The 529,469-nt window shown below is 42.2% G+C and overlaps 4 protein-coding genes, 3 non-coding genes and 7 pseudogenes across 50 annotated transcripts; 8 read left to right on the plus strand and 6 right to left on the minus strand.

Annotated features, from left to right (window-relative positions):
• The first annotated feature begins 4,365 nt into the window (after positions 1-4,365).
• LOC118154729 (E3 SUMO-protein ligase ZBED1-like) lies at positions 4,366-6,352 on the plus strand (annotated as a pseudogene).
• A 3,151-nt stretch (positions 6,353-9,503) lies between these two features.
• On the plus strand, positions 9,504-9,692 carry LOC108593632 (small ribosomal subunit protein eS28 pseudogene; annotated as a pseudogene).
• A 20,064-nt stretch (positions 9,693-29,756) lies between these two features.
• On the plus strand, positions 29,757-30,117 carry LOC108593631 (small nuclear ribonucleoprotein G pseudogene; annotated as a pseudogene).
• Positions 30,118-31,323: 1,206 nt separating this feature from the next.
• On the plus strand, positions 31,324-409,338 carry AKAP13 (A-kinase anchoring protein 13). 44 transcript variants are annotated; one of them, XM_078326957.1, is made up of 41 exons: positions 31,324-31,521; positions 136,676-136,719; positions 144,272-144,374; positions 145,333-145,416; positions 178,719-178,866; positions 190,471-190,847; positions 191,473-191,769; positions 202,459-202,642; positions 240,893-241,091; positions 244,418-247,583; positions 251,452-251,585; positions 304,905-304,980; positions 310,586-310,722; positions 321,098-321,468; positions 324,174-324,227; positions 328,635-328,700; positions 330,783-330,975; positions 334,624-334,732; positions 345,348-345,402; positions 347,959-348,091; positions 355,685-355,853; positions 370,926-370,993; positions 372,336-372,402; positions 377,161-377,296; positions 379,253-379,365; positions 380,288-380,440; positions 381,336-381,586; positions 384,219-384,344; positions 384,460-384,577; positions 385,311-385,559; positions 388,602-388,678; positions 389,578-389,759; positions 389,893-389,975; positions 392,280-392,474; positions 395,014-395,175; positions 395,588-395,658; positions 396,118-396,162; positions 399,971-400,021; positions 400,844-401,293; positions 403,262-403,595; positions 404,684-409,338. In XM_078326957.1, the coding sequence occupies exons 6-41, from the start codon at positions 190,772-190,774 to the stop codon at positions 404,731-404,733; spliced, it is 8,400 nt and encodes a 2,799-aa protein (XP_078183083.1). In that variant the 5' UTR covers positions 31,324-31,521; positions 136,676-136,719; positions 144,272-144,374; positions 145,333-145,416; positions 178,719-178,866; positions 190,471-190,771; the 3' UTR covers positions 404,734-409,338. The 44 variants fall into 44 exon arrangements, with proteins under 44 accessions (XP_078183083.1, XP_078183084.1, XP_078183092.1 ...); XM_078326958.1 differs by having other exon boundaries at positions 31,324-31,471; XM_078326966.1 differs by lacking the exon at positions 190,471-190,847.
• On the minus strand, positions 41,814-41,875 carry LOC118154975 (U7 small nuclear RNA). The gene has a single exon (XR_004745217.1). It is a non-coding gene; the product is annotated as a U7 small nuclear RNA (small nuclear RNA).
• LOC100410966 (large ribosomal subunit protein uL13 pseudogene) lies at positions 134,256-134,866 on the minus strand (annotated as a pseudogene).
• Positions 223,750-225,025, minus strand: LOC108592140 (NK1 transcription factor-related protein 2 pseudogene; annotated as a pseudogene).
• On the minus strand, positions 231,437-231,543 carry LOC118154864 (U6 spliceosomal RNA). Its single transcript, XR_004745116.1, has one exon. It is a non-coding gene; the product is annotated as a U6 spliceosomal RNA (small nuclear RNA).
• LOC100409808 (polypeptide N-acetylgalactosaminyltransferase 1 pseudogene) lies at positions 298,651-300,539 on the plus strand (annotated as a pseudogene).
• On the minus strand, positions 316,852-316,957 carry LOC118154951 (U6 spliceosomal RNA). The gene has a single exon (XR_004745200.1). It is a non-coding gene; the product is annotated as a U6 spliceosomal RNA (small nuclear RNA).
• Positions 378,625-379,190, plus strand: LOC100389289 (adenosine 5'-monophosphoramidase HINT1). The gene has a single exon (XM_035304061.3). It carries the CDS (start codon positions 378,638-378,640, stop codon positions 379,016-379,018), a length of 381 nt encoding a protein of 126 aa, XP_035159952.3. The 5' UTR covers positions 378,625-378,637; the 3' UTR covers positions 379,019-379,190.
• An 11,569-nt stretch (positions 409,339-420,907) lies between the features above and the next one.
• KLHL25 (kelch like family member 25) lies at positions 420,908-459,113 on the minus strand. Its single transcript, XM_035304059.2, has 3 exons — positions 458,961-459,113; positions 430,137-431,941; positions 420,908-422,553 (listed from the first exon to the last, which is right to left on the minus strand). The coding sequence occupies exon 2, from the start codon at positions 431,928-431,930 to the stop codon at positions 430,161-430,163; it is 1,770 nt and encodes a 589-aa protein (XP_035159950.1). The 5' UTR covers positions 431,931-431,941; positions 458,961-459,113; the 3' UTR covers positions 420,908-422,553; positions 430,137-430,160.
• A 16,267-nt stretch (positions 459,114-475,380) lies between these two features.
• On the plus strand, positions 475,381-514,664 carry LOC100405007 (low-density lipoprotein receptor-related protein 4-like). Its single transcript, XM_078375620.1, has 22 exons — positions 475,381-475,546; positions 475,702-475,897; positions 476,282-476,403; positions 479,395-479,673; positions 481,450-481,555; positions 483,323-483,524; positions 495,724-495,913; positions 496,001-496,128; positions 498,278-498,422; positions 498,786-498,872; positions 498,979-499,150; positions 499,640-499,802; positions 499,934-500,150; positions 500,511-500,814; positions 502,019-502,216; positions 502,357-502,491; positions 504,263-504,390; positions 506,678-506,791; positions 507,277-507,412; positions 511,125-511,192; positions 512,237-512,324; positions 513,988-514,664. The coding sequence occupies exons 1-22, from the start codon at positions 475,381-475,383 to the stop codon at positions 514,103-514,105; spliced, it is 3,462 nt and encodes a 1,153-aa protein (XP_078231746.1). The 3' UTR covers positions 514,106-514,664.
• A 9,263-nt stretch (positions 514,665-523,927) lies between these two features.
• On the plus strand, positions 523,928-524,010 carry LOC118155143 (small nucleolar RNA SNORA40; annotated as a pseudogene).
• The last annotated feature ends 5,459 nt before the right edge of the window (positions 524,011-529,469 follow it).

Consider the following 529,469-nt stretch of genomic DNA (forward strand, 5'->3'; position numbering starts at 1 on the left):
GTATGTACGTATGCAACAATCCTGCAGGATGCAGGTTGTGCACATGTACCCCAGAGACCAAAGTACAATAGAAAAAAAGAAAAGAAAATGTGTTGATGGACTGGATGCGGTGGCTCATGCCTGTAATCCCAGCACTTTGGGAGGCCAAGCCGGGCCAATCCCTTGAGCCCAGGAATTCGAGACTGAACTGGGCAACATGGCAAAACCTCGTCTCAACTAAAAATGTAAAATTAGCCGGGCATGGTGGTGCATGCCTGTAATCCCAGCTACAGGAGGATCACCTGACCCCGGGAGATCAAGGTTGCAGAGAGCCATGTTTGTGCCACTGCACCGTAGCCTGTGCTACAAAGTGAGATTCTGTCTCAAAAAAAATGAAAAGAAAAAGAAAAGGTGTTAGTGCATCTAGGACTAGCCTTACCAATAAGATTGTGCATGGACAGGCCAGCCACTTTGAAGGAATGAAGTCAGGGTGGACACTGCTTGATTTCATTTGGGTTGCCTTGAACCACCCTTCAGATTAAATACCTACTGTGACCTTGACTCACACCTAGAGTCTTTGTACTCTAACTAGTTATATTGCCTCTAGTCCTTCCTTGTAATTACTGGACCCTAAAACCCACCATTTTTCCACACTCTATCCCAAGAACAGTGTTCTCACTCAGCTTGCCTCCCAAGTGGGACCATGACACCAATCACAAAACACACACACACATCCGACCACAAACACACACACACACACACACTTCCCTCTTTCTCCTCTGAGTCCCTTGTACCAGCATCGATAGCTGTTTCATTCACTTTGTACTTAAATACTGCCTTGTGACAGTCTTCCATTGTTAAATCAAACTTATTTATGGGCTGTTGTGCTCCTTACCTTGTGACAAGACTATCATGATAACCTTCCCGTCCTCCACAGTGCCAACACAGCATTCTTTGCACATGGCAGGTAATTGATGGACATTTGTGGCTAGTCACCTATTCATCTGATGAATGACTCTCTGGCTCCACTGGATTTGGCCTCTCATCTTTCAGAGAGGGTCTGGCAGTCTCTAAAGAGGTAGCTGACACTCAAAAAAAAAAAAAAAAAAAAAGATGCAACTAATGCTTTAGGGCTCCTGTCATCTGGGGGAGGCGAGAGCCTGATGGCAGAGCCTTCACAAGAGTAACTTCCTGTTTCAGAAGGTAGGCACGGTGTACCAGGAGGCTGAAAGAAGCAAGGCTACAGAAACAAGAGAAGAAAACAGGAAAGGGAAGATAAAGTTTTCTTTTTTGAAAGAAAACTCCAAAATATTTACTCAGACAGGCCTCCTCTCTTATCCTAGAGACCAGAAGGGAAGTTACTCCTCCCTTTGGAAAACAGGATTCCAGAGTGGGGAGAAACCCATGGCCTCGGCACAAAGTTCGGCAAGGCCTAAATGTGCTCTGTGTAGAAGCCCTAACACGCTGAAGGTTGCCTACAAAGGGCGAATGAATGAGAGAGACAGAGAGAGAGAGAGAGAGAGAGAGAGAGTGTGTGTGTGTGTGACAGAGTAAGAGATTAGCAAGTATTCTCTAAATAGGTCATAGGTCATAAACTTCCAGCTTTTAGACAAGTTTGATTTCCCTGGAAAATTATAATAATAATGTTAGAAATTGGCTGGGCACAGTGGTTCATGCCTGTAATCCCAGCACTTTGGGAGGCCAAGGCGGTTGGGTCACGAGGTCAGGAGATCGAGGCCAACCTGGCCAACACAGTGAAATCCTGTCTCCACTAAAAATACAAAAAATTAGCTGGGCATGGTGTCAGGTGCCTGTAATCCCAGCTACTTGGGAGGCTGAGGCAGGAGAATTGCTTGAACCTGGGAGGCGGAGATTGCAGTGAGCTGAGATCATGCCACTGCACTCCAGCCTGGGGACAGAGGGAAACTCCATCTCAAAAATAAAAAATAATGTTAGAAACTGCAAACATTTGTTCTTTTTATGTGCAAGATACAGTTATAAATGCTTTACATGTATTAATTCATTTTATCTGTACAATTCTTTGATGTTGATTTTTTTATTACCTTCATTTTGCAAATGAGAAACTTTAAACACAGAGAGTTTAAGTGACTTCCTCAAGGTCATACAGCTGAGTGGTGAACCTGGGAATATGTTGGGAAAGATATGGAAATTAAAGTCAGAGAAATTTGGATTGGAACCTTGGCCCTATCATCTATTAACTGTGCGACCTTTTGCAAGTTATTGAAACTCCCTGAATCACATTTGCCTCATTAGAAAAATCAAGTTAAGTGTATCTACATCATAGGGTTGTTGTGAAAGTTGGATGAGTCTTGGGACTTTGCGTTTCTTGTAGTTGGAAGAACTTGTCATTTAGCCCAATTCTCCTGCTGAAAATCACTAAGCATGCTGGAGAATTCCCTTTTAATATTCATAAAAGCATCAAATTGCTGACAAGATAATAAGAAATTCCAGCCTCAAGTCTAAGAGAAAGCAAGAACCCATAGAAGTAAGTGGAACATCAAAGCCACCTTTCCTGTGAAGGCATTTGTCCGTCTGAATTCTCCAACCTGCAAAACTGAGGGGTGGTTTTGATGGATTCTGGAAGCAAGAACACAGAAGTCAGGGCTAGGGATTACCAGGGGTTCCACAGTCACCTCAAGTCTGTGTGAACCAGAAGTAAACTGCCCCCTCCGACAATACCCCATGGGATGATAGAAAGTGAGGTCTTGGCCACAATCAGAGCCAGGGAGAAAGAAAAGAAAAAATACCTATCTCTAAGAGGTTATAACCACGGGCTAGCATTTTTTCTGATTTGGAGCCCAAGTCTGCATCTCTGGTGTGGTTCAAAAACTCAAGCTATATATTTAAAATAGTACTGCGTAGAGAGAACGATGAGAACACAGAAGAGGTTGGGAGAGCCACTGAGGTAGACACAATTTGTATACCATGTTCCAGCCACACTGAAATGCCCTCAATCCTTCGCATAAACGCCCACGCATACCTTCTCTTCTTTGTACCATTGTTCCTTCCATTGTCAGCCATATGATCTCTGGAGTCATATGGCACAGGTTCATATTCTGACTCTGGGTGACTTTGGGCAAGTCACTTAAATCTCATTATTTTCCTCATCTGAAAAGTTGGGGACAATTACAGTACCTCCTTATGGTTTATTGAGAGGATCAAATGAGTGAATGCATACAGAAGGCTTAGTAGAATGTCTGGCACATAGGAGGTAATTATATAGTGATAGTGGTGGTACTGATGATGGTGGTGGTGATGATGATTTTCTCAAATGATCATGTATCCCTTATTTGGCAAGTTTTATTAATTGTTCATAATTCAGGTGAAATATGACCTCTTCAGACTGGGTGTGGTGGCTCACACTTGTAATCCCAGCACTTTGGGAGGCTGAGGTGGGAGGATAACTTGAGGTCAGGAGTTTGAGACCAGCCTGGCCAACATAGTGAAAACCCATCTTTACCAAAAATACAGAAATTAGCTAGGTGTGGTGGCATACACCTGTATTCCCAGCTACTCAGGAGGCTGAGGTGGGAGAATCGCTTGAACCTGTGAGGTGGAAGTTGCAGTGAGCTGTGATTGTGCCACTGTACTCCAGATTGGGCAACACAGTGAGACCCTGTCTCAAAAGAAAAAAAAAATACCAGCCAGGTGAGTAGCTCATGCTGGTATTCCCAGCACTTTGGGAGGCTGTGGTGGGCAGATCACTTGAGGTCGGGAGTTTGAGACCAGCCTGACCCACATGGATAAACCCCATCTCTACTAAAAATACAAAAATTAGCTAGGCGTAGTGGTGCATTTCAGGAGGTTGAGACAGGAGAATTGCTTGAACCCAGGAGGCGGAGGTTGCAGTGAGCCAACATTGTGCTATCACACTCCAGCCTGGGCAACAAAAGCAAAACTCCATCTCAAAAAAGAAAAAAAAATTACTTCTTCTGTTAAGCTTTCTCTGCCGCTGTGTGCCACAAAACTTTGTGTCTCTCCTGGGTCCCTTACCATACTCCATTGCAATGACTTATTGACATCTCTACCTACCCCTGGGAACTGTAGGTTACCTGATGGGGACTAAGACTTATTATTGGTCCTTAGCTGCTAGTACAGAACTTGACATATAACAGATGCTTAGTAAATATGGGTGAATTAAAGAATGTATTGATGATTTTCTAACTTGTCCTAGTGAAGTAATTTTTCCATAAGAAGTTTTTTTTTTTTTTTTTTTTTTTTTGAGAGTCCCGCGGGCGGCGGCGGCGGCTGCGGCGGCAGGGCAGGGCAGCAGTGTCACCATTGTCTGCGGGGCGGGCGGCCCTGCGGGTCTAAGCGGCAGGCTCCGCCGAGATCCTGGAGCAGCTGCTCTGGCGCTGCCGCGGAGGCTTCCCGGAGCCAGGTCCCCACGAATGAGTGGCAGTCCGGGCGGCAGGCTCCGGCGGGCGGAGAAGCGATGGAGAATAACAAAGGGCTGGAGAGCTCGCAGGCAGACCTGAAGGTGGTGGCGCACCCGCACGCCAAGAGCAAGGTGTGGAAGTACTTCGGCTTCGGCACCAACTCGGAGGGATGCATCCTGCCGTGGAAGAAGATCTACTGCCGTATCTGCATGGCCCAGATCGCCTACTCCAGGAACACCTCCAACCTGACCTACCACCTGGAGAAGAACCAGCCGAGGAATTCTGCGAGTTCCTCAAGAGCAACACGGAGCAGATGCGCTAGGCCTTCGCCACCGCCTTCTCCAAGCTCAAGCCCGAGGCGTCCCAGCCGCCCGGGCCTGACGCGCTGGCCGCCAAGGCCGCCCATGGCCACTACAGCAAGAAGCAGCAGGAGCTGACGGCTGCCGTGCTGGGCCTCATCTGCGAGGGGCTGTACCCGGCCTCCATCGTGGACGAGCCCACCTTCAAGGTGCTGCTCAAGATGGCCGACGCCCGCTAGGAGCTCCTCAGCCGCAAGTACATCTCCACCAAGGCCATCCCTGAGAAGTACTGCACCGTCCGCAAGGCGGTCCTCCAGGAGCTGGCTGAGGCCACCTGTTGCAGCATCTCCACGGACATGTGGAGGAGCGAGAACGAGAACCGCACCTACGTGACGCTGGGCGCCCACTTCCTGGACGCGGGTGCCCCCGGGCTGCCTCTCCATGGGCTCGCGCTGCCTCAAGACCTTCGAGGTGCCGGAGGAGAACACGGCGGAGAGCATCACGTGCGTGCTCTACGAGGTCTTCATCGAGTGGGGTATCAGCGCCAAGGTGTTCGGCGCCACCACCAACTACTGCAAAGACATCGTGAAGGCCTGCTCGCTGCTGGACGTCGCGGTGCACATGCCCTGCCTGGGCCAGGCCTTCCACGCCGCCATCCAGCAGGCCTTCCGGCTCCCGAAGCTGGGCGTGCTGCTGGCGCGCTGCCGCAGGCTAGTGGAGTACTTCCAGCAGTCGGCCGTGGCCATGTACATGCTGTACGAGAAGCAGAAGCAGCAGAACGAGCCGCACTGCATGCTGGTCAGCAACCGGGTGTCCTAGAGGGGCAGCACGCTGGCCATGCTGCAGCGCCTCAAGGAGCAGCAGTTCGCCATCGCGGGCGTGCTCGTGGAGAGCAACAGCCACCACCTCATGCTGGAGGCAGGCGAATGGGCCACCATGGACACGCTGATGCAGCTGCTGCAGCCCTTCAAGCAGGTGGCGGAGATGCTGTCGGCCTCCCGGTACCTGACCATCAGCATTGTCAAGCCGCTGCTGCACATGCTCCTGAACACCACGCTCAGCGTCAAGGATACGGATGCCAAGGAGCTCAGCATGGCCAAGGAGGTCATCGCCAAGGAGCTCTCCGAGACCTACCAGGAGGCCCCCGAGATCGACATGTTCCTCATCGTGGCCACCTTCCTGGACCCGCGCTACCAGCTGCTGCCCCTCCTCTCCGCCTTCGAGCAGCAGCAGCTGGAGAACCACGTGCTGGAGGAGGCCAAGGGCCTGCTGGACAAGCTAAAGGACGGCGGCGGGGGCGGCTACCGCCCAGCGGAGAACAAGATACTCCCAGCCGCGGCCCTCGAGGAGCCACCAGTGAAGAAGCTCATGCGCGCGTCCACGCCGCTGCCCACCAGCGTCATCAACAGCATGCTGACGGAGATCTTCTGCCAGACAGGCGGCGTGGAGGACCAGGAGGAGTGGCACGCGCAGGTGCTGGAGGAGCTCAGCAACTTCAAGTCGCAGAAGGTGCTGGGCCTCAACGAGGACCCTCTCAAGTGGTGGTCCGATCGCCTGGCCCTGTTCCCCCTGCTCCCCAAGGTGCTGCAGAAGTACTGGTGCATGGCGGCCACGCGCGAGGCACCTGAACGTCTCTTTGACTCCGCCGCCAACGTGGTCAGCGCCCGAAGCTGAACACAGCGGGCAGCCGCCGCCCCCGTGGTGGTGGGAGGGCTCTATTCTGTAGCATCACCAACCTTCCCTTCACGTTTTTCAAATCATTTGCTTCTCATCACTCACGGGAAGATGCTGGCTGCTCCGGCTCTGTCTTTATTTTCATTTTTAAGCCACTGTTCCCTCCTGAACAGTCGCCTCTTATTCAATGCTCTAAACTTGGACTCTTGTTCACTACACCAGAGAAATAAATTGGTTCCTAATCTAACCGTCAAAAAAAAAAAAAAAGAAGTTTTTGTTTGAGTCTCCTAACTCATTATGCTCTCACTTTAAACCAAAATCATAAAACGTTGTTCTCCCATTTGAATTGTTTTTCTGGAATGTAAACTTCTCAAGATCAGCTCCAATATCTTATCTGGTTAATTTTGTGGCCCATGAGCCATACTGTGTCAGCAAAATGACTAAACGGCCATAAAAATGATATTGGCAAGAAAATTGGGCTGATGAATCATGAGATCGTTGACCAAGAAGTAGTCACAGAGTTCTTCCTTCTTATATGGGGATGTGGATTTCAATCGACTTCCTGGTTCTGTTGTATTATGGTAAAAACACCGAACTCAGGGTCAGAAGACTTGAGTTAAGGTCCCAGACCCACTCTTTACCTGTTATGTGACTTTGGGCAAAACTTAGTCTTCCTAAACTTCACTTTCCTCATCTGTAAAATGGGTTTAACAATACCTGTCATTACAATCATCCATGATTGCACTGTTGGACTCCAGCCTGGCCAACAGAGTGAGACCCTGTCTCTCAAAAAAAAAAAAAAAAAAAAAAAATTAGGCCAAGTGCAGTAGCTCATGCCTCTAATCCCAGCAGTTTGGGAGGCCGGGGCAGGCTGATTACCTGAAGTCAGGAGTTCAAGACCAGCCTGGGCAACATGGTGAAACCCTGTCTCTACTAAAACATACAAAAATGAGCTGGGCATGGTGGCTGGCATCTGTAATCCCAGCTACTTGGGAGGCTGAAACAGGAGAACAGCTCGAACCCAGTAGGCAGAGGTTGCCGTGAGCTGAGATAGCACCACTGCACTCCAGCCTGGGGTGATAGAGCAAGACTCCATCTCAAAAATAATAATAATTAGTTAATTTAAAAACAATGATACCAACCAGGTGCGGTGGCTCACGCCTGTAATCCCAGCACTTTGGGAGGCTGAGGCGGAGGATCATAAGGTCAGGAGTTTGAGATCAGTCTGGCCAACATAGTGAAACCTGTCTCTATTAATAATACAAAAAAAAAAAATAGCTGGGTGTGGTGGCACACGCCTGTAATCCCAGCTACTTGGGAGGCTGAGGCAGGAGAATTGCTTGAACCCAGGAGGCAGAGCTGCAGTGAGCTGAGATCATGCCATTGCACTCCAGCCCAGGCAACAGTGCAAGACTTCTTCCCAAAAAGAAAAAAAAGATACCTGTTAGATAGAGTTGTGGTGAGGCCAGTAAGTTGGTGCAATGCATGTGAAAGGGCTTCATCAATGGCCAAGGGCTTTAAAAATGTAACAGTGGTTATTATACTTGCGCTAGTAAGTCCCCATTATATTCTGGGTGGCTGGTTCTCATCACTCAATGGGTGGCTTTTCTCAGAAGAGATCTTCTATGAATTTAATGTTAACCACCAAACAAGGTACTTGCTTGGGAACAAACAGTCCTCCTGGAATTTTACAGACATCTTTGTTTTGAGAGTTTGGCAAGTGACTAAGCTTGGTTCCAGAGAAAATAGCCCTGGGTGGACCTGCCTGGGGAGCATGTAGGAGAGCTCATGCCTTTCTCATGAGTCAAGTTGCTCTGAACATCCATCCAGAATAACATGTGGAGAGAGGGTGTGAGCTGCCTTTGCTGGGAGCCTGAGAACCGAGGGGAGCCTCTCTGGAATGACAGAAACTTGAAAACCAGCTCTGAAATCCAATAGAATAACCTTGCCAGAGAGTAAGAGCAATTCCTCCCTACGAGGAGCCCTGTGTCAGACCGCCGGGGTGGAGTGTTAGAGAGAGCAGAGGGCATTGCCTCCAAGTTATTAAAGACCAGACTCTACATCCTGGATTTAGAGACATGTTTGCTCATCATTATTCATCTGGCTGAATCCTGCCCCCCTCCTTTTAGAAAGCCAAAGAAATTTCATAACGGAATGAGGCGATTTCATTTTGGCATTGCCGTAGTCTAGTTTGATCATGTTCTTCAGCTGGAAAGTAAGTTACACATTCGTAGAATTATGAGATACTAGAACTTGGAAAGAATTTAGAGAACATCAGTTTGAACCCATGGAAGCTGAGACTCAGAGGTGAAGTGATGTGCCTGTGAGCAAGCAGTGAGCAGAACCAGAATCGAGGAGTCTTCACTCTCAGCGCAGATCACCACTCTGTCCTCCTCCCAGACCAGTGAACCTGGATAATCCAGATGTTTCCATTTATCAGCTGTGGTTCGGAGAGAAAGGGTGGATCTAGGTCAGAAGTACAATCTCCTAAGCAAACAACCTAGCACTGCTGCAGAGGAAATTTATTTTGAAACCTCCTACCATGACAAGCTGCATGACTACCATCATCTGTGTAAAGAAGGTTTAGGTTGTTGTTACACATACTGGAGTTGAATCAAGGACCAAACATGTCCACCCAACCAGTTCTCCTCCTTGTCAAGTCTTCCCCAGATAGGCACTCTCTTATGTGTAATTTCTTCCAAACTATGCCAGAGAGTAAATGAGCTGGGTTAGCAACCAAGACAATGCTCCATATCTCATTAAACTTTCAACATCTGCGGGCCAGGCACACTCCATTTGGTATCTCATTTAATCCTCAGGACAAGCATCTGAGTTCATAACAATTGTAAATTGAACTCAGAGGCTTGTCTGAATTGAGATGCACCTTTGAATGAAGCATTTGCACTTCAAGTTTTGTCAGAGGTTTGTTATAATAATAATAATAATTTACAATTGTTATTATTATTGAACTGAGGAAACTGAGCTGGGGGTTGAATAACTGTCTTCAGATCACACGTCTAGTCAGTGGCAAAGCCATGCTGGGTCCTTCTGTCTTCAGTGGCATCAGGTCCATCACATTGAAAATTAATAAACTTATTTATATGTATAAAAGTATATATACTCTTTGCTAAATCACCACCGTGACTCCATCATGGACACCAGCCAGGTGCAACCTATCAAGCTGGCCAGGGTCATTGAGGTCCTGGGCAGGACTGGCTCTCAGGGACAGTGCACACAGGTGCACCTGGAATTTATGGACGACAAGAGCCGCTCCGTCACCCGCGATGTAAAAGGCCCCATGCGCAAGGGCGACACACTCACCCTGTTGGAGTCACAGTGAGGGGCCCGAAGATTACACTGAGCTTGGCTGCTCGCTGGGTCTTGGATATTGGGTTCCACCACCTGACCGATGGGAATGATGTGTCACGATGTGCTCATTTATTTTATTGTTTGTCTGCCACACAGGAATTGAGATGCACCTTTAAATAAAGCATTTGGGTTTCAAGTTTTAAAAAGACTATATTTGGCCGGGCGTGGTGGCTCACGTCTGTAATCCCAGCACTTTGGGAGGCCGAGCCGGGTGGATCACGAGGTCAAGAGATCGAGACCATCCTGGTCAACATGGTGAAATCCCGTCTCTACTAAAAACACAAAAAATTAGCTGGCCCTGGTGGTGCGTGCCTGTAATCCCAGCTACTCAGGAGGCTGAGGCAGGAGAATTGCCTGAACCCAGGAGGCAGAGGGTGCGGTGAGCCGAGATAGCGCCATTGCACTCCAGCCTGGGTAAACAAGAGCAAAACTCTGTCTCAGAGAGAAAAAAAAGCCTATATTTATTTATTCATTCATTTATGCATAACACACACACACACACACACACACACACACACGTCCATTTCTAAGCAATGCCCTGAAAAAGTTACTGTACTTTGAATACTCAAAAAAAAAAAAAAAAAAAAAAAAGGCCAGGTGTGGTGGCTCACTCCTATAATCCCAGCACTTCAGGAGGCCGAGGTGAGTGGATCACCTGAGGTCAGGAGTTTGAGACCAGCCTGGCTGACATGGTGAAACCCCATCTCTAAAAACAAACAAACAAAAGCATACACACACTCCACTGAGCCTTTCCATTAACCTTCCTACCAACGAGTGCTTCAAACATTGAAATACAATGGAAGAGAAAAGGTAGCAGATTCTCCACTCTGCCGTGCTAGAGTCGCCTCTGGGTTTAAATCCATTTCTAAATCCATTCTGGGTCACACAAATCTGCCCTTTGTGCTCTAGAAAAAAATAGTGTCCAGACTTCAAGCTAGTTTAAGATAATAGTAAGTACTATTTAGTAAGTGATTACTGTGTGTCAGACACTATGCTAAGCCTTTTAAATTAATTACCTCCCAATTAATTACAATTACAGGAAAGAATTACCATTAGTGGTAGCATCCTTTTATTTAGCTGGCTAAATTTCACACAGCCCATGAGAAACAGAGCCAGCTCATTGCCATATGCTGCAATGACACCCAGCTGCAGAGAGGAGCACGGGTGTCAGACACTAAGGTGGGCTTGGGAGCGTGACACTGCAGCCCAGCATCCAGAGGCAGGAGCGCCACCTTCGGCATCCTCTGTCCTTAGTTGTGGAGGTGGGAAGATCCGGTGATTTAAGCTCCAGTAAGAGGTGGCACCATTACTATGCTGACATGTGGCACCTGGTGGAGTTTCAGGTCTTATTCGATGCAACCCTACACAGAGACATGTAGTTTTACTGGTTTACCCCTTGGTAAGAATGGTCAGAAAGTTCAGATTTACATTAAAAAAAAAGTGTTAAGAGGAATGGTCCCATCTTATGGTGGATGAAAGTTTCAGCTCTTTTTCCAACCAGTCTGGGAGACTGGATTTGTTTGTATTACCAGCACGAGTCACAGGTGTAACATAGACTTGTATTGACCTCATTCGATTGCTCAACAGCCTCTTGACTTGTTATCTCATTACCTCTGCACAATGCCTTCCTGGTGCGCAGATAAGTCACTGAGGTCACCATCCCACATGCAGGAGAGTTTTCATTCCACCTCTAGGCTTCCGCTGGGGGTTCTTCTCCCTGCTAATCTCTGTCCTTAGAAGCCTTCCCAACTTTGCTCACTCCTTCCTGGTCTACCTTGGCATTTGGTCAGCAGGCTGTTATTTAGCTCATAAGCATTAAAAATAACCTCTTTTGCATGTTTTATTTCCCCTAATTGAGTCAAGCCTTCCCCAAGACATGTCTGATTTATTTGGTTTCCCACCCATAATACATAGCGTTCTCTTCAGGCATGTCAGGTTGTCAGTATGGCTTTGTTGACTGACTTTTATTTCCTCTGTTGCTATTGTGCTGTATGTGTGTCTATGTTGAGTCTGGGTCTCACTCAGCCACCCAGCTGGCGTGCAGTGGTGTAATAATAACTCACTATAACCTTGAACTCCTGGCCTCAAGTGATTCTTCTCCTCCGGCATAAGGGGAATTTATTTCCTCTGCCCAGCCTTCAACACAAGGGGAATAAATTGCATAAGTGAAAAGGGAGGAGAACAAGCAAAAATCTGGATGTTTCAGCCATCAGGAAAATAAATTTATCTGGGCTTTTTTGTGTGTCTTGATTGTCAATTGTTTTCACCCAGGTATTAAATTACTTTTGCAAACAAAGAGAACTAGGACTCAAGGAAGGCTTCCTGTGTGCTAGGTTACATTATTTTAACTAATCCTCCCAACCACCTTAAATAGCGGTAATTGTTTTCCTCATTGAGAATATTGGGACTCTGGAATATTAAGTAATTTTCCCAAGGCCTTCTATCCAACAAGGGATGGGGCGTGTATTTAAAATTCAGTTTTATTCCAAAGCCTATGATTTTCCACTCAACTACACATCCCCCAGCTTTGCTCCAGGGTTCATTTACCCATCCCTTTCATTCCTTTCCTTTTTATTTGACAGGTTTATCTACAAGTTGCATAACATGGACTCCAGGGAAGCCTGATAATGGCTTCACGGAAAAAGGGAGCAGGGAAGTGGAAAAAAAGAAACAAATGTTCTGAGCTTTGCTGTACGCCAGGCTGTTGTTACTAGATTCTTTATACACGGTCATTTATTTACTCATTTTAATGACCTCATTTTGCAAATATGAAACCTGAGGCTCAGGAAGTCAGTCATATGACTTGCTTAGGGTCCCGCAGCAGCAGGTAAGTGATAGAGTCAAAATCTGGCCCAGGGCTGTCTAACATCAAAGCATAAAAATGGAGTTTCTTAGAAAAACGCCAAGATTCTACTCAACTAGTGGGTAGGTTTTCAGAATCTAGGACTAGAGACCACAATATTGTCAGGCCCCATAGATAACAAGTAAGTCTGAGTGGAGCTTCTGACACTGGGGATATGAGGCATTTGTGATGTGGCTGATGAAAGCCCACAGGGGAAGCACAAGAGGTCACAGGCTAAAACCACACATCCAGCCACCTGTGAAGGTCTGAGAGCTTGTGAATGTGCTGTTCACATATCCTGTGTAGTGACAGGAGACCCCAGAAACCCAGGAGTTTCATCGAAGGAGCATACACTGTGTGTAGACTGTCTCTTAGGGAGAAATTTGTAATCTGTTATTAACCACGCTTTGGGCATAGAGCAATCTGCGTCAACAACACACACAATGTCACAAAAGAAATTATTTTTAGATCAGTGATATTGTGGATAGGGTTGCTTTCTCTGCCCTGCAGTTAACACCGCATATTTCCTCAGGGCCCCGCCTTCCCCTACTGTCAGTAAGTTGACTCTCCCCGTGACTCCAGGGTTAGGCAGGTAGGTGACTGGGCGCAGCCAATCAGAGCCATATGTTCCCAATCATAGTAAAGGGTCCAGATGAGCCTGTGACCCAGTAAGATGCACTGAGACCTTTGCTTGACCTGCTGGTATAGAGGCACTCTCTCTTCTCTTCTGGGTTTGAACTCCACAGGATGTTGGCCTGGAGTTGCTGGTAGCCATTCTACCTCCATGTGGAACTGGAGAATAAACCACCACAGAGAAAAGCAGAAATACACAATGAAGTGGGTCGTGTCCCAGTGACGTTGTTTGACCCCCTGAATCCAGCCTGACCGGGACTTTTCAATTCCCTGAGCTAATACATTCCCCCTTCTTGCTGAAGTCGAGGTGAGTCTATTTTCCTATCATTTACAAGAAAAAGAGTCCTGACACAATGGCTTCTCAAAAATTGTCACTCACCCATGCACCCTGGGAACCTCGGAGTTAATGAGATTCTGATACGACTTACTGTTTCCATGTCTTTGCTTAACTGTCTCTTTCTTAGGAAGGTCTTTCCTGGCGACTGCATTTTAAATTGTGATTCCTTCCAACCCAGTCATCCTAGTCCCCCTCCCCCATTTGTTGTTGTTGCGGTTGTGTTGTGTATGTGTCTATGTTGCGTCTGGGTCTCACTTGGTCACCCAGCTGGCGTGCAGTGGTGCAATCATAGCTCACTGTAACCTTGAACTCCTGGCCTCAAGGGATCTTCTTGCTTCAACTTTCAGAGTAGTTGGTAATCCACCATACACAGCTGATTTTTGAATGTTTTTGTAGAGATGGGGTCTCACTATGTTGCCCTGGCTGGTCTCAAACTCCTGGGTTCGAACAATTCTCCTGCCTCAGCCTCCCAAATTGCTGAGATTACAGGCACAAGCCATTGCACCCCACCCCACTGCCCTTCTTTTTTTCACTTGTCACTATATGATATGCTACTTATTTTACTTGTTTGTTTTATTTTCTATATCCTGTAAGTAAGTCATAAGGGCAGGATTTTTTTTTTTTTTTTTGAGACAGAAACTCGTGTCATGCAGGCTGGAGTGCAGTGCCATGATCTTGGCTCACTGCAACCTCTACCTCCCAGGTTCAAGCAATTCTCATGCCTCAGCCTCCTGAGTAGTTGGGGTTATAGGCTCCTGCCACCATACCTGGCTAATTTTTGTATTTTTGGTAAAGACAGTCTTTTACCATATTGGCCATGGTGGTCTCAAACTCCTGACCTCAGGTAATCCACCTGCCTCGGCCTCCCAAAATGCTGGGATTACAGGCATGAGCCACCGTGCCCAACCTGGAGTTTTTGTTGTTGTTGTTGTTCTATTTTATTCATTGCTATTGACTACATAGAGCCTGGCACATGACAGGAAATTCAATGAGTGAATGAACATTTGGCAAGTAATACATCTAAGGCCTCTCAGAGCCTTTCTGTTCAGACTGACTCGGGTTCAGATCTGAGATCCTCAATTATGGATTGCTTAATGCTGTGCACATCACTTAATCTTATTGAGATTCAATTTCTCACCCCAAAACACAGTGCAATAAGTTCCACTGTCAGGATTGTGAGACTAGATGAGGTCCTACCAGCCTACACTTGCCTGTCATGTTGTAGGCTCTCGTTTTACTTGAGGTGCCCAACTAGAGTAAGGAAGAGAACCCACTAAATTGATATGTCACGAGATCTTGCTCATCTTTTGTGAATCAGTGATGGCTGATGAACAATTTGGGATGTAAACTTGGCTCCGTCTGAACAAATATTTGTGGCCCATTGTCAGCATGCTTGCCTAGTTTTACAATGACTGATCCAAGAAAGAAGACGTTTCTTTGGATGGTCTGGAAATTCTGGTGCGACACAGATGATAAATTGCTGGCTCTTGGCAAACAATGACATGACTTTTATTATCTGCTTATTTACTGAGTGTCATGGGCTGAATGTTGTAGCCTTCCAAAATTCATATGTTGACCCTCCAACCCCCAGCATAATGGTATTTGGAAATGGGGCCTTTGGGAGGTGATTAGGGTAAGATGAGGTCATGACAGTGGGAGGATCGTGATGGGATTAGTGCCTTTATAACAGACACTAGAGAGCTTGCACTTGACATGCTCGCTCCTCCAACCCCCAAGCGTGAAGACAAAGCAAGAAGACAGCCATGTGAAAGCTGGGAAAAGAGCCCTCACCAGAATCTGACCATATGGACATGCTGATCTTAGGCTTCCAGCCTCCAGAACTGTGAGAAAATTAATTTGCATTTTTTTCTTTGAGATGGAGTCTCCCTCTGTAGCCCAGGCTGGAGTGCAGTGGCGTGATCTCAGCTCACTGCAACCTCCACCTCCCGGGTCCGGTTCAAGCAATTCTCCTACCTCAGCCTCCCAAGTAGCTTGGATTACAGACATGAGCCACCATGCCCAGCTAATTTTTTGTATTTTTTAGTAGAGACGGGGTTTCACCATGTTGGCCAGTCTGGTCTTGAACTGCTGACCTTGTGATCCGCCCACCTCAGCCTCTCAAAGTTCTGGGATTACAGGCGTGAGCCACCGGGCCTGGCCAATTTGCATTGTTAAGCAATTTGGTTATGGCAGCCTGAGCTGACTAAGATACTGTGTACTCTCCCTTTCACATTGGACATATACAAAATGGGAATCTGGACCAGGAAGGGTGGTTCATGCCTGTAATCCCAGCACTTTGGGAGGCCAAGGAGAGAGGATTGCTTGAGCCCAGGAGTTCAAGACCAGCCTGGGCAACATAGTGAGACTGGTCTATTTAAAAAAAATTTTTTTTTAAGAATGGGAATTTGTATAAAACAATCGTAGAATGAGAATTAAAAAATACCAGTACCAAGGAAAGTGCGCTTTAGCATAGGAGTGTAGGTGAATGGGAAGAGCAAGTGGTTCATAAGGTGACACCGATTTCTAGAATTGATCTGTGAGTTTAGTTATAAGATTTGAATTGACCAAGGAAAAGAGAGAGAGTGACTATCAGGGTCAGTAAGAGACAGACTCTCATGGCTTAATGTTTATGAGAGTTCAAGGGTAGCACCAGTTATTTAGCCTCATATAAGGAGTAACTACCTGACTCTTTCATTTTGAGACTGGTCGCTTAACAAATATGCCCAGGTGAATAAGTTCAAAGGAATACTTTGAGCCCTCAGAGCAACCATCCAGCTGCCACCTTTTACTCATCACACTTAATGAAATGTCCCTGGTTTTCCCTTCAAACTGTGGCAACTTTCAAAAAGTAGATTCAATAGCTTTGTCCCATGAGAGTGGTTCTGATTATTTCAGAATTCGCACTATGGACCCCTTTAGGTACTGTGCTGAGTACCCATGAAACTTATCTCTGATCACCACTGCAACTTACTCTTACCACATGGATCAGCAAGTAGGGCTTAGAGAAGGTAAGTCACTTGCCCACAGACTCCCGGATAATCAGCAAAATAACTGGAGCCCCAGAGCCTCTGCTCTTTTCATTCCATGGGTGTTTCTTGCACCTTAGTCATTGATATAACCCCTTCACAATCTTAGTCTCATCCTCATAACTGGGTTACTGCTTACTATCTCTCAGCAATTTAACTCACTGTATTTTTACTTAAATTAATTTTTTCCTTAAGCAATATAGCTTTTCCTTAAGTAATATCCATTAAATTATGGATTCAACATTCTTGTCACATATGTACAGTTAATACAGTTAAAAAAATTATGTAACTATTATTTTAATTAAAAAGTGTGTGCTTGCTGGGTGCGGTGGCTCACGCCTGAAATCCTAGCACTTTGGGATACTGAGGTGGGTGGATCATCTGAGGTCAGGAGTTCAAGACCAGCCTGGCCATTATGGTGAAACCCATCTTTTTTTTAAAAAAAAGTATGCTCCCTAACATATCTGATTTCCAACTAATGCTGTGCATGTTCAACTCTGTTTCCAGAAGTTAAATAAAGTGGATATTGTATTGGACAATAGTATTTGTTGCTATAGTTTTGGATTTTAAAGTAACAAAACCACTCTTCAAGTAAGGATCACCACCTCTCTATGAAGGCAAAACTAAAAAGTAGAGACCCAAAAATATTTCAAACAGCTACAATATTATCGCAGGAGAAATGGCTAGGCTGGGCGCCATGGCTCACGCCTGTAATCCCAGCCCTTTTGGAGGCCAAGGCGGGTGGATCACCTAAGGTCAGGAGTTCGAGACCAGCCTGGCCAACATAGTGAAATCCTGTCTCTACTAAAAATACAAAAATTAGCCAGGCATAGTGGCAGGTGGCTGTAATCCCAAATACTCAGGAGACTGAGGCAGGAGAATCGCTTGAACCCAGGAGGCGGAGGTTGTAGTAAGCTGAGATTGCACCACAGCACTCCTGCCTGGGCACCAGAGCTAGACTTTGTCTCAGAAAAATAAACAACAACAACAACAAAAAAAAAAACAAAGCAAAGAGAGGTGGCTAGATTTGCAAGGGTGAGGGGACCAGTCATTTAGATAAACAAGTTTTTGTACTTTAACTTAAAATAGACGTTTCCAGCCAGGCATAGTGGCTCATACCTGTAATCACAGCACTTTGGGATGCCAAGGCGGGCAGACCATTGGCGGTCAGGAGTTCAAGACCAGTCTGGCCAACATGTAGAAACTCCATTTCTACTAAAACGAAAATTAGCAGGGCATGGTGGTATGCACCTGTAATCACAACTACTCGGAAGGCTGAGGCAGGAGAGTCACTTAAACCCGGGAGGCAGAGGTTGCGGTGAGCTGAGATCTTGCCATTGCAGCCAAGCCTGGGCAACAAGAGTGAAACTCCATCTCAGAAAAAAAAAAAGACATTTATTGGTCAAGTGTGGTGGCTCATGCTTGTAATCCCAACACTTTGGGAGGCAGAGGCAGGTGGATCACTTGAGATCAGGAGTTCCAGACCAGCCTGGCCAACAAGGCGAAACCCCATCTCTATTAAAACTACAAAGATTATCTGGGTGTGGTGGTGTGCACCTGTAATCTCAGCTACTTGGGAGGCTGAGGCAGGAGAATCTCTTGAACCCGGGAGGCAGAGGTTGCAGTTAGCAGAGATTGTGCCGCTGCACTCCAGCCTGGGCAGCAGAGTTAGTGAGACTCTGTCTCAAAAAAAAAAAAAAAAAAAATAGACATTTCTTAACAATTACACTTCAAATAATGCTATGGGTATAAACAGAATAAAAACCTTTGGACTTGGTTAATAACTATGAAGAAACTAGCATGAAATCCTATTTAAATAAGGCCTCAGTAGAGCACCCTGACAAAACAGAAGCAGCAAGGTTAATTAAATCTTTATGCCTTATTATATACCTAGGGAACCCAACCTTGTAAGATTAAACAGCATTAAAAATAGAAGGGCATGTGGTGAGTTGAGTTTGTATTCAGTATACTCATGAAATTTTCTTTGTAGGTTTTTACTGGTTGCTTTTTTTTTTTTTTTGAGACGAAGTTTCGCTGTTGTTACCCAGACTGGAGTGCAATGGCATGATCTCGGCTCGCCACAACCTCCGCCTTCTGGGTTCAAGCAATTCTCCTGCCTCAGCCTCCCGAGTAGCTGGGACTACAGGTGTGCACCACTATGCCCAGCTAATTTTTGTATTTTTAGTAGAGACTGGGTTTCACCTTGTTGACCAGGATGGTCTCAATCTCTTGATATTGTGATCCACCCGCCTTGGCCTCCCAAAGTGCTGGGATTATAGGCGTGAGCCACTGCACCCGGCCCACTTACTTAAGAGTAAGTTTGAGTAGTAATCTCTGAGGAGGATCTAACCAAGTGAAAGAACAATTTCCTTAGTGCTACAGCAGGGAAGATGTCATTTATTCATGATCTAACAGCCATTGGATGAATGACCAGTGATGCCAGATACTGTGCTGGGTTCTGAGAAAATCTAATAAGACATGACCCCTGGGCTGGGCACATGAGCCTGTAATCCCAGCACTTTGGGAGGCTGAGGCAGGCAGATCACGAGGTCAGGAGTTTGAGACCAGCCTGCCCAACATGGTGAAACCCCGTCTCTACTAAAAATATAAAAATTAGCCAGATGAGGTGATGTGTGCTTTTAATCCCAGCTACTCAGGAAGCTGACTCAGGAGAATAGTTTGAACCCAAGAGGCAGAGGTTGCAGTGAGCTGATATTGCCATCGCACTCCAGCCTAGGTGACAGGGCGAGACTTCATCTCAAAAAAAAGAAAAATTTCAGCCTTAACATTACTTTTAAGGCTGAGCACAGTGGCTCATGCCTGTAATCCCAGCACTTTGGGAGGCTGAGGCAGGTGGATCATCTGAGATCGGAAGTTCAAGACCAGCCTGACCAACATGGAGAAACCCTGCCTCTACTAAAAATACAAAAAAATTAGCAGAGCATGGTGGTGCATGCCTGTAATCCCAGCTCCTTGGTAGGCTGAGGCAGGAGAATCTCTTGAACTCAGGAGATGGAGGTTGTGGTGAGCCGAGGTCACGACATTGCACTGCAGCCTGGGCAATAAGAGCGAAACTCTGTATATAAAAAAAAAAAAATATATATATATATATATATATATCCCCTGCCCTCAGGGGAGCTTGCAGTCTACCAGAGGAGACAAATCAAAGAATGACAGTGCTATGCTGTGTGACCACAGGCACAATGGGAGCCCAAGAGAAAAGAAATCAAATCCAGCCTCAGGATGTCCAGAGGAGGTGTGAGCTAAGTTTTTAAGGATGAGTAGGAGTTAGTGATGAGGTCATACCTGGCCCAAGGACTAAATCACACATAAGGAAGCACCTTAATAAGGGGCAATAGGATGGAATCAGGGATCAGGTCGTTCATTATAAACAAGCAATTCAGTCTGGCTTACGGGAAGATTGTTGGGGAAAAGAGGTTCAAGATGGTGATGTCCCAAATGATGACAAGCCTAATCAAAGAGTTAATCCTGAGCCATAGTAGCTGTCTTCAGGTTTTAAGCGAGATTTGGTATTCTTGTCAGAGGCTGTCAGGAATACCCTGTGAGGGCTGTTCATCTGCACTCCTGGGACTTTCCCTGGATGCATTTGGCACCAGGGCAGCAGCTGCTATTGCTGACTGCTGGAAAACAGGGTCTTGCTGGCATGGAATTCGGGCGACTGTAATTACAGATAATGGCCTCAATTTGCCTGTCAGGAATTTGCACAGTTGGCTCTATCCCTGGAATTTGAATATTTTACATCCCGCTTTGTACCAGTCAGACAGCAGAAGCAGCAGAAGTCACTGGGGTTTCTCATCCACTCAGTCAGTTGGCTTTGGATATGGTCATGGGGCTCTTGAAAGCAGTGGTCATTCCCATGGAGTGAGCTTTTCCTAACCAAGCCCACCCCCACAGAAAAGATTTAGAGTCACTCACAGGCACCAGGTCTGGGAAGCTAAGGAAGCAGAACTTGCTGTTAAAGTGAGGCCATGGCATTTTCCTGGGATCCACTGCAGCTTGGAAGGACTGAGTCCACTCACATCCTGCTCTTTAACTCAGGCTGACACATCCTCACCCCTTACTGCCTGCAGCCTATGTTTTTTTTTTTTTTTTTTTTTTTTAAAAAAAAGAGAATAAAAGAAGAGGAAGCACTTGCTTTAATACTATTTTGCCTTTTCCTTCCTTCCTTCCTTCCTTCCTTCCTTCCTTCCTTCCTTCCTTCCTTCCTTCCTTCCTTCCTTTCTCCCTCCCTCACTCCTTTCTTCCTTCTGTCTCTCTCTCTCTCTCTTTCTTTCTTCCTTCCTTCCTTCTTTCTTTCTGACAGGGTATGGCTCTGTTGCCTAGGCTGGAGTACAGCAGCATGATCTCACCTCATTGCAGCCTTGACCTCACTGGCTCAAGTGACCCCACACCTCAGCCTCCCAAGTAGCTAGGACTACAGGTGTGCACCACCATGCCCAGCTAATTTTTGTATTTTTAGTAGAGACAGGGTTTCATCATGTTGCCCAGGTTGGTCTCAAACTCCTGAGCTCAAGAGGTCTGCCTATCTCAGCCTCCCAAGATGCTGGGATTACAGCGTGAGCCATTGTGCCTGGCCACTATAGCTTCTGTGTTTTATGGCCCACTCTGGTCAAGAGTGAACAATTTTATCTATTTATATAGAGATGTTTCACTGTGTTGCCCAGGCTGGGTGTCACACTTCTGGGCTCAACTGATCCTCTGGCCTCAGCCTCCCAAGTAACTGGGATTACAGGTACACTTCACTGTGTCCAGCTCAATTTTGTTTTTTATCCTTCTGGTTTTGCCATCTGTTCTTATCCTAGCACTGACTTCTCTATGTATTTATTTAATATTTATTTATATAGTACTTGACCATATTATAAATGCTTTACATATATTGACTCAAAATTATTCCTCCTAACACATGTATGTGGTAACAGACAAGGAAGCTATTATATCCATTTCACAGATGAGAAAGTGAGACAGAGAGTACTGGAGCTCAGCTTGGAACCAGGTAGTATTGCTCCTAAGTCTATGCTACCCTTGAGCTTGGTATGTTTCAATCTGTCTCTCCTTCACACGTGAGATAATTCTTTACTAAACATTTTAATTTGTGCTAGACACTTTCCATGTGCGATCTCCTCTAATCCTCATGGCAACCCAAAGAGAAAGACATAGATAAGAGAACTAAGTCCTAGTGATTTATGCAACTTGTACAAGATTATTCTTTTAGTAAATGGGGAGCTGCCAGCACTAAGGGAGCTCTTTATCTTCAGTTCCTACTGCTTCCCCAAACACTTGACTTCTGTTTATTGGCTGATCCTCTCCTATACTGACTGTTTCGAATATTCCCACAGCCTGAGTCAGTCCCTGAGACGCAACCAACATTGTACTTACACATTCCCAAGTCTTCCCTCAAAGGGAGTGTAGAACATTCTGCCACAATTTCAGAGGAATGAAATTTAAACTTTCAGTCTGTTCTGTGAGGCTACATTCTCACTGTTTCAAAGGGTCCCTTAATAAAAATAGCTGTAACAATAATATTTGCAAGGTATTAATGCTTTTTAATGTGCCAGGCACTTTGTATAGAAGATTTCTAACCATTGTGACAATACTATATATCATTATTTAGTAAATATTATTGCTGTTTTACAGATTGGGAAACAGAGGTTCAAAGAGGTTTACATAACTTGCCCATTATCACGTAATTATTCAGATACGCTAACCTAAAATCTATACTCTTTCTTCTCTTTTTTTGAGATGAAATCTCGCTCTGTTGCCCAGGCTGGAGTGTGCAATCTTGGTTCATTGGAACCTCTGAGTCCTGGGTTCAAGTGATTCTCTTGCCTCAGCCTCCTGAGTAGCTGGGATTACAGGCAGGTACCACCATGCCTGGCTAATTTTTGTATTTTTAGCAGAGACAGGGTTTCATCATGTTGGCCAGGCTGATCTCAAACTCCTGACCTCAGGTGATCTACCCACCTTGGCCTACCAAAGTGCTGGGATTACAGGCATGAGCCACTGCACCCAGCCATATTTGTCTACTGTACCTGGCTTCCTGTTATGTGAACAAGATTCAGGACAAGTCTTTCCAAGGGCTTTGAGAAAAATATAGAGGGTGGAAGAGAATAGGTTCTAGCTTGGGTCGGTGGGATATTTCCTGTTTTTGTTTTTTTTACTTCTTTTCTCTCTACTTCCTATCATCCCTTCTTTCCTTCCTTTTTTCAATTAATAAAAAATGACACAATTAATAACAAAGCTAGCAGACGCCCTAGACTTGGCTCCTTGTCATATTTAAAATCCATGTTCCACCCATATGCAATTACGATTGCTGACAATAAAGTCCCAACCCAGAATGAATCAGCATGGAGAAAAATCAAAAGAGGGCAGGGCTGGGGCTTGGTGCTCAGAGTTGGCCCCAAAGTTATGAGTCAGAGACGTCTCTGAATAACCTCCCTGCCAAATTAATCCCAGGCCAGGGCTTGCCAAGGTGCAGCTGGTTTCACAAACTCCAGTGGACTGAAGTGGACTGCCCTGGGGGAAGAGGGCAGTGCTAATGTGCAATTCCACTCGCAGACTGGGTGGGTGAGTGGAATTATGGTCATTGACCAAACTACCAAACTTCATTCTACTCTAGCAGAAACAGTCCTAATGCCAATAGATGGAAATGCACCTGTTCAGTTCTGCTCATCACTGTATTCAAGAACTCGGGAAAGATGTATATAATGCTTCCAAAATGAAGGGATGTATTCATTCATATTATTAAATAATATCTGTGGCCAGGCATGGTGGCTCACGCCTGTAATCCCAGCACTTTGGGAGGTTGAGGAGGGTGGATCATGAGATCAAGAGATCGAGACCATCCTGGCCAACATGGTGAAACCCCATCTCTACTAAAAATACAAAAATTAGCTGGGCCTGGTGGTGGGTGCCTTGGAGGGCTGAGGCAGGAGAATCACTTGAACCCAGGAGGCAGAGGTTGCAGTGAGCCGAAATTGCACCACTGCACTCTGACCTGGTGACAAAGCGAGACTCCGTTTCAAAATAATAATATCTGCAACATGAACTAACCAAAAATAAAATATCAAAACAATTAGAGCATGCCATGCTAAAAACGATGACATCGGTTTGTAGAGACTTAAGCCAAAAAGAAAAGTCTTGTCAAAAGTGTCTCCTTCATCTGGGTTTTCCCCGTCTTCTCTAGGTCAATCTCTTTCTCTAAATCTGAACTTCATGAGTAAACGCAGTTGTCAGGAAGGGTCAGAATGACCTTGTGCTCCAACCTGAGACAGACCTAGGGTCCTGTGGGCTCAATAATTCTGCATTTATTTCTTTCAAAAGACAACCCAGAAATGTTCTTCTCACCCAGATTCTCCTAAAGAAAGAAAAAGGAGTTGTGTGATCATGCTATATGAAAAGAGAACAGGAATTTAGAATCATAAAGACCTGAGACAAGGCCAGGGGTGGTGGCTGATGCCGGTAATCCAGCAGTTTAGGAGGCCAAGGTGGGTGGATCACTCGAGGTCAGAAGTTCAAGACCAGCCAGGCCAACATGGTGAAATCCTGTCTCTACTAAAAATACAAAAAAAAAATTAGCTGGGCCTGGTGGCAGGCACTTGTAATTCCAGCTACTTGGGAGGCTGAGGCAGGAAAATCGCTTGAACCTGGGAGGCAGAGGTTGTCCTGAGCTGAGATCCTGCCACTGCACTCCAGCCTGGGCAACAGAGCAAGATTTCATCTCAAAAAAATTAAATAAGTAAATAAAGACCTGGAAATGGACTGAGCATGATGGCTCATACTTGTAATCCTAGAACTTTGGGAAGCCAAGGCTGAAGGATCACTTGAGGCCAGGAGCTCCAAATTAGCCTAGAAATCATAGTTGAGAGCCCAGTGCTACAAATAAATAAATAAATAAAATTAGCTAAGCATGATTGCATGCCTGTGGTCCCAACTATGCAGGAGGCTGAGTTGGGAGGATTGCTTGAGCCAGGAGATTGAGGCTGCAGTGAGCCATGATCTCCCTACTGTACTCTAGCCTGTGGGACAGAGTGAGACCCTGTTTCAAAAAAAAAAAAAAACAAAAAAAAAACCTGGAAATGAGTCCCTTGCTGCTTGGGCTTTGGACAGTTTATTCATCTATAAGACAGAGAAAACAAGACTTACACTTTATTGTTGTTAAGAAGATTAAATGAGAAAATACATGCTAACGTGCATAGGACAGTGTTTGACTCATGGTTAATTGTAATCTTGGTTGCCCAATCTTCTGGGCTGACCTGAACTCCTTTCTATATTTGAAAGTCCTTCTGGTCGGGCACAGTGGCTCATGCCTGTAATCTCAGCACTTTGGGAGACTGAGGTGGGCTAATCACCTGAGGTTGGGAGTTCAAGACCAGCCTGACCAACATGGAGAAATCCTGTCTCTACTAAAAATACAAAATCAGCCGGGCATGGTGATGCATGCCGATAATCCCAGCTACTCGGGAGGCTGAGGCAGGAGAATCGCTTGAACTTGGGAGGCAGAGGTTGCGATGAGCTGAGATCACACCACTGCACTCCATCCTAGACAACAAAGGCAAAACTCCATCTCAAAAAAAGAGAAAGTCCTTTTTAGAGCTGTAAAGTCATCTACTCTTTCTAACATAGGATTTATTGATCAGAAATGTACAGAAGGGCGTTCTGAGACACTGTGTATTCTAGAAACAGAAATGGGCAATTCAATTATTCCTTTATTCAATAAAAATGATTAAGCACTTATTCTGTGTTAGGGACTGAACCAGGATCTAGAGATAGATAAATGAGGTGTGGATCACCAATACATTGGAACACAGACAAATAAGACGATTGTTGTGAGATATATGAAGGCAAAAATAGGGTGCTGAGCACATCTCAGGAAGAGTGTCCAGATAGGATTCTCAGAAACCATGTGAGGGGTGTGTGTGTTGCTGTTTGGAAGTAAGGCCTGGTGGGAAGTGGGGCAGATGAGACCCAGAAAGGGCAAGCAGGAGTAGACCTGGTAAAGAAAGAGTGAGGATCACTTCACCAGCAGAGGCAACAGCATATGCATCGGCACAAGATAGGAAATCACCTTTGATTCTGACAGGAGGGCCATACGGATTGTATTGAGGAAGAGGGGGCTAAAACAGAGGCTGTAGAGTTGGACAAAGAGGTCAGATCACAAAGGGTCTAGGTGGCTAAGCTATGTGATTTTGGTTTAAACATGACATGTATGGAGAATCTTTAAAGGATTCCAAGCAGCCAGATAACATGATCAGATTAGCTTTTTTTTTGAGATGGAGTTTCACTGTGTTGCCCAGGTGGGAGTGGCACAATCTCGGCTTACTGACACCTCTGCCTCTCAGGTTCAAGTGATTCTCCTGCCTCAGCCTCCCCAGTAGTTGGCACTACAGCTGACACCCAGGCTGGAGTACAATGGCATGATCTCAGCTCCCTGCAACCTCTGCTTCCCAGGTCCAACTGATTCTCCTGTCTTAGCCTCCTGAGTAGCTAGGACTACGGTGCACACCACCATATCCAGCTAATTTTTGTATTTTTAGTAGAGATGGGTTTTCACCATGTTGGCCAGGTCGGTCTCGATCTCTTGACCTCTTGATCTGCCCGCCTCGGCCTCCCAAAGTGGGGGGATTACAGGTGTGAACCACTGCACCCGGCCAGATTTGACTTATTTTTATGAACTCATGATAATACGCAACTTCCTTTCCTCCATGGAAAGAGAAAGTAACATCTTCAAAAATTAAAATTGTCCAAGAACCTCGGGTTAGGTGGAATTTAGTAGAGAGGGGGGAAGGTTGGACTTGAATAGAAATATTGACACTAAGAGTTACTGATTGGCTCTTCTTTTACCTGCAGAACAAAATCAGTGGTACTCATGGTATGAACAGGGGCTTTCGGCTTTTTACCAAATCCGGAGACAGTTATCTTCACTTTGAGAAACAGGTTCCAAGAGGCCCCTCCGAAGTGAGAAAGGCTGTAACCTAACCCTGAAATTTATTAGCAGAAGTAGTTAATGACCGCAAAGTCTTGCCATTAAGGCACACCAGTGCTTGCCTTCTATTTCTGGCTCCAACCCAAGATGTCAGCTTCTCACCTTCAAAATAATTTAGTTCACTTAATGAAAAAAATATGATTTTTTTCTTTTTTATGTGAGAAGTCTACAGAAAGTGCCCTGAAAATCCAGTGACCTCATTTTTGGTAGCTGTATCGTATTTGTGAACATTTGTTTTTCATCACTGTTACTACTTTTGATCCAATTTACTGTCAGGGTTTTTGAATTTCAAGGGCAGTTTGTCTTACCAATCAGGACCCATTTATTGGAGGATCTGTCTCCAAATACAACACGCTCACGCATAGTAAAGAATCCAACCAGCCCCAGCCACAGGCAAGATTTGGAAAGCAGAACTAGAAAGTGGATGAAAAGAAAAAGCCCAAACTTTTTGTGTTTTGTCTTTTATTGCCCTCATTCGCTGGACGGCTTTCCTAATGTGACATTTGTCTTGGCTGATGAAGTGTCATATACTAAGCAGGTGATAAGTGGCATAACTGGATGGAAGTATTTAGGAAAGTAAGTCAGAGGCAAGTGACAAGCTGGAATGTGTGGAACTGTCAGCATAGACCAGCCAAGGGCCCAACCTGAAAGTTATTTTTCCTCTCTGACTTGGCAGCCCTGCTGAAGTTAGGTTTGGGCTAACTTTTTAAATCAGTCTGTGTGTGTGTGTGTGTGTGTGTGTGTGTGTGTGTGTGTGTATGTTATGACTGCCATCTTTCTATTGCTGAATACCTGCAGAAGAAAATCAGAAGACAGCGTTGTACTTAAAATGCAAAAAAGGGGCCAGGCATGGTGGCTCATGCCTGTAATCACAGCACTTTGGGAGGCTGAGGCAGGTGGATCACCTGAGGTCAGGAGTTCAAGACCAGCCTGGCCAACATGGTGAAACCCCGTCTCTACTAAAAATACAAAATTAGTTGGGCATGGTGGCACATGTCTGTGATCCTGGCTAATCGGGGTGCTGAGGCAGGAGAATCGCTTGAACCTGGGAAGTGGAGGTTGTGGTGAACCGAAATTGCGCCATTCCACCACAGCTTGGGCAACAAGACCAAAACTTCGTCTCAAAAAATGATAATAATAAAATAAAATAAATAAAATGCAAAAGGGGGCCAGGTATAGTGGCACTCACCTGTAATCCCAGCACTTTGGGAGGCCGAAGTAAGCAGATCACTAGATGTCAGGAGTTTGAGACCAGCCCAGCCAACACGATGAAACCCTATCTCTACTAAAAATACAAAAATTAGCCAGGCTTAGTGGTGTGCACCTGTAGTCCTAGCTATTCAGGAGGCTGAGGCAGGAGAATCGCTTAAACCTGGGAAGCGGAGGTTGCAGGGAGCCAAGATCGAGCCATTGCACTCCAACCTGGGTGTCACAGAGAGACTCCGTCTCAAAAAATAAAAATGAAGGGAAAGATAGAGATCTTTAGAAGAAAAAACAAAGAGAAGTAAAGTAGATTTCCAAACAGACCTGATATGCCCTTCTAGAGACCAGCTAAAATTACCCCAGCTAAAGAGTATCTTGTGTCATAAGCTTTGTCCCTAAGGTATGCTGAGGCCGAGTCCTCCCCACATGGAGCTCCAGCCATAGCTTAGCTGGGAATTATCCACCCACTGGGGTCTGTAGGTCAAGACTAAGTGCATTAGCAGAAAGCGTTTTCAAGCTGATGTGACAGAGACCCATCAAATCTGAATCAAAACCAGAAAGGGGAAAGAAAACAAAATTAAGCAGCTCTTTCATAAATCTCAATGAGGTTTTACAAATTGAGACACAGATGTGAAATGTTAAAAATGTTCTCCCAGTGCCTTTTTCAGACTGAATGAGTTTCTGCATTTAGGCAGTTTGGCATTTGCAAAGTGCTTGCTTTGTGTGAAAGGCAGTGAATGTGAGGATAAAGAGGTAGAAGAGAGCGGTGAAGGACAGCTTCCCTGTCTGTTTCCAGACATCTTAGGCTAGAGCTCTACTTAACTGTGAAAGCAGCTCCCGAATAAAAGTGGGACTCAGCACTATATTCCTGTAAGTTGGTGACTGATTGGCCTCTTCCCAATAAAGGAATAGTGGGCTTCATGGAGGTGGTATTCCTGAGTCAGCCTTTAAGGTTTGTGGAATTTGCCAGGCAAAGATGCTGTGGATGGATCTTCTAGGTAGAGGGAACCATCTAGGGCAGTTTGTCTTACTACAAACACTAGCCAGGTATGGTGGCAGGCACATATAATCTCAGCTACTCAGGAGGCTGAAGCAAGAGAGGATGGTTTGAACACAGGAGGTGGAGGTTGCAGTGAGCCGAAATCACCCCGCTACACTTTAGCCTGGGTGATAAAGTGAGACTCAGTCAAAAAAAAAAAAAATTCCTAGACTCTCTAAATGGCAAATGATATTAAAATTTTTTGGGCAGGCACAGTGGCTCACACCTATAATCCCAGGGAGGTCAAAGTGAGCAGACTGCTTGAGCTCAGGAGTTCAAGACCAGTCTGTTCAACATGGTAAAATTCTGTCTCTACAAAAAAAAAAAAAAAAAAAAAAAATTATCCAGGTGTGGTGGCACGCACCTGTACTCCTAGCTACTTGGAAGGCTGAGGTGGGAGGATTGCTTGAATGCAGGAGGTGGAGGTTGCAGTGAGCCAATATTGTGCCACTGCACTCCAGCCTAGATGACAGAACATGTCTTGAAAAGAAAAAGAATTTTTTTTTTTTTTTTGAAATGGTGTTTCGCGGTTGTTACCCAGACTGGAGTGCAATGGCACAATCTCGGCTCACCGCAACCTCCGCCTTCTGGGTTCAAGCAATTCTCCTGCCTCAGCCTCCCGAGTAGCTGGGACTACAGGCTCACACCACCATGCCCAGCTAATTTTTTGTATTTTTAGTAGAGACGGGGGTTTCACCTTGTTGACCAGGATGGTCTCTATCTCTTGACCTCTCGATCCACCCACCTCGGCCTCCCAAAGTGCTGGGATTATAGGTGTGAGCCACCGCACCCACCCGGCCAACAATGGAAGTTTTTGTTACACACATCAGGTATTCATAATACCCTTTCTCAGGTATTTGGTCACTGCTGTGAGCCTGCCTGCGTCAGTGTTTCCCAAATGGCAGTCCTTGGCATTCTTTTTTTGGGTGGGGGGTGTATCCCGTGCCAGATTTTTAAGAGCTGACATTAAAATACATGTTTAACCGTTCCAAGTCCTCTGTGTGCCCGCGGAGTAGCCATCATGAGCAAAGCTCACCCTCCCGAGTTGAAAAAATTTATGGACAAGAAGTTATCATTGAAATTAAGTGGTGGCAGACATGTCCAAGGAATATTGCGGGGATTTGATCCATTTATGAATTTTGTGATAGATGAATGTGTGGAGATGGCAACTAGCGGACAACAGAACAATATTGGAGTGGTGGTAATACTAGGAAGTAGCATCATCATGTTAGAAGCCTTGGAACGAGTATAAATAATGGCTGTTCAGCAGAGAAACCCATATCCTCTCTCTATAGGGCCTGTTTTACTATGATGTAAAAATTTGGTCATGTACATTTTCATATTAGACTTTTTGTTAAATAAACTTTTGTAATAGTCAAAAATGTTTTCTCCGATGTTCTGAATATAGAATATTAGCTCTCATTCCAATTTTTTCTGACATGAATTTTCCTGGATGACACTGATTTTATGCATTAAAGTGGACAAATCTTGTTAAATGTGAAATAAAAATAAAAATACATGTTTAAAACGTGTAAAGTTACTGGCTGTGGAAAAGAAAAATAAAAAAAGAAAAACAATAAAACGTGTAAAGTGCACTAGATGTATTTTTCATTCATGTATATGCTTTTGTTATCCACCTCCCAGGTCAAAATACAGAACCAGCACCCCAGAGGGTTCTCTCCTCCTCCTCCTTGAAGTGTACTTCAAGAAGAGTTTTTACTTAACACTTTTTTTGAAGTACACTTTTTTTTTTGCCACTTTTTATTTGACATTAATGAAACAATGGTTTGACGTGATAGGCATTCCCCTCCTAATGAGCACTACAACACTTAACTATTTGAAAAAAGAAGTTTCTTCGTGTACCAGCTAATATATTCTCCTCGGCCACAGTTGGTACATAGATTACATTTTGTTTCTCAAAGCAACCAGATGATTTCTGAGGTCCTTTGCAGCTCGAACACGGAATGACTTTGTGGTGATCTAGTAGCCACGGAATGCACTGTCACAATCGTGATTCCGCCATAGCACCGTGCATCCATGCAACACTTGTTTAATACCTAGCAGTGACTCTGCTAGGCTGTGGACACAGAACACTAAACCCCACTTCCTGATTTGAAGTGGGGGAAATAGAGGAGTAAATCATTTCAGGATGTGTGGTTAAGTGCTACAGTTCAGGTAACCACTGGCACACAGAGGAAGGGCGGTTTCTGAAGACAGGGCGGAGAGGAGACCGTGGGTGGGCATTTCCCAGAGCAGCCTCAGCCGGCCACCCCACTTTGATCACTTTGCCGCCAGCAGCAGCGGCGGTCAACCTCAGCCTCCCTTAGCAACCTGCGTGCCCCGCCCAGGAGCCTTACTATTGGTGTCGTGGAGCGGAATGGGCAGCTCTGCCGTGCAATCCCAGCTCGTAGCCCTTGGCTCCGCGTGTATTCACTGGAGGATTCTCGGGCTTTATAACCCTCCCGCGTGCCCCGCCCACCCCGGGCAGGCTGCTGCGCATGCGCGGGCAGGCTGGGTCTGTGTTCTGGGGAGCGCGGAGCCGGAGCAGCCGCGGAGGAGCGCTTGGGCTCCGCCGATACCGTAGTGTCCACTGCTCGCCTCAGTCGCCACTGCTTTAGCCGCCGCCACCGGTGGAGCGGCCGCCTATTGTCTTTCTCCGTGGCGAAGGTGAGGAGCTCTCCCAGCTCGGCCCGCGGGGGAGCCCCGGGAGCCGCACGGTGAGAGCGCAACTTAGTTGCCGGAGTTGGGGGAAGTTTTGATTTGAGGAGGGGGGCGGGGTCTGCAGCGGGCTTTAGGGGCGGGCGGGACGGACGGGTTGCCTGGCGTCGCCGGGACCTCTACTCTGCGGACCCCTCCTCCCTTCGCATCACCCTTCTCCCGCATTGTCTGTTCCGGGCTCGGCGCGCTTCCCACCCCGCGGCGCCGCTTGGGTCAGTCACCGCTTTCCGGGTCGGAGACGCGCTCGGCCGCGGAGGCCTCCTCAGTCGCCCCAGTGAGGCCCCCGAACCCCTGGCCCGGGTCCCCGGGTCGGCGCCGCGGGGGCGGGCCCGCTCCTGCCGTGGGGCTGGCGGCCGCGGTGTGGAGTGCGCGCCTCGAACAAGTGCTGCGCGCGCGAGGGAGCGGTTCTCCGGGGCCGACCCGGGCGGTAAACACGTCGGGCCGCGCCCGCCTGCCGGGGCCGTTCTGCGCCTCCTCGGGGGCGCCGCCGGGCTGAAACCGCGCGGGTCTGAGGCGAGCGGCCCAGGAGACCTGTGCGGTCCTCACGCACTTTGCGACCATTGCAGCTGGCTCAACTTGCAGCTATATCTTGAGAGCAAACAAAACAAAACACTTTTTTTTTTTTTTTGTAAGTATGGCTCACTGCCTTTTTTTTTTTTTGCAAAGCCAACCAGTTTGTGAAGTTGAAAAAGGAAAAACCCTCAACGTCCCCCCCCCCCCTTTTATTTTAAATCAAGAAAGGGGATAGATAGGTTTGTTTTGTTTTGGAAGTTCTTACAGTCGAGTGATACCGTCGGGTTTAATTTTCTAGGTCCTACTGTGAACTCAGGAATTCGCAGTGAAAGTTGGATTGAACTTTATTTTGGTGTTCATTCTTTGCTGTGACACTCCTTATTGAAGTTATTTGGAGAGTTTTACTGCTTCAGTACAGTAAAAACTGTACTGTGCCTTTTGTTGTTGTTGTTGTTGCTACTCGCCCTCACCCGCCCCCCCCACAACTGTTTTATTTTTCGAAGAAGCAGTTTATTCAGTTTTTCTAAACCGTTGGATTGCCCAGATGAGGACAAAAGTTGCAGTTCTTAAAAGGTCATTATTAGCAAGTTTGTGAAGGAGCTGACATCAGTTGAGATAAATCAGTGTTCCCGTTCTTGTATTCCATCGTGTACTCTTGGGGATTTGCAGGCTGCATTAAGTACAAGTCTTGTCAAGTTTTGGGTGCTCGTATCCCAGTGAATTTGGTTCTCGTGGCTTATGAGATGAACGTAATTCTGTTTGAGTTTCCCAGATGGAACTAGCTTAAATGTCTGTCATTCATAGTGGAAGAAAATGTCCAGAGTGTCATTTATCGTTAACTTGTTCCTTTACCACTTGCAAATGAAAAAAGAAAAATTAGAGAAATACTGTGTGTGTCAGTTTGCTTTGAGTGATTTCCCATGCTAAGTGAGTCATGTGGAGAAGCGTTCCTGGGCTTCTCTGGTGGGCCTTGTGTTATAAAACTAACTTTCTTCGCCTGATGAAACTAAAGACAAATTTTCTTCAGCTACAGACATTGCACTTTTAAAACTAACGTCACTTTTAGAATTCAGAATATTCGCTCGATGGCCTTCCTTCCTGGTTTTGTGGTTGTGTGTGTGTGTGATTGTGGAGGAGGAGGTTGACAGAGGTTAGAAGGGATTGTCAGGGAGGGAGACATAATGTAAACAAGTACTACTTACAGCATAACGTCACAAGTACACCAGTTGCTTTCCTTCCCTGGGCTGTGATGGCGTGTTACACTGTAGATACAATTGTTTTAGGATTTCTCACACTTCATCTGCCTTGACTAAATGGTAACTGCACACATACTGAAATGGACTCCTCTAGTCCTTTAACTCCTTGAGGTCTGTGATAGACCTTATTTAGCTTTGTACCCTCTTTGTCAGTAAAGAGTTTTAACATAGTGCAGGCAGAGTATGTATTTGAATTGGGTAAATTATTTTTACTGCCTAGTGGTAGCTAGCGTACACAGGAGGGAGCCACTAACTCTGGGGACTTGTTCAGAATGACAGTTAACTTGGGGCTCTGTAATGAAATGTATTTTAAAAGGATTTTTAGCCTTTTAAAAAATCTGTTATTTTTTGAAAAGAAGTGGGGCTTAACTAGTGCTCTAAGGATTTCAACAAGAGATTCCGATTTAGAAATCCCACCCCACCCCTTGGGTGAAATTATTTTTTTTTTTTAGAGCCAGAGTATCACTGTTTCCCAGCTTTCTCTAACTCCTGGACCCAAGCCATCCTCCCACCTCAGCCTCCCACAGTGTTGGAATTACAGGCGTGATCCACCCCACCCAGCTGGTGAAATTATTAAAATTGTTGGACAAATCTAGTCACAACTCTCCCTCCATTGGGAAATTGGAAAAAAAAAATGAGAAGTTTTAGAAAAAAGTACATGCTTTGGAGCTAGGTAAAGTTCAGATCCGCACATTTCCATTGACCAGTTGCATAGCCTGTCAGAGCGTCAGTTTCCTACCCCCTAAGGGTTAGTGACATGCTTTGCAGTGTTCTCAGGAATAAATGAAGCTGTGTGAGGTATTTACTACAGTACCTAACACGAAGTAGGTAGCTATTTCCTCGTAGCTGTAATGATAATAATTGTGATACGTTTTTACATGACTTAAGCATTCTTAAGTCTGATGCTTCTAAGTATAGAGGTTTAGCGATTTCGTCCATAAATAAGGGGCCCTGAGACTGGTGAGTCTTATCCAAATGCATTTCTCAAAGGTGCCAGATGAACTGAAGGATAATGGAAACAGTAGTGAGTTTATCTTCTCAGTCACCTGTTAGTCTTCCTTTGAGAGTGGGACTTGCAGAGTGGCTTGGTAGGGTAGAGCTCTTTGTGGCTGTGGTATTTAGAAAACGGTGAGAGATGGATTGTTTTCAGTATATCAGTCATAAGAGGATATGAGTTAGTTCCAACTTTTTTTCCTTTTTTTTAACCTTAGTCTTGAAAAGTAATAAGTATGGATTATGTCTATTTCTCAGACTTGTTTAAGGTAGAACTGGACTGGATGTTAACAGTGTTAGTTCAGTACATAGACATGAGCGAGTCACTTCTTTCCCTTTCAAGATAACACTTTAAAGGTGCCACCGTTTACAGAAAAAAGCAGCGATTTAAATCAGTTATACTAGTACAGTTTAGAATACTTACAGTACGAGATGGAGTAGATACATTCTAGAAATACTTATCTGTTAAGGACATTTCTATATATTTTATTTCATCTGTTCATTAGTTTTTGTATGAAGAGATTATAGTGAACCTTTAAAAATTATATTTGATCACACAGATTGAGGGTAAAAACATTAAAAATTTGAACAAACTTACAGATTGAGGGTAAACCTTTAAATATTATATTTGATCACACTTTGAGATTAAGGGTAAAGACATTCCTGACAAAGCTAGGCGAAGAAACTTGGACTTTTGATGTTCCACACTTTTGAGATTGAGGGTAAAGACATTCCTGACAAAGCTAGGCGAAGAAACTTGGACTTTTGATGTTCCCTTCATTTAACGTTAACATCTAGCACTTGAATAGACTTGGTTATTACTGAGGGGGACAGGCGTCCATTTGGAAGTAGCTTCCCTCTCTCACTCTCTCTCCCAGGTTAGGCTGTCTTACTGCTGTAAATGGGGAGAGAGGAGAAAGCTGTTGGTGGAAGAAAGTTTGTTTCATGGCCTGGCTCAGTGGCTCACGCCTGTAATTGCAGCATTTTGGGAGGCCGAGGTCAGCGGATCACTTGAGGTCAGGAATTCAAGACCCGCCTGGGCAACATGGCGAAACCCTGTCTCTACTGAAAATACAAAAATTAGCCAGGCGTTGTGGCAGACGGTGTAATCCTGGCTACTGGGGAGGCTGAGGCAGGAAAATCGCTTCCAACTTGGGAGGTGAAGGTTGCAGTGAGCCGAGATCACGCCACTGCACTCCAGCCTATGTGACAGAGTGTGACTCTATTTCAAAAAAGGAAGTTTTTCATGCGTCTGCCCTCATATTTATAGTTTTCTAGGCCACCTGTGAGTTGACTGTGATGTTATAAATAGAAGATGAATGGTTTTTGTCAAACTTTGCTGAGAGGATGGACCTGGTACTGAAATACTGTGATTGTATGACCATTTCTGTCAAACAGTGCTGTGTTCAGTGCCTGGGGAAGGTGGGTATCAGTGTGTTTGTATGATATGGATGCTAGGGTGGGAGAGAAGGAAAAGTGTGAGATTTTTACCATTGATGTCACTCTTCTGTGGCTACTTTGGTGCTGTAGTGGCAGAGTTGATTAGTTACAACAGAGACTGTGTGATCCACAAAGCAGAACATATTTACTAGCTGGCCTTTTACAGGAGTTTGCTGACCCTTTTTCTACATAACCAACTGCAGCTATTCACATCAAGAAAGATTATCATTCATTCTATAATATTACTATACCTATTCAACTTTCTCTATTTGTTCCCCAAATATTTTTTATAGTTGATTAAAAAAAATTTTGGGCTGGACACCATGCTCACCTGTAATCCCAGCACTTTGGGAGTCTGAGGCAGGCGGATCATGAGGTCAGGAGATTGAGACCATCCTGGCCAACATGGTGAAACCCTGTCTCTACTAAAAATACAGAATTAGCCGGGCGTGGTGGCACTTGCCTGTAGTCCCAGCTACTCGGGAGGCTGAGGTGGAAGAATCACTTGAACCCAGGAGGCGAGGTTGCAGTGAGCCAAGATTGCACCACTGCACTCCAGCCTGGCGACAGAGCAAGACTCCGTCTCAAAGGACTGGGTGAAATTCAGGTTCACTCAGCACATCATTATGTCTCTTTAGTCTCTATTTTATCATTCTTTATTCAGATGTATAGTTTACATTCACTAAAATTCAGCCATTTTAGTGTAACATTCTGTGAGTTTTGACACATGTATACATTCATATAACCACTGCTTCAAATAGGACTTCATCCTCCAAAATTCTTCGGAGCCCTTTTGTAGTCTACCCATTCTCTACTCCCAGACTCTGGAAATTGCTGATCCTTTTTCTGTTTCTATGGTTTTGCCTTTTCAAGAATATTGTAAAAATGAAATCATACAGAATGTAGCCTTTTTATTCATTTGCCCAATGACTAATGATATTAAGCATCTTTTCATCTGATTAGTTGTCATTCTTTGATGTCTATTCAAAATCTTTGTATATACTCTGGGATCAAATATATAATTGGCAAATATTTTCTTCTAGTCTGTTTTTACTTGCCTTAGTAATGTCTTTTTGTTTGTTTTGAGATGGAGTTTTGCTCTGTCACCCAGGCTGGAGTACAGTGACACAATCCTGGCTCACAGCAACCTCTGCCTCCTGGGTTCAAGTGATTCTCCTGCCTTAGCCTCCTGAATAGCTGGGATTACAGGTGTGCATCATCACGTACAGCTAATTTTTATATTTTAGTAGAGATGGGGCTTCTCCGTGTTGGCCAGGCTGGTCTTCAGCTCCTGTTCTCAAGTGGATCCGCCTGCCTCGGCCTAACCAAAGTGCTGGGATTACAGGCATGAGTCATTGTGCCTGGCCTACTTGTCTTAATAATGTCTTTTGAAGAGCTGAAGTTCTTAATTTTTATGATGTCCAGTTTTTTTTTTAATAGATCATGCTTTTGGTATAATAATTTAGAAAGCTTTGCCTAATTTAAGAGCTCAAAGAATTTCCCTGGTATATTCTCCTAGAAATTTTGTTTTTATTTTTTATTCATTTTTTTGAAGTTTTATTTTATTTATTTATATATGTAGAGACAGTTTCGCTCTTGTTGCCTAGGCTGGAGGCACTGGTGCCATCTTGACTCACCACAACCTCTGCCTCCTGGGCTCAAGTGATTCTCCTACCTCAGCCTCATGAATAGCTGAGATTATAGGCATGCACCACCATGTCCAGCTAATTTTGTATTTTTATTAGAGATGGAGTTTCTCCATATTTGGTCAGGCTGGCCTTGACCTCCTGACCTCAGGTGATCCTCCCACCTTGGCCTCCCAAGGCGTTGGGATTACAGGCATGAGCCACTGTGCCTAGCCAAAGTTTTATTTTTTTTTAGGGGTGGAGTCTCCCTCTGTCACCCAGTCTGGAGTGCAATAGCGTGATCTTGGCTCGCTGCAGCCTCTGCCTCCCTGGTTCAAGTGATTCTCCTGCCTTAGCCTCTGGAGTAGCTGGGATTACAGGCACCTACCACCATCATGCCTGGCTAATTTTTGTATTTTTTTTTTTTTTTTGAGACGGAGTTTCACTCTTGTTACCCAGGCTGGAGTGCAATGGCGCGATCTCGGCTCACTGCAACCTCCCTCTCTTAGGTTCAGGCAATTCTCCTGCCTCAGCCTCCTGAGAAGCTGGGATTACAGGCACGTGTCACTATGCCCAGCTAATTTTTTGTATTTTTAGTAGAGATGGGGTTTCACCATGTTGACCAGGATAGTCTCAATCTGTTGACCTTGTGATCCACCCGCCTCGGCCTCTTAAAGTGCTGGGATAACAGGCTTGAGCTACTGCGCCTGGCCTAATTTTTGTATTTTTATTAGAGATGAGATTTCACCATGTTGTCCAGGCTGTTTTCAAACTCCTGACCTCAAGTGATCTGCCCGCCTCGGCCTCCCAAAATGCTGGGATTACAGGCGTGAACCACCATTCTCGGCTCTCCTAGAAGTTTTATTTAAAATTTTGTTTAGGTTTATTACCCGCTTTGAGTTAATTTTCCTAAATGGTACAAGGTATGCATTGAGTTTTTTTTTTTGTATGTGGTTTTACAATTTTTCAAGCAACAGTTTTTAAAAAGACTGTACTTTCTCTGTTGATTACCTTTGTACCTTTTTTTGCAAATTGATTGATCATAAATGTGTGGATCTGTGTCTGGAGTCTCTCTTCTGTTCCATTTCTCTATGACCTCACTGTTGATTACTGTCACCTTAGAGTAAATTTTACAGTCAGGTAGTGTAAGTTCTCTTATGTTATTTTTCAGAATTGTTTTTGGGTATTTTAGTTGCTTTGCCTTTTTGTGTACATTTTAGATTCATCTTGCTGATGTCTACAAATCCTGCTGGGTTTTTCTTTTTCTTTTTCTAAGATAAAGTCTCGGCCAGGTATGGTGGCTCATGCCTGTAATCCCAGCACTTTGGGAGGCCGAGGTGGGTGGATCACCTGAGATGAGGAGTTGGAGACCAGCCTGGCCAACATAGTGAAACCTCATCTCTACTAAAAATACAGAAAATTAGCTGAGTGTGGTGGTGGGCACCTGCAATCCTAGCAACTCAGGAGACCGAGGCAGGAAAATTGCTTGAACCCGGGAGGCAGAGGTTGCAGTGAGCCAAGATTGTGCCACTTCACTCCACTGGGTGCCAGAGTGAGACTCCATCTTAAAAAACAGATAGGATCTTACTCGGTTGCCCAGGCTGGAATGCAGTGGCAGGATCACCACTCACCGCAGCATTGATCTCCTGTACTCAAGCTATCCTCCCACTTTGGTCTCTGTGCACCACCATGCCTGGCTAATTTTTTTATTTTTGTAGAGACAGGGTCTCTCTGTGTTGCCCAGGCTGGTCTCAAACTACTGGGATCAAGTGATCTTCCCACTGTGACCTCCCAAAGTGTAGGGATTACAGACGTGAGCCACCATGCCCAGCCTGCTGAGGTTTTTGATTGGTGTTGCATTGAAGCTGGAAATCAGTTATTGGCAATTGATATTTTAATAATGAGCCATGAACATGGTATATCTATTTAGACCTTTTTAGATTTTTCTTTAGTGTTTGTAGTTTTTGGCAATTGGACCTTGCATGTACTTTTAAATCTTATACATGTGTTTCATGTGTTCTGGTGCTGTTGTGAATGATGCTTTTCAATAATGTCATTGGCAAATAAGGGCAGTTTTATATCTTTTTTTTTTTTTTCGAGACGGAGTTTCACTCTTGTTACCCAGGCTAGAGTGTGATGGTGCGATCTCGGCTCACCGCAACCTCCACCTCCTGGGTTCAGGCAATTCTCCTGCCTCAGCATCCTGAGTAGCTGGGACTACAGGCACGCGCCACCATGCCCAGCTAATTTTTTGTATTTTTAGTAGAAATGGGGTTTTACCATGTTGACCAGGATGGTCTTGATCTCTTGACCTCGTGATTCACCCGCCTCGGCCTCCCAAAGTGCTGGGATTACAAGTTTTATTTCTTTGTCTTCACTTTGTATGTTTTCATTTCCTTTTTTTTTTTCCTTTTTTTTGAGGTAAGAGTCTTGCTCTGTTGCCCAGGCTGCAGTGCAGTCGTATAATCTTGGCTCACTGCAACCTCTGCCCACCCAGGTTCAAGTGATTCTCATGCCTCAGCCTCCTAAGTATCTGGGATTACAGGTGCATGTCATCACACCCGGCTACTTTTTGTATATATATATTTTTAAGTAGATACGGGATTTCACCATGTTGGCCAGGCTGGTCTCGAACTCCTGACCTTAAGTGATCCACCCACCTTGGCCTCCCACAGTGTTAGGATTACAGATGTGAGCTACTGTGCCTGGCTTGATTTCTTTTTCTTACTTTGCTAAACCATCTAGGACCCTCAGTATAATGTGTAATCGGAGTTTTACAAGTGGGCATCCTTTCCTTGTTTCTGATGTTAGAGGGGAAAAACTGAGTGACCACTAATATAATGCTAGCCATAGGTGTTTGTTTTTTAGATGTCTTTTATAAAGTTGAGGAAGTTGTCTTCTATGTTTAGTTTGCTGAGAGTTTTTATCATGGATAGATATTGAATGTTGTCCAAGGTTTTTCTATATTTATTGAGATAATTGTATGTTTTTTCTTCTTTAGTCTGGTGTATGTAATATATTGAAATTCTGGTGATAATATTCATATGGTCATGATGTATTATTTTTTACATGTGTTTGGGTTCCGTTTGCTACTGAATCTTCTTTTTACATCTTCCATTTGTTTCCAGTTATGTTCATTCTTAAAATAGAGTCTTGATCATATATGTAATATTCATGATAGCTGTTGATTCCTTATCTGTTAAATGTCAAACGTCTCCTTGCGGGTACAGTTATTTCAAGCACAAGAACCATTGCTTTAAAGAGTATTGGGCCGGGGGCGGTGGCTCAAGCCTGTAATCCCAGCACTTTGGGAGGCCGAGGCGGGTGGATCACGAGGTCAACAGATCGAGACCATCCTGGTCAACATGGTGAAACCCCGTCTCTACTAAAAATACAAAAAATTAGCTGGGCATGGTGGCGCGTGCCTTTAGTCCCAGCTACTCGGGAGGCTGAGGCAGGAGAATTGCTTGAACCCAGAAGGCAGAGGTTGCGGTGAGCCGAGATCGTGCCATTGCACTCCAGTCTGGGTAACAACCGCGAAACTCCATCTCAAAAAAAAAAAAAGAGTATTGGACTTTGTTTTGACAAGTTAAGTTACTTGCTTGTTACACCTCATTACTAAGGCATGAAGCCCCTGTAGTTTCCATTGAAGAATTGGACTCCCTGTGAGGACTCTACTCTGGCGGTTGAGAACACAAATGTCTCCCAGCCCTGTGTGAACTTTTGGGGATCATTTAGCTTACAGTTCCTGGATGATTCTTTGGTTGCCCTCATGTATTTTTACAATATGCATGCTTGGCTTACTACTCAGTGTGGGACTCATGGGGCCTCTATGCTGATTTCTGGAGCTCCTTTTTCATGCAGTTCCATCCTCTTCTGTGGTACTCTGCAATTTTCAGATTCCTTAGCTTTCCCAAACTCTTATCTTTGTCTTCTAAACTTGACAGGGCTGCCATGTTGTGCCTGGGATCCTCCTCATTTGAACCATGGTCCAGAAGGTACCTCAAGCCAGAAAGCTGGAGTGATTTTAGGACTTAATCTCATTTTGTTCCCTTCTCTTTGGGATTGCAGTTCTGTGTGGTTCAGGCTCTAAAAGATGCTGCTTCATACATTTTGGCCACTTTTCTGGTAGTTAGGGAGGATGCCAGGATAAGTCTGGATCCAATTACTCCATCATGGTTAGCAGCTGAAGTCCCTTGGGTGAGTATGCTTTGTTGGTGGTGCTGAGAGTTTCATTACAGGATTCTCAAAACCTTTGGGGGTATAAATAACAAAGAAGTATTTGTTCAATATCTTCTGACAGTAGCTCAGCCATTGTTTTTTGGGAAATACAAAAAAATACAGATATCTTTTAGTTGAAGAGGCACATGGTACATACCTCAGTTTAATCAAAGAAATGAATTGCTGTGATGATGAACAGAAAGAGAAGTATCACTATCATCTATTATTTTCTGCTCCCTATTGGGGAGTCTTCCAGTGAAAACCAGAAAACCTACTAGACACATTCTAAAAGAGCTGTAACACTTGTGATCTGGTGTTTTTGTATAGAAATGCTTTCTTTTGTGTTTTTGTTTCTTAGCATATATGCTTTATGTTACAAATTGTAGTGACTGAGTGGATAGAGTGCTGGCTCTTTAAGGTGCATTTGCTGTTTCTTTACCATGCAGCTTTATGTAAGTTATTTGTCTCTAAATCCAACCTTCTCTTTTGTCTTTTTACAAATGGTTATATGACATACCTTGTAAGGTTGTTTGTTAATTTTTTTTGTTTGTTAATTTTTTTCAGATATTGAGTACCTTTTGTTTGTCAGGCCTAGGCAGTGGGGATTCAGTGACATCTGTAGTTGCTGCCCTCATGTATTTTTACAGTGTGCCTGCTTGGCTTACTACTCAATGTGAGACTACATCCTATTGAGGGAAGTAGAAAATAAAAGAGTGAACAAACAATTGCAGTGATATCTGGTGGTGATAATTCTAGGAAGGATATAAAGAGTATTAGCAGAGACTGGGGAGGTCAAACAAGGCCTTCCTGAGGAGATGAGATTTGAACAGAGAACTGAAGAAAGTCAAGGGAGCAAGCCACATGAAGATTCAGGGAAAGTGGGTTTGGAAGGAACATCAAGTGCAAAGGACCTGAGGTGGGAGAATGAACAGGGAGCCTAGTGTGGCTGGAATGTGAGAAAGAATGGTAGGAGATGCAGTTTGTATGTTTAGCCATAGACCAGATTAAATAGGCTCGTAAGTATGGTGGGAAGCAACTGAAGGATTTCAGCAAGGCATGACGAGTTGATTTAGGCTTCTTTAAAATTTTTACTCTGGGCATAGGGAGCAGTAGTGGAAACGGAGCGACTAAGAGATGTGCAGTAGTTCAGGCTAGAGAAGACAGTGGCTTGGATTAGGGTGGTAGCAGCGAAAGTGGTGAGAAGTGGTTTAAATCCATGTACACTTTGAAAATAGAACTGATAGGATTACTTACAGATTGGAAAAAGGTTCTAAAAAGAAAGAAATTAAGGATGATTCCTAGGTGTTTTACCTTCACAACCGGGTAAATGGGGAAGTTGTGGAATCAGTTTGCTGGGAGGTTGAAATTGTGATTTCCCTGTTGACATGCTGAGTTTGAGATCTGTGAAATTTTTAAGTGAAGGTATCAGTAAGCATTTGGATATACAGTTCTGGAGTTCAGTGATGGTCGGAACTGGGTGTATGAATTAGAGAACTGTAGATAGAGAAGGGAGAGTGGGAGATTTTAGTGGGAATTAGGGATATATAAAGCCCCTGGCACATAATAGGGCTCATGGCATAGTAGCTAATAATCATGACAATCATAAAACAGCCACCACTATGTGTAATAACTATATGTCATATCTGGAAGGCCAGATATGAGTGAAAGAAGTTGGTATGACCTAAAACAATTATATTGCATATTATATCAGAATTAGTTAGGACTCCAAAGATACTGAAAACTTTTCTTTTCTGAGCATGATAAAAATATTAGTGAACTCTATTTTCCATTTGTAGTCTCTAAGGATATTGGTGATAGTGGAGAGATAACGTTTTAATGTGATGCAAAGGTATCATTTGAACGTACTTCACATACACATACATGAGGAGGCTACTGCAAAGTAGGTAAGAGTAACTTTTAATCTGATTTTCTGCAGTGCATATTTTTGTCTTAATTTTTGTTTCCTTTAAGACAGGGTCTTACTCCATTGCCCAGCCTGGAGCGTACTGGCACAGTCTTGGCTCACTGTAGCCTCTGCCTTCTGGGCTCAAGCGATTCTCCCACCTTAGCCTCTGGAGCGGCTGGGACCCCCGGTGTGTGCCACCACACACAGCTCATTTTTGTACTTTTTGTAGAGATGGGTTTTGCCATGTTGCCCAGCCTGTTCCTGAACTTGTAAACTCAGGCTGTTTACCTCAGCCTCCCACAGCGCTGGGATCATAGGTGTGAGCCACTGCACCTGGCCTCTATATTCTTTTTTTTTTTTTTTAAGATGGAGTTTTGCTCTGTTGCCCAGTCTGGAGTGCAGTGGTATGATCTTGGCTCACTGTTACCTCCACCTCCTGGGTTCAAGTGATTTTCCTGCTTCAGCCTCCTGTAAGATGCCCATCTCTATGCCCAGCTAATTTTTTTGTATTTTTAGTAGAGACAGGGTTTCACCTTGTTGGCCAGGCTGGTCTTGAACTCCTAACCTCAGGTGATAGGCCTGCCTTGGCCTCCCAAAGTGCTGGGATTATAGGCATGAGCCACGGTACCTGGCCTATTTATTTATTTTGAGACATAGTCCCTCTGTTGCCCAGGCAGGAATGCAGTGGTGCGATCTCGGCTCACTGCTACCTCTGCTTTCCAGGTTCAAGCATTTCTCCTGCTTCAGCCTCCGAGTAGCTGGGTCTACTGGCGCATGCCACCAGGCCCGATTAATATTTGTATTTTTAATAGAGATGGGTTTCACCATGTTTCACAGGTTGGTCTTAAACTCCTGACCTTGTGATCCACCCGCTTTGGCTTCCCAAAGTGCTGGGATTACAGGTATGAGCCACCGCACCTGGCCTATTCTTATTTTTAATAAAATGAGTTAATAATATTTTTTGAGGTTGTGCTCAGTTGGTGAGTTTCTAGGGTAATCGATTTCGTTTGTTTGTGGTTGCTATTACTTATTCAATTCTTTTACTATGTATATAGTCTGTTGTCTTAAAATTTTGAGCCCTTAATAATCTTAACCATAGATGGGAATCAGTTAAGAGTAATTTTTTTTTTTTTTTTTAAAGAGATGAGTTTTTGCTGTGTTGCTTAGGCTGGACTTGAACTCTTGGGTTTAAGTGATTCTCCCATCCCCAGCCTTCCTACTTGCTGTGACTACAGGCATCCCCCACTGCACCTAGCTCTGGGTGGTTTTGATAGGAGTCCATAGCAGTGCCTGGAAAAATGGTTAGCACATGCTCTTCCCACCAGGGTAATTGTGGCGCCATTTTGTTGAAAGGGTACTTTATGTTGCATTGTGGCGGGCAGATCTCTTCAGAAAAATTGAACTGAGCATGAAGTTGTTTTGTTTTAAAATCTGAATTATACCATCAACATTAACTTAGATTTTTAGAAGTATTCTTTTTCCCAGGTGATAACTGTAAAGGTGGTGGATGTGACAGGGGCTTTTGACAAATTTGACATTTTCTGTAATTTATGAAACACTTCTAAAAACATACCCTATGACTTGGGTGGTATCTGTAAATCTGTAACCCTTGTATTGGCATTTGAGTTCTGTGTTGTCTAAGTGGGTACGTTTCTGGAGTGGGAGAAGGGAAGTCGGTTGTGACTTTGCATGACAATAATTTCTTTTACCTTTAACAAGGTGGAAGAAAAGGGTTTTTAGTTGCTTTGTACAGAGTGTACATCCTCTTGGATGCTTTTCACACAGAGTGGCTGGGCTCAGAATACAAAGGAACTATAGATCAGGCTTCCCAGTTTGGGAGTTAATTTGTGGAAAAAAAATACGGTAACGAGTTGGGAAATAGAGTTCTAAGTGTTCATTTGATCACATGAAGCCTTGAGGGCTGGCTGAGGTGCTTCCTCTCTTCAAGGATTAAAGGCATGCATGGGTCAGTGGGCAGTAATAGCCAAAGCTTTTGCTTGAGCACTCCTGCCAAAATAGTGCTGTGTATCCTTAGAGCATAGAGTAGTGTGTATGTCCAGTCTGGAGAGGTCTTTTGAGGTAATTAAATTGATTAAATTTAAAAGTGTTTTAAATTAACACTAAAGCGTTTTCGAAAAAGTAATGTTACTTAAGGGAAGAAAAAACTTTCGTGTATTTGCCTACATTCATTTACATTCTCTTTTTTGGGGTGGGGGGAATGGAGTTTACACTGTCGTTGCTCTGTCGTTGCTCAGGCTGGAGTACAGTGGCACAGTCTTGGCTACAGCACCCTCAGCCTCCCAGGTTCAAGTGATTCTCCTGCCTCAGCGTTCCGAGTAGCTGGGATTATAGGCATGTGCCACCACACCCAGCTAATTTTGTATTTTTAGTAGAGACAGGGTTTCTCCGTGTTGGTCAGGCTGGTCTCGATCTCCTGACCTCAGGTGATTCACCTGCCTAGGCCTCTCAAAGTGCTGGTATTATTTGCCTGAGCCCCTGCCCCCGGCCCATTTACATTCTCTTAATTCCTTACAACAACCCTATAACATAGATATTTTTCTCTCTCCCTTTTTTGATGAAAAAACTAGGGTTTAGAGATTTAAGTTTGCTTCTTTCAAGTCAGTGAACTAACACTTTCATCTGGGACATTGTGACTATAAACATACCCTAGTTTTATTACATATGCCATAAGTCACATTTTTTTCACTTTGATATAATTATATCCAAAGTAGCCAGCTTAAAATTCCAGCTTGTTCTTGTTGTAAACAGAATATCATTGTGGTCTGCTCTTACAGTTTTCCTAGAATTCGTAGAAATGTGGTAGGCTTCCACATTTGTGCCTTGAAAGTAGCAGAAACTTGCCAGTAGAATTGTATTTCCCTTCATGTATAGAGGCTTTGTGGATGGACATTAATAATTAACATTTACACATTTGTTCACATCTTCAAAGTGTTTTACAAACATTTAATTAGTGTAGCCTATATTGGAAGTTGAAAAACCAGTTTTTTTAGGTTCATTTTAGTAGTACTGCAGTGTTGGGGGAAAAGGAGTAAGCAAGCCATCAGTAAGAAAAATACAGGTATGCACCGTGCAGTTCAGATCATCTTTTCTTATACCCCCTAGCTTTTGCCAGTTTGGCTCATATCAAACATGTTTTTTGAGTGCATATATCCTGTGTATTGCCAGGGAGCGGATTATGTGGACCCAGCAAAAGACCCAGGGTGGTATGGTTGGGGAAAGACCTGAGTAATCGTAATGTAGCTTTCTCTTCGATAGTCCCTTAAATGTGAATTGTCCTTACCTTAATTCATCCCTTTGAGCATTTTCAAAGCCAGGATGTCACTGGAGCAGAGACTCTGGCAAATGAATTGCACATACATGTTAATTTCTGGGGAGAAAATCTTTTATTTTTCACTCCTGATTTAGGAAATAATAACTCAGTAACTAGATACTTTGCTAATTTTCTTACTACTGCTTGTCACCTGATTGCATCTCCTCTCCTTCCATCCCTTGGTAAAATGGCTTTAACTTGGCAAGGTTTGTAGTTGGAAGGAGACACGAGTCCCGGTTTAGCTAGGTTCTGTCACATAATTGACTGTGTGACCTTGAGCAGGTTACTGCTCTTCTTTTGCCCTTGAGTTCTTTTGTTCTGTGAAATGGTATTTGCTGACTCACCTTTCACTGAGTCCTAGAAGAATGGCCAGAGAAAGATCTAAAACTTAGGCTCTTGAACATGAAATGGGACAGAGGATATTTTCACATTGGTGAGGTTTCTTCAGCATTGCACTGATTCCTTTTCCACTTTGCTTGGAGTACCTAATTTTCTTACTATTGTTGCCAACCTTATTACTATAAACATTTTTTTGTTTTTCTAATACAGTGCAGTAAATAGAACTACTTGATAAATAGTGTGTCTGGGTAATTTCCTAAGACAGGACATGCAACTTCCTTTTCATCATTGCTTATAGCCCATTGTTCAGAGGAACTGTTCATTGTTCAGTGGAATCTTTGTCTAGATGACCTTGCCAGAGAAACTTAGTATGTGATGGCAGAAAGGAGAAGAATTGTGAGAGCTTGGCATGTATGCTTAATTAAATATTTATCATGAATGAGAATCTGTTCTTTTAATGAGGCAGTATAGGAATGGCCCCAAACTTGCCTCTATCCAATAGTGTTGTTTTTCAAGACTTTCTTTTTTTCTCCCTCCCTTTCCTTTTCTTCTTGAAATCTGAAAATTTAAAGGTGGGATGAGTTGGCTGTGGCTGTTGAACCTCTTTGTAACATTAAATACACCCAGGTTTAAACTTAACTTTCTGTTCTGCCAAGATTTATGGTAATTTGGAAGGAATTTTTACAGCTGGACCTTGAGTAACACTATATGTGAACTGTGAATAATTGAGATTGGCTTAGTTCAGTAGTTAAATCTATTCTTTTATTTGAAAGAATGTCTGAAGGTAATGCTTATTTATCTTTCTGAAAAATACTTTTTTGTTAGGACAAATTATGTGTGTAAGACAAGATAGAATTTTCTTTTTGGAAACCTAGCTGGTTTCCAAACAATCTAATAAATGATTGTTTTTCCTATTTAGATTAGGGATTTGAGTTATACTGTTTTTGGTTAACTCTTGGATTTTTCCATTTAAAAAATTTATTTTATTTATTTGAGACAGAGTTTTGCTCTGTCACCCAGGCTGGAGGGCAATGGCACTATCTCAGCTCACTGCAACCTCCCCCTCCTGGGTTCAAGCGATTCTCCTGCCTCAGCCTCCTGAGTAGCTGAGATTACAGGCACCTGCCACCACCATGCCTGGCGAATTTTTTATGTTTATTAGAGACAGGTTTTCACCTGGTCTTCAACTCTTCATCTCAGGTGATCCACCTGCCTTGGCCTCCCAAAGTGCTGGGATTACAGGCGTGAACCACTGCACCTGGCCTTATTTTTCCATATTGTCTTTGCCCAGTGTTTATTTCCTTTCCCTGGTTAATTTAGCAGGATGTACTGTCATATTGCCCACTGAATAGATAGGGTAGGGTAATATCACATGTTTATCTTTCCTCCTAGATTGTAAACTTCTTGAGGGCAGATTTTATCTCCTTGTTTATTGCTTATCCCCATCAACAATGTCATATAATAGTTGTTTCTAAGGAAATATTTAGGTTGCTGGAAGGATAAATGAATTTTTGATGGTGTATATATACATACATATACACATACATATGTATATGTTAAATCCATCCTGTTGCAAATAAACAGAATTTTTCTTTTCTAGCATCAGTTTTAGTTTGGTTTTGGTCAGTTTAAAGCATTCATTTTGGGAAAAGAGAAGACACCATGTTAAATGGAAGGTTGGTGTTGACTGAGTTTGGTGGTAAAATTTATACAGCTCTTGTCTGTTTTTTGTGCTTGGTCCACATAGGGCTCTGTCACTTTACAGTTTAACCTTTTCAGCAACTTCATCATTGGCATATGGATGGTTGACCGAAGAATGTGGGTATATGAGGGCTGGCCTAATTAAAAAAACAAAATTATAATTGTAAAACGTGTTCAAAATAGAAGAGTAGAATTGACTCTTATATACCCATTACCCAGATTCTAGCAAGATTTTGCTGTGCCCTGAATGCTTTAAAAAATAACAAGCTTTGTTTTGATATAATTCATATACCATAAAATTCACATATGCTTTGCTTTAATATGTTCATCGTAGTTGTCCTGAAAGTTACTACCAATTTTTTTTTTAGTGATTTTTAAATGATATTTTTTTCTCCAATGTATAATACTGTAAACCATGAAATGTCTGTAAAACAAGGCATGATATATTTCCAGGATATGAAACAGACATCTTTAACTCAAAGCAAATGAGTGCTGAGTAGCCTATTTTCCTCTCAGCAGAGTAATTGCAGAAATAGGACTATAAACCTTCTATTAAGCACTTTTGTATGAAATTTGAGGTTTCTGTCAAATTAGACATGGAAAATTAAACAAAGCTGCACAAATTACTGATCTGTGCAGTTTTCGAGTCCTCTCGTATGTTAGACTTTATTTTTAAGATGACTGTTTCTCTTAAGTACCAGGATAGGAATGTTGTGATTTATATGAAATTATTTTGGTTTTCATGTCAGTAGTTTTTTGTTTTAAACCCCCATTGAATGTGGTAATTTCCCCGCCCCCTCCCCCGATTATTTTTTAACTAATGCATTTCTGAATATTTTGATTTTTGCAAAAGAAAATACTTCTTAAGGTAATTGAATACATCCATGAATCTTGTACTTCCTTAATAATTCATTTGGCAATGTATCAATTGTATAAAAATAGTGTTGATATGTTAAAAGCTTTCATTTGAAGGCCCAAGAACAATTGATACATTGTTTTTCAGAGCGCTTTTTGTAAATATTATGTCCTAAGGGCATAGATTATTTGAAAAACTCCTCTTTTACCCTCTCAGTGGTAAAGAATTATTTTGGCTGTTTTGCCAAAAGTGCTTGTGGCAGTCTAAAGAAGACCACTTTAATCGTTAGCTCTCTAGGATATGTGCCGGAAAATGGAGAGTTTTCTTTCCTGAGCTCAAATAAAGATAATGGTTCATCTGTGAGATATATTGAGACTCAAATACTAATTCAGAAGGAAAATTGTATTTATTCTCTCCCCTTAGCCTTGATGCATGTTGAAATCTGCAGGAACAAGTTCGCTAATACAGGAACAAGTCCGCCATCTATTGGGAACCATTATTGATCTATTGGTTGCTATTATTGATCTAAGTGTTTTATGTATATCAGGTCTCTTGTCTGCAAGGAAGGTATTTTTATGATTTTACCAGAAAAGGAAATTGAGGTCCAGAGAGATTAATTAGCTAATTTTATATGTACTTCATTAAGCATTTTATTTAAGGCCTGTTGTATGTCAGGCACACTACTGGGTGCCAGGGATTGAGGAATAAACAAAATACAATGTAGTCACTGCCCTTAAAGCACTCATGATTTTGTCTCTTGATTGATAATATAATAACAATAATAATGATAATTGCCATCATTGTTACTTTTCATGTGCCAAGTTTAGTAATCATTACTCTACAAACCCATATCTCATTTTAATCCTGGTAACTCTAATCCTCACAAAATGTGTCAGTCTCCACATTTTATGGATGAGGAGGCAGAGGCTCAGAGAGGCTTAACTTGCTTAGGGTCACACAGATAGTATGTGGCTGAGTTCGTACTTAAACATGGATCTTAATTCAGAGCTCATATTCTTCTCAATTTTCCTTATTCTAGTAGTAGTTGAAATGAGTAGTTATGTGAAAGGGATATCATTGTGAGCTATGATTTTGGCAGAACTTTATGTAACTTAGACTTTGCCAGTAGATTTTTTTTTTTTAATTTTTAAAAATTTTTTATTGGATTTTAGGTTTTGGGGTACATGAGCAGAGCATGCAAGACAGTTGCGTAGGTACACACATGGCAGTGTGCTTTGCTTTCCTTTTCCCCTTCACCCACGTTTGGCATTTCTCCCCAGGCTATCCCTCCCCACCTCCCCCTCCCACTGGCCCTCCTCTTTTCCCCCCTATAGACCCCAGTGTTTAGTACTCCCCTTTCTGTGTCCATGTGTTCTCATTTTTCATCACCCGCCTATGAGTGAGAATATGCGGTGTTTCAATTTCTGTTCTTGTGTCAGTTTGCTGAGGATGACGTTCTCCAGATTCATCCATGTCCCTACAAACGACACAAACTCATCATTTCTGATTGCTGCATAATATTCCATGGTGTATATGTGCCACATTTTTCCAATCCAGTCTATTATCAGTGGGCATTTGGGTTGATTCCAGGTCTTTGCTATTGTAAACAGTGCTGCAATGAACATTTGTGTACATGTGTCCTTATAGTAGAACGATTTATAGTCTTTTGGATATATACCCAGTAATGGGATTGCTGGGTCAAATGGAATTTCTATTTCTAAGGCCTTGAGGAATCGCCACACTGTCTTCCACAATGGTTGAACTAATTTACACTCCCATCAACAGTGTAAAAGTGTTCCATTTTCTCCACATCCTCTGCAGCATCTGTTGTCTCCAGATTTTTTAATGATCGCCATTCTAACTGGCGTGAGATGGTATCTCAATGTGGTTTTGATTTGCATCTCTCTGATGACCAGTGACGATGAGCATTTTTCCATATGATCGTTGGCCTCATATATGTCTTCTTTCGTAAAGTGTCTGTTCATATCCTTTGCCCACTTTTGAATGGGCTTGTTTGTTTTTGTCCTGTAAATCTGTTTGAGTTCTTTGTAAATTCTGGATATCAGCCCTTTGTCAGATGGGTAAACTGCCAAAATTTTTTCCCATTCTGTTGGTTGCCGATCCACTCTAGTGACTGTTTCTTTTGCCGTGCAGAAGCTGTGGAGTTTCATTAGGTCCCATTTGTCTATTTTGGCTTTTGTTGCCAATGCTTTTGGTGTTTTGTTCATGAAGTCGTTGCCTACTCCTATGTCCTGGATAGTTTTGCCTAGATTTCCTTCTAGGGTTTTTATGGTGCCAGGTCTTATGTTTAAGTCTTTAATCCATCTGGATTTAATTTTAGTGTAAGGTGTCAGGAAGCGGTCCAGTTTCTGCTTTCTGCACATGGCTAGCCAGTTTTCCCAACACCATTTGTTAAACAGGGAATCCTTTCCCCATAGCTTGTTTTTGTCAGGTTTATCAAAGATTGGATAGTTGTAGATATGTTGTGTTGCCTCCGGTGCCTCTGTTTTGTTCCATTGGTCTATATCTCTGTTTTGGTACCAGTACCATGCTGTTTTGATTACTGTAGCCTTGTAGTATAGTTTGAAATCCGGTAGTGTGATGCCCCCCGCTGTGTTCTTTTTGCTTAGAATTGACTTGGCTATGCGGGCTCTCTTTTGGTTCCATATGAAGTTCATGGTGGTTTTTTCCAGTTCTGTGAAGAAAGGCAATGGTAGCTTGATGGGGATAGCGCTGCTTCTGTAAATTACTTTGGGCAGTATAGCGATTTTCATGATATTAATTCTTCCTAACCATGAACATGGAATGTTTCTCCATCTGTTTGTGTCCTCTCTGATTTCGTTGAGCAGCGGTTTGTAGTTCTCCTTGAAGAGGTCCCTTACGTTCCTTGTGAGTTGTATTCCAAGGTATTTTATTCTTTTTGTAGCAATTGTGAATGGCAGTTTGTTCTTGATTTGGCTTTCTTTAAGTCTGTTATTGGTGTAGATGAATGCTTGTGATTTTTGCACACTGATTTTATATCCTGAGACTTTGCTGAAGTTGCTTATCAGTTTCAGGAGTTTTTGGGCTGAGGCGATGGGGTCTTCTAGGTATACTATCATGTCGTCTGCAAATAGAGACAATTTGGCTTCCACCTTTCCAATTTGAATATCCTTTATTTCTTTTTCTTGCCTGATTGCTCTGGCTAGGACTTCCAGAACTATATTGAATAGGAGTGGTGAAAGAGGGCATCCTTGTCTAGTGCCAGATTTCAAAGGGAATGCTTCCAGTTTTTGCCCATTCAGTATGATATTGGCTGTTGGTTTGTCATAAATAGCTTTCTACTTTGAGATATGTTCCATCGATACCGAGTTTATTGAGGGTTTTTAGCATAAAGGGCTGTTGAATTTTGTCAGATGCCTTCTCTGTGTCAATTGAGATAATCATGTGGTTTTTGTTTTTGGTTCTGTTTATGTGGTGAATTACGTTGATAGACTTGCGTATGTTGAACCAGCCTTGCATCCCCGGGATGAATCCTACTTGATCATGATGAGTAAGTTTTTTGATTTGCTGTTGCAATCGGCTTGCCAATATTTTATTGAAGATTTTTGCATCTATGTTCATCATGGATATTGGCCTGAAGTTTTCTTTTCTTGTTGGGTCCCTGCCGGGTTTTGGTATCAGAATGATGTTGCTCTCGTAAAATGATTTGGGAAGGCTTCCCTCGTTTTGGATTGTTTGAAATAGTTTTAGAAGGAATGGTACCAGCTCCTCTTTGTGTGTCTGGTAGAATTCGGCTGTGAATCCGTCTGGACCTGGGCTTTTTTGAGTGTTAGGCTCTTAATTGCTTCCTCGACTTCTGACCTTGTTATTGGTCTATTCATAGTTTCAGCTTCCTCCTGCTTTAGGCTTGGGAGGACACAGGAGTCCAGGAATTTATCCATTTCTTCCAGGTTTACTAGTTTATGTGCATAGAGTTGTTTGTAATATTCTCTGATGATGGTTTGAATTTCTGTGGAGTCTGTGGTGATTTCCCCTTTATCATTTTTTATTGCATCTATTTGGTTGTTCTCTCTTTTCTTTTTAATCAATCTGGCCAGTGGTCTGTCTATTTTGTTGATCTTTCAAAAAACCAGCTTTTGGATTTATTGATTTTTTTTGAAGGGTTTTTCATGTCTCAATCTCCTTCAGTTCAGCTCTGATCTTAGTTATTTCTTGTCTTCTGCTGGGTTTTGAGCTTTTTTGATCTTGCTCCTCTGGCTCTTTCAATTTTGACGATAGGGTGTCAATTTTGGATCTCTCCATTCTCCTCATATGGGCACTTATTGCTATATACTTTCCTCTAGAGACTGCTTTAAATGTGTCCCAGAGGTTCTGGCATGTTGTGTCTTCGTTCTCATTGGTTTCGAAGAACTTCTTTATTTCTGTCTTCATTTCATTGTTTACCCAGTCAACATTCAAGAGCCAGTTGTTCAGTTTCCATGAAGCTGTGCGGTTCTGGGTTGGTTTCTGTATTCTAAGTTCTAACTTGATTGCACTATGGTCTGAGAGGCTGTTTGTTATGATTTCAGTTGTTTTGCATTTGTTGAGCAGTGCTTTACTTCCAATTATGTGGTCAATTTTAGAGTAGGTGTGATGTGGTGCTGAGAAGAATGTGTATTCTGTGGATTTGGGGTGGAGAGTTCTGTAAATGTCTATCAGGTTTGCATGCTCCAGGTCTGAGTTCAAGCCCTGGATATCCTTGTTGATTTTCTGTCTGGTTGATCTGTCTAATATTGACAGTGGAGTGTTCAAGTCTCCCACTATTATTGTGTGGGAGTCTAAGTCTCTTTGTAAGTCATTAAGAACTTGCCTTATGTATCTGGGTGCTCCTGCATTGGGTCCATATATGTTCAGGATCGTTAGCTCTTCTTGTTGTATCGATCCTTTTACCATTATGTAATGGCCTTCTTTGTCTCTTTTGATCTTCGTTGCTTTAAAGTCTGTTTTATCAGAGATGAGAATTGCAACTCCTGCTTTCTTTTGCTCTCCATTTGCTTGGTAAATCTTCCTCCATCCCTTTATTTTGAGCCTTTGTGTATCCTTGCATGTGAGATGGGTTTCCTGGATACAGCACACTGAAGGGTTTTGGATTTTTATCCAATTTGCCAGTCTGTGTCTTTTGATTGGTGCATTTAGTCCATTTACATTTAGGGTTAATATTGTTATGTGTGAATTTGATACTGCCATTTTGATGCTAAGTGGCTGTTTTGCCTGTTAGTTGTTGTAGATTCTTCATTATGTTGATGTTCTTTACCATTTAGTGTGATTTTGGAATGGCTGGTACTGGTTGTTCCTTTCTATGTGTAGTGCCTCTTTTAGGAGCTCTTGTAAAGCAGGCCTGGTGGTGACAAAATCTCTGAGTACTTGCTTGTTTGCAAAGGATTTTATTTTTCCTTCACTTCTGAAGCTCAGTTTGGCTGGATATGAAATTCTGGGTTGAAAGTTCTTTTCTTTAAGAATGTTGAATATTGGCCCCCACTCTCTTCTGGCTTGTAGTGTTTCTGCCGAGAGATCTGCTGTGAGTCTGATGGGCTTCCCTTTGTGGGTGACCCGACGTTTCTCTCTGGCTGCCCTTAGTATTTTCTCCTTTATTTCAACCTTGTTGAATCTGACGATTATGTGCCTTGGGGTTGCTCTTCTTGCGGAATATCTTTGTGGTGTTCTCTGTATTTCCTGCATTTGAGTGTTGGCCTGTCTTGCTAGGTGGGGGAAATTTTCCTGGATGATGTCCTGAAGAGTATTTTCCAGCTGGGATTCATTCTCTTAGTCCCCTTCTGGTACACCTATCAAACGTAGGTTAGGTCTTTTCACATAGTCCCACATTTCTTGGAGACTTTGTTCATTCCTTTTTGCGCTTTTTTTTCTAATCATGGTTTCTCATTTTATTTCATTGAGTTGGTCTTCGACTTCAGATATTCTTTCTTCTGCTTGGTCAATTCGGCTATTGAAACTTGTGCATGCTTTGCGAAGTTCTCATATTGTGTTTTTCAGCTCCTTTAATTCATTCATATTCCTCTCTAAGTTATCCATTCTTGTTATCATTTCCTCATATCTTTTTTCAAGTTCCTTAGTTTCTTTGCATTGATTTAATACATGTTCTTTTAGCTCACAAAAGTTTCTCATTATCCATCTTCTGAAGTCGAATTCCGTCATTTCGTCACAGTCATTCTCCGTCCAGCTTTGTTCCCTTGCTGGTGAGGAGTTTTGGTCCTTTCTAGGAGGCGAGGTGTTCTGGTTTCGGGTGTTTTCCTCCTTTTTGCGCTGGTTTCTTCCCATCTTTGTGGATTTATCCGCTTGTCGTCTGCGTAGTTGCTGCCTTTTCGATTGGGTCTCTGAGTGGACACCCAGATTGTTGATGATGAAGTATTTCTGTTACTTGGTTTTCCTTCTACCAGTCTAGCTCCTTTGCTGTACGACTGCTGAGGTCCACTCCAGGCCCTGCTTGTCTGGGGTGCACCTCTAGCAGCTGTGGCACAGTGAAGGATGCTACCAGTTTCTTTTTCTGCTATCTTTGTCCCAGGATGATGCCTGCCAAATGTCAGTCTTTTGGATATAGAGGGGTCAGGGAGCTGCTTGAGGAGACAGTCTGTACTTTATAGGAGCTCAATTGCTGAGCTGTGCGCTCTGTTGTTCATTCAGGGCTGTTAGGCTGCTATGTTTGATTCTGCAGCAACAGAACTCATTAAAAAAACCCTTTTTTTCTCAAATGCTCTGTGTTGGGTCGGGCTTTATATTTGGATGTCCGTTGAGGTGTCCTGCCCATCTAGGAGGCAGACTAACCACTGTTTGCCTGCCGAGGCTCTGCCCTGCTGTTACGAGGTTTGCCCTATTGCTGCAGGCTCTTCTGTTCTGCTGTGGTCTCCCCCACGCTCCGCGGAGTCTCTCTGTTGTAGCGGGTTGCCTCGGCAACGGCTGGCTGCGTCAGCAGTGGGCGTGTATCTCAGTAGGGACGGGTTGCCTCGGCAACGGCTGGCTGCGTCAGCAGTGGGCGTGTATCTCAGTTGGGGCGGGTTGCCTCGGTAATGGTGGACGCCCCTCCCCCACAGAGCGTCTCGGACCGTCTGCTCGGGATCGTTTGAAATCGCGGTTTTGTTTGTCCCACTGGGCTATCCCAAATGCTCTGTCACTGCAATCCCCTGGGCTGGCCCACTGTTCAAGTCTCGTTCAGTCTCAAGTCCAGCCCTCTCGAGTCTCAGGTTGCCGGTTCAACAGGGCACCCGGACAAGCACGCCCTGTGGGGAGTGCTGGGTAGGGCTGGCCGCCGCCACCCCGGCTGCCGGCTTCGCCAGGCAGAGGTACTGCGTGGCATCCCGCGTCCCCTTTATACTTGGGAATTTCCCCGTTCTGTGGGCAACAAAGATCAGTCTGGCAATGCAGCTCCGACTCACCTCTCCGCGGATTCAACGAGAGCTCCAATCCTGGGTTGTTCTCACAGCGCCATCTTGAGTCCTCTCCCCTAGATTTATTTTTATGGTTAACTTTCTAGTTTATAATCTCTTATTCTAGGAGTCATCAGATCGTTTTCATGATTTATGAAAGATATTTTTAAGAAGTCTAATTTTTGCTGGGCACAGTGGCTCATGCCTGTAAATCCCAGCACTTTGGGAGGCTGATGTGGGTGGATCATAAGATCAAGAGATAGAGTCTAGCCTGACCAACGTGGAGAAACCCTGTCTCTACTAAAAATAAAAAAATAGCTGGGCAGGGTGGTTTGCGCCGGTAGTACCAACTACTTGGGAGGTGGAGGTTGCAGTGAGCTGAGATGGTACCACTATACTCCATCCTGGCAGCAAAGCAAGACTCTGTCTCAATAAAAAGGAAAAAGATCTTATTTTTATTACAACAGTAATGTGCAGTCTCTCGAAATTCAGGAACTATTGTCCCAAAAAAGGACAGATAAATAACACTACCTAGAGAAAATTGTTTGGTATAATTTTTCTTTCTGAACTTGAAAACTTATAGAGAGAGTGTGTATGTCTATATGTGCATGTATGCATATATACAAGCCATATGTGGCATATTTTATGTACCATTGAGCATAAACAGATTATAAAACATTTCATCAGTATACCTTTATATGATTTTTTTTTTTTTAAGAGAGAGAGTCTTGCTCTGTCACCCAGGTCAGAGTGCACTGATGCAGTCTCTGCTCACTGCAACCTCTGCCTCCCAGTTTTGAGTGACTCTTCTCTCTCAGCCTCCTGAGTAGTGGGGATTACAGGCACGTGCCGCCATGCCCAACTGATTTTTGTATTTTTAGTTGAGATGGGGTTTCACTATGTTGGTCAGGCTGGTCTTGAACTCCTGACCTCAAGTGATCCGCCTGTTTTGGCCTCCCAAAGTGTTGGGGTTACAGGCATGAACCACTGCACCCAGCCATCTTTATATGATTTTTAAGTAACTGACGTAATTATTTAACGGCTATATAATATTTGTTTGTATGGATTTAAATTTAACTTCAGTTCACTCCCTATTATTTGAATATTTAGGTTGCATATCTTTTTTTCCCCTTCACCCTTCCTCCTGCCTCTTTCCTGTATGCCATTATAAACATTGCTTTGAAGAACAACCTTGTGTATACATCTATGTGTCCTTGTTTACATTGTTCTCACAGAGAAATGGAATTGTTAGGACAAATAGTATACATTTCAACAGCTGTTCATAGATACTGTCAAATTGTCTACAGAAAGCTTATGTCATTTATACTTCTGGCAGAATATGACAGTGTCTATGTAGTATTTCTTTATAACCTTCAGAAAACACATTTTTAAAGTTTTAAATGTCATAAGAAAATTACTAATAGAATTACTGGATTACTGGCAACCAAAGAAAAGAATGAAAGAACTCTGTATTTCTAAAAGGATATGAAGAAATTCATGAAGCATAGTTATTGCTCTTTTAAGCGCTGAAAGTTAATCTAAGATGACTTCTCAATACTAAATGACACATGGAGGAAACTTTCAAATAAAGAGTCACTGATGTGTTCCTTCCTCTCATTCTTAGTTGTCAGTTCAAATTAACTCCAGCAATAAAACAGGGAAGTATTTGAGATAAGATTTAGAGATGCTAGGGAGTAAGGTCTACTTCTACGCAAAGAGCTCTGTGAAAGATGATCTGTGGCCATTCTGTTGCATATCTAAATGCATATTAGAATTAATGCTAGAGCGTATGTATTTATTTATTATTATTTTTTTCTAGAGAAGGAGTCTCACTATGTTGACCAGGCTGGTTTCAAACTCTTGGCCTCAAGTGATCCTCCCACCTGGGCTTCCCAAAGTGCTGGGATTACGGGCATGACCCACTGGGCCTGACTGTCACAGCTTTTAGTTCTTGGTCAGGCATGGTGGTTCACACTTCTCATCTCAGCACTTTGAGAGGTTGAGGTGGGAAAATAGCTTGAGGCCAGGAGTTTGGGATCAGCCTGGGCAACATAGTGAGACCCTGTCTCTACAAAATAAAAATTAAAAAATTAGCTGGCTGGTGATGCATGCCTGTAGTTGTAGCTACCTGAGAGGCTGAGGCAGAAGGATCACTTGAACTCAGGAGTTAGAGGTTACAGTGAGCTATGATCACACTGCCTTTACTCCAGCCTGGGTGACAGAGCAAGACCCTGTCTCTGAAAAAAAAAAAATTAAAAAGTTTAGTCCTAAAAGTACAAGTACACGTATAATCTACATATGTTCCCCAAGTCACAGTGACATGTTGACATCAAGGTTTAGATAACCAAGAAAACAAGCGAAGTTAAACATTGGAACCATGTTCTTGACTTTAGTATAGGCAGCCCTTTTCTCTGAGCCAAAGATGAGTTAATTGATCTCAGCTATAATAATAAATTTCAACCAGTAAATTTCAAGAATAATATTTGTGAAGGTTTTCTGTACTATAAGTAGGAAGAGCCAGTTGTATAGGAAGTTGTAAGTCAAGTAGGTGTGTAAGGTAGTCTCCCAGCACTGTGGCTACACCAGTGTGTCTTTGTTTCCTTGGACATTCTTAGGATTATCTTGTTGATTTTCAGACTGTTTTCTGGTTACAGATATATATATATATTGAAACAGTCTTATTCTGTTGTCCAGGCCAGGGTGCGGTGGCATGATCTCAGTTCACTGCAGCCTCTGCCTCCTAGGTTCAAGCAATTCTGCCTCAGCTTCCCAAGTAGCTGAGACCACAGTTGTGTGCCATCATGCCCGGCTTATTTTTATATTTTTAATGGAGATGGGTTTACCATGTTGGTCAAGCTGGTCTCAAACTCCTGCCCTCAAGTGATCCACCCGCCTTGGCCTCCCAAAGTGCTGGGATTATAGACGTAAGCCACCATGCCTGGCATATTATATCACTAGAAGTAGAAATTTGATTTAATTTATGATGGTTCTATAATAAAGTCTTAGAACATGTAGATAGTTAATTCAGATGTAGGAAGGGCGACTCTGGTCTTGAAACCACCCAGTTTTTAATGTAGTATACCTGACTTTTGAATTGTTTAGTTTTGTTATGAATTCCAGATGTTACTTTGTTTTGGTAACGGACCCTGTGTGGAATTTTGAGGACATCCTCTCTGCCAACCTGAATTGATCAGAATTTTAATAGGCCTCCCAACGGACTTCTGTTTCGGAAATCTTTTGGGGCAAGGCCAGCTCTGATTTGCTTTCTCTGTTACAACCGCATTATTTGGGCTTAAATCTCAGAAGTGTGCCATTCTGCTTTTTTCCTGTTTCCTTCCCCTAGTAACTTGAGTTCTAATAAACTGTTTACCAAAGAAGCTAGTCATTTTTGCCTAAGTATTCTCTTGACAAACCGCCCCTTTGAGGTCACAGAAAAGGGAGAAATAACACTTAGTAGGTCAACCAACAAATAAGACCATGGCATCTCACGTTTCAGAGGATTCTTCCTTAGCTGTCACTACTTTCTTTCCTGTCTTAGGGATCTGGGATAAACAATTAGCTCGGCAAATCAGTGGTAGGTATTAATGTTTCTGTGCATTTTTTTCTGGGACATATGGCAATAATAATGGGGAACAAAATAATAAAAGAATGAGTAACAAGACAGTAATAAGGATGCCAGATTAAAAATAGGAAGGTGGAAACTCACTGACTGGCAGAAATGTAAAGGATACGTTCTGATGTAGAGCATTCTGTAGCTGAGAAAAACTTGTTAGTGAACAAACACTGGACTAGGATTCATTAAATTTGGGTTCTAGGCTTAGTTTGCGGCCAATAACCTTTTGAGTTGGGGTGGGCGAGTTGCTTAGCCTACCCCACCTCAATTCTGCCCTCAAAAGTGAAATGGCTAGACTTACAAGGTTTTTGTTTGGTTCTTTGTTGTGTTTTCTCCAAAAGGTGTCCTTAAGTCCTGGAAATCCTTGGAATTACATGAAGGGCCCAAATGGGATTGGGGAGGGGATGGAAAAGAGAGCAAGTGGTGCTACACAGAGTTGTTCCACTTCTGTGAGTTTCCTGTAATGTTTCCTTTGAAGACATTTCCATGGTCAAAAAATCAGTTTGGAAACATCTGGATGGGAAAATATCTTGAAAGTGCCTTCTGGTGCCTAGGATTTGATGTTGATGAATCTCCATCTATTGGTTGGATGTCTTTGTTCTTGGTCTCTTTGAGGGTTAGGGAAATACTGGCTCACCGTGAAGGAACTGTATTAATACAGAGGATGATTGTGGTATCTGACTACATGGCTGTGTCCTGATGTTAACTGCCCCTGAGATATTTCTCAATTAAGCAATTAGAAATTACTTTTTGTCTGTCTTCTAACTTGGGAAATCCTGAATAAAAAAATACACATAATCATATTCCTTGCTTATCAAAATCTATTTATACTAGCTGCCCCCCCCCCCCCCCGCTTTTTTTTCTGAGCACTTACTTTGTAGCATTTTATCTGCATTGTCTCACTTAACCCTGGGATGATCTTGTGAAGTAGCTGGAGTTAGCTCTACTGTAAATGGTAGTTGAGGGTTACTAAAATTCAAGCTTGGTTAAACTCCCACAGCCAGGAAGTGCAAGAGCTGGGATTTGAAACTAGGATTGTGTTCTAAAATGTATGCATTTTAAAATTATGTTCACCTGCCTTTAAACATTTTTTTTTTTTTTTTAAAGACGGGGGTTTCACCATGTGGTCAGGCTCGTCTTGAACTCCCAACCTCAGGTGATCCACCTGCCTTGGCCTCCAAAGTGCTTGGATTACAGGCATGAGCCACCACGCCTGGCCTCACCTGCCTTTCTTTAAGTTACAGGAGTTTTGTAGCTGTGAGACATTTTTAATAGCACTACTATTACTCATGTTTTTCATTAATGAAATCTGGTAATTTAAGTGTTAGCAGCTTTCATTGTTCTTAACTGCTTGTTATACCAAGGACTCTTAATAGGGCAGAAATGATTTGATCATATGTATACATTATTCCTTATCTGTTATGTCCTCATAAGTAAGGAAAAAATGAGAAATTTATCAGATTAGAGCAGAATGAAATAAGCTATGTTTTCTTTAACGGTTGGAAATTATTCCTAAAAGAATAATAGATATAAAAAATCTAAAATAGGTGATGCTAAATTCCTTAGAGTCAGTGACCATATAGAGATTAGATTTTTTTTTTTTTTTTTGGAAGAAAGCTAAGCCTTGAAGCAGAGATTAGATTGTTTTATGATCATTGTGGTCCTAACTTTGATGCCCTAAGAACAGATTTACCATGGTGGTACCTATTGCAAAAAGATTGGGCATTTTTTTCTTCAAAACATAATTTATTGCTGGATGCTGTAAAAATACCAAAATGTGATGGGCATTAGTGCTACTCACTAGAATTTCCAGTTCTCCTTCTTTTTGCATGTGGAATATCACTTTTCCCAGCCTCTTTCAAGATGGCATGGTCTTGTCCCAGCACTTTGGGAGGCCAAGGCAGGTGGATCACCTGAGGTCAGGAGTTTGAGACCAGCCTGATCAACATGGTAAAACCTTGTCTCTAATAAAAATACAAAAATTAGCCAGGTGTGGTGGTGCATGCCTGTCATCCCAGCTACTGGGAAGGTTGAGACAGGAGAATCACTTGAACTCGGGAGGCGGGGGTTGCAGTGAGCTGAGATTGTGCCACTGCACCCAACCTGGGCAACAAGAGTGAACCTCGGTCTCAAAAAGAAACAAACAAAAGATGTGAAATCCTCTCTCTGTTTCCTTGCTTTTGGGACTTGGAAGCACTAGTAGGTATGACAGTACCACTTGATCAAATCAGGTTGGAATACTGCTCCCGGACTTGACGGATAGCTGCCCCAGAGAGTTCCCTGGAGCCATAGTGATCTTTGAGTGAGTGAAGAGTAAACTTCATTGTGTTAACTTCTGATGCCTTCTGGTTGTTGTTACCATAGTACAGCCCAGTTTATCCTGACTTACACACATCATCAGAAATCATTAGTGTAAAAGGTTTTTAAGGAGAGGGACTGACCAAGATTGAAGCATAATTACCTTGGATGCAGATGAGGTCAATAGCATAGTTAAGGGCAGATTTTCTCTTTTAGCTGTCTATCACCTGCTTTATGTTCTGTCAGTTTATTCTTATTTTAGTTTAGCGTTGGTCATGTCACTGCCCCATTTAAAAATAGTAGTTCCTCATTGCTCACAGAATAAAATCTGAGTAAGGCCTGCCTTGGTTTGGTTCTGCAACAACATGCTTTAAAAACTGTTATCTCACCATGGTGATTTTGTTTACAACATGTGCCTTTGTCAATTCACGAATTTGAGAAACTTGTTGATTACTTTGTATACCAGTGTGGAGTAGACCCTAGGGACACACAGAATGTTCCTTTTCATTTGTTTATTTCCAATTCTGCCTTAGCTTTTCAAGCTGAGTCTTGAAGGATCATTCCTACATTAAAGCTTGCTTCATTCTCATAGTTGGTTATAAACTGTCTGTCTGACGTCTCAAGCTTTTCTGGGACATTGTTTCCTGTCCTGGTTGTAAAGTTATATGTGTGTATCTCATTCCCTTTCCTGGGCTAGTGTCACACCTTTGTATCTTTAGTACCTAGCTCGCAGCATAATACCTAGTTCCTGGTAATCTTTACTGAATGAATGGCTATTAGATGTGGCTGTGTTGAAAAGCTGATAATTAATTTGCCTTTGTTTGACAAATTGTTAGTATCTTTAAAGTTATTTTGCTTTCCTTGCTTGCACTTACCTCCTTCTCTAGCTATTAGCATTGTGTGTGTTCATTCTTAGTATTCAGTAGGGCCTTATGTGGCAGTGGTTGTGTTTTTTTTTTTCCTTTTTTTTCCATAAACTGTATCTGGAATGCTGTATCCTAGCACACTCTGATGAGCTTTCTTTACTATTGTTTAAAGCCTGTTTTGTGTTTTAAAGATCCATTGTGAAGTTTCTTAATGTGACTTATAAATCTAGAGCTTATGAATAGATGAGTCATGTGTTTTAAACGATTCAAACTTAGTTTTATCTTGGTATTTTGCTTTTTTCTACTGATGGTTTCCTGAAAGATTTGTGCCTTTGAGAGTTCCGAGCTGATACTCTGGTTTCTCTTCAGATTGTATAAGTCTTTCCCCTTTTACTAAAGAGTTTTGAACTACCCAGTTTAAAAGACCCAGATTCTAGTTTGGTTTGGCCTCTAGCTCACTATTGGGACAAGTCCTAATGTATATGATAAATTATATTGTTTGAGGAGAACGATGGCATGGAAAACCCGGCTACTCCACCCCCTCAAGAGGAAAACTGCTTGGGGCATTCTAAAGTAGCAAAAAGGTATATGTCTATCACACACCGGTTAAAACAGTTATTTAGCATGGGATATGTGACTCTGCCCCCGTGGCTCCCTCATGGAGAATACTTTCTACTTTGTCTTTCATCAGTAGTAAGCAGGCATCAGCTGCCTACGTAGTTTAATCTTGGTTCTATGAGAAAACACATAACACTTGTTTGTTAATAATAATAACCTGTTCAGAGAGAATAAATACATGGGTCAGCATCAGCTTGAAGTCCTCAGCTTGGAATGCAGTCAGTTCTCTGAAGCTCTCAGTGGGGAAGGCTGTTGGCCCCCAATAGTACCACTTTGCTCTTCTATCTGTGTGTCTGCTTCTTAATTCCTTCAGCACTGCCTGGGTGGGGGTCTCTACAGTGGAGCTGGTCTCGGTAGCTCACTTTGTTAACTTTGGTTGTGAAATTTATACTCTCAAAACAAATTAGTTTGACAAAAATCTGTGATTCACATACCGATTTTACTTTGGACTCGGTAAGTTATTTCTAATTCTAATCTAGTGTGGATAGAAAAATCAGATAGAGAATTCTGGTAGAGTTGGTGTAGGATAAAGGAAACTGTTTATTGCGTGCTTACTATGTGCTAGATGCTATTTATTTGCTTTATTCACTAACCTGTGAAGGAGATTTTATCTCTATGTTTTAGTTAGAGAAATATGAGATCCAAAAAAGCTGGATCCAGAAATTTGGCCAAAGTCAGTTTCATTCCAAAGCCAAGGTTCTTTTTGTTGCAATTTGGAAGCAGTTCCAGACTTTTCTAATAGAGTAGCCATTGGGACAAATGAAAGGTATTATATGTGTCTCTTGAAGAAAGTACTCTCTAGCTGTCATAGTACAGTGATCATAGCTCACCTGGAACTCCTGGGCTCAAGCAGACCTCTTGCTTCAGCTTCTTGAGTAGCACATCTACAGGCATGTGCCACCATGCCCAAGAAATTTTCATTTTGTAGAGACAGGGTCTCACTACGTTGCCTAGGCTGGTTTCAAACTCCTGGCCTCAGGCAATCCTCCTGCCTTGGCCACCCAAAGTGCTGGATTACAGATGTGAGCCACTGAGCCAGACCAGAATACTCTGAAGGTACACAAGAGAGTGACTGGATAAATAAACTGTTTTCTTGGATCATCCATTAAGACTGTGCACCCATGGCAGTGCAGTAATTCCCATTGTGCCTTTAAGTGTGCTTTACCATCCTGAGTAAAGGGACCATGATTAAAATTCCATGGCATTCTATGGTTTTATGATTGTGAGTTCAAGTCTTGCTCTCTCTCAACGAATTTTTGTGGCCTTGGACTAGAAATAGACTTTTTGCTTTCTGAGCTGCAGTTCCCTTGTGTGTAAGATGGGGGAAATAGTACTTACTTAATATACCATGTTGCTCGTCATTGGACACATAGTATGTGTTCAGCAAGCATTTTTTTTTGTCTGTGGTTGTACCTATAATTGGGGAGAATTTTTTTCTTTAAGTGTAGATCATTCATTAAGTGTATAGGACATTGGAAGGTAGAAAAAGAGGTACTATATACAGCACTTACTGACCTTTCCAGTCTGCATTCCTATTTAGAAATAGTTATGATATTTGTGTTACTGTTTTAGGAGACATGAATTTGCTAATAACTTGTTTGCAATGTTTCTTTGCTGATTTTTAAAAATGTAATTAGATTTCATAACATTTTGTGTAAGCAGGGCATAGACATTTTGAGAGAGAAATGCATCATAGAGCTAATTTGATGGTTTCTAGGGGCAGATTTATTTTGAGATTCCTTTCAGCAGACATTTGAAACAGCATATCATAGACTAGGCCCTGAATGAACCAAGGAAGAATAAAGTACAGTCCTGGGTCACAAAGAGTGTGCCTCTGAAGAATAAGATCTCAGGATTTTTTTTGTCCTGCTCACAAATCAGAAAGAATACATTTTATGCCAGTAACAAGTAGATAAGCTCATTGAAGAAATGTTAAAGCAGAAGGAATGTGCACCAGCCACGAGGAATGCAAAGATAATTGGAGGGTAGTGAGAGAGATGGAAATCTGTGGTGTCACAGTGTTACAGTACCGACTTTGTGGAACAGAGTTCTAAGGAACACAGATGAGGGATGAGGGTGGGACGTTTGCGCTGGGTCTTTTTTTTGTTTTTTCTGAGTTGGGAGTCTTGCTCTGTCGCCCAGGCTGGAGTACAGTGGTGTGATCTGGGCTCACTGCAACCTCCGCCTCCTGGGTTCAAAAGATTGTCTTGTTTCAGCCTCCCGAGTAGCTGCTGCTACAGGAATGCACCACCATGCCTGGCTAACTTTTTTTATGTGTGTGTATTTTAGTAGACAGGGTTTCACATGTTGGCCAGGCTGGCCTCTAACTCGTGACCTCAGGTGATCCACCTGCTTTGCCCTCCCAAAGTGCTGGGATCACAGGCATGAGCCACCGCACAGGCTGCTAGGTGAATGAGAATGCACTGAGGGGCATGATTCATTCTGGCCTGGGAGAGGAGTTGGCTTCCTGGAAGTGGTAATGTTTGAGTTTGGTGTAGATTACCTTGTTCAAAGTGGTTCTTGATCTTGCCCAGAATCAGTCCATTTATTCTTCTAGAAAGTACCAACTGCTTACTGCATGCCAATAATCGATATTTTAAGAATATTAAACAATGTTAATTGTGGCAAAATTCACATACCATAAAATTTACCATCTTAACCATTTACTATCTTAACCATTTTTAAGTGTAGAGGCAGTGTCATTAAGGTACATTCACACTGTCATGCAACTATCACCACTATCCATTTCCTTTACTTTTTTTTTTTTGTTTTTTTTTTTACTCTTTTCATGTTGCAGAACTGAAATTTTGTACCCACGAAACAGTAACACTATTTCTTTCTCCTTCTTGTCCTGGCAAATACTTTGTTTCTATGAATTTGACTATTCTAGGTACTTTATATAAATGATACCACACTAAAGTGTTTTGTGTTCTTGTGACTGGCTTACTTCACTGAGCACAGTGTCATTAGAATTCATCCATGTAGCATGTGTCAGAATGTATTCCTTTTAAAGGCAGAATAATCCATTGTATGTAAATACCACATTTTGTTCATCCATCCACCAATGGACACTAGAGTTGTTTCCACATATGGGTTGTTATGAATACTGTTGCTTTGACTGTGGGTGTGCAGATGTCTTTTCAAGTCCCTGCTTTTAGTTCTTTGGCATGTGTACCCACAGGTGGAATTGCTGGATCATATGGTAATTCTATATTTAATTTTTTGAGGAGCTGCCATACTGTTTTCCATGGTGGCTGCATCGTTTTACATTTCTAACAGCAGTGCTCAAGTGTTCCAGTTTGTCTGCAACCTCACCAGCACTTGCTATTTTCTGTTTTTGTGATAAGTCATCTTACAGCATGTGAAGTGGTATCTCACTGTAGTTTTGATTTGCATCTTTCTAGTAATTAGTGATGTAAGCATCTTTTCATGTGGTTATTGGCCATTTGTATATCTTCTTTGGAGAAATACCTGTTCAAATCCTTTGCCCATTTTAAATTTTTTATTTATTTATTTTTTTTGAGATGGAGTTTGACCCTTCGCCTAGGCTGGAGTATAGTGATGCGATCTCTGCCCATTGTAACCTCCGCCTCCCAGGTTCAGGTGATTCTCCGGCCTCTGCCTCCCGAGTAGCTGGAATGACAGGTGCCCACCACCACACCTAGCTAATTTTTTAAATTGGTTGTAGGAATTCTTTATGTATTCTAAATAATCCCTCATCAGATAAGAGTTGCTGACATTTTTGCCATTCTGTGGATTGCCTTTTCACTCTGTTGGTTCTGTTCTTTGATGCAGCCAGTAGTTTTTTAATGAACCTTAAATTATAAGGGACATCGATGCTTTTATAGTAATTTTATTGAGTTCAAATGAAGGATTTGTTTCCCCCATTTTCCTTTAGAGGAGTATGATATAATTTTAGAATTTGAAAGAGGGTTGGTATTCACTTTTTTTTGGAATTTTACTTTCTCAGTAGGATTTACCGACCTAGTATCTCCTGAGTAATGTCTCCTTCCTTTCTTTTCCTTTTTTATGGCCCTCAGGTGTGGTTATTAGAATAAGCACCATGACCATGATTTCGCCGGGCTGGTCATTCATCACCAGCTGTTCAGTTAGAAGCAAGTCTGGTCATATCTGCTTTTGTGTATCATGTCTTAACAGTTGTAGTTATCTTGGGGTTGTCTCCCTACTCAGGCCCTTCTTTTCAACTTTCACCTGGGTCATGAGTAGGTCTTCTGCTTCAGGTTTCTCTTATTTTTCCTGCATGCTTTTTAGATTGGCCTTTGCAAAACACCTCAGAAATTTGAACTTATTTCAGCGGTTTTGTGATGCTTTTAGGATCAGATTCACACTACTAAGCTTGGCAGTCCAACTCCTTCTACCTAGACCTTAACCCCCTTTTCCAATTTTTTTCTTTCCTAATCATTGTTATATTGGTGGTGTTAGTCAAGGCATTTTATGTTCCTTGGGCTGGGGTAGGAAGCACCTTCCAGTGCTTGATAGCTGGGACATTTCTCCTCTGTGACTCTTCCGATTTACCCTCTGTCACCTGGAAGTGCCTGTGCTGTGCCCTCTGCTTGGAATGCTATCATCTGTTTAACTTGCCTGGTTTTTCAGAGCCTAATTCACATCCCTTTCCTCCTTGCATCCTTCTGTAGCTGATCCAGCCCATAGAGATCATTTGCCTTTCACAAAATGATGGCATTTATTTTCTGTGCTATTTCATTGGGCAGTTGATTGTAAATGGCTGTGTGTTGTTGTATTAGCTTTTTGTGTGTTTAAAAAAAATGTTCCGTCCAGGCGTGGTGGCTCATGCCTGTAATCCAGGCACTTTGGAGGCCAAGGCGGGCGGATCACCTGAGGTTGGGAGTTCAAGACCAGCCTGGCCAACATGGTGAAACCCCGTCTTTAAAAAAAATATGTTCTGTCCCCCTTAGTTTTTGTAGTAGTGATCATGAGTTGTACTCTATACAGGTTCTGTACATGTGGGTAATTGACGGATCTTCACTGATCCTGTAACATTGGTTCTCCAAGTGTAGGCAGTAGACCGTTGGACATTCCTGAGACCCTTTCAGTGAGTCTGTAAGGTCAACACATGAAAACATTATTTACCTTTTTATAGTGTTCAGACATTTGACCTGATAGTGCATAGGGCAAAAGCAACAATGGGTGAAACTGCTGATGCCTTAGAATCAGTCAAGACAGTGGACTACACTGAACTCCAGTAGTCATGGTATTCATTACAGTTATGAACTGTGAGTGAAAAATAATGCCAGTTCCACTTAATGTCCTTGATGAAGTCGTGAACATCATTACTTTTATGAAATCTCAACGTTTGAGTTCGCATTTAAGTGTGTGAAGGAGAGGGAAGGATGCACAGAGGAGCTCTGCACATGGAAGTGCTGTGGTTGTCTGGAGGAAGAGCCCTCCTGCGATTGACTTCAGGGTGAACAAATTGCTTTTTTAAACGATACTCCATTTTTATATGAAGGGAGGACTGTGATAAGCTGTGGCTATCCAGAAATTGGCTGTTTGGCAGATAGTTATTGAAAATAAAGTAAGACTTACTTCAGGGAAGTAATGGACAGTATTTTTTGCTAGTGATAAAATTCGAGTTTGCAAGTGAAAATCAAGAGTTTTGGAAAACATGAATTCGCCATCATGAGCTTGATAGCTTTTCAGTATTTAAAAGCTTTATGAGTATAGTAATATTAACAAATGCGATTTTTTGATATTGTATAATGAAATTATCTACATTTGGAAGATTGCATAACTCAGGGAACCAGTATTTTCACAAATGATCAGTGTATGATGTTACAGCAAAATCGTGCTTCAGTAAAAGATTCATTCAAAGTGAAAGATCAATGACTTTTAATGTAACAGTACAAAACGGTCATTGATAGAGTCTCAGGTTTCACATTGCGACTAACCCTTTAAGAAACTACCACTTGTCAAATTTTCGTGTAACATGGAAAAAGAATATTAACAACCATCCAAAAAGACTATTAAAATACTACTCATTTTTCAAATTGTGTATCTATGTGAGGCAAAATTTTAAAAATGTACTTCCCCAAACAGTGTAACAGTTCGAATGCAGAAGCGGACATGAGAATCCAGCTGTCTTCTATTAAGCCAGACATTTAAATTTGCCAAAATGTAAAACAGTGCCATGTTTTTATTTCTGTTTTGTTTTGGAAGACAGTTATTTTTCATAAAAAATGTTTATTTCATGTGTAATGAGTTCATTGAATTTTAAAATGAATTAATATTTTATAAATTTATCCATTTTAATTTTTGATACAATAAAGTACCAGTAAATATAACCCACATAACAAAAGTTCTTTGGGATCCTCAAGTTTTAGGAGTAAAAAGAAGGGATCCCAGGCAACCAATAACTTCCAGACAGCTGATTATAGTTTATAGTGGATTGAAAAAGCTGATTCTCATGAAATACTTTAATTTCTTGCTTATTTGAAAATCTTTATAAGAAGCAGCACAGAGGAAAATAATTTGTTTCCACTTTTACTATGTTGAGTTATAGTTATTGAGCACTATATATATGCCTGACACTGCACTGAACACCGTACCCATATTATTTCCTGTAACCTTTAACTTATCCTTCAACATATTTATTATCTTAGTTTTACAAATCAGGGGGTTAAGGCACTGTCAGGTTAAGTAATTGGCCCAAGCTTCTTCAAGAGGTAGTAGAGCCAAGTTTTAGACTTAGTTGTTTTTTTTTTTGAGACGGAGTTTCGCTCTTGTTACCCAGGCTGGAGTGCAATGGCGCGCTCTCGGCTCACCACAACCTCTGCCTCCTGGGTTCAAGCAATTCTCCTGCCTCAGCCTCCCGAGTAGCTGGGACTACAGGCGCACACCACCATGCCCAGCTAATTTTTGTATGTTTAGTAGAGACGGTGTTTTACCTTGTTGACCAGGATGGTCTCGATGTCTTGACCTCATGATCCACCCGCCTCAGCCTCCCAAAGCGTTGGGATTATAGGTGTGAGCCACCGCGCCCGGCCCTTAGACTTAGTTTTAAGTTGAAATTGAAAGCCGAGCTTTTTGTCATGATGTTCTGCTGCCTCACAGAAAAGTTTGTAAGTCAGCACTGTTTACGCACTACAAATGGATCGTTAGGGAGAAGTACAGAATACTGTTGTCTGAAGATTGCTGATGCGAGGTTGAGCTGTGGCTGAAGATCCTGCTCATGCTTTCTTTTTATCCCAGACCACATAGTTTTGTACTGTTTGGTGAAACTGGATCTTTAGAAGGTGGTTCTTTGAGAACTTTAGAACAGATGATAATTGGAAGACCATGGGCTTAATTACTAGTAGTTAGTATGCAAATCTAACTCAAGGTTGAAGAAATTTTCAGGATCGCTTTAGTTCAGTTGTCACTGCTTATGTTAGTTCTTTCATTTCATCTAGGGGTATAGAAACCTTAGATTGTCTGAAAGTGTTATTTTGAATCAGAAAGGAGTTTTCCCATTGGGAGAAAAGGAAATGGGGATGGAGTTGAAGTCAGGTGAAAGTGAGAATAGCACCATTTCTCTGATCCCAGGCTTTTGGATTATTGTGCTGCAAGCATCAGGTGACTGAAAAAGCAAACGTTGAAAGTACAGATTCAGAGAGGGGAAGTGACTCGACCCAGGCACCCTGCACAGGAGTGTATGTTACCACGGTTTCAGCTCTGGATGGTGAGACTGCAGTGTGTTCTTGGGCCCTTGTTGGTATTCTTAGCACAACACTTGTTTCTGCTTGATAGGGTTGTTAATTGAGAGCACCTCAGAAGCACTTAAATTCACAGTATCCCACGTGCCTGAGTAACTCAACTTTATATTAGACAGCTACTTTAAAATTGTCTTGGTACATTTATTTTGAAATTTATATGAACAGCTTTATTTACATTATCCATTATACTCCTCTATTAAGGAATATACATATATGTTCATTGTACTTTATGATACTCATTCAACTTTCATTGTTTTCTCCAACTTTTTTTACCACCTCAGTGGAAATGGAAATGAGGGTACATGTTTTAGCCTGAAAAGCAGAGAAAAAAGGTATAATTCTTTTTAAGTTTTTAATCTTGTTTAACTCACATGTTATTCCCAGGTTCTTCTCCTCGGTTCATGCTGTGTCTTGAAACCAGTCTTCCTTTTGCTTCCTATTGTGGCCTGTGTATAATTGGTACTTGTCTTTCAGATTTGCATTCTATCAACAGGCTTTGACAGAGGGGCAAATTTAAACTGTTGCCTATTCATTTCTAATAAGTGTTTTGTGGTAGAATTGAATTGCTAATTGTGTGAAGGGGTTTTGAAAATGAGAGAAAACAAAATGAGAACTTATGAATAGTAGCACAGTAAAGAAATGAAGGGGAATATGACCATCATGCTTTCTTTTTTTCCCTTCGTAACTAGTCAGTAGCTTTTTATTCCAGTGATATTTAACAAGATTTATACCCCTCATAAAAATCAGGGGTACTGAAATGTACATGATACAGAGAATGAAGATGGGAAAAAATCCTCTTAGTATTAATACATATGGTATATGTACAGTGTTCCTTTATGCATACAATTTGAAAAGGGTGAGGGTGCTCCAAAATAAGCTAAGCAAGTTGGTAAACTACATGTTTTGTTAATTCTTATGTCAGAGTGCCTTGTGGTGTGGATGCATTTCTAAGATGAATGGTTAATTTGTTCTTGTTTCTTTTTCAAAGTTTATTTGAGAAATGACAAACTGAGAAGATGTCAATGGTCTATCCTTAGAGTTAGGACATTTGCCTGAGGCCTTTTCTTGTCTGGCCCTCACATTGTATTTGAGAAGTGTATGACTGGATGTGACTAACATGCTCTGGGGAGGAGGGTTAGTATTCTGTTTTCTGAAATGGATTCTGGGATTGTTATGTGCAATTGGTGCTTTAGGATGGGAGAAAAATCACCTAAGTGTAACTTGAGAGTGAGGAAGTGTGACCTGTCAGCTGTTTTGGTTGGGCCTTCTGGTGTTGGAGTAGTTTGTTTCTTAAAGTTTGCTTTCAGGTTTGGGGTGGTGGTGAAGTTACTCTGGAAATTAATAATTTTTCTTTAATTAGTAATAGTATCCCAGGAATTTCAAATGGAATTGCTTTAAAAGAAAAATGAGGCGTGTATGTTGATGATTAGCTTCTAAAAAGTAACGGGAGGTTTATGAGAGACCTGGTGCCCTCAAAACCCAGTGGTTCAGTGTGCATAATTCTTTTCTTGAGCTCGGATTTCGTGGATCAAGGCAGATTTGTAAATAGAAAAATAATGAGTCAGTATGGTAAATGTCAATGAGAAGATTTGAACGAAGTGAGATGCGAGCACGATAGGGCAGAGCAACTGTATTTGCTTTGAGGAATTGAGGAGGGAAGGACATTTCAAAAATTGTGAGAGCATTAAAGAACAGGTTATTTTATAATTTGAGTTTATCATACTGTGTATTTGCATAAATGGACACATAATCTTTAGTCTAAACACCTCTATTCATTGTGCAGTTTATGTTTAGTACTGTGCTAGGTTCTTGGGGAAGAAGTTAAAAAATAAAAGTGTTCTATTTCAGTACTTTCTTGCAAGTGGGACTACTTTGTAAACAGTTTGAGAAACATTTTATTCAAGACTCAGTTGTGGGTAGCCAGGTACTATGGTGGAGTGGTGCTTTTATTAATTCTGTTTTTATTCCTTCCTGCTGGTAAGCCACTTTAGAAAATTATTCATTTCGTTAACGTAAAGTCACATTTTATACCTCTATGCGGTAATTCCTGTAACTACAGTAGACATGACTGGTAACCTCGGTAATTTTTGGGACTTCAGTGGTCAATGAGTATGTCTAAGGTACTTAATTTCTTCCATGGCTAACTAGTTTTTAGTGGGGAAACGGAAATTTGGGAGAAGCTGGATAATTTTCTCTAGCTTGCAAGTTGTGTTAAGTATTGAATCACATCTCTTATAATTATGGGAATTTTGGTGTATAAAAGTCAGATAGTGTTAAGATCATTCTGCTGAAAACTGACCCATCTGAAACCCGGTTCACTTCATTCCACCCCCAGCAAGGCCTTAGTTTCCCTATCATGGTTCATTTCTCTTTTTCCCTGCCCATTAAAAGGTAGCAAATTTTGGGGGTTCTTATATACATGTGCTCCTTTAAAATTGTTCTGTAACATGTAGGCTGGCCTGTTGATAAATGTTTATAGGATTGACATTTGTTATTTGGTGGAGTTTGAGATACTAGAGTAATATAAATGTGCTGTGCTTCAAAATGAAATACGGGATTTTATTCACTAGTTTGTCTTTGTTTCATTCCTTTCTGAAAGAAAATTAATGCTTACCCTGAAAGGCTGGTTTTTTTTTGCAATAAGTTTCCCTTAAAAGCTTGCTAGCATAGGAACAAAAGGTCACTTTTTTCTTTGCCTTTTATTGTTTTCTGATTGATATTAAATTTTGGATTGTTAGTACAAATACTAATAAGCTTATCCTAGGCAGGAGCCAGGCTTCCTTTAATATATACCAGATGAGCTTCCAGTAGTTTTTGGACTTTCAGATTTTAGAAACCTCACTTTTGGGGGTGGGTGGGATTTTGACTTCACTGCTTTTTCTTTGTCTTACTGTAATATTGATATGTATGACCAAAGGAATCCCTCTGTTATTCACTGGTCCTTTTTGGTAGAATTGAAATAGCATATGAACAATAGGCATTTAAGTTAGAAAATAATGGTTTATGTAAAAATTAACCAGAAATTACTGAAATGTAGTATCGGTCAAGGTTGTAGAGTCAGGTTAATCAGTATGATTAATGGGTGTTAGTCAGGAATGGAAGTGTTGCAATATAGTGACAAGTCATTAATTGTTAAAAGAACAATCTGTTGTTAGCTCATTGATAAACTTTCTGAGATACTTTCTTGAGAGCAAAGTTTGTGATCTTTCTTTTGCTGATTAAACATGACTGCCATTTTGCCATTTTCTGCTTTGTTGCAACCATTATGTTCTAAGTGCTTGTTAATCCTCACCAGCAGCCAGTGAAAGTGACATTATTCTAGTTTTAAAGCTGTAGAAATGAAGGTTATATGTTAAGCAGCTGATCAGGCAGCACAACACCAAGAAGTTATTAGTACTGGCAATTGAACCTAAATTTGTCTGGCTCCAGTCTGGTACTGTCCAGTAGAAGTATAATGTCAGCCACTAGGTAACTTAAAATTTCCTCGTTGCTACATTAAAGGAAAAGGTAATTTCAATATTTTCTTTTAATTCCATATATAAAAGTTAATTTTAACATGTAATTAATTATAAAATTGAGATCTTTTACATTCTCTTTTTATAGCATCTTTCTTTATTATTATTATTCTGAGAGAGTATCTGTCTCTGTTGCCCAGGCTGGAGTGCAGTGGTGGGGTCATAGCTCACTGCAGCCTCAATTACCTGGGCTCAAGGGACCCTCCTGCCTCAGCCTCCAGAGTAGCTGGGACTACAGGTGTGGGCCACTGGGCCTGTCTAATTACTATTATTTGTTTTGTAGAGACAGGGTCTCACTTTGTTGCCCAGGCATGTCTTTACCTCCTAGGCTGCAGACAATCTTCCCAAAGTGCTGGGATTACAGGTGCGAGCCACCACGCCTGGCCTTTTGTGCCATCTTTGAAGTCAGTATGTGTATTTTAGATTTATAGCACATCTCAGTTCAGGCTGACCACATTTCTTCAAGTTGAAATGTGGCTAGCCCGAATTAAGACTGTGGCTAGTGGCGCTGTTGTGGGATCGTGTAGCCCCGATGCCTGTGCAGTGGCCAGTATTCCATTTTGCTTCTCTTAATTTTATAAGCAGTAAGGAACCAAGACTTCAACATCAACCTAGGTTTTGCATGTTGTTGAATTATTTAAGCTTGTAACATATAATTAGAGTCACTAGTTTAATAAAATCAGTCATTACAAAATGTGATAAAGTAGCTGTGTCATAATGCAGATATTTGATTGTCTTTCCCATATTTAGAAATTTTACTTCTCTGAACAGGAGATGATGTAGGTTAAAATAAACTAGTTAAGTAGTATTTAAAAGATAAATAATTGCACTTAGCCTAGAGATTATAAGGAATACAATCACATAGTTATCATTAATAATAAAGACCACAAGTGGCCAAGACCACCTTAACCACAAAAAGGAGACAGTTGAAATATTGTACATGGATTTAAGTGTAGATAATTCAGCAGTCTGTTTATAGTACCTGCTGTGTGCTGGGCATTGTTTAGATGTTCAGATACTAAATAAGAAATGGATCCTATGCTAAAGGATACCACCCTTAAGGGTTTAATTAGGACCATTATTTCCAGAATAGGATTTTCTTCCCATCTGATTGGAGTTTCAAAGAAAAATTTGGTGGTGATGGGAAAAGTCTACATATATTTTTGGACATTTCACAGTGGACACTATTTGCTTTAAGTATAATGTTTGTCTCATCATAGGATTCTAAAGTTTTCAAACAACCTTGCAGTTATTTTGCAGACTTCTTTGTATGCATTAAAAAGTATGGTTTTGAGATTTGATTATGGCAGCCTCAGGGCCACTTTGTAAAATGCTCTCCTTTTGACATTCTGTGAATTGCCATTATGTTGTCCCATTTCCATTCCTGGTATTGACTCATTGATCACGTTGATGAACTTGATCTGCATTTTCAACTGAGCTTAGTCATACAAGTAACGTGGCCCCCGATATATTTGTGTATCAGTCTGGAAAGCTATTGTATGTCACTATTGAACTTGCTATTATTATGTATAGGATTGCTTACTTGCAAGGTAGATGCAAATATAGTTGCTAATCATTTAAGAATAAAAGGTTCTTGGTATTTTAGTTTTTGGGTTGAGGAGGGAGCGTAAAAAATTTTCCAAGTTAAGTGAGTTTTTTTATTGGGGGTGGAGAGGGAATGGAGAGAAATAATTAAGCAGCATTTTTTTGTTATAAAATAATGACACCTTTGAGTGGGTGTTGAAATAAAAAAATGACAGCTTTTTGAAAAAGCTTGAAAGATAGTATATGCCTTTTGTCAGTAGTAATCAACATGTGTATGTCATTTATTCTGTTGATAATTGTCAATGCCTAAGGGTAAAGTAGGGCAAAGAGAAGGAAAATTGTGTACCTAATTTTCTCTATGAGGCTGTAAAGAATGAAGAGGGTGAGAGAAAGAAGGCTCAGCTTTCTCATTTCTAGATGGCTTAAGTGTCTGAAACTGACTTTCTTTCGTTTTTTTTTTTTGTTTGTTTTTTGTTTTTGAATCTGACTCTCGAAACAGTGTTCAAACAGCAGGGATGGCTTCAAGATGTAGACTGTTGTCATTTCATTTATATGGTGATCTGCAAAATAGCTTCTTGGGAAATCTGGCTCATAACTTTGGACAGGATTGATGGCTTCCTTAGCCCAGTCTGTTAATTCATCTTTGGAGTTGATTTCTTACCTTTCCTGCTTGAAAAGAATGGATGCAGGGTATGGTATTATTCTGAAAGCTTGTTATTCAATATGAAGCAATCAGTGGACAGTATCTTGAGATAGAAAAGACAAATACACATTGAAAGTTGATACTTAAAACTCTTACCCTAATTGGGATTTGGAGGAGGAGTACTACCATATTGCACCAGAGAATAATGCTAGAAAATTTTGCTAAGGATAAAAATGTAAGGTCCGTTTTTGAAGGAGGTCAAGAGCTAGCTATTTTATGTGAGGAAAATTATCTGAATGGATGGAATTATAGGGAAAGGAAGCTGAAATATTAAAAGAGAACTTCCCCCAATGTTTTCTTAAATGTTGGATAGTTTTTATTGGAAAAAAATTTAAAAGGACTACATTAAAAATAAGAATACTTAACTGGCTGAAGTAGGAGAACTGCTTGAGTCTAGGAGTTTCAGGCCAGCCTGGGTAACATAACAAGACCATATCTGTCTTTCAAAAAAAAAAAAAAAAAATTCATAATTCTTTATTTTAAGGAGTTGTGGTTCATTCCTACTTATAGATGAGGACATTTAAATTATGTGAAGGTCTGAACTATTTCCAATACATAGACTCTTATTAAACAAAGATGTAGATGGATAATGACTTAGAAATGCAGGTGGTGATTGTTTCATGCCTAGTTTCTTAAGTTTTAGGAAATGGTGACAATCTGAGAGAAAATAAGCAATTATTTTATGAAATCTCCAGGTGTCAGAACAGTCCAAGGCACAAAGAATTAAATTAAGGGAGAATGTTGCTTTAGATTGCATTTGAGTTCCTGTGGTGTACTAGGGATTCTTAAAGGGTCAGCAAAGCAAAAACTAAAAATAGATGGAAGCTTATCTGCACATTTGAACTTGTGGAACAGCTGGAGTGGGTCTCTCACTCCCTTACACCTCCCAACTGAATAATTCTCCCTCTCTGGTTATTTGCTTTATTGAGGAAAGTCTTCACTGGCTCTCATGATGTTTTTGAGAAAGATATTAAAGGGGCTTGAATTAGAGCACAGGAAGTGAAATAAATTATAGGACACATTTGATCATTTCTGCTACTGTCAGAATGAAAGCACAGTATTTAATTTGAGAGGTTTCAGGACAGTAGCAAATGTTTTGGGGTGTGTGTGTGTGTGTGTGTGTGTTTATCTGTCTCTGCACATGCTCATCTTCGTATTTTTTTTTCTTTGCCTTTCTAATATTCACTGTCTAGATTTTCATAATGTAATTTGAAGAAGCAAAGACATTTCATCCTCTGTTAATGAGTTACAACCTTTCACAGGTCCAAGAAGGGTCACGGAAGAGATTTTTTTTCTCATGCAAAATTTATTTTCCCACTTGCTGTTTTTCAGTTTGTATGCATTATTAAACAACTGCACTTTCCCCGTGTTGCATTAGGAACATTTGCAGTTTGGTTTCTAGTGTCACCATTCTTGCTCCATAGGGGAGGTCTCTGCTCTACCTCCTGTATATCCAGTACCCAAAACTCACCGCCTGGCACTGAAGTAGGTGCTCCAGTGCATGTCAGCATGGCATATGTTCTATGACTGGAACCCCTCCAAGTCATCCATCAGGATTGGAGTCAACTTCTTCCAAGACTCCTGTTAATGTTAATATTTTGTTGTTCTCCCATGAATTGTGAATGTTCTAATGACATCTAGAATGGTGAATCCTTTACAGTTGGTTTTCAATTAACTTTGACCAGATTCAACAGAGATGGCAGGTTTACGCTTATGAAATTAGTTTCTTAAGTAATAAGACTTGAAAGTCAGACTTACTTCTGGATCAGTGGGCTGAAGAAAGCAAGTATGTTAGCAGTTATGAAAACAACATTAATCATGTTCATCATTAGAGCTCTTGGGTGACCCAGGTGCACTGTCAGTGAGCAGGAATCTTTTCTTTTCTGGGTAGTAGGTCTCAACAGTGACCTTAAAATAGTCATTAAACCATACTATAAACAGATGTTCTGTCCAGGCTTTGTTCTAGTTACAGAAACGAAGAGTAGACTTAGCATAATTCTTAAAGGCTCTAGAATTTTTAGAGTGGTAAATGAGCATTAGCTTCAACTTAAAGTCGTCAGCTGTACTAGCCCCTAACAAGAGAGTCATCTTGTCTTTTGATGTTTTGAAGCCAGGCATTGACTTTTCCTTTCTAGCTATGGAAGTCCTAGATGGCGTCTTCTTCCAGTATAAGGCTGTTTTGTCTACATTGAAAATCTGTTGTTCAGTGTAGCTACTTTCATCAGTTGTCTAGATTATCTGGATAACTTGCTGCAGCTTCTGTGTCAGCACTTGCTGCTTCATAGTGCACTTTTATGTTAAGGAGATAGCTTTTTGTCTTTAAACCTCACAAATCAGCCTCTGCCAGCTGCTAGCTTCTCTTCTGCAGCTTCTTCACCTGTCTCAGCCTTCATAGAACTGGAGATTATTTAGGGCCTTGTTCTGGATTAGGCTTTTGTTCAAGGGAGTGTTGTGGCTGCCTTGATCTTCTATCCAGACCACTCAAACTTTAATATTATTAATAGCAATAAAGCTATTGTGCTTTTTTACCATTTATGTGCTCACTGGAATAGCACTTTTAATTTCCTTCAAGAACTTTTCTTTTGCATTCACAACTTGGCTGTTTGTTGCAAGAGGCCCAACTTTGTGCCTTTGTTAGCTTTTGACATGCCTGCCTTGCTAAGCTTAATCATTTCTAGCTTTTGAGTTAAAGCGAGAGATGTGTAATTCTTCCTTTCACTTGAACCCTTAGAAGCCATCATGGGGCTATTCATTGGTCTCAATTTCAGTATTCCTGTGTCTTAGGGAATAGGGCAACCAAGAAGAGGGAGAGACAGGGTAGCAGCAAATTGGTGGAGCAGTCAGAACATATACAACATTTGTTTAGTTTGCTGTCTTTGGTGGCCACAGTTAGTAGTGGTGCCCCAAAACAATAGTAACATAAAAAGATCAATCATCACAGATTACTGTAACAGATATAATAATGAAGATGTTTGAAATATTGTGAGCATTACCAAAATGTGACGCAGAGGCATGAAGAGAGCCACATGTGTTTTGGAAAAATGGTGCTGATAAACTTGCTTGATGCAGGGTTGCCACAAACCTTCAGTCTGTTAAAAATAGCTATCTTTGAAGTATAATAAAGTGAAATGCATTAAAATGATATATGCCTGTATTCAGGTCCATTATTTATTTTTATTGGGATTACCTTTTTTGTTGTGTATAAAAGGCCTGGTTATAAATGGTAATTTTCTAGTTGTGTTTAAATTATATAAGATAATATATTTTGGTTCTTGAAAACAGTTTTGGGAATGTCAGACTAATTTTTCATTTTAAGGAAGTCCTCTAAGAACTTACAATAGAGGCCAGTCCTGGTGACTCATGCCTGTAATCCCAGCCCATTGGGAGGCTGAGGTAGGCAGATCACTTGAGATCAGGAGTTCAAGGCCAGCCTGGCCAACATGTTGAAACCTTGTCTCTACCAAAAATATAAAAAATAAGCCAGCGTGGTGGCATGTCCCTGTAATCCTAGCTACTCAGGAGGCTGAGGCAGGAGATCACTTGAATTCGGGAGGTGGAAGTCGCAGTGAGCTGAGATTTTCCACTGCACTCCAGCCTGGGCAACACAGTGAGACTCCATCTCAAAGAGAAACAAAACAAAACAAAACAAAATCTTAGAACAGATTGGACAGTCAGAACATACACAACATTTGTTTAGTTTGCTGTCTTTTGTGGTCATAGTAGTGGTGCTCCAAAACAATTATGATAGAAACATAGAAGATAATTTTGTTCATTTGATTGATGAGGAGTTTGAGGGCCAAAGAAGCAGATCTGATAATTATCCTCATTCCATTCCAGTAGGAACTGGGGCAAGGCTTTTGAAAGTGTACTGATATGAATTGGTGGGATAGATAAGTTTTCTTGAGCAGATGAGGTTTTTGGTTTTTAAAAACAGCCCCAAAGAGATTCAGAAAAAGATTGGTTTAAAAAAAAAAAAAAGATCTGATCATCAGATTGCGAAGTATTTGTTCTGTGTGAAGAAAGAAAATAAGAGACTTTTATAAAGTAATGTATTTCTAAGGCTATTTTTTGAAGACTCTTGTAAAATACTTGAGAACTAATTCATCCAAAAGAACTTTGCACCGGATAATCCTTGGTTCATTATAAAACATCCAGTTTTGGCTCTTAATCAGGATTTACATGTTATTGAAATACTCTGAAATATTTTGTATTGGTTTAGTCTATTAATACTAATGGGTCCCTCACTTACTCTAAATGTAGGGTGTCACTGTATTACCAGACCTTGAGTTATTAAGCCAAGTGCTAATTAGGAAAGTTGACAAAGAAGCAGTGTTCAGCCGCTGGAGCAAGAACTCGGCCATCTCCCATCGTGTATGAGTGAGCCTTTACTGTTCAGTGGGCTCTGATTACTGTCAAGGATCATCTAAAAACAAAAATAGGTAGAAATTTAAGAGAATGAATGAATGTGTATATGAAAATTCACCTAAATAGTGAGGTAGCACAATCTGTGAAATCTTTGCTTTTTGATTTTTTTTTTGGTTGTAACTGACACTATTGCGCATATTTAAAGTGTATTTTCACATCTGGTCTTAGGATGAAGGAAACAAAATATCATAAAAATGTAAAGGAGAGAAAATATTTTTAGTTCTCAGTGTCATTCAGGAAAACCATGGTGGAAGATGCTATGTGATAGTTGTTGAGATTTATTTGTCCAGCACAGTTTCTTTTCTTTCTTTTTTTTTTGCCAATCAGTTTGAGCTTATAAGGTTGCTCAGGTTAGCCTTGAACTCATGACCTCGCCTTCGCAAGCGCCACGACCTCCGGCGGGAGCCACTTTGGACCCCATGTCCAGCACAGTTTCTACTCAGCTACTTTGTCATTTAAGATCCTAAGTAGAGCGAGATTCTAACCACTACCCTATCTCTATCTGCAGTGTTTTTTAAAAGACAGTTCATTGCGACTTATTTTCTGATGATATCCTTTCCTTCATAAACATCTCTGAAGAATTATTTCCATGTAATTCTTGTGCCATCATTTATATATAGTCCTGGTGGCTAGAGGTTTTAAGTTGTACATGTCTGAAGTACTGTTTCCACACAACTCCTTAGTATTGTTTTCTGGTTTATAGGAATTGAAGCCTTGTTCTAATTTGTCCAGGCCATCTGTGTGTATTCTGCATTCATAGGAATAAACAACAGTAGTTATTAGAAATTTTGAGGTTTGTTCTCCTTCTCTTAGTGATGATGTTTTGAGGGGTCTGTGTTATCTTACATGCTTGATAGAGCACTTTTACTATGGCAGTATGAGTGGTATGCAAGTCTATTGACACCCAGGCAAGTTTGTAGCTGTGTGTGTATGTGTGTGTGTGTGTGCACACGCACACATACACATTTTAAAATAAAATGTTAACAATGTATGTTTGGTAAATGCTAGACTGTAGATTTAAAATAGGAAGAAACCATTGGAATCAGCTTGTCTATTTTGTTCATTTGATTGATGAGGAATTTGAGGGCCAAAGAGGCAAATCTGATATGGCCAATTATAGAATTCTAAGGGCCTGCATTTGGGTCTGGAAAACCAGTTACGCAAATATAGATGAAGGAAGTCTTGGTTTAAGTGGAGTATTAGTTGAACATAATAAGCTTATGTTAATCATAAGTCACCTGGCTGTCAGAGTTGCTAAATTGATCTTGAATTACAGTAGTAAAAGTATGTCAAGTCAAGGAGAAATGGGTGGCCTGTTAAGAGAAGGCAACAACAGCAGAATATTTGAAGTATCATGTGTGTTTAGTTCTGGATCACCAATTTTCAGAGGAACATTGGCAAACTGGAGCTTACTATCCAACTTACACTCCTGAGAACTATTTGAAACCAGAAGCCCCCACCAGGTTCTCCAGGTGCTCACTATATCTGACTTCAGGTGTTGTTCCTGGTCACATGAACAAGTCTGGCATTTTGCCTGTTTTTCTTAATGTAATTCTCTTGCTCTTCCTCCTGTATAAAGATCACAGTAAAACCTTTACTTTTCTAGAAGCCTGATCAGGCCATGGTACATCGATTGATTGATTGATTGATTGAGATGGTGACTGTGCAATGGCACGATCTCGGCTCACTGCAACCTCTGCCTTCGGGTTCAACCTCTGCCTCAGCCTCCTGAGTAGCTGGGATTACAGGCATGCACCACCATGCCTGGCTAATTTTGTATTTTCATTAGAGATGGGTTTCTTCGCGTTGGTCAGGCTGTTCTTGAACTCCTGACCTTAGGTGATCCGCCTGCCTTGGCTTCTCAAAGTGATGGGATTATAGGCGTGGGCCACCTTGGCTCGCTATCCCCTTATTTAAAGCTGTGAAGGCTGGAAGCTGTTTCTCAGACTTTTTGCAAAATTTGGCCTGGAGCCTCAGTAAGAATGCATTTTCTCCTTGTTTTTCAAAGTGGCTGGGGGGTTTAAATGACCAGTTGTGGGTTTGTACCTATGCTATTAATGCCTTGTTTCTAAAAAGGACATAGAAATTCATGGCCTTACGATCACTTTTGGCTTCCCTGTTATCTTGGGTATCAGAGAAGGTAGCGGTGGGTAGTACTACTATGGGTTGTCTACAGGAAAACAAAAACAACCCCGCAAAGCACACGGTGAAAAATGGTATTAGAATGACCATCCACTCCTTTTCTACTAGGTAATAATTATTTTCATTGTCTTACCCTCTGAGTTTCCACCTCAAGTGGAAGGGAACTAATCTTCATTGAATACTAGGATATGCCAGACAATGAATAAGTGTTTTACAATGTAGATTTTGTTTTCCCTTACCTTAACAGTGTGTTCTTATCCTACTTACAGATGAAACTGTGGTATATGAATAATGTTATATAGCTAGTGGAACTGGAATTAGAATTCGAAATCTTAACCGAAAAGATTTTGTATGACTTTTATGGCCGCAAAAGATAATTTATATTACTCTTATTTAGAATGGCCTAATTACTATGGTTTTTCTTCCTAATTATTTACTTGTATACCTCTTAGGCCCCTTATCTGTTTTCCCTAGCATGTTTTCAGGCCTTTTATCTGTTTTCCCTAGCATGTTTTCATGAGTTCTTAATTATCTTGAGTTTTTAGTTTGTAATCATGTGCTACTTCTCTCAGTTTTCTCATATAATCTGTTTTCCTTCCTCCCTTATGAGACTAATGGTCCATCTGGGAGGCGTTTTTAGGCTAGTGAAGAGTCAGAGGGAGGCCCGACTACCTCTGTGCAGCAAGGGAAGTAATTCCCTTAACTGTTGCTTAAAATTCTATTTTGATTGGATCAATTTTCTGTTTTGGTTGAATATCTACTATAGTACTCTTTGTTGACGTGATATGGTCCTAAGTACCTAAGAAAATAGTAACCTCCCTCTGGACCCAAGGAAATTTAGCTTTGAGAGTTAAAGTGTGCACATAATTGGTGGGTATGATAAGTGCCACAAGGGCATAGATAATCCAACCAACCAACCAAAAACCAAACCATTGGCTGTTCAGAATGGGGAAGCGAGCACAGATCTGCATAGTTATTACAGGGGGACTATTCTGAATCCTGGCTCTGGATGACAATATCCTGGAGCGATTTTAAATCAGTAGGTCTGGAGTGGGGCAGAAATCTATTATGCTGATATGCACTGGGATTTATACTATCAAGGAGAATCTTATTTCTTTAGTTCTCCAAAACATGTTTGTTTTTATCTTTTGAATATTCCCTTGCATTTTCTCCTGTACTTTACTCTGAAATGGGAATAATGGAACCTAGGTGCCCATTGGCTCTATTACCATGTCTAGATAGTAGATCTGTGAATATAATCTTGAATAGATTTAGGCAGAATGTCCAATATGGAAGTAATTCAGTCTGTCTTGGAATTAATTGTAGAATCTAGGAAAATAATCTTTATTTATTTGCCTATCTTTTGGACCAAATTTTTGTATTTAGTAGAGTGCCGCCTCATATTCTATAAATTTTCATTAATGTGGACCCTGTAATTTCATATTTTGGAGGCACACTGGGGTGAAGTTTATCCTTAATAAGGGCACTATTGTTTACTGTGATGGTCTAATTACATGTTTTAATCATTGTTTAATCCACCCTCTTCTTGGAATTGTTTTATTGGCTCTTACTTTGAAGTTGTTATCTGCCTTATAGCAGTAAAAATTTAAGTTAGTTAACTTGTCATTAAATTATCTCTCCTAAGCAGTTAGAAATTAGTTGAAGGTACAAACACTGTTAGCTGTATAGAAATAGGCTGACAGTTTCTCTTCAATTGTAGAGAGAGATTATGTGACTCAGAATCTTTCCCATCAGGGGGATGTGAGTGATTTGAATGCTAGTGGCTTCGGGTGGATTTGATTCTTAAAGACTATGTGTTGGACTTCACTGAACCACCTGTACAGCTAAGCTGTCTTCAAGTTTTAGTTCTTCCTACTCTTGTGCTTGCAGTGATACTGCGGTGTGTTTCTGCCTTTCATTCCGTTTTAACATGTCAGTTACTCTTTTATCTAGGCTTCTTCATTCTTACCCTAATCATTATGCGTAACAACTAGCATTTGAATCCATACCATATACCAGGCATCATGTTTGATGGCCTTCTGTACATTAGCCTAGTATTTATAATACCTGTGTGAGTAGTGCTCTTGTTACCCACATTTTGCAGGTGAAAATGCAAAGCTTTGAGGGTTTAAATACTTGAACTAGGTCAAAGAGCTAACAAATGAAAGATCTCAGATTCAGATCCATACATGCTTTCAGAACCTGTGTTTTTAAATTTCTTCTGTTGCCTCAGGACCAGGCCAGATCATCATCCTTAGTTTTCTTTTCCTTATCAAGTTGGTAAGCAGCTATTGGTTCTTGTGGTAATACTAAGAGGTAAAGGTCATCGTGAACGACCAGTTAGCATTTTAAAAAATAATCACTGCGGCGGGTGTGGTGGCTCACGCCTGTAATCCAGCACTTTGGGAGGCCAAGGTGGGTGGATCATGAGTTCAGGAGTTCAAGACCAGCCTGGCCAAGATGGTGAGACCACATGTCTACTAAAAATACAAAAATTAGCCGGGCACGGTGGCAATCGCCTATAATCTTAACTACTTGGGAGGCTGCGGCAGGAGTATCACTTGAACCTGGGTAGCGGTGGTTGCAGTGAGCTGAGATTGTGCTATTGCACTCCAGCCTGTATGACAGAGTGAGAGTCTGTCTCCAAAAAAAAAAAAAAAAAAAAAATCACTGCTGCATTGTGATTCCAGAGAATGGAATAACCATAAATGTACTACTTCTCAGATGTTCACAGTGATGGTATACAGGCTCATGTTTGCTTTGGGACAAGCAACATTATACCATTGTTTAGAAGCCTGATTTGTTTTAGATCGAGGAACAAGTTGTATCAGGAAAATCTGAAATACCCATTGTTTATGCCAATACAGCCATTATGAACTTATGCTGGAAGTTGAACTCTTTACATTCATACCTTAGCTCTTCCAGCTCTGTGACTCTAGGCAAATTACTTAAACTCCCCACACCTCAGTTTTCTCATGGGTAAAACAAGGGTAGTGCCTACTATCTTCTTCATAGAGATTTTATAAGGATGAAATAAGACAATATGAAGTACTTAGCAGGGTGTCATATATATACTAAGCTTCAAATGTTGCTTTACTGTCTTGAGCTAATAGGAAAATCATGGAGATATTAAATTGAGAGTTAATACAAAAGCTTTGAGGTGGAAGAATAGTCAGGTGATGAGGTGCTGGTTACCTTGCCCCTTAGTGTTTAGCCAACTTGTGTTTGTGGTCCTTAAGTCAACTCTTTCCAGCTTTTAGGTAACTTCAGGATGTAGGTAAAAATCCTAGATTCTGAAATATTTTAAAACATTTTAAAGTGGTTTACGTTTTACAATATTCTTGCTTGTAGGCAGTATGAAACTCAATTAGCAGATTGACTATATGATATAATCGGAAATATACAGTTGTGTGTGCTTACGTCTTTTTATTTATTTGGAGAAGTGCAGGCAAAAGAAATGTCAAATGGTACAGTTATGGATCCAAATGAGTTGCTGTAGTTGTGCAGATCAGAGATTTGGTGTATGAAAAAGAAGTCTAAATTTCATTGGGAAGCTCTTTAGATGAGAGGCTCTTTTCAACACTGGGATTTTATTTTTTTGAGTATTGAATGTTACATACCAGATTTGTTCTCATTTTTTTTCTTTTCAGGAGAATATGTACTTTAGTCTAAGAACAATGGAAAATAGCTTTCTCTTTTAGTTATTTCAACTCAATTCTGGCCACATTCTTAACTTAGCCTAACTCTTTAGTTTATTTTGGCTGTAAAATCCTGCCCACTTTATCTTCTATAAAAATGTGTTTTTCCTTCAATGGGAGGGGGGGAATTCAAGCTAACACATTTATTTTGGATTATCTTTTTACCCCATTATTTTCCTAACCCCTTGAGCTCTGTTCATGCCTCTGCCAGTCTTAACAAAAAAGTTGATTCAGTTTGAGGATAGCTGAAACATTTTTTTATGGAGATAGTGGTTTGTAAGATATGGGAGAATTCTGAATTTCCTCTCAGGACATCATTCCGTAGTAGCCTGCTGGTGATAAAGATTACTGTTGAGATGTCTTTACTATTCTGGGAAAGTTTTAAAGTTTACAAAGAGAATGTTAGAATTTACTTCAGTATATAAACCTGGAAAAACTTTACTTTGCTATTTGAAAAAGATCTAAGTAGATAAATACAGGCCTCATTATACCACTCAGTTTTCATTCACTTTGCAAAATTGACTTTATTAAGCTAATATAATACAAGGTGGAAAAATGGTCCATGATTTCAGCAGTGTTGCTGTGGCCTAAGTTGCATCATTCTGAGTCATATTTACTACAAAAGGGCAGAACACATTAAGGGAGGTTTTTGGCAGATTTCTAACTGCTTTGTTTACTTTGGTTGATAGAGTTTGCTGTCATATTTTTTGAAAGGTGGTGGTGATGGTGGTGGTGGTGGTGGTGGTATTGTCTGCTATCTCCTCTCTGCCACCTCCCAAGTATATAGGTGATCATTAAAATTTGGAAAATACAGAAAGAAAAAAATACACAACCCCATTACCTTGAGATACTTAACATTTTAGTTTTCTTCTTTTTCTTCTCTTACATGATTTTAAAAATAGTTTTTAAAACATTAGATTATATACCATTGTTTTCTCCTCCTTTTTCCCTGTAACACTGTGTTCCCCTTCTGTACAGTTTTTTTTTTTTTTTTTTAGTACTGTTAAGGGATGACATAATTGTGTTCTTTGGAGCTATCCCATTTAATCAGTTCTCTGTTGTTAAACAGCAAGGTACCCCCTCCAGAACAACTTTTCTTTTCAATTCCAACATTATTTTATTATGATAAAGTAAAATTATTGGATTAAAGTTTGAACACTTTCAAGTATCTTCATATATAATGTTAAATGTGTTAAATTTTATCCAAAATGCTTGTGACCACTTCTTATTTCATTCCCATCATCTAACTAAGGGAGCACTTGTTCCTCTACATCTTTGTTGGTAGTGGGCATTTTCACTTTCCTACACTTTCTTGATTCATAGGTGGAAGATGATATCACCTCACATTCATATATTCCTCTTAAAAATGCTGTGAATGCCTAGTCAGTCCACAAACTCCTTAGCCTTCATTTTTGGTCTGAACTCAATTCTGGGGACTTCAGATCATCCTTTCTTGGTATTAGTTAAGCTTCCTAAACGCATGGATGTTTGTTTTAAGACTAGTATGGTTTCATTAAAACCAGCTTGTTGGCTGGGTATAGTGGCTCACTCCTGTGATCCCAGTTCTTTGGGAGGCTGAGGCAGGCGGTCAGGAGTTCAAGACCAGCCTGGTCAACATAGTGACACCCCATCTCTACTAAAAATAACAGAAATTAGCCAGGCATAGTGGCACTTGCCTGTAATCCCAGCTATTTGGGAGGCTGAGACAGGAGAATCACTTGAACCTGGGAGGCAGAGGTTGCAGTGAGCTGAAATCGCGCCACTGCACTCCAGCCTGGGTGACACAGCTAGATTAAGTCTCAAAAAAAAAAAAAAAAAAGTAGGCCAAACATGGTGGCTTATGCCTGTAATCCCAGCACTTTGGGAGGCTGAGGCAAGTGGATCATGAGGTCAAGAGTTCAAGACCAGCCTGGCTAAGATGGGGAAGCCCTATCTCTACTAAGGTGGCATGCACCTGTAGTCCCAGCTACTTGGAAGGCTGAGGCAGAAGAATTGCCTGAACCCAGGAGGCGGAGGTTGCAGTGAGCCAAGGTCGTGCCACTGCAGTCTAGCCTGGGAGACAGAGTAAGACTGTGTCTCAAAAATAAATAAATAAATAATAAATAAAAAATCAGGTTGTCACTGAAAAGTTAAGCAAGCATTTGGAAATTACTGTAAAGGAAAAGAACACCTAACAAAGCGCTTGGTGTTTGCGGTGTTCTGTGCTTACCCTTTATATGTTTAGCAATTACTTCAGCTGAACCAGTTTGTTCATCCAGAAGAACCAGTCAGGATGTCTCTCTGCCCTTCCCTTCATCTAAGCAAACACCATTGTCATCTCCCTTTCGCTTTTCTTTTGACTATGACTAGCAGGTTCTTGGCTAGCTTACTTGTTGTAGACTTGTTCATACAACTTCATAGCTCTGTGTCTATCAGCCATATGTCTGTTTTATAGATGAAAATTTTTCTTAATTTAAATTTACCTTTTCCTGGAATTTATTCATGTGTTCTGAAATGCTGCTGTTACTGTAACTGACTGCGTTGAAAATTCATGGATTTTTCTGTGAGGATCTTGACTTTGATACTGAAGAGCTGATGCAAAATCTTAGGCAGTAAAAGAAAAAAGAGCTTGTCAAATATATGAAAGAACTTTCTTCTTTCTATATTCATCAGTAAAAACATTCTGTCTAGGATTTGCATAGGTGACTCTTTCAAAATCAGTTTTCACCTGAGGTCATTCATATATCTAAAAGGGAGGGGAGTATCTAAACAGTGACAAAGCTCTCAACAGAGCATTGCATCAAGTTCTCTCACACTTTTCTTTTTGCTATGAAAGCTGCTTTCTCAGAGCCATTCATTACTCTTGTCATATATGCAGTTTGAAGAAGTTTACTTCTGTCTCTTTTTCCTCGTCTCTACCAAGGTAATCATGACCATTTAGAAGCTGAGAATTAATTTTGGGAATGGCTTGGTGTGGTAGAAATTTTTTAAAAATTCTGCAGTGGCTTAAATAATGCAAGTAGATTTCATTATAGGAACTGAGATAGCAGTTATAAGAGCCAACAGTTTGATAGCAAGAGAAACTTCAAAACACAAACAAAACAAACACTTAAGATCTCTAAGCTCAGCAGTCTGGTCATTTGAAGGTTTACACATTTTTGTTTAGTTGAGGTCTTTCTCGTGTGATTGTGTTTTCACATATGTAGATACTTAGGAGTGGAATTGCTGGATTACACTGTTGTCCAAAGTGGCTATACTTTTTACAGTTCCTCCAGCAATAGGTTAGGATTTCAGTTTTCCCCACATTTTGCCAATACTTGGTATTTAAAGTCTTTTTTGTTATCACAGTTGTGGTGGATGTGTATTGGTGGTGACCTATAATGTTAAACATTTTTTTACTGTTCATATTTTCCATTTGTTTATTTTCTTCTGTCAAGTGTCTGTTCAAACCTTTTGCCTGTTAAAAAATTTTGTTGTTTTTGTATTGAATTATAGGAGTTCTTTATATATTCTGGATATAGGTCTTTTATTAGCTTATGTGATTTGCAAATGTTTTTTCTTAGTCTGTGATGTGTCTTGTCTTAATTTTCTTGATGGTGGCTTTTGAAGAGGAAAAGTTTTCAATTTTGATGAAATTAATGTACTGTTTTCTTTTATGGATCATACATTTGGTGTCATATCTAAGAGATCTTTGCCTTAGCCAGGATCACAAAGATTTTTTTCTCTTAAGTTTTCTTCTAGATGTTTTATAGTTTATTTCAGATGTTTATATCTGTGATCCATATTTGGGTTTATTTTTGTGTATGGTGTGAGCTGAGGGTGTAAGTTCATTTTTTGCATGTAGATATTTGCTTGTTCTGGTGCCATTTATTAAAAGGTCTCTTCAAAGTTTTTTTTCTATTCAACCGTATTACTGCTTCTCAGTCTTACATATGCTGAGATGATTTTTTTTTTCAGACGAACTGACGCTCTCTTATTAATAAGAAATTACTGGCTGGAAGTTGGATCTTTTTCTGTTCATAATATTCGGAAATATTTCTTCAGTAAAGGCATAAGTATGAGCCAACTGCTGTTTTGTTTCGCATCTCTAGTCACCTGCCGCCTCTGCAAGTGAAGCGTTGCAAGTGAAGGATCCACGCACCAGGCAGACAGACAAACTCAACGCCCCTGCCCTTTTTGTGGAGGCTTGAAAACTAGGCCGGATTCCGTGTCTTATGGACATTTTCCGTGGAAAATGAACACAAGCCTTCATTTTCTGACTGAACTTGTAGAAGAGGGAGGAAAGGGGTTTGTCTTGGGTCTTGGCCTTATTGTAGGGAGCTTTTGTAACATAGTTCACTTTGCTTGATTTGGCCTTTTAAGAAGACATTCAGGCTCTGAATAATAGAGTCTTGGTCAGTTTGGCTTTAGTTAAGAACATGCTCTGTTATCCTCTCCCTAAGGATGATTATGAAATCTTACTTTACATAGGTAGGGTTGGGTAAGCCTAAGATATAATGAGCTACCACACAGAACATTGGTTAAAAATATTTCTAGGCCGGGTGTGATGGCTCATGCCTGTAATTCTAGCACTTTGGGAGGCTGAGGTGGGTGGATCACGAGGTCAGGAGTTTGAGACAAGCCTGGCCAACATGGTGAAACCCCAGCTCTACTAAAAATACAAAAATTAGCCAGGCATGGTGGCTCACACCTATAATCCCAGCTACTTAAGGGGCTGAGGCAGAATTGCTTGAACCCGGGAGACAGTGGCTGCAGTGAGATGAGATTTCGCCACTGCACTCAAGCCTGGGTGACAGAGCAAGACTTCGTCTCAAAGGAAAAAAAATTCTAACATGAGCATGATGAAACTCTTCTTAAAACATTTTATTTTCTTTTTCCAAATAGTTGTTTCTAACTATAAAAGTAAAACATGCTTATTATAGAAATGTTTTTAATTACCACAAGTATGAAGAGAAAACTTTCTTCCCCTATCACTGCCATCCTGATTTGGCTCAGCAATACTTTTAATTTTGTGCGATTGAAATAGGGGCTACTGGACCGCATAGTTTCTTGGAATAATATTTGGATCTACTGATGGATTCAAGCTTTTTAAAAAATATTTCTCTTGGGAAGGGAAAAGGATGGAAGTGACATTTGATGAGTATCTATTGTGAGCCAGGCATTGTCCTCCAGAGAAAACTCTATGAAGTATTAAAATCGCATGACAAACTTATTTCCTCTCTTCATCCTCCCTAACTCCCTGTTCTTTTAGTCTAGGGTTAAATAATTCGCTCAATGTCATTAAGCTAGTATTTGGTAGATTTAAAAAGTTGGGGAAAACTTAAGCATCTTTCAGTTAAAATTGTTAACCTGTGATCTTATTTCCTGGTTTGAAAGGCTATAAAAGAAGAAAGTTCTCTCAGCCCCCACCCCCACACTTTTCTGGCTCCTGCGGTCTCCCTTTTATCTTTATAAGTCCCAAGATCCCCTATGTCCTACTCAAATTAAGACTTGTTTCTCTTCTGTCTGCATTGTACTTTCAACACGGAGACCCGGTTTTAGCTTTGGTATTTATTAGCTGAATAAAAAGATACAGTAAGAAAGCTTGGATTTTTAATAAGGAACATTTCTTGAATTGGAGTGATTTCATCAATTTTAATTTCTTAAGTATTAACTAATAACTAGCTGTGGTTTCCCAGGTAAGTCCACTCACTTTCTTCATCTGTAGAATGAACTACCTACTCAATAAGTATCCTTCTGTGGTATGTCAGCATTCCTTATTTTTTGTGTTAGTAGAATCATGACATAAATTTCTGGTGATATGGTGTCAGAGTATTTGCAGTTGTATCACAGTGGTAAGTATCTCTAAACGTAGAAAAGGTACAGTATAAATCCAGCATTGTAATCCTGTGCGACCTACTGCTGTCTTATATGCGATTGGTTGTTAACTGAAAAATGATTATGCAGTACATGACCGTATGTGCATTTGTGTCAGTGGATAAACAGCATCAATTTCATGTAAAGAAAGTGTGTGTTTGTCTGTGCGCGCGTGTGTGCACATGGGATATTTGTGCTTCTGGAGCCTGATTTTTCCTTCTTCATGTAGGAGGTATTTATGACTGTCAGGGCTACTTCACTGCCAGAACTTCCCATTGATGTGCTCACTTTATCAAATAGCATAGCTTATTCTAATCTGTTGTTTATTTTGTTGCCATAGTAACCTTTCTGGAAACAGAAAGGTGGTTGATATGTTTGTACAGGAATTCAGGGCTATCCCCTGGGTTGACATTTGCTGGCAGGAATTTTTATCCTACTGATTCAGGCTAAGGCCTGAGGCTATAATGAGGTGGGATATTTGGACAGTTACGAAGCAGACTTCTTTATAGTAACTTTATTAATTGCTAAATTATTTTATTTAGTGATTCAGGGCTTTACACTCCAACCAGCTACTTGTTATATGAATTATGTTCATTCTTGACAGGTGTTATACTTGGGCTCACGTTTAGAACTCAGGCTAGAGTGGAGCACCTTGCTGTCCCCTCAGGCTTATTCAGACAGACAAAACAGAAAACAAGAGGTGACCACTTCCAGACATCACCTTTGTACATTTGGATTAGTGAACCAGGATGAGCAATAAAAGGTAGTTGAAGAGGTGTGGAAATGAAATCCTAAAGGAAATAAAAAGCGAAATGTTTTCATGTCTCTTCCTCTAATGTCAGTGAACCTTTGACTTGGTTGCTGAATGAATCTGCATGGGAGCAAGCAGTTGTTTAGAGTAAAATCTTTGCATAGATTCTTTTCTCTTTTCACATGTTTATAAAATTGGGAAGAAAATCTGTAAGTAAAATTAAAAAAAAAAAAACCTCAATGTAATCATTTTAGATTATCTAAGAGGGGGACTACAGAATCAGTCTTAATCTTTTTCAGAAGACATGGCTACAGAGGCCTTGTGGGAAGGGGATTATAATTTATTTAAAATTTAGTGAAGTCAACACCAAGACTGTAGCAACACTTTCCGGTGAATTAATTTTGTTCTTTTTGTCCTTCAGCTTTCCTTTTTGGACCTCTTACTTCCTGGAGGCTTTCTCTGCTAGTTCCTTTGCCTTTGGGTATTGTGTTGCCACAAAGGGGGTTAATTCTTGATATGGTACAATGAAGGAGTTAACTCTTCATATGGTACCAATGAACTCTTCATATGGTACAGCTCTTCATATGGTACATATGGTACGTGGCTGTTTTTTTTTTTTTTCCTGAGACCTAATCTCACTGTCATCCAAGCTGGAGTGCAGTGGCACGATCTCGGCTCACTGCAACCTCTGCCTCCTGGGTTCAAGCAATTCTTCTGCCTCAGCCTTCTGAGTAGCTGGGATCAGAGATGTGTGCCAACATGATGGCTAATTTTTGTATTTTTAGCAGAGGCGGGGTTTCACCATCTTTGCTAGGTGGTCTCGAACTCCTGACCTCGTAATCAGCCTGCCTCAGCCTCCCAACGTGCTGGGATTACAGGTGTGAGTCACTAAGTCTGGCCTGCTGTTTTGAAATCTGCTTTTTAGCTGAGGAAATTAAGGTAGAAAGAAGTTGTTAAGGGGTCATTCACATTGTGTTTCCATTTAATGTATTCTCTTAAAGTATATAATACCTTAAATGAACAGTTCCTTTTTTCCCCCCTCACCTTCTGTATGCTTAGTCAAAAAGCACTTATCCTCTGATCTCTGAGTACTGCAAAACTATCTGATCAAAACAGTTCTTTGGAATGAATGTCCTTAAGGTTATCTGTGTTTATAAGATGCTGGATAACTAATGAACATTCAGTTAGTATAGTTTGTGGGAATTGTTTTGAGGCCCCTACAATACCAAAGAAAATGGTAACAACTTGTTACTTTACCACTGAAAGGGGCTTCATCTAAATTTACATTTTTAGAGCTCACAGTGGGAGTTACAGGCTCTGATGGTATCACTGGTAGCCCAGAGGAAACTGATATGTTCTAATTCTTGAGACAGGAAAGAAAACTGATACAGCTTAGGATTTTTAGTAATCATTGCTGCATAAATAATTTAGGAAGGAAATTTAGTTATTTAGGATATTCTGTTTCCTGGAATGTTACTTAGTTTTATTTTTCTACCCACTTGTCATATTATGGAGGTAGTTTATATGACAGTGTGCTCTTATGAGCAGTCATTTAATTATATCTTCCTTTGGACTTTTATAGCATGGTGACCTACCTTTATTATAGTACTTACTTACAGACTTGGAGAGAAAGATACCAACTATCTGTGGAAAAAAATCAGTCTAAAATTAATAAAGGTACAAATGCAGAGAGCTGAAAATTATTCATATTTGTCTTTTTGTAATGGTGCTGTACCTGATGTTTCTATTTTTAATAAAATAATTTTTTAAATTTCTATGGATACATAATTATATATATATATATATATATATATATATATATATATATATATTTAAATTTTTGTTTTTGAGACGGAGTTTCGCTCTTGTTACCCAGGCTGGAGTGCAATGGCACGATCTCGGCTCACTGCAACCTCCGCCTCCTGGGTTCAGGCAATTCTCCTGCCTCAGCCTCCTGAGTAGCTGGGATTACAGGCACGCACCACCATGCCCAGCTAATTTTTTGTATTTTTAGTAGAGACGGGGTTTCACCATGTTGACCAGGATGGTCTCGATCTCTTGACCTCATGATCCACCCGTCTCGGCTTCCCAAAGTGCTGGGATTACAGGCGTGAGCCGCTTCTGCTTTTTAAAATAATCAATCTCTTACTATTTTAAAATATGAGTTTTTCAGCAAAATACATAGGATATGGACCTAGATTTGATTTTTAATTTCTTTTTAAAAAAATTTATATTTTAGGTTTGGGGATACCTGTGAAGCTTTGCTACATAGGTAAACACATGTCAGGGGTGTTTGTTGTACATATTATTACATCACCCGGGTATTAAGGTCAGTATCTAGTAACAGTTATCTTTTCTTCTCCTCTGTCTCCTTCCTCACTTCCAAATAGACCCCAGCGTCTGTTGTTTCCTTCTTTGTGTTACTGAGTTCTTGACATTTAGCTTCTACTTAGGAGTGAGACATGTAGTCTTTAGTTTTCTGTTGTTGTGGTAGTGTGCTAATGATGATAGCCTCCAGCTCCATCCATGTTCCTACAAAAGACCTGATCTTGTTTTTAATGGCTGTATAATATTCCGTGGTGTATATATGCCACATTTTCTTTATCCAGTCTGTCATTGATGGGCATTTAGGTTGATTCCATGTCTTTGCTGTTGTGAACAGTGCTGCAGTGAAGATTGATGTGCATGTGTCTTCATGGTAGAAGGATTTATAATCTGCTGGGTGTATATCCAATAATGGGATAGCTAGGTTGAACAGTAGTTCTGCTTTTAGCTCTTTGGGAAATTGCTATACTGCTTTTCACAGTGGTTGAACTAATTTACCCTCTCACCAGCAGTGTATAAGGGTTCCTTTTCTCTGTGACCTTGCCAGTATCTGTTATTTTTTGACTTTTTAGTAGTAGCCATTCTGAGTTCTGTGAGATGGTGTCTTACTGTGGTTTTGATTTCCATTTCTCTAATGATCAGTAATACTGAACTTTTTTTTCATATGCTTATTGGCCACATGTGTGTCTTCTTTTGAGAAGCGTCTGTTAATGTCCTTTGTCCACTTTTTAATGGGGTTGTTTTTCTTTTGTAAATTTAATTTCCTTATTGATGCTGGATATTAGACCTTTGTCACATGCATAGTTTTCAGTTATTTTCTCCCATTCTCTAGGTTGTCTACTCTGTTGACAGTTTCTTTTGCTGTGCAGAAGCTCTTAAGTGTAATTAGATCCCATTTGTCAGTTTTTGCTTTTTTGTGTGATAGCTTTTGGTGTCTTTGTCATGAAATCTTTGCCTGTTCCTATATTCAGGATGGTATTGCTTAGGGTGTCTTCCAGGGTTTTTATAGTTTTGGGTTTTACGTGTAAGTCTTTAATCCTCTTGAGTTAATTTTTATACATGGTGTATGGAGGGGGTCCAACTTCAAACTTATGCATATGATTGGTCAGTTATCCCAGCACCATTTATTGAATAGGGAGTCTTTTTCCTATTGCTTGTTTTTGTCAGCTTTGTCAAAGATCAGATGGTTGTCGATGTGTGATCTTATTTCTGGGCTCTCTATTTTGTTTTATTGGTCTTTGTGCCTGTTTTGTACCGGTGCCATGCTGTTTTGGTCACTGTAGATTTATAATATAGTTTGAAGTTGAGCAACGTGATTCTTCCAGCTCTGCTCTTTTTGCTTAGGATTGCCTTGGCTATTCAGGCTCTTTTTTTTTTTTTCCTGAAAAGAAAAAAGAAAACGTTTTTCTCAGGTTCCATATAAATTTTAACATAATTTTTTTAGTTCTCTGAAGAATGTTGTTGGTAATTTAACAGAAATTACATTGAATCTCTAAATTGCTTTGGGCAGTATACCCATTTTAGTGTTACTGATGCTTTCTATTCACGAGCAGCGATGTTTTTCCAGGTGTGTCTTCTCTGATTTCTTTGAGCAGTATTTTATAATTCTCCTTGTGTAGATCTTTCACCTCCCTGGTTAGCAGTATTCCTAGGCTTTTTATTATTTGATTAGATTTGATTTTTTTGTGGTGTTTGTGATTTGGCTCTCAGTTTAGTTGTTGGTGGTGTATAGGAAGGCTACTGATTTTTGTACATTGATTTTTGTGTCCTGTAACTTTGCTGAAGATTATCAGCTGAAGGAGCTTTTGGGCCAAGACTGGGGGGTTTTCTAGATACAGAATTGTGTTGTCTGCAAACAGAGATAGTTCGACTTCCTTTCTTCCTGTTTGGATGCCCTTTATGTCTTTCTTTTGCCTGATTGCCCTAGCTAGGACTTTGAATACTATGTTGAATAAAAGTGGTCAGAGGCATCTTTGTCTTGTGCTGGTTTTTTTTTTCTGGGGGGAGGAAGGCAGGAAGGGAGGGAAGGAGGACGGTAGGGAGGAAGGAAGGGATGAAGGAAGGAAGGAAGGAAGGGAGGAAGGGGGGAGGGAGGGAGGGAAGGGAAGGAAGGAAATCAAACAATGAGGGAGACATTGCCGACCTGGATCTAGAGGTTTACAAGTTGATTTCTTTTTTTTTGAGAGAAGGAAAGAAAAAAAAAAATAAGTAAAGCAGAGGAAGAAAGAGGAAGAGAAAGAGGGAGAGTAAATGGAAATACTGCTTTATTTTGAAAAATATTGGGTATTAATAATGGCCAATCAATGTTTCATTTGAACTTACGGGTAGGTGTGATGTGGTATTGACAAGAATGTATATTTTGTGTATTTGAAGTGGAGAGCTCTATAAATATTTATTAAGTTTACTTGTTCCGGATCTGAGTTTGAGTTCTTGATATCCTTATTAATTTTCTGTCTCATTGAATCTAAGTCTCTATGTATCTGGGTGTTAGGATCGTTAGCTCTTGTTGTTGCATTGATCCTTTTACCACTATATCTTTGTTGCTTTAAGATCTATTTTATCCGATACGAGAATTGCAACTCCTGCTTTTTATTTATTATTTATTTTTGCTCTCCATTTGGTTGGTAAATCTTTCTCCATCCCTTTGTTTTGCGTCTGTGTATCCTTGCATGTGAAACAGGTCTGGATGTAACATGCCGTTGGGTTTTGGCTGTGTCTTTTGATTGGGGGATTTAGTCGATTTAAATTTAGGGTTACTGCCATTTGATGTTGACTGGCTGTTTTATCCATTCGTTGGTGTAAATTCTTCTTTATGTTGGTGCTCTTTACTTTTTGGTGTATTTTTAGAAAGGCTAATACTTGTTGTTTCTTTCTGTGTGTAATGCTTCTTTCAGAAGCTCTTGTAAAGCAGGCCTGGTGGTAATAAAATCTCTGAGTACTTGCTTGTTCATAAAAGATTTTATTTTTCCTTCAGTTGTGAAGCTTAGTTTGGCTGGATATGAAATTCTGGGCTGAAGGTTCTGTTCTTTGAGGATGTTGAATATTGGGCCCCACTCTCTTCTGGCTTGTAGAGTTTCTGCTGAGAGATCTGCTGTAAGTCTGATAGGCTTGCCTTTATGGGTAACCTGACCTTTCTCTCTGGCTGCCCTTAGTATTTTCTCCTTCGTTTCAACCCTGGTGAATCTAACGATTATGTGCCTTGGGGTTGCTCTTCTTGAGGAATATCTTTGTGGTGTTCTCTGTATTACCTGGGGTTGAATATTGACCTGCTGTGCTGGTTTTTAAGAGGGAATGCATTTGCCCATTCAGTATGATGTTGACTGTGGGTTTGTCATAGATGGCTCTTATTATTTTGAGGTATGTTCCTTCAGCACCTAGAGTTTTTCAAGAGTTTTTAATGCAATTGGATGTTGAATTTTATCAAAAGCCTTTCCTGCATCTATTGAGATAATCATGTGGTTTTTATTGTTAGTCTGTTTATACGATGAATCACAATGATTGATTTTTGTATGTCGAACCAGCTTGCATCTGGGGATGAAGTGTACCTGATTGATCATGGTGGATTAGCTTTCTGATGTGCTGCTGGATTTTGGTTTGCAAGCATTTTATTGAGGATTTTTGCATTGATGTTCATCAAGGATATTGGCCTGAAGTTTTCTTTTTTGTTGTATCTCTGCTAGGTTTTGGTATCAAGATGATGCTTGCCTCATAGAATGACTTGGGAGAATTCCCTCCTCTTTGATTTTTTGGAATAGTTTCTGTAGGAATGGTAACAGCTCTTCTTTCTATGTCTAGTAGAATTAGGCTGTGAATCCATCAGGTCCTGGGCCTTTTTTTGGTTGTCAGGTTTTATTACTGATTCAGTTTTGGAGCTCATTATTGGTCTGTTTAGGGAATCAATGTCTTTCTGGCTTAGTCTTGGGGGGAGGGTGTATGTGTCCATGAATTTAACCATTTAGTTTTTCTAGTTTGTGTGGGTAGAGGTGTTTGTTATAGTTTCTGATGGTGGTTTTTATTTCTGTGGAGTCAGTAGTAACATTCCCATTGTCACTTCTAATTGTGTTTATTTGGATAGTCTCTTTTCTTTGTGATTACTTTAGCGATCTTTTGAATAGTTTTTCCATGTCTCGGTTTCCTTCAGTTCAGCTCTGATTTTTGATATTTCTTGTCTTCCACTAGCTTTAGGGTTGATTTGTTCTTCTCTAATTCTTTCAGTTGTGAGGTTAGGTTATTAATTTGAGATCTTTTTTTTTGTGGTGTGGGCATTTAGTGATAGGAATTTTCCTCTTAACACTGCCTTAGCTGTGTCTCAGAGATTCTGGTATTTGTATATTTGTTCTCATTATGCTCAAAGAATTTCTTGATTTTTGCATTAATTTCATTATTTACCTAAAAGTCATTCAGGAGCATGTTCTTATTTTTCATGTAGTTGTATGGTTTTGAGTGATTTTCATTGTGTTGACTTCTGGTTTTTATTGCTCTGTGGTCTGAGAGTGTATTTGATATGATTTGGTTTCTTTCATATTTGTTGAGGATTGTTTTATGTCCAGTTATGTGGTTGATGTTAGAGTTATGTGTGATGAGAATAATGTATATTCTGTTGCTTTTGGGTAGAGATTTCTGTAAAAGATCTATCAGATTCCTTTGGTTCAATGCTAAGTTTAGGTCCTAAATATCTTTGTTAATTTTATGCATTCAGCTGTCTAATACTTTCAGTGGAGTGTTGAAGTCCCCCACTGTTATTGTGTGGGGAGCCCATGTCTTTGTAGGTTTCTGAGAACTTGCTTTATGAATCTGGGTGCTTCTGTGTTGGGTGCATATATATTTAAGATAGTTAGGTTGTCTTGTTGAATTGAACCCTTAACCATTATGCCATGCCCTTCCTTGTCCTTTTTGATTCTTGTTGGTTTGGAGTCTGTTTTGTCTGAAATTAAGATCGCAACTCCTGCTTTTTTGTGTGTTCCATTTGCTTGGTAGATTTTTCTCCATTTCTTTGTTTTGAGTCTATGAGTGTCACTGTGTGTGAGATGGGTCTCTTGAAGACAGCATACCATTGAGCTTGCCACTTGGTGCCTTTTAAGTGGGGGCATTCAGCCCATTTACATTCAAGGTTAGTATTGATATGTGTGGATTTGATCCTGTCATTGTGGTTTTAGCTGGTAATTATGTTGGCTTGTTTATATGGTTGCTTTAGAGTGATACTGGTCTGTGTGCTTTAGTGTATTTTTAAAAATATTGAATATAGGTCCCTGATCTCTTCTGGCTTGTAGGGTTTCAGCTGAGAGATCCACTGTTAGTCTGGTGGGGATCCCTTTGTAGGTGACCTGCTCTTTTTCCCTGACTGCCTTTAACATTTTTTCTTTGATTTTGATCTTGGAAAATCTGACAATTTTGTGTCCTGAGGATGATCTTCTTTTGTAGAATCTTACAGGAGTTCTCTGTGTTTCCTGAATTTGACTGTTGGCCTCTCTAGCAAGGTTGGGGAAGTTTTCATGGATGACATCCTGAAGTCTATTTTCTAAGTTGTTGGCTTTCTCTTTCTCCCTTTGAGGGATGCCGGTGATTCATAGATTGGCCTCTTTACATAATTTCTTAGAGGTTTTCTGCATTCCTTTTTATTTTTTTGGTCTTTATTTTTGTCTATGTTATTTTGGAAAAGCAGTCTCAAATTCTGAGAGTCTTTCCTTGGCTGAATTTATTCTACTGTTAATACTTGTAATTGCATTGTGAAATTCTTACAGTGTAATATTCAGCTCTATCAGACCCTTTAGGTTTTTTTTTTTTTTTTTTTTAACATTGGCTATTTCATCCTTCAGCTCTTGTATCACTTTTATACTTCTTATTTTCCTTGGATTGGGTTTTGTCGTGATCCCAAATCTCGTGATCTTTGTTCCTATCCATATTCAGAATTATATTTCTGTCATTCCAGCCCATTAGGCCTTGTTAAGAATTGTTGTTGGAGAGCTGGTATGGTCATTTGAAGGACATATGACACTCTGGCCATTTGAGTTACTAGAGTTCTGGCATTGGTTATTTGTCATTGGTATGTGTGGGTATAGATTTCTTTTCTGGATGTTTTCACTGGGCCAGGGTTTTGTGTAGGGTCTTTATTTGAAGTTGACTTCTTGTCTCTGGTTTCAGAAGGGAGGGTATGTCAGGTATTTTTGGTGTTGAAACTTTGGGGTATGATCCAGCAGGCGGAACTTAAGCTTATTGGACAGTTGGTAGATTCAACAGTTGTTCAGTTGTGTGGCTCCCCTGTGTTTTCTCACAGTTGCAGCCATGTTACCTCACAGTGTCTGAAAGTATGGATTCCTCTCGCCCTTGAGTGCTGGCTGTAGTTCGTGACTTGGCACTCTTGGGCTGCCCACTGCAGCTCTGGGGAGATCTCGGTGTTTTTGTTTATCCCCCTGCTTACAGGCAGCAGAGGAAGAGATCTGAGTAGTGGTTTTGGCCAAGGGTTGTTTGCTAAACTCCTTGGGGCTCCACCTCAGAGAGATGCAGGTCAGCAGTCGCTCAGTGCAGTCAGCCCAGGATGGAGGATCTGTGCTGTGGGTCCAAGCCAGGGGTTCCCTGTCTGGTGATGAGTCGTCGGGGGTGTGTGGGACCTATGAGAGACAGACTGGCTTCCTCTCCTTGAGAAGCTTGTTGGAGGTGTGGATAAGGCACTTAATGTCTTTGCTCCTTCGTCAGATCAAGGGTGGCAAGGGCAGTTCCACAGTTGAGTCAGTGGCCGAGAGGCTTTCAGTTGCCCCTAGAAGCTCTGTCCAGGGAGTTGCTGAGTTGGTGCTAGCTCAGTGGCTCTGGTTGGGAATGGCTAGAGCCCCAGGCCTGGAGGACCTGCCCTGTGAGAAGATACGGGAATGAGCACCCATGTAACAGTCTGGCCACTTTTCCCTAGGGCTCCTGTGGTATACTTGGGGTCTGTTCCAGTTCCTGGTCTCCTTGAATTTTCCAGAATCTAGAGGTGTTACTAGTGAAGACTGTGAAACAGCAAAGATGGCAGTCTGTCTCTCCCCCTGGGAGCTTTGTCCCAGGGAGGAACGGACCTGTTGCTGGTCCAAAGGCACTTGTAGGAAGTGGCTGGAGACTCCAGTTGGGAGGTCCGCTAATGAAGAGGAACAGGATCAGGACCACTTTAAAAAGCACTCTGGCCATGTTTTGGTAGAGCATGTGTGCAGTGCTGGGGGTCCACTTCAGCCTTAGTTACCTCAGACACTCTGAAGTCTTAAGGCAGGAACAGCTAAGTCACCCCAACAGCAAAGATGGTGGCCACCTCTCCCTCTGGAAGCTTCATTCCAAGGGGCCTTGAGACCTCTGTTGACTGGAGAGCTTGGACAGGGGTGGCTGGAGGCCCAGGTTAGGAGGGTCCTACCCAGTGAGGAGGAATAGGATTGGGCACCTGCTTGATGAAGCAGCAGCCTGGCCATGTTTGGGTAGAGCAGCTGTGCTGTGCTGGGGGATCCCTTCTGCTCTGAGTCAGCGCAGGTTCTCCTAAGTCCAAAGACTGGAACTGCAAAGATGGTGGCTGACCCCTTCCCCTGGCAGCTCCTTCTTAGGGAGGTACAGTGCCAGTACTGGTAGCTGGCTAGAATTCCATGCTAGTGGGACTTACCTTGTGAGCTGCTGTGAAAGTGGGTCCTGTGGGCTGTTGCTGCTCAGTCCCCTGGATTCAGCCTCTTTCCTACAGGTATGTACAGGAGTCTAACCTCCCACTTTGCCGGAGCTGCAGCTACTTTTGCCAGAAAGCCCAATATCTAAGGTTCCAAGGTCTTCACTTGTGCCTGAGCACTCCATGTGGCTCTGTCGGTCAGACTTAAGACTGAAGGCCCTGTTGGAGTGGGTTCACAAGAAGATCTCCTAACCCAAAGTTTGCAAATATCTGTGGGAGAAGTGTGGTTTCCTTGGGTCGTTTATTCACTAACTGCTCCCTAAGTCGAGGAGGAACCCCTGACTCCATGTTGCTCCCAGGTGTGCTGTTGTCCTGCCTTGCTTTTCTCTGTTCTCTGTGGGTCAAGTTGTTTACTTGATTAATCCCAGTGCAAGTACCTGGATGTTTCAGTTGAAGGTGTTGTATTTACTTGCCCCTTCTGTTCCTCTGCATGACAGACAGACAGACACACACACACACACACACACACACACACACACACACACACGCTCCCTCTAGTCAGCTCTGTTTGCCACTCCCTAACCTTTTAAACTCTTAAAAAAAAAAAAAAACTTACTGTGATATAATTCACATGCTATATAACTTACCCATTTAAAGCGTACAATTATTTTAATATATCTGGAGAGTTGTTCAGCTGTGATCAGTTTTAGAACCTTTTCATCACCCCAGAATGAGACACTGCACACCTTAGTTGTTATCTTGACCTAATATTTCATGACTGTTTTGAGTTGCTCACTGAAGCTCATTTGGTCTCTTAACTGGCAGCAAGAAATTGATCCAGATTATCTCTTTTCTTGGTCTGTCATCTTATTGACAGAAGAGATTTTTAGGCACCAAAAACCACATGTATTATGCTACTTTAAGATAGATTTATTGTTTTCTGGGAGTTCATTTGGGAGTTTTCTTTTTTCTTTTCTTTTTCTCTTCTCCCCCCCTCCCCTCCCCTCCCCTCCCCTCCCCTCCCCTCCCCTCCCCTCCCCCCCCCCCTCCCTCTTCCTTTTTTGAAATGGAGTCTCACTCTGTTGCCAGGCTAGAGTGCAGTGGTGTGATCTCGGCTCACTGCAACCTCTGCCACCCGGGTTCAAGTAATTCTTCTGCCTCAGCCTCCCGAGTAGCTGGGACTACAGGTGTGTGCCACCGCGCCAGCTAATTTTTGTAGTTTTAGTAGAGATGGGGTTTCACCATGTTGGCGGACATGGACTCAATCTCTTGACCTTATGATTTGCCTGCCTCAGCCTCTCAAAGTGCTGGGATTACAGGCATGAGCCACTGTGTCCCATTTGGGAGTTTCAATGAAGGAGCCTGTTGTTTTGACAAAGGTACATGGTTTATGTGTAGCCATATTAAATTTCATTTTGGTATACTGGGCCTCTCATGTCTATCCTTGGTACATCCTTTTAGCCTTTTAGGCTTTTTGGATCTTCATTCTACCTTCTAAAGTATTAGTGTTCTTAATGAACCTAATATAGTCTGTATGTTTGGTCATTTGGTCATTAGAGTTTTAAAAATCATTAGTACATGTGTTCATTAGAATTAGGCAGAGTGGGAGTGGGGAAAAGAGTTGGTGTTGTCTATACAAAAACCTTGTTTCTTGAAGATATCTGTGAATTATTCATTTTGCTTTGTTTACAGAACCATTATAGGGTGAGGATGGCGACTGTGGGACAAGAGGCATATTCTCTCCTTCCCACAGTGCTTTTCTAAATTCCTAGATTTTACTTAGAAGCACAGACAAAAGAACGAGCTGAGGAAGGAGAGTTTTAGTCATACTGTTGATACCTGTAGCTACCATGTCATCTAAACTCAGATTTCTTTAATTTGTTCACAGTAGTATCATGGGGTATTTGGGCATATGTTTTACTCAAATTCAGACACAGTGTTTTTAGTTTTCCTTAATTAACCTCTGTTACTAATCCCTTAGATGATAAAATTTATTTAAAAAAAAACTGTGGTGTGTCTTATTGTAGGTATATGCTGGGCTTTCAGATTATGGCTTCCCTTTCAAAGGCTCACAGTGCATCCCTTTAACAATTTGTGTCTGACACTGAGATAAAACTCAATAGATTAGATTGTTGAATCTAGCTTCTTACTGCAAACTACTGTAATCCCTTCGTAATCTTCCATCTGTTTTATTCTTATATAATCTTCTTTTGGGACTTAGGAAGTATCTCTTTCTTTCTAGCCTGGGATAAGTCAGATACTCTGAATTATTTATTCTATATTATGTATCCTGAAGTTCATTCTTATGAATAGAAAAGGAGGACATACAATAGAAAAAGAACTCTTTGATGGACTTTGTTTTGTACATCACCACTCTGAGCCTTAAATCTTAGATCTTCCTTATTTGTCTTGCCCTAAACATAATTAGAAAATCAGTAAAGCTCTTTTTTATAGTTTGTGGCATTTTTCCAAGGTACAGTTGAGTTTTGAGTAAAGAATCATACCCTTTCTAGCTTTCCTCTCTAAACTTCTGCAAGTTTATTATTCTTCTTGTAAGCAAACTCAGAGATGTTTAATTGTTTAATCACTTGGATATATACACTGAACCTTTTTAGTTAAACAGACTTTTTGCTTTGAATTGAGGATGAGTATTAATAAGGTGTTAGAGATGAAAATCAATCCTTTTTATTCAGAATCCAAATAATAAGGATTGCACTGCCTCAGTCTCTGTAGGGATACCAACTTTCACGTTTTTTTTCATTTTATTTTTAAAATTATTATTATTTTTTTACTGTTCTTTGCAGAGCAGGGCTACCCCATAGGCAGTGTGCCCAGTATAGCTCACTCTTTCTTATAGCTCATGTTCACAGCTTTTCTCTCCAAAATGGGTCTATTCATCTCGTGAAATTATTGCTGTGTGTTCTTGTTGAGGTCATGAACCTTTTTTAAAAGTTTCATGATGTTATGGATTTGGGGAAGTATTCCTCAGTTTATTCAATACAATAACAGTAATGACTGTAGTTTTTTATCCTACTGTGAGGCAGACACCAACTGCAGCAAGACATTCTAATTAGATTTTGTTTACCTCCCCACAGTGTTATAAGAAGGGCATGATCCCCTTTTTTCTGACCAGGAACCTGAACCTGTAAAGTGAAGGTTGAATGAATTGCCCCAGACCTCATAGAAATAACATATTCTGCATTTGTATTTTTAAATCAGTTTTTAAAAAGTAACACATCTAAAATAGTAAGAGGGATGTCTAGAAATCTAATTTAGGTCTACTTGACACCACAGTGAGTGCTTCTTTTTACCGTGATTGAGGGCCTACTGGGATATGCCATTGTGGTGGCTTCTTTGGAAGATTTCAAGAAATTAGCCACCAAAATTAAAGAGAGCACTTTCTCTTTTAAGGAAAATAACATCTTGGCTTTTAAACACTTTTTTTTTTGTTAAAGGGTGAAGGAAGCCATGGAGATTATTAAAAAGAGGACACTTCCTACCTTTCTTTTGGGAAGCACTGGACTGATTGTATTCAGCAGTGTACAGAATTGGAGCCATAGTTGAAGGGGGTGGAGATTGGAGAGCACCGGTCTCCAGTACCCTTGGCCTCTGAGTCAGTAGCCCTGAGTCCTTGGACTGATCTGTATGTCACTCTGTATTTGGACACAGCTGTTTTCCTCACGTTGCATGGTAACAAACCAAATAATTTGCCTTTAGCCTCTTTCGCTTACTACATCTGTCGTCTTTTACAGAACTCAAGCCTTTGGTGGAGAATGACTTTGAGTTGTGACTACATTACTTAATTGTAATGGTTATTCTGTTTGACCTTTGTAAGCCATAGCTTCATGAAGGAAGATTTGAATGTTTGCTACATAGAAATAGGTCTCTTTGAGGGCTAATGTACCGCTTTAAAGAGTTATAAAGAAAACACTAACTTTTAAGTATCCCTTAAAAATAGGTATTCCAGTTTTCCTGATTTTTAGTAATACATGTTTGTTACGGAAATTCTGAAATATGTAGAATTGAACTTATGGAAACTTTAGAATATGAAGTAGAAAAATGAAAAAAAAAAAAAAAAAACAAAAAAAAAACTGTAATTGTAACTTCCAGGAATAATCACTATGAATGTTTGAACCTATCCTTTCTTTTTCTTTTCTGTTTTTCTTTTATGTCTTTTTGTTTGTTTGTTTGTTTTTTCTGTTTGAGATGGAGTCTTGCTCTGTTGCCTGGGCTGGAGTGCAGTAGCGCGGGGTGCAATCTCGGCTCACTGCAACTTCCATCTCCCAGGTCCAAGCGATTCTCTACCTTGGCCTCCTGAGTGGGTAAGATTACAGGGCCCACTACCATGCCCAGCTAATTTTTTGTATTTTTAGTAGAGACAGGGTTTCACCATGTTAACCAGGATGGTCTTGATCTCCGGACCTCATGATCCGCCCGCCTTGGCCTCCCAAAGTGCTGGAATTATAGGCATGAACCACTGTGACTGGCTTTTTTTTTTTTAAAAACAAAGTTTCACCATGTTGGCCAGGCTGGTCTTGAACTCCTGACCTCAAGGATCCGTCCGCCTCGGCCTCCCAAAGTGCTGAGATAACAGGCGTGAGCCACCACGCCTGGCCGCTTTTTTTTTTTTAAACTATGTGTATGGAGTGCTACACATCTGTATTTTAGTTATCACTTTACCTTGATTAAGGATTTGTACACACTATTAAGTTCCTCTTATAGCTCTAATTTATATATTAAAATAATCATTGTCCCGATGTTATATAATTTCCAGATTTTAATAGTGTAAATCCTTATAGTCACAATTATTTTTAAATATTGATTTTTAATACCTAATATGGATTAGCCAGATTTCTACTAAGTTCAAAACTTAGGGGAATCATTTTGAATAGTTGGCAGTTTTTAACAACTGAAGATTTCCCTCCTAAAAATGGAAAATTTTGAGCGTCTTGGATAAATTTTTCTTAAACATTATATACTTTAATTAATTACTTACAGCTTAAAATATCCATGATGATTTGGTGCCATCATTATAAGCCTCAGTCTTGCTGTCTTCTCCTTAATGGCTTCTGTCACACCAGTCTTTCTTGTTCCTCTCTGGCTTCTTTCTAAATATTTGTTTTTCTTAGAGTGTTGCATTGAGTTGTACTTTTCTGCATATACTTTTCCAGGCAATTTCATCTATGCTTATAAACTATCAGTTTTGTTAAAATGATTCCCAAATCTGCAGCTCTAACCAAGACTTTTCATGAACTTTAGATCCATATATCCATCTTTTTGGTGCTCATTGTCACAAGCTGTTATCCTGTGACTATATCAGAGACACATCAAAAGTAACACACCTAGAATTTAACTTGTCTACCCCTAAAACTACTATTTGTACATGTACTTTTTCTTTTTTGAGATAGTGTGTCACTCGTCATTGCAATCTCTGCTTTCGGGGTTCAAGTGACTCTCCTGCCTCAGTCTCCAAAGTAGCTGGGATTACAGGTGCCCACCACCATGCCTGGCTAGTTTTTTTTTTGTATTTTTAGTAGACACAGGGTTTCACCATGTAGGCCAGGCTGGTTTTGAATTCCTCACCTCAAGTAATCCACCAGCCTCGGCCTCCCAAAATGCTGGGATTACGGGTGCGAGCCACCACACCTGGCCTACTTTTTCTTAATAGTACTGTAATCTATCTAGTTAAGGTGAAAATTTTTCTAGACTCCTACTTAGTCTTCACTCTCAGGTATATCAGATCACTAAGTTTTAGCCATGCTACCTTTCAACTGCTTCTCAAATTTGTTTTCTCCTCTTCATCCCTCTTATATTGCCCATATTTAGGTTCACTAGTCTTTATCAGGACAGCTGCAATAGCCTCCAGGTTCCTACAGACTTACTTTTCAAATATATTTTCATATCAAGGGGAAACATTGCTTTCTTGGGCATACATGTCATGCTGTTTTAATACTTACAGGTTTTTAATGACTTTCCATTGCACCTGGAGTCAAGTTTAAATTCCATGTCAGTCTATAATTGTTTGTTTTTACCTTTCTGGCCTTTTCTCCTGCTCCTATCACACACATACTCACCAAGCTTTTGCTACCAAACTTCTAGCAGTTTTCTGATTATTCTGTGAAATTTTATGTGCATGTGCATTTATACAGACTGCTTATTCTCCCTGGAAAGTACACAGCCCCCCCACCCTGCCCCAGCTTGCCCTGCATTCTACCCATCATTGTAATGCGTTCTTAGAAGATACAGCAGAAGTTCACTCGTGTGATATTATTCATGAATCTTGTCACTCCCTTGCTGGACAGAAATCCCTTCCTTGCTCCATCTTTGAACCATTTGTGATACTTTCTGTGGCAGACAGAATAATGCCCCTCGCCCCAAAGTTATCCATGTACTTTATATGGCACAAGGTTCTCTGAAGATATAATTAAGATGAAAGACGTTGAGATGTGGAGATGATTTCAGATTACCCAGATGGGCCAGTCTAATCACAGGAATCTTTAAAAACAGAGAACCTTTCTTGCTTGTGGGCAGACAGAGAGATGACGATGGAAGAAGGGTCAGAGAAATTTGACTTGGTTGGCTTTGAAAATGGAGAAAGGGGCCACAGCCAAGAGATGAAGGTGCCCACTAGAAGCTACCATAAAAGGCAGGGAGAAAGATTTTCTTGGAGAGCCTCTGGAAAGGAATGTAGCTCAGCTGACACCTTGATTTTTATAGCCCTGTGAGATCTCAAATTTCTAAGCTACAGAATGGGGGAACAGGTTTTTTTTTTGTTTGTTTGAAGTTACTGAGTTTGTGGTAGTTTGTTATGATACCAATAGAAAATGAATACACTTTCATTGCATCTTATCTGTCTTATCAAGTTATATAGCTCATTTCTTACCTTATTTTTCACTAGATTTTAAGCTCTTTAAGGGCAGGGACTGTGTGTGTGTGTGTGTGTGTGTGTGTATATATTTTTTTTTTTTAAGAAGGAGTCTCCCTTCAGGCTAGAGTGTTGTGGCATAATCTTGGCTCACTCCATATCCAGGGTTCAAGCAATTCTTCTGCCTCAGCCTCTCAAGTAGCTGGGATTACAGGTGCCTGCTACTATGCCTGGCTAATTTTTGTATTTTTAGTAGAGGTGGAGTTTTGCCATGTTGGCCAGGCTGGTCTGGAACTCCTGACCTCAGATGATCCATTTTCCTTGGCCCCCCAAGGTGCTGGGATTATAGGCATAGAGCCACCACACCTGGCCAGTAGATAATATCATCTGTATTTCCAGCACTTTGCACAGTGCTAATACAGTGTTAACACTAAAAAGTTTGAGTGTACGAATTAACCAATATACTGATATTTGTATCCTGATGATGTGTTCAACAATCTTTGCTACATACTGAATCCCCCTATTTATTTTTTGAGTTAACTGTTATTACTTTTTAAGTAGTGATTTTTTTTTGAGGGGGGTGGGGGTGGGGAAGTCTCTTTCCTTAACTATTTTTCTTTCTGCTCCTGTTTTCTTTAGCTATGGTGGTTCTTTTCCTGTTGATGGTTTGTTGCTTCCAATATGTCATTTACACATGGCAGTTAAAAGTAGAGTGACATTGTATCTGAGTCCCTTTTGGACTCAGTGTCAGATGTTGGGAGTCTATATTTTCTCAGTGTGTCTTTACAGGCATGTACTTTTCCTTTCCCATAGAGAAATCTGAAGAAGAATTTTAACTTTGGTAATTTCATTAAATGAAATAAAATTACCGATGTCCTCTATTTGTTAAACTTGTGTTCCAGTATAAATCTTATGTCAATACTAAATTCACTTATCCTGCTTTAATTTACCAACTATAAATCTGGATAAAGTACAAAAAAAAAAAATCTATATGAAGGCACTAGAGCGCCAACAACAGTGGTTTCTGGAGGGCCGTTGGTGTATGGAAGACCCACAGTCACTGGATGAGTTTCTTGTTTTTTCATGGCTTTTCACCTGATGGCAGGCCTCATGTGGGACAGCTGGAAGTCCATAGGAAGCCTGCAGTGCTTATGACTTGTCCCATCAATCCCAGCCATTGGAACATGAAGAAAAAGAGAAGGTGCCCCAATGGGACATTCCTAATTCTGCGTAGAATTTCTGTCCAAATCACTGAACCACACCCCATACGATCTGAATGGGGCATCCACACTGATGCTTAAACTGAATAGAGATTGGAGCTTTCATCAAGAGACAGAATTTTGCCATCTGAGTTTACTAACTACCTGCTAAAACAAAATAAAAAGTCAAGATTCTTTGAAGGAGTAGAAAAATCCATAGTTGCCGCAATGTCCAGGATGCATCTAAATTTACTCAAAATATGAAGAAACCGGAAAGTGTGACCCATTCTCAAGAGACAAACTAATTAATGGAGATTGGATCCCAAGAGACTTGATGTTAAACTTAGCTGATAAGGATTTTAAAGGAGCTGTTATTACTACACTCAGTTACACATAGGAAAATCTACTTAGAATCAAAGCTATGAAATCTAGCAGAGAAATAGAAACTATAAAAATATTTGAAATAAAAATTTTGCAGGACAAGTTTAACAGCAAAACAGATGACAGAAAAAATTACTGTACTTATAGTTCAATAAGAACTAATTTGAACAGAGAAAAGGAGATTGAAACAATGAGCAGAACCTCGAAAACTTGGGACAATCTCATGTGTAATTGGAGTTGTAAAAAGAGAAGGGAGCATGGGACAGAAAATCTTTGAACAAACAAGGGATGAACATTTTCTAAATTTAATGTAGGAATCACGTAGAGATCATTGCTGTTGGACATTGTTTATAAGAAGAAAAAATAAAAGAATTTTGCTTTGCATATTGAACCTAGGAATAATTGAGGCTTGACTTTCTTCTCCCCGGTTATCTGATTTTATCAAATCTGACTGATTTCAGTTGCCATAGTGTTTCTTTCTGGGTCTTACACTGTTAGGAGTTCACTAGAGTAAGTTGCAGCCAAGACTAAATTGCACAAAATGGTAGAATATGGACAGTGGTTTTTTGGAACATGCCAGAGCTGGTTTCTTTTGGAGATCTCTAGTGAACACTGGATCTTTTTGTGTGTGCTGCTTTTCCCTCTGCCCTTTTTCTTTGCGTTCTTTTCCTGCCACCCTCTTCTTGTTTCTGAGAAAGGGCAAAAAGGAGACTAAAGCATTTGAGCTAGAACTCACTGGCTACATCAAAGGCAGTGAGTTCTATTGATATCTGAGTCAGTTTCAACATAAAGCGACCTCTAGGGAGGCTTTTGTTGGGTCTCTGCTTTTTTTTTCCCCCTTGGGTGATGTTGCTGGTGGCAGTGCTGGGAGTCAGTTGGTAATGAGTCCTTGCCAATGTGCCTTGACTGAAATTTGGAAGCCAGATTCCTGTGATTTTAACCGTAACCTTTTTAGATAAACATATTTGTATGCTCACACCCAGCTACTAGTATGTACTGGGGAAGCCATGATTGTTACAGTTTTGAAATACTCCTCCTGAGTCCCTGTTTCTACTTTTGGTCCTAGTTACCCTTGAACCTCCTGATGATCACTCTTCCCCTTCCCACACCGTGTCTGTGATCCAGCAACCAATGGGTTAAAGTCTGGAATGCCTTTCTCTATTCAGTTTTATCTGACTGGTGACTTTCCTCTTCACAAATAATGAAATATCTCCCTTCTCCGTCCCTGTTGTGCTTGTGCCCATCCATGTGTGTGCTCCACTGTGTGTTAAAAATAGTTATTAGAAATCCAGTTACAGATTTTGAAAGGTAATACAGTCTAGAATTAAAAAAGAGCTTTGGATTTAGATTGACTCCAGAGTTGACCACTTTTGAGCAGAGTGTCCCTTAAATAAGCTCTTTGAGCCCTATTGTCTGTTTTCTTGTAGAACATGGATAATAACTACTACTCCTGAGTTTTGAAACTTAGTCTGTATGATAAACCTTCCACCTTCATATTTATTCCTTTGATTCCCTTTTGGTTTTATCATAGCCAGTTATCCTAGGTCATTTCTAACTCTGCGTAGTTTTTGTATAATTCTTCTGTTTTAAGGAATTAATTTCAAAGGGGGAAGTTAGAACTGGTAGGTTCTTACTCAGCTGTCTTTACCAAAGAGAAGTCTGAGGCTCAGTTATAATTGAGTTGTTCAAGATTATATAGCTTGGAAGCAGTGTAGCTGGAATTTAACCTTAGGTGATCTGATACCAGAGTCACAGCTGTTGACAAATTTTTATCAGCATCTCTCTTAACAGTAAGGTTATGTCAGTTTAGAGTTGTTAATTGCTTTATGCTATCGCTGCTGCTGCTGCTTTGACTAGTTTATACGTAGGTTAATGATGAAACCAGAGACTAAACTGTAGTTTTCTCTTTATTTTACTTGTAATTGTCTTCGTTGATCTTTAGGCATTTATTACTTTGTATCTGTTTATGGATTTGACTTTTTAGTAGGCTAAAGATCTTTAAAGGCATATATTTGGATTTTAGTCATTTTTGAATCCTTGGGAGGATTCAGTGTTGTATTCGTCTTCCCATTTGTACTGTCTAACACTGCATCTTATGCATCATAATGGGTACACAGGACTTTTTTTTTTTTTTTTTTTTGAGATGATGTCTAGCTCTGTCGCCTAGGCTGGAGTGCAGTGGTGCAATCTTGGCTCACTGCAACCTCTGCCTCCCGGGTTTGAATGATTCTTGCCTCAGCCTCCTGAGTAGCTGGAATTACTGGCACCCACCACCACACACACCCAGCTAATTTTTGTTATTTTTAGTAGAGACGGAGTTTCACTATGTTGGACAAGCTGGTCTTGAACTCCTGACCTCGTGATCCACCTGCCTCATCTTCCCAAAGTGCTGGGATTACAAGCATGCGCCATTATGCCTGGCCCCTTTTTATTGGTGACAGTGATGACTTGAATAAAATCTTTGAAACACCAGAAATAAGCTTTTAAATTTTTGCTCAGTTGTTAAGCTATGGAATCATGGAATTAAAAGAAACTTAAAGATCCTTTAATCTAAAGGTCCTTGGATCTTTTTTCCTGGTTAATCTTTAATTTTTGTCCACTGCTGTTTTTACAACATGATTTTTATTTTGTTTACCATTCCTTCACTTTGTTCCCACCCTTTAAAAACTTGCATCTGTCTGTCTTGGTGGGGTTCCCAGAATGGACCATTATATGCTAGGTCTGTTGAGTAAATAGTAGTTTGGTAAATAGTAAATAGTAGGTCTGTTGAGTAAATAGTAATTCATTACCTTCTCTGCATTGGACACTACATCTGTTAACTGCATTAACTACACACACGTATGTAACGGTTAATCATTCATGTATTAGTGCACACTAACAGTTTTGGCACCCGTTTTGTGCTGTCGGTTATTCATTTGTGTGCACTATAGTATATTTTACAAGTGCCTCTATACTTTTCTACCTTTATTTGATGCAGTTGATTCTAAATATAGACCTTGCACTTGTATATTCAGTACTTGGTACACAGTAGGTACTCAATAAATGTTTTAGTGATTGTGATTTTGAGCTTGCCTACTCCACAAGCCTTCCCTCCCACCTTACCCCTTCACAGCATCCCCATGTTACTCTGTGATCTGTTACCTACTGAACTACCATTAATTGCTCCCCTAAAGATCTGTGAGTTATTATGTCTCTATGAATATGCACACAGTTTTATCCATCTAGAATGACTTCTCTGTCATCTCTAATGTATTGTCAGGCTTTTTTTCCCTTTCAACTTAGATTACCTCTCTGAAACCTTTCTGACTGTCCTTTCTTTCCCAGGTGGTAATTGACCACTCCCTTGTGTCTTCCTTGTTTTCATGTGTTTGTCTTGGAACACAGGTACTTTGAGAGAAAAGATTGTATTTTTATTGTTTTATCTGCAGCACCTAACACAGTATGCCTAGTAATAGCTGCTTACTAAACTTTGGTGCATGAGTGAACGACTAAAATAATAATGGGCCATTTCAGGGGTTATTTTGGCCTGCAGTCCTTTCGGCTCTGTTACCAACCTGTTACCCATTAGATCCAGCAAGTTTGGTCAGTGTGTGTTCTCTGTCTTCATCCAGCTTACTGACTTAAGTGTTAACTGATGCAGAATTGGGGAGGACATTTTTGATGCCTGATTTCTAATATGTTCAAGTACTCAAATTTGCACATTTTAGTTTCTTTTTATTTTTGTCTCAATAATGTGAAAGAACAAAACTTCAAAATATTGTGCAGGTAGGTGGTTCTTAAACTCCTTCTTGGGTGAATATTATAAGACTATGTTGGAAAAGCTTTCTTATATTTCTCAGGGTAAAGGAACTTTTGAGGTATTCCATGAAGATCTACTAAGGTTACCAGAAACTGAAATTGGGAAGCCTGTCAATTTTTGCCATTTGATTTTCTAGTCTGGCCCTCCCTTTGCATTACATGTTTGAAATAGTCTGAATATACTTTCTTATGGCTGATGCCCCTTTTAGACTGTCAGAGTCTTAGCCTTTCTAGAGGCATATCGAGATTGGAAAATCATACTGTGTTATGAAGATTATTGTGGATTTAGTAGTTGTCCTCTAACTATTTTGAATCTCTAGTAGTAGATGAGAGGTAACAAGTTTTTGGAAACAGACTGAGATAAAATTAAGTTTTTTTAGAATCAGTTGTGATTTGTAGCTTGGAAGAGTAGGCATATATTAGCATTTTAACAATATAGCTTTGATACTTGAAAGAACACTAGGCTACTAAAAAGAGGTCTTGGTACTCAGGTGAGTTTCATTGTATCATGTGCAGAAATTTTGTTCTTTAAGGTATGAAAATATCTAAACAAAGCAGAACAAGTAAAGGGTTTCTAATATGAACTCGATTTGTAGAATTTTCTATAAAGTCTGACTTAAAATGTAATTAATATTTGGGAAATGAGTTTAATCTTTGCTAATTTTTTTATGTTAAAGAGCATAACTTCTGTGAAACTGCTCTCATTTCACCTTTTATGCTTCACAAATACTTTTAGAATATTTTCACTGCCTTGCAATCAGGTATTTGCATATCAGTCTCTCCTAACAGATTGAGAGCTTCTTGAGGGCTATGACTACCATTTGATCTGGCCCTTACTGTGTGTGTGTGTGTGTGTGTGTGTGTGTGTGTGTGTGTGTATGTGTATTTTTTTTTTTTTGAGTCGGAGTTTGCTCTCGACACCTAGGCTGGAGTGCAATGGCGCCATCTCAGCTCACTGCAACCTCTACCTCCCAGGTTTAAGTGATTCTCCTGCTTCAGCCTCCCGAGTAGTTTGGATTACAGGCATGCATCACCATGCCTAGCTAAATTTTGTATTATTAGTAGAGACAGCGTTTCACCATGTCAACCAGGCTGGTCTTGAACTCCTGACTTCAGGTGATCCACCTGCCTTGGCCTCCCAAAGTGCTGGGATTACAGGCATGAGCCACTGCACTTGGCCAGGAGGATAAATGAGAGATCTCATATGTGGATATATGTCCTAGTGCAACCAGAAAGTGCCTCTTTTAATAAGGAATTGCATATAATAGTGCCTTCTAGAATAGGTAGACCTTAGGTTAGGGCTGTAGTTGCTGTGTACAGTGGATATTACTATTGGGTGTTCCTGTTAGTGGGGTTACTTCTTTCTAGATAGTTCCAGATTATGACAAATGGATTAATCCAGTAAAGACAGGTGCTGTTTTAGGTAAAAAGTTTAACATTGATTCTTAAGTGTACTTCTGGAATACTTTGGAGTCAACACTTGCCGTTTCTGGTGGACCTGCCACCTGTAAGATAGAGATTGATTCTTTGACTTGTTTTCCTCCAGCCCAAGGATACTGTGATTGTTAAGCAGCATGCATTAAATAACTAACTCATCTGTTAATAAGTATGCACATAGACTTTGGCCAGAACACATTAGACCCCTGAATCTTAAAATACTTACGCATTTAATTTAGGTGGCAGAGAACTAAATTAGTCAACTAAAAACACATGAAAATTATCAACTCCAGTTTAACAGTCTACTTGCCATGTCAGTATAGAACTTGTGATAACGTGAATGGTATTTTTAGTAGAGAATTTGACTATTTTAAAGACAAATGTTCATGAGTGTTCTGAAATAATGGTATTGTTTCTCAACCTCTCCATTGGAAAGGCAACCTTTAACAATCTCTCCTTCCAGTTACATAGGGCAGTACTAAAGAAAACAGAATCTGCATTCCTAGAAGTCCATAATAGGGGAAGAACTGCGGTGCCTTTTTAAATGGCAGGTAATAAGAGTTGTGCCTGATTCTGTGTGGATACTAATAAAGATAATTCACTTTCAACGCATACTGTTTTATAAAACCTTAAGTGTTTAAAATGGTAGCATTTAAACATTATAGTTTGTTTTATAAAGGAATAATCTGACATCTAGAGAGATTACATGGTTTGTACAAGGGTCTTCTAAATTATTAACTAGTTTAGAGGCTCATGGCTAGTCTTTTTAAAATAGCTTTTCCCTTTCCAAAATAGGTTTTTCATCCCTCTTTGCCTTTCATTTTGTAACTTTAATAAAGTCACTATGCCCTAATCATTATGTTTTGTTGGAACTAGCCAGTATGCATCTGACAGACCTGCAGTTAGACAGAGGCTCGTAGTTTTAAGCATTGACAGTGAAGAGAGTTCAGTTATTTTATGTTACTGTGCAGATGTGGAGGTGAAACAGATGTAGCATTTCGGGAACATTCAATTTTATGCTTTCTGTGAGCTATAACATCGTGTGACTGCAGTTGGTTAAGTTGCACTGTAATTTTGCTCATTTTTATTGTTATTATCTATCTACTTTGTAGTACTTTTAAACAAACGTTTGGCACTATCTTAGTTACCCAGTTTTATGTACTTGCCACATCCCTTGTGACTTCATGTTGGCCTCTTGTTGCCAGGCTGTTACTGCCCCCATTGTGGAGGAAGCTGAGATTTTCTACCAGGCCCAGCCATGGAATAGTGATAATTGGTGTTCAACACAAATGACACAAAGCATTACAGCATTATAAAGAACTTTTGAATCATTTGAAACAGTTTTTAAAAATTTTAAAAATCTGGTTTATTTAGGGTATAATTTAAACACAGTAAAATTCACTCATTTTAAGTACTTTGGTTAGTTGGTTCTGACAGCTACATGCAGTCATGTAACCACCACCACAGTCAGGAAGTAGAACATTTCTTTCAGTCTCAGGTTTCTTGTTGCCCTTTTGTCATTGCCTCTCCCCATCCTTGGGCCCAGGCAAGCACTGGTTTACATTGTGTCACAACTTTTGCCTTTTCTAGAATTTCATTAGAATGGGATCACATAATAGTATAAGTCTTCCAACTTATACTACCACTGTTTATTTTTTCAAATTGATTTGAATATTTTAAGTCATTTGCATTTCCATATGTTTTTGAATTAGCTTGCCAGTTCTTTACAAAAGACTACTGGCATTGTTACTAGAAATCCATTACATTTGGCTGGGCGTGGTCATGCCTGTATTCTCAGCACTTTGGGAGGCTGAGGCAAGCGGATCATAAGGTAAAGAGATTGAGACCATCCTGGCCAACATCATGAAACCCCATCTCTACTAAAAATAAAAAAATTAGCTGGGCGTGGTGGCACTCACCTGTAGTCCCAGCTACAGAGGGAGACTATAGGCAGGAGAATCACTGAACGGGGGACGCAGAGGTTGCAGTGAGCCGATCATGCCACTGCACTCCAGTCTGGTGACAGATCAAGACTCCATCTCAAAAAACATTAAATTTGTAGATCAATTTGGGGGAAAGTTGACATTTAATGTTATTAAGATAATATATTTACCGTAGTATAATTCTATTTTAAAAGATCTTTAATTTTGTATTTTTTAAGCAAGTTTTTCAGTCTTCCAATATACAGACCTTACACACATTTCATTAAATTTGTCCTTAAGTATTTCATGTTTTTTATAAGCTATTAAAATTATTTGAATTTCAACTTCTTATTGTTTAAAAATGCTATGATGAAGAATTGGTTAAATTAGATTTAAGTTTAAAGTCATGTACTAGGTTAAAAAAAAGGTAGGAAGTTGGCGTGGTGGTGCCCACCTATAGTCCCAAGTACTTGGGAGGCTGAAGCAGGAGGATCCCTTGAGCCCAGGAGTTGGAGTCTAGCCTGGGCAAAATAGTAAGACCCATCTCTTAAAAACAACTCAAGTATGCTTTGCAAATTTTCATAACTGCAGTGATTCAGTGGAAAAAAAAATTTATTTTTTTGAGACAGTTTCACTCTTGGCTTGAGTTGCAGTGGCGCAATCTTGGCTCATCGCAACCTCTGCTTCCTGGGTTCAAGTGATTCTCCTGCCTTGTCTCCTGAGTTGCTGGGATTACAGGCATGTATCACCACACCTGGCTAATTTTGTATTTTTACTAGAGACAGGATTTCTCCATGTTGGTCAGGCTGGTCTTGAACTCCCAACATCAGGTGATCCACCTGCCTCAGCCTTTCAAAGTGCTGGCTGGGATTACAGGTGTGAGCAGCTGCACCCAGCCTTGAAAATGGTTTAGAAGAAAGATTAAATACATGGCTTTTTAATCAAATTATTAAAGTTATTGCCAGTCTATATTGGGATAATATAACACTTCTGGATTTAGAAATAACACATTTAAGAGAAGCTTTAGTGTTTATTCCCTGAATTTCAAATTTTCTGAACTCCTCTTTTTAATATTTTTGAAAATTTAGACAAAGGATCTTGCTATATTGCACAGGGTGGCCTCAAACTCCTCAAGGCGGGAGATTGCTCAAGCAGTCCTCTCCCCTGGCCTCCTAGGTAGTTGAGACTGTAGGTGTGCACCACCACACCCAGCTTTGAACTCTCCTTAGTAGGAAACTCTTAGAGGTTTTGCGTATGTTAAGAACTTTGATGTAGGGCGGGAATAGAAAATTAATTTCCCCACTTGAGCTAAGATAATAAAAAATGAAGTTGTCATGAAAAATACACACTTGGTGCTTTAAAACATTTTAGCATTTCTAGCTATGTATGAGAGAGAAATAGCACTTACATAGCAGAAATGCATAATGATAAATTGTTTCTAGTAAATGTGGAAACAGACCATATTACTATGTATGTGACACTTTAAATATTTAATGTGTCAAATGTGGCATATACAGCAGAATATAGAGAAACAGCTAGACATCTAAATAGTACCTTTCTTTTAAAATTACTACACTTCAAGAATTGAAAAAACGCACATAGGTGTTTTATAAAATCACTATGGTAACAGAATGACCCAAGTGCTAATAATTTGGTCATAATTAGCACATAAAGAGGACAACTGGGTAGTTTTTCTGAAAACTGTTACAGTCAAAACGTAAATTAATTTAGGGGGAAAAAAAGACTGAAGGTTTCAAGGTACGGGGTCCTAAAAGTAAAGCTGCTGCTTTGAAAGTTGTCTTAATGGGGTGTGGGTATGGGGGTGGGAGTGAAGTGTAGGAATGTAGGCTTATAGACGTAGGTGGTCAGGAGAACCATTTGATGTGGAAGGGACAAGGAAGAGAAGATGTGAAGCACACAAAGTATTTGAAAGGGAAATAATTTACTTGAGCAAATATTTGAATGCATACTCTAGACAGAGATTATAGATAGAATAAACTATACATAGTCCAAATAAACTGGAGAATGCTGAGACCTTGGCTTTCTGATTCTCCACCTAAGTTAAACAGGTCCCACGGCAGGCCCCCACTGCAGCAAACAGCTGGTTCAGTGCTAGATGAGCCATTGTTAGAAGACGGCCAGAATTGAGACTGATCTGAAAAACCAAAGAACTAAAGTTGCTCCAAAACCCCAGAGACAGCCAAAGGTCAGAATCAAGTAAACATCCCATGTGAACTAAAGAATGATGGTCTGCTTTGGTCATAGTAAGAGGGTCCTGAGAGAGGAGGGAGCTGACGTCCAACCCCTTGCTAGCTGGGAGCCTCTCTATATATAAAACAGTTAATCACTTGCCTCAGAGGGCTGCCGTAGGTCAAATGAGATGCCATCTGTGCAGCAATTTAGTGCACAGTAGATGTTGTGTAAACTTTATTTTTCACTGACACTAACACAGTAAACAGGCATACCTGTCTTGGGATAAACAACAAGAAATAAATGATAACTGGAAGCAATAAAGAAATAAAACCCTCACTTCTTACTTGAACAGCAGAATCCTTAAGAAATAGAGCCCACTCATCTCAGTGATACCAATTCTTAAAGGTGACTTAAATAGGATGAAAAAAGTGTTCTCAGCTGTAAACATGGGTTCACTATGAAACATGTGGCTGACTCTCCATCAGCAGGAGTAGCAATGGTTAAAAACCATAAGCCAACACATTCTTAGCTCCTCTAAGTAGTGAAAGCTCATAGGTCCATTATTTTAATAGTTTAAAAAGTATGTTTCTGATTCCCTTTCACTTTCTCTGCTGCACTACCCAAATGCTGTCTTTAAATAGACTCTCTGCTAAAAATGCTGTTCATGTTATCACAAGTTCTGTATCGACCTGGCCTCAGAGTGTTAAAGTGGAGTTGATAATTTTCATGTGCTTTTAGTTGACTACTCTAGTTCTTTGCTGCGTAAAAGAAATCATTAGTATTTTCAAAAGTATCCCTGCTTAGTGTATAAGAGCAAGAATGACTGTCTAAGGAATTACTCTTGCCAGGAATGTTTTATGAGTAGAAATTCTCCATCGGAAATAAAATTTTTCATTGAAGCCATTAATAACATTAGAGAAATCTTTAATGGGGGACTGCTGAAAATATTGGAGTCTTCCTCATATCTATGGGATTTTCACTTATGACATATACAAGTTTTTAATTTGAAGTCTTTATTGTTTAAAACGTCAGATTTTGATTGGTGGTTAAAAAACAACCTGCCACCTTGTGTTCACAGTGTCATTGTTCTCAAGATGTTAAAGACTTAGTATTGTGAAATTATAATATTGAAGACAATATTTTCAAGACATGACCAATTTCATAATTTACAAGGTAACATTGACATTTTTAGCGTCTCTGATACCGGTGCCTGACACTTGTAGGACTCGACTCGTCAATAGTCACATAATGGGCCTGAGAATGTGGGCTGTGTGTGCCTCAGAAATCATTCCTGACAGGTCTCGCATTTGTTCAGGTAAAGTCATCCAGCTCAGTAACTTCCGCATTTGTATGAGAGCCTACTTGCCTATATTTAGTCTTTCCAGGTGGTTTATAATTGGTTTAGCCCTTTGGGCGGCCTGCTTTTTGGTTGATGGAGGCTAGGGAGGATTGAAGGAAGTGTAAAGGCTTGAATTTGGCAGTCTCTTTGCCGGATATCTATTTTAACCCCTGCTGAAGTTAATTTACATAAAACCCAGCTGTGTATGAAGTTTTCTAAATTTAAAGTTTATTCTTATTACTGTAGGGATAGGAGTGTCAGTACTTAACTGAATTTATGGTCTTGCTCTCCTGTGTCTGGACCTTCTGGCAGCTTCTAGTTCCCGTTTCCTTTGGATAACAGGATACAGCTGGTGGCAGAATTCTCACCTGTGGAATGGCCATTGGGAGTTTTCTTCTCCATGTAGATCTTAGCAAAGCAGCAGAAACCATTTTTGCAGGAAACCACAAGCCTGTGTTAAACACCAAAAGAGAATTGAAATAACATGTCCACGAGTTCCTCTTACCAGAGGTACCAACCATCATGTGGGATCCTAAGTATAGTGTTAAGTAGCTCTTTGTCCTCCCCTTCACTTTGAGGTTGTCTAGTTATATGATGTTGAATTCCCAGCACTGGTCCCTATTACTCTCTGGCAGATTAAGCAAATTGCTTCAGACTGGATTGCTTAACACTTAGCAGGATTCGTGCTGCCTTTAATGAGCTACCAGTTTAACCTTCTGGGGCTAAACTGATTTTATACATTTTTGTTTTGATGGGTTAATTTTTGTACTTAGAGTTACAACTGTGGATCCCTTGCCATCAAACTGTTGTGCAGCAAAGCTGCTGATGAATTTGTCTCTGATGTTCATGTCAAACAGTTATTTCTCTAGTATTGGGGACTCAGTGCTGTGCCATGAGCAGTAGTGGTGTGTGTGGGATGCTACAGAAGTCATCACAATGCAGTAGACTAGAATAAAAACAAGTTGGGGAGAGAAGGCAAGCACAGAAATAAAATAAAAATGCAAGAGAGTCTGTGATTTACTGCTGATAGTGTGGGTTAGATTATCAGTGATAATCCTATTATAATCAGCAAGGGTGGACCAGGTGCGGTGGTTCACGCCTGTAATCCCAGCACTTTGGGAGGCTGAGGCGGGCGGATCAGGAGGTCAGGAGATCGAGACCATTCTGGCCAACATAGTGAAACCCCATCTCTACTAAAATCTAAAAATTAGCTGGGCGTGGTGGTGCATGTCTGTACTCGCATCTACTCAGGAGGCTGAGGCAGGAGAATTGCTTGAACCCAGGAGGTGGAGGTTGCAGTGAGCTGAGATCGCGCCACTCACTGCATTCCAGCCTGGCGCCTGGTGACAGAGAGAGACTGTCTCAAAAACACAAATCAGCAAGGGTGGAAGGTGTTAATATGAGCAAAGATGTAAGGATTGGACTGAGGCTGGTGCATGCACGTGAGGCATGTAGGGACTGGATAGAAGGTGTGGTATGGAGGAAACGAGTGCTCAATAAGGCTGTATAGATAATGATAAATCCTGAACACTATTTGGAGGCACCACAGGAGGGTAGTAAGGAGACAGTGGATGGCTTCTGAGAGCCCACCAATGATAAATAGTATGTTTAATAGAGTACCTTATCTGTTGGTATGTGTATTTCCCTCATCATTACCTTTTATTTAGAATTAGGGATCAACACAGTGATGAGGGCGTCCTGAGGGATGTGGGAGTTGAATATGATGTCAGGTTAGTACTGAAAGGCTATCGTGTAATTCATACCAGGCTAGAACAGGAACTTACTTTGAGTATTTTCTTATTGCCTGTCACCATGTTAAACCTTTACTACACGTCTTTAATTTTATTTATTCCCATTTTACAGATGAGGAAAATAAAGTTGGTAGTTGAGTAACTTGTCCAAGATAACACATCCAGTAAGTGTCACAGTTAGAACTCAGTTCTAGGTTCTTTTGTTTCCGTCTCTGAATTATGTTGGTTTTCTAATTTTTATGCTTACATTAGTCTGTTAGGGGTTGTCAAAGAATTATTAAATATTGGAAGGTTGTTCCTTGTCTTAATGAGGATTCTGCAATCATCCCTTCCTTTAATATCTATTCATCCAAGTGGCTTGTCCCTTGTTGTAAAATAAGTGCGTTTAACTTTTTTTACAGAAGAAATGTAAGCTTAATCATGTGCTGGCTCTGTGTGTCTGTGGACACGGCATTTAGGAATATGGGTCCCAGATTACAGGGCTCCATTTTTAAGCCCTGGAGGTTTGGAAGCTCTAGAAAACTAAGATGGGTTAAATGTGTTCCCAAAACTGTGGTCACATTTTGTGTTTATGCTTTTCTTTCCTTTTCTTGAATTATGGTAGGTTACTATTTTAGTGCCATGCCCTAAAACTCCCTAAAGTAAAGGCATTGGTATCCCAAAAGAACCATTGTAAAAGATTGGTTACTTCTGTGAAGGCAGAGATGGTGCTATAGAATTAAAATAGCGTTTTAGGAAGATTGAGTCAGAGGTGTGAGTGGAACATGGAGAGATTTTCTCAGGGTGATAAGGCCCTTGTGCTCAAGTCTACAAGCAGAGGCAGGCACATTGGCAGCGAGTCCTCCTTGGGGTAGAAGGATGATCTGGGCTGCTTCCAAGACCCCTTCTACCTATAAATTCTTGTGATTTGGGTTTGGGATTAAGACTCCCCAGGGGCCTGTGCAAATTGACTGGGCACCAGCTGTTGTTTGCTGCACCTCAAGGAAGCCATGGTGGGGTGAGTTAGGTTACAAAATTATGAACATTTTCAGTGCTACTTTTTGTGATTCTTTGAGCCTGCAGTTGTGAATGAACAGAAATTTGAAGTGAGCTTAAAAAAAGTGGGGCAAAGAAAAAGGTAGAGTTTTGGTGGTTGATACCATTGACATTGTGAGGCCGTGGTTTCTGTTTTCCCCACTTAGCTGCAATACATTTATTTTTCCTTTGTGTAATGGCTGAGATTTATTTAGTATAGAGCTGTGTAACAGTGGTTTATATATTTTCTCTCTCCCTGCCTCTGTTTCTAAGGCCAGGCAGCTTTGAGGTTGCGCCACAGTCCCCTTCCAACACTTCTCATTCCTCTGTGTAGTTCTCAGCTACTCACCGTGCTGTCACGTCTGGGACGTGGTATTCCTTCTGCCCTGTGCTTCTCCTGCTGTGTCTATTTGGTGGAACTTTCCCCATGGTTTGCTTTTTCCAGTAATCTCTGTCGGGGACCCCATCTTCTAGAGAGTGCATTGCTCCCTCCTGATCCTTGTAACATTTTAATTATCTTTATTATTGTGCTCTTCATACTGTAATAGCTATTTACATACATATGACCCTTCACTAAAGTGGTAGGAACCACATATTATTTGTTGCTAAAGCTCAATGACTCAGTACAGGTAATATTTTAGGACCTCAGAAATGTGAGAAGATTATCTCCCGTTACTGAGTTTTTATGTGCCAGGCACATATTATAAACATATATCAAGAAAAAAGATAGCCTAAACACAGAAAAGATTATAGTGTACTCTCCTAGTGACTTTCAAAATAAACTCTGTTAGTGATGATTTTTTAAACATAAATTTGTTGTTATTTTTATTTCATTATTGTAAGAGTTCTGATTTTTTTTCCGTGATAATTACATTGATTTTGTGTTTGTGCTTGTGTTTGCCCCAAACTTGGGATCACTATGCCTGCTGGGTAATCCAGCGTTGATAAAGAATAAAGTAAATGAGTGAATGTGGGCCTTACTGTTTTTTGTTTTGTTTTGCTATAATTTGCTATGTTCTTCTGTTTTACTGTTGAGTCTTAGACTGTGTTAGACTCTTCATTTCCTTCCAATCCTACTTACCCAGTTTCTCCTGCTCCCAACCGCCTGTCCTATCCATTTGGGCTCAGTGCTTTGCTTTTTGTGTTGGTGACTAGTAAGTACCATCATGTGATAGTGGGGCAGAGCAAGGCTAACTGTTTCATTCAAAAATCAGACGCCTATTACAAGTCTTAGCATCGTTTCCCCAATTGCGGGTCAGAATTCCAGAGCAAAAGCATCACCAGATCTGACCTCCTGATTTGTACTCTTTCTGGTCCTGGGAGCGAGAATCAGCATTCTTTAGGAAGGCCTTAAACTGAGGTTCATGTATGCCAAGGTTCAAGAATCGGTGCTTAAAACTAACTTTTCAATTATTAATTAATGTAGCTGCAGACAAAAGTAAAGCATTTAAAGCATTGACGAGGGTCTTGTAAGACTTCTTCAGTCCCATGTTCAGGAAATATATTTGGCCTATGTGGTATTTTACTTTTTTGGTAGAAGTTGGCATTTTCAACAGGAAAAACCTATTTACTCTTTGTATCTTGGTCTTTTTCCATTGTTCAGAATTTCTTGCTCTTAGTGCCAGCCTCCCCAGCCAGGGCATAACATTTTCATAGCCACCAGCCCAGGGTCCTTGGGATGAAGAAAAGATTCTTTGGATCCTGTTGTTTTCCTGGAGGAAGAGCTGAACATTGACTCTTTTACAAGAATCCAAAGTATGCGTCGTCATTTCCATGTTAACCCTCACCCGAAATTTTTGTGGGTTTTTAAGGATTGAGTGTAGCCCAGTCGTAGCAGGATCTCTGGCCATGGAAATTCATTTGAAGGACATTCTGCCATGGAAGCACCCTGCAGGTAAAACTGCTCTATTTATACTTGGCTGAGTCCTAAACAGCTGCCATGCCCCTGCTGGGACTGGGAGCAGATGTGGGGGTGGTTTGCCCCCTCCCATTTTTTTTTTTTGTGAATTTGGAAGCTTCCCTGTTGAGAGTGACAAAAACCCTGTCAATTGAAGTGATAGATATGTCAGACTTGGACAGCTGGTCCTTAAGGAATATGCTGAGATCACCAAGCTAACAGACACAGAAGAGTTTCCAGTTTGTTGTATGATACGATGTTGGGCCTGTGATTCCCCCATCCTCTTGAGGGACATGTCATTAATACTGGAGCACTTGTAATTTGGTAGCATGTAGGTATGGCTAAATAATAGTGAATTTGATTATGTTAACATACATATGGATGCATACATTCCTATTTTAATTTTTTTTTGTTTATTGGTTCTAGGGACTTTTGGTAAGGATTGCAGATTTTTTCAGTTTTGTACATGTAGGAACCAGTTTCTTTTTACTCACTTCCAGTACAGTTGTGACAGATGAAATGACAGGAACTTTAAAACAGACATGCTGTGTATAATATTTTCTTCCTGATTAAAAAGTACTGTCCATTATTTGAATCGTTACAATTTAGAAACAGATTATTGTGGCTCAAGCCTGTAATCCCAGCACTTAGGGAGGCCGAGGCGGGTGGATCACAAGGTTAGGAGATCGAAACCATCCTGGCTAATATGGTGAAATCCCGTTGCTACTAAAAATAGAAAAAATTAGCCGGGCATGGTGGCGGGCACCTGTAGTCCCACCTACTCGGGAGGCTGAGGTAGGAGAATTGCTTGAACCCACGAGGCAGACATTGCAGTGAGCCAAGATCGCACCACTGCACTTCCAGCCTGGGCAAGAGAGCAAGACTCTACCTCAAAGAAAAGAAACAGATTATTTAGGCATGAAAATTTCCTGTACTCTCCAAGATATGTACACTTAACGTCTCAGCGTTTGTTTTTCCAGATTCTTTTCTATGATTATTGTATTATGTTTTAGAATTGTAGTTTGCCTACCAACATATTTTGAGAAGTTGCCAGAAAGGCATCTTTGAGTATCTGTAAGCCTTTCATTTAGCCATTTGTAGATTTCCAAGTATCTTACATGAGGTTAGTCTCCATTGAGTCTCGGGAATTCTGCAAGAGAAGAAGCAGTGGCTTCTATGTGCCTGTGAATGTGCTTTTAATACTTTACCTGGATCATCCCTTCCACTAACCCCACAGTATAGGCAAGCATTATTATGCTCTTTCTGCAGAGAAGCAAGTTAAGTGACTTGCTCAAGGTAATACAGTAATTATAGAGGACTTGGGATTTAATTTGATTTATTATCTGGAGAGTATTGTTATGGTACTCTATTACTTTCCTGTATTGAGATGTTGGTGGGGGGTAGTTCAAGCTGAAAATAACTGAGATGCATAAAGCTGTTGGATAGAGACACTCTATTTCTTTCCTTTCTTTCCTTTGAGATGGAGTTTCTCTCTTGTTGCCCAGGTTGGAGTGCAGTGGTGCGATCTTGGCTCACTGCAACCTCTGCCTCCTGGGTTCAAGTGATTCTCATGCCTCAGCCACCCCAGTAGCTGAGATTACAGGCACCCAGTACCATACCTGGCTAATTTTTTTTTTTTTTCCTTTAAGTAGAGAGAGGGTTTTACCATGTTGGCCAGGATGGTCTCAAACCTGACTTCAGATGATCTGCCTGCCTTGGCCTTCCAAGCTGCGTTGGGCCTAAGGGGACACACTGTTTCTTTGACATTTTTTTTGGAGATGGAGTCTCACTTTGCCACCCAGACTGGAGTGCAGTGGCATGATCTTGGCTCACTGCAACCTCCGCCTCCTGGGTTCTTGGAATTCTCCTGCCTCAGCCTCCTGAGTAGCTGGGACTACAGGTGCATGCCGCCACGCCTGGCTAATTTTTTGTAGTTTTTAGTAGAGGCGGAGTTTCACTGTGTTGCCCAGGCTAGTCTCGAACTCCTGAGCTCAGGCAATCTACCCACCTTGGCCTCCTAAAGTGCTAGGATTACAGGTGTGAGCCACTGTGCCCAGCCTTCTTTGGCTTATTAAGAGGTATTTGGTTAGTGTTAGACCAGAGGTTGGTATGTTATACCTTGCTGACTGGATGTAACTTGCTGCCTTTTTATAAAGTTTTGTTGGAACACAGTCACACCTACTCATTTACATGTTGTTTAACAGAGACCATATGACCTTCAGAGCCTAAAATACTTACCAGTTTGCGCTTCTCAGGCACTTTGCTGACCACTGCTGTGGACACCAGTTTTAATTTAGGTATATTAACATTTCTGTAGCTTTTGAGGTTTTGTATTCATTTGCTCAGGCATATGGGTTGGTGGAGATGCTTTCTGTTATCTCCCAATCCACAGCGATGTAACTTCATGGCTGAGTTTCTGTGTGGTCCTCTCTAGTGATTGAGTTTTTACATAGTTCTTTGCAGGCAGCTTGAACTTAAGAAATCCCAAATCTTTTGCTATTGCTAATCTTTGTAAACTTGCACACCTAGGCTGGTGCATTCTGATGATGGTGTTCACACTACATTCTGTGAAGAAAAGACTGATGATTGTTTATATTAAAATGCAGGAAGAGAATTGTAGCCACAAGTTTTGCTTCTCTAATCGGGAACACCATAAGAGACTTAATATATGTGGGCAGTGTGGGAGAATGTTAATTTATAAATTGAGATAGTTGTATTAAAATTGAATGAGTCTGCAGTGAGCCAAGATCATGCCACTGCACTCCAGCCTGGGCGACAAAAGCGAAACTCCATCTAAAAAAAAAATCCAAAAATAAATAAAATAAAAACTAAAAAAATAAAGAAGCTATTATCACCAGGGATTAATAAACACATTTAAAAAAAAAATTGAATGAGTCTTATTTTGACATAAAGGGCTTATTTCATACCCCTCAAATTTCTGATTCCTTATAACTGTAGTTGACTTTACTACTGAGTGGTAAAATTGATGAACATAGTTAAAACCATATCATTTAAGACTTTGAATTTTGACATATTTCCTCCTCTTGACAGTCTTTCAAATAGTAGGCAACCTGTGCTGTGCCACTGTGTCTGTCATGTACTGTTTCTGTGTTACATGAAAGTAGCCCCAGTGACCTTGTGAATTTGCTCAGTCATTTCACTGGTTACAGGGTAAGGAAGAAGTAGGATTTTCTCCCTTAAAATTCCTTGGTGAAATCATTGGATGGGCATGGTATTTTAAAACACCATTTTAAAAAGGAAAATTAAAAATTTTCCTTTTGTAAAGGCTTGGTCAAAAATCTGACAAAGCAAAGACTTTCAGTTGGTCTTGGTCTTTCAATATGTTTAGTTATTAAGTATGTTTACTCTGACCAAAACCTGCCTTCTTTGTAATATGCTCCTTCCTTTAGAACACAGTTCTTAAGTAGAGTGAGTTTGTTTAAATGTGTAAAATAAGTGAATGCATTATATGCAGCAAAGTTTTGCATCGAACCCTGAGTTCTCAATGTTGTGGCAAGTTTTAAGTGTGCAGAACACTTTTTACCTGTTATTTCTGTTACCTATTTTTGAGGGGGGGCGGTAACTGTTCTCAGGGAGGCCTTCCCTCAGCACCATGTTTAAATTGCCATCCCCCTCATTTGCTATTTCTTCTTCTGTTTTATTTTTCTCTACAGAATTTGTTACTATCTGAAAACTATTCAATGTTTTATTTACTTGTGTTACCCCTAGAATAATATCTACGAAGGTAGGGATTTTTCTCGGATCCTTCTGTACCTGCAGAGCTTCGAGTGTGGTACACTGTAGATGCACAATAATGCTGAATTAACAATGTCATGGAGAGTTTGTAGAATGGAGCTAGAGGTGTAGGGCAAGTTTAGATTTGAGGTTGTTAGCAGGAGATTGTCTTATGATGTGAAGGGAAAAACACATGTTTTAGTGTCAGACTGGGTTTGAATCTGGTTCTTCAACTTACCCTTTGACGTTGGTGTTAAATAATTTAACCTTTGAAAGATCAGTTTTTTCACGAGTGAAATGGGGGAAATATCTTTTTAATGAGGATTAAATGTAATATCAAACATAATGCTCTGTACATGTTAGTTTTGTCTTTCCCCTTATGTGCCAGCATTGTAAAAGTCTAAAAGCAACCTGAACTTACCAGTTTCTTTCTGGAGCGCTCTGGGGTCATTACTTGATTACTTTTGACAGATACATTCTTTTCAGCAGCCTATGTTGCCAACGTAACAATGACCTGTACCTTTGACCAGTGTGGGAGGACAGACAGTTTGTCATCCCTCTTTTAATCCATGTATCAGAACAACTCTTAAGAGTTCTGGCTTTGAAATATGTTTAGAGGAGTTTATAATTCCAAACAGTTCAGATGACATCAGCTCTTCTTTAGAGTCCTCTGAGTTTGCTCAGTTTCCTCATTCCAATGCGGTGGGAACCATTTAGTTAAATTGAAGTCTGTGGTCTTTACGCATAGTCATCCTAAGTTTCTTGCAGATCATGAAACATCAGAGGTCTGCTAAGTCATTGGTTTGTCTCTGTAGATTTTTCTAATCCAAGCTTGTCCAGCCGCAGCCTGCAAAGGCTTTGAATGTGGCCCAACACAAGTTCATAAACTTTCTGAAAACATTGGCTGTGCCCGGTGGCTCATACCTGTAATCCCAGAACTTTGGGAAGCCAAGGCAGGTAGATCACCTGAGGTCAGGAGTTTGAGACCAGTCTGTCCAACATGGTGAAACCCTTTCTCTACTTAAAAAATTAACTGGGCATGGTGATGGGAGCCTGTAATCCCAGCTACTTGGGAGGCTGAGGCAGGAGAATTGCTTGAATCCAGGAGGCAGAGTAAGCCAAGATTATACTACTGCACTAAAGCCTGGGCAACAGGGTGAGACTCTGTCTTAAAAACAAAGAGGCTGGGCGCGGTGGCTCAAGCCTGTAATCCCAGGACTTTGGGAGGCTGAGGCGGGTGGATCACGAGGTCAAGAGATCAAGACCATCCTGGTCAACATGGTGAAACCCCGTCTCTACGAAAAATACAAAAAATTAGCTGGGCATGGTGGTGCGTGCCTGTAATCCCAGCTACTCAGGAGGCTGAGGCAGGAGAATTGCCTGAACCCAGGAGGCGGAGGTTGCTGTGAGCAGACATCGCGCCATTGCACTCCAGTCTGGGTAACAAGAGCGAAACTCCGTCTCAAAAAAAAAAAACAAAACAAAACAACAACAACAACAAAAAACAAAACAAACAAACAAAAAACCCTAAAATCTCAAATGGTTTCTTTTTTTTTTCCCCCCCCAAGATGGAGTTTCGCTCTTGTTACCCAGGCTGGAGTGCAATGGCGCGATGTCTGCTCACAGCAACCTCCGCCTCCTGGGTTCAGGCAGTTATCCTGCCTCAGCCTCCTGAGTAGCTGGGATTACAGGCACGCACCACCATGCCCAGCTAATTTTTTGTATTTTTCGTAGAGACGGGGTTTCACCATGTTGACCAGGATGGTCTCGATCTCTTGACCTCGTGATCCACCCACCTTGGCCTCCCAAAGTGCTGGGATTACAGGTTTGAGCCACCGCGCCCGGCCCGAGATTTTAGTTTTTTGTACTTCTTTTAAAAGCTTATCAGCTATTCGTATTAGAGTATTTTTTTTTTTTTTTGAGGAATTAACAGTCTTTATTGGACTCAGACCAGGAGTCCATGAATCTTGAGGACCTCTGTCTATTTGTCAGTTTTCTTCTCCACGTTCTTCTCGGCTTGTTTCCATAGCCTCATGAGCTGTTTCTTCTTCGGTAGTAGATCTTGGCTTTCTCCTTCCTCTTCTCCTCCAGGGTGGCTGTCACTGCCTGGTACTTCCAGCCAACCTCGTGAGCCAGGCACCCCAGATAGGCAAACTTCCTTTTAGGCTTCAGACCACGACCTTGAGGGCCGCAGGAACCAGCATCCGCTTTTTCTTGTCGTAGGGCGGTGGGATGCCGTCAAACACCTTGGGGCGGAGCAAGGCGGCCTGGCCTCGCTTGGTCTTGTGGAGCAGCATGTCTCGCACGGTCCGCCAGAAGATGCGGCTGGGGGCCCGGAAATGGTAGGGGCCTTGGAAAGGGTTGGTGTTCATCCGCTTGCGGAGGAAAGCCAGGTACTTCAACTTGTTTCTGTAGAAATTGCCAGAAATGTTGATGCCCTTGCAGCAAACGACCACCATCTTCCGGCCCAGCAGTACCTGTTTAGCCACGATGGCTGCCGGGCGGCCCAGGAGATGGCCTTTGACCGTCGAGCGCCAGGACCTGCACCTCTGCCATCTTCGGGAGCCGCCCGGGAAAGTAGTGTATTTTTTATGTGGCCAAAGACAATTCTTTTTCCAGTGTGGCCCAGGGAAGCCAGAAGATTGGACACTGCTCCTTTAATTTTTCTTCTGCTTGATGCAGGAACACTTGACAAGTTAGTTAAGGTAGATTAGTTCATAAATTCATAGGTTCTTTCATTCCTATGTCATAGGCAAGTCTGAGCAGGATCTGGAAAGCTCATTCAAAGGCCAGTGAGCTTAATTTTAAATTAAATGGATATTTAATACATTGAGAAAGGTACTCAAGCTTTTCGATCTTTCTTTTTCATTCATGCTTGCTGTTTGAATCTGATGGGCTTGAAATTGACTGTTCTTTTTCTAAAAATGTTTTTTGTTATTGCTACGTTTCTCAAGCTTGGGTTTCAGTGTGGATTCCTGCAGATAATTTTTGCACCTTAAAGTACAGAGTCATTAAGTGAAGGCAGTTAGAAAGGAAAGAGTACTCCTAGCCAGGAGGTCTGTTATGGGGTATCGAGTGAACCAGAAAACGAATGGGCATGGACACGAGGATGGAGTTGGTTCAGTCAGTGTAAGAAAGCCACCTGTGTGTCACCTTCCTACTGTGTTGTTCAGCAGAACACATTCTAGGTTGGGGCTTGCGACTGGTGTGGAGATTATTTGCATTTAGGAGGCTGATGTAGATTATTTTCCCTCTAAGTGTGTGTTAACTGCTCTTTGGCCAAGTCTTGATCTGAGACATACACAGCTTGATCTGTGGCAGACCTGTGAGGATTTTAATAATAAGAGAGTTCTGTTATTTGAGTTATGCATAGCTACCAAGGCATTGCTTTTCATTCCAAACATTTGGTCATTTCAATTTATTGTTAGTGAGGCTTTTGTGATTTGTTAGAACACACAGTTTGGGATTTTGTCTGTTTTTTTTTTTTTTTTTTTTTTTTCCATGTCTGAATGATACATGTTTGTATTGCTGGTCAGTATATGCTTTCATTTACCTATTGTGAATAAGAAACTTCTTCAGATCAAATTATAGTGAAGTCACTTTGGTCTGTTTCTCTGACTCTTAAGAGGACGAAATCACTTTATACTCAAATTCAGGGTAGTTGGTAAAGGACCTACCATTCAGAGCATTTATAGCCTAGTTGAAGTCCTGGTCAAATCACCAAGTTAAACTTTTAAGAACATGCTATTCTTAATATTCAGGAATTCAACCCTGGAAGCCTTCTCTGAATCTTAATGAGATTCTTATGAGATCTCATTTAGTGAAAATAACAATCAGGGAATCCAGCTATTAATTTTGAGGAGAGTCATGACTTTTAGTGGTTAGAGGGGCAAGCTGTAGCCTCCCTTCTCAGAGAAGGTGTATTAAGAAAGAGAGTTCGAGGGGTCCCTTGCAATCCTCGTTTCACTTTCCAGGCTTCTTGGTAAGACTGAAAGAAGTCCCTGAGCAAACAGCATTTTAAGAGTTTGAGGGACTACGTAAAAATGTAAGTGAACATGCAGTAGTTTCATTTTGATAACTGCTTTAAATATCCTGTTGGTTGTTGAAACTTCTGTGACAGTGAAGCACTTTATCTTTATTTTTCAGTCCAAAAATCTTACTTCCCCAGTTGAAAAGATTGAGCCTGGGATCAGTCCCTCATCCCATCTCCTTCCTAAATCTTAAGTGTATAGTATACAGCTAGGCATATAGTAATCTCTAGCATGGGATTGTACTCAGAACTATGCTTGACATTTAGGTGGCTTATATATTTTTGATGACAGCTTTTAATTTTATTCTCATTTATTTATTCCATTTCTGTTTCAGTGTCCTGGGTCATGAAACTTACTCCGCAACAAGCTCCCTTATATGTGAGTAAATTCTGAGATTTTTAAAAAATTTTGTATTTATGTGTTCTGTTTACTTGTTATAATAAGCTCACACTCTCTAATTGTCCTGCAAAACAGTACTGTAGCTGCTTTTTACCTGCACTGCATTCCTGTAAAAGTAGTGTGGAGATCCTCCTACTGTCACTGTGATTTACCTTATGTTGTCACTAGGTGGCACTATGTCATTGGCAAGAGTGCTGTTTTCTTTAGGGCTGTGGGTAAAAGCTGGTATCTCTCTCTAAAGTGAGGGACTTAGAAGATAAAACTGATGAATGGTTGAATCAAGGCTGGAAAAGGTAAGCTCTAGGCGATTATTCTTTATTGTTTTAAGAGTGAATTAGTTGAATTTGGGTGGTGAAGAGTGCCAGTTTGATGAGAAGCCAGCTTAGGGTTGTGGATGGTAGGGCTATGAGAGGCCGGTAGATGTTGGGTTGCTATGTTCTGGAAAGGGTGAGAAAATTTATTTGTAATAGGACTTGAATCAGGTCTTGAAGAATAAGGATCATTTACTTGCACAAAACGTCCCCAGAATTAGTTGAAGACAAAAGGCAAATGGTCAGGGAATGGGAGGCAATGACCATAGTGTTGGATGAATAGTGGGGGTTGGTCAGTGGAAACTCTGGCCCACCCAAATTTGTGTCAGAGAATAATGGGAGATAAGCCTTAAAAGGTGGATAAAGCTCAGTTGTGAAGTAAGACAAAGGTGTGAGGATTTTGTTTTGTGATCACCAAGGAGCCATTGATGGTGTTTATTTTAAAGATGCTTTTCCTTTTATGTATTTATATATAAATACATAAATATACTGGATCATGCTGTATTAATAATAGACATTTACCTTTCTAACATAAAATGTTCATGTAACTTCTGCATAGCTGATTTTTATATTAAATATAACATGTAGAGAAAAATACGTGTTCTTAGAAGAGGTTTTATTTCTTTCTAGACGACCTGGAGATCATTATGTTCATCATTGGGTTTGCATGTGAACTGAGTACCTTAGGTGTTTTTTTGTTGTTGTTGTTGTTTTTTAATGAAAACGGGTCTTGCATTGTCATCCTTGTTGGAGTGCTGTGGAGTGATCATAGCTCACTATAGCTTTGAAGTTCTGGGCTCAGGCAATCCTGCCTTAGCCTCTTGAGTAACTGGGAATACAGGCATATGCCACCACACCAAGTGAAATTCTCCCTTTTAAAGTGTGTGATTCTTTGGTTTTTAGTATGCGTACAGTTGTGCAATCATCACCAATATCTGACTTCAGAACATTTTCATTAACCCCCCCAAAAAAGCACCATACCCATTAGCAGTCACTTACTATTCCCTGCTCCTTTCAGCCGGTGGCAACCACTTACATACTTTGTCTTTATTGATATACCTATTCTGGAAAGTTCATATATATATATAGATAGATAGATACAAAGATATAGTATTGGAATACATGGCCTTTTATGACTGGCTTCTTTAATTTAGCTAATGTTTCCAAGATTCACGCGTGTTAGAGCATGTATCAGTACCTTGTTGTTTTTATTAATGAATAACAGTCCAATGCATGGATATATATCACTATTTACTTATCCATTCATCAGTTGATGGGCAGTTGAGTTGTTTCCACTTTTGGTCTATTATGAATAATGCTGCTGTGAACAGCAAAGTTCTGGTGAAGACATATGTTTTCATTTCTCTTGAGTATATACCTAAGAGTAGAATTGCTTGGGTATATGATAACTGTGTTTAAATTTTGAGAAATTGGAAAGCTGTTTTCTACAGTGGCTGCACCATTTTACATTGCTACCAGCAGTGTATAAGGACTTCAGTTTTTCAATATGCTTGCCAACACAAGTTATCTGACTTTGATTTATAGCCATCCTAATAGGTATGAAATGATAACCTCATTGTGGTTTTGATTTTTCATTTCCCAAATGGCAAATAATTTTGAGCTGCTTTTTATGTGCGTATTGGCCATTTTTCTTTGTCTTTGGAGGAAATACCTATTCAGATCCTTTGCCCATTTTTAAATTGGGTTTTTTGTCTGATTAAATTGGAAGAGTTCTTTGTATATTTTGATTACAGGTCCCTTATCAGATACATGATTTGCAAAAAATTTCTCTCATTCTGTGGGTTGTCATTTTTTTGATAATATTCTGTTGACATTTGGTTTTTTGTTTGTTTTTTTGGTAACATATCTAAGAATAAGTCTTTGCCTAACCCAAAGTCAGAGATTAACTCCCATGTTTTCATCTAGGAATTTTACAGGTTTTGCTCTTGAATTCAGGTATGTACTCTAAGAGTTAATGTTTGCATATTTTGTAAGGAAAGAGTCCAACTTTTTTCTTTTGCATGTGGATCCCTAGTTGTTCCAGCACCATTTGTTGAAAAGACTATTCTTTCCCCATTGCATTGTCTTGGACATCCTTGTTGAAATTGATCATCAATGTAAGGAATTTTTTTTGGACTCTGAATTTGGTTTCATTTAGGAATCAATTTCTTTCAACAGTGTTTTGTAGTTTTCATTGTATAAACTTGGTACTTTCTTGAAATATGTTGCTTATTATTTTACTCATTTTGATGCTTTTAATTTTGTTTCCTTAATTTTTCATTTTTTGATTGTTAATTGCTTATATGTAGAAATGCTGTTGATTTTTGCATACTGATCTCTGAAGCTATAATCTTGTTTTGGAGATCAATTGTAAACGATAGTGTGGCTTGTTTGGCGACAGTTTTTAAGTGGATGACTTAGGATTTTCTATGTACAGGATTAGGTAATCGGAGATTGTTCTCTTTTTTTCCAATCTGGATGCCCTTTATTTCTTTTTCTTGCCTAATTGCCCTGGGAAGCATCTCTTGTACGACATTGAATGAAAGTGGTAAGCACAAACATCCTTGTAATACTTAATGGAGCAATGTGTTATCCTCTTTTTAAAAGGAGAGTAACAGTGTGTTGGATTCTTAGTGAATGGAGTCAAGTCCCAGGGATATATGCTGTTGGTGAGGAAAGGTAGATATTTTATGATAGTCCATTGGGTAGGGTGGCGGGGGCAGTTCTCTGTACCTAGGGAAAGAAAGAATAAGCAAAAGAACAGAAAGATTGTGAAGTTTTCCTTTTAGATCATATTTGGGATCTGCCAGGGTGAATATCATCAGTAGAAGAGAGAATATTGCTACTAAGGAAGGAAAAATGCTGTACCCAGAGAAGAACTTTTATCTGTCAGTTAAGACAAATAGGCTGGACTTCAAATAAATACTTTAATCAGCCTTTGAATAAAGATGTATCGAGAACACGTTGCAAGAGTTTAAAATGTAAGAAAGGTTCCAGAGTGTATGGGTGGCAGTACTGTTGAGTGTTTAAATGATGTTCCTTTAATGAATTAAAATGTTGACTGTAGAATGTGCAGGACACTGGCCTGAAACTTAGGAGACCAGTAGCTCAGTATGGCTATGACTTGGTTTTCATGCCTGTGAGTTTGTATGAGTACAACCTTTATGTTACGCAAGCTAGTGACATCACTAAGTCAGGTTTTTCTTACAGCCTCCACACAAGTACTGATTATTGCCAGATGAATTTATAAGAATTGCAGTTTCCGTTCCATTTAGTGGTAGCGCTAAAACCTTTGAGTAGCTTAATAATAACCTTCTCGGTATGAGGGCCTGGATAGTTTAGAGAGAGTGAAGATGGAGAAGCAGTGACAGATACAAGAAATATTTCAAAGGAAACAGCAGGTCCAAATGCTTTATTAGACATAGGGAGTGGAAGAGAACCATGAATGACAGTTGATTGAGACCTTGAGTGTGAGTGACAGCTGATGCCATCATCAGATGTAGAAAAGGAGGTGATGAGCTTGCGGGTTTGTGTGTGTTTGTGTGTGTGTGTGTGTGTGTAGGAGTCTTGCTCTGTCTCCAGGCTAGAGTGCAGTAGCACAGTCTTGGCTCACTGCAAGCTCTGCCTCCCAGTTTCAAGTGATTCCCCTGCCTCAGTCTTCCGAATTGCTGGGACTACTGGTGCATACCACCACCATGCCTGGCTAGTTTTTTGTAGTTTGATAGAGACGGGGTTTCACCAAGTTGACCAGGATGGTCTTGGTCTCCTGACCTCTTGATCCACCCACATCTGCCTCCCAAATTACAGGCATGAGCCACTGTGTAGGCCGATGAGCTTGTTCTTTACACATGTTAAATAAAGGCACGTGAGTGTCCTGTTGATAGGTGGAGGTGTAGGCTTGAAGCTACAGAGCAAGGAAGTTGGTTTTGAAGTGAGATGGTTTGAGTTATCTCTAAGAAATTGATTCTTTTGACTTTGAGAAGAGATGAGCTCTTTGAGAAAGTAAAAGTGGATGGAATTAGTATAGTGGATTTTGGTGTAGAAGACAAAGTTGAGTCAAGAAAGGAGCACCAGAAACCTGGGTTGCATTAGAGCCTTAAACATTTTATTCCTGGAGTTACTTAATTTCACTTACACATCAAGATTGGAAATAAACTTTGGACTGTAGCTGTGCAATTTATGCCTTTATTCAGGTGCCTTTTTTGTGCCTAGACCTGTTCTGGATGCTGGAGATTTAGCCATGAACAAAACAAGGTCCCTGCTCTCCTGGTACTTGCATTGTAGTGAGAAGGAAGACAGCAAGATAACATATCAGGAAGAAAAGTTTTATGAAAATAAACAAAATGGCAGTGTGATGGTGCCTGACTAGGGGCTATTTTATGTTGGGTGGTCAGGGAAGGCTTTTGAGGGGCATGTTATTTAGGCTGAGACCTGAAGGAGCCAGAATGTGAAGATCCTGGAAGTGTTCTAGCCCAAGAGAACAAATGCAGAAACTCTAAAGCGAGAAGTAGCTTAATATGTTTGAGGAACAGAACAAGGGCTGGGGCTTAGTGAGTGCAAGGTCAGGGAGGTGGGGGCAATTTCTTCTCCTGGATGAGACTGGAATTTAGGGAGGAGATGAGGAAAAAGTTGGATCTAGTAGGATTTAATAGACCATTGGATAATCTTCCTGGGCCTACCTTCTCTCACATCTAAACCCTGCTGCAGCACCCATGCCTGTGTGTACTTGGAAAAATTTAGAGCTCCTGCTGGCTTGAGGTCAAATCACATCTCTTAGGGATACTGGGATTTATCCTAATGTGGATCTGCTGACCATGGGCAGACAGGATTCTTAGGTAGTTTAAACATACATATTTTGGACTACCCTTTTGAGGAAAAAATGGTTTTAGTCCTTTCTAGTTACTGTTAAATTCACATTTAGATATAAATGGATGTTCTTGAATTGAGAATTTTTTTTTAAGCAGATTTGGCTCTTATGAGAGGATAGTATCATGAAGTATATACTTCTTTGTTTTTATATCGTTTCATGGCTGACTTGCTTTTTGGGAGAAAACTATACATTTTCAACACTTGTTTCTGTTAGTCTATTCATGAACCTCAATAAGTGGTGTATAATATGATTTAAGAGGAGTCCTTTCATTCTCTCATTTTCTGTGGATACTTTACCTGCAGTTGTGTAACATTCATTGTATCACCTGTAACATTTCCAGATGACGACAAATTAAAAACGAGCTGATGTTTGGATAGTACCTCATAGTTAAGAAAGCAGATTTGTATACCTAATGTTATGCATGCAGTGCCCACAGCCTTGTTACCAGCGCGAGAGCAGAGGAAGCTGCATTGTTACCCTTGTTATATATAAGGCAACATAAGCTTAAGACAGTTCAGCTAGTGAGTGAAAAGCAGAAATGGGGCTTTACCAGAAATGGTTACTCTAAAGTTTATTTTCATTTTTCTATGTACCAAGCTGTCTTATTACAAATACCAAGTCCACAGCTATTCCATGAGACACAAAAATTTCACAGTACTTAATATTATAGGGATTTACACAAATAAAGTTTTTTTAAAAAATAGGTAACCCAAATTTACTCTTCCATTTCGTGTTTTAAAAGATTTAATGGGCTTTATTTGAAATAACTTCAAGGCCGAGCACAGTGGCTCATGCCTGTAGTACCTTGGGAGGAGGCCAAGACAGGAGGATGCTCGAGCCCAGGAGTTCAAGGCTGCAGTGAGCTATGGTCACATCACTGACTGCACTACAGCCTGGGCTACAGAGCGAGACCCGTCTCAAAAAACAAAACAAAACCAACTGTAAATTTACAGAAAAGTTACAAGAAGAATACAGAAACTTTACCATCTGTTACTAAGTCACATTTGCTTGTTCTCTGTATTATATATTTTTATTTGTTTTAGCCATTGGAAAATTGCAGACATTATACTCCATTCCCCTTAAATGTTTCAGCATATGTTTACTAAGAACTAGGCCATTCTGTTTCATAACCACAGTATAATTAACAAAAACAGGAATTGCAGCATTGATGTAATACTTTTATATGATGTAAGTGCATATTCACATTTCTGTAATGTTTTCAATAGTGTCCTTAATAGCATCCATTTCCCTTTTCAGCCAGGATTTAAACACATTATATTAATATCTCTTTAGTCTCTTAATCAGGAGCTATTCTCTGCTTTGTTTTTTTTTCATGAGATTGACATTTTTGAAGAGTATAGGTCAGTTATTTTGTAGCATATTTTCTCATCATCAGCAACAATACTGCAAAGGGATGTCCTTGGTGTGTCACATTAGGAGGATGCATGATGTTAGTTCCCTATTATTGGAAATGTTAACTTTGATATCTTAGTCAAGGTTTTGTTGAATTTTCATAATTTATCTGTTCCAGAGGCATTGGGCATGCAAGAGAAGATGTAAGTAGTTGTTCACTCTCCCCTTCTAAAGTTTTTTTTCTGGTTTGGAAATATCTCTTGTGTGTGTTGGATTTTCCTAAAATGGGGTACCCTTGTTCTGTGCGGGGTGTACCCTTGAATATAGGTGAAAGGGCTAATGTCCACAGAGCTCATAATTGAGTGATAAAGTGCCTGATGTTTAAGAGAGCATTGCCTCTGTCTTTGTGGTTATTTAACAAATGTAATTCTCAGCTGAGCTATGACAACCATTTTTAATATGGAATATAGTGGGCACTCAGTAAACATTAATTGAGTGAGTGAATGAAATACAGTTTAGATAAGACTACTAAAATTTTAGTGAAATTCACTTTTTGACAGAGCTCCTTTTTTTTTTTTTCTAAAGTTGCTCACTGATTTGTTTTCCAGGTTTCATTTATTAATCTACCTAGCATAGGCCCTTAATAGTTAGTGATGTCATCTTTATTATTGAAGATGTGGCCAACAGGGAAATGAAGGTGATAACCTTGTCTTTATGGTGCATGTGGGAACCTTCTTTAAAACTGTAAGGAAATCCTTACAGCATCCGTATGAAGTATAGCTAAGTGTGTTTGATAGCGTTTTATTGTAGAGATGTATTCTGTGAGATAACTAAGTTACTTAGTTAAAGAAGCATGGTAGAAATAGAGCCTGTATCTCTCGAGTCCTGAATTATCTTAGTTTCTATGGGATTTATAATCTGAGCCATTTGTTTACAGCAAGCCATGTGACTGCTTGTATTTTTTTATGAACATAGTACATATACCTTTTATCTCTAGAGCTCTTCTCACTGTCAAGATACAAAGCATAGTCTTGTCCCAGATGGGATAATGGATGCGGGATGCTGTCACATGATAAAAAAGCCAAGCACACAAAGGAAAGGTTGGTATTTATAAAACAAACAGAATGGGCTCTATCAGCACTCCCACACTCTAAAGCCCTACCGGATCTAGCAACCTAGCAACTAAGACACTAGCAACAGTAAATAAATCCTCCTCCAGACTAACAGCTGAAAAGGAAACAAGATTTTTAGACTTCCCATGAAGGAGGAGGAAAGGGTCTTTGGATGCCCCTTATCTCAGGCCCCAGGCTTAGTCTGGAAGACATGTGTCTGGCCAGGCCTGAAGCTCTGCGAGGTACAAGGAAATAATAGCTGTCAAGAATTAGGAGACTGGGATGAACCCATACTATGTATGCCAGAGAAAGTCACTTCCTCTGTCCTCTCATCACTTTACTACACCCAAGTGAATGTCCCACAGTCAACTCTGCATGTGGGAATGGACTTTATGGGAGAGGTCAGTACTGGTGACACATCTGATGAGTCATAGGGATCATTGTATTTTAGGAGTGGTTGAGCCCCAATCATCTGGAAGAGTGAGGAAACTGAACTACAGAGAGATTGGGGGAATTTGCCTACAGTTTCACAGTGGGTTACAGTAGGTCTGATCAGGTAGCAGAATCTGCAGATAATTAGCTTAGCTGGTGTATAGGAGGCAGGTCCCTAATTGATTTGAATTTAATTACTCAAAGTACATGCACAGAGAAGTTGTAGTATAAGATTCAGAACAAATGGGCTAAGAGATAAAATGTAGCAATTGGAAGATGAAGCAGAGAGGAATATTCAAAAAGATAGCATTGTGCTTTTTTTCTTGGAGTGAACAGATAGACTGTCTTCATGGACTATGATACGTTGGAAAATAGTTTACAGTCATTGTTTGAAATCCATCTATAGTGGAAGAAGTAGTGAAGATAAAATGTGTTTTGTGAGTTTTCATAGAGGAAGGTCAGGAATAGCCATCTCAATAAAGTATATGTTCAGCTATTTCATCTTTATACTTAGAGATTCCTCAAGAGGATGGTGACACATTAGCCATGGATCAAAGAGAGAAGGACCAAGGCCCTGGAACAATAAGGCATTTCTCTGGTAAAGCTCAGCTCCCCGGTTCTTTGATGCTTTTTCTGTGTTAGAATAATGTTCTTTACTGGTTTCCAGAATGTTTCGATGGGCATTGGACCCTCCTGGTTAATGATATGTGCAGCTGTGACTCCAGAGCGAATGGTTCTACCTAACACAGATCCAGTTGGTTTATGTTGGATGCTGATGATTCACTAACTTAAATGACCATAACACATTTAAAGAGGAGATATTTTGGGTGCATATCTCAGATTTTTCAGTTGTAAACTTGCTTTTTTATGTCTCTAAAGATTGGTGGTCTATTGAAGACGTCTCTGTGTCTCCCTTAGAAAGCCAAACAGCATATTTTTGCCCCTGCAAATTAAATACTTTTTAAAGTCAGTGAGATACTCAGATGGGAGATTCAAATTTCTCCAAGGTAATATGTGGGATAATAATCATTACCTGCCATATGTTTGGGATAAAATTCACATTTATTAGATTTTCAAGGGGAAGAGCCATTCCAATTACAAAACAAATTTCCAGAACCCCAACAGATCTGGCTGATTATGTCCTTCTTCCTCTCTTGTTTTCTCTGAGTACCAAATGTTTTTGCATGTAACTGTTTCTGGGAGGAGGCAAAACATCCTGATAATATAAGAACATCATAAGAAAGAATATCTGACACTGGATGTCTTTCTTTATTTAAAATGTGCAAAACAATCTCCAGTGATTTTAAACGATTTCTATTAGAATGGGGACCATTCCCTATGATGATGTTCTGTTTTCCCAAGGAAAAGTTAGAACCTGCTCTTGACAAGGTACCAGCCCAGCACTTAATACACACTGCCTGATTTAATCATGACCAAGAAAGGTTTGGTTATTATATATCCACTTTACAGACAGGGAAGTGAGGACTGAAAGGGGTAGCTAAGTTGTCTAAGGTTGCACAGCTGCAGTGGATGTGGGATTCACATCCTGTGAGTGGCTGCAAAGCCCTCCCCCCATTTTCTTTTTTCCCCTACAAGCCCATTTAAAGAATGGAAATCAGAAGAGCACATCCACTGGACTTGCATTTAGATCTTGAGAAAAACTTATCAGAGTGATTTTCTGCCACCACATTGGGTTTCTGTTTACTCCAGACACGTTTTCAGCCTCCATGAAGACTTGGACTTTGTGCAGTAGATTAAGGTACTGTTCTGTTTATGCTAATTAGAACAGACCTCACAACCCAAGCAATACCAGAAGACGAGCATGCATGCAGAGATACTGTGATTGGGAGGAGGAGGCTTTAAAATTTTATCAGTTAAAAAAATTTATTCCTGAACAGATTCAGTTTGCATAAATAATTAAATTTTTGAAGGGCCTCAGAAATTAGGTTACCTCAGCTTAATGTTCTCAGTTGCCTCCTTATAGGGAAGACTAATTTGGTAATGGCCCAATTTTAGAGTTCTTCCTAGGAAATGTATTTCCACAGTAGGCTCTGAAATAACCTGGCTGTGCTTCTCGCTTGGCTGTTAGGATACATTTTGCTTATACAAAGAGCCTTATCAGCCTCCTGATCTCTTGAATGGATTACCTGCCTTTGCCTTAACAATACATTTCTGATGGGTCTGCTCCAGCATCTTGTGGACTGGTGGCCCTGTCCAGTCAGATCTGAGACCTCCATTTAAATATGGATATTGTCACTAGTGCCAGAGAAATAAGGAAATCAAGGGTTCCTCAATCTAGCTTTTGATAGCTTTTACAGAGCAGGAATTTCAGTTTTCTTCTGTTGGATTTTTAGTCAGTTTCCAGAAACATGCTTTGAAGTTAACAGGTTTTACATTTTTAAGTAGCATTTTCTCATTTTTCCTTGGCATTTTTAGAACAGACAAAGGTACGTTGGTCAAAGACTTTTCAGGGCCTTTTTACAGGATGCTTTTTAAATAACTTGGTGTTTCCCAAGCTGTCAAATAAGAGTGAGGGGATTAAAATTTCTGTTTCATACTAGTGAAGAGAAGTCTCGCTGTCCAAGGAAGATTGAAACATATCACTCTGTACCTTTAATTGATTTAAAACAAGTATTTGTGAAGCACCTGTTAGATGAATGGAGATCTGATCTTAGAGGAATAGATTATTTCACGGGAGGCAGGGGCTCAGATGCATGAGTAGGTAAATTACAGTGAAAGCATTATCAGTTGGAGTGCTAGATGAGCTGGGCAGACAGTGATTGTTATAGCAGGGAGAGGAATTCAATATTGGCAGATTTGATTGGGAAGCCTTCAGAAAAGATGGGGACTCTACCAGCCTGGATAGATGGCTGTGGGGACAGGGAAGAGCAGAGTGAGAGGAGGAAGTACAGTCTTTGGAGTGAGGCATGGCTGATTGTTACCAGTTGTGGTGAGAGACTTTGCTTGACTAGGGTGGGCAGCTGACATTGAAGTATACTTGGAGATGAGATTATATAGCTTCTCTGTTTAGTTATGTAATCATTAGCCACATGTGGCTGTTTAACGTGAAATAAAGTTAAAAATTGACTTCATCTGAAATACTGCTCAGTTGCTACACATAGCTAGTGGCTACCATATTGAGTGCAGATAGAAAATATTTCCATCATTGCAGAAAATTCTGTTGATCAGCACTGATAATGGAAACAGGGGCTTTTACACAGGTTAACAGTGTGAAGAGCAACTGGAATCTTTTGACTTGGCAAATAGTAGCGTGATGGAAGTCATACCCAAAATAGAGAGTAGAAGGAGAGCAGTGAAAGGTTATCAAGTAAGTAGGCCTGTCACTTCACCGTTATAGCATACAGAATGAGATCTGGGGATGATTAAGCTGTTGTGAAGGAAGAACATTTGTATTTTGCCTGGTAGAATGACTGAAAGCATCAAAGAACTACAGACATATCCACTGAGGGTTTCAGTGTGAGAGACAGAGGGAGAATGGTGTAGTATCAATGAGCAAACAGTTTGGAGGAGGAGCTGCCTTGGAAGCCTGGTCATGGAGAACAGTCATGTTTTTATGATCCTAAGAGTGTGGTATAAGGATTAAATGAGGTGATACATATATATAAGGCACAGTGAGCCAGATCATAGATAAAACTTCAGATACAGTGAGTTTTAAAAAGAGACCTACCTCCTTTATTTTGGCATAGTTTGAAAGCATGTAAAAATTACATCATGTGGCTTTGTCTTTCATTTTCTGCATAAATACTTGCGCTGAGAGCTCTTCCCTTGTTAGCTTAGATAGCAACTACCTTTTACTGAACACCTTCTTTGTAAGGTGACTTAGTACTTTATCTCCTCACCCATGTGAGATCCATTTTATAGATGAAGGAACATCGCTAGGAAGAGGTGAAGCAGTAGTGCGAACTAAAAGCTTTGCTTTCCCATTTTATCTCTGCGTGTGAGGATGGTTTCACTATCTGCTCCTCAGATTGATACTGTGATTTCTTGATCTGGTTATCTGAAGCTTGATGCCGACATCACATCTACATTTAGAGGTTGGCTTCAGCACTGAACTCCATTTGCCATCTCTTTTTCAAACGTAAGACATACATCCTATAAGACTTGCTTACTCTCGGTGGTAATTGGTATGTGGGGCGACCTGGAATGACTGCCACCTGGACTCCTCCAGAGTACTGGCTCTTTTTTTTTTTTTTTTTAATGTCAGGTGTTCATTTATTAAATACAAGTTTTGAACAAACACTGCCAGGCAAGTTTGACAAGTTGTACCCTTCCTGGAATGTTTCAAAATACAGTTGTGTTGATCAAATTTTATTCCGATCAACCTTTTTGTTCTTCATTTTCTGTTTCTAGGTTCATTTCCTGTTGAGCAATTACAGCATGTGCATTATTTCCTCACATGACATCAACAATGCAGCATCAGCCTCTGGCCTGTAAAGGCACCCAGTAGGCTCTGTGCAGTGGCTGCTTAGCAACCAGCATCAAATAATGCTTAGCAACCAGCATCAAATAATGAAACTTTTGTAGAGTGTGATACCAAATAGCAACTGGCACCTTCACCTTCACCATTAAAAAACCTTTAAAGTTTCCTTCAGTTTTCGTATATCCATTAAAAACTATATTAAAAAACAAAACCCACACTGCTTGATAAAACATACTTAAACAATTTTCCAAGTTTAGTATTAGCCTTTTGGTAAGTTATGAGCAATACCAGTAGCAGCAGCATGAGCATCTAGAAGTGCAAGGGTTTAGGCCCCATCCCAAACCTGAATGCCTGAGGGTGGGGCCCAAAAAGCTACTTTAAGCCCTTCACATGATTCTGGTGCACTCCAAAGTTTAAGCATATAAATCAAATGAACAAGAAGGATAGTTTTAAAAACCGCCTGTGAATTAAGTTGGAACTGTTTGGGTGCATTTATATTTTTGAACACGCTGACTGTGTAACCCATCAGCATTGGTTGCCTGTGAAGATGCGTGGGAAGGTATACATATTAAGTGAGACGTTATTTCAAAAGGACAGATGTATGGTTTTTTTTTTTTAAAGGCTAGCTTTGTGAGTAAATTATCACTATGTTATAGATTCAGAATAATGTCAAGGTTTGTACTGTTGAATACAGGGTTGGGTATCTCTTTATAAGAGCTAGCAGTGATTTTCAGTGGACAATTAAGGGAGTTAACACAATATTTTTCATGGTATTTTTATGTTAGAATTTTTCATGGATTCTTTCTTGTATGATTATAGATAATTAAGGCCCCAGTAGTAGCAGCAGCTCAAATTATGTTGCAAATGGAACTGGTAAGAGCAGTAGGTTTTGGAGTGAGGTTGTAGACGGGCTGCTTAGACTGATTTTTGGACAGCTTGAATGAAAGCAGTGTTTGGATGTCAGCATTCAGAGTTTAAAAGTCCCTAGCTATGGATCCCACACTGAGTCAGTGGTCCTTCAGGTAAACTAATTCCAACTCTCTTTGTAAGCTTAGCCTTCAGCCATATGAAACTGTTACAGCGTTTCTTCTTCTCTCTGAATCACACCACCCAGCCCTACCAATCCCCAATGCATGCACAAAGAAAAGCATTCATCTTTCAGGATTCATTTCCTGCCACCTGACTCTGTGGAGCCCCTCCTGAGCTTCATCCTCCTGTGGATCCGTCACTCCTACTCACTTGCCCCACCCACTCTGTGCAGACTTCACTGTAACACCTTGAGCACTTTAGATGCACATTTGTATGGATGCCTTTTTTATTTACTATGTTTCTTGACAAGGGCAGGGGCTTTGTATTTGAATTATTATTTTATTGCTCTCATTTTTACTTCAGCTTCTATCACAGGACTTTGTATATGATAAGTGCTAGTGTTTTTTATTGTTTCCAAGTAGAATTAAAGTTGTTCTTTGGGAAATTGTGTTGCCTCATGCGTGGATAATTATGTGTGATTTGCCAAAGATGAGATTTTTCTTTTTGGTTAAGATTTATGACCCCAAAGGGAAGGTCACTGTAGTTCATCAGCCAATAAATGAAACCACACAGGGGGACTTTTTGACCTGGGACAATGTGTCACTTGGCTTTGATCTTTGGGATAGAGCCTCTAAGAGATATCCTCCTAGTGAAAACCTGGTGACTGACCCTAGGTGAAAAACTGAATTTCAGCCACAATATCCTAGTACTTCTGTGTGGTGTGTGAGTTATTTACTTGGAAGTCTATATTTGCTTGCTTCTTAATATACTAACCTCATTTTATTGGTCTGGAAAACCTATGAATTAGGAGGAGTTGTTTTCTTATTTTACAGATGGAGAAACTGAGACAGGAAGGTTTATATTTTAATGTTCTAGTATGTTGATTATAAGATTTTCATTGCTTTCTTTGAAAATTGTCTCCTGAGGTGAGACTATTAGCTAGATTCGTAAAGTCTATCCACCGAATCTATAAATCAGAAATCTATAATTAGCTCCCTTTAAGTAGAACGTTGAGAACATTTATTTGTATCATCAGGGAGGTAAAAATTACATTTTTCTGGAATATACATGAATTTATTGATTGATGGGTTGGTAATGCACATCTGTAGTACTTTTTCCTCATTCAGACACATTTTCCCTAGAGATTCTGCTTATTCCTTTTGGATCCTTTTATGTGGGGGGCTGTAACTTAGGTATTTATCTTCAAGTATAGAGAATGTCACCTGTACTCCCAGAAATTTGTTACTCTTTTTAAACCAGGAAGGAGCTCTTGGCTCTTGTGTCTTTGGAGCTTTTCACAAAGCTCTGTGTCTGGATTAACTACTGACCTTATGTGATACACAGAGCATCTGGCGGCTGGGGTGGAATTCTCAGCTGTCTGTCTTTGTTATGTCCACAGAAGGAAATGTGAGTTTTATCTTACTGCTCAGGCGGTGGTACATTCCTTTTTTAGTTCATGGGACCCACCAATCTGATTGTGGGAGCATTTCCTACCGTTCCTGTCATCTTCCGGAATTAAAGAAGGCCAGGGTTGATCTTAACCTACTCTTACTCATGAACAGTTTTCTTCTCAGTCACGTTTTGTGTTCCTAAATTCTACTTTGAGTAAAGTGTATTATTGTGTAGTTTGTCCTATCTTTGTGTGGTTTAGGGATCTCAGGCAGCATATTAAGAAGCTACAAATATGGGTATTTCTTGTAGCCAATGTTGTCCCACCACAAAGCCTGTTTCCAGATACCTCTGAAATTTATTGTATTCTTGCCACTGTATATTCATGACAGTGTATTGTCCATATCTTGCTAAATCTCAGAATACAAAGTCATTCTTCTCTTTGACCATGAGACACAGATATGGGTGTTTTAAAAAATGGTGTGCCAGGATTTCAGTTTTTTTGGTGAATATGGGATGTTGATTTTTCATTTGCCATAAGGTATATGGGTGCATTTGTATGCAGTAGAGGTTGGTTGAAAAGTGTATTGTGTTCAAATGCTGATCTTAAGCCTTCATTTATTCCATACCCGCTAGTAACTTACCACTATGCTGTGTGTCCTACATTTATTTTTGTTGCTTAATCATCTCAATGATCTCATGAGATAACTATGGTTTTCTATATTTTAAAGGAGAGGAAAGTGTCAGGTAACTTTTGTCACTTGCTGAGGTCATGCAGCTAGTAAGAATGAGGTTAGAAATCAAACCAGACCTTTATTCAGAAACCTGGGCTTTTAATGATGTCAGCATACTGCTCTTCTGTCTGCTTTTAACCCTGCATGGTGCAGGGAAGAAGCATGCTATTGCTGAGGACTTATAAAATAAGGATGTTGGTGAAATTTTTAAAGTGAGAAGGAGATACTGAAAAGTGGAATTTGTTGGGAAGAAGGGGAACCATTTAGGGACAGACAGTAGGTCTTTGTGGGAACTGGTACAGTAGAGCATGGTGCTGTGGGGTCATTGGTTCGGTCTCAAACTTAAGCATGCATTTGGGTCACCAGGAGGACTTATTAAAACTTAGATTGCTGGTCCACACCCCAGAGAGTCTGATTTACTTGGTTTGGGACAGGGATGAAAATTTGCATTTCTGTTAAGTTCCAAGGTGACGCAACACTTTGAGAACCCATGTAGAGAAAAGTATACGGGCTTAGGACTCCTAGTCAAGTAGATATGGCTTTAAATTCTTGCCCTCCTACTTACCAGCTGTGGGAGCCTTAGAGTCTTTATCTAAAAAATTCTGTAATACAGTGTAGTACGTATATTACGGGATTTTTCGTGAGCACTACGTGTGATTTAAAAAGTGACAGCTATATTTGGCAATTATTGAATGCTTAATAAACATCAGTTTGAGAAGCATTTAACATATGTAATTTAATCTTCAGCAGTTAAGTATGTCATTCCTACATGTAAAAATCTTAATACATACCAGTTGCTCAGTTAATATTCCTGTCCACCTTTATCACTAGGCCTTCTTAGGCCTGGAAATGTGTAATTCTGCTTAGAAAGGTTTTTATAAAGTTGACTTATTTCTTTAAAAAATTTCGACACTTTAAAAGGAAAACTGAAAGTTATTTTTGTGAAATGGTTTTACTGGTAATGCTAGATAAGTGATAATATCTGAAAGGATAGAATTTTCTTCTGGTTACTTTTATGGTTGAGTACTGTGCGTTGTTTGATACCCATGTAACTATTTGTTAGAAAGCTTAACCAGCTTTATGAAAAAGTTGGTTTACCTTTAAAACTAGTTTGATGAATTTTCTTCTCCTCAATTTCCGTATGACTACTTTTCAGAGTGTCTTTCATAAAGCCTATTTGCCATTCAGTTAAAATTCTTCACCCATAATTAAGTAAAACTTAAAAGGTAGTCAAATTTATTACCATACTTTATTTGGCTCCATTTGAGAAATAGTATGTTTTATTAGACGAGATTAAAAGAGAGGTAGAGACATGGAAATTCTGAAATGTGGGATGTTTCTGTTTACTGGGGAATGGATGGGGACATTTCCTTTGTGCCTAGGTTCCTTTGTGGGCTAGGTACTTGGCATACCTTGTTAAAATACTAAGAATACTTACTTTATATTGTGGTAAGGGGATTAAGTGGAAACCTTAATTTGTGTAAGGCATTTAAAACAGTCCTGGCACATAGTAAGCATTTGATGCAAGAGCCATTATTGTTTCACGCATTTTGAATATGGGATAATAATAATTTCCATCCTCTTAGAGTTTACATTCTAGCAGTTCTTACAGGAAGTTTAAGGTGGCTCCTAAAAGAATCAGCTATTTTAAACACACAGGTTGAGGTCTCACAGCTAGTAACAAGGGAAGCTGGTGTTCTGAGTCATGTGATTTCAAAGCCTGTGGTCATCCTCTGGTACTACAGCCCCCAAAGCCATGCCATTCTTCTGTATTTGTACCTTCCCTTCTTTTTTGGTTGTTTTTTTTGAGATGGTGTTTCGCTCTTGTTACCCAGGCTGGAGTGCAATGGCGCGATCTCGGCTCACTGCAACCTCTGCCTCCTGGGTTCGAGCAATTCTGCTGCCTCAGCCTCCCAAGTAGCTGGGACCGCACGTGTGTGCCACCACACCCAGCTATTTTTTTAGAGACAGGGTTTCACCATGTTGACCAGTATGGTCTCGATCTTTTGACCTTGTGATCCACCCGCCTCGGCCTCCCAAAGTGCTGGGATTATAGGCGTGAGCCACTGGTACCTTCCCTTCTTATTCTTGGAGTTGACAGTGTCCCACTTGCCAACTTTGAATGTCTCTTTTTCATGGTCTCAGTGTGCTATACCCTGGGTTAGGAGTGATATGTGACCAGAGGTGATTCAGCTTGACCTGCTGGGCTCCCTGACTTAGGCATTGCTGGTGTAGAAATGCCCATTGTGCAAACCTGATGGACTCATGGAATGAGAGGGGACTTCGATCTGCCTGCAGTGGGTGAGGCATACTATGTATTAGATCAGGTAAGGAGGCCCTGTGTCTGAGGAAGGGGCCCAGGTTTCTGCTTTGATAAGAAAGGCATTGTCTTGGTTCATGCTTTACTCTCACCCTAATCATCAGTGTGACAGATAAAGGGAGCAGCATGGCCAACTAGTGAGACAGGTGGTATGAGTGAACCTTGAACGTGTGTTCTTGAACTGGCAGTGGCTTGGTATGCTTGTAGCCAAGTGTTTGAGGAGAGGCTCTGTGAGGGAGAGGATTGTGGGGGTATCAGTGAGGGCTAGGTTGTGGGGGCTTTGTGTGCTGGGAGTTGAAGGGACATGCTCAGGCATAGGGTTTTATCAGGAGAGTAGCTTGATCCGATTGTATTTTGGAGACTGTGCTTCCTAGTGTGTGGAGGCCAGCTTAGAATGCTGAAGTCCTAACTTCATTGATGACTGGAGCAAAAACAAAATAACCGAGGGTAATAAATAATCAAGAAAGCTAGGTGTGTAACTATCTGTAAGATACAGGTGAGAACAAAAGTCAGATATTTAGATTTTAATGACAGAATGTCACCTTTTCAATCAGCAGCAAAGTAGCAGAGTATAATCTTCAACCATCTGCTCTCTGGGAGAAGAGAGAGGAGAGAAGAAGTAAGGAATGGGAAGCCAGAGATTGATTTTTATCTAATGACATCAAGTCTTTCATTAAATTTTTATAGATAATTAATAAAGGCTGGGGACAGTGGCTCATGCTTGTAATCCCAGCAGTTTGGGAGGCTGAAGTAGGAGGATAGTTTGAGCCCAGTGGGGTTTGAGATCTGCCCAGGCAATGTAGTGAGACATTGTCTCAACAAAAACAGAAAAAATAATAGCCAGACATGGTGGTGTGCACCCAGCTGTTTTGGAGGCTGAGACTGGAGGATTGCTTGAGCCTGGAAGGTGGAAGGTGCAGTGAGCCATGGTCCCACCATTGTACTTCAACCTGGGTGACAGGGCTCAAGACCCTGTTTCCCCCCGACCCCCACCGCCAAAAAAAAATCAGGCCGGGTGCAGTGGCTCAAGCCTGTAATCCCAGAACTTTGGGAGGCCGAGGCTGGTGGATCACGAGGTCAAGAGATCGAGACCATCCTGGTCAACATGGTGAAACCCCATCTCTACTAAAAATACAAAAAATTAGCTGGGCATGGTGGCGCGTGCCTGTAATCCCAGCTACTCAGGAGGCTGAGGCAGGAGAATTGCCTGAACCCAGGAGGCGGAGGTTGCAGTGAGCCGAGATCGCGCCATTGCACTCCAGCCTGGGTAACGAGCGAAACTCCGTCTCAAGGAAAAAAAAAAATCAATAAAAATCCTTATGTGTTGGCATTTTAACCAAATACCTGGTCTTGTTAGCAAAAGGGAGAATACTCTAAGTATTGACCTAATTGATAATTCTAACAGTTCCAGAGAGTTGTGAAACATTTTTCAGAGGTGGAGACACGCTCTTGCTTTCTCTCTCGCTCTCGCTCTTGTGTATGTGTGCGTGCGTGTGTGTGTTTTAAAGCCAGTAGGAAAGCCAACACCGTCCGAACAATTTAGCTTTGGTGAACAAAAATAGACTTGAAAGGCAGGATTGTACATTGAAACAAAACTTATATTCTTAAAAATTTTCAACGTTTTCTTCCTTTTAAGAAATATTTGTCATTAAAGGTATCATACATTAAATGATAATCAACCTTCAGTTTTTCATTCCTTTTCTATCTGAAATCCAAAGTGCTGTTTTAACAGTCTTTAAAACTACTGCATAGACTCAGAACTTTGGTAGATTTATTGAGCGCCATCTGCTGGCTTTGTTTTAATGGACCAAATAGGTGGTGCCTGGACATCTTTTAAAAATTATCCTGTATTCTAGTGTTGCAGAATTATGAAGCTGGAAGGCAGTATGAATTTGGGCTGTGACTGGTAGTAGTATTTGAAATAATAATTTTGTATTGGCATTGAGAAGGGGTATGCTAGGAAACCTTGAAGCAGTCCAGTAATAAGATTAAAAGAAAAAAGGGGGTATGCTTTTGGCAGGAATATACACATAACCTGATTAAAAACGAAGAAGACAGTTTATAGGGCTTTCATTGGCCAGTATCTTTATCTGGCAAAAGATTAGCCTAGTTTAAATAAAAAGTAACTTTAAATGCCAATTAAAATCCATTAATATTTTCTAACAGTCAGGTCAATCTAAGTATATCTGGAATGACTTTATGTAAAAGTCAATAAATTTCTTGATAGGTTTCTGTTCATGTTGCTTGAGATGCTTTGAGGTATCTTTTAAGGAAAGATTTATAAAAATGGCTTTGTCAGCTGGTTTTGAGAATGCATTTTATTTCGCAGGATGTGGAGAGTATCTTAGTATTTTCCAGCTGAGACAGATACAGGTAAAGCCCCTAGGTTATATAAATAGGGGTGAAGTTGTTAGGCACTGAGTCTTAGTCTTATTTTTTAAAGTGACTTGTTGAGGACAACTGAGCTGAACATTTGGCATACCCAGACCATTAGACTGTAGATCTTTTAATTAATTTCTCATCTAGTCATCTTAATTATTTAAGATTAATTGTAGAAAGACAGGTTGTCAGGCAAGGCGCTGTGACTCATGGCTACAATCCCAGCACATTGGGAGGCCAAGGCGAATGGATCACTTGAGGTCAGGAGTTCGAGACCAGCCTGGCCAACATGACAGTAGTGAAACTGTCTCTACAAAAGAAATTAGCCTGGTGTGGTGGCAGGTGCCTGTAATCCCAGCTACTGGGAAGGCTGAGGCAGGAGAATTGCTTGAACCCAGAGGCAGAGATTGCAGTGAGCTGAGAGTGCACCACTGCACTCCAGCCTGGGCAACAGAGCAAGACTCTGTCTCAGAAAAAAAAAAAAAAAAAAAAGATTGCTTATGGAAAGAGTCCAGAAAGGAATTTGTGCATTCAGTTGGCCAACATTTATTGAGTACCTAAAACAATGAGACACACCTGTAGGCAATGATACAGCGTTAAATAAATATGGTTCTACCTCTCAGGAAGCTTAGGTAGCAGTTGGGAGGAAAGGAGAACTCAGATAAATACATAAATATATACTATTAGAATTTTATGTATACATATAGGTATAACATATACTGTGTTGTATTAAGTAGACATACATGAATAAATATGTATCAGACGGTAAATGATGCTATGGAAAAAATAAAGCAGGGCAAGATAGATAAGGAGAGTTAGGGCAGGAGAATTTATATTTCATTTAGGATGGTTAGGGATGACCTCACTGCTAAGGGGAGATATGGTCATTAGTGTTAGAACAGTTTTTTATGATCATCTTATTTGACCTTCACCAACCATGTACAGAAAGCACATGGGACAGATAACGTTATTAATCCTTTCATGGGCCCCCTTGGTCTAGAGTAGAAAGGCTGAAATCCTTGGTACTCTATTTCCATGTTCCCTATGCTGAAGCCATGGCACGTTAGTCCTTGAATACACCATGTTTGTTCAGTTCTGTGCCTTGGCACATCCTTTCCCCTCCTTCTTGGAGTGACTTTATCTCGTCTTCCTAGACAACTCCTACATGGTTTTTGAAATTCATCATAAAATTTACTTTTTCTGGGTAGCCTTTCTAGTCTCCTCTGGCAAAAATTTTCTTCCTTCTCTTTCTTTCTCTTCTTTTAGGCCATGGCACTTTTGAAATGTTTCTATTTATAGCACTGGTTACATCACTGTATGTTGGCATGTGTCTTCTTTTAAATCAGTGGTTCTTAATCTGTTTTTTGTTGGTGTCTCGGGGTGTGTGAACCTCTGAGAAACTGCATTAAAAGGTTATAGACTAGTGGTTGGCAAGCTACAGTGTGTGAGCCAGATCTGGCCTGCTGCCTGTTTTTGTAAATCAAGTTTTGGTGGAACGTAGTCACTTGCATTTCTTTTTGTATTGTCTGTGGCTGCTTTTGTGCTACAAAAGAAGATAAATGAGTAGTTGCAATGGTAATCATACTTTCCACAAAGCCTAAAATATTTACCATCTGAGTCTTTATAGAAAAAGTTTACCAATCCTGAGATTGGATGAAATGGGGATTAAAAAGGAAACATTTGGTGCTGTATGGCATAAAGCTGACTACCTTTTCCTTATGTCTAGAAACCACGAGGAACACAGAACAAGTCACCCAACTTCTAAGTTTCTCTTTGCCCCAGGACAGAGGGCATGGCATTCTTCTGGTGAAACAAAAACACCTGATGACAGGTGGTGGTCATGTGGCCAAGAATGCGAGCTTTTGGGGACCAGTGTGTAATCAGCTTGCTACCTTTAGAACTGACAACCCCAAAGCAGCGGCAAATGGGAGTAATGTATGATGGCAGCAGCACCTAATCACCCCCTCCCTCCATCCCCACACATCAGACTGGTGGTGCTCCCTGGGCACAGGTGGGCATCTGCTGTCGGAGAAGCTTTCAGTGTGCTGCTTCTGAGACTTGCCCATGAGGGCGTGGCATACACTGGGGCCATGGATTCTGGCAAGAATGTATTCCTAAACTGTCCTTTAAGCTGTAGGCCCCTCCTCCATCTTTCTGTGGCACTTGGCTTTGCCTGTTTGGTGTCCTAGCTTTACAGATGGGTCTCAGCAAGATACTCTCAAAGCATTTCAAGCACGAATGAGCTATGAGTAGTACTGATTGAGCCTCTCTTTTCCTCAGACACTTTGCATAGATTTTTTTTTTTTTTTTTTTGAGATAGGGTCTCACTCTGTCACCCAGCTTGGAGAGCAGTGGCACAGTCTCAGCTCATTGCACAATTTCCTGGACTCCAGCATTTCTTCCACCTCAGCCTCCTGAGTAGCTGGGATATAGATGTGTACCACCATGCTTGGCTAATTTTTGTATTTTTGGTAGAGATAGGGTTTTGCCATGTTGCCCAGGCTGGTCTCAAACTCCTGGGTTCAAGCAATCCACCTGCCTTGGCCTCCCAAAATGCTGGGATGACAGACATGTGCTGTCGTGCCTGGCCTTGTGTAGATTTTTTTAAAGGTAGGGGGTTGAAGTTGGGAGTTCCAGCTCTCTGATGGGTGTGGTGGTACTGCTGGCTCTTTAGTTCAGTCGTCTGTCATGTTTAATCTAGACCACTCCTGATAGCTTCATAGGTGGTCTTTCTGCTTCTGTAGTTTCCTTGCTCTGATCTGTTCTCCACGAGATCAGAGGAACCACAGTAATCCTTCGAAACATGAATCATGTCACTCTTCTTTTCAAAACCCTCTATCGGTTTAGCGTCACACACACACGAAAAAAAATCAATATTCCAACCTCATCTTCATCCAACGTTTATTCATTTGCTCCTCCAGACTGACCTTGCTATTTTTTAAACCTGCTGAGTTAGCACATGCCTTGCACGTGGTACATTTTCTTTGCCTTGACTGCTTTGTAATATCTTCCCTTAACTTGCTTCATTCAGGTTTCAGCTCAAATTTGACTTCCTCAGAGGAGCTTTTTCTGTCAGAAAAAGTATCCTCTCATCCCTATTTCAGACAAACTTTAACCCCTTTATGCTCTCTCTTTCTAATAGAACTTTCCCTCTAATGTTACTTTTTATAATTTTTCATACCTGCTAAAATACAAGCTCCATGAGGTCAAGGGGCGTTGTCTTTTATGTTTGAGGCCTACTTCTTAACAGTGTCTGATACATATTACAGTAAGTTTTGTAATGAATGAATTCATTTTGCTGACAAAATGAGTTTCAGGTGGTTCTTATCAGTGGTCTGGAGCTATTAAGTGACTGATGTTAATTCTGTTTCCATTTTTATCCTTTCCTACCATGTGTGGTGGCTGATACCTTGTTACTGAGTAGCATATTACATTTAAGAAATACTGAGTACTAAATAATGTTAAAGATTTTTGTGCATATTCACATTTTGTAATAGAAATGAAGAAAGGAAGCTACTCTGAGATCCATTATGCTATTTGAGGTTAAAGGATTAACAGAATGGGATAGGTGTGTTCAATGATTTAAAGATTTTAGATGTTTTTCTTCTGGTAGGATTTCTGTTTTATAGCTTGACGGCAATAACATCATACATTAATGTTCTCATCTTAAAGAGCCTTATGGTACTAATTTGCTATTACTGTGCCTTATAAATGTCTTTGATTTTCTAGAGCATGCCACTAAATTAGTACAAATGTAACTCATTTATCCTATAATTACATTTTGTGACATTCTCCTTTTGAATGAATTCCTGGGTAAGCACGGTCAAGGAATAGAACTTCAGGGTACTCACCAAGTTAGAAATACAAGGTTTGTGTTTCTTTGGGGATTCCTAGTGTTATATGACATTTTGTAAGCACCATTATATCCGGTATTTAGAAGCTCTAGGTCTGACAGCTGAATGATTTTGGATTTAGTTTGTAGCCTCTGTCACCTCCTTCCCACCCATCCACTGGTTGCAGATACCATTTTTTTTCTAAATTGAATTTGAAATCAGGTGACCCAAGAGAATTGGTATTCCTCAGGCTCCTTCCAGGTGACCTGCGTTTGAGAAGACTGTGGGAGGCCTTTCTGCTCTGTGGTTTGCTCAGGCAGCCAAGGGCCTCCTCTACTCCCTGCAGTCCCTGGTCCTTGATTCTCCTGCTATGCTTTTTATACAACTGCAATTGTTGCCTTATGTGTCTTTCTCCCTGAGAGGCTGTGAGACCCAGCAGGATGAAGCGGGCTTGTCTCCAGAGCCTCAGTGTGTGCCATAGTTCCTCACCCAAGTCTCCACCCCAGTGTTCAAGTGAAGGAAGGAAGGCTTAGGCAAGACAAACTTAGTATTTTTATTTGTAGCATTTTATGTTTCATTTTTTTAAAAAGATGAAATATGTTTGGTTCAACCCAAAAAATCTTGATTGAGCACTTGGTGTATGTCAGGCCTTTTGAAGAGATGGTGGGTATACAAAGATGAATGAGGTGATGTCTCTTGCCCAGCTTCACTGTAATGGCATAAGCTTCCAGAGAGTATGTGCCTGCCTGAGGTGATCTGTCTTGAGCCTTGAGCCACACTGGGCATAGACATTTCTCCACAGAACTCTTTGTGGTCATATTCTTTAAGGTAGGGTTTGGGCATTCATCTCTCTCTACCTAGAGAAGTTAGTATATGTAATAATATAGCATTTATTGTATTAATAAATGTATAATTAGAAATAAATTTTATTGCTACTATACAATTACTGAAATAATAAAGTAAAATATATTAAAGGAATAAAATACTTTTAGATAAGACTGATTTCCCTAATCAACGTTGTTTCATATAATGTTTGTATTTTAAAAACTAATCCCAGTAATGGTTGGCAGTTCTGTTTCTATATTGCTAGCAGTAAGTCATTTGAAAATCCTTTAATTAATGCAGGCTAGCTTTCCACCTAATTATTACAGATTAGCAATTATATCTTGTCAAGATTGTATCATCCTGAAAGGCTTTTATAGTTACCAAGGGTATTATTAACAATAGATTGTTAAAGATAACTGAAATATTTTAAATGGTGTGGAATTGAGTGTATGATGAATCTGAGAAGTGATTATTTTCATTTAGCAAATGAACTTTCTGAAAGACTTGAAATGGGAAACAAGTATTTTAAGTTTTGGCTGCAGAGTGCTCACTTGTGGCTGCCATTAATAGAGAGAAATATGGGAAATTCCATATTTTTAGGTGGCACTAGAGTTTGGGTTCTTCTTGGGTCCATAGGGCCATTTCTGGGTTCAAGGCACTGGAATAGATAGATGAAAGGTATGTTATTAAAAAACCCAATTAAGGCGGGAGGGAAAAAAACCAATTTCTGAGTTTGTTGCTTTTCTTCAGATAGCTGTCTTCCATTGTTCTGAGGATTATTTTTTGTAAATCGTTCCTTTTAATACTGCAAATCCTTTATATACCCTTGCCTCTTTTGGCTTTGTTGATTCTCCATTCTCTGATTTCTCTTCTTTGAGTGGCCCCTTCCTTGTTTGGCCTGTTTCTCCAGATCTATTTCTTCTTCCTGCCCTCCCTTGCTGGAACACCAGGGTCTAGTCGTTGGCTCTGTATTCCCGTAAACTCATCTACAGTCCAGGTTTTAGTTCTTAACTTAGTGCAGGTTGACTCTCACACCTGACTGGCTGGAATAGCCCTTTTTTGATAGCTTGCCCTGTTACCTATCTGTTGGATATAGAATAAGTACAAATATCTATCCTGTCTACCCTGCTGATATATGAAACTTAAGATTCAAAGCCTTTCATTTTATCACAATGATTCCCATAAGCCACTAATTTTTCTTAGAGATACCCCTTTTTCTCTTAATATTGCTTCATGGTTACTGTCTTTCAGTCCCATCCAGTCAGTTGTTGTATTTCGTCAAGTTATTAATTTGGGAGACAGAGTCTTGCCCTGTCCCAGGCTGGAGTGCAGTGGTGTGATCATAGCTCACTCAGTCTGCATCTCCTGGACTTGAGATCTTCCTACCTTGGCCTCCCCAGGTGCTGGGATTACAGGTATCAGCCACTGTGCCTGGCCCAAATTATTTTTAACAGAATTTTTTTCACATTATTTTTTTTAGATTGTATTGCTACCATGGCGGTTAAGCTCTTTTCACTTTCTCACGTTGTGTTTTTGCATTATTTTCCACCCTCCATTTTTCTTTCAATATATACCGCATAAGACTCTGTCTTTTTTTTTTTCCCCTCACCTACACAGGTTCAAGTATGAATCTTTTGGCTTGCCATTAGTAATCGACATAAGCTGATCTCTGCCCTCTTTATTCACTCAGTTATGTATGCCATTCCTCTTTAGAATCTCCCTCTAAATTGAGCATTCATTGAAAACTTTTTGCCAGAGTGAATGTTTACCATATGGTTGAACAGTGATAATTTTACTACCGCAGCAATCTCCTCACTTTTAGCAGTCAGCCCTTGTTATTCTGCGATATGCATAGGAACTCGCTTCAATGCTGTATAATTTATCTGCTGTTTTTGTTAATATGGACTCATGACTTCCTATTTCTTAAATATGGTTTATAATTTATTACCGTTCTTGATTGTTTAGTCTTTAAATTGTCCCAGGTTTGTACAGAGGAAGCCACTTGAGTCTGGCTTCTGTGTCCTTAAGACATGGTTCCATTATTTTTTTTTGAGCACTTCCTTATTTGCTATCAAAACAAGATGTTACAGTCTCATCTTACAGATACTCTGACCCAGGCCTGGAATTGGCCAAGTGTCTGAGGAGACTTAGTTCTTTACAGCGGAGAACGGTATTCATGACCAATATCTATGCACTAGATAATGTTGATTGCTAATGAGTGTTCCTCTGTTGTGTGAGCCTTTAATGAAATTGAATCCTAGCTGCCATGAATTGCCAAGTTAAAATGTCACGACTTTGCATTTTAGCCTGTGTAAAAGTTGTAGCTACTGTCAGTCTTTGGTTGCTTTAGGAAAGTAACAGGGCAGAGTGCTACCGATTGCCTGTACTTGGTGTTTAAAGGAGAGAATGAATATAGTTACGTGAATATAAGCAGTATTGGTTAATGAGATTTTGAGGACTTTTTCTTTTTTTGGGTACTGTAATAATTGCTGTCTCATGGAAAGATAATATTCTGTAGTAATACACAGTTTTTACTTAGTATTACTTAACTCTCTTGTTTCACTTTTCCCAAATGTGCAGTGGGTATAAATCTTGTCATTTTGGCAGACAAATTGATTTGGGAAAGCCTGGGGAACTCCTTTAAGATTCTGGATTGACTCTGGATTGTCCCAGGTGCTGTGGCTCACACCTGTAATCCCAGCACTTTGGGAGGTCAAGGTGGGCAGATCACGAGGTCAAGAGATCGAGCCCATCCTGGCTAACATGGTGAAACCTTGTCTCTGCTAAAAATACAAAAATTAGCCAGGTGTGGTAGCATGCACCTGTGGTCCCAGCTACTCCAGAGGCTGAGGTGGAAGAACGCTTGAACCCAGGAGGCGGAGGTTGCAGTGAGCTGAGATTGAGCCGCTGCACTCCAGCCTGGAGACAGAGCAAGACCCCATCTCCAAAAAAAAAAAAAAAAAAATTCTGGATTGAAAGGTAGTTTTTGTTATAGTTTCACCTTCAGAGCCTGCAAGAATGTCTTTACATAAATATATATGACTGCAGAATATAAAAAATAAACTCAGGAATCTAACTTAATTTGATACCTTTTAACTTCAAATATTTGGTTATATTATAAATTATTTGAAGAGATATTTCTTGGAAACTTTACTCTGAAAAAGCTGTAAGAATAGTACAGATGTTACATCTTATAAACCTAAAGCCCATATTTTCCAGCTGTTAACATTTTGCCGTATTTGCTTAATCATTCTGTCTCTTATCATTTCTTTCCTCAACCATTTGAGAGTAAATTGTAGGTATCACTCCCCTTTACCCCAAACACTTTATTGTCTAGTTATTTATTTTTATTTTTTGGGACGGAGTTTGGCTCTGTCGCCCAGGCCGGAGAGCAATGGCGCGCTCTCGGCTCACGCAACGTTTGCCTCCTGGGTTCGAGCAGTTCTCCTGCCTCAGCCTCCGAAGTTGCTGGGATTCCAGGTGTGTACCACCATGCCAGGCTTATTTTTGTATTTTTAAGTGGAGACCGGGTTTTACCATGTTGGTCAGGATGGCCTTGAACCCCTGACCTTGTGATCCCCCTGCCTCAGCCTCCCAAAGTACTGGGATCACGGCATGAGCCACGGTGCCCCGCTTGTTGTGTAGTTTATAAGAACAAAGATGTTCTTTCATAACCACAGCACAATACCAAAATCAGGAATTTTAACACTGGTCCCATGTTAATCTGTAAACTTAATTCAAATTTTGCCAGTTGTCCCAGTAATATCCTTAGTAGCAACTTGTTTTTATTATTTAGGATTCACTCCAAAATCATGTGTTGTGTTTAGTTGGCAAATCCTTGTAGACCTCTTTAGTCTGAACAGTAGCTCAATCTTTGTCTTTCATTAGTGACATTTTCTGAAGAGTTACAGGCCATCATTAATATAGATGCCCCTTCAATTTAAGTTTGAGGTTTTCTCATGAATAGATTGAAGTTACGCATTTTAGTTAGGAACACTGGAAGTGAAGCTCTGTCCTTAATGTGTGCTATGTGAAATGTGATGTTAACTTATTTCTCTGTTGGTTATTTTTATTTTTTTAATCACTTGATTCTGGCGTTATCTGCCAAAGTTCTGCTTTTCCCTTTATTTATAAGTGATAAGTGGGCATTTCTCCAACATCTTTGTTGTGTTATTAACTTCTTTAACATTTTTTTGTTTGTTTGTTTGAGATAGAGTGCTGCTCTGTCTCCAGGTGCCAAGCTGGAGTGCAGTGGTGCGATTTCGGCTCACTGCAACTTCCGCCTCCCGGGTTCAAGCAATTCTCCTTTTAACTTCAAATATTTGGTTATATTATAAATTATTTGAACAGATATTTCTTGGGAATCACTCAGCCTCCTGCGTAGCTGAGGCTACAGACACATGCCACCACACCCAGCTAATTTTTGTAGTTTTTAGTAGAGATGGGGTTTCACCATGTTGGCCAGGATGGTTTCAATCTCTTGACCTCGTGATCCACCCATTTCGGCCTCCCAAAGTGCTGAGGTTACAGGCATGAGCCGCTGCGCCTGGCTAACTTCTTTAACATTTTTTTTTTTGTAAATTTTTATTGGATCTTAGGTTTTGGGGTACATGAGCAGAGCATGCAAGACAGTTGCGTAGGTACACACATGGCAGTGTGCTTTGCTTTTCTTCTCCCCTTCACCCACATTTGGCATTTCTCCCCAGGCTATCCCTCCCCACCTCCCCCTCCCACTGGCCCTCCCCTTTTCCCCCAATAGACCCCAGTGTTTAGTACTCCCCTTTCTGTGTCCATGTGTTCTCATTTTTCATCACCCACCTATGAGTGAGAATATGCGGTGTTTCATTTTCTGTTCTTGTGTCAGTTTGCTGAGGATGATGTTCTCCAGATTCATCCATGTCCCTACAAACGACATGAACTCATCATTTCTGATTGCTGCATAATATTCCATGGTGTATATGTGCCACATTTTTCCAATCCAGTCTATTATCAGTGGGCATTTGGGTTGATTCCAGGTCTTTGCTATTGTAAACAGTGCTGCAATGAACATTCGTGTACATGTGTCCTTATAGTAGAACGATTTATAGTCTTTTGGATATATACCCAGTAATGGGATTGCTGGGTCAAATGGAATTTCTATTTCTAAGGCCTTGAGGAATCGCCACACTGTCTTCCACAATGGTTGAACTAATTTACACTCCCACCAATAGTGTAGAAGTGTTCCTTTTTCTCCACATCCTCTCCAGCATCTGTTGTCTCCAGATTTTTTAATGATCGCCATTCTAACTGGCGTGAGATGGTATCTCAATGTGGTTTTGATTTGCATCTCTCTGATGACCAGTGACGATGAGCATTTTTTCATATGATCGTTGGCCTCATATATGTCTTCTTTCGTAAAGTGTCTGTTCATATCCTTTGCCCACTTTTGAATGGGCTTGTTTGTTTTTTTCCTGTAAATCTGTTTGAGTTCTTTGTAAATTCTGGATATCAGCCCTTTGTCAGATGGGTAGACTGCAAAAATTTTTTCCCATTCTGTTGGTTGCCGATCCACTCTAGTGACTGTTTCTTTTGCCGTGCAGAAGCTATGGAGTTTGATTAGGTCCCATTTGTCTATTTTGGCTTTTGTTGCCAATGCTTTTGGTGTTTTGTTCATGAAGTCGTTGCCTACTCCTATGTCCTGGATAGTTTTGCCTAGATTTCCTTCTAGGGTTTTTATCGTGCCAGGTCTTATGTTTAAGTCTTTAGTCCATCTGGAGTTAATTTTAGTGTAAGGTGTCAGGAAGGGGTCCAGTTTCTGCTTTCTGCACATGGCTAGCCAGTTTTCCCAACACCATTTGTTAAACATGGAATCCTTTCCCCATTGCTTGTTTTTGTCAGGTTTATCAAAGATTGTATAGTTGTATGTATGTTGTGTTGCCTCCGGTGCCTCTGTTTTGTTCCATTGGTCTATATCTCTGTTTTGGTACCAGTACCATGCTGTTTTGATTACTGTAGCCTTGTAGTATAGTTTGAAATCCGGTAGTGTGATGCCCCCCGCTGTGTTCTTTTTGCTTAGAATTGACTTGGCTATGTGGGCCCTCTTTTGGTTCCATATGAAGTTCATGGTGTTTTTTTCCAGTTCTGTGAAGAAAGTCAATGGTAGCTTGATGGGGATAGCGTTGATTCTGTAAATTACTTTGGGCAGTATAGCCATTTTCACGATATTAATTCTTCCTAACCATGAAGATGGAATGTTTCTCCATCTGTTTGTGTCCTCTCTGATTTCGTTGAGCAGCGGTTTGTAGTTCTCCTTGAAGAGGTCTCTTACGTTCCTTGTGAGTTGTATTCCAAGGTATTTTATTCTTTTTGTAGCAATTGCGAATGGCAGTTCATTCTTGATTTGGCTTTCTTTAAGTCTGTTATTGGTGTAGACGAATGCTTGTGATTTTTGCACATTGATTTTATATCCTGAGACTTTGCTGAAGTTGCTTATCAGTTTCAGGAGTTTTTGGGCTGAGGCAATGGGGTCTTCTAGGTATACTATCATGTCGTCTGCAAATAGAGACAATTTGGCTTCCACCTTTCCTATTTGAATACCCTTTATTTCTTTTTCTTGCCTGATTGCTCTGGCTAGAACTTCCAGTACTATATTGAATAGGAGTGGTCAGAGAGGGCATCCTTGTGTAGTGCCAGATTTCAAAGGGAATGCTTCCAGTTTTTGCCCATTCAGTATGATATTGGCTGTTGGTTTGTCGTAAATAGCTTTTATTGCTTTGAGATACGTTCCATCGATACCGAGTTTATTGAGGGTTTTTAGCATAAAGGGCTGTTGAGTTTTGTCAAATGCCTTCTCTGCGTCAATTGAGATAATCATGTGGTTTTTGTTTTTGGTTCTGTTTATGTGGTGAATTACGTTGATAGACTTGCGTATGTTGAACCAGCCTTGCATCCCCGGGATGAATCCTACTTGATCATGATGAGTAAGTTTTTTGATTTGCTGTTGCAGTCGGCTTGCCAATATTTTATTGAAGATTTCTGCATCTATGTTCATCATGGATATTGGCCTGAAGTTTTCTTTTCTCATTGGGTCTCTGCCGGGTTTTTGTATCAGGATGATGTTGGTCTCATAAAATGATTTGGGAAGGCTTCCCTCTTTTTGGATTGTTTGAAATAGTTTTAGAAGGAATGGTACCAGCTCCTCCTTGTGTGTCTGGTAGAATTCGGCTGTGAACCCGTCTGGACCTGGGCTTTTTTTGTGTGGTAGGCTCTTAATTGCTGCCTCAACTTCAGACCTTGTTATTGGTCTATTCATAGTTTCAGCTTCCTCCTGGTTTAGGCTTGGGAGGACACAGGAGTCCAGGAATTTATCCATTTCTTCCAGGTTTACTAGTTTATGCGCATATAGTTCTTTGTAATATTCTCTGATGATGGTTTGAATTTCTGTGGAATCTGTGGTGATTTCCCCTTTATCATTTTTTATTGCATCTATTTGGTTGTTCTCTCTTTTCTTTTTAATCAATCTGGCTAGTGGTCTGTCTATTTTGTTGATCTTTTCAAAAAACCAGCTCTTGGATTTATTGATTTTTTGAAGGGTTTTTCGTGTCTCAATCTCCTTCAGCTCAGCTCTGATCTTAGTTATTTCTTGCCTTCTGCTGGGTTTTGAGTTTTTTTGATCTTGCTCCTCTAGCTCTTTCAATTTTGACGATAGGGTGTCAATTTTGGATCTCTCCATTCTCCTCATATGGGCACTTATTGCTATATACTTTCCTCTAGAGACTGCTTTAAATGTGTCCCAGAGGTTCTGGCACGTTGTGTCTTCGTTCTCATTGGTTTAGAAGAACTTCTTTATTTCTGCCTTCATTTCGTTGTTTACCCAGTCAACATTCAAGAGCCAGTTGTTCAGTTTCCATGAAGCTGTGCGGTTCTGGGTCGGTTTCTGAATTCTGAGTTCTAACTTGATTGCACTATGGTCTGAGAGGCTGTTTGTTATGATTTCAGTTGTTTTGCATTTGTTGAGCAGTGCTTTACTTCCAATTATGTGGTCAATTTTAGAGTAGGTGTGATGTGGTGCTGAGAAGAATGTGTATTCTGTGGATTTGGGGTGGAGAGTTCTGTAAATGTCTATCAGGTTTGCATGCTCCAGGTCTGAGTTCAAGCCCTGGATATCCTTGTTGATTTTCTGTCTGGTTGATCTGTCTAGTATTGACAGTGGAGTGTTAAAGTCTCCCACTATTATTGTGTGGGAGTCTAAGTCCTTTTGTAAGTCATTAAGAACTTGCCTTATGTATCTGGGTGCTCCTGCATTGGGTCCATATATGTTCAGGATCGTTAGCTCTTCTTGTTGTATCGATCCTTTTACCATTATGTAATGGCCTTCTTTGTCTCTTTTGATCTTTGTTGCTTTAAAGTCTATTTTATCAGAGATGAGAATTGCAACTCCTGCTTTTTTTTGTTTTCCATTAGCTTGGTAAATCTTCCTCCATCCCTTTATTCTGAGCCTTTGTGTATCCTTGCATGTGAGATGGGTTTCCTGGATACAGCACACTGAAGGGTTTTGGATTTTTATCCAATTTGCCAGTCTGTGTCTTTTGATTGGTGCGTTTAGTCCATTTACGTTTAGGGTTAATATTGTTATGTGTGAATTTGATACTGCCATTTTGATGCTAAGTGGCTGTTTTGCCTGTTAGTTGTTGTAGATTCTTCATTATGTTGATGCTCTTTAGCATTCAGTGTGATTTTGGAATGGCTGGTACTGGTTGATCCTTTCTATGTGTAGTGCCTCTTTTAGGAGCTCTTGTAAAGCAGGCCTGGTGGTGATAAAATCTCTGAGTACTTGCTTGTTCGCAAAGGATTTTATTTTTCCTTCACTTCTGAAGCTCAGTTTGGCTGGATATGAAATTCTGGGTTGAAAGTTCTTTTCTTTAAGGATGTTGAATATTGGCCCCCACTCTCTTCTGGCTTGTAGTGTTTCTGCCGAGAGATCTGCTGTGAGTCTGATGGGCTTCCCTTTGTGGGTGACCCGACCTTTCTCTCTGGCTGCCCTTAGTATTTTCTCCTTTATTTCAACCCTGTTGAATCTGACGATTATGTGCCTTGGGGTTGCTCTTCTTGCGGAATATCTTTGTGGTGTTCTCTGTATTTCCTGCAATTGAGTGTTGGCCTGTCTTGCTAGGTGGGGGAAATTTTCCTGGATGATGTCCTGAAGAGTATTTTCCAGCTTGGATTCATTCTCTTCGTCCCTTTCTGGTACACCTATCAAACGTAGGTTAGGTCTTTTCACATAGTCCCACATTTCTTGGAGACTTTGTTCATTCCTTTTTGCGCTTTTTTCTCTAATCTTGGTTTCTCGTTTTATTTGATTGAGTTGGTCTTCGACTTCAGATATTCTTTCTTCTGCTTGGTCAATTCGGCTATTGAAACTTGTGTTTGCTTTGCGAAGTTCTCGTATTGTGTTTTTCAGCTCCTTTAATTCATTCATATTCCTCTTTAAGTTATCCATTCTTGTTATCATTTCCTCGAATCCTTTTTCAAATCTTTTTTCAAGGTTCTTAGTTTCTTTGCATTGATTTAATACATGATCTTTTAGCTCACAAAAGTTTCTCATTATCCATCTTCTGAAGTCTAATTCCGTCATTTCGTCACAGTCATTCTCCGTCCAGCTTTGTTCCCTTGCTGGTGAGGAGTTTTGGTCCTTTCTAGGAGGCGAGGTGTTCTGGTTTCGGGTGTTTTCCTCCTTTTTGCGCTGGTTTCTTCCCATCTTTGTGGATTTGTCCGCTGGTCGTCTGCGTAGTTGGTGACTTTTCGATTGGGTCTCTGAGTGGACACCCAGAATGTTGTTGATGAAGTATTTCTGTTACTTGGTTTTCCTTCTACCAGTCTAGCCCCTTCGCTGTACGACTGCTGAGGTCCCCTCCAGACCCTGCTTGTCTGGGGTGCACCACTAGCAGCTGTGGCACAGCCAGGGATGCTACCAGTTTCTTTTTCTGCTATCTTTGTCCCAGGATGATGCATGCCTAATGTCAGTCTTTTGGATATAGAGGGGTCAGGGAGCTGCTTGAGGAGACAGTTTGTACTTTATAGGGGCTTAATTGCTGAGCTGTGAGCTGTGTTGTTCATTCAGGGCTATTAGGCTGCTATGTTTGATTCTGCAGCAACAGAGCTCATTAAAAAACCCTTTTTTTTTCTCAAATGCTCTGTGTTGAGGGGTTTGGGCTTTATTTTTGGATGTCCGTTGAGGTCCTGCCCAGCTAGGAGGCAGACTAGCCACTGTTTGCCTGCCGAGGCTCTGCCCTGCTGTTGTGTGATTCGCTCTGTTCCTGCAGGCTCTGCTGTGGTCTCCGCCACGCCCTGCAGAGTCTCTCTGTTGTAGCGGGTTGCCTCGGCAATGGCAGGCTGCGTCAGCAGTGGGCGTGTATCTCAGTAGGGACGGGTTGCCTCGGCAACAGCAGGCTGCGTCAGCAATGAGCGTGTATCTCAGTTTGGGCGGGTTGCCTCGGTAATGGTGGACGCCCCTCCCCCTCAGAGTGTCTCGGGCGTCTGCCCGGGTCTTGTTTGAAATCGCGGTTTTGTTTGTCCCACTGGGCCAACCCTAACGCTCTGTCCCTGCGATCCCCTGGCTGGCCCACTGTCCAAGTCTAGGTCAGTCTCAAGTCCAGCCCTCTCACGTCTCCGGTTGCTGGTTCAACGGGGCACCCGGACAAGCACGCCCTATGGGGAGCGCTGGGTAGGGCCGGCCGCCGCCACCCCGGCTGCCGGCTTCGCCAGGCGGAGGTTCTGTCTGGCGTCCCGCATCTCCTCTTCACTTGGGAATTTCCCCGTTCCGTGGGCAACAAAGATCAGTCTGCAAATGCAGCTCAGACTCACCTTTCCGCAGACACGAGATCTCCAATCCTGGGTTGTTCTCACAGCGCCATCTTGAGTCCTCCCCTTCTTTAACATTTTTAATGTGTTTAATTGGAAAACACAGAAAAGCACACGGTGTATTAAAATTGCCCTCAGCTGCCATATAGGAATAACTGCCATTGAAGTTTCTGTGCCTCCTTTTCTGTCTTTTCAAATGCAGCTTATTAAGTCTAGAAAAGGCAGTTTCTCAGTGAATAAAAAATGCTCTAATGGGGTGTACATTCTGAGACTTAATATAGTAGTCATTTATTGAATATTATGTGCCAGACACTTGATATAGGTGCTTTCCTTTTATCAATCACTTAATTCTTCAAAATGACCTTATGAGATTAGGATGATGATTGTGTCCTCCCTTATGGCATAGGGAAGTTAAGTAACATAACCCAGGTTAAGCAGATATAAAGTGGCATACCATATGGTGATAAAGACACAGGCAGGTTGGTGTTGGAGATCATCTTCTTAATCGTGGTGATACACTAACAAGTTTATAAACTAACAATTTAAGGTGGTGATAATGCTGAACTGCTGATGACAGCACTGTTACCTGTAACCTGTGATACTTTATACTTGACTAGGGTTTTATCTTACAGCAAGACCTCCATTCTCTCCATAAGTGATGATGTCTCTTACATGGGCCTGCCATGGCCTTCCTTAGTCTTCCCTGTGGAAATACTCCCCTTTTCCCCTCTCCTTCTCTTCTGCTGACCTATTCTCAGTGGTGTGCCGGTTATAAAGAAGGAAAGAAAGCCCTGATTTGTAGCATTTGCCAATTTTCGTGGTGTAAATACTCCCATAATGGTTTTTAGGCCGTCGAGGCCACATTACTGAAAGAGGATTTGGCAAGAGATGTGAGTTGGGAAGACGTGCAGCAGCTCACCATTATGTGGAATTCCTGCGGTCTAGACACAATAGATATAAACCTCCAGAGCATAGAGGATAGTGTGTTGTGGTAAATAACTTAAAAAGTGATGAGTTTTGAGTATCATTATGTTTGTTTTTAATGCAGTTTATTTAGTTACAAGCTTATATCTTGTAATGTTTAATAATGGCTGTTTAACAGCTGTCTTGCAGAATTCCTGAAAAGTGAGTACTCATGAGCCTACACAAGCCAGCTCCAGCATACCACTTGATTTCTTTGCTGCTGACTGCCCATCTTTGAAAATCAAATGGCTGACACTTTCTTACTACCTAATATGACATTGGTGCTATCCTATCTTTCACCCTTTCTCCTACAGGGCTTCCTATCTCATTCTCCTAATCCATATCTACCACCCATCCTATCCAAAGCTTTTTGCTTACCATTCATCCCTGCACTGTAATTTGCCTCTTCCCATCCCCCAAATGCCTTTCCCAGTCGCATTTTTTTTTTTTTTTTAAATCAAGCTACGTTTCCCAGTTGAAGGAAAGCCTCAGACCACAACAGGTATCTTGGGACATGGAGAGTCTCTCAGCAAGCTATTGGGTCTCATGAAGAGAGGACATCTTTGGTCTAGAAAAGGAAAATATTCTTAGAATTCCGGGATAGAAATCTAAGTGTAAAAAAAATTTTTAACTTAATATATAAAGGAAGTCACAGTGCAGAAAGTTACAGTGCCATTATTATAGTATGTAGCTACACTGAGAATTACTTGAGGATGGGGGAAAAGTGAGACCATGGCTACCATTTAAAATCCCATTTTAAGGTAATCCTTTTATAAAAACCTGTTTTAGGCCGGGTGCGGTGGCTCAAGCCTGTAATCCCAGCACTTTGGGAGGCCGAGGCGGGTGGATCACGTGGTCAACAGAGCGAGACCATCCTGGTCAACATGGTGAAACCCCGTCTCTACTAAAAATACAAAAAATTAGCTGGGCATGGTGGCATGTGCCTGTAATCCCAGCTACTCAGGAGGCTGAGGCAGGAGAATTGCCTGAACCCAGGAGGCGGAGGTTGCGGTGAGCCAAGATCGTGCCATTGCACTCCAGCCTGGGTAACAAGAGCGAAACTCCGTCTCAAAAAAAACAACAAAACAAAACAAAACAAAAAAACCCCTGTTTTTATTTGCAAATAGTTGATTGATAGGTGATATTTTAGATCACAGTTTATTTATATGGGGGGGGTATGGCTAACCTATATTTAGAGTAAGGCTTAGTATACATATCTTTTCCATTGTTTTTGTGTCACCTGTCAACAAAACTAAGACCCTGAAAAAATTGTCAGTTTGAGGGATACAGTTCTCACTAATGAATACATATGGAAAACATCTGCATAAGGGGATCATGCTGTTTCTGAAGTTCAGATTATTGGAAGAGAGCGGTGGGTGATGCAGGTGTGTGTTCTTCCTAAGTTTGGGTCAAATTAAAATGATAATTGAGACTGTCTTGAAAACTGCCCTTGTTAAAAAGTTAATCTATTTTATTTTAGTTAGAAACATGGCAGACTTGTTCACTGTGTAGCCAGATGGATGGATCTATTTATTCTGTAGGCCGGTCTTTCCCAGGCACAGCAGAGTAATTTATTAATTATCAGGGTATTCTTCAAGGATGGTAGGATTAAAGCATCTCAACAAAAATTGTTACCTAGATCTATTTTTCCTTGTTTTTTAAATCACCCTTCTACCCATTTTATCTTTCAAAACCATCTCAAGTAATACTAGGTACCTGGTTCTGCAGGAGTAAATGGGAGTCGGGTGGCTGAAATGCGGTTTGTTATTTGCTCTCAGTGACTTTATCAGTGTTCAGAGAATACTCCTTCAAGGAAAATAGGTACTTTCAATTCCAGGTGCCTTTGGAATCTAATTTTCAAGAGGCTTAGAAATGGAGCTTCTGTGTTCTCTTCTATTGAATATTTTGGGCATAAGGTAGTGTGACATAATATTACAAAAGAACAACAACAACAAACACACTACAGGCTGGGTATAGTGGCTCATACCTGTAATCTCAACATTTTTCGGAGGCCGAGGCTGGAGGATTTGTTTGAGTTCAGGAGTTTGAGACCAGCCTGGGCAACATAGGGATACCTAATCTCTACAGAAAATTTAAAAAGTAGCCAGAAGTAGGGGCGCATGCCTGTGGTCCCAGATACTTGGGAGACAGAGTGGGAAGTATCACTTGAGTCTTGGAACTGGAGGCTGTGGTGAGTCCTGATTGTACCACTGCACTCCAGCCTGGGTGAGTAAGTGAGACCCTGTCTCAAACAACAGCAACAGAAAACCTCAACTATTAAAGGTATGAAAGCAATTTAAAACTGACTGACTTGTAAAAAGAGGTTCATACTGAAAGCATCGCCAGAAGGATTCGTCTGCCTATGTTAGCCATCTCTTCTGTCCCCAGTCAAAGGAAGGCCCCAGATACTACTTGTATCTTGGGTCACAGAGTGTCTCCTAGCAATATGTTGGGTCCTACGTGAGGATGAAATTCTTGATCTTGCAAAGAAAGATATATTCTTAGAATTCTAGGTTAGAAATCAAAGTGATTTTTTTTTAAAGTCCAGATAGTAATTAATTTAGGGTGTGGGCTAAGTTCTCATGTAATCATTACCTTCTATGGCCCATTATAGTGCCAAACTGTCCATGGACAGTGGTAGATGAATGGGCTTTATTTATTGACAGTGAAATTTGAATTTTATGTAATTTTCACATCAAAAGGATTAAAAGGCCTTCTTTTGCCCCTAGCACTAACCCCTACTCCCACCCCTGCAAAATGTAAAATAGGCAATGGTGGGAGATTGGAATTGACTTGTGGGTCATATTTTGCCAACCCGTGCTGCAAAGGATGGAACTTTTCATTTGTCCTTTTTTCAGGTTATGAGGGTATTTTAGTACCTTGAGAAATGAACTCTTCTCATACATGCTGTAAACATCTTTTTAACTGGTTGCATCATGCCGAAGGAGATTACACATTTTACCAGGCTAAGCTTTTTGAAAATGTTTCCAAGAAAAAAATCTTATTAACAAGACTAAAGTATAATTCTTAGTAGTAACTGAAATCAGTGATAATTCTGTTTTACCAACTGTGATGTTCCTTGGATTAGAATACTTTTGAATGCTCCACTGTGATGTCATATTAGTATTCATGGATCCACTGGAGCATTTTTTGTTAATAGACCTGGTTCCTAGGTTTTAATTGATAATTTTTGTTTTTTAGTGTTTAATAAAAAAGTACCTTCTGCTCAGTTATGCTGCTGGGCTTAGTAAATTGTGACCACAGGGTGGTATGGTTCTCTTGTTGGCTGTAATTGTTGCTAAAATTGAAAGGAAAAATATTCTATACATAATGAGAATTTACTTCACTAATTATGAGGCTAAAATGTTCTGGCCTTCTCTAAATTGATTTTTCTGTAGTGCATTATTAATATTTATATAATATTAAATCTCAGTGCTTTAAACCTTGATACTTTACAATCTTTTGTTATGGTTATAACAGGGATTACATAGTTTGTAATTGGGAGAATGCTAATAATTTGGACTGTATTTCATAGACTATGTTTAGCCACTGCCCTTGATTTAAGAAGAAAAAAAAGTATAAAAACTACTAAAGGATATTTGCGGCTGGGTGCAGTGGCTAACTCCTGTAATCCTAGCACTTTGGGAGACTGAAGTGGGCAGATCACCTGAGATCAGGAGTTCAAGACAAACCTGGCACATGATGAAACACTGTCTCTATTAAAAATACAGAAAAATTTGGCCCGGCCTGGTGGTGGATGCTTGTAATCCCAGCTACTTGGGAGGCTGAGGTGCCAGAATCTCTTGAACTCAGTAGTCGGAGGTTGCAGTGAGCCGAGATCAAACCCCTGCACTCCAGCCTGGGTGACAGGAAGGAAATTCTGTCTCAGAATGAATGAATGAATGAATGAATGAATGAATAAGTAAAAGACAAAGATGTCTTACCTTCTGATAGTGGGAAAGTCATAGACAGAGTTATTGGCCCAAGATTTTTGTCTGATTTTGTGGGATTATTGTAGGGGTGGATAAAGAAGAATAGTGATGCCAGATGGTCAGAAAATATAAATTATTAGAAAAGCAGCCTCCTGTTGTAATAGATTAAAAATATTATCATAGGCAGGCTGGATGCGGTGGCTCACGCCTGTAATCCCAGCATGTTCTGAGGCTGAGGTGGGCAGATCACGAGGTCAGATCAAGACCATCCTGGCCAACCTGGTGAAACCCTGTCTCTAATAAAAATACAAAAAAATTATCTGGGCATAGTGGCATGTGTCAGTAGTCCCAGCTACTCAGAAGGCTGAGGCAGGAGAATTACTTGAACCCAGGAGGCAGAGATTGCAGTGAGCTGAGATTGCGCCACTGCACTACAGCAGCCTGGGTGATAGTGCAAGACACCGTTTCAAAAAAAAAAAAAAAAATCACAGATTGAGAGTTGAACAACATATGTTCAGGAGTTTTCCTATATAGTCATGAGTTGTTTAAATTATGGGGCTTTGTTGTGAGAAATGTGGCATTAGGTGATTTTTTTGATTGTGCAAACATCATAGCATATACTTCCACAAACCTAGATGTTGTAGTCTGCTATGCATCTAGGTTGGAGCCCAAGCTCATCCTCTTTGCACTCTGCCATTTCCAGGCAAGCCTATTAGAGTCTCTCTACTTTTGCTGGAGAATGTATGGACTTGGTAATGATTTATGGGGTATAGAATGTGGAGAATTATTGTCAACTGGAACACAGCAGTTAAGGAACCTTCTGAGTACGAGGATATGTCCATTTCTTATATCCCCTCCATCCTCTCTGCCTTATTCTTGGATTTTCTTCTATATTTCCCCCTACCCTCTCCCCTTTTTAACCCACTTACCAAGTAAATTTTACCTTCATCTTGTTGGTTAACTTATTTGTCTGATCACCTCCAGTAAAATATAAGTTTAAAGAGGAGAGAAGGATCTTATTTTCAGGTTCTTTCTGTATTGTGAATGCCTAGAAGGTTGCGTGGCACATTAGTGCTCAATCTTTATACTTGTTTCAACCGACTAGAATGGGGGCATAGTTTAGATATATTTGACTTTCCCTTACATATGAGGTTTGATGAAGGCTGTGAAGAGGAACCTTACTAATGTAAACTTGCTATATTGTTTCCTTTCCTAGGGTGATTGTGTTGTTACAGTGTTGCTTGCTGAAGAGGACAAAGTTGCAGATGATGTAGTATTTTACTTGGTATTTTCTGGTTCCACCCTCCATCACTGTGCAAGTACTCGGAAGGTCAGTTCTGATACATTGGAGACAATTACTCCTGGTAAGTGTTTGAATGGGATCCTTACTAGCTTTTCCTAGTTTTTAAACACTTTTACTGTATGTTTATTAGTATAGAGTGACAGGAAGCGTGAACCAGGATAATATAACCGTTGTTGTCAGATCTTTTAAATACATAGGTACTCTGTTTTGTTTATATCTTGCATATTCCACAAAAATTTGAACCTAAGTAAACAAAATGAAATAAAACATTGTAAATTGAAAGATAAAAATCAAGACCAGCAAAAATATTAATGGCAGCGGTGAGATTTTGGGAAAATAAAATATAAGTGGAGGTTTCAAGTGCTCACATGGTTACTACGGTGGGACTGCAACTCTGATTCTGAAAATTCATAGTGGCAAAACCAAAAGGTAAAACATAATTAGTAACACGTTCCTCAGTATCTGTGATGGAAAAGCTTAACAAAATGTTTCATAAACTCAGCTCTTCCCCAAGTTAACAAATTATAGTTCATGATGGAATGAACTATAATTAATCGTTGTTACATTTACGACTTTAACAGAATTAAGAAGAAAATGTTTACTTTAAAAAAATTCTTACAAAGTCATTAAGCCATTGCTGCTTCACCAGAAAAGGCTAATAAAGTAATGGTCATCTCTTACCAATCTCATCACCAGAAGACATACTGATTTGTGTTTGGAGAAGAGCTTCTTTGCCTAACTGACCCTGCTTCAAAGTTCACCGTTGACCAATTTTCATCAGAATTCAAAAAAGGACACATTTAGAGGGAACTCCTAAACTGCCAACATTTTTAGCTGTTTTCCTTTAGAGAACAAGACAGATACAGTTTTTACTGAAATATTTTTTTAAAACCAGCTTTGTAATACAACATTGATTCTACTTTGTTGGTATAGGTAGTGTTAAAAAATTATTAGTTTATAAAGCAGTTTGAATGTCTGGTCCTGCTGGTAGTTGAGCAGATTGCCAGTTTTTTATTGCTGTGCCATTTTATGTATATTGCTTTTATGTCAGCCAGCTACCAAATTTTGTAAATTATGACTTAATTTAGGAACCGGGATTATGACCGTTGAAAGCTGTATTTATCCTCCTACTTGGCAAAAGAAATGCTGTTGCAAATTAGAGGATTTAAATATTCTAGAGAGTCCCTAGGTATATTATTTCCAAATTTTTATGGACAGAAAATAAAAGAAGGCTCTCAGGATAGATACTGTTTTCTCTTCTGAAAAGTATCAGGTATCTGTCCTTGCGACTCATAGTTCCAGTCATTTTGTTTCCTGTGATGTATATCATATCAGAAAGTCTTCTCTGGAACTTGAGGTGTACTCTCTAGCAGGTGCTATCCAGTATCACCATTGCTGAAAATTTATTATGTGTTGGTGATAGGGAGAAACCGCTTCTTAACCAAGGTATAATCAATCAGTCCATGACTCAGTTCTCATTAGGAAAGGAATTTAGGTAATTTTTATAAACTTAATACTTCCTATATTAGGAACTCTTTAGGGTCATATACCTGTGTTTGCATATATATCTGGAAAGAACATACAAGTTGATACAAGGAGATTGCAAGCATATATAAGGGAAGAGGCAGATATAACAAGGATGCCCTCTGTCCTAACTGTGATCCTCGGTTACAAATCCCAACAAAGTCTGTTCTCTTTGTGCAGAGGGATGTGCCTGGAAGCCTTTACTCCTTTACTGGTAAAGTCCTTAAATTAGGATGGGCAACAGGCCATTACTATCCTGGAGTTGCTGAACTTGTATGACAGCCTGGAGCTCTGAGTTTGTACTAGATCCTTGTATATTGTCCTCAGCTTACCTTTCTGAACTCTAGTTCACATTTCTTCCCTTGACTTTGATTCTTTTATATATGTCAGTGTAAGTACTCTTGGCCTGCCTACCCAAGCCAAGCAGAATGGGAATTACACTCTGCTCCTTTCCGCTAATTTGGTCCGAATCCTCAGTCCTGACCTCTTAGCTTTCACCCTGGAGTCCTAACTAGTACCTAGCTTTTCTTCCTTTTCGACTAATCATTTCTTTTCTTACCCACATCCCAGTATTTTCCATCATGGTTATGAGGTCAGATAACTCCCCCATCCCATTGGCCTGAACATTCTGCTCCCCACCTGAATTTAGTCAGGCAGCTGATATGAGCTGCCTCATCACAGCAGAGGTAACCAAAGGAGTAGAGTCCTTGAAAGACCTTCTTGTACCTCTGGAAGTCCAAATGCAGAGTAAGGCAGTGCTTTAACATGTGAGTCTTTGGTATGTGTGCAAGGGTACCAGTGAGATCTTTGGTTGGTGTAGTAGAAGATCTGGTAACTAAGCAAAGGAGATTCCTGACTGGACCCTATTGCCTTACTCATTACATAGGAGATTTTTCTGGTTACTTGTCTTTTTGAGCGACTGTCATTTGGTTTAGTTGGTAATTTATTGTGGAGGGGTAGAGATAGGGATATTTTGAAAGTTAATTTCTTTTGAATTTCTTGTTTATATCATGGGGTAAATTTTCTAGCCTGGAACTAAACTTTTTAAAATCTGCCTTTGTGGACTTGGACTTGTGCCTTCCCTTCCTTCAGGCCTGTACTCAGCTATCACCTTCTCAATGAGGCCTTTTGGTACAGCTTATAAATGTACCCAGCCGCCTCCTCTCCACATTTCCTATCCCCGTTTCCTGTGTTAGTTTTCTCCATTGTGCTTTTCAACTTCTCACATGTATTTTACTTACCTTACTTCTTTTCTGTCTGCCCCAACTAAAGTGTCAGCTTTATGAGGACAAGGATTTTTGTTTGTTTTGCTCACTGGTATATGCTAAGAAGGCTTGTTCTAGGAAGCTGTCACTTGCTCGAACAACATTTTTACTGTCACACATCCTGGTTCCCAGAAGCTGCTCTTCTAGAAAGATGTGTGTGTGTGAATACACCCACAGTCACGTATAATTAACCTTCTCAGGCCTTTTTTTTTTTTTTAAGTACATTCAAAAGGAGTCTCTGGCTTCTTGAATTGCATACTTAGCTTGGAGAAGAAGGCTGTTTTTGGTGTGTCCCCCCCACCCACCAGCTACGCCAGAGCTCCATTCATGGTTTCTGTGCATCAGTTAGCTGCACTGATAGCTTGAGAGTTCCTGTTTGCTGGGGGCAGTGCCAAATTAGTCAAGATTCTTCATGGAAAGTCCATGCAATGCACTGTGCCTCCCAGTTCCTGGATAAACGTGCATGGTCTGCTTTTTGCAGCAGCGACTGCCTACAGGGATGCCTCTGTACTCTTTCTGATGACATGTGGGACTAGCTCTGCAATTCCTAGTTATTTTGGCTAAGAGAAGATAAAGCCTTTTTTTTTTTTTTTTTTTTGACGACGTCTTGTTTGGACGCCGAGTGCAGTGAATGTCACAATCTCAGTTCACTGCAACATCTGCCTGTGGAGTTTAAGTGATTCTCCTGCATCAGCCTCCAGAGTAGCTGAGATTACAGGCCCTTGCCATCATGCCCGGCTAACTTTTGTGTTTTTAGTAGAGATGAGGTTTCACCATTTTGGCCAGGCTGGCCTTGAACTCCTTACCTCATGATCTGTCCTCCTTGTCCTCCCAAAGTGCTGGGATTACAGGTGTAAGCCACTGTGCCCAGCCTGTTCTTGCTTTTAATGTCATGTTTCATCCAGATTTCTGGATCTGATTTTTCTTTAAGTTCTCTGTATGTTTCACTGTCAGGGTTTTGTAGCATTTTAGTTTTTCGTAAAACCAAAATATCGATTGACTTTCAGAAGGCAGCTACCTTTTTTTTTTTTTTTTTTTTGAGACAGAGTTTCGCTCTTGTTACCCAGGCTGGAGCGCAATGGCGCGATCTCGGCTCACCTCAACCTCCGCCTCCTGGGTTCAGGCAATTCTCCTGCCTCAGCCTCCTGAGTAGCTGGGATCACAGGCACGTGCCACCATGCCCAGCTAATTTTTTGCATTTTTAGTAGAGACGGGGTTTCACCATGTTGACCTCAATCTCCTGACCTCGTGATCCACCCGTCTCGGCCTCCCAAAGTGCTGGTATTACAGGCTTGAGCCACCGTGCCCGGCCAAGGCAGCTACTTTTTGATGTTAGTCTGTAACCTTTTATCAAATCAATATTTTCCCCAAATAGGATTGACAAGTAGACATTCTAAATTATCTCCTAATAAATTTTTTTGACTTTGGATATTGAAATTGCAGGCCCGTCTCCCACCCATCTGTTTTCTCATTTTTTAAAATGTTTTCTTATGTCTTTACATTGAAGTGTTATGTGTGTCTGTCCCTGTCTTTGCCCCTCGCCACCCTCCCCTTCCACCCCCCTGTGTGTGTGTGTGTGTGTGTAAGTACAAAGAAATTGTAAAGGCCTTTTAAAGTCACTATGATATGATTTCCCCTTTCTTTTAAAAATAAAATAGATTAATCATAAGGGGTAACATATTAGAGAGCAAGTAAAGAGGTGAACTTTGACTTTCTACTTTTTCTGTTTGAATTGTTTAAATGTTTACACTAAGCATGTTATTTGTATGATGCATAGTAATTTTCGATGAAAACATTTTGAAGGCTGAAAACAATGTCCTCCCTTTTGAAAATAAATCCATCTTTGTGCTGATTAATACTGGAGGCTAACCAAGGCTTTATAATAAAATGTTGCTTTCAAAACACCTATGAAAGTGGCCAGTTTAAGAATATAATTTCTTGGCCGGGTGCGGTGGCTGAAGCCTGTAATCCCAGCACTTTGGGAGGCCGAGGTGGGTAGATCACGAGGTCAAGAGATCGAGACCATTCTGGTTAACATGGTGAAACCCCATCTCTACTAAAAATACAAAAAATTAGCTGGGCACTGTGGCGTGTGCCTGTAATCCCAGCTACTCAGGAGGCTGAGGCAGGAGAATTGCCTGAACCCAGGAGGCGGAGGTTGTGGTGAGCCGAGGTCATGCCATTGCTCTCCAGCGTGGGTGAAAAGAGCGAAACTCTGTCTCAAAAAAATATATATATAATTTCTTTGAAACATAGCTTGAAATAGAATTATACTTCTAATAATGAAGGTATTGCCTTAGTAATAAATGAAAATAAAATTTTCCATTATTGCTCCTTCATAGTAAACACAACTCCAGCTGGACGTGGTAGGTAGCTCATGCCTGTAATCCGAGCATTTTGGGAGGCTGAGGTGGGCAGATCATGAGGTCAGGAGTTTGAGACCAGCCTGGCCAATATGGTTGAAACCCCATCTCTACTAAAAATGCAAAAATTAGCTGAGTGTGGTGGTGGTTGCCTGTAGTCCCAGCTACTCAGGAGACTGAGGCATAAGAATCACTTGAACCCAGGAGGTGGAGGTTGCAGTGAGCCAAGATTGTGCTACTGTACGTCAGCCTGGGTGACAGAGCGAGACTTGGTCTCAATAAAAAACAACAACAATTAAAAAGAAAATACAACCCTAAATGACATTTTCATTAACCAGTGATTTTCCTCTAGAGGTAAAGCTGAGACCGAGGTATGATTGGCAAATAGCATACAGAAATCTGGACATCCTTTGAATATAATTGTTGGGGTGGGATGCAGGCATAGAGTACTGTTTTATTGTGTTCATTTTTATTAATGAAACTGAATTTAGACCAAGCAAGTAGTGATTTCAGAATGAAAGATGGAACAGGATGTTTAGTGATTTTTGAATATTATTTTTGTAAAAGTTGGTGCAGAATCTTTCATAAAATGAAATCTTTTTCAGCACATCTGTTATTTATTTTTACAATTGGTGAACGGGTTCTTGTTTGAAGAACTACAAAACTTTATTGACTCCAAATTTGACTCAGCTCTTTTATATTTTTCTTTTCTTTCTCACTGATAAGGTACTTTATAAAGTAATTTGTCATTAAAAGAGAATACATTTACCTGATTAGAAGTTCTTTTGGGTTTAAAGGAAAAATTTGCAGCCCAGGTTGCAACAAATGGTCTGACAGTTTTAATATGTTAACATCTTTGTTTTTCTCTTTCTGTCTCTCTCTTTTTTTTAAAGACAGAATCTTACTCTTTTGTCCTGGCTAAAGTTACAGTGGCACAATCATAGCTCACTGCAGCCTTGACCTCCCAGGCTCAAGTGATCCTACTACCTCACCCTCCCAAATACCACTCACCATCTTGAGTGGATTTTCTTTTTTCTTTCTTTCTTTCTTTTATTTTTTTGTAGAGATGGTGTCTCCCTGTGTTGCCCAGGCTGATCTCGAACTCCCGGGTTAAGTGATCCTTCTGCCTCCATTTTGCAAAGTGTTACCATTACAGGCGTGAGCCACCATGCCTGGTATCTTTAATTTTTTATGAACCAAGACTTACTTTCTATCAGCAGGCATCCATGATTACCAAATTGAATAGCATATTAGAAAAGGAGTTGTAGACTTTTAATTTAATGGGCTTAATTAGAGAATTCTGATACCCCCACCCCACCTTTCTGGCAATCCCTGCTGAGGTGTAATCAGTTATTTTTATTGGACGTTTTCTAACAGTCTCCCTATTCTGAAATACTCTTACTGTAAGGTTATCTCTAGACACATGAGAGTTTATATTCTATAAAACTTAACTGCTGTCCCTATGCTAGTGAGTACATAAAGTGGTTATGCTGGAAAAACAGACTGAGAACTAGTGGAAGAGGAAAAAATCTGTTATTTCCTATCTTTAGTTGTAATGTTATTAGGAAGTAATATGTTTTATAACTTTGGAACCATGAACACAGCACTGGAATCTTAGGGCATACAATATTAAGAGAGTGATTTTCTTCCAAGGAGGTGAAAATTGGCTTTTGAGGAACAAAAAAACAAACTGTGTATATAAAACACAGTTACACAAATTTGTGGTATGTCTGTGGTTAAAGTTTCATGAGGTGAGGGATCAATAGAGAATATGTCTGAAAAGGCTCTGTAGGGGGATGATAACAGAAGAAAAGGCTGAGAAACGCTGTCTTAGAAGTGTGGGCTGGAATATAGTGGAGCACATTTTTAGCATGAAATCTCTCCCCTTCTTCCTCTAAAATGTGCATGGTGAAATTCCTGTGTCTGCTGTTTGTTCTCTTCTGATTCAGTACTCCTGTACACACAGATGTTTTACACATAAAACAAATTTGCACATCTGCCATTAGATCACCAAAACCCAGTGGGTGTACATACTTCTGCACGTATGTACAGACTCTATTTCCATAGAGTCTGGATCTGAAGACTGAAAATTTGTTTCCTTTAACCCTGTCGTAGCCACTTAAGGAAGAAAAAGACACCAAATTTTTAGAGACTTTGATGCCAAACTGAAGTAATAAAGGTATTTTTATATTTTCCATCATTCTTTCTCTTAGGTGACATCTGTGTGGGACTGGGCTTGGCAAGCCCAGCAAACACTTGTAGTGTTTCTTTTTGGATAGCTGATGAAACAAAGTTGCTATTGTTTCATCCTCAAAAGAGAAGGCGCAACTGGGATGCATTCCACTTTTAGCTTAATAGGAAATGAAGTAATTCTTGGGCCATGCTTCAGCCGTTTTGTTTATCAGTAGCAACATTTTGTTTCGTGGGTGGTGCTCCATACACTGAAAAGCAGCCTGCAGGAGAGCTCTCCCAACCTTGCATAAACACACCTCCTGACCTGCCAGCATAGTAAAGGTGTAGATTAGGTGATTTTAAGAGGACTGTGGGTAGTTAAATTTTTGTTTCTCACCTAGGTGCTCTTTGTGTTTTGTTTATGGTTTCCCTCCTTTCTTTTTTTTAGTTCTGCAGTGCTGATGGAAAGCTTTGTTGGGCCATGCTTGAGGAGCTATTTTTGGAGTATTAGGAATGTGTTTTCCTTGAGTTACCTAACAGAAGCATTTTAATAGCTAATAATAAAAACTATCAGTTTTAGATGCCCATTTTATGCCAGATACTTTGTACACAGCTCTGATGTTTTTAACAATCCGTAAGATTGATGATGTTCTCATTTTGTGTACAAGGAAAACAGGCTTCAAGGTTGAGTGACCTTCTTAGGATAAGCAAATCTGTTGCAATGGAGCTGGAGTTCAAACCTAGTATTTTCTGCTTGATGGCTCATTTGCCAGTATACTCCAGGAGGGTCCCTACAGTTTATTCAGCTGGGAACAGACTTCTCCCACCCCATAATTTATTTTACATTTATCTTGTAATTGGACTTGATAGTGTGAGAAGTTGAGAAATTAATTCATAATTTAAAATATGGAATTAAAGTTTGGGCAATGTTTCTTCCAGTAGTTTCCCTCTCTCTTTCTCCTCTCTAAATTCTCTAGAGTAGCTGCCTTCATGAGTTCAGAATTTTCAGAATTTCCTTTCTTAAAAAAAGATTGGGTTTTTTATTTTCCTTTCTTGTTACCAGGAAATTGAATCAAAGGAAAAACACCATGGAACTAACTGAAAATCCTGCTATTCTTCTTCCTATTGCAGCTTATGTTTTCATGCAGAAAGTTAGTTTGTGGTTTCTATATCAAATTGGATATGGTTTCCCATCCCCCCATGTCCTTGCAGTGTAATTGTAGACGTTGTTAATAACCCTGAAGTCCGTATCTACAAAGACAATCATAGGACTAACGGCCCTCCTGCAAATAGTCATGTCTCTAGAGCTAATTTATGATAGTAAGAGGTTTGAGTCTGTATTATATAACATTTTAAAAAAATGCTGATTCTCCCCTCCCATACTTTATCAGAAAGGTTATAGGAATTAAGAAAAAATCCTGAGAGCCACTTGAGTGTAATAGGAAACATTACTTTGAGAGGGTAGGCCTGCCAGCCTTGTGCGGTTGATTTCCAGACAGTAGGGCGAGGTACTTTATTCTTGATCAGTACTAACGCTTCCAGTGTAATCTTTAAGGTAAGGTAATAAAGACTGATCCAGGAAACCCTGAGTTCCCCACTCATCTTTTAACCCTCAGGGTTTCTTTTGAAAAAGAAGCCTCTAATCATACCAAATAAACTCCAGATTTATAGCATAAATTACTTATTACATATTACTTATGATTAATTATTTCTCCTTCAGATTTTGAATTCATGTCTGAAGGGAAAACATTGGATTAACAATTGGACAGTTTCAGGTATCTATTTGACGGCTACTTCTGACATTCTGCCTTCTCTGTTATACAATTATACACAAATAGAGCTGACAGTAGCTCACACATAACCTGCTAACAGACTCTGTTAATGCAGCTGGAAGAGATAAGCATACTGGTGTTGCCGAGCACAACTCCCCCCCCCCCACACACACATACCCATCCCCCTTGTTCTGTTTCTCTCTTTGTGATTCGTCCTTATCCCATTCTGCCTAAGTAAACAGTCATTTTAGCAATTCCAGACAGATTTCTGTGCAGATACTTTACTTCTGCACTTCAGTTTTGAGTAAGGTAGCATTGCTTCATCATGGCTTTTTGCTGTGTGACTGATGTTTATTTTTAGTGGTATTGTGACTCCCTTTCTGACTCAAGGGTTCAGGTTTCTCATCTTTGCATTGACTTGAGGAAGGAGATTAATAAGAAAGGATAAGGACTGGTTATATTAATAGGGCTGTGGATACTCTACATAATGTAATCTCTCTTCTAAGGCATTGCAAATTAAAGATTTGAAGGCATAATTCAGTTTGGATCTCAAATTACTTGTCATCATTGAATTGTGAAATTTTGGTCTTTATTGACATTTATTCATATCTACCTTAAATAACTTTCAGAAGTTTACAGATTAGCTTAATTCTCAATAAATGGGATAGTGCTATACATTGATTGCATTGATGAAGCACACCATTTCTTCTTTAAAGCAGTTCTCCTGACTGACATACGTATCGCTTTATGCATCCATCATTTTACCCATCATTCACCATCCATCTGCCGTAAGTTTATTTGGAAATTAAGTGAGGCTATGTATGTTGTTTTGGCTGATAATATTAAAGAACTTAGGAGCCCCTTCTAGATTTTATTTATTTATTTATTTATTTAGAGACAGGGTCTCTATCTCCCAAGCTGGAGTGCAGTGGCGCGATCTTGACTCATGGTAACCTCTGTCTCCCAGATTCAAGCTGTTCTTCTTGCTCAGCCTTCCTACTAGCTAGGACTATGGATGCCTGGCTGATTTTTGTTATTTTTAGTACAGACAGAGTCTCGCCATGTTGGTCAGGCTGGTCTTAAACTCCTGGCCTCAAGTTATGCACCTGCTTTGGCCTGCCAAAATGCTGGGGTTACAGGGATGAGTCACTGTGCCTGGCCTAAGTCCTTAATTGCTATCTCCTTTGTGAAATCTTCCTGCTTTTGCCCACATATGGAATGCACTACTCCTCTTTGCAAGTTGCGTTGTATTTAGATATTAGGAAAGTTCTTGTAGAACTCCTCTCATTTTCACTTACATTATAGTTACCTGTAGCTTGTTTGATTCTCTGTTGTGGACCATAAATCTCTGCGGAGTTGAGACTCCTTATTTTACTCATCTTCACCTTCTGATCATAGTGCATGGACTTTATGGATGTCTAGCTTTTAGCTCTCGAACAAAACTGAGTCAGATGTTAGAGAATATTTTAAAAGAAATATTTTCTGCTAGAAAAATAGACAAATCATTTGGCTTGTTTTCTGCTAACATTGATGTCTGTGTAGTTAGGTTGGCTGCCCTTCAAAGAAATACTGTTTTTTTCCCCCATTCTCTTTCATATATTAAATGTATAAATTCCACATATACATTATTATAAAGTGTGCATGCATGTGCATATTCTCATGCTTATACACACACACACCAGGCAGAGGATGCTTCAGCTTCCTGTAGCCTTCTTAGAAATAATTTGACTTGGAAGGCAGTGGGAGTATTGTGTGGATTCATTGTTCACGTGAAGACTTATCTTCTTGTTTCCTGAACCAATTATTCTTTCTTAAAGGTCATACTGGCCCAACATTCCAAGTGTTAGGCTCCTCTTAGGCAGGGACTGAGTTCTTAGCCTTAGTCCTCTTCAAATACGTTGTCTATTTACAGGCAATGTGGTACAAAACCCTTGGATCATGATTTAATCGGTCATGTCCTTTGCTATCAGCCTTGACTCTGAATAATGAATTCTGCACTTAATATATGTGTAACATGGGACAGGTTAGTTCTTTAAGTACCACTTTCTCATCTATATATTGAGGACAACATATGCCTCATAAAATTGTTATGGAGAGAAATGACATGTTAGATGCCTGACGTGTAATAGGTACTTGGTTGGTAAATATTTCCTACCATCCTAGGATTATACAGCAGTGAGAGATTTCTTTTGCCACAGGATGAAGGGCTTAAGGAGGCCGGAGGCCCCTGGGAAAAAAGCATGTGAAAAATCAACTTACTTATTATTCTGATTACATGGAAAAAACATTGTCTCTTTCAAGGACAGCAGAAAGCTTCGTTGATTCCAAGTCTGAAACCTGTGTCGGCCTGTGCCCGTTGTATGGAAATTCAGTCTTAGGGGCTATGTAGAGGGTTTCCCTCCACGTCCTTAGCAGTCTGAACAGCAGTCTGGATGTGTTAGAGATTCAGAGAAGTGACGCATGCATGGGTGCCCATGATGAGTCAGGGTTAGGGTTAGGCAGAGCATAAAGTGGCATTCACCCAAACAACAAAAATATTAACTCAACTTTCTTTTCTTTTTGTCATCAGAAAGATACTTTGTGGAAGAAGGATGATGGATAGGAGCATAGTTCTGGGTATTTGAGATCAGCGTGTGAAAACAGGAAATACAGTGTTAATTGTGATGAGTGCATTCTGCATATTGGAAAGATTTAATTCTGTGAGGCTAACAATTCAAAAGAAAGCCTGATTCTTTAATAAGGCCTTACCTGTAGACATGTGATGTTAAATCTTGCTGACTTGGCTCCAGCCAAGCTCTTTGGAGTGGCCTGCAGCTTGCTGCCTCCAGCCACCACTTTTGAGGTGCCTGCCAGTCTGTACACTGGGCATCATGGAGTCCTCGGTGTGTTTGCATTTCCTGAATTGGGCTCCTAGCCCCAGCATTGCATTATCCTCATGCAAACCAGGTAATTTCATTTAAGTCCTCATTACATTAGTGATTGAGATGAGAAAGAAAGTGTATCTGAGAACAAAAATCATTATTTTTTTTTAGGCCTTGGATTGCTCATAATAGTAAAATAGAATCAAGTAATTATGTGCTTTTCCAAGTGCTTCGTCATGTGAGCTTTTGTATTGTGATAATAAAGCAAGTGCTAATGACTGTGTAAAATTCTTCCTATTTAACTTGTATGAGTAATTTTTTTTCCCTGTCATGTTTTCAGATCTAATTTAGTTCAGTAGCTACTTGCAGGTCCTTGAGCTTTCTTTCTTAAATTTGTTCAAATCATAGCCCCTAGTTGAAATTCAAGCCTGTTCAGTTCCAGATACTACGTTATAGCCATAGTGAAAGCTGGGGCACACAGTTAGTGCTCTTTGTTAAGGGAGTTGGCATTTGCAAATAATGTTAAAAGCTGAAAATGGAGTTTTAAGAAGTTTGGAAAAGTGCCGTCAGAGCTCAAGAGGAAGGAGAGGGGTATCTTTTAGGAGGAGAAATTTGTGTATCATGAAATAAGAGCTAGGAGGACCCACCAGCATCCTTTCAGCAGAGAGGCTCTAATACTGCTTTTTTTTTGCTGCCTATGTTTTCTTTAGGTCATGATTGCTGTGAGACAGTGAAGGTGCAGCTCTGTGCTTCCAAAGAGGGCCTTCCTGTGTTTGTGGTGGCTGAAGAAGACTTTCATTTCATCCAGGATGAAGCATATGATGCAGCTCAATTCCTAGCAACCAGTGCTGGAAATCAACAGGCTCTGAACTTTACCCGTTTTCTTGACCAGTCAGGACCCCCATCTGGGGATGTGAATTCCCTCGATAAGAAAGTGGTGCTGGCATTTAGGCACCTGAAGCTGCCTGCAGAGTGGAATGTGTTGGGGACAGATCAGAGTTTGCATGGTGAGAATTTATATGGTCTACAAACAAACTTTAAGTTTGTGATACTTTTTTTTTTTTTTTAAATGGGGCTGCTCTTCTAGGTCATATTCAGGTCTTCCACAGAGGCTGAATAGATCTTATAGTTACTATAGGAAAGTGGCCTGAGTGACATCTCTTCTAGGTTCTTCAGTTGAGCTGATAAGCCTGTTGTTGCAGTGAAATGACCCATGGGACTACCCAAGGAGAGTGGCACATCACCTTCCTGTGGGTCTGGATTTAGGCTTGATCTCTCAAGTGTAGAAAGTGACATGTCCTTCAGGAGGAGAATAGTTACTTTTTGGTGTTTAATGATCAAAGACATCGTTTTCATTATTGTTTTCTGAAGTTCTCTAAAGATAGCCTGGAGGTGAAGGAGAGGAAAGATTGTGCAGTGAGTGGGGAGGAACATGAGAACAGCGTGCCCTATGAGAAACCACACACTTCTTTAACCAGGCTAGTGTCAATCTTACTGACTTTATCTGTTGGCCCTCCCTATAAGACTTCACTGAAGAAAGGACTCCACTTTTTTTTTTTTTTTTTTTGGAGATGGAGTTTCACTCTTGTTGCCCAGGCTGTAGTACAATGGTATGATCTTGACTCACTGTAACTCTGCCTCCTGAATTCAAGCAGTTCTCCTGCCTCAGCCTCCCAAGTAGCTGGGATCACAAGTATGCGCCACCATGCTCAGCTATTTATTTTTTTCCAGTAGAGATGGGGTTTCACCATGTTAGTCAGGCTGGTCTCGAACTCCTGACCTCAGGTAATCCACCTGCCTTCGCCTCCCAAAGTGTTAGGATTACAGCTTTGAGTCACCGCACCCAGCCAGACTTCACTTTTTGAAAAACATTTACATAGTAAGTATATAAGTATGTCCTCTTACTCAAACAAGGGTTTTCCCACATAATTCTTGTAGCAAATGACATCTACTTGATGTCATAATTGTATAGATATTTTTTAATGAAACATAATGTGTACCCGGAGTTCAGTGAGTAACATCCAGTTTCCCTCCTGAGTTCAAGTCCAGTGGAACAATTTAGGAGTCCTGAAATAGAGATCAAAATGTTTACTTTATTCTGATTGGAAGCCTGATGTTACAGCTCCTGCCAGAAGGGTCTGCTTGTACTTTCTATGTCTTTAATGAAAAAGCTGATCATTGACACCACTGCTCTACAGAGTCCACCAGCCTTAAGTATTGAATTATGTTGGGTAAGCAGTTCCTGAGGAGCAATACCCAGAAGGGCCTGAGTCATGGCATACTTAGTTCCTACACTCAAAAGTTTTGTCTTCTTTCATGGAAGAATGGTAAAGAGGCCTTTGCCAGCTGTGATTCTCTTAAATCTAAATTTAACAGTTAAGCCTGCGATCAGCTATCAGAATGGTGTCCCATACTGTGAGGGGCATACTGTCAGTTACTACCTGGATAGTACTGCCCAGGTAAAAATCTGAAAGGAAGTATCAAATCAAGGAAGAAAGGCTTCATTCTTTCCTTCCTCTTTTTTAAACTATAGTATCCAAGAAATTTCCGTCTTGCTAATATTTAGAGATCAGAATATTTGACATTATATAGCGCTTGCGTGCCTTTTCAGAAGCCCAGTGGGGCTTGAATACCTCTAGCTTCTGCCGTTTCTTTTTTAAAAGGTGGAGTCTAACTCAGTTGTTTGGGCTGGAGTGCAGTGGTGCAATCTGAGCTCACTGCAACCTCTGCCTCCTGGGTTCAAGCAATTCTTCTGCCTCAGCTTCCTGAGTAGCTGGGATTACAGGCATGCACCACCACGCCCAGCTAATTTTTTGTATTTTTAGTAGAGATGGACTTTCGCCCTGTTAGCCAAGATGTTCCCGATCACCTGACTTCATGATCTGCCCGCCTCAGCCTCCCAAAGTGCTGGGATTACAGACATGAGCCACCACACCTGGCCACTCCTGCCATTACTATATTGATAGGAGAATGTTTATTCTGGCTGCCTTTCACAAATCAGTGTCAAGATAGTACTGCATTATTTGTGGGGCCTATGGTGTTTCATGGTTTTGTTTTGTCTTGTTTGAAGAGGGCCTAGGAGTTGGATAGTTTTATGTTACCATGATTAAAAAGAACGATTAGAAAAAAGAAACATCTGAAACTTTGAACATATCTCTTCCTATATATATATTTTTTTAATTTTTTATTGGATTTTAGATTTTGGGGTACATGAGCAGAGCATGCAAGACAGTTGCGTAGGTACACACATGGCAGTGTGCTTTGCTTTCCTTTTCCCTTCACCCACATTTGGCATTTCTCCCCAGGCTATCCCTCCCCTCCTCCCCCTCCCACTGGCCCTCCCCTTTCCCCCCGTATAGACCCCAGTGTTTACTACTCCCCTTTCTGTGTCCATGTGTTCTCATTTTTCATCACCCGCCTATGAGTGAGAATATGCGGTGTTTCAATTTCTGTTCTTGTGTCAGTTTGCTGAGGATGATGCTCTCCAGATTCATCCATGTCCCTACAAACGACACAAACTCATCATTTCTGATTGCTGCATAATATTCCATGGTGTATATGTGCCACATTTTTCCAATCCAGTCTATTATCAGTGGGCATTTGGGTTGATTCCAGGTCTTTGCTATTGTAAACAGTGCTGCAATGAACATTCGTGTACATGTGTCCTTATAGTAGAACGATTTATAGTCTTTTGGATATATACCCAGTAATGGGATTGCTGGGTCAAATGGAATTTCTATTTCTAAGGCCTTGAGGAATCGCCACACTGTCTTCCACAATGGTTGAACTAATTTACACTCCCACCAACAGTGTAAAAGTGTTCCATTTTCTCCACATCCTCTCCAGCATCTGTTGTCTCCAGATTTTTTAATGATCGCCATTCTAACTGGCGTGAGATGGTATCTCAATGTGGTTTTGATTTGCATCTCTCTGATGACCAGTGACGATGAGCATTTTTCCATATGATCGTTGGCCTCATATATGTCTTCTTTCGTAAAGTGTCTGTTCATATCCTTTGCCCACTTTTGAATGGGCTTGTTTGTTTTTTTCCTGTGAATCTGTTTGAGTTCTTTGTAAATTCTGGATATCAGCCCTTTGTCAGATGGGTAGACTGCAAAAATTTTTTCCCATTCTGTTGGTTGCCGATCCACTCTAGTGACTGTTTCTTTTGCCGTGCAGAAGCTGTGGAGTTTCATTAGGTCCCATTTGTCTATTTTGGCTTTTGTTGCCAATGCTTTTGGTGTTTTGTTCATGAAGTCGTTGCCTACTCCTATGTCCTGGATAGTTTTGCCTAGATTTCCTTCTAGGGTTTTTATGGTGCCAGGTCTTATGTTTAAGTCTTTAATCCATCTGGAGTTAATTAACTTCAGGCCAATATCCATGATGAACATAGATGCAAAAATCTTCCTATATTTTTTGTTTGCTTTTTTTTTTGTTTTGAGATGGACTCTAATTCTGTCACCCAGGCTGGAGTACCATGGCACGATCTTGGCTCACTGCAACCTCTGCCTCCTGGGTTCAAGCAATTCTCCTGCCTCAGCCTCCTAAGTAGCTGAGATTATAGGTGCAAACTGCCATTCCTGGCTACTTTTTTTTTTGTGTGTGTGTGTCTTAGTAGAGATTGGATTTCACCATGTTGCCGAGGCTGGTCTTGAACTCCCAAGCTCAGGCATTCCACCCGCCACAGCCTCCCAAAGTGCTAGGATTATAGGCATGAGCCACCGTGTCCTGCCACCTCCTCTATTTGGACATTTAACTTTCTTGTTTTTAATAGGAGGGAATTGGCCAGCTTTAATATTTTTTTTTGTACTGTTAGTGTACTGGTAAATTTTCTGTTGTACAAAATTCCTCGAGGAGTGTTAACAGAAGCCAAACCAAATGTGAATACTTAAGGAAATACATATTAAAACCATAATGAAATACCATTGCACATTTATCATAATGGCTACGATGAAGAATACCAAGTGCTGGCAAAGATGAAGAACATCTCATTTTGCTTGTAGGAATGCAAAATGTATAACCACTCTAGAAAAATTTGGCAGTTTCTTGTCAAGTTAAACATACACTTAGCATATGACCCTGTAATCCCACTTTTGTGTATTTATCCTAGAGAAATGAAAACTTACAGTCACCAAAAAATCTGTGCGCAGATGTGCTCATAGTAGCATTATTCATAATCACCGAAAACTGGAAATAACCCAGATCTCTCTCACTGAGTGAATACAGAAGCAAACTGTAAGACATCCATATAATGTGGTACTCCTCAGCAAAAGAAGCAAACTATTGACATGTGCAGCAACTCGGATGCGTTTTAAATGCATTATGCTAGGAAAACGAAGTCGGTTTTCAAAGGTTACTTGCTACATGATTCTATTTATATGATATTCTGAAAAATGCAAAATTATGGAAAAAGAATAGATGAGTAGCTGCCAGGGGCTGGGAGTGGGGGAAATGTCTGACTGCAAAGGACTATCGTGAGGGAATTCTTTGGGTTGTTGGAGTTGTTTTGTATCTTGTTTGTGGTGTTGGCTATAAGAATCTATGCCTTTGTTAGAATTCATAGGAATGTACACCCTGTAAAGGTGAATTTTATTGTACATATACTTAATAATTACAAAAGAAATTGTGTAAGTTAGATGTATACTTTGCATGGTGAAATGCATGGAAGTGACTTGATGGAACTGCCTTCAAGTCAACAACTGGGATCAGGAATCTGGCTTTGAGTGCTCAGTTCACACTCTGCAGTTTACGTTGTTCTATCCATTGTTGATTAGAATGTAGGAACACTGGGTACAGTAAGGGCAGAGTAGCATCAGTTAAGAGTCCATCATGCCTGCTGTTGAGGGACGAATGTAATGGAATAGTCTGTTCAAATCAATGAGTTGCACATCAGATACTTTTAAACAGATGCTTAAAGGAGAAAAGGACAGAGTAAGTGTGATGCTTGAGGTAATACAGGTAAATAGGACACCTTGTTATATAACAGGATTTCTTGCTGTTGAAAGCTAGGATGTTTACAGGTATTCTAGCTTAATACTTACACAAAGTAGTATGTCAGATTTATGGCTTATCCTCCTACTCTTTTAATTGTTTAGGTGCACTGCTTTTTAGCTTCCTTCAGGTCAGTGACTCCTTTGGAAATTGCTTAGATTTTTCCTCAGAGAAAAATGTTTATAGGTGCCTACCTGCAAACATTTACCATATGATAAATTTCTTCTTCTCCCTGAACTTCAGCCGTGAGCATGAAGTTAAGAAATCTGGGTTTAACTTTGCTGTTGCAAAGTGGGAATAGCGTAGGCATTGGAGTCAGTTTGTTTGCATCCTCGCTTCCTTGCAAGAGTTTGTGCAAAATTCACTTAATTTCTTCATCTGTGAAATGGAGAAATGTGTATTCTGATAATGTGTGCTTATTTGTAGGCTATTCATTTTGAATGTACCATTTAGAGATGCAAAACATTGATGTTTTACTTGTTAACAAAAATTAGTCTTTAAATATGAACAAGGAGTTTGTCATTTTAAATCTTGAACGTGTTCTCTGATCCCTAATTACATAAACAAGCTTCTACATTGTACTGTTTGCCACAGTTCTGCCTTAAATTCAGGTGATAAGGATTCATCTGGGTGGAGGGTGAATGATGGGGCAAGGACATTTTTTTTTTCCTCTCTGAGTTTTCCAAGTCTCACTTAGTTTCTCAGCTCGGCGTTTGGTGAAAATGGTAAACTTATAAGGGTTTCTCCCTGAGAAACCCTTGTGCAGTAGCAATCGGCATAACTCCCAGATAATCAGGGTGGGTCCACTGTGGACTTGCTCTAGAGGAAGCAGGGAGAAATGTCCTGCGGGAAATCTTCATTCTTTCTTACTCATGATACTGTGTAACCAAGTGAAAAGATCTGATCATCTTTGGGGGCAAGAATTCTCCCCCAGAGAGAAATTTGGGTGGAGAGGAAGAAGACAGATTTAGGAAAAACTACACCAAGAACAGCCTGTGTATTCCCAGTTCTGTATCTCTGATGTTGGTTAACAGGTCATCCACTGTAATCATTTGATGATTTAGTTCCCACCCTCCTTCAAAGTGTTTGATAGCTTTTCATAAAAGTTTTTTCTTAGATACATCGTTTGTGTACTTTTTCAGCTATCATCAATGCTATAAAGAAAATACCATATTTTAAAACTGCTAGTGTTTTTTTTTTTTTTCTTGGCAGAAGATTAGTATTTATTGATCCCAAGGCTAGTAGTGTCAGGACTTGAATTCCAAAAGGTTTTGTTGCCTCTCAAACCTTGTTTTTTGTCACAAGTTTACATGTCTTGTTTTTCCACAACTGCATTTTCTCACACTGGCCTGTTCTTCCTTTCACATGCAGCTGAGAATTCCTGCATCATGTGGGTCTTTAGGTTTTTTAATAGGTTGTCCAGAATAGTACAAAGAATGGTGACTTTGGAATCGTAGGAATCAATTCAAAGAGTACTGGGAGCAGGGCTTGCTAGGTGGATTGATGGGTTAGGAAAGTAGTCCTTGGTTATTGTACTGATCCTCAGAACTTAGAGCATTTTACTTAGTCAGAGAATCTGACCATTTGAAAAATATACACCCCTCTAGCAGGCTTATCATGCTTGAATGCCTACTAGGCACATCAGCTTTTTTGCAGATCTGAGGGAAGGTGTGTGAGAGGTGTGTCCAGCATATAGGTAAATAGAAAGCAGGACATGAGACACTTGGCACCTTCCTCCTCTCTGGGTAGAAGCTAAGCCTACAGAGATCTTTCTGATGGCTAAACAGGATATCCAGCCAACATGAGGTCTATGAAATAACATTACAGCATAAAGAAAAGGGAAAAGTATCATAAGTACTCAGATGGAAGGTGCTCTGAGTATGTGCTTTCTGTAAGAAACAACAGAAAAACACTTCAGATGATATTTCCCATTTGTTCTTTAAAGAACTCAATTAGAACAGATTTATTATGAAATTAGAGAAGGAGACAGCCAGGAGAAAAGTAGGTTTTATATCAGTCAGTGTTCAAGGTAGAGAAGCAGAACCACTAGGAGAAATATGTTAAGGTTTTTATAAGGAATGGTCCCTTTGATTGTGAGGGCTAATAAGTACAAAATTTATAGGGCAGGAGGGGGAGGGAAGGTCATGGGTAAAGTCAGCCCACCAACATGGGCCAAAATTTCATGTCAGGAAGGGGAGATGGTGGGTGGGATAGAGCTCCACAGCCACAGGCTGGTGCTGTCCTCCACAGGTGGAATGGAATCACCTCTCTTTAGGAGAATCCTCAGCCCTGCTTTTGAAGCCTTTCAGTTGATATAGTCAGGCGTACCCAGAGAATCCAGGATAAACTTCCTTATTAGATCAGCTGGTTAGGGGCTTTAATTACATCTGCAAAAAAGCTGTTATGATGATGACAAGGATGGAAGGAGAGTGAGCTGGCAAAAATAATGCAGACATCCAGAATCCTAAAGCACAATTAATTCACACTGGGGACAAAGGACCCAATTGACGTTGTAGGAAAGGCCATTAGTGATCTAAAAAACAAAGTTGAATAACTCAGAATACAGAGGAGTACTAATACAGAGAATAGAGAACAAATATGGATCTGAAATTACTGAGCTCTCTGCAGTTTAAATAGACAAAAGGAAGAAAAGCAGTGATGGAAGCTTTCATGTTCTTAAAATGGCACAAACTAAAGGAGATTACATTCATATATATTCATTTGTTTATCCCTTTGCACCGTGGCCTCTTCTACAAACCTAATTGACATGATCCCTGAATCCAGTAAATTCAGTCTCACAGATTTGTGTAAGAAATTAATGGGAGAATATCTAAAACTGGGGCTATATGCATGTGGCGGACTACTCAGCAATAAAAGGGAATGTACTGCTACGTGCAGCAATGTGGATGAATCTCAAATATGCTAATCAAAGAAGGCTTACACAAGAATATATAGTCTATAATTTCATTTATATGTGGAGTTGTAGAACAGGCAAAACTAAGACAGGTGAAAAATTCAGAACAGTACTTAACTCTAGGAATGAGGAGGAGAGGATTAGCTGGAAAGGGGCACAAACTTTTTTGAATGTTGGTAATGTTCTGTATGTTGATAGAGGTGTATGCGTTTGTCAAAATTAATCAAATGGGTATACTGTACCATATGCATTTTATTGTATCTCAATCACCTAAAATTGTGGCTGCTTATTGAATGCTAGTTAATTACATGCATGCTGAAGTATTTTGGGGTGAAGTGGACTGATATCTTCAACTTATTTTGAAATGCATAAAAATAAATTGGATGGATGGGGAAATAGAGGGAAGAATAACTGGATAGATATGTGATAAAGCAAAGATAGAAAAACATTAATTGTAGGATCTAGGTTGTTGAGTGTCTGGTTATTTTCTGTATAATTATTTCAATTATGTGTATGTTGAAAAAGTTTTAAAAAAAATGTTGGAGGAAAACATGAAAAGGTGCTTTTTAAACCACATTAACTTAGCTTGATTTTATGATTGCTTGTTTTTATTTTCCAACAAAAATGGGGGAGTAATGGAAAAGGTGTTTTTTTTTTAAGATGCAAGACAGAAGAACTTTCTATTTTAAATCCTAATTTGAATTCGCCTTCATTTGCACAATGAAGATAACCAGACTTCATAGGGTTACTCTGAAGATAGAATGGAAAAAGTTGACATAAACTGCCTAGCCCAGTGCAAGGTGCATAGCAGGTCCTCACTCCATTGTTTTCTTGTAATCTGTTATGCTCAGAAAGGGTCTACACAAAAGCAGATATAGGGTACCAGTTTTTAAGACTTTAAGAAATTGAGAGAGGATATAGTGCAGGAGTCTGGGCGTCAGCTTCTGAGCAGGTGCATGGCCGTATTATTGGGATTTCTACGCAAATGCCGAGCTGATTCAAAACAAATAACAGATCAGAAGAGTGATTTTGGGAGGGTGGTAAAGAGACAACTGCTTCCAAGTTGGAATTAACTGGCCTCTAAAAAATCACATTTCCTAGTTAGCGCCTTATTAGCTTTTTGTTTTTGATAAAGATGTTGGAACAATGGTAAGGCACAAGTTAAATGGTGCTATTTGATCTTTTGTGAGGATTCTATTTGTCCTTTTGTCTGGTCTTGCCACCTGTTCTGAGGTGTTGATTATTAAGATTTGTACCTGCACATGTAGTCGTTTCTTCTGGGGCATAACCTTTTCAGCCCTGTGCCTCTGCTGAAACACCCTATAGATCCTGAATTGGTCAGTGTGTATACAGTTCTGTAGGGAAAAGATAGAACGTGGAAAATTGTGTTTCCAAGGAAATTGCCCTTAGATATAGGGATACCAGACTAATAATAAACAGATGACATTTGGAAAGAGTGTAATTCAGTTTAAAATCACAGCTTCGAAAATCTGTTCATTCCTTTGTAATACTCACATACAGAAGTATTGGAGTACTTCGCAGTAAGGAGAAAACCACTGGGGATCTAAAAAGTCTGAGTGCTCGGTGAAGAAGTTGAAACTCGTGGGAAGCCATGAAGAATGAGAGATGATAGCTAAGCCGAGGCAGGCACAACTCCAGAGTGCCATTCACAACTCCCTGTAGTTGAGTGTAATACAGTCTTGTGGGGCCATATGTGACATCCCTGCAGAGACCTTAGTTCCTGTCATCATAGGTTGGGCACAAGAGGACTGCTGAGAAAGACAGTATGACTACTGAACCTTGAATGTAATTTGAAGTCCAGGAGGACAGTGAAGAGAGCAGGGAAACAGGGGAACTGGCATTTAATGATTATCTACTACAGCCAGTCATAGTAGGAGCATTTCACCCACATCTTATTTGTTACAACTCTGTGAGTGAGGTGTTGGTATTTCAATTCAGGGATGAAGAAAGTGAAGTTCAGAGATGTTACATGTATCACACTTTGTCATACAGATGGTAAATGTCAGATTCGAACACAGAGTTGTCTGACTCTTGAGCCCTTCCTCATTCCATCACTTTCAGAGTGACTCAGTTTACTAAGAGGAAGTCTTTATTTCAAGTGAAATAAATATTTTTCTTTATGCAGCTATTAGTGGACTGTCTTAGTCTTTCTTACTAAGTGCCAGAAGATGCATTTCTTCCTCTTATTAAACAAATAAATAAAGCTGGCAGTGCCAGAAATTTGATTTGCCTTTATTGTGGAGGAATAAAAAGCCCCATGTGTACTGAACAGGCAGAACCTGTTTTTAGTGTTTAGCCAACTCCTGTCTGGGTGTTCTTATAAAAAGTAATTATACCCTTTATTATACACCCATTTAAGTCCTAACAGCTATTTCCTGTTGGACCTCGTGTTATGTGGCTGTATTTGCTTCTATTATTTGAGTAAAAAATGTGTATGGGGGGGGCACGTCTATATGCCTGTCTGTGACATTGGTTGAACAAACACTGTTAAGTCAGACTGTAGAAATGGCTTGATTCTCTTTTGCAGGGCTGTGTTCTATTGAGGCTTGTGCTTCCTATACTTTCTAAGCTTTTATAGCTTTGTTTTGCCTTTACTCGAGGGCTGATTCTATCTGGCCACAGTAAAGCTGTTCACACTGTGTGTTGTAGCTTAACTTTACAGTCTTAGGCATTTGGAGGCAGCAGCGTTTACATAACTTGTTTTTATGTTTGTTTGCTTTTTGTTTTCCTATTCCCCTCACTTAACGTTCATTTTCTCCCCCTTTTACAGATGCTGGCCCACGAGAGACGTTGATGCATTTTGCTGTGCGGCTGGGACTGCTGAGGTTGACATGGTTTCTGTTGCAGAAGCCAGGTGGTCGGGGAGCTCTCAGCATTCACAACCAGGAAGGGGCGACGCCTGTGAGCTTGGCCTTAGAGCGAGGCTATCACAAGCTACACCAGCTTCTAACCGAGTAAGTGCTCCTTCTCCTTGTTTCTCTCCTCTCATCCTTATCCCCACCCCCATTCATAGTAGTACCGCCCACATGGCATCTCAGTGTGAGTCTGCAGTGAATTATAACCTCAACTCTGTACCTTCCTTGCCTTCTGCTGTGGGTTTGTAAGCTTGCTCCTGCAAACCACTTGATTGTTAGAGAGAAACGTAAGTCATATTACCATTTTCTCTCTCCTCTGCCTCTCTGCCTTCTCCGCGTCTTACCTCTTGTATTTTACTATTTTACTCAAAAGTCAGAACAAGCCTTGTCTGTGGAGGTAGCATAACATTACCAATGTATACAGCTTATCTTGGTTTAGTACAGGAGGGAACAGATTTCCTATGTCATACATTTTTTTCTGGTGTGTCTTTAAGACTTGAAAGAGTTAGTTAATTAGAAACCAGTACTTTCATATTATAATTGTATACAGAAACTATGGTAAACATTTAAGTTCTGGATTGAATGTAGTCTCTGTGGATAAAGTTTGAGAGTAGTGGTTTCTTCATATGAACAGCAATAAAAGCAACTGAATTGTCCTGGGAATATGCAATAGGAAATCCTATCTATCTTTAGGCTCAATTATTATGTTTTCTGACTCTTTAAAAATTCTCTGGAGGAAGGTTGTTAGTCAAAACATTTGAAGAGTGCTCTTTTTTTTTCTTGTATAAATAAATGCACTAGAGCAGCCAAGTTTTTATTGGATTGTTTATATAAAGAGGTTTCAAGAATAGTTTCTTTTGTTTAATATATTTTTCTAATAGTTTTGTGGTTATTATTATCTTGTCTACCACATTATCTGAACAAGTATAAACCCCATTGGATCTGTGTTCCTTAGCAATTGAGGGACCTTTGCAAATTGAGTATTAGCAAATTCTCATATATTTTGCTCATGTTAAATTTAATTTCGTTGTGCTTTATGTTTTACCGTTTTTAGCTGTGTGTATAGTCTGGAGGGACCAAGAAGAGATCCCAGAATGTAATACTACTTGTGGTTATATAAACAGTTTTTTCTTGCTTCAGTTCCCAAGCTAATAACTTTCCCTGTCATGCTAGGCAGACGGTTCTTTGCAGAAAGCTCTGATGGGTGCTACAGATATGGTGCTGGTAGGAGGGGCACTCACCTCAAATGAGCTTTGGATACCTGAGCCTCACCTAAGACAGTATTCCAGGGAGTGATACATTCTACTCCTTCACACTTTCCATCTGGCCAATGATTGGATTCATTCTACTGTTGGCTTCATGGCCTCAGGAAGAGAGGCCTTGTTCCAGAAGTTGAAACAGTTAACTCCACATAACTCCTGTGATGTTTAAATGAATTTCCTCTAAATTTGATTTTTTTGCTGGGAAGCAGAGTTGGTTAAGGACTGCCATCCAAATGGGGAAATAAAGTGATTACAACAGCTTCGTTATATCCTTGGAGGGGATGTCACAAGACTGTTATTGCAGCATAGCTTTAAGGAAACTAGAGTGCGTTTGTTCTGGACTTTTTTGTGCTTGCTTTAAAGTACTACCTTGGTTACATGTGCAAAGCCACTTATCTCCTTTTGAAGGTAGATTGGTGAGGGAAAACCTACCTGAGAAATCTCCAAGTAGAGGACCCAGATAGGAGAGGATGACCACCTTGCTGCAGATCTAAGGCTTCACTTGAATTCTGGGATTTTACTGTTCTGAAGTTTCGAAAAAGTGCTGAGTCATAACTAGCAATTAAAAACAGAAAGGGGGTGATTGTACCAAATCAGTTTGAGTGTGATTCGAGTAGAATTTGTTAGAATTTCAGTTGCTAAAGGAACAAAATTGTCATCATTTTGTTTTTGGTTTTCTTTTTTCCTTTCCTTCCCCTTTCCCTGTATATATAATGTAAAAATGGTTAAAACAGTAAATTTCAGGTTCAGCATTCGGTGGCATTTGGTACACTGACAGCACTTACAGTGTTACGTAACCATCACCACTATTGTTTCCAGAACTTTTTCATCACCCCAAACAGATCTTCCATTTCCCCAACCCCTGATAACCTCTGTTCTTCTTTCTGTCTCTAAGAATTTGGTTATTCTAGGTACCTTGTATAAGTGCATTCATGCATTGTTTATCCTTCTATGTCTGTCTTCTTGCACATAATGTCCTCAAGGTTCATCCTTCTAGCATAATGTCCTCAAGGTTCATCCATGTGATAACATGTGTCAGCATAATATATATTTCAAAATTGCTAGAAGAATATATTTTTCACCACACAAAAAACAAGTAGCTGAGATGATGGGTATGTTACTTAGCTTGATTTTATCTTTCAATAGTGTATACATCGATTAAAAATCACATTATGCCTCATAAATAGATGTTGTCAAAAATAAATAAATAGATATTGTTTATTACCTCCCCCACACAGCCAAAAGTGGAAACAACCTGGATGTCCGTGACAGATAAATGGATAAACAGTGTGGTATATTCACATAACGGAATACTATTCAGCCTGAAAAAGAAAAAAAAAATCTTTAACAGATGAAACTGAGATCCAGAGAGACAAAGTTGTTGAATTATTATAACAAGGTGGCAGGGCCAGAAATAGAAGCCAAAAGGGTGTCCAGAGCTCTTCCTTCCATTCCTGGGATTCTTAAAAAGTGGCCCAAGAACAGACTTCATAGTATCTGTATCCCTTGAAATTATAGATAAACATACACATGTTTTTCTGAGCAAAGCATTTGTTGGTGAGATTCACAAAGGGGTTTGTAGAAAGTTAAGAATTGTCACAGTGTATGTTTTTTGTTTTGTTTTGTTTTTTGAGATGGAGTCTCACTCTGTAGCCCAGGCTGGAGTGCAGTAGAGAGATCTCGAGTCACTGAAACCTTCACGTCCCAGGTCCCAGTTCAAGCAATTCTCCTACCTCAGCCTCCCAAGTAGCTTGGGTTACAGGCGTGAGCCACCATGCCCAGCTAACTTTTGTATTTTTTAGTAGAGACAGCGTTTCACCATAATGGCCAGTCTGGTCTTGAACTCCTGACCTTGTGTAATCCCAAGTAGCTGGGTTTACAGGCATGAGCCACTGTGCCAGCTTGATGTGGTCTTTCTAGTAGTTTATTAACATTAGACTTTGGGTACCCTGCTCTACTTTTTAAAAATGAAATTGTCCACATATAAGCCTGCGTCTTTTATTGCCTCTTTTCAGTTAGTATGAAATTGAAGTATGGCTATATACATTTTACATTTATGGAATAACTAGTTGTATTCTACACTCTACTGAAAATTCAAGCTTATTTAACCCCATTTATAACCCTTTGAAAGTACATTTGTCGTTTTAATTCCTTGTTGTTTTATGCTTTATAAATTTTATAAACTTGGGCCCTAACCAGCACAATACCCTGACTCCCCAGCTGGGAGTGGGGAGTCAGGGTATTGTGCTGGTTAGGGCCCAAGTTTCTTTTGTGTTTCTTGTTCAAGGCTTATTTTTATTGCCAGTCTCTTTTGATAAACCAGGTTTTCTTCTGTGAAAATTATAATTAGCCATTCTTGGAGATACAAGGATTCTCTACCATCCTTTAGAAAACGCTTGGACTTCCAGATAGTAATAACTATTGAGGACATTTTTTACAGTTTCCCTTTTTTGTAGCCTGTGATTTTAACTTTCACTTAGTTCAGTGATAGGGAAGGCAGAGCTTTTGTTGACTTGCTTTTTTGCTTCAGTTTATATATAGATCTTACATTATGAATATGGATGCATTTGTGATCTGAAAATTGATCCTAAATACATTGTATTTAAGTTTTACCTTAAGTAAATGAAAGAATTCATGTACGGAGCATAACTCAATGATTGACATACATGTTATCTCTTATATCTCTTTCCTTAATTTTCTGTCTTGCCTGAGAAATCTTAGCCCCAGAAGAGTACCCAAAACATGTAGGCCTACTTCTGCTTTAGGTAGACAGTCACCTCTTCTGATTTGAAGCGAATAGGTAAAGACCCTAGTTTGCAGGCTCTTGGTTTCATGAATGGTAGGAAGTGACAACATCAGATAAACGTGGCATCGTAGTTACCTGAGAAGAGAGTATTAGGCCGGATGTTACTGGAACTGGCTGATCTCTTAAGTACACATAACAAAGTAGAAATCTTAGGACGTGGATCACCCACGTGGTTAAGAGGGAATTTGAGAGTACGAGGCAGCTGCAGTAGTGACTAGGTGTGCAAACTCGGGAAGTCAAACCTAGGTTTGCATTTTGGCTCTGCCATTTGCAAACTTTCCTCGCTAAGTCTTGATTTCTTCATCTCATAAATAAAGGATAATAGTATACTTCCTGGATGACAACCCAGTCTCTAGTATGTGCAATATGAAAAATTAGGGCTTATTTGTCATACAGATTCTGGATATTTTTGTGGAGCCAATAAAGGTGCCGTAAGTATTTCAACTTGGAGAAAGATAGTAAAGATAGTAGTATGGTATGGTAGAATTGCTTAGGGATAAAGAGCTTAATTAAAATCTAAGCCTGCCTAGTTAGTAGTTAGTGTGATTTGGTAAAAAGTCACCTATCCACTCAGTCTCATGCTTCCTCTCTCTTAAGGATAATACCTATTCTGCCTACATCACAAGGTTACAGAAACTAAAAGAATATTTGTGCAAATACTGTTAAACTGTCAGATAACTATTTGAAAGTTTCTTAAATATTAATAATGACATCACTAAAATTAATCAATGACACTCAAATTCCAATCAATTGGTCTACCAGATATTTTGTTTTGTAATATTTATTGTAGTTTTCTGTGAATTAAAGTTAGTAGATTGGAGTCTAGTTAGACTAGCTGGTTTTGAATCCAGGGTCTGCTTTTCTGAAACTGTATTATTTATCTTGGGTGATTCACTTAACCTTTCCAAATGTCAGTGCTTTTTTTTTTTGTAACACAGGAATAAGAGGACTTTCTTCAATAAGAAATAAAAGAATTTCTTTTATTTGAGAAATAAAAGAATTCATGTAGAGAGCATAATTCAGTGATTGACACAAATGTTATCACCATTTCCCTTTTTAAAATTTCTTTTTCCTTCGAATGCTCCTATCAGTTTTTTCATACTTTAAGGAAATCTTACCAGAATCTTGAAGTGTTTTAGGCATCTTTTGAATGTCCCTACTTAATATGGATTAGAAATTATTCCTTAGTGTAATAGATACTACTTTTAAATAAAATTAGTTTGGCCCTCTGATACATGCTGTGATGTTGATGCCTGTAGGTTAATGGAACAAGGAATTCTAGATGGATAATGAATCATTTGCAATCCTTCTACCCTTATAAGAAGAGTATTTCTTTTAAGAATATTTTGAAGTGTTGTCATACAAGTGCTGAAATATTTTAATTGCCACAAGAGCCAGTTTAAACATATTTGTCCTCATAAATGTCATTTTTAGTATCAGCTTAAGAAATCTTCATTTGTTGAATGTCTATACTGCATTAGAAACCATGGGTGGTACGTAACAGATGCTATTTCATTTCAACCTTATATCAACCTTGTGAAATAGCCATTGTCTGTGTTTTATGGGAGAGATATGGAGGCTCAGAGAATTAAAGTAACTCATCCAAGGCTATGTAGAAAATGGTAGAGCTACTGTTACACAGACAGCTGTGGAGTTCTGAGGTCCATATTCTTTCCTCTGCAAAAATTTGACAGAGAAAGAAGAGACTCAGGAAGAGGCTACTAGGATACAGTATTAAATGTACTTAAATGTAAAGGGTTATATGCTTTCTAGTCTATGTTTTTTGAGGAAAACAAAGTTCTTACTATAATAACTATACATTTATATTACTCATACAACTTTTAAGGTACGGTTGATTACTTTCAAACTACCTTTTTACATAGGTATGTATTGTTATCTCTGATTTATGTATGTATTTATGTACAGACTCTTGCTGTCACCCAGGCTGGAGTTCAGTGGCACTATCTTGGCTTGTTGCAGCCTCTGCCTCTCAGGTTCAAGCGATTCTCTTGCCTCAGCTTCCTGTGTAGCTGGGATTACAGGTGCATGCCACCACACCCAATTTTTTGAATTGGGTTTCACCATATTGGCAAGGCTGGTCTCGAACACCTGACCTCAGGTGATTCACCTGCTTCGGCCTCCCAAAGTGCTGGGATTACAGGCGTGAGCCACTGCACTCCGCCATTCCTGTATTATAATTGCGGAAACTGAGGCCAGAGAGGTAAAGCAAGTTGCCCAAGGTCTCGGGTCACAAGGTTGCAAAGTAACAGAACCAGGCTCAGGCCCAAAGTCCAGTGTTGTGTTCAGATTGAGGTGACACATGAATGCTGAACACAGACCCAGCCTGATGAGCTCTGGGTACTCAGTCACGATATACTTCAGGTAGGCACTATTGGCCCCTCTCAAAGGGTTTGTGCCTGTAAGTTCTCAAGTCCTTCTTAGAAGACAGTTGCACTCGAAAGCTATGTACAGCGTTAGGTGGTAGAGTAACTACTTGAGAATACCTGTTTCACAATGGAACCAAGTGCTGTTGAGCAAGATGTTCTGCCAACATAGTGATTGCCCTTTTAGGGTCCTCTTTAAGTATTTGACAAGTGGGTCCTCGGTAGCCCATCTAGTGCAAAACAGGTTTGGAGCCTTTTCTTTTGCACAGTAAAGGAAAAGATGAAACAATATACAAACTTACCTTAAGAATAACTAGAGAGGCCGGATTTGGTATAACTTGACATCTGGCCAAAGTCCCATCTATCAGTCTGTCCATCCATTCATATCTGACCTCCTTTGTCATTGTGTGATCTAGGTCTTTGCGCCTTGATAAAGATAAGATGGTAGAACTGAGTGGAAACTAGAGAATGGGGGAGGAGACTAACATTTATCGAATATTGAAAACTGGCTTTGTATTATGCACAGTACTACCTTGGTGCTTTACATGTGTTTTCATTTAAAACCTCTCAGCAAATCTCAAGGAGGCTAAGCAGCTTGTCCAAGACCATATAGTTAAGTCGCTATTTTCACAGCCTATCTTTAGGTTGTATTCAGATTTATTCATAGAATTGGGTGAGAAGGTATGTTTGGTAGCATTCTCAGGCTTTTAATCTTAATTTATGGCGATTAATAACTTTGATTTTCAGTGCCTTTTTTTTTCTTTTTCTAAGTTTACAACTGGATGACTTTAATCATTTTGACAGTTTGTATTTTTTAAACGATTCAACCAGTAATCTCAGGATTGCCTTATCTGGCAACATACTAGAAAGTTGCAAGATGTACTTTCTGAAGATAATATATTTATAGAGCAATTTCTTGTGTTCACTGCTAGGTATTTTGGGTAAATTTTCATAATTTATCCTCTCCCCGACCCTTTGAAGGCAGGTGTTTTATCTTCATTGTACAAGGAAATACAATAGCCACAGCTGGTAAGTAATAATTTGAACCAGGTTGTAACTCCAAATCCCATGAATTTTATACTGCCTTGGGCTTTGTAAGAAGATGGGTAGGAGTTGAAAGTTGGTTGGAATCACAAAGCCCTTCCAAGCATCCTGTGTTTTCATTCACTGCTTTTCTCTCCCTGCTGATTGCCGCATATATACTGAGCCAGGTACGAGTGTGTTCTTGGTTGCCATGTAACGTTTAGACTTCAGAGTGGTCGGAGTTGTGAAATTGGGCTACTTAAACTGTGGTAACAAATCCTCTGTGTCAACTGCATGTTATTTGTGTCTGACTTCACTCCAGGCTTAAATGAAAGAAATACAGACCTGGAGTATAGGGCTTGATAGTCATGGATGAAAAAATGAAGGATCAGTTGATGGCACGTCCTACCCTTTAAAAACTACATATGATTTTTACTTGGTCAAGTCTCAAGTTTTCTTAAAGTCATACCAATAGAAAGAATGACTTGAACATTTAATGTGCCTTTATTATTAGCAGAAATAGAAGGATTCGGGAAACAAGGGAAGTGATTAGAGAAAGAAGAAAAAAATAGGTGTGTTGAATAAACATTTTCACTAAAATCAGTATTTGGCTGAAGCAGAATATCACCAGCATAGAATGCAGATACATGATACGAGATTAAATATGAGGTAGTAAAAAATGTAATCAGTTTTATAGATTTATTAATACCTAACTTTTCTGTTTTGAAAGTTTTACGTTATAGTAGAACAATTTCTCAGCATTACAGCTTCTAAATTGTTCTTGATTCATTAAACAGCATACACAATTTCTGCTGGCACATCAGTAATATCTCTATATGGTTGGACTACTGACAGTTAAATTCAGGGAAGTTTTTTAGTAACATCTTCTAGAAGGAATTTTGTATTAGGATTCTGGATTTGATGAATCACAAAAGTCTTTTAGCTTTAGCTGCTGAAATTGGTTATCATTGCATAATGATCATTTTGGCAAGGTTTTATTAAGTCATTAGTGTCCACAGGCATATATAAGGAACAGTATTAAGTGTTCTTACTAAAGCCTGTTTTGTTTCATTAATAAAAACAAAAAGTACTTTAGGTACCTAATATTTTTCCTAACACTTAAAAAATACATTTGCATTTGGATTAAAGGTGATTTATTATAGTTATAAATGATTGTAGCAATCTTTTCTTGTACAGTTTGGAGGAGGCAGTGTTGACATTCTGTTCTTAGTATTATTACATGAATGATTTTCAAATAGAACTTACCCTTGAAAGATACGTGGCCTAAATGGAATATCTACAATTTAAAAAATTGTTTTGTTTAATGTTCTGAACACTAGTTAACAAAAATTTAAAGCTAGAGTTTTTGTATAATCTAGTCTCTGTAATTCTTAAATTTTTGTAAACATTTGTTGACCTAAGATAAAATGTTCTTCAGGTTATCTAGCCGGTGTACTGTCTCTTAATCATTTTAACTGTCAAACCATTTATTTATCCATTTGAAAATTCTTAGGTGTTTCTGCATATGACATTAATAGTTTTTACAGTCACCGATTACTGTAGCATTTTATTCTTTTTTTTTTTTGAGACGGAGTTTCGCTCTTGTTACCCAGGCTGGAGTGCAATGGCGTGATCTGAGCTCATCGCAACCTCCGCCTCCTGGATTCAGGCAATTCTCCTGCCTCAGCCTCCTGAGTAGCTGGGATTACAGGCACGCACCACCATGCCCAGCTAATTTTTTTTGTATTTTTAGTAGAGACGGGCTTTCACCATGTTGACCAGGATGGTCTCGATCTCTTGACTTCGTGATCCACCCGCCTTGGCTTCCCAAAGTGCTGGGATTACAGCTGTGAGCCACCACGCCTGGCCTTATAGCATTTTATTCTTATAATACATATTTTATGCTTTCACTAGCCAATAGAATTTATGTACAAAAAGCACACGTGATTTGTTGTTTAAATCAGGGGTTCCCAACCCCTGGGCTGCAGGCTGGTATAGTCCATGGCTTGTTAGGACCCAGGCTACACAGAAAGAGGTGAGAGGTGGGTGGGCAATCAAGCATTACCACCTGGGCTTCCCTCCTGTCAGTGGCAGATTCTCATAGGAGCAGGAACCCTATTATGAACTGTGTGTGCGAGGGATCTAGGTTGCACACTCCTTATGAGAGTCTAACTAATGCCTGATAATCTGAGGTGGAACAGTTTCATCCCAAAACCATTCTGTCCCCCGCCCCCATGGAAAAATTGTCTTCCGTGAAACTGGTCCTTGGTGCCAATGAGGCTGGGGACCACTGCTTTAAATTCTGTAGAGAATGCTTACATAGTACCCCTTATTTTAGTAGTATTTCTTGCATTGGTGGTATTGCCTCATTGATATGATGGTAACCCTGTAATCACTTGATCCTTGCTTAGTGGGCATCCATCTGTTCTTGGCCTTAAAAATGTCAAAGTTGAAATTGAGTTCATCCCTGTTGTTTAACGTCTCTATAGGCCCCAGTTTCTTCATTGACAAAATAGGGAAAAATAATATGTACCTCATAGATGTGTTAGGATTAAACAAGAACATGTTTGTAAAGTTCTTATGAGTTGAGCATGTCTCTTTATTTGGAGAGCTAGGAATAACAATTCATTGGAAATATTTCAGCTTTGTATGAATATGCCACCTCTTTTAAGCACCATCCAGTTTCAGACTTACTGTTTCCTAGTCAGCCTCACCCCACAATTATAATTATCTCTTGACCTAGTGGGGAAACTGAGCCCTATTTTCCTGAGATTTTTGGGAGTAAATAGTGGTAGGTGATGCAGGGGTAGTTACCTGACAGTTACTCCACAAGCAAGGTTACCTTAGCTTTTTTTTTTTAAGTCTTAATTCTGAGAAGTTGCCTTCTTTTTTTGTTCATTAGAATTATACAAGCCCTCTAGTATACCACACAGTCAGCATATATTGATCATTTTGGGTGGCCAAAGAGCTAACACTTTGCATTCATGTTCATTTGATCCTCATGACAAATGTATTTTCACTTTATAGATGAGGAAATTTTGAAGTGCAGAGAAATTTAAGTAGTCCAAGATCACAGTGATGGTAAGATCAGAGTAAGGAATCAAATAAACTCTGACTTTCCAGCTTGTGCTCTAACCATTACCTTATAAAACTTTGTTGGTTTAAAAGCACAGAATTTAGAACCAAGTTCTCATAGACAATACTTGCTCAAATGATGTACCTTCTTTTTCTTTGCACTCTCCTTATGCTAATTATTAAGGGGAGAGTGGCAATTCTGTGTTCCCTCCCCCTCCAGAAAAAGGAAGGAAGAGAGGAAAACTAAGTTTCAGTACTAAAATATCTCATAGCCCTGGGTATGCATGAATGCATATCTGACCATAACTAGCCTAGTAGTGAGTTGCCTACAGATAGCTAAGGTACATTATTTTGAGGTGGATTAGCTATCCCCCACCCCCTACCCTTTCTGGCATTTGGCCTCTCCAGCTCCGTTTCAGTAGAGTGTGGTTTATGTTGTAGAACTCACTAAAGTTTGGTACTGTTATAGTGACGTGGTTTTGAGAAGATAATGCAATAGCCCGCAAAAAAGGAACTAGGTGCTGCAGTTCCTTGTCAGAAGTAAACTTGGAGTGAAACATGCCTTTAGGAGGGGTGACCAGGCTGCTTTTCTCTACTTTAAAGCCGTAGTATGATACTAAAACCAAAAGAAGATGGGCTTGCAATATTCGTGGTGCTTGGGCAGCCATGGGTGAGTATCAGCTTCCAGATCAATGCTTTGTTAATCTTCATTGTTGACTGTGACATTTTCTCTGGATTTTTACTGTAACTCAACATGAAGCATCATTGAAGTTGCCTGAATAACTAGTGTTAGGATCAGAAAAGTATTTTTGTTTGCAGTTAATTTGGCTGGATTTTACATGTATGTTAGCAGAAAATCCCAATGTTTTCTTGAGTTGAAGCATGCTAGACAAGATAAGAAGGCAGAGTTTGATTGGTTGTTGATTATTGCATGACAGGTAGAATGCTAGAAAATTAGATGAAATTCATCCTGGGCTTATTGAATTTGGTTGTATCATATACATAAACTGTGGCCACTTAGTTTGGATGCTGTAACCTTATCTCTGAGACAAGAAATGGCCTCTAATTTGTGTTATTTTGTAATTGAAAAACTTACTATGTAAGTTATGGATCTTATAAAATTTATGAAAACAAAAATTCTAACATACTTCATTAATTTCTGATAAATACTATGTCATACCTTCAGTTAGTATGATTTGAATGTGGTTTGAAACTTTTATAGAGGTATAAGTTTCGTTGTCGATAGTGGAAGGGGCACATAAATTTTAGAATTGGGTCTGGGTACAAATTGTGACCGTTTCACTTACATCTGTGAGTTCTTGGGCAAATTATCCATTAATATAGATGCAAAATGGAAATACACCGATACCTGCCTCAGAGTTTTTGTGAGGATTAAAACTAGATAATATACCAATAACATAGTTGTTTTGTTATCATTATCAAATAGGATGTACTGTACATAATTTCATTTGCTGTGCTTTTATGTGACTGGCAGACAGTAGGTTTGCTTTCACTGGTATCACTGCAAACATGCAATGCACTGCAACATTATGACGGCCATAACATCACTGGGTGACAAGAATTTTTCAGCTGCATTATCATCTTACAGGCTCATCATTACATGGTCTACCATAGACTGAAACATGGCTAAGCAGAACATGACTGTAGTTAATATTGTTAGCATTCTTCTTTTGTTTTTTTAATTTTTGCCTTCCTCCTTTTAATGTTTTCTCAACCCTCCAAGAATAAAATCCTAGTTGCTACCAGGACTCACAAAGTTCTGTAAAACCTGAACCTGATACAACCCTGAGACCTCATTTCATAATATTCTCCTTGTTCCCATTTTCTCTCTGCACAGCTACACTGGCTCTAAGCCCCCAGCCAGCTCATTGCCACTTCAGGATCTTTGCTCTTGCTGTACACATTGTATGATGTTCTTGTTCCCTAACTCCACATACTGGCTCTTGCATACCATTCAGGTCAGTTGTTAGGTCACCTCCTCGGAAAGCTGTTCTTAAGAAGCCACCATTTTTACTTGAAGACATTTTCTACCATAAGCAGCTGTTTTATTTTCCTTAAATAAAGATTTGGATTTGTGTTTTAGACTATATACAGATTAAATAAAAATCCTCTATATACTTATGCCGTAAATGTATTCAGGGATTTTTCTGTTTACACTTCCTTTTAGAGAATATGTGCATTTTAAATGCTTTTGTTGTTTTAAGGTACAAGTATTCAGTAGAATACCTCTTAGTGCCATTTTAGAATGTAGCCTAAAGAAATATTTTCCTTTTATCTTTTCTTTCTCCTCATTAATCCATGTAAGTTACTACTCTAAATTGCTTTAGAATAAATAGATTGCTTAGAATGGATATTAAAATTTAGTTTTTAGCTGTCAGCTCTGTGAAGCCTTGGTTGATTTGCCTAAACACTTATCTATCTGCAAAACCTTGGCCTTGTTACTTGGAAGATTAAAATGATATTTATGATGAAAATGTTCTGAAAAACTGAATACAGCTTTACAGTCATATTTATTATGTATTGTGATTTGTTCCTGATACTTCACATTTGATTCAGGGAAATCATTTCAACAAATAACAGAACATCTTTTGTTGTTACTTTTGTTGGGTGTGTTTTTGAGATAAGGTCTCATTCTGTTACCCAGGCTTGAGTGAAGTGGCCCAATCATGGCTCCACTGTAGCCTCGACATCCCACCTCAGCTTCCCTAGTAGCTGAGACTACAGGCATGCACCACTATGCCTGGCTACTTTAAATTTTCTGTAGAGATGAGGTCTTGTACGTTGCCCAGGATGGTCTCTAACTCCTGGACTCAAGTGGTTCGCCTGCCTCGGCCTCCCAAAATGCTGGATTACAGGCATGGCCACTGTGCCCAGGCAACAGAACCTCTTTGTAATATAACTGTTACAGCTGATATTTGGGTTCTTTATTAATAAAAGACTGGGTGGGACTGAACTTTTAAGGTACTCTTGATATTATTCAGTTGATTTTCAGCTTTGCTCAGGCCTATGCACAGTTTACATTTGGGAGAAAAATGATACCTTATCCGGTAGGTCTGTAGCTGATACCACATGCCATGTTCCTTTCCATGCTATGCTTCCTGTCTCTTCTGCCAGTAGCTTTTCTCTCCAGAATCTATGTACATTACATTTCATTTTTTCCCGTAGTTCATTTTTAGAGTCTTTGTTTCAGTGATGAATTGGAAAATTTAAAAAAAAAATCATCTAATCTTTCCTAAGTAATTTGAGCAGTGCTACTGTTAGGGACAGTGAATCAATGTTGTATGCTCTGCAAAAGCAGCAATTTAGAGGAGAGACATGAGAAAAGTCATGAGAAATAGAGACATGAGATCCAAGATGGCTGATCGCTAACAGTTTGGGATTGTAGCTCCCAGTGAAAGCGCAGAGAACGAGAGGATGCCACACTTTCAGATGAATTTTCGTCACTCATGGACCAGAAGATTCCCAGTGGAGGGGCCCCACAGGTCGCCAGCGCGACTCTTGTGGCGGGCGCAGCGGTTTTGCCAGCGCCTTGGCGTGGCAGCTATTCATGCAGAATAAACAGGAGGAGATTCCCGGGCAGAAGAGCACCATCAGTCTTATTGCTGCTTTGGCCAGCGCAGTGGGTTGCTTGGATTCCAGCGCTGGGAATCAATAAACTGGGCGTCCACTCAGAAACCCAACTAGAAAGACGGTCATGGTAAAGACGACGGATAAATTTATAGCAACGGGAAGAAACCAGCCTAAAAAGGCTGAGAATACCCAAAATCAGAACCCCTCTCCCTCTACAGGGGATTACAGTTCCTCATCAGCAACAGAACAAGCCCTGATGGAAAAGGACTGTGTGCCATTATCAGAAGTAGGCTTCAGAAGGTGGATGATAAGAAACTTCTGGGAGTTAAAAGAACTAGTTCTAACCCAATGTAAAGAAACTAAGAACTTTGAAAAAAGGTTTGATGAAATGCTAACAAGAATAGACAATATAGAGAGGAATATAAATGAACTAACGGAGTTGAAAAACACAACACAAAAACTTAGCAAAACCATGCACAAGTTTGAATAGCCGAATTGACCAAGCAGAAGAAAGGATATCAGAGGTCGAAGACCTACTTAATGAAATAAATAAAACGAGAAGACAAGAATAGAGAAAAAAGGATAAAAAGGAATGAGCAAAGTCTCCAAGAAATATGGGATTATGCGAAAAGACCTAATTTACATTTGATAGGTGTACCTGAATACAACGAAGAGAACGAATCCAAGCTGGAAAATACCCTTCAGGATATTATTCAGGAAAACTTACCGAATCTAGCAAGGCAGCACAATATTCAACCCCAGGTAATACAGAGAATACCACAAAGATATTCCTCAAGAAGAGCAACCCCAAGGCACATAATCGTTAGATTCACCAGGGTTGAAACGAAGGAGAAAATACTAAGGGCAGCCAGAGAGAAAGGTCAGGTTACCCACAAAGGGAAGCCTATTAGACCTACAGCAGATCTCTCAGCAGAAACCCTACAAGGCAGAAGAAAGTGGGGGCCGATATTCAACATCCTTAAAGAACAGAACTTTCAGCCCAGAATTTCATATCCTTCCAAACTAAGCTTCACAATTGAAGGAAAAATAAAATCTTTTATGAACAAGCAAATACTCAAGAGATTTTATTACCACCAGGCCAGCTTTACAAGAGCTTCTGAAAGAAGCGTTATACATAGAAAGGAGCAACCAGTATTAGCCTTTCTAAAAATATACCAAAAAGTAAAGAGCATCAACATAAAGAAGAGTTTATATCAACAATGGATAAAATAGCCAGTTAACATCAAATGGCAGTAACCCTAAATTTAAATTGACTAAAATTCCCCAATCAAAAGATACAGCCAAAACCTAACAGTATGCTACATCCAGACCCATTTCATATCCAAAGATACACAAAGACTTAAAACAAAGGGATGGAGAAAGATTTACCAACCAAATGGAGAACAAAAATAAATAAATAAATAAAAAGCAGGGGTTGCAATTCTCGCATCTGATAAAATAGATTTCAAAGCAACAAAGATATAGTGGTAAAAGGATCAATGCAACAATAAGAGCTAACAATCCTAACACATAAGACTCATAAAGAGATTTAGACTCAACGAGACAGAAAATTAATAAGGATATCCAGGACTTGAACTCAGATCCGGAACAAGTAAACTCAATAAATATAGAGCTCTCCATTTTAAATACACAAAATATACATTCTCCACCTTAAATACACAAAATGTTGATTGGCCATTATTAATACCCATTTTTAGAATAAAGCTACATTCCTGTTTTCTCTCCCTCTTTTTATTTCTCTTTCTTCTTCTCCTTCACTCCTTTTTTTTCTTTAAAAAATAAATAAATAAAAATAGAAAAAAGTCACATCTAGTTCATCCAAAGGACATTATCTCTTGATGACCTATTTTATTAATGTAACTGCTTTTAAATAGGATTAATAACTTTAATTATAACTTATGAAAAGTGCCAAATCAGGTCAGTGGCCTATATAAAAATACACAAGGTAATTAGAAGCTTATTGGGCTTGTTGAGTATGGGTTCTTTTCTTGAATTTTAGTAATGATAACCTCATACATAGTTATGTGAACTTTATGCCTGAAGATAGGAGGTCTTGCCCAGACAAATGAACAAAAATTTGTCTTTTTCTGAACTGGAAAAGCTAGTTTACAGAGTGAAAATTTCATTGTGATTAAAGTTGCCAGTTTCTGTAAATACAGATCATGGCTTCTCCATTAAGTTAGAAGCTCGTTAATGAGCTGATTTTAACATTCACCATGACCCTGAAGTTTTGGATTCATATTCTTGATCTTTCTATCATGCTTAATCTTTCTATCATCTCATGATCTTCAGGAATAAGACTCGAAAAAATGGATGTGCATTCCCTTGTCTCTGTCCTGATTCTTTTATTTAAATTGGTGATCCTATGGGGGTTTTGTTTGATTTTGTTTGTGTTTTTGCCCTATGAGAAAGCTAAAGAAACTTTTTGACATTTTAAAGATGAGCGTGTACTCCTCCCTTCCCTTTCTTCTTTCCTTTCCTCTCCCCTCCTCCTCATTTCTTGGAAATGTGACTTTTTTTCTGTCATTGGTTTGAAATTACTTTATCCAGTTATATCATTCTTTCCAAGTTTCAGCTTATTTTGTAAGCAGTTCTCCTTTTTCCCATTCTCATTTTACCACTGTAGTTGATCTCAGTCAACAGTGGTAATGTTCTCGCTTTCAAAATAATTCTCAAGGGCCTGCCTTTCTCAGTCTCACTAAGTAGCATGAAGCACTGGTTAAACAGAGGACAGTTAAGTAGCTAGTAAGCCAATAACTGTCTGACCTAGATCAACCTCGTTTGTGTATAAATACAAATTTAAGTAACATTTAAATAGAAATTTGTGTTTTAGCAGCCCCCAATTTTTTTTCGGCACAGGTTTTGTTGAAAGACAGTTTTTTCATAGGCCTGTGGGAGGAGGAGACGTGATGGTTGAGGGGATGATTCAAGCACATTAAATTTATCATGCACTAAATTTCTATTATTACTGCATTGTAATATATCATGAAATAATTACACAGCTCATCATAATATGGGAACAGTGGGAGCCCTGAGCTTGTTTTCTTGCAACTAGACAGTCACATCTGGGGTCAAAGGGAGACAATGATAGATGTCAGGCATTAGATTCCCTTAAGGAGCTCACAGCCTAGATCCCTCCAATGTGCAGTTTAGGATAGGGTTCATGCTCCTATGAGAATCTAATGGCACCGCTGACAGGAGGCAGAGTTCAGGTGGTAATTCTAGCATTGGGGAGCAGCAGTAAATACAGATGAAGCCTCATTGGCTAGCCTGTGCTTACCTCCTGCCGTGTGGCTTAATGGGGCTTAGACTGGTACTGGTTTGTGGCCCAGGGGTTGGGGACCCCCTGCTTATTTAACCACTTGTAACTTATCACTTAGATGCTGTAAGTCATCTGGGGAGTGAGGGGGTTGGAAAAGGGAAAGTCCATTACTGAGTAAGTAAAGATTGTTTGGGATTGTTTCTTAGGTAAGGATCTTTTGAAGTGTCTGGTGTTGGTTTAGGGTGAACTAAATATAACTGCATTGGAGTCTAAGCTCAGAAGTTTGTGTCAAGGTTTATTGTTCCTGATACCTGCTGTCCCCATCTCAAAAAAAAAAAAAAAAAGTAAAAATCAAATAATTATCCTTTTTGCTGATCTGTTACCCAGTCTAGAGTGCTGTGGTGTGATCATAGCTCAGTGCAGCCCCAATTTCTCACCTCAGCCTCCCGAGCAGCTAGGACTACAGGTGCACTCCACCAGGCCTGGCTAAGTTTTTTTCTTTTTTTTTTTTTGGTCTCCCTGTGTTGTGAAAGCGGGTCTCGAACTCCTGGCCTCAAGCCATCTTCCTTCCTCAGCCTCCCAAAGTGCTGGAAACACGTGTGTCACTGCACCTAGCCTGTTTGTTTATTTTTAATAATTAAGGGCTGGGTACCGTGGCTCACGCCAGTAATCCCAGCACTTTGGGAGGCCGAGACAGGTGGATCACGAGGTCAAGAGAAAGAGACCATCCTGGCCAACATGGTGAAACCCCATCTTTACTAAAAACTACAAAAATTAGGTGGGCGTGGTGGCGCACACCTGTAGTCCTAGCTAATCGGGAGGCTGAGGCAGGAGAATTGCTTGTACCCAGGGGGCGGAGATTGCAGTGAGCTGAGATTGCGCCACTGTACTCCAGCCTGGCACCTGGCAACAGAGCGAGACTCTGTCTCAAAAAAAAAATAATAATAATTAAGTTGTACATATTCATGATGCCGCCTCCATAAGACAGGTTTATTTTATTATCAGATATTACCTCTCACATCATATAGAATTTTCAGTAAGGCTGCAGCTGATATTCTATTTTGTAGTCTATTTTCACTTTGTCATATTTTTATCCATTTCTGTGGTCTTTATAAGTATTTCTGAGGCCCTGTTTATTATGAGTATTTAAATTATTCAAGTAATACTGAATATTTCTGATTTTTAAAATGCATTAAAACTAATGAGTGCTGGAGTGAGCTAAATCATTTCTTTAGGATAAATTTCAAGGAATTGTATGATTAGGTCAGAGGAAGTGATGTTTGCAGCTCCCATGTTCATTGTGTGGCCAGTTCTGGCTCTGGTTTTCTTTTTTAAATCAACTGCCACCTATAGGTTACTTTAATGCAGTGTTTTACAACCTTGGTTGCATATTAAAGTCTCCTGGGGAGCTTTAAAAAACACTCATGCCTGAGGGCCACCGCTAGAGATTTTGGTGGTGTGTGATATGTGTGATATGCCATCTGGACATAAGGATTTTTAAAAACTCTCCAGGCAATTTCAAAGTGCAGCTAAGGTTAAAAGGTTACTTTAGTGAGAAGATTGGGCTTAACATTGCATCTGAAAATTGATTCCTAAGAGTTATTTGTTCAGTCAGGTTGGTGGCCTAAATCTGATTCAGTAAGAGGAATCAACTAAATATCCTGATGCTGTTAATAAATATATATATGTCTGTCTAGTCTAAAATTTAACTTTAATTTTTACTAATCTTGCAAAAGTTGGTATATTAGATACTGATACATGTATAACTAATATAGTTGACAGTATGCTGAAAATTATTTTTTTGAGATCTTGAAAACAGTACAGTAAGGTAGGACTGGAAAATACAACTTTGGCTATTAGAGGAGCGTAGCATTCCAGAAGTTATGGACTCATTGAGACAGGGAGCCAAGTAGCCCCTCAGGATAAAAAGCCAGAGAAGAATGACCGCCATGGATTATACTGACTGCTGTACCCATATCCATAGTGTGCAGTGATCTAGAGTTTGCACACTAGTCCCCTAAAGTGTGTATTGCGGGTGGGCGTGAGCCACCGCACCTGGCTGACTTTGAAACTTTTTTTTAATAAAAATGAATTTATTACAAAAAGAATTTATTAGACAAACACACGGATAGATTGAGTCTAAGGATTTGGTTGGAAAGCCACCAGGCCTTTTAAAGCAGCAGACATCCAATGTCGCACGCTTCAGGCATTACTCTGCAACGATCTGTAGAAACGGGAAGGGTCAGGAATTACGGCACCCTGGATCAGCCTCCCATCTCCCTCCCTGTTCCCTCTCTTCTACTGACGTCTGTGATTCTGGTACCTGAGAAGACTGGAATGAATGCTTACCACTTAGTACAGAAAGTCAGCTTCTTTGTTACAGGGGAATTGTCCATTTGAATTGCCTGTTTAATATGGGATACTGCTTTTGAGAAACCAACAAATAGTTATTAAAGGGTCTTAACACCAAACAGTGTGCTTTACATTGAAGCCATTGATCATTAAACTTAATTGCTAATAGCACACACTACCAAGAATTATTTGGTATCCACATAGGTCTCAGCTGGCTTCAAGTAATCAAACGTTAGAATGGAACGGACATGACAAACTGGGGATGTCTGGGTTTCTGAGATGTGGGCTACAAGATTATATTACGTAGAAAACTAAAGGAAGTATATTCCAAGCAAAACTGGCAAGGGAATTTCACAGAACTAGTTTTTTAAGGGAGGTCATAAAAGCAGCAGTTAAAATGCATGTCCACGTATTAGGTTCCTGGAGATTAATCCATTATGAACAGGACAGCGTTTCACAGCCAAGTATTGCTTTCACTGGCCCTTACAGTCTCAGCTTATTCACCTCCTTGTTCACCATGGAGAGTCTGTTTGTTAACAAGAATTGTTTTCAAGTCCGAATCCTAGATGATCTAAAAACGTTGAGTTTGTGCTTTTAAAAAACAGTCCAACTGTCCACATGTAGTAGTGGTGCCTGCTGCTGGTGGAGCTAGCTCTCCCTGGCTCAGTATTGGAAGCCCAGGAATCCCTGTGACAGGCAGATGAACCAGGACTGAAGTTTTAAAGTATCAACTTCTGCAAATCAAAGTAGGCAGCCTCATGCATAGACCTCGAGATATTAGTTGAGCCATCACTGCTTTCAGTATCATTTCTATGCCTTTGGGGCCACTGCGTGGTTTGGTCCAAGCTGTTCTAAAAACTCGCAGTCCAACAGACCTGTGTCTATTTCAGCAGGTTAGTCTAGCTATAAAGTGGAGTCACCTGGGGAGGTTATTTGGAACAAGTATGGTGCTCCAGACTGAATCAAGTAAAGATCTAGAGACACGGAGTTGTATGCTTTTTTTTTTTTTTTTTTTTTTTTTTTTTTTTTTTTTGGAACTCCTGATCTCAAGCAATCCACCCGCCTCGGCCTCCCAAAGTGCTGGGATTAATGGCGTGAGCCACCATGCCCGGCCAAGTTGTATGCATTTTAAAATAGTCTGTTTCAGAGCGGCCCATGAGTGCTCCAGGACCAAGCTCTCCCCAGCCTTGTTCAGGATTTGGAAGAAGTCTCTGGGTATGGGCCGAACTCACACATGAGGAAGGGAAGCCATCAGCTGTCAACAGAGACTGCTCCTCACTCTCTGGTGAGGCAGCACCTTTGAAGCTTCCATCCCAGCTGCCAGCAGCTGGCGGCCAAGACGTCGCTGTTCCCGATGTTTACCTCCTGTAATCTTTGTTATTAGCCCCGATCTGAACCTCCATCCAGACCCTCAAAACATAGCCCCTGAACTGAATTAAACCTGACCCAAAGTGAACAGCAAGGTCCAGAAACCGCAAGGTTTGAGGTCAGTCTCGGTCTCCCGAGATTTCGGGGACCGATCCCTGACCCCTTGGTTGCCGGTGAGGATCGCGGGTGCACGCGGTGGGCAGGGGTGCGGCGTCCCCGGCTGCTGACAGGGAAGGGGCGTGCTGATACCCGCGCACCGGCACCCTGGTGTAGGAGCCAAGGGTACACGACGATGCCAATGATGGGCCGGAGGCTCCAGATTCATAGGTGCGGGGCGTAGAAAGGGGGGTCAGGAAGGCCCGAGGAACAGGCGCGAAAGGGCTTTCGGGGTTGGCGGCCATCAGCGGGAAGAAGGCGGCAGCCGGGAAGAGGACGTTGGCAGTGGAGTAGGAAGGAAAAGTCTGGAAGGGCAGAGTCCCTGTGCCGGAGGGCCGGGACTGTCCCCCACCCCGCGCCGCCGCCGCCACGCCCCCCCCCACCCCCGCAGCCCCAGGATGGGGCACACCACTCCCGACCTGCGCCACGCCGTTGGCTCCCGGGTTCTGCTTCTTCCAGTTGGTCCTGCGATTGTGGAACCAAATTTTGACCTGCGTCTCGGTGAGGCTGAGCTACACAGCACGAGGTTCAGGCGCTCGCACATGGACAGGTCGCGTAGCCCGGAACGTGTTCTCTCAGGCCACCAGCTGCTCATAGGTGAAGGCGATGTGCGCGCCACGGCTTGGCGCAGTTGGATGCCACGCGCGGGGAGCCGGGGGAGCCCGGGGACCCGGCAGGGGCATCAGGTGAGCACGCCAGGCCCAGCAGCAAGCGCGCAGCCTTCTCCCGCCGCAGCGGCCTCCCTGGATCCTCCGCATTCTCCTCTTCTGCCTCGGAACCCTCCGGGGGGATGCCCCGCCGGCGCTTTGGCCCGTAGCATCAGGCGTCTCCAGCTGTCCGTCAGGGTTCTCGGAGGTGGCATCCTTCCCGCTTCGACCTCCGCCAAACTTTTCCTGGCTTACAAGGAGCCAGGCGCACTGACATGAGCGCGGCGCGGGTGAATTTCTGCGGGTCCAGGATGTCCAGGACCAAGAAGAAGATCTTGTGGTGGGAGGGAGCCGCTTTGGCCCCGCTGTCTTGCCATGCCAGTATGCCCGTCGCCTGCGGGCCAGTGGTCGGCGACACGGGGTCTGGGATGGCTGAGCTTGGGCTTGCCTTCGGCTGTGGCTCCGCTGCAGCTCTCCAGCCCGAAACTCTAATCAAAGAAAGTATGTTGAAAAATATTATACTTGAAGGAAACATTCCTTTGACTCAAAGAAATTTTTCTCTTAAAGGCCTCTTTGCTCCTTCTTGCCTTCGAATTACCCTGAATACTTCGGGCTGTGGGCACCACCTGAAGTGTTCCTATAAAGACCAGCCCTTTTCACTTAAAGCGGTGCGGCGTTAATATAGGGAGAGCACAGGCTTTGGGGCTAGCCCAACATGGATTCGAATCCATAACTTGTTAGCAATGAGCTAATAAGTAAGCAGGAGCAAATGTATATTAACTGCCTACTGTGTGCCAGGCATTAGTAAATAATTTGTTTACTGTCCTCCTTAATTGCCACAGCAACTTTTTACAAGGACTGTTACATTTCTTAACAGGTCATGCTGCATGCTCAAAAAGGTTAAGTACCTAGCTCAAGTTCTCACTTCTTGCAAGTGGTAAAGTTTGATTTTGACTGAGGTTTTTCAAACTGCTAATATATGTGGTATACCTTGATCAAATACGTTAATGTTTCTGGTCTCAATTTCCTTATCTTTGAAGGAGGAATTTTACTTTGAAGCACTGATATGAGGATTAAATTAGTGCACTTAAATTTTCCTGTGAGAGTGTCTGTGTTTAAGTAGATACTCAAATAATACTGGTTTCTTCCCTACCTTAAGCAAATAGTAACCATAGAAGAATGAAGGAATTGTCACCTCTCCCTTTTAAAAAATAATGTTTTACATTTAACTTTATATTTTGAAAAATTTTAAATTCAGAAAAGATGCAAGAAAAGTGCAATGAACTACTATATACCCTTCATTCAAATTCACCATTCCTAACGTGGTTATATTTGCTTTATCTGTGTGTGTGTACATATACATACATAGAATTTTACTGAAGTCTTTGAGAGTAAGTTGCAGAATCATGACCTTTGTTCCTAAATATGTTCAGCATATGTTTTCTAAGAACAAGGACAGTCATTAAATATAGTAACAGTGCATTTATCAAAATGAATAATTTATCATTAATACATTGATCTAATATGTATTTTATATGCTACTTTTCACCGTCTGCTTGATAGTATTTTTTTTTTTTTTTTAGGGAGGGAAGGAGGAAGGGAGGAAGGCAGGAAGGAAGGGAAGGAGGAAGGGAGGGAGGAAGGGGGGAGGGAGTGAGGGAGAGAGGGAGAGAAGGAAGGAAAGGAAGGAATTCAAGCAATGAGAGAGACATTGCCGACCTGGATCTAGAGGTTTACAAGTTGATTTCTTTTTTTGAGAGAAGGAAAGAAAAAAAAATGAGTAAAGGAGAGAAAGAAAGAGGAAGAGAGAGAGGGAGGGTGAATGGAAATATTGCTTTATTCTAGAAAAAAAAAATGGGTGTTAATAATGGCCAATCAATGTTTCATTTAAACCTATGAGTAGGTGTGATGTGGTATTGACAAGAATGTATATTTTATGTATTTGAAGTGGAGAGCTCTATACATATTTATTAAGTTTACTTGTTCCAGATCTGAGTTCAAGTCCTTGATATCCTTATTAATTTTCTGTCTCATTGACTCTAAGTCTCTATGTATCTGGGTGTTAGGATCATTAGCTCTTGTTGTTGTATTGATCCTTTTACCACTATATCTTTGTTGCTTTAAAATCTATTTTATCCGCTACAAGAATTGTAACTCCATTTATTTATTTATTTATTTATTTTTGCTCTCCATTTGGTTGGTAAATCTTTCTGCATTCCTTTGTTTTGAGTCTTTGTGTATCCTTGCATGTGAAACAGGTCTGGATGTAACATGCCGTTGGGTTTTTGGCTGTGTCTTTTGATTGGGGGATTTAATCGATTTAAATTTAGGGTTACTGCCATTTGATGTTTACTGGCTGTTTGATCCATTCATTGATGAAAATTCTTCTTTATGTTGGTGCTCTTTACTTTTTGGTATATTTTTAGTAAGGCTAATACTGGTTGTTTCTTTCTGTGTGTAATGCCTCTTTCAGAAGCTCTTGTAAAGCAGGCCTGGTGCTAATTAAAATCTCTGAGTACTTGCTTGTTGGTAAAAGATTTTATTTTTCCTTCAGTTGTGAAGCTTAGTTTGGCTGGATATGAAATTCTGGGCTGGATGTTCTTTGAGGATGTTGAATATTGGCCCCCACTCTCTTCTGGCTTGTAGAGTTTCTGCCGAGAGATCTGCTGTAAGTCTGATAGGCTTGCCTTTGTGGGTAACCTGACCTTTCTCTCTGGCTGCCCTTAGTATTTTCTCCTTTGTTTCAACCCTGGTGAATCTAACGATTATGTGCCTTGGGGTTGCTCTTCTTGAGGAATATCTTTGTGGTGTTCTCTGTATTACCTGGGGTTGAATATTGACCTGCTTTGCTAGTTCAGGAAATTTTTCCTCGATAATATCCTGAAGGGTATTTTCCAGCTTGGATTCATTCTCTCCATCACATTCAGGTACACCTATCAAACGTAAATTTGGTCTTTTCACATAGTCCCACATTTCTTGGAAACTTCGCTCATTCCTTTTTATCCTTTTATCTCTAATCTTGTCTTCTTGTTTTCTTTCATTAAGTTGGACTTTGACCTCTGATACCCTTTCTTCTGCTTGAACAATTCAAGTGTTTAAACCTGTGCATACTTCTTGGAGTTCCTGTATTGTATTCTTCAGTTCCATTAATTCACTTATATTCCTCTCTAAGTTGTCTATTCTCAATAGGATTTCGTCAAACCTTTTTTCAAAGTTCCTAGTTTCTTTACGTTGGGCTACAACATGTTCTTTTAACTCACAGAAGTTTCTTATTATCCATTCCCTGAAGAGCGATTCTGTCATTGGGATGTGTTCGTTCTCCATCAAGCCTTGTTCCATTGTTGTTGTGGAACTGTGATCATCTTTAGAGGGAGAGGCGTTCTGATTTTGAGTATTCTCAGCCTTTTTACGCTGGTTTCTTCCCAACATTGTAAATTTATCCTCCTGTCCTCTTTGAAATTACCAACTTTCAGATTAGGTCTCTTGATTGGACGTCCAAGTTGTTAGTTCCCAGGGCCAGAACGGCAGCGTTAAGACTGATGGTGCTTTTCTGCCCAGGGTTCTCCTGTCTGGCTTCCTTCTTGTGTCCATAATGGGCTACTCTGCCTTCCCGGGGCTCCAAACCTCGGTCAGAAGGGGAACCAGTCTCCTTTACTCTGCGCCGAGAGCTGCCGCGCTGAGGTGCCGTCACAGCCGCTGCGCGGGTCTCAGGAGTGTGCTGGGGACCCGTGTGGGTCCTCCAAACCTCGGTCAGAAGGGGAGCTGGCCCTGTTTACTCTGCTCCGAGAGCTGCCACGCCGAGGTGCCGGCGAAGCCACTGTGCTGGCCACAAGAGTCACGCTGGCGACCTATGTGGGTCCTCCAAGCCTCGGTCAGAAGGGGAGCCAGCCCTGTTTACTCTGCTCGGAGAGTTGCCGCGCCGAGGTGCCGGCAAAACCGCTGCACCGGCCACAAGAGTCACTCTGGCGACCCCGTGTGGTTCCTCCACTGGGGATCTTCTGCTCCATGAGCGACCAGAATTTGTCTGAAGTGTGGCATCCTTTAGTTCTCTGCGCTTTGACTGAGAGCTGCAATCCCGAGCTGTTATCAATCAGCCATCTTGGATCATTCCCCTTCGATAGTATTTTTTTTAAGTATTTTCCTCCTGATCTGGATCACGCACTGGATGTAATTGTTATGCTTTAGTCTCCTTTGCCACCTGTGCCTTTTGAGCCACTGCTGCCCCCTCATCGGGTTGTACTAGAATTATTTCCTTTGATTATCTGTCTCTTCAGAGAGTAATGATCGCAGATATCTTAAACGTTGTGAGTAAAACAAGAATATTTATATTCTTCTGCCCTGGAGTGAAATCCCAGCAAATATTTGAGTACCTACATATGTCAAGAGATTGTGCTGAGTAGTGGAGATCAGCAGCAGGTCAGGAAATACGTGGTCCTGACTCTCAGTGGGGCTTCCAGATGAGTAAGATCATTATAGTACTCTTCAGCAAGTCTTGCTGAGCTCACAGATAGAGATTGCTCCTGGAGGGTACTCCTGGAAGTGTGCTGGAAAGTAGATATAATTCAAGGCTCCCAAGGATCTTTAAAAACAATATTAATTATCTCATGACAGGAAGATTGAAAGTTTCAAGGTAATCATGTTGGCAGCTTTTCATATCGTTTTTTTAAATTGCATTTTAGGTTTTGGGGTACATGTGAAGAACATGCAAGATAGTTGCATAGGTACGCACGTGGCAGTGTGATTTGCTGCCTTCCTCCCCTTCACCTATATCTGGCATTTCTCCCCATGCTCTCTCTCCTCAACTCCCCACCCCCCGCTGTCCCTCCCCTATTCCCTCCAACACACCCCAGTGTGTAGTGCTCCCCTCCCTGTGTCCATGTGTTCTCATTGTTCAACACCCACCTATGAGTGAGAACATGCGGTATTTCATTTTCTGTACTTGTGTCAGTTTGCTGAGAACGATGGTCTCCAGGTTCATCCGTGTCCCTACAAAGGACACGAACTCATTGTTTTTGATGGCTGCATAATATTCCATGGTGTATATGTGCCACATTTTCCCTGTCCAGTCTATCATTGATGGGCATTTGGGTTGATTCCAAGTCATTGCTATTGTAAACAGTGCTGCAATGAACATTCGTGTGCATGTGTCCTTATAATAGAACGATTTATAATCCTTTGGATATATACCCAGTAATGGGATGGCTGGGTCAAATGGAATTTCTATTTCTAGGTCCTTGAGCAGTCGCCACACTGTCTTCCTTAATGGTTGAACTAATTTACACTCCCACCGGCAGTGTAAAAGTGTTCCTATTTCTCCACATCCTCTCCAGCATCTGTTATCTCCAGATTTTTTAATGATCGCCGTTCTAACTGGCGTGAGATGGTATCTCAATGTAGTTCTGATTTACATTTCTCTAATGACCGGTGATGATGAGCATTTTTTCATATGTTTTTTGGCCTCATGTATGTCTTCTTCTGTAAAATGTCTGTTCATATCCTTTGCCCACTTTTGAATGGGCTTGTTTTTTTTTTTTATTTTCTTGTAAATCTGTTTGAGTTCTTTGTAAATTCTGGATATCAGCCCTTTGTCAGATGGGTAAACTGCAAAAATTTTTTCCCATTCTGTTGGTTGCCGATCCACTCTAGTGACTGTTTCTTTTGCCGTGCAGAAGCTGTGGAGTTTCATTAGGTCCCATTTGTCTATTTTGGCTTTTGTTGCCATTGCTTTTGGTGTTTTGGTCATGAAGTCCTTGCCTACTCCTATGTTCTGAATGGTTTTGCCTAGATTTTCTGCTAGGGTTTTTATGGTGTTAGGTCTTACGTTTAAGTCTTTAATCCATCTGGAGTTAATTTTAGGGTAAGGTGTCAGGAAAGAGTCCAGTTTCTGCTTTCTTCACATGGCTAGCCAGTTTTCCCAACACCATTTATTAAACGGAATCCTTTCCCCATTGCTTGTTTTTGTCAGGTTTGTCAAAGATCGAATGGTTGTAGATATGTTGTGTTGCCTCCAATGCCTCTGTTCTGTTCCATTGGTCTATATGTCTGTTTTGGTACCAGTACCATGCTGTTTTGATTACTGTAGCCTTGTGGTATAGTTTGAAGTCCGGTAGTGTGATGCCCCCCGCTGTGTTTTTTTTGCTTAGAATTGACTTGTCTATGTGGGCTCTCTTTTGGTTCCATGTGAAGTTTAAGGTGGTTTTTTTCCAGTTCTGTGAAGAAGGTCATTGGTAGCTTGATGGGGATAGTGTTGATTCTGTAAGTTACTTTGGGCAGTATGGCCATTTTCACGGTATTGATTCTTCCTAACCATGAACATGGAATGTTTCTCCATCTGTTTGTGTCCGCTCTTATTTCGTTGAACAGTGGTTTGTAGTTCTCCTTGAAGATGTCCTTTACGTTCCTTGTGAGTTGTATTCCTAGATATTTTATTCTCTTTGTAGCAATTACGAATGGCAGTTCATTCTTGATTTGGCTCTCTTTAAGTCTGTTATTGGTGTATAGGAATGCTTGTGATTTTTGCACATTGATTTTGTATCCTGAGACTTTGCTGAAGTTGCTTATCAGTTTCAGGAGATTTTGGGCTGAGGCAATGGGGTCTTCTACGTAAACAATCATGTCGTCTGCAAATAGAGACGATTTGACTTCCTCCTTTCCTAATTGAATATCCTTTATTTCTTTTTCTTGCCTGATTGCTCTGGTTAGAACTTCCAGTACTATATTGAATAGGAGTGGTGAGAGAGGGCATCTTTGTCTAGTGCCAGATTTCAAAGGGAATGCTTCCAGTTTTTGCCTATTCAGTATGATATTGGCTGTTGGTTTGTCGTAAATAACTTTTATTATTTTGAGATACGTTTCGTCAATACCTAGTTTATTGAGGGTTTTTAGCATAAAGCGCTGTTGAATTTTGTCAAAGGCCTTCTCTGCATCAATTGAGATAATCATGTGGAAAAATATGGAACGCTTTATGAATTTGCGTGTCATCTTTGTGCAGGGGCCATGCTAATCTTCTCTGTATCGTTCCAATTTTAGTATATGTGCTGCTGAAGCTAGCACAGCCTTTCATATCTTAAAGTCTGTTTTGAAATCTGGTTGAATGTGAAAATCTAAGAGACTTTAATACTATCTGTTATAGTAGTAATGAAATTTTGCTTATACTGCATTATTGCCACAGTTGGTGGTAGAATACCATTTCCCTCTTCTGGGTGATAATTTCCTCATTGGAATTAAAAAAAAAAAAAAAACAGAAAGTGGTAGAAATCTCTATAGACCTTCCTGCAGTATTTACATTCCTTCATGTGCAGGTTTTTCTTTTCACTTGTTTTTTGTTTTTGTTTTTAAAGTGTCAGCTGAGGCTGTGGTACCTCTTAATTCATGAACTGAAGCAACCAGAATTTCTAGTGCATTTGTAGTTATGCTTTCCTGTCCTGCAAGACCTGATTTGGTTACAATATAATCTTTGTTCACATTTTCCAAGGTAAATTTTAGATACCTACGCATAATCCTCTTTATGGCAGAAACACAAGGCTGATCGACAACTTAATTAGTAACTGTAGACATAGGATGGGCTTCCAGTCAAGAGAATACTGAGTAGTTATTTTACAAGGCTAAAGGAGATTGAATGAGGAAGATGCATTTAAAATGGAAATGTGGTAGTTGTACATAAAGAGGTTCTGTGCTAGAATTATAGAGCATTTAGATAAACAGGATTCTAGGTATGAGCCTCACAGTTCACTTAAGAAGGAAGGTAGATGGAGAGAGAGCAGGGCATTGCCTTCCCTTGACTGGCCCCGTCACACGTAGCCACTCTGTTTCTGCATATGACTTTATCTGAAAGCATGCAGCTACTTAAAAGTTTGAAAACTAGTGTCTTAGTTATATTTGTGAAATTATACCATGCCATGGTCTTCTGAGGTTCCTTGCAGTTCTTTTTAAAGCCTGTGAGCTACTTTCTTCACAAGTGTTTGCTGTCCATTGGTCGCATGCTTTGGGAACATAGGTGCATGGTAACATTTAAGTAAACAGAGCATACTGTGAAGCAGATGATGTTGGAACTGATGGTTCATTTGAACTATTTGTACTATCACTACCTGTGCTTCAGAGAGACAGTTGATTCTATTTATACTCTGTTACAGTATCTTCAAATGTGCATCTTTCCGCTGTGAAATCAGATACGTTTTGATCAGCAGTGTTACGTGATTTATTCATAATTTAATTTGCAAGAGTTTTCTGCTTTAGTGGTACATGAGATGATGGTGCCTTTAGAAGTAACAGCATCTTAATTTTGATGAACTACACTCTATTTAGTGCATAAAATGCCACATATAGAAAGGTAAAACTCCTAAAACATTTTTCCTTTTTTGCATCTGTGAAGGTGGCAAAACTCCAGTAAGCTGGTCTGTGGCTATCTAACAGTAATTAACATTGAGACATTAATGTTGAGACAGATGTCATATATCTTTGTAGTTCTAGCCTCTAACATAGTGCATACCACTTAATTAGGGGTTCAGTAAGTGTTTCCATTGAATGATCTTTTAATAATACATAGTGAGGCAAGACCATTAAAACAAGGTTTTAGTTGGAGTAATTAGGAAAAAGGAAATGACTTATTTTATTCAAGAGAAAAATAATTCGTACAAGAAAGGAAACTAATCATAGCATATTACTTAGATCCCATAGGTACAACATTTCTAGCAGATACTGAACACTGATCCTACCAAAATAGTAACTTAAAAAAAAATTGTATATGTTTAAGGGATACAAATGCAGTTTTGTTTTGTTTCTAGAGACGGAGTCTTAGTCTTGCTCTGTCATCAGGCTGGCATGCAGTGGCACGATTTCAGCTCGCTGCTACCTCCACCTCCCGGGTTCAAGCAATTCTCCTGCCCCAGCCATCCAAGTAGCTAGAACTACAGCCACGCACCAACACGCTCAGCTAATTTTTGTGTTTTTAGTAGAGACAGGGTTTCACCATGTTGCCAGGATGTTATTGATCTGTTGACCTCGTGATCCACCTGCCTTGGCCTCCCAAAGTTCTGGGATTACAGGTGTTAGCCACTGTGCCTGGCCACAAGTGCAGTTTTGTTACGTAGACATATTTGTAGCAGTGGTGACTGTAGGCTTTGAGTGTAACCATCACCCAAGTAAGGTACCTTGTACCCATAACAAAATAATAACTATTAGGAGAAAAAGACAAGCTGTGTGCATATGTTTTTGGGGAAGAGGGGCAGACAGTAAGCTAAATACTCATTTTCTATGTTGAGAAGTCAGTTTGTAAGCTCATCAGTCTTCATTCTGACATTCCTCCTCTGTGTGCATGTCCAGCTCTGCTTTGTGATTCTGTTGTTTGGAGATGTGTAGTTTTTATGTAACATGGCCCAAAAATGTTAGGCCAAGATTGCATTTGTTGATTGGCAAAAGGAAAAAGTGTCAAAGAGAAATTATTTGTATACTTGTATTTTTGTATTATGTACCAACTTTGGATCTTAAACCCTCGGTAAAATGCAACTCCAGCGGACACCGTCCCACACCTAATTTGGAGCTTCTCTTCTAGTGAGAGAGCTGAGAAAAGTATATAAATACCTTTTAAATAGCCCAAAGAGGGTGTGTGTGTGTGTGTGTGTGTGTGTGTGTGTGTGTTTTAAAGCCACAAGAGACCAGGTGCAGTGACTCATGCCTGTAATCCTAGCACTTTGGGAGGCTGAGGCAGGCAGATTGCTTGAGCCCAGGAGTTCAAGACCAGTCTGGGCAACATGGCAAAACCCTGTCTCTAGGAAAAATCCAAAAATTAGCCAGTGTGGTGGTGTGTGCTTGTAGTCTCAGCTACTTAGGGCTGAAGTGGGAGGATCACTCGAGCCCTGGAGTTTGAGGCTGGAGTAAGCTGAGACTGTACCTCTGCGCTCCAACATGAGTGACAGAGCAAGACCCTCTGTCAAAAAAAAAAAAAGCCACAAGAGAGTAATATAATAAGGAGGGGAGAAAAGATCCTGTAGCCATAGAGAAAAGAATGAAAAAAGCAATCAGTAAATCAGGCCGAAAGATGGGTGGGTTTTGGATAGGCTGGCATCCCTGGGTGATGAAGTGTCTTTCAGGAATGCATGTTTACAGTTTGGCTCCAGAATGGGGTATAAGAAAATTAATTGTGGGTGGAAAAGAGCATTGGTGATACAGAGAATGGCGATGGCCTGCAGAAGAGTTGCTGGTGTGGCACGGCCTATCAAGGCACCGCAGTAGTGAAAGAGATGGTGTTCTAGCTCTGCTTATTAGCTGGGTGGCCTTGCTCAGGAGGTTCTGTGGCTCTTTGCTTTATCTATCTATACAGTAGAGATAGGATGCTTCGTAGAATTAAGGTTATGATGAATAGAGAAAGCCTAGCTCATACAGGCACACATGTGCTTCACTCTCAATACAAAAAGAACAACAAAAAAGTTGTTTTGCAGAACAGAGCTTTTGAACGAAAAAATGATGTCACTATTGCTTTGAAACAGTTATTTCTCATAGACTAGCGGGTAGTGAAGGCCCTAGGGTAATTGCCCCGTAAGAAGAGCAGTTATAAGAGTCCAGGTAATTCAGAGTCTGAACTGAGCAGTCCCTATAGGATTTGAAATAAGGGACTTAATGGGGGAAGCACTGCAGACATAAAGTCAACAGAAAGTTCTGAACAAGGGAAATGGTATTATTAGGGATAACAGTGGTTTCATTAATGGAAATAGATTTGGCGTTCCTGCTGCTTTGGGTTATGGGTAACATAAACCAAGGTTTATGTTTGAGGTTTGAAATTTGGAAGTGCCCATTATACACCTTGGCAAAGACATTCATAAAGTGGTTGGAAGTGTGGGGCAAGAACTAAGAGAGACTCTGAGTCAAGAGAGATATTGTGGGGGTGAACTGGGGAAAGGATGGATGAAAGAGGAGGACTGAAATCAGAGTTGATGTGTGTCTGCCTTTAGGAGATGAGAGGAGGAAGAGGAGCCAGGGAACAGTGGATGGATAGGATGGATTTTTGTGGATGTCAAATGAAAATACATTTCAAAAGAAGAATCAGGTCAACATTTTTAAATTCTGCAAAATTCAGGGTTGACAGGGATAAAGAAAGGCCACTGAATTTTGAGATTTACTTGTCACTGGAAACCTGTGACAAAGTTTTAATAGTACTCAAAGTGAGTAGGAGGCTGGGTGTAGTGGCTGATGCCTATAATCCCAGCACATTGGGAGGTAGAGGAGGATGGATCACCTGAGGTCAGGAGTTCAAGACCAGCCTGAGCAACATGGTGAAAACCTGTCTCTACTATAAATAAAAAAATTAGCCGGATGTAGTGACGTACGCCCTGTGATCCCAGCTACTTGGGAGGCTGAGGCAGGAGAACTTCTTGAACCCTGGAGCCGGAGATTGTGATGAGCCGGGATTATGCCATTGCAATCCAGCCTGGGTGACAGAGTGAGACTCTGTTCTCAGAAAAAAATAAAAAACAAAGCGAGTAGGAGCCAGGTCACAAAGCCTTAAAATGTTAAAATAGATGGGAAGGAGGTAGAGATGGTGAGACTCCCTTAAGGAAAGAGGAAGAGGAAGATGGAACCTGGTTCAGTGGGCTCGGCAGGGTTCCTTGACGCCACAAGCACTACCAAGTTTGGGCCTGATAATTCTTTGTTGTAGGGAGCAGTCCCATGCATTGTAGAATCCCACCCCCACCCCCATGTTGTGACAACTACAGCTGTCTCCACACATAGTCAAATGTTGGGTGAGAACTTCTGATCACAGGGTTGAATAAGGATTGCTATTGCTGGAGTGGGGAAGGAGCCTAGTCCAGAGGTGCATGGAAAACTGCAGCCAGGGGGTGATTTAGTGAAGCAGGGATCCGAGGAGGGCAGGAGGAAATCCAGCAAAACATCTGTCTACAAGAGGTATCCTGAAGTTGGAGAGGGTGGGGAAAGGCTTTTTTTTTTTTTTTTTTTTTTTGTTATGACAGTTGTTTTGGCTCACATTAGATGGCCTCAAGCTTATCACTAAGAAAGGAGAAAAGGTGTTTTGATCACGAAGAAGGCAAGGTTAATATTTGGAGGAAATTATGTAAACTTTAAATAATCTCAGTGGGGGAGGATTAGTATACCAATGAGTATAAGCATTACTGAACAACAGTGAGGCCTGGCTGAATGGGACTTTTGAAGCACTTATTAAAAACATTGGTAAAATCTTGAGAAAGAGGAAAACGTGTATCTCAGCCACCCTGATACTTTCTATATTGGTACATTTTACGGTCTAGACTTACATACATTTTTTTAAATTTTGCTATTTCACAGAACTTTTTGTAGATTTCAATGTTACTGAAATTTTATTTTGGTTATTTTTAATAGGTATGGTAATAGTTTATAGATCTGTTCTTTAATTTACCAGTTAGCACTCCAGTTACTGACTGATTAGGTTGCTACCAGTTTTTAATGCTGGTATGCCTAAAGTTGCAGAAACATTCTTACGTATAGAGTTTTGCCAGATTTTACTAATGGACCCAATGAGGGTTTTATACAGTGGTAACGCAGAGCAGGAAATGTGTTTTCTGAAATGTCACATTAATGAGGCCTCCCTTGATCCACCACATTTAAAATCACAACCTTCATGCCTGCTTTCATCTCCACAGTACTTGCTATCTTCTAGGTGATTTACTTATGCACCTTGATTGTTGTTGTTTCCTTTATTCAACAGAATAGGGATTTTGGTTCAGGTCACCGGCACCTTAAATAGTGCCTGGCACATGCATACTTGCTGAATTGAGTGGATGATGGCACCTACCCAGACTTGTGGGTGAAATGGGTTTGGAAGAGTGTCAGTAGCAATGGATATTCATGGAAGACACTGGAAAAATAATTTCATTGACTAATCTTTAGTATCTAGAGGGAGAGGAGGAAGCAACAAAAATCCACAGGGACAGGAATTAGGAGATTTAAGGGTTAGCACCTGGAGGTAATTGTGACAACAAAAGCACATTCCTCTGTAAGGTAAGAGTGAGAGAGGTAGAAGGTAAGTAGGCTGTGGTTAGAGAAAGGAATTTCCCAAGGTTTAGATACTAGAAATGGAACAATTTTGAGAATTAGTAGTGGCAAAATTGGTATACTACTCCATTTCACAGAGAATGGACTGTATCTTTTTTTTTTTTTTTTTTTTGAGACGGAGTTTCGCTCTTGTTACCCAGGCTGGAGTGCAATGGCGCAATCTTGGCTCACCGCAACCTCCGCCTCCTGGGTTCAGGCAATTCTCCTGCCTCAGCCTCCTGAGTAGCTGGGATTACAGTCACGCGCCACCATGCCCAGCTAATTTTTTGTATTTTTAGTAGAGATGGGGTTTCACCGTGTTTACCAGGGTGGTCTCGATCTCTTGACCTCGTGATCCACCCGCCTCGGCCTCCCAAAGTTCTAGGATTACAGGTGTGAGCCACCGTGCCCGGCCCTCTGTCACTTTTTAATTGCTCCTGCCTGGGCTAATTTACCAGTTAGTGCTCCAGTTGCTGCTGATGAGGTTGCTTCCAGTTTTTAATGCTGTTATGCCTAAAGTTGCAGAAACATTCTGTAGGTTTTGTTTTCAGAGGTCATTTTTGTTGGAATATGGCTATATATGATAATCTGACTAAGCAGATACGCTGGTAATGTCTGCCACACAATTAGGCATGTTAGTGACTATGTCAGGCTAGGCTTGAAAGCTAAAATTAGAGAGAAGTTGTCTCCCTACTATTTGACTTCTTGAGTCATTTGAACTGTTGAGAGTGTTTTGCACGTGCTTTTCTGTTTGAGGTCATTTTACTGAGAGTAGAGCAGCTTAGCTAAATATGTAAAACATCTAGTATAGCATATGCCATTCTTATTTTAAGCTGCTTTTGGGGAGCCACTCTTTGGTAGGTAATTGCAATAGTAGTTTTTTGGAGCACACTTAATTGTTATTACCCTCAGCCAGTACATGATTTTCCATTGCCTTATAAGTTCTCCACTGTAGCGTAATTTTTAAGTTTTTTTTTTTTTTTAAATTTTAAGTTCTGGAATACATGTGCAGAACATGCAGGTTTGTTACATAGGTATAAATGTGCCATGGTGGTTTGCCTCACCCATCAACCCGTCATCTACATTAGGTATTTCTCTTAATGCTATCTCTTCTCCCCTAGCCCCCTACCCCCTGACAGGCCCTGGTGTGTGATGTTCCCCTCCTTGTGTCCATGTGTTCTCATTTTCAACTCCCACTTACGAGTGAGAACATGTGATGTTTGGTTTTCTGGTCCTCTGTTAGTTTGCTGAGAATGATGGTTTTTAGCTTCATCCATGTCCCCACAACGGACATGAGCTCATCCTTTTTTATGGCTGCCACTATAGCATATTTTTAGCTTAAAAATTCCAGTTAGTCTCTGGTGAGCTATTAATGACAGACAGGTATGACTTAGTAGAATAGTCTCTGGAGAGACAGAGTTGAAGTAAACTTTACCATATTTTTTCAGTGGCTAGATAGCATGTCTGTAATTTCTTAATTCTTCAGTTTCTTCAATTTCAAAATATGATGATAATCTCAAATATAACCTTCCTCCCAGAATCTCAGTGATATTTTACTAATCTGTCATTTGCTTTGGTGGGATTATAGTAAGTATGATATGGGTTGGGAGGCAGAGGTGGGCAGATCACCTGAGGTCAGGAGTTGGAGACCAGCCTGGCCAATGTGGCAAAACGCTGTCTCTACTAAAAATACAAAGAAAAATTAGCTGGGTGTGGTGATGGGTACCTGTAATCCCAGCTACTTGGGAGGCTGACGCAGGAGAATTGCATGAACCCAGGAGTCAGGATGCAGTGAGCCGAGATTTTACCACTGCACTCCAGCCTGGGTGACAGAGTGGGACTCCATCTCAAAAAAAGATAAAATAAAATGTGATATGGTATGTTCAAAGATGTTGATGTTATAAGGAAAGAAAAAATAAAGAACATTTCAGATAAGGAGGAAAGGGTTGATGGAAAGCATAATCTATTATTGTGCCTGATCTTTGAGCTACTAGACACCGCATCAGAATGCTATTTGAGGATTGTTTTCATTGTGTTTAAAGCTTTCAGAGAAAATAGTATTTCCTGATAGAAGCAGAAAAGTAGAAAAATTTTCTACTTTTAAGGAGGGAAGGCTTACTAAGACTTATATTTAAATGAATGAAAGAGTAGAAGGTGGAAGAACAGGCAGCATCTGTGTGTGACTTCTCTGTGGCAAACACCATAGATTGAGATTTTAATACACATTTTCTTTAATTCTCAAAACAGTGCTTGGATTATAATATCCATGTTTACACATTGTGAAATTAAGGCACAGAAGAGTTAAGAAATTTGTCTAGCATCACATAGCTAGGAAATAAAGTTTTGTACCCAGAAATCTCTAACTTTGTATAGCATACTGTGTATCAAACTAACCATAAAGAATAGTGTCACCAACGATTGAGGTTTCAGACATTTACATTTGTGCTGAATGCAGAAGAGGCTGAAGAGGCTGCTTAACACTTGAAATGTGTGCCTAAGTACAGTTGTTGAGTAATTCTTACCCTATCCCTGTTTGTTGTATGCCCCAAGATTCTTTCATCTGCTGCAAAAACAGTGCAGATTATGGATTGTATCACAGCAGGCATTAAGGGCATGGGTAGGCCTTCTGGAAGCAAGGGTGGAATGGGAGGTGCTGTAGCCTTGAGAAGAGAAATCCTCTTGCCTTGTTCAAATCAGTTGGCTTATAATAGTGGAAAGTTCTTATTTATGTTTATAATGGTATGAGTTGACCAGACTTGCTTGTTTTTTAAATTTAAAAAATTTTAACTTTAAGTTCTTGGAACCAAGTGCTTTATTCCAAATAGGATATGGTAATTGAATTGACCAGTGTTGTACAATATGGCATTGTTAGCAGTTTTTCTCTGTGTAACTGACTTCAGTAATCTTGAGGGTGTTTTCTCCACCTATTGTTTGAAAAGTTGGAGTGCCCTTATAAGGGTTGTAGTGAGTGGTTCTTCTCTTCCCATTATAATTGACTGTAGTTAGCATATGGTCTAATTTATTTTAAGAGCACCTCTTAATAAGCCTTGATTTTATTGAAAATCATGTTCCTTGGACTTCCTCATTACTTGGTTGTTAGCATAATATTAACTGTTACTAGATCCCAGACATCTCTTTATCTTGATCTAAAGAACTTCGTTAGGGAGGAGTCCTGCAGTTTTCATTTAACCCATTTGTAATCTCTTTGAGGAGGATGGAGCTGTTTGTTTTATGACTGAATCATTTGGGAGGTATATATACTAATTTTTGCTGTAGGACCTCAAAGAACATTCAGGTTAGAAAAAGGATATAAAACTTAGAAGGTTAAGACTATACCTGGGAGGCAGAATATATGTTCTAACCAGAGATTGCTTGCGTGTAGGGAGAATGCTGGAGAACCAGACTCCTGGAGCAGTTTATCCTATGAAATACCATATGGAGACTGTTCTGTGAGGCATCATCGGGAGTTGGACATCTATACATTAACCTCTGAGTCTGAATCACAGTATGAACACCCATTTCCTGGAGACAGTTGCACTGGACACATTTTTAAACTTATGAACATCCAACAGCAACTAACAGTAAGTCAGAAAGCTTTTATTTTTAAGTGTGTGCGTGTGTATGGATGTGTTTTGTATGTGTGTCCCTACCTTCCTCCAATGAACCTTGATATAATTAGAACATAAAAATACTTTCCTGGGCGGGCATGGTGACTCACGCCTGTAATCCTAGCATTTTGGGTGGCTGACACAGGTGGATCATTTGAGCTCAGGAGTTCAAGACCAGGCTGGGCAACATGGAGAAACCCTAGCTCTACAGAAGATACAGAAATTAGCTGGGCATGATTGTGCATGCCTGTAGTGCCAGCTCCTCGGCAGTCTGACACAGGCACATGGCTTGAGCCTGGGAGACAGAGGTTGCAGTGAGCTAAGATGACACTACTGCACTCACCCTGTCTCAAAAACAGAAAAAGACTTTACCCAAAGATTGTGAAACCTATAAAGCGGTATTAGATGTTACCACACTTAGCAGATCCGAACTAGTATTAAGGTTGTAACAGTAAGGGGACTGAGAGGCTTTTTGCATTCATTTTTTGGAATAACGAAAGACTCACATTTCAGGTACAGAAATATGCAACAACTAGAACTAAATTATCCTGGCATAAAAGGATATTTGTCTGTATTTGGTTTAACTTTACAAAATGAAATAAGCAAAACAGTTTCTGAGATTGTTACCAAAGAACAATAACCAAATTTAATCAGGAGTATTTTTACAACTATTTTAGTGAGCGATGATATGTCCCATTTAAATATAGTGTTACTATATTTAAATCAAGAGTTGTATGGTACGAAGATCACTAAGAAACAAACAAAATAAAAGATTCTATAATCCACTCAAGTCTTCAAGATGAAGTTGTTGCCAGACATAAAAACATTACAGACTCCTTGTTAGCATTTATTACAAGTAATATAAACATCATGTGTGTGTATGTCTCTTGGCCGTGACATCTGAAAGACTATGTTTAGGTAATTTTTCCACCCAGTTTATTTTAGAGCTGATTTGATTTGGAAACCACTCGACAATAATTTCTTTTAAGGTCAGCTCAATGCCAGAGGCTTCTTTGGGAACATGCATTATTTGAGACCAGCAAGCCAAGAAATTTCATAGGTTATGTGATGCTCCCACTTTTGTGTATTAGAATTGTGTTCATTCCAGAGCAAGTGACATTTTATTTTCCTCTGAGTGGACTGCTAGCCAATCAGATTTTACCTTAGAGCTCCTTTTTTTTTTTTTTGAGACGGAGTTTCGCTCTTGTTGCCCAGGCTGGAGTGCAATGGCGCGATCTCGGCTCACCGCAACCTCCACCTCCTGGGTTCAGGCAATTCTCCTGCCTCAGCCTCCTGAGTAGCTGGGATTACAGGCACGTGCCACCGTGCCCAGCTAATTTTTTGTATTTTTAGTAGAGATGGGGTTTCACCATGTTGACCAGAATGGTCTCGATCTCTTGACCTCGTGATCCACCCACCTTGGCCTCCCAAAGTGCTGGGATTACAGGCTTGAGCCACCATGCCCGGCCCTCTTAGAGCTCTTTTTACTAGGTGAATAGTAGTCCACTTGAAAATATCGTTTTGCAGGTGCCCAAGCTACCCTCCAAGATACGGGAATGGTTGGCAGGGAAATAGGAGAAATTAAAACTGTGGGAACATACATGTATTACATTCTTCAGTCAATACTGCTTATTTATCCACATCTGTTTTATAATGTTTACCATTTATTAAAGTGAATGACTTGCTTTCCTGATTTTTAGGAGGTTTTCGTACCCCCAGCAGGATTGGAAATAAACTAATTTTGAATATTCTTAAGGCGCATAATGCAGAAGCTTTTAGTGAAAGTCCTTGCTTGTACACACTAATAGACTTTAACAAGCATGAGACATTTTACACTTGTACATATAAACTTTTACAAGAGACCCCGTAGGTAGATAGGAATAGTCTGATGATGGAACCCTGTAAATGCCCAATATATTAACTGAGTGAGTAGGTGAATGAGAGGACGGATGGCAGTAGATACACATATTGCAGTAGATCAGGTAATGAGTGGAGAGCAAACCAGATGTTTGGAAAAATAGATTTTAGTAGTTGAGAAAATAGTATTTTTGTAAGAATTCTTGAAATTTTGACATAAAGGTAAATTCACTAAAGATCAGCTGTATTTGATTTTATCTGTTTTTCCTAAATCTTGCTACATGCACATGGGATTTTTGCATATTTATAAACTTAGATTAATAATATTTTTCTGATAGCAATATAGTCCTCATACTTAGTGATCACTTGTATTTCTTTCATGAGGTTTATGAACCATGATTTTCTCAACCATTCCCATAGTGTTGGTTGTATCTGTTTCTATGTTTTAAAATACTTTAAAGTTGCAAAATCTATTTTTGAGATGACATATAGTATCCATAGTATACTCTGACAGTATATAGATATATGTTACCATTATTTTATATTCAGTATGTTCTGATTTTATCAAAAGGTGAAAGTATATCTGCCATGTCATTGTTCCTGGAATTATGACTCCATAACTCAAATGGTTAAGTTAGATTGTTTGGAGCATATTTTGGGGGCGTAAAGGACACCAAGTAACTCCTCAGTAAGTATTTAGGGCACAGGAACATTGGTTGCACCTTGTAATTGAAAAGAGCTATGATTTGTTTTCACTTGTATGTGTAAGGCAGAGTGGAAGTAGGCTCTGCTCCTCTGAAGACTGAAAAATATAGGCTCACGCATGTAATCACAGAACTTTGGGAGGCCCCGGTAGGAGGATCCCTTGGGCTCAGGAGTTAGAGAACAGTCTGGGCAACACAGTGAGACCACCTCTCTACAAAAAATAAAACAGTTAGCCAGGTGTGATGGTGCACATCTGTAGACTTAGCTACTTAAGAGGCTGAGGCGGCCGGGTCACTTGAACCCAGGAGTTTAAGGCTGCAGGGAGGTATGAATGCACCACTGCACTTCAGCCTGGCCTCAGAATGAGAGATCTCACCTTAATGTTAGCTGCTCATTTGAAGATACTTACTGAGCTTTTTTTAAAAAAAAAAAAAAAAAAAAAAAAAGTTTTTGAGACTCAATTTTAATTTACTTTCTAAAATGAGTTCAAAATATAGAAAATAGAAATTTCATATGTTCTAATTCATTTTGAACATCCTAATGTATAGGCAAAAATGAGAGAAGAAAGTAGTATCAGGAACGAGAGAACATTTGTATTCTCTTAGATCAGCTTATCATGTGACCTTCGAAGGGCTAGAATGGAAGTGAGTTATGTCCAACAGGATTTTTGCTCAGAGGTATCGGTGGCATCTTCTTCTATGGACAATTTTTTAAAAGTGTATTTCATTTCCTCCTAGAAAACAAACCTCAAGCAGATGGACAATCTTAAGCCCTTAATGGTGACAGCACAGGATTCTTCTGGTGCCCCACAGACAGATGGCCAGTTTCTTCCCTGTGCACCAGAGCCCATGGACAGTCAGCAACTTTCTTCTCCTGAAGAGACGGAGAGCTCTCAGTGCTGCCCAGGGAGCTCTGTTGCACAGACTGAAAGTCCCTGTGATTTGTCAAGCATAGTTGAGGAGGAGAATACAGACCGTTCCTGTAGGAAGAAAAATAAAGGCATGGAAAGAAAAGGGGAAGAGGTGGGGCCAGCACCTATTGTGGACTCTGGAACTGTGTCTGATCAAGACAGCTGCCTTCAGAGCTTGCCTGATTATGGAGTAAAGGGCACGAAACGCCGTTTGTCTTGTGGAAACAAAAACGAAGAAACTGGAACAAAATCTTCTGGAATGCCCACAGACGAGGAGTCCTTGAGCAGTGGAGATGCTGTGCTGCAAAGAGATGTGGTCATGGTGCCAGGCACAGCCCAGTATTCCTCTGCAGGTGAACTGGCAAGCATTTCAACAACAGATGTCGGTACCCCAGAGAGTGCAGGGGAAGCGGAACATGGGCTCATGAACCCAGATGCCACTGTCCAGAAGAATGTGCTTCAAGTAGGGGAGAGTACAAAGGATAATATGGGCACAGCTGGAGCCTCTGACATGCAAGTCACAAGTAAGCCTGTGGATAAAGTCAGTGTCCCAAACTGTGCCTCTGCCACCAGTTCCCTGGGTGGTAACAAACCTGCTGAATCCTCACTTGCATTTAGTAATGAGGAAACCTCCATTGAAAAAACAGCAGAAACGGAAACTTCACGAAGTTGTGAGGAGAGTGTTCATGCCCCAGTAGAACAGAATTCTGTGGTGCTTCCAGCTGCTGCAAAAGACAAGATTTCAGATGGGTTAGAACCTTGCACTGTCTTAGCAGGCATAGGTGAAGCAACGTCACCCTCAGATTTAGCCCTTCCCAGGCTGGAAGTAGATGTAATGCCACACCAGAACTCAGAAATAAATTCATCTCATGCTCAAAGCCAAAAGGGCAAATCTTCACCCATTTGTTCTACAACTGGAGATTATAAACTTTGCTCAAACTCCGCGTGTCAACAGAACACAGTGACTTCTAGTGGCGAGTTGGTTGCACAACTGTGTGATAATATAGTTAGCCAGCCCAAAAGCACCACAGCAAGGCAACCCAACTCACAAGATCCACCCAAGGCCACCCACTGTGAAGACCCACAGGCTAATACAATCACCTCTGACCCGGTAAGGGATACCCAGGAACGTGTGGATTTTTGTCCTTTCAAAGTGGTGGATAACGAAGGCCAAGGAAAAGATGTGAAATTCGATAAATCTTTAGCAAATATGCTTGAGGTGCCTTCACATCCACATCCAGTTGTCCCTAAAATGGAGAAAGAACTGGTGCCAGACCAGGCAGTAATATCAGACAGTACTTTCTTTCTGGCCAACAGTCCAGGCAGTGAATCAGTAACCAGGGATGACGCACTTTCTTTTGTCCCCTCCCAGAAAGAAAAGGGAACAGCAACTCCTGCGCTACATGAGGCTACAGATTGTAGAGATGGCCCAGACGGAGATGCGAATGATCCTGATACGCAGCCACTAGAAGACAGGGCAGCAGGCCTGTCCCCATGCTCCACTGTTGCAGAGCTTCAGCTCGTGATGGGGAATACCAGTCTCACCAGACTTGGTGGAGAACATGAGGGTCCCGCCCCTTCAGCAGCTCCGGAAGTTCTGAGTATCAAGGGGGACACAGACTCCTCCCTGCAAAATGCGGGTAAGGCCACTTTGGCTTTAGATTCAGTTTTGACTGAAGAAGGAAAAATTCTGGTGGTTTCAGAAAGCTCTGGAGCTCAGGAACAAGATAAGGATAAAGCAGTGACCTCTTCCTCCATTATGGAAAATGCTCTTTCTTCAGGAACATTGCAGGAGGAGCAGGGAACACCATCTCCTGAACAAGAGACTCCACGATTTCATGAAAAATCTATCTCAGCCGCCTCTGCCAAGGACGAAGCACTTCAGCTAAGCAATTCACCGGGTGCACCCTCTGCCTATCTTAAGGCAGAAACTGAACATAACAAGGAAGTGGCCCCACAAGTCTCACTGCTAACTCAAGGTTGGGCTTTCCAGAGCCTGGTGCTACCAGGAACAAGTCTGGGTACAAACTCAAGGCAGGAAGCCTTGGGTGCAGAGCAGAACAGCTCCACTCTGTTGCAGTGTCTGTTGCCAGATGGGTGTGATTGGTCTGAGGCTCTTAATTACAGTCAGCCTTCTCCTCTGGATGACGAAGTGAAGAACACTAAATGCCAGGGAAAACCTAATATTAGTTCCTGTGAGGTGAGTGGAAATGTGACCATGGATATTACAGGGTTTAATGATGTACAAGATACAGCTGAGCCCAGAAGAAAGAGTGTGTCACACAACACCCAAGACATCCTGATTCCAAACGTCTCGTCGAGCCAAGAGAAGAAGGTCATCCTGGGTTTGCCAGTAGCTTTACAAGACAAAGCTGTGACTGACCCACAGGGATTTGGAACCCCAGAGATGGTACCTCTTGATTGGGTGAAAGGGAAGCTGGAGGGAGCAGACCACAGCTGTAACACGGGCGACTCTGAGGAAGCCCGAATAGACAATGAAGCACATCCTGTCCTACTGCAGCCTGCTGCCAAGGAGCTCCCCACAAAAATGGGGCTCTCAGCCCATCATGATGGGACCCCAGCTGGCAAGAGGGAAGTTATGCGAGGCCCGCCTTCAGACAGGGGAAGGAGCACTCCCTCTCTACCTTGCTTGGTCTCTGCCCAAGCTGCACCTTTGCCTAAGGGAGTGGACTTGATAGAGGAGGCTGCCAGCCGTATAGTGGATGCCGTCATCCAAGGAGTCAAGGCCGCTGGAGCACTGCTTACTGAGGAGAAGGCCTGTCACGTGTCAGCGTCCAGCGCTGAGTTGGATCCTCTCACTGAAGGGCTAGAGAATGCTTCTACAGAAAAAGTGAGTGCTTTCTCGCCTGGGGAGAGCCTGCCAGTGGGCAGTACTCATGAGGAAGCCACGGGGAGCCTTGGAGGCTGTTTTGCTGGAGGGGAGGAGCCAGAGAAGATTATTCTACCTGTGCGAGGGCCTGAGGCAGCAACAGGTAAGCAAAACAGAATACAAAATTAACAGTCTGAGAAGCCGATTACCTTAAGAATCTCTGTGGTGTCCTGGTAAAAATACAGGCATCTAGGCCGGGCGCAGTGGCTCAAGCCTGTAATCCCAGCACTTTGGGAGGCCGAGGCGGGTGGATCACGAGGTTGGCAGATCGAGACCATCCTGGTCAACATGGTGAAACCCCGTCTCTACTAAAAATTACAAAAAATTGGCTGGGCACGGTGGCGTGTGCCTGTAATCCCAGCTACTCAGGAGGCTGAGGCAGGAGAATTGCCTGAGCCCGGGGGCGGAGGTTGCAGTGAGCCGAGATCGCACCATTGCACTCCAGCCTGGGTAACAAGAGCGAAACTCCGTCTCAAAAAAAAAAAAAAAAAAAAAAAAAGCATCTTTGTTGTCTTGATGTCTTATAGCCATTGGGTAGGTAGCCACATTAATAGTCACCACCATCAGGAGAGGCGTGTCATCTCAGGGTTGGACAGATTTTGCTTCCTGTGTTGGAGACTTTCTGCTTGATTGCTTAAGCTTATAAACAATATGTCTGTCATTTTGGAATGGTTGCAGCTTTGCAAACCTGGAAAACAATGCCTGGGTCACAGGTGCTATGAAATGATGAAGGAATTTAGCTGATGTTTTTATTCACATGGCTTAGTCCTTTTCTCTAGTACCATAGAAAACAGTGCTGAAAACTGTGTCTTATTTACAAGTCTGAAACTCCCTTTCTCCCCTAACATCCTAGTCTGTATTCTGAGCAGATTTAGAGGCAGAGTGGTTTCATGAACAGCTGTAAATATTGTTCTAAGCTGACATCCCAACATCCAAAATGGTGGTATTAGGTCATTGGGTGTGTGCATGTGTGTATGTGTGTGTGTGTTTGAGCTAGGGGCGTTTTTGACGGGGAACTCCTTCCTTTTCCTGTTTGGGGAGCAGACCTCCAGTTCCATTGCCTGTTGCATTTGGGCAGCAGTCTGGGAATTCAAGACCCTGCACAGTGCTGGGGATAGGATGCAGGATTTCCGCCCAAGCCCAGTCTGCTGAGCTGCTGTCACAGGGCAGACCTTGTGTCTGCTTTATCTTGGTGAAGCAGCTGCACTGAGCAGATTGCTCACACAGCAGCCTGTTCCATCTATGGGTAACCATGTTCCGAGACAGCAAAGAGAAACCGCGGTTGCTCGGTGGAAAGAAACTGTCTGAATAAAACTTCTTATTGGGGGTTGAGGCTGAAGCTGAAACGTGTCGGACACGATCTTGACTCCTGAAGTCTTTTTAAAGGTCAGTTTGATGCACACTTTTGTATCACCACCTGTTACCCGCTGTAGACAGAGGATCTAACTCCATGCTTGCCCCTAGGCTTTTGTAGGTAAGAAGTAGGCTGTTTGTCTTTATTGGTTATTTTTGCTGTTCCTATTTTTGAAAATCTCTTGACACATATGTATTAAGAGGATGGGAGAGGGTTATGGAGAGAAATGAATAAAAAGAGCAAAGAGAATTGCTTTGGAAGAAGCACAATTTAAATACAGTGGCTATTTTCCCTGGTAAAGGGCTTTTAGCCATTTATATAATCTTTTTCCTCCCCACTTGAGGGATTAAAGGAATCTGAGGTAGAAATTTTGATGACTTTAGCCTTTTAGTTTTATTAATGTTTTGAATTGTTAGTGATAGATATTTGTTGGCTGTTTGTTCAGGATTTAAATGAGAAGGTCTCTAATTATTTTAAAAAGGCACAACAACAAGTCTATTTTGGGGGCCCTCGCAGGTTGGCATTTCAGAAGAATGGGCGTGGCTGTAAGCTGATGCCTGGCGATGTTCTTTTCATTTGGGTGCTGCGTCCTTGGCCACATGGGCCAGAATTATTTCTCTTTTGGCTCAGTGGTCAGAATTTAACTCAAGCAAGTGTGAACCCTGTGGGGATTGTGTCTATAGTAACCCTATGAGAAAAAGTAAAAAACAGGGAGAATTTCATACTTTGGTTTTTATTAGCACATGTAGTAAAGATGGTAAGAAATAATAGCTGTTTAGGATTTTGAAGTTTTTCAGAAGGAAGAAAAATGTTTGAATTTTTAGCAGTATATATGGGCTTAGGGTTGGCAAATTTTGTGTAGGTTAGTTACTTGTCTTTACCAAAAGGAGTCATACTCGTGGTCTCAAACTACAGAGAAACTCAGTACTCGTAGTCTTAGATTACAGAGACAGTAGCCAGTCATGAAGAAATCGGTGCTTTTTTCAGAAAATGGCCAGGATTGGGAAAATCCCTGGTCACATTGCCATACAGAAAAAGCACCTGAGTGTGATCTCAGAGCCAAAGGGTGTTTTCTAGCAAGTTTACATTCTATTCATAGATTTAATCATAGTGTTTTACAAGTGAAAAGACATAGGTTTAACTGCTGACTTGGAAGGAGCCAGTTTGAAAGAAGGAGATATGGCCTCTCACCCATCAAAAGCATTGACCACAGTGCTTAGGAAATCTGGTGCATGACTGAGCCACACCAGTCCTGCAGAGGTTGCCAACACCCTTCAAGGCTGGTTGCTGTGCCAAGATGCATCTTTTCAAACTTGATAGGTATGGGAAAGGATGCACCAAAAATTACATCCCCAGAGAAAAGCAACCCTCTTTCTTCCCAGAAGTTACTTTGACTCACTTAGAGATGTTTTGATCAAGGGATAGTTCTAAGGGGATTGCTTAGTCAGATTTTAAGTTTAATATCATTTTATGAAATTTAACACAGATTTTGGTTACCTGGGCAAAGAAACTTGTTTGCCCATTTTTAAACTGCTAATAAGATTATGTAATTAAAAGGACAAAGAAAGAAGAGGTTCATCTATAGATATGTAGCTCTTACAAATTGAAGGTAGACTTTTGTACGTGTCATGTGCTGCTAGAATAAAATCTTAATGTAATTTATTCTTTGATGAAAGAAACTTCTGTGCTCTTTAGTGTGGGGAGCATTTTTCTCTGTCTGAGTAGTGGCATCACTAGGTTAATAACCACAGAAACATTTTCACATGAAATCAAGATGACAGTTCCATTTGTATTTGGATTATTAAGGTGATTTTTTTGACTGTTCAATCGGCAGTCACCTTTAAAGAAGTGCCAGAAGCCTCAGACATCATTTATCACTTCCTTCCTGTGTTTGCTTGACCATGGTCAAGTTGTTAACAAAAACCACCACTGTTTTTGGTCTGTTGAGCATAGCCAGCAAGAGGACAACTAAGTAGTTCTTGAGAAAACATGCACAGAAACGTTTCTCTTAAGAAATGGATAGCTAGTGTATGATTATGTTTCAGTTTTGGAAGAAATAGGGGTTGAAAACAAGAAGTAACTGCTGGAGTAGTTCAGTCTTACTGGTTACAGTGATGGGTGGATCAGAGTGTATTGTATGTTAGTGAAAGTAAAACTTGTTTCAGAGGCTTTGTCTCTCATTGTCAGTGACTTTTTCCTTTTTGCTTTGTACAAATCCTTCTTGCTTTTTTGATGATGGCCAGGATGGATTACCTCGCTTCAGCTGTTTAATCTGTTCCCCAGAAGCTTATGAATTTAGTTTTCCATATTCAGGTTGGCCTACTCTCAGATTTGTTGTAAAAAGTCAATGGTGAGAGGGATGTTCAAACGACATTGAATTGGATCCTCACTTAGTTCCAAGCTGGTACAAAAGCCAGGGAAAACCAGCAACCATGTGATAAACGAATAGCTGAGCATAGGGTCAGAAATGACACTACTTCTGACAGTGAAAGAATACTTTTCTATTATAACAAAAAAGCAAAAACAAAACACATGAAACCTGGAGCATGTTGTGTAACTAGTAAGGCACAGGAATCAGTTTTTTAAAATGCACTGTGTAACCTCCCTGCACTTTCAGAAATGCCAGACGTGAAAGCTGAAGATGAAGTGGATTTTCTGAGTAATACCAGAGCAAGTTCAGTTTCTGAAGAAGTGGCTGTATGGAGCGTACCTGCTACGCCGAAGACGAAGCAAGGCCCAGTGGCCCAGGCGGTAAGTGGCTTTAGCCTGTCCTACTTTGTCTGATTTATGGCTTTGTCTTTTATTTGGGGGTAGGTGGACAAAATAGTATTTTCCACCCGTCTCTCATGTGCTGTTATATAAATGTGTATATGTTGCTGCAGTTAAGCTTTCATAAATGGTATATACCACACAGTAAAGTTTTGGAATGGGCTATTACGTGTTTCCTTGGAGTTTGTGCTGAAAAACATTTTCCTCATGACCATCAGACTTTAAAACTTGTCAGTAAGCTTAAATTGTCACAGAATCAGAGTTATCACAAAAGAAGATCTATAACTTTTTTCTTTTTTTTGAGACTGAGTTTCACTTTTGTTACCCAGGCTGGAATGCGGTGGTGTGATTTAAGCTCATTGCAACCTCTGCCTCAGGTGAAAATGATTCTTCTGCCTTCGCCTCCCAGTAGCTGAAATTACAGGCATACACCACTGTACCCGACTAATTTTGTAGTTTTTGTAGAGCTGAGGTTTTACCTTGTTGGCCAAGCTGTTTTCGAACTTCTGGCCTAAGGTGATCCACCACCTCAGCCTCCTGAAGTGCTGGGATTACAGGTGTGAGTCACGGTACCCAGCCTATAATCCCTTCTTAAACCTGTTTCTTCTTTCCTTATATGGAAACTGATAGCCAAAATGAGATTTTTACTTTATAGCTCAATAGTAACTATCTAAATTACAGAGTATATCATTTTCAGTAATGAAAAAAAAAAGGTTCTGTAGCCAGGCACCATGGCTCATGCCTGTAATCCCAGCACTTTGAGAGGATTACCTGAGGTCAGGAGTTTGAGACGGGCCTGACCAACATGGTGAAACCCCACCTCTACTGAAAATACACAAAAATTAGCTGGGCGTGGTGGCAGACGTGTGTAATCCCAGCTACTGGGAAGACTGAGGCAGGAGAATCGCTTGAACCTGGTTCACAGAGGTTGTGGTGAGCCGAGATCGTGCCTTAGCACTAGTCTGGGTGACAAATCAAGACTTCGTCCTCCAAAAGGAAAAGTTCACTATGTTTTTTTTTCAGAACAGCGTTATTAGGATATAATTTACATATCATAAAATCCACCTAATCAAATAAAGTGCGCAGGTCATTAGTTTTAAATATATTTACAGAGTTCTGCAATGGTCACCACTAATATTCTAATTTCATAGCATTGTTACTCCAAAAAGAAACCCCAGACCCATTAGCAGTGTGCCTCTCCCTCACTCTTCCCTCCCCCAGCTCATTAATCTACTTCTGTTCTCTGTGAATCCATAGAGAGATGTGCTGTGAGAGTGTGAAAGTGGCTATAGATAGTATGTAAATTGCCCATTCCAGAGCTTCATATAAATGGTATCTGTCACACAGTATGTGGTCTTTTGTGACTGGCTTCTTTTACTTAGCATAATATTTTCAAGTTTCATCCACATTGTGGCACTGATCAGCATTTCATTTGTTTTTGTCAAATACTATTCTGTTGTATGAATATACAATTTATTTGTGGATTTGGATTGTTTCCACATTTTGGCTACTGTGAATAATACTGTTGTGTACCTTTGTTTACAAAATTATGTGGACATATGTTTTTATATACGTGGTGGAATTGCTGGGTCATATGGTAATTTCCATTCAGTTGGTTTTAAAAATATTTTTCTTCAAGGCCTTGAGATGATTATTCTTTGTGTTTAAAGCTATTAACTTTTATTTTTTATTTATTTATTTTTGAGAGGAGGTCTTGCTTTGTCGCCCAAGCCAGAGTGCAATAGCAAGATCTTGGCTTACTGCAACCTTGTCTCCTGGGTTGAAGCGATTCCCCTGTCTCAGCCTCCTGAGTAGCCGGGATTACAGACATGCGTCACCACGCCCAGCTAATTTTTTGTATTTTTAGTAGAGATGGGGTTTCACCATGTTGACCAGTCTGGTCTCAAACTCCTTACTTCAAGTGATCCACCTAGCTTGGCCTCTCAAAGTGCTGGGAGTACAGGCATAAGCCGCTGCACCCAGCCAGCTGTTAACTTTTAAAACAAAAGTTTGTTTGAGAGAAACAGTGCCCTATGCTTTAGATTCTATGGTGGTAAAAACAAAAACAACATAGCTGGAAATCAGGTTAGTGAACTTACTCATACTGCCCCTTTGAAAGTCCGTGTTTCTTGGGCTACACTTGACATTTCATTGTTTTTACTCTTTAGAGGACTAAGTGGTATTTTTTTTCTTGAAGTTACATGGTTGGTAAATGAAAGAGACTTTCCCAGATTGTTTTAAGAGTATGAACAGTGATAAAGAAGCCTTGTTTTATTGGAGTACTGCCGTATGAAGGTGCTGACTGTTCTAACCCATCCTTATTACAGATAATTTCATGACTAATGCCTGGGTGGCTACTTATAAAGCAAGTATTATTCAGACAAATGTTGCTTTTACCCCTATGAGAAGAAAAGAGAACACACCCTGCATGGGTACATTTGTCTTTGTTTCCAGAAGCCCCTTAGACTGGGAAGGAAAAAACTCACATCCTTGAATTCAAATGCCCCAGTTTCTTAGTACTACATTTTAATATTGTAGTGATTAGAGTCATTGAATCCAGGCTGGTACTCGGTTCTAGACCCTTTGCTTTCTGATGAGGGATATCTCTATTCTAATGGTGTCTTGTCTGCTATAAAGAAGAAAACAAAACATGACTTAAAGAAAAGAAAAGGTCTCCTCTCCCAGTCCCTTTCCTCTTCTCATTTTTTCCTCTAGTGAAAAAATGTGAGAGAGTGAATATTCCTCTGGTTGGTCAGCATACCTCATTTTAGAGATAAAAGAATAGACCCTTGGAGAATCACATGTGACTACCTAAGGGCCAAAGGCAGCTGGAAGAGTTTGACGTTTGATTTCTAATCTAGGACTTACACAACAGGGCAATTCTCCTTGTCTCTTCACCTGGGCTCTGTGATTGGTGGAGATGCTGTAAGAAGCCTGAGAATGATGTAATTTGTCTCTGCCTGTGAGTTATTACCTATGCTTTGGGTCTGCTTCCACCTTGTAGAGTTGGGGAAACCATACGTTAGTAGGATTTTCAGTTCTTGGGGATTTTCAGGTCTAAATACAGGAAGTTTTTCTGTTCACAGCATTCTTACAAGGATGTGAAATCTGACTAATTCTTCTCCTTGGTGCACTGACAAACTTGCCCTACTTGCTGTGAATTGAAAGGATAAAACATAGACACACACTTTAATTTTTCCCATTTAACTCTTCATATAGTATATTCGTCATGTGGGTTTTCACTGGATTGGGAAAGATAGCAGAGGTCTGCCAACATTTTGTAAAAGACAGACTTTGGTAAATGCTTTGTGGGACATACAGTCCCTGTTAAAATAGTAAGCTTTGCTGTGAGTGTGAAAGCGGTCATAGATAGCACGTAAACAAAGGAGTGTCACTGTGCTTTAATATAACTTTATTATGGATGCAGAAATTTGAGTTTCATGTGATGGTCACTTTTCATGAAATATTGTTTTGAATTATGTTTCCAGTCATTAAAAAAAGGTAAAATTTTGGCCGGGCGTGGTGGCTCATGCCTGTAATTCTAGCACTTTGGGAGGCCGAGGCGGGCGGATCACTTGAGGTCAGGAGTTCGAGACCAGCCTGGCTAACATGGTGAAACCCTATCTCTACTAAAAATGCAAAGAATTAGCCGGGTGTGGTGGCAGGCACCTGTAATCCCAGCTACTCCGGAAGCAGAGGCAGTAGAATCGCTTGAAGCCAGGAGGCGGAGGTTGCAGTGAGCCAAGATCATGCCACTGCACTCCAGCCTGAGCAACAGAGTAACACTCTGTCTTAAAAAAGAAGTCTGTTTATTTCATGGACTATAAACAAAATAGGTGATATCCCACTGGCAATAGCATGTGAGCCCCTGCCTAATAAATACATGTGCACCAGTGGAAGAAAGAAAAAAGGAAACAAGCAAATTATTTTTCTTAAGTTGTTTTGTGGTGAAACCTGTGGTTTGTAAGCCACAGGTTTGGAGTGGGGAGTTCAAGTTCTAATTTTCCTGAATAGCTTTTTGATAGCCTCTCTAGAGCTCAGTTTCTTGTCTCTAGCCATTCTTCAACCTTAACCTTCTACAGTCTGCTTTCATGAGGAAAAGGGTTAGAGTCTGTGATTATATTTGAGGGAGGAGTGGCATTTGTGTAATATTTAATCTGATCTTTCTGACACATAGCCGGTCTGTGTGCGTGCCTTGGGAATAGGCCAGTCATTGCTTCATTGAATTGTTGAATCATCCTCTTCAAATATAAAATAGAACAAATTCCTATGTCTTATACTTTGCTACCAGCTTGAAAACCAGTACTATGGTAAATTTATGGCAGTTTCCTAGTAAAAGTAAAAAAAATATATTTAAATTTTTAATGGAAGTCTTGTTTTGTAACCTTCTCTAAATATGTAATTGTTAGAACATAACAATCTCTGTTGAGCGGCACTACCAAGGATTTAAAGAAAAAAGCTGCAGTTGGGTTCTTGTTTTCTTTAGTCTGTTAGTCTGATACCTGTCATACAAACTGAGGAGTAATATTTTATTCCTTAACCTGTTTGACACATGTATTGTAAATAGATGTATTTACTTTAAGGGTCCAATGCTGGAAATCATGGTTTGTGAAAGGATTAGACAGTGTCTGCATTCATTTCTTATATTCTCAAAGAAAACACATGTATGTGTTAAGTGCTGCAAATTTCTTGATAGTCTTTACCGGTATATATATATATATTTTTTTTTGTGACAGAGTCCTGCTCAGTTTCCCAGGGTAGAGTGCAGTGGCACAATCTCGGCCTCCGAGGCTCAAGCCATTCTCCTGCCTCAGCTTTCTGAGTAGCTGGGATTATAGGCGCCCACCACCATGCCCTGCTAATTTTTGTATTTTTAGTAGAGACAAGGTTTCACCATGTTCACCAGGCTGGTCGTAAATTCCTGACCCTAGGTGATCCACCTGCCTTGGGGTCCCAAAGTGCTGGGATTACAGGTATGAGCCACTGTGCCCAGCCACTGATATTTCTTTAATGGGTTAAAAATTTTCACAACTTTTGAGGCAAAGTTATTACTTTACACATAATGTGGTTTATTCCCATCGATCCTTTTATTATAATTGTGGTTTGTTATTGAGTATTGCCAAAGTTTTGATGCTCATTGCAATTTAATATTCAGCATTACCTCCCTCTACATGCTTTATTGGTTTTAAGGTATTCAGATTACCTTTCATTGTCATCTTTTTTTCCTCATTGAGTTAATATATATCAGATACTTAGATCAGAGCCTTGCACACAGTAAATACAGCTTAGCATTATTATTAAATAGTTTAGTAACTTCATATTCCAATATGCTATTCATTCATTTTAGTAATTAGTGGAGTATGGTGGTTCAGACTCAGTTACTGCTTCTTGAACACATGTTATAAAAGCTTCAGGAATAGTTTCTTACATTAATTTGAAATTGAAAGACTTGGAGCTTGTTTTACTTCTGAGACCCTTGGAATATGAGAGAACCTTAAAGATTTTCTGTCCAACATCTTTGCTTTAAAAGAGAAGAAATGGATTCAGGATAGTCAAATGACTTGCTTTGTTTCATAACTAGTTAACTGTCAGTTGGACTAGAACCCAGTTCCTCTGCTAATAATTTTTCCACTGTATGTTTCCCGAAGAATTATCTGAGGGTATACTTAGGAAGATCCCATTCACTTGGTTAGGATGGGTTTTTGCTTTTTAAACAACTATCACTGAATGATACTTAGGCATGCTAAAATTCTAAAACTATTGCATTATACTTTCATGCTTTTGGTAATAGTTGGAGAAATTCCTTTAGCCATTTTAATATGTAAGCTGACACACTTTATTTTTTTTTATTTTATTTTTTTTGAGATGGAGTTTCGCTCTTGTTACCCAGGCTGGAGTGCAATGGTGCCATCTCGGCTCACTGCAACCTCCGCCTCCTGGGTTCAGGCAATTCTCTTGTCTCAGCCTCCTGAGTAGCTGGGATTACAGGCACGTGCCACCATGTCCAGCTAATTTTTTGTATTTTTAGTAGAGACGGGGTTTCACTATGTTGACCAGGATGGTCGCGATTTCTTGACCTTCTGATCCACCCGCCTCGGCCTCCCAAAGTGCTGGGATTCCAGGCTTGAGCCACTGTGCCCAGCTGCTTACACACTTTAAATCTCATGTTCTTATTATAATCTGTTTAATTCCAACTAAATACCATGAAGATGATGTTTCTTTAAAGTGCTCGCTTTTGGTGCAGAAATTATGAAGATTTTTTAGACCTACCTTTTATTTTCTAGAGAATGATACGATACTGAGCCAGATGCTGGAGGGAAGCAAGAGATGACATTGAATACTTAAGTTAAGAAAAGGTGGCCTCTGACATCATTTGTCTTAGTAGTATGCCCCAGTACTGCAAACCAATATCATATGTTGTGGGGGTCTTTTCTATTCAAGATATGGCCAAGTTCACTAGGAAGGACCTTTCCTCCCTGGGGCGTCTGTTCATTGAGGTATCTCAGTAATAGGTGCTTTTCTAAATGCTCATTGCGTAAGCTTATTAGCCATATGGAACAGTTACTCTGCAGGGTTCCCATGGTCCTGGCAGTCAGACACTCAAGAACAATTATGTTCAAGGACAACTGTAAAAGCTCATGTGTTGAGTATTAGGTTACTGGGAAAATTTCTTTATTTAACACACATTCCTCAAGAAAGCATTTAAAATCAGAACTGTCATTTTTTTTTTAATTATATAGCCCAACATCAAATTAACTGAATTTCCATTCTTAGTAATTTTTACAACAGTATTCATGTTTGTTTTTTCAGGATTGTAGTAAGGGCAGTGTTGGTATTGGAATATTGCCTGTTAATATCTTCCTGAACTTTGTCCTTTTATTATATTTAGTGATACACTATGTTTTCTTTCTTTTGTCTCAAGGGGACAAACTTGTATTTCTATCCCTAGTCTAGGAATTTGGTTAAAGCTTTGTTTTGTGTGGCTGTTCACAGCCTTCATGCTCGGCAGCCGTGGGAAAATATGGCAGTCTCTAGGCTGTTTGGTAACTGACCCAACAAACTATAATGCTGCTATTCAAAATGGCTTATACATCCTACCCTGTTATTTAATAGTTGTCAGTTTTTAAAAAGGTCCTTTAAAAATGTTTCTGCCATCATATTTACATAGATATTTTTATTGTGTGTGTGTGTGTGTCTGTCTGTGTGTCACCTAGGAAGAGGCAAGTTGGCCTCTTTCTGAGTTGCCAGAAAATCTTGTCTGCATACGTTTGGCATTTAAGAAAGCCATGCTCTCCCTAAATTATCCCTTTTAGGTCCAGTGCTAGAGCTAGCATCAACCACAGGAAACTTAATCCTCAGCTTTTTTCATGTAAATTTTTTGGAGACTCCATCTCTCCTTTGAAATGGAGAGTTTGCAGGAAATTCTCAGTGGCTCCTAATACTAATTTTTAATACAATTGCAGAAAAGAAGGACCTCAAAGAATCCCAGACCATAAAGTCACAAGTGGCAAAATGATAAACTTAGTTTGAAACTTTCCATAGATGATGTATATAAAGGTATAATTTAATGATCTAGTTGTACATTTATAAGTGACCTTAAACAAATTAATTAATTTCTCGGATCTCTGTTTTCTCCTTTGTATAATGGCTAATCACTAGTTTCTTCCAGCTCTGAATTTTTGACCAGTGTATGATTCTGAAATGATTACAATAATTTAAAAATATTGTAATCCCAGCACTTTGGGAGGCCGAGGTAGGTGGATCACTTGAGGCCAAGAGTTCAAGACCAGCCTGGGCAACATGGCAAAACCCCATCTCTACTAAAAATACAAAAAAATAGTAGGGCATGGTGGCCTGCACCTGTAATCCCAGCTACTTGGGAGGCTATCACATGAGAATTGCTTGAACCTGGGAGGTGGAGGTTGCAGTAAGCCAAGATTGCACCACTCCCCTGCTGCCTGGGAGACAGAATGAGACTTTGTCTCAAGAAAACAAAACACTTTGGACCAAAAGGACAATCATGACAGGGTGTGTGTGTGTGTGTGTGTGTGTGTGTGTAAATTTGAGACAGAATCTTGCTATGTTGCACAGGCTGGTCTTGAACTCCTGGGCACAAGCAATCCTCCTCCTGCCTTAGTCTCCCAAGGTGCTGGATTACTGGTATGGACCATCATGAGGGATTTAAAAAAATATGTCACACATTTTTTAACCACATCTTTAATCACTTTTGTCTTAAACATTTTCCGAGGTGTTTTGTTCTGGGGTCTTAAAATCAATTATACTAGAATCTACTTTTTTCTTTCATAGAAACGTTGAATCATAGGTCATATTTGCATTTTAGAGGGGATGTGTGTCTCATGCCATCCCCTCTTGGGTGAAAAATAACCATATCTGAGTCTTATCACTCTTGCCATCTACTACTTACACTCATTTCTCTTTTGTTCATTCTTACTCTATTGACAGCCAATGATAATACCTAAGTATAAGGGAAAGATTATGGAATACAAAGAATTAAGGTTTTAATCCCAGTTTTGCTAATTATGAGCTAATAATTTTGATTCGTTTATTTACAGGCTGTTTTCTCAAGTGTAAACTTGGGATATTGATGCCTATTACAAAAGTTGTTTGTATTAAGTAGAGTTAGGATAGTTTTAGCCTATAATAGGCATTTGAAAGGCGGTAGATATAATTCTAATCTCATATTAAGCCATCTCAGAATTATCAGGCCCATCTTAAGACAGTATGAATGAATGACTTTAGGTAATGATTTAGCCTGAAGAGGATGTATGACGAGTAGCACCAGAGACTGTGTAGTGTGCAGTCTCTGCTTTGTGGGCAATAGGACATTTATTCTAAGAGGCTCAGGAATTTTTCCCCTCATTCCACCCCTGTGAAAGCCAGAAACTGTGGGAAGCCACAGACTGACTTGTCAGTGGAGGGACATGGAAAAAACATGTCCATGCACGAGTCCCTTACTTTAAACATTTGTAGCAAAGATTCCAACAGTAAATGATGTTGTTGGAATGTAATATTTTCCTTCAGGAGATGTACTGTTGTGTATTTCCAGAGCAAAATTGAGTCTTTAATCTGCAAACATCTATTATTTTGTATGCTGAACATTGTAATAGAAACCAGGGATGCCATGATGAGTAAAATGAATAAGAGATCTTATCCCTTTAGAAGCTCTATTGGGAGAAACAAAGAAATGAACTAGGAGTTGACACCTGGGTCATGGGAACTCAGAGAAGGAATTTTCCATTGTTTAGGCCTATCTTCACCACTTTCTCTTCTACTGTTGGCTTCTGGTAGGATTGTAACATCAGGTATTAAGTGGAATTCTGCTGAAATGTTTCACTCCAAGGATTTTCGCTGTTGACAGTACTGCTTCCCTTAAAATAGGGAGTCAGACTTCTCATTCCAGTTCCAGAAAATGATGCATGTATCATGATTGTTTTGCTATGAAACAGTTCCTGTCCCCATAACCCTTGTAGTCAACACAATAGGCTATGTTCCTTCCCAGGAGTCATTAGGTTTCTCTAATGGGATGATGGAAAGGAGGGAAATAGAGCTGTGGCCCTCTTTCCTCATTAGTGCTGAAACCTGCTGCTGTATCTGCTTCACATCAAGCTCAGTGGATTGTTTTTCTCCTTGTCTGAGTCTGTTCTTTCCTCATGGAGTGAGGAAAAGGATTTAAATTCTGGCTGGCTATTGCAGCTGAACCCATTAAAAAGAAATACTTACAAGCTGTAAGAAGAAATATCGTTTCAAGATTGGCATATAATGTAACATGGACAGTGGGAAAGACTGTGTTCTGTAGGATTTGAAAAAGAATAGAATTTGTCATTGGCACGGCACACCCCACCCCACCCCACCCCACGGTCATAATCCCACAGGCTTCTTTGTAGCCATGGGAAGGTCTTAAGTGATACTGGCAGTGGTGAATTCAGGTGATTGACATTTACTGCTGATTACCAGAGTTACAGTGTATCTCTACCTACTTTGGTTTTGGTCTCACCTTGGGAGCTATTATGCTTTTAACTGTCCCGGAAGGTGGGAGGTGGCAAGCTCGTCACTGCCTAACAATGCCAAGATTTCTTCCTTTTATTCCTAATGGGAACTTACACTGTTGTATGTCTGTTTCTTGGGATTACTCTTTGGGAAGGAAGAGGGGTTAAATAAAAACAAAATAATGCATACTTTTAATGAATATTCTCTCTGGGCTAGGTGCAGTGGTTAACCACCTGTAATCCCAGCAATTTGGGAGGCCAAGGTGGGAGGATTGCTTGAGTTCAGGAGTTCAAAACTGTCCTGGACAACAAAGTGAGACCCCCATCTTTATTTAAAAAAAATTAATGTTATTATCTCTGAGTTAGTCTTGATGGTTTTATTTTTTAAAAAACTTGTAGTCACCCTATTGGTTTGATAATACTAACCATCTATTAGCAAACAAACAGTGCCCCAAAACATGACTAATGTGGGATGTTGCCTTGATCCTTCCTCTTTTAAGGCTGGTTTGTGGGAGCTTGGAGTAGGAAGAAGGGAGGTAGCAAAAAGGACAAAGATGAAGGAGACCTGTAATGTGGGGTTTGGGGAAGCAAAAGGATAACTAAACATAGGCCTCTTGACAGCATCTGCAACCGACCATGCACCAAAGGCATGATATCACAACAGCTGTGTAAAGGCCCAGGATGTTTGATTCTTTCAGCAGTTGTTCCTGTAACTTGTGGTAGTATATTACCCCAGCATAGAGTGGGGAAGATGAGAGTAACTTAGATTAAAAAAAAAAAAAAGGGGAGGGACAAGCTTACTGTTCTTCCTCTGAAAAGCATTTTATCACATAACCAACTAGTTAATGGAGGAAGATAATTGCACAAATCTAAGTAAGTAAAAAGTGGGAATTGTTAAATATTTCTAAAAGCAAAGCTTTTGCTTTTAGAGATATACAATTAGGAAATTTCAACAGCTGCCAAGTGGGCCATCTTTAATGTAATAGGTAAGACTTTAAATACTGACACCCATTTTAACAGCACAAGTGTTCCTTTAGGAAATTCTTTTTAATAAACAAATAGTAATTAAAAGGTTTAACAAATGCATGACATTAATTTTAAATTTAACAAGATAGTGTTTAAAAGGAATTTATTCCCCCTCCAAGCCCCTAAAAGCATATATGTCCTGATGACCACAAGGAATAACTGATCGGAGAAATAACTTGTCTTTGTCAAGGAGATAAAATTCTTCTGCCATGTTTTTACTTTCCATTCCTTAGCATTGTGGCTGTGTCTCTGTAATGTCACCTTCCCCAGGAGTGAAGACCATTTTGTAATTAAATTTGAACATTCCACTGTAGAACCTATGACAAGTTCATCTTTTTGGAAGGGCAGTCAGATAGCTGGTGGTAAAGCCTTATGTGCCGGAACTTCTACTCTGACACCTTTGCTATATTTCTAAAATATCCGTACTCCGCTGACTTCTTATGCTGAGCAAAATTTCTCCTCTTTCTTCATTCCTCTGAATTACTGTTATGGGTATCATTTACTATTATGTGTTAAAATGTATATTAATGTGCTGTAATCCTAGTAATAATTGAGGAACTTGCATTGGAAAGAGTTACTCATGTCAGTTTCCCTTTTGCCCTGGTTTTTCAAAAATGGAATGAGACTTAATCAGCCATATAGTCCCTTAGGAAGTACCTTTCAGCTAACTTCATTAGAACATAGGTCATCAAAAGTCTTTTCCTAAATAATTGTATTTGCCTTTCAGAAAGCCATCTCTGTTTATTGTTTTTGCTGTAATTCCTTTTAATTCATCTTCATTCATAATGTTATGAAATTGTTTAGACCTAATCTCACATGTAACTAAAGGCATTAGTTTTCATACAGTTTAAGTTAGAAAGCTCTCATCTGAGATTCCATCCTTTTCCCCCAAATAAGAAAAGCTTTTTTTCTCTGAGATAGTAAATTTAACTTATCACATTAAACTGCCAATTTAGGGAATTTATACTCTCATCTTCTCTTACCTGAATTCTTAGGGTTTATTTTTTCAGTTTTTTTTTTTTTCCCAACTATTCTTGTATTCCTTATAACCCATCACTTCTCAAAATCTTTGGTCTTGAGTTCTGTTTACACTTTTAAATATTATGAAGTGCCCCGGAGCTTTTGTTTATATAGGTTATATCTAGAAATGTTTACTGTATTAGAAATTAAAACTGAGAAATTAAAAAAATATTAATTCATTTACAATAATTATTAATATTGAAAGTATGTATTTTTAAATATATGTATATGTATATATATAATATTTGAGACAGAGTCTCTCTCCGTCGCCAGGCCGCAGGCTGGAGTGCAGTGGTGCAATCTCGGCTCATTGCAACCTCTGCCTTCCGGCTTCAAGCAGTTCTCCTCCCTCAGCCTCATGAGTAGCTGGGACCTCAGGCTCATGCCACCATGCCCAGCTAATTTTTTGTATTTTAGTAGAGACGGGCTTTCACCGTGTTGGTCAGGACGGTCTCCATCTCTTGACCTTGTGATGTGCCTGCCTCAGCCTCCCAAAATTCTAGGATTATAGGCCTGAGCCACCACACCCGGCCAAAAATATTTTGTCTGCAAAAAAATTAATTTTCTACAAAATTTAGAGGAATGGTATTGTTTTAATTTCTGACTTAATGTAAAATATTTGGATTCTCACATCTTTTATGCATTGAACCTATTGCAGTATATTGTTTTGGTTAAAGTATATAAAGTAAGTTCAGCTAATACAGGTGTATGTTTTCTAAAATAATTGTGATATTCTTTGATACTAGATCAGAATTGACAAATAGTAGGTTCTTAAAAGCTGTTTTCAACGTGGACTCTGAATTCATATCGTTGAACTTTGTGTACTCTGTCTCACTCTGTCGCCCAGGCTGGACTGCTGTGGTACAATCTCCGTCGACTGCAACCTCTGCCTCCCAGGTTCAAGCTGTTCCTGTGTGCCTCAGCTTCCTGAGTAGCTGAGATTACAGGTCTCTGTCACCACACTAAGCTAGTTTTTGTATTTTTAGTAGAGACGAGGCTTCTCCATGTTGGCCAGACTGGTCTCAATCTCCAGATCTCAGGTGTTCTACCCCACTTGGCCTCCCAGAGCGCTGGGATTACTGGCCTGAGGTACTATGCCAGATCTGGTCTATTTCATAAATTTTTATTTTCTTTTTGAGATGGAGTCTTGCTCTGTCGCTTAGGCTGGAGTGCGGTGTCGTAGTCTTGGCTCATTGCAACCTCCGCCTTTTGGGTTCAAGCAATTCTCTCGTCTCTGCCTCCCCAGTAGCTGGGATTACAGGTGTCCACCACCATGACCAGCTAATTTTTATATTTTTAGTAGAGATGGAGTTTCTCCACGTTGGCCAGGCTGGTCTCGAACTCCTGACCTCGTGATCTGCCGGCCTCAGCCTACCAAACTGCTGGGATTACAGGAGTGAGCCACCACACTCAGCCTATCTCATACTTTCAGTGAATCTTTTACTCATGCATGATTTTGTAAAATCCTAGATTGGTCATTTGGAAACTGTTGATTCACTGAGTCAACTCTTCCAAATACAGCTCTTTCAAATGTTGAATATTTCATTCTACAATATCAGAAACTCACATTTGTTAATACTGCTACCAGTCTCATCAGAAATTTAAGTATTGGTAAATTGGGAGACTCACAGTGACACCTACAGGTTTTCCAGAATTCTCATTTTCATTTGAAAGTCTGAATTTTATCATCAGCTATAAATACTGTCAGTTGGGTCCCTTGAGAAGCAGATACACTCAATTCATTTCTAAGAAAATACCCCAAGTTATGAATAACTATCATTTGTCAGTCCTTTTAAGTAAAAAAAGTGTTGTTTTATGAAAAAATCAGCTAGTTTAGCTCACAAAATAATCATAGAAGTGATTTTTCTCAAGACAGGCATCACATCTCCATAGACAGAAATATTTTGTGTTTGCTTCCCATTTTGTCACAGAATTTTAAAATGATATGTACCCAGAGAATGGCAGTGAAGAATATAATGGCTCCTGATTAGTTTTCATACCCATGTCTTGGTTTGTGCTAAGGCACCATCATTGCAGATGTCAACACAGTAAAAAGGCAAATAACAGCTTAACATTACTATGAAAATAGTTTTGATCACACAGACACCCTGGAAAGGTCTCCTCAAGGTTTAATAGACCACATTTTGAGAACTGCTTGGTCTAGCCCATGTTGTAGATTCTTGCTCAGAGTACATTAAATAGCTCCTTGGTTTTTAAATGTTGTTTAAGCTCTGTGACGTGGCATACGTGGACTTTATAATCTGTCTCTTAAGATGACTTGTACAGTCCCATCAGTTAAACTCTTTGATTCCACGGTCTAACTGCCAGCCTCACCAGAATGCCCTTGTAAGTTGGAATTTATTGTTGTATTCACTCAATGTATTCTGTGCCTGAAATGCATCTTTGGAGTCCACAGGGGTACTCTTTCCTTCTTTAAGGCCCTTCTCCAGTGTGCAGTGTTGCCTGTGGTGGTGGTGCCCTCTTCACTCTCTCAGGCCTCCTGTTACACTCTTCTCCCTCCCCACACTGGAGCAGACCCAGTGGAATTGCGGTGTATCTCCTGTGCCCCACTAAGTACTGCACTGGGAGCTCTGCTTCCTCCTGCCATTGACTCTGCTTCAGCCATGTTTTCATGCACAATTACTTGTCACATGTCTCACACATGGCAGGCACTCAATGTATGTTGAGTGCCATGAAAGAAAAAGGAACACAGGAAGAACATCAGCAAGGTTGATTTCCAGTTAGTTGACAGTTGTCTGTAAGTATTGCTTCAGCGAACTCTACATAAGGGGATACAGTATTTACTTTATTTATTCCTCTCCTTCAGGGTGCAGACAACCTTAAATAGGTCACTTTCTTTTAAAATACCTATTTCCTAATTACATAACAAGTATATTTGAAGATTTAAGTTTTGTAAGTTGAGGTTAAAAAGCTGATTTAATCATTGTGGCAGGAGTTGCAGCTAAAAATTAGGTGAAGAATAGGAAGGTCCTCATTGATAACCCATTAATATGAGTATTTAGGATTGAACCAAGAGGCTTGATTCATCTTTCAATGTAGAATTTGGATAATTGCCTTAGTAATGAAACAGAACAGATCAAAGGCTTCTTTGTTTCTTTTCTTTTCTTTTCTTTTTTTTTAAAGATGGAGTGTCGCGTCGCTCTGTCACCCAGGCTGGAGTGCAGTGATGCAGTCTCAACTAACGGCAACCTCTGCCTCCTGGATTCAAGTGATTCTCTTGCTTCTGCCTCCCGAGTAGCTGGGATTACAGGCACCCACCACCACGCCCAGCTAGTTTTTTTTATTTTTAGTACAGACGAGGTTTCACTGTGTTAGGCTGGTCTTGAACTCCTTTCCTCAGGTGATCTACCCACTTTGGCCTCCCAAAATGCTGGGGTTACAGGCATGAGCCACTGTGGCCAGCCTTCATAAGCTTCTTGATGTTCATCAGAATGAAGAGTTAGTTGCATAGAACCATTAGAATTCAGACCCAGGATAACTGGGCATGGTGGCGCGTGCCTGTAATCCCAGCTACTCGGGAGGCTGAGGCAGGAGAATTGCCTGAACCCAGGAGGCAGAGGTTGTGGTGAGCCAAGATGGCACCATTGCACTCCAGCCTGGGTAACAAGAGTGAAACTTCGTCTCAAAAATAAATAAATAAATAAATAATAAAAAGAATTCAGACCCAGGAAAACCCAACTTGTATGAAAGAGAGATTAGGAAGATTTAGGAAGTTCTTCTGAACAATAACCATGTGCTGAGTTCTTTTGAGTACCGCTGATGTTTACTGTAACATATTCATAGGGCAGGCATAAGAGAGACATTAATAGTCTATAGATGGCTCTTTGGAGGGACAGTTTATATGTTTCCTACTCAGTGCTGTACTAAGAGCTCATGAGTGCCCCGATAATTTATGCTCTTAATCCCCATGGATTACCTAATTTCCTAGATAAACTATTCCTGACAGTCAGTGCTGTGTAAGTTTCTGAGCCTTTAAACACACACATATGCCCCTGTAGTTTTTGAGAAATTATCAGAATGCTTTCATGAAACGTGGTCTTGAATAATTTACCATTTTGTGCAGAGTGTCTTTAAAAGTTTCACTGGGAACAGTTGTAGAACATTGACATAAATTCCAGAAGGAGATATTTGCATACTTAGGAAGGGTCCTTTGCAGGAACATGGATGGAGCTGGAAGCCATTATCCTTAGCAGACTAACACAGGAACAGAAAACCGAACACCGCATGTCCTCACTTACCTGAGAACACATGGATACAGTGGGGAAACAGCACACACTGGGGCCTGTCAAGGAGTCAGGTGAGAAGTAGGAAAGCATGAGGATAAATAGCTAAAGCATGTGGGGCTTAATACCTCAGTGATGGGTTGATAGGTGCCCTAAACCAACATGGCACATGTTTACCTATGTAACAAACCTGCGTGTTGTGCACATGTAGCTTGGAACTTAAGATAAATTTTTTTTTAAAAAAGTTCTAGGATATCAGCTTATAAATAATTGGGAACAAGTAAAATAATATAAAAATCAATATATATTTAGTTAGACAAATCTCAAAGATGGATAATTTTACAGAACCCACCCAAACTTCCATTTATATTTTTAAAAAGCAGTGAGTCTTCAAGCTTATCAAGTTGTATATACTTTAAATGTACATAATTTCTTGTATGTCTATCATGCCTCGATAAAGTCATTGAAAATTTTTTATTTTTAAAATAGCATTAAGGGTAGATGGAATATCCTCCATTTACTGATAAATTTCTGATAGGTCTCATGTATTGTTAAGGTCTAACTACTAATTTCATTGGTTTGTAGTGGGCAGAGTAGATGAACTTTTTCTTTAGTGCATATCTCTATGGCAGAAATTTATGGTTTATTTTACATTTTTGAATAAGAGTTTCTGAATCTGGGTTTTCTGCACTGGTTTAATCTACTGGTGTTTTGTTTTATTTTTGAAGATGGAGGCTTTCTGGGTCACCCAGTCTGGAGTCTAATGGCATGATCTTGACTCCCTGCTACCTCCGCCTCCCAAGTTTAAATGATTCTCCTGCCTCAGCCTCCTTAGTAGCTGGGATTACAGGAATCCACCACTCCGCCCAGCTGGTTTTTATATTTTTAGTAGAGACGATGTTTCACCATGTTGGCCAGGCTGGTCTTGAACACCTGAGCTTAGGTGATCCACATGCTTCAGCCTCCCAAAGTGTTGGAATTACAGGCGTGAGCCACTGCACCTAGCCTAGGTTTGATCTACCCTTGAGCATGGTTTTTTTCACGTGAAAGATCCTTTTCAGACAGAGATACATATTTATTTACACAGAAACTATCTGTTGAATGCTAAGAAATCTAAAGAAACAGGAGATGTGTTGTTTCCCGAGCCTTCTACAACAGGCCCCTGCATAACTGTGATAATTGATGGTTGAGTGCTAACAGAGTTCTAATGGAGTTAGAGGCAAGATAGGCCAGTTTTTTGACTGAGGTGTTTGGTGGAGGTATGGAGGTGACCACAGTTGAAGAGATCTTAAAGACTTGTCCGGTTTTGCCTAGACTGAGAAGAACATCATGGGATGATCAAGGACATGGAGGCAGCCAGGTGTAAAATAGTCTGAGAACAGTAACTTGTGTGGCTCAAGTAGAAGAATCTTGCAAGGAAAAGTGAGAGAAAAGGCCAGAGAAGTTGTCGTGGTGCTAGACTTCTTTCTCAGGGTCACCTCTCAGAGCCAGATGCTCTTTATCCCAATGGGTCACACTGGTATTTCAGCTTTCTGGGTGGGGATTGTTTTGGGGACGTTTTAAGTTCAATCCAAATTAGGCACTTGGGGATTGGCCAGGAAAAATCTATAAATATCTGTCTTTTCTTTCCCTTTGCCTCAGATGAAGAGACTTTTTCCTTTCCTTCTTTGCTTTTTTCATTTTCTTTTTTGGGACTTAACACTTCTGTGTTCTTTCTTGGCTTTTAAAGAAGTACTTCTTTGTAAAACAGCTTCAGATACTCATCAGTTTTTTTATTAGTAGTTTTTGAGGTAGCTCCCTGCCTTCTCCAGTTACCAGAGGACTGGAAAAGTTCACTTTTCCCTCTGCTTTCCTGTGCCATGATACCAAATAAATCCAGAGGGGATATGGCAGTCTGATTGAAAGCAAAACTGTTTTGTTCTTTCAGTTCTGACTTGAGTCAGAATTTACCATGGTTACTAGGTTTTATTTTATATGCCCTTTGTAGGCTGACTTAAGTACCTCCTTTTTAAAAATAAGACATTTGTAACATACATTATTTATTGCTCACAACAACCTTTTTTTTTTTTTTTTGAACCACTTGCCTTTAATTTTATACCTATCATGTAGGTGAGAAACCAAGGAACAGAAAGGTTGTATAGCTTGCTTAACACAGTCTAGCTTCAGAGTTCATGCTTTTAACCACTATGCTAGCTTGATAGAGTCATTAAGCTACTCATTTGTCCCTTCATTTCCTTTGATTTTTCCTGTGTGAGAGGTCTCTGCTAGTATGAATTTAAGTAAAGGAGCATTCCCTACTCTTTAAACATATTTTTGTGATAACTCTTCCAAAGCAAATTTTTACAGTGTAATCTAAGGTAACCAGGGTTATATTGTACTTTCTTAAAAATTTCCAGAACATTAAAATGTCTGTTCTAGTTGAGTAAAGTTTTCAAAATACAAGCTCCAAATGATAATCTCTAAATGAACAGAAGCAAGTTTACTGCTTTGAGTATGAGTGAATGCCATACTTAACCAGGCAGTAGTGTTGACAAATAGGCTTTTTCATGAAGGACTTCTCTCTTTTCCCCTTTGCTTTGTTTTTTTTTTTTTTGGACAATTGATAAAAAGAGTAAGTTGTACCTCCCCATTTTTTTGAAAACATGATTTTACAATGGTGTATATTTGCCTGGAGAGATGAGGGAAGTCTTCCGTGGGAAGCTGAATCATTTTTTGGCTTGTATGACTATGCTAGAGATACTCTTTTTGCAGTGAAGAGAAAAATAAGATGTAGTCAAGTAATTTCCTAAAGTACTACATTTTTATTTTATGTGGGATTCAGATTTTCCTTGGGTAATTTTGAGCAGGAGTTTTTGTGTCTGGCCAGGTCTTGCATTCTTGTAATGCAGAGACTACTTCAGACAAAATTCTTTTCTCTCCTTGTTTAATAACTAAATTTGGTCAGCCATCGAAGTCTTAGGGTTGTGATTCTGGTGGTAAATGAAGACATTATCAGTTACTCATCTCACCTTGGATGTCTCATATCATTTTTGGCACTCTGGAGAAATTTGAGAAATAGCTGTTGCCTTTAAGGCAGTTATTATTTGCTTAGAGTCAGACCAGCATGCAATAGCAGTGAACAATACAGGGCAGGACGCCATAGAGTCAGCACGGCAGAGTCTAAGCCCCTTAGTGGTTCAAAGGGGAGGGCATTATAAGGAGGATTAGAGTAGGCAAAAAGAGCTGAATTGGGAAAATAGAATTAAAGGATGGACTTTGGCTAAGGTAGATAGGCAAGAGAGGGAATTCCAGAAACCATGATTGTTCTAAGAGCCAGGGGTGTTAAAGTAGGAAGAACCACATCCTGATTGTGGAACCTCGAGACACAAGCATTAGGCTTATCTTGGAGAACAGTAGAAAATGAGATTGGATAAAGGTCATGGAGCAGTCTGAAATCCAGGCAAGGGAGATTAGACTGGATGAAGCTAAAGACTTGTACTGCCTTTCTGAATGACAGCATAAATCCCAGCACTTCTTCATTCGAACATCTTCACTGGCTCCCAGCTGCCCTTTAATAGTCTTCAACTCTTTAGCATAACATCACATACTTTTTAAATTTTTAATTAACACATAGTTGTACACATTTATGGAGTACAGTGTGATATTTTGGTAGATGTATATAATGGGTAATGATCAAATTAGGATAATTAGCATATCTGTCACCTCAAACATTAATTATCTTATTGGTGAAAACATTGAAAATCCACTCTTGTCGCAAGTTTGAAATACACAGTATATCATTGCTAGCTATAGTCACCCACCCTGCAATGTGATGGAATTTGTTCCTTCTGTGACTCTACCCATTGACCAGCCTCTCTCCATCCTCTTCCCATCCTTGTCCCAGCCTCTAGTAACCACTGTGGTACTCTCTTTCTGTGAAATCAGCTTACTTAGATTCCACATTTTCAGTGAGATCTTTTGGTGGTTGTCTTTCTGTGCCTGGTTTATCTCATTTAATATAATGTCCTCCAGGCTCGTCCACCTTGCCATAAATAACAGGATTTTGTTATTTTTTTATAGCTGAATAATACCTGTTGTGTATGTGTACCACATTTTCTTTATCCATTCATCTGTCAGTGGACGCTTAGGTTGGTTCCATATTTTGGCTATTGTCAACACTGTACTAAACATGGTAGTGAATACTGATTTCATGGCCTCTAGATACATGCCCAGTAGTGGGATTGCCAGATCATATGACAGTTTCCATTTTGCATCATCTCTTTGTATAATTTGTGTTGTTAATGCTTTTTCTACCCAATGTCATTTCAGTCCCTTGTATGAATCTGATGCATGTAACCAGGCATTGTTTTCTTCCTCTGTCTTACCTGGCATTCTTTGACAGCTTGTCTTTCACTCACACTCTTATATATACGACACCCACCTTCTCTCTTGCATTTTCTCTCTTTCCTTCCATTTATTTTAAAACAGCATCTTTTCTGTCACTTCAGCCAGAGATCATCTTCCTTTTGCTGAAATTCGCTTTTCATCAGTGCTACCTACCCAAGCTGTCTTGCATTTGTGTTTCATACAGTTGTTCCTGCTGTATTTTCTTTGAGGACCCAGAAATGTCTTACGTATATGTATATCTCTCTTAGCACCTTACAGGGCAACTCACCTACAGCAGACACATAAGTATTTGCTGAATGGGTAAATAAATTTGGCTAATATTTATTAGTTTGCTACTAATTGACCTTGGCATGATGATGATGACGAAATCCCATTACAGAATTATGGTCAGTAAAGGTCAGCGTTGTTTCCTTTTACCTCATTGCCTTTGTTTTTTCTGGAATGAAATTTGTTCTTATTTCCATAGATGATCATATGGAAAGGGAGTTTCTCACTCGTTGCCTTTTCCCTTTTTTTTTCCATTTCCTTGCCAAAACACTTGTCCACCCTGCCTCCCTCCTCTGCCTATATGAAACGTTTATTCATATTCCTGACCAGGGTAGCACTATGTGTATTCAAGTGTTATACTTCGGTTTCTATGGCAAAATCTCTGTCACAATCAAAAGTATACAAAAAGTTGGTCATGATGCATGCAACTCACTTGCTGTTAATGATCCTTTTGCTCTGTCAGTGTTTTCTTTACTTCTTAAAGTTTTTAACAATCTAAAGTATTTATTGCCAGGTTAGAAATCTTAGTGCAATCGTTATATAAGGATTCACTTAAGGCACTTGCTCTAAAGGAAAAAAATGTCTTAAGAGAAAACTCAGAAGAGTTTAGTATACAGATAGAAAGAACTTAAGGGCCAGGTGTGGTGGCTCACACCTGTAATCCCAGCACTTTGAGAGGCCAAGATGGGTGGATCACCTGAAGTTAGGACTTTGAGACCAGCCTGGCCAACATGGTGAAACCATGTCTCTACTAAAAATAAAAAAAATTAGCCAGGTGTGGTGATGGGCTACTTGGGAGGTTGAAGTAGGAGAATCACTGGAACCCGGGAGGCAGAGATTGCAGTGAATTGAGATCACTCCACTGTACTCCAGCCTGGGCAACAAGAACGAAACTCCGTTCCCATCTGTGCCCTTCCCCCAAAAAGAATTTGTTTTCCCCTGTGAAATAATAGAATATTTAAATTCAGTTTTCATCAGTTTACAACTACACCAGAACTACCCTCACCAAGATCTACAAAATATTTGCCTAGCAAAATCCAGATCTTGTATTTGTGTGACCATTTTATAGCATTTGGCACTGTTTGCTATCCTTTCTTTGAAAAACTTTCTCCATTTCATTTTCTGGATGTCACATCTGTGTGTTAATTCCGAAATCTGAATGTCCAACCACAGCCATTCCCGAGTTCCAGTCACACATTTTTCAATTGCTTACCATGGCTCTGCTCAGATATCTCCGAGATACTGTGTCTCAGATTCACTGTGTCTCAAAGTGAATTCATCATCTAATCTCTCCCTGCCACCTTCTTCTGCTGCATTCCATCCTTTACCTAGTTGTTCAGGACAGAAGCCTAGTCCATCATCACCCTTCTTTTCCATTCTGCTTCCTCCCTAATGCCCAGTATCCTGTTAATGTTAAATATCTTTGGACTCTCAGTTTCTTTTCTTGATCTCTGCTTTCAGCACCTGAGATCACACTATCATCATTTCTCATCTAACGTCTTGTAACAGCTTGATAATTTATCTGTCTCTAGGCTTGCTCCCTCCTGTCTTTTGAGTGTATTCCAGAAAAAAATATTTTTGAAATATAGATGCCATCATGCCTTTCCCTTGCTAACACTTATTCAATTGCTTTTCCTGTTATAGTGACATACACTGGTGAACACAAGTAACATGTTCAACTGGGGATGGCCTCATCCTTTGTCTCTGTGCTCTTTCTTCCCTCTGGGTCTCAACACGCAGTCTTCTGCCTGAACTTAGATGCCAGTCAGTCTCCCTGGCTTCCCTTCCCTGCCTGCCTACACCACCATCCACACATACACCCTTTGCCTGGTTAATTCCTAGTCTTCCATCGAGTCTCAGGTTAGTAACATATTCTAAGGGCCAGTCCCATACATGATTGTAATTATTTATTGTTCGTTTTGTTCACTGCCATATCCTCAGTGCCAAAGTGTACATGTTCAAGAAATATTTGCCTAATGATTAAACTTTATTTACTGAAAAGCTTATTGAAGATTTAGGGCAGTGACGTGGAGTTGTACTATACAGTCACAATAATGATATGAATTTTCCATGTGAAATTTCTTGGTTGAGATTTTTCATGTGAAATTGTTATTCAGTTTGCCATGTTTAGTGTTCTTGGCGCTCCAGGTTTTAAAAATTCTGATGTATCTTAAAAACATGTTTAGGAAAAGTTGATAATACAGTTAAAAAAATTAAATGTTCCTAAAACATGTATTATGCTTTGAGTAAGTGCAGTTTATGTAAATTATACTTCAATAGAACTGTTTAAAAATTAACTGATGATAAAAAATATTTTCAAGGTCTAGATTACAATCTGAATATATATATATCATTTTACCAGTGGTTTTGTCTGAGTCACACATGCATTTGGCACTTGTGTATATTACCAACTATTTGGGTGGGGAAAAGTACAAGGTAGTAAATTCATTTGAATTGACTATTTGGTGGTATAGTTAGCATGTTAAAGAGTAAGTAGGCAGGGCACAGTGGTAGCTCACTCCTGTAAATTCCAGCAGTTTGGGAGGCTGAGGCAGGTGGATCATTTGAGGTCAGGAGTTCAAGACCAGCCAGGCCAATATGGTGAAACACCGTCTATACTAAAAATACTAAAATTAGCTGGGCAGTAGTGATGCATGTCTGTAATCTACAGCCACTCCGCAGGCTGAGGTTTCGAGAATCGCTTGAGCCTGGGACACGAAGGTTGTGGTGAGCCGAGATCGTGCCACTGTACTCCAGTCTGGGCGACAGAGTGAGACCCTGTAAAAAAGAGAGAGAGAGAAAGTAAGTAAATGTGGAGAAAAGATACTATTTTTACCTTAATGCCTTAGGGGAAGAAAGGGATGCTACTATTTATAGTAATTTTACTCCAAAATTTGCACTTACGGGCTTCACGAAATTGGTAAGATTCTACATGTGAGAAGAAGTCCTTGTGACATTGTATTATTATGAAGAGAAAGAATAGCATTTGTTTCTGTTTTTATTTGTCAGTGCTGGACTGTCTTATGTGGTGTTCTTTTGGTCATGCTAAAAAGAAATGTTGCTGGAAGATTCAAAATTAAGTGTAAATATGGCTTATAGTTTTATCAGATACAACAGTCTTTGGGATCTGGTTTTAAATAGACAATATAAATGGTTATCAAACAGTCCGCTGCATAGGTAGTGTCTCATTTCCCTTTTTGATAGTATTATTTGACAGGTTGAATAGGAGAATGCCATAGATTTAGTATGTATTAATTTCAGGAAGAAGTTTTACTAATTATTCTGTGTTATATAGAAAATGGAGGAATGGGGCTCAGAATTCAGTTGGCTTTGTAGCGGATAGATCAGCATTTTACTTAATATTAGGAGTCCCAATTGATGGACAGATATCCTACCTGAGGAGGCTTTTAGTGATGTACTTCTGGGTTCCATCATTAGCCTTGCTCTTCAGATTTATAAATGACACAGAGTTTGGAGGAACACCTGTTATTTCAGTGATGGAATCAAGATTCAGTATACTCCCTTTAGGCTAAAATGATAACTTTAAAACAAGTGAGATAATTTATTTGAGAGAATATATTTATACAGAAAGCTAAAAAGGAGGTTTTAAAATAAAATCACAAGATTATAGTATAAAGGAGACCTGATACTGTAAGTCACACTGAAAAAAAAAATATGGCAAGTAAATTTATTTCACAATACGCTTATCTTTCTGGTGGTGTGGTATGTGTGTCAAGAAAACCAGTTTCGTCTTAGTTATTCCAGTATGCACCATGTTCGAGGATTTTGCTTGGGAAGTCCACTTCCCAAGAAGGACACTAACTAGGGAGCACCCAGGTAACCTTTTGTCTGAGGAACAGTTGTGGGACTCAGGAAGAGAAGCCCGAAGAGGGTGGTGAGCCACGATGGACATTTAAAAAAAAAAAAATGCTGCCAAAAGAAATAACCAGTGTTTGCTCCATAGAGAAAAGCCAGATCAGTGGATCTGTTCGTTTTAAGGAAGACCCAACAATTGTCGATACCCAGAGATCTTTTCGTCTGTGTGTGTGCTCAGTTTGTTCATTCTGACTTTTGTAAAGTGTTACTATAGTGAGAAACATTTTAAAAGTGGAATGTCAAATATTGAAGTGTTGGCAGAGAAGTTGAATCTGATTAATGTGAAATTAAGAATCACTTGGCATTTTTATTTAAAAAAGTAAAATCTTTTTCTGTCCTTACATTTATGTAAAATCAGATGTAGGAATATTGATGATGAGTAATGAATCCCAAGTTTTCTTTCCTCAAATTCTAACTTTTCTCTGTTATGGTTTCATTTCTTGGAGATTTATCAAGTGGTAAAATAAGGTGTAGTGGAAAGATTGATTTACAGAACTGAGTTTAAAGCAAACCTGCTTTATTAGCTGTGTGATGTTAAATAACTGATTTAAACTCTGAGTGCTGCTTTTCCTTCATCTGTAGACAGTAAAATTTCACCTTTCAGCTTTTTATGAGGAATAAATGAAATTCTATCTATGAAAGCTCCTGGCAAACAGGAGGTATTCAGTAAATGTTGTGGTTAATAAATCTTGTTCCAGAAGACCTGTCCTCGAGATTAAACTATCTTGTCACTATTTTTCCAACTGAAATTTTGAGTCTGCATCTCCCTTTCTTCCTCCTTCCTTTTTGTTCTTAAAGCTGTTGGTAATTTTAGTAGAATTTAACATTTGTGTGTAAGTTCCATGAGACCTTGTTCCTGTAAAGAGCACAAGTTTATGAAGATAGTTTTCTTATATTATTCCATATTAATTTGTTGTTATTTTAATTATTGCTTTTGTCCATTTGATGCCACCAGTTAACTTAAGGTTTCTTCTTGCAAAGGCAGTAAAGGGTTAAGGAAAGGAGCTGTTGGCTACTGCTTGCTACTAATTTGAAAAGAAATGCTGGTTATGGCCTTCTAGGTCTCTCCTTCTCCTTTACACTTTTACTCTCTTGTAACCTTCAAATCTGTGTGTCAGTGAATGCTAGGAGAGAACAGTAGACCTGCTTCTCCTGGAGCCATAGTACCCAGCACCTAAACAGACACCTACATTGAAATTTACAAGGAAAGCCTAGTTGGAGACAATGCCTTGGCAGCCATTGTAAATCATTTTCTGCTTTTATGTCTCAAATACTCTTTCACCTTTCAAATATTCATTCCTCTTATTTGAAGCAGTCTGTTACCTAAGTGGACAGGAGTTGCTCAATTGGAGGCTGTTTTATCTGTATTCTAATAAATTTTACTACCAACATATATGTAAATCTGGATGATTCACTATATTTAAGTGAATGAGATCATAGATTAATGAAAATTGTTGACTGTGGTAAACTTTTCCTTCCTTTCCATTTCATGTGAAGAGCGAGAGTAGAAAGTGTCATTACGCCAAAATAATGTTTCCTGCAGGTTTTAAGACAATGTCTTGATTCCCTTTTTTTCCTCCTCTGAATCTACCCATATCCTACGAAACATATGGCAGGTAATAACAACTCCCTAGTCTCAGACCGGCAGTTTATAATATTAGAGCAAGAAGGACCTTCAGATATGATCTAGCATCTAATCTCTCTCATTTTTCCCTTCTGGAAATCTTGGTCCAGAGGGTCACACTTGTAACTCCCAAGTTGCTCAGTGAGACAGTGGCACACCTAGGAAGAGAAAGAACCCTTGATTTTCATTTAGTACCTTGTGTTCTCTGCAGAGAGTAAAATTGAGCATTGATGAATCATTAACCAGTCTTTAGTCACATGCTGCTACTTTATGTTCCCTTTGGGGTTTCAGGAAAAATATTTAGTAGCAGAAGATGACTCCCACCCCCATCCCCATCCCCCAAAATATTTACTGGACTTTGGTGTTCGGTTTGGGTCTTCAGCATCCCCACTAGGTGGTGACCTAATCCAGAAGTTTTGCTGTGAGACTTCAGACAGGCTTCTGCCCTAACTGAACTAAAGCAGCCACAGTGTTGACTTATAAGAATGCTTAAACAGTTCGGTAAGGTGCTAGATCTTGTAGTTAAGTAAATCAAATGAAAATTTAATTCATGAGCACAAATGCTATAGTTATATTAAGATGTATAAAATATTTTTACGTTTCATTGTCTAGAATCTTTTTTCTTTTTTTCTTCCAAATTCATGTTGAACATTTTCTGAAATCTTTAAGAATGCATGTTGGGCCTGTGGCATGGGACAGACTAAAAGCATTGGTTGCTTTTAAAGAGTCTGGGATACTTTGTTGTGGATAGAGGGCAGGATGGAGAGAGAAGGGAGATAAAATTAATACTGGAAGTAACTACTGTTAAGTAGTATAGCTGTAAATAATAAAATATTTTACTACAGGTTACCCAAATTTAAGGAAAAGGGAAATAAATTCAAAACCTCCTTTAAATCTGTAACTCTCAGCTCTGGTTTAGATATGAAATGATTTGTTGCTGTATTTCAGAATCCTAACAGAATTACTGTTCAGTGGTTCCAGATGTTTTTGATAAAAACTTGGAATTGTCAAATCAACTGCAAAAGCACAAGACTGCAGATTCTGTCTTCTGTTGGGGAATGCGGAGCAGATCCGGAGGGGAAAGCAACACAGACTCTTTTTCTCCACCCAGAGCATTTGTTTCCCACCCAGGGTATATGTCATCCAAGAAGAAACAGAATATGTAAGGAATTATCCTTTTAATATGCAGAAAAAGCAGGAAATCTAGGTTTCTAGTCAGTGGCGAAAGCCAGAAGTTAGAAATAAAAAGGTTAGTCTATATGTCTCAAACAGTAATCTAGGCTCTTTCAGCAAATACTATTTTAAAACAAGTTTGTCATATAAACTTCCTGAAAACAGGTATCTTGTTATTTATTTATTTTGTTTGCCTCCACTATAAGGCACAAAATATCTGTTACATTGATATAGATTATCTACATTTTTAAGTTACTGGACAGGGTTAGGGTAGAAAGTCTTTTTTGTTTGAGACAGAGTCTTGCTCTGTTGCCAGGCTGAAATGCAGTGCGTGATCTTGGCTCACTGCAACCTCTGCCTCCCAGGTTCAAGCGATTCTCCTGTCTCAGCCTCCCGAGTAGCTGGGACTATGCGCCACCATGCCTGGCTAATTTTTGCACTTTTAGTAGAGACGGGGTCTCACCATGTCAGCCAGGATGGTCTCCATCTCTTGACCTTGTGATCCACCCACTTCAGCTTCCCAAAGTGTTGGGATTACAGGCGTGAGCCACTGCGCCTGGCCTGTAGAAAGGTTTTAATGGTGATTAAAGCATCTCTCATCTGTTCCCCAGAGAGACAGATGCCTGGGAACCTTGGAAGCAGGAAACATTTGATTCTAATTAAAACCGAAGGGAGTGGCAATGAGGAACAAACCATATTGAGGACAGAGGGGAGGCAGCTCTGTGTTCAAAAAAAGAGAATGGCGAGTTCTGCATACTAGCTTGGTAAAAGCTTTTAAAGAAGGTAATAAACTATCAATTTATCTGTAAATTCAAGCCTAAAGTTTCTATCTGTGAGAGGGGAGGGGTTGTCCACCTTCATTCCTTGATGAACCAGTGAGGAACAGAGATGAAAGGCTGTAGTGTATTAATAGATAGGTGAGGAAAATGTTTGCATTGCACTCTTAGCAGGGTTTGCTGTATTTCCCTTCTTTAAGCTGATCAGCAGTTGAATACCTGGCCTGAGGATATGGAGACTCATCTATAACTTTTTCTATACCCGTTTTTTTTTTAGCTCCTGAAAAACCTTTTCACCAACTTTGTTTGCAATGTCGACAGAAATGTAGGTGTTAAATCTCTCTTCTCCCCTTCTGTTGTGGTATTTGAGCCCCTGCTTTCACAGCCTAGCTAAGGATAGGCTGGCCAACTCAAGGAAAATCTGAGTAGCTCCTAGAAAGATTTTTTTTAACCCCTCTTCTTTTGTTTCTTCACTCCTTTCTGCTTCCCATAGTTCCTCATCCTTTTCCCTCTCAAATCATTTATGATCCAAGTAAGAGAATGTCTGAAGTGAGACAATGCATTCTGAAGTAAGTCTGTCCCTGAGAATGTTAGATACGGTGGGGGCTAGAAGGGTCTGGAATAGTAAGGAAACAGGCAGATGAAGTAGCAGATGCACATTCTAGACCCAGTTAATGTGCATAGAAACATTGAAGGAGAAGTCCCAGCCAGGCGGCTACTCTTAGTCAGAAAAAGTATTAAGATACACAGAACATTTCTGTTCCACTTCTTTTCTTTAAATCAACTGCATCCCTTGTCCCCGCCCCCCAAAATAAAGCTTAACTCTTGATAATTTTTCATCCTTTTCAGACACATTTGTAGCCACTTCTCAATCCTAGAGACATAATTGCAATATTTGGCTAACACTTTTCTCGTATTAAATCACTGGTTTGCATTTGGCAGGGAGGTATGTTGTATGCTTTGGGCAGTTTCAGTTTTCTGTACCTCGCCCGTTGTATACCCTCGTGATGTTTAGCATAACACCCCCCTTCCTTTATTAGCATACTACGCTGACATCAAAGAACTGAGCTGCATCTTGCAATGCCTGTCAGAGCCTTTTTCATAGGAAGGTGGGTGGGGGGGGAGGAGGAGGAGGAGGAGGAAGAAGAGGAAGAGGAAGAAGAAGCTGGTTGGAAAAGGAAGTCTTGTTTTTCTGTTAGTCTTTAGATGAATCATGTTTCCACAACTGCAGTTGGGGTTTCAAACCTCCAAGGCTGTGGGTGCAGAGCTGAAAGGGCAAGAAGTGACGTGCTTGAGAGAGAAGGAAAAAGGGAGGAGGAGGCTGGGGCGGTGAAGGGCTGTCTAGGGAGGGAGGGAGTACAGCAGGAGTGGTCTCTTTTTTTTCCTTTTACTCTGCTGTCTTTAGAGATTTTCAACTTAAATCAAAACCAAGCCTTACTGCCTGGTAAACAAGAGACAGACTCTAAAGACTGCTTTGAAAAGCATCTCCCAGCCTCTACTTTTAAATCTTTTAAGGAAAAGTCGATTTTCTTTGTCTTTGTTTTTGTTTTAAGCAAGAACAGAATCTAATGACTTTTTTCATGTCATCGCTTTGAAATAGAGTCTTCGTTTCTTTCCCTCCCTCTTCCTGGCAAAGTATATACTGGAGTTTTATTGCTTGCTTGGGTTTTTTCCCTACGTATCGGCCGTTATGCTTCGCCAGTGTATTCTTAATTTTTTTACTGGAGTTGTTACCAGTGATGGAAATGGTGTTTGCTTCTCTTTCAGTCAAGAGCTGTACAAAGTATAGCATCAGGGGGTATTTATTGTTTATATTATGAATTCTACATTCATCATTCCAGCACTCTGAAATTGCCATCAAGTTCTCAGTCAGTTCAAGGAACTGGATTCTGCTCGGTTTCTTTTGAATTCATTGTTTTTAACCCCTTTGGGAGTTTTATAGAGGATCTGGGAAGGCAGAGATCTCCACCTCACCGTGAGAAATTTGGAACTCAGGTCTTGGATGAGATCACTGATCTCCAAGTTAACAGTGGATATACTTCTTGCATTTTCTCTGTTCTTTTCTGCATTTGGGCAAAATGTATGAACGGCACAAGAGGCGCTACAGCCTTTGTGACATCTCCAAGGTGGACAGGACTGTGGACGTGGTATTGCTGAAGGTAAGGGGGCCACACCTCATGCATTCTGAAGCTCTACAGGCTGTTTTATCTCTTTGAACGCAGTAGCCATGTCCCTGGCCCTCTTGTATCGGGAGAAATGCTGAGAAATCTGTGCACAATAGTGGGTGAGGGGTGATGATAAGGCTCTTAAAGGAATATCTGAAAAGGAAGTAGGAGGTGCTTGGGAATCAGCATTGAACCACATAGTTGTGAAATTTAATTTTACTTGCATTAAAATGGATTCTTATGCTTGGGAGAATCTGTTACTGTTGAAAATCACAGAGGGAGAATTTCACCTTCCAAGTTGTTCTTTTTGTCCTGTCTCTCTCACCCTTCCGCCCCCAGACTTCACCCCCATCTGCCTGGTTTCTTTCTCTGTCAGTCTCTCTTTCTGCTTCTGTCTTTTAAGACTTTCCGTCTTCTGTCTGAGTCTTTTCTGTTTTTCTTCTGTCTCACTCAATTCTTTAGGGGAAAGACAGGCAACATTTATTTCTTTTGGAAAGATTTCCAATAAACCTAATTATTAAGGTAGCAGAGCTGACCTTTTGGCTTGGTTTGACTGCTTTTCAGCATTAGCTTCTGACTGTTAATAGCTGTATTTGTTTGTGTTCTCAGCATTAGTGATGTTAGGTGTCTAAGCAGGATGGGTGTGGAGACTCTGAATAGCTAATTGCTCACAGAAGGCAACCTTGAATCTAAAATTAGTAAGAACACCTCCAGCTGGTAAGATGAGAGTCTGGGAGTGTTGGACAGCTCAAAGAGCACTTTTTGGAAATTTAGCAATTTTCTGGCAAAGGCAGGGGAAATTGGAAGTCAACCAAGCACTCCATAGATGACAGAAAGAATCTCAGTATCTGAGCTTGTGAGACTGGGTGTATGTGGAGGTGAGGGTGATTTTAAGCAAAGAGGAAATACATTGTCCTGGTCAAGGAAATAGTGGACCTATTGTACTGATTTATCAATTCAGTTTATTGCTTGGGTTTTTTTTTTTTTTTCTTTGGTTGAGTAAGGCTAGGGAATGGGCTAAAAAGGCTGGACACAGAAACCAATGAAATGCCATGTTGGGCAAGGCACTAGGTAGAGGAGTTGTGATTTGTGGTAGAGTGTTGTCTCTCCATAGTCACCAGCAGGTGGTTGATTTGCTGGTCCTAGGCTGATAGCAGTTGTAACTTGGTGTTTTGAAATTGTTCTGAGATATTACTTATTTTGGTTTCTCTGAAATGAGATTTCCTCTGTGAGATCATAGTGATGTTTTAAAATTTTTGTCCTCATATATTTAGGAGAATCTTGTTTTAGGATCTTTATGTGCACAATACCCTATGATTTCGCCTGTGTGTGGGGAGAAGAAAGGAGAAAAAAAAATCTTGAGTATCACAAGAGTGTTGTACCTTTAAAATAATGCTTAAATATATAATAGTTTATGCTTTAAGTGAGCGTGAAAGCCTTTGTGAGTGGAGCTAAATGAGTACAGGCTTATTGGCCTCAGAGTTGCTGTTTTATAGTTTTAATGAAGCACCTCCGTATACACTACTTCATTTGGGACTTGCCAGGCAGTTACTTTTTACCCTATATTCATGTGAAGAGCCTGAGGGGTTTCTTGAGCATGGTGAGGGGTATGAAGAACTTGAGTGAGAAGAATGTGTGTGTTTTTTCTTTTTTTCACAAACCTACAGCGAATAAAGGTGTTTGTCTTTGTTTGTACGATTACGCCCAATAAATAAGAAAAGATTCTCAGTAGAGAAAACTTCACTTCTCAGAAAATACTTATTTATTTCACTTCTCAGAAAATAGTCATTAGTAAATAAACACAAGGAGTCCTGAAAACACACTGTTTCCAGCTTGAAATGAAATGAGGATGTTTGGTGTTAGTTTCTTTGCTTTGGAGATGGAGAAGACAACATCATTGAGAACTGTAAACTTAAAGAAACCTGAATAACTATCCCATGCGAGCCATGGAATACAGTCCTTATCCCATTATTGCTTAAAGACAGACAATAGAGAAATAAGTACAAACCGTGATAAGTGATTTGAAAGAAATGATTAGGGTGCTGTGTAGGGAATAATGGGCAGAACTGCTGGAGATAAAATGGTCTTTGGATAGGAGAGCTTTCTGAGATGCAGACATTTAAAAACCCGATCTCCAGAGGATGGATAGACACTAGCTATACTAAAGAAGAGCGTTCAAGAAAGAACAAACAGCAAATACAAGGCCCTGAGGAAGGAAGGAATGGACAGGGTCATTGTGGTGGACGGGAGCACCTTGAGTAGCAAGTGGGGTTGCAGGGTGAGAAGAAGGCCAAAGCCATAGATGGGACCCGGAAGAGCAGGGCCTTGACAGCCATGGGGAGGGTGCCTTACCTCTCAATGTATGTGTTGAGAAGATTATTCTGGGAGTAATCGGTTAGCCTCCTGTTATGACAGCACAGGCAGCATAAGAGGGTTTTGTGGTCTGACGTGGGAAGAAGTAACTGGATATGAGACACAGGCATTTAATGTTTACTTTTCTGCTCTTTGTCTCATTTGACATATGGGATAACAGATTTGTGTCATTAATAACTTTCTCAGTGTCTCACATCTCATATGTAATTGATAATAGAGTGCAGTTCCAGGTTGGACTATTTTCAAAGTCCATGTTTTTATTGCTATCCTAGACCTCTTTTTTGAGTCTGTCAATTCCTCTTATTACATGAATATGTGTATTAGAATATGTACATGTATTTTATTAATATATGCATATGTGTTCTTTATCTGTCTTACACTTTTCATATTGGGAGAAGTCTTACTATCTTGGTTTCTTCTTTCTCAGCACAGGAATTCCTTCTGCAATACTTAGGACAGGTACATGATGGCATATTAAGTTCATGTTGTCCCATGATTTTTAGCAAAAGTTTTCTCACAATTCTTAAGAACCATTTGGAAGGGTTCTCCAATTATTTCTACAAAATTATTTTGAATTTCAGTGTTTTCTATCAGTGTTTTTAAAAAATGGTTATGTTGGGTGTCTGTGCCACATGAATTCTCGAGCCATCGTGTACATGTTCTCCAGTTTTATTATGGAAGTTTGCTTTTTGTACTAAGGAGTTTGTCATTATTCATCTATTCATTAATATTATCTAAACACTCAAAACATTTGTTGTTAAATGAATTCATCTTTGAAGTATGGATTCATAAACATCGTGTTATACAAATGGTATTTATATAACAGATGAGATGAACTATGGCAATAATTACAGAGTTTAAGTTGTGAGCCTGTCACTTGGGTATTCCACATTTACAACTATAATCTCTCCCATTGGCATCCTAATAATTCACTGTAGATTAGCTTCAAATTCTCATTCTGTGTTATGTACTCACACTTTCTTTGCCTTCTGCATTCTGCCCTGCTTCCTTTGATAGTTCTGCATAGTTTCATGGTAGCTCTTCTGTATCAAGACCTTCTTGGAAGATTTCCCTGAGGCTGGATATACCGGTGTCATCCTCACACTAGCTCTTGTGTACCATCATCAACCCCCAATATCCCTGAAATACTACTTCTATTCTGAACTTTTTCTAAGTAATAAAACCTAAGTTGATAGTATTCCTTGGTCCCCTGTCCCTCTCTTCCCCGGGATAATATACACATTCTTGTTCCTCTGTATATGACATGCCCCAGTTCCCCTTTTCCTGATGCGTGCATGACATCTGACTCTTGCAGTATGTGGTTGGTAACCGTGAATGCTTACAATGGGATATGGAAGAATTGTAATTGTTGGCAGGGGCCCTTTGGTACCAACATGCCCATTTTCCTCAGCATCCTTCAAAAAGATAGTGTTGACTTCAGAAATTGGTAACTGATGGGAGCTTTCACCTGAGTTCAGTAGCCAACTTGAGCTCATGATGAGCATTACTAGAGGACAACAGATACCAGAAACTGACTGTAAAATTAGCGTACCAAAAGGAAGCGGGTCAGAATCAAGGATTAACTGCTGGTTTACACTGCTTTCAGCCTAGGCCACTGCTGGTTTACTAATTTTGTAACTTTGGGTAACTGGAAAAATACTGCCTGTTAATAGTAATGTGATTCTTCTTATTACTGATGATTTACACAGAGTATTTTGTAGGCAGTAATTCAGAATGTTGGCTGCATGGTTAAAAGATTTGCAACCATGTTTTGTATACATTGAATGAAAATATTTACAGAGGAGGATCCCCTCCCCACTCACGCTGCTTGGGCAGGCCACAGGAGCTTATTGGCTAAAGCTGAGGAGGAGTAGTCTGTCTCTAATTGTGGTGTCATTTTGCAGAGATACACACATTGCCTAAAAATTTGCTTACTATAAGAGACTTCCACATTGCAGCAAAACAAAAGACGTAAGGAAGCTCTGGATTGAAGACAGCCACATATATAGCCACTCATATACAGTCTGATTCCCTGAAAAGACTTTGACTCAAGTGTTGGCTTCTATGTCCGGATGGTGGGTTTTTGCTTCCTTTTGTTCAATCTTGTAGCTCAGGCAGGATCTCCTGAGACAGTTGCAGAGGAAGTAAATATGGGCAGTAGTTGGGAAGGCTGGGCGTAACCGTGAGCTGTGTTATTAGGATGTTCAGATACAAACAGTAACAGAAACACTGCCAGAAACAAAGGCAATTCCCTCGCCACTGAAAATACGTACAGCTCTATTTTCTGACTGATGGAAACACATTGTGGGTGTGGTTTAGGGATAATCACAAGGGGTCCATAGGCTTCAGTTCAGAAATTTAAAAGTTACCTGGATAGGTGTGGCATTTCTTCTGAGGTAACTTCCATTATTCCATGTTTCATGTGTACCATAATTCACCAGAATTTTGGATGTTGAATACCTGTGGTGTCCACAAACTAGATGTCATGGAGATAGTATGTAAAAAGGAAAACTCATGACTGTGTTTTTTAACTAAAGAATCCTTAATGTGATCAGAGTCAAAAAGTATGTTTTGGTGACGTCTCTCTCCGAAAGATACAGGTGTTTAATGGTAAAATCTCTGTTTTCCACATTTCCAGCTATTTGCTTTTCTAAATCACGTATTCTCTTTCCTACCCCTTTAGTCAATTGCTAAAGGGGTATACTTTGTTCACAGCTCAAGATTCCATAAGGGCAAATCTGAATAGAAAGATACATGATTATCTTCATTTTTCTCTTTAAACTCAAATTATTAGCAGTGCCAACATGGATAATTCTTCCTATCCAGTGTCCTAATTCTGCTGATGATTAGAATCTTTTGTCAAACCTAGTCTCAGAACTGGCTGAGAAGAGTGTTGATAGTATAAGGAACAAGTTTATCTGTTAGTGTGAAAACCTCAGTCTTTGAATCACATTTGCAAAAGAGACTAACAGAACAAGCATCCTTCTAATAAAAAATGTCTGGTGGCTTTTGATTTCCTGCAGTATATGTTTCAGATGTGGCCAGGCACAGTGGCTCACATCACACCTGTAACCCAGCACCTTAGGTGATTGAGACAGCAGGATCACTTGAGGCCAGGAGTTCAAGACCAGCCTAAGCATCATAGCAAGACCCTCATTGCTTAAAAAAAAAAAAAAAAAAAAAACCAGCCGAAGGTGACAGTGTGCGCCTGTAGTCCTAGCTATTTGGGAGGCTGAGGCAGGAGGACTGCTTGAGCCCAGTAGTTGGGGGCTGTAGTTAATATCATGCCACTGCACTAAGCATTGGTGACAGAGCGAGACCCTGTTTCAACAACAAAAAAACGTTTCAGCTGTCTTTGCATGTATGTACTCAGAGCCTGGCTATCAGGCCTGAAGGAAGCACTCTGACAGTGTTTCAAGTGGAGCTACCTAGTGTGGCCTTTAAGTTGCCTTGGTTGTTTGAATGAGAAAGAAGTTGTTGTTTAATAGACAACAACTATGGACTTGTTGATGAGTAGAACCAAGACTAGGACACATTTATCTGCCACATCAGTGATTCTGAAATAGGACAGAAGGAGGGGGAGACGTTTTGTAATCCACTTTACATCTCTTAAGCAGCTTACTTTATAGTAAGCACAATATTCTTCACACATGAATATGATATGCTTAGTATTGCTCTTTCACAGGATGTGGTTGAAAATGCTAATACATGTTTTGACATTGTTTCCACACTCGGTACACATGGAGTTTGTCCTCTGGTTAATGACATTGATCATGACTGGTAGCGTCTGGCCCAGATTACTGGCTCTGACTCTGGGCTGCCTGCCTGCTTTTCTCTAAACAAGTTTACATATATCTAACTGCTGCACACTCATTTCTTAATTGTGATAGAGAGAGAGTATATATCATAAATTTTAACCATTTTTAGGTATGTATTTCAGTGGTATTAAGTACATTAACATTGTTACATAAACATTTCACCAGCTCTTTTTCCAGAATGTTTTCATATTCCCAAACTGGAATTCTTTACCTGTTAAACAGTAATACTGCATTCTCTTTGCCTGCTAGTTTGGCAGCTGCCATTCTGCTTTCTGTCTCTATGAATCTGACTACTCTAGGTACCCTTTATAAGTGGAGTCATACAACAGTTGTCCTTTTGTGACTGTCTTACTTCAAGTAGCATATTTTCAAGGTTCATCCATATTATAGCATGCATCAGAATTTCCTTAAGGCAAAATAATGTTCCATTGTAAGTATATACCATATTTTGTTTACTCATTCATCCATCAGTTGATATTGGGCTGTTGTCCCATTTGGCTGTTGCAAATAATGCTGTTATGAACATCCATATACAAATACCTGTTTGAGTTCCTGCTTGCAATTGCATGTATACCCAGAAGTGGAATTGCTGAATCATATGGTAATTGTATGTTTAATCTTTTTTGAGAAACTGCCATACTGTTTTCCGCAGTGGCTGTACCATTTTACATTTTTACCAGCAATCAACAAGAGTTCCAGTTTGAACACATCTTCACTAATACTTTCTTTTTTTTTTTGCTTAAATAATAGCCATCCTGTTGAATATGAAGTGTTACTTCATTGTAGGTTTGATTAGCATTTCCCTAATGCACACTTTTGTCCTGTTTGTGTTTGTTAGAGTCCAGCAAGTATGAGCTTTCCAAGCCACCTCATCTGTAAATAGGTATTATCTACTGTGAAGGCTCCCTTTAGCGTGCCTGTTCTTTTTTGCATGCTCTGCCTTGGGTCTCTTCTACACTCTTTTCATCCATTACCTTAAGAACAAATGAAGCTAGCACCAGCCTTTCTCTCAAGCTTCCAAAACGTTTGTAACCATTTGCAAGACAAGTTGTTGTTTCAGACTCAACATGGGCAAATAGAGTACATCATCTTCTTCCCTCTAGATTTCCTATATCCGTTAATTGTGCATCTGTGACCTGTTTTCCTCTCTTATTTTTGTGAATTTTGCCTTTGTACTAGCTTTCTGATACATACCTTTTATGTGCTTCCCAGCCCAGATCACACTACCTAGTATACACTAGACTAGTTCAGGCTCATTGCAGCTGGCCTTTGTGTCTCAGATGCCCTGTGTTTTCTTCCTCCCTACTCCCGTTTTATCTGTACACATCTAGAGTTATTGGCCAAGGATAACACTGATCTTTTTACTCCCTTGATTATATGATTGGCAGGGTTCACCCTTGTCAGAGAACAAAGCCTGAATTCATTGTAGCTCTACCTCCTGTTGTTCTTCCTTGCTCAGTTTACACTTCTGGATATCTTTGGGTTTTTTGTGTTCCTAAGAAAACATCGAAAGCAAAGGTCTTTAACCTGGGTTATAAGGCTATGCAAAGAACCATCGATTGTGACATAGGCCTGCATGTTCCTGTGAGGGTTCCATGGCTTTCTGCAGATTCTTGAAGGAGTCTGTGATGTGAAAGTCCAGCTCTGGAGTGTCCTAACTGCTTTGCTCATGCTTTTTTCATATAGCTAGATTCCCTGCCTTACCGTCTTTCTCTCTTAAGCATATTGTCTGCTTTTAAAGCCTACCTCATATACCAACACTTTCGTTGAGCTTTTCTCAGATTCTTGAGCGGGAATTATTTTCATGCTAGGGACTTTCTTTTGTGGATTTTAGTTCTTTGTATACCTATTGTATTACACAAATTAATCATTGTTTCCCCAACCTATAGGCCATGGTTTGTGGAGTTATCTCCCTGAATCTGATAATTAATAGACTCATATGGATATATGTATATATCTATCATCCTGAAATGTCGAGGCTTCAAAACCCAAGGCATTTTGTGTTAAAATCATACTTACAAACCATGGGATGTACTATGCAAATTGTAATCAGAATCATGTCTTTTTCACCTTCCTGTCTGTTGCTGTACCTTGCCTAAAGTGAGCACTCCGTAAGTGCTGCTGGCTAGCTGTGTGGATGACAACAAGAGCTTTAAGAAGCCTTCTGCTAGATTTCCCAATCCTGGTGCAGAAGTCCTGAATTATTTGAAATCTTACTGTTTTCCAGTGTGGGTTTTACTTGTAAATATTTGTAAATGAAGTCTAATTCAGAAGAGAGAACTTGCTCAGATTTGCATAAGCTTCTTGTGTTCTTAGAGACAGTGAGCCTTCTCAGGACATCATTGTTAATTAACTGCTGGTGATTAAAACCACAGGATCCTAGTAATTGACAGAGCCAGCAACAAACAAACAGCAGTGTTTTTCAGTTACAGCATTTTGATATTTAAAAATGGGTACCCACAGTTTCATATTTTATTAGTGTCATTTCATTAATACCTAATTTTCTGAATATTTTTATCTAAATTAAACAACGACTGTTTTCCAACAAATCTTTCCCAAACTTACTCAATTTAAGGCTAAAGAATTGTTAAACAATTATTATTGAATTCTGAGACAAAGGTAAGAATAAGAAGAGTGGCACAGTGGCTCGTGGCTGTAATCCTAATGCTTTGGGAAGCCAAGGTGGGAGGATTGCTTGAGGCTAGGAATTCAAGACCAGCCTAGGCAACATTGTGAGACCCTTGTCTCTCCAAAAATCGTTTAAAGAACAGGTGGGCATGATAGCACATGCCTGTAGTCCTAGCTACCCAGGAGGCTGAGGTGGGAAGATTGCTTGAGCCCAGCTGCTTGAGGCTGCAGTGAGGTATGACTGCACCACTGTACTCCAGCCTGGGGTGACAGAACTTATTTGTCTGAAAAGGAAGGAAGTGGAGGAAGGAGAGAAAACTAAAGGAGAAAGAAGAAAAAGGGAAAAGAACAGAAGAGACTCTTAAGGGGGAAATTTGTGGTGGACTGGAAGTGAGGAAACCTTGGGTCCTCTGTTTTGAAATATTTATTTTTTTCATCAAATTATTTTGCCTCCCTTGGCCTCAGGTTTTTTATGGGTCTAATAAAGAGAGGCAGAGCTATAATCCTAAAGGAGTCTCTCCACTTTTTCTTCAGAATCACTGAGGATAACGAATTCAAAGACTATTAAGCATCCACCATGAACCATGCACTTACTACTCGCTGGGGAGATCTATGAGATCTATGTGATTTTGTTTTCAGGAAGCTTACGGTCTTTCAAGCAGATACAATATGGTCCACATACATGTATGCTCTCCAAAAATCACCAAACCTCACGGAGTGTGTTTTCGTCCTCTCTAAAATGGCAACATGCCTTCTCACAAGTCTGTAAAAAGGTCAAATCTACATGATGGTACTTCAGAGTTTCATGAATCTAGAAATACAATGAATTATTTTACAGCCTTTTTTTATATTTTTTTTATTTTGGAGATAGTGGCTGTGTCGCCCAGGCTGGAGTACAGTGGCGCTGTCTTGGCTCATTGCAACCTCCGCCTCCCGGGCTCAAGCCAGCCTCCCACCTCAGCCTCCTGAGTAGCTGGGATTACAGGCGCCCACCACCATGCCCAGCTAATTTTTGTATTTGTGGAGACAGGGTTTTGCCAAATTGCCCAGGCTGGTCTTGAACTCCTGAGCTCACAGTTGCCAAATTCAGTAACTTCTTTTTTGTTTTGTATCTACTTTGACTTCTCTACAGCAGATTCTGTGAAGCTCTAATCTTCTAAGTTCTCTGGCTCTTAGACACTGTTGTGTGCCACCTCTGTTTTCTCTATTCTCTGTGTTTTACACACACACACACACACACACACACACACACACACTCTATACAAACTAAAATAGAAAGTTGTTATTCTGGCCCCGTGTCTCTGTCTGTATAACATTTGTGACCCAACCAGAAATATATGTAGCACTGAAAATACTGGATGCAGTATAGTGTTTCACTCAGTGTCATTCCCATCTCTACTAATTACAGCATGCATTGTCCAAGTGAAAACACATTTCATTGCCTACTATGCAAGATACTATTGTAGGCTTATTGACTGACCTAACATTTTCACATTTCACATATAAGCTATGAGTTCTTTGAGGACAGGCTGACTACTTCTGCTTTTAAGGCTTGGTACAGTGTTTGTTACGTAGAAGATACTTAACACATTTTTTTAAAAATAAGGAAAGCAGCATTCCAGCATGGCAAGCATTACATCTTCACACTGTTTTTCTTTTCTAGAAAGTAACAATATATTTTAAAATATTTTCCATTAAAAAACTCAGGATGAGCACCTATGTCACACCCACTGTGGTGACTACAATAAAAAAGATAACAAAAACAAGTGTTGACAAGAATGTAGAAAAATTGTCAGATGGTACAGCCACTTTGGAAAACAGTCTGACGGTTCTTTAAAGTATTTAACAAAGTTATCATATATGTAACTCAGCAGTTCCAGTCCTAGGTATATCCTAGGAGAATTGAAAACATGACCACACAAAAACTCATGTATGAATGTATTCATTGCAGCATCATTCATCATAGTAAGAAAGTGAAAAGCCCACATCTCCATTAACTGATGTAAAATACAGATATGTTCGTACAGTAGAATATTATTTGGAAATAAAAGAAATAAAGTACTGTAACATGCTATAACATGGACGAACCTCAAAAACATTTTAAGTGAAAGAACCCAACATGAAACATTAAGTAATGTATGACTCTATTTGTATGAAATGTCCTGAGTTAGCAAATTTGTAGAGACCAAAATAGATAATCGTGGCTGTCTAGGCGCTAGGGGATAGGGTATGGGGATGAGGCATGACTACTAATAGGCATAGGGTTTCCTTTTATCAAGATAAAAAGGTTCTAAAATTAGATAGCGGTAATGGTTACACAGCCCTATGAATATACTAGTACTATTGAATTATATATATTAAATGAGTCCGTTTTCTAGTACATAAATTACATCTCAAAGATGTTAAAATGCAATATAATTTGCTCACACGTGCACATACACACGGACGCACACACACATGAAATGCAGTGTGGTGATTTGGATGGGATCTTTGAACAGTAGTAAAAACATTAGTGGGAAAACAAGTGAAATTCAAATAGGTATAGAGTTTACTTAATAATAATGTACCATTGTTGGTTTCTTAGTATTGACAACTGTGCCATAGTCATGTAACATGTTAACGTTGGAGAAACTGGTGAGGACGGGAGGGGAGATAAATGGGAACTTTCTCTGCTGTCTTTGCAACCTGAATTTATGTCTGTTTTTTATGTATACTATTTTTTATCAGCCTGGAGTTACAAAATAAGTTTGTCAAGGTAAATTTTTTTAAAAATAAAAGAAATATGTAACCATTGAAGAAAATTTGGGAAATTATAGGAAAGTTAAAAGGAGCATAAGTTGTCATCTTGTGGTCATTGAGACGTAACCACGCGATTGAAAATACAATCGGATTAGGAGATTGCACTATAGAGGTGTAACATGTTCAAGAGATTTTTGGCTGCCACTGTGTGTAAAAATTTTAATACTGTGTAATATATACTAATTGTTAAGAACTGTGATGATCTGAGACTTTATCCTGCTTGCAAGCTAGCAAGTTAACTTAAGTCCTGACACAATTTCATGGGTACTAGCTGAAGTTAAGGGATTCTAGGGTCAGAGGGGAGATAACTGTATTACGCATTGCATAGCCAGCAGCATCAGCATCACCTTCCTGTTGGGTCCCCTTGCTTCCTAAGCCCCATGCAGGCAACAGGAAGGGGTCCAGGTGTCACAGTCGAGAAATCTAAACCTGAAGAAACCTTATGATGATGATTTTTTTAAGAAAAACACTTAAGCAGAATGTTTTATCGACTTTAGGTCAGCTGGCAATAATTTATGTCTTAGTTTATCTCACTGGGAAAAAGACAAATGTTATATTAGAGACTTCTGACTCGTGTTTGCTGCTCTAGGCTGAGAGAATGTTCAGCTGTCTCCTCTAATGTGTGCTTCAGTATTACAACTCATCAACAAAAGGTGTATGTCCCAAATTTCCACTTGCTGCCCTCGATTTCTGGTCAATTCTTTGAAGCATTTATTATGTCAGCATTAGCTACTGAATCAATCTGCTGAAGGGCTGGGAATGGGTAGCATGGAAGAGCCAGCAACTAGAGCCTGGGACCCAACTTCTTGCAGGAAACCCTCAGAAGATTCCCCTGACATTAGGTATCCAGCTTTCACATTCTTGGCAGCTTGGACATCTGTGCTGGAAAGGAGAAACCTGAATTTTTATACAGTCGATAGTAAGCCCGTGTGACCTTTGCCCTTGACTGAGACATTATGTTTATTATACTGGACAGAAACAAACCTGCCCTTTGCTTCAGAAGGAAACAATATTTATTATCTTCTGAGGATGTCTGATACACAAACAGTCTCGAGTAGATAGTCTAGAATAAAAGGTCCAAGAGGGCTTTTGCTGACAAGAGCTGCACAAGTGCAAGAAGGACATGGAAAATTGTTTCCCAATGTGAATATGTTCTCATCACTGTTACTCAGAAATTATTATATTTATTTAAAGATATTTAACTTTAATTTTGTTCTACTAGTGTGTTATATATAATTTTGCAAAATATGAAACTCATTTTATGTAACACATGTGCCTAAAATGACAGGAAAAGTAGAGAGTCTTAGTAACTTGCATAGTTAAGGCAAAGAATGTTCACTTTACTCATTGGCTATGGAATGGCATGTGGTATTGAGAAGGTAATGAAAAGTATTCTAAGAAACAGAATTTTAGTAGGATTTTCTAAAATGTTGGCCAAAAAACGTTCGAAGGTCATGGTAGGAGACAGTAATATGGTAATTGGTAGTAGTTCATTTCCAGATTCTTGACTCTGTCACTACAGGATCATCTGAGCTCTTTTATTTCTGTTAACTATCTAAACTTGTTGCTGTATTCATGCAGCCTCTTATTACAGGAATAATCTGGGGGGTGGGTGGAGAAAAACTTATTTTTTCCCTTCCAGCTTAAAAGTATAGTTTTGTATTGCAGTACAGTGGTTCTGTTTGCAGAGAAACTTATTTCACAGTAAGTAAAATTTGGCTCATTTCAAATAAATGCAGTTTAAAATTAAGAGAAAATTCTTCTCTGACTTTTTTTTTTTTTTTAAAGAAAATGTGTCAGTTATTTCAAAGATGTGGATATGGTGTTGGTAAAGTTACAAAATTTGTGATTACTTTTTTATTGTGCACAACTAAAAGTACATTTCAGAAAGGATATATATTTTTTAAATATGTGTAATCCCAGGGAACCTGCTGAAGATTCAGTTCCATTCAGGATTACTTTTAAATTTTTGGCATCATTTTGTAACACACCAGGAACTGAACCCTTGATGGGCCCTGGTTTCTGCTTTTTATCCTCTGTAATAGTAAAATAGCTGAACAGAGCAAATGATAAAGTGATTTGTTTCATGTGGTTGTAGTTTGCCTGGTTATTTGCAAGCAGTTTAATTCCTTTCATTTATTTTATTTTCAAAGTTATAATTTGACAAAATGTCCTCTAGCTTTCTGCCTTATGCCACTTAGCATATATAGTAAAACTGTTGATCTCTATCAGCAGAAGAGTTTAATATCTTCTCACTAAAGTGATCAGAAATATATTTTAGAGGTTACTGAATAAAATCAAGGCTTCTGTCTTTGAGCATTACAAATATTCACAGCTACTTGGTAGTTTTAGATATTTCTGCTTATATTATTTAGAATTACAGCAGAGTATCTCAGTTTTAATGATTAAAGGATTAAAGATGCTTGGTAACTGAAGACTAAAATTTATTTTATATTTTATACTTCTGTTTTTGGGAATGTATTTGTTTTCAGCTTTATTGTGGTATAAATTTCCATACAACAAAATTTACCAATGTAAGTTTATAGTTTGGTGAGCTTTGACAAATACCTAAATTCTGTAATCACAACCTCATCATCATAGGAACATTTCTGTCAGCTCAGAAGTTCCATTCTGTCTCCCTATAGTTAGTCTTCTCCTTCAGTTTCTGCTGATCACAAAAGTTTTCTTGCCACTATAGTTTTGCCTTTTCTAAATCTTGAATAGATAGAAACATACAATAGGCAGTCTTTTGCATCTGGCTTTTTTTTTTTTTTTGCTTCACTATAATACTCTTGAATTTCATCCATGTTCTGTGTATCAGCAGTTCATTTCCTCTTATTGTGAGTCTATAGCATTGTCTGGCTATACTATAATTTGCTTATCCATTTACCATTTGATGGCAATCTGGGCTGTTTCTAGTTTTGAGCTCTCATGAATTAAAGTGCTTTTAAAATTCCAGTACAAGTCTTTGTGTGACAGTAGATTTTGGTTCCTCTTTGGTAAATGAATAGGATACTGTATTGTATGTAAGTATATCTTTGACATTATAAGATACTGCTAAACTGCTTTCCCAAAGCGGCTGTACTGTTTTGCATTCTTTCAGCAATATTTCTGTGTTCCAGTTGTTCCACATCTTTCTCAACATTTGGTAGTATCAGTCTCAAATTTTAACTGTTGTAATGAATGTCTGTTGGTATGTCCTTGTGATTTTAATTTACATTTTCCTGTGGATTAATGATGTTGGGGATATTTTTATTTTTTTGGTGGGGGGGCTTATTTGCCTTTCATCTAGCTCTTTAAATGAAATGTTTATTCAAGTCTTTTGCCCATTTAAAAAAAATCATACAGCTTTGTTATTGCATTATAAGAGTTTGTTTTGTTTTATTTTTAAATATTCCAGGTAGGAGTGCTTCATAGATAATTGTCTTATAAATATTTTCCTTGACTTTTTAGTTTGCCTTTTTGTTTTCCTAACAATGGCTTTTGAGGAGTAAAGTTTTTAAGGTTGACGTAGATTTATCTGTTTTTTTTTTTTTTTTTTCATGTTTTAAAAGTACTACTAAGAAATCTTCGTGTAACCCTAGGTCCCATAAATATCAACATGGTGAAACCCCCTTCTCTACTAAAAATACAAAAAATTAGCTGGGCACGGTGGCGTGTGCCTGTAATCCCAGCTACTTAGGAGGCTCAGGCAGGAGAATTGCCTGAATCCAGGAGGCTGAGGTTGCAGTGAGCTGAGATCGTGCCATTGCACTCCACCCTGGGTAACAAGAGTGAAACTCAGTCTCAAAAAAAAAAAAAAAAAAAATGTTTCCCTGTGTTGTCTTTAGGAGTTTTATACTTTTAGGTTGAACATTTAGATACATAATCTATTCTGAGTTCATTTTTATAGGTGGTAAGGTTTGAGGTAAGATTTTAGATCTTGGGGAGTTTTATTTGTTTGTTTACATCTTAGTACCCAGTTGTTATAGCATCATTTGTTCATAAGACTATTTTTTCCTCATTAAAATGTCTTGGCATCTTTGTCAAAATCAGTAGGCCGTATCTGTGAAGGTCTGTTTGTGGATTCTCTCTTCTCTGCCTTTGATCTATATGTCTGTTTTTTAATATCACACTGGTTTGATTAGTGCAGCTTTTATAGTAAGTCTTGAAATCATGTAGTGATCATTTTGAGGACAATTAACAACTGTATTGAATCTTGTGATCTGTAAATATGGAATCTCTGTATTTAAGTCTGCCTCAATTTTTCTTAACAGTGTTTTATAAAGTTTTCAGAGTATGAGTCTTACTCATATTTTCTTAATCCCTAATTATTTTATATTTATTATGCTATTATAAATGGTATTACTTTTTCTTTTAATTTCAATTTCTAATTGTTCATTGCTAATATAAAAATCTAGCATTTTTTTTTAAATGTTGATTTTGTGTCTGGCAACCTTGCTGTTATTAATACATCATTTATCACGCAGCGCAGGGAGGACCGCGCCCGAGTGGCCTGCACAGCGGCCCAGCGGCCCTGCCGCACAGATCAGCCCCGAGCGAGCGGCGGCGGCGGCGGGATGCGGGGCGGCCCGGAGTAGCACGCCGAGCCCGTGAGGCCGGGCGCGGAGGCGGGGGCGAGCGTGGTGAAGGCGGGGCCCGGGCCGGACCCGCCCGCCCGGGGGAGCCGCCTGCAGTGGCCAAGGAGGCGGCGCGGCGGACGGCGGCCCGCGGGACCGCGCCGCGACCGCCCGGGCCGGCCCCGAGAAGCGCCTGCTGCCGCCGCGCCCCAAGCGAGGAGATGTGGGACATGTGGATTTGGGATATGAATTCATTTGAGAAACCACTTTTGGGGTATGAATATGATTTCTGGTGAAACTGGATTGGAATAATTTTCATTGTGTGTGTGTGTGTGTGTGTGTGTGTGTGTGTGTAATTTTGCATTTGGCTTAAAGTGTCAGGAGAAAATCTGCATGCTGCGAGGTGGTCCTAGCCTCCTCCTCGATTTAGGTACTCTTGGATATGTTCCTGCTGCTTTACTTCAGTGAATGTAACAAATGTGATGAAAAAAAGGAACATGTTCCTGCTGGGGATGTTCTAGAGCCAGTACAAAAGCCTCATGAAGGTCCCGGAGAAATGGGGAAACCAGTTGTCATTACTAAAGAGGATCAAGAAAAGATGAAAGAGATGTTTAAAATCTATCAGTTCAATTTAATGGTGTATGAGATGATTGCACTCAACAGATCTTTACCAGATGTTAGGTTAGAAGGGTGTAAAACAAAGGTGTATCCAGATAATCTTCCTACAACAAGTGTGGTGATTGTTTTCCACAATGAGGCTTGGAGCACACTTCTGCAAACTGTCCATAGTGTCATTAATCGCTCACCAAGACACATGATAGAAGAAATTGTTCTAGTAGATGATGCCAGTGAAAGAGACTTTTTGAAAAGGCCTTTAGAGAGTTAGGTGAAAAAACTAAAAGTACCAGTTCATGTAATTCGAATGGAACAACGTTCTGGATTGATCAGAGCTGGATTAAAAGGAACTGCTGTTTCTAAAGGCCAAGTGATCACCTTCCAGGATGCTCATTGTGAGTGTACAGTGGGATGGCTGGAACCTCTCTTGGCCAGGATCAAACATGACAGGAAAACAGTGGTGTGTCCTATCATCGATGTGATCAGCGATGATACTTTTGAGTACATGGCAGGCTCTGATACGACCTATGGGGGGTTCAACTGGAAGCTCAATTTTGGCTGGAATCCTGTTCCCCAAAGAGAAATGGACAGAAGGAAAGGGGATCGGACTCTTCCTGTCAGAACACCTACCATGGCAGGAGTCCTTTTTTCAATAGAGATTACTTTCAGGAAATTGGAATGTATGATGCTGGAATGGATATTTGGGGAGGAGAAAACCTAGAAATTTCCTTTAGGATTTGGCAGTGTGGAGGAACTTTGGAAATTGTTACATGCTTACATGTTGGACATGTGTTTCGGAAAGCTACACCTTACACGTTTCCAGGAGGTACAGGGCAGATTATCAATAAAAATAACAGACAACTTGCAGAAGTGTGGATGGATGAATTCAAGAATTGCTTCTATATAATTTCTCCAGGTGTTACAAAGGTAGATTATGGAGATATATCATCAAGAGTTGGTCTAAGACACAAACTACAATGCAAACCTTTTTCTTGGTACCTAGAAAATATTTACCCTGATTCTCAAATTCCACATCACTATTTCTCATTGGGAGAGATACGAAATGTGGAAACAAATCCGTGTCTAGATAACATGGCCAGAAAAGAGAATGAAAAAGTTGGAATTTTTAATTGCCATGGTATGGGGGTAATCAGGTTTTCTCTTACACTGCCAACAAAGAAACTAGAACAGATGACCTTTGCTTGGATGTCTCCAAACTTAATGGCCCAGTTACAATGCTCAAATGCCACCACCTAAAAGGCAACCAACTGTGGGAGTATGACCCAGTGAAATTAACCCTGCAGCATGCGAACAGTAATCAGTGCTTGGATAAAGCCACAGAAGAGGATAGCCAGGTGCCCAGCGTTAGAGACTGCAATGGAAGTTGGTCCCAGCAGTGGCTTCTTCGAAATGTCACCCTGCCAGAAATATTCTGAGACCAAATTTACAAAAAACAAAAACAAAAAAAAATAAGGATTGACTGGGCTACCTCAGCATACATTTCTTAAGTAGCAAAAAAGGAAAAGTGCTTTCCCCCTCTGCAGGATGTAAGGTTTATCAGCCATTAAAACTTAAACTTCTCTAGCTTTTCACTAGCTGTGAACCAGCCTTCCAGTCCACTGACATGAAACTGCATAGTAATGAGACTGTGCACACTGATGTTTACAAGATTGAAAGTCTTTCTCCAAAAATCATGCTAAAGAATATTGAGACAATGAAAAAAAACAAAATATGCTTTCTGGAGAACTGTACTTGTACGTTTTATGGTTTGCTTGCACCTCAGTAATTTCTTCTGAATGTGCTGTCATAATGAAGAGATTTCCAAGATTTTCTTTCCTGATTAGAACTGGTAAATATTGATATTGAAATAAATGAACTGGAACCAGATACAGAACCATGAAAACAATATTTTTACAACAACAAACTATATTAAACAGGGTTTAAAGGAAATTAAAACAGAACTATGAGAAGTACAATTTGTTATAGTATAGTATCAAATTTCTATATAGATTTTATACCTCAGTGGGGAAAAATAACTGATTCCTATGACATTCATTTTGATTTCATCTGTTATAGTCATGGATGCTTTTATTTTCCTTGGGGTGCTTAAATTGAGCTGAAAAAAAAAAAAGACTTTTAATATAGTTTTAATTTCACTCTACAGTTTTTGTTTGTTTGGTTGGTTTCTGGGCTGAAATTTGGAATTTTTTTTTTAATTGCCTTCAGAATTTAACATAATGTCTGGTCTCAACTGAACAAGTTAGATGTTTCGGTTGCTCTTGGGTCAACTGGTTTACAGATTTATGAATGCACACGCGCGCACGCACACACACACACACACACACAAATTTCTTTATTACATTTTAGGTTTTGGGGTACATGAGCAGAACATGCAAGACAGTTGCATAGGTACACACATGGCAGTGTGTACCTTCCTTTCTCCCCTTCACCCACATTTGGCATTTCTCCCCAGGCTATCCCTCCCCACCTCCCCCTCCCACTGGCCCTCCCCTTTTCCCCCCAATAGACCCCAGTGTTTAGTACTCCCCTCCCTGTGTCCATGTGTTCTCATTTTTCATCACCCGCCTATGAGTGAGAATATGTGGACACACACAAATTTCTTATCACATTTTCCAACTTCTTGACCCACCTGATTATGCTTAATACCCAAGATTCATACTACTGTACCACAGATTTGTTTTCACAGCAATAAATCTTCAGTTCTTTGTTTATGATTCCACTTAACAGAGGGCCTGCAGAAGTGATTGATTATTTGGGTATTTGGAGATAATATAGCTGATGGTTTTTTAGAAAACCTTTTTCACTCCATATTCAGATATGCTTTATTGTCAAGTGCATATTTAGATTATTGAATTGTAATGTTTATCTGCTTTTTTAAAAAATAAAATTTCACTGAAAATGTTTTTAAAAAATACATCATTTATTCCAGTATTTTAATAGATTACTTAGGATTTTCTGCATAGGCAGTCACACCATTTGTGAATAAACAAAGTTTTACTTCTTTCTTTCCAATGGTATGCATTTTTTTTCTTTTTCTGCTTTACTGTACTGGCTAGGCCTGCAGAACATGGTTGAATAAAAGTGATGAGAATCGATATCTTTGGTTATTGTTCTCAGAGTGAAAGCATTTAGTCTTTCACCAATAAATATCATGTTAACCGTAGGTTTTTGTCAGGTTGAATAATTGCCTTTTTGTTCCTAGTGTTCTGAGAGATTTATCATTAATAGATGTTGAATTTTGCTAATTTTTTTTTAAGACACTTGCTTGCTTTGTCACCCAGACTGGTGTTCAGTGGCACAGTCATGGCTCACTGCAACCTCTGCTTCCTAAGTTCAAGTGATTCTCATGCCTCAGGCTCCTTAGTAACTGGGATCACAGGGACCTACAACCACACCCAGCTGATTTTTTTATTTTTAGTAGAGTCAGAGTTTCAACATGTTGGCCAGGCTGGCTGGTCTTGAACTCCTGACCTGAAGTGATCTGCTTGCCTCAGCCTCCCAAAGACCTAGGATTACAGGCATGAGTCACCACTCCCAGCCCCAAATTCTTTTCCTCTAATGATGGTCATTAGTTCGTGAGGGTTTTTGGTTGGTTAAACTGATTGTACAAGTGATAAACCAACCTTGCATTCCTGGGATGAACCCATGTGATCATGATCTCTTAATCTGTTTTATATATTGCTGGATTCCATTAATCTAAAATTTGGTTAAGGTTTTTTTTGCATCTGTATTCCTGTAGAATATTGATCTGTAGTTTTGTTACAGCTGTCTGATTTTGATTTCAGAGTAATGCTAGGCTCATAAAATGAGCTGTGTTCACATGTTCTTACTCATAAGTGGGTGTTGAACAATGAGAACACATGGACACAGGGAGGGGAACATCACACATGGGGGCCTGCCAGCGGGGATGGGTGGCGGAGCTTAGAGAGGGAAAGCAGGAAGTGGGAGGGTTAGGGAGAGGTAACATTAGGAGAAATACCTAATGTAGATGACAGGGGGATCGAAGCAGCAAACTACCATGGCATGTGTATACCTATGTAACAAACCTGCACAATCTGCATATGTACCCAGAACTTAAAGTATAATAAAAAAATGAGCTGTGTCGTAAATACTTTCCTTCTATTTTCTGTAAAAGCTTGTGTAGAGTTGGTATTTCCTTCTTAATGTTTGGTGGTATTCACCACTGTAGTCATCCGAGCTTGAAGTTTTCCTTGTAATAAAGTTTTAAACTATGGATTAAGTTGCTTTAATAGAATAAGGCTATTCAGATTATTTATGTTTTCTTGAGTGAAAATTGGTAGTTTGTGTAGTGTCATGGAATGTTGCTGTTTCATCCAACTTGAATCTATTGCAATAATGTTCATGATATTTCTTTTTTCTTTTCATATCTATAGGATCTGTAATGGTGTCACTCTGTAATTCCTAATTCCTATCACCTGTAGTATTTCTTTTGTTTTTGATTAGCCTCACCAAAGTTGTATTAATATTATTGACCCTTTAAAGGAACCAGCTTTTGGTTTCATTGATTCTATTGTTCTTATGTTTTCTATTTCATTGATTTCTGTTCTTTATTTTTTTTTATCATGCTTGCTTTGGGTTAATTTGCTCCTCTTTTTCTAGTTTCATAAGGTAGAAGTTTAGATCACTGATTTGAAATACAAGCATGTAATATTATAAATATTACTGTTAGTACTGCTTTAGTTATATCCCACAAATTTTTCAATTCAAAATATTTTCTTACTATTTCTACTTTGATTTGTTGGGTTATTTAGAAGTTAAAAAAAATATTTTTTCAAATATTTGAGTTTTTTCCGAGTATCTTTTGTTTTGGATTTCTAATTTAATACTGTTGTGATCACAGAAGCATACTTTTTATGATTTTAATTCTCTTATGTTTGAGACTTGTTTTGTGCTACAGAATGTATTTGCTTTGAGGTTTGTTTTGTCATAGAATATGAATATTCGTCATGCGCTTGAAAAGAATGTGTCTTATGCTGTTATTGGGTGGAAGTCCTATATTGTGTCAAACTGATTGATGTTTTTCAAGTTTTCTCCATCTTGCTGATTGTGTTTCTACTTGCTTTATCAATTAAGAGAGGAGTATTGAAATCTTCAATGGTAATTTAAAAAATTTAATGTAATGAAAATAGAGTTATAATGTTAAGATGGTTGGGAGGTATAAAGGCTATATTTAAACTTGTTTTTAATTTAGAGGGGGTATTTGCTTTTTAGAATAACACAGACTTGGCACTCCAGTACCAGTCCTGCTATTTATTACTTCAGCAACCCCTCTGAGCCTGTTTCTTTTCTTTTCTTTTCGTTTTTCTTTTTCTTTTTGAGATCGAGTCTTGCTCTGTTGCCCAGGCTGGAGTGGCGTGATCTCAGCTCACTGCAATGTCTGCCTCCTGGGTTTAAGCGATTCTTGCGCCTCATCCTCTTGAGTAGCTGGGATTACAGGCTTGTACCACTACGCCTGGGTAATTTTTGTATTTTACTGGAGGTGGGGTTTCAACATGTTGGCCAGGCTGTCTGGAACTCCTGGCCTCAAGCAATCCTCCAACCTCAGCCTCCCAAACTGTTGGGATTACAGACATGAGCCACACCAAATATGCATTTTAGTATTTAGTTAGTTTCATTTGTTAACTTTTTTTAATTTTACCGTTGGCCTACACTGTGGCCTTCATCTCTGTGTATCTTTTCCTATTGCTTTGGTATGCCTAATTTTTATTGACAGTCTCTGTAGAGCCTTAATTGAGTATAGATCATGAAAAAATTTGTTGTTTTTTTTTTTTTCCTTGACATAAGTTTGCTCACCCTGTGTTAAAAAGATAGGAATGTTGGTACAGTCAACATAATTTTGACAGCTATAAAATTATCTCACAGTACTTCAATGTCTGATACTCAGTGTTTTCCTTCTCTTTCAGATAAACCGAGAAAGCTGGTGTACAATAGATCCGTGCCCTGATGCGGCATCTCTTTTGGCTTCCAAGCAGAGCCCAGGTAAGCTGAGATTGTCCATTCATTTTCTGGAGCTCTAACAGATTACTTTATTTGGAGATCTGCCTTTCCTTAGCATGTTATACAATAAATCAGAGGACGGGATATATGTGATTTGGGTTTGTAGGCATTTTTGTCCCACAGTTGAAGATGAGCATGTCATTACCTTAATTTTATTTTGGTAGTAACAGATGTCATAGGTGGCTTTATGATTCATTCATTTGTGATGGCATCTGTGACATGTATATGCATGTGACATAGGTTCGTTAATCTGGTAAAAGGTTATATAAATATACTATTAAGAACCAAACCTGAGGTTCTCAATTTTGACTGCACCTTGGAATTATCTGGCTGAACAAGCTTTAAAAATATGCTAATGCCTGGGTCCTTCTTCCAGATTTTCTGATTTAATTGGGTGGAGTGTGGCCTGGATATCAGAATCTTCATAAGCTCCTTTGGTTACCCTGCTGTGAATCCAGGGATGAGAACCAATACACTTTGTATGCATGGTCAGGATTTGAGTCTCCTTATGTATCTTTGCGTTATTACTAACAACACTTGAGGGTGTGATGCTCTTAAGTCCTTACTCTCTAATGACACAGCACATGGCTTGTGGTTACTTAGGAGTCCCGACTTCTAAACCGAGTCCGGCCTCTAACTCTGTGTGCTCTGTTGCTTCCCATCTGTAAAGTGTTAGCTTGTCTCATTTTGAGGGTGTTACACAGATGACATGATGTGTAATCCCTTTGCCTGTTCCTACGGCTGCTAAATGAATACTAGTAATTTGCATTCTGAGTTTTCTTAGTCTGCTTTACCCAACAAACCTGTTTCCTTTCCCAATTTTTAATGCCCAGCTTTAAAAATTACCTGGTCTTCATTTGCAGGTCTTTTTAGAAATGGTTTAGGTGTAGATACCCTCCAGCAGTATTAAATTTAAAAACAAATTGTTTTGAATTCTCTAACTGCTGAGCAACTTCCTACTGATTTTCAATTCTCTGACTTTACTACAAAGGAAATATTAGAAACAGACATAAAAAGTGTTTTTCTCTATTTTTGTCTCATTTTTGAGAATAGGGAAAGGATACTTTGCTATAGGGTCTAAGTTTTACAAGATTGACCCTGTTCACAGATTTAGCTGATACTTCCCCCATGTAGCCTCCTGGAACCTTCTACTTAAACATGTGCCACTTAGTACTGTGTTTTGGTTCCTTAAATTGTTTGGGGTTTTTACTAAAAGTGTAATTACAACCACCCAACCGTGAAACTTTCTGCCAAGTAAAGATTAAATGAGGTTGCTCACAGTTTGAATATTCACAGGAAGGAAAGATCTCCATACATAACAGTTTAATTTCCATATTTAGAGAAATGATTTTTGAACCCCTGAACATTTTCCCCAGGACACAATTTTGAATTCTGTAGACCCACTCCACACCCTAATCCCAAGCATAAGCAATTTAGTCTTTCTAGAGTAGTTTTTTTTTTTTTAAATCTCGATTTAAAAATTGCAGATCAGAATCCTGCTACTGAGATTTTGATTTTAGGCATAGTGTTTTTGTGAATCCCAGCTACTTTGTTTAGCACGTTTCTCTATTTTACTTTATAAGCACTTCCTCAAGGGAGCAGTAGCATTAGACCAAATAAGATAATGTCTTTTGGCCGTGTATGGTGGCTCATGCCTGTAATCCCAGCACTTTGGGAGGCCAAGGTGGGCGGATCACAAAGTCAGGTGTTCAAGACCAGACTGGCCAATATGGTGAAACCCCGTCTCAACTAAAAATACAAAAATTAGCTGGGTGTGGTGGCACGCCCCTGTAGTCCCACTTACTCGGGAGGCCGAGGCAGAAGAATCGCTTGAATCCGGGAGGCAGAGGTTGCAGTGAGCCAAGATGGCATCACTGCACTCCAGCCTGGGCTACAGAGCAAGGCTCCATCTCAAAAAAATATATTGTCTTTTAAAGTCACTTTGTATTCCTTTCAGTAATGGATGATTACAAGGGAGGATTATAATTAGTATGACATAACAGAGCCCACTGGGTGTCAGCAGTGTGTTTTCCTACAACAACAACAATTTGTTGGTATATCTGTTATTTTAAACCCCAGTTACTAGACAACATCTTTTTAAAAGTTTATATCTTAGCTTCTAAAAAGCTAATAATAGCTCAGTACACAAAAATTATAGACAAATTTACATATGGGTCATAAAATGGGACTGGCCCTAGCTATGTCCATCTTTAAGGCATTGTCATCGGGATACTTACGGAATCATACATTAAAGGTTAATGAAGCCTTAACTTTGTTAGGCACATGTATCACACACCTGCTATGTTCTAGAAACCAGAGTTGTGGTTACTATATGTCTAAATTATTTCTGTCACTATGGCTCGTTTAGGGAAGTAGCAATCATCCCTTGTCACTGTTACAGAAATGGCAACTGAGAGGAGAGTGAAATTACTTCTTGCCTGGAATTTTTCTTCTAATAACTAGTCAGACCTGGATTTAAGCCCAAGCAGTCTAACTCTAAAACCAGAGCTCTTTATTCTTGTTTATACTTTGATATGCTGCTCCCCTTTATTCATTAGGAAGGGGGCATGGAAGAAAGAAAAGATTTGATTAATTTTGAAAACTTAAAAATACATGTGACCCAGGGTATGGCTTAGCTCTGCCTTTAGGGATTGTTCCCACCTCCCCCTGCCCCATGAAATTGGGGGGTTATAATGGTTTATAGTCGCTCTCTCTCCATCTTACTCTTTTTTTTATGTACTTTCCCCTCTTCTCCTCCTCAACAATTGGCTTTATCTCCCAGAGCAGACTCTCATCCCAAACCTGGTTTGTCATCCCTTGATGGCTTGAATTTATTTTCTGGGTGAGGTATCCCTACCAGGGCTGAATCTGGATCTTTCCCATGAATTTTCCATTCAAATATCATGAGCTGGTTTGTTTTCCAGTCTGGAATTTGGACGTGGTCTGTTAGACAGCCAGCTGGACAGTGAGCAGCTCAGCGTAGTTGCTGTGACAGCCCTTTCTTTTCTTGGCCAGCCCCCCTGTTTTTCCCTCAACCACAGAAAGGCGTTTTTTATTTTTTCAAGTGGGGAAAGGAATAGATCACACCCACCAACTCCTCTTAAGTTACTGCATGCTCTAAGAAATGTGAAAAAAAACCCTCCAGAATACCCATAGTTTCCAGTATGTTAAAGGCAGGGGTGTTCCCACTGAATTAACAAACTGAAATAGTTTGAACCAAGACTGAAGCAAACTTAGGTGATTTTTGTTTTAACTGAAAGATTTTCAGATTAATCCATGAGCCCTGTTCCATTTCCTATGGCATTTTTTTGTGTAAATCTTTGCTGAAATTGTCTTCTAATATGTTTGTTTCTGCCATAAGACAGTAACTGCCTCCCTCACAACACTAAGCATTTCTTTCTATTTGGATAAAAAGTAATTTTATTGACAAGTGATTTATGACCTATTCTAATGCAGTGCTTTGTTGACCCTTCCTCTAAGCTACCAGGGCGAATAATTTAGTAATTATCACTAATCAATAAATATTAATTAGAAGAACTATTTCTTCCCACTGTCTCTCAACACAGGGACAGCATAATTATCATGCAAGCATAGACTCTAATAATCAAAGGAGACATTGGAAGTTATCTGTTCTAGTCTTCACTGCCCTCTCTGTTTAGCTACCCTTTCTGTAATATCCTGGTATAGCCATTCACTCTCTGTTCCAACCCTTCTGGTAAAGTGGTAATTCACTGCAGCCTCCACCTCCTGGGTTCAATAGTCATTACTCTATGGGGCTACCCAGCCTATTGCTCAGAAGCCCCATTGTAGTGAAGCTCTGCAGCTCACACTCAGTGGCCTTTGTTCGGCCCCTGGAATAGCATAGAGGCAATCTGTGACCATCTTTAGGCACATTTTCCTTAAGCTCCTCAGCAAGCTGAATGTGTCTCAGGTGTTTTGACTGTTGTGACCCCATTACTGTGTACACATTTTTGTTTTTCAGTGTTCTACTTTAGATGTTATCTAGGAACAAGCAGAATCTGGAGGGTGTGGCTGGATGGGGCATAGTGACGGGATTGTTCCTGTTTTGGATGACAATGTACTGTTTACTAATAGAGACTAAAAACTAAAACTATTAATGTTTCTTCGGTTTTGCCATCACCTTGTATTGTCAGTTCTTCTTGATTTTGCTTCCCCCAAAACCTCCAGGTAGAGTTCGCTTATCTCTTAGATAGCCAGGTTTCCTGCTCTGTCCTTGATCATGTAGTGTCACCTACAGGTTTGATAAAGTGTACATACATGTTTGTCTAAACACATTAACATGCTTACAAAAACAGAGATGTATGACTTTTTTATGTTTTTTTTTTTTTCTTGAAATGGAGTCTGTTTCTGTTGCCCAGACTAAAGTGCAATGTTGTGATCTCAGCTCACTGCAGCCTCCACCTCCCAGATTCACGCAATTCTCCTGCCTCAGCCTCCCAAGTAGCTGGCATTTCAGGCACCCACCACCATACCTGACTAATTTTTTGAATTTTTAGTAGAGACGGGGTTGGCCAGGCTGGTCTCGAATTCCTGGCCTCAGGTAATCCACCTGCCTTGGCCTCCCAAAGTGCTGGGATTACAGGCGTGAGCCACCACATCTAGCCATGACTTTTATCCTTAAAACTTCCTGAAGGAAACTGATATCCACTCTGTAATGGATCTTGGGTTCTTGGTTTAACCATCTACAAATCTCTTTAACCATAATGCTACCAAATCACATGTCACTTTTGTTTACAAAGTTAATAGCCTGGGCAACATGGTAAAACCCCATCTTGACAAAAAATAAGCTAGGCATGGTGGCATGTGCGTGTAGTCCCAGCTACTTGGGAAGCTAAGGTGTGAGAATTGCTTGAGCTCAGGAGGCAGAGGTTGAAGTGAACTGAGGTCACACCACCACACTACAGCCTGAACGACAGAACGAGAACCCGTCTCAAAACAAGCAAAGTTAGTGAGAGAGAATACCTTGCTTATTTCAGGCTAAGTTTTTAGGCTTCCTCGATTTACCAATGTAATATTTCTATAGCAGACCCCTCTCTGGCTTGCCAGGGTCCCTGTTCTAGTTACTGAACTGAAAACAGATTCTAAATGATATATTTTTCCCCTTTGGCACATTATGCCCCCAATTTAAGAGCTATTTATGGTAAGAAAAGTTAAATTTATATTTGTTATTACTCAGTAGAACCTATAAATTTAAAACCCACCCTATCACATAGTTGCTAGTAACAGACTTTGGATTTTGAAAAGAAAAAAAATCCCTAACAAGAGGAAAACATTACGATTCGGGTATCTAAATAGAGGTAGAATATGCTTCTAAATCATCCTTTTATCTTTCTGTACCTAATATAATCATGGCAGATACATAATTGTCCTATAGGAGCTTTATCAACCTAGAATTGGAGTAGCAAAGCTACTGATTTGACTGTGTCCTTTATAGCTTCTTAATATTGAAAAAAAGATGTAGGGAAGGAAGATAAGTGTGAAAGAGAGATTTAAAAGACTGGTTGCTGGAATGAAAATAAAGTTTGTTTTTTTTTTTCAATATTGATGAATAAATTTTCTTTTTCAGAATGTGAGAACTTCCTGGATGTTGGACTGGGCAGAGAGTGTACCTCAAAACAAGGTGTACTTAAAAGAGAGTCTGAGAATGATTCTGCCCTCTTTCACTCATGCAGTGATGAAATGGACAGCATCATCTTCCCAAAGGTATTGCATGGACCTTTATTTCATTTTTCGTCCTGTGCTTTCGTGTTCCTGTTTGGGCTTCCCAAACTCTTTTCTGCCTTTCTTTCCCTCTTGTGCTCATTGTCTTCCCAAGACATGTTGTTGCCCTAAATATGCTCCTGCTAGTAAGTTGTGATCCAGCTAGCCTTGTAGGGCCTCACTCACTCTGAGAGGAGTGTAAATGTTCTCTTGGAGAAGGAAACACCAGATTACCAGGGTTTAGAAAAAGGCATTGGGCTGGGCATTGTGGCTCACGCCTGTAATCCCAACACTTTTTGAGGCTGAGGTGGGTGGATCCCTTGAGGTCAGGAGTTCAAGACCAATCTGGCCAACATGATGAAACCCCATCTCTACTAAAAACATAAAAATTCGTTGGATGTGCTCACTTGAACCCAAGAAGAGGAGGTTGTAGTGAGCCGAGTTTGCACCAATGAACTCCACCCTGGGTGACAGAGCAAGACTGTATCCAAAAAAAAGTGGATGGGGAAGAAAACCAAATTTGTTTATTGTGAAATTGTGACTAATTACATGCAGATTTTGAAGCTCACATAGAAATCAAAAGAAATGGAAATTCCCTTTAGTATGAAGTAAGTCAAAAGACAGTGACTACTTCTCAGTGGGCAGCAAGGACTACAGCTTAGACTATATGATGTCATATATATAAGCCAGCTGTAGAGTCATATCTGGTTAATGTGTTTAGGCCTGAAGCTTCCTGCTAAGTGTGGTTGTATCACTCATCCTCATCTAGCCTGCTTAATTGGAACTTTCTCGATCTTTGCAACTGAGCCCAAGCTTTCTCCCTGTTGAAAAGCCCTTCCACATGAGTCAGCTCATGTGCATATAATTTGAGGCTGTCTAAGGGAGGCGGCGATGGGGGCAGTTTGCTCTCTTTTGCTTATGTTTATTTCTAGTTGCAGCAAGTTCTGTTTTGTTCCCCCGAGAATAGAGGGCTTTTCCACAGCAAAGATAGCAAATGCTACTCAATTATATGCCACAAATGGTTTTCTTAATGCTAAGAGGTAAAGAGTCAGAAACACTGTTGAACCTATGTAGACTGTTCCTTCTAGTTTTGTAATGAGTTTGGAGAAGTGGTGAGAGTTGTGTTAGTGAGTGATTAGGTTGTCCAAGATGGTGAATGATGCTGTGTAGAAGTTAAAGAATAGGCTGGGTGTCGTGGCTCATGTCTGTAATCCCAGCACTTTCGGAGGCCCAGGAGGGTAGATCACTTGAGGTCAGGAGTTTTTGACCAGCCTGACCAACATAGTGAAAACCCATTTCTACTAAAAATGCAAAAAAATAGTTGGCCTTGATGGCACATGCCTATAATCTGAGCTGCTCGGGAGGCTGAAGCAGGAGAATTACTTGAACCCGGGAGGTGGAGGCTGAAGGGAGCCAAGATCACGCCATTGGACTCCAACCTGGGCAACAGGAGCAAAACTACATCTCAGGAAGGAAAAAAAAAAAAAGTTGGAGGAAGAGAGACCTAAAGGCGTGGGAATCGGGAGCATATCAACGCCTCTGTGAGTGTACCCTGTGTACCTTCCTTTCATTTTTGGCCTTCCGTAACTTTATCTTGAGCTCATTGTCTTCCCAACGTCCTTGGAAATATTTCTTTAATATGATGCAACCTTAAGGATTTCTATTTTTGTTACCCGTAGTTGACAAAAAATTCTGTGAAGTAAAAACTCCACATTTAGAGGATCTGCCTTTCTCTTAGGAAAAGAGAAATCAATAGGTTTTTTACATATATATATATATATATATATATCAGAATTTAGGTAATTTCCACCGTGAAATTTAAGGTTTTAATTTAAGGACTTATATTCCTCCTAAGGGGAATACCATTCTGAAGATAACGTGTTTCTAAAAATGTACTGAAACAGATTAAACAGTATCTCTAAGTTCCAGCTTTAAAATGGGATCATTGATTATCTCTGAAACTGAGTCATGGATATACAGAGATTTGATATACATTTATGTATGTTTGGAAATTTTTTTTTCTTCTTTTTTTTGTGGTCTGGTCAAGAACATTTTAATGTAAAAAGTTTTTAAAACATTGAAGTTGGCCAGGCATGGTGGCTCAAGCCTGTAATCCCAGAATTTTGGGAGGCCGAGGCGGGTGGATCATGAGGTCAAGAGATCGAGACCATCCTGGTCAACATGGTGAAACCCCGTCTCTACTAAAGATACAAAAAAATTAGCTGGGCATGGTGGCGCGTGCCTGTAACCCCAGCTACTCAGGAGGCTGAGGCAGGAGAATTGCCTGAACCCAGGAGGCAGAGGTTGCGGTGAGCCGAGATCGCGCCATTGCACTCCAGCCTGGGTAACAAGAGCGAAACTCTGTCTCAAAAAAAAAAAACCAACATTGAAGTGTCTTCATTAAGAATACTTGCTTGTAACCTCCTAGGTGCATGGCAGGTTGTCCCTGGGTAATACCATCTCTTCAGACTCACAGTTACTTCTGGTCACTGAATTGAATGGTTTTCCTAGCTAAAGAGAATGAGAATTTTCTGTATTTCACCTTCTTAACTCAGTTTCCCAGAACCATTTATGAAATTCCTCTTATAAGTGGCCTTTGCTAGATTTGGGAGATTTTTTTTTTTTTCCCCCAAGAACACCAGACAGATACAATTTTTTTTTTTTTTTTTGAGACGGAGTTTCACTCTTGTTACCCAGGCTGGAGTGCAATGGCGCGATCTCGGCTCACCGCAACCTCCGCCTCCTGGGTTCAGGCAATTCTCCTGACTCAGCCTCCTGAGTAGCTGGGATTACAGGCACACGCCACCATGCCCAGCTAATTTTTTGTATCTTTAATAGAGACGGGGTTTCACCACGTTGACCAGGATGGTCTCGATCTCTTGACCTCGTGATCCACCCACCTCGGCCTCCCAAAGTGCTGGGCTTACAGGCTTGAGCCACCACGCCCGGCCAACAGATACAATTTTTAAAAGTTGAAGGAGGCCAGGCACGGTGGATCTTGGCATTTTGGGAGATTAAGGTGGGAGGATCACTTGAGCCAAGGAAATCAGCCTCAGCAACATAACGGGACCTTGTTTCTACGAACAATACAAAAATTAGTTGGACATGGTGGTGCACACCTGTGGTCCCAGCTACTCAGGAGGCTGAGGTGGGAGGAGTGCTTAAGTCTAGGAAGTTAAGGCTGCAGTGAGCCATGATGTCACCACTGCACTTCAGACTGAGCAACAGAGCAAGGTCTTGTCTCAGAAAAAAATAAGTAAATAAACAACACCTACATTTTATACCAGACTGCTTAGGGAAAATCAGAAATGGTAGGTTCACTTTCACCTCTTTATGCATGCTTGAGAATGTCTAAATGGCCTGAGAAGAGATGGGGAGGGTTTTCTTAGTGTTTTTGCTCTAACAAAGTAGTTAGTGAGCAGGAGAGGCTTTGCAATAAATATTTGCTCTAGCGTTAATAAAACCAAGGGCTTACTTACGCAAGGAAGAGAGACAAACTAATACTGACAGGATACTTACTGTTCATTAGGTACTGAACTAAATTTTTTAAATATTTGATCTCAATTTGTCTGCCCAGCAGCCCTGACAAGTAGGTGGTTTTATCCTCCTTATGCTCTTGAGGAAATAGAGGCACTGATGGGTAAAGAAATTTATCCAAAATTACTTAGTGGGTGAGCAGCCGACTTGAGGTTTGCATCTAGGCCTGACTCTGAAATGTCTTCATTTTTTGTTTTACTTTCAACCTCCCAAAACCTGCTCTATTAGCCAGTGATGAAATAAAAGCAGGGCATTGGCAGATAAGCCATTAACTGTTTCCTTAAAAGCCTTCCTTAGTGGTCACCCACAGTCTGTTTTGTGAAATATCAAAATGTCCTACAATTTGTTCCCAGGTTACCCTCTTCTTCTCTAAAAAATAATCTATAGGCAAGACATTGCAACATCTTTTTCTGTGAACCAAGAGTGATAACATGAGGTCACTTCCTGCAGCCATTTGTGTGAGGGGCCTCACAGACTGCGGAGCTAATGTTTGTTGTGACCTTTTCACCTTAACCCTGTCTTTCCATTCAGTATGCCTCCTGGCAAATGAGCTTCCTGTTTGTTCTCATGAATATGTGTGGGTTCCTAAGGACTTTCTTTTTCTTAGATCAGTGGCATAAAATTTAGTTTTTGTTTTTAAGTGAAAAGAAATCCTAGGATTCTTTTTGGCACTAGCTGAGAGACAAAGTACGATTATAAAAATACATGATCTAGGCCAATCTGTTATCCAAAAGGATAATTAATGTCTACAGGAAATACTAATATTTGCTGCCTCTCTTCCCAAAAAGAGGTAAATGAAGCTTTTCCATGTATTTTTTTCTCCAGGTTAGCAGATGTATCTACAGTTGATTAAAAAAAATTAAAATGACTTCTTTAAGATACAAAACCTAAATGGAACATCCTTCTTTCATTTGCACTAGTTTTTCTCAAGTGCTTGATCTCCAACCTAAAAATTTACTTAAAAAAATAATAATAATAATAAACAGTTATAGGATAAAAGTCAATGTAAGCCAGGCATGCTGCTTCATGCCTGTAATCCCAACACTTTGGGAGGTCGAAGTGGGAGGACTGCTTGAACCCAGGATTGAGACCAGCTTGGGCAACATAGTGAGAACCTGTGTCTATTAAAAAATTTAAATATTAGCTGGCCATGGTGGTACACACCTGTAGTCCCAGCTACTTGGGAGGTGGAGGCAAGAGGATCACTTGAGCCTTGGAGTTCAAGGCTGCAGTGAGCTGTGATTGTACAGCTGCACTCCGGCCTGGGCAACAGATGGAGACCCTGTATTAAAAATAAATAAAAGTAAATGTATTTACAGAATCCTAATTAAGAAAACTTTAATTGCAGCTAGGCACCGTGGCTTATGCCTATAATCCCAGCACTTTGGGAGGCTGAGGCAGGCAGATTCACTTCAAGTCAGGAGTTTGAGACCAGCCTGGCCAACATGGTGAAACCCCATCTCTACTAAAAATACAAAAATTAGCTCGGGGTGGTGGCTGGTGCCTGTAATCACAGCTACTCAGGAGGCTGAGGCAGGAGAATCACTCGAACCTGGAAGGCGGAGGTTGCAGTGAGCTGTACTCCAGCCTGGGCAACAGAGTGAGATTCCATCTCATTAAGAAAAAAAAAAAAAAGGCCTGGTGCGGCGTCTGAGGCTTGTAATCCCAGCACTTCGGGAGGCTGAGGGGGGTGGATCACAAGGTCAGGAGTTCAAGACCAAGCTGACCAAGATGGTGAAACCTGTCTCTACAAAATTAGCTGGGCATGGTGGTGGGCACCTGTAATCCCAGTTACTGGGGGCGCTGAGGCTGAGGCTGAGATTGCCCCATTGTGCTCCAGCCTGGGTGACAGAATGAGACTCCGTCTCCAAAAAAAAAAAAACAAAAACCTACAATTGCCTGTTCACAAGTGCTGAAATTATTAAAATTTTATAACTGTGAACCAGTGGTAATGCTTGTAAATGGATTAAGTGGTTGGCATGTGCTAGGTGTTTAAAATGTGAGCTGTTATTTTCCAAGGCAGGTAGTAGAGTGCCTTGTGTTTTATTATAAATAATAATAATGAATATTTGGGAATGAATGAAGATTAAAGGACTAGTATTTGGCAATATTAAGCATGATTTCTTCAGGCATAGTAATAGGATGTAAAGTATGCAGCAGTTTTTATAATTTTATGTATGTAAGTGTATATAATGTTTATACCTCTCCATACACTTACGTGTCCATACCTACGCAATGTTACTCTGGCTAAAAAAGCTGATCAGGCATTTTTTCTTAGCATTTTATCATGAAAATATTTAAAAATATAGGAAATTTGGAAAATTGTACCATGAACACACATATACCCACCAGCTAGATCCTACAATTAACTTTTTATTGTTTTTGCTCTGTTATGTAACTATGTATCTGTCCATCCTTCTGTCCACCCAGTTTTCCTAGATTCTTTGAGGTAGATTACAAATATCAATATACTTCAACTCTGAGCACTTTGAATTCAATATTTGTTTATAGACTGGTTGGGTTTTTTGGTAGAATTTACATACAATGAAATGCACAATCTTGAGATTACCAGTCAGTGACTTAAAAAAAAAAATTTTAAGTAGTGACTGCTTCACGAATGTGTGCATTATACTTGCACAGAGGCCATGCTAATCTTCTGTGCATCGCTCCAATTTAGTGTACGTGCTACTGAAGTGAGCACTCATCATGACTTTTGATAGAAGCCTTTATTCACGTGTGTACCCAGCCTGCGTCAGGATACAGACTACAAGCACCGCTTTAGAGTTTCCTCATACTTTTTCTCAGTCAGTCTCTATTCAGACTCACTCAAGGCAACATCTGTCTTGTTTTCTCACCACAGATTAGTTTTCCCTGTTTTAGAAGCTCATATAAATAGAATTTAAATAATATCATTTCTCTGAGTAAATACCTAGGATTCGAATTATTACATTATGTGGTAGGTATCAGTTTAGTTTGCTAAGAAACAGCTGATTGTTCCATTTTACATTTTCACCAGTGACGTTTTGTTTTCCTTTTTCTTCTTCTTTTTTTTTTTTTCTTGAGACAGTCTTGCTTTGTCACCCAGAGTGCACTGGCATGATCTGGGCTCACTGCAACCTCTGCTTCCCAGGTTCAAGCGATTCTCCTGTCTCAGCCTCCTGAGTAGGTGAGATTACAAGCACCTGCCACTGCACCCGGCTAATTTTTTTGTATTTTTAGTAGAGTTGGGGTTTCATCATCTTGACCAGGCTGGTCTCAAACTCCTGACCTCGTGATCCACCCACCAAAGTGCTGGGATTATAGGCATGAGCCACTGCACCTGGCCTCTTTTCCTTTTTCAAGTAATAACCACCAATTCATAGAAAGAGCTGCCTAATACAGTAAAAATCCTGAGTTATAAGAATATTATTCTGTGTGAACTTTATTCCTACCAGATATGTAAGGCTGTAGAAACCATGTAGTTTCAGTGACATCCGATTTAAAAGCACATATTAGGAAGAAAGGCTTTGTGTTGAGGATATATTCTAGACAGATCTCTTTGTTTTTAAAATATGTATAAACAGGCCACCAAAGATTTTCTCATCTTATTTTAATGGCTGTCAAAAAGGTAGACAGTTGTTTTATAAACTTCAGATTAGTAAAGTCCCAGAGAGATAGCAGGCCTTTTTATCAGGGCAGAGTCCTTCCAAGATTGGATGCCAGAGTGAAGAAGTACATATACAACTGTCTGTGAGTTATTTCCAAACTGGGAATAGCTAACTGTAAGAAGGCTATATGGTAAACTAATCAATGGAAACTTTAACTCAAAATTCTTGTTTGCTTTGAAGGCTTTCTTGTATGTTTTAGAACAGGCTTGTTACACATTTTGCTTTATTGATGTTCATCCTGTTTGTCCCTTGGTATTATTTTGAGAATTAGAAATTTAGGCTGCTGAAAGTGAGTATATTCGTTTCCTAGGGCTGCTGTAAAAAAATTACTGGAAGCTGGGTGGCTGAAAACAACAGGAACTTACTTCCTCACAGTGCTGGAGGCTGGAGATCCTAATCACCATGTCAGTGGGCTGCTTCCCTTCTGGAGGCTCTGAGAGAAAATGGCCTCCTCCTAGTCTCTGGTGCTTCTTCACAGTCCTTGGTGGTCCTTGGGTTGTAGATGCTGCACTCCAGGCTCTGCCTCTGTCTTCACATGGCATTCCCTGCTGTGTGCCTTTTTGTGTCTCCTCTTCTCTTGCAAGGACACCGTTTGTGTTGGATCTGGGGACATGTTGGATCCACCCTATTCCAGTATAACCTCATCTTAACTAATTACATCTGCAAAGGCCCTCTTTCCAAATAAGGTCACCTTCTGAGAAGGATACTGTTCAACCCACTGCAGTGAGAAAGCTGAGATACTCACGAGACCGTTAACATTGTCCTTGTCCATGGAGAGCTGCTCTGTGAATAGACCCCTTTAGGAAGCCCCTGAGTCCCTCATTCACTTAAAAAGCATAGTCTGTAATTTTATTTTAAAATACATACAATAATTTAGAATTTACCTGATGAACCGTAGTTTTATTTTACAGACTGACCCAGTGAAGGGATTTTTCTGATACTGACTTTGGTATCTTCTATTTACAGGGTTTTAAAAAGATGATTGAGGTACCAGAATAGGGCAGTTTGAGTTGAAATCAGTCTGGGTTCAAATCTTGATTCTGCTGCTCATGCCTGAGTCCATTGGACAATCTGGGCCTCAGTTTGACCTGTCCAGTGATCCCTATGCATCTTCTCTCTCACTCCCATCTCATACATTGCTTAAAAAACAATCTAGGAAACTGGATTCCACATAATTGGAAAAAGAAAGCCTTCTATTACCTTGTGAGATCAAGCCCAAAAGGTAGAAAGAGTGCTTTCAGAAGGCAGTGTGCTTTTTAACTGTTACATTAAACCTTTAAACAGAGTTTCTTTATAGTATAGGGCTGGTTTTCTGTTCCAAAGCGAAAAGATTTTCATAATTTTTTTTCTTTCTTGGAGAACCATACATTTTTTTCCCTTAATTAAAAATTCAGTAGAATAATTAGGAAAATATTGTGGAAAAGGGAAAAAGAATTACAGAATCCCCTTCCCTGTTCCCTGCCCTCATCCCGTAAGAGTGCAAAATAGATATTAAGATAGTGCCCACATCTTAAGAGTGTGATCCATCATCTCTTAGGTACTACCTTTGGCCTTTTGGGTGTCATGAAGCTCATCTTTGCCTCACCCATCAAGTTCTGTGTTCTGGTTTCTTTCTTTTTTCCTTTCTTTGTGGTGGAGTCTTGCTCTGTTGCCCAGGCTGGAGTGCAGTGATGTGATCTCGGCTCACTGCAACCTCTGCCTCTGGGTGATTTTTTGCCTCAGCCTCCCCAGTAGCTGGGATCACAGGTGTGAGCCACCGTGCCTGGCGGCTGGTATCTTTCAACAAGTGGAAAATGTCAGGCTACTAGGACTAAGTTACACAATTCCTGTTAGGCGCTAGAGGTTAGCCAGGCAAAGAGCCTTATCACTTTATCAAAGACCTCATTGTCAGGACTGATAATTTAATGTATGATTTGCTTCATAACACTCAAGCCAGTTCTCAGTGAAATGAGAAAAATATATAGCTTTCTTCCATTTAGATATTTGTAACAGGTACTTATACATTTGTGGCAAAACATTAGGTAGGGTCATAAGCTATTCCACGTTTTTCAGAAGGCCACTGAAAATAACCACAGACTTACTTTTGGAGTATTAATTTCAGCACATTATTGTTGTAGCCAAGCAGACTGCTTTGTTTTCAGTTAAAGCTTGTAAAAAAAAAAAAAAAACCTAACACATTATGAATTTAGTTTCCATATAGCAGAAAACCCAGAGACAAATGGATTCCTTTCATTGCAGTTGGTGTTGTTGACTGAAAGAACTAACATAAAGTTGATATTTTTCCTCTTAAAGAAAAATAGGGCCTGGTCATGGTGGCTCAACCTGTAATCTCACCACTTTAGGGGCCAAGGCAAGAGAATTGCTTGATTCCAGGAGTTCAGGATCATCCTGGGAAATATGGCAAAACCCTATGTCTAACACACACACACACACACACACACACACACACTAGCTGGACATGCTGGCACATTCTTGTAGTTCCAGCTGCTCAGGGGGCTGAAATGGGAAAATGACTTGAGCCCAGGAGTTCAAGACTACAGTGAGCTGTGATTGCACCACTGCAATGGTGAGCCTAGGTGACAGAGTGAGACCCTGTCTTAAATTGGAAAAAAAAAAGAAAAGAAAAAAATGATGTACTTCTAGTCTAGTACCTCTAGTAAAAGGATATAAAGAGGACAGACTTAGGCTGGGCCCAGTGGCTCACGCCTGTAACCCCAGCTTTCTGAGAGGCCAAGGTGGGTATATCACTTGAAGTCAGGAGTTAGAAACCACCCTGGCCAACATAGTGAAACCCTGTCTGTACTAAAAATACAAAAATTAGCCAGGCTTGGTGGTGCATTCCTTACTCCCAGCTACTTGAGATGCTGAGGCAGGATAATCTCTTGAACCTGAGAGGTGGAGGTTGTGGTGAGTTGACATCAAGCCACTATATGTCATACTGAGCAATAAAGTGAGACTCCGTCTCAAAAAAAAAAAAAGATAGGATAGACTTAGGCTATTTCTTTTCTCAAGTCCGGGGAGCTTTGAATCCAACTGTGATCATCCTATAAAAAAAAACCAAAAGTCTGTTTGAAACCAATTATGACCTTGCCTGTCTGGAGTCCACTGTGAAGCCATTGGCTTGATTTAGAATAACTGAGGCTGTCTGATTGGCCCTGCTGGCTTCAAACGTATGGGCTTTCTCTCCATTACAGCCTGAAGAAGAGCAGTTGGTCTGTGATATCACCGGATCCAGTTCATCTACCGATGACACAGCTTCTCTGGATCGACATTCTTCTCATGGCAGTGATGCGTCTCTCTCCCACATTTCAAAGCCAAGCAAGTCCAGAGATCGGCAAAGCCTTGATGGCTTCTACAGCCATGGGATGGGAGCTGAGGGTCGAGAAAGTGAGAGTGAGCCTGTTGGCCCAGGCGACATGGAGGAGGAGGAGATGGACAGTATCACTGAAGTGCCTGCAAACTGCTCTGTTCTGAGGAGCTCCATGCGCTCTCTTTCCCCCTTCCGGAGGCACAGCTGGGGACCTGGGAAAAATGCAGCCAATGATGCTGAAATGAACCACCGGAGGTGAGATGGGAGGCAGTTTGTTTAGTGTCTCAATGTCTGCTTGCTTTTGAGAAGTTTCTGGCTTGGTATTGTTGTTGGTAAAAGAATTTAGGAGACCCCATAGTACAGACTAGAAAGAAGGTAGGCTTTGGAATCAGGAAAATCTGTGTTCAGACCCTAGCTGTATAATTTACTATGTAGATGACCTTGGGCAAGTCACCTGACCCCTCTGAGCTTTAATTTTCTCATCGGCAGGATACCTTCATTATTATTTTTAATAATACAATGAAATGTGATTGTCACATTATGAGTGTTTAGTAAATGGAAATGTTTATTCTTGCTGCATTAGTTAATGAAACTCATGAATTAGGAAATATTGGAGGCAGTAGTTTCATGTTAATTAAGAAATAAACATGGGCCAGGTGCAGTGGCTCATGCCTGTAATCCCATCACTTTGGGAGGCCAAGGCGGGTGGATCACCTGAGATCAGGAGTTTGAGACCAGCCTGGCCGACACGGTGAAACCCTGTCTCTACTAAAAATACAAAAATTAGCCGGGCGCGGTGGTGCATGTCTGTAATCCCAGCTACTCGGGAGGCTGAGGATGGAGAATTGCTTGAAATTGGGGAATGGAGGTTGCAGTGAACAGAGATTGTGCCATGTACTCCAGCCTGTGAGACGGGAGTGAGATTCCATCTCAAAATAAAAAGAAACATGAAGTCTTACAGTCTTAACACATCAATTTTCTAAGAACTAAAACTTTCTGTTTCTAATATAGAAAGTTTTGATAAAATCTAAATTGTCATTGTTTAATCCTCAAGAGAATATAAGACTCATTACATATCATTAAATTGTTGGTATTTTCCCATGTGGGAACTTTTATTATAATTGTCACCCAGTATCAGTCCTTCAGTTTGGAAGCAGGCTATACAAAGATAAGTCAAATTTGACTTCTGACTGCTGGCTGCCTAGATGAATGTAAGCTAAACAGATGGTTTTAGCTCTAAAGTATGAGTTGCGGTAGTGCCTGCTGTATTTACAAGTGTATACTTATTCCAAAGCTACTTTGCTAGTAAACGTAACAGATAAGGGACGAGGCTGACAGTTCTTTTACAACAATTGATGTAATCTCATGAGCTCAGAAGTTTGAGACCAGCGTAGGCAACATAGGAGACCCCATCTCTACAAAAAAGAAAACAGTTAGCTGCGCATGGAAATTCTTGCCTGTGGTCCCAGCTACTCGAGAGGATGAGATGGAAGGATCGCTTCAGCCCAGAAGTTTGAGGATGCTATCTGGGCAATAGTGAGACCATGTCTCAAAATATAATGGTAATAATAATTGATGTAAACAGCTCAGCTGGAGCAGTTATTTGCTCAAATTCCTCAACCTCCTGATAATAATATGGCTATCTAATCATGTTCATTCACTCATTTATTCAACATATATTGAATACTCACTATGTGCCAGATACTGCTCTAGGTTCTAGAGATAAAGAGGTAAACAAGACACAGAGCCTTCATGGAGCTCACAGTTATACCTTCTTATATCTTCCTGATTCGCTAATATTTTCAGACACTTTTTATAACACATTTCTGATGTAATTTTTCAATCCTCTCCATGAGTCAGGTGGTATTTCCCCATGTTTGCAGATGAGAAGACTGGCACAGATAGTTTACATCATTGATCCATTTATCTCTGATCTCTTAATCAAATGCTTTTTCTGTAATTCCATATTATGCTGTGGTGGCATTTAGGAGGCTGACCTTAAAAATAAGCAGCGTTTTTTTTCTGCTAGCTTGTTTTTATATACATTTGAGACCCTACATCATATAAAAAGTAATTCCCCAGTTTTGCTCATGATGTACTTTTTTAAGCATTTACAGCAATAGAAAATGTAAGGCCATGGTGAATAATCCCTACAGCTAGAATTCTTTTCTTGAAGCAAAGGTAACCTTTTTGGCAGGACAGCCTAATCTTAGATGATAACAGAATTAAGGAATAAGGATTTATTTTCTGTACAATCCATTTTTCTTTATAATCCACTATGGATTCCTTTGTCACAACTTTGATTGTAGAGCTACATGTGACTCTGTCATGTAGCTCAGATGACGAAATTGAAGCTCAGAATAAATGATTTGCCCAAAATTACATGGTGATCTTAGACTGAACTGAGACTAGAACTCTACTACTTTTCATCCTGCATAATGTCATGGGATCTCCTGTTGAATTTATTGCTAAGGGTTACCTAGGAACACTGTCGTATACCTCTGAAGATAATGGAATGAGAGTGAGGCTTTAATTATCACTTTAATTAGTTTGACTCACTCTTACAGTATTACCTGCATGTAATATAACCTGAGTTTTAAAGTGTTAAGAAAATTTTTTTTTCTTTTTTCTCCTACAGCCAAGAAAAAGAAAAACACCTTTAAAGTCTCGAGTAGTAATTTTTTTCTGATTGTTTAACTTTAATAATTTAATAAACTTTATAACTTTTGCCATCTGATTAACTCCTTGGAGCAAGGGGAAGAGCAAAGTAGCCCTCCACAGAAATTGTCAGGCCTTTTTGGTCCTTATATTTTTCTTATTCCACATTTCTTTATTCTCTTCCCTGTGCCATTTCTCTTTGGGCAGTGTCTGTCTTCTCAGTGTGGTGTTTGTGTGTGTCATGCATTTGTATCCCATTTTGTTTAACCTACAACACTGACCTCTTCACCATTCATTTTCAGTTCAATGCGAGTTCTTGGGGATGTTGTCAGGAGACCTCCCATTCATAGGAGAAGGTACAGAGTTCATTAACTTGATGGACTAACCATGTCACCTCTGAGCATATACTAACAAGCATCTCATTCTGCTTAATCCATGACTGGATCATCTGCTTTTAAGTAATGTCCCATCTAATTCAGGCAAATAAAATATAAGTACTTATTAATTGCCAGTGTCCATTTTATATGAAATGGTTTCTTTAATATGAAGTTTTATCCTATTTCATCTTTTGTAAAAATTATTTTTAGGTGTTTTTTTTATTTTGTGCTTATTGGTGTTCAGATGACTTTGATAATAGGGTCTCACCCAGCTTTCTCTAGGAGAATTTCAAGAATTGTATATGTTGTGCCTATGTAATGGACCCTGGGGAGTACTTTTTTTTTCTCCTCAGAAAAGAAAAGCCAGGAATGTATGTGTGCTTGTGCACAGGCCCTAAAATATTCTCAACACATTCTTTAATAATGTAATGAAAGACTTACTCGAGTACTAGGCCACCTGGCATTTTCCATTCCACTGTGGATATAGTCATTTATTAAAGCCAAGTCAGAGGCATAAGTTGATTTCTTGGCCTTTGAATTCCTTAATTAGTATTTGTCAGGTAATATTCTGAAGCTAAAATTAAATGACTTATAATCTGAAAGTAATTTCTAGTCAGAGTGCTAATTTGCTTGAAATTTTCCTTTGGATTTTCTTTAGAAGTCATTAGTGACCTTTTCTTCCGTTGTTTAGAAATCCAAAAATTAGGGTTCTATTACTGTTAGTTTCTCTTATTGAGAGACATTTGTAAAGAAGTATTTTTAACTATTAGCTGAACCTTTTTGTTAGGAAGTAGGCAAATAGTAATCTTTCCTAGTTTGTCTTTAAAGTGGGTGCTTTCTTTAATTCCAGATTTTAGGCAAGAAATTGAGCTTAAATTCAGATATTCTCATGAATTTCAGATAATCATGATTTCTGTGAAATTGCTCTTCCAGAAAATAAGTTGTTAAATAAGTTTTAACCCCATCTCTACTAAATAAGTTTTTGAGTAGAAGGTCCTTTGGAGATATATTTGGCCCTTTATTAAAGCTTTTCAATATGAGCTTATTAAAAATGTGCACTTGATGACAAGGTAGTAGACTACAGATTGCTGTTGGATATAGTCCAAGTTAGTATATAGATGTGCCTGTCATCACCAGCTCCAGTCAGTTTCATCCCTAGTGGAACTTATTTTTGTAGGAAGAACATAATGTATAGTTTAAAATTTTGTAAATTGAAATATCCAAACAAGTATTTTGAGGTGGAAGAGGGACATTTATTGTTTTTAATCTAGAACTTTGCAAATTTCAAAATAAAGCCAAAGAGCCAGTATTACTCCTACTAATTTAGGAATCGAGGAAGTGACGATGCTTTCGAAAATACTCTTAATTATGAAAGGAGCTCTCTGTTACCAGGAAGGGCAGACATCATAGACCATTTGCAACTTCCTTCCTGTTTCCTTAGAAAAGCTATTATATCTTGGCCAAGCACGGTGGGTCACGCCTGTGATCCCAGCACTTTGGGAGGCTGAGCCGGATGGATCACTTGAGCCCAGGAGTTTGAGACTAGCCTGGGCAACATGGTAAAACGCCATCTCTACTAAAAACACAAAGATTGGCCAGGTATGATAGCACATGTCTGTAATCCTAGCTACTCAGGAGGCCAAGGCAGGAGAATTGCTTGAACCTGGGAGGCAGAGGTTATAGTGAGCCAGGATTGCACCACTGTACTCCAGCCTGGGGGTGACAGAGCGAGGCTGAGCCTCCAAAAAAAAAAAAAAGGTTGTATGTCTCTCTTCCTGTCTCCCTGTTGTTTTCATTCTCTTCATCCTAAATCCCATCAGTCTTCCACATTATTGTCATATTCTGAAAGTAAAGGAACAGTAAATCTGTAAAAGGAGTTTTGTTTTTTTGAGACGGAGTCTCACTCTGTTGCCCAGGCTAGAGTGCAGTGGCATGATCTCAGCTCACTGCAACCTCCATCTCCCAGGTTTAAGCATTTCTCCTGCCTCAGCCTCATGAGTAGCTAGGATTACAGGTACATGCCACCGTGCCTGGCTAATTTTTGTGTTTTTAGTAGAGACGGGTTTTCACCCTGTTGGTCTCAGGCTGGTCTTGAACTCCTGACCTCAAGTGATCCACCTGCCTCGGCCTCCCAAAGTGCTGAGATTACAGGCATGAGCCACTGTGCCTGGCAGAAGATTATTTTTGAGGATGACAATTTAGCAGTGTATGTTCAGTTACTGATTTGCCACATTGTGTTTCTAAAAAAGTTGGATATTTAGATAAAAATACGCCTGTTCGTTAACTGTTTGGTGATTTTAAATTTAAGTTAATAATGTCAAAGAATGGACTTCTGAGTCTTACATGTGTTTGTAAAATATATCTCTTCTCCTCACACAAGTAAATTATGTCAGTCTCATCCTGCTTACCAAACCAGAGGAGTGTCTCCACTGTGTATACTTTTACTTTCTGCCGCACTTGTAACCTTTATACGACTAATTTAATCTGATTTAAAATGTTTTATACTGTTTAAATTATTTTTAAATGATATGATATAGATTTTATAAAAGAGCCATAGGGGTAGCTCTTACTTCCTCCTACTGTTTTCCTTGTCTCCTTTCTCCAGCCATAAACCCCACTTGTCAATAAAACAAACTTATTAGATATATCCAGTATAGATATTGTTTTTGGTGCCAGGCCTTCCCGTCTGCAAGATTCTGGAGAGAGCCAAGTGGTTTTATTGTTGTCCACAAGTTCTGCTTTTATCCCTTCTCAGAAAACAAAAGCACATCACTTAGAACTTTATGGCCAGGTAGGCAGGATTTTGTGGGGTTTTTTTTTTTTTTGGCGGGCACAGTCTGGCTCTTTTGCCAGGCTGGAGTGCAGTGGCATAATCTTGGCTCATTCCAACCTCTGCCTCCCAGGTTCAAGCAATTCTCCTGCCTCCACCTCCCGAATAGCTGAGACTGCAGGCATGCTTCACCTTGCCCAGCTCATTTTTGTATTTTTAGTAGAGACAGGGTTTCACCATGTGGACCAGGATGGTCTTGATCTCTGAACCCCATGATCCACTCGCCCAGCCTCCCATAGTGCTGGGATTACCATAGGTGTGAGCCACCATGCCGGCCGGTAGCAAGGTGTTTTTTTAAATGGTAGCTTTTGTTAATAAAAATCCTGACGTTTCCATGCAGTTTTCTTTATAGAGCATACAATGTTTTGAATTGATTATTGTTTTAGCTGGTTGTGTTTACTTAGCATTTCCAACCCCAGATTTTCTGTCCCTGCTACTTGAGAATAGCTACCCCTACTGGGATAGTCAAGGAAGTAGATGATGAGATGGATGTTTAAAAATCTTGTGGGGAAAATGGATACAAACTTTAAAAGGCACATTTCTAACACAGTGCCATAGAATTCCTTTTTTTTTTTTTTTTTTTTTTAATTTTTATCATCAGCCAGGCACAGTGGCTCACACCTGTAATCTCAGCACTTTGGGAAGCTAAGGTGGGTGGATCAGTTGAGGTCAGGAGTTGGAGATCAGCCTGATCAATGTGGTGAAATCCCCTCTCTACTGAAAAAAATACGAAAATCAGCTGGGTGTCATGGCACACTCCTGTAATCCCAGCGACTCGGGAGGCTGAGGCAGGAGAATTGCTTGATCCCAGGAGGCAGAGGTTGTAGTGAGCCAGGATGACACCATTACACTCCAGCCTGGGCAACAAAAGCAAAACTCCATCTCGGTGGGAAAATTTTTTTCATTATCATTAAAATATAAGCAAATATATAATTAGTGTTATATGTTTTATCTTTAACGTAATAGCCTAGTGAGCGTTTGAAGATGGTTGCCAGTGTTGACCAAGTATCTTATGCAAAATCTATTAATTGTCTGGTTTGTTTGGATCCTTAGTGGAAACACATGAAAAAAAGCACCTGATGACTCTCTCAGCCCACCAGAGCACAGTTTGTCACTGGCTCTTTTGCAAAGTCTAGGATTAGAGATACTGTGGGAAGAGTAATGTAGGTATGTGGGATGTACTGAGAGATTGCTCCCAGTGGTGGAGTTTTTGAACTACCTTTCATGTCTGAAGAGCAAGCCATAGAGCCATAGGTAGTTGCCACAGATTCACCAGAAGGAATTTTTGGGTTTCAGGTTGAACTGGTGATACTGTAAAAAACCCACAGTCTTTTCCACAGTGCTATCTAGATAGACAGCAATAAAACAATTTTAAGTTTCTATAAGTCTTCTTCTTGTCCTTTTTAAAGTTGTCAGTGTTACATTCCTAAATTTTTTGATGATCATATAAATCCATCTGTCTCTAACTTTGCCCTTTGTTTTAAAACCTATTAACTCCATCCCTGTTTCCTCTTTTCTCCCTATATTTCTGTTTCTGTCTTTGGTGTCATCCCCAGTATGAGCTGGTGCCCCCCTGGTGTGCAGTACTCTGCTGGCCTGAGTGCTGACTTTAATAACAGAAGGTATGATATTGTCATGTGTCCAGCCACCAAATGGGGAACCATAAAATATGGCATCAGGGCTTTTGGCTTGGAGCTGGCTTCTGTGTAGCTGGAATGCATTTGGGCAGGCTGCTTTGTCTGTGAGCACAATGTTTCATTGCCTCTGCTATGGGTGTCACTAACTCAGCTGAAGAGATGCCGCCTAGGAGTCAAGTGATACATCCTGTATGTCTCAGCTGGCCATAGATTTGATGTTTTCTGCACAGATTTCTCTCTCTCTGTTTTGGTCTGTCTTGATTTTCAGATCCTGGAAATTCTCAAATTCTGAAGAAAACAAAGAAGCAAGACAGCTAATAGGATGTACTAATTTCTATTATGCTTCTAAGTCCATCAGTCTTTTTAGATTCCAAATTCAGATACACCTTACCGTTTCATATTCTCTCAGCCGAACAGCTAGATTTAATTACTAAAATATTTTTAGGATTAAGTTTTGTAGTCAGCATAGATGTGGTTTTCCTAGGCTTTTCAAGTAATTTCTTCTTCACTTAGCCCCTTTTCTTACCCCTGGTAATGAAAATGAGTTTTACAGGTCAGGCGTGGTGACTCATTATAATCCCAGTACTTTGGGAGGCTGAGGTACGTGGATCACATGAGGTCAGGAGTTCAAGACCAGCATGACCAACATGGTAAAACCCCACCTCTACTAAACATACAAAAATTAGCCAGACCCAGTTGCAGGTATCTGTAATCCCAGCTACTTGGCAGGCTGAGACAGGAGAACCACTTGAACCTGGGAGATGGAGGTAGCAGTGAGCCAAGGTAATGCCACTGCACTCCAGCCTGGGCAATAGAGGGAGACTGTCTCAAAAAAAAGACAACAACCAAAAAAAAGAAAATGAGTTTTACAGAGACACTCATGATTTCTATTATCATACTGAAGTAAGAAAAGCATATCCATTATTTAATTTACCTACTAGAGAAAATAGAGACATGAGGCTTCAGTTCATAAGTTATTTACAAAACCAAAAAGAAAAAAGCAAATACAAATGCAAGTCCTGGACTCTGGTATGAATGAACTTAATTGTACCAGTTTTCTGTAAGTTTTCCTTGAGTAGAGGTAACTAAATAGCTTCATTATACCTTAAAATTGAATTCTAGCTCATTGTTAAATGCAAACATGGTCAGCTACAGCTATATTTTGAGATCTTGATTATTTTAAAGAAGTTTCCACTGTGGTTGTAACAGATGTGAATTATTCAAGTCAGCAATCCATGGAGTTTAGATCACTAACCTCTCTGTAGCCTCCCGCTGACTGAAAATGCTTTTCATCCTGCAAATCACAAAATCTTTCTCTGAGGAATCCTCTTTAAAATGGTAAATCCTGTTTGCCTTTTTTTCCCTTTACCAGTATCCAGACAAAAAATTACAACTCTTTCTACTCTTAGACTTGGTAGCTTTTCAGCATTTGTCCATTAAAGCATTACGTGTGCCTGTTGCAACTAACAGTTCTCGGGAAGCCTGTGGGCAGTTGTTGTTTGGCCAGCTGTGCATAAATGGTAACACTCATGAGTAACACTTGGGTTTTCTGGGGTGAAAGCAGACCTGTAAAATTATAAAGGTCAACTTGAACCTGAAGTTATAAAGGTCCGCTTAATGGACATAAGGACAAGTTACCCAGTTTGCCTTCTGAAAATTACTTAAGTTCATATTTTCTCTGTGAAAATAATTTAATTACTTGGCTTTTGTAGAGTTCGATTTCACAAAGATTAATTAGATCAAGGGAAAACATAAATAGAATATCAGATAAATATGGTCTGTCCATATAGTATATTGAAAAAAATCCGGGAAGTGATCTTTGGTGGTTCAACATTTGGATAAATTTAATGGGGTAAGAAAATCTAATGGAGTATTCTTTCTCAGTATTCCACAGTCCGGGGGGGAAAGGTAGGTGGTACTCCTTGTGCCATACCCTTTTAGACAGTTTTGCTAGCTGACATAGAAATAATATACAAACAAAGGAGATATACCAAAGGGATTTTTGTTTCTTCCTTCGTTTTGGGGACCCAGAAATAGAATGAATTAACTTTTGTGCCCTGTGTTCAGTTTCAGTCTAGAAGGCTTGACAGGAGGAGCTGGTATCGGAACCAAGCCATCCTCATCTCTAGAAGTAGGCTCTGTAAATGCCAAAGAACTCAGACACCCTTTCAGTGGTGAGGAACGGGGTGACTCCTTGGTGTCACTTTCAGAAGAAGATCTAGAGTCAGACCACAGAGAACATAGGATCTTTGATCAGCAGGTAAGTCTTAAATATGTCTATTTTGGAAAAAATATATTTCACAAAATATGAACATAGAAGGCAAGGCTTCTGTTCAAATAAGGCTAGTAGCGATGATTACTTATCCATTATACGATATACTTAATTTAGCACTAAAGCAAGTTTTTAGCACTTAATTAAAAAGGGTCAGGCATGGTAGCTCATGCCTGTAATCCCAGTGCTTTGGGAGGTTGAAGTAGGAGGATCACTTCAGCCCAGGAGTTCAAGACCAGCCTGGGCAACATAGCAAGACCCCTGCCCCCCATCTCTACAAAAAATTAAAAACTTAGCTGGATATGGTGGCTTGTGCCTGCCTGTAGTTCCAGCTACTTGGGAGGCTAGGGTAAGAGGATTAGGCTGCAGTGAGCCATGATTGCACCATTGCAGTCCAGCCTGGGTGATAGAGCAAGACTCTGTCTCTAAAAAAAGGTAAATAAATAAAAAATAAAGAATATCATTAATCTGCATAGATTTAAATATTCCATCAAGGCACACTTATTTAAATTAGGAAAGTATCCAGGATATTAAACTGAGTTTTTCCTTCTTATCTGAGACCTTCTTTTATCATCTCAATAGTAAAATAAATCTTGAAATATGATACCATTATTAATTTTCCAAAGTCTCTAAAACATATCCCAAGCTTCTCCTTTGTAGAAAAAAAAACTTTCTTACTACACCAAGAAAGGACCATGGATTCTCTCTCCTTCGCATTCCTGCCAGAATTCGTAAGAGAGCATCTATGCTCCCTGCCTTCTCTTTTTAAAACTTCATTTATATGTATGTATTTAGAGACAGGGTCTCTCCCTTTTGCCCACACTGGAGTGCAGTGGTGCCATCATGGGTCACTGCAGCCTCAACTTCCCGGGTTCAAGTGATCCTTCTGCCTCCATCTCCCAAAGTGCTGGGATTACAGGTGTGAGCCACTGCACCTGGCCCTTGCCTTCTCTTTATCACCACCTAATCATCTCTTAATTTCTGCTGCTGCCACTTTCTTGAAACTCCTGTCTTGAAGGTCATGGATTTCTTTGTCAGCTAAACCAAAGTGACTTCTTAGTTCTCATCTTCTGGGTGTCCTCATTATTACTTTCACTTTTGACAATCCCTTGGGGAGATTTTGAGTTGAGAATTCGAATTATATGCTTTTATAGCATTCTGCCTTATTGCAAGTCTTTTCCTCTTGAACCAGGAGACTTTGGATTAATTTATGAAAACATTCTGGGATACATCTTAGGTCCTCCAAATGAAACATTTATAATTTAAAAAAAAGCTTTTTGAATAGATGACTGGAGTTTGGGGCAATATCTAATGATATATTTCTAATTAAACAAAAACGTTGACAACCTCTTCCATGATTTGCTGAGGAGGACTTTGTGTAGAAGTTTAATTTTTTATTGCATCCTACTACGAAGCACTGACATGACCAAATATAAATTTGGCTCTGAAGGATAACCTTGGTAATTAATGTAGCGCTTATGCTTGTGTGAGACTAGATGAATAAAAAGATACAGGCAGCTGGGTGCGGTGGCTAAACGCCGGTAATCCCAGCACTTAGGGAGGCCAAGGCGAGCAGATCACGAGGTCGGGAGATTGAGACCATTCTGGCCAACATGTTGAAACCCCATCTCTACTACAAATACAAAAAAATTAGCTGGGCATGGCAGTACACACCTGTAGCCCTAGCTACTCGGGAGGCTGAGGCAGAAGAATTGCTTGAACTCAGGAGGTGGAGATTGCAGTAAGCCAAGATCATGCCACTGCACCACAGCCTGGGCGACAGTGTGAGACTACGTCTCAAAAAAAAAAGATATTTATGCATAATGAAATCCAGTTGAAGACCTGAATGAATTTTGCCCCTTTAAAAAATTTTTCTACTTGATCTGATACTTGAGAAAGAGTTAGAAAAAATAAGAATGTGAATAATGTGCTTGTTGAAACAGGTAATTTAGATATACTCAGCCTAATGGTAAAAGAAACGGGAAGGAAAAAATAAGAACAATTCTTTGGTGGCTGTTGAGCACAGCTTGGCTAAGGATAAATAAACCAGTGAAAAAAAATCTTTAAAATAAATTGCATATCAAAAATAGAATCCTTTGGATATTCATTTGCAAGATGAGACAAAATATCAGAATTGTGGATTTGTAAACAGAATCATAGATGGAGACCTGATATATCCCTTCAGATTCAGCTCAAGCCCATTTAAATGACTTGCATAAATCCATGTAAGTGGCTATTAGCTGAACAGTAGTAAACTCAGTTCCTGGCTGTTAATTTCACCGCTGCTTTTTAGGTTTTTTGAGTTAGGTGAGTTTTAATGAGGAAATAAGAATGATTTAAGTTTCTTAATATTGTTTATGTGATACCTTTTCTGAGATAATGTTTCCAGGAATTTGACAGATAACCGTGCATTTTAGTAAGTGACGTTACTACCACTGATAAGTTTCTAAAATAGACTGTCTTTCTGAAGTGGATTTTCTGATTCAGTCTTTCTAAAGCTGTTGTTTTAGTGCCTTGCTGTGCTTAGCCTTCCTGGAATCTCTGCTCACCCATAGTTTTTATCTTGTGTGCAACCTCAGAGTGGGTATTTGAGCTGCTTGTATCACTCTAATCTGGATGGGTTGCCTGCAGCCAACTTCCTGTTAAAAGTCTCTGTCTTTCACTGAGGTCATTTTTTAGACCTCACAGTTGTATTTCAAGCATAGCAACTGTTTGTCTCAGCTTCCATGGTTACACATGAAACAAGCTCTAAATAATCAGAAGCCTGGCCTAATTGAGTCAAGTTCATGCTAGTAACAGATTTTTCATTGCTTCTCTTTCAACATGTTTGAGTCATAAGGAGGCAGATTTCATTCTGTGAAGGGAAAGGATTAATGATAAAGTCAGTTAACAGTTAGAATGGGCTCCTATCTCCAGAACTGTACTAGGTGACTAGGTGACTGTCTTTCAGGGATATTATGCCAGGAACTCCTGCAGATGATTGTATTACATGGTCTCAAAGCTTTTGTTAATTTACTGATAGAGTTAAATTATCAAATTTCATTTACCTTTATGTTCATGTAGAAACAGTCTCATCATAGAAGAGGAAAGGGAAGAGATAGAAGCTTCTTTGTAAATACATTATTGTTTTATTTGTGATCTTAAAACACTTTACTTGCATCTCAATTTCCAATTATTTAAAATCAGAGGCCAGGTGTGGTGACTCACACCTATAATCCCAGCACTTTTGGAGGCTGAGGCAGGCAGATCACTTGAGCACAGGGGTTTGAGACCACCCTGGCCAACATGGTAAAACCCCGTCTCTACCACAAATACAAAAAAAATGAGCTGGGCGTGGTGGTGCGCACCTATAATCCCAGCTACTCGGGAGACTGAGGCAGAAGAATCACTTTAACCCTGGAGGTTGCAGTGAGCCAAGATGGTGCCACTATACTCCAGCCTAGGTGACAGAGGGAGACTCTGTCTTAAAAATAAAGTAAAATCAGAATATTATTACTGATAGCCTACTATATCTGTATGAAGAAATATTTAGACTTTCAAAGAACAAATATGTGGGTCTAATTATGAAGTTTTATGCTTTTCTAGAAATATGAGAGCATATGCTTACAACCTGTTCTTTACTTTTTTACTTCATAGATATGTCACAGATCTAAGCAGCAGGGATTTAATTACTGTACATCAGCTATTTCCTCTCCATTGACAAAATCCATCTCGTTAATGACTATCAGCCATCCTGGATTGGACAGTGAGTATACTACATTTTTTAAAAAATTAAATATATTAAATCTTAACTACTCTTCCTATTACTTTTCTCACTTTAAGTCCCCATAACATTACCTGCCAAAATTTGCTTGCTGCTTCTTTGAATGGTTCAGCACTTAAACAGAAAAGGTGACATGCAGTTCATCTTGGGGTCTTCCTCCTCTTGCTACCTAAAAACATCCTTGGGGGCTGGGCACGGTGGCTGATGCCTATAATCCTAACACTTTGGGAGGCTGAGGCAGGCGGATCCCCTGAGGTCAGAAGTTTGAGACCAGCCTGGCCAACAGGGTGAAATCCTATCTCTACTAAAAATACAAAAAAAAATTAGCCAGGTTTGGTGGCACATGCCTGTAATCCCAGCAGCTTGGGAGGCTAAGCCAGGAGAACTGCTTGAACCTGGGAAACAGAGGTTGCAGTGAGCCAAGATCTCGCCACTGCACTCCAGCCTGGGCGCCAAAGTGAGACTCGCTCTCAAAAATAAATATATATATGTAACACACACACATACATATCTCCTTAATACATTAAGTCTGTTGTATTCATGGGCATAAATCTTACACACTTTTTTAAAACTTTTAAATTAAAAGAAAAAAAACAAAACTTTTAAGTTTGTTCTTATTTAAATTTTCTTCTGAAGCCCTGGGTAAAACTTTTTATTTTGAAATAATTTTAGACTTGAAAAATAATTACAGATAATGTTCACTAGAAAAAGAAAGTTGCAAAAATAGTACAAAGTATTCCCTTGTATTCTTCACTTCTAGTTCTCAAATGTTACCATAGTACTTGTTTTGCCAGCCTCTCTATCACTCCCCTTAAAGATTTTTTCTGAAACACTTGAGTAAGTTATATCCATAATGCTCCTTGACGTCTAATTTAATGTATATTTCCTAAAAACAATGATATTCTCTTATATTACCATAGTATATAAGAGTATCATATACTATATGCTACCGTATACCATATATTGAATTAAGTTGTCATGTCTCTTTAGACCTGTTTAATCTGAAAAGTTGCTCAGTTGATCTCTGTCTTTCGTGAATTTGGCAGTGGAGAAACCTGGCACAGTAACTGACCTGAGCTTTTCAACAATGTCAAGCTCAAAAAGGACAAAGCAAGACTGAGATAGAGATTTAGTTCAGTGAGGGCCAGTAGGATTTCATCTGAAAGGGGTTAGTGGACCTGTGTGCAGATTCAGATCACCTGGCGATGGAAGTTATGTAGAGATGTCGTGGCATCCATAAGCACAGGGCCTTGTGACACTCAAAAACATACTTGGATTGGATCAGTGTTGTTTGCCACAAAGAAAGCAACTTGTTCTTTGAAAAGCCTCATCTTCTGTTTTTTAAATGTTGATTTTTTTTTTTATTATGAGTAGTTGCTATGTGGGATTTGATATAAAGATTAAATTCTCATCAGAGAGGGAGTGAGTGATATATTATGTTCTTTGCTGAAAGACCATGTGTCGTGGAGACTGAAGCAAAGGAAGTAAATACACTTTCCTGGTGTTTCTGGAGTTTCCTCATTGATTCCTGATAGAATTCAGTTTAAGAGTTGGTGAAAGAAGCAGATGCCCCGTTTTCATGAGATATTCTGTCTCACTTCATGACTTACTGGAATCCTAATTTTTTAAATTTTCACAGTGGAATTAAGACATAATGGATGTCTCTAGCCAGACATGGTGACACATACCTGTAGTCCAGGTGCTTCAGAGGCTGAGGCAGGAGGATCACTTGAGCTCAGGAGGTCAAGGCTTCAGTGAGCTGTGATGGCACCACTGCATTCCAGCCTGGGTGACAGAGTGAGACTCTGCCTAAAAAAAAAAAAAAAAAAAAAAAAAAAGAGAGAAGGACATAACAGATGATTCTGTTAACTTTCTTCTTTTTTTCATATGATTAATATTTCAGATACAAATCTAGCCTGTTTGAGAAAAGGTACTAACGAAGACATATTCTCAAAGATGCATCCTCCAGAACTGTGACAGAAATAGCTTTTCCTGGTTTTACTTGTTCTGATTTTTTTTTTTTTTTTTTTTTTGAGACGGAGTTTCACTCTTGTTACCCAGGCTGGAGTGCAATGGCGCAACCTCTGCTTCTGGGTTCAGGCAATTCTCCCATCTCAGCCTCCTGAGTAGCTGGTATTACAGGCACGCACCACCATGCCCAGCTAATTTTTTGTATTTTTAGTAGAGACGGGGTTTCACCATGTTGACCAGGATTGTCTCGATCTCTTGACCTCATGATCCACCCTCCTCAGCCTCCCAAAATGCTGGGATTACAGGCTTGAGCCACCGTGCCTGGCGATTTTTTTTTTTTTTTAATTTGGCTTTGAGTTAGGTGTTTGGCTTGTATAGAAAGGAAATTACAATTAAATAGTTTGTAGTGAATTTGATAAGCCAGAATGCTAGCACTCAGTAGCCAGAGAAGGCCAGGAAGGCACTCTAAGTGAGACCTTTCAGCCCAGTGTGCCCTCTTTCCATGACCAGCAAGCGCTGTGGCATAGTGGATATTGTACTTCTATAATAACAGATAACCTAGTACCAACAGAATGTGTTCCACAGAGAGAGCTTTTTCCTGTATGTTCTGACACATTTTGTTTCCTTGTGGATGAAACACTTCATTATTTTTCCTTCGCAAAACAAGGTGCTTTTTGACTGTTTTCAGTTGCTATACAAACACTATAAATAATGCAGCTAACTCCCAAAAGCACTATTCTGGAGGTTCTGGCACACAGATTGCTGGGAAACTTTCTGCTTAACTCATTGAGAGAACCTTATTTCAGTAGTAGACTGATGTCAAAAGTGAAGCTTCAAGCAAGAGTTCACTCCTTTCATCCAAATGCAATATGCTCCTCCTGGTTTGTAGCATGTGTGTTGTGCAGGCTGGAATGATAGCTTGTCCCACTTACCTTCCTAATAGCATATACTGCAACTGAAGGACCTATTAACCTTGATGTCCCTATTTCTCCTTCGTTCCTCCTATATACAATTTAAATAGCTTCCCAACTGTGTTTGTTATTCTACATTAGAAACATAATACATCATTTTGGAAATGTTAAGATTCTGGCTGAAGAGAAGACTAAACCTTCTGTTAAAGGCTGTATGGTATGCCGTAAGCATCAGGATAACTAGATATTTCATAATTTGCTATAGACTCAAGTGTTCAATTCCAAATCACTTAAATGCTGATTCATCTGTGGTCATAGTCTCCCTAACTGAAATAGTGTCATAATTAAAGTCCTCAGTGATTTTTAAAACCTAAAATGTTGGGTACACTTAAAATATTTTAACTGATACTTGAAGCACACTTAGTGGCTATATTACTTTGAGCTTGTTACTGAAATTCTTTGCTTCAATTCAACTGTTAAATGGGGGTGATGATGTGATATGGCTTAAATCTGAGTTTATTTGAAGTCTATGGCATATTTTCTGTCATAATAAGCACATGCTGTCATTGTAGAGTGTGATTGTTCGCAGTAACCAGAACAGTGCTAGGGTCCATTTTTCTCTGCCCAGAGCTTAAGCAGGGTTAAACATTGCTTCCCATTGCTGGAACATTGTCCCTTGTTGTCTTACGCTTGGCTGTTTCTTATGAACATGCTTGTGTAGGAACAGAATGTTTGCTAAACTCATCCTAATCTCACTGCTTTCTAGCTTTTAACTGTGCTTTTTTTCCTTCTAAAGAAATTATTAGTTGCTTTGACCACAGTTTATCACAGCTGTCAGTAACACTTGAGCATTTCTGAAAATGCATTTCGACTGAGCTATTGTCCAGAATGTCTTGTTGGGTCATTTGCTAGATTAGAAAAACAGACAAACTGTAGTATCATTTCTAAGCTGGGATCTGTTTGAAAAACGTCTATTGATGTAAAGGGAAATACTGAGTAGAGAGTGTAACTAAAATATTTCTGTATCATCTGCTGGGGTGGAGAGCAGGTAAGCAGTAGCTTATTTAGGAACCACAGAGTTCGGGAAAAGCTGCAGTGTCTCCTGTCTTGGACTTGCTGTCTTGATGCAAAGGGTGGGATATGATGAGCATGATTTGCCAGCCCATTTTTTTAGGGGGTCGCAGTAGCACAGGCATTGGCTATGTCGGTGCCTGGGAGGACTGATGTGGGAAAAGCTTGTCCACAGAAGTATTCACAGCATTTCTCCTCCTTGAGTCAGAATGATCATGTGGGGTCTTTTTCTCCCATTTATCTGGGGTATGGAGTGGCTTTTATATTAGGTAGGTACAGGACATTTTTTTTTTCCATTTCTCTCATTTCATTTAGGATATTGAGACCCCAGATAATCTGATAAAGGGAAATTCATTTATTAATGTGTTAATCTAGTAAATATTTGAGTACCTATTCTTTTCCATACACCAGGTTAGCCAGTGGCAGGAGAGGGATGAACTTAGGGATAGGGTTCTTTTCCTCACCACATTTATAGATGAAAATGAGTGAATCTAATAGAAAATGGTAAATGCAGCAACTTAAACATTTGATGTTATAGGACTGGCAGACTTCAGGGGTCAGAGAAGACTGACTGAGGAGAGATAATATTAAAGATTGGACCAGAAGGAAACTGGGAGTTAACTGGGTGAATTAGTATGTGGAAAGCAAGACTGAGGAACTTGGGCCTCTAGCTTGAGGGAAATGGTATCATTTACATTGATTAAATTGATTGATTAATTGATTAGAACACTTGAGGCTGACCATAGTGAAAATGTTTTGGGAGGAGAGGTTGGATCAGTAGAAGGATTTTGCAGGATTCAAGTTACAGTAGTAGACAGTGTCCTGAACCAGGGCAGAGAGCAATGGTGATAGGGAATGAATTGAGGTTGAGCTGGAAGATACAGTGAAGAACCCTGAGTAAAGCGTCAAAGAGAAGGATTCAGGGATGGTGCCCAGGTTTCTGTTTTGAGTAATGAGTTAGATGTTAGGTACCACTCACTAAATGAAGGAACACAGGAGAAGGAACAGGTCTGCAGGAAAGATAAGTTCACTTATCTACTTTTGGAGCTTCAGCTGCCTGTGGAACATCCACCTGTAGGTGAGCAGGTAGATGAATGACTCTAGAGCTAAACAGAGAGATCTGGCTTCCAGATTAGAAAGATGTGAGTCAGCAGTATCTTATATGCAGACTGTCTGTTAAGAGGTAGAGTGAATTGAAGACATGTGAGGTGAGGGAGAAGAGAGCCAGATACAGAATCCCAAGGCACACCACTACTAGATGTTTTTAGTATACTTTTTTTTTTTTTTTGAGACGGAGTTTCGCTCTTATTACCCAAGCTGGAGTGAATGGCACGATCTCGGCTCACCACAACCTCTGCCTCCTGCGTTCAGGCAATTCTCCTGCCTCAGTATCCTGAGTAGCTGGGATTACAGGCACGTACCACCATGCCCAGCTAATTTTTTGTATTTTTAGTAGAAACGGGGTTTCACCATGTTGACCAGAAGGTCTTGGTCTCTTGACCTCATAATCCACCTGCCTCGGCCTCCCAAAGTGCTGGGATTACAGTTTGAGCCACCGTGCCCAGCCTGTTTATAGTATACTTTTAAAGAAGAGAACCCCAGGTGTGAATTGCGATTATTCTTGTTTTCATAATGAACAAGTATGTATTTATTAGCTGAATTTGTTAGAAACTGCATTAGAATTCTGTTTATTCCGAAATGCAAATGAAAATGTACGCAAATTATTACATTGTTCACCTATACAGCATTTCCCGGAACCACGTAGGCCATTGACATTACTCTGTTTCCCCATGTGCTGAAGGTCCTGGCGTAATTTGTGCACGCTCTAATGTCTTCTGTGACCCTCCTCAGCTCAGCATCAGATGCGGCCAGCAAGGCAGATCTCCTCCATCAGTATCTCTCTGCTCCTCCTTAAGTATAAAACTCTCTTTTCTCTTCACTCTTCTTATTCCAGTGATGAGGAGGAGGAGTTTCATAGTAAGTAAGCAACTTTTAGTGTCCAGTGACTATTCTTGAAGGTCTGACCAGCTCAGAAAACACTGTAGGCTTGGTACTAAGGAATTGTTTGGGGACTTTTAGCCCCTTGCATGCCATCCTTTGTAAGTCATTTGTCTTCATGCTTGGCTTTGAGAATTGGTTTGGATAGAACATGTTTTGTCTTCTTCATGCTGCTAACACTGAGCCATTGGCCTCCTGATTCCAGGGCACAGGGTATATTTCTAGCACACGGATACCCTCAAAGGTGTAGAGGATATGTTCTCGTCCCATTGTGTACTCTTTGTAATACTGTGTGCTAATTTCACAAAACTTTACTTGGCAGTGTAAATTTTATCTTCCTTGTTTTGTTGTTCTGGCTAATGGGACAGATATGTTGATGTTCTTCTGTGGTATTTAAAAGCTATTGTTAATACTTTTTTTTCTGCTTTTCAGACCATTTCTTTAAAAATAACTTTCTTTTAAGATTAGACCCTATGTGTTAGAGGGAGGGAGTTATATGCATATTTGTCTCCTACTTTCTCTCTCCTTTTGAACTTTTATTATTTAGTTCTTTGGATAAGCTGTAGGTTTCAAATGAATACATTCTTACTTGATAATGCCTAGTATAAAACTTTAAAAGGCATCAATTTTAGTAAACTTGGAAAGGAAATAACCCCCTTTATGAAAATTACAATCTTTAATTGTGCAAGATTTCTAGAATACTCCAGAATTGCTTTTAATGGAGAAAGCATTTATAATAGAAAGTTAAATAATGAATCATTTTTATATAACTCATATTACGAGTCTGAGACAGTTACCATATTCATATGATTGAGTGCTCTAATTCCCTACCACTTGCTGATCCTAAATTTCAGCAATATTAAGTGTTGCTCAAGCTGGCATTTTCACACTGTTCTTAAAGGGAAGTGCCTTATGCACAGTGAGACAAAACAGTTTAGTTAATTTGGTTTTAAATGGAGGCCTTATTAAGCATTTGGTATATTTTTCATTAATAAAAGATGTTTGAAAAATAGACACAGAATAAGATGATCCCAGTTGTAATAGGAAGAAAGTTGTGAAAATACACTTCAACTTTGGATATTCAAACATTTTCAAAGCTTTCATTTCAGAGTGTTTGTAATAGGCCGGGTGTGGTGGCTCACACTTCTAATCCCAGCACTTTGGGAGGCCGAGGCAGGCGAATCACTTGAGGTCAAAGTTTAAAATCAACGTGGCCAACATGGTGAAACCCTATCCATCCAAAAAAACAAAAAACAAAAAATTAGCCAGGTGCGGTGGTGGTCACCTATTCAGGAGGCTAAAGCAGGAGAATCATTTGAACCTAGGAGGCGAAGGTTTACAGTGAGCTGAGATCGTGTTACTGCACTTCAGCCTGGGTGACAGAGCAAGACTCCATCTCAACAACAAAAAAAAGTAATATTCTGGGAAGTAGCCAGGTCAGCATGACAAGTAAGCCAAAGTCCCACTAATACAGAATTATAACCCTGTAACAGCACTGGTCACTCTGTTAATGCAACACTGTGGAACCCTAAAAATACAGAAGTTTTCACAAACTTTTGAATCAAGAATCTTCTCAAAGTGTGTTTCTTAAATTCAAAAGCACTAGTAAGAATTAGGTGTAGGCAGGGTGAAGGAAAAGGACAGAGTGGTTGGTTTGTGGCCAAGTATTAATAAATTTGGGAAACTTTGGGTTAAGCAGACTTAAAATGCTAACATTGTATTACGTTGTGGATTTCCAACGCGATATTCAATATACTGTTTCTCCCAAATGTATTAACTAGGAAACCACAATATGTGTAGCACTGTATACAACATTTCATGAAACTGGTGTTCCATGGAAAATTAGTTCCTGAAAAACATTGACCATGTGCATCCAGTAGTTCCAAGCTGAAGTTCCTGCTTGTAGTATAAGTCTGAAGGTTATTTCATGCCTTGAAAGATAATCTAGTTGCAATATATTATTTACCCACAATAATACTTTGGAGGCTAACTTTAATGACAGGTTTCTTTTCTTTTGTCCATAATTTTACATGGAAGTAGCATTGGCTGTTTTCTACTCTTAGATGCTCTGAAAACTTGATGACACTAGTAATTTCAGAGGCATTGGTGGATTAATTACTGTTTTCAGAACCACATCTAAAAGGACATTATAACTAAAATCTTTAGCAGTGGAAAAGTTGGAAATACTATAGGAGTCATAGATTCTCCAGTACTCAGTCACATATTTGTTAGGTTTTTAATTTATTCCACAGGTATCTACTGGAAGCTTATTATTGGCCTGGCTTTGTGTTAGTTGGTATTTTCCTGCATTATGAATTTTATTTTTATTTAGTTCATATTATTAGGGTAGTAACTTATTAGGTAATTTTTAAAATGTTTAATAGATTCCAGGCAGGTTTAGAAAATTTAATGCTGCTTATATCACTGAAGCTTCCTTGGGTAGAAAAAGTTTTAAAGCCACTGATTTAAACTATCCTCTTGATTTTTTTTAAGTACACTAAGGCATCATTAGGTTAAAATGCTGATAGTTTCTTTCCTAGATCATGCAGAACCTGGGGATGGATCCCAGATACTCATACTCTGCTAATCTTTTCCTCTCACCTGGCTGTCGTTACCATGTGTTGTAAGTGAATAAATAGAAGAACCACCCCAAATTGGGAAAAAGGAAAAAAATACAGCAGATAATCTTTTGAAGACTTAGAATTTGTTTTAAGGTTTCTTATGTATTATTCCTACCTGTTGGCAATTTAAATTTAGCCAGGTGCAATGGCTCACACCTGTAATTGCAACATTTTGGGAAGCTGAGACAGGAGGATTGCCTGAGCCCAGGGGTTCAAGACCAGCCTGGGCAACGTGGCGACACCCTGTTTCTAAAAAAGTTTTTAAATAATAAATAAAAAGAATAACTACAGTTTTGCATTTCTGTTCAGAATCTAGAACAGTTTGAGAGTTGAAGAGTTTCAGATGCTGGTAATCTGGTGTGCTTTTGTTTTTGTTTTTGTTTTTGATTTGGAATCTTGCTCTGTCACCTACGCTGGAGTACAGTGGCGCAATCTCAGCTCACTGCAACCTCCGTCTCCCTGGTTCAAGTGATTCTGCTGCCTCAACCTCCTTAGTAGCTGAGATTACAAAAGCGTATGCCACCATGTGTGGCTAATTTTTGTCTTTTTAGTAGAGAGGGGGGTTCGCCATGTTGGTCAGGCTGGTCTCGAACTCCTGACCTCAAGTGTTCTACCCACCTCAGCCTCCCAGAGTGCTTGGATTATAGGCGTGAGCCACCATGCCTGGCCCAAATGCTGGTAATCTGGTTGTAGAATATCTTCAAATCTGTATCAGATTAAAATTTTGCTCACAGTAATCTCAGAGATCCTTGAAACCAACCTCAAGGAGAAAGGAAAGGGTTTTGTCTATGTCCTTAACAATAGTGATACAGAGTAACCTTGTTTCCTTGAAATATACATGGAAATAGTTGTATAGCTGATCTGAAAACTGAAAAGCATTTGTCACTGTGACTGAGGCCTTCCTCTCATCTAAGTCTCCAGTAACTCAACCTTTCCTAATGTGGTGGATAAAAATAATGATAATGTTCCTTCTGGTTTTTCTCCATATTGCCCTATTGGACATAGTCTTAGAATTTTAATGACCTGGGCCGGGCGCCGTGGCTCACGCCTGTAATCCCAGCACTTTGGAAGGCCGGGTGGATCACGAGGTCAAGAGATCGAGACCATCCTGGCCAACATAGTGAAACCGCATCTCTACTAAATAAAAAAAAATTTAACCATGCATGGTGGCACATGCCTGTAATCCCAGCTACTTGGGAGGCTGAGACAGGAGAATCGTTTAAACCCAGGAGGGTGGAGGTTGCGGTAAGCCAAGAATGCGCCATTGCACTCCAGCCTGGGTAACAAGAGCGAAACTCTGTCTCCAAAAAAAAAAAAAAAAAAAAGGATTTTAATGACCTCAGGCAGTTTATGATCCAGTAGTTGTGGAAGGAAGAAGTATGCATTTGCCTGATTCTTTCTTATCGCTATTAGCCTGGAAAGGACTTTGCCTTCTGTTTTATCTTCCTCATTTCACAAATGAGGAAACGAAATCCAAAGGTCTCATCCCAAATTGTGACAGGCCCGAGACTTGATACATCAACTTTGATGCTCTTTCCTGTTTGCTAATCTGTTTCTAGAAATTAGTCATGAAATTATTAGTGATGAGCTAGATCTTTAGTATAGAAACATATAAAAGCAGGATTAACAGGGATAAAATATATTTTATTTCCTATTTTGTATTCTTCCTATGATGTCATCTCAGGAGGACAGTTTGTGCAAACTGAAGATTGATAACTAGAATTAAACATGCTTCATATGTGTTTAAGCATTAGAAAAAGTTACTTGGAGTCTTCAGTTACTTGAATCCTGGATTAAACTTATTTTCTTTATGGGAAATTCACTGCCTACTTGTGGTTCTTAATTTGAGGGTTTCAAGTTTAATTTTTCCTTCGTTCAAACCTTTAGAAGGAGGAGGTGCTATGTGCTGACGTTGACATGCTGTTACTGCTTTAGCTGGGTCGTTGTGAATTTTTAAATATTCTACCCACCACCAGTGTTAATCGTTTTGGTTCTAACTTTTCCTCTGCCTTTTTTGTTTTCTAGATTCACGGCCTTTCCACAGCACCTTCCACAATACCAGTGCTAATGTGACTGAGAGGTATTATAGACTTGTTTTGTTACTCCTTTTTTCAGAAATAAAATGAAGGAAATTTAAGATCTGTTAGGCCATTTAATTATGTAACCTAAGTCAATTGAGCTTATTGGGTTCTTATTTGAGTGATAAATTTGGAATAATGATTAAAAGTGGTTTTGTAATGAAGGCTATATCTTTTAAAGTTAATGTCTTCAATAGTTTTCTACCTTTTTTTTTTTGGAGACAGAGTTTCACTCTTGTTACCCAGGCTGGAGTGCGATGGCGCGATCTCGGCTCACTGCAACCTCCGCATCCTGGGTTCAGGCAATTCTCCTGCCTCAGCCTCCCAAGTAGCTGGGATTACAGGCGCCCACCACCATGCCCAGCTAATTTTTGTATTTTTAGTAGAGACGGGGTTTCACCTTGTTGACCAGGATGGTCTTGATCTCTTGACCTCGTGATCCACCCGCTTCGGCCTCCCAAAGTGCTGGGATTACAGACTTGAGCCACCGTGCTTGGCCCAATAGTTTTCTACTTTTATTAATTACACAGTCCTCAGGATAAAAATTATTTTTTGCATTTATTGATGTGAGGGTACACTATTATTTGACTTTAGGAACTTGCGCATACTTTACTTATGGGGAGTTTTCATTCCTAAATCTAATAGTCTAACAACATTTTGTTTCATATTAGTGTCTGTGTGTGCGCGCACACATTTTATAATACTCTTAGCTGTTTTAAGCTTTAAAGCTGTGTTCTTCTGTATGGATATAACTGGTACACAGCTTTGTCAAAGTAAATTGATTCTTGACAGCGAGCAAAAGATTTCTGTTCTGACTCACTTCAGTTTTCATGCTTATGAGACTGAATATTCTACTTGAAGCATAATTGGGGTTCCTATGGCTGCCCTGCAATTTTTTTTGAGTTGGCCTTCCTTTTCACAGAGGCATCAGTTGTGATTCTGATTCAGAACGCTTGCAATGAATGCTTCTCTTTGCACTGCTTTTATAGCTTATTTATTCTTTCTCCTTTCTAGAGCAGTGGTTTCTTACCATTTCCCCTTTATCTTAAAAACAGACTGCTTTGTTTTGTAAACAACATATATATAAATAAACTCTGACTGCTGACAGGACCCGGTATGGTGCTGCTTTTGCCTGCGGCCTGCCCTGTCACAGAGGCTCTAGAGGCAAACACTGCTGTTCTATGAGAAAGTTCCAAAATAACTATTCTAGAACACCTTGGCAAAGTAATATAAATGGATGCCTTTTCTGTATAACGGATTATTTATTCAAATGCCCAGCATTTTTTTTTTTTTTTTTTTTTGAGACAGAGTCTCATCATGTCACCCAGGCTGGAGTGCAGTGGCACAATCTTGGCTCACTGCAACCTCCCCCTCCCAGGTTCAACTTATTCTCCTGCCTCAGCTTCTTGGGTAGCCAGGACTACAGGCACGTACCACCACACTCAGTCAATTTTTGTATTTTTTAGTAGAGACAGCATTTCACCATGTTGGTGAGGCTGATCTTGAACTCCTGACCTCAAGTGATCTGCCCGCCTTGGCCTTCCAAAGTGCTGGGATTATAGGCATGAGCCACCGCACCTGGCCCAAATGCCCAGCATTTAAGAAAATCAACCATTGCAAGTTTCCTAAGTTAGAACATGTCCATCCTGATGGACTTAGATTTTATGTGGGCTTCTTGAACAGATGGATCAGTAAATCTGAATCTACGTAAAGCTCATAAAATTGATTCTTCTACACTCTGCCTCAATTCTGCCTGCTATTCAGTATGTTCCCTCCTAAAATTGAACCTAGCTGCATGGATCATTCCACAGTCTTGATTGTCCAGTATGCCAAAAGGCTAGAAAAGAGTTGTGATGTCTACCGTTAAGGAACTTGGATATGTAGTCAGTCATAAGATTCCTTGGTTTGCAACCCCTGTTAACGAATGCCCTGCCATTCTGTTACATTATGGGTTTCCTTTCAAGCACCTATTTGTTGCAAAGGAGTTTGTAGATTGAGTGCTATTGTAGATGAATAGATTCCATATAACATAATTATTGAATGATTGATGGGCTCTTTTTAACATGAGATCACTGAAAAATCCATAATTAAAACATTAAGAGTGAGCCAGGCAGTAGCTCATGCCTATGATCCCAGCACTTTGGGAGCCTGAGGTGGGAGGATTGCATGAGGCCAGGAGTTCAAAATCAGCTTGGGCAACATAGCAAGACCCCATCTCTACAAAAAAATAATTGGAAAATAGCCATGCGTGGTGGCATGTGCCTTTAGTCCCAGCTTACTCTAGAGGCTGAGGCAGGAAGATTGCGAGACATGAGCTCAGGAGTTGATGGCTGCTGTGAGCTATTACCACATCACTCACAGCAAGACGCTGTCACTAAAATAAGTAAACAAAAAACATTAGTGATGGAAACTTAGACAAATTTTGATAACAGGACCTGGGCATTGTGGCATACTCTATAAAAAGCTATTCAGCAGCCTTCATCTACATTTTATTCTACTTCTCATTCATTTAACTTGTGTAGTCCTTTAAAAAAATCAATCTTCTTGTTTTTATTTAGTATAACAGAAGAGAACTATAATTTCCTGCCACAGTGTCCCTCCAAGAAAGATTTTGAAGGGAAGAGTGGAACAAAAGTGAGTCGTACATTCAGCTACATCAAGAATAAAATGTCCAGCAGTAAGAAGAGCAAAGTAAGTATCGCTGTGGGCATTGCTTGTGACCACCACAGTCGGTCCTCAGTAGGATCCTGTCACAGCCTGCATAACACCAAAACTGGCTGAATCATGGAGACATAAATGGAAATAAATTCAGAATTACTCTCTAAAATTGCCTGATATTTAAAGGAAAATAACAAGAAGTGAAACTACCAGTTACTGAGTTTTTACTGTATGCCAAGTGCTTTCTATATATTATTTAACCCTTTCAACAACCCTATCAGGTAGGTATTATCTCTCTTTTCTAAAACTGAGATACCTTACCAAGGATGTTCCTCTAATGTGAAAAGTAGTTCAAACCAGATCTCTTTGGTTTCAAACCCCATATTCTCATTAAACCACAGTGCTTAAATCTGTAATATCAGTTTAAATGCAACAGAAAGGATTTTATGCCAAGATCAAAGGATTGAAAATATTTATATTTGGATTTAGAGGGAAGAATGATTATCCCACAGAAGATCACTTTTAAAACTGATATGATTTCTTAGATCTGTTTTTAAGTAGGAACATTTTAGAATATATTCTCTTAGTGCTTAGGAGAGTAAATATTTAAACTAAGTCTGTGTGTGTATATGTGTGTGTCTGCATAGACAACTCCACTCTATTACCCAGGCCAGAGTGTAGTGGCGTGATCATGGCTCACTGCAGTCTTGACCTGCCAGGCTCAAGCAGTCTCCTGCCTCCCACCGTAGCCTCCTGTGTAGCCAGGACTACAGTCATGTGCCATCATGCTGAGCTATGTTTAAATTTTTTTTTGTAGAGATGAAGTCTTGCTGTTTTGTCCTGACTGGTCTAACTCCTTACCTTAAGCAGTCCTCCAGCTGCAGCCTCCCAAAACACCAGGTGTGATCCACCGTGCCCAGCCTAAAGTAACATTTTTTATCTGGTTACTTTTTATGTGCTCATTATAGGATTCTTCAAAATATAAAAGTAAAAGAATGAAAATATCCTGTAGTAACCCCACTTAGAGATAAGTATGCTTAATGTTTTGTTTTATATATTTCTAATCTTTTTTTAAAATGCGTTTTGAAAAGAAAGGAAGAAAAGAAGTTCACTTTCTTATGAACCCAAACTGATTCCAAATATTTCAAGTCCATGGGGAAAAACTTTTCACCTATCATACTGTAATCTACCCACAACACCCTCTAACAAAATAAAGACAGAAGTAGATAAACATTTGAAATCGGTTAAGGAACTCTTGCAAGGAATCACTCTGTGTGTGTGTGTGTCTGTGTGGGTACAAGGGCATTGCCTCCTCCGTCACGAAACAAGGTGCACTAAGCTTCTGAAGCCCTTCATTCAGTGGGTTGATGGAAGTATAGCCAAAGTGTTTTACCATGTTTTGTAAGATCTCTTTCTTTAGCAGATACATTCAAAAAAATTTTTCCACAAAACCTGCCACAAGAATTGTGTTTTGTCTTCATTTTTCCTATTCAGGTACAGAATAGAGAAAAAGTAGGCAATCAGGGAGAGATGCAAAGAGTCTAGAAAATTATTTCTAGCATAGTCGCATACTTGTTAACTTCAGACTCAGCCTTGTTTTATAATTCAAAAAGAAAAAAGAAAAAGAAAATGAAGGTCAAAGAGGGTAGAATGTTTTACCGCTATTCTATATATTTACATATTGTCAGCCAGGCTGTCTTTAGCCATGGAAACCAAAAAATTACGAATCCATAATCCTGGATTGCAGTCCATTTCCCTTTACCAAGTGTTCAGAGTGTCCCAATGACACTGTAAGTCACCTTTTATAGTGAATTGTTATTAGCTCACTTTTAGATAAAATTGGAACAACTTGACTTTTGTCAATGTAGCAAAAGATGTTTTTTGTTTTTAAAAAGGCAGGGGAGCCTGGACACAGTGGTACATACATGTAATCCCAGTACTTTGAGGCTGAGATCAGAAGATCTCTTAAGGCCAAGAGTTCAAGGTCAGCCTGGGCAGCATAGTGAGACCTCATCTCTACCAAAAAATTAATTGTGAAAATTAGCTAGGTGTAATGGCACAGTAGTCCTAGCTACTCAGGAGGCTGAGGCAAGAGGATAATTTGAGCCCAGGAGTTCAAGGCTGCAGTAAGCTGTATATACACCAGCCTGGGCAATGGAGCCAAGACCCTGTCCCTTTAAAAAAAAGAAAAGAAGAAAGAGAAATAGTAAAACAGTATATTTTGTGTTGTTATATTAAATACCCTGTCTCACTGTGCTATGTATCCACATGGAGTTTTACCATACAAAAGTACTGTATTTTCTAAATGATAACATAAAAATTAATAAATACCAAATTTTCTTAGCATAGTGATGCTAACTTTAATCTTGTTCTTAACTGTTGAATAATGTTACTTCTCCATAATGTTAACAAATTTAAAGTGCTACTATGGATGTTGACACTGATTTTTTCTATGAAAACGATAAATTCTCAGTTTTTAAAAATTATTTTTTAAATAGATGCTATGAGAGACCATCTGAGCCAGTTGTTTTATTAATTCGCTATACAATAAAACTAGACCTACATCTTTTAAAGGAAAAATTTAAGCGTCTACTGAATATAATATTAAAATGCCACCTTTAATTCTTAGAAAAGTGCCTAAGGATGGTTTGAAAGTGTCTGCTTTCTATTCATGATGTATATATATATATATCTTTATGAAAATAGTTTATTGCAACAGCAGTTTCAAAGCAATAAAGAAAAAAAGGTAATAGTGATTAACCTAGATAAATTTTATTCAGTTATATAATTATGATCATAAACAGTTCTTGAACATGTTCAAAGAAGCCAAAAGCCAGTAGGCAATAAACTGTTCACATTTCCAGGAGAGTAACTTATTTTGTCTGGAGCACTGAGTTTTGTATAGAAACTTAAGAAATTGAGTTCTTGGTCCTATGTCCTTTTGAGAATTATCAACAACTGGCATAAGTGATTAGATTAGATAACGTATATTGAATGATTTTGTCAAGGGCTAAACAGGAAGTACAACAGGAAGACTGGCAGTTTCTGCTTTTGTCTTAGTATCTTTGAGAGATAGTGCTGATTCCTGCTTAGTAAGTTTGCATGTTTCAGAGTATTTAAACACTATATGCATGATGTTTGAGTTCACAAAGGGAGTGGAGTGACCTCTTTAACCCATCCTGTCATACTGGTTTTCTTTTTTCTGAACCTCAGTTACTTTTGCAGCAACCTAATAATAAGCTTTCCTCTTTGTAGACAAACAAAAGTTGGTTAGAAATGTTTTTTAAAAAATTCATTGACTGGAAGTAGGTATTTTTGAGTGCACGGGTTAGATTCTTACACAGCTGCAAATACTACATGACTTTATAACAGGACATTCAGTTACAGCTCCTAGATCCTATGGTCTGTTTAAAAAAGAACTGTACCCATCAGCCTTTGAGAAGGGCCTCCCAGAGTAGTGTTGACAAAGACTTCAGTCAGTGTTAAATATAACTCTCATTCCTTCTTTGATTAAAGATCTGTAACATGACAGTTGTTTGATCATATCATGTTTTCACGGTTGTCCAAAGTGTTCTGATTCTTTTTAATTGTAATTACATGTATAAAAGGGGTATTTTTGGAAAAGTGAAGAATCCTCTTTCATAGTGCCCTAGTGCAGTTGTTACGTGCATCTATCCCTGTTAAATACCATTAGCTTGTTTCCCCAGCAAACAGATCAAGCATTTTGCCAGTTGTTAAATAAACATGGAAAAATCAAACTTCAGAAAACAGCTAGTCACCACTTTACCACAGGCGACTTCACTAAGAAGTTTTGTTATGAAACTCACTGCAATTTATAAAATGAGGAGTCTATTTTTAAATAGGTAAGATGTGTTCCTTAACTTCCCTTGTAAAAACTTGGCTTCAAACCTTGCTAAGAGTTCTTACTTTGCAGCTTAAGCACTGCCCACATGCACTGTTTTTGGGGGGAATGAGTTTTGTTTCATTTCCTGTATCCTTTGTAACAAGGGTTCTTGGCTTTACCAGCAGCATTCAAACAGTTAAGACTGTCTTAAGGAAACAAGCAGCCTCAGCCCTCCCTCCTTCCCTTTCTCAACCAGTCTCTGGCTTCCTCTTACGGTTTCACTAATGGCAGCTCAAAGCTGCTGAGCTCTGCCTTGACGGCATGCACCCCCACTTCTGTGAGAGCCATTTCCTGGAATGGGGGTCGAATCATGTCGATAAAATGGGGTCGGTTTCATGAATTACCCCACGTAACAGTGAGATTCATAGGACCAAAGCATGGGGAGGTAAGAGCCTGACTTCTTTAAAGCACTTAATTCTGAGAAACACAGAAAGGCCCAGTGGAGTTAGTTGTTTTATTTTGTTTCTATCCTGGGAAGAACTAATGTGGATTGTTGCAAAGGGAAACTGTTTATTTATTCAATTTGAAGAGCATTGCAAGGCTTGAGAGGAAAAGCTAGTTGCCATAAAAGATTTTTTAAACTATTACATTATGCTTTAACTTCACTGAGCAAAAAATCAGATGCTTTTCTGTGTAACATTTTTTGCATGGAAAAACCTTTAGCAAAATTTAGTTAAAATATTATTTGAAAAAACTCAAATTTTGTTGTTGATTATTATTAAAGTTTTATTATGTACTTTAGCAGTTACCAGTTTTCACTCAGAACAGTTTCCTGTTTTGTAAAGTGAAAGAGTTTTTCTCTCTTCCTCTCTCGTTATTTTTTATAGTTTAAAAGTTTAGTAATTTGGCCCTAAAGTCTTCATTATATGTATTTTATTAACAGAAGGCTTCACGTGAATCATAGATCTAGCAAATACTTAGCATTTCATTACAGTGGATGGGTTCTGAACAGAAAGTCAGAACACCTGGGTTCCTATTTTGACAGTGTTGATCATCTGTCGTGTGACCCTTTGCAAGTCAACCAATCTCTCCAGTCTGACAGCATAGTGCAATGCATGAGAGCTGAGCTTTACAGTCAGCCAGATCTGAATCTTAATTTCAGCTGGAGCAGTTATTGGCATGTAGCCTCAAATGCATTATTAAACATCTCTAAGCTTCCATCTCTTAATGTAAAATGGAGATAATACCTAGTACTCAATTCATTGGGTTGTTGTGAGAAAATACATGTAAATTGCGTATTACAGTGCTTAGCACGTAGTGACGGTTCAGATTTTTAGCTGTTTTCTCTTTATCCTCTGCATTGTCAAGTGGGAAGTATCATGCTCACCCTGCCCACTTCAGAGTTACTGAGTCAGATGAAATGATGTGTGTAGAAGACATTGATTCAAAATGTAAGGCATTTAGTAATTGGCATGATCACTAACTTGGGATACCCATTTTTCTGGAATTTTTTTAGGACATAACAATAGTATTGGCAATAGGTAAAATCTTCTACCTCTGTGGATGGTAGTTCTTTGTAGTCCAGTTGGTCCAAAAGGAAATTATTCCACTGATACTAATTTTCCAGCCAAGTAATCTGCCAAACAGTGCTTCTAAAGGACCTTTTATGGAGAGTATGGCTATATCCCCATGGTCCTGGCCTCCTCAGAATGGTACCCATCTGAAAAGTCCCTGACTGCTTTAGGTGTTTAATTAAGGACCCAACACTCATCAGTAGTTCTTCAAGTTCTCAAGGTTTGAATTCTTTTCCATTCTTCTTCATGACTATGTAAGCTTTAATAACAGTCTCTGTTAGATTGTGGCTTGATGTCACGTGAGTCCTCTGCTTTTGGTCTATGTCTAGAACATTTCTGACATTTCTTATGTTGTTCTTGAGGTGACGTGGCCAAAGTAATCTGGCACTGAGAGCTCCTGACTCCCAGCCCAGTGCTTCACTGGTCACCCAGTCTGATCTCTCCTTTTCTGGTGTCCCCTGCGCTTTGTATCTGGTCCAGTTATGGCCTGCTTGGTAATTGAAAGCACCTGGGCAGTGGCTGGGCACACAAGAAGAACAAGATGAGTATCAGTTTCTGTTGCCACTCTGACAAGTGAGGGAAGACCACAGGAAAGAAAGGAGCTTCACAAAAGAGGTCAGAGAGTACATCTTAGGAAACTTATCTTTCCAACCTAAGGACATCACCTGCTTTTCCTACCTTCCTGCACCCCTAGGTACTCAGGGTACAAGAGTGAGTGAGCTGCTAGACCTTGAGACTTCTTTTCCTGGTACCCCATTTTCTTAAAGTCACCCTGTTGTTAACCAGCTTGAGGGACAACAAAGGCAGTTTTTGAGAAGAATTAGTATTATTTTTTTGAGATGGAGTCTCACTCTGTCACCTAAGCTGGAGTGCAGTGGCGCCATCTTGGCTCGCGGCAACCCCTGCTTCCTGGGTTCAAGCGATTCTCCTGCCTCAGCCTCCCAAGTAGCTGGGATTACAGGCACCCACTACCACACCCGGCTAATTTTTGTATTTTTAGTAGAGATGGGGTTTCACCATGTTGGCCAGGCTGGTCTTGAACTCCTGACCCCAGGTGATCCATCTGCCTTGGCCTCACAAAGTGCTGGGATTACAGGCATGAGCCACCACACCCAGCCGAGAAAAATTATTAACAAGGCTCCTTCCTGTCAACTGCGCATTCTCCTATCCTCTCTGCCCTGCACCGTTGTCCTTTAGCCACTCCCCAGTTTCTTTTATCTTCTGGCTCGCATCAAAACTTCCTTTCCTTTACTGTAAGCAGTACCTTTCCATGTTGGCTTAGGAGAGTAATGAGATGGTGAAACTCATTTCCAGTAAATTATGACTAATTATTATATTGCTAAGCATTATTGTGTATTCACTGTGTGCCATAAAACAACATGAGATGGGTACTTACTCCCATTTGAAAAATGAGAAAACTGAGACTCAGAGAAATAATTTACCCAAGATCAGGCTGTTACCGAGAAGTAGTAGCAGAACCTGAATCTGAACCAAGGTCTGGCACCGTTGTCTGTGTTCTTAACCCCTGTGCGGTTTTCCAGCCTCCCCCTCTCATGTCTCCTCTTGCCAGTTTGAAAATTAGGCTGAAGTTAATATTTATAAACCTTAAAATTCTAATTAGCAAAGACTGAAAATGTGTATGTGGAGCATATTTAATATTTCTGACTAACGTAAAGGAGGAAACTTCATAGATAGCCCCTCATTTAGGGACATGCGATTGATATGAGAAAGTTAGAGAAAAATTACTCAGTAATTTTTCATGCCACCCAGGCATCTTTCTCTACCTTAGGCCAGTCCCCCAATAGCTACCACTCTTTCTTCTGCCCTCTGCCTAAAGCTGACCCTAAACCCATGGCTTTCTTCCTGTGTGGACTGTGGTGTGACTTGCTGAGGAAGGGCTTTGCTGAGGCTCTCAGAAGCCTCTTTGTAGGCCATTGTGTCTGTCAGTAGAAATAACCACTGAATAAGCCACTGCTGGGATTGTTCAGCCTGCTCAGTTTTCATGTGAATTTTCTAATGTATCTTGCATGCCAACATCTTAATTAAAAAAAAAACAAAAAACAAAAAAACATTGCCCAGAACTTTGTTTCTCACTCTTGTCCAGAATAGTCACCAGCCACTGTTGATCACATGCCATCTGGGTACCCAGGTAAGGAGAAGGCCCTTCAGTGTACAATTAATTGTGGATTCTTTTCTTCTGTTTGGCAGGAAAAAGAAAAAGAAAAGATTAAGGAGAAGGAGAAAGATTCTAAAGACAAAGAGAAAGATAAGAAGACTCTCAATGGGCACTCTTTCAGTTCCATTCCTGTTGTGGGTCCCATCAGCTGTAGCCAGTGTACGAAGCCTTTCACCAACAAAGATGCCTACACTTGTGCAAGTAAGAGATATGCTTCTTCCTCTCGTAATATGGAACTCTCTTGGCTCAGGAAAGCTCATTTCTAGTTTCTTGTCCACCCCACTCTTTATCTGTTCCTCATTTATGTGGAGAAGTAACCCTTTTTATATCTTTCTTTAGACATGAAAAAAGAAAGAAATTCTAGATACGTAATATACATTCAGTATTTTTTTCAGACAGCCTTCAATTTCAAATACAAACGGTCCCTAAGTTAAGATGGTTCAACTTAAAATGTTTTAACTTTACAGTGGTTTGAAACAGTATCCATTCAGTAGAAACTGTACTTTGAGTACCTGTACACCCATTCTGCTTTTCACTTTCATTGCAGTATTCAGTAAATTATATGATATAGTCAACACTTGATCATAAAATTGGCTTTGTGTTAGATAATTCTGGCCAACTATTTAAGTGTTTTGAGCATGTTTGTTTATGATAGACCAGGCTAAGCTATGATGTCCAGAAGGTTAGGTGTATTTTAATGCATTTTGACTTACAGTATTTTCATCTTACGATGGGTTTATATGGATATAGCCTCATTGAAAGCTAAGGAGCCTCTGCATTCTGTTCTGTGATCTCTAAATCACTATATTTTTTTGTTTTGTTTTGTTTGTTTTTGAGATGGAGTTTTGCTATTGTTGCCCAGGCCGGAGTGCAATGGCATGATCTGGGCTCACTGCAACCTCTGCCTCCCAGGTTCAAGCAATTCTCCTGCCTCAGCCTCCCCAGATAGCTGGGATTACAGCCATGCGCCACCATGCCCAACTAATTTTTTATATTTTTAATAGAGGCAGAGTTTCTCCATGTTGGTCAGACTGGTCTCAAATGCCCTTCCTCAGGTTATCCGCCTGCCTTGGCCTCCCAAAGTGCTGAGATTACAAGCATGAGCCACTGTGCCTGGCCCAGTACATGTTTTAAAAGTCTATGTCAGCATCAAAATTTTCCATTGCCTCAAACCCTAAAGCTACTCAACGGCCTTTTGTTAGATTGTATGTGCCCGTTTTTATTCTGTTACTTTGGTGTATGCTTTAACCATTACCAACATTAAGCCATAGTTAACTGCCAAGGAAGAGTATGTCCATGCACAGAGACATTATATGCTGACCTGCTGAGAGCCAGGTCTGCTAACAGAGCATGGTTCCTGGTTTTGATAAGACACTCTGAGGCAGGAGTTGCTTAACTTTTCCCGTACAGGAACAGATAAAAAGTGTCTTAGGCGTGAGCCAAATGGTCTCTGTCACAATTCTTGAACTCAGCAGTTGCAGTACAAAAGCAGCTGTAGACAATACATAAACCAATGAGTGTGATTCCAATTAAGTCTTCACTTATGGATAGTGAAAATTGAATTTCATAAAACTTTTATGTAATAATCTTCTGTGTTGTTTTTTGTGTTTTTGATTAAATCTTGCTCTTGTCGCCTGGGCTGGGGTGCAGTGGTACGATCTTGGCTCACTGCAGCCTCCACCTCTCAGATTCAAGTGATTCTCCTGCCTCAGCCTCTTATGTAGCTGGGATTACAGACGCCCGCCGCTATGCCCAGCTAATTTTTGTATTTTTAGTAGAGACAGGGTTTTGCCATGTTGGCCAGGCTGGTCTCAAACTTCTGACCTCGTGATCCACCTGCCTCAGCCTCCCACAGTGCTAGGATTACAGGTATGAGCCACTACACCCTACATCTTTCGATTTTTAAAAACTATGTAAAATGTAAAACTTATTCTTCGTTCATGGGCTATACAAAACTAGGCTTCAAGCCACATTTAGCCCACAGACCGTAATTTGTACATTTTTCCTCTAACGTAATGCATCGCAAAATTTCGTCAATGCACAGATCAAAAGCAGTAGTTGTAGAGCATACCAGGGTAAATCAGGGAGGCTGCTTGTGGTCAGAGGTGACAATCTGGAGATCCAGCCAGCCCAGGCCCAGGCCAGTTACCCAGAAGGCTGAGGTAATTAACATAATATTATATACCTATAACCAGTTCAGATAAAATAGTGATGAATTCAGATGCCAAGAAGCAACTCTCAAACCATGATGTTCTGGAATCTTTTTTTAGTCATTTATGTTGAATAGGCCAAGTAATTTCTTACTAAAAATAGTTAACTTACTGAAATTTAAATTTTTTTTTTTTTGAGACAGGATTTCACTAGTTGCCCAGGCTAGTGTTGAACTCCTGACATCAGATGATCCTCCTGGCTCAGCCTCCTGAGTAGCTGGTATTAAGCATGCCCCACTGTGCCTGATAGAAATTTGAAATGTTTAAAAGTATATTTGGGCAGGATGTGGTAGTTCATTCCTATAATCACAGCACTTTGGGAGGCCAAGGCAAGTGGATCACCTGAGGTCAGGGATTCAAAACCAGCCTGGCCAACATGACGAAACCCCATCTCTACTAAAAATACAAAATTAGCTGGACTTGGTGGCACACATCTGTAATCTCATCTGCTCAGGAGGCTGAGGCAGGAGAATTGCTTGAACTCAGCAGGTAGTGGTTGCAGTGAGCCAAGATCACGCTGTTGCACTCCAGCCTGGGTGACCGAGCAAGAATCCGTTTCAAAAAAAGAAAAAACAAAAGTGTATTTTGGCAGATAAGTTATTTCTAGGATAATTTCCACTCATTTTCTTGCATGGAAGAGAAGGAGTGTAATTGGAGCTGCTGTGACTTTTTGAAATGACTGACTTTATGGCACACATTCATGTAAAAGCATTTTTATGGATACTATACTTCCAAAGTAGTCAGCAACACTGTTAGTTTTACTTGTCCTGTTTTTTCAGAAGTAACAAGAAGCCATGAGAGCTGTCACCCAAATCTTTTTGCATCCCTATGGGCAGAGGTCACACACATTAATGTCATCCTTCTTTTGTGACTTACCAGACCATTGAGAGCTACTACCACATAGTAATAATTTCATGTAATCTCTAGGAAACAAGAGACTGTCACCGTCCAGTACGTCTTCATGTTTACTTTGGAACTCAGGTTCTAATAGGAGTCTTTTCTAGGACACCAGTTGAAGATCTATAGTTTAGTTTTTTAGCCACCAGGCAGAGTTAGCCTGTTAGTACACGAGAATAACCTGGTTGTCTAGAGCAGTAGTCACCAAGCACTTTTTAGCATGTTCACCTGTTATTAAAACGTTCTTAGCATCCTCACACAGGATACATATATCACATAAAAATTACACAGGAGCTCTACTATGCCGTACTTAACAGCTCATTCTAAGAATAAGAGATGTCTCAGAATTGCCATTTTCTTCTTCTCTGGTTAGTTATTAGTATGATAGATAGTATTGTCTGTGATTTATGACTTCTTCGAAGGAATTTGTGTAACTCTCATTTTCACTTTATTTTGGTTGAAACCAGGTAACATAATCCATAAGCTCACTTTTTTTTTTTTTTTTTTTTTTTTGAGATGGAGTTTCGCTCTTGTTACCCAGGCTGGAGTGCAATGGCGTGATCTCGGCTCACCGCAGCCTCCACCTCCTGGATTCAGGCAATTCTCCTGCCTCAGCCTCCTGAGTAGCTGGGATTACAGGCACGCGCCACCATGCCCAGCTAATTTTTTGTATTTTGAGTAGAGACGGGGTTTCACCATGTTGACCAGGATGGTCTTGATCTGTTGACCTCGTGATCCACCCACCTCGCCCTCCCAAAATGCTGGGAATACAGGCTTGAGCCACCTCACCCGGCCCCATAAGCTCACTTTATTGAGTACCTGTGTGTTTCCATTCATCATAACACGCTGAAAGCAAGCAAATGTGGATTATGCTTCCCTAACCCACGTCCTGGGTGGAGAACACCCCACTCCCTCAAGAAACCTGTAGCATCATATGTAAAGTGAGGCTGCCTAACATGAAGACTGAGCAAGGTACCTGTATGTCAGTTAGACCTTAACTCAGTTTTTCTTTTGTGTTAAGTCAGTTTAAATAAAGAGCTGTAAAATTTTCCTCCTGTGATCCAAGGGATCATTTTTTACATCCCTCCTTGCAACGTGCCAGTTCTTCTTTTAGGGGGAGCACTGATCTCAGAAAAATGGGAAGAGGCTGTATTTCTTGATTGCCAGTATGAAATTAATATTCAGGGAACTTCAGTAAAGGAGACTAGATACCTGCCTTCTGCTATAAAATATAAAAATGCTGGATGCACTATATATATTTTGAAAATTAATGCATAGCTGAACCTGCCAAATAGAAAATCCCTGAGGGACCTCAAAATCAGAGCAGTAAAGAGCATGCCCCATCAATTGGGATCAGGATATGTGGCCTAAAGGCATGTAGTAGGAGCTGGAACTGAGACCCCTGTATAAAAAACCGTGTTTTAAGACTAACATCTGGGCCGGGCACGGTGGCTGATGCCTATAATCCCAGCATTTTGGGAGGCTGAGGCGGGTGGATCACGAGGTCAAGAGATCGAGACCATCCTGGTTAACATGGTGAAACCCCGTCTCTACTAAAAATATAAAAATTAGCTGGGCATGGTGGTGTGCGCCTGTAGTCCCAGCTACTTGGGAGGCTGAGGCAGGAGAATTGCTTGAACCCAGGAGGTGGAGGTTGTGGTGAGCCAAGATCGTGCCATTGCACTCCAGTCTGGGTGACGACAGCGAAACTCCATCTCAAAAAAAAAAAAAGACTAACATCTGGCCAGGCGTGGTAGCTCATGTCTGTAATCCAAGCACTTTGGAGGCCAAGATGGGCGGATCACCTGAGGTCAGGAGTTCAAGACCACCAGACTGACCAACATGGTGAAACTCTGTCTTTAAAAAAAAAAAAAAAAAAAAGACTAACATCCATGATGAAGGACCTTGAAAAATTCTACCCAGTGGCCTTCTGAAGCAGAAAGGAACTTTGCAGTCTACCCAGAACGCTGAGTGAGAATTCATGAATCTGGGGTCCAAATTTATACCATCTGTATGTGCTGGAACTTCAGGCTAAGAAACTTTTACAAGAGATTTCATGAAATTCCAATTTAGGAATGACAGATCCTTGAGGGATCCAGCTTGTAGCAGGTATGGAGCTGCTCCATTGGATCAGGTTGACAAAACAGTATACTCAAGGCTACTGTGGGAGGAAAAATCCCGTGACACTGAGCTCACTACAAAAGATACATAGATGTCACATAAGGAAGTAAACTACCGAGAGGAAGAATTAGGAGATGCATAATAAGCAAGAGATGTAGAAAATTACTAAAAGGGGCCGGGTGCAGTGACTCACGCCTGTAATCTCAGCACTTTGGGAGACTGAGGCGGGCAGATCACGGGGTCAGGAGTTCAAGACCAGCCTTTCTAACAGGGTGAAACCCCTGTCTCTACTAAAAATATGAAAATTAGCCAGGCATGGTGGCTCACGCCTAGAATCCTAGCACTTTGGGAGGCAGAGGTGGGTGGATGGCCTGAGGTCAAGAGTTTGTGACTAGCCTGACCAACATAGTGAAACCCTGTCTCTACTAAAAATAGAAGAAAAAAAAATAGCCAGGCGTGGTGGCGAGCACCTGTAATCCCAGCTACTCAGAAGGCTGAGGCAGGACAATCACTTGAACCCAGGTGGCAGAGGTTGCCAGGCAGAGATGGGCCAAGATCACACCATTGCACTCCAGCCTGGGCAACAAGAGTGAGACTCTGTCTCAAAAAAAAAACAAAAGCACTTCTAAAGTATAATCTTTGGTAGTTGTTTATTGTAGCATTGTTTTTATTCTGGAAAAATTGAAAGCAATTTAAATATCCATCAATAAAATACAGTGTTTTTTGTATATTATATAGATAGATAGGCTGATACTACAGAGAATATAGGGGCCTGTCATGGTGCCTCAAGCCTGTAATCCCAGCACTTTGGGATGCCGAGGTGGGCGGATCACTTGAGGTTAGGAGTGGCGAAACCCCATCCTACTAAAAATACAAAATTAGCCAGGCATGGTGGTGGGTGCCTGTTGTTCTAACTACTCAGGCGGGTGAGACAGGAGAATTGCTTGAACTTGGGAGGCAGAGGTTGCAGTGAGCTGAGATGGAGCCACTGTACTCTAGCCTGGGTGACAAAGACTTCGTCTCAAAAAAAAAGAATTTAGGACAGATCAGAGGTTGCCAAACTTTTTCTGCAAAGGAACCGATGTTATGTTAGACTTTGCAGCCCATCAGGTCTTTGTCATGATTCTGTCCTTGTAGAAAATGGTGTGTGTTCCAAGGAAAATGTAGTACAGGCCTGGCATGGTGGCTAATGCCTGTAATCCCAGCACTTTGGGAGCCCGAGGTGGGAGGATCACTTGAGGTCAGGAGTTCGAGACCAGTCTGGTCAACATGGTAAAACCCCATCTCTACTAAAGATAAATCCCAGCCACTTGGGAGGCTGAGGCAGGAGAATTGCTTGAACCCAGGAGGCAGAGGTTGCAGTGAGCTGAGATCGAGCCACTGCACTCCAGCCTGGGCAACAGAGCAAGACTTTGTACCAAAAAAAAAAAAATTATATACAAAAACAGGTTAATGGGCCTAATTCAGCCCAAGGGCATATAGTATACCAAGCCCTGGGAGAGATCTATAGGTATAGACAGAACTCCCCAAGACATTTTGATGGTTTGAAAAGTCAGTAAATAGAACAGTATATATAGCATGATCCCGGTTTATAGAAAGCAAACAGTAGTTTATATAAATTTGCAAAAATATCTGAAAGGCTACACACCAAACTGTTAATCTGAAAAAAAGAGAAATAAGCAGAAAAGGAGTTGAAGATGACTTTTAATTTTATTCTTTTATATTGTTTGAATGTTTAAACAGTATATTTATATGTTATTTGTATGTCTAAAAACAAAATGGAAATATTGGACCACTGATAGTTTCAAAGGTTTTTCTAGTTATTTATCAGCTGATCTCTGATGAAAGCACAAAATAGGTTGGTATTTGATTAGAGAATTTAGTGGACAAAGCAGAATTACTACCAGAACAGAGTAAGCTTCGAAGCCTTAAGGAGAGTTGTTCTGCCGCTGTTAATGATAGCACCAGCTTGAATCAGAAGCAGTATACTTGATGTACCAGCTCTCAGTTCTGGATTGTGATGTGAAATATTATCAGGAGATCTGAAGACCCAAAGAATCTTGTGCTAGAGAGGACAGTAGATTTAAGAACTGTTGGTTTATGGTTATAATGAGCTATGCCTTTCCATGACTAGCTCCAGACAATTTTGCAATTTTAAGTTCAGGTTAAAAGAAGTTGTCTAATACATACCAGTGTATATTTAGTTTTATATTGTCATTGATTTATGTATATACATTATTTCTAGGTTACAGATAGTTGAAATTTGCCCTTTTTGGCTGTATTAAGTCTTTTTCTACATTATCACTCAGAATTAAACCTATAACTGGCATATAATACATTTATCAGTTAGCAAAAATAGTTCGTGTAGGAGCCTGCACCGGCATCCTAAGCCCATTTTTGTTTTCTTGATATGTCTTCTTGTTAAACATAATAGAAATTCTCTTTTACTGAACTCCCTGGATGAGGAAGCACAATAGCTAGGAGGCCACAAGTTATTGGACTGCTTATGCTATCAGTGTGTGCTAGAACCACCCCTGGAGAGCGAGTTCTGGGATACTTCTTAGAGACATCCATTGCCCAATGATGCCATAGCAACCCATGGAGAATCGTTTGTGTAGGGTTTGGTATTGATTGGGAAAAATTGTATGAAAGGTTTGAGAGTCTGAGATTTTCTGCACATGTCCATGTAGTAATTAAATAGTTTCATTGATAGGGCAGTAGCTTTCAGGATGTCAGGTGGTTGGAAGTTTCACAGATTTCTTAATTTATCTATATTTAAAACTACATAAAAACATATATTCTTAAAGTTATAATTCCTAAATTTTAACATCAACATATTAGCTTTAGCTATCAGCCTACCTATTTGTATTTTTCCTTCAATCTCTAATTAATTGCAGATTATACTGTGATTGCAAGGAAAGTCATTAAAAAGAACTAATATTGTTTATCTACATGAAGAATATCAAGATGTTCTCTGTATCGTGTGCTCAAAATTAAATATAGAAATACAGGTTACAGTAGATAAGTGAATTGTGGGTGTCATGAACCTCTGGTTTCACATTTTTAGTTCACAGCAACTTCATTGTTCTCATTAACTTTAAAAGTAAATTTTAAAATTGCAACTCAGAAAATAAATCTGTACTGTTTTACATATTTGCACACAGTATATTAATACTTTATTTCATTTAAGGCTTTTTAGAGTTTTTCTAATATTTTGGAAAACCAGTGAAATAGTGGATTGGCTACCAGTTCTGTGCTGATAGTGTTTATAAGTGGAATGGGATTTTTTGGTTGAACCTGTAAATTTTAATATGAAGTCACCCAAGGAATTTGCTTTTTCTGGAAGCAGATTATTTCATGAAGTCCAGTGTGTTATCACTAGACAAAAGCATTTTTTGTTTGGGAAGTCTATCAGTGGGGGCATAATATTCTTTGCTAATCGTTTCTTGTTTTTTGGTAATAGCTTGATCTAATCAAATATCAGAGATTATCTTAGTTCTACCTGTTCAGCAAAAACCAGGAAAAAGAGTTAACATATTTGAGGGGTGTTTTTTTTGAGATGGAGTCTCACTCTTTCACCTAGGCTGGAGTGCAGTGGCACAATCTTGGCTCACTGCAACCTCTGCCTCCCAGGTTCAAGAGATTCTCCTGCCTCAGCCTCCTGAGCAGCTGGGACTACAGGAATGTGCCACTGCACCTTGCTGATTTTTTTTCTTTTGTATTTTTGTTAGAGATGAGGTTTCATCATATTGGCCAGGCTGGTCTTGAACTCCTGGCCTCAGATGATCCACCCTCCTCGGACTCCCAAAGTGTTGGGATTACAGGCATGAGCCACCATGCCTGGCCATATTTGAGGTTTAAGCTGAAAAGAACCAGACAGCAAAAAGGAGTAGTTTAAATTGGGCTTGACTGTTACCCTAATATGCATCTAAGTTTCAAAAAGACATTCTTTAATTTGCATACCACCCTAAGCCAGATGTAATGTTGAAATAGTGTCAACATCTGGTGATAGCATTAAGGTTTGTGTAAGACAGTCTGCAGGCTTCCTCTTATAAAAAGGAGTAGGCAGGGTGTGGTGGCTCACGCCTGTAATCCCAGCACTTTGGGAGGCCGAGGCAGGCAGATCATGAGGTTAGTAGTTCAAGACCAGCCTGGCTAATATGGTGAAAGCCCATCTCTACCAAAAATACAAAAATTAACTGGTCATGGTGGCGGGTGCCTATAATCCCAGGTACTTGGGAGGCTGAGGCAGGAGAATTGCTTGAACCGGGGAAATGGAGTTTGCGTTGAGCTGAAGATCGCGTGCCATTGCACTCTAGCCTGGGCGACAGAGCAAGTTTCTGATTTAAAAAAAAAAAACAGGTTGAAAAGGATTGAAAGCAATGAAATAGTATGTAGTCATCTTCTCAAAGGAACGAAAATAATGGGCTGATTATCTTCAGCCTCCTGAAGAACCTGAATGTTTGTATGTATGAGGTTCTATATGTTATCTTGGCAGGAAGTAGAAAATATGAGTAATTTGGGGACCCAGAGTATTTTGTTATTTCCCTCCATCACCTGTCATGTCCAGGATCTTCCCAGAAGTCTTAGAAAATGTAGCATCCATGCAGTTAGTCATTTACCTCCTGGGACACCTTTGTGCTCTTAGAGACAGTGGCTTCCCATTGTGGTTTAGCGTAACCCTATTTGGCTGACCCCTGGACAGAGCTTCGTACTCTGAGCACTGCCTAGTCACCTTTGACTTGTGGTTAGAAAGATCAGCCAAACAGTCCATCATGATGATATATTATGATGGTTTATTCAAGAAACAGGTACTTCTTTTTTCTCAGCCAAAACTCTACTCTTGCTTTAGGATTAGGTGACTTTAACAGGGTTAATAGAGGAATGTTGTTTCAGCTCTTATTTCTCTATTATATAAAGCTGTTACAGAATAATCAGCTGTTCTTTCTAGCTGTCACAAATAATTTGGTCTTTGAAAAGCATAGTGACTTAGTGGAGTCCTTCAGAATAAGCAATTTTTTATGTTTGGGTTTCTCGGCCTTGCCAGTGGTTCTGTTCTGCTTGCTTTAAACACATATAAAATGATACTGAAATTATTGCTGATTTATTTTGTTGTGCTAGCAGCATTTCAGTACTTTTGTGGTAGATTGTTTCTTTTAACTAAAAAATAAACAAACCAGCTGCAATCTAAGTAGGAAACATAAGAATTTAGAATGTGTATGATGGTTGGATTTTGCTGCTGATTTTCTCAGGGAAAGTTGGTCTCTGGACAGACGGTTTTCTGGTATTTATAATTGATTGCTTATATGTTAGAGTAAAATACATACGGTTGATTAAAAGAAGGAAATGTATTAGGGAAAAGGAAGATCAAAAAAGCCCCTAAGCAATAAAGGCAATTCTTTTTCAAGGAGAACACTTTGATTTTGTTTCATTTTTGTTTACCAATGTTCTGAAGGAAACTGCTGCTGGGTATACTTCTGCTGAGATGATTTGGCTCTTTTTTGTGGCTTTTCTCTTGTTCTGTACATCAGCACTGTGGTTATTACACCAGCTGCCAAGCAAATAACATCTCACATGCCATTTGCATGTAAGCACTCTCAGTCCAGATAGGGCTGTGTCTCAAATCCCCCAAAGATTTTATTTGTTTATTGGCTAGGCGCAATGGCTCACGCCTGTAATCCCAGCACTTTGGAAGGTTGAGGCAGGTGGATTATCTGAAGTCAGGAGTTTGAGACCAGCCTGGCCACATGGCAAAGCACCATCTCTACTAAAAATAAAAAAAAATTAGCCCAGCATAGTGGCGTGCGCCTGTAATCCCAGCTACTCAGGAGCCGGAGACAGGAGAATCTCTTGAATCCGAGAGGCAGAGGTTGCAGTGAGCCAAGATCGCACCACTACATTCCAGCCTGGGTGACAAGACTCCATCTCTAAAAAATAAAAAATATATTTTAAATATATGTTTGTTGAGATAGGGTCTCACTCTGTTGCCCAGGCTGGAATGGAGTGGCATGATCATGGCTTACTGCAGCCTTGACCTCCCAGGCTAAGTGATCCTCCTGCCTCAGCCTCCTAAGTAGCTGGTACTGTAGGCATGCATCACCATACCCAGCTAATTTTTGTATTTTTTGTAGAGGTGAGGTTTTGGCATGTTGCCCTTGTTAAAGATGTTAAACAAGAAGCTGCAGAAGGAATTTTGTAGCATGCATTTCTAAATTTGCTCATAATTTGTTTTTTGTTTTATTTTCATTTCTTGGTTAAAGTTGACAGTGATAGGAGAAAGTTGTACATTTCTGTCCTTAAAAGGCAGTTCCTCAACTTGTGTCCCACAGAAGGATCAGGTCATTTTTCCCAGTTAGATTTTGTTGCTCACGTCTGTAGGCAGAACAGTCAGAAGTCTTCAGCATGTTCCCAGATTGATGATCAGTAGACTGAAGTATTGGAAGACTTCTGTCAGAGCCCCGGCTGCATATAACTCAGTTCACAAAGGTGACTTTTTCCTATATAGGCAGTCCTTGGATATTCTGTCGTATCATTTCAGTTTGGCTTGGCTTGGCTACTCCTCTTACCATTTTATAAAGTTGGTTTTCTTAAGTTAGCCTCTCTAATGGTTTGTTTAATTTTTCTTCTAAAAGACAAAAAACATAGTATTTAACCATTTGCCGAAGATCTGTGGTGGTTGGTGGCATGAGTTAAAAAAAAATGCAGCAATAGATAGATGATAGTTTCCAGTCATGTCAGTTTAACTTCGTTTTCTTTTGTTTCATGCCTTCTTGTAGCAAAGAAGTTGAAGTCTGGGCTGTTTGCTTTTAAGTTCAGAGGAATCCAGTTAGGGGTTCTCAGCACCACTGTGCTGAGACGTTTTTGAAGAATTTTGAAAAATGGAAGTATATTGCCTACTGCTATTAGGAAATCTATCAAAAAAATAAATAAAAGGCCAGATAATTCTTCTTTGGTCTTCATAACAACGTGGTATGGTTTGTGGCAGAGAGCTGAAAAGTGTATTAGATTTGTCTTCAATTCTTGTGTTCTTGGTAATTGTCTGTTTTCCCAAACAGAGAATAAGATTTTAATCTTCTGGCTTTGGCTGATGTCAGTGGGGCTGAAGTTTCTAAATCACCCACGCACAGCACTAAAACTGTCACTGAATTGAGTCCAGGACAACTTGGAAACAAGTTGAGTGTTTTTCAAGTAGGTACTTCAGCCTGTTAAGGAGATGTCCATGCAAACTATCACTAAGACAAGACTCATGACCATGACACAGAGCATATTAAACTTCCAGCTGGGTTGTGGGTGTGGGGACATGTTTCAGTTAATTAAAAGTGAATTTATATGAAAAGTTCTTTACTAGAAGCCATTTTAAATGTGTTTTTCTGCTTTTATGATTTATCTCAGATACTCAAACAATGGCCTGAGAGTTTGAATATTGCTGAAGTCTTTTTAAAAGTGATAGTGCCCTCCCTTAAAAATCATCCTTTCTTAAATCTCTGTAGGGTGTTGGAACTGGTTGGGAAGAAAGGAACAGAAAGAACAGAACTTGGAAACAAATTCTGTGCATAGTGTTCTTGATCCCATTTGCAGATCAGAATTAGTAGCTGGTTCTCTAGCAAATCTTTCACCTCCTATGTTGCCCTCAGGTGTCTAAAATGTTCCAGTTTTTCAGTAAAACAAAAATGTACTTTTGTAACTGGATTATAAGACAATAAAATCTTATTTTTAAGTTATCACAGATAAAATAAATGGATTTTTCAAAAGGATATGGAGATGTTTATTAGCAAATCCAAGGTACTTTGAATGACATTAGTGTGTAATACATAGGTTTTTTTTTTAATTTTGAAAAATGTTAATGCAAAGTATTGTTCATAGGTAATTTAACAAAACGCATGTGTCCATGATTCAAAATGAAAACATAGTAACATTCTGTCATACTGCTTCAGATTGTTTTGCTTTATAAGAAATAAACCATTACAGTTAAGTTTGGATTCCCCTGTGTTTCCCTGCCCCATGCATCTTCCTCCCCAAGGACAAGCACTGTCATGAATTCAGTGCATTTGTAGTCTGTGTTTTATAATTTATTCTCATACATAAACAACATATAGTTTTTGTGTGTGTTTAGCTTACATAAATACTACCGTTCAGTACATCTCATTTTGTAATTTGCTTTGTTCTCTTCAGCATTATATATTGAAGATTCAGCATGCTGAAAACATAGATCTAATCATTGACTTACACCTGCTCATAGTCTGTGTCTCCTTTTTCTGTAGAAGGGAAGGAGAAATGGAATTAAAGATGATGTATTTGAAAGACTTTAGCTGAGTAGGGATTTATGAAGAGAAAGGGGCTGAGTGGGGCGGGCTTTGAAGTCTGTGCATAGGAAGCAGATGATGGATCAACTCATGGAAGGGGAAGAAACCAAAAACGAGCACGCCAGCTGCAAGTCCCAGGCATCTCTAGCAGAGGATGGAAGGCTCACCATCCACCCTGAGTAAGGATAGTGGTGAGGATGGGCAGAAACACATTTTGGTTTACTAGAAAAGAAATAAAGCTGTTTGCTTTGACCACTTTATTATGCCTCTTGCTGCCGGTCCCATCTTACGGAATCATAGCAGAGGGAGCTTGGGGAAAAATGTGATTCTTCCTTTTTCATTTTATAGATGAGGAAACGGGGGCCTATTGAGAAGGGAATTGTACTAGGGTCACACCAACTAATAATAAGCAGACCCAGGACCTACATCAAATTTAGTTTGACAGCTGTTTGTCCTTGTGTGTTATTAAATTGATACTTCACATACTGTAATCAAGGCTGTGTCAGGGCATTCATCTGATTTTAAATAGGCATAGTAGCGTCTGCACATGGGCAATTGAATAAAATGCATGAGCCAGGCACCATGCTAGGGAGGCTTAATTGAAGATTCAGCAGTGGGCAAATGGTCCCTGCCCCAGAGATGGGATAGAGGAAAACCTAAGAGAATCTCAGTACATAGTGCCTGGTGGCATTATGGAGGGGACCTGTGAACCAAGAGGGTGTTGAAGGAAGTGTTAGGAAAGGAATGGAAAAGGCCTTTGAGGTCTGGGATTCTAGCAGTCTCTTTTCTGGTTTCTTCCCCTCCCCATCATCACTCTAGTCCCCGCTAAATCTGTATGTCTGGTTTAAAGGAGATGTTGGCCCTTAACTGGTGAGTCGATATAGACAGGACCTGTGATGCTTCCTGAATCAGTCTGTGAGGCATTGCCTAGTGAATGGTATCTGTGGCTCATTTCCTGAGTGAGCCCTTCCTATGAGAGTGTCGTCTCATCGAGTGTCCCCACAGACAGATCTTTGATTTGTTTCTGCTTTACTTCTGGCTTCCTGGAACAGTTCTGGTATGTGACTTCATAGCAGCACTGAGAGCTGTTGGGGAGCCTTCTGAGACACAGAGACCTGAGTTTTTACGTCAGTGGCCCTTGTAGGTCAAGGGAGTGAAAAGTAAAAGAATTGAGATAAAATGCTGTGCTTGCCAAGTTGTGGTCTCTGCTTTATCTTTCAGCAAGTCTCCATTTTCTCTTAAGTCACAGTTCCCAGAGGAGCATGTGGGTGGTTCTGATGACCTTTTGTGTGTGGTTCCTGTCTCAGAAAATGGGCTACAAAAAGCCAAAAAACAGAGTTAATGTTTTCAGATTTTATATTCTGTGCTTTATTACAGTCATACAAATTGTATAACCCCTGTCGGCACTTTATTTATGTATTTATTTGTAATTTAGACGTACACATTGATGGCAGACACTTTCACTTTTAGTTTTGGTAGCCGTTCAGCTTTCTGTCTGAAAAGTTCCAGACTTACTAGTTGTTGTTAATTAGAAATCACATCTGCTCTTGTTTTTCCTTTTCCAAGTAACATCACAGACCAGCGTCCCAGAAGAGGACTGTGATATAATTTCATTTAGTCACATTCTCACATGTGAGTGACTTCACTGTGAAATTCAGAGGCCACTTGTAACAGCAGTGGAAACTCAGAATCTAGGATCTGTTTGCTTTGTCCATGTGACCTTGGGTTTGCTTTCTTTTCAGATTGTGGTGCATTTGTCCACAAAGGCTGCCGAGAAAGTCTAGCCTCCTGTGCAAAGGTTAAAATGAAGGTAAGACTTTCTGGCTAAAAGAAGGCTTAAAATAGAAGGGTTTAAACCAGCAAGATCCTCGGGAGTTGGGAGAATGGAAGCTGTGGTGGATTTTGTTTATTTTAATCATTTGATACCAACTTTGAGAGCAAATTATAACTAAAACATTTTTTTCTCTTAAGTGATCAATCCTTTTCTTGATTAACACTGGGGAATTAGACTTTCAGAAAATAAAATGCTTTTAGAACTTCTTCATGTTCAATATACATTTCTTGGTGATTTTAATATTTCCACGTTGCTGTTAAAGTGGTTTTCTTCTTAGCTATGTCTGTAGGCCTACCCTGCTGTTCATAAACCTGTCTTCTTCCTTCAGGACTGTCAGGGCAGCAGGTGGAAGTCAGGGGCACTGATCTGCTGGTGGGGGTGGGGAGGGTGTTATGGTAACCTAAAAGGGGGAATTCTCTTTTATTTTACTTTATTTTATTTTAGAGACAGAGTCTTACTCTGTCACCCTGGCTGGAGTGCAGTGGCGTGATCTCGGCTCACTACAACCTCTCCCTCCTGGGTTCAAGCAGTTCTCCTGCCTTAGCCTCCCAAGTAGCTGGGATTACAGGTGCCTGCCACCATGCCTGGCTAATTTTTTGTATTTTTAGTTGAGATGGGGTTTTGCCATGTTGACCCTGCTGTGGTGGTCTTAAACTCCTGACTTCAGTTGATCCACCTGCCTCAGCCTCCCAAAGTGCTGGGATTACAGGCATGAGCCACTGTGCCCTGCCAAGAATTTCATTTTAAATAGGAAGTAACCTAGTTCCTCTAATGATTTATCTTAGATTAATTGCTTCAATTTATAATTGCTCAAAGTATTTTTGTTATATACTACAATAAAAGTCTTAACTAAAATTAGCATTTTACCCAATTTAGCACCTTATAAATCCTAATTACTAGAAGTGAAATTAAAAAGTCATAGATGCTGCACTTAAGGCACCAGCAATCTTCTGGGGAAGATAGACAGGCAGACAGTTACTATAAATGAGAAAGGGGTGCCCATCACTGCCTTGGGTGAGGAAAGGAAAGAAGCTATGGATGGCTTTGCCAAGGAGGCAATACTTAAATAGTCTTGAAGCAGAACGCCATGCCTCTGAAGGTGAGAAAAGCATTCCAGGCAGGATAGACAGCATCGCGGCATTGGAGTACACAGTGTGTTTAGAGGATGGCAGCTGAGGGCAACCGAGGCTGGAACACAGGGAGCTCAGGGCAATGTGAAAGCAGAGCGGGAGAGGAGTCTGAGCTGCTCACTTCCTACTCAGCTTCTCAGGGCTTGACAGAGGTAACTTGTCAATGAACTTACTCTCTTTTTCTTTAGCAGCCCAGAGGGAACCTTCAGGCACAGGACACATCATCACTGCCCACGGTCATTATGAGAAACAAGCGTAAGTAGCTCAGCCCACCTCACAGAATTCCCTTTCTGGCTTTCTGGTTCTGAGTGTAAAAATGCTGTTGTAATATTCAGTTATTATTCATAGTCAAGATATGAATACCTATTTTGTGGTAATTGAGAGAAGGCTGCTGTTTTATCCTGCAGATTCCTTGACACATAACATTATACCATCAGACCCTCTTAGAAGGTTTCTAGAACAGTTTGTATATTAGCTTAAAGGCAGCACCTTTACCCTGTGTGTTTAAGCAAGTGACCCCTGTGCATCTCAATTTCCTCTTTAATAATAGTTGAGAATTAAAGACTTGTTTTTAGTGTCTTACAGTCATATGAATCAAATGAGACCTGGCTTGTTAAACTTTTTTTTTTTTTTTTTGAGACAGAGTCTAGCTCTGTGGCCCAGGCTGGAGTGCAGTGGCACAATCTCAGCTCACTGCAGCCTCCGTCTCCTGGGTTCTAGCAGTTCTCCTGCCTTAGCCTCCCAAGTAGCTGGGATTACAGGTGCCTGCCACCATGCCTGGCTAATTTTTTGTATTTTTAGTTGAGATGGGGTTTTGCTATGTTGGCCCTGCTGTGGTGGTCTTAAACTCCTGACCTCAGTTGATCCACCTGCCTCAGCCTCCCAAAGTGCTGGGATTACAGGCATGAGCCACTGTGCCCAGCCTAAACTTCTTTATAAACTGAGAAGTTACAGAAAATGCTTTTTTTTTTTTTTTTTTTTAAAAGGACCTCAAGTGTTAGAGTTGAGTAAATCACACTCTTTCATTCACTTCAAACTATTTTCACCAGTGCATGCAAGACTCTACTTTGGTTTCACTGATATTTTTCCCCTTTCATTCTCCATTCCCTATCTCATTCCCCCTGTGGTATATTTAATGTATGTCCTTCTAATCTGCCATATCTTTAGACATATGTATACTTTGAAAAAATATGTATTATTTGTTTATATTTAAATTAGATAATATGACTTATGCTTATATATTCTGCTTTTTTTTCACTCAGTATCATTTCGAGATATGCATGTTATTGTACGCTGTTGTTTCAGACTGTGGCATGGTATTCTTTTGTAAGCATATTTCGAATTTTAGTTATTAGTTCCCCTAGAAACAGAATATTTAAATTGCTTCCAGCTACTACCATAAATAATGCAGTGATTAATATCTTCTTAGCTGGCTCACGGGAGCCTCTGTGAGACTTTCCCCAAACGATGCTCTTGAAAATGAGCTTTTAGAAGTAGTGATTCTTGGGCCCCACCCTGATCTATGAATCACAAACTGTGGGATGGGGCCAGCACTGTGTGTTTTTTTGTGGTGTGTGGGAGTGTGTTTAATAGAGACAGTGTCTTGCTTTGTCACCCAGGCTGGAGTGCAGTGATGCAGTCATAGCTCACTGGAACCTCAAACTCCTGGGCTCAAGAGATCCTCTCACCTCAGCCTCCTGAGTGGCTGTCACTCCAGGTGTATACCACCGTACCTGGCTGATTCTTAAATTTTTTTGTAGAGGCAAGGTCTCACTACGTTACCCAGGCTGGTCTCAAACTCCTGACTTCAAGTAGTCCTCCTACCTTGGCCTCCCAAAATGCTGAGATAACAGGCATGAGCCACTGCACCCAGCCCAGACTGTGTTTTAATAGATCTCCAGATGATTCTGATGCCCACTCAAGCTTGAAAACCACTGCTTTATGCCAAATTTCTCTGAATACTTTCAGATAGCTCCTGAACGGCTGTACTAGTCTATATATCCCCAAGAGTGTGAATTCCCTTTAGACCTATTTAATCGATTTATAATCCATCTTTACATACAGATGCCTAGAAGAGGGGCTTCTCCAGGTTGATACTCACTTCAGTCTGTGATCTCACCCATTCCACATATTTTTATGTATGTCTAACTTCCTTAAATTTTTTCCTGTGACATTATCTGTTATTTCAGAAGTCTGATTTCTTGCTTATATTCATGTCTTTCTTAGAAACAAATGCCTATTATGTGCAAGGATCATGAGTATTACCTTTGACCCTCACAAATATTCTTTTTTTTTTTTTTTTTTGAGACTGAATCTCACTCTGTCGCCCAGGCTGGAGTGCAGTGGTGCGATCTCTGCTGCAACGTCCGCCTCCTGGGATCCAGCAGTTCTCCTGCCTCAGCCTCCCCAAGTAGCTAGGATTACATATGCCTGCCACCACACCCAGCTAATTTTTGTATTTGTAGTAGAGATGGGGTTTCACCATGTTGGCCAGGCCAGTCTTGAACTTTCGACCTCAAATGATCTGCCTGCCTTGGCCTTCCAAAGTTCTGGAATTATAGGCATGAGCCACTGCACCCGGCCCTCTCACAAATACCCTTATTTCTGTTGTACTCCACTGAGGCAACATAGTGGTGTGGAGTACAGATTGTAAATTTAAATTGTAAGGATTCAAGTCTGACACCACTACTTAATAGCTGTGTAACTGTGGACATTACCAAACCTCTCTGTGCCTCATTTTCTGCCTCTGTGAAAGGGGGATGATAATAGTATCATAGGGTGGTAGTCAGGTTTAAATCAGATCATACCTATAAAGTATTTAGTAGGCACTCCTTAAGTGTTAGCTTCCACTGCTCTCATCATCACAAATAAGGAAACAGCGATACTGAGTCACTTACTTGGGTAGAATATGGATTGACTTCAAATAAGGAGAGCTGTTATTTTCTTCACCCTCTGCTGGCTTTTAGATACGCGTTGTTATGAGCTCTGCCTAACATTGTTCTGCTTTTCCAACCTTTTCACTGATTCCTTCTGCCTGTTTCCTCTTCTACTCTGTGTCTCCCTTTTGCTTTAATACTGCATAATTGCTTCTGCCTTGATTCCCACAGTTCTTCTCATCAGAGCTGTCCTCTCTTTTCCTTCTGACCCATCCACATCCTTGCCATTCTTCAAGAACTAGTGTTTTCTTCCTCCATCAGATTTTATGTGCTCATTCAGGGTATGCTCCAGGCTCTTAAACTCTTAAGCTTATTCTCTTTTCTACTCACTTGCTCTTATTCTCTTGGGTGGGGTGGGGGCAGAGCGGTGGGACCCACATCCCATACTTGTGTATTTCCTGCAGTTAGAGTCTGGTGGGGTTTGTGCTATTTTACTGTGTCATCTTCTTCCAAATAGAGTTTGAATTGGAAATTAATGATTATATTAATGCTTATTGAGTCCAAGACATCCTGAAATACTGTGAAGTCATAACTACCATCCCAGTCTTATTTCCTTTACCTCTTGACGCTCCTGGGGAGGAACAGAGAATGCAGCCTGTGAACGGGACAGCAACTCAGTTACCAAGGAAAAATGTTACCAAGTGCCAGCGTGACCACTTTAGCAAATTAGGTCTCCAGCATCCTCTTTAGTCATGTTAATGAGAAATATGCACAATGAGAACTAATTAGATTTGACCCTTGAATAGGTATGCCAGCCCTGCCCCCATGCAGTCAAAAATCCACATAAATGTTTGACTCCCCGAGAATTTACCCACTAATAGCCTACTGTTGACCAGAAGCCTTACCAATAACGTAGTCAATTAATGCATTTTGTATGCTATGTGTTTTATATATTGTATTCTTACAGTAAATTAAGCAAAAAAAATGTATTTTAAAAATGAAAAGGAAGAGAAAATATGTTTACTATTTGTTTAAGTGGAAGTAGATAATCATAAAGGTCTTCATCCTTGTTGTTTTCACATTGAGTAGACCAAGAAGGAGGAAGAGGAAGAAAAGAGGGGCTGGTCTTGCTGTCTTGGGTGGCAAAGGCAGAAGAAATTCCACATGTAAGGGGATCTGTGTAGTTCAAACCATGTTGTTCAAGGGTCATCTGTAGTTATAGATGTTAAACAAGTGTTAAATTTTCCTCATCTATAAATGCATTTTGCTCATCTGTGCTCTCTAGCAGTGAGCAGAAGAATCATTTGAGCCTGTAAGATACATAGACTCTTGGGTTTCACCCATAGAAGACGAGGAGGGCTGAGATTTCATGTCTAACAAGCACTCCAGATGTTTTCATGATGAACAGTCCTAAAGAACGCTCCTCCCAGTTATCTCTAAGGTTCCTTTTACCCTTAAAATTCTTTCAATCTTATTTGAGTTTAAATATTAAAATACATAAAGCTTCCACAGGATTCTTTATCCCCATTGCCTATCCCACCCCAGAGGTAACCACTCTTCTTAGTTTATTCGTTTATTTTCCTGGAGTTCCCTTGTTAAAGTAAATACAACTTGGATTATTTTTCTTTCTTTCAAACATGAATGATAGCCTGTCATATACTTTGTTGTGCACTTTGATTTTCTGCCCCTTGATAGATCTTGGAGATATCTTGGAGATAGAGCCATCTGTGTCAGTACTTGGAAAGTGTCCTCATTTTTTTGTGGCATTGTATCCTGGTATGTGGTGTACTCTAACTTATTAACCAGTCTTCTTGTGATACTCGTGTCATTTCCAGTCTTCTGCTTTAACCAGTGGTGTTGCATTGAATAATGTTGGACATACATCATTTCATGAATATACAGGTATATCTTGTAAAATAAACATAGCCTAAAAGTGAAATTGCTGGATCAAAGAATATGGGCATTTACAATGTCAATAGTTATCACCAAACTATCCTCTGTGGAGTTTTTATACCAACTTACAGCTCCAAGGCAAATCTACTGTAAAGCGCCATACTTCTGTTTGGCTTTTGTCTGATGCGTCAGTACTAGGTGGGAATGGATGGATGATGCTTCAGTTAGTGTCCTCCCTTTGCAGCCTCACAGCCGAAGGAGCGTCCTCGGTCCGCAGTCCTCCTGGTGGATGAAACCACTACCACCCAGATATTTGCTAATAGACGGTCCCAGCAGAGTGTCTCGCTCTCCAAAAGTGTCTCCATACAGAACATTACTGGGTAAGTAGAGATATTTAAAGATAGCACAGTTGGCATCTAGGTGAAAAGAGCATAAGAATCACATCTTGACAAAAAGCGGTTTTTTTTTGTTTTTTTTTTTAAAGAAATCTGTAAAGTCATGAAGAGTGGTGCAGTCAAGGATGATGGGGATTACGTTTTTGATGCCTATCATGACAGTTATTCTGTCACAAGGTTCTCCTTTTAATACCATTAGCAGGCTGGTTTCTCTAGGCTTTTGTATGTCATCTGCCCTAGTTGTGAAGAATCTGAGTTCTGAAAAGATTATTTTTTAGATCAAAATAAGTAGGAATAGGAAAAATGATGATTTAATTCAGAATTTTTGGTTGCAACCACTTACATTTTCAGATGTCATGCTTTTCTGTTGATCATATAAACCTGGTTATTTTGTTTCTTCTTACCTCTGATTTACATCTTGGCCTCTTAACACTCAAGTCAGTTTTATGAAGGCAAATGCTGAACTAGTTATGACTATTAGGTTCCCACTCACTGGTTTGCACTGAGTTTCTTTTCTGGTCTCCTGCAGAGGTCTCAGCCATCAAGTGGTTAGCACGCGGCTGATGATGATGTTGCTGACTATTTTGGTTGAGATGCCTGCCTTCCCATCAGCTGAATAAGCCATTTCAAATGTAGGACTCAGAGTCTCTATAACCCAGCTTTGGGCAAACTTCCTAACTAAAGGATGCAAAAATCTCCTTTTGTTTGTATTTCCTAACCTCTGCTGGCTAATGTTTTTTTTCCTCCTTTAAAGGTTTCAGGTTATTTTTGTTTTGTTTTGTCTTTGTATTCTCATTATTTCCAAAAGTGTGCTTTTCAAAGTTACAACTTTACTAAAGTTTCTTGTAGTAACTTTCAAAAGTTGGTCTTTAAAGTGTTCTTGCTTTTGTGTCTACTCAAATACCAATTGAGTGCCTGTGTGCTAGCTGGTGAGTTTGGATTGAGAAAGTCTGAAGAGAATATAGTTGATGGTAAGTGCTAGGTCTGTAGTTACTTAACGAACAGGGGGAAAAAAAGTACACTGGTTAGGCAATAAGTTTTAAGCAGAAAGTTTCTTATATAATGTGTACGTGGTTTGAGGGAAGAAAGTTCTCATTGCTTCTTACCACTCTTTAAAAAGGCTCAAGAAGTCCTCACAGTTTGAGTCTGCAGTGATACTAAATGCTTCCAGACTTTATTACCAGGCAGTGTGCATGTTGCTGTGGCCCCAACATAAGCCGTTTGTCTTCAATCACTGTAGTGATTCCAGCCAGCTGTCATTCTAGAGGCTTCAGGTACTCATTTAAGAATGTAGTCCCTTGGCCGCCCCGCAGGAGAGAGGCAGAGATGGCAGATGAGATCGCCAAGGCTCAGGTCGCTCGGCCTGGTGGCGACACAATCTTCGGGAAGATCATCCGCAAGGAAATCCCAGCCAAAATCATTTTTGAGGATGACCGGTGCCTTGCTTTCCACGACATTTCTCCTCAAGCACCTACACATTTTCTGGTGATACCCAAGAAACATATATCCCAGATTTCTGCAGCAGAAGATGATGATGAAAGTCTTCTTGGACACTTAATGATTGTTGGCAAGAAATGTGCTGCAGATCTGGGCCTGAATAAGGGTTACCGAATGGTAGTGAATGAAGGTTCAGATGGTGGACAGTCTGTCTATCACGTTCATCTCCATGTTCTTGGAGGTCGGCAGATGCATTGGCCTCCTGATTAAGCATGTTTTGGGGATAATCTTCCCTTCTCTAGGCAATGATTAAGTTAGGCAAGTTCCAGTATGTTAAGTGGCACACTTATTTTTGCCTGTGTATGGAGAGATTCAATAAATAATTTTCAAACCGGATACATAATAAAAGACATTGTTGCATGGTTAAAAAAAAAAAAAAAAAAAGAATGTAAGGCATGGGTTATCAGAGTGTATTTGACTGTCTGTACTTTGTTTTGTCCCCAGAGTTGGCAATGATGAGAACATGTCAAACACCTGGAAATTCCTGTCTCATTCAACAGACTCACTAAATAAAATCAGCAAGGTCAATGAATCAACGGAATCACTTACTGATGAGGGTAAGAGGAAGTTATGGCTTACATTTTATACCATATAACTGTAGGGACTGTGTGTGCCTTTACCTAGACCATAAGTCTAAATGGAGTGATAGTGCCTCCCTCTTCTGTATCCTGTGAAGATTCTCTAAATTGGCTGTAGAGCGTCTAATGCTTTGTAATGACTAGATAATCAGACTCATCCAGTTGTTAACTTACAAGTGAAGGATGTCATTTATTTCAATGTGGGCATACTCTTTTTTTTTTTTTTTTTTTTATTGAGACAGAGTTTCGCTCTTGTTACCCAGGCTCTGGAGTACAATGGCGCGATCTCAGCTCACCGCAACCTCCACCTCCTGGGTTCAGGCAATTCTCCTGCCTCAGCCTCCTGAGTAGCTGGAATTACAGGCACACGCCACCATGCCCAGCTAATTTTTTGTATTTTTAGTAGAGACGGGGTTTCACCATATTGACCAGGATGGTCTCGATCTGTTGACCTCATGATCCACCCGCCTCGGCCTCCCAAAGTGCTGGGATTACAGGCGTGAGCCACCGCAGCTGGCTGGGCATACTTTAGTAGAAATCTTTTTTCTTCCCTTAGACTTTTGTACATGTACAGTTCTAGCTCTCAGAGCTATTGTAAGCCTGCTCTCTTAAATATGAAAAGGTACCAGGCCTCTTCCAATTCTTCATGTAGATAGGAGTCATGTCTTAATTATATATGATTTATGTGGTGTTTATTACTCTTAACCAAAGTCTCGAATGTAGTCTGTCACTCCTCAACAGGACATTGATTCTCTTCTGGTACTGGAATATATCTCTGTTATATCCCCTATATTCATGTGTCTTATGAAATCAACTATCATCTTGAGGCAATTCCAATATAAGCTTATTCTACAGGTCACAAACCCAAGATTCTGATACTGATTTTTTTTGCTATATTGAGGAGTAGGTACAGACATGAATGAAGGACAACTACTTGGGGACTTTGAGATGGACTCCAAACAGCTGGAAGCAGAGTCTTGGAGTCGGATAATAGACAGCAAGTTTCTAAAACAGCAAAAGAAAGATGTGGTCAAACGGCAAGAAGTGATTTATGGTGAGATTCTTCATTTTTCTCTGTTTATATTTGATTTGCATTGTCTAGCATTTTTAAAGTGGTAATTTGTTGGGCTATAGAAAATCAGTTTTGTAGTATGGGGCTTCTTGAAAAGATTTCCTTTGAAAAAGGCACAGAGACATAGTCCTGTTTGTATCCTATCTCCTTTTTGCCCATTCTTTTTTTCTGTTTCTACTGAATGTTGCACTTACATATGAGTGCTTATTTATACAGCAGTCCTAGAAAGAGATATCTCAGTTTTGTTCCTTACCTATGCTAAAAACTAAACACAAGTCGTTTCTGAGAACTGGGTATACAGGCAGTTATGACAGGTGCTGAATCCAGTGAAGACCTCTTTGGAAATCATTATTTAAGACTGATGGAATCCGGTGTACCTATTGTCAGAAAATAGGACACGTGAAAAATAGAGGAGTAAGATGAAAACACATGACCAGGCACAGTGACCCATACCTATAATCCCAACACTTTAGGATGCTGAGGCAGATGAATCACTTGAACCCAGAATTCAAGACCAGCCTGGGGACATATTAAAACCCTGTTCCTACCAAAATACAAAAATCAGCCAGGCGTGATGCCACTTACCTGCAGCCCCAGCTACTCAGGAGGTTGAAGCGGAAAGATTGCTTGAGCCCAGGAAGTCAAGGCTGCAGTGAGCTGTGACCACATCACTGCACTTCAGCCTGGGTGACAGAGCAAGACCCTGTCTCAAAAAGAACAACAAAAAAGATGAGAACACTTTTAGGGGAAAGATAGCGACCCAATTTTAACGTTCAAATTGGGCTCTAAATTAGCTTTGGGACTGCAGCAGATGATCTTAGAGGGAGAATCCTTATAAAAGAGTGTTCTTGACCCTTGATCTTTTTCCTCCTTTTAGAGTTGATGCAGACAGAGTTACATCACGTTCGCACTCTCAAGATCATGAGTGATGTGTACAGCCGGGGGATGATGACGGATCTGCTTTTTGAGCAGCAGATGGTAGAAAAGCTGTTCCCCTGTTTGGATGAGCTGATCGGTATCCATAGTCAATTCTTTCAGAGGATTCTGGAGCGGAAGAAGGAATCTCTGGTGGATGAAAGTGAAAAGAACTTTCTCATCAAGAGGATAGGGGATGTGCTTGTAAATCAGGTGAGAATGGGAGGATCTCAGATTCTTTTTATATACACTGGGAAAAAGGGAGGTTTGGGGAATCCATAGCCATGCATTCACATCTTGTTTCTACTGTTTATTATTTGTGTAAGCTCAGGGAAGTTATTTATCTTGAGCCTTGATTTCCTTTTCTGTAAAATTCAGACAGTACGGTTTCTCTCCTAATGTTATTTTAGAAAGTTAAAGGGAGTGTATATATAAAGTACCTAATGCATATGATAGATGCGCAGTAAAACTTAGTTTTTCTTCCTCAGAGTCTATGCCATCATCAGAAACAATATAGTTTTAAGAAATCAACAAATATGGCTGGGCGTGGTGGCTCATGTCTGTAATCCCAACACTTTGGGAGGCCAAAGCGGGCAGATCATCTGAGGTTAGGAGTTCAAGACCAGCCTGGCCAACATGATAAAACCCCATCTCTACTAAAAATAATCAAAAATTAGATGCATGTCATTATACCTGCATGCCAGGTACAGTGGCATACACCTGTAGTCTCAGATGCTCCGGACTCTGAGGCACAAGAATTGCTTGAATTTGGGAGGCAGAAGTTGCAATAAGCTGAGATCAGGCCACTGCACTCCAGTCCAGGAAAGAGTCTCAAAAAAATTGGGGCTGGGCACAGTGGCTAACACCTGTAATCCCAACACTTTGGGAGACCAAAGTGGGTGGATTACTTGAAGTCAGGTGTTCAAGACCAGCCTGGGCAACATAGCAAGACCTTTCTCAACAAAAAAAAAATGAGCCAGATGTGGTAGTATACACTTGTGGTCCCCACTACTCAGGAGCCTGAGGTGGGAAGATCACTTGACTCTAGGAGTTCAAAGTTGCAGCAAGCCATGGTGATTGTGCCACTGCACTCCAGCCTGGGCCCGGGAATTAGACCCCAACTCAAAATGTGTGTGTGTGTGTGTGTGTGTGTGTGTATAATTTACATAAATATACATATGTTAGAAATCTTCAACTTTCCCCTCTGCCTCAAATCAAAAGGATCTCATGTATCTAAATAGTAGCTGAAGCACAGAAAATTGAATAATTGTCTGTCTGTAAAATAATAAAATATGTATTATTAATAGTTTTATCAAGGGGTGGTATGGTTTTAGACATACTCCAAAAAAATTAAGCTAAAAGTTACTTTGTTACTTACAGATGTGATTGTCATAGACGTTAATGTTTCTTTTTAAAATATTCTTCTTGAAAACACTTTGCCAGTATAACCTTTCCAGGCAGAGGTGTATAACATGTACATCTAACTAGACCTTTTCCTCAAAGATGTAGATTCCCCAAAGATTTTGGGCAAATACCTGCTGCTGTGTAGAAGCAGAGGCTTAGTTGCTGGAACAGTTGTCTGAGAATTGTGTATATTGTCTTTCCTTGGTATTCTTCAGCCCATTCCCCTCACTTCATTAATTTATTAGCACATTCACACATTCCTTTTTCAGGTATTTACTGAGCATCTATTAAATGCCAGGTGGAAGTACAAAGGTAGATATGGCTTAGGCCTCTGCCTCAGGGAACTCCTATTCTAGGAGTAAAAGGAGGCATGTTATGAAATAAATGCAAATGCAGTGTGGCAAATGCTTGAACACAGATAGCTGCAACAGATAGAGCTCAAAAGGGAGACCTACAAAAGGTGGCCTTTCCTCCTGAAACATCACTCAGCATTTCCATTTCTCTCTTTCTGCCCCTCCTCTCTGTTTTCATGTAACTTTGACTTAGACTTCATCTAACTTAGTGTTTCATCAAACTTTGACTTGTATTACCATTTGAACCTCCTTGTACAGCCCCTGGTAAGATCTGTGGTGCTAGAATTCAGTTTACCCCATAGTGTCCATTTGCTGGTTCTGTGTGCCAGTCTCAGATCACCATCTGGGGCATTTGCTTTGTCATATGAACAGATAACTTACTGTCTGCCTCAGCTCCTCCACTGGTTAATGGTGAAGGGAAAAGGTACCTTGATCCTTCTTTCCAGCTTTTTGGTAAAGATCAATTTGTGTTGCCTCTGGAGGTTTTTAGTGGAAATAGAGATCAATGGCTTAGCATGTTTTTTATGAACCACATACAGAAATTCATTGATTTACCACAAAGTGAACATACCTTGCTATGAACCATTGAGATTGCACACATTTGGGAATGATTTAAGTGGCTTGTAGAATTATTAGAACTGCTGGCCCGAAGTAAGTAGTACAAACAGATCCCTAGATAATGATGGCAATTTATGATGTCTGACTTATCAAGATCAGATATGTCAGACTGCCTCATGAAAAACTCCTAGTGAATCTCATTATTTTATTACTCTGTTTATGACAAATAGAATACATTTTGTATTCCCTATGTGCACAGTATTGTAAAATTTCATTAATTTTTTGTTTTTCAAATCTGTATAACAGCTTCATTGAGATTTCATCCACATGCCATATAGTCTACGCATTTAAAGTTTAACCTCTTGAGTAACTGCTAGACTGCTTTCCAAAGCTGCCACACCATTTCAGTTTTTTGGGAGAAGTTAAGAGGAAGCACTCTGGACTTTCACATATAGACTGGAAACATTTTACAAAATGGTTTTATGTGTTTGGCGCCCCATGACATAGATTCTGTTCTCTTTTCTCTGCAGTTTTCAAGTGAGAATGCAGAACGTTTAAAGAAGACATACGGCAAATTTTGTGGGCAACATAACCAGTCTGTAAACTACTTCAAAGACCTTTATACCAAGGATAAGCGTTTTCAAGCCTTTGTAAAGGTATTGATATGAAACATGAAAATCCCCATCATCATCAACAGCACTGCGTCCTTGTCAGCTTTTACTAGAGAGCCTTTTTCATGTGATTCCTGACAGTCTGTGTATTTCCTTGCAGAAGAAGATGAGCAGTTCAGTTGTAAGGAGGCTTGGAATTCCAGAGTGCATATTGCTTGTAACTCAGCGGATTACCAAGTACCCAGTTTTATTCCAAAGAATATTGCAGTGTACCAAAGGTGAGTCTCCCTTTCTAGCTCAGTCTTGTATGGCAATGGACTGTTTCCTCTGTGGCCAGTAGCACTGGAGGCCCCATGAAAGAGCTATTTCATGCTGTAATAGTAGATCTTTTATGTAAAGAGACCTTGTGTTTTATCTTGAAAATAATTTTCTTGAATGAAAATTTGGACTGTTATGTTATCAGACCTAGGGTGGATGATAGCAAGAGGAAAAGGGACCCCATTGATTCCATCTGAAGTTCAATGACCTGAACACTCTTCCTTATTACTATGCTGGGAGATAACTTCTACCAGTTCTTCCCAGAAGCACTAGAATTGCTGCTGTTTTTCACTTAATCAGTAATTACTTGTTTCTCTCTCAGCTAATTCTGTTCTAAGCAGTTTTATTAAAGATTACAAGGCAGTACATTAAAGATTAAGTAAAACAAAGATATAAATAAAAACTTGGTTGTTCTTCCTGCTACTACTCTCCCACCTAGAAGTCTTTAGTTCCTTTTATTTTTAGAACACAGCATATGATTGCATATTATTTATATGATTGAAAACTTCTGACATCTTTTAGAATCAAACTTATGACAGCAAGAGGGTTAGGCATATGACTTCTGCCATGTTGGCTTCCCTCTGATCGCATAACCACAAAGGGAAAAGATGATGTGGAGTGAGAAGTCAAGATTCCCACCCTCTGCCTTTGTCCAAAAAGAGCCATAAAAAACAATTATTCTTTCCTTTCAAGATGATGAAGTGGAGCAAGAAGATCTAGCACAGTCCTTGAGCCTGGTGAAGGAGGTGATTGGAGCTGTAGACAGCAAAGTGGCAAGTTATGAAAAGAAAGTGCGTCTCAACGAGATTTATACAAAGACAGATAGCAAGTCGATCATGAGGATGAAGAGTGGACAGATGTTTGCCAAGGAAGATTTGAAACGGAAGAAACTCATACGTGATGGGAGTGTGTTTCTGAAGAGCGCAGCAGGAAGGCTGAAAGGTAAGGCTTGGCTCTTTTGTCTCAATGTGTGCCAGGTACAACAGGCAAAATCCAAGTGCTTTTGTTGGAAATTCACTTCCAGATTTTTTGCCAGAGAGCCCATCTCCAGACACCACCCAAGAGCAACAAGCATTTAATTCTTCACAGTCTTACATAAAAAATGTTTTGTGATGGCTTACAAAATCAGAGAAAATATAGTAAGATGACAAAGAAATGCAGTCAGGGAAAATGGAAAATAAGATTTAAAAGAAAGGAAAGGATAAGATTGGTGCACATATGCAAGTGGTCAAGGAAGGTGTATTCCCCTACAAGAGATGGACAGCCAGGTTGGAATTGGGGTCTACAGCAAAACTCACTAGGAGGGAGACACAGTCCATGACAGTTTCACAGAATCTGTATATTCAGAACACATCACTTGTTCACAAGAGATGTTAGAGGAATTTGCAGCTCCTGACACCTTACAGAAAGGTAAGTTTAACGCATATCAGTTAGGTTTATTATTATGCTTTATGATGGTTTTATATCTTTAAAGCAAAAGAAATCATAAAAGATGCCCATTTGCCATTTAGTTTTAATTTTTACTTTTCAAATGGTCAGCTATATCAAGTTAGTGAAGTTATGAGGCTTGTTTTCTAATTTATCTGTACACTGGATTTTTTTGTTTGTTTTCATCAAACCTATAATCCATGGGCCTATGTGTTACAGCAGTAGCCTTGAATTATACCCACCCCTTCACCCTGGCCTCAGTAAGCTGAGGATGTAGAAGCAGGCTAGCCCAGTGCTGTCAGCCTCCCTGGTGTAGAAAGAAGGTGGAGGAAATGTGTGCTGCTTTCATTTCTGAGCTGTAAGTGATGATGTAGGTAACTGCTGTCGGTGATACCCGTGCTTAGAACAAGTAGTAAAGAAGTTCCAGGAGATCAGCTGGTTTCAACAATGACTAAAGCAGGACATGCTACTTAGAAGTTGAAATCAAAATGAAGAGCCTTGGAAAGAGGTACCTGCTCTACAGTGGCAAGTGCTGGAATGGAGGAGAAAGCAAGAGGAATAGCAATAGGACAAGTCTTGAAGGATGATAAAGAGGGTACCTGGTACAGAAGGAGAAAGTGTTCCCCACAGTAAGGAAGAAAAAGCAGAAGCACAGAGTTGAAAGGATGTGGCATGTCCAGGGAAGAGTGGATGCCCAGGACTCACAGAGAGCTGAGTGGATGGCAGGGAGTGATGGGAAATCAGCCCGAAGAAATGGGGAGGGGCCAGGTTGTAATGAGGTGCATTCTCCAGACTGAGGCATTAACAGTTGATACTATTGATGAGGGAACGGGGCATAGAATGGGTTCAAAAAGAATAGCAAGCAGGAAAAGGAAAAGTGAGATGGTTTTTCAATATAATGACTAGGGGCAGTTCAGAGTCCAGAGAGACTGGTGACAGGTAAATCAGGAGGCTGTTGCAGTGCTTTGGGAAGAGCTCATCTGGGCCTGCATTGTAACAGAAGGCATGAAAAAGAAGGGCAGAAAAGATTGAGAGAAAGATGCCTCCTTTCCTACCACCAACTGGCTGTGTGTTTCATGGATCTGTGATGAACTAGGCTTCTTCCCTCCAGTCCTAATATTCTGTGATGTTCTGAGAGCCCTAGGTCTCTTTGAGACTTCTAAGCAGGCTGGCAGTTCAGAAATACCTGCCCTTTCTTGTAGGGGCCTGAATTTCCTAAAGCTGCTGCTGCCTGGAGCCAGCACTTTATTCTTTCCTTTGCCTGGCAATTAATTTTTTTCCCAAAATAAAAACTAATAGATTCCAGCTGTTGGAATAAAGTTGTGTTCAAGCCAGTGGCAGAATGACAGGTTTCTGGCCTTGAATGTCCAGTAGAGACAGGAGTTGGTGTTTAGTCATTTTCACCTCCAAGTGAACTCATGCCAAGAACAGCCAGTACTATGTTGGGTACTCTCTGAAAGGGGTGGGATTGTTTTTCTCTGATCCACTGACACTGATCATATAAACTTCAAGATTCAATGAAGTTAATTCTTGCTTTTTTTTTTTGGAGGGGGAGGGTGCAGGCACCTGAATTATTTAAAAGTAAGCTTAGAAACAAAAACCTTTTTTATAACTGATGGCAGTACACAGAAAATTAGTTTAGCCTGAAAAATTAGACCTCTGTAGGAATCAGATGTCCTTCCTTCTATTTTCTTCATAGCTTTGCAATGAATTCCACAGAAAAGGGATTCCAGTTGTGGCAGAGGTTAAAGAAAAGGTGAGGAGTGGACTGCATAACTCAGTTCCATCCTTTCCCAGGGATCTGTTGGCTTCACTCTCCACAGTGACGATGTTACATAGGGGCCAGCCTGCTAGCTTGAGGTAGACTCCACTCCAGAGATGTCAAACCATCCTTAGGAGAATAGTGGAAAATGTTACTTCCTACTCCTAGAGGATTAGTCAGAGCAAGAGTTTAAGTTGACTATAGCATATGGGAGCTGAGGGAAGAGCCCTATATTCACATATGCCTGTATGACTGGAAGGCGTCTGTGTGGCCACTCTTGCTCTTTTGCGGGTGTGGAAGACATCTTTTCATTAGACGTAGATATTGCTACACTTTTATCTTTGGGCAGCATTCCTGTCTCCTGCCTCACACCTTTCAGATTACCGTAATCAAAAGTTGAAAAATACTGCAACCTGAGGATTTTATGGAGTATGCTGCTATCTGTTGCTATTTAACATCTGTAGAAGTCCAGCTTTTCAGCTTTATTCTTAAAAGTATTTTAGTCTTAAATCTTGGCCTGTGGTGTATTTCTAGGACTGAGAACTTAAACTTTTCCAAAACAAGGCTTTGGTGATAAATCCCATTTTAAAATGCCTCTAAAAATCTGGTGACCAGATCTAATTCCTGGAGAACTGCAAAACTGTTGCTTTGGAGGACTGTGATCTCAGATCAGAGTTTGCCCTTATGGGGGTATATGTGTTGCTGAAACACCCTTCAATAAAAACCCTTCTGACTGTGGGTTACTATCAAGCAGTCATCATTCTATCTTCCTTTCTCCCATTTCCATTTTCCAGAGGTTCAAGCAGTTCTTCTCACTGACATTTTAGTTTTCCTTCAAGAAAAAGACCAGAAGTACATCTTTGCATCATTGGTAAGCTGAATTGTTATTTTTGTGATAGTATTCTCAGCAGCAAGGTTAGTTTTGGAATGTAAGCACTATATTATTGCTGTCCCTCCACCCCCACCTTAAAATTAAATGGATCAGACAGATTCCTCTGAGTAATTTCCCACATGCCCTCACAATTTTCTGGCATCCCATCCTCCCCAAAAAGTATTACTCTGTTTCATCACAGTCTTTTTCAGTGTCTTGGACATCTGATTATTTGACCTATGAAGAAAGCTGTTGCTGGAGTATTCTCACATTTGAGCCCATAAATGGTGCTAATGTATGATATTGCTGACTGAATTTTTTGGGGAATCTGGAAAGATTCATCATGTAAAAAACATGACTGGAACCTTTAGAGCCATAAATTACTATTACCCTTTTGAAAATCTTTCTTTGTTAAAAATCTGAATGAAATAAGGAGGTATTTCTCTTTATCCTAAAGCTGCCATTATTTTTCAGGCTATGTGCTTAAATTATAATAGCATCTGGTCTTACCTTAGATTGAAGTTATCCTTAAGCGTTGGAATATTGTGGCTGGGCGCAGTGGCTCAAGCCTGTAATCCCAGCACTTTGGGAGGCCGAGGCGGGTGGATCACGAGGTCAAGAGATTGAGACCAACCATCCTGATCAACATGGTGAAACCCCGTCTCTACTAAAAATACAAAAAATTAGCTGGGCATGGTGGTGCGTGCCTGTAATCCCAGCTACTCAGGAGGCTGAGACAGGAGAACTGCCTGAACCCAGGAGGCAGAGGTTGCGGTGAGCCGAGATTGCACCATTGCACTCCAGGCTGGGTAACAAGAGCAAAACTCCGTCTCAGAAAAAGAAAAAAGAGTTAGAATATTGTATATGTATCTCATATTTGCCCTCTTCTCTTTTTCCAGGACCAGAAGTCAACAGTGATCTCTTTAAAGAAGCTGATTGTGAGAGAAGTGGCACACGAGGAGAAAGGTTTATTCCTGATCAGCATGGGGATGAAAGATCCAGAGATGGTGGAAGTCCATGCCAGCTCCAAAGAGGAACGAAACAGCTGGATTCAGATCATTCAAGACACAATCAACATGCTGTAAGTTAACCACCAGGCCACACCCTTCCCAGCCCTCCTGACATCTCTGTGTGATTTCATAATAGGCTGGACTGTGACCAGAGTAAGTGACATCTTAGGAACTTTTTGTTCTGTCTTGTTTGGGTTGTTTTAGGAACAGAGATGAAGATGAAGGAATTCCTAGTGAGAATGAAGAAGAAAAGAAAATGTTGGACACCAAAGCCCGAGAATTAAAAGGTGAGGCACTAGGAGTAGTTGGAGACCCTTGTCTGGAATGTCTGCAGTTGCTGAAGAGTGCTGGTGGATCTTAGAGGTTCGGGCTTGCCCTCGGTTTGAAAGCTGCCCCAGAAGCCACTTGAAAGCAGAGAAATGAACAGCTGTTTAACAAAAGAGGAGCAAAATCCAGGCTGACATGGGTCCTGGTAAAGAATGGCTCTAGGGGTGTGTCAAATACTGGATCAAGAGAATATTAATTCTCTTGACTAAGGATCAGTGTTCATGAACCTCATGACATTATCTGTACTTTGTCATAGGAGAATTTGCCAGAATTTGTAGTCACATCTAAGATTAAAACAAGGAGAGAAAGGTATTTGGGGAAAAGAATGCTCTAGTTAATCTGATTTAATCCTCCTGCCAGTCCCTAGCGTTATCACTTATACACATATTCACAAATGAGTTGTGAGGTGAAGTTTTGGGAGAAGGGTACATGTTGATCTATATTTGATCCCTGTTGATTGAGTACTAATTGTTTTATGTAGTCTTGTCAGTATCCCTACAGCACAGGCATTCTAATCCCCATTGTGCAGATGAGACCCATAAAGGACAAGCAACCCAGGGTTACGTGTGTAGTTAGTGGCTAAGCCAAGATAATGTTCCCTGTCTTAGCAAAGCCTGGTGTTCTTTGCCAGTGGCTTATCAAATGTTTCAAAGACTGTGCTGTGGGTAGAAATAAGGCTTAGAGTTAAATAAATGTAAGCACCTAAGGAGTTTGGTTAGGCCTTAAGTCATACAAATGTTAGTATTCTATCTCACTAAAGGAGAAGAAATTAAAAATATGGACAGATTTAGTCCAGAGCCAGAGTTACAGAAAATTTGTTGGCCCATGATTAGGATGACAAGGATAAAAATCTTCCTGCTTTAAATAGCTGGCTAGGCATACTGCTAAGTTAACAGATGCAGAGATACCTTAAAAAGAGCCCTTGCCCTCAAGAAGCTCACACTCTAGCAAGGGAGACATACATAAATGATGGGCCACAAAATGGTTTATTGGACCACAGACAACATTCAGCATGTGTGGGATCTGCTTATCCTGCCTCTAGTAAGTCTCACAGGGAAGCTCTTGCATGAGCTATATCTGAAAAAAGCGATCTCAGTCCACAAGAGTAGTTATGTGCAAAGGTGAAAAAGGACTTGACATGTCTGCCAAGGAATGACAGGTTTGATGTGTCTGGAGGGTCAGGGCTGAGGGATGGGAGCTTAAGCTAGAAAAGCACCAGGTATTAAAAAGCAACAAGGAAATGATGTAACTTAAAAAAAAAAATGGCTTTTTTAACATGCTGAAGCCAGTTGGGAGAGTTGCTAGAGGGAATGGAAGCCACTGGAAGTAGAAAGACCGTTTGGAAGACAGTTAGGCTAGGCCAAGTGACAGTGAGCTGGAGAGGGAACAGAAGTGAGTAAGAAGTAAGGTTATTAAAATCCGGTCCTTTGGGGCCGACTGCGGTGGCTAACACCTGCAATCCTAGCACTTTGGGAGGCCGAGGTGGACAGATCACCTGAAACTGGGAGTTTGAGACCAACCTGGCCAAAATGGAGAAACCTCGTCTCTACTAAAAATGCCAAATTAGCTGAGCATAGTGGCATGTGCCTATAATCCCAGCTACTTGGGAGGGTGAGGCAGGAGTCGCTTGAACCAGGGAAGTAGAGATTGGTAATGAGTCGAGATCACGCCATTGCACTCTAGCCTGGGCAACAAGAGCAAAACTTTTGTCTCAAGAAAAAAAATATGTAAGACAGCTCAGGATGGAGCTGAGACAGGAGCCCAGATAAGAGTTTCTGTTGCAGATGCCAGATCTGTAAAGTGCCCTAAGAAAGAATGGTAGGAAGAAAACTGGTGTCTTAAAAGTAAAAGAGGGAAACATTTTTTAAAGGAAGAAGTAATCATCAATGTTGGGAAAAAAACCTAAAAGATCTCATTGGATTCAGTCATGAAGTTGAGCTGGGAAAGAGCAGTTGCAGAATGGGCAGAAGCTAGAGAGTAGTGGGCTGAGAAGTAAACGGGACAAGGGAGAGGAAGCAAAGTGCGGACTTGTTATGTCACAATTTCCATGGTTCGCCAAAAAAGATCCAGAATGGTTTCTAGATAGAAATTCCAGAACAGAAACGATATTACTGTCATGGTGAAAAGAAAGGGCAGTGGGTAGGGGGTAGGGAGGGTGTCCTATCTTGTCCCTTTCTGTAAGTTACCACAAGGTGGTGCTCGTGTCTTACTCATCTTGTAGTACTAAACCAATCAAATCACAGATCATTTTCTCCATCCTGCAGAACAACTTCAACAGAAGGACCAACAAATCCTACTCTTGTTGGAGGAGAAGGAGATGATTTTCCGGGACATGGCTGAGTGCAGCACTCCCTTGCCAGAGGATTGCTCCCCAAAGCATAGCCCTAGAGTTCTCTTCCGCTCCCACACAGAAGAGGCTCTCAAAGGAGGACCTTTAATGAAGAGTGCAATAAATGAAGGTAATTAATATTCAGCATTGCCCCACTTCATCCCCTCCCAAAGTGGTTTTCACACTAATATTACCTGTCAGTTTTTACTTTTTTGCTTTAAAATAAAGCACAAATGCAGAAAATTACCCATACCAAGTATTTCACTGTAGTAAATTATTATCAGGTGAATAACTTTTTAACCACTGCCCACATCAAGAAATTAATGTGCCATACACCCTGAAGCCCCTCCCTCCATGTGCCCTGTCCCATCACAGGTCCCTCCCTCCAAAATGAGCAGTTATTCTAACTTTTTTAAATTAATCACTTATAGTTCTCATTTTTTTTTTGAGACAGGATCTTGCTACTCTACTGCCCAGTCTGGAATGCAGTGGTGTGATCTTGGCTCACTGCAGCCTCCACCTCCTGAGTTCAAGTGGTTCTCCTGCCTCAGCCTCCCAAGCAGCTGGGATTACAGGTGTGCACCACCACACCCAGCTAATTTTTGTATTTTTCATAGAGATGGGTTTTCACCATGTTGGTCAGGCTGGTCTCCAACTCCAGACCTCAAGTGATCCACCCACCTCGGCCTCCCAAAGTGCTGGGATTACAGGCATGAGCCACCACACCCAGCCTGCTTATGTTTTTTATATGCATCTTAAAATTCTTTTGTGTGTGTGTGTGTTGGGAATTTCACTCTCATTGCCCAGGCTGGAGTGCAATGGTGCAATGTTGGCTCACTGTAACCTCCACCTCCCAGGTTCAAGCCATTCTCCTGCCTCAGCCTCCCAAGTATCTGGGAGTACAGGCACCTGCTACCATGCTCGGCTAATTTTTTATATTTTTAGTAGAAACAGCATTTCACTCTGTTGGCCAGGCTGGTCTTGAACTCCTAATCTGCCCGCTTTGGCCTCCCAAAGTGCTGGGATTACAGGTGTGAGCCACAGCTCCCGGCTACCCAAAGGATTTTTTTTTCTAAGTACAAGTAGTTTTAAAGAATATTCCTTGGTTTTTGTTACCCTAGGTTGATGCTCTCAGGTTCACAGTGTTCTGTTTTCATAGGTGGTTAGAAATTTTTCAGATTTCAGGAAGTTATTCTTGAATTACAATTTGTAGTATTTTCCCTGTTGCCTTTGCTTTGGTTTTCTTCAAGAACTACATTTATCCTTATGTTGGACCTAGTCTGTCTTCAGTATTTGTCACTTTCTTTTAATACTTTTGATCTCTTCGCCTTTTTAATGTTTAAATGGTCTTCCTTTCACCTGCCTTTTTTTTTTTTTTTTTTTTTTTGAGATGGAGTTTCACTCTTGTTACCCAGGGCTGGAGTGCAATGGCACGACCTTGGCTCAATGCAACCTCCGCCTCCTGGGTTCAGGCTATTCTCCTGCCTCAGCCTCCTGAGTAGCTGGGATTACAGGCACATGCCACCATGCCCAGCTAATTTTTTTGTATTTTTAGTAGAGATGGGGTTTCACCATGTTGACCAGGATGGTCTCGATATCTTGACCTCGTGATCCACCCACCTCGGCCTCCCAAAGTGCTGGGATTACAGGCTTGAGCCACCATGCCCGGCCATCACCTGCTTTTTTCTTAAATCATTTGCTCCTGGGTTAATTTGCTCTTATATTCTAGTTTAGTTTTCATTTCTATAACGATGTGTTTTTCTTTTGAATGTAGTTTTACCATTTTGTTTCTATGTTTTCTAATTCTGACTTAAGTTCTTTCATGTCTTTTGTCATTTTCTTAATGTGTTTTGCTCACTTAGTTTATGGACATGTTTTTTCTGATGTGCTTTTATTATCTGTAGAGAAGTTAGACCCTGTGTTCTCTCCACCATCACTCCCTGTTCTTAACTTTTTATGGGATTTGACTTCAGTATTTTCTATTTCTCATTTTTATGTGAAATTAGTGTCTTAAGTTTATAGGTTCAGATAGCTTTTCTCACACCGTAGGACTCGTCTATCATTTTTGTGTGGTTTTTCTTTTTTAATATGGCTTGTTTTAATCAGATTTCCTGCTGTTGGTCCCCTCCTTTGTTGCAACTGGCCCTTCTTTATCTCTTTTCTTTTCTCCCGCTCAACTTTTATTTCTTTTTCTCCACTTTCTTCTTTCTGTGAGCCACACCCTAGAAAAGAACCCTAGTGGGCCAGAGTTGAGACGCAAATTCTTAGGCTACTCTAGCCCCTTGAACTCACTTCATATTGACAAAGGCAAAAACCCTGACTTCTTACTTGCTGTTCTGAATCAGTTCATCTTACTTTTCAGTGAATATCTTCTGACTGCTTTGGATATGATTCCAGAAGCCATGCCACTTCCAGCAAATTACCCTGCCTTTCCTGTACACTTTGAAACTTCCTAGGTCTCTTGTATACAAAGTGGAAGGTCTCATCTCTAAATTTCTAGTAGAATCCAACTAAAATACATACCCCAAACTGAAACCTTTCTGAGCAAAGGAACTCACCCAGTCACTTATTGGAACTTTTCAGTCATGTTCTTTGTACATATCATGTATACTATGAACTTATTTTTTCCTCATTAAAGATGTCAGTTTTGCGTGTTTCTTTTTTTCCAGTGGAGATCCTTCAAGGTTTGGTGAGTGGAAGTCTAGGAGGCACACTTGGGCAGACTGTCAGCAGCCCAGTTGAGCAAGAAGGTGTGGTTGGTCCTGTTTCCCTGCCCCGGAGAGCAGAGACCTTTGGAGGATTTGACAGCCATCAGATGAATGCTTCAAAAGGTAAATGATGTGGATGTGAAGTCATGAGCTTTTATAGGCAACCTTGACTGTCCCACACAACTAAAAATGACTTGTATTTTATTAGCTACATCTCCACTTCCATTCAATCAGTAAATTTCTTAGTGAGATCTTAAGATACTCATTATGAGTCTGTCAGACTAATATTCATTTTGAGTAACAAAAAAGATTTTCTTAAGATCTTAGCTAAAAGAGTAGTAATACTTGTTCCTGCTTTCAGTTCTTCTGCATCAGTAAAATTATTAATAATCACTTAGCTGCCACCAAGCAGCTCCCCCTTTTTGGGGCCATCAGTAGAATTCAGAAATACTACATCCCTAAGATACCTATATTGTGTTCTTTCCTCTGCTAGTCTGTTTCACAGCTTAAAAAAAATAACCTATTTTTTGTTTAGGAGGCGAGAAGGAAGAAGGAGATGATGGCCAAGATCTTAGGAGAACGGAATCAGATAGTGGCCTTAAAAAGGTATTTCTCTTTAAAACATCCTAGGACCCTCCTTGGCATTTCCCTCTGAATTCATAACCTTTGATATTATTTCACTTTGATCTTGTTTTGGATGCCTGAATTGCTGCTTTTGATAAAATTATTTTCAGGGAAAAATCACATTTTTAAAACTAATAGTACAGTTAAGAGCCCCACATTATTGGCTGTTTGGCCTCACTGGCTTAGCAGTGTGTTTACATTCATAACTCTGCCATGGTCCTGGCAGGACCAGTTTCACTAGATTTGTTTCAGATGCTCCAAACCAACCTGACCTCTTGACATCAGTGATAAACAGTTCAACCTTAAATTTTCTCTGCCTTATGAGAGGCTGTGGTAGAAGAGAAAGAAGATGGAAAACTACAGCCTAACACAGAAACATATTGAATGTTATTTTTGCATCAAGATCTTCATTTTTTTATATGCATGTTTTTTGTTTCCTAGGGTGGAAATGGTAACCTGGTGTTTATGCTTAAAAGAAACAGTGAGGTAAGGACATTATGAGCTGTTTAAGAAAATATATATTGGTTCTCAATGTCAGGTGAGGAATATTCTTTTTTCCTTTTTTTTTTCTTGGCTGTTACAAAGATGCTAACTCCTGGCTGTAATCTGTACATGTAAAGGATACAGTTGTCAGTTTCCTTGACCCTTCCCTTTTCTTTGGTCCCAGGGCAGCACCTTGGAATTTTGCCAGTTAGAGAATTGCCTACTAAGATCTAAGATGGCTTCTGATCCTCTGTCCTTAAGGAAGCCTCTTGCTTTCTTGCTTTTTTTTTTGAGATGGGGTCTCACTCTGTCACCCAGACTAGAGTGTGGTGGCACAACTTCAGCTCACTGCAACCTTTACCTCCCAGGCTCAAGCAGTCCTCCAGAGTAACTGGGACTATAGGCATGCATGTCACCATGCCCAACTAATTTTTGTATTTTATATAGAGACGGGGTTTCGCCATGTTGCCCAGGCTGGTCTCAAACTCCTTGACACAAGCCGTCCACCTGCCTCAGCCTCCCAAAGTGCTGGTGCTGGGATGACAGATGTGAGCCATACCTGGCCACTTCTTGCTTTTAGTCAGCTTTCTCTATTTAGAGAGAGCCCCCCTGTGAATCCTTCTTGGCGGTTTCCTTTGGTCTAAGCACACTGAGTAGAATTCATGGCAGCTTCTTCTCTATCACAAACCTGATACCAAAAGCCATAGATCTGGAACATGGGCATTTAACTTGTGGGTAATTTGACAAAGTAATTGCTTATCCTTCAAGTACTCAAGTTATTTCTTCTTTTTCTTGTTTTGAGACAGAGCTTTTTGCTTTTGTTGCCCAGGCTGGAGTGCAGTGGCACGATCTTGGCTTACCACAATATCTGCCTTCTGGGCTCAAGCGATTTTCCTGCCTTGGCTTCCCGAGTAGCTGGGATTACAGGCACGTGCCACCACGTCTAGCTAATTTTTGCATTTTTAGTAGAGATGAGGTTTCTCCATGTTGGTCAGGTTGATCTTGAACTCCCGACCTCAGGTGATCTGCCTGTCTCAGCCTCCCAAAGTGCTGGTATTACAGGCATGAGCCACCATGCCCGGCCGTATCATCTTCTTTGAGTATTGCTTTAGATTTAATATGTGTTTTCATGTGTGAAGTAGTGTTGGTATCCTTCTAGAAGGATGGCCATTCCCCGCCCCGCAATGACTCCATGTTGTGACATAAGTTTTCAGATTACTGCCATCTCCAAAATTAATTCTGAGTATTTTACTTTTTAAGCAAACTAGAATCCGGGTATACTTCTCAAGGATGTTGATTGTGTTTCTTCTTTTTCTTGTTCTTGCTTTTAGCATAGTATCTTAAATCTCCAGGGAACTTCATTTTGAAATTTTAAGGGGAATCTTTTTTCCTCTAAAATACAGAAGGATATATTTTATATTTGTTGCCATAAAACTCTAAATACAGTGGCACCCTGAAGGAATCCTTCAGTGTGCTTATCTTTAAATGATAAGCCTGAGCTTATGGAAGCTGCTTGCGTGAGCCACTGCACCCAGCCTTGATTTTTCTTTATGGCCACTTTCCCCCCTATATTTAATGAGAGGAATCAGGGTAAGAAAATAGTACAAGACCTGTTTGTTTCTCAGACATTCCAGTATGGATTGGACACCATAAATGCTTAGCTAGAGTCAGCAGTTTCTTCCGTTGCTTCTCTCTGTTTATTAAGAATAAAATAAGGGCGGATGCTGGGCGTGGTGGCTTACACCTGTAATCCCAGTGCTTTGGGAGGCCAAAAGTGGGTGGATCACCTGAGTTCAGGAGTTCAAGACCAGGCTGGCCAACATCGTGAAACTCAGTCTCTACTAAAAATACAGAAAATTAGCCAGACATGGTAGTGGACGCCTGTAATCCTAGCTACTAAGGAGGCTGAGGCAGGAGAATTGCTTGAACCCAGGAGGCAGAGATTGCAGTGCTGAGATTGTGCCACTGCACTCCAGCCTGGGCAACAAGAGCAAAACTCAATCTCAAAAAAAAAAAAAAAAAATAGGGGGTAAAAAATTTTCTCAGAAGAGCTAAGTCTGGTAATTAATATTTTTGTGTTTTGTTTTTAAATGATTTAAGTATTATAAAAGGAATACATGTTCATGATAGTTAAATGTTTGGTGTTTATATTTCCAGCCTTGTGCATAACATATCTGAGTTATATATGTGTGAATAGTATAAAAATAGTTTAGCAGGGTATGGTGGCTCATGACTCTAATCCCAGCACTTTGAGAGACCGAGGTAGGCGGATCACCTGAGATCTGGAGTTCAAGAGCAGCCTGGCCAACATGGTGAAACCCCATCTCTACTAAAAATACAAAAAATTAGCTGGGTGTGGTGGCGCACACCTATAATTCCAGCTACTCGGGAGGCTGAGGCAGGAGAATCACTTGAACTTGGGAGGCAGAAGTTGCAGTGAGCAGAGATCACACCACTGCACTACAGCCTGGGCAACAAGAGTAAAACTCCATCTCAAAAAAAAAAAAAATAATAGTTTTACATAGTTTGTATCAGTTCTTCCTAGAGCTTCATATCTTGCTTTTTTCCCTCTTAATATGCATTAAAAGTATTTCCCCAAGGCATATTTTTACAAAGCATGCTGTTGCATAGCATTATATTATTGTAAACCATAGTTTACTTAATCTTTCTGAGAGTTAACTGTTTTTTCTACTTTTGCTTTTAAAGCAGTGAGCCAAGAACATCTTTGTACATGCCTTGCTTTTTGCAAAGCTCTTTGATTATTTCCTGAACATGCCAAATTGCTATTGAAAGGAGGTTATGTAGTGCTTGGCCCTACTCATCAGACATACATGTAGAAGTGGCCATTTTCATCTTTTACCAACACTGAGTGTTATTTTTATTAAGTTTTTATTAGTTTGATAAGTTTGGGTCATTTATTTTATTTTGCAGTTATTTGATTTCAAATTAGGTTGAGTCATTTTAATATGTTATGCTTATTGGCCATTTGTATTTCTTCTGTAAATTGCTAGTTTGTGTTCCTGGCTTAATTTTTACTAGGGTATTTTTTTTTCAATAATGTTCTGTGAGAGCCTTTTTTAAATCAAAGATTTTTCCATCTGAATTTCTATTTGTTCATTCTTTGCCTTTTAATTTTAATTTTACTTTTTTACATAAAATTTTTGAAAAAAAAAATTGTGTGGTTTCCTCTGTGTTTGCAAAGCCTTCCCTGTTTTAAGATTAGAAAACGTTCTGTTTCCTTCAGCTCTTTTTTGTTTGTTTGTTTTTTGTAAATAGGACCTCGCTGTCTTGCCCTGGCCAGATAGATATGAATGCGGTTTTTTTTTTTACCTTTAATATTTTCAGATATTTGAACCTTTTTTTTTTTAATGTGAGCTGAGGTCTCAAGTTTTTTCAGAAATTTAGCCAATTTTCTCAGAACAATTAATTGAATATTCTTTTCTTTCCATTGATTTGAAATGCTACTCATATGCTAAATTGTTAGTGGGTAGTTTCTGGAATTTCTGTTCTGTTGCATTGATATGTATGCTGTTTGTATTCTAGACATTTTAAATAATGGAAGCTTTCTTACACGTTTTAACTTGTGCTGGTATTCCTCCTACACATAGGTCACTTGGTTTGGTCTTTTGTTTTTCTTGGCTGCTGGTACTCACTTACTTTCTTTGATGCTTTCAATATGAAAATATTACATAAAGATACAGGCATTTAGTTGTATCTTACAGCGGCCATCTTACCAGATAAACATTAGTGTGATGGATTCTGAGATTCATAAAGTCCTGAAATGAATATTTCCATTTTGTTCCTTTGGCAGCAGGTTGTCCAGAGCATTGTTCATCTCCACGAGCTCCTCAGCACTCTGCAGGTGTGTGGCTGCGTCTTCCAGCCCTGCATGGATTTGTGTAGAGGACAGCAGCATGGGGCTGCTGTTGACTTGGATCTTTGAGGTTTGGAGGCTGTTTATGGGTAAATGGCGCCCTCAGTCTAGAGAAGACTGGCTCTCATGGTGAGAAAGTTACAGAATGCAGTGGGTAGAGTATCATCGACCTTCCAAGAGTAGAATTAGCGAAGAGCTGGTGGGCCTTAGGCATGGTTTGATAACCTTGCTACAAAGCACATCATGTGCTAACATGCATTTGGAATATGATTTCACTTTAGAAAGCCATTAGTATAAGTTTGTATATTTTGTGTCTCTGTGTGGTGTTTGAGTAGAGTGTGGCCTTCCTAAAACAATCACTATTTGAGACTTCCCAGGAACATCCTCAAATTCTCCCTTCCTTTCTGGAAGATCTAACCTATCTCAATCCTACTTTCTCCCATTTCCAACACACACACACACACACACACACCTGCCCCCCCACACACACACACCACGCACCTGCCACACACATACCACGCACACATACCACACACTCATACACACAACTCCAGGTAATACCAGTGACTGCAAACAGCATTCAAAACCAGATTTGACAAAAACCTGTAAGTTCCTGCACCTTTGATGTTTCTGTATGCTAACTGCCTGCAGTTATCCTGGAGCATTTTTATTAGATGGGCTTGAAAAGTGAGGGGAGAGTCCCGGTCCATCATAGTGCCTGGGGTCCCCTGCTGTGGGGTCAGGAGGGATCCAGAAGTTGGCTGTCCCCCTGGCCAGAGTTGCAGGGCTCTCCTCTGTGTGCCTCCTCAGGGTGTGGTGCTGCAGCAGGACAGCTACATTGAGGACCAGAAGCTGGTGCTGAGCGAGAGGGCTCTCACCCGAAGCTTGTCCCGCCCGAGCTCCCTCGTTGAGCAGGAGAAGCAGCGCAGCCTGGAGAAGCAACGCCAGGACCTGGCCAACCTGCAGAAGCAGCAAGCCCAGTACCTTGAGGAGAAGCGCAGGCGTGAGCGCGAGTGGGAAGCTCGTGAGAGGGAGCTTCGGGAGCGGGAAGCCCTGCTGGCCCAGCGCGAGGAGAAGGTGCAGCAGGGGCAGCAGGACCTGGAAAAGGAGCGGGAGGAGCTCCAGCAGAAGAAGGGCACATACCAATATGACCTGGAGCGACTGCGTGCTGCCCAGAAACAGCTCGAGAGGGAGCAGGAGCAGCTGCGCCGGGAGGCAGAGCGGCTCGGCCAGAGGCAGGCGGAACGGGACCTGTGTCAGGTAATGGGACTCACTGCCAAAGGCAATCTAATGATGATACTGATTTAAGACCCCTGTGTATTAAGCACCCTAAGAAAGTGAGCAGAAATATAGAGCCTGTTTTTGGCCAGGTTCAGTAACTCATACCTGTGATCCCAGCACTTTAGGAGGCTGAGGTGGGAGGTTAACTTGAGACCAGCCTTGGGCAACACAGGGAGACTCTGTCTCCGGGGGAAAAAAAACAAACCTGTTTTTAAGAATCTTTTTTAGCTGGGCATGGTGCCTCACGCCTGTAATCTCAGCACTTTGTGAGGCCGAGGCAGACGGATCACTTGAGGCCAGGAGTTTGAGACCAGCCTGGTCAACATGGCAAAACTTCATCTCTACTAAAAATACAAAAATTAGCTGTAATCCCAGGTACTCGCAAGTCTGAGGCAGGAGCATCGCTTGAACCTGGGAGGTGGGGGTTGCAGTGAGCTGAGATTGTGCCGCTGCTCTCCAGCCTAGGTGACAGAGTGAGACTATGTCTCAAAAAAAAAAAAAAAAAAAAAAAAAGAATCTTTGTTTAACCCTGAAAGAGAGGCAGATGAAGAAAGTCTTTTTCTGCTTTTCGCATCTCTTAAGAGGCTTAAGAGGAGAATGGAAATGCTGGGGTGTTGTGGCCAGGGCCGTGGTGGATATTTGGAGCTGGCACTTCCCCCGGCTAGAGGAGCCTCAGTGTATCTGAGAAAATGGCAGTCAGCCACCAGGATTTTAGGAGCAGCCCCACTGCTCTGTGCCTCATGAGAAATGAGGCATGGCCCCACCCTGAAGGAACTTGTAGCTTAATGGAGAAGCACAGCAAGAATCAAAGAGCCCCAGAACACATGGTGCCTATGGTTATGAGCCAGCAGGAAGTGGCTCTCATGCCAGAGTCGCTGAAATAGCCCATGTGGTAGGATTGGTGGGAGTCAGTTACAGAGGGAAGCACCCATTCCAGCAAGTAGGGGAGGAGCCACTCCTCTTGTGGACAGATGATGATACTCTTGCTTGGGTATATTGAGAAAGCTGAGCTCTGCATAGTTCCCAATTTGCCTCTCTACTGCTGATGAAGCCTTCCTTATCTCTGTAGCTGCTGTTGATACAGAAAGGCTTTCAGTTACTCAGCACACTCACTCCTGAGTTTATTTCCGTGATATTCCTTGGTTATTCAGAAACATGGATGCTTGTGGCAGATGGAGAGCCCTGGTGTACACAGATCTGCCCATGTTTTGAAATGCATATCATGTTGCCATTTGTTTGACTGATTGACCTCGGACCATGAAAGAAAAGTATACCGACATCTTCCAGAGTAGGGGGCAGGTGTAGCTTTCTGCAGAGGCTGCCAAATATATGGTGGGGAGCAGCAAATGCCATGTGTTGCTTTTTATGACATAAGGATGGATTCTACCCCCCTCCCAATGAAATCATTAGTGCTTTGACAAAGGAAGGTTCCCACGCAACTAAGAGAAACTAGATTAGATGATCCTCTTGATCTTTGTTTAACCTTTGACTAGGATTCTTGGTGTCAGCTCTGCTTTTCCACTTATCCTCCAGCCTATACAGGCTTCTGTAGTCTCTTTGCCCTAAAATAATTATCTGCATTTCTGTGTAGAGCAGTCTTAAGCAGCTCTCCTTATTTCTTCAGAGAATGGGAATTCTTTTCTAAGTCACCCCATCAAAGGTACTATCGGTTTTTTATGACACCAGCGTTTATGTTTGTATTAACGGTATTGAAGTCGGTATTTTTAACATATTTATAGATGTTACTTGGGGGAGGGCAGCTAATGAAAGTGAGAAGTTCGGAACCTTTGAACTCTATGCAGTCTGCAGAAATGATCTCTGTAGAGTTGACAGAGGCGGGTAAGCACCCAGCCAGCACACCCAGTTGAATCAGCCAGGATTTATTGAATGGACACCAGGGGCGCCAACGGTCTCCAAGTGAAAACCCCTTCTCTTGAATATATACAGGTTTCCCATCCACATACCAAGCTGATGAGGATCCCGTCGTTCTTCCCCAGTGCTGAGGAGCCTCCCTTGCCGTCTGCACCATCCATAGCCAAATCAGGGTCATTGGACTCAGAACTTTCAGTGTCCCCAAAAAGGAACAGCATCTCTTGGACACACAAAGATAAGGGGCCTTTTCACATACTGAGCTCAACTAGTCAGACAAACAAAGGATCAGAAGGACAGAGCCAGGCCCCTGCACCCACCTCTGCCTCTACCCGCCTGTTTGGATTAGCTAAGCCAAAGGAAAAGAAGGAGAAAAAAAAGAAGAACAAAACCAGCCGCTCTCAGCCTGGTGGTGAGTCACCCACACCTGCTCTCCCTGTGGCCACAGTATCTCTGCATTCTAACAGAAGGCAGATTTTAGTGGCACAGGCGGGGTTGAAAAGGGTACAGTTCAGATGCGCAGAAACCAAGCTGCCATCCTTCTCACCAGCTCCACTTGCTAAGAGTATTCATCAGAGAGCATTAACGCACTCTGGCCGGGGGCGGTGGCTCACACCTGTAATCCCAGCACTTTGGGAGGCCCAGGTGGGCAGATCATGAGGTCAGGAGTTCAAGACAGCCTGGCCGATACGGTGAAACCCCGTCTCTACTACAAATACAAAAATTAGCTGGGCGTGGTGTTATGGGCCTGCAGACCCAGCTACTTGGGAGTCTGAGGCAGGAGAATCCCTTGAACCTGGGAAGTGGAGGTTGTAGTGAGTGGAGATTAAGCCACTGCACTCCAGCCTAGGGGACAGAGCGAGACTGGTCTCAAAAAAAAACAAAACTCCATTCTGTGTGGCACATGTGCAAAAGCAGAGAGCTTGGGTTTCATTTTCGAGGCATTATCCTATTGAGGAACTGGAGCTCACCTCTAAATGAAGTTATTCAAGCCCTCCTGGCTTTTCTTGGCCTAGATAGTCATTGATAACAGCTAGCGCTTGGTGCTTTAACCCTCACATGACTGTATGAAGTTGGCGCTGCTAACCCCAAGAGAAATGAGGAAACTGAAGCTCACAGAGGTTAACTAACATGCCAGTGGCCACAGAGCCGGTGGTTGAATTACACTAGATGCCCCCCCCATTCATGTGCCACTTTCCCCCAAACCCTTCTCTTTAGGATTGATCTCTCCTTTCTATGTGGGAGGTTAAAGAAAAAAATTTACATTTTTCAGGCCTCTTTATAAATTCTAGTGCTTATGTCAAAGTTAAAGGGCGCATTAGACAGGGAAGGACAGCACTAAGAACCTTGTTAACCAAATTCCTTCAGAAACCCCAGTATGCAGAAACGTAATTGCCCACAAGCCCCCGTCACCTGTTTGCATTACAGAAGACTTTGGGTTGGGGAGGAAGTTCAATGAAAGGAGCAGTTTTTCTTCATTATTCTTTTTCACTTTTTCAGATGGTCCCACATCAGAAGTATCAGCAGAGGGTGAAGAGATCTTCTGCTGACCCTCCTCTCTGCTGAGGCAGCTGCCTCCTGGTCCTGGCCAGCCCACCTCTCCTGCTGTCCCCACATGCACAAGTCTCTTACACTGGACGCCCACTGCTCCTCAGCGTCCAGTCCTCCTGGGCGGCCCCAGGTCCTGGACAAGAAGGAACAGATGATCTGAGTGTCAGGGTGGGGAAGGAGGCCCAGACTCTGCTGTGGCTGTGATTTGTGACTGCCCAGGACTCTCAGGTTGGGCTGGCCCCACTCAGGATTACACTGAAAGTAGTGGCTCGTAAGTACAGGTGATGGTTTTGGACACGTCAGGAATTTCTAAAGACTGAAAGAGCATTTCCAAGTAAGGTCTGGAACTCTGCCTGCCGTTAATTTGGGGGAACACAAAACCAAAGAGCAGATGTCCCAGACTTGACCTGTGTACACACCCGGGGACCTGTCTGCATACACATGTGGGGAATGCCACAAGAGGGCCCGGTCTGCACCAGCCATCTGTTCAGCTTAGCTCAGCACAAGGGCAGTGCCTGGACTGACCCAGAGCCCCTGCACATCAGTACTTCACCCAGTAATCCTATGAGGTTGGTTTCCCTCTAAGCCTACTCCGTGCATATATCACCCCTGTTTTGCATGTATTTCTCATTTCTGGGATGACAGACATTTGTGAAACAGTGAGAGGGGGTTTGATGTATATAAAATCACGTGGTCTGCACCACCTTGATCTCGGTGTTTCGGGCACTAAAGCAACAAAAAAAAACCCATAGTATCTCATTTCGTCATCAAATCCCAAAAAAATAGGCTGGTTTTCCAGGATGTTGACCCACATGATTTGGCCACAGATTAAAGTGAAGAGGCCTAGTCACCATTATCCCTGCAGCATGACATTTTGGTTGTCACTGACCTACCACTCAGAAGAGGCCGCGGCCTCCTGGCTGTGAGCCCCACCCCCCCCATCTCGGTTCTCCCAGATAGCAGCCGCCGGGCCCTTGCTGGGTGAGGGCACACCCTGTAGGCCCACCACCACCAGGGGCCAGCCTCCCACCCAGGACAGGCAGAAGCTGTGCTCTGGAGCTAGGACAGCTGGCTGAGAAGTGGGTTCAGGTGAAGGGTTAAGCCATGTGTAGCAGGTCCTTCTAGGACAGACCTGGACAGGAGCTGATCTGGGGGGTGTGGTTGTGAAAGTGCCCTTTTTATGTTAGGAGGCCTTGGCAAAATTGGATTTCTTCAAAAATGTTTTCAATCTAATGAGCTGTTGTTGAACTGTACTCTGCCCCTGAAAGAGGCCGCAGATGCTGCCTGCTGCTTGGCTTGGCTTTTGCTTTCCCAACATGTTTTGATCTGTGTTCGCTTGAGGCTTTCCCCAGCTGGTATGTGCAGGACAGTTCATGGTGACATTTCCCTCTGAGCCCCGGACACCAGAAGGGAGGCCGTGAAAAACTGTGCTTCAAATGTGGCCTTCAGTTCTTGCTTTTTTGCCCCTCAGAAGCATGGGGCTTTGAGCACACTTAGAAAAATCTGTAACTTGGTGCTTATTGATTAATTGCAAGCTGGCCTTGCAGATGGAGATATTTATCTTTCTGTTTATTTGAAAGAGGTCTGGTTTGGAATTTTTAGTCTAAATTTGTTTTATTTATTGTATGTGTGTGTTTGTGTTTTTCTTTTCTAAGGGTGAACCAGGACTAGCCCAAGAGTCTAAACTTACCTGATCAATGCCCAGTGAAGTTAACAGCCAGCGCCTAACTCTGTGTCTTTCCAAGTGCCTTGAAGGCCCAGATGAAATTTTAAGGGGAGGGGTCCATGTCCTTCCCTCCTCCACCCCATCTTGTTCTTTAACCAAAGGATGTCTTCTCCCTTGTTTGAGAATGAAGAAATTTGCTACCTCTGAGCTACCTTTGCCTTTTTTTTTTTTTTTTTTGGTCATGGAGAATTCCTACCCTTTAAAAACGTACTTCAAGGCCAAAACCTGCTGATTTTTCTGTTGAAAACATGTCCCCTTGTAAAGACCCTAAACAGAAAGTTAAGTTGCTTTCTTTCACCAATCCATGCAACTCCAAGTTACAGCTGAAACTGTTGTGACTTTCCTCAGATCTACCACGGGGCTTGGCTGTCTGTTCTGGTCACTGGCTCTGAGTTCCCCTCCTGGGGTTCGCAGGAGGGCGATACTGAACCCGCATTCATTTCGTTGTAGATGTAGGCTGGGTGCCCCTGTCCTCCGGGTTTGGAACATTAAGGGGTTGGTGCTGATTGGATTTACTCGCATACCTGCTCTTCACAAAAACACCGTGAATACTCACTGAAGTTAGAGCGTGTGGCCACAGAGCTTGACTTCTGTGTTAGAGTGTCTTTTACCCGCCAGCTGCGATGTTTCCCCTGCCTTGGTTGTTTTAGCAGTTTTTAAAAATGGAGATTTCACCTCTGTCCAGACCCCACTAACTTAAATCGATTTGCTCAGGTTCTGGTTGGACAGGTTTAAAATCAGAAGGGTAGGTAGTGCCCGGAATTCCCCTGAGCCACCCGCCTTCATCCAGGAATAGTCTGCGGTGCAGAAAGAGATCCACTTACCAAGAACTGTGCTCACATACCTTTGTCATCTGCTTCTTCCTTGGAAGTTGTCCTCAAGGGGATTTCTTCGTGTGCTCGGGATTTAACTGGGATGGTGGCTGCCTGTGCTTTTGCTCATGACCTTGACAGTGCTGTAGTTGCTGGATCTAATGGCCTGTCTTGGTTTCTCTCACATGAGAAGGGGTTGTTTTCTGGGGTGACTCAGACTGAATTCCCCATACTGTTCCCACACCAGGATGCCATATTCTCCAAGCTAAACAAATCAGATGCCTGAACTTGTGCTTATTTTTGGGGGAAAGATGGAATTACTATCCAGAGTCCCCAGATATCCAGAATCGAGTGAACTTCGTGGAAGGAGGCTGCATCTTCTCTCCATTCCAGTCATCTCAGTCGTCATCCCAGTTGGGTGACACGTGCACTTTAAACGCTCTCCTCGGTTGGTTTCATTTTCCAGACGATCAAATGTATTGGCTGTGTTTTCTTAGAAAAATGCAGAGGGTTAAAAACATGTACACTGCCACATTCAACCTTTGCCAGTATTTCTTCTGCCCCCGTGAGAGCTTCCGAAGGGAAGAATCCTTACCAAGATTTGTTTTGGAAAGGTACGAATCTTACCTTTTTTCCCCTCATGTCTCAGGGTAATACTGTTGAGTCACCTCGTTGCTAATTTTCACCGCTTTGCTATTTGTTACCTTTCTTAGGCCTCAGTATTTGTCGTGAACACAAAGTTTTGAGACCCTTGGCTTTGTGACTTCTTGTGGGAGGGGAGGTGTTAGTGTGTGCAAGGATCCAACCTGATAAGCCCTGCCTTAGTACAGGGTGGGACCACGCCCTTAGGGGCCGGAACTGGATGCCGAAGTTGCTGTCCACAGAAGCGCTTTCATCATTTTTGTCTCTAGGGCTCTTTTTCCCTTCAGGTCTTTCTTCCCAAGGATGTTGGTATTTGCATTGGAGTTGAGGTTTACTGTAATGATGGGTGGTCCGTCTGTGCCCAGAGGACAGCCAGGCCCTGGGAGGTTTAGAAAGTCCTGGTGAATGGGCTTCCGTGGTCACAAGGAGAGTGGCTGTGAGGTGACGATGTCCACCCTCTGCGGTTGGATGTCCTTGGAATGCAGGAGCCGTCAGCTAACACTGTGGATGAAAGGGGGGCGGCAGCTGTGGAGATCTATGTGCCTTGCCTGTCTTCCGCAGGACCGCCTAGGTGTGCGGCCACCTCCAGGCATGTCCCAGCCAGCCAGCGCCCTCAACCTCAGAGACGAAGAAGAGGGCAGAGAGTTTGGGCTTAGATCTGAACTTTCAATGTAGCAGGGCATTCCTAGTTCACCAGAGCCTTAGAGTCCACTGCCTGCTGGCCAGGCTTTACAATGAAAAGTATTTTAATGCTGCCATAAGTGGGAAAAAATTAAAAGGAAGGTAAAATAAAGGCATCTTTCCAAGTACTCATCTAATTTGTCAAAAGATTGACAGGCCTGGAAGTGGGCAACCTTCCACACTAGTCCCCTGCCTTCAAAGTGTGTGACCTGCCCTACTACCAGGTGGGGCCACCTGTGCTGCAGTCCCAAGGGGCTTCTGCAGGAAGCACTCACCCCACCCCTTCCGCGGCGTCAAATTTTCTGCCTTTTCGCACCGGAGGCCGTGGACAGTCCCTGTGCACTGGCCCTGGGGTGTGCCTGGTGAGTTTGCCTGTGGTTCAAGCTTAGCCCCTGGTCTCCTGTGCTCTGCCACCCGTGTCAGGTTCACAGGGGAGATAAGGGGAGGAGGGTGGTTGGGACACCCCAGATACCTCTGCTGTCACTGCTTGTTTCCAAATGATCTATGGGCACTTCCGTGCTAAACCTATTAAATAAAAAGACGGGTTAAAACCCAGATGCTGTATATTAATTTGTAATTATGTATAAAGTGAAGCAGTTTTAAACTGTAAAGGTTTTTTTCATTGTTTTCTGGAATTTGCCACAGCATACTGGCTTTGTATTTTATTTCTAGTTATCAGCTTCAGACTCTTGTAAAGTCCCCCTCAGCCCTTTCAGACAAAATAAATTCCCTGTGGAATCTTGGTTGGTGCTGTGATTCATTCCTGTTCCTGGTTCTGTAGAAGGGATACTCCCCTCCTACCCCCAAAGCTCTGGAGGAGAGGCTTCTCCCAACGAAATCATTTATTTCTGTAGTTGCAGGAGCCAGATTGGGGGAGGAGAGGCCTGCTCTGAGCGGCTGCTGGGGACGCATTCTCTCTTGGGAGTGAGACTCAAACCCAGAGAGCGACTGATCAGCGCTGAAGTCAGAGGTTATGCCAAGAGCCCAAACTTTGCATTTCCAGATAAATCAATGCAGTGAACAGAACTTTCCTATAGAGCCTGTGACTGCTCTTAATGTTAATTCATCTTCCTTTGCTAACATTCACCACTCCATCCCACCCCCAGACTAGAGCAACTGCCGGAAATTAATTCAAGAAGAAAGATCCTCTCTGCATTGAGCTCCGAGTTGATTCACCGGGTCTGATACTAGAATGCCAGGACTCCCAGGAGATGCACAGGGCTAGCCGTTACTGGCTCCACCTGCACAGCCTGTGGCTTCCTACTTTTCTGAGCCTGCGCCTTCTAGACCTGTGGGAAGGCCCTTAAATACAGCTGGGCGTTGGAGAACTGTGCAGCTCAGAGTAACAGAGAATGTGGGCAAAGCTGCCCAGAGTCCCTGCTCTGCCACTTCCTGGCTCACGCCCGTAATCCTAACACTTTGGGAAGCCAAGGCGGGCAGATCATGAAGTTAAGAAATTGAGACCAGCCTGGCCAACATGGTGAAACGCCGTCTTTACTAAATATACAAAAATTAGTTGGGCATGGTGGTTTGTGCTTGTAGTCCCAGCTACTGGGGAGGCTGAGGCAGGAGAATTGCTTGAACCTGGGAGCGAAGGTTACAGTGAGCTGAGATAGCACCATTGCACCCCAGCCTGACGACAGAGCAAGAATCCGTCTCAAAAAACAAAAACAAAAAACAAAACAAAAACTTCCTTGCTGCCAAGTGTCTTGTTTTACTGCGAACTTGGAAGTGCACGGGTTTTTTTGCAGAGTATTGTAGCCCTGGTGATAGCTGCCTCCCGACAAGCCAATAAAGCACTGGCCTTTCTTCTCTCAGTCACTTTTGGCTGTCACTGCTGCCCTGGAGTCTCCTCCCGCACAGCAGCCTCCTGGCCTGGGTCCATGGTGGCCCTCATCCCACCCAGACACTTTCATCAGGGCAAGAGGAGTGGTTCCCATGGCCTCCCTCCTCCACTCTCCACCACAATTGGTTCTGAGCCAGGGACAGGCTCTGTCCGGGAGGCAAGAAGACAAGAAGGTTCCATTCTTCTCTTCCAGAACAGCAGAGGCCCAAAGAACAGAGGGCCCCAAGGACACCAGACAGCCATTCAGTGGGGGCCCAAGTCTCTGCCCGTTCCTAACGGAGGCTGCTATGCCCAGAGCCTCTGCCACAACGCAGACTTAACTGCCAAGTGGCTCCTACGAAAGTGGCCATTTTCTGTGGGAAGGTCCCTCATCCCCAGGGCAAGACCGTGGCCTGGGGGCGGCCACCTGTGAACTAACGGGATGCTGCCTGCAGCCACGGCCCTGCCAGAAAGTGAGTGGGAGCCACTGATGCAGCAAGAAGAGATCTAAACCGAAGCGCGGGGAGGACCTTAGCCGGCCCAAAAAACCGAAAGGCCACGGAGGAGCTTGGGAGGAGAGGAGGCCTGCAGCGTGCAAGCTTTGCGAATTCCTTGGAAACAGCCACAGAAGCAGAGGGCCGGCCAGCTGAGCGGCAGAGCCATAGACCTCAGACCTGGAACTTCCTGAACTCCCTTCCCGGGGTGACAGCCCCCTCATCCAGCCTCTGCACAGCAAGAAGCGCCTACCCGAGCCCCCTCCCCCAATCCAGGTCATAGTTGTTCCTTGGAGTCTTAGGAGACTCCTTTGTCCTTAACATTTGACTATTTCTTCAGGGGCACAGTGGCAGCTCACCCAGAGGGCACTGGTGCAGTCTAGTTGCAGCACCGTCCTGCCACCCCTGTGGGTGTCCCCCCGGGCCAGAGAGGAGGCTCGAGTGGGAGGAAGTGGGTCTCAGGGCCCCAGCAGCATACACCCTCCTCCCCAGTGTGGGGCCCTCTGTTGCTGCCTCCCTGCCCCTGCCCCCTCCGCCGTCCCCGGCTGCCTTTGGTATTCAAGTGACAGCCAGGGCTCCTCCCAGCCCGCTCAGGCCTCCTTTCATATGGTAATGGTCTGCTCCACGCAACCCTAGTCCCACAGATGTGTGGGCCACCCATCCCTCCCCGTGCCTTTGGGAAACTTTCCTTCTTCCTGGGAAACAATCTGGACCAGGGACAAGGACCCCGGAGGCCTCAGTGGGAGAGTTGTGGGGAGGGCCCACAGCTTCTTGGACTGGGACAGCTGGAAGCCAGGCCTGCTTTTTTCTCCCTCCCTGGTCACCACTTCCCTTTGAGCTGTCCCTGAACTTCCCACCCCACCCCCACCTGCTGAGTTTGAGGTGGCGGTTGCCTGGACAACCTCGGTTCTTCTCTGTGGTTTCAAAGGAACAGGCTGCCCAGCAAGTAAAACGTGGCTGCCTGCACTGAGGAGCCTGGGAGCGGGCCACGCTGGGTCCCCCTGTTGGGGAAAGCTGTGGACCGGCTGAGGGGGCCACGCGGAGGCACCAGGATGGGCACAGACTCCAGACCTGCCGTTCATAGCCGAGTGGCCAAGCTTTTAAGCCTCTGCCTCCATTTCCTCTTTCCGAAGGGACTGATGTGTCTGCAGGTGGTGCGCACATTGTCATGATGCTGAAGACATAAGCTGAGTGCTCAGTCTGGGGCCCAGCACACCCGCCTGGAAGCGGTGGGACAGCTGCCATAGCAGTGGCCCAGGATTCACATCCGAGTCTGGAGAGAGCTCTCCAGGGGGCAGACTCTGTCTTCTCCATCTTCCTGGGCAGCACACAGCCACACACAGATGCGGTCTGGCTCGGTGCAGCCACCTCTATTTCACTTAGCTCTGGTTAACTGTCACTTTCTCAAGGTAGCCTCCCTGACCAGGGCGAACCTGTCCCCACCTTCCAGTCTGCTCGCTTAGCTGACAGGCCTGCAACTCGCACAGAATCAGATGATGCCGGCATCTCCCGGCTTACTCCAGGCACCTGCTGTGCTGAGCCCTCCTTTGTCCACTCCCCTGGAAATGGGCTGAAGGCTGCCTCACCCACATGTTCATTCCAGTTAGGAGCTGACAATCAAGGATGGGCAGGGCTATCCCAGGAACCTGGGGGACACCAGTCTGCTACCAGCAGGGCCAAGTCTGGAGGGTGGAAATCAGGCTGCTGCGACCCTACCTAGGACCAGGGGCTCTCACCCTCTCCCACTGGGATGAGGGGTACTTGGGGAAGCCAGGGCGAACAGTCCACCTGCTAGGTCTGGAAACACTAAGTTCACACCCTGGGACCCCACTCCTGTGTATCCTGAGGCAACAGGCTTAAGCTCTCTGGGCTACAGTTATAAAAATGGGGATAATGACACCTACCCCATGCAGCAATGGTAAGAAAAAAATACTCCCTTCTTCCTGTCAGGGAGAGAATGACAACAGGAAGGCTGACCTTGATTGATGTCCTCACAGTTCCCTCGTGGGCCTGCCAGGTGTGAGCACTGCCTGTGATTTGGAAGACTCCATGTGGTTGCAGATGCATCAGGGTCAAAGAAAGTTTTTCAATATTTTGCCGCCGCCTTAGAATAAGTTCTTTCAGGCCTCGGGGCTCGATAGAGGGGGGCACTCACTGGGAAAGCCACAGGAGCCTCAGACCCATCATCTCAGGGTACTTAGCATCCTGACTGGGGGTGGAGTCTCTCCACTGGGGGGTGATCACAGGGCTCATGGAGTTCAGTCGGCCCACCAAGAGCCAGGCACGAACCCACGTCTCTCACAGCAGACCTGGGGTTTCCCCTAAGACCAGTGTTTTCCAAAGAACAGTCATTGCGTCTCCTGCTTTAGAATGATCTGGGCTGCTGGTTAAAATGCCTATCCCTGGGCCTAACCCCAGATGTGATGAATCAGCAAATCCAAGGATGAAGCCAAGGAATTTGCATTCTTTTTTGTTGTTGTTGAGTCTCGCTCTGTCACCCAGGCTGCAGTGCAGTGGCATGATCTCAGCTCACTGCAACCTCTGCCTCCCGGGTTCAAATGATTCTCCTGCCCCAGCCTCCTGAGTAGCTGAGACTAGTCACCCTCCACCACGGCGGGGAGGGCTTCACCATTTTGGCCAGGCTGGTCTCGAACATCTGACCTCGTGTTCCACCCATCATGGCCTCCCAAAGTGCTGGAATAGCCATGAGCCACTGCACCCGGCCGGAATTTGCACTCTTAACCAAAACCCTGGGGGTTTCTTACCAAAGTTTGAGAGCTGCTGTGTGCATCCTAACACAGTTGACCCTTGACTAATGTGGGTCTGAACTGCACAGATCCACTTACAAGTAGATGTTTGTTTTCAACCAAATGAATCACTCAAATGCTGACAAAATGAATCAAAATACAGTATTTGCGGGAGGGCCGGCTCTCACCTAGGCAGGTTCCACGGGACCAAAGGGTGGGACTTTGGTGCAGATGTGGGGTTTGGTGTACACTGGGGTCCTGGAGCCAATCCCCCAGTATATTGAGGGATGGTTTTACTCCCACAGGGAGAGCTGGGGGAGCGGGAGGGCAGGAGAAATGAAGGGGAAGAAAGAACAGCCGGAGGAGCTCGGGTTCGACCTGCTTGGAGCAGTGAGACCCTTCCCACTCTGCAAAAGGAGCTTCCTGAGGTGGAACCCTGTCCTCATTCTCAGAAACTTCCCCACGAACATGTTCACTGTGCATGAACAGCAATGAGTAACTAAGGTGTGTTAGAAATGACGCAACCTCACTAAGCCACCGCAAGGATAGAGTGACTAGGCTGGGCGTGGTGGCTCACACGGTCAGGAGATCGAGACCATCCTGGCCAACATGGTGAAACCCCATCTCTACTAAAATACAAAAAATTAGCCAGGTGTACTGGTCTGTCTGTAGTCCCAGCTACTCAGGAGGCTGAGGCAGGGACTTGAACCCAGGAGGCGGAGATTGCAGTGAGCTGAGATCGTGCCACTGCACTCCAGCCTGCTGACAGAAGGAAACCATTAAAAAAAAAAAAAAAAAAAAAAAGGTTGGAGTGACAGGACAGAACACAGAACAAATGCTCCCCACAAATTTCCTACACTGCTGTTTGTACACACCTTAGCACTGAAGGTCTGGATGGCCTTAAACATGTCCCATTGGCAAAATGGAGTCGTTCTTAGCCTGGACTGCAGGTTAGAATAACTTAAGGAAGCTAATTTAGGCCTTGAGACACCCAGGTCACATCTCAGGCAGGTCATATCAGAACCTTTGGGGTGGGGCCCAGGCAGCAGGACATTGGTAATTCCAGTGGGCTCCCACTCCCAAGGGCTGGATGGTTCCCAGGCTTGAGCTCAGAGACCAGCTTCAGTTCTGGAGCTGAGGCTCCTCCCTCCAGGTCTACAACCTGCCCCTGACCCAGAGCTTCCCGGGAAGTGGAGCCAGCCCTCTGTCTGCGACAGCCTGCCCTCTGCACACCCAGGGCCCCAGGCCTGAAGGATGACATCTGTCTCAAGGCCTTGAGGTCCCACCGAGGCTGCAAACAGCAGCAGCGCCCAGTGGGACACAGCACCAGTGGGGGTACAGATGAGACTGGGCCTGAGCTTGGGGAGCACCCAGGGGCCTTCAAGAGCAAGGAAAGGGTGGTGGGCAAACTCTGCTCGGGCTAGGCCAGCCTCGGCTCCCCCAAATCCCACCAGCAGGGCTCAGATTCCGGTGCCAGCCTCCAGCTGACTTCCTCCAAGACTCCTAGGTCACATGGCCCCAGCCCCCCATCCCCCCACATCCTCTCCTCTTCCTCATAATCCAGCCCCTCCTGACAATAACTGCCACTCTGCAATACCACATAGGGGATGTTTGTTGTTTAATATGATTGTCATTCATGTTTCCTAAACATTTATGGTGGGGAATACGGAAATTTACTTTAAAAACATTTAAAAAATGTATAATCTCGAGAGAGGATCCAAGATGGCCAAATAGGAGCAGCTCTGAAGTGCACTTCCCCACGAGAACAACACAGAGGGTGACTGATCACTGCATTTCCAAACAAGTTATTACTGCCCACAGACCAGAAGATTCCAGGGCTGAAAAGCACGACACATTTCCAGCATGGCTGTTTCAGCTGGTGCAGGGGGTCTCCACACACTCACACAAATCTGGGTGGCTGTTTCAACGGTCGCCTGGAACGCCTGGCAGACGGAGTCGCCCATTCAACTGAAGAAAGGGGGGCTGAAACAGGGAGCCAGGTGATGCCCTGTGTGAACTCCCTTGCCATTTTGTTTGTTTACAGAGGTATACTTAGAACGGCCTTGGTGTACTGGTGGACTGCCTCAGTAGTGGCGGACTGCCTCAATAATGGCAGCATGCCTTGGTAATGGAGGACTGCCTTGGTAATGACCAATGCCCTTTCCCCCACAGAGCTGGACCATCCCGGGTCCAGCTACACTTGCTGCGAAACTCAATCCAGAGCGTTTCAGACTGTGTGTGCCACCATGGGGGGGGGGGAGGGGGGGGGTTTCACCATGTTGGCCAGGCTGGTCTTGAAGAACTGACCTCCAGTGATCCACCTGCCTTAGCCTCCCAAATTGCCTTCAACTCCCCAGAGAAGCTGGACTGCTCTCTTCTTTCTAGTTAATGTTTTTTAACACACACACACACACACACGTTGGAAACATATATGGGCAAAGGAAATGGACATTGCTGACGGAAGTCTAGTAGCCTCTTTACCCGATTTAGTTCAATCCTAACAACAGGCAATATTATCTTTCATTTTTCTTTGTTAAGAATAAGGAAATGAAGTTACAGGAGCAGACAGACCTTCCCAACGAAGGCCACCAAGTAGAAGAGCTGCTGTTTGCACAGAGCTGGGTTGGCTCCAGTGTATCCCCCCTCCCCACACTGCGTTTGGGAGACAGAAAGCCCTAAACTACAGGGGCAGCAGCCTTTGGCAAGGTTCCAGGTGACACCCAGCTCCCTGCCAGCTCGAGGGCCCAAGGTCTGCATCCTAAGATGCCCCTGGGGTGGGGCCCAGGTAGCAGGACATTGGTAATTCCAGTGGGCTCCCTCCCAAGGGCTGGATGGTTCTTTGTTAAGAAGAACCTGTTAAGAAGAGCCCTGATCTCACCCCACAAGCCTGAGAGCATACAGGACAGAGGGACACAAGCTCACAGCGTCCTCCTGACTCCCAGATCTCTCCCTGGCCCAATTTATTTTTAAGGGGAAGCAAAAATTACACAGGTGGCTGCACACACCCAGAACATGTTGCCCAAGGCCAGGCAGCTGGCCACAGGCAATGACAAATGGAATCCGGGGCTGAGCCTGGCTGCAAAGCCAGCATCTCCTCCAGTGAAGACCGTGCCCTCTGACCCCAAAGCCCGCTATCTTTCCTAATCAGCTGCACTGCACTTCGACCTCAACACCTACTTTGAGGTCTAATACAGCATTGACGCAAGAAGAAAAACTGACAGGTACAAAGATGTTCCTGGTGATATGGCTTATCACCACCGGCACACCCCCAAAGGGCTGGAATTGGCCCCCATGGGGGTGGCTGAATATGGGGGCAAAGCCAGGTGTGGCCCAGTGAGAGGCCGCCTGGGGAATAGCTGACCTCATGACAGCTCAAGGTGGCTGATTGTCCTGAGCCCCAGGCCCTGCTCCTCTTGGACCCTAAGACCTAGACCAAAGCAGTGTGCTGGCATCAGAGCACACAGACCACTCTGACTGGTGTCCCTAGAGTGTGCACCACAGGTCAGGGGAGGAGACCAAGCTCCCCACCAGTGAGGCCGTGCCATGAGCCTCCCAGGGAGACCTCAACTCTATTCAGAGTCCCCAGCATGGAGCTCTTCTCATGGCTACATGCACCTGCCCCTTCCTGGATCCACAACCTAGGAGGGAAGGGATAGCTTTGCTCCAGGCCAGCCTGCAGCTGGGGGCTTCCCCTCCACCGAGCCAAATCCCACAGCACCTGGTCTGAGCAGCCCCTCAAGTCCTCTGCAGACCCTGCCCTTTGGCTCACTTGGAAACAGGGCCTTCTAACAACACCTCTGGTCAGCTGGTGACATCTGTGCACTGCTCAGCGGAAGGCTTTGGATGCAAAAAATGTAACATGGGTTCGCAAAGGAAACCTACTGTAATGAATTCACTAGGCTGCTGTAATAAAGGACCACAGCTGAGGGGGTTAAACAGAAACGCATTTTCTCACACACCTGGGGGCTGGATCGCGGTGCTGACAGGACCATGATTCCTCCAAAGGCATCAGGAAAGGATCTGTTCCAGGCCCCTCTCTCGCTTCTGAGAGTTCCTCAACTCATAGCAGCAGAACTCGGGTTCCACGTGGGATTCTCCCTGCACGTCTGCATCCACATGTCCCCTTCATATACAGACACCAGTCAGTCATGTTGATTTAGGGGCTCCCTACTCTAGGATGACCTCATCTTCATGAATTACATTTGCAAAGCCCCTATTTCCAAGTAAGATCACTTTCTGAGCTACTGGGATTTACGATTTGAATATTTTTGGGGGATTAAATTTCAAACCATAACACCTATCAAATATTTTTAAAAACCAAGTTTATGACATTAACAGCAGTAATCTGTCCTCCTTTATTAATACATTCAGTAACATCTCTTGGCTGCTCTAAACCTGTAATTTGGAGATAGTAAATGAGTATAATTATTTCAAGATATCTACAACTATAATGTTATGTGAAAATATCAGAGAGAGAAAGAAAAAAAAAAAGAAAATATCCAGAGAGACAAAGTTACTGGGACAGATGATACCAGTGCGGGTGAAGAAAATGCTAAACATCAGTCAGAGGTTAGTGAAAATAAAGGTGTCAAGGCAGTCCGCCATTACCGAGGTAGTCTGACATTACCAAGGTAGGCCGCCATTACTGAGGGGGACTGCCATTACCGAGGCAGTTCTAACTATACCTCTATAAACAAAACCACAAGGGAGTTCACACAGCAGCTGGGCAGCGCCCACGGCAGCTCAGCAACACCTCTGCTGGCAGACTGTGACTAGGCTATACCTCCTTTCTGGGCAGGTCATCCCTGAAAAAAGGCAGCAGGATGCCAGGAACTTATAAAGCCCCACCTTCCCACGACAGAGCACGTGAGTAAAAGGTGGTTTTGAGTTCCACTGCAGCAGACTTAAAACGTACCTGCCCAGCAGCTCTGAATGGAACAACGGAGCTCACAGCTCAGCACTTGAGCTCCTATAAGCGTCAGACTGACTCCTCAAGCAGTCTGACTCCCGTATATCCAAAGAAACACTTCATACAGGAGAGCTCAGGCTGACATCTGGCGGGTATCCTTCTGGGACTAAAATAACAGAAGAAGAAACTGGTAGAAACCCTTACTGTTCTGCAGCCACTGCAGGTGATCCCCAGGCAAGCAGGGTCTGGAGTGGACCTCCAGCAGTCCTGCAGCAGAGGGGCCTGACTGTTAAAAGGAAAACTAAAAAACAGAAAGAAATAACTTCATCATCAATAAAAAGGACGTCCACTCAGAGACACCATCTGAAAGTCACCAACTACAAAGACTACAGGCAGATAAATCCACAAAGATGGGAAGAAACCAGTGCAAGAAAGATGAAAACACCCAAAACCAGAATGCCTCTCCTACAAGGAATGACAACTCCTCACCATTAAGGGAACAAACCTGGATGGAGAATGAGTCTGATGAACTGACAGAAACAGGCCTCAGAAGGTGGGTAATAACAAACTTCTCTGAGCTAAAAGAACATGTTCTAACCCAATGCAAAGACACTTAAGAACCTTGAAAAAAGGTTTGATGAAATGCTAATGAGAATAAACAGCTTAGAGAAGAACATAAACGACTTGATGGAGCTGAAAAACACAAGAACTTCAGGAAGCATACACAAGTTACAATAGCCAAACTGACCAAGCAGAAGAAAGGGTATCAGAGATTGAAGATCAACTCAATGAAATAAAATGAGAAGCCAAGATGAGAGAAAAAAGAGTAAAAAGAAATGCTGACTGGATAAACAATGAAATGAAGGCAGAAATAAAGAAGTTCTTCGAAACCAACGAGAACGAAGATACAACGTACCAGAATCTCTGGGACACATTTAAAGCAGTCTTACAGGAAAATATATAGCAATAAGTGCCCACACGAGAAGAGCGGAGAAATCCAAAATTGACACCCTATCGTCAAAATTGAAAGAGCCAGAGGAGCAAGATCAAAAAAACTCAAAACCTAGCAGAAGACAAGAAATAACTAAGAACGGAGCAGAACTGAAGGAGACAGAGATACAAAAAAACCCTTCAAAAAAATCAATAAATCCAGGAGCTGGTTTTTTGAAAAGATCAACAAAATAGACAGACTGCTAGCCAGATTAACAAAAGAAAGAGAAGAATCAAATAGGTGCAATAAAAAACGATAAAGAGGGTATCACCACTGATTCCACAGAAATACAAACTACCATCAGAGATTACTACAAACAACTCTATGCACATAAACCAGTAAACCTGGAAGAAATGGATAAATTCCTGGACACCTACAACCTCCCAAGCCTAAACCAGGAAGAAGCTGAAACCTTGAATAGACTAATAACAAGGGCTGAAGTTGAAGCAGCAATTAAGAGCCTACCAACCAAAAAAAGCCCAGGTCCAGATGGGTTCACAGCCGAGTTCTACCAGACACACAAAGAGGAGCTGGTACCACTCCTTCTGAAACTATTCCAAACAATCCAAAAAGAGGGAATCCTTTCCAAATAATCTGAAGCACTTCTTACACTGTGAGAGCGCCATTTGGATTTTGTGGGCTGGCATGCCACTGACTGCCACGGAAGCCACCACTGAGAGTCACCGTTCCAGGGCACCTCCGGGTTCCAGTTCACAGCACAGCCACCCTACACCCAGGCCATGCCACAGCATGACCTCTTGAGCTGCCTTCTGTCTGAGGGGTGCCTGAAGGTCAGACCACAAAATACAGAACATGATGTTTACCTGTGGGCATATGCTTGAGCTCTCGAGGTTCATGGTGACTATGAAAACGCACAAGGAGGGCAGGTCGACCAGGGCCCACAGCGTAATCAACAGGCGCAAATGGTGCTGTGAGCTGGCGCTGTGACCTAGAAGCTGCCTCCTGGAACCATTTTGCCCCTGTGAACTGCGCTTGGGTTATTTTCAGACAAAGGAGCATCGACTGGGGGTTCTACCTTTTCGAATGAATGGAATTACATTCCCACCTTCTACTTACCAGTTTCCAGGAGAGAACTGCTCTCAGGAGGAGAGGCAGGCAGGATCAGGACTCTCCACATGAATCAACTTTGTGGCTTCTAAAGTAACTTCAGGAGGCACAGGAACTGGGGGCGGGGGAGCTCTCATCTGGGAGCATCCATTATGAGTTCCCAGCTCATGACGGGGAGATGCTAGCGGGCAGGCTTTGAGCCTTGGCTGGTGGGACAGACCCGAAGTCAGACAACAGCTGTGTCTCCAAGACTGAGCCCAGCACACGAGGCAGGCAAAGAAATTTCTCAACTCTTTTTATTAAGTTAAAAAACTGATAAAAGCAACACAACTTTGGGGAAAGCACCATGGCACATCCTTTGTGCTATGAGAGAAGTGTGCTTTATCTCAACCAAGATAAAGTCCAGGCGCCCTCCCTGCAGCCCCAGCAGAGCCATCCCCTGGGACCACAGCCAAGTGTCTTCAGGCAGGGTCTGCTGGGTCTATAGGGTCCAAGGAGCCACATGTAGCCAGCACCCCATGGCAGAAGTGCATCAGTGGGCAAACCCTGCCCAAAGGTCCCACTCCCCAAGAGGCCTCCAGGACACACACCAAGGCATGAGGACAATCAGGGCTGCTTAAGTAACTGCTTTGTGGTACAGCCCCCACTGCTGCCCTAATCCTGAGCCAGCCAAGCAGTGTTCACACTGCAGATGCCTGAGAAGCCACAGATGTGGACACCCTGCCCAGCCCCCTGCCAGGACACCAACACCTCCATCCCCTCAAATGGTGGCTTGGAGTGGATGAGAGACATTAGGATAGTCACTGACAGGCACCAACTTCCCCACAGCCCAGGTGTGAGGGAGGAACTGGTGAGGGACCCCAGTGACTGAGGAGGTGACAGCAATGAACAGACGTTCGGCAGGTCTCTCGGGGCCATTCTTCTTATCCTGGAGCTCAGGGAGCAGACAGGGCCCAAGATGTAAGAGGAGGGTGAGGCCGCACTGTCCTCCACACGAGACAGATGTGGCCCTGGTACCATCTGGAGGGCACACCCTGGGGTCCCTCTGCTCTCTCCAGCTTGTAGCTGCTCCTGGTCTTGGCACCGTCTACTGTGAAGGAGCCCCCAGTGCTACTGGCAGGCGTGTGCAATGGGGGTCACTGCTGCCTCTCAGGGTGGGCTCTGAGGAGGGGAGGTCCCTGAGGGTACTTAGAACCTTGAGTCTGCCACAGGCCCAGGTCTGGTGAGTGGGCATGAGCATCTGTGTCCCCACTGGGCCACAGCACTGGGCAAGGCCCTGAGTGGGTGGGCTGGGACTTACAGCTTTGCGGGAGGGGTCCACAAACCTTGGAATTCTGGGTGTCCTTTGCTAATAAGGCCTTGTGGATGTCACTGAGGCCCCCTGCAGAATTTCTACCCCTTATATAAAATTTGTCCCGGGTTCTCTCCTCATCACCTTTCTGGTCTCAACCTGGGAACTGGTTTCCCAGGCCTGCGACACCATCTATAGATGGTAATCCAGCCCCAGCAGGGCGGGCCAGGAGGAACGGGCTGTGCCAGCAGTGCTGCGGGCCCTGAAGGCCACTCAGGGCTCCTCCCTGCCCCTGCCCCTGCCTGCCCGGCCCCAGTCCAGGACCTGCCAAAAAGGTGATCTCAAGGCTTGCAAGTGTCCTTCTCCCCAGGGCCAGGGTCAGTCCTGGTGGCAGTCCATGCCTCTCTGGGAGGAATCTCTTCCCACAAACCACTGCAAAGCTGAAAAGGCCCCCAGGGGCACAGATGCAAGAGATGCTTCTCTTCTCTTGCCTCAAGCTCAGAACGGCTGAAGGCTGCTGCTCCCCAGAGTTGGCAGAGCCCCTTCCACCTCTCGGAGTGCTGGCCCAGGGCTGGCTGAGCTCCTGCTGTGGCAGACAAGCCAAGGCCACGTTGTGACACTGAGGGCCGCAGTCTGTGGAAGGATGAAAGAAAGAGAAAATGAATCAGTGGCCACATTGTTCTGTCCTGATCTGGAACAAAACGACAATGAAGCAGCTGCCTGTGAGGCTCAGGTGTGAGAACTCCGGACGCAACACAGTCCCCAGCAATTCAGGAACCTGGGGCCTGCTTCCCCCACTGAGTGTGACAGATGATTTAGGTGTCAACTTGATTGGATTCAGGGATACCCAGATGCCCGGAAGGGGAATATTGTGTATTTTGAGCCCGGCCCTCTTCTCATGGAAGGGAAATGCAGGCAGCCTGGTACTTGTGAATGGCTGGGCTGCCCCAGTGCATCTGTGTGGTTGCTTCCAGAGGGGACCAGCGTGACAGCCGTGGCCTGGGTGGGGAAGATCCTCCCTCAGTGCAGGCCCCCATCATCCAATGGGCTGGGTCCCTGCTGGAACACAGAGCTAAGGAAATAGGAGCTCGGGCTTCTTTCTTCCGGAGCTAGGTCGCTCTTTTCCTGCCCTCAGGCATCAGAGCTCCAGGTTCTCTGGCCTTTGGACTCTGGGACTTGTTGCTCACCACCCCACCCCCACCCCAGGCTCTGGGGCCTTAGAACTTGGCCTGAGCTCTGCCCTCGGCTTTCCTGGTTCTGCACCTTGCAGCCTATTATAGGACTTCTCAGCCTCCATCAAGTGAACCAATTCCTCTAATATTAGAAGTTCCCTCTCATATTATGCCTCTCTGAGGCCCCGAAAGGGAAAGGGGTGAGCCCTCCCACACAGGGGGGCAGAGGCAGGCAGAGCACTCCAGCAACCCTGTGTGTTCATCTGCTTCACAAGGCAAGGAGTCTCAGCAAAGTCGTGATTAATGGTTGACACTATCCGGGGATTTTGGCTTTGGTTGTATTTAACCTGTACGTGTGTAAGACCAAGAATATAAGTTTTCTAGTTGTATGTGTGTATCCAAGTAACCTTAGTAACACTTAAATTAAAACACTGAAGCCTGCACTGCGGCTCCATGGGACTTCCGCTTTAAGTGGGGTGCACCTCTCCATCCCTCACAGCCCTGGGCCCTCTGCTCTCTCAAGGCTGCTCTGCAGGAATTCTGCCCTCCCCAGGCGGTCAAGTTGTTTCCATATACAGAGGCTGGGTTGGGTGGCTGAGAAGGTCCCCAAATGCCTCCAAGCTCCTCACAAGTGAGAAGCTGGGGTCACAGGGGCCCCTGAGATGCTCTAAGATGGCAAACCCAGTCCTCTGGGGCCTGGCTGTCCAATCCTGGCCCTGTCCCCTCTAAGATGGCAAACCCCGTCCTCTGGGGCCTGGCTGCCCAATCCTGGCCCTGTCCCCTCTAAGATGGCAAACCCAGTCCTCTGGGGCCTGGCTGCCCGATCCTGGCCCTGTCCCCTCTAAGATGGCAAACCCTGTCCTCTGGGGCCTGGCCACCCAATTCTGGCTCTGACCCCTCTAAGATGGCAAACCCAATCCTGGCCCTGTCCCCTCTAAGATGGCAAACCCGGTCCTCTGGGGCCTGGCTGCCCGATCCTGGCCCTGTCCCCTCTAAGATGGCAAACCCGATCCTGGCCCTGTCCCCTCTAAGATGGCAAATCCAGTCCTCTGGGGCCTGGCCACCCGATCCTGGCCCTGTCCCAGCAACAGCACATGCCAACATGTGGTCCCTTCATGGTGAGGCCTCACTGCTACCTGGTACTAAACATCCATGCCACCTACCTGGGTGTACCACCCCTCAAGGTGCCCTGAGCTATTGAGAGGAATGCAGACAACAGCTTAGGAGCCGGAGTGCCTCAAGGCCAGGCTTGTGTTCCCTCCCAGGCTGGGCCCCTTTAATATTTGGTGGGTGCTCCCTGGGGCCTGGCCTCCTCATCTATGAACTGGGCTAATCCTCCAGCTTGCAGAGTGGATGGGGGGGCAGTGGCCGCTCTGCATTTCCTGTGTGCAGCAGGCCCTGTCCAGCGTGTGTCCTGTGGGTTGTTGGCGTAGGGCTTGCCCCGCTGGACTCAGCCTGTTCCATCAAGAGTGGGATGGTGCCCTATCCCCCAGCCCGGCATAGGAACAAATGACTGCTGATGCCTGGATGGATGGACTCCCATCCTGGGCACTTGCCTAGCCAGGCCCAATCCTCGAGGCTGGCAGAAATCTCAGGCTGCACTCCGAGATTTCCCACCTGTAGCAATTTCTTTTTGTTTTTTTTTTTGTTTTTGAGACAGAATCTTACTCTTGTTGCCCAGGCTGGAGTGCAATGGCACCATCTTGGCTCACTGCAACCTCCGCCTCCCAGGTTCAAGCAATTTCCTTGCCTCAGCCTCCGGAGTAGCTGGGATTACAGCCAAGTGCCACCACACCCAGCTAATTTTTTATATTTTTAGTAGAGATGGGGTTTCTCCATGTTGGTCAGGTTGGTCTCGAACCCCTGACCTCAGGTGATCTGCCTACCTTGGCCTCCCAAAGTGCTGGGATTACAGGCATGAGCCACCACACCTGGCCTGCAGCAACTTCTTTTAAGGCAGGAGAGAAGGTGCTGCACTGCCCCTTCTGCAGCAGTGAAAGCCACAGTGATTAATGAGCTTGGCCTTTCCCAGGGCTGCAACTGGAGCCCCTGCCCTGCACCCCAGTGGCTACAGTGGCTAGGCCCCAGTAACGCCTGTGAAGGGAGGATGAGCTGTTGGCAGCTGGATGCCTGCCTGGCATTCAGCAGCTCCCCATACTAGAGGCGGGTGGGGAGAGAAGGGTTGGGGGACTGCACCTCAAAGGGCCCAGGGAGAGTACCCAGTGGGAGAGAGGAGAGAACGTTTGCAGCAAGACCACCTTTATCAGGTAACCAGGGGCCCCTCCTGTGGCCGCTGGCTACTATCCCTTAGGCTGTGGATCTAACCCCAACACAGGAGCAAGGGGCTGCCCTGAAGGTCCTGCCATCACCCAGGTTCCAGCTCAGCAATTCCCCGCTGCTTCTAGGCAGCTGCTGGCCAAGCCTGTGCTCTGTGCCAGGGGCGCAGATGTGAGGATGCCCGTGGCCAACTCCCTAGACGCGCCTGCAGGCACGCAGCACACTCAGGGCTCCAGTCCTGCTCCAGCCTTACTGGCTGTTTATCTGATGGCAACTGTCTCCCCTCTCAGAGACCTAGTGGGTGCCCTGTAACAGCAGGACCGCTGACAAACAGCTCTGGAGTATAACAGGACGCCATGCAGATGCTCACACCTATCAAGAGCTCAAACAGGAGGCCAGGACAGGGAAAAGAAAATGCTTGGGGACATACAGGGTAAACAATCCAGGGTGCAGAAGAGAGGCCACAGTGTCCGGGGGACCTCCTGGTGGCTTCTGAAGCTTATGTCAAAGTCTTGCAAAGGGCCCTCCAGGCATAGGGACAGTTGGGCCCGGTGTGGACGCAGGAGACTCAGCCATGTTCATGGAGACTGGCGAGAGCTGGACTTCTCACCAGCACCCTTGGCCTGATCCCTGCTGCTGCCTGGGACAGCAGGGTCAGGGAGGGGAATGTGGGGGGTGGAGGTGGGGTGGCAACAGAAGCCATCTCGGGCCCAAGCACTGCCAGACGACACTCTAGGTGGCCGATGACCTGGGCTCAGTGAGGAGTGCTGTGGTCACAGGGGGAGCCCACCCTGGGGTGGGGGGGTAGGAGGCAGGCGTACTTGTTTCCACCCTTCCTGGCTCCGCCCTTGTCAAGGGCACTCCACCCAGCTCCCCGCAAGCCTTGTCTGGTTCCAGGGCTCAGCCCCTCCCACTCAGCCACAGCACAGACCCGTTTGTGGCTGCCTGAGTCAGGGTCTCTCCTCCGGCTCAGCCCTGGCAGTGCCACAGTGGCTGTCTGAGTGGCCCAGCAGCAACAGCTCTGCTTGCAGCCACTGTGGTTCCCTTTCCTAGGGACGCAGGGAGGGCTAGGCATGCCCGGGCATTGGCTTCTGTGCTGCAGGCCCACCTGTGGAGAGCCCAGTTCACTCCCTGCCTTTGAAGAGAACTGGGAGACTGAGCTGTCCAGGCAGACGCTGGTCAGAAGGGGCTTTGCAGAGTATGGGAACAACCCAGGGTCACCCCGAGGAGACAGAAGCCATGGGAGTGGGGCGGCCTCAGGTGGAGGAGGGGCTACGCAGAGGGTCTCTGGATGGCTGCCAGGCCCATGAGAAGAAAACGGCTGGCATGCAGGGCAATGGCAGAAGCCTAAGAGCAACCCAGACTCGGCATGGCAGCTGGGAAACACGCAGCCCAGAGCAGCTTACGAACGCCTTGGGGACATGGCTCTGGGATGACAGGGTCTGGAAGTAGCTTCCCAGTCAGATCTGGGACTGGCTCAGTCTTGTGTATCCACTTCTTCATCCCTAAATGGGGCCCAACCCCATGACAGACTGAGGAGGACTCAGGCAGGAACAGGGCATGTGCCCACAGAGGAAGAGCAATCATGGGGGGATGGGCCTTTCTAGAGGGAGGGGCTAAGCAGGGACATCTAGAGGCCCTTGCAGCCCACAGCACCCCAAAACCATCAGCATCAGCGTCCCCCATCCTCCATGGCTACCCCTTTTAAAGCTGCTTCTGAAAGTGGCAATCGTTTATCTCTATTCAAGTGCTATGATTAATATGATTTCCACTCCCATTGTCCAGATGGGGAAGCTGAGCCTCAGGGGAATCAAGTAACCAGTCCAGGGTGGAGCAGCCAAAAACATCACAGCAAAGACATTATGCATGCTTCCCTTCCAGGTCCCAGGAGCAGTGCAATTCCTGCAAGAGCATGTAATTCACTAGGTCCAGCTGATAGCCAGGGCCAGGTGGGGGAGCCTCTGGGGCAGCCCTGGTCTGGAGACTCAGACAAGAGGTGGTCTTAGCTGCCTGAGGCCAGTGGCAAGGGCGCCCTCACCCTTTCCCAGCTGGCTGGCCTGGGGTGGAAGGAGCTTCCATTTCCCACAAGTGACATTCCCCAGGTTCCTAAATGACCTAGAGAATAGCAACAGGGAATTAATGAGGAAATGCCAGTATCCTCTTGGAATCTCACTCCTCAGGAAATTAGGAAATTTGGCCGGTCTGATTTTTCTCCAAAGAGAGCAGATTTTAAAAAAAAAAGATAAAGGCCGGGTGCCGTGGCTCATGCCTGTAATCCCAGCACTTTGGGAGGCTGAGGCAGGTCGATTACCTAAGGCCAGGGGTTTAAGACCAGCCTAGCCAACATGGTGAAATCCTGTCTCTACTAAAAATACAAAAAGTAGCTGGGTATGGTGGCATATGCCTGTAGTCCTCCTTACTTGGGAAGCTAAGGCAGGAGAATTGCCTGAACCTGGGAGACAGAAGTTGTAGTGAGCTGAGATCACGCCACTGCACTATAGCCTGGGTGACAGAGCAAGACTGTTTAAAAAAAAGAAAACAGAAAAGCTGTAAAAGGGAAAAGTGGGCCGGGTGCAATAGCTCATGCCTATAATTCCAGTTATTCAGGAGGTTGAGGCACAAGAATTGCTAGAACCTGGGAGGTGGAGATTGCAGATAGCACTCCACTGCACTCCAGCCTGGGTAACAGAGCGAGACTGTGTCTCAAAAAAAAAGAAAAGAAAAGCGGTGCTTCTATTCAGGCTGGCCTCTGTGAGCCCAAACACCATGTTTGCCAATTCGATGCCTGGGCCCAGGCCGTCCTCACGTGGATCGTGTCTCTTTTTTTTTTTTGAGACCGAGTCACTCTGTCGCCAGGCACCAGGCTGGAGTGCAGTGACACAATCTCGGCTCACTGCAATTCTCCTGGGTTCAAGTGATTCTCCTCCCTCAGCCTCCCAAGTAGCTGGGACTACAGGCACGCACCACCATGCCCAGCTAATTTTTGTATTTTTAGTAGAGATGGGGTTTCACCATGTTGGTCAGGATGGTCTCGATCTCTTGACATCGTGATTCGCCCGTCTCGGCCTCCCAAAGTTCTGGGATTACAGACTTGAGCCACTGCGCCCAGCCTGCATCGTATCTCTTTAAGGGACTCAAAGGCTTGGCTGGGTCTGATTTAGAGGCTTAACCATCAGGTCCCACTGAGAAGGAATCCCAGCTAAGAATGACTGCCTTCGCTGGGAGAGCTTTCAGCATTTGTGTCAGCAGCTGCTGGCTCATTGAGAAAATTAATTTTCTAGCTCAGGCCAGCTCCTGACAGGGTTCCTGTGACCTGAAGCCGAGCCCACAAACAGGGATCAGTGCCACCACCCAGCACTGCAGGAGGTTCCCTCCAGCGGGAAAGCTCGTCTTCCATAGTCTCCTCTTGTGCTGAAGGCAGAGCGTACCCAGGGATCTCCTGCCCCCATGCCAGGGTTGAGGGGCCCAGGAGAGCAAGAGCTGGGAGAAAGGCCAAGTGGCACACACCCTGGCCTTTCCCAGGCTGGGCCACAGAGGGCATGTTAGGCACAAAGCGCTTCTCTGGCATCTATCCCAGTACCCTGCCAGGCTGGCTGGGACACCCTCTCTCAGGGCAGGACCCCATACTGATCCTGCCCCCAGCTCAGCTTCTCAGGAGATTCCGCCCAGCAGATGAGACCTTCTTCCCGCCTGTTCCTTCCCTTCACTACAGGGTCCGCAGAGCCTGGCCCAAGCTGCTCCCAGTGTCTCCGTCCCACCATCACCTCCTACAGAACCCCTTGCATGTCGCCTGTTTTCACAGCGATTCCACACAGTGAAGGTGCAGCAGCAACCCACGGACACTCATTCTGCGGGAAGTCCTACTCCAAGGCCCTCGAGGACGACCTTGCTCAAGCCAGACACCTGCCGGCTTTGAGGAAGGACTTCTCCCCAGCCCCTGCACGCTGGTAAACACACAGCTGCCCCCAGGAGAGACAGTGCCCAAACCAAGGCTACCTGTCTCCACCATGCAGGCTTTGGCGTTATTTGGGGGACCCCACCATGTAGACATGCTGGTTGGCAATCTTTTTTTTTTTTTTGAGATGGAGTCTCGCTCTGTCGCCCATGCTGGAGAGCAGTGGCATGATCTCGGCTCACTGTAGCCTCTGCCTCCCAGGTTGAAGTGATCCTTCCCACCTCAGCCCCTCGAGTAGCTAGGATTACAGGAGTGCATCACCACGCCTGGGTAATTTTCTTGTACTTTTAGTAGGACAGGGTTTTGCCATGTTGCTCAGGCTGGTCTTGAACTAGGCTCAAGTCATCTGCCCACCTGAGCCCTCCCAAAGTGATGGGATTACGGGTGTGAGCCATTGAGCCTGGGCCTAGTTGGCAGTCTTCATACATATCATCACTCATCAGTGCCAGGAGAGTAACACTGTCCCGATTCCATGGGGAGGGTACCATTCTCCTGGACTCTGCCCTAGTACACATCTCTTCCATTGGTTTAGCTTAATCTGTATCTTTTCCCTGTAATAAACTTTCCCTGTAAGTGTGAGCCGAACAGCCTTCAGTGAGTTCTGTGAGTCCTTCTGGCAAAACTGACAAAGGGTGGTTTGGGCAAATAGAAGGCAGAGCCAGGAGTTGACACCAGAGCATACCAGCCACCTGCTGCCCACCTAGACTTCCCTGGAAGACAGGGTGACCTTCACCCAGAGTGGGACCAGGTAGGACTGCATTCCCCCATGACCCTTCCAGACCCAGAGTGGCTCTGGGCTGCCAGGGGCTCACCTGGCTGGGCTCAGCAAGTGCTCCTCATGCGGGCAGGTGCTTCCAGGTGCTGACAAAGGCCGTGGGGATGAGCGAGTAGGGCACTGTGGTGATGCAGTTCCATGTATCTGAAGTGGGGTCATAGCAGTCCAGGGTCTTACACCTCTGGGTCCCAAAGTAGCCCCCGACCACATAGAGCTTGTTGCCGGAAGCCAGGGCGTGGCAGGACATGCGCTTGGCGGTCATGTCCCCAATCCGGGTCCACTGGTTGGTCTCACAGTCAAAGCGGTAGGCCGAGGCAGCCGTGAATTCCGTGTCACCCCCCATGATGAAGATCTGGCTGCCCAGGACAGCAGCGGCTGTGTACCGCCAAGGCTGGGGGCACTCAGCCTTGATTGTCCACCTGTTCTCTGAGGGGTCATAGCACTGGACTTTGGACACCATGTCCCGGTGGATGCTGGTTCCTCCAAAAACAAAGAGCTTCAGCTTGGCGCTCACCACTGCAGCATTGCTGACGCCGTCCCTCAAGGGGGCCACCATCATCCACTTGTTGGCCCCAGGGTTGTATTTCTCCACTTGCTTCAGGGAGACCGAAGGTGAGGCCGGGAAGACACCTGCCAGGGACGTGTGTCCCCCCACCACATACAAGCAGTTCTCCAGCTCAGCTGAGCCGTGGCCAAAGCGGGCAATCAGCATGGGTGCCGCCTTGGACCACTCCTCATGTACAGTGTCGTACACCCAGACGTCCTTGGAGACCCCATTCTCAGAGCCCCTGCCCCCCGTCACATAGACCTTGCAGCCGATCGCCGAGGCGCTGAACTCCTTCCGGGGGCTGGGCAGGTCAGCCTTGGGAATGATCTCTTTGGCCTTGTGGTCCACCTGGTAGATCTTGTCACACATGAAGGTCTGGCCCCCAAGGATGAGCAGTGTGTGGCCCGCCTTGCGTGGCCGGGCACAGGGGCTGGTGACCACGCCATCATTCTGCAGGATCCTGGTCTTGCAGCGCAGGGCCTCATCTATGATGAGCTTAGTGCGCTCATCTGCCATGAGGAGGGCCTCGCTGGAGACGGCCTCCTGCAGGCAGTCTGACGGCAGCAGCGCCAGCCGCACGCTGCGGAGGAGCTCGGGCAGGTGGGCCTTCCGCGGCTCCAGGTCATGCTTCACCCACTGGAGGATGGCTTCGAAGACCACCCGCTCGTCCTCGGTCTCCAGCTCATCACTGGAGATGAGATCCAGCAGCATGTCCTTGGACAGGCTGTTGAAGTCCTCGCTCTGCCGCACTGTCTCAAAGTGCACCAGGCACATGCGCCAGGAGAACTCGTATAGCCGGCGGCACTGGTGGGCATCCGAGAGCAGCATCATGGCCAGGCAGTTGGAGGGGAAGAGGTTCTTCTCCAGGAACTCGGCGGCAGCGTCCCGCACATCATGGAACTGCAGCATGTCACCTGCCTCCAGCAGCGACTCGGCGTTCTCCTCATTGATGGCGATGCGTGAGGAGTAGGCAAAGTCCAGCAGCAGCTCCAGCACCTCCGGGTGCAGGTTGTCCTGGAAGTTGACAGTGTCGTCCCGGCTCTCCCGCAGGCCGTGGCTGAACATGGCCTCAAAGTAACGGCTGGAGGCAGCCAGTACGGCACGGTGACAGGGGAAGGCACGGTCGCCCGCCCAGAGCGTGACATCGGTGAACATGCAGTGCTTGCGTAGCATGTTGAGGTGGGCCAGCACGCAGTCCGGGTGGGAGGCCTTGTGGAAGAGAGTGACGTTCATGGAGCCTGTGCTGCTCCGAGACTTGCGGGTCTCGTGGACACTGACCGACATGGTGCACCAGCCTGTGGGGGAACAAGCCCACAGGTCAGAGGAGCCCCTCCTGTCCATCTACCCTCTCAGGGCTCACTCTTCAGCACAAGCCCCCTTGCCCCACCCCCTTCTCTGCTCACCTCTGCTAAACCAAGCCCCTCTCCCACAACCACGTCGCCAAGGACAACACAGGCAAGAGTGGCTGGGTCTCACCCCGCCCTGCAGAAACTGGTTCTGTTCTCTGGGTATGAGCCAGCTCTGGGACAAACATCTTTGGCCTGCCAATGAGCCACCCCCCGGGCAAGCTCGAGTTGGGGCTGTACCACCATGGTTAAGAGAATATGTAAGCAGTGTTCCTGACTCAGGCAGGTGTCCAGCAGTGCTAAGGAAGCGGTGCCTTAAACTGCATTCCACTCTCATGACAGCCTTCTGCAGAAGCTTCTCTTGGGAGTCCCACTGTACAGCTACAGAAGCCTCAGCTCAGAGAAGCAAAGAAACTACCCAAACCGCCACAGCCAGGATTCTCACATGGGCTGTCTGATTCTGGAGCCTGATCTCTGTCCAAGGTGACTGATCCTTGCAGGGTTTGCTGTAGACACCCAAGCAGAGCCTCATGTGGACACCCCCTTCCCTGCTCCCAGCAGACTCCGTCCTGGGCTGGGCTCCAGGTGGTACTGGCCAGACATCCCCCTTGCCTTTGGGAACATCCCCATGAGCTGCCATCATGGCTCAAGTGCTCAGTGGAGACATGTTCTTTGAATCCAGGTGTATCCACAGGGGTCTTCACTTAGCTGTACAAGTGATGGCCTGAAGGCAGACCCACCAGTGACTCACACTCGAGACCAAGGCAGAGGCCCAAGATGACAGCAGGACATGCTGAACTCTAACTGAAGCAATCCAGATTTGCCTCAGCCAAAGCAGAGGAACACGCAGCCAGAGCTTCCCCAGTCCCCCACGTGACTCCAGGATCCCAGGTCTGAGCGACACCTCCCCTGCCTCCCTCATCTGCCCCACTCCACCACGTCTGGGGATCTGGTGCTCAAGAGTGATGGTCTATGCCAACAAACAGATTCACTGCCTGCTTGATCCGGGGGATTTCCAAAGCACTGTCATTAACATCCAGCAAAACTCATATGCCTAGACAAAATGTGGCCAGGAAACAAACTGCATTCCAGCATCTTGACTCCCTAAAAGCCTGTGCTGCTGTCTTCCTGCTGGTAATGGGGCCAAAAAACAAAAACCCTATAAAACAAAGTTTTTCATTTTTAATTTTCAAAAGTATATAACTCCCCTGCAGCCTCCTGCTCCAAGTCAATTTCCTACTTAGGTAATAACTGGTAAAGGAAGGAAGCAATTTCATGCCTCAATGAAATTAGAAATGAGTAACTGGCTACCTGTGACTCTCTTGCTCACTCCTCCCCTGGCAAAGAGCCAGAGAAACTGAAGGGATTAGAGCTAGGCAAGGTCCCCGCTTCTGGGCTTAGGCAGGGAGGGCACAGGGGCCAAACTGGTCTTGCTGCTTGAGCCCCCAAGATCCAGGCAGAATGCAGACTGAGGACCTGCCTAAGGCACTGCTGTCCAACCCTGCAGCCCACAGCCCACAGGGCTCCAAGGCGACGAGGTCAGCCCTTCTGGGGGCTGGGGCGAGAGCACTGGAAGCAGGTCCAGGCTGTACACTGAGGTTGCAGCTTCACCTCCACCCTGTACCTCACTATTATTTTCTTGTAAAATGAGATCCCCATCCTACTCAGGTCTCCACAACTCACTGGACAACTGACACGTGGTGGATACATGGCAACTACTTCCTGAGCACATCCTCAAAGCTGGGCCCTCAGATGCAGTGGCACAGAGCCTGAGAGGCTGCGCTGACCTGGTCCGAGGGAGGCTGTGCCAACAGCTCGGCCATGAACGATCTGAATTGCCCAATCTGAATTCCAGACCCTGCGACATTTCCCCAAATCTTGCTGTGATTGCTAAACCTTCATTCCAGTTTCCTCACTCCAGACCAGCCCCGTGGTCATCAGACAATTTCCCAAATGTGGCTCTGTCCCCTCCTTCACCACCCTACAGTGTCAGGATGTGTTTTTTGAGACAGAGTTTCATTTCTGTTGCCCAGGCTGGAGTGCAATGGCGCAATCTCGGCTCACCACAACCTCCACCTCCTACGTTCAAGCAATTCTCCTGCCTCACCAGCCCAAATAGCTGAGATTACAGGCATGCACCACCAAGCCCAGCTAATTTTTTTATATTTAGTAGAGATGGAGTTTCACCATGTTGGTCAGACGGGTCTTGAACTCCTGACCTCAGGCGATCCATCCACCTCGGCCTCCCAAAGTGCTGGGATTACAGGCGTGAGCCACTGCACCCGGCCAGTGTCAGGACATTTTAAGAGATGTTTGTTGTCTCTGGTCTGCAGACGGTGCTGGGGGAAATGAGAGTCAAGGACCAGGAACAATTCCAGTTCAAGCCCTGGGACTCCTAAGCCCAAACCCTCTCCACTAAGGTCACATTCAAGGGCACTGATGCCAGTATCAGTTCCATTATCAACACACCTGTGTTTCCAGGCGCCTCCCTGCTCTAGGTCCCCAGGCACCTCATTGCACCTGCCCCCTGCCCTACCCTTGCCCTGCCGGAAGGTAACTGGTACTGAGCTTGGGCTGAACAGTATCTTGAATGCCTGGTCTTGGACACTCCGAGTGTGGGGCCACTGATGTGACCTCAACGGCCAGGACAGATCCCAGCACAGAGGTCACTCGATTTGATGGCATGGACCCGTCCATCTCTTCCTCTGCCCATGATGAAGCCCTGAGACAAAGCACACGAAACTCATTCACATCACCTCCACCCTGACTGCCAGCCCAGCAATTTTCAAGATCCAGAAGAGAACAAGGCCAAGGCAGTGGCGAATGCTGGCCAGGCAGCTGTGACAACTGACATGTGGTGGACAGGTGCCATTTCACTCGTGTCAACACAACGCCGCCTCCTCCTTGCACTCACACCCTGACTTTTCTGGGAACCACCCACCTCCAGGCAGCTCAACAGGTGCGATCCCAGGATGGGCACCTGGCCCCTGGATGCTGCACATCACTGGGCCCTGGGGATCAGGTGGTGAGTGGACGCATGCCAGGCCTGGCCGATCAGCCAGTGTCATCCTCCCGACTGCTGTGATGGGGTCTACACCCAGGACTGACTGGTGGGACTCTATACTAACATGTTCACTGGAATTTTGAGGAATGAAGCAGGCTCTTTCCCCAGGACTGCTGAACGGACTGGACAACGGCTGGGAATGGGAATGGATGCTGGCCGTGTTGCCACCTATCCAAGATGGAAGTCTGTGCAGAGGGCCGTTTGGAGTCCTTTGGTCCCCCAGTCCGACCCCTCTCGCTGAGTCCTGTCACTTAAGGACTCACAGGGTTATCAAGTGCCCTGAACTGGTGATCAGAGGCTGCTTGTCTCAGTAGGAGGTCTCAGCTCTGTGTGTCCCTCCACCCCTTCCATCCAGCACCCAGGAGAATGGGTCTGTGCAATTATTTTCAGTTGCTCAAGATATATGTGTTCAGTACCAGTTATATACCCAGCCTCATAGTAGGGCCTAAGTCACAGGCTCTCAGTGGCAGGGGTGGGGAGCATGTGAGAGGGCCCAAAAGCAGGTCCTGGGACACCTCCCTATGCCCAGGGCTCACACCTTTGGGGCCATAATCAATCAGACACTCTCCCTCTGCATATATCACAGAGTTGTTCTGATGACCTAAGTGTCGTCCTGGGCTTTGATGGATTTAAGGCGCATGGTGTAACTGCACAATGCTGCAAGGCCACAGACCTGCGACCCTTCTCCCTGCTAAGAGGAGTGGATCCACTTAGAAGCACTGCTCCCCACAGCAATCCTTACCTACAGACTCGGCTGGAATGTGCCAAGTAACAGTGTGCCCAGCTTGCTTCTCCTATCATCTTTGAAACGTTAACTAAATGCACAAGGAAAGAAAGTAGCCAGAGGGTAAGACTTTCGGAAGACTCCGAGTTTTGAGTTCCAGCACACTCAGAGAAGATTCCAGTGACAAAATGCTAAAGGCCTATTCTGAGAGAAATAGGAACCAGGATGCCATCAGAGCTGCCTTTTCCATGCCATGCTCAGCAAGGCCTGACTTAGTTTGGCAGCAGCACTAACCCCTTCCCATCTGCCTCCACTAACCAAGAGTTGGCAAGGCTCAAAATGAGGGTGTCAGCTCAGTCATTCTTCACTAGAGGATGGGGGAAGGACAGAGGCACAGGGTTCAAACAGCTCAAATGACCTCCGGAGCTCAGGGCCACGGCCAATCCACATGGCCCCTTGGTACAAACTGAAAACCCCTCCCCACTCCTGCAGCGTGAATTTTCAGTTTGCCAGTGTACCGGCAGTGTACCAGTCTCTGGCTTAGCAGGAAAGCACCTTTGAAAACTCGGAAAAGCCAAATCTTATAACTGCAGATGTGGCTCGGGGCCCAGGCACAAGACTTAGGAAAATGCAGCTGAAATTTCAACTCGCATGAAGCTGGGTGCCCTTATGCAGCAAACAACTGGCACGGTGGCTCATGGCCACACTTCAGGAGCCGACGCTGACAGCAACGCGAGACCCAGCCCTTCCTGGCACCAGGTATGCACAGGTGCATCTGAGTCAGGATTCCACCAACGATGGCTTCAAGAAAACACAGAGCTGTGAGGACCTCAACGTGTCCCTCTGTCAGGCCCTGGGCCCTTCCAAAAACCCACTTCCACCATTCCCATTTTATTGATGAGGCACCTGAGACTGGAGGCCACATTCTTGGAACTGGGGCCTGACTGCAGACTCTGAGCTCCTAATTCCTCAGGAAGGTGGAGGTGTTTGGTCAGCACTGGGAGGAAAGGAGAGGGAAGGAGGAACTTCTCGCTCTCCTGTCCCCTCCTGAGGACTGGCAGCGCAGGCTAGGATGCACCAGCCGTCCGGCCTGAGGTCCCCTGCCCGGGTTACAGAGGCTGTGCTAGCAGCAACCACACATGAGGGCGTCCAGCCATGTTGCTGTCTTTCAATGGACCATTAAAAAAAAACAAAGTGAGATATAGGATCCAAAATGGCCGACCACTAACAGCTCAGGATTGTAGCTCCCAGTGAAAGCCCAGAGAACGAGACGACGCCACACTTTTGGACGAATTTTCGTCACTCACCGATCAGCCGATTCCCAGTGGAGGAGCCCCACGGGTCGCCAGCGCGACTCTTGTGGCCGCCGCAGCTGTTTTGCCGGCGTCTCGGCGCAGCAGCTCTTCATGCAGAGCCAACGGGACTGCTTCCCCTACTGACCGGAGTTTGGAGCTCCGGGAAGTCAGAGCCGCTTGTTGCGGACTCAAGAGGGAAGCCAGACCAGAGATTCCCGGGCAGAAGAGCACCATCAGTCTTACCACTGCTATTTAGGCTGCCACAGTGGGTTGCTCGGATCCCAACACTGGGAATCAATAAGTCGGACGTCGACTCAGAAAACTAATTAGAAAGGCGGTTCATCTACAATGAAGGGAAAAAAACAGCCTAAGAAGGCCGAGTATACTCAAAATCAGAACCCATCAGCAACGGAACAAGCCCTGATGGAAAAGGACTCATCAGCAACCGAACAAGCCCTGATGGAAAAGGACTCATCAGTAACGGAACAAGCCCTGATGGAAAAGGACTGTGTTCCATTATCTGAAGTAGGCTTTAAAAGGTGGATGATAAGAAACTTCTGGGAGTTAAAGGAACTTGTTCTAACCCAATGTAAAGAAACTAAGAACTTGGAAAAAAGGTTCGATGAAATGTTGAAAAGAATAGACAATATAGAGAGGAATACAAATGAACTTATGGAGTTGAAAAATACAACACGAGAACTTAGTGAAATATGTACAAGCTTAAACAGCCGAATGGATCAAGCAGAAGAAAGGGTATCAGAGGTCGAAGATCAACTTAATGAAACAAAACAACAAGACAAGAATAGAGAAAAAAGGATAAAATGGAATGAGCAAAGTCTCCAAGCAATATGGGACTATGTGAAAAGAACTAATATATGCTTGATTGGTGTACCTGAATGTGACGGAGAGAATGAATTCAAGCTGGAAAATACTCTCCAGGACATTATCCAGGAAAATTTTCCTAATTTAGCAAAGCAGGACACTATTCAACCCCAGGCAATACAGAGACCACCACAAAGATATTCCTCAAGAAGACCAACCCCAAGGCACATAATCGTTAGATTCACCAAGATCGAAACGAAGGAGAAAATATTAAGGGCAGCCAGAGAGAAAGATCAAGTTACCCATAAAGGTAAGCCTATTAGGCTTACAGCAGATCTCTCAACGGAAACCCTACAAGCTAGAAGAGAGTGGGGGCCAATATTCAATATACTTAATCAACAGAACTTTCAGCCCAGAATTTCATATCCTGCCAATTTAAGCTTTACATTTGAAGGAAAAATAAAATTTTTTAGGAACAAGCAAGTACTCCGAGATTTTATTACCACCAGGCCTGCTTTACAAGAACTTCTAAAAGAAGCACTATACACAGAAAGGAGCAACCAGTATGACCCTTTCTAAAAATACATCAATAAGTAAAGAGCATTAACATAAAGAAGAATTTTTATCAACAAAAGGACAAAATAGCCAGCTAATATCAAACGGCAGCAACCCTAAATTTAAATCGACCAAATCTCCCAATCAAAAGATACAGACAAAATCTAACGGTATATCCAAAGATATACATAGACTCAAAGGGTTGGAAAAAAAAACGTACAAACCAAATGGAGAGCAAAAATAAATAAATAAAAAGCAGGAGTTGCAATTTTCACATTTGACAAAATAGATTTCAAAGCTACAAGGAAACAAGGATAAAAGGATTAATGTAATAATAAGAGATCTTAACACCCAGATACATAAGACCCATAATGAGATTTAGATTCAACGAGACAGAAAATTGATAACGATATCCAGGACTGGAACTAAGATCCAGAACAAATAAACTCAATAGAGCTCTCCATTTTAAACACACAAAATATACATTATCCACAAAATCTAACAATATATCTAAAGATATACAAAGACTCAAAACAAGGGGATGGAAAAAAACTCACCAACCAAATGGAGAGCAAAAATAAATAAATAAAAAGCAGGAGTTGCAATTCTCACACTTAATAAAATCGATTTCAAAGCTACAAGGATGCAAGGGTAAAAGGATTAATGCACCAATAAGAGATCTTAACACCCAGATACATAAGACACATAATGAGATTTAGATTCAACAAGACAACAAATTGATAATGATATCCAGGACTTGAACTCAGAGCCAGAACAAATAAACACAATAGAGGTCTCCATTTTAAACACATAAAATATGCATTAACCACTTTAAACACTCAAAATATTGTTCGGCCATTATTGAAACCCATTTTAGGAATGAAGTAATATTCCTTTTTCCCTCTTTTTCTTTTTTTCCCCTTCTTCTCTTTTTCCCAAAAAAAAAAAAAAAAAAAAAAAAAAAGTGGCCAGGCATGGTGGCTCATGCCAGTAATCTCAGCATTTTCACTTTTGGAGGCCAAGGCAAGCAGATCATGAGGTAGGAGTTCGAGACCAGCCTGGCCAGCATAGGTCTCTACTAAAAAAAAAAAAAATTAGTGGAGCATGGTGACACACGCCTGTAGTCCCAGCTACTTGGGAGGCTGAGGCAGGAGAACTGCTTGAATCCGGCAGGCAGAGGTTGCAGTGAGCTGAGATTGCGCCACTATATCCAGCCTGAGTGACAGTGAGATTCTGTCTAGAAAAAACAATCTGGCAGGGCACAATGGCTCATTCCTCTAATCTCAGCACTTTGGGAGGCTGAGGCGGGTGCATCACCTAAGATCAGGAGTCTGAGACCAGCCTGACCAACATGGTAAAAAACAGTCTCTGCTAAAAGTATGAAAATTAGCTAGGCATGGGGTAGTCCCAGCTTCTTGGGAGGCTGAGGCAGGAGAATTGCTCGAACCTGGGAGGTGAAGGGTGCAGTGAGCCAAGATAGTGCCACTGCACTCCAGCCTGGGTAACAGAGAGGCTGTCTCAAAAAATAAAAATAAATAAATAGCAAAAAAACCTTTATGTATCTCTATTCGATACTGTATGTATCTTTTTATTTAAAATAAAACTGATCAGAATTATTTATGTTTTTCTGTGTGTATATTTATTTATTTTGGTTTTGATTCAGCTTTTTAGTGTGAAAAGATCTGAAACCTGCAGTGAAATCACAAGAATCATGAAATGACGCCTTCTGGTCTCAGAGGGTGGTCAGTTTGCTGGGCAGTACTTAGACCTCCCAGCCCTCAGCCTCACCCCATCTTCCTTGCCTCATTTTGGCCCCCACGCCTCCTGCACAGGAATGGGCTGCCCACTGGGCAGTTCTAGAATGGAGCAAGGCTCAGGGAAGGGGTGAGGATGTCTCCTTCAGACAATGCTTGGTAATTAACAGGCTTCCCCTTGAGGCCATCCCATGAGGTCCCTGCATCAAACAGCTCCCAGCCAATGCCCACCCCAACAGCACAGAACCACAGCCCTTCCGCAGCCTCTGAGAGTGCAGCAGTGAGACAACCTGGCTTGGCCTGCTGTTCTGAGGTCAAGATCAACAGTGCTACCAACCAATGCTCTCAAACTTGTGTCTCCTTCCCCACCCAGACACATGCACAGTGTCCCTTGTGGACAATGAATCATAGGATTACTCTACACATGGCCCTACCTGTCTGCCGGCAGCCAAAGCGTGGAAAGTGAAGGGAGGTCCAGACAGACCCAGAGGCCAAGGTTTTAGCGCCTCCCCACATGCTCCAGCCTTTTAACTTAATGCACCTAAACATTAAGCACACTTGAAGGGCAGCCACTTTAACTTCCAGGATTGACCGCTGAGTCCCAGGGTGACTGCAGCCTCTGGTCACGGGGAAGCGGGAGCTGTGATTAAAAGTTGAAAGATGCTACTGAGATGGATGCCTTCTACACTCCAAGGGAATGGGTCGGATGGGGCACCATCCTGGGACCTACCCAGGGCAGCAGCTCTGCCTTCACACAGAAGGCACAGAACAGGAGGTAAGGGGTCAAGGCCTATGAAACTCTGCTGAAAGATGAAGCAACACTTGTTGCTAAAAATCAGTAGGAGATTCTAGCCAGGTAGGGAGCCAAATCAGATGCACAACTATCATGTACCTGATACTGTGCTGGACATTTTACATACAAAATTTAATCCTCACCAAGCTCAACATGGTTATGACTTTCTGTCTTAATCAGAATCGATGAGGGTCTGCTGCAGCAACAAACAACCCCAAACCTCAGCAGCTGTACAGGAAAAATATTTTATCTCTTGCTCATACTATTAACACACGCATTATGGTTCAGGCAATGGTGAGTGTTCTCATCAATCCCAGTCCCAGGAACCCAGATGACAGAGCTGCCACCATGTCACCAGTCACTATGCTGAAGGGCAGAGACAGAGCTCTGGAAAGCATAGCACTGATGAGTAAATGCTTGGCCTGGAAGGACACACACCACTTGCATTCACATCTCACTGGCCAAAACCAGCTACATGTCTTCACTCACCCACCAGAGAGCCAAAAAGTCCAATCCTGCCACATGCCACACTATTTCTGTAAAAAATTTACAGATAAGAAAATAGAAGGTCCAGGCACAGTAGCTCACGCCTATAATCCCAGCACTTTGGGAGGCCGAGGCAGGTGGATCACAAGGTCAAGAGATCGAGACAATCTTGGCCAACATGGTGAAATCCTGACTCTACTAAAAATACAAAAATTAGCCGGGCATGGTGGTGGGCGCCTGTAGTCCCAGCTACTTGGGAGGCTGAGGCAGAAGAACTGCATTAACCTGGGAGGTGGAGATTGCAGTGAGCCAATATTGCACCACCATACTCCAGCTGGGTGACAGTGAGGCTCCATCTCAAAAAAAAGAATACATAAATAAAAATAAAGAAAATAGAAGCGTGCAGGTTAATGATAATGGCAACAACAGTGCTAATCACAGTTGCTTAGTACTAACTGTGTGCTGGGCACTGTGTCAGTGCTTCATGTGTTAACTCACCTCATCCCTTCTCAGCCTTAGTTATAATCATCATCTGCATCTTACAACAGCTTAGGAAACTGGGCAGGGAGGCGTTAAGCAATTAGCCCAAAGGTACGCAAGGAATGGGGGCAGAGCCCCAGGCTCTGGCTTTCGGAGTCTGTTCCCATAACCACATGATGTGAGCTCACTGACCCAAGACTGGGGAAGGGGCGGTGTTCAAATCCAGGCCATCTCACTCTTTACTGAGCACCAAAGGGGACAGAAGAGCTGTCAGCCGGGCCTCAACCCTGTGTCCACCAGCAGGTCCCAGCACCAGGACACCATCTGCTCTGTCTACCCTTGAGCAGCCTTCTCCAACAGCTTCTCCACCAGGACAGTAGGATCCCAAAGAGGATTAAGCCCCCAGGCCCCATGAAATCCACTTCTCTCTGTGGGTCACTGGTCCTAGCGGGGAGCAGCCTCTGTGGTCAGATGGGGAATCCGGGTTGAGAAAGTTCACCTTAGAGAAAGGACCTACCCAGGACTTGCCCAGCTACTGGAAGACAGCTTATGGATTTGGCCAACTCCTCACCAACATTTGTGTGTGTGTGTGTGTGTGTGTGTGTGTGTGTGTGTGTGTACAGAGAACCCATCTCGCTAAGAGGAGAAGCCAGCTGAGCCCTCCCATGGGAGGAGCTGTCCAGGCCACACATCCAGCCCAAAGCAGGTGCAGAGGCAGCCAGAATGGACAGCACCCATCTTTCTGCCCAGCGTCCTGTTTTCTTGAGTAGGGGCACCACAGACCAAGTGAGAGGCCAAGAGCCACACCCAGGAGCTCCATCGTGTTGTCTTTTACTGAGATAACAGTGAGGAGTAAGACAGAAAATATGCGAATGCCTAGGACCGCACCACCTAACCAGAGTGACCGGGGAGGTGGTGGTGGACGGGGACACACAGCCTAGTTCCTGGGGAATGAAAAACTCTTATTCATTGTATGCGTAAGGCATAGGTATGTGGTATTAAAATGCAATGAGGAGGCTGGGATCAATTAGGAAAAAAAGTCTAAAAGGGCTTAGAGGTAGGGAGGTGCCAACAAGATTGAGAATCACTACAAACAGAACTATTTTCACTTTGGCGTATTATTTTCAGTTTTTATCTCAAAACAAATACTTTTAAATTACTGCAATTGCAGAATATTGTTTTATACAGGTTTTACCTCAACTTTTCACATAGTTGCCATTTTCCTATCCTTCATTCACTCCTGAACAAAGACTGATGAAGGGCCTGCCAAGTGCAGGCATGGGGACCCAGCCTCCTGGAGCCCTCACGAACCTTATTCTAGTGTCTTTGTGGTTGTCGATTGTAAACTGCAATGTCTGTGGAAACACATCACTATGGTTTACTAATCCATTCACCATAATTGTCTGAATTTTTATCCAAGGAATAAAAAATGTCTTTGCTTTTGTTGGTTCACTGTATTCTCTTGAGATAAGTCCTTTCAAGAAAAGTGATAGTTTTTTATGTCATACTGTCCTAAAAGTTCTGATTACCAGGTAGGCCACCCGCAAGCCACACTTAAACCACCCTGCAATGAAGAGGCTTCGTTCAGCTCAGGGAGGGGTGGCGGCCCCTCTGCATCTGTCAATGGAAGCTGCCGCCTGGCTTCTACCTGCCACATCCCGCTCTCTCTCAGCTTGGGGGTGCTGCCCCGGCTTCTTCTGGAACCCAGAGTTTGGAGTCATCTGCAAGCCCAGCTGCTGTTCCAGATGGGAGTAATGTCAATAAAATGGACACCACTGCTCTCACCACAGAGGGGACAAAAAGCTCAGTACTCGGGTTCACCCATCTGACAAAGTAACTCATTTCCTTCCACTTATCCAGAGAAGCCAGAGAGAGAAACAAAGAGGGACAGAGAGACTGGCTCCCTCCTAAGCAAACGTGGTGTCCTGAGGAGGACTCCCCCTAGACAGCAGAACTGGCCTGGCCCTTTGCAAACAGATGCAGCCTGAGGGCCTGGAGGGAGGCTGTCTCTCCTCCTGTCTGGTCCCACAGATGGAGCTATTAAAAGCACTCTGGCCTAGATATCACTTTCAATGAACCACCAGGAGTGACATTCTTCAAGGAACACAAACACGCAGAACAGAACAATAAAAGAACAAGAGCCAAGCACTGGCAACTTACTGGTAGTGAATTTCTTTCTCTCTGTTCTCCAGAAGCGCTGTTCTTCTCCAGGCTGTCAAGCTGATGCTGAATCGGAATGAGAATGCCTCTCAATTCTCAAAGCCCAAGGCACAACTCTTTCGTTCCCCACAGAGAGAGATGGGTGGGGGGAGCATAGTTGGCACCACCTCTTTGGACAATTGGGCAACATCTTACAAAATGACAAATGCATGTGCCCTCTGCCCTAGCACTTCCACTCCTGAAAATTTCCCTTCCATCATGCCTGCACATGAGCAAGTTTATACACCGCAGCACAGTTACAAAGCAAGGACTGCGAACAACTGCAATGTTCATGAGTAAGAGGCCTGGTGAGATCTACCTGGGTACACTCACAGAGTGGAATACTACACAGCTGTAAAAAAAAAAAAAAAACTAAATGACTGGCTTTCTGCACTAAAATGGAAGAGCTGTGTATCAGATGTTACTTTTGATATGTGTTAAAAACCAGACTGTTCACACACCCACGCATGTAATATAGACACATCTACTGGCACATGCACAAAATATCTCTGACAGGCTATGTAAGAACTCAGCTCCTGCTAGCTATGGTGGAGAGAGCAGGGGAGACTGTTTTCACTGCACACCCTTTTGACCTATTGAACACTGTCCAAAGCAACATTATCTTCAAGCACCCTGCTGTATGTGAGCCTTTGTGCAGGAGCCCTGCCTACATTCTTTTGTTCAATCCTTTCAACATCTTCATAAGGTCTCACTGTCCTGGTTGTACAGATAGGAAACTGAGGCTCTGAGAAGATAAGTAATGTGCACACATCCTCAGTTTGGCTGAAGCCAGTATTCAAAGCTGTTTCACTCCAAAACAGCAAAATGTGGGATATTTACAAAGACCAAGCACACTCCTGGACACCAACACCACGTGTGCCTCAACAGTCATGCTGCTACAAACTGATTTCATAAGCCGCCTGCTGCCACAGTAAACCTATGCCTGTCTTCCTGGGCCTCAGAAAAGGACACAGCGCATGGAGATGCACCTCCCTGTCAGACTGAGCGCCGCGCACTAGGTGGAGGACCAGAGCATGCTCAGCAGGCTTCCCCCGACACCCCCCCCAACTGCCTTCCTCCAGGCTTGAGAACAGCGACATCAGTCTGGGACATCCCCATGTGCCGGCACTCCCACCTCTGCATGGTGAGACCTGTGCCCGGTATTCATTCTCAGTGCCTCCATTTCATCATTTGTGAAACAGACACGAAATGAATTACACTAACCCCAAAGGACTGCTGAGGGCCTAAGGAGGGAAATGACGTGCAGAGCCGGGCACAGGGTCCAACAATTAGCTCCCTGTTTACAGGGACTTTCGGTAGTACAGCTGTTCTCAAACTGGTCTCAGGATCTTTTTACAACTGGAAAATGAGAACCCTAAGGGGCTTCTCTTTATGTGGTTTTGCCTATTAGTATTTGCCACAGTTGAAATTAAAACTAAGCAAAAATTTATGTTAATTTATATAATAAACCCATTATATGTTAACATAAATAACAAGTGTTTTTCTGTCACCCAGGCTGAAGTGCAATGGCATGATCTCAGCTCACTGCAACCTCCACCTCCCAGATTCAAGCAATTCTCCTGCCTTAGCCTCCCAGGTAGCTGGGATTGCAGGCATGTGCCACCATACCTAATTTTTTTTTTTTTGTATTTTTAGTAGAGATGGGGTTTCACCATGTTGGCAAAGCTGGTTTCAAACTCCTGATCTCAAATGATCCACCTGCCTCAGTCTTCCAAAGTGCTGGAATTACAGGCACAAGCCACTGCAACGGGCAGTAACAGATGTTTTTCAGAAATGAATGTCCCAAGAAAAGATAAATATCTCAGGTGATAGGTATCCCAGTTACCTGATTCAAACATTACACACTGTATACAGGTATTAAAATATCACAGGTGCCAAAATATGTGCAATTGTCATATGTCAATTTTTTAAAAATTTTTTTATAGTGGTTGGATTCTCATTCACTTTTGCATTAAATCAGCAGAAATGCATTGTTTTGACTATACAGTATAAAAGAAAATCCAACCTTATACAGATAGTTGGAAAAGGGAGATTTTATTTTCAGATAATTGTGGATACTCTTCTTTGATGCTACACTAAGACTTGATGAGTATAGTACCTTAAAGGTTAGCTGCAATGTGAAATCTGAGCCCGTATCAATGAACTTTTGTATTCAGTGGCATTCCCATCTGACAGCCTGTCCTGCACTTTGAATGGATTGTTTACCCATGCATGATTTTGTAACATCAGGGATTGGCCATTTAGAAAGCAACAGTTCACTGAGTTATGTACTCGAGAGAATGAGTGAAAAAGGGAAATCATGTGTTAGTATGACCATGAAAATAGTTTTGACCTTGTGGATCCCCTACCAAGAGAATCTCAGGGATGCCCAGACCACACCTTGAGAACACCGGGGTAGCAGATTTTTCTTTCTGAGACGGAGTTTTGCTCTTTTTGCCCAGGCTGGAGTGCAATGGCCCAATCTGCGCTCACTGTACCCTGTGCCTCCCATGTTCAAGCGATTCTCCTGCCTCAGCCTCCCAAGTAGCTGGGATAACAGGCGCACGCCACCACGCCTGGCTAACTTTCGTATTATTAGTAGAGATGGGGTTTTGCCATGTTGGCCAAGCTGGTTTTGAACTCCTGACCTCCAGTAATCCACCCACTTTAGCCAGCAGGTTTTTCTTATTCTCCATACTAACCACATTTTTCTTTTAAGAACCCAGAAAAAGAAACTTCTGTAGGAAGCGTGGAGGCTTACGCAGGGGGTCTCCATCCTGTCTGTACTACGATGCAGGCACTAGAGCCTGCTGCCACCGTAGGCAGTTGGACTCCATATACCCTCTCACCCACTGCTAGCTGCCTCCCTCTAACGACCTGGCCCTGCCAGCTCCTCCCTTTATTATCAGAAGCCTTCCTCACCCACAGGACCACTTCATCCTTCTCCAAAATAACAGACCTCAGGGGTCTGCAGAGGGCAGGCCCTCCAGCAGCAAAGTACAGGGGCCATGAGTGGACTGCTACACTTCGGCTTTGCAGTTGATAATTCTTGGTCTCCTGAAATTACATGTGTATGTATATTTATAGCAAAAACATGGGTGCCCGTAAATAGCCAGTCCTTCATGTACACATTTTTAGCATGTTATTTGGTTACTTGGAACCACCAAGTTCCACTGCATCCTCCTTCCTGGGACCTGGAATTGGGGTTTTCCTTCCCAGTCCTGCTCTCACCGCTGCAGGACAGGTTATGACCGGGATCCTGAACCATCTCTTCCCACACCTACCAACCCAGTGCTAAATCCTGAGTTCTGATGCTCAGAAGCCTTCAAGGCTTTCACATCCAAGCCTTGTTCAATTATTTCCTTTTCCAGCTTTGTCCCTGGCTCCCCCCCTCAGCTTTAGCTCTTCCCCTCCCTTCCCCTCATTCTCCCTGCTCAGCCCCACACCCTCCCCTCCATAGACTCTCCTTTCACAGCTGCACCCCACATCTGGATTTTACATTTGTCAGCCTTGTACATGGTACATGCTCAGAAAAGGAATGCAGTAAATACAGTGAAATCCGAACACTTACAGGGTGGTGGCCCACGCTATGCACACAGCATAGGGCATGCAGTAACTAACAGAATTGTGTCTTGTCTCCTAGAATGAATGTTTTTCTGCCCTCTGTCTTTGCTGCAGCACTGTAGCCTTTCTTCTGCTGGACAGCACTGTTCACTCCTCAGGTCACGCATACTGTGCCCTTTTCTCTAGTGGCAGCTCAAGGACAGTGTTCTATGTCATCTTTGCTGCCTAGAATCGATTAGATGCTTAATAAATACTACTCAATGAAACAGGGATGAGCCACAATACCCAAGGGAGAAAGAATCAAAATGATTCAGAGATCTGTTGGACATATGTGAGAGTCCCCTGGTGCCTGTCTAGAGCTGCCATATTATTTGCAATATAATCAACGTGTATCCTGTTTAAACATTTTATTATTTATTTTGAGACAGTCTCGCTCTATCACCCAGGCTGGAGTGCAATGGTGTGACCTTGGCTCACTGCAACCTCCACCTCCTGGGTTCAAGAGATTCTCCTGCCTCAGCCTCCCAAGTGGCTGGGACTACAGGCACGTGCCACCACGCCCAGCTAATTTTTGTCCTTTTGTGTGTGTGTGTGTGAGACGAAGTTTCGCTCTTGTTACCTAGGCTGGAGTGCATGGCGCGATCTCGGCTCACCGTAGCCTCCTCCTCCTGGGTTCAAGCAATTCTGCCTCAGCCTCAGGAGTAGCTGGGACTTCAGGTGTGCGCCACTATGCCCAGCTAATTTTTGTAGTTTTTTTTTTTTTTTCTTTTGAGACGGAGTTTTGTTCTTGTTACCCAGAATGGAGGACAATGGCGCAATCTCGACTCACCGCAATCTCCGCCTCCTGGGTTCAAGCAATTCTCTTGCCTCACCCTCCCGAGTAGCTGGGACTACAGGCATGCGCCACCATGCCCAGCTAATTTTTGTATTTTTTTTTTTCTTTTGAGACGGAGTTCTGCTCTTGTTACCTAGGCTGGAGTGCAATGGCACCATCTCAGCTCGCCGCAACCTCCACTTCCTGGGTTCAAGCAATTTTCTTGCCTCAGCCTCCCTAGTAGCTGGGACTACAGGCACACGTCACCTTGCCCAGCTAATTTTTGTACTTGTGTGTGTGTGTGTGTGTGTGTGTGTGTGTGTGAGATGGAGTTTGGCTCTTGTTACCCAGAATGCAGTACAATGGTGCGATCTCTGCTCACCGCCACCTCTGCTTCCTGGGTTCAAGCAATTCTCTTGCCTCAGCCTCCAGAGTAGCTGGGACTACAGGCATGTGCCACCATGCCCAGCTAATTTTTGTATTTTTAATAGAGACAGGGTTTCCCCATATTGGCCTGGCTGGTCTCAAACTCCTGACCTTGTGATTCGCCCACCTTGGCCTCCCGAAGTGCTGGGATTACAGGCGTGAGGCACCATGCCCAGCCAAATAAGCCCTTTAAATGCAGAGTTTAAAAGCATAGCGTAGGTTCTCAATTTCATTTAACAAAGTTTCAACTTTGTGGGTAGTCAGAACTACATGGCTTACAGCTTCAGGGCTGCCCGAGCAGCCAGGTACAATTATCTGGGCAAAACCCAGCAGAGTCCTTTTTTTTTTTTTTCACCTAAACTCCGGGTACTGGAAGTGATTAGAGAAAGCCGCCCAGCAACCAGGGTAGGTGTGTGTCCACATGCAAATGCGTCTTGCTTTCTACAACATGGGACCATGTGCAGTGGCCACTGCCTCAGCCCACAGCAGCCTCCCAGGGCTCAGCTAACCAGCCAGACCCTGACATTCTGCTTGTAATTGTACCTCCCAGTGAAAAGTCCTGGTTGGAGTGGTAAAAATAGCAACTGCAACTTCCTGCAATACAGATATACCAGTTGATGCCTGAAAGGAAACCTGGTGATTTGACCTCACTCCAACTCAGCAAAATAAATGCCTTCAAGCTGTACTCAGAATGGCAGTGGGACAGGAGCCCACAAGGGCAGCCCACCCACCACCCTGCCCCAAGAGGACCCACGCAAAAACAGCTCTGGAGTGAGAAGCTTCCCTTACTCTCTTAATGAAACACCCAACTCTCAGAATCAGGAGGTGTCTAATAAATGCAAAAACTGCTTTCGGCGAGGACCCCCTTCCACCGCTTTCCCTCCTACTGCTCACTAGCTGCAGAGGTATAAAGGCAGGAGGCCTCCCTACGGAAGCCCTTTGAGGGACCCATTGTCCCATTGGTTACCTTCCCCTACCTACATCTGTCCCTGAGGCTGTTCCAAGTAGGTCAGGCTGGCTGGGATCACAGCAGCCTCCTCTGGAGCTTAATTCTTGAGTCATCTCCAGGGCAGGAGGGGAATCACGGTCCAACCTGGATATTGCTTCCTGAAGGGTGAGGAGAGCCTGGCCAAAACGTCCCCAGGTACCTAACCCTAGCAATAATGAATTCCTCTGGGGCCCAGGCCATGGTAGCAGCCCCCCTCCTCTATCATAAGGCCTGACGCCTCCTGGGACCACACAGGCCTGGTTTTCCCCACCCCTAGAGTTTGCCTTTCCTTCTCCATCCATCTCCACAGCTTTCCCCCGCTTTTATCTCCAAATCAAATACAGGGGCCTTCTGGTAAATCTTTTGCTTGTTTTAAAGCCTCCTGTTCCAGGTAAACAAATAAGGACACCCATGGACATTTACCAAGTTCTCGTTGCCCCAGCCCTTTACCAACAAGTAGGGTTTGGTCTGTGGTGGCCACTGCCCCTTTCTGGACCTTTTTCTGGACCAGCTAGGGAACTCTCTCTGGCTCATTTCTTTATTCCTGCAGACAGGTGATAGATCACCAACTGGGCCAGCCCTCTGTGAAGAGATCTCGAGCCCAGCCAGATGGTTCTCTCAGCCAGGTAAGCTCCTGTGCATCTCTGGGACACTGGGCAGACACTGCTCACCTAAAGCCAGCTCCGCTGCACATGGGCAAAGTCACCCTAGCTCCTCCCCTGGATACACTGGCTGTTTAGAAACACCTGAATTCGGGCCGGGCACAGTGGCTCAAGCCTGTAATCCCAGCACTTTGGGAGGCCGAGGCGGGTGGATCACGAGGTCAAGAGATCGAGACCATCCTGGTCAACATGGTGAAACCCCGTCTCTACTAAAAATACAAAAAATTAGCTGGGCATGGTGGCGCGTGCCTGTAATCCCAGCTACTCAAGAGGCTGAGGCAGGAGAATTGCCTGAACCCAGGAGGCAGAGGTTGCAGTGAGCCGAGATCGCGCCATTGCACTCCAGCCTGGGTAACAAGAGCGAAACTCTGTCTCAAGAAAAAAAAAAAAAAAACCTGAATTCACTCCAATGTTCCAGATATTTCCATTTCCCTAGTATAAACCATGTGTCTTCATGTTTGCAGAGCTTTTCAGCATAAAATGAACTTTCAGGAATGTTTCCCCATGCACAATGTACGGCAGCCTAGTAGGGGACAGGGTTGGGCAGGGATTAAAGGGCCTCATTTCACAGATGAGTCCCCAGCTGAGGTCAGGAGACCAATAAGCAACAGAAGCAGGACTCACTACACTTTGAGCTTTTGGAAAAACAAAAGTGGACTAGAATCAAAGGACAAAGCCTGAATAAACTTTTTTTTTTTTTAAATGGAACAATGAGATTCCACTTTCCATCACATTAGCTAAAACTAAAAATGCAAATATCAAAAATTCTGGGGCCAGGCGTGGTGGCTAATGCCTATAATCCCAGCACTTTGGAATGCCAAGGTGGGTGGATCACCTAAGGTCGGGAGTTCAAGACCAGCCTGACCAACATGGAGAAACCCCGTCTCTACTAAACATACAAAATTAGCTGGTTGTGGTGGTGCATGCCTGTAATTACAGCTACGCAGGAGGGAGGCTGAGGCAGGAGAATCACTTGAACTTGGGAGGCAGAGACTGCAGTGGGCCGAGATCATGCCATTGCACTCCAGCCTGGCAACAAGAACAAAACTCTGTCTCAAAAAAAAAAAAATTGCTAGTGAGTCTGTAGAGAAAAATGGGCACTCAGACACTATTATTAGGGGGAGAGTAAACTGGGGAAGTTTTTGCAGCAGGCATTTGGCTTTGACAATGAAAATTTAAAATAATCACACTTGCTCATAAAGATGCATGATCAAAGACGATACAAGATTTCATTGATCAGACAGGGAAAATGAGGCATGATCCAAAGTCTCTCCTTAGGACACAATGAGAGGAAATGATGGTTTTGCTGAGGTGTGGAGTATGATGGCACTGAGAAAAAGGAAAGAGCTCCACCACACAGTAAGTGGTAGAAGTTGTAGAGTATTGAGTATGATTCAAATTACATAAATGCAAAATCTGTATGTACAATGGAGGACTAGAAGAGTAAGCACCCATCTGTGGACAGATATGAAGGAGGGGATAAATCCTCACACTGTGCTCCATCTTTTCCTGTATTTTTCATATATAAAGGAAATCCTAGCTGGGCGTGGTGGTGTGCACCTGTAATCCCAGCTACTTGGGAGGCTGAGGCAGGAGAAATGCTTGAACTCAGAAGGCAGAGGTTGCAGTGAGCTGAGATCATGCCACTGTACCACAACCTGGGCGACAAGAGCAAAACTCCATCTCAAAAAAAAAAAAAAAGGCAATCTATTGATATATTATTTAAATCAGAGAAAAACAATAAAACAAAAGAGGACAATGTTATCCTTAGTCTCCCCCTGCACCAGAAAGCTACGGGATGTCAGGCTGCAGCTCCACTCTGTGCCTCATCACCTCTCCCTCCACAGCCCCTGCTGGCCCAGCCTTTGCATGAGCTGTGCTCTCCACCTGGCATGCCTTTCTCGGATCCTCCCATGGCTGGCTCAAATGTCACCACCCCAGTGAGGCCTTCCTTGACCCCTCTTCTGAGTGCATCCTCCCGTGGCCACCTTCCTACACCTCCCTGTCCACTTCCTCTGCAGCTGCATATTTCGTCAGTCTGTCATCTGCCTCTCCCAGCTGAATGTGGGATCAGGAGGGGGTGGGGGGGACCGTGCCTTGTTCTCCACTGCATCCCAGAGCCTGGCAGAGAACAGACGGGGAAAAACAATTCCCTGGACACATCTGAAATGAGGAAACCAACAGTCTACCTACTTACCTCATCAGTGAGGAAACTGAGGCAGACTTTCAACATGCCCACTGTTCAGACTCTAGCGCTGTGCCATACCGGCCTGTCTGCTTCCCACATCAGACACTCAGTCCCCAAATAGGAACTCTCTGAACCTGACTTTCCTTCCTCAGTTTCTAGTCCAGGGCAAGCCATTCAGAAAACTAAATGTTTGTTGCATGAATAAAGATGGATACCTTTCTCCCTCAGATTTCCAAGCCAGTGAACAACAGAGGCATTCACATGTTAAGGGACTTGCTGCCAAGGTCTCACAAGCCCAGCTAGGGTGCAGGACATGAACTCTGCATAATGGATGGAATTGCCATGGCTTTCTAGAAAAGGAGCTCCTCCATTTCTTGGCTCTCATCTTCTCTCAGACAAACTGGCCCGGCCAACAGCTAACCTGGCTGGCAGCTTGTCCTGGGGTTTGAATGAGCAAAGCTTCTTCTTATCTTAATTAGGAAATTAATTCTGCTCAGCCTAGATGGATCTGTGGGCAGCCTCTCCTTGGAATCCCAATGGGAGCAGGCTTTTCTGTCTCCATACTACCCCTGCATGCTACTCCTGACCACACAGCTGATACTGGAAGGCTCCTCCTAGCAGAGGTGGGTGGGGAGTGACACCTAAGGTGGATGTGGCCCTTGGGCTGGTGGCAGGAGGCACAGCACTCCCGCTCCTGTGGCCTGCTCAGCCCTGCTTCCCCGTGGGAGGAGCCATCCAACTGGTCTTGCAGGCTGGTGCTCAGCCACCTCCTCCTGCCCCCCTGGGCACCCTCAAGATTCCTCTTTCTTTTTTTATTTTGAGACAGAGTCTTACACTCTGTTGCCCAGGCTGCACTGTCGTGACGTGACCTTAGCTCACTGCTACCTCTGCCTACAGGATTCAAGTGATTCTCCTGCCTCAGTCTCCCAAGTAGCTGGGATTACAGGCGCCCGTCACCATGCCCAGCTAATTTGCTCAAGATCTTCCCCCTTGTTCCTCAAGAGCTCGTTGTCCAACTCTCTGCCAGAAGGTGGCCTTGGCTCTGTGCCCAGGGGACATCCCACCAGTGAGGTCTCATCCTAACAACTCCAGATGCTCCCATGACTGCTGCCCAGCTCCCTGCCCAGGACCAGCCAGAGCGGTGGCCTTGGGAAATAAGTAACCCACACACCACCTTCCTTTGAGCTCACACCTGCTCCCTTAAGCCCAGCCTGGTGCTTTCCTGATTCGGTCTTCTATCTCCACCAGCTCCTTCAAAGGAGCCCTCAAACTCTGAGGCAGTGGGCAGGGGGAGGAACTACAGGAGGCTCAAGGAGAACAGCCCCATCCCTTTGGAGTTACTGGGAAAAGCTGACTCAGTCTCCATTCACTGAGAAAGAAAAGGAAACTCCCTACGTCACCCCTCTCATTGTAGAGGTGGAAAAACTAGAGCCTAGAGCAAGTAACCAATTCCCACAGCACATACGAAGCAGAGCTGGAACCAGAACCCCATTCCTAACTTCTAAGTCAGCCCCTCTGCACTCTACGGGCTGCTCAAGCTCTTCTGCCCAGAAGGACTAAGCAAGTCACTGAAGCCTTATCAAACTGCTGAATGCCAGCGCCTGAAAGAACTTTTGAAATGTTATAGCAAAACATTTAATAGAAGTATTACCGGAGAGCAAACTGAGACTCATGGAGGTGAGGGAACCTGCATGGAGTCACACAGCCAAGCAGGGCCAAGCAGGACTTTCCTACTTCCACTCAAGTGCTCTTTCTGCCAACAGGTTCTGAGGGTTCTAGCTACGGGATGGTGAACAGATGGAGTTGTCATCGGGCCTTGGTCACACTGAAACAAGAAGTGGCTCAGGTGAGTCTCATACAGATTCTGTATCCAACTCAGGGTGCAGGAGACCACTGTGGGAGTAAAGTATGGCTGGGAAGGTTTTTATGCATTTGCAGAAAATATGGTGCATTTGGATTTCTGAGCCCACAGAGCTGCCATTTAAAAAAAAAAAAAAAAAGGCCTGGCACAGTGGCTCACTCCTGTAATCCCAGCACTTTGGGAGGCCGAGGTGGGTGGATCACAAGATCAAGAGATCGAGACCACCCTGGCCAACATGGTGAAACCCCATCTCTACTAAAAATACAAAAATTAGCCAGGTGTGGTGGCGCATGCCTATAATCCCAGCTACTGGAGAAGCTGAGGCAGGAGAATCGCTTGAACCTGGAAGGCGGAGGCTGCGGTGAGCAGACTCATGCCACTGCACTCCCACCTGGTAACAGAGCAAGACTCTGTCTCAAAAAAAAAAAAGGCCTGACTCACTGGCTCACACCTGTAATCCAAGGACTTTGGGAGGCCGAAACAGGTGGATCACTTGAAGTCAGGAGTTCCAGACAAGCCTGGCCAACATGCCGAAACCGTGTCTGCACAAAAATACAAAAATTAGCCAGGCATGGTGGTGTATGCCTGTAATCCAAGCTGCTCAGGAGGCTGAGGCAGAAGAATCACTTGAACCTGAGAGGCGGAGGTTGCAGGGAGCTGAGATCACGACACTGCACTGCAGCCTCGGCCACAGAGCAAGACTCCATCTCTTAAAAAAAACCCAAAAACCGGGGCCGGGCGCGGTGGCTCAAGCCTGTAATCCCAGCACTTTGGGAGGCCTAGGCGGGTGGATCACGAAGTCAAGCGATCGAGACCATCCTGGTCAACATGGTGAAACCCCATCTCTACTAAAAAATACAAAAAATTAGCTGGGCGTTGTGGCGCACGCCTGTAATCCCAGCTACTCGGGAGGCTGAGGCAGGAGAATTGCCTGAATCCAGGAGGAGGTTGCGGTGAGCCGAGATTGCACCATTGCACTCCAGCCTGGGTAACAAGAGCGAAACTCCGTCTCAAAAAAAAAAAAAAAAAAAACAAACAAAACAAAAACCAAAAAACAGGTCAATAAGTGCCACACACCCACTGTTCATCAACCAACAGGGTGCTAGGACACGGCTTGGAAGGAAAGCCTTAGTAGTAAGAAAGTGTAGCAAGAGAGGGAGGGTGCAGGGGTAAGGGTGGTGACTGGGGACTCGGGAAGGCTGCAAGTCAGCTGCAGAGCAACAAGCATGCAACCTCAATTCTGCACCCAGGGGACCAAAAAACGGGGAAAAGGGAGCCTGGCATGACTGACAGCCATCTGGTGCTAGGCCCCATTCTAGGGAATTCTGCATAGTATGGTGGTTAAATCTTCACCATATCCCTGAAAAAAGCTAACACAGCTCAATGAGGTGAAGGAACTTGATCACAGACCCACGGCATCTGAACCCTAGTCTGGTGCCAGAACCCATGCTCTTTCCACTGCCCTTGGGTTAAAAGGACTTAATAGGGAGCCCTTCCTATCCCTGAACCTCTTCTCTTCCCCACCTAATCCCACTGTACCCCCTCCCCAGCTCCTAACAGCCCCAGAAGGACCTGGAGGCAGTTTCACAAGATGACGCCTTGAGGATGACAGGTATTCAGCTAGTTTAGGTTGGTATGGCAATGAGGCAATCCAGGAAAGGGGTTGGAACCTGCTGTAGGGAAGGGGCTGACTTCCATCACCTGGGGATGGATACTGATTGATAACTCCTGCTGGGATGCTGTTACTGAAAGCTGTGGATGCTTAAGTTCTCCCTCCTCCCTCCTCCCCTACACCTCCCCCCTCTTCCCCTAGCTTGTTCCAACTAAGTGTTTCCTGGTGGGGAAAATGCCTTTCAACAGCCTTGGCTGACTGAGGCAATTAAATTATGAAATTCACCACATTAGATGAAAACCAGCATCTCAATCAGCCAATTCATTTGTGTCTGGCCACTCTGTTTTCTTGTGCCAGCTCTGCCCACAATGGCCAGGCTATGCCTACACTGCTTGCTGGTACAAAGTGACTATGGGCTCAGACAATGGGCTGGTCTTTGGGACTAGAAGGGTAGATTCTCCCAGGAACCCCCGAGAAGACACGATGCATCCATAAGCCATCAAGTTTCCTGCAAATGCCCTGGACTGCTGACCGTGCGGCCAGCACTATAGACAGAGCAAACCTTCCACCACCTTCCACTTGCATTTTCCAAGACTTCAACCTGTGCCTATCTTGAGGTTGCCAATTGAGGTCGTCAATGCCTCTGGGAGAAGCATGGGTGAGCAACAGGAGAAAGGAATCTGGAATCTGGGCTGTGGCTCGCCTTTCGCTTCTTAGTCAAAGCATCTTCTCTCCAGGAAGCCTTGCCCACCTGTGTCTTCTCCGCTGCTATTGCTACCTCTATCACTAAGATGTGTCAGGGCCCCAATCCATGTGCCAGCACCCCCTCATCTAGGTGCTCACTAAAAGTAGAGTCTCCAGCACCTAACCCAGGGCCTGGCACACAGCAAGTGCCCAATCAAGTCTGCTCAAACAATTAATGAATAAATGAATCAGTAACTAACCACCCACTAAATAACACTCTCACTCATCCTACCCTTACCCCCTGCCCCTACCCAAGTGATAGATGGGAAGAACCAAGCTTGCTTTCACTGGGTAATTGTTCTTTTCTTCCTGCTCTCTTCTGCCCACACGGGGTACCCACAGATTTAAAATGCCATTAAAGGGCATCCGGCTGCAGAACCTGCCTTCGATGTGGAGCATACAACTTGCCCGCAGCTCTTCTTTCCACACCACACACATAAATCCAACTGCAGCCCGAGACCTAGGATGAAGGTGTCTTCCATTTCTACCTCGCTTTTATCAACCTCCCTGGAGTCACTGCCTGACAAATGACTCAAAACCGAAATAGCTACCGGACCTGAAAAAGACTGACTCCACCAACCTTCACAGGCACAGCTTGTGGACCCAAGGGCCCCCGGTCTTAGGACACCAAGTGGACCCTGAGGTGGTGTCACTTTGTGTCCTACTCTTCCCTAGACACCAAAGCAAGCCTTCACCAACACCCCAGGAAAGCTCACAGCTCAGATCGGCATACTGAGCATCAGTTCTCCGTATGAATGGGAAGAGTGGGGCCCAGGGTCCAAAGGGCTTGGCCTCATCACAGTCACTGGAATCTGCTCCAGAATACAGACCGTGGGATCCTGCCTCCTCTTCTTGTGTCACTAACTTCCTTCCCTCCCTCCCTCTATTGCACCGACAGAGTGAAACCAAATGGTCCAGACACCTGGCATTCTCTGCCCTGATTACCGGGGAGTCAAAGCCCAGCCTGCCTTCCCCAAGGTCAAAACCACCAGGATCCAGCAGGAACCAAGAGCGTCCAGATTAAACCTGCAGGGGCCTGGGTCCGCCCCCTCACCCACAGTCCGTTGGGTCAGGCCTCTGGAGAGATTTTTCTTTGTTCAAAGACAATGGGAATAGACTTCGGGGGCTTTAGAGCAGGAACACAAAAAAAGTATCTGGTGTCTCCAGGACACCATCCGCAAAAGAAAAGCTTCTAAAGCAACTATGAAGGAGTCGAGGTGGGGTGGGGGGAGTGGGGGCGTAACACCGCGCGGTGGTGTATCGGAGCCAGGGCGAGCGTGGGAAGAAGAGTCAGGATGGAGGGCTTGCTCTGGACCTGCCAGGCTGGCCTCCACCCAGGTGGACAGGTGGGTGTGCCTTCGGGAGTGCGACCTTTCTCTGCCGCTGGACAGTTCTGCAAACCGAAACAAGGGACCCCGGCAGGCGGAAAGTGAACGGCCCGGGGCTCCGGGGCCAGGCCCGCGCAGACCCTTCCCTTGGGAACCCCAGGCCCTCGCTCTGCGAAGGGCAGGCAAGGCCTGGGCGTCCGGGGCGCGGGGCTTTGCCGCCCGCATCCTCAAAGACAAGCAGTGTTTCTTTCCAGGATCAATAGTAATTTTTTAAAAAGAGAGTCTGCGGACTCAATGAATCAACCACTCCCCGGGGAAAGAGTAGCGGCTTCCGCGAGCAACATCCATTTGCCAAACAATTCATTCCCCGGCGCAGGGCTCTCGGCGAATTCCCTCGCGGGGCCGCGGGGTGCCGGCCGGCCGCCGCCCCCACGCCTGTCCCAGGGCCCCCGCCCCAACCGCGCTCGCTCCTCCCGGGACACGCAGCACCGCGGGGGCTCGGAGCGCTCGGTCCCGGCCCGGCCCGAGGCGGCGAGTCCCCAGCGCAGGGAGCGGGCGCGCGGGTGCAGCGGCCAAAGCACGGCGTCCCCGCCCGGCCCGGGTACTCACCGCCGCAGTCACTCCCCGCCGCCGCTGCCGCCGCCACCTCAGAGACCACCCCCGGCCCCCCGCGCGAGCTCTGCAGGCCCCGCCGCCGCTCGCGTCGACCAGCTCGCCACAACCCAAACGCTCCCGCTGCGGTACCGCCGAGGCGCAGCCAACAAACTAGTTTCTCCGGCCTTCCCGCCCCGCCTCCCGGCCTGAAGCGCAGCAGCCAATCAGAGGCAACGCCTCTGTGACGGATGGGCGGTTGAACCCGTCAGTGCAGCCGCAGAGAACAAAGGGGTGGGCGTCCAGGCCGCGCCGGCACCGCGCCGGAGGGAGGCCGGGGCGGGGTGGGGAAAGGAAAAAGACTTTAACCAGATTCTTAAAGAGACAGGCGCCTTCCCGCCCCCGCGGCCCGAGTTTGGGAACGAAGCGCGACGGCGTCCTAGAGCTTTCCGGAGGGAGCGTTGTAGATGGCATGTGCCTCTTACTTTTGTATTCGGGTCACAAGTGCTTAGGTGTCTTTAGACTCCGCGGAGCCATACTTGTAGTGCCAGAGTGTTAATGAAACCCTTTCTTTCACTCCGGGCTTGTTGAATGTTTGGGACTTTCTGCAGTCCCTAAATCCCACCTGTACTTGAAATCTGTATTTTTCGGGGTATTTCAGACCTCCTCTCTGTGTCATTTCTCACTAAACTTCTTTTGTAAGCCAGCCTTTAAATGTTCATTCATTCATCTATCCATCCAATAATTTCTTCCAGGAACGTTTCCTGGACGCCCAGAGGATGCTCTCGTCTAGGAGGGGAAGAACTGTGTGTGATTCCTCCTTTTCCCTCCTGACTGCTACTTCAACTTGCTGTATGTGTCCAATCTCGTCTGTAAAGTGGCAGAAAAAAAAAAAAAACTCCTCATCGGATTATTTGGGGGATTAAAGGAGACAAACTCCCAGACAAAATGAGTACTCAATAAATGCCCGTTCTTTTCTCCCTCCTGATGAAATTCAAGTAGGTCGCTTAAGGATACAAAAGATGCCGGGCGCGTGGTGGCTCAGGCTTGTAATCCCAACACTGTGCAAGGCCCAGGCGGGTGGATCACGAGGTCAGGAGTTCAAGACCAGCCTGGCTAACACAGTGAAACCCCGTCTCTACTAAAAATACAAAAAAAAAAAAATTAGCTGGGTTTGGTGGCAGGCGCCTGTAATCCCAGCTACTTGGGAGGCTGAGGCAGGAGATTCACTTGAACCCGGGAGGTGGAGGTTGCAGTGAGGCAAAATCACACCACTGCACTCTGCCTGGGCGACAGCGCCAGACTCCATCTCAAAAGAAAGAAAAAAAAAAGGATACAAAAGGTAAAGCATAGAAAGTGATAAGAACATAAGAACATAAGAGGCAAGTCTGGGGCCAGGAAATGCCGAGAAGCAGAGGTCACCCTGATGGAGGTGGGAAGAGCAAAGGAAGGTTTAAGGAAGTGTACAAAGATTTGGGAGAGGGGCTAGGATTGTGACTGGTGGAACCAGGGAAATAGAGCCCCTGGGTAGAAAGCTGCTTAGAAGGGACAGAAATTCCAGTCTTAAAAGACTAAGAGAAGATGAGAAGATACCACCAGGGAAGGCATTTTTGGGAAACAGTTTGATGTGCCCTGCCCCTCAAGAGCTGGGTAAGACTGAAGCAGATGGCTCAGACTCTGAGTATCTGGTTCTTAATGGTGAAGAGGATTCTAAAACCTTTCTTGCAGTGATATGGGAAAGATTAAATAAGATAGCATATGGAATAGGCCTGGCACCTAAGTGTTCAATATAGATTTGTGCTTCCATTTGGCCCAGATCTACAGACATCTAAGACACGAGGGTTCTGATATTTATGAACAGTATGGGCCAGAGGTAAGAAGCTGGCCAAGTGCACTGTTAAGGTGTCTTCGGAAGGGGAAAGTTAGCATCAAAGTAATTGCTTCATTAAAGAAATGACAGAGATCCCATTTGTAGTTTTCTCATCCTGCCAATTTTCTAGCACTAGAGTGTTTATAGAATTGTTGGTTGAATGAAGCTCTATATGCAAAATTGATTCTTGGCAAGTTTATAACTGTTGCTTATTATTCTATTCAGGTTTGCTGTAAAATTATGAGTGCCAACCGCATAAAATCTGGCCCACATTATCATTTTTCCCCTCTTTAACTCCAAGGCTTAAATTAGGTATTATAATATATTAAAATCAAATACGGTCTAAGCAATGGGACAAAATCAGGCCAAGAACACACATGGAGTGATCGAGTTTAGGTACGGTTTGAAAGAAGATGAGAGGAGGAGCGGAAGCTTGTTATCTACTGTAGACCCTGGACCATCACCGTCATCACAGCCCTTACCAGCCAGTGTCCTAATGGCCTGCTTACCTAGTCCACCTGCTGTGCAGGGAGTTCTGGGAGGGCAGGGACCGTGAATTCATCTCAGAATTCTTGGGGCTGCACCAAAGTTGTCTACACAGTTTTGAAATGCTATGAATAAATCTCATACCCATTAGAATTAGTTTTTGCTGCATGTGAGAGAAAACCCAAAATTAACTGCTACTGAAACAAGATAGAAGCGTCTCGCTTATGCAAAAGAAATCTAAAGTTAAGCTATCCCCTGTTGGCAACTCCACAGTTGTCAGAAACACGGCCTACTGTATTTTTATTCCTTCATCTCTAGTGCGTGCTTCCCGTTTGCAAGGTTGCCTCGTAGTCAAGATGGTTGCTAGGGCTCCGACTTTACAGTTTCCCAGACAGTAGGAAGGAATAATGGCAGAGAATAAAGCATGAGATGTGTGTCTTCCAGCCTTGTTAGTTCCACTGATGCAGACTGCAGAAGTCCCACACAACACTTCTGTTTGTGGGTGTAATTTCGTTTTCCTACCTGCGAGAGCAGCTGGGAAAGGTAGACTCTTTTTTTTTTTTTTTTTTTTTGAGACGGAGTTTCGCTCTTGTTACCCAGGCTGGAGTGCAATGGCGCGATCTCGGCTCACCGCAACCTCCGCCTCCTGGGTTCAGGCAATTCTCCTGCCTCAACCTCCTGAGTAGCTGGGATTACAGGCACGTGCCACCATGCCCAGCTAATTTTTGTATTTTTAGTAGAGACGGGGTTTCACCATGTTCACCAGGATTGTCTTGATCTCTTCACCTCATGATCCACCCACCTCGGCCTCCCAAAGTGCTGGGATTACAGGCATGAGCCACGTGCCCGGCAATATAGACTTTTATGTTATACATTGCTTCCCCAAAGTCAGGGTTCTGCTAACAAGAAAGAGGGAAGACCGGATACCTGGTGTCTACCAGCAGCCATGACCAATACCTTCCTTCAGCATCGCCATCTGTCTAGTGTGCCTGGTGGCCCAGAATCTGAAGTCGCAGAAATTCTGGGATGATGTGTAGAATTCAATATATATGTGTTAACAGATGATCAAATTCTTAGTTCCCTTTCTACCATCCCAGATGTTCCTGTTTAGTCTCTGCTGATTCGTCCTCACTTCTCAGACTTACAAATATCGGAGTGCCCAGGAAGCGGGCATAGACAGATAAGAAGACCTATTCCCAGCCGGACACGGTGGCTCATGCCTGCAATCCTAGCACTTTGGGAAGCCAAGGCAGGCAGGTTGCCTGAGCTCAGTAGTTCGAGACCACCCCGTGCAACATGGTGAAACTCCGTCTCTACTGAAGATACAAAAGTTAGCTGGGTGTGGTGGTTTACGCCTGTAATCCCAGCTACTTGGGAGGCTGAGGCAGGAGAATCATTGAAACTGGGAGGTGGAGGTGCCAGTGAACTGAGATTGTGCCACTGTACTCCAGCCTGGGTGACAGAGGGAGACTCCGTCTCAGAAAAAGAAAAAAAAAGACCTATTCCCTTCCCTACTTACACCATCTAAGTGATTTCATCCAGTCCCAGGCCTTACATTCATATAAACACTGGCGACTGCCAACTCTATGCTCCCACCCTGCCTTCTCCATGAGCTCTAAGCCCATGGGTGCAGCTGATTACTGGGTATCTCTGTGTGCATGTCTAGGGCACCTTACCCTCAACCTGCCTCCACTAGCTCCTTGCCCCCATCTCAGGAAAGGACAGCTCGGTTTTTCTTTTGTAAAATTAAAAAGTCTTGGCATCATTCTCTCCTACCCCATGTCCAATGCGTCAGAAAATCCCTGTTGAGTCTGAGTACTTACTACTTCCACTGCCACCCCCAGGCCTGTCTAGAGACACTGTCATTGTCTCTCCCCTGTGACATGGTGGCAGCCTCTAGATCATCTCGCTCTTCCACCCTGCCCCCATAGAATCTGTTCTCAACACAGCAACCAGAGGGATCCTTTTATAAGATAGTCTCATTATTTCTGTCTGCCCCTAGAAATCCACCAGTACCTCTCACCTCACTCAGAATGAAGGCCAAAGTCCTACCACTGGCCCACAGACCTGCCATGGTCTGGCCTGGGCCACCCTCACACATCACCTCCCACCTCCCTGTTCCTGACCTGACGTGCTCTGCTCCAGACCAATGGATCCCTTCAAGACCTCAGACAAGACAAGCCCACTCCCACTCAAGGCCTCGCCCCTGTTGCTCTATAGGATTGCTCTCCCTCAGACAGCCATGGCCACAAGGTTTCCTCCCCGGCCTCCTTCTGGTTTCTGCTCACCTGTCACCTTGCCCCTGAGGCCTTCCTAACCACATTGCCCACTCCTGGCAGTCTCTAGCTCTGGTCCATATCTCCAAGGCACTTACTTCCACCTGAAAGTATATACACTTACACAGAGATTGAGAGAGAGAGAGAGAGAGAGAGGCAGCTCCTGGCAGGGAGGAGCTGGCCTACATGCACAGCTCAGCCTTGGTGCTCTCCTGCTGAACATAAACAATGTCACAGACCATCAGCATCAGAAAAGGGCACTATGTGACCGTGAGTGCTCCAGACAAACAAGACCACTCCACCATCATATCCGAACACAGACAAAGCACCAACATTGCCCAAGCCCCAAAGTGCCAAACATCCTCCTCTCCCAGCTGCCATGGATGACTACTGCTTCCTGGTTAATTCTAGTCTGCTGTCTTTTTGCATAGGACACCCTATCCCAGACTTATCCCTGCTTCCTGAGGGCAGCTGATGCAGAGCAAATTCCTATTTCCTTGGGACTTCGGAGAGGTCTGAAGCCACCCAACCAAAGCTTAAATGCTATTATAGTTTCTTCCAAACGCACTTAAACTAAGATTCCCCATGCTTACCCCGTCAAGTGTGGTCTCTCTCATTACAACAATGAGTTCGAATTTTCAACTACAGGTGTTTCTGATGGAGGACATTGACAATAAAATGCACAGACACAAATCGTATTTGGGGGAGTGGGATTTGATTGGCTGTCTCCTCTTCCAAAATTGAAATCTGATGAGAGCAGGGCCTCATCTCCAGACCTAGAAGCTCTCCGTAAATAGTTACCCAGTGAATTCAGAATGAACTAAATGTAGCTTCAGAGATAGTGTCCACCACCATCAAATGAGGAGATTCTGATGTTGGTGTTGGATACATTCAATCAAGTCTTCGATTTTTAATCTAGCGCCCCAAAGATGGAACCCACTCAGGACAAGCAGTGGCAAAAAGTAGCTTTGTCAGCTTTAGTTCCAAAGGGAGGAGTTGGGTGTCAGTGGTTGCTGTCCTGGAGGAGCAGCAAGGATTAAGGTCACTGGTAAGTCATGGATGGCCCTGGGCATACTAAAGGAGCAGGAGGGCTGAGTCTAGCAGGGACAGCAGCTGCCAGAGGTGGGAGGGTGTCCTGTTTTCACCTGGTGGCAGTGCGGGGACTGCCTGAGGTAGAAGCTATCCGACTCCCAGGTTCAAGTGATTCTCCTGCCTCAGCCTCCTGAGATTACAGGTACATGCCACCATGCCCAGTTAATTTTTGTATTTTTAGTAGAAATGGGGTCTCACCACTTTGGCCAGGCTGATCTCAAACTCCCGACCTCAGGTGATCTGCCCACCTTGGCCTCCCAAATTGCTGGGATTACAGGCATGAACCACGCCACCTGGCTGTCATAATTTTCTCAGTTATGATTTTTGCAAAGGTGATTTCATGCTCATGCAGCAGTGTGCTACAGTGGCACAGAAAGATGAAAGAGATGACCAGTCTGGTCTATGGGCCAACAGACATGTGCAGAATGGGGGACCCTTAGGTGTCCAAGTCCTGGCCAGAGATGCCAGTGGTGGGGGAGCTACCAAAAGGGTGGGGAAGGGACAGATGCAGTGGCTCACACCTGTAATGCCAGCACTTTCAGAGGCTGAGGCAGATGAATCACCTGAGGTCAGGAGTTCGAGACCAACTTGACCGGCATGGTGAAAACCCATTTCTACTAAAAATACAAAAATTAGCGGGACCTGGTGGCATGTACCTGTAATCTCAGCTATTCAGGAGACTAAGACAGGAGAATCACTTGAACCCAGGAGGCAGAGATTGCAGTGAACCAAGAGAGTGCCAGTGCACTCCAGCCTGGGCAACAAAGCAAGACTCCATCTCAAAATAAATAAATAAATAAAATAATTTAAAACCACAAAAAGGCAGGAAGGAGCTGCAGGGGGAAAGATAAGTGGAATCAGAATAAATGCCGCCATTTAGAAACACTGGCCCAGCCTGTCCCACTCCTTTCCTTCCCAGAAACTAGGAGGCAAACACAGTAGGGAACAATGGTTAAAAAACAAGAATTGAAGATGCAAAGCAGTGTGTATAGTGTGCTAACTTTTGGCCCCCAAGTGGAAGAATTAAGAAAGCACTCTTGGAAACTCATGTGTGTGAAGGACGATCCCCTGGAGGACATTGAGAAAGAAGCCCAGCAGCCTCATTTACATGGGGAGGAGCGATGCCGGGCAGAGGTGGACTCCGGGATACCTTGTTAGTTAGTTTCATCGCTGAGCCATGGGAATGTATTGTTTATTCAAAAAATAATTCAAAAACCAAGCTGGAAGCTCAAAAAATCTGTTAAAATTCTATGTACAAATTAGAAGAAGAGGAAGGATAGAGGTGACTTTTACTTCATCCATACGGTCTGGAGTTTTAGAAAAATGTGTTCAGGATTCCTTTGTATAATCAAAAAATAATATTCGGAGGGAAGGAAGAAAGGAAGAGAGGGAGGGAGAGAGGGAGAGAGGGAGAGAGGGAGAGAGGAAAGAAATGGCATTTGGAGAAAGCCAGAACCTGAGTTTGTATCCTGGCTCTGCCGCCTACATGGGCAGACGATTTTATTTCTCTAGGTCCCAGTTTTCCCATCAGTAAAAGGAGAATAATAATAATTCCTACTTCATAAGGTTCTGAAAAGGTTAAATTAAAAAAAATCATTCAGTGTAAGGCCAGGTATGGTGGCTCACACCTGTAATCCCAGAACTTTGGGAGGCTGAGTCAGGTGGATCAGCTGAGGTCAGGAGTTCGAGACCAGCATGACCAACATGGTGAAACCCCGTCTCTACTAAAAATACAAATATTACCTGGATGTGGTGGCATGTGCCTGTAATCCCAGCTGCTTGGGAAGCTGAGGCAGGAGAATCACTTGAACCTGGGAGGCAGGGGTTGCAGTGAGCTGAGACCACACCATTGCACTCCAGCCTGAGCAACAAGAGTGAAACTCTGCCTCAATAACAACAACAACAACAACAACAACAAAATCTATGTAGAGCACTTATGCCAGAGCCTGGGACTTAATAAACCCTAGAAGCATCATAGCTGTGAGGACAGCTGGATGTTTGTAAGTTGCCAAGGAGTGTCCCTCAGTTACTTTTCCTACGTGCTCTATTAATTGTAATTATTCACTGTGAATGTTACATTATTTTCAGCATCATCTCAGATAACTCCCAAGCTGGAGGGGTCGGAGCTCTGTGCCTCTGATTTGCCACCCCTGAACATCTTACTGCATCAGGAGTCTAATCCTTGCTAGTTGTTGATGGCAGAGAGGGTGGCCTCCACCCCTTGGGGCCCCTCCCTGGCATCCATGGAAAGCTGAGGGGATGTAGCCAGGACAGGACTGGAAGATTCCCGGGCTTGGTTCCAGAAAAGCTCCTCCAGAAAAATAGACAGTGAGCCCTGTGGAATTTGGTTCCATGTTCAAATGAGTCCATGCATGGCCAATTAGGGATGTTATCTAGGGGATGTTTAAAGATCAAAGACTTTGTTCATTAATGTGTTGATTTCAAAATGTCTATCAAGCATGCAACATGTTCTAGGCACAATGCTGGAAGTTGAATCGATCTAGAGAGAGAGGGGATACAAAGGTGAATAAATCCTAGTCCTTGTCTTTAAAAAGAGCACAAACGATGACCAATGTTGCAAAAAGAAAAAAACCGTAAAAGGAAACAAAGAATGCCATAGTAAAATAAAATGGCACGTCAGAGTTGGAGAAGGAAAGATGAGTTTTGGAGGTAACATTTTGCACTAGGTCTTGCAGGGTGGGTAAAATTCAAAAAGGGTAGAAAAGCATCTCAAGGTGTAAATGAAGACCTGGCATGGAAGGTTACAGGGACAGATTCAAGGAAAGAAAAGGAGCCCGGGGAGGAGTATGGAGTTTAAGTGGGAGCCCTGGGGGAGGGAAGATGAAAAGTGTAAAAGTAAACTGACTTCTGGCTAGCCATCCTGCCAATTGTCCTGCTACCAATCCTCCCCAGGCCCATTATACACTGAAAATTCACCACATGAAAAACAAGGCATATGAGTAAATTAACTGTTACTGTTTATTCACACAAAGGATTGCCCACACACCAGTGAAAAGTAATCAGCTGTCTTTATGTGCCAACATGGGCACATCTCGAAGACATTGAGTCGAGTGAGAAAAGCAATTTGCAAATGGATACATACAGTACAATCATGTTTGTGTACATTATAACATCTTTCAAATAATGCTGTAAAGTATATACTATTTATAGATAATTGCATATATTGTATAAATATAAAAACACCATGTATGCATATGTACTCAGTATACAACAGTTTAACAAAATATTTTGAGAACTTCAGTAAGACTGAAGATTTTCTGGGAAAATACAGGTTATTGAAACTACCTCAAAGACATGTAGAAAACACAAATAATCACTCAAGCCCAGGTGTTTGAGACCAGCCTGGGCAACATGGCAAAACTCCATCTTTAAAAAAAATACAAAAATTAGCCAGGTGTGGTGGCAGGCATATATAGTTCCAGCTACTTAGAAGGATGAGGTGGGAGGATTGCATGAGGCAGAGGTTGCAGTGAGCCTAGATTGGACCACTGCACTCCAGCCTGGGCAACAGAGCAAACAGAGCAGGACCCTGTCTAAAAAAAAAAAAAAAAAAAAAAAAAAGCATATTCCTGAGCCTAGAAAAAAGAAAGGAAAGAAAGAAAGAAAAGGAAGGAAGGAAAAGAAAGGAGGGAAGGAAGGAAGGAGAGAGAGAGAGAGAGAACACGAACAATTCAATGACAATAAAAACGATTAATCTATCAGGACGACATGGTGATTCTAAATGCGAATGCACCAAAAAACAGAGCCTCAAAGTACATGAAGTAAATAGTAAGTAGATAGATGCACAATCAGAGCTGGGAATTTTAACACCCTCCACTCAGTAACTGATAGTACTAATAGAAAATCAGAGAGGAGGCTGGGTGCGGTGGCTTATGCCTGTAATCCCAACACTTAGGGAGGCTGAGGTGGGCAGATCACCGGAGGTTGGAAGTTCAAGACCAGCCTGACCAACATGGAGAAGCCCTGTCTCTACTAAAAATACAAAATTAGCTGGGCATGGTGGCAGCATGCCTGTAATCCCAGCTACTTGAGAGACTGTGGCAGGAGAATCGCTCAAACTCGGGAGGTGGAAGTTTCGGTGAGCTGTTATAATGCAATTGCACTCCAGCCTGGACAACAAGAGCAAAACTCCATCTCAAAAGAAAGAAAGAAAATCAGAGAGGATATAGATCTGAAGACTGCAATCAACCAACAGGCTCTAATTGACATTTATCAAACTCTCCTTCCAACAACAGAATATACATTTTCCTCCCAGGTGCGCATGAAGCATTCACCAAGATGGATCATATCTTGGACCATAAACCAAACTTCAACAAATGAACAAAGAAAAAGAAATTATATGAAACATGTTCTCTAACCATAATGGAATCAGATTAGAAAACAATTACAGAAAAACAAACAGAAAATCTTAAACATGAAGGAATTAAACACCCTTCTAAATAATCTATGGATTAGAAAAGAAGTCTCAAAGGTAGAAATAATTAGCAAATACATACACAATCTCAATGAGATGGCTTTCCTGACAATATAATATCGAAAGCCACAGAAGTCCAATTCTCTGTAAAATTGTAGGTAGAAAAGTCAAGTTCTTGATAAGATGCAGTTTGTTTCAATACTGAAAAGAGGACTGATTTGGTGTGTACCAGCTGGCAAATGTCCCATACTTTCTCATTTGAGAAGATTGGACTTCCAGGAAACCTACACATGGCTAAGCTGACAGCGTTCCTACACCTTCTCCTTCCAATATAATTTCTTTCTAACTTATCTCCAAGATTGGCATGACATTGTTGAGTTGTTTTCATATGTACGCCTCTGCCTCCTGGGATCAGGCAATTCTCCTGTCTCAGCCTCCTGAGTAGCTGGGATTACAGGCATGTGCCACCATGCCCAGCTAATTTGTTGTATTTTTAGTAGAGACGGGGTTTCACCATGTTGACCAGGATGGTCTTGATCTCTTGACCTCGTGATCCACCCGCCTCGGCCTCCCAAAGTGCTGGGATTATAGGCATGAGCCACCGCGCCCAGCCTTTTTTTTTTTTTTAATCTAATGAAAAATTCCAAGTCACAGCCATGACACTGACCCATCAAAAGATCCTTTCATGTTTTGTTTTGTGTTAAATGCTCTTTGTGCTTTTCTTTTGTTAGAGGTGGATGGAGTTGCCCCTTTCTGAGATCTGGGGGTTCATGAATAAGGGAGCCCTTGCTGTCCCTTGCCCCACTCTCAGCGGGGTAAGTGAAAGCAGTCTTTATTCTCCCTTCCCCAAGCAGCAACCGCAGAGCCCAGCACCAGAGGACACAAGGACACCGGCTGTACCCCAAACCTGTGCACAGGGCACACTCGACAGAGAAGGGCATTTCCATCACCCAAGAGTGTTCACCAGCAGCACCCCCAACCCTATTCCAAGGACCCCTTTTAGTACACCATTAAGTTGTCAGAAAAAGAACACCACAGTCTCTTTCAGGGGGAAAAACAAAAATCCTGCCTGTGTACCAATTGTCCCTGGACCTCAGGCTGTGATTATTTTGTGGCCGTCATGCTTTTCATGGCCTGGGGTCCTCCCGCTTCTACCTGGGGGTTTCTGAAAAGTGAAGAATTCTGTCCCTGGGCTTGGCACCCACTGGCGATGCCGCCACCTTAAGCCACGCTAGATTGTCCTCTGCTCCTCTCACAGGTCAGCCCTCCCCAGGGACTCAGAGCTGCCATCCCTGGAGCTATCACCTAGTCTCCTATTTTTCCCCAAGGTGCTACTTGCATCCTTTAAAAGTGCAGTTCACAGTGAGCATCAGGGACCTCCCATGCACTTTTACCCACTACATTGGCAGCGTTTGAGGAAGTGAGTTTTAATAACACAGGTGGGGATACAGACATTCTCGTGCATTGCTGGGGGAATGCCAATCAATACAGATTTTTTTGGAGGTAAAAATCTGAGATTGGACTTTTTTTAAAATTTGTCCTACCTTCTGACCCAGAAATTCTGCTTCTAAAAATGTATTCTAACAAAATGAAGTATGTGTGCAAAGACCTAGCTAGAAGGCCATTCATCATAGCCTTATGTATAATAGCAAAATAAAACAGTAACATCCAAATATTCAAGATGGAAAGCTATTTTAATAAATATTGGAGAGGGAGACTGTGTCTCAAAAAATAAATAAATATTGAGACATTTATGCAACAGAATATGATCCAACTACTAAATTTGCTGCTTGTGAAGGAGCATCAGTTGCCTGCAGGGGGCGGAACTGAGTGGGCTCCCAGGCAGGAAAAAAAAGGGGGCAACCTTCCCCAGAACGCACCTTTGCACCTGTCAGATTTTGAACCATTTGAATCCCAGACAGGAGATCCCAGACAGGTCAATAAAAGTTGATTCTTTTTAAAGACAGAGTTTTACTGTGTCATCCAGGCTGGATTGCAACGGCATGGTCTCAGCTCACCACAACCTGGGCCTCGCAAGTTCAAGCAATTCTCCCACCTCAACCTCCCAAGTATCTGGGACTACAGGTGTAAGCCACCCGACCCAGCCTAGTTTTTGTACTTTTAGTAGAGACAGGGTTTCACCATGTTGGCCGGCCGGTCTTCAACTCCTGACCTTGTGACCCACCGCCTCATCCTCCCAAAGTGCTGGCATTACAGACTTGAGTCATCATGCTCTGTCTTTTCTCAGCTCACTGCAACTGCCACCTCCCAGGTCCAAGGAATTCTCCTGCCTCAGCCTCCTGAGTAGTTGGGACTACAGCTGTGTGCCACCATGCCTATCCAATTTTTGTATTTTTAGAAGAGGGAGCGTTTCACCATGTTGGCCAGGCTGGTCTTGAACTCCTGACCTCCAATGATCCAACTGCCTTGGCCTCCCAAAGTGCTGGCTGGGTGTGAGTCACTGCGCCTGGCCAGAGACAATCTCCTGAATAGGAGAAAGTTCTTAAAAATTAGTTATCTGGGCCAGGCGCGGTGACACACGCCTGTAATCCTAGCACTTTGGAGGCCAAGGTGGGCAAATCACCGGAGTTCGGGAGTTTGAGACCAGCCTGACCAAGATGGAGAAACCCTGTCTCTACTAAAAATACAAAGTTAGACGGTGCGTGCTGGCACATGCCTGTAATCCCAGCTACTCAGGAGGTTGAGGCAGGAGAATTGCTTGAACCCAGGAGGTGGAGGTTGCGGTGAGCCGAGATCGCGCAGTTGCACTCCAGCCTGGGTAATGAGCGAAACTCGGTCTCAAAAAAAAAAGTAATTGCCGGGCGCGGTGGCTCAAGCCTGTAACCCCAGCACTTTGGGAGGCCGAGATGGGTGGATCACGAGGTCAAGAGATCGAGACCATCCTGGTCAACATGGTGAAACCCCGTCTCTACTAAAAATACAACAAATTAGCTGGGCATGGTGGCACGTGCCTGTAATCCCAGCTACTCGGGAGGCTGAGTCAGGAGAATTGCCTGAACCCAGGAGGCGGAGGTTGCGGTGAGCCGAGCTCGCGATTGCACTCCAGCCTGGGTAACAAGAGCGAACTCCGTCTCAAAAAAAAAAAAAAAAAAAAAAAAGTAATAATACAAAAATTAGGTGGGCATGGTGTCGCGTGCCTGTAGTCCCAGCTACTCCAGAGGCTGAGGCAAGAGAATTGCTTGAACCCAGGAGGCGGAGGTTGCAGTGAGCCGAGATCGCGCCATTGCACGCCAGCCTGGGTAACAAGAGCAAAACTCTGTCTTAAAACAACAACAACAACAACAACAAAATTAGCTGGCCATGTTGGCGCACGCCTGTAGTCCCAGCTACTTGGGAGGCCGAGGCAAGAGAATTGCTTGAACTTAGGAGGCAGGGGTTGCGGTGAGCCGAGATCGCGCCATTGTACTCCAGTCTAGGTAACAAGAGCGAAACTCCGTCTCAAAAAAAAAAAAAAAAAGTACAAAAATTAGCTTGTCATGCTATGGCGCACCTGTAGTCCCAGCTACTCGGAAGGCTGAGGCAAGAGAATTGCTTGAACCCAGGAGGTGGAGGTTGTGGTGAGCTGAGATCGCGCCATTGTACTCCAGCCTGGGTAACAAGAGCGAAACTCTGTCTCAAAAAAAAAAAAATAATAAAGTACAAAAATTAGCTTGTCATGCTATGGCGCACCTGTAGTCCCAGCTACTCGGAAGGCTGAGGCAAGAGAATTGCTTGAACCCAGGAGGTGGAGGTTGTGGTGAGCTGAGATCACGCCATTGCACTCCAGCCTGGGTAACAAGAGCGAAACTCTGTCTCAAAAATACAAAAATTATCTGGGCATGGTGGCACAAGCTTGTAGTCCCAGCTACTCAGGAGGCTGAGGCAGGAGAATTGCCTGAACCCAGGAGGCAGAGGTTGCGGTGAGCCGAGATTGCACCACTGCACTCCAGCCTGGGTGAGAGAGTGAGACTCTGTCTCATACACACACAAAAGATGTGATGTTAATAACATGGGCTCTGTACCCTGAGGCACTTGAGTCTCGGTCCTGGTTTCGTAGTAACTGGCTCTGTGGCCTTGAACCAGGTAAGCTCTCTCTGCCTTACTCATTTCTAAATTGGTGATTTAAGAAAAATCCCTCCATCATAGTTGTGTGAAGATTAAATGACATGATGCATTTTAAATTGCATATAATACACATTACATATTGTAGGTGTTTAGAATTTTTATTGTTAGCTCATAAGGTTGACATAATACAAATTAGTAATGTTATTAGTAATTATAAGAATTATAATTAATTATTACAGCCTAAAAATTAATAGAGGGGCCACCTTGCCCAGCCCCTCTATTAATTTTTAGGCTGCAATAATTATAATTCCAACACTTTGGGAAACAGAGGTAGGAGGATCACTTGAGTCCAGGAGTTCAAGACCAGCCTGGGCAACATAGTGCAGCCTTATCTCTCCAAAAAGTGTTTTAAATTAACCTGGCATTGTGGCACATGCCTGTAGTTCTTGGCAGGCTGAGGTGCAAGGATGGCTTGAGACTGGGAGGTCAAGGTTACAGGGAGCTGTAATTGCACCACTGCACTCCAGCCTGGGTGACAAAGTAAGACCCTGTCTCAACAAAAAGTTAAATAAATAAAATTGAGAAATGGTCGGGTGCAGTGGCTCATGCCTGTAATCTCAGCACTTTGGGAGGCCGAGGTGGGAAGATTACTTGAGCCTAGGAGTTCAAGACCAGCTTGGGTAACATAGCAAAATCCCGTCTCTACTACAAAAAGTACAAAAATTAGCTGGGCTTCATGTGCATGCCTCTGGTCCCAACTACACAGGAGGCTGAGGTAGGAAGATCACCTGAGCCCCAGAGTTCAAGGCTGCCATGAGCTATGATCATGGCACTGCACTCCTGCATGACAGAGTGAGACTCTGTCTCAAAAAAAAACATTAAATTTAAAATTTGGAAATCTGAATTAAAGAAAAACTCCTGAAATGGAAGTTCTTACCTCTGGCTTTTAAAAATTCTATGCAGTTTCAATGGAGGGAGTGTCTTATAAGATCCTGCAGTATGTGTCAATCAACTATTTTAGAAACTCTGTGTGTGTGTGTGTGTGTGTGTGTGTGTGTGTGTAAAATACAAAAGGGGCCAGGCATGGTGGCTCAAGCCTGTAATCCCAGCACTTTGGGAGGCCAATGGTGGGCAGATCACGAGGTCAAGAGTTTGAGACCCTCCTGGTCAACATGGTGAAACCCTATCTCTATTAAAAATACAAATATTAGTTGGGCATAGTGACATATGCCTGTAATTAGCTACTACTGAGGCTGAGGCAGAGAATTGTTTGAACCCAGGGCAGAGGTTGCAGTGAGCAGAGATCATGCCACTGCACTCCAGCCTGGTGACATAGCAAGACTCCATCTCAAAAAAAAAAAAAAAAATCAGCTGGGCATGGTGGCAGGTGACTGTAATCCCAGCTACTCAGGAGGCTGAGGCAGGAGACTCACTTGAGCCCAGGAGGCAGAGGTTGCAGTGAGCTGAGATCATGCCACTGTATTGCAGTCTGGGCAACAAACTGAGACTCTGTCTCAAAAATAAAAAATTAAATAAAATATAAAAGGCAGTGGAAGAGATTGTGACAAAGAAGTACCTGTCCTAATATTACATTATATTGTCAATTCTGCAAGACTTTTGTCTGTTGTGTTCACCTCTGGCTTTCCAGTGCCTAAGATAGTGTGTCCTGCCCATTGCAGGTATGAGAAAGAAATTATTAAATTAATAAATTCCCTGTCTAAAGACATTTAAATTCAAACACTTAAAAAGCATTCTGAGGCTGGGCATGGTGACTTATTCCTGTAATCCCAGCACTTTGGAAGGCTGAGGTAGGAGGATTGCTTGAGTTCAGGAGTTTGAGACCAGCCTGGGCAGCATAGCAAGACCTCATCTCTACTACAAAAAAAAAATTTAGTTAGGTGTGGTGATATTGACTGCTCAGAGGGCTGAGGTGGAAGGCCTTCTGAGCCCAGGAGATTGAGGGTGCAGTGAGCTGTAATCGCACCTGCCCTCCAACCTGGGTGACAGAATGAGATCCAGTCTAAAAAAAAAATATGCATTCTGTGGACCAAACATTGGAGTCCCCTGAGTGAAATGGATAAATGCCCCCTACCTGATTATTCTCCTGGTTACCTACCTGTTCTCTGCTACCCACTTCCCAATTTCCTTTTTTCTCTTCCTAGTACTATTTACTGGACAGAATGGGGTAACACCCCCCGTATTGAGGCCTCCAGCATGGATGGCTCTGGACGCCGCATCATCGCTGATACCCATCTCTTCTGGCCCAATGGCCTCACTATCGACTATGCTGGGCGCCGTATGTACTGGGTGGATGCTAAGCACCACGTCATCAAGAAGGCCAATCTGGATAGGAGTCACCATAAGGCTGTCATTAGCCAGGGTAAGGCCCTTCCTTCACTCTTCTTCATCTGTTGTCCTCCTACCCCCATCCCTGCCCCTAGGAGCCTTGGCAGAGGCTGTATGTAGTTGCCAGTCCTCGGCCCAGGGGCCATGGCAGAGCATACCCAGACTGAGGGCTTCCTGGACTTTCCCCAGGTCTCCCTCATCCCTTCGCCATCACGGTGTTTGAAGACAGCCTGTACTGGACAGACTGGCACACCAAGAGCACCAATAACGCCAACAAGTTTACAGGGAAGAACCAGGAAAGCATTTGCAACAAACTCCACTTCCCTATGGACATCCACACCTTGCACCCCCAGCGCCAACCTGCAGGTAAAAACCTGCCCACCGGGTGAGCCAGAGTAGCCTCATGGTTGAGGTGGCCTCTGTTGCCTCTGAGAACCTTCCTTGCCCTTAAGAGTTGCCATTTCTTCCCGTGGGGAAATCCAGCAGGAATGGGCTCATTCCTCCCTCTGCTGGACATTCAGGGCAGTACAACAAGATTCACGAAAAGACGCATTAGGCTTTGCCGTTCCCAGCTAATCCGTGCAGACATTTACAGGGCATCGCCTATGTGCTAGCACATCACTGTGCTAGCAGAAGGGGAAGATCAAAAATAATAAGACACAGTTTCTCCCTTCAGGGAACTCACGCCTTACTAAAACCCCTATTCCCTAGTCTTGGGGTCACTTTTGAAATCCTTTGCTGATCTTCTTGCTCTGGGCTCTTTGAGCAGGGAAAAAACGCTGTGGGGACAACAACGGAGGCTGCACGCACCTGTGTCTGCCCAGTGCCAGAACTACACCTGTGCCTGCCCCACTGGCTTTCGCAAGATCAGCAGCCACACCTGTGCCCAGAGTAAGTGGGTCTGTGACACCAGCCTCCAGGGAGGCAGTTGTGAAGATAGGGAGGAGGAACAAGGGGTAGGAGATGGAGGGATTGTCTGTCGTGGGACGAACCACATTCCTCAGGGAGCCCTGGAGAGGAAAAACTTAAGAGGCTGAGGAATCCTCTATCAAAGCTGAGGACTGAGGACCCAGCAGTAGTTGGGGAAGGCTCAATGACACCACCCGGTGGAGTGTGAACACTTACGATCAGGCTCATGTATCATTTGCCAGGCAGGATGCCTTCTCTATGGGCAGCATGAGGGCTTTATGCTCTTGTGGAAAACCAGGGATGATTACCTGCCTTTTTACCTTTAGCCTCACCCTGTTGAAGAATTTCTTTTGGCCCTTAAACCAGAAAGTCAAAGTTAGAATCTCTGGTGATGTTCTGTGAAAGTAGGTAGGTCCTGGATAAATATGTGTCAAGCAAGCGAAAGATTCCTGGTCTCTCCCTCAACTGCTACTTTGGCTTCCTCTGGGCTCCTGCAGGGTTGTTACTTTGGGAGGGTAACCCTGGAGAGCGAAGCATGCGATGACTTTTTCTAAGAGTAGTCCAGAGAGGAGTGTTCTGGGCCTAAGGCATGACCAGCAGGGGGCCCGGGGTGATTCCTCACACATCAGCAGCTGTTCTTTACTGCTGCCCACCCAGCTGACCCTCCAAAACCTGGATAAAATAAAATTCTTCTGGGACCTGGGTCCTTTCTTTTATTTTTTTTTGAAACTGAGTTTCGCTCTTGTTACCCAGGCTGGAGTGCAATGGCACGATCTCGGCTCACCACAACCTCCGCCTCCTGGGTTCAGTCAATTCTCCTGCCTCAGCCTCCTGAGTAGCTGGGACTACAGGTGCGCACCACCATGCCCAGCTAATTTTTGTATTTTTAGTAGAGACAGAGTTTCACCATGTTGACCAGGATGGTCTCGATCTCTTGACCTCGTGATCCACCCGTCTCGGCCTCCCAAAGTGCTGGGATTATAGGCGTGAGCCACCGTGCTCAGCTGGACCTGGGTCCTTTCTAGATAGTGCAACTAGTGAAAACATTCAGAAGTTTCATTCATATGCACATTAACCAAGAACTTAGTTTCATGTTCTGAGTTTTCCCCTTCCTTTTTTTTTAAGACATAGTATCACTCTGTCACCCAGGCTGGAGTGCAGTAGTGTGATTTTGGCTCACTGCAATCTCCACTTCCCGGGTTCAAGTGACTCTCCTGCCTCAGCCTCCCAAGTAGCTGGAATTACAAGTATGTACTGGCGTACTCAGCTAACTTTTGTATTTTTAGTAGAGATGGGGTTTCGCCATGTTGCTCAGGCTGGTCTTGAACTTCTGACCTCAAGTGATCCACCTGCCTCGGCCATCCAAAGTGCTGGGATTACAGGTGTGAGCCACCACACCTGGCATTTATTTTTATTTTTTAGACGGTCTTCCTCTGTCACCCAGGCTGGAGTGCAGTGGCATGATCTTGGCTCACTGAAACCCCCACCTCCCCAATTACAGTGATTCTCCTGCCTCAGCCTCCCATGTAGCTGGGATTACAGGCACCTGCCACCATGCCTGGCTAATTTTTGTATTTTTAGTGGAGAAAGTGTTTCAGTATGTTGGCCAGGCTGGTCTTGAACTTCTGACCTCGTGATCTGCCTGCCTCAGCCTCCCAAAGTGCTGGGATTACAGGCGTGAGCTACCATGCCCAGAGAATTTTGTATTTTTAGCAGAGATGTGGTTCCACTATGTTGCTCAGGTTGGTCTCGAACTTCTGAGACCAAGCAATCCCCCACCTCAGCCCCTCAAAGTGCTGGGATTATAGGTGTGAGCCACCATGCCCGGCCCTTTCCCCTTGCAGTCCTTTGTACCCAGTGCTTCCCCTGTTGTCTTAGTGAGATGGAAGAAGTAAAGCCCCCTGTCCCCTGCCAGCTTCCCCTTAAGGACTTCCCAGAGCTAGGAAGTAGACATTTGGCAACATTAGGCAGGCAGTGGCTTTCTGGGTAGAAAAGTCTGCTGAGAAAGTATTCAGACAGACCAGAGGAAGGGCAAAGGATGGAAAAGAGCTGGCTGGAAGTAAGCGGCAGAGCTCTTTCTCTAGAGTCAGACCTGAATCCCAGCTCTGGTGCTTTGTAGCCATGGGATCCTGGGCAAGTTTCTTGATCTCTGTTAGCCTCAGGGTTGCTTATCTAGAACATGGGAATAAGAATAGCACACCACAGGCCGGTGGCTCACGCCTGTAATCCCAGCACTTTGGGAGGCTGAGGCAGGTGGATCACAAGGTCAGGAGTTTCAGACCAGCCTGACCAACATGGTGAAACCCCATCTCTACTAACGATACAAAAATTAGCTGGGTGTGGTGGCATGCTCCTATAATCCCAGCTACTCAGGAGGCTGAGGCAGAAGAATCATGTGAACCCAGGAGGCAGAGGTTGCAGTGAGCTGAGATCATGCCACTGGGTTACAGAGCCAGACTAGTACACACCGCAGAGGCTTGGTATGAGACAAAAAAAAAAAAAGTACCAAGCTTAGTAGCTGGCAAGGAAAGTGCTCTGTGAATGGTTATTATTGGTTTAAATTTGTGAAGAGGAGAGTGAGAGGAAGGGATCCAGGTGACAGAGGGGAGGGGCAGGAGCCCTGAAACAGTCATGAACATTAGAGAAATAGGGGTCAGGGGTTGGCAGTGGGCAAGCCAGGGCATCAGAAGAGATGGAGAAAAGCAAGAAGAGAGAAGAGTTGAGATGATGCTGACAGATGCTTAAGCAGCATGCGCTTCTGGGTCCTTTGGAGAATCTCTTTCCGTTTGATGTAGAACTCTGATTCTGCCAGCATGGCAGTGCTTAAAGGGGGCCTGAGTTATAAAGACTGGGGGCAAAGGGCACCAGATCCCAGGAAGTGTGATTGAACCAGATGTCACACAGGTGAGCGTCTGTGTCTGTCACTGTTCTTGGATGTAGAACATTAAAAGATCCCTTTCGGCCTTTGATCAGGTCTTGACAAGTTCCTGCTTTTTGCCCAAAGGATGGACATGCGTCGAATCAGCTTTGACACAGAGGACCTGTCTGATGATGTCATCCCACTAGCTGACGTGTGCAGTGCTATGGCCCTTGACTGGGACTCCCGGGATAATCACGTGTACTGGACAGATGTCAGCACTGATACCAACAACAGGGCCAAGTGGGATGGAACAGGACAGGAGGTTGGGCCCAGCATGGGGCCAGGCCCTCAGGGAGGGCAGAGATTGGGGGGTGGAATCCGCCCTCTCCAGGGTAAGGGCTTCCCATACCTTTGCCAACCCTGAGAATTGGTGGAGTTTGGGCTCTGGAACTAGAGTGGAAGTACAGTTGGTGATACAGCTTTGCTTCCTGCCCAGGTGGTAGTGGATACCAGTTTGGAGAGCCCTGCAGGCTTGGCCATTGATTGGGTCACCAACAAACTGTAGTGGATAGCTGCAGGTATGTATGGGGGGCCGTGGCCTGCCTGGCTCCCTGGGATTCCTCTTGTTTAAAACCCTGGCCTCAGATAGAAGGGGCCCAGTGTCCCTCCTGGACCACCTCTGTCTTCACATGAAGTCCTTGGTAGGTCAGAAGCAGAAGGGCTGCTGCAGAGCTGAAGTGAGAAGCTCACACGTGAGACGCTCACATTGTGGCAGCAACTTCTGCTATGTAGCTGATGCCGGGGAATGTTTTAAGGCGTTTCAGATCGTAAACCTATGCCCTGTGGTTTTCTTTCCATCAGTTTCTGGGTAAATCAGGCTTTCTTTCTTTCTTTTTTGAGACAGAGTTTCCCTCTTTCACCCAGGCTGGAATGCAGTGGCGCAGTCTCGGCTCACTGCAACTGCTGCCTTCCAATTTCAAGCAATTCTCCTGCCTCAGCCTCCCAAGTAGCTGGGATTATAGGCGAATACAACCACACTCAGCTAAATTTTGTATTTTTAGTAGAGACGGGATTTCACCAAGTTGGTCAGGCTTGTTTCAAACTCCTGACCTCGTGATCCACCCACCTCAACCCCCCAAAGTGCTGGGATTATATGTGAGCCCCTGCACCTAGCAATCAGGCATTTTTAATCAGCCAGGTGGGTTTGGGAGGCAAGGGGATATACCCTGAACAAATGCCACTTAGAGTGTGGTCCCTGGACCACATCAGCTGATGACAATCTTGTCTCCTCTGTGTGGAAGCATCAGCATCATCTGGGAAGTTATTGGACATGCAGATTCTTGGGCCCCACCCTAGACTTACTGAATCAGGGCTGGGCATGGTGGTTCACACCTATAATCCCAGCACTTTGGGAGACCAAGGCAAGATTGCTTGAGCTCAGGAGTTTAAGACCAGCCTGGTCAAAGTACAAAGACTCCCTCCCTTCAGCATGAAATGGACTAGAATATTTTTATTTAACAACAAGAACAAAAAAGAATCTTTGGGCATTAGGTTCAGGAATCTGTGTTTTAACAAGTTCTCCTTATTCTTACACACACTAAAGCTGAGAATCATCGCCTTAAATTATGGTTGCCTATGTTTGGGAAATCTTGCTCTTTCCAGCAGTGGAACTGATCACATCCTTGAATTTCTTCTTATGGTTCAAGTCATTAAATATCCATTGTGCATCTGTCACAAATACCTTCTGAGGTTGGGTGTAGTGGCTCACACCTGTAATCCCAGCACTTTGGGAGGCCTAGATGGGAGGATCACCAGGAGTTCAAGACCAGCCTGATTAACATAGTGAAACCCTGTCTCTACTGAAAATACAAAAATTAGCCAGGCATGTTGGCAGGCACCTGTAGTCCCAGCTACTTGGGAAACTGAGGCAGGAGGATTGCTTGAACTGGGGAGGTGGAGGTTGCAGTGAGCTGAGGTCGTATCACTACACTCCAGCCTTGGCAACAAGTGTAAATCTCTGCATTATTAAAAAAAATTATATATATATAAAATCATATGAGCACGTATTCTGGGCTCTACTGGCACATACCAGGCTCTTACGTTGGCCATGGAAGGTAAGAGGGTGAATGAACAAGACTAGAATAAATCTCTGTATCCCTTCTTGGTAGGTACAGACCGGATTGAAGTGCCCAACACAGATGGCAGCATGAGGACAGTACTCATCTGGGAGAAACTTGATAGTCTTTGGGACATTGTGGTGGAACACATGGGAGGGTGAGCACTGCCCCTTGGAAATGAGCTCAACCCACCTCTCCCAAGATCTGAGTTCCAGAGAGGAGTCTAAAGATTAGGAAGAGTGACCAGATCTTATGGCTATGCCCAAGGAAGTAAGAGCAGATGTAGAGACTACAGAGTCTGGTGACAACCTTGTATCCTCTATGGACAAAGAAACTTTTCAATTTTTTCTTTCCTTATCTTTTTTTATTGTTGGTTTACTTACAAAAGTAACTCATTGTTAAAAAAAATTTTAAATCTGGCCAGGCACGGTGGCTCATGCCTATAATCCTAGCACTTTGGGAGACCGAGGCAGGCAGATCACCTGAAGTCAGGAGTTCGAGACTAGCCTGACCAACAAGGAAAAACCCCATCCATACTAAAAATACAAAATTAGCCAGGCATGGTGGTACACGCCTGTAATCCCAGCTACTTGGGAGGCTGAGGCAGGAGAATTGCTTGATCCCAGGAGGCAGAGTTCGTGATGAGCTGGGATTGTGCCATTGTACTCCAGCCTGGGCAACAAGAGTAAAACTACATCTCAAAAAAAAAAAAAAAAAAGGAAAAAATTAAAGCTGTAGAAAGTAAAAATTCTCTGTGATCTCACTCTCCAGCAATAAGTTAACAGTTTAGGGTATTTTTTTCTATGTTTTCTTCTAAATGCGTATAAACATTTGTTGTGATGGTGATGGCTGTGGTTTTATAAACATAGCATACTTTCTGTGACTTTTTTTCTGTTTGCCATATATCTTGTGTATCCTTCCAGTTGAGTATATAAATCTACCTTGTTTTTTTTTTTTGTTGTTGTTTGTTTGTTTTTTTTTGACACAGGGTCTTGCTCCGTGGCCCAGACTGGAGTGCAGTGGTGCAATTGCAGCTCACCGCAGCGTCAACCTCCTGGGCTCAAGCAGTCCTCCTGCTAGCTGCGACTGCAGGCATAGACCATAATGCTTAGCTAATTTTTACAATTTTTTTGTAGAGATGGGGTGTTGCTGTGTTAACTAGGCTGGTCTCAAACTTCTGGGATAAAGCAGTCTTCCTGCCTCAGCCTCCCAAAGTGCTGGGATTTCAGGTGTAAGCCGCTGCACCTGGCCTCCATTGTTCTTACTGGTCACATAGAGTTCTGTTAACTTATTTAACTCATCCAGTCAAGGAAACATTTCTTTTTTTGTTTTTTCCTTTTTTTTTTTTTTTTTTGAGACAGAGTCTCACTCTGTTGCCCAGGCTGGATTGCAGTGGCCCAATCAAGGCTCACTACAGCCTTGACCTCCTGGATTCAAATGATCCTCCTATCTCAGCCTCTCAAGTAGCTGGGACTACAGATGTGCACCATCATATCTGGCTATTTTTTGGGGGGGGGCAGGGGTAGAGATGGGATCCTACTATGTTGCCTGGCTGGTCTCAACCTTCTGGACTCAAATGATACTCTTAACTCAGCCTCCCAAAGTGCTAATATTATAGGCATGAACCATGGCGGCTGGCCAAGGAAACATTTATTCATTTTCACCCCTCCTCTTTCTCTATTCCCATGTACACCTTATTTGCTGAGTTCTGCTTAAGCTGTGGGCTCTGCTTTTATTAAGGCACTGTACCTTTTGATAGTGATAAAAGACAAGGTGTTCAGAGATTGTGCTGAGCCCAAGGCTGGGATGGACACTGAAGCGGGAGGCCGAGGCAGCTACTTCAGGCAGAAACCCTGAGATCCTAGTACTCCGAGTCCCTGCTGGATATTAACTGGCTTGTAAGACCGCTCTTGCCTTTGCCCAGGTACATGTATTGGACTGACTGGGGTGCAAGCCCCAAGATTGAACGAGCTGGCATGGATGCCTCGGGCTGCCAAGTCATTATCTCTTCTAATCTAACCTGGCCTAACGGGTTAGCTATTGATTACGGGTCCCAGCGGCTATACTGGGCTGATGCTGGCATGAAGACAATTGAATTTGCTGGACTGGATGGCAGCAAGAGGAAGGTAAGGGTGGCACTAAAACATTTTTCCACAGCCTTGACAGCCTCTAGGACAGTACTTTTTGGCTGGCAGCTGATGGGAGATAAGAGGACCCAGAGGTTATGAGACCAGCACGGGGCATGTGGTGTTTCTGTGAGGCTGTGGGTGCTCTCCAGAGCTTGGGGGCGGGGGTGGGAAGGGGCTGCTGGTTGATGGGGAAAGGAAACTAGGAACTTGCATAGATGATGGGCTGGAGGTAGAAATGGACAGACTTTCTTGTTAACCAGCGCAGCTAACCCTTGTTAATTACCAATTGCACCATGATGGGCCTGTGATTGATAGCTGTTTGTTTTTATTTTGGCATAGTTTCAAACTTACAGAAAGGTTGCAAGAACAGTAAAAAGAATAGATAAATAAAATTTTGCTGCATTTGCATTATCATTCTATTTCTGTACACACTCACTTTTATTTTCTGGAGCCATCTGAGATTAGATTGGAGACAGCCTGCCTTTGACTCCAAACTATTCCTGTGCACATTTCCTAAAAGCAAGGGTGTTGTCTTATGTCACTACAATACAGTGATCAAAATCAGGAAATTTACTATTGATCCAATATTGCTGTCTTTTTTGTTTGTTTGGTTTGGTTTTTTTTAGAAATAGTCATGCTCTGTTGCCCAGGCTGGAGTGCAGTGGTGCAATATTGGCTCACTGCGCCTAGCTAGTTTTTCTTTCTCTTTTATTTTTGGTAGAGACTTCCTATATTAGCCAGGCTAGTCTCAAATTCCTGGCCTCAAATGATCCTTCTGCCTCAGCCTCTCAAAGTGTTGAGATTACAGGTGCGAGCCACCATGCCTGCCCCAATATTACTGTCTAATCATAGTCTATGTTCAATTTCCCTACCAATTGCCTCAATAATGTCCTGTATAGCTCCCCCCTTACTTTTTAAATCTAGCGTCCAATCACGATAACCCATTGTGTTGAGTAATGATCTCTTTTAATTTTTATTTATTTATTTTTTAGACACTCTATGGCCCAGGTGGGAGTGCAGTGGCACAAACATGGCCCACTGTAACCTCGACCTCCTGGGCCCAAGGCATCCTTCCACATAGCTAAGATCACAGACATACACTACTATTGAGAACCCTAGCTACTCAGGAGCCTACGAGTTTGAAGCCACTAGGCTAATTTTTTTATTCTTTGTAGAGATGGGGTCTCACTGTGTTGTCTAGGCTGGTCTTGAACTCATAGGTTCAGCAGTCCTCCTGCCTCGACCTCCCAAAGTGATTATAGGCATGAGCCACCACACCTAGCCACCTAGCTTTTTCTTTTTTTTTGAGACTGCAGTCTTGCTGTGTTGCTCATGCTGACCTGGGCTCAGGTGATCTTCCCATCTTAGCCTCCTGAGTAACTGGAACTATGTACCACTGGGCCCAGCTAATCTAGTCTCTTTATTTTTATTTTACTTTTTTTTGTAATTTAATTTTTACCAGCTTTATTGAGATGTTATCACATGCCATACAATCACCCATTTAAAGTGTGCAATTCATACGCTTTTAGCATAGGCACAGAGTTGGCATTCATCACACAATTTTAGAACGTTTTCATTACCCCAGAAAGAAACCTTAAAGTCCTTAGATACACACCTAGCCCCTTCATCTATCCCAGCCCAAGGTGATTATCTAATCTACTTTCCGTCTCTATACCTTTGGCTATTCTGGACATTTCTTATAAATAGAATCATACAACATGTGGTCCATTTTGACCAACTTTATTTATTTTTCACTCAGTATAATGTTTTCAAAGTTCACCTAAGTTGTACCATGTGTCAGTACTTCATTTCCCTTTTTTTTTTAAATTTTTTATTGGATTTTAGGTTTTGGGGTACATGAGCAGAGCATGCAAGACAGTTGCGTAGGTACACACATGGCAGTGTGCTTTGCTTTTCTTCTCCCCTTCACCCATATTTGGCATTTCTCCCCAGGCTATCCCTCCCCACCTCCCCCTCCCACTGGCCCTCCCCTTTTCCCCCCAATAGACCCCAGTGTTTAGTACTCCCCTTTCTGTGTCCATGTGTTCTCATTTTTCATCACCCACCTATGAGTGAGAATATGCGGTGTTTCATTTTCTGTTCTTGTGTCAGTTTGCTGAGGATGATGTTCTCCAGATTCATCCATGTCCCTACAAACGACACAAACTCATCATTTATGATTGCTGCGTAATATTCCATGGTGTATATGTGCCACATTTTTCCAATCCAGTCTATTATCAATGGGCATTTGGGTTGATTCCAGGTCTTTGCTATTGTAAACAGTGCTGCAATGAACATTCGTGTACATGTGTCCTTATAGTAGAACGATTTATAGTCTTTTGGATATATACCCAGTAATGGGATTGCTGGGTCAAATGGAATTTCTATTTCTAAGGCCTTGAGGAATCGCCACACTGTCTTCCACAATGGTTGAACTAATTTACACTCCCACCAACAGTGTAAAAGTGTTCCTTTTTCTCCACATCTTCTCCAGCATCTGTTGTCTCCAGATTTTTTAATGATCGCCATTCTAACTGGCGTGAGATGGTATCTCAATGTGGTTTTGATTTGCATCTCTCTGATGACCAGTGACGATGAGCATTTTTTCATATGATTGTTGGCCTCATATATGTCTTCTTTCGTAAAGTATCTGTTCATGTCCTTTGCCCACTTTTGAATGGGCTTGTTTGTTTTCTTCCTGTAAATCTGTTTGAGTTCTTTGTAAATTCTGGATATCAGCCCTTTGTCAGATGGGTAGACTGCGAAAATTTTTTCCCATTCTGTTGGTTGCCGATCCATTCTAGTTACTGTTTCTTTTGCTGTGCAGAAGCTGTGGAGTTTCATTAGGTCCCATTTGTCTATTTTGGCTTTTGTTGCCAATGCTTTTGGTGTTTTGTTCATGAAGTCCTTGCCTACTCCTATGTCCTGGATGGTTTTGCCTAGATTTCCTTCTAGGGTTTTTATGGTGCCAGGTCTTATGTTTAAGTCTTTAATCCATCTGGAGTTAATTTTAGTGTAAGGTGTCAGGAAGGGGTCCAGTTTCTGCTTTCTGCACATGGCTAGCCAGTTTTCCCAACACCATTTGTTAAACATGGAATCCTTTCCCCATTGCTTGTTTTTGTCAGGTTTATCAAAGATTGTATAGTTGTATGTATGTTGTGTTGCCTCCGGTGCCTCTGTTTTGTTCCATTGGTCTATATCTCTGTTTTGGTACCAGTACCATGCTGTTTTGATTACTGTAGCCTTGTAGTATAGTTTGAAATCCGGTAGTGTGATGCCCCCCGCTGTGTTCTTTTTGCTTAGAATTGACTTGGCTATGCGGGCTCTCTTTTGGTTCCATATGAAGTTCATGGTGGTTTTTTCCAGTTCTGTGAAGAAAGTCAATGGTAGCTTGATGGGGATAGCGTTGATTCTGTAAATTACTTTGGGCAGTATAGCCATTTTCACGATATTAATTCTTCCTCACCATGAACATGGAATGTTTCTCCATCTGTTTGTGTCCTCTCTGATTTCGTTGAGCAGTGGTTTGTAGTTCTCCTTGAAGAGGTCTCTTACGTTCCTTGTGAGTTGTATTTCAAGGTATTTTATTCTTTTTGTAGCAATTGCGAATGGCAGTTCGCTCTTGATTTGGCTTTCTTTAAGTCTGTTATTGGTGTAGACGAATGCTTGTGATTTTTGCACATTGATTTTATATCCTGAGACTTTGCTGAAGTTGCTTATCAGTTTCAGGAGTTTTTGGGCTGAGGCGATGGGGTCTTCTAGGTATACTATCATTTCGTCTGCAAATAGAGACAATTTGGCTTCCACCTTTCCTATTTGAATACCCTTTATTTCTTTTTCTTGCCTGATTGCTCTGGCTAGAACTTCCAGTACTATATTGAATAGGAGTGGTGAGAGAGGGCATCCTTGTCTAGTGCCAGATTTTAAAGGGAATGCTTCCAGTTTTTGCCCATTCAGTATGATATTGGCTGTTGGTTTGTCATAAATAGCTTTTATTACTTTGAGATACGTTCCATCGATACCGAGTTTATTGAGTGTTTTTAGCATAAAGGGCTGTTGAATTTTGTCGAATGCCTTCTCTGCGTCAATTGAGATAATCATGTGGTTTTTGTTTTTGGTTCTGTTTATGTGGTGAATTACGTTGATAGACTTGCGTATGTTGAACCAGCCTTGCATCCCTGGGATGAATCCTACTTGATCACGATGAATAAGTTTTTTGATTTGCTGTTGCAATCGGCTTGCCAATATTTTATTGAAGATTTTTGCATCTATGTTCATCATGGATATTGGCCTGAAGTTTTCTTTTCTCGTTGGGTCTCTGCTGGGTTTTGGTATCAGGATGATGTTGGTCTCGTAAAATGATTTGGGAAGGATTCCCTCTTTTTGGATTGTTTGAAATAGTTTTAGAAGGAATGGTACCAGCTCCTCCTTGTGTGTCTGGTAGAATTCGGCTGTAAACCCGTCTGGACCTGGGCTTTTTTTGTGTGGTAGGCTCTTAATTGCTGCCTCAACTTCAGACCTTGTTATTGGTCTATTCATAGTTTCAGCTTCCTCCTGGTTTAGGCTTGGGAGGACACAGGAGTCCAGGAATTTATCCATTTCTTCCAGGTTTACTAGTTTATGCGCATAGAGTTGTTTGTAATATTCTCTGATGATGGTTTGAATTTCTGTGGAATCTGTGGTGATTTCCCCTTTATCATTTTTTATTGCATCTATTTGGTTGTTCTCTCTTTTCTTTTTAATCAATCTGGCTAGTGGTCTGTCTATTTTGTTGATCTTTTCAAAAAACCAGCTCTTGGATTTATTGATTTTTTGAAGGGTTTTTCGTGTCTCAATCTCCTTCAGCTCAGCTCTGATCTTAGTTATTTCTTGTCTTCTGCTGGGTTTTGAGTTTTTTTGATCTTGCTCCTCTAGCTCTTTCAATTTTGACGATAGGGTGTCAATTTTGGATCTCTCCATTCTCTTCATATGGGCACTTATTGCTATATACTTTCCTCTAGAGACTGCTTTAAATGTGTCCCAGAGGTTCTGGCACATTGTGTCTTCGTTCTCATTGGTATCAAAGAACTTCTTTATTTCTGCCTTCATTTCATTGTTTACCCAGTCAACATTCAAGAGCCAGTTGTTCTGTTTCCATGAAGCTGTGCGGTTCTGGGTCGGTTTCTGAATTCTGAGTTCTAACTTGATTGCACTATGGTCTGAGAGGCTGTTTGTTATGATTTCAGTTGTTTTGCATTTGTTGAGCAGTGCTTTACTTCCAATTATGTGGTCAATTTTAGAGTAGGTGTGATGTGGTGCTGAGAAGAATGTGTATTCTGTGGATTTGGGGTGGAGAGTTCTGTAAATGTCTATCAGGTTTGCTTGCTCCAGGTCTGAGTTCAAGCCCTGGATATCCTTGTTGATTTTCTGTCTGGTTGATCTGTCTAGTATTGACAGTGGGGTGTTAAAGTCTCCCACTATTATTGTGTGGGAGTCTAAGTCTCTTTGTAAGTCATTAAGAACTTGCCTTATGTATCTGGGTGCTCCTGCATTGGGTCCATATATGTTTAGGATCGTTAGCTCTTCTTGTTGTATTGATCCTTTTACCATTATGTAATGGCCTTCTTTGTCTCTTTTGATCTTTGTTGCTTTAAAGTCTATTTTATCAGAGATGAGAATTGCAACTCCTGCTTTTTTTTGCTTTCCATTCGCTTGGTAAATCTTCCTCCATCCCTTTAGTTTGAGCCTTTGTGTATCCTTGCATGTGAGATGGGTTTCCTGGATACAGCACACTGATGGGTTTTGGCTTTTTATCCAGTTTGCCAGTCTGTGTCTTTTGATTGGTGCATTTAGTCCATTTACATTTAGGGTTAATATTGTTATGTGTGAATTTGATACTGCCATTTTGATGCTAAGTGGCTGTTTTGCCTGTTAGTTGTTGTAGATTCTTCATTATGTTGAAGCTCTTTAGCATTCAGTGTGATTTTGGAATGGCTGGTACTGATTGATCCTTTCTATGTGTAGTGCCTCTTTTAGGAGCTCTTGTAAAGCAGGCCTGGTGGTGACAAAATCTCTGAGTACTTGCTTGTTCGCAAAGGATTTTATTCTTCCTTCACTTCTGAAGCTCAGTTTGGCTGGATATGCAATTCTGGGTTGAAAGTTCTTTTCTTTAAGAATGTTGAATATTGGCCCCCACTCTCTTCTGGCTTGTAGTGTTTCTGCCGAGAGATCTGCTGTGAGTCTGATGGGCTTCCCTTTGTGGGTGACCCGACCTTTCTCTCTGGCTGCCCTTAGTATTCTCTCCTTTATTTCAACCCTGTTGAATCTGACGATTATGTGCCTTGGGGTTGCTCTTCTTGTGGAATATCTTTGTGGTGTTCTCTGTATTTCCTGCAATTGAGTGTTGGCCTGTCTTGCTGGGTGGGGGAAATTTTCCTGGATGATGTCCTGAAGAGTATTTTCCAGCTTGGATTCATTCTCTTCGTCCCCTTCTGGTACACCTATCAAACGTAGGTTAGGTCTTTTCACAGAGTCCCACATTTCTTGGAGACTTTGTTCATTCCTTTTTGCGCTTTTTTCTCTGATCTTGGTTTCTCGTTTTATTTCATTGAGTTGGTCTTCGACTTCAGATATTCTTTCTTCTGCTTGGTCAATTCGGCTATTGAAACTTGTGTTTGCTTCGCGAAGTTCTTGTATTGTGTTTCTCAGCTCCTTTAATTCATTCATATTTCTCTCTAAGGTATCCATTCTTGTTATCATTTCCTCGAATCTTTTTTCAAATCTTTTTTCAAGGTTCTTAGTTTCTTTGCATTGATTTAATACATGATCTTTTAGCTCACAAAAGTTTCTCATTATCCATCTTCTGAAGTCTAATTCCGTCATTTCATCACAGTCATTCTCCGTCCAGCTTTGCTCCCTTGCTGGTGAGGAGTTTTGGTCCTTTGTAGGAGGCGAGGTGTTCTGGTTTCGGGTGTTTTCCTCCTTTTTGCGCTGGTTTCTTCCCATCTTTGTGGATTTGTCCGCTGGTCGTCTGAGTAGTTGCTGACTTTTCGTTTGGGTCTCTGAGTGGACACCCAGAATGTTGATGATGAAGTATTTCTGTTGCTTGGTTTTCCTTCTACCAGTCTAGCCCCTTGCTGTACGACTGCTGAGGTCCGCTCCAGACCCTGCTTGTCTGGGGTGCACCTCTAGTATCTGTGGCACAGCGAGGGATGCTACCAGTTTCTTTTTCTGCTCTCTTTGTCCCAGGATGATGCCTGCCTAATGTCAGTCTTTTGGATATAGAGGGGTCAGGGAGCTGCTTGAGGAGACAGTTTGTACTTTATAGGGGTTTAATTGCTGAGCTGTGAGCTGTGTTGTTCATTCAGGGCTGTTAGGCTGCTATGTTTGATTCTGCTGCAACAGAGCTCATTAAAAAACCCTTTTTTTTTTTTTTTTTTTCTCAAATGCTCTGTGTTGAGGGGTTTGGGCTTTATTTTTGGATGTCCGATCAGGTGTCCTGCACAGCTAGAAGGCAGACTAGCCACTGTTTGGCTGCTGAGGCTCCGCCCTGCTGTTGTGTGATTCGTGCTGTTCCTGCCGGCTCTGCTGTGGTCTCCGCCACGCCCTGCGGCAGAGTCTCTTCGTTGTAGCGTGATGCCTCAGCAACGGCAGGCTGCATCAGCAGTGGGCGTGTATCTCAGTAGGGACGGGTTGCCTCGGCAACGGCTGGCTGCGTCAGCAGTGGGCGTGTATCTCATTTGGGGCGGGTTGCCTCGGTAGTGGTGGACGCCCCTCCCCCACAGAGCGTCTCGGACCGTCTGCTCGGGATAGTTTGAAATCGCGGTTTTGTTCGTCCCACTGGGTATCCCAATCCCTGCAATCCCCTGGGCTGGCCTACTGTCCAAGTCTCGTTCAGTCTCAAGTCCAGCCCTCTCAAGTCTCAGGTTGCCGGTTCAACAGGGCACCCGGACAAGCGCGCCCTGTGGGGATTGCTGGGTAGGGCCGGCTGCAGCCGCCCCGGCTGCCGGCTTTGCCAGGCAGACCTACTGCCTGGCGTCCCGTGTCTTTTTTATACTTGGGAGTTTCCCCGGTCTGTGGGCAACAAAGATCAGTCTGGAAATGCCGCTCTGACTCACCGTTTGCGGATTCAACGAGAAGAGCTCCAATCCTGGGTTGTTCTCACAGCGCCATCTTGAGTCCTCTTTTTTTTTTTTTTTTTTTTTTTTTTTTTAAAGACAGAGTTTTGGTCTTGTTACCCAGGCTGGAGTGCAATGGCGCGATCTCGGCTGACCGCAACCTCTGCCTCCTGGGTTCAAGCAATTCTCTTGCCTCAGCCTCCCGAGTAGCTGGGACAACAGGGGCGTGCCACCATGCTCAGCTAATTTTTGTACGTTTTTTTTCTTTGTGTGTGTGTGTGTGTGTGTGTGTGTGTGTGACACGGAGTTTCACTCTTGTTACCCAGAATGGAGTGCAATGGCGCGATCTCTGCTCACCACAACCTCTGCCTCCAGGATTCAAGCAATTCTCTTGCCTTAGCCTCCAGAGTAGCTGGGACTACAGGCTCGCACCACCATGCCCAGCTAATTTTTTTTTTTCTTTTGAGACGGAGTTTCGCTCTTGTTACCAAGGCTGGAGTGCAATGGCGTGATCTCGGCTCACCGGAACTTCCACCTCCTGGGTTCAAGCAGTTCTCTTGCCTCAGCCTCCCGAGTAGCTGGGACTACAGGCAGGTGCCACCACACCCAGCTAATATTTCTATTTTTTTTTTTTTTTTTTGAGACTGAGTTTCACCCTTGTTACCCAGGCTAGAGGGCAAAGGCGTGATCTCGGCTCACTGCAACTCCGCCTCCTGGGTTCAAGCAATTCTCTAGCCTCACCTCTCGAATACCTGGGACTACAGACCCAGGCCACCATGTACAGCTAATTTTTGCATTTCTTTTTTTCTTTTTCTTTTCTTTTTTTTTTTTTTGAGACTGAGTTTCGCTCTTGTTACCCCGGTTGGAGTGCAATGCCACTATCTCTGCTCACTGCAACCTCCGCCTCCTGGATTCAAGCAATTCTCTTGCCTCAGCCTCCTGAGTAGCTGGGACTACAGGCGCAGGCCACCATGCCCAGCTAATTTTTGTGTTTTTTTTTTTTGAGATGGAGTTTGGCTCTTGTTACACAGACTGGAGTGCAATGGAGCGATCTCCGCTCACTGCAGCCTTCGCCTCCTGGTCAAGCAATTCTCTTGCCTCAGCCTCCGGAGAAGCTAGGACTACAGGCACGCACCACCAAGGCCCAGCTAATTTTTTTTCTTTTGAGAAGGAGTTTCGCTCTTGGTACCCAGGCTGGAGTGCAATGGCATGATATTGGCTCACCGCAACCTCCGCCTCCTGGGTTCAAGCAATTCTTCTGCCTCAGCCTCCCAAGTAGCTGCGAATACAGGCGAGCACCACCAGGCCCAGCTAATTTTTGCACTTTTTAATGTTTTTTGAGACAGAGTTCGCTCCTGTTATTCAGGCTGGAGTGCAATGGCGCGATCTCGGCTCATAGCAACCTCCGCCTCCTGGGTTTAACCAATTCCGCCTCAGCCTCAGGAGTAGCTGGGACTTCAGGTGCTCGCCACTAAGCCCAGCTAATTTTTGTATTTTTATTTTTTTTGAGACGAAGTTTCGCTCTTGTTACCGAGGCTGCAGTGCAATGGCGTGATCTCTGCTCACCGTAACCTCCGCCTCCTGGATTGACGCAATTCTCTTGCCTCAGCCTCCAGAGTAGCTGGGACTACAGGCACCGGCAACCATGCCCCGCTAATTTTTGTACTTTTGTTTATTTATTTTGAGACGCAGTTTTGCTCTTGTTACCCATGCAGGAGTGCAATGGCGCAATCTCTGCTCACCGCAACTTCTGCCTCCTGGGTTCAAGCAATTCTCTTGCCCCAGCCTCCGGAGTAGCTGGGACTACAGGCACACACCACCAGGCCCAGCTAATTTTTGTACATTTGTTTTTTGAGATGGAGTTTTGCTCTTCTTTCCTAGGCTGGAGTGCAATGGCGCAATCTCGGCTCACCGCAACCTCCGCCTCCTGGGTTCAAGCAATTCTTCTGCCCCAGCCTCCCGAGTAGCTGCGAATACAGGCTTGCGCCACCATGCCCAGCTAATTTTTGTACATTTTTTTTTTGAGACGGAGTTTCGCTCTTCTTACCTAGGCTGGAGTGAAATAGCGCGATTTCCTCTCACTGCAACCTCCACCTCCTGGGTTCAAGCAACTCTGCCTCAGCCTCACAAGTAGCTGGGAATTCAGGCATGCACTACTATGCCCAGCTAATTTTTGTACTTTTTTTTTTTTTGAGACAGAGTTTTGCTCTTGTTACCGAGGCTGGAGTGCAATGGCACGATCTCGGCTCACCTCAACCTCCTCCTCCTGGGTTCAAGCAATTCTCTTGTCTCAGCCTTCCTAGTAGCTGGGACTACAGGCGCACATCACCATGCCCAGCTAATTTTTGCACTTTTTGTGTGTGTGTGTGTGTGAGATGGAATTTCGCTCTTGTTACCCAGAATGGAGGGCAATGGCGCGATCTCTGCTCGCCGCAACCTCTGCCTCCTGGGTTCAAGCAATTCTCTTGCCTCAGACTCCCGAGTAGCTGGGACTACAGGCACGCACCACCATGCCCAGCTAATTTTTTGTATTTTTGGTAGAGATGGGGTTTCACCATGTTGACCAGGATTGTCTTGATCTCTTGACCTCGTGATCCACCTGCCTCGGCCTCCCAAAGTGCTGGGGTTACAGGCATGATCCACTCCGCCCGGCCTAGGCTGATTTTTTTATTCTTTGTAGAGATGGGGTCTCACTTTGTTGTCTAGGCTGGTCTTGAACTCGTAGCCTCAGCAGTCCTCCTGCCTCGACCTCCGAATGTGATTATAGGCATGAGCCACCACACCTAGCTTTTTTTTTTTTTTTGAGACTGCAGTCTTGCTGTGTTGCTCATGCAGACCTGGGCTCAGGTGATCCTCCCATCTTAGCCTCTTGAGTAGCTGGAGCTATGCACCACTCGGCCCAGCTAATCTAGTCTCTTTAATCTCTAGTCTGGAACATTTCCTCAGCTTTTCTGCATCTTTGTTGACGTTAGCATTTTTTGTTTGTTTTGTTTTGAGACAGTCTTGCTCTCTCACCCAGGCTGGAGTGCAATGATCTGATCTCGGTTCACTGCAATCTCTGTCTCCTGGGTTTAACCAATTCTCCTGCCTCAACCTCCTGAGTAGCTGGGATTACAAGTGCCCGCCACCATGCCCACCTAATTTTTGTATTTTTAGTAGAGACAGGGTTTTGCCATGTTGACCAGGCTAGTCTCAAACTCCGGACTTCAAGTGATCCATCTACCTCAGCCTCCCAAAGCTGACATTTGCTTTTTTTTGGCAGGAGCGGGGAGGGTCGGCCGAGTCTTGCTCTGGCTCCCAGGCTGGAGTGCAGTGGCAGAATCTCAGCTCACTGAAACCTTAACCTCCTGTGTTCAAACGATTCTCCTTCTTCAGACTCCCAAGTAGCTGGGATTATAGGCATCTGCCACTGTGCCCAGCTAACTTTTGTGTTTTTTAGTTGAGATGGGATTTCACCATGTTGGCCAGGCTGGTCTCAAACTCCTGACCTCAGGTGATCCACCCGCCTCAGCCTCGGAAAGTGCTGGGATTACAGGTGTGAGCCACCATGCCGGCCAACATTTGCATTTTTAAAGAGTAAAGGCCAGTTATTTTTTTTATAAAGTCTCTCAACTCTGGTTTATCTAATGTTTCCTTGTGATTGGATTCAGAGTGTGTATTTGGAGCAGGAATAACTACCCTAAGTGAAGTTATATCCTTCAGTTCTCATTGTGTCTCATCAGTAGGCACAGATGTTGGCCTGTTCCATTATTGTGATATTTACTCCCATTGTATGGTTAGGGTAGTGTCCTCTGTAAAGTTGCTGTTTTATTCATTTGTACTTAATAAGTCATTTGTGCTGAGATACATCCAGATGATGTGAGTAACAGATGACTTCCAACATCTTCCAGTAAAACCATCACGCGACCCTTAGAACCAGGCACAGTCAAATCACAGATGGTTAGAGCAAGGCTTAGAGAAATTTTATAAGTAGCTCTTAGTGGAGGTCACACAGTAGGTATTAGAGGTAGAGCTACTTTCTGAGTCCACAGTGAGCTCTTTACCACTGCTCCATACTGTCAGACTTTGTTGAAGATGACACAGTGTCAGGGCCCTGGCAGGTGCTGATCGGAAGCCAGCTCCCCCATCCATTTGGGCTGACCCTCTCTGGAGAGTGCATCTATTGGACTGACTGGCAGACCAAAGGTATACAGAGCGCTGACCGGCTAACAGGACTGGACCGGGAAACTCTGCAGGAGAACCTGGAGAACCTGATGGACATCCATGTCTTCCACCGCCGGTGGCCCCCAGGTGAGCAGCCCTTGGCTTGAATTGGCTTCTCTTTGGCCCTCCTATGCCCTAGCCCTCCCCATTGAATGCCCCCTCCTCTCTACCCAGTGTCTACATCATGTGCTATGGAGAATGCTGTAGCCACCTGTGTCTTAGGTCCCCAAATCTTAGCGGCTTCAGCTGTACCTGCCCCACAGGCATCAACCTGCTGTCTGATGGCAAGACCTGTTCACGAGGTGAGTCAAAGCATCACAGATGTAGATGCAGCCTCTCTAGGAGGGGGCAACGGCTGTCTTCCTTCCCTGCAGGTGGACTCCAGTGTGGTCTGAGAAACAATGAGTCCTGCTGCTTCTAGAGGCCTAGGGGCAAGACTCAGAGCTTTTAGAAAAGGGGAGGGGCCTGGGGAGAAGTCCTGGGGAGAGGCCCTGGGGAGCAGGTAGAAAGGACTGGAGGCAGGGTCCAACTAGTTCTTATGGTGTCTTCATGCATATTAGAGAAAGATGCTCCTTTCTGAAAACACTTTCATCTGTTAGTACATTGTCATAATATACTGATTTGGTTGGAATAAGACACTTTTGGCTGTGCTCAGTGACTCACTTCTCTAATCCCAGCACTTTGGTAGGCCAAGGCGAGCAGATGACTTGAGGTCAGGAGTTTGAGACCAACCTGGCCAACGTGGAAAAACCCTGTCTCTACTAAAAATACAAAAATTAGCTAGGGATGGTGGCGCGTGCCTGTAATCTCAGCTACTCGGGAGGCTGAGGCAGGAGAATCTCTTGAACCTAGGAGACGGAGGTTGCAGTGAGCCGAAATCGTGCCACTGAACTCCAGCCTAGGTGACAGAGTGAGACTCTGTCTGAAAAAAAAAAAAAAAAAGACACTTCTAATTGCCCCAAATTGGTATAATAAAGACCAAAGTGTGTGATATCTACAACATCACAGTACCCTCCCCTTAAATGTGCCACTTTTTTGAGTGCACAAACTATGTAACAACCTTATCGGAGGGTCCCAGAAGCAGGACCTGGTTACCCAGATGTTGGAAGTCAAGATTTCTCCCTAGGAGAAACCTTGGTAGGCTGCATTTGAACTCTAACCTCCCTTGGAATTTGAGTGAGAAAGGAGCTGTGAACTGTGCCTCCCAGGTTGTTAGTACAGCCTTCTGGGGTCCCTTTATTCCCTTTCTTTTTCCTATTTCTTAATCTTCATGGTAAAGGGTCCTTCAAAGAGAGCCACTTTCTTAATATTAATAAAGAGGCATTAATATGAATATTTGTGAGATCTAATGGTAAGTACTTTACGTACATGATCTCTTTTAACCCTTATAAGCCACCCTATTATTTTTCCCATTTTATAGATAAGAAAACTGAGGCTTAAAATTTAGGCTGAGAGTGGTGGCTCACACCTGTAATGCCAGCAGTTTGGGAGGCCAGGAGTTCAAGACCAGCCTGGGCAATGTGACAAAATGCCATCTCTACAGAAAATACAAAAATTAGCTGGGCATGGTAGCATGTGCCTGTAGTTCCAGCTACTCAGGGGGCTGAGGTGGGAGGATCGCTTTAGCTTAGGAGGTCGAGGATGCAGTAAACCATGATCATCCCACCACACTACAGCCTGGGTGACACAGAGAGACCCTGTCTGAAAAAATAATTTAGCTGGGCGCAGTGGCTCACACTTGTAATCCCAGCACTTTGGAAGGCCAAGGCGGGTGGATCTCCTGAGGTTGGGAGTTCGAGACTAGCCTGAGCAACATGAAGAAACCCCGTCTCTACTAAAAATACAAAATTAGCTGGGTGTGGTGGCGCATGCCTGTAATCCCAGCTACTCGGGAGGCTGAGACCGGAGAATCGCTTGAACCCGGGAAGCAGAGGTTTTGGTGAGCCAAGATCGCACCATTGCACTCCAGTCTGGGCAACAAGAGTGAAACTTCATCTCAAAAAAATAAAAATAGGCTCACGCCTGTAATCCTAGCACTTTGGGAGGCAGAGGCAGGCGGATTGCCTGAGGTCAGGAGTTCGAGACCAGACTGGGCAATACAGTGAAACCCCGTCTCTACTAAAATACAAAAACTTAGCCAGCTGTGGCAGCGAGAACCTGTAGTCCCAGCTACTCGGGAGGCTGAGGCAGAAGAAGTACAAGAACCCAGGAGGCGGAGGTTGCAGTGAGCCGAAATCGTGCCATTGCACTCCAGCTTGGGCGACAGAGTAAGAGTCTGTCTCAAAAAAAAAAAATAATAAATATATAAAATTAAAAAAAAAACAATTTAAATAATTTGCCTCGAATAATATAGCTAGAAACTGGCAGCGACGGCATGAGTTTCAGTTTGCCTGATTCCAAATCCACTTAATGGCTGTGCTAGAGTGACCCTCTTTCCTCCTTTCCACCTAGGTAGGCATGAACAGTTTCCTCATCTTTGCCAGGAGGATAGACATTCGCATGGTCTCCCTGGACATCCCTTATTTTGCTGATGTGGTGGTACCAATGAACATTACCATGAAGAACACTATTGTGATTGGAGTAGATCCTCAGGAAGGTCTGTGTGGCCTCCCTTCCCACCTGGTCTTCTGTCCCTGCCCTTCAGCAACTACTGTCCTTCCTATCCCATCACCTTTGTCCTGTGCCAGGAGCCGGGAGGCTCCCCATTCCCTCTGTCATAGCCCCTGTCCTTGTCTCTCTAGCAGTTTCTCTTTGGTTGTGAGAGCGTGGTTTGGGGCCCTCTTCGCTCCAGCTCTGCCAAGAACTATCCTGCTATGATATTTCTGCATTTTCCTTGATTTCCTCTGTTAGAGGCTCCAGGGCTCTCTGACATGCTCTGGCGTTTCAGGACACAAATCAGCTATGTGTGTCCCATGGTAGGGGGTGAGGGTCTAGGTTGAACCAAGCTTTCCCTCTCCAGGAAAAGTGTACTGGTCTGACAGCACCCTGCACAGGATCAGCTGTGCCAGTCTGGATGGCTCACAGCACGAGGACATCATCACCACAGGTGGGCCTTCCTCCCAGCCCAGGGACCACCTGTCTGGCAACAGGGCTGGGGAAATAGGCCATCTGTTTCAGAGTAGGATCTGGTGTGCTCTTTTGACTTCCCACAGGGCTACAGACCACAGATGGGCTTGTGGTGGATGCCATTGGCCGGAAAGTGTACTGGACAGACACGGGAACAAACCGGATTGAAGTGGGCAACCTGGACGGGTCCATGCGAAAAGTGTTGGTGTGGCAGAACCTTGACAGTCCCCGGGTCATCGTACTGTACCATGAGATGGAGTGAGAGTCGTGGAGGGGGCAGCTCAGTTGGGGTTATGATGGGGTGGAGGTGGGCAATGGAGAGCAAGCTTGCATCACAGGAACAACGTGACCTCCCTGGGGCTCTTCCACTCCCTCGTCACTTCTTGCAGGGTGACAGTACAGTGTAGAAGTTAAAAGCATGAGCCTTGGAATCAGAGTACCAGGATTGAAATGTTTTCATCACGTATTAGCTATATCACTTGGGTCCAGTATTTAAGCTTTCTGATTCTCGGCTTCCTTACCTATTTCATAAAATGGAGGTGGTAGTGAGAATACATACCTTGTGGCCCTTATGAGGATCAAGTGAGATAATGCACGTGAAGTATTTAGCAGAGTATTTTGTCAAGCAAAAATTTTGCCTGACATACTCTAAGTACTCAAATATATCTGACATACTGTTAAGTACTCATGGTATACGGTAGCTGCTGGAATAACTAGCTAATATAGCTTTTATTCTTTCTCACCCAGGTGTATGTACTGGACAGACTGGGGGGACAATGCCAAGTTAGAGCGGTCTGGAATGGATGGCTCAGACCGCACGGTGCTCATCAACAACAACCTAGGATGGCCCAATGGACTGACCGTGGACAAGGCCAACTCCCAACTGCTATGGGCCGATGCACACACTGAGGTGAGAGCCATGCCCCTGCTGCTTCCTAGGAACCTGGGAAGATGGGAAAGGCCTGCCTAGGATCTCCACAGAGAGTTCTCAGTCTGCTGATGACCACTCCCAACCCTCTCTTTCCTCTGCAGTGAATCAAGGCTGCTGACCTGAATGGTGCCAATCGGCATATGTTGGTATCACCAGTGCAGCACCCATATGGCCTCACCCTGCTCAACTCCTATATCTACTGGACTGACTGGCAGACCAGGAGCATCCACCGTGCCGACAAGGGTACCGGCAGCAATGTCATCCTTGTGAGGTCCAACCTTCCAGGCCTCATGGACATCCAGGCTGTGGACTGGACACAGCCACTAGGTGAGAAGGACCCTGGGGCTGTGAGTCAGAGCTTCTGGCTTTCTGGGGCCATCTCAACATCAGAGGCATATCCAGAGCACAGAACTTGTTTATAGCCAGAAAGATGGTGACCTGCCTAAACTCCGTTCCAAGATTGGGCTATGTTCTCTTGGGGGATGGCTGGTGCTACAGCTGCATGATGTTGTCACATTCAAAGGACTCCTGGAGATCCCCCTGCAGACGCTCCTTCTACCTCGCCCTGCCAGGCACTGAATCCCATCACTTAAAACAGCAAAGAGTCAGCCACAAGCAACCGGGACCTTTGTACGATTCAGATGATGTTCCAGGCTAGGTGTGAACACCTGTGCTTCTCATCACCAGGTTTTAACAAGTGCGGCTCAAGGAATGGTGGCTGCTCCCATCTGTGCTTGCCTCGACCTTCTGGCTTCTTCTGTGCCTGCCCCACTGGCATCCAGCTGAAGGGAGATGGGAAGACCTGTGATCCCTCTCCTGAGACCTACCTGCTCTTCTCCAGCCGTGGCTTCATCCGGCGTATCTCACTGGACACCAGTGACAACACAGATGTGCATGTCCCTGTTCCTGAGCTCAACAATGTCATCTCCCTAGACTATGACAGTGTGGACGGAAAGGTCTATTATACAGATGTGTTCCTGGATGTTATCAGGTATGAGCGACACTGAAACCTCTAGAGGACACAGACTTGTTCTGATTGCTCACGAGTGAGGTTATGTTCTGACCGCTAAGTGGACGAGTGATTTGGCACTTTGGATAGTGAGTTCTAATCCTGACTTGCTCACTTTGCAGTGTTGTCATTTAGAGCAGAATTTCAAAGTGTTTGTTTAGAGATTACACAGAAGTCTAGTATGTAAAACAAACAACAACAACAACAACAACAAAAAAAAACAAGTAAAGTCAGGGTGGGGACGTAGATCCTTTCGCACCTACTATTGTCCCTTGGGACTTACTGAAGAGTAGGCCACGTAACCAGTATCTGTATTGCAGTAATGAAGTCATGCCCAAATGTCTAGGCTTAATGGTGGTCTACAAAGTTGTTTTTTATTTTTATTTTATCTATTTTTTTAAATTCTTTAAATTTTCGGCCCTAATGCACCTTAGGAATATGATGCCCTGCCACCAGTAAGAGTGGTTTACCATGGCAGATTTTCTCACAAGGAGGAACAGGGAACATTCCCCTTTCTTCTCCCCAAGGGATGTATTAGAATCTCAAGCTGGGGACAGGTAAGCATATGCAGTTTAATGAAGTTCCCTAGGCGACAGTGACATGCTCCCCATTCTGAGGTAGAGTTCCCTCCTGCTTTAGGGCCTCTGCAAAAGTGCACAGGTAAGGCCAGGCATGGTGGCTCACGCCTGTAATCCCAGCACGTTGGGAGGTCAAGATGGGAGAATTGCTTGAGCCCAGGAGTTCAAGACCAGCCCAGGCAGCACAGTGAAACCTCGTATCTATTTGTATTTAAATTTGTTTTTAATTTTTAAAAAATGCACAGGTAGGTTTTGACAAATCTGTGTTTCTTCTAGCAATCCTTGTCTCTTTTCAAAAATATGTGGGGATGATATACCTGTCTTGTAGCAAGGCATCCCCTGGCAGCTGCCATTATTTTCAGTTAGCAGGAAAGACTGTCCTCCTAAGAACTCGTTTGTTCATTCTGCAATTATTTCATTGAGCATCTGTCATGCTGGGTGCTGAGGAATGTACTCATAGATACTTGATCTCCATCCCTGTGGAGCTTACATTTAGTAGGGGTCCAGTTATGGGAATACGGGTTAAAGGAGTTCTACTCTATTCTGGGTCAGTCTGGTTGCTCATCCAACACTGGGCGCTCCCCCCGGCAAGCAGACCTGAATGGCAGCAACATGGAGACAGTGATCGGGCATGGGCTGAAGACCACTGACAAGCTGACAGTGGACTGGGTGGCCAGGAACCTGTACTGGATAGACACAGGTCACAACACCATTGGGGCATCCAGGCTGGATGGTTCCTGCCGCAAAGTGCTAATCATCCACAGCCTGGATGAGCCCCGGGCCATTGCTGTTTTCCCCAGGAAGGGGTAAGTTTATGGCCAGCAGAAGAGAGATCCAGGGAAGAAGGGCGGGTGGAAAAGATGGTGTTAGTGAGTCCTCCATGTTCTGTCAGCCTCTGGGTGCCATCTTCCCATGCTTTGATGATGACAGCACTGTTGTGTCTCAGGTACCTCTTCTGGACAGACTGGGTCCACATTGCCAAGATTGAACGGGCAAACCTGGATGGTTCTGAGCAGAAGGTCCTCATCAACACAGACCTGGGTTGGCCCAATGGCCATACCCTGGACTTTGATACCCGCAGGTGGGAGTCCTGTACCAAATAACCTCCTGGAAATTGGGTGGGCAGAGGAGAGGACGGTTGAGATTAAATTGGGAAAAATGAAAAGATAGAAAGCTCCTTGGTATGTCGGGAAGAGGAAGCATTGAGAAGGATGAGGGAATGTATTCTTAGAGCAGGGATTGCTAAATCCAGCTCTCAGCCCTTAGGTGGGTTTTGTTTGGCTGGTTTACTTGTTCCTAATTTGAGTGCCTTTGGCAGAGCATGTCTTCCAGCTGAACCACAGGTCCTACACCCCTACTCATTTAAGGGCTGATTCTTTTTTTTTTTTTGAGATGGAGTTTTTGCTCTTGTTACCCAGGCTGGAGTGCCATGGCACGATCCCAGCTCACTGCAACCTCCGCCTCCTGGGTTCAAGCAATTCTCCTGCCTCAGCCTCCTGAGTAGCTGGGACTTCAGGCGTGCATCACCATGCCCAGCTAATTTTTTTTTGTATTTTTAGTAGAGACGGTGTTTCACCTTGTTGACCAGGATGGTCTCGATCTTGACCTTGTGATCCACCCGCCTTGGCCTCCCAAAGTGCTGGGATTATAGGTGTGAGCCACTGCACCCCGCCAGGGCTGATTCTTAGATTTGTTATAATATAACAAATCTTGATCCTTTCAGGCTCTGGAACTTTGTTGTTGTTGAGACAGCATCTTGCTCTGTTGCCCAGGCTGGAGTTCAATGGTGCGATCACAGCTCTCTGCAGCCTGAACCTCCCTGGCTCAAGCAATCCTCTTACCTCAGCCTCTCAAGTAGCTGGGACTATAGGCACATACCACCATGCCCAGCTAATTTTTAAATTTTTAGTAAAGACAGCGTCTTGCTATGTTGCCTAGGCTGATCTCGAATTCCTGGACTCCAGCAATCCTACTGCCTTGGCTTCCCAAAGTGCTGGGATTTCAGGCATGAGCCACCATGCCTGACCCAGGCTCCAGAATATACAGCTCCTTATCTAGATAAGAAATGCTCAGGGTGGGGGGAAAGGGGTTCTGAAGCAGTCTGTGCCCCCTTTTGGCCCAGAAGAAGGGGAAGGGAATCTAAGGCTTCTGGAAAGATGGTAGAATGCCTTCTTTTAACCTCAGTGAGGTCCACGTAGACTGAGCTCACTTCCTTTTTTGGGGGGGAGGGGGGAACAGATGAAGTTTCACTCTGTTGCCCAGGCTGGAGTGCTGTGGCACCATCTCGGTTCACTGCAACCTCTGCCTCCTAGGTCCAAGCAATTCTCATGCCGCAGCCTCCCGAGTAGCTGGGATTACAGGCATGTATCACCATGCCTGGCTAATTTTTAGCAGAGACAGGGTTTCACCATATTGGCCAGGCTGGTCTTGAACTCCTGACCTCAAGTGATCCGCCCACCTCAGCCTCCCAAAGTGTTGGCATTACAGGCATGAGCCGCCATGCCCAGCCAACTGAGCTCTCTTCTTAAAGACCATTTCTAAGAATTTGGGATTTGATTCTTGGGTAGGAGTCAAAGAGCAATCAAGTTCCTGAAGATGAGGCTGGGTGGTGGTTCCTCTGAGGTCACTAGACTTTCCACCCCTCCCAAGAGCAGCCCTGGCCTCCCCACTCATGAACCACCAGCTCCCCTCTTCAGCTTTGGGACTCACTATGACCCCTCATCAAGGATGCTTCTTGAGTTCTCATAGCACCTGCCAGTTCAGCTCAGGAGGGGACAGATAGGTTCTTAGGGGGAAGAGCTGGGCTCCCTGGCAAGCATTTGGAGCAGCTACCCTCCTCGTTTTCTTTGCAGGATCTACTGGGTAGATGCGCATCTGGACCGGATCGAGAGTGCTGACCTCAATGGGAAACTGCGGCAGATCTTGGTCAGCCATGTGTCCCACCCCTTTGCCCTCACACGGGTACTGGCTCAGGAGAGAGGTAACTAAACCTCCTTGACTGGGATGTTTCTTTGGGGTTCTAAGTCAGTAGCCTCAGCTGTAGCTGCTACTGAACTGGTGTGCTATGGAAGCTCATTGTAGGGATTTTTCCTGTGCCCTGAAGCCATGGTAGGTTGGTAGGGCCACCAAGTGCCCTGCTACTGCTATCCTACCATTCCCATGTTCTAGTATTCAAAGGGTGGCTCTTAAAGAGTGGTATACAGAATCAGATGTGGCACTTGTTAAAATGCAGGTTCCTAGGCCCTGACTATAGGGACTCTAGAAGCGCCTTCATGAGGGCTGGGCACAGCAAAATACATTTTGACAAGTTCCCCAGTTAATCCTAATGCTGTGGTCCTAGCATCTGGGCTTAGGCAGCTGACTTAATGGCAACAGGGTGGAGTGGCTAGAAGCCAGAGTTTGAGGCATCTAGCCAGTTGGTAAGTATTTAATACCACCAGTGTGCCCGGTACCTGAGTTCAAGTTCTATCTGTGTATTAAATAACTGTGTAACTTTGAACTGAAGTGACTGAACCTCTCTTAGCTTCAGTTACCTACAAAATAAGTCAGCCTAATAATAGTATCCTCCTGAAATATGACAAAGCATTAGCATAGTACCTGGCGCATAGCACGTTATCACTACCCATTTTAATTATTATTTGCTATCGTTTTTGAGAGTTCTAACACAAAAAATGATTTGGGCAAGGAAAAGAAAATCTACCAAGCCTGAGGCAAAAACAGGAATTCTCTGTCATTTAAAAATCTTGATTAAAAATCTTGGCCAGGTGCAGTGGCTTATGCCTCTAATCTCACCACTTTGGGAGGCTGAGGCCAGAATATCACTTGAGTCCAGGAGTTTGAAACCAGCCTGGGCAACATGGAGAGACCCTGTCTCTACAAAAAAAATTCTAATTAGCCAGGTGTGGTGGTACACACCTATAGTCTCAGCTATTCAGGAGGCTGAGGTAGGAGGATCGCTTGAGCCAAGAGGTCGAGCTGCAGTGAGCTGCATTTGTACCACTGTGCTCCAATTTGGGCAACAGAGCAAGATGCTGTCTGAGAGAGAAGAGAGTCAGAGAAAGAAAGAGACATAGAGAAAGGAAAGAAGAAAGAAACCAAAAGAAAGAGAAATAAATTTGACCCTTTTTGCCAAATATTATCCACCCTGTCTGTATTCTGTATTATGTCCTACTAGCTAAGAAGATTTTATCTGGTTTTACTTAATGATGGGCTTTTTTTCATACCCTAAATGTAAAGCTACAGGGTAATACTGCATATAGTTTTTTCAATCTACAGATTTCCCCAGAGTTTATGATATATGCCCTTGGGTGGGGATGGGAACACTTTTGGTTGAGAATTTCACCATTGTTACATTAGAAGAAAGCTGCCCACAGAAGCAAGCAGAGGATTTGGGGCAGCGCTCTGAGTAAAAGAGCCAGAGGAACAGGAACCTAGAAGAACCTTCAAATTTACACCTATTTGCTAGATAGGGAGCCATTCAATCAACTGAATGAAGATTGTTAGGTGCTAGAAATTCAGAGATGAATAGAACGCATTCTTGTCCTTGAAGAAGGTAATCTGGTAGTACTGACGGACCTATAAACAAATTGCTTTAGTGTAAAAACGAACTTGTGCGAGTGACTACAAGGTATAGAACTGTATAGAGGAGAGAATGGTGAAGTCTATATGGATTTGGGGAGATTTCCTTGGCAATGTCATGTCTAGTGATGCACAGAAGTAGACTTGATGAGGAAGAGATGAAAGAGGGCATTTCACCAGAGGCAAAGGCACATGCTGAGGCACAGAAGCTGTACAGGAAGGAGGCTGCTTGCTGAATAATATTTACTCTTTTTTGGGTTCCCCTGTTGAGTAGCAAGACAGGTGGATCTACTGGACAGACTGGCAGACAAAGTCAATCAAGCGTGTAGACAAATACTCAGGCAGGAACAAGTAGACAGTGCTGGCGAATGTGGAAGGCCTTATGGATATCATCGTGGTTTCCCCTCAGCAGCAGACAGGTGGGCTCCCGGGTACTGACCCTACTTCCTTACCATCTGTGGGATTGGTTGGTCACCCCAAGGACTGTTAGGTACCAAGACAGACCCATAAGAGAGCTTCTTTGTTCACATTTTAAACTCTTAGACCTTTTTACTCCCTTGTGATTATATCTTTCCTGCTCCCCTGTCCCTGGGAGTAGGGAAATTCTGGTTTTCCTCTGTATTTGAGAAGCGTTAAACTGGGAGACCTGATTCTGTCCTAGATAAGACACTCATCTACTTTGCCTCCAGGGACCAATGCCTGTGGCGTGAACAATGGTGGCTGCACCCACCTCTGCTTTGCCAGAGCCTCAGACTTCGTATGTGCTTGTCCTGATGAACCCAATAGCCGGCCCTGCTCCCTTGGTGAGTTGGACTGAATGGGCTGGAGCCACTCAGCAGAGCCCCTGGAAGGGCTGAGGGTCAGCAGCCTCCAATCCTGGTCTGATCTGTCCTTCTGGGTGGGATCCCCATAAAGAAGGTTTTATTAGTAGAGTGACTGGTAGCAATCTGCTTGGGTTTTGGGAGTTGCTCTAACCTGAGTTTGTCTGCCCTCGGGCATTTGCTAGAACAGAATTCAGGTCTCTTGATTCCCAGGTCCCTGCTGTGGGATAATCAGTGGCCTGTACATCACTCTCTCTTCCTGACTTTGGTGGGCCAGCTGTCCCATCCAGAGCTATTAATATTGAATCCACCTCCTTTTTATTTATAGTATTAAGAAGGGCCACTAACGAAGGTGCCTGGGACTAGGGCAGCTAAAAGATTGTTTTGTCAAGTTCTCCAGCTACTCTTGGGCCATACATAGAGGTTTGTAGTTCCAGCGGCCCACTCCAATCCTCTTTTTCGTCTAGTGCCTGGCCTAGTACCACCAGCTCCTAGGGCCACTAGCATGAGCGAAAAGAGCCGGGTGCTACCCAGCATACTACCTGCCACCTTGCATTCCTCGACCACCTGGACCCGCACGTCTCTGGAGGAGCTGGAAGGAAGGTAAATAGGTTCAATATAACATTGTGGGCCCTTTCATTCAAATCACCGTCCCATGACCAGTAGCTCATAGTCCCATCTTAATAAGGCAGTTGGGAGGTAGATTATGTCATGAGCTACCAGTCCCTGCTATTTGGGACAAAAGATGATATTCAGACTTGTAGATTGTTGCAGGCAATTCCCTTTTTAGCTCTGAGGGCAAAAAGCTTTAAGAACAGCTTGAAACAGAAATCACTTAGGAGGACCCTCCCACATGGCATTCTTCCTTCCTTCTCTCTCTGTGACATTTGCTCTCACATCATTGTCTTGTCTAAGAGTAGTCTCTGGGCTGTGGCTTTATGACTTGGAACAAAAAGGTAGATTTCCCCAGATATGATGGCTTTAGCTTGTAATGACACATGCATCCCCTACACACAAACACCATTATTAAATAAGTAGGTATAACCATGAACAATTCTCAAATCAAGTATAAAGTATCTTATTTCATTAATTTAAGGGTGCTATCCATTATAAAATGCATCCTGATTTGAGAAATGAAACTGAAAAGATAACCAACAGCAAATGTGTGTGAAATGCTATTTTTTTTTTTTTTAGACCAAGTCTTGCTTTGTTGCCCAGGCTGGAGTGCAGTGGCATGATCTTGGCTCACTGTAACTTCTACCTCCTGGGTACAGGCGATTCTCATGCATCAGCCTCCCAAATAGCTGGGATTATAGGTGCCCGCCACCATGCCCAGCTTATTTTTACATTTTTAGTAGAGATGGGGTTTCACTGTGTTGGCCAGGCTGGTCTTGAACTCCTGACCTTGTGATCTACCCACCTCGGCCTCCCAAAGTGCTGGCATTACAAGTGTGAGCCACCCTGCCTGGCTGAAATGCTATTAATTTGTAAGTCACATTCCTGTTTCAGGGATGGTAGACCATAGAAAAAACACATTTTAAAATAAATATGATGTTACATTCAATTTAGAGAAATTCTTTTTCTTTTCTTTTTTTTCTTTTTTTAAGACAGGGTCTCACTCTGTCACCCAGGCTGGAGTGCAGAGCATGAACACAGCTCAAGCTCACTGCAGCCTCCACCTCCTGGGCTCAGGTGATCCTCCTATTTCAACCTCCCAGGTAGCTGAACTACAGGTGCCACCATAGCTGGCTAATTTTTTTGTACTCTTTGTAGAGATGGGGCTTTGCCATGTTGCCCAGGCTGGTCTCAAACCTCTGGGCTCAAGCGATCCACCTGCCTAGGCATCCCAAAGTGCTGTCATTACAGATGTGAGACACTGCATCTGGCAAAAAATTCTAATAACTATGTTTTTCATTTACACTTCATAAAAAATAATCTGGGCTGGGTGTGGTGGCTCATGCCTATAATCCTAGCACTTTGGGAGTCCACGGTAGTCAGATCACATGAGGGGAGGAGTTCAAGACAAGCCTGGGCAACATGGTGAGATCCTGTCTCTACAAAAAAGATTTCTTTTAAATTAGCTGGCATGGTGGCAAATGCCTGTAGTCTCTGCTACTTGGGAGGCTGAGATGGGAGGATTGCTTGACCCCAGGAGTTTTAGGCTGCAGTGAATTGTGATTGTGCCACTGCACTCCAGCTTGGGTGACACACTGAGACCTTGTCTCCAAAAATAAATAAATGAGTAATCTGGAAATACAGATGTGAATAAAGAAAAAGTGAATAAAAAATATAATTTACTCTTAATGTTTTCATGTCTATTTTTTCTAGACATTTTTCTAATTAGAACAGTTTTTTTTTTCCACTTCACATACTGGTCTCTTTATTTTTAATACCAGTAGCTTACAAAGCAGTTAACATTTGATTTCAATTCTGAAAGCAGAAACTTAATAATCCCAAATAAAAACTTTAGACTCAATGTCCCTAAAGTTACAAGATTTGCGCATGATCAAATTTATACACTGTGTGCCCTCATTCTCTGTTTTTACTACAATTTGTAAAGAAAAGGAAACATCCAGGTATAAACCAGGTACAAACATGTGCCTTTCTCACTAACTTTTTTTTTTCTTGAGATGAATCTCCGTCACCCAGGCTGGAGTGCAGTGGCGCCATCTCGACTCACTACAACCTCCACCTCGACTCACTACAACCTCCACCTCTCAGGTTCAAGCAATTCTCCTGCCTCAGCCTCCCGAGTAGCTGGGATTATAGGTGCTCGCCACCATGCCTGGCTAACATTTGTAATCTTAGTAGAGGCAGCATTTCACCATGATGGTCAGGTTGGTCTCAAACTCCTGACCTCATAATTTGCCCGCCTCAGCCTCCCAACATGGTGGGATTACAGGTGTGAGCCACTGCACCTGGCCTCACTAACCTTTAAGTACTATCAGTCATCATTACTCTCTGATTTTCTTTAGGTATATTTATAAAACGTCTGACCCAGGCCAGATGCAGTGGCTCACGCCTTTAATCCCAGCACTTTGGGAGGCTGAGGTGGATGGATCACGTGGTCAGGAGTTTGAGACCAGCCTGACCAACATGGTGAAATCCTGTCTCTACTAAAAATACAAAAATTAGCCAGGCATGATGGTAGGCACCTGTAGTCCCAGTTACTCAGAAGGCTGAGGCAGGAGAATTGCTTGAACCCAGGAGGCAGAGGTTGCAGTGAGCCAAGTCTGCTCCATTGCACTCTAGCCTGGGTGACAGAGCGAGACTCCGTCTCCAAAAAAATAAAGAAAACTTTTGACCCCTGCTTGGACCTTTTCTTATTGTCAGAGTTCTCTTTGAAAATTCAGTGCATCTTGGTTCCATATGCTCTTTCAAGTAGCTTTTCTCTGACTGTTTAGGTGATGCCTTTAACTGCCTGCTCATAATGTACCATAAACAAGTCACCTGCCGAACATTTCCAGTTAGTTATCTGAGCATTCCCTCTGGATGTCTTGCATATTCCCTTGTGAAATAATGAAGAGAAGAAAAACAATTTTTTAACCTTGAGATATTTAGCTCTTGTGATAATTTTTACCCCAACAGACTGGTTTGGCTAGCAGCTTCTTCTGACTCATCCTGGTAGTTCAAGAAAGCCTAGGGCCAGGCGTGGTGGGTCACGCCTGTAATCCCAGCACTTTGGGAGGCTGAGGCGGGTGGATCACGAGGTCAAGAGATCGAGACCATCCTGGTCAACATGGTAAAACCCCGTCTCTACTAAAAATACAAAAAATTAGCTGGGCACAGTGGTGCGTGCCTGTAGTCCCAGCTACTCGGGAGGCTGAGGCAGGAGAATTGCCTGAAACCAGGAGGTGGAGGTTGCCGTGAGCCAAGATCATGCCATTGTGCTCTAGCCTGGGTGACAAGAGCGAAACTCCGTCTCAAAAAAAAAAAAAAAGAAAACCTAATATTGATGTCTTTAGTATTCTTTCTGCAGACTTCCAACTTGCTCCAAAGCTGCTTCTCATTTTTAAAGGTATATATATATATATATATATAGATAGATATTTTGTTTGTTTTCCCAGAGGTGATCCAAAAAAAGGTACATATTTTATAACACATTTAAATATGGTATAACAGCTTGAAAACAGTGCCTTGCACTGATTTCTCTCCATTTCCTGCTGTTGCCCTCTCCATGCTTCTGGTATCTTTCATCTGGTACATTCTCATACCTGAAAGCCCCCGCTTACAGGTCTTTCCCCTTTTCCTGGAGGAAGGTGTGATCTTCACTGTGTATGGGTAGGCTTCACATTCAGTCTTCTGTGCCCCACAGATGCTCTGAAAGGGATTCCAGGCTGGGCCTCTGTGCAAGTTCCAATGAGGCTGTACCTGCTGCTCCAGGTAAGCCCTGAGTGCCTCTCTGTTCTGGAAAAGAAGATGTAATGAATCTAAGTCTCCACTGACATCTTTCCTTTTTATTTATTTATTTATTATTATTTTTAAGACAGGGTTTCATCATGTTTGTTGGTCAGGCTGGTCTTGAGCTCCTGACCTCAGGTGATCCACCCGCCTTGGCCTCCAAAGTTCTTGGATTACAGGTGTGAGCCACCACGCCAGGTCTCCACTGACATCTTTCATAACCTTTGTTGGGACTCTTTGGAGTTGATTAACTTTTTTTTTTTTTTTTGAGACAGAGCCTGGCACTGTCGTCCAGTCTGTAGTGCAGTGGCACAATCTTGGCTCACTACAGTCTCTGCCTCCTGGGTTCAAGCAATTCTCCTGCCTCAGCCTCCCAAGTAGCTGGGACTACAGGTGTGCGCCACCACGCCCAGCTAATTTTTTTGTATTTTTAGTAGAGATAGGGTTTCACCATGTTGGCCAGGATGGTCTTGATTTCTTGACCTCATGATCCACCGACCTCAGCTCCCAGAGTGCTAGGATTGCAGGCGTGAGCCACCTGGCCGGTTAACTCTTTTTAAACTAAAATCCATAGAAATAATAATCATAATAGCTCTCACCACTTACAGTGACAGCTTATGGTATGCTTTCCATATTTCAGGCATGTGATAAGCCATATATATGCCACACATATGTGTGTGTACATGTATATATACATACTCTTGTGCATCTCCAGTCCTATGAGCAATTTATTATTTACATTTAACTAAAGAGAAAATGTAGGCTTAATAGTTAAGCATCTTGCCTTATGTCAGATATCTAGGAAGTGGTGGAAATGGGATCAGAGATGCTGGAAGAGTGATAGATTCCTTCTCAGTCTCCTCCCTGCACCTGTCATTCACCTCTCTGAAAAGGAGGCCCCTAGCCATCACCAGATGGTGTTGGATCCAACACCACAAAAGAAACCCTTCACTTTCCATTCCTCACACCAGCACCAGCTAGAAGATTGTAAGTGGCTCCTGCCTACTGTTTCTGTATTCTTCCTAGGAGAAGGACTTCATATCAGCTACGCCATTGGTGGACTCCTCAGTATTCTGCTGATTTTGGTGGTGATTGCAGCTTTGATGCTGTACAGGTAACTTCAGTCTTTCTGCAGGGGCCACATGCTCCTTAGTCTTCATGAGCATGTCTGGGATTGCCCAAAGCTCTGCAGTTCACTGAATGAAGCTCTGACTAGCTTTATTGCAAGGTTGGGTGCCTGGTCAGGGTAGCAGTAAGGAAAGGGTGGAAACCTAAATACTTCCTCTTCCCCAGTCACAACCTAAGCATTTTCCTTATTGAATGAATACAACAACCCTTCAGATTTTCTTTTTCTTTTCTTTTCTTTCTTTATTTTTTAGACAGAGTCTTGTTCTGTTGCCCAGGCTGGAGTGCAGTGGCATGATCTCGGCTCACTGCCACCTCTGCCTCCTGGGTTCAAGCGATTCTCCTGCCTCAGCCCCCTGATTACTGGGATTACAGGCACATGCCATCAAGCCCAACTAATTTTTGTATTTTTAATAGAGACGGAGTTTTACCATGTTGGTCAGGCTGGTCTCGAACTCCTGACCTTGTGATCCACCCGTCTCAGCCTTACAAAGTGCTGGGATTACAGGCATGAGCCATCACACCCAGCCTCAGATTGTCTATAGACTAGGATGCTGAGGACACAGGGATATTACCCAAGGTCAGAGAGTGAGAGGCAAAGCTAAGACTGACTCTAGAATTTTTACTTTTCCCAGTACTTCCTACCTCAAACCATTGAAATTGGAAGTGATTTTTCCCTTATATAAACACAGTCCTTTACTACAATATTGGTTGGTACTTTATTGCTCAGTAGCATTCATTTTGGAAAGGCAGAATGTGTTATCTAGAATCTTTTTGTGTCCCTCTTTCATTATATTTTTCCCCAAATGCTTTAAACGTAGTTTACAGTTTTCTGCTGTTGTTCATCATCACCATCATAACAGTTACCATTAATGGATATAGGTCAATGTCACGACAATCTCCTAACACAGGTATTATTATTCCTCACTTTACAGATGAGGATCTGAGGCTCAGAAAGTTTATTTTTTATTTTTATCTTTATTTTTTTGAGATAGAGTCTCACTGTTGCCCAGGCTGGAGTGCAGTGGTGCTATCTCAGCAACCTCTGCCTCCTGGATTCAAGCAATTCTTGTGCCTCAGCCTCCCACATAGCTGGAACTACAGGCACACACCACCACACCCAGCTTTTTTTTTTTTTTTTTTTTTTTTTTTTTTTTTTTGTATAGTTAGTAGAGATAGGGTTTCTCCATGTTGGTCAGGCTGGTCTTGAACTCCTGGCATTATGCGATCTGCCCACCTCAGCCTCTCTAAGTGCTGAGATTATAGGTGTGAGCCACCACACCCAGCCAGAAAGTTTAGATTATATCTACTGCCGGGTGCAGTGGCTCAAGCCTGTAATCCCAGCACTTTGGGAGGCTGAGGTGGGTGGATCACAAGGTCAAGAGATCAAGACCATCCTGGTCAACATGGCGAAACCCTGTCTCTACTAAAATTTAAAAAAATTAGCTGGGCATGGTGGCACGTGCCTGTAATACCAGCTACTCAGGAGGGTGAGGCAGGAGAACTGCCTGAACCCAGGAGGTGGAGGTTGCGGTGAGTCGATATCGGGCCATTGCACCCCAGCCTGGGTAACAAGAGCGAAACTCTGTCTCAAAAAATAAATAAATAAATAAATAAAAATAAAAGAACACTCTAACATTACTGTTTTCCAGCAGTGCTTCTCAAGAATCATCCAGAAGAAGGGCATGGTGGCTCACGCCTGTAATCCCAGAACTTTGGGAGGCCGGGGTGGGTGGAAACGAGGTGAAGAGTTCGAGACCATCCTGGTAAATAGGGTGAAACCCCATCTCTACTAAAAATACAAAAATTAGCTGGGCATGGTGGCACGCGCCTGTAGTCCCAGCTACTCGGGAGGCTGAGGAAGAAGAATTACTTAAACCCAGGAGGTAAAGGTTGCGGTGAGCCGAGATCGCACCATTGCACTCCAGCCTGGGTAACAAGAGCAAAATTCCATCTCAAAAAAAAAAAAAGGTACAAAAATTAGCTGGGCATAGTGGCACATGCCTGTCGTCCCAGCGACTCGGGAGGCTGAGGCAAGACAACTTTGTGAACCCAGGAGGCGGAGGTTAGCCAAGATTGCGCCATTGCACTCCAGTCTGGGTACCAAGAGTGAAAATCCATCTCAAAAAAAAATAAAAAAGTACGAAAATTAGCTGGGCATGTTGGTGTGCACCTTTAGTCCCAGCTACTCAGAAGGCTGAGGCAAGAGAACTGCTTGAACCCAGGAAGCTGAAGTTGCAGAGAGCCAAGATCGCTCCATTGCATTCCAGCCTGGGTAACAAGAGCAAAACTCCCTCTCAAAAAAAAAAAAAAAAAAAAAAAATAGAAAAAGTCGCCGGGCATGGTGGCGTGCGCCTGTAGTCCCAGCTACTCGGGGGACTGAGGCAAGAGAATTCCTTGAACCCAGGAGGCGGAAATTGCGGTGAGCCAAGATCCCACCATTGCACTCCAGCCTGAGTAACGAGAGCGAAACTCCCTCTCAAAAATAAATAAATAAATAAAAAATAGCTGGGCATTGAGGTGCGCGCCTGTAGTCCCAGCTACTCTGGAGGCTGAGGCAAGAGAATTGCTTGAACCGAGGAGGCAGAGGTTGCGGTGAGCCGAGATCGCCCCATTGCACTCCAGCCTGGGTAACAAGAGCGAAACTCTGTCTCAAAAAAAAAAAAGTACAAAAATTAGCTGGGCATGGTGGTGCACGCCTCTAGTCCCAGCTACTTCGGGAGGCTGAGGCAAGAGAATTGCTTGAACCCGGGAAGCGAATGCCGTGAGCCGAGATCGCACCATTGCACTCCAGCCTGGGTAACAGGAGCAAAACTCCATCTCAAAAAAATAAAAAATACAAAAATTACCTGGGCCTGGTGGCCTGCGCCTGTAGTCCCAGCTACTCGGGAGGCTGAGGCAAGGAAATTGCTTGAACCCAGGAGGCGGAAGTTTCAGTGAGCGGAGATCAAGCCATTGCACTCCAGCCTGGGTAACAAGAGTGGAACTCTGTCTCAAAAGAAAAAAAAAAACAACAAAAATTAGCTGGGCATGGTGGCAGTCGCCTGTAGTCCCAGCTACTCAGGAGGCTGAGGCAAGACAATTGCTTGAACACAGCAGGTGGAGGTTGCCGTGAGCCGAGATCCTGCCACTGCACTCCAGCCTGGGCAAAAAGAAAGAAACTCCGTCTAAAAATAATGAAAAACAACTACAAAACTTACCTGGGCATGGTGGCGCGCACGTGTAGTCTGAGCTACTTGGGAGGCTGAGGTAAGAGAATTGCTTCAACCCAGGAGGCAGAGGTTGCAGTGAGCCGAGATCGCGCCATTGCACTCCAGCCTGGGTAACAAGAGCCAAACTATGTCTCAAAAAAAAAAAAAAAAAATTAGGTGTGTGTGGTGACGTGCGCCTGTAGTCCCAGCTACTCAGGAGGCTGAGGCAAGAGAATTGCTTGAACCCAGGAGGCGGAGGTTGCAGTGAGCCCAGATTGCGCCATTGCACTCCAACCTGGGTAACAAGAGGGAAACTCCGTCTAAAAAAATAAAAAATAAAAAAATTACCTGGGAATGCTGGCCTGTGCCTGTAGTCCCAGCTACTCTGGAGGCTGAGGCAAGAGAATTGCTTAAACCCAGGAGGCGGAGGCTGCATTAAGCCGAGATGGCGCCATTGCTCTCCATTCTGGGTAAGAAGAGCGAAGCTCCGTCACACACACACACACACACACACACACACACACACACACAGTACAAAAATTAGCTGGGCATGGTGGCGCCGGCCTGTAGTCTCAGCTACTCAGGAGGCTGAGACAAGAGAATTGCTTGAACCTAGGAGGCGGAGGCTGAGGTGAGCTGAGATCACGCCATTGCACTCCAGCCTGGAAAACAAGAGCGAAACTCCGTCTCAAGAAAAAAAAAGTACTAAAATTAGTTGGGCATACTGGTGGATGCCTGAAGTCCCAGCTACTCGTGAGGCTGAGTCAGAATTGCTTGAACCCAGGAGGCGGAGGCTACGGTGAGCTGAGATCGTGCCATTGCACTCCAGCCTGGGTAACAAGAGCGAAACTCCGTCTCAAAAGAAAAAAAAAAAAAAAAAAAAAAATACAAAAGTTACCTGGGCATGGTGGTGCGTGCCTGTAGTCCCAGCTTCTCGGGCGGCTGAAGCAGGAGAATTGCTTGAACCCAGGAGGCGGTGATTCTGGTGAGACCAGATCGCACTATTGCACTCCAGCCTGGGTAACAAGAGTGAAACTTCGTCTCACAAAAAAAAAAAAAAAAAAAAAAAAGAAAGAAAAAAAGGACACAAATTAGCTGGGCATGGTGGCGCGCGCCTGTAGTCCCAGCTACTAGGGAGGCTGAGACAAGAGAATTGCTTGAACCCAGGAGGCCAAGGCTGTGGTGAGCCGAGATTGCATCATTACACTCCAGCCTCGGTAACAAGAGCGAAACTCCGTCTGAAAAAAAAAAAAAAAATACAAAAATTAGCTGGGCATGGTGGCGCGTGCCTATAGTCCCAGCTACTCGAGAGGCTGAGGCAAGAGAATTGCTTGAACCCAGGAGGCGAGGGTTGCGATTAGCCAACATCGTGCCATAGCACTCCAGCCTGGGTAACAAGAACGAAACTCCGTCACACACACAGACACACACACAAAGGACAAAAATTAGCTTAGCATGGTGGCGCGTGCCTGTAGTATCAGCTACTCGGGTTGCTGAGACAAGAGAATTGCTTGAACCCACGAGGCAGTGGTTGAGGTGAGCCGAGATCGCGCCATTGCACTGCCGCCTCGATAACAAGAGCGAAACTTCCTCTCAAAAGAAATAAAAATACAAAAATTACCTGGGCATAGTGGCCCGCACCTGAAGTCCCAGCTACTCGTGAGGCTGAGGCGGAATTGGTTGGACCCAGGAGGCGGAGGTTGCGATGAGCCGAGATCACGCCATTGCACTCCAGCCTGGGTAACAAGAGCGAAACTCCCTCTCAAAAAAAAAAAAAAAAAAATACGAAAGTTACCTGGGCATGGTGGTGCGTGCCTGTAGTCCCAGCTTCTTGGGCGGCTGAGGCAAGAGAATTGCTTGAACCCAGGAGGCGAAGGTTGAGTTGAGCCGAGATCACGCCATTGCCCTCCAGTCTGGGTAATAAGAGCGAAACTCCGTCTCACACACCCAAAAATGGACAAAAATTAGCTGGGCATGGTGGCGCGTGCCTGTAGTCCCAGCTACTTGGGAGGCTGAGACAAGAGAATTGCTTAAACCCAGGAGGCGGAGGTTGCGGTGAGCCCAGATCGCGCCATTGCACTCCAGCCTTGGTAACAAGAGCGAAACTCGGTTTCAAAAGAAAAATATATATACAAAAATTAGCTGAGTTTTGCTCTTGTAACCTAGGCTGGAGTGCAATGGTGGGATCTCGGCTCACCACAACCTCCGTCTTCTGGGTTCAAGCAATTCTCTTGCCTCAGCCTCCCGAGTAGCTGGGACTATAGGGGCGCGCCACCATGCCCACCTAATTTTTCTATTTCCTATTTTTTTTGAAACCGAGTTTCACTCTTGTTACCCAGGCTGGAGGGCTATGGTGCAATGTCCGCTCACCATAACCCTTGCCTCATAGGTTCAAGCAATTCTCTTGCTGCTGCCTCCCGAGTAGCTGGGACTACAGGTGCGCACCACTATGCCCAGCTACTTTTTGTATTTTTCATTTTTTTTCAGATGGAGTTTTGCTCTTGTTACCCAGGCTGGAGAGCAATGGTGCAATCTCCGCTCACCACAACCTCCGTCTCCTGGGTTCAAGCAATTCTCTTCCCTCAGCCTCCTGAGTAGCTGGGACCACAGGCGACTGCCACCACGCCTGGCTAATTTTTGTATTTTTAGTAGAAATGGGGTTTCACCATGTTGGCCAGGATGGTCTCGATCTCTTGACCTTGTGATCCGCCTGCCTCGGCCTCCCAAAGTGCTGGGATTACAGGCATGAGCCACCGTGCCCAGCTCTGTATGTACTTTTAAAGTCCTTGTGACATTGAGTTACGGGGCTTTGACTCCTGGGCCTAAAAAGGACACCAAGTCTTGCTGGCTAACATGGTGAAACCCTGTCTCTACTAAAAATATAAAAAATTAGCTGGTGTGGTGGCATGCACCTGTAGTCCCAGCTACTCAGGAGTCTGAGGCAGGAGTATTGCTCGAACCTGGGAGGTGGAGGCTGCAGTGAGCTGAGATCCCGTCACTGCACTCCAGCCTGGGCAACAAGAGTGAAACTTCATCTCAAAACAACAACAAGGACACCAAGTCCTGCCAAATCTTAAACATAGACAGCAATTAAAGCCTCATCTTCATGCCTAATATAAGATACCAATCAAAATAAACTGTATTCCTGAAATACATGTGGTAAACAGAAAAGTTCCTTTTTAAAGTTTCCTTTCTTGTTAAAGAATAAGTATGCTAGTAACTTTGTTAAGCCCTATCTTAGGTAGCTGTTAGACATGCCATGCTTACAGGCACATAGTACGTTCTATGTCCTTGTACTTTAACCAAGATATTTATGCTGGACGTGCTCACAGCCATGTCCCAGCTCTCCAGTGTTTTTACCTGTTTAGAAAAGTTTTAAGTTGTTAGCCAATTGGGTTTTAGATTGTGAGGTCTGGCTCCAGCCAACAGAGATCAAACACAGCAGTGAGGACAACCCCAAATGCATAAGAAATAAATGTGTGTGTTTTCCTTTGTTCATTGTACTCTTGTGGCAAGATGGCTAGTGAGAGTACCCTTCCTGCAGTCCAGGAAGTAATAACTGTGTTTCTGAAAGATCCTTTGTCTCAGGCTAATTTTTCTTTGCAGCACTGAGCAACCATTTCCAACATCTATTTCCAACGATACAGGACCAGAAATTAGGGCTATTCAACTCAAGGCCCAGGGACTACTGTGGCAGAGGTAGGCACATGTGATTGTAAGGGCCAATTTTAAAAGATAAAATAAGTTGCACGAGGCCCCAGGTTCATTCTCCAGCACCTTAAAAGAAAAAAAATAAGATAAAATAAGTTTAATTTCTTTATAAATTAATCATTAATGTCAAAGGCACACTGATGCAAGACCAGCATATGGGCCCCCTATGTCAGATTAACAAGGTTTTCTTGAAGCATTAACTGACTCCCTAATAAAGATTATAAAGATTATAAAAGACCCATATACAGCTTTAAAAAGTCTTATCTGAGATTCATTCATTCTACTGAACAAAGTTCCATCAAAGCTACTTTAAAAGCCTATGTAAAAAACAATAATTACTCTTGCTACAGTATATACAAATAATCAGGCCAAGTATAATAAAGCAAATCAGTCCTACTATGATTTCTCTTTAGTAAAAATGGGAAACTGGAAAGAGAAAAATTATGTTTCAAAAACTTTAGTATACTTGTTAGATTCTAGTCTTGCCTAATGTTTACCAATTTTTATTTTTTTCTACAATTCAGACCAAATTCTAATTTTTCTTGGCTACGAGCCTGCAAAATGATATTTTCAATTTTTTCTCCTTTTTTCCTCAGTTTTCCTAATTTTGAGTCACTGAAAATTAAGCTGTACTTCTTTTTCTCTTTTCTTTTTTTTGAGACAGAGTTTTGCTCTTGTTGCCCAGGCTGGAGTGCAGTGCCACAATCTTGGCTGACTGCAACCTCCACCTCCTGAGTTCAAGTGATTCTTCTGCCTCAGCCTCCCGAGTAGCTGGGATTACAGACATGCGCACCACACGTGGCTAATTTTGTATTTTTAGTAGAGATGGGGTTTCTCCATGTTGGTCAGGCGGGTCTTAAACTCCTGCCTTCAGGTGATCTGCCCACCTTGGCCTCCCAAAATGCTGGGATTACAGGCATGAGCCACTGTGCCTGGCCTACGCTATTCTTTCTTAAAGCCCTGCAAACTGAAGCTAGATAACTTAAATATCAGAAGAAAATAACAGCAACCTATTTACATAACCTACTTTCTTTTTTTTTTTTGAGACGGAGTTTTGCTTGTTACCCAGGCTGGAGTGCAATGGCGTGACCTCAGCTCACCGCAACCTCCACCTCCTGGGTTCAGACAATTCTCCTGCCTCAGCCTCCCAAGTAGCTGGGACTACAGGCATGCACCACTATGCCCAGCCAATTTTTTGTATTTTTAGTAGAGACAAGGTTTCACCATGTTGACCAGGATGGTCTCGATCTCTTGACCTCGTGATCCACCCGCCTTGGCCTTCCAAAGTGCTGGGATTACAGGCTTGAGCCACCGCGCCTGGCCTAACATAACCTACTTTCATACCTGCCTACTGAAGTATGGACTTCAGAGTAATGTTGCCTATATTGATTTTCCAGGATTGTTTTTTTTGTTTTGTTTTTCTTCCTGCCTCCTGTTTTCTCTTCATAGGATATGAGACTTCACAACCTTCTAAAAATGAGCTTTTTGGCCAGGTGCAGTGGCTCATTTTTGTAATCCCAGCATTTTGGGAGGTCTAGGAGAGTGGATAACTTGAGATCAGTTCAAGATGAGCCTGGGCAACATGGCAAAACCCTGTCTCTGTTAAAAATACAAAAATTAGCCAGGTATTGTGGTGTGAACCTGTAGTCCCAGTTGTAGTCCAAGCTACTTGGGAGGTGGAGACATGAAAATTGCTTGGGCCTGGGAGGCAGAGGTTGCAACAAGCCAAGATTGCACCACTGCACTCCAGCCTGGGTGACGGAGCAAGACTGTCTCCAAAAAAAGATTAGGGAGAATAAAATTCTCATTTTATCTCTAAAAGAATATTAAACAAAGAAAAGGGAATACAGCCTCCTTGGAGGACTAAACGATAAGAAATCATAGGCAACAAACAGAAAGAGCTGAGATTGAAACAGAACTTCCTCAGGCCCTGGAACCAGTGGACAGGGAGATCTGAAGCATCTACTTCCCCAGGGCATTTCACTTCTTTTACATATTGTGAAAAGAATCAACATTTTTTTTTTGATATGGAGTCATGCTCTGTCACCAAGGCTGGAGTGCAGTGGTGTGATCTCGGCTCACTGCAACCTCCGCCTCCCAGGTTCAAGCAATGCTCCTGCTTCAGACTACAGGTGCATGCCACCATGCCCAGGTAATACTCTGTATTTTTAGTAGAGATGGGGTTTCACCATGTTAGCCAGGGTGGTTTCAATCTCCTGACTTTGTCATCCACTTGCCTTGGCCTCCTAAAGTGCTGGGATTATAGGCATGAGCCACCATGCTCAGCCCATTTTTTCTTTTTCTTTTTTAAAAAGCAGCCAGATGAATCACCTGAGGTCAGAAGTTCAAGACCAGCCTGGCCAATGTAGTGAAACCTCATCTCTATTAAAAATACAAAAATTAGGCCGGGCATGGTGGCTCAAGCCTGTAATCCCAGCACTTTGGGAGGCCGAGGCGGGTGGATCACGAGGTCAACAGATCGAGACCATCCTGGTCAACATGGTGAAACCCCGTCTCTACTAAAATTACAAAAAATTAGCTGGGCACAGTGGTGCGTGCCTGTAATCCCATCTGCTTGGGAGGCTGAGGCAGGAGAATTGCCTGAACCCAGGAGGCGGAGATTGCGGTGAGCCAAGATCGCGCCATTGCACTCCAGCCTGGGTAACAAGAGCGAAACTCCGTCTCAAAAAAAAAAAAATACAAAAATTAGCCAGGCATGGTGGTGGGCACCTGTAATCCGGGTTAGTCGAGAGGCTGAGGCAGGAGAATTGCTTGAACCTGGGAGGTGTAGGTTGCATGAGCCGAGATTGAGCCATTGCACTCTAGCCTGGGTTACAAGAGCAAAACTGTATATATATATATATATAAAAGCAACCAGAGAAAAAAGACACAGCATGTAGAGAATAAAGGTAAGAATGACAGCCAAGTTCTTGAAGAAAACAATGCAAGCAGAAGTAGTAAACATCTTTAAAGTGCTGAAAGAAATATATTAAAAAAAACTATTAACCTATAATTCTATATCCAGCAAAAATGTCTTTCAAAACAAAATACAGCCCAGGTATGGTGACTCACACCTGTAATCCTGGCACTTCAGGAGGCTGAGGCAGGTGGATCACCTGAGGTCAAGAGTTCAAGACCGGCAGGGCATGGTGGCTCATGCCTATAATCCCACCACTTTGGGAGGCCGAGGCAGGTGGATCACGAGGTCAACAGATCAAGACCATCCTGGTCAACATGGTGAAACCCCGTCTTTACTAAAAATACAAAAATTAGCTGGGCATGGTGGTGCGCACGTGTAGTCCCAGCTACTCGGGAGGCTGAGGCAGGAGAATTGCTTGAACCCAGAAGGCGGAGGTTGCAGTGAGCCGAGATCATGCCATTGCACTCCAGTCTGGGTAACAACAGCGAAACTCCGTCTCAAAAAAAAAAAGAGTTCAAGACCAGCCTGGCCAACATGGTAAAACTTTGTCTCTATTTAAAAATAGAAAAATTAGCTGGGCATGGTGATGCATGCCTGTAATCCTAGTTAATCAGGAGGCTGAGGCAGGAGAATCACTGGCATCCAGGAGGCAGAGGTTGCAATGAGCCAAGATGATGCCACACACATACAAAGTGCATAAAAAAGACTTTTTCAGACACACAAAAGTTGAAAATTCACCAGAAGCAGACTTGCATGATAAGTAATGTTAAAGGGCCTCTTTCCAGTAGAAGAATAATAATACTAGATGAAATACGGGCTTATACAAATGAATGAAAAATAAAAAGTGGTAACTATGAGGCCAGACGTAGTGGCTCATGCCTGCAATCTCAGCACTTTGGGAGGCCATGAGATTGCTTTGAGCCCAGGAGTTTGAGACCAGCCTGGGAAAGATGGTGGTCTCAAACATTGTCTTTACAAAAAAATGGAAAAATTGGGTGGGGCGCGGTGACTGACACCTGTAATCCAGTACTTTGGGAGGCTGAGGCGGGTATCATGAGGTCAGGAGATGGAGACCATCCTGGCCAACATGGCAAAACCCTGTCTCTACTAAAAATACAAAAATTAGTGGGTTGTGGTGGTGCAGGCCTGTAATCCCAGCTACTCGGGAGGGAGTAGCTAGAGCCCAGGAGGAAGAGGTGGCAATAAGCTGAGATCACGTAACTGCACTCCAGCCTGGATGACAGTGAGACTCTGTCTCAAAAAAAAAAAAAAAAAAAAAAAAAGGCCTGCATGGTGGTTCACTTCTGTAACCCCAGCACTTTGAGGGGCCTAGGCAGGTGGATCACTTGAGGTCAGGAGTTCAAGACCAGCTTGACCAACATAGTGCAACCCCATCTCTACTAAAACACACACAATTAGCCAGGAGTGGTGGTTCATGCCTGTAATCCCAGCTACTCACGAGGCTGAGGCATAGGTTGCAGTGAGCCGAAACCACACCATTGCACTCCAGCTTGGGTGACAAGAGTGAAACTCCGTCTTAAAAACAAAACGAAACAAAAAAACAGATTTGAACCTGATCATATTAATCACATTAGATTTACATATATATTTTTTGGGTCTTGCTCTGTCACTTGGGCTAATGTAGAGTGACACAGGCCAAGCACAGTGACTCATGCCTGTAATCCCAGCATTTTGGGAGACAGAGGTGGGCAAATCATCTGAGGTTGAGAGTTCGAGACCAACCTGACTAACATGGAGAAACCTCGTCTCTACTAAAAATACAAAAATTGTCCTCTTTTGCAACCCGGAACTCATTGTTCAGTATGAGATTTGATAATATAAGAAGGAATATTATGATACTTGAGACAGTTAACTGATGGGAGTATTGATAGCTATAAAGGTTGGTTCCAAGCCAGGCCCAGTGGCTCAAGCTCGCAATCCCCACACTGAGGTGGGAGTATTGCTTAAAGCGAGGAGTTCCAGACTAGCCTGGGCAAGAAAGTGACAAACACCTCATCTCCACAAAAATTTAATAATTATCTGGGTATTGGGGCATGTGCCTGTACTTGCAGCTACTCAGGGGAGGCTGAGGCAAAAGGATTGAGCCCAGAAGCTGGAGGCTGCACTGAACTTCGATGGCACCACTGTACTCCAGCCTTGGTAACAAAGACAGAACCTATTTTTTTTTTTTTGAGACGGAGTTTTACTCTTGTCACCCAGGCTGGAGGGCAATGGCACAATCTCGGCTCACTGCAACCTCCGCCTCCTGGGTTCAAGCAATTCTCCTGCCTCAGCCTCCCGAGTAGCTGGGACTACAGGCGTGCGCCACCATGCCCAGCTAATTTTTGTATTTTTAGTAGAGACGGGGTTTCACCGTGTTGACCAGGATGGTCTCGATCTCTTGACCTTGTGATCCACCCGCCTCGGCCTCCCAAAGTGCTGGGATTATAGGCGCGAGCCACCGTGCCCGGCTCAGACCCTGTCTCTTAATTTAAAAAGATTGATTCTAGGACTGTAGAATAAACAGGAGGGGATATGAAGGAAATCCTCAGAAGTATTACTTTTGCATTCCAATTTCATGTTGACTTGATATATAAGATGGCTTTTTGTTTTAAAGGCTTTTATTTTGAGAACGTGATGTCTGGAGTTAAACATACTGGTGTATTTCCACACCTGTACTATTCTTGAGTGTGATCCCTTAGGAATGAGTACGATTTGAACCAAGAGAGGGTGTCAAATTGAAAACCAGGCAGATCCACCACCTATAATAAAAAAGGACCACCTATAATAAAAAGTAAATTGGTTGAAGAAATTAGATACCAAAGATTCTTGGTGAATTTTGAAGTCTTCATCGGTATATCCATATTAAAAGAAGATGACAGAAGCCAAAATAAAATAATTATGGGCTGAAATAACGGGTTAAAATAAACATTAGTTTCATTAAAAAGGGATAACTTGAACATAAATCTTTTCATTTCGGCTCCTTAGAGGATCTAAAGTGACTTTGATGGACAGTGAAGAAATCACAACATGAAATTCCTTAAATAAAAATGTATTGTCTTTTGGCTAATGTTACATATACACAATTACAAAAAACCTCTTTACACTGGGGGAAAAAAAAAGGCTGGTTGCAGTGGCTCACGCCTGTAATCCCAGCACTCTGGGAGGCCGAGGCAGGCGGATCACCTGAGGTCGGGAATTCAAGACCAGCCTGACCAACATGGTGAAACCCTGTCTTAAAAAAAAAAAAAAAAAAAAAAAAATTGGCCAGCATGGTGGAGCATGCCTGTCTGTAATTGCAATTACTCAGGAGGCTGAGGCAGGAGAATCACTTGAACCTGGGAAGTGGAGGTTGTGGTGAGCCAAGATCATGCCATTGCACTCCAGCCTGGGTAACAAGAGCAAGAATCCATCTTAAAAAAAAACAAAAGTACAGTGACACAATCTTAGCTCACTGTATCCCTGACCTCCCAAGCTCAAGTAACTCTCCCACCTCAGCCTCCCAAGTAGGTGGGACTACAGGTGCATGCCACCATACCCAGATTATTTTTTGCTTTTTTTTTTTTTTTGGCAGAGATTAGGTCTCACTATGTTGCCCAGGCCGGCCTTTGAACTCCTGAGCTCAGGGGATCTGCCCACCTTGGCCTCCCAGCATGCTGGGATTACAGGCATGAGCCACCATGCCTGGCCACATTAGATGTAAATGCTCTAAACATCCCAATTAAAAACCAGAGATTGTCAGATCGTACTGAATTGAAAAAGACCCAATTATATGCCACCTACATGAAGGCCACCTTAAATATAAAAGTACACATAAATTAAAATAGGCTTATATTTTAATAATATAATTTGGTGTGTACCCTTATAATAGGTACAGTGGCTCATGCCTATAATCCCAGCGTTTTGGGAGGCCAGGGTGGGAGGATCACTTGAGGCCAGCATTTTGAGACTAGCTTAGGCAACACAGTGAGACCCTGTCTGTACAAAAATTTTAAAGTTAGCCAGGCATGGTAGCACACAGCTATAGACCTAGATAGGAGGCTGAGAAGGGAAGTTCACTTGAGTCCAGAAGGTTGAGGCTGCAGTGAGCCAAGATCATGCCTCTGCACTCCAGCCTGGGTGACAAAGCAAAACCCTGTCTCTTAAATAATAATATTGTTGACCGGGTACAGTGGCTCATGCCTGTAATCCCAGCACTTTGGGAGGCTGGGGTGGGCAGATCACCTGAGGTCACGAGTTCGAGACCAACCTGGCCAACATGGTGGCTACTAAAAATAAAAAAAAATTAGCTGGGTGTGATGGTGGGTGTCTGTAATCTCAGCTACTTGGGAAGCTGAGGCAGGAGAATCACTTGAACCCAGGAGGCAGAGGTTGCAGTGAGCTGAGATCGTGCCACTATACTCCAGCTTGGAAAACAGAGTGAGATTCTGTCTCAAAAAAAAAAAAAGTTAAAAGTAAAATTGGCCGGATACAGTGGCTTATGTAATCTCGGAACTTTGAGAGGCCAAGGTGGGCAGATCACTTGAGCCCAGGAGTTCAAGACCAAACTGGCAACATGGCAAAACCCCATCTCTGCAAAAAACACAAAAATTAGCCAGGCATGGTAGCATATACCTGTAGTCCCATCTATTTGGGAGGTGGAGGTGGAGGTGGAGGCTGCAGAAAGCCGTCATCATGCCACTGCACTCTGGCCTAGGCAACAGAATGAGACTCTGTCTTAAAAAAAAAAAAAAAAAAAAAAAAAAAAAAACAGGAAAAAAGAGGTAAAATAATGGAGTAAGGTAGACCATAAGAAGAGTAATAAAGAGAAAACTGGCATGGGGCTATGTCAGTACAAAACAGTAGATTTCAGAGTAAAGACTGTTACCTGGGATAAAGAGGGCACTTTCATCAAGAGGACTGTCACCAGCAATCCTTGGCTTGTGGGCATATCACTCCATCTCTGCCACTGTCATCACATGACATCCTTACTGTCTTTGTCTCTTCTTATAAGGTTACCAGTCATATTGGATTAGAGCTCACCCTAATAGCTTCATCTTAACTTGATTACATCTGCAGATATCTTATTTCCAGATAAAGTCACATGAGCAAGTCCTAGGGGTTAGGACTTCAATACCTTTTTTTAAATATTATTTTTTAGAGATGGGGGTCTTGCTATGTTGCCCAGGTTGGTCTTGAACTCTTGGCTTCAAGCAATCCTCCTGCCTCAGCTTCCCGAGTAACTGAGATTATAGGTGTGAGCCACCATGCCAGGCTCTTCCACATCTTTCTAGGGGACACAATTCAACCAAAACAAAAGACATAACCTGTTCCAAGGCCAGGTGCGGTGGTTCACACCTGTAATCCCAGCACTTTGGGAGATGGAGGCAGGCAGATCACCTGAGGTTAGAAATTCAAGATCAGCCCGGACGACGTGGTGAAACCACATCTCTATTAAAAATAGAAAAATCAGCCAGGCATGGTGGTGGGTGCCTGAATCCCAGCTACTCGGGAGACTGAGGCAGGAGAATCACTTGAACCTGGGAGGCAGAGGTTGCTGTGAGCCAAGATCATTGCCACTGCATTCCAGCCTGGGCAACAACAGTGAGACTCTGTCCCAAAAAATAAAACCAAACTAAAGACATACCTGGGCTGGGCACGGCTCATGCCTGTAATCCTAGCATTTTGGGAGGCTGAGGTGGGTGGATCACCTGAGGTCAGGAGTTTGAGACGAGCCTGAAACCCTGTCTTTAAAAAAAACATAAAAAAGACCTACCTGTTCTAAACATTGCACACTTAATAATAAAGATTCAAAATACACAAAGCCAAACTGCTAGAACTGCAGGAACAAAGAAATTCATAATTAAGATTGGAGATTTCAGTATCCTTTCATAATCATTATGCTATTGAGAAAATCAGCAAGAAATAAGAAAATTAAACACTACCTAGTTAATATTTATAACTTTTTGGGGGGCTGGGCACAGTGGCTCACGACTGTAATCCAGCACTTTGAGAAACTGAAGCGGCGGATCACCTGATGTCAGGATTTGAGACCAGCGTGGCCACCGTAGTAAAACCCCGTCTCTACTAAAAATACAAAAATTGGCTGGGCATGGTGGTGGCACCTGTAATCTCAGCTACTCAGTAGGCTAAGGCAGGAGAATCACTTGAATCCAGGAGGCAGAGGCTGCAGTGAGCCAAGATTGTGCCATTGCACTCCAGCCTGAGTGACGGAGCAAGACTCTGTCTCAAAAAATAATATGTATATATATATTTTCTTTTTTTTTTTCATTGAGATGGAGTTTCACTTGTTACCCAAGTAGCTGGGGCTATAGGCGTGCGCCACCATGCCCAGCTAATTTTGGTATTTTTAGTAGAGACGGGGTTTCACCGTGTTGACCAGGATGGTCTCGATCTCTTGACCTCATGATCCACCCGCCTCGGCCTCCCAAACTGCTGGGATTATAGGTGTGAACAACTGCGGCCGGCCCATTTTTTCTAGAGACTGATTCTTCCACTGTCACCCAGGCTGGAAGTTCAGTGCTATGATTATAGCTCATTGTAATAACCTCAAACTCCTAGGCTCAAGTGATCCTCCCAGCTCAGCCTGCCAAGTAGCTAGGACTACAAGTACATGCCACCATGCCAAGTTTGTTTTCGTGTTTGTTTTTTGGTAGAGACAGGGTCTCACTATATTGCTCAGGCTGGTCTCGAACTCCTAGCCTCAAGTGATTTTTCCAGCCTCAGCTTCCCAAAGCATGGGAGTTACAGGCGTGAACCACCATGCTGGCCTAACTGATATTTATAGACTACTCCACCAAACAGCAGAACACACATTACTTTTAAGGGCAGAGGAAAAATTAACTAAGATACACTATAAAGTACGTCTTGGTGATAAACATAATTTTTTTTTTCACTCAGCAAGGCTAGTTTACTTCATGCAGGAAGGGTGCAACTCCCTGACAGTCTTGAAATGAGAGCACACCTGAACAAAGGAGACAGACATAAAGTAACCTAATAATTTGTTTTGTCATCCAGCTGAAATGTGTAAACCAAAAACACAGCATTGATTTTAGTGTTTAAACAGGACAGTTTACAAAAAAGTAAATACATATGGCTCAAACAAAGATATCCAACTTTATTTTTGTTTATTTTAAAGATATAAGGTCTCACTCTGTTGCCTAGGCTCTGGAGCATAGCAGCGAGATTGTGGCTCATGCAGCCTTGAATTTCTGGGCTTCAGCAATCCTCTCGCCTCAGCCTCCCAAGTAGCTGGGACTTCAGGTATGCACCACCACACCTTGCTAATTAAAAAAAAAAAACAAAACTGTAG

This window comes from Callithrix jacchus, chromosome 6, assembly GCF_049354715.1.
Source record: "Callithrix jacchus isolate 240 chromosome 6, calJac240_pri, whole genome shotgun sequence".
Taxonomy (NCBI): domain Eukaryota; kingdom Metazoa; phylum Chordata; class Mammalia; order Primates; family Cebidae; genus Callithrix; species Callithrix jacchus.

Excerpts from the sequence above, each read along its gene's own strand:
- AKAP13 (XM_035304036.3), top strand. The coding sequence starts at position 136,687 with ATGAAACTTACTCCGCAACAAGCTCCCTTATAT. Across the intron at positions 377,297-379,252 it reads TCCATACAGAACATTACTGG|AGTTGGCAATGATGAGAACA; the intron begins GTAAGTAGAGAT and ends TTTTGTCCCCAG. Across the intron at positions 396,163-399,970 it reads TGCTTAAAAGAAACAGTGAG|CAGGTTGTCCAGAGCATTGT; the intron begins GTAAGGACATTA and ends TTCCTTTGGCAG.
- LOC100389289 (XM_035304061.3), top strand. The coding sequence starts at position 378,638 with ATGGCAGATGAGATCGCCAAGGCTCAGGTCGCTCGGCCTGGTGGCGAC.
- KLHL25 (XM_035304059.2), bottom strand. The coding sequence starts at position 431,930 with ATGTCGGTCAGTGTCCACGAGACCCGCAAGTCTCGGAGCAGCACAGGC.
- LOC100405007 (XM_078375620.1), top strand. The coding sequence starts at position 475,381 with ATGGATGGCTCTGGACGCCGCATCATCGCTGATACCCATCTCTTCTGG. Across the intron at positions 481,556-483,322 it reads GTGGTGGAACACATGGGAGG|GTACATGTATTGGACTGACT; the intron begins GTGAGCACTGCC and ends GCCTTTGCCCAG. Across the intron at positions 498,423-498,785 it reads TGGAGTAGATCCTCAGGAAG|GAAAAGTGTACTGGTCTGAC; the intron begins GTCTGTGTGGCC and ends TTCCCTCTCCAG.